The 565,984-nt window shown below is 37.1% G+C and overlaps 8 protein-coding genes and 1 long non-coding RNA gene across 11 annotated transcripts; 4 read left to right on the forward strand and 5 right to left on the reverse strand.

Annotated features, from left to right (window-relative positions):
* Positions 1-20,157: 20,157 nt before the first annotated feature.
* On the reverse strand, positions 20,158-55,826 carry LOC140170802 (uncharacterized). The gene is made up of 7 exons (XM_072194022.1): positions 55,688-55,826; positions 45,748-45,869; positions 44,727-44,859; positions 42,938-43,088; positions 33,510-33,666; positions 28,245-28,392; positions 20,158-21,528 (listed from the first exon to the last, which is right to left on the reverse strand). The coding sequence occupies exon 7, from the start codon at positions 21,106-21,108 to the stop codon at positions 20,158-20,160; it is 951 nt and encodes a 316-aa protein (XP_072050123.1). The 5' UTR covers positions 21,109-21,528; positions 28,245-28,392; positions 33,510-33,666; positions 42,938-43,088; positions 44,727-44,859; positions 45,748-45,869; positions 55,688-55,826.
* On the reverse strand, positions 51,190-51,687 carry LOC140170804 (uncharacterized). Its single transcript, XM_072194023.1, has one exon. The coding sequence runs from the start codon at positions 51,685-51,687 to the stop codon at positions 51,190-51,192; it is 498 nt and encodes a 165-aa protein (XP_072050124.1).
* Positions 52,184-102,208, reverse strand: LOC140170805 (uncharacterized). The gene is made up of 4 exons (XM_072194024.1): positions 102,018-102,208; positions 53,747-54,443; positions 52,959-53,307; positions 52,184-52,833 (listed from the first exon to the last, which is right to left on the reverse strand). The coding sequence occupies exons 1-4, from the start codon at positions 102,206-102,208 to the stop codon at positions 52,184-52,186; spliced, it is 1,887 nt and encodes a 628-aa protein (XP_072050125.1).
* Positions 102,209-115,060: 12,852 nt separating this feature from the next.
* Positions 115,061-426,753, forward strand: LOC140170806 (ADAMTS-like protein 1). Its single transcript, XM_072194025.1, is given in 22 exon segments — positions 115,061-115,279; positions 276,026-276,178; positions 282,884-283,126; positions 314,062-314,185; positions 361,369-361,613; positions 371,758-371,878; positions 389,305-389,431; positions 398,360-398,561; positions 399,294-399,441; positions 405,767-405,845; positions 406,926-407,236; positions 408,763-408,892; positions 409,456-409,669; positions 411,137-411,322; positions 412,388-412,541; positions 412,947-413,258; positions 413,587-413,620; positions 415,414-415,546; positions 415,548-415,622; positions 416,827-417,012; positions 417,757-417,907; positions 418,793-426,753. Coding segments are annotated over 22 exon segments (3,636 nt in total). The 5' UTR covers positions 115,061-115,081; the 3' UTR covers positions 418,903-426,753.
* LOC140170807 (protein-tyrosine kinase 6-like) lies at positions 423,600-432,207 on the forward strand. The gene is made up of 2 exons (XM_072194027.1): positions 423,600-423,626; positions 431,833-432,207. The coding sequence occupies exons 1-2, from the start codon at positions 423,600-423,602 to the stop codon at positions 432,205-432,207; spliced, it is 402 nt and encodes a 133-aa protein (XP_072050128.1).
* Positions 432,208-440,669: 8,462 nt separating this feature from the next.
* On the reverse strand, positions 440,670-468,746 carry LOC140171395 (gamma-secretase subunit Aph-1-like). Of its 3 annotated transcripts, none has more exons than XM_072194641.1 (7): positions 468,670-468,746; positions 454,615-454,809; positions 448,612-448,755; positions 447,873-447,994; positions 447,271-447,405; positions 446,593-446,720; positions 440,670-445,225 (listed from the first exon to the last, which is right to left on the reverse strand). In XM_072194641.1, the coding sequence occupies exons 2-7, from the start codon at positions 454,725-454,727 to the stop codon at positions 445,067-445,069; spliced, it is 801 nt and encodes a 266-aa protein (XP_072050742.1). In that variant the 5' UTR covers positions 454,728-454,809; positions 468,670-468,746; the 3' UTR covers positions 440,670-445,066. The 3 variants fall into 3 exon arrangements, with proteins under 3 accessions (XP_072050742.1, XP_072050741.1, XP_072050743.1); XM_072194640.1 differs by lacking the exon at positions 468,670-468,746 and adding an exon at positions 462,667-462,820; XM_072194642.1 differs by lacking the exon at positions 468,670-468,746 and adding an exon at positions 462,651-462,802.
* Positions 468,747-469,791: 1,045 nt separating this feature from the next.
* LOC140170808 (uncharacterized) lies at positions 469,792-471,753 on the reverse strand. Its single transcript, XM_072194028.1, has one exon. The coding sequence runs from the start codon at positions 471,751-471,753 to the stop codon at positions 469,792-469,794; it is 1,962 nt and encodes a 653-aa protein (XP_072050129.1).
* A 27,541-nt stretch (positions 471,754-499,294) lies between these two features.
* Positions 499,295-522,608, forward strand: LOC140170809 (uncharacterized; the record flags this gene model as incomplete). Its single annotated transcript, XM_072194029.1, has 8 exons — positions 499,295-499,672; positions 500,123-500,290; positions 511,654-511,800; positions 513,095-513,262; positions 517,864-518,136; positions 519,694-519,861; positions 521,041-521,157; positions 521,935-522,608. Coding segments are annotated over 8 exons (1,851 nt in total), but the record flags the coding sequence as incomplete, so codon positions are not given.
* A 25,239-nt stretch (positions 522,609-547,847) lies between these two features.
* Positions 547,848-557,088, forward strand: LOC140171396 (uncharacterized). Its single transcript, XR_011861591.1, has 3 exons — positions 547,848-548,533; positions 552,433-552,533; positions 554,107-557,088. It is a non-coding gene; the product is annotated as an uncharacterized lncRNA (long non-coding RNA).
* Positions 557,089-565,984: the final 8,896 nt, after the last annotated feature.

Genomic DNA, 565,984 nt, shown 5'->3' on the forward strand with positions numbered 1-565,984 from the left:
GCTTGACATTAATCTTTGATATTGCTGAATGGAACAAATTGCGGAATTAAATCAGTAATAAAAGAAGTAGATTCTTATTTAGCGGCCAAATTGGATAAAAGGGGAAATATTTGTCCCTGCTCTAAAGAAAATATAGGTTAGAAAATTATCAAATAAATTTAAATTAAAAATTGAGACTTTATATTTATTTATTTCACAAGGCGGCATTTTCACAGACAAACACTGTATACGCTAAAAACTTGACCCTCAGTACTAGATGATGGCATAGCTCAGTGTTAGAGCATCAGACTTGTAATGTCAATATCGTTGGTTCGAATCCGCCTGCCAGCAATGGTTATTATGATTTTAATGCTACGCTACAGTTTGTTCAATTTTTTTTCTTTTATTTATTTATTTATTCATGCATTCATTCATTAATTCATTCATTCATTCATTCATTCATTCATTCATTTATTTAAATAATTTGATATATTTGAAAGGGGTATTTGAGCAATTTGAAATTTTTACCCCATATAATCCTATGGGGTCATTTTTGAACCCACCCCCTCCCAAATTGCCAAAACCTATGAGTTTAAATCATACATAATGATCAGTACGTCAATCATGAGTGAACACCGGTTGGTCACTGCATTTATTTGGGAATGGGTAGGCACTGCAGCTTGATTCACCATCCACAACATGATAATGTGTGCACATGCTACATTATATACACTTGTAGGCCTATGTTGTTGTTGGTGTATAAGTACGTAATGGGCCTTGCAATTGAAATGCCTCAAGCTTTTAATCCGATATGCAGATTATCTATTTGTTTTCATGAATTGGAAGACATTCTTTGATGTATTACTGAGCTCAATGATCTGAAATTACTGGAGTGTGAGGTCAGCATAGTATTTTATTAACAGAAAGTATAGAGGCCCTGCATGAAATTATCGATTGGCTCCAAACAAAGGATTTGAGCCGGTGTCCTTCACCGTAGTTATGGCGGAGTGCAGTCCATTCAATCAAATGTTGTCATCAACCTATTTGATTGCAATCATGCTTTTGTTGAATGCATTTGAGTAGTCCGCCATATTTACGGGATGATATGTCACTTGCAAGGCCTCTATTCTCCAAATTCACTGACGGAGCCTTTAACTTTCATACCCGCACACACACACCCCCACAACATTCGCCTATTTATAGTAAGATGCGTGCGCATATTGATGGGCATTGACATCAGAAGTCATCTCATCTATACAATGATAGGTCAGAGTGATAGGTGTAGTTCATAATAAAAGATATTATCAGTATATACTTGTAGATCCATGGGTGGTGATCGCTTTTGACAATTTTATGTGGAGCAAAGCTCAGGGGGCACTCAACTTAAAAAGTGACGGGTATGTGCTTACCAGTGTTCCAAAGTAGGGGCTTAAGGGGGGGGGGGGGGGGTCAACGAGTACAAACAAAATGAAAAAGGGGTTCATTGGGTATAATGTTTTGAAAAAAGGGGGTCACTGGGTATAAAATGTTTAAAAAATGGATCTGTGGGTAGAATATTTTGAAAAAAAAATGGAGCGCAACATTTCTTGTTCCAAATTTCAAATACAAAATGTGCTGAAACAAGAGAATTTGAAAGTGTCCGCATTATTTTGTGGCATTTTGATGATACAATTATAGAAAAAAGGGGGTCATTGGGTAGCCTCACATAAAAAAAGGGGTCATCGGGTATACATACCATTACTTCAAGTTCAAAAGTTGAGTGCCCAATGAGTGCTAAGGCATACATGTATGCAATACTGGCATCAAAATAACCAATTATTGCCTTTATTTCTTATACAGGAGGTAACAATAAATTTTGTACAATTTTGAAAATAGAATGACACAAGTAGGCGGCTTATTTTTTAGTTTGATATTTATATGTCTATCAAGATAATTTCTTTAGCCATCAGCTAAGCTTTGTTCCAATAAAATCGACGGTATACAAGTGACGATATGGCCAAGTGTATAACCTAGTCTTAAAACCGCTTGGGCCACTTTTGTCTAAGTGTTACAAAAGTGACTGAATAGAGTTGAACCATGGACCAGTTGGACGATGCTCTTATGATAGGTAGTTTTAAAAGCAGAAACCATAAGATTGTTTATAGCTCATTTTCCAAACTCACGTCTTCCATCAAGACATACAATTACATACAACTATGAGAAGTATGTAGAATTTGTTAACAGAATAGAAATGCTGGCAATAGTGGTCGCCCCAGAACAGCTAGAAGCCCAGCTGAACTTAATTTCAAAATTTTATTGTTTTGTACTTAAGGATGCAAAACATGTTCTCAGTTTTACCAATGATATCTAAGGGATATGAGAAATTACTTTATTTATAAGATACTTTGAACGGAATTTCATGACTTCATTTATAGATTTTAAAGAAATATCATATTATTATTAAGTTCATGTTATTATATGAAGACACCACTTATAATTCTTTTGTGTCAGCTCTTTGATGTTCAATGCACGATATGCATATCTACGCGGTTCAATCTTGATATGCGCAAACATGGCAAAAGTGGCCCAACACGTTTTCGGGACGATTTATTTAATCGGACATAACTTTTGAACCCAAGGTAGTAAAGAAACCAACTAAACGTCTTCTTGTAGCCAAGATATTACGAATTGTACTGCATATAACTTGTGTGCCTTAACTTCTTTAGTTTTTTCCTGAGAAGTCAAAATGCAATTGTATAAATTTTATTGTTACACCCTGTATAAATACAAAGGGGGGTCATTAGGTAAACATATTATGAATAATATATAGTTCACTAGTACATGTTTTGGGGCAGTACTCACACTGAAAGTGTTTCTTTTTGGTGTGAATTCTGATATGGTTAACAAGGGTACTTTTGTGGGAAAAACATTTTTGACAGTACTCACACTGAAAGGGTTTCTCTTTGGTGTGAATTCTGATATGGTCCACAAGGTAATATTTTTGGGCAAAACATCTCTGGCTACTCACACTGAAAAGGTTTCTCTTTGGTGTGAGTTCTAATATGGTTCACTAGTACATGTTTTGGGGCAAAACATCTCTTGACAGTACTTTGCACTTTTTTTTTTTTTTTAGGGGGACATTTCTGACAGTACTCACTGAAAGGGTTTCTCTTTGGCATGAATTCTGATATGAGTCACAAGGTTATGCTTTTGGGTATAACTTTTCTGACAGTACTCACACTGAAAGGGTTTCTCTTTGGTGTGAGTTCTGATATGGTCCACAAGGGTATTTTTATGGGCAAAACATCTCTGACAGTACTCACACTGAAAGGGTTTCTCTTTGGTGTGAGTTCTAATATGGTTAACAAGTCCACTTCTTTGGGTAAAACATTTCTGACAGTACTCACACTGAAAGGGTTTCTCTTTGGTGTGAAATCTGATATGCTTCACAAGGTTATTTTGTCTGGGAAAACATTTCTGACAGTACTCACACTGAAAGGGTTTCTCTTTGGTATGAATTCTGATATGGTCCATAAGGTTATGTTTTCGGGCAAAACATTTCTGACAGTACTCACACTGAAAGGGTTTTTCTTTGGTGTGAGTTCTGATATGACCCACAAGGTTACTTTTGTGGGAAAAACTTTTTTGGCAGTACTCACACTGAAAGGGTTTCTCTTTGGTGTGAATTCTGATATGATCCAGAAGGTAATACTTTTGGGCAAAACATCTCTGGCAGTACTCACACTGAAAAGGTTTCTCTTTGGTGTGAGTTCTGATATGGTTCACTAGTACATATTTTCGGGCAAAACATTTTTGACAGTACTCACACTGAAAGGGTTTCTCTTTGGTGTGAATTCTGATATGGTTAACAAGGGTACTTTTGTGGGAAAAACATTTCTGACAGTACTCACACTGAAAGGGTTTCTCAATCTCTTGTATGTGAATTCTGATATGGTCCACAAGGATATTTCTGTGGGAAAAACATTTATGACAGTACTCACACTGGAAGGGTTTCTCTTTGGTGTGAGTTCTGATATGGTCCACAAGGGTACATTTTCGGGCAAAACATTTCTGACAGTGCTCACACTGAAATGGTTTCTCTTTGGTGTGAGTTCTGATATGGCCCACAAGGGTATTTTTGTGGGAAAAACATTTATGACAGTACTCACACTGAAAGGGTTTCTCTTTGGTGTGAGTTGTGATATGGCCCACAAGGGTATTTTTGTGGGAAAAACATTTCTTACAGTACTCGCACTGAAAGGGTTTCTCTTTGGTGTGAATTCTGATATGGTTAACAAGGATACTTTTGTGGGAAAAACATTTTTGACAGTACTCACACTGGAAGGGTTTCTCTTTGGTGTGAGTTCTGATATGGTCCACAAGGGTACTTTTTTGGGAAAAGCATTTCTGACAGTGCTCACACTGAAATGGTTTCTCTTTGGTGTGAGTTCTGATATGGCCCACAAGGGTATTTTTGTGGGAAAAACATTTATGACAGTACTCACACTGAAAGGGTTTCTCTTTGGTGTGAGTTGTGATATGGCCCACAAGGGTATTTTTGTGGGAAAAACATTTCTTACAGTACTCGCACTGAAAGGGTTTCTCTTTGGTGTGAATTCTGATATGGTTAACAAGGATACTTTGGTGGTAAAAACATTTTTGACAGTACTCACACTGAAATGGTTTCTCTTTGACATTCAAGCAATTTTTATACCGGTAGTACCATACCATTCTGTGGCTATACAAATATCTTAGCTGCTCACCATATTTTGATGAGCAGTTATGACAAAACAAACTTTTGCATCTACGAGCCCGCACATATTTAATTAGATGTCTGTTAATGTGCGTTTTCAATTTATCCAAAGAGTAATGCTCGAGTCTGCAAAATGCACAAGAAAAAGGTTTCAAAAGTCTCATTGTCATTGCTGTTGTTTGCAATAGGTATTTAGTACAGCAAACTTATGATGAACTTAAAAGATGTAGATTGAGTTAACTAAGCACCTCAAACCCGTCATATGCATGGAAGTCAATTCTAGAAGATGTCCTTGAATGGAGCAGCAACAATGCAAGACCACACTCCTAACTGGCTTCAGTCCGGACTCGACTTTGTTTAGTTTCCAATTGCAGATGCAGATTATTATCACACTGGATCTGAAATGTTTTAACATTACAAATAATTGGTGTTTTAGTCCAAAATTCATTTCTAAGCCAAATATCATTAAAATTTATATAAAAATTATGTTAAAGAAATATAATCAGATATTTGCTGTACAAAATAGTTACTCCACATCACAATTCGCAAGCACACACAGGTAGATTTCATAATAGCTTGATCCTCTTTACTTAATTGTTTGTTTTATTTCTTCTTTAAACCTGGGACACTCAATCAGTTGGAAACGCAATTAATCACCTATTTTTCCTTGAGGCCCTTAATAAAACATAACACTGCAAAACAAAGTTTGTAAAATGTTACGGACTATCCCCATTGTGCTCACTGGGACGAGAATAAACCCACGCATGACTACTATCTAACAAAAAGAGTTGCTTATCAGCAGTTTGGGACCAGAATGCTCTACCGTAATTCATCAAACCCCAACCCAATATCTCAATGTTGCTTAGTACCATAACCACTCGTGTATAAGCCCACCCCCCTAAATGGCAGATTTCACTTCAAAAATGGGAACGGGCTTATAACCGGCGAGGGGCAGGTACTTGAATTTAGAAATACATTGTAAGAAAATTCATCCCCATTTGTATATACCCAATATGTACCAGTAATTTCTATATCATCTATGTCAATTTCTTAAAATTCTAAGTGTGGTATGTTAATTATCAACTGATATTTTTTAAATATTTGTTCTTAAATGTGAGAGAAAAGCATTGATTTGATTTAAGAACTTGGCCAAAATTTAGTACTGGGCTTATAGCCGAGTGCACCCTTGTTCCCAGAATGTTTTGAAAAATAGGGGTGGGCTTATACCTGAAGGTGGGCTTATACCCGGGTGGTTACTGTAGTACTCATGGAAATCCTTTGCCATTTTACTTGTACGTAACTCAAGGAGGGGGCAAAAAGTTACGTACGCTTTGTACAAAGTGAAAATAATGAAAATTATGGGCAGCCCCTTATCCTCCCCTTTTATGCAATTTAAACTTAATTTTAAATTTTACTCTCGCTGATATAACAGAATAGCTTGCTGCAGAAATATTTTGCCTAATAATTTTTCATAACTCATCAGATATCACACCAAAGAGAAACAATATCAGGTAACACTCTTTGCACTGGCCATTATAGGCTTCAACATAAAAGGACCAGGGTTTAAAATTATCAAGAACCACTGAACCAACACTTATTCGTACTACTTTTAATGCATTTTTTGTGCTGATTCCAAATATGGTCGTTAAAAAATACATTATTTTTTGAATTTTTAAAATAATATTTGCAGTCGACACCAGCGTAGAGAGATTTAATATTGTCAGAAAAGAGAAACTCCAGCAGTGTGAATATTGTCAGAAATATTTAATATAATGGTAGAAGTCACACCATCAAGAGAAAACATGTGGTTCTTAAAAACTGTTCACAAACACTTGTTAGTGGGGGCCTGATGCAAAAAGGGGGGCCCTGAAATTTTTTGACCCTCCTAAGGGGGGCCTGAAAAAAATGACCACAAATTTTCCTGGAAAAATTCAGTTTATATGCTTTTTTATGGGGTTGACCCATAATTTTCATGTCAAAAAGGGGGCCCTGAAATTTGTAAGGGCTGTAAAGGGGGCCCTGCAAAATTTTTGTGATGACATTTTTTTGCATCAGGCCCCCACTTACAAGTGTTTGTGAACGGTCCCTTAGTGAATAATTATAAAAGCCGGGGGATAAAAGATAAAACCAGTATCTTTGATAAAACATAATATGAGTATTCCACGTCCTTGTGCATGCACCACACAGGGTTTTCTTTACAGGTCTCGATCCCGCAATCACAACATTATGCCTTATAATGTAAGAAAAATAATTATCAAGCACGAATCATGTTGCACATATGTGACCCCTCGCACAACTGAGCCCTGAAGTCGCCAATCATCATTTTTGAGATATTCAACCAAAATATTCTGCTTGAAATTAGCTTTAAAATGATATCATATGTCTATAGTACTTGACATTTAAAGTAGTGAAAAATCAATAAAACAGTCAATAAATCCTTTGTTGCCTATTGTTTATTGTTAAGTTCGATGGAACATATCTCAATAGTGGCACTGGCGACATCCGGGCTCAGTTGTGCCGAGTGGTCACATATCAAGTTTGTACCCTGTTAAACGAACTTTTATAGATGCTTATCGTCAAAGATTTCAGAACAAAAGCAAAGGTTTTTTATGTTTTTCAGTTTTCACGTAAAAGGGCATTTTGTGATCCACAGCATCATCCCCCACTTTTCTCAGAAAATTTTTATACCACTGGAAACGTCTGGCTACATAATGTTTATGTATCAACAATTTCTTGCAGAATAATTGATTTAGCAGAAATATCGTCAAATATGAATTTCGTTCTACGGAGCAGTGTTCACATAATCATGCATAACTCCCAAACACAAAATTGGAATCAACTGAAATTTTGGGAGTGAGCGTTGTGGATATCTACTGAAAATGTTGCAAAAAAGGATCGCAAAATCCTCCTTTAATTGACATTTACTAAATAAATAATACGATATTCATTCCAAATTTATCAAAATACCACTTCAAACGTCCCATTGTTAAAATTATCCATCTTAAGAGCATTGCAGACCAGATGGTTCATGATTCTACTCAATTCAGGGTAAATGTGGCATTTAAGACAAACAACCCCTAAACATAACCCCTAAGGGGCTGTGCAATAATTATGAGCCCCCCCAGCGGTGAATTTTCCAAACGGCTCGCCAAAAACCCTCTCGGGCCGCCAAAAATCGCATGCCCCCCCTCTTGGGTCGCCAAGAAATCTTCCCCCTTGCATATGCCAATTTTTGGGATCCTAATTTGCAAACCTTAAATGGTCTTTGTACATGTTGCGAGCACAGCGAGCAGGAAAATTTGCATATTTAAGCATTTGCTCAGTGGTTTTCCTAAGCCTTTTTAGAGTGTTTTATTTAAAAGGTGCTCCCAGAATGTGTGCCAAAAATCACTTGCCCCCCCACCGGCTTGCCAAAAATAGCTCCCCTTTCGCTTGCCCCCCCTGGCTCACAATTATTGCACAGCCCTAAACCCTAACCCTAATTAGCATATGGTGAGGTCTTAAATGCCACATCTACCTAATTTCAGACACTAATTTTGCTATACAAAGACACATTTGCCTGTAGACCACACATTTTAACTTAAGAAATTACCTTTACGACCAAGTAAAACCCAATACAATCAATAAGTGACATATTTGCCTAATACTATTTTCTAAATTGTATAAATGTTTTTGTTACAACCTGTATGTCATGATTTATGTAACAAAAATGTTTCGATTCAAAGCTATATACTCAATCAATCAGTTACATTTATGTCTTCGCGCCAAAATCATTTCAAAATGTTCACCGGCGCTCATTAGCTCAAAAACTACTGCTGATAAGCATCCTGAAAAAGGTGGCTCTTCAGGAGCTTCTAACTTCATTCAAACAAGTATTTGTTTCCTGCATACGGCATAATTATGTAAAGCAATATTCAAGTGAGGGATATGCTGATTGTAGACAAGATATCATCACAGCATCACCATCTGCTGAAGATGCTAGTCGAACTAGTGAAAACGTTCCAGATGAGTAAAAACTAGAGTATTTTTAGGCTATGATTTATAGGCACATTTCAATTGTCTTTCCGATTATAGGACATAATGTTAAATGCGAACATTTTCACGTCTCTGTGCAGCACTTTGTATTGATTTTGTATTTTGAAATATTATGTGGCCAATAGGGGGCCAAGGCCTATTATAGAACTACACATTTATTTTCAACTTGTTCGCATCCAATATGAACCATTTACACATAAAATTAATGGAATGAATATGTTAATCAAATTGGCATATGTTACGAAAATGGAAAACTAGAATTACACGGTTCGTAATTAAGGTGGCCCCCACACAAAGATGTGTAAATAACAAAGGTGTGTTAATACTAATAATATACAATATCATTATATGCAAATAAGCTCATTAATATTCATAAATATGCAAATAACATGCCACAAAACTATACAGCACATTAGATCACTATATAATTTCACAATACCAAGTTAGAAGTTGTTAGGTTATTACATTTCAGCTGCAGAATGGATTAATGAAAATGTAGGCAAAATATGCAAATAAGCTTATTAATATTCATAAATATGCAAATAACACGACACAAACTATACAGCACACCAGGCCACCATATCCAATCACCAAACTAAGTTTGACATAAAATTGATGGATTGAGCATGATACCTGAATTTATCGGTCGAGCTTGAGTTTTCAAATATCACGCGAAACAAAGTCGAGCGTGATATTTGAAAACTCTAGCGAGATCTATAAATTCGGGTATCATGCGAGAGTATACGTCCAATTTTATCATTATTATGTCTTCAGAATCTGTTTTTGGTCAAAAACATGATTTTTAGTAAAAAACATGATTTTGCTTAAATATGCGATTTCTTTTCAGAAACGTGTTTGGTCAAATGTGTGATTTTGGGTCAAAAATGTGATTTTTGGTCAAAAGGTGATGTTTGGTCAAAAATGTGATTTTTGGTCAAAAATGTGATTTCTTTTCAGAAACGTGTTGGTCAAATGTGTGATTTTGGGTCAAAAATGTGATTTTGGTCAAAAGGTGATGTTTGGTCAAAAATGTGATTTTTGGTCAAAAATGTGATTTATTTTCAGAAACGTGTTTGGTCAAATGTGTGATTTTGGGTCAAAAATGTGATTTTGGGTCAAAAATGTGATTTTTGGTCAAAAGGTGATGTTTGGTCAAAAATGTGATTTTTGGTCAAAAATGTGATTTTTGGTCAAATACGCAAAAAATCACACCAAAATAGACATACATGGTGCCTTTTGCATATAAAGTATATGAACTGTGCACTTTATCGGACAGCTAGGTTATGTACAATGGTATAGGATGCAAGATTCTGAAGACATAATAATGAAATTGATCGGTTACTGCGTTGGAGCTGCAGAGTGGATTAATGAATTTGCTTTCATCAGGCAGACAGGAAGGCAACCATCTGGATGATAACATAAGCCCCACATATGTGATGCGATCAAGCAAAATCAGTCGGAACTCGGAAATATTAAATTATCAGTTTCTTATACAATAGTAAAAAGAATTTACAAAGCTGGATTTTGCTGAAAACCCCATTGAGATTGATCATACAGTTCCAAAGATATGAGCAATTAAAGAGTTTCAAAAACAAAAGGAAACAAAAGGACATACTCCATTTATTTGGCTATATCTCAAAATCAATATTTCCGGGTTCCGACTGATTTTGCTTGATTGCATCACATATGTAGGGGCCAAAAATGTAGACATCAGTATCACATTGTTGCATACGAAGTGGTGTATGTATCGCATATGTAGGAAAAAGTGTATCACATAGTAGCGTATCACATAGTAGCGTATCACATAGTAGCGTATCACATAGTAGCGTATCATATAGTAGCGTATCATATACGATGCTCCACTATGTGATATACTTTTTACGTGAATATAAGAAAAGTATCACATAGTTATAGTGGCATAATACACCACACAACTTCATATATGATATACCATAATCTTTTCCCATGTTTATGGCATTTTGCCATTTCGCCCACTGACGCATAAACTTTGATCATTTGAAAGATAAAATTCCAAGTAAAAATAGTACATAGGGTAAAGCTTTGAACCTGAGACGAATATAATGTAGGTATATTCGTCTCAGCTTGAACACAGTGAATTCAAAATTTGTGCAAAAACAACCAGCATTTTTTCAAACTTGTTTTTTCTCCAAAATGCACATTACAATTTTCCTTACGATACATCATTATGTGATGAACATGACTGATTGTATGTAAAACATAGCTGACGATACTCACACCGATGGGGCACACCGTCTTCACTAGGTAAATAATTATTTTGTATAGGCAGGAAACGAACCGTCCATAATGTTCTCCGCCAGTTGCCGAGAGTCACAAAATAACTTGGCGCAGTAAGTGATTGGTATTGGTATCTCATTGGTTAAAAACCTCGGCTAAAAACTAATTGTCATAGCTTAGGGATCATGTTATTAATTTAGCTGTTTGAGTTGTCCTTCAAAATATTCATGGAAGATTAATTATTCTATTGTAGAATATCGGGCAATAAAGCTTGTATTTACACAATCTCTATAGAATTGATATATCAATGAATGCCAAATCGACTCGCATTTCTGAAGCACCCATAACTGGATTTATATGAATTGTGTGACCAAGCCATGCTCCTGTGCTATAGCCTTATGCTAACTGGTGTGTTTAATAATGATATGATAAAATCTCAAATCCTTGAATATATTTAGTTATTTTTTTCATTTGAACAAGACAATCTGATAACCTTTACTTTGTGTATTGGATTTATTGCTTGCTTCTTGTAAACATAAACTGGCCAAAAATTAAATTTGCTTGAGTTAGACGCGTGAAAAGGTTAATGAGCATGCAGATCGCAGCAGAGCATGCTTATGCGTAGTGGAAAAGAAAAGTTATGTATCTATCGTATCGGTGGTGCTCGGCCTTTTATCTCGAAAGTTTTCAACCACAGCGTAACAAAATCGCCATACCGTGCTGTTGAATAACTAGTGGTTCGCCCTACTATCATGGCAATGTCTGAAGGAATAGGGATGGTGAGGCTGTGTGGGGGTTCTTGCTCATTGGTGTGCATTATCATGTCCTTTCAGATGACCTTTCTGTGCAAAACATTTCTGGCATTACTCACACTGAAACAGTTTCTCTTTGGTGTGAATTCTGATAATGACCCTTAAGGTGATGTTTTTCGCAAAACATTTCTGACAGTACACACATTGAAAGGGTTTCTCTTTGGTGTGAATTCTAATATGGTTCACAAGGGTACTTTTTAGGGAAAAACATTTCTGACAGTACTCACTGATAGGGTTTCTCTTTGGTGTGAGTTTTCATGTGCGTTTTCAAATGACTTTTCTGTGCAAAGCATCTCTGACAGTACTCACATTGAAAGGGTTTCTCTTTGGTGTGAATTCTGATATGTTTCACTAGCACACTTTTTCTAGCAAAACATTTCTGACAGTACTCGCACTGAAAGGGTTTCTCTTTGGTGTGAGTTCTGACATGGTTAACAAGGGTGATTTTAGGGAAAACATTTCTGACAGTACTCACACTGAAAGGGTTTCTCAATCTCTTGTGTGTGAATTCTGATATGGTCCACAAGGGAATTTCTGTGGGAAAAACTTTTTTGACAGTACTCACACTGAAAGGGTTTCTCTTTGGTGTGAATTCTGATATGGTCCACAAGGTAACTTTTTTGTGAAAAACATTTCTGACAGTACTCACACTGAAAGGGTTTCTCTTTGGTGTGAGTTCTGATATGTTTCACCAACACATATTTTCTAGCAAAACATTTCTGACAGTACTCACAATGAAAGGGTTTCTCTTTGGTGTGAATTCTGATATGTTGCTCCAACACATATTTTCTAGCAAAACATTTCTGACAGTACTCACACTGAAAGGGCTTCTCATTGGTGTGAGTTCTGACATGTAATATGAGGCTAGTTCTGCCAGCAAGATATTTCTTACAGTACTCGCATTGATAAGGTTTACATTTTTTGGTGTGAATTCGGGCATGGTTCACAAGGACACTTTTTAGAGCAAAACCTTTCTGACAAAACTCACACTGATAGGGTTTCTCTTTGACATTCAAGCAATTTTTATACCGGTGGTACCATACCATTCTGTGGCTACGCAAATATCTTAGCTGCTCACCATTTTTTGATGAGCAGTTATAACAAAACAAACTTTTGCATCTACGAGCCTGCACATATTTAATCAGATGTCTGTTAATGTGCGTTTTCAATTTATCCAAAGAATAATGCTTGAGTCTGCAAAATGCACAAGAAAAAGGTTTCAATAGTGTTATTGTCATTGCTGTTGTTTGCAACAGGTATTTAGTACAGCAAACTTATGATGAACTAAAAAGATGTTGATTGAGTTAACTAAGCACCTCAAACCCGTCATATGCATGGAAGTCAATTCTAGAAGATGTCCTTGAATGGAGCAGCAACAATGCAAGACCACAATCCTAACTGGCTTCAGTTTAGTTTCCAATTGCAGATGCAGATATTATCACACTGGATCTGAAATGTTTTAACAACATTACAAATAATTGGTGTTATAGTCCAAAATTCATTTCTATGTCAAATATCATTAAAATTTAAGTAAAAATTATGTTAAGGGGGGTACTACACCCCTGGCCAATTTTGAGCCTATTTTTGTATTTTTCTCAAAAATTATAGCGCATTGGTGACAGGTAAGATAATGTATATTATATAGGGGCATGACTAAAACTACTGCAATGAAAATTCAGCAACTCAAGGCAAGTAGTTATTGATTTATTGATCAAATATTGGTTTTCCCTCATTTTTGACCTCTCACTGGGTCATCTTCAATTAACCATTAGTGTCAGCGTTCTAAGGGCTGTGCAATAATTATGAGCCTGGGGGTAAAATTTCCAAACGGCTCACCAAAATCGCTTGCCCCCCCTCGCCCGCCAAAAATCGCTTGCCCCTCTCGCCTCACGCCAAAAATTCTTTGCCCCTCCCCCCTTGAACATGCCAAATTTCTGGAATCCCAATTTGCAAACCTTAAATGGTCTAGATGTATGGTGCGAGCGCAGCGAGCAGGAAAATTGGCATATTTAAGCATTTCCGTACTGTTTTCCTGCACCTTTTTAGAGCATTTTATTAAAAAGGCGCCCAATGAATGTGTGCCAAAAATCGCTTTCCCCCCTCTCGGCTTGCCAAAAATTGCTTGCCCCCCTTTTCAGCTCACCAAAAATTTCTTGTCCCCCAATTTTAATTTTACCCTCCCCCAGGGCTCATAATTATTGCACAGCCCCTAAGTACTGCTAATTAGTGTTATTAGCACTAAAAACACTAAACTGTGCTAATTGCACCCATCTCACTTGGTCATCTTTAATCTAGAAAATTAGCGTCAGGGTGCTAGGTAATGCAAATTAGCATCATTAGCGCTAAAACATTAACCTGTTAAGCAAAATTGTGACCGTACAGAACGAATGAGCCGTAAATGTCCTCAATTGTATTCTGAGTTACAGTGTAAAATGGGCATGAAGGTCATATTCATAGGTATTTCAATTTGGTGCTACGTGCATCTCATTAAATGAGGTACACGTAGCACCAAATTGAGGTACCTATGAATACGACCTTCATGCCCATTTTACACTGTAACTCAGAATACAATTGAGGACATTTACGGCTCATTCGTGCTGTACGGTCACAATTAGCAAAACTGCGCTAATACCAGTATCATCATCATTTATCATTAACATGACGATGGTCATCACCCTGGGTCATCATCATTGATCGGTCATCATTATCATGATGGTTGCCATCAAAAAGCAATCAAAAGATAATAATGCCACTAAAAACCATATCCATAGGATCTTCAGCTTCATTACATGATGGTCAATGGTCATCGTCATTGAAAACACAAGTATTAAGTTGATTTATAATGTATCTAATCTTTTATTTATTCATTCACAGTGGAATTGACCTAAGTTAAACTCGTACTGATTTGCCAACAGCATCCCAAATTTGATGCAAAAAATAACAGCATTCAAAGCAAACAGCATTTGGTACTGCATGCATATAGTAAGTGGAGTCAGACCAAAATGAACAGGCCTTCAGCAGTCTTTTGGTGCCAAATATATGAGGTGACCACTATTAGTAATATTATCAGAACAAAATGTCTGTATGACCTCAATAACCATGGTAACATTTAGGCAAGCAATATTGCTAGTCTTCTCATTTGCATATTAGTATTCACAATGCTATAAATAGCACAAGTATTCTCATTTGCATATTAGTATTTAGAAAGAAATACCACTAGTATTCTCATTTACATATTAGTATTCTCATTTACATATTAGTATTAAGAATACTCGTAAGTATTCTCATTTAAATATTTCGGCCTATAGGAATACTAGTGAGTTGTTCTCATTTACATATTAGTATTGAGAATACTAGTGCGTGTATTCTTATTTACATATTAGTATTCAGAATACTAGTCGGTTGTTAAAATACTAGTGGTAGTGGTAAGAATACTAGTGGTAGTGGTTAGAAAACCAGTGCTAGTATTACAACCCAAGCTAATATAAAATAAGTGGTTCAAATACTGTTATTAATCTTCTAATTTACATATTAGTATTCAGAAAGACTTTTTATGTCCATTGAATTATGTGGTTCTAGCTAGTATTCAAACAACTAAAAAAGAATACATCATGAATACATTCTATGAATATATTTAGAATACTTAAAAAGAATACAACAGGAAGCCATTCAAGTTTGGTAAGGGAATTGTCACCAATGCGCTATAATTTTTGAGAAAATAGGCAGGGGTGTAGTCCCCCCTTAAAGGAATATAATCAGATATTTGCTGTACAAAACAGTTGCTCCACATCACAATTCACAAGCACACACAGGTAGATTTCATAATAGCTTGATCCTCTTTACTTAATTGTTTGTTTTATTTCTTCTTTAAACCTGGGACACTCAATCAGTTGAAAACACAATTAATCACCTGTTCTTCCTTGAGGCCCTTAATAAAACATAACACTGCAAAAACAACTTGTACAATTTTACGAACTATCCCCATTGTGCTCACTTGGACGAGAATAAACCCATGCATGACTACTACCTAACAAAAAATCTAACCAAATCTTAATGTTGCTTAGTAGTACTCATGGAAATCCTTTGCCATTTTACTTGTACGTAACTCGAGGGGGAAGGGGGTAAAAAGTTACGTACGCTTTGTACATACATGTAAGTTAAAATAGCGAAAAATTATGGGCAGCCCATATAATATATAACAGAATAGTCGTTTTTAGAAATATTTTGCCCAATAATTTTTCATAACTCATCAGATATCACATCAAAGAGAAACCATATCAGGTAACATTCTTTGCACTGGCCATTATAGGCTTCAACATAAAAGGACCAGGTTTTGAAAATATCAAGAGCTATCTGAAGAACCACTGAACCAATACTAGTTGTTTGTACTACTTTTAATGCATTTTTCATAATGATTTCAAATATGGTCATGAAAATTACATTATTTTCTGAAATTTTTGAATTTTAGAAATAATATCTGCAGTCGACATAGTCTCAGTCCCAGCCGATTTGTGCTCCTTTGTCACTAAACAAACCGTCTGGCGACAATCGAACGGTACATCTTTTCTGATTGGCTGAACACCAACTCCCTAAATACTGCCATCTTTATAAATGTTGCTGTTAATCAACGATGGACTTCGTTCTGGTACACCAGAAAGAAATTACAACAGTGGCCTATGGAGCAGTGTAATACACATACAATGTAATCATGCATGCATAACTCCCAAACGCAAAATCGGAATCAACTACAATTTTGGGAGTAAGTGTTTTTCGCCCGGGGCACTCAACTTTGGAAGTGACGGTATGTGCCTGTCAATAGACCACCAAAAATGTTGTAAAAAGACGATGCTAGGATCACGAAATCCTCCTTTAATTGACATATAGTAAATAAATAATATGATATGCATTTCAAATTTATTAAAATACCCCTTCAAACTTCCCATTGTTAAAATAACCCATCTTAAGAAAATCGCCGACCAGATGGTTCATGATTATACTTAATTCAGGGTAAATGTGGCATTTAAGACAAACAACCCCTAAACCTAACCCCTAAGGGGCTGTGCAATAATTATGAGCCCCATAGCCGGTGAAATTTCCAAACGGCTCACCAAAAATCGCTTGCCCCCCTCTTGGCCCACCAAGAAATCTTTGCAACGCCAAGAAATCTTGCCCCCCCCCCCCTTGCACATGCCAAATATTTGGGATCCTAATTTGCAAACCTCAAATGGTCTATATACATGTTGCAAGCGCAGCGAGCAGGAAAATGTGCATATTTAAGCATTTCCGTATGGTTTTCCTAAGCCTGTTTAGAGCATTTTATTTGAAAGGCGCCCCAAGAATGTGTACCAAAATCAATTGCCCCCCCTCTCGGCTTGCCAAAATTGCTTCCCCCCCTTTAGGCTCGCCAAAATTTCTTGCCCTCCCCATTTTATCCTCCCCAGGGCTCATAATTATTGCACAGCCCTAAACCCTAACCCTTATTAGCATATGGTGATGTTTCTGAATAAAATGCCACATCTACCCAATTCAGTCACTAATTTTGCTACACAAAGTATAGCCGAAGCTGTCATCATATCTTCGCCTGTAGACCACACATTTTATTGAAACAAGGCTTCAATATGTAGTAACTTAAGAAATTACCTTTACGACCAAGTAAAATTCCATACAATCAATAAGTGACATATTTGCCTAATACTATTTTCTAAATTGTATTAATGTTTTTGTTACAACCTGTATGTCATGATTTATGTTTAAAAATGTTTCAACAAGTTTGTTTCCTGCATGTGGCATATAAAGCAATATTCAAGTGAGGGATATCCCGATTGTAAACAAGATATCATCACAACATCACCATCTGCTGTTCGAGACGCTAGTCAAACTAGCAAAAACGTTCCAGGTGAGTGAAAAATAGTGTAGTGTATAGGCACATTTCAATTGAATACCTGAGTGGAAGAAGGGCCCAACTCCATCAAAACTGTTTTTGAGATATTAACCCTAACACCCAAAAATCTTACAAAATCTTACGATGAAAAATTCTGCGCATGCATGAATCCCAGGGTCTCATGATGACGCAACCAGCCGGCAGTGTTATATGAGCACGGAATTGCTGGCCGGGCAGCAATAACCCGTGTAGCTACCGGTCCGTGATCGCTCGGTTGGCATGCGAGGGGTCATAGGTTCGAATCCGGGGTGCCAAGTCAAAAATTCTTCTTCTCCTTGACTTTTTCGGATCTTCTTTGACTTCCGATCCCAAAAAGCAGGGTCCAGTGTTAGGGTTAACTAAGATGTATTTTTCCAGATTAGAGCCTATGTTAACCCTAACACCCAAAAATCTTACAAAATCTTACGATGAAAAATTCTGCGCATGCATGAATCCCAGGGTCTGCGATGACGCAACCAGCCGAAGCGTTATATGAGCACGGAATTGCTGGCGGGCAGCAATAACCCGTGTAGCTACCGGTCCGTGATCGTTCGGTTGGCATGCGAGGGGTCATAGGTTCGAATCCCGGTGGTGCCAAGTCAAAAATTCTTCTCCTTGACTTTTTCGGATCTTCTTTGACTTCCGATCCCAAAAAGCAGGGTCCAGTGTTAGGGTTAAGAAAAAACTTAATATTTGGAAAAGTTTTATAGACAGAACGTTTTCATCTTCAGGGGACCTTTAATACATGAACATACAATAGTACATACATTCGAAATTATATTTGATGTTTTCATGGCAGTGGTACAGGTCTTATTTCGAGTTGGAGTTGGGCCCTTCTTCCACTAATATACTGCAAGTGCCAGTTCTGTGATATAAATAGCTACAGAAATTACGTAATCACCATTAATTGCACAAGTAGAACTCATGTAATATGTTAGCAAGAACAATTATTGTAGTGAAAAGCAGATTTCATGGATGAACAAAATTCCTCTTTAACCCTATATTTGTGGAAGAATGGCCCAACTCCATGGAGTTGGGCCTTTCTTCCATGAAAACTCATGATTAAGTGTACGTGAAAGACTATTTAGAGAGTGGATTTTGGCTCATCTTTCACACACAAGGAAGATCAGTCTGCTGGCAATAAAATGCTGGGTCTAACTCATTTTTGTAAAAAATTGGAGTTGGGCCCTTAATCTCCACTCAGGTATTCAATTGTCTTGCCGATTATAAAAATAGGGCATAATGTTAAATGCAAACATTTTTACGTTTGTGCAGCACTGAGGGCTGATTTGTATTGATTTTGTATTTTGAAATATTTTGTGGCCAATAGGGGCCAAGGCCTATTACAAAACTACACATTTATTTTTAACTTGTTCGCATCCAATATGAACCATTTACACATAAAATTAATGGAACGAATATGTTCAGAGTGTAGACTAATTTTATATACCAGTAGTTTGCTGGTCAAGCTTACGGTATTTTATTGATTGTGTAACTTGTACATTATTTTATGTTTTAGTATATTATGTTGTGTATAATGAGTTTATCATGCTTATTTTTCATGTATACAGCATGTAGGCCCTAGTTGATTTTGTAGTGTATGTAGTTTTTAAGATTCTGTGCAGCGCCTTGAGGCTGTTTTTACATCGTAGGGCGCTTTATAAATCCCATGTATTATTATTATTATTATTATTATGTTTTAAATCAAATTGGCATGTTACGAAAATGGAAAAAAATGCAGACATCAGTATCACATTGTTGCATATCGTATATGATATCGTATACGAAGTGGTGTATGTATCGCATTCATAGGAAAAAGTGTATCACATATACTTTTTATGTGAATATACATGTAAGAAAAAGTATCACATAGTGCATATTATTAGTGGCATGATACCGTAATATACGCCACACAACTTCAAATATATACCATAATATTTTCCCATGTTTACGGCATTTTGCCATTTCACCCACTGACGCATAAACTTCATTTGAAAGATAAAATTCCAAGTGAAAATAGTACACAGGGGTGCTTTGAACCCGAGACAAAAATAATGCAGGTATATTCGTATCAGCTTTGAACACTCAGGTAGTTTACAGTGAATTCAAAGTTGGAAAAGAAAAGTTATTATCATACCACTAAGGGAAACATCAAAGAACACCGCTAACCTGATATATTTTCGTATCTAGTCAGTGAGAGCGTATTTCACAAGCCCGATACATGTGTACGGTGAGGTACGTGTATAAAGGCGATTCGCGTAAACTGGACGCGTAAAATGCACGCAATCTGGATTATGCGGAACAGTCATCTATTTTTTGTAATGTTTTTCCTATTTAGCAGCAATATTAATTAAAATGTTTAAAAACGTAATTATTTCAATATTTAGAATGACTTTTTGGTATGATAAATTCGTTAATAGTTATTAGCAAAGTGTCATACTGTCAGTATGACACTGAGCGCAGTACTCACACTGAAAGGGTTTCTCGATCTCTTGGGTGTGAATTCTGATATGGTCCACAAGGGTATTTATGTGGGAAAAACATTTCTGACAGTACTCACACTGAAAGGGTTTCTCTTTGGTGTGAGTTCTAATATGGTTTACAAGGGTACTTTTTTGGGAAAAACATTTCCGACAGTACTCACACTGAAAGGGTTTGGTGTGAATTCTGATATGGTTCACTAGCACACTTTTTCTAGCAAAACATTTCTGACAGTACTCACACTGAAAGGGTTTCTCTTTGGTGTGGATAATTCTAATATGGCGCACAAGGTGATGTTTTTCGGCAAAGCATCTCTGACAGTACTCACACTGAAAAGGTTTCTCTTTGGTGTGAGTTCTGATGTGGTTCACACACTTACTTTTTTTGGGAAAACTTTTCTGGCAGTACTCACACTGAAAGGGTTTCTCTTTGGTGTGAGTTCTGATATGTTTCACCAACACACATTTTCTAGCAAAACATTTCTGACAGTACTCACACTGAAAGGGCTTCTCTTTGGTGTGAATTCCGATATGGTACGCAAGGCTTCTTTTGTAGGAAAAACATTTCTGACAGTATTCACACTGGAAGGGTTTCTCTTTGGTGTGAGTTCTGATATGGTCCACAAGGTTAATTTTTTGGGAAAAACATTTCTGACAGTAATCACAATGAAAGGGCTTCTCTTTGGTGTGAGTTCTGACATGGTTTTTGAGGCTAGTTCTGCTAGCAAGAATTTTTTTACAATACTCGCATTGATAAGGTGTACATTTTTTGGTGTGAATTCGGGCATGGTTCACAAGGACACTTTTTTGAGCAAAACTTTTCTGACAAAACTCACACTGATAGAGTTTCTCTTTGATATTCAAGCAATTTTTATACCGGTAGTACCATATCATTCTGTGGCTATTCAAATATCTTAGCTGCTCACCATTTTTGATGAGCAGTTATGATAAAACAAACTTTTGCATCTACGAGCCCGCATATATTTAATCAGATGTCTGTTAATGTGCGTTTTCAATTTATCCAAAGAGTAATGCTCGAGTCTGCAAAATGCACAAGAAAAAGGTTTCAATAGTGTCATTGTCATTGTTTGCAACAGGTATTTAGTACAGCAAACTTATGATGAACTTAAAAGATGTTGATTGAGTTAACTAAGCACCTCAATCAAAACCGTCATATGCATGGAAGTAAATTCTAGAAGATGTCCTTGAATGGAGCAGGAACAATTTTGCAATTCCACAATCTTCACAGGCTTCAGTCCGGGCTCTACTTTGTTTAGTTTCCAATTGCAGATGCAGATTATTATCACACTGGATCTGAAATGTTTTAACAACGTTACAAATATTGGTGTTATAGTCCAAAATTCATTTCTAAACCAAATATTATTAAAATTTGTATATGTTAAAGGAATAATCAGATATTTGCTGTACAAAACAGTTTGCCTATGCTCCACATCAAAATTCACAAGCACAGGTAGATTTCACAATAGCTTGATCGTCTTTACTTAATAAAAGATAATTTGCAAAACAACTTGTAAACTGTTATGGACTATCCCATTGTGCTCACTTGGACAAGAATAACTCCACACACAGACTACCATCTAGTTGTTTGTCAGCAGTTTGGGACCAGAATGCTCTACCGTTAAGATTTGCTTAATTCACAAAACCCAAACTCAATATCTCAATGTTGCTTAGTAGTACGCATGGAAATCCTTTGCCACTTTATGTGTACGTAACTCGAGGGGGGAGGGGGTAAAAGTTATGTACACTTTGTATGTTACAAGTGAAAATAGCAAAAAGTATGGACAGCCCCTTATCCTTCCCTTTTAGGCAATTTAAACTTCTTTTTTTAAATTTAATATTTAAAAAAAATTTTTTTTACACTTTCGCATGCAGAAATATTTTGCCCACCAATTTTTTGTATAAACCATCAGATATCACACCAAAGAGAAACCAATCAGGTAACACTATTTGTACTGGCCATTGTAGGCTTCAACATAAAATGGCCAGATTTTGACAATATCAAGAGCTATCTTAAGAACTACTGAACCAATACTAGACTTGTTTGTACTACTTTTAGTGCATTTTTCATGCTGATTCCAAATATGGTCGTGAAAAAATACATTATTTTCTGAAATTTTTGAATTTTTAAAATAATATCTGCAGTCGACACCAGCGTGGAGAGAGTTAATATTGTCAGAAAAGAGAAACTCCAGCAGTGTGAATATTGTCAGAAATATTTAATATAATGGTAGAAGTCACACCATCATGAGAAATGAAAACATGTGATTCTTAGTGAATAAAGGATAAAACATAGTATGAGTGTTCCGTATCCTTCTGCATGCACCACACAGGGTTTTCTTTGAAGGTCTCCGGCAATCACAACATTATGCCTTATAATGTAAGAAAAATAAGCACAAATCACGTTGCACATATCAAGTTTGTACCACGTTAAACAAACTATATGCTTATCGTCAAAGATTTCAGAACAAAAACAAAAAGGGCATTTTGTGATCCACAGCATCATTTCCCACTTTTCTCAAAAAAAGTTGATACCACTGAAACCTCTGGCTACATAATATTTAAGTACCAAACATTTCTTGCAGAATTAGTTAGGCGAAAAAGTTCAATTTGGTGACCACTCTCTGGCTAGTAAGGTTTGACGATTGATTCGACTTCTATGGACCATTTAGAAAAAAATTGCCACCATGTCCCTCGCGAAAATCCCTGCATTTTTCGCTAAAGGCCAAAATCCAAAATGGCCGTCGCCACCATTTTGAAAATTTAAGTTTTGAACCAGAGCACCTATAATCATGCACAAAGACACTTTTTCGGATATGTCGAGTACAAGGATTCCGATTCTGACATTAGTTTGACATTACGGCATCATTTTCACTTAGAAATCCAAGATGGTGGCCGGCACCATCTTGAAAAATTTAGTTTTGAACAAGAGGACCTAAAATCGTGTACAAAGACACTTTTTTGATAAGTCAACCACAAGGATTTCAAATTTGACATTACTTTGACATTACGAACTCATATTTACCCAGAAATCCAAGATGGTGGCCGCCGGCGCCATCTTGAAAAAAATAGAGTCCGGGCTCTACCTTTTTTTTAGTTTTCAATTGCAGATGCAGATTATAATCACACTGGATCTGAAATGTTTTAACATTATAAATAATTGGTGTTTTAAATATAGTCCAAAATTCATTTCTAAGCCAAATATCATTAAAATTTATATAAAAATTATGTTAAAGGAATATAATCAGATATTTGCTGTACAAAACAGTTGCTCCACATCACAATTCACAAGCACACACAGGTAGATTTCATAATAGCTTGATCCTCTTTACTTAATTGTTTGTTTTATTTCTTCTTTAAACCTGGGACACTCAATCAGTTGAAAACACAATTATTCACCTGTTCTTCCTTGAGTCCCTTAATAAAACATGACACTGCAAAACAACTTGTAAAATGTTACGGACTATATCCCCATTGTGCTCACTTGGACAAGAATAAACCCACGCATGACTACCATCTAACAAAAAGGGTTGCTTTTCGGCAGTTTGGGACAAGAACAGGGTCTTAACTAGCCTCCTGTCTGGCTGTCATTTTAGACGGCCAGTTTGCTCCTGGTATGACAGATGCTATATTATAAATTGTATGTTTTGAGAAGCTAATTGACCTTTTTAGTAGACCCAATTTGTAGAACAGGGCCATATCAGCACATATTTGAACTCTTTGAACCCCCAATGGGCTATAGATGTCTGGTAAATGTCCCGGGGTCACTCCCATTGTGGCCTGTACACCATCCGCGATAATGAAAACGCAGTAAAAGGGTAGTTTTTTGTGGGTAGGCACGATACACGCTGCAGTAACGTGTTTAGGGTGTCAAAAACATGAAATATTGGAAATAAAAATTCCCTTTAAAAGGGAAAGCCAGCCTCAATGTAGAAGAGGTCTTGTAATTACTTTTGGTCAATGTGAAAGGCATTTTTAGGATCACGCTTACATCTACATGACAGTCCACCAAACCATCAACGATGAGAACATGCACACTGAAACAGCAGAAAACATTAATTCCTAATCTCATGTCAACTCTTTTAATTCATTACATGTACTCCAAATTGTTCTGGTCTGTTTGTTTTGTTGTTGTTGTTGTTGTTGTTGTTGTTGTCGTTGGTTTTTTTTGTCTTTTCAGCTTTTTACCCACGATATCTCAATTTCCAATTTTGTAATACCAGAACTTACGAACTCAATATCTTCGCTTAGGAATGTCCGATTTCACTGCTTTCGATATATACACTGCCGGTTTGAGTTAACTTACATGTACATTTTATTTTAAAATAACTTAATTAATTCGCAATGTATAGTTTAAGCCTACTATATTATAATAGATAGTGGCCAGCACATTTATAAAGGACTGGTTACTCACTACAATCTTCACTCTTAAACTGTGTTTTTCTGAATGTGCTGATCATGTTGATTGCTAGTCGGAAACTCCTCGAAGCTATGGACATGGCATCTTACATACTCCATTCTATAACAGTCTGCCTAGTGCCTTGTGTGTTTTCTCTTCAATCATTTTGTTGAATGTAATTTTATGAATCAAATAGTTATGTGTCATTTTATTTATAATAAAGAAGTTATTAAATTAATAAAGTAAGACAATTTATTTATCTATAAGTGCATGTCAAATGGGGTACATTGTTCAATACTATATGCATAAATTATGCCCATATTATAGCTAGGCCCTAAAAACTTTATTTTGCATCGGATTTTTCCCGTTGAAAAGACAAAACTGATGTTTATGATAGCAACCATTTCATCAATAACATTTTGAGTCATTTTTATCCATAAAACGACACAGGATATGATAGATAACTACTTTCACATCAATATGGTCCATATGATCACAGATTGTTGAGAATCTGTGATATGATCCGGGATATGATGAAGATTTTGATTCTATAGATCTGTTATCAACATGATATCACGCTGTTCAGTGGTCAAGGAGTAAGGACCCCGGTCAAGGACACTGATATGACATCATAGGTGATGTCAGATTTTCTTCTGCTGACCATATGATGCTATATATATTAACTATTATTGTTACATTTAGGCCTTTAAACTTATAAAGTCATAATTAATTAGTTCAAACATAACTTTGGTAATACTCACTGTTTTAGCTCGTTGAAACGGCAAAACATACTTACTTTTCCTAACAAATCAATTAAAATATTAAAAAAAATTTAACCACAAAAGTAAAAAAAAAAAAATCATTCCAATACCACTAAAATATAATCTCTTGAGTAAACTGACCCCAAACCTGAAACAGGTACCAGCCCGAATGGGCTGGCGAAAAGGGTAGCAAAATTGCAATTGCTAATACGCGGAAATGAAATTTAGGGTATGAAATTTGATGCAAGGAAGAAAATCCGTGTTTAGGGTATCGCTTTAGCCAAGGGTTAAATCCTTGTTTAGGGTGCTTTTCAAAAGTTGATTATCGCGGATGGTGTACAGGCCACAATGGGAGTGACCCCCGGTAAATGTTTTAGAGGTCAAATTAGGACAGGCAATTTCATTCAAATGACGGGCAACCCTCAATTTCTAGCTAAGACCCTGGACAAGAATGCTCTACAGTAAAGATTCGTTTAATTCGGGGGCACACCGACACCGCCTGGCTAATAATTATTTGGTGCAGCAGAGACACTAAAATGAATACACGGGATCGATACACATGAATTGCTATGCACGATTTTGATATCAGACGAAAATCTTCGGATACCGGCCGGGTTAGAAAATGATGAATATCTCCCGTAAATGATTTTTTCTCAAGAAACCAGATGTGGTCTCATACACTTGAAAATACGTGTTGAACAGATATGATAGTCGCTAGAATGCGCTTTGAACTCAAAATCTAACCAAAACTCTAATTTTATATTGCGTTGGTCAAGTATGGATTACAGCGTGTAGTACAGCTGCACTCACTATATAGGCAGTATAAAAGTCGATGACCATTGACCTCAATGGGGTATACAAGCTTATTCACGCACACCAAGATCAATTGCCCGGCTATTGTGAGTAGCCTTAGTCATGTCCCTCGACTAATTATTCGTCTCAAAGAGCTTCAAAGGTCTGAACCAAATGGCCAATCGTGGCTGTGGATTCAACCTACCATGGCGATTTCTGCCATGAAGATATAGGGTCGATGACACTGTGGGGGGGTCATTACGTATATAAACATATTATGAATAATATGATGCCCAGATAAAATTCCCTGTAACATCTGTATTGTGAATTTTTGTGAATTCTAATATGGTTAACAAGGGTACTTTTGTGGGAAAAACAAATTATTCATGATGATGCGTAAGATTTTACCCATTTTCCAGCTTTTTTTGTGAGCTTTTTTTGTGAGATTTGCTACATAGGCGTGAGATTATACTACCTTGGTGTGAGACCGTGAGAAAGTGACCCAATGCGCGAAACTCACGGCCAATGCGCGAGAGTTGACAGCCCTGCTAAAATGTTACGGACTATCCCCATTGTGCTCACTTGGACGAGAATAACCCCACACTCTTACTACCATCTAACAAAAAGGGTTGCTTTCCAGCAGTTTGGGACAAGAGTGCTCTACAGTAAAGATTTGTTTAAGTAAAGTAAACATATTATGAATAATATGATGTCCAGATAAAATTCCCTGTAACATCTGTATTGATTTGTGCAAATTTAATTAAAATTTATTTATTTCTCTTCGGTATGAATTCTGATATGGTTCACTAGTACATGTTTTGGGGCAAAACATCTCTTGACAGTACTCGCACTGAAAGGGTTTCTCTTTGGTGTGAATTCTGGTATGGTTCACAAGGCTTTTTTTTTTTGGGGTGGACATTTCTGACAGTACTCACTGAAAGAGTTTCTCTTTGGCATGAATTCTGATATGAGTCACATGGTTATGCTTTTGGGTATAACTTCTCTCACAGTACTAACACTGAAAGGGTTTCTCTTTGGTGTGAATTCTGATATGAGCCACAAGGGTATTTTTGTGGGCAAAATATCTCTGACAGTACTCACACTGAAAGGTTTTCTCTTTGGTGTGAGTTCTAATATGGTTAACAAGGCCACTTCTTTGGGTAAAACATTTTTGACAGTACTCACACTGAAAGGGTTTCTCTTTGGTGTGAAATCTGATATGGTTCACAAGGTTATTTTGTTTGGGAAAACATTTCTGACAGTAGTCACACTGAAAGGGTTTCTCTTTGGTGTGAGTTCTGATATGCTCTATAAGGTGATGTTTTTGGGCAAAACATCTCTGGCAGTACTCGCACTGAAAAGGTTTTTCTTTGGTGTGAATTCTGATATGGTTCACAAGGTTATTTTGTTTGGGAAAACATTTCTGACAGTAGTCACACTGAAAGGGTTTCTCTTTGGTGTGAGTTCTGATATGCTCTATAAGGTGATGTTTTTGGGCAAAACATCTCTGGCAGTACTACGCACTGAAAAGGTTTTTCTTTGGTGTGAATTCTGATATGGTTGCCAAGGTTACTTTTGTGGGAAAAACATTTCTGACAGTACTCACACTGAAAGGGTTTCTCTTTGGTGTGAATTCTAATATGGTTTACAAGGGTACTTTTGTGGGAAAAACATTTTTGACAGTACTCACACTGAAAGGGTTTCTCAATCTCTTGTGTGTGAATTTTGATATTCTGATAGGGTTTCTCTTTAACATTCCAGCAATTTTTATACCGGTAGTACCATACCATTCTGTGGCTATGCAAATATCTTAGCTGCTCACCATTTTTTGATGAGCAGTTATGACAAATCAAACTTTTGCATCTACGAGCCCGCACATATTTAATCAGATGTCTGTTAATGTGCGTTTTCAATTTATCCAAAGAGTAATGCTCGAGTCTGCAAAATGCACAAGAAAAAGGTTTCAATAGTGTCATTGTCATTGCTAATGTTTGCAACAGGTATTTAGTACAGCAAACTTATGATGAACTTAAAAGATGTAGATTGAGTTAACTAAGCACCTCAAACCCGTCATATGCATGGAAGTCAATTCTAGAAGATGTTCTTGAATGGAGCAGCAACAATGCAAGTCCACAATCCTCACTGGCTTCAGTCCGGGCTCTACTTTTTGAGTTTCCAATTGCAGATGCATGTATTATCACACTGGATCTGAAATGTTTTAACAACATTAGAAATAATTGGACAGTGTTATAGTCCAAAATTCATTTCTAAGCCAACTATCATTAAAATTTATGTAAAAATTATGTAATTATTTTTGTATTTTTCTCAAAAATTATAGCACATTGGCAGGGCTGTCAACTTTTTGGAATTGCTTGGCGTGAGACAGAGACGTACCGCGATTTGCCGACTCCAATGTTCATTTTGTACCATGAGCCACGGTGCTCGATAATGTGAAACACGGGGGGGGGGTAGGAGCAACAAATTATTTGTGACGATCGTGAGATTTGACTCATTTTCCAGCTTTTTGCGTGAGCTTTACTAAATTGGCGTGAGATTATACTACCTTGGCGTGAGACCGTGAGAAAGTGACCCAATGCGTGAGACTCATGGCCAATGCGTGAGAGTTGACAGCCCTGCATTGGTGACAGGTAAGATATGTATATTATAGGGGCAAGGACTACAACTACTGCACTGAAAATTCAGCAACTCACGGGAAGTAGTTATTGATTTATTGATCAAATATTGGTTTTCCCACAACTGTTGTCTGTGTTGAAATAAAATATCCAGTGCAGTAGTTGCAGTCCTTGCCCCTATAATATACATATTACTTGTCACCAATGCGCTATAATTTTTGAGAAAAATGCAAAAATAGGCACACAATTGGGCAGGGGTGTAGTCCCCCCTTAAAGGAATATAATCAAATATTTGCTGTACAAAACAGTTGCTCCACATCATAAATTCACGAGCACACACAGGTAGATTTCATAATAATCTTCTTTACCATATTATAACATTTGCTGAGGAAGATGCCCTCACTGAATTTTTAAAATTCCTTTTTTACATGATTAAATTGTAAACCAATATACCTTGCAAAAATCAAGACTCTAGGTGCTGAAGTTTTGTCAAAATCCGAGATTTTGAATAAAACGACGGAACCGGCGCTATATTATTACAATGGAATTATTAGTCAAGCGCATACACGATGTTCATAACACACAGTACGTACACGGCGTGCGGGATGGTGATGTACACAACAAAGGGTCGTACCACAACATGACCGAAGGAGTGGTGCGTATTGGCATTATGTGCGCTGGTAGTAAATTCCAATTTTCTTTGCTTTGCCGTAGTTGTTCGGCTCAAAAATAAAAGGGATATATCTGACAGTAAAAGCTAACATTTTATGGCAAAGAAATACTAATCTATTATGTTTGAAAATGTTATAATATGGCTTTAATTGTTTGTTTGTGTTATTTCTTCTTTAAACCTGGGACACTCAATCAGTTGAAAACACAATTAATCACTTGTTCTTCCTTGAGGCCCTTAATAAAACATAACACTGCAAAACAACTTACGGACTATCCCCATTGTGCTCACCTGGACGAGAATAAACCCACGCATGACTACCATCTAACAAAAGAGTTGCTTGTCAGCAGTTTGGGACCAGAATGCTCCACCGTAATTCACCAAACCCCAACCCAATATCTCAATGTTGCTTAAAAAGTTACGTACGCTTTGTACATACATGTAAGTGAAAATAGCGAATAGCGAACAGAATAGTCGTTTTTAGAAATATTTTGCCCAATAATTTTTCATAACTCATCAGATATCACATCAAAGAGAAACCATATCAGGTAACACTCTTTGCACTGGCCATTATAGGCTTCAACATAAAAGGACCAGGGTTTGAAAATATCAAGAGCTATCTGAAGAACCACTGAACCAATACTAGTTGTTTGTACTACTTTTAATGCATTTTTCATGATGATTTCAAATATGGTCATGAAAATTACATTATTTTCTGAAATTTTTGAATTTTAGAAATAATATATCTGCCGTCGACATAGTCTCAGTCCCAGCCGATTTGTGCTCCTTCATCACTAAACAAACCGTCTGGCGACAATCTAACGGCACGTCTTTTCTTATTGGCTGAACACCAACTCCCTAAATACTGCCGTTTTTATAAATGTTGCCGTTAATCAACGATGGACTTCGTTCTGGTATACCAGAAAGAAATTACAACAGTGGCCTATGGAGCAGTGTAATACACAGAATCATGCATAACTCCCAAATGCAAAATCGGAATCAACTGCAATTTTGGGAGTAAGTGTTTTTCGGCGGTGGGGGTGGGGGGGCACTCAACTCTGGAAGTGACGGTATGTGCCTGTCAATAGGCCCACAAAAAATGTTGTAAAAAGAGGATGCCAGGATCAAGAAATCCTCCTTTAATTGACATATAGTAAATAAATAATATGATATGCATTTCAAATTTATTAAAATACCCCTTCAAACTTCCCATTGTTAAAATTACCCATCTTAAGAGCATCCCCGACCAGATGGTTCATGATTATACTTAATTCAGGGTAAATGTGGCATTTAAGACAAACAACTCCTAAACCTAACCCCTAAGGGGCTGTGCAATAATTATGAGCCCCATAGCCGGTGAAATTTCCAAACGGCTCGCCAAAAATTGCTTGCCCCCTCTTGGCCCACCAAGAAATCTTTGCCACACCAAGAAATCTTCCCCCCCCTCTTGTACATGCCAAATACTAAAAAGTATTTGGGATCCTAATTTGCAAACCTAAAATGGTCTATATACATGTTGCAAGCGCAGCGAGCAGGAAAATGTGCATATTTAAGCATTTCTGTATGGTTTTCCTAAGCCTGTTTAGAGCGTTTTATTTAAAAGGCGCCCCAAGAATGTGTACCAAAAATCAATTGCCCCACCTCTCGGCTTGCCAAAAATTGCTTCCCCCCCTTTCGGCTCGCCAAAAATTTCTTGCCCTCCCCCATTTTATCCTCCCCACAGCCCTAAACCCTAACCCTTATTAGCATATGGTGATGTTTCTGAATAAAATGCCACATCTACCCAATTCAGTCACTAATTTTGCTACACAAAGACACAAAGTATAGCCCAAGCTGTCATCATATCTTCGCCTGTAAACCACACATTTTATTGAAACAAGGCTTATGTAGCAGCTTAAGAAATTACCTTTACGACCAAGTAAAACCCAATACAATCAATAAGTGACATATTTGCCTAATACTATTTTCTAAATTGTATAAATGTTTTTGTTCCAACCTGTATGTCATGATTTATGTAACAAAAATGTTTCAACAAGTTTTTTTCCTGCATATGGCATATAAAGCAATATTCAAGTGAGCGATATCCCGATTGTAGACAAGATATCATCACAACATCACCATCTGCTGTTTGAGACGCTAGTCGAACTAGCGAAAATGTTCCAGGAGAGTGAAAAATAGTGTAGTGTTGAAGTTAAACTCTTCTATTAATATTCAAATTGCTTGTATTTTTAGGCTATGATTCATAGGCACATTTCAATTGTCTTGCCGATTATAAAAATATGGCATAATGTTAAATGCAAACATTTTTACGTTTGTGCAGCACTGAGGGCTGATTTGTATTGATTTTGTATTTTGAAATATTTTGTGGCCAATAGGGGGCCAAGGCCTATTACAAAACTACACATTTATTTTTAACTTGCTCAGTGTCATACTGGGTTCAGCCTTCGGCTGAATCCAGTATGAAACTTCGCGCACGATAATTTCCCATACCATACCGACGCTGAACCTAATAACTAATAGTATCGTACCGGTGGTGTTCGTACAGGTGGAGTGTAATACTTTGCCATGTTTGCCTGGAGTGCTCGGCCTTTTATCTCGAAACTATTCAACCATGGGGTGACAAAATCACCATACCATGCTGTTGAATAAACTAGTGGTTCGCTAGTGCTCACACTGAAAGGGTTTCTCAATCTCTTGTGTGTGAATTCTGATATGGTCCACAAGGATATTTCTGTGGGAAAAACATTTCTGACAGTACTCACACTGGAAGGGTTTCTCTTTGGTGTGAGTTCTGATATGGTCCACAAGGGTACTTTTTCTAGCAAAACATTTCTGACAGTACTCACATTGGAAGGGTTTCTCTTTGGTGTGAGTTCTGATATGGCACACAAGGTGATGTTTTCCGGCAAAACATTTCTGACAGTACTCACACTGAAAGGGTTTCTCTTTGGTGTGAATTCTGATGTGGCTCACAAGCTTACTTTTTTTGGGAAATGTTTTCTGGCAGTATTCACACTGAAAGGGTTTCTCGATGATCTCTTGGGTGTGAATTCTGATATGGTCCACAAGGGTTTTTCTGTGGGAAAAACATTTCTGACAGTACTCACACTGGAAGGGTTTCTCTTTGGTGTGAATTCTGATGTGGCTCACAAGCTTACTTTTTTTGGGAAATTTTTTCTGGCAGTATTCACACTGAAAGGGTTTCTCGATCTCTTTGGTGTGAATTCTGATATGGTCCACAAGGCTACTTTTTAGGGCAAAACATTTCTGACAGTACTCACACTGAAAAGGTTTCTCTTTGGTGTGAATTCTGATATGGTTCACTAACACATTTTTTCGAGCAAAACATTTCTGACAGTATTCACATTGGAAGGGTTTCTCTTTGGTGTGAATTCGGATATGCTCCATAAGGGTTTTTTGTGGGAAAAACATTTCTGACAGTACTCACACTGGAAGGGTTTCTCTTTGTGTGAGTTCTGATATGGTCCACAAGGGTACTTTTTGGGAAAAACATTTCTGACAGTACTCACACTGAAAGGGTTTCTCTTTGGTGTGAGTTGTGATATGGCCCACAAGAGTATTTTTGTGGGAAAAACATTTCTTACAGTACTTGCACTGAAACGGTTTCTCTTTGGTGTGAATTCTGATATGGTTAACAAGGGTACTTTTGTGGGAAAAACATTTTTGACAGTACTCACACTGAAAGGGTTTCTCTTTGACATTCAAGCAATTTTTATACCGGTAGTACCATATCATTCTGTGGCTATGCAAATATCTTAGCTGCTCACCATTTTTTGATGAGCAGTTATGACAAAACAAACTTTTGCATCTACGAGCCCGCACATATTTAATCAGATGTCTGTTAATGTGCGTTTTCAATTTATCCAAAGAGTAATGCTCGAGTCTGCAAAATGCACAAGAAAAAGGTTTCAATAGTGTCATTGCTGTTGTTTGCAACAGGTATTTAGTACAGCAAACTTATGATGAACTTAAAAGATGTTGATTGAGTTAACTATAAGCACCTCGATCAAAACCGTCATATGCATGGAAGTCAATTCTAGAAGATGTCCTTGAATGGAGCAGGAACAATTATGCAAGTCCACAATCTTCACAGGCTTCAGTCCGGGCTCTACTTTGTTTAGTTTCCAATTGCAGATGCAGATTATTATCACACTGGATCTGAAATGTTTTAACAACGTTACAAATATTGGTGTTATAGTCCAAAATTCATTTCTAAACTAAATATTATTAAAATTTATATATGTTAAAGGAATAATCAGATATTTGCTGTACAAAACAGTTTGCCTATGCTCCACATCAAAATTCACAAGCACAGGTAGATTTCACAATAGCTTGATCGTCTTTACTTAATAAAAGATAAAATTTGCAAAACAACTTGTAAACTGTTATGGACTATCCCATTGTGCTCACTTGGACGAGAATAACCCCACACACAGACTACCATCTAACAAAAGAGTTGCTTGTCAGCAGTTTGGGACCAGAATGCTCTACCGTAAAGATTTGCTTAATTCACCAAACCCCAACTCAATATCTCAATGTTGCTTAGTAGTACGCATGGAAATCCTTTGCCACTTGTGTACATAACTCGAGGGGGAGGGGGTAAAAGTTATGTACACTTTGTATGTTACAAGTGAAAATAGCAAAAAGTATGGAAAGCCCCTTATCCGGGCCCCTTATCCTTCCCTTTTAGGCAATTTAAACTTCTTTTTTTAAATTTAATATTTAAAAAATTTTTTTTTACACTTTCGCTGACATAACAGAACAGCCCTTTGTGAGTTTGATGCAGAAATATTTTGCCCAATAATTTTTTGTATAAACCATCAGATATCACACCAAAGAGAAACCAATCAGGTAACACTATTTGTACTGGCCATTGTAGGCTTCAACATAAAATGGCCAGATTTTGACAATATCAAGAGCTATCTTAAGAACTACTGAACCAATACTAGACTTGTTTGTACTACTTTTAGTGCATTTTTCATGCTGATTCCAAATATACATTATTTTCTGAAATTTTTGAATTTTTAAAATAATATCTGCAGTCGACACTAGCGCGGAGAGAGTTAATATTGTCAGAAAAGAGAAACTCTAGCAGTGTGAATATTGTCAGAAATATTTTGCAAAGAAATGACATGTTCATAAACAAAAACAATGTGGCAGAAGTCACGCCATCAAGAGAAATGAAAACATGTGGTTCTTAGTGAATATAATTATAAAAGCCCAGGGATAAAAGATAAATCATAGTGTGAGTGTTCCACGTCCTTTTGCGTGCGTCACACAGGGTTTTCTTTAAAGGTCTCCGGCAATCACAAATTTATGCCTTATAATGTAAGATAAATAATTATAAAGCACGAATCACGTTGCACATATCAAGTTTGTACCACGTAAAACGAACTTTAGATGCTTATCGTCAAAGATTTCAGAACAAAAGCAAAGGTTTTTTTTAAATGTTTTTCACATAAAAGGGCATTTTGTGATCCACAGCATCATCCCCCACTTTTCTCAAAAAAAAGTAGAGATTTTTATAGCACTTGAAACCTCTGGCTACATAAAGTTTATGTACCAAAAATTTCTTGCAGAATAATTCATTTAGCAGAAATATTGTCAAATATGAATTTCGTTCTGGTATACCAGAATTGTATTAAAATACCACTTCAAATTTATTAAAATACCACTTCAAACGTCCCATTGTTAAAATTACCCATCTTAAAGCCTTAATGTATGATTTCCGTCAAATTTTAATTTTATTATTCTTTATTCAAAATGTTGAAATAATATTAGTAATAACTATATGATAATATGTTGAACTTTGCTCTGTTGACCTACAAAGACATCAAATTTGTTCGATTCCATTTAGGTGCAAGTTGGGACACGTGTAAACATTACAAATATGCAAAAAAATCAGGTTTGAAAAAAATTAACCAATTTCATATTATAAGATCGTAGATTATGGCTTTAAGAGCATCGTCGACCAGATGGTTCTTGATTCTACTTAATTCAGGGTAAATATGGCATATAAGTCAAACAACCCCTAAACCTAACCCCTAGGGGGCTGTGCAATAATTATGAGGCCCCCCCCCAGCCGGTGAAATTTCCAAACGGCTCGCCAAAAATCGCTTGCCCCACCTCTCGGCCCGCCATAAATCGCTTGCCCCCCCTCTCGGCCTGCCAAGAAATCTTTGCCCTCCCCCCTTGCACACATGCCAAATTTTTGGGATCCTAATTTGCAAACCTTAAATGGTCTATATACATGTTGCGAGCGCAGCGAGCAGGAAAATTTGCATATTTAAGCATTTCCGTAGGCCTACGGTGTTTTCTACGCCTTTTTTGAGAGTGTTTTATTTAAAAAGCGCCCCAAGAATGTGTACCAAAAATCACTTGCCCCCCCCCTCTCGGCTTGCCAAAATTGCTCCCCCCTTTCGACTTGCCAAAGTTGCTTGCCCCCCATTTTTACCCTCCCTAGGGCTCATAATTATTGCAGTCCTAATCCCTAACCCTGATTAGCATATGGCTAAAATGCCACATCTACCCAATTCAGTCACTAACTTTGCTACACCAAGTATAGCCCAAGCTGTCATCATATCTTCGTCTGTAGACCACACATTTGATTGAAACAAGGCTTATGTAGTAGCTTATGAAATTACCTTTACGACCAAGTAAAATACAATACAATCAGTGACATGTTTGCCTAATACTACCGTAACCACTCGGGTATAAGCCCACCCCCATAGATGGGTAATTTCACTTCAAAAATGGGGGTGGGCTTATAACCGGGGAGGGTCTAGTATTTGAATATAGAAATAAGAACAATCTGCCCTATTTGAATATGCCCAATGTACCAGCAATTATCTGTCAATTTTTTCAATTATAAGTATGGAATGTTAATTTTTAACTGACTTTTTTTATATATTTGTTCTTAAATGTGAAAGAAAAGCATTGATATGATTTTTAAGAACTAAGCCAAAATTACTACTGGGCTTATACCCGAGTGCACCCTTGTTCTCAGACTGGTTTGAAAAATAGGTGGTGGGCTTATACCCGAGTGGTTACGGTATTTTCTAAATTGTATAAATGTTTTTGTTCCAACCTGTATGTCATGATTTATGTAACAAAAATGTTTCAACAAGTTTTTTTCCTGCATATGGCATATGTAAAGCAATATTCAAGTGAGGGATTCCCGGATTGTAGACAAGATATCATCACAACATCACCATCTGTTGAAGACACTATAGTGGGAATTCCAATTGAATGAACGCAGCTTTCAATAACGTGACAAATTTTTGCGTATGCTGCGCGATGTTCACCAGCGTGTGCGACTGTGCGTGAGTAACGCGGAAGTGAATCCAACCATGCCAACGCATTCGTGATTGGTTAGCATTGTATCCAAGGTCCTGCGTTCTCATTGTAGTTTGAAATACGCGATATACGATTGCGGTTGGATTGAGGGCAGCTGTTGAAAGCTGCGTTCATTCAATTGGAATTCTTACTATAGTCGAACTAGTGAAAAGGTTCCAGATGAGCAAAAAATAGTGTAGTGTTGAAGTTAAACTCTTCTATTAATATTCAAATTGCTTGTATTTTTAGGCTATGATTAAGGCACATTTCAATAGTCTTGCCGATTATAAAAATAGGGCATAATATTAAATGTGAACATTTTTACGTTTGTGCAGCACTGAGGGCTGATTTTATTGATTTTGTATTTTGAAATATTTTGTGGCCAATAGGGGGCCAAGGCCTATTACAAAACTACACATTTATTTTCAACTTGTTCGCATCCAATATGAACCATTTACACATAAAATTAATGGAACGAATGTGTCAAATTGGTATATGTTATGAAAATGGAAAACTAGAATTACACGGTTTCTTATTTTAAAGGCCCCCACACAAAGATGTGTAAACAACAAAGGTTTGTTAATACTAATAATAGCTAATAATATACAATATGTAAATAAGCTCATTAATATTCATATGCAAATAACATGCCACAAAACTATACAGCACATTAGATCACTATATACTTTCACAATACCAAGTTAGAAGTTGATATGTTATTACATTTATAAGCTGCAGAATGGATTAATGAAAATGTAGGCAAAATATGCAAATAAGCTCATTAATATTCATAAATATGCAAATAACACGACACAAAACTATACAGCACACCAGGCCACCATATCCAATCACCAAACCAAGTTTGATATATTGGATGGCTGAGCATGATACCATAACATATCGGATGAGTCATAAAAATATCGGACGAGCCAACGGCGAGTTCGATATTTGTATGACAAATCCGATATGTTATGGTATCATCTAAATAAGCCATCAATATTATCATTATTAGGTTTTCTTAACTCCTAATAACCCTGAAAACATAATAATGAAATTGATCGGTTACTGCGTTGGAGCTGCAGAGTGGATTAATGAATTTGCTTCCGCCCGGACAGGCAGCGAAACAAACAATCAGGCAGACAACCATCTGGATGATAACATAAGCCTCACATAAAAATTATGTGGGGGGCCATAAATGTAGACATCAGTATCACTTGGTTGCATATCGTATACGATATCGTATACGAAGTGGTGTATGTATCGCATATGTAGGAAAAAGTGTATCACATAGTAGCGTATCACATAGTAGCGTATCACATAGTAGCGTATCACATAGTAGCGTATCATATAGTAGCGTATCATATATGATGCTCCACTATGTGATATACTTTTTACGTGAATATAAGAAAAGTATTACATAGTTATAGTGGCATAATACGCCACACAACTTCATATATGATATACCATAATCTTTTCCCATGCCCGGGTTCCCATGTTTACGGCATTTTGCCATTTCACCCACTGACGTATAAACTTGGATCATTTGAAAATAGAATTCCAAGTACAAATAGTACACAGGGGTGCTTTGAACCTGAGACGAATATAAATTAGGTATATTCGTCTCAGCTTTGAACACTCAGGTATAGTTTTTATACAGTGAATTAAAAATTCAAAACAACCAGCATTTTATCAAACTTGTTTTTTCTCCAAAATGCACATTACAATTTTCCTTACGATACAACATTATGTGACGAACACGACCGATTGTATGTAAAACATAGCTGACGATACTCACACCGATGGGGCACACAATTTTCACTAGGTAAATAATTATTTTGTATAGGCAGGAAACGAACCGGTCCATAATGGGCTTGCCAGTTGCTGAGAGTCACAAATAGCGGTAAGTGATTGGTATTGGTATATCTCATTGGTTAAAAACCTGGCTAAAAACTAATTGTCATAGCTTAGGGATCATGTTATTAATTTAGCTGTTTGAGTTGTCCTTCAAAATATCCATGGAAGATTAATTATTCTATTGTAGAATATCGGACAATAAAGCTTGTATTTACACAATCTCTATAGAATTGATATATCAATGACTGCCGAATAGACTCGCATTTCTGAAGCACCCATAATTGGATTTATATGAATTGTGTGACCAAGCCACGCTCCTGTGCTATAGCCCTATGCTAACTGGTGTGTTTAATAATGATATGATAAAATCTCTAATCCTTGAATATATTTAGTTAATTTTTTCATTTGAACAAGACGATTTAAAGGCTTGCACATGAATATACCCGTACTGACGCGAGTATAGTCCCACCCCGTTTTGGGGTGAACATTTTTCAAAATTGGGGTGGGACTATACTCGAATTTCAAAAAAAAATTTAAGTGTCCTGGACCTAGACCTAAATGCTAGGATCATTCATGGTTGACCTAAAAAAAATCTGAATTCAATGCATTTTGATATCATTAATAGAATATGACATGAAAACAAAGTATCAATTTTCATATTAAAAACACAACACACCGTGCAAAATTCAATTTTTTATTTTTTTTAGGTCAACTATGAATGATCCTAGCATTTAGGTCTAGGTCCAGGGACACTCCAAAGCCGAAAAAATAAATAACTTAAACAAATTAAACGAAAATTTGGGGGTGGGACTTTACTCAAAGGTGGTACTATACTCGCGTCAGTACGGTATGTGTTGAAACAATCTGATAACCTTTACTTTATGTATTGGATTTCTTGCTTGTGTCTTGAAAACATAAACTGGCCAAATATTTTGTGGCCAATAGGGGGCCAAGGCCTATTACAAAACTACACATTTATTTTTAACTTGTTCGCATCCAATATGAACCATTTACACATAAAATTAATGGAACGAATATGTTAATCAAATTGGCATGTTACGAAAATGGAAAAAAATGTAGACATCAGTATCACATTGTTGCATATTGTACACAATATCGTATACAATATCGTATACGAAGTGGTGTATGTATCGCATATGTAGGAATAAAAATTCCCTTTAAAAGGGAAGGCCAGCCTCAATGCAGAAGAGGTCTTGTAAATAGTTTGGGTCACCGTGAAAGGTATTTTTTAGGATCACGCTTACATCCATGTTACATGACAGTTCACCAAACCATCAATGGTGAGAACATGCACACTGAAACAGCAAAAAACATTAACTCCTATAACTCCTGTCAACTCTTTAATTCATTACTCCAAATTGTTCTGTATTTTTGTCATTACTGCTTTTTACCCATGCTTATTATTAAAATCAAGAAATACACTGCAGTTGTTAGTTAATTCGCTATGTTAACTCAACTTACATGCACATTTTATTTTAAAATAATTTTATATTATTTCGCAAAGTAGATAGTGGCAAGCGCATGATAAAGGACTGATCATTCACTACAATCTTCACTTTTAAACTGTATTTTTTGAATGTGTTGATTGTTAGTCCGAAACTCCTGCAAAGCTATGGACATGGCATCTTACCTACTCCATTCTGTAATAGCCTGCATTGTGTGTTTTCTCAGTCTTCAATCATTTTGTTGAATGTAATTTTATGAATCAAATAAAAAAGATAGAAATTGGCCTCACTTTAGTTATGTGTCATTTTACAGTATTTATAATTTATAAAGTAAGACAATTTATTTTCTATAAGTACGTGCATGTCAAAATATGGGATATATTGTTCAATATTATAGCTAGCCCTTAAAAACTTTATTTTCAATTGGATTTTTCCCGTTGAAAAGACAAAACTGATGTTAAAGATAGCAATAATCTGGCGAAAAGTGTATCACATACTAGCGTATCATATACGATGCTCCACTACGTGATATACTTTTTATGTGAATATAAGAAAAAGTATCACATAGTGCATATTATAGTGGCATGATACGCCACACAACTCCATAATTATATGACATACCATATTAAATCTTTTACCATGTTTACAGCATTTTGCCATTTCACCCACTGACGCATAAACTTGGATCATTTGAAAGATAAAATTCCAAGTACAAATAGTACACAGTGCTTTGAACCTGAGACAAATATAAAGTAGGTATATTCGTCTCAGCTTTGAACACTCGGGTACAGTTTTTATACAGTGAATTCAAAATTTGGAAAAGAAAAGTTATTTATCCTACCACTAAGGGAAACATCAAATTTTGCAAGCCCGATACGCTTGTACGGCGAGGTATGCGCATAAAGGCGATTTGCGTAAACCGGACACGTAAAATGCACGCAATCTGTAATATGCGAAACAGTCATCATTTTTTGTAATGTTTTTCCTATTTAGCAGCAATTAAAATATTTAAAAACGTAATTATTTCAATATTTAGAATGACTTTTTGGTATGATAAATTCGTTATTAGGTTCAGCGTCGGTATGGTACGGGAAATTATCATGCGCTCACTGTCATACTGGGTTCAGCCTTCGGCTTCACCCAGTATGACACTTTCCCGTACCATACCGACGCTGAACCTAATAACTAATAGTATCGTACCGGTGGTGTTCGTAAAGGTGGAGTGTAATATTTTGCCATTTTGCCTATCTCGAAACTATTCAACCATGGCGTAACAAAATCGCCATACCATGCTGTTGAATAAACTAGTGGTTCGCCCTAATATTATGGCGATTTCTGACACAAAGGTATAGGGATGGTGACGCTGTGTGGGGGCTCTTGCTGATTGGTGCGCATTATAATTTGTCCTTTCTGTGCAAAACATTTCTGGCATTACTCACACTGAAACAGTTTCTCTTTGGTGTGAATTCTGATATGGTTCACAAGGTTAATTTTTTGGGCAAAACATCTCTCACAGTGCTCACACTGAAAGGGTTTGGTGTGAATTCTGATATGGTTCACTAGCACACTTTTTCTAGCAAAACATTTCTGACAGTATTCACATTGGAAGGGTTTCTCTTTGGTGTGAATTCGGATATGGTTCACAAGCTTACTTTGTTTGGGAAAACTTTTTTGGCAGTATTCACACTGAATGGGTTTCTCTTTGGTGTGAGTTCTAATATGGTTCACAAGGGTACATTTTAGCGAAAAACATTTCTGACAGTGCTCACACTGAAAGGGTTTGGTGTGAATTCTGATATGGTTCACTAGCACACCTTTTCTAGCAAAACATTTCTGACAATACTCACACTGAAAGGGTTTCTCTTCGGTGTGGATTCTGATATGTCGCAGAAGGTGATGTTTTTCGGCAAAACATTTTTGACAGTACTCACACTGATACGGTTTCTCTTTGGTGTGAATTCTGATGTGGTTCACAAGTTTACTTTTTTTGGGAAAACTTTTCTGGCAGTAGTCACACTGAAAGGGTTTCTCGATCTCTTGGGTGTGAATTTTGATATGGTCCACAAGGGTATTTCTGTGGGAAAAACATTTCTGACAGTACTCACACTGAAAGGATTTCTCTTTGGTGTGAATTCTGATATGGTCCACAAGGGTACTTTTTAGGGAAAAACATTTCTGACAGTACTCACACTGAAAGGGTTTCTCTTTGGTGTGAATTCTGATATGTTTCACCAACACATGTTTTCTAGCAAAACATTTCTGACAGTACTCACACTGAAAGGGCTTCTCTTTGGTGTGAGTTCTGACATGTAATATGAGGCTAGTTCTGCTAGCAAGATATTTCTTACAGTACTCACACTGATAAGGTGTACATTTTTTAGTGTGAATTTGGGTATGGTTTATTTGGGCACTTTTTAGAGCAAAACCTTTCAGACAAAACTTACACTGATAGGGTTTCTCTTTGACATTCAAGCAATTTTTATACTGGTAGTACCATACCATTCTGTGGCTATGCAAATATCTTAGCTGCTCACCATTTTTTGATGAGCAGTTATGACAAAAAACAAACTTTTGCATCTACGAGCCCGCACATATTTAATCAGATGTCTGTTAATGTGCGTTTTCAATTTATCCAAAGAATAATGCTCGAGTCTGCAAAATGCACAAGAAAAAGGTTTCAATAGTCTCATTGTCATTGCTGTTGTTTGCAACAGGTATTTAGTACAGCAAACTTATGATGAACTTAAAAGATGTAGATTGAGTTAACTAAGCACCTCAAACCCGTCATATGCATGGAAGTCAATTCTAGAAGATGTCCTTGAATGGAGCAGCAACAATGCAAGTCCACAATCCTCACTGGCTTCAGTCAGGGGCTCTACTTTGTTTAGTTTCCAATTGCAGATGCAGATTATTATCACACTGGATCTGAAATGATTTTAACATTACAAATAATTGGTGTTATAGTCTAAAATTCGTTTCTAAACCAAATACTATTAAAATTTATTATGTTAAAAGAATAATCAGATATTTGCTATACAAAACAATTGCTCTACATCAAAATCCACAAGCAAAGGTATATTGCATAATAGCTTGATCCTCTTTACTTTAAAATAAAATATAACACTGCAAAATAACTAAAATGTTACGGGTTATCCCCATTGTGCTCACTTAACCCCACACACTGACTACCATCTAACAAAAAGCGTTGCTTGTCAGCAGTTTGGGACTAGAATGGTCTACCGCAAAAAATTACAAAAGGGCACCTTTAGGTTGTGCCTAAAATTCCAATTAATATGTCAAGGGAACCCATAGCCCCATTAGGCGAGCCTTTATGGTATATGCAAACAGCTGCCCAATCATAACTTCTATATTCTACAAATAGTCAAAATTAATGAGTAAATTTTAAAAGGAAAATTTTCTGGACATGTGACACCCATGGGCGCAGACATATTAGCATTATGGAATGTGACCCCGAGCAGGTGGTTTTCCAATGTATTTGAATAGGAAGAATTCTCCTTTGATGCAAAATAAGTAACTTGTCGCAAGTTAATAATATTATGGTAAGAGTTTCCGTAGATAGGTATTTTTTCCCGTAGGAATTTTGACAAAAATCAGGCTTTTAAAAAAAAATTTTAAAGTGACCATTTTTTGACCATTTTTGGTGCAAATTTTTCAAAGTTGGTCAAAATTATTTGCTTCTAATATCAAAACCACTACTGCAAAGGTACAAAACACAATAGGCAGTATACTTTCCAATGGCACCAAATTAACATCACACTTTCACATATTGCGATCACAATTATTCACCTACTGCTGTCCAGATGGGCCAAAGGAGCGAAGCATGTGACAATTGGGAAGTTTTAAGCTAAATATTTAATTTTTTAAAAGTTAATTTGCATAAAAGTGGGGCTGCCATGGCCACCCCGGCTGTCCTGCGCCTGCGCTGCTGTATATTATTGAAAATCTCACAATACCCTTAATTTGAAAGAAATATAATACTAAGTGTGGCAAAAGATTTGGCTTTAGAAAGTCCCGCTAGACCACAGAAAAATAAAGACGAAACGGGACCCTCCACCATTTTTTCCACATAAGTTATAGGAGGGGGACATGGATTGTATTTCAAGTAGTATATCACCTGCGTACAATGACTTTCAAAAAGTATCAAGCAAGTACATGTAAGTATTTTGATTAGTGTAAAATGCACCCAAAGCAAGTAATATTCCTATTAGGTCTAATTACTATGCAGTTGTTTTCCTACCCTAAGTATTTTACTGTTAGGAGTCGCTTTGAACACACCTACATGTTGAGTACAATTTCACCCAGAATTTTAATTTCTTTTCAACTGATTTTTGTTGGCATCTTGGTGCCAAATTTAGCTACCCTTACATGTATGGAGTAATATCTGTGTGATTAAGGTACCCTTGTTTTCAATTTTTTGTTTTTGATAGTCAAAATGAGATACATATCGTGCCCTGCCGTGAAAAGAGGCCATTTTACTTGCTTTTTTGTACGCGGTTGATATACAACTTGAAATAAGTGCCCCTCTCCCGGTGCTCAAATTACCTGCCTGTTATTGTTGCAAAGATGTCCACTGGCAAAGGAGGAAGCAAAATAAGACAACGATCTTCGCTAGCTAGCAAATGTCCCGGCAAATGTATTTAATAGACGTCCAAGCTGGTAGTTTTACTGTCCAACACTGCAGAGTGATATACAATAGATCATGAAAACAATAAAAACATGTGCAAAACAAAACTATGAAATGTAATAACAAAGTATGACAAGAGATTACAGACTACACCCCAGACAAATTAATAACAAAGAATCAGGACTCCCTGATGATAGCTTTTTCCATTCACAGAGGAAACTTTTACGATATTTGTTTTGTTTTGCCCTTTTGAAATAATCGCTACTTGCTCATAACAACTTCACCTTGCAAACTGACCAGTCATAATTTGAAACACTTCATGGTGCAATGAACTGATTGCATCATCAAACAAGCGACACAAATGTGTAGTCAAGCATTATAACTTCATGATTCAAATACTACTACTAGTATCATCTTCACAGCCAAATGATACTCCACCCCACACATGGTTCGGTTTTTGCCGGCAAAAACCTGTTATTGCCTGTTTTTGCCTGGTTTAAACCGGTAAAAATGGCAAAAACTAACATATAGTCACTCAAATATTACAAAGTAATGCAGAAAGCTCATACACAAGATGTTTAATGAATCATTCATCATATTTCTTGTCCTTAAAATTAAAAAGTTTTGAATTTGATATATGACACATTATTTTTGGTTAAATGCACTTGAACAATAAAAACGCATGCCTTTAATTTGCTAATAAAATTATGGTACTTATAATTACAAAACCTTGCTTTGTTATGCTTAGGAAATTATTTTTGTAACTTAATAATTTGTTCTGAGATGGAAAAACTGAACTATAAATCACTTTTTTTGCCAAGCGGTTAAAACCACGGTTAAAACTGTGAGTTTTTCCACTTGAGGCAAAAACTTGCGAACCCTGCACACCTGAATCCCAGATTTATCATTTTACAGATGAAGCTCAAGTTACATTTGTACCTGTGAGTAAATTCTTGCAAAGATGTCCTTTGGTAAAACAAGACAACAATCTTCACTACCTTGCAACTGTAATTAGCAGACGTTCAAGCTGGTACCTAAGCAATAGATCGCCAGATAAACACCTAAAAGTAAAAAGTGCAAGCAAACCTATTAAATTTTTGGACCAGGCTTAGTTGTACAATTTAAAATAAATTGATTTATTTCTTATTTAACCTGGGGTGACCAATCAATGCACTGGCACTGTTCTCCCTTGGTTCCCAGAGGCCCTGCATGCTTTTATCTATTGGCTCCAAACAAAGGACTTGAACCGGTGTCCTACACCGTAATCATGGCACAGGGCAGTCCATTCAATCAAATGTTGTCAGCAACCTATTTGATCGTAGTGCATTTGTTATGTGTGTGAAGTCATGTTCACATGGCCAGACTTAAGTCACTATTACCGGTTATAAGTCGCTTATTACTGGTAATAAGTCACTACTGACTGTGTGAACACAACTTAAGACAAACTGTTGTGGTAGATTGCAATCATGCTTTTGTTGTTTTAATGCATTTGAGAAGTCCACCATATTTACGGTATGATACACCATATGCACAACCTCTATAGTCCCTAGTGCCCTCAGATACAGTTCACCAGTCCCAAAGCTTGGCTCTACAGTCCCGAGAGAGATACTTCTAACAACTACCCACCAGAAGCTGTTAGATGTCAGGTGTTTACTTTACATATTGTAAGCACCTAAACGATTTTGAAAGTGGAGTGCCAGTCAGTGGTGGCTGATGTAGAAAATGTAAATAACAGCCGTGTTGCGCTGGCGTGACATACGTCGGGGATGTCATTTTCCGCGCAACAATCTGGGATCAATATCAGAAGGAAATGGCCAATTCCATGCCAAAAGTGCCTTTGTAACGTCCGTAACAAAATTTTGGAACATTATTGCTCAAAACAGGAGCATTTATTTCAAACTTGCTAATCATGCCTCCATAGATTGATGTCACACCTACTTCAAGATAGTAAAGAAAAAAAATCTAAGGAAGCACCTTGACAGTTTTTTTTCATCACGAAAAACGTTACGGACGTTACATTTGAGATAAAATGTAACGGCCGTAACTCTAAATCAACAGTGTAGGACGATACAGGAGTATTAATTTCAAACTTGCTTTTCATGTTTACATAGAATGGAGTCAGGGCTTGCTCAATATAGTTAACAGAAAAAATAAAACACAGAACTGAATGGAGATTTAAGGATATGTACCATCTGTCAAAAAGGCAGGCACTTTTGCGTAACGTCCGTAACACTCGTTTCTAATTTCTGTAGCTAATTAACTAAGAAAGCCAAAACAAAATTGCTTCATTATATTGAACCAACATTGGAGTGTGTACTAGTAGCATACTAAGAAATAAAGTGTTATCCTAACAGCAAACATGTGTGCTATTCACTTAAAAGTTGCAAGTTGCATGCATCTGTAACGTCCGTAACGGTGGAATTGGCCAAATCAGGAATACAAACTTCAGTTAAAAACGGTTCAACGCCGATCTGTCAGATTTGTTTTAAAATTACAAGAGGAAGGAGAGTGTCACTAATATGCTTTCTTAACTTGAATGGGAGCCTTTGAATACCGTAGTCTCGTGAGAGCAGCCCAGAGGCTAACACTCCTTTACAAGTTTGTCAACAAGTTAGTTGCTCAAAATGTATATTTTGTACAATTGTAAAGTTATCGTTTCTACCCTATGACGTATATTAACGCAGGGACAGGCCGAAAACATTACCATACCTCGATCGTAAAATCCAGCCGATGCATGTCATAAATAATTCATTAAATTCATTGTGTAAATGTCAGTGATTGTGTCCATGTATTGTTCTTGCACCTGCGAAAGCAGTTGTCAAGCTGAATTTATACTCGATCGCTGGATTCACCACATGAATTCGCCTCTCGAAAACCTGTCGCGTTCATTGATTGGCTTACGATTGCAATGAATGGTTTTTGCAACAAATCACAAAACGGGTTACATGGCGCCCATCGAAAATTTTGCACACGTCCACGACGTCATGCCCCAGTACCACGAGGCAGTGAAGCTTCGCTTTTCTGCAAAAGCGAGCGAGTGGTATAAAGTCAGTTTCACACCTTTATGAAGCACATCCACAGCGCATTTGACAGTTCTGTGTGAAATTTGCAATATTCAGCAACGGGATTCCATGAAATTGACAATTATGTAAGTTATTCTGCAGGATTGGTAATAATTAATATTTGTTTTATTTTGTGAGTAGTGCATGTTGAAGTTAGTGAGTTTGTATACTGTTAACAAAACGTTCAAACCTGACTCGTAGCCTATTTTTATTATAATTTATAAGTGGGATTATTTTTTCCTCAATGACACAATCGCCACCAATAGTGTGTCAATAGATTGTGGCCACTTAATTTGTGTCCATAAATTAATACGGTACCCATTGATTGTCTCTGACCATGCTGACAAAATGTTTACGGTCATTATCACATGTCAGGGGCCTACATAAATAACAAGGCGGTTCTCGAACCACGAGTCTCGCCTGCTTTCGCAACCGCTTGCTTTTACAATTACTTTTGGTAGAGGTAAATGAATTTGGCGGTTATCGGCTGGGCACGATTATCTGGCTGATGGTGACTGTACCCACCAAGTTTCATGCCCATGCAACAGTTTTTACTAATATAACCGCTGGTGGCCCTGAAATGACCTTCCAAAACTTTGGCTCTAAATGTTGACTGTACCCACTGAGTTTCATGCCCATACAACTAATTTTTACTAATTTGACCTCAGATGACCCCTGGTGACCCCAAAATGACCGTCCAAAAAATGTTGATTGTACCCACTAAGTTTCATGTCCTTACGACAGTTTTTACTAATTTGACCTCAGATGACCCCTGGTGACCTCGAAATGACCTTCCGAAAATTTGGCTTTAAATGTTGACTGTACCCACCAAGTTTCATGCCCATCTGACAGTTTTACTAATTTGACCTGAGATGACCCCTGGTGACCTCAAAATGACCTTCCAAAATTTGGCTTTAAATGTTGACTGTACCCACCAAGTTTCATGCTCATCCGACAGTTTTACTAATTTGACCTCAGATGACCCCTGGTGACCTCGAAATGACCTTCCAAAAATTTGGCTTGAAATGTTGACTGTACCCACCAAGTTTCATGCCCATACGATAGTTTTACTAATTTGACCTCAGATGACCCCTGGTGACCCCAAAATGACCTTCCAACAATTTAGCTTTTAATGTTGACTGTACCCACCAACTTTCATGCCCATCGGACAGTTTTTACTAATTTGACCTCAGATGACCCCTGGTGACCTTGAAATGACCTTCCAAAAATTGGGCTTGAAATGTTGACTGTACCCACCAACTTTCATGCCCATCAGACAGTTTTACTAATTTGACCTCAGATGACCCCTGGTGACCTTGAAATGACCTTCCAAAAATTTGGCTTGAAATGTTGACTGTACCTACCAAGTTTCATGCCCATATGGCAGTTTTTACTAATTTGACCTCAGATGACCCCTAGAGGACCTCAGTGACCTTGACCCACTAACCAATACAAACCAGTTTTGTCTCGGGTCAAGATGCACCCACCCACCAAGTTTGAGAAACGTACGAGTCCTAGTCTCCGAGAAAAACCAAAACTTTAATCAAATTTGTCACACACACACACACACACGCACCCCCGCACGCACGCACACACATACATACGGAAAAGTGATTATATAGTCTCCTGCCTTATCAGGCGAGACAAAAATTAATAAGCAACTAAAAATGAAAGAAACAAAGATTAAATAAACATTGCAGACAGAGTACTGGAGCATACATGAGCATGTAAAACTAGAAGTTTCAGGTATAAGTATAAAGTAACAAGGCAGCAAGGAGTAAATAAATAAATATTTATCAAAATTAAGAAATGAATACATGAATTTATATGAATAAATATATAAATTCAGTTAGATATAGAAATGAAACAAACAAAGATTAAATAAACATTGACCCATTGTAGAGTACCGGAGCATAGTTATATTAAATAGGCCTAACTATTGATAATAACTTGAATAAATAATAATGATTAAATAAAACTAAACTATACTAATATCGAATATTACAATCAATCAATCAATAAACAATTTCGCTCCTGCCTGAAGCTGAATTTATAATAAATCAATCAATAAATAAATAAACAATTTCGCTCCTGCGACCTGCGTGAAGCTGAATTTATAATCAATCAATCAATCAATCAATCAATCAATCAATCAATAAATCAATAAATAAACAATTTCGCTCCTGCCTGAAGCTGAATTTATAATAAATAAATAAATAAACAATTTTGCTCCTGCTTGAAGCTGAATTTATACTCGATCGCCGAGTGATTGCGTTTAAACAAATAAATAAATATATAAATAAATAAACAAACAATTTCGCTCCTGTCTGAAGCTGAATTTATACTCGATCGTCGAGCGATTGCGATTAAATTAAACGCTTTTGAAAAGCGATGGGCAAGAGAGTGTTTCAGGAAGCGTAAATTGGCACTGCAGGCTGTTATGCTAAATTGTCCACCTTATATGTTACTTTGCCGATTAGCTGGACACATCACACATGAAGTGTGATGTGTCCAGACTGGATACTAGTATACTTTTCTTTGACTTGCTTTTCTTCTTCCTTATAAGTGCCTCCCTCATATGTAGTGCCGTACTATTACGCTGACTTTTGTATTCGGCGAGGATGTCGATTTCGACATCCTGGTTTGTTTACAAACAGAGAGGTGGACAAAAGACCGAACGTTCCGCTTGTCCAAACACTCAAGTATCAGAAGGATGGTCCACAATAGCGTGATTCACGTAACATGAATAGGGATTAAAAAGCTGTCACGTAGAACCATGTGTTTCTATTGTCCAATTTGCCATCAAGATTTCATATATCAGACCCAGAACAGGATCATGTCAGAAATTAATATTTTGTTCTGGGTCTGATTATTCGGACTACCTCATTAGACTGCGGAACTCAGTCCTCAATGATAGTCAGTCATTTATCTTTTGGTCGTTATATGACTATCATTTGAGGGACTGAGTTGTTATAATATATCTTCCGAGGTGCAATTTCAGACAATAGCTGGGGATTAGTGGGGCAGAGGTTATCTATTGAATCCTTTCAAGTCTGCCAAGGACACTCGGCACAAATTGAAAGACCATGTGAACTCTCGACAAAAGAATGCGTTTACGTTTACGTTTACGTCGATACTCAGCAGGATCCTTTCCGGACGTCATGCCAAGGGTGCAGAAATGTTGATCACGTGCAGACTAGACATACAGGTGCAGCCAACAAAAAACTTGAAAATTGAGGGTGCTGGAGTTGAAGACAACTGGAAAACTCAAATGGTGCGATGAACTGGATGAAGTGCGAGTAAAAACCAAGCAGCATGATTACAGGCTGGATGAAACTCCTCCCCTGAAGACTTCCAGGGTTGGTGCAGTTAGTACCACAACTGGGAGGGAGTTCCATAGGCAAACTGTCCTCGGGAAGAATGAGTTCCCATAGAGCTGAGTGCGGCTGGTGATTTTCTTTAGCTTGCTTGGGTGGTAGTTTCTGGTGCTGCTGGTGATCATTGGTGCGAGGTAGTCGGATGCATTGATGGCAACCATGTTGTGTTGAATTTTGTACAGCATGGCCAAGCTGGCAGCATGTCTCCTCCATTCCAGGGATTTCCACTGAAGTTCTTGTAACATGGAGGTCACACTGTCTCTACGCTGGTATCTTTGCAGGACGAACCTGGCAGCTTGGCGTTGGATGCTTTCCACTTTGGTGATATCTTTTTTACTGTGAGGGCTCCAGATTGTGCTGCAGTATTCCAAATGGGGTCTGACAAGACTGATGTATGCCTGCTCACGGATCCTCACAGGACAGCTCCTTAGGTTTCGCATGCAAGAGGCCTAACATCCTGTTGGCTTTGGTGGTGATTTTACCAATGTGTTTCTGCCAGGACATATCGGTGGAAAATGATAGACCAAGATAGGGATATTCGTTGACAGGGGAGAGTTGGCTGCCTCCAAGATGGTAGTGGGCATCAATAACCTTCTGTCTGCGTGTAAACCTTATCAGGTGGCATTTATCTGTATTAAACTGCATTTGCCAGTTAGCTGACCATTGATGGAGGAGGTTCAGATCCTGTTGCAGTTTGGTGCTGTCATCGATGGAGGAAATTGACTGATACAGAAGGCAATCATCGGCAAACAGTCTCAACTTTGATGTGATGCCATTAGGAATGTCGTTGATAAATGTGAGAAAGAGGAGGGGACCTAGCACCGTCCCTGGGGAACTCCTGATGTAACACGCTCCCAGTCAGAGGCTTGGCCGTCGATGACTACTGTTGCTGGCGTTGAGTCAGGAAGTGATCTGTCCACTGGAGTAGGGGTCCTCTTATGCCATAATGTTGGAGTTTCCGAGAAGCCTTTGGTGGGGCACTCTGTCGAAGGCCTTGGAGAAATCTAAGACTATTGCGTCTACCTGCTCGCGGTCATCAATGGATCTGGCTAGGTCTTCGGCTGTAAGTATCAACTGTGTCTCGCAAGAACGGCCTGAACGAAAACCGTGCTGAGCTTCGGTAAGAATGTTGTGCTTATTGTAGTGGTCCATGATGTTACTAAAAATAATGTGCTCTAGGAGTTTGCAGCAAATAGATGTGATGGACACTGGCCGGTAATTTGACGGTGTGCTTCTGTCTCCCTTCTTGAAGATCGGTGAAATATTAGCAACTCGCCAGTCAGATGGAACAAAGCCGGTGTCCAGGGACTTTTGGAAGATATAGGTGAGAATGGGTGCAATTTCTGTGGCAAATTCTTTCAACAGTCTGGCTGGAAGGGTGTCAGGCCCAGTAGCTTTCGTAACATTGAGAGATGTCAGAAGTTTTACTACTCCATCACAAGTAACAGTAATGTGCTTCTTTGTAGGAAGACGTCGTTCGCCGAGGTCGGGAATGTTGGTGGTGTCTTCACTGGTGAATACAGAACTGAACTGCGTGTTGAAAGCCGATGCTTTGCTCTTACTGTCAAAGATGACCCTATTTCCAGCTTTTAAAGATGTAATATTAGCAGGTTCTTGTTTTTGGAGTTAATGAATTTCCAGAAAGACTTATGCGACTTATCATCAGGGTCACTGAACATGCTGTTCTGGAATTCCCAGTAGTTTTTCCTACAACTCTTCTGCAGCTGTTTCTGGTATTGGTGGAATTCAGACCAGTCTGAAGCTTTACCGGTGGTTTTAGCTTTGTTATACAGTTTCTGCTTCTTCTTAGATTGCCGCCTTATGTCTCTAGTTATCCAAGGTTTTGATGAGTTGGGTCTAGACATTTTAGATGGTATGTGTCTATCCATTAAACCAGTGACATTCGATTTAAACAAGTCCCAGTCTTCTTGGACGGTTTGCTGATCACGGTTGGCAGAAAAGAATGCACTCTGAAAAGCATTCAAATCAGAACGTAGACTGGTCATGTCACCTCTGCCATACATGAAAATCTTCCTAGGCTGTTTCTTGCTGATCTTAGGCTTGAAATTTAGAGAAAAGCATACCATAAGGTGGTCACTTAAACCGCCACTCACTTTGCAGTTTTCAATGAAATTTGGGTGTGAAGTCAAAACCAAATCAAGAATGTTTTTAGTTGCACCTGATATTCTTGTAGGTTCGTGGTTCATCTGGTCCAGAAAATTGTCATTACAAATGTCAAGCAATAAAGCACATTTTGATGACTCATTTGCATACTGGCTTGACCACTCTCTCAGGCCAATCTATGTCGGCTAAGTTGAAATCTCCGCAATTACCAGGACAGCATTTTTATACTTCTGATGGATCTCTCTGATGCTGTCAGCAAGTTGGTTCAGGTTGGATGGAGCAGACTTGGGGTCGATAAAAGGAGCCAATAATTAAAGGCTTGTGACCCTGAATATGGATTTCAATAAACATGAGTTCGGCATCGGTAACAGTTACATTACATTCAGTAGCAATGAGGCTATCACGGGTCATGATAAAGATTCCACCTTTTCTACTAGTGAGCCGGTCTTTCCTGTAGGTTGTAAAGCCAGGAGGGGTAATTTCGGCCGTAAACATATGACTTTTCAGGTGGGACTCAGTCCCGACAATTATGTCAGGTTTCTGTTCCTGGATGATTGTTTCAAGCAGTGGAATTTTGTTGTACAAACCATCACAATTAACAACGACAGCTTTCAGTTTGTGACTGCGCTGAACTGGAGGAACCCTCCGACTAGGATTGTTGGTTCCTGTCGGTGATGATGCAGCGATAGGTTCACCTATTTCTTCATCAGTTAGCAAAGTGTCCTCAAGCTGGCTGAAGGAGTTGGATAGGAGATTGGGCGAAATATCGAAAATGGAAGGCAAGTTGCTATTATTTGGCTGGCCACAATCAGAGCAAAACCAAGTGACACTGCTCTGGGCATAGGACTGATATGTATCCAATGGCATACCCATGCAGTCTGTGTGAAACCAGCCCTCACACTCTTCGCATTGGAGGCAATGCTGGCCCCATTTAGCCGGTTTTTTGCATACCAGACCCGGGTACTTTATGGGACGAGGACCTGGGTTGACTTCGGTATCCCCACAAGTAACAATAACATCAAAAAGCGAGTGGAGTTGCTTTTGCGTTTGAATGTTGGTTTCAGGGTTGGATCTTAAAAGTACAGTATATGCACAGAGTACAGTTCTTATCCTCGATGATCACTGAAGAAAGTGTAGATGAAGGGTCATCAAATTTTAGACCCATCACTTCAATCCAATATGTAACAAAGTTGGGTGATGCATGCATGCATGTCAGGTCATCGACACCAATTTGGTGTTTGTTATGACACCAATTTGGTGTTTGTTATGCACCTCGAAATATGTACAAAAGTCTGTGTCTACTACCTCATATGATTATCATTATGAGTATCCAGTGTTCGATTTACCACCTGCATACCTGCACCAGTGCATGTAACATTCCCTCTGTGCATGCAGCTTTTCACTACCTGCCTGCACACGTGCATGTACGATTTTAGCGCTAGCGATATGACAAGGCCAATATACAGTAAACAAGCAGTCAGTCCGATTGGGAAAAACCCAATCTATTTTTAGCGCAACATCTTCTGACTTCATTAGAAGGGTTGGCACAAATCGCACAATTGACAATTCCCGATACCCCTATCACGTGAGAACTGTCACTTTTTTTCATTGACTTCCCTAGTCTTCTACACAGCCAGTTTGCATCGGTCTGATACTCGTCCATCCTAACGAACATTCGCGATAGCCACATACAGTCTGGTCCGAGACTATGACTTCCCTTAGAGGGGCTAGCGTAATGTGACATCATATGCCACCAATTTCCGATACCCTCGCACATGTAGAAGAGTGTCATTTTCATTTCATTGGAAAAAAAAAAGGACCGGAATTTAAACCGTGGGAAATATTTGTTTACACGGAAAATAATCATAATAATGTCCAGCAAAAAGGAAATAGCTCAAAAACACTTGCATCATTCTGGAAATCGTGCACCTCATCGGCAACTAGTTCTAGAACAGATGAAGCCACAGCATCCAGTGTTTTGGCTGAGAAATCGGCGAGTGAAGGGGCGAGTGATTGGCATAAAAATGATACTGACAGGGGAGCCGGAAATATTATTACAAGCTTAACTGACAATGATCGTGATTCAATGTGATTTTATGTTTGCTTTAATTTTGGTGCATGCACAATGATCGTGATTCAATGTGATTTTATGTTTGCTTTAATTTTGGTGCATGCACACTTTTTGCTGTGCATGTAGAAATTTTGGGCTACATGCACCAGTGCAGGTAGGAAAAAAATTGTAAATCGGACACTGTGAGTATCGCACTTTGTTTCATTTGAAACACAGTAACAAGTCAATTCTTGTTGTAAGCTTACCTGAAATGACAAATACACCCGTCTGACTTGCTTTCGTTGATAATTGACGTGTTCGCTGTAAATGGAAGTTTTACTAGCATAGTTTATTATATTGCTGGTGACCACACAGCCCTGCAAAATCAAGGTCACATTCATGAATTGGCGAATTAAGATGGAAGACAATTTCGCAGTGCGCATGTACAGCGCAGCCTGTGGTCCATTTGTGGACTAGACTATTTTACAGCCAATTTGATTCTGTTCGCCCTCCACACAAACGGAACAGAACTAACTGCAAAAGAGAATTAGAGAATAACCAACGGTTTGCAATAATAACAGCTTGTAGGCCATTTACAGTTTCCACCAATCAGCGTGCTTGTTTGTATTGTTATTCCGGAAACTTTTCTGCATGTAGCACATGTGAATAGAGTAACATTGCAGTGATTTATTATTTTGGAGATTTATTGCATGATATTGTCTCCTAATCATATTGTCTCCTACATGGGACTGTACATGAAAAATAAAAATTAACGTCATGGTAAGCTTAAATATTATGTCATTTATTTTAACACTAGCGGGATACCCGCGCTCCGCGCGGGTCCCCGCTAGATGAGTAAATGGGAGCGATCACTAAAACAGGTAAAACAGGAGGAATTACTGAAAAGGTAGAATCATTGAAAAGGTAAATTTTATTGTTCTAAACCTGATTTAACTTCTTCTACATGGGCCTAGTTTGTTCCCATTTAAAAAAAATTGCTATTTAGTTTGTGATTTTCCGTTTCCATGTTATTTATTTATTTAGGCCTAACCGCATTCCCATTATTTTCTAAATCTGTCCTTTCTTACATTTCCCTTTTAGCTTCTTTTTTATATGCTGCTTAGCTTGTGATTTCCCGTTTTCATGTTAACTCTGTTCTCATTATTTTAGCTTCTCTTTTCTTATAATTTCCTGATTAATTTTAATCTAATTTTAGCTTTTTTTTCTTACGTTTGCTGATTAGTTTCTTTCTTTCCTTCTTTATTTTGCTCCCGTTTCATTTATTTACTTTTTTGTCTTCTTTTTCTTATCTTTTTTATTCTTTTTATTCTTTCTTTCTTTTCAGTTTCTTCTACATAGATCTATTTTGTTTCAATAAATATATGTTATTCTACGTTTCCATGTTATTTATTTATTGATGTCATTTTTATTATTATTTGTCAATTTGATATTTTATAAATCTACCCTTTCTTACGTTTGTCCTTTTAGCTTCGGCTTTTTTAAACATAGTTATTTTGTGCCCATCTTAATACTATTTGTGTCCGTCCGTCCGTCCGCGTGCTATCGCGTTCGCGTGCGCGCAGTTCGCGTTCTGGCGGTGCACTATCGCGTGCTCGTGGTGGGCTATCGCGGAGTATCAACGGGAGTGTGCGCGGAGTACAGTGAGCGCATCGGAAAGCATTGCAGTGTAACTAACAGGTGCATCTCATCGGACCAACAGGCCTATTTTCAACACATATTTCAATACCTAACACGTGCATATATGCCTATTTCAGCAGAACACGACTATTTCCGGGGTCCTCAAGAAAAATAATCAGTTAAGGCCTATAACCGCGTTTGCTTGCACGTTTCTCCCGATTGATTTCATTACTTTAGTAACGGCCTATATGCACGTCAAGATACTAATGTCCTCCAAAGTGGTAGCAGGACAGGGCTTGGAAGAGGCGAATGATGGGTTTCCAGATTATGGGTAGGCCTACCGAACTACCGACTGAAGAAAGCATCACAGATACAAAACAAACAGAGTTGATTAAGTTGTGTCCAGTTGGGTCATTAAGAGACGCATATGGGTAACGGTGGGGGGGGGGGTAATTAGAAATAGGCCTATCACGAGAACCGCCCGACCCGAGAACTGGGAAATCTAGTTTTTCATATTTCCTGCTTAGCGTTTGATTTCCCGTTTGCATTTAATTATGTTCTCATTATTTTAGCTTCCTTTTTTCACGAATTATTTATTTATTTATTTATTTACTCTAATCCACAACCCTGTACCCATAACCCATCCCATAGTAGGCCTACCTTTTCAGTTTTGTCCTACTTTCTTTTCTTTTCTATTTCTCTGGCACGGAAAGTTGGCCTATGCATATCGCCCCAACGTCATAGTCCACATCCTTATGCGCCAGCGCACTAACACCAAGCAGCGCTGCCAGTTAGTTCTGATCTGGCGCTACCACTGAGTTTTGACAATAAAAAAGCCGGGAAAAAATCCGGTTTTAACCATATTTGTTGACCGTTTTCAACCAAACAAAGTGCAATGCATTTCCGTATATATATCCTCAATCTCGACTTTCATTTAGGCCTAGAATAAATATTGAAATTGTACACATGACTGTCTGCAAAAATTGGTCTCCACGCAAGAGCACTATCACCACTAAACACTCGTGTTGACCACTGTTTCCTATTGTTACCTTAGTGATGGCGCTGAATAATACCATTCGCAACCATACGTAGCCTTAATTTCTTGGCTGCCAACCTCGATGCAGTGGCGGAAAATGTGGCGCGTAGCTCTGCGTAGGGACGAAAAGCTCGTAAGATCATTATTAAAGTATGCGCTGTTGTGCATCTAGATAGCCTGAATCATTTCTTGGCCACCTCGTAGGTTGGCCAAGAAATTAAGGCAATGTTGCTCTGGTCGTATGGTTTTAGGTAATGGAAATATTATTTAGAGCGGTTCACAGTGTCCTGCGGAGACCCACAATGCCACTGTACGATCGATTTTTCTAGCAACGTCGACAGATTTTATGGAATTATTCTCTTAGTTACCATCAATTTGGTTGCAAAACGAATGTCCGATGGAAAAATGGCAATATGTACCGATCAATATTTACTAAATCAAAGCCGAAAGTCTAGCGCTGCACTCGTAAGTGGGCAACTGGCAGCGAACTTGGATGTTAGTGCGCTATGCATAAGGGATGTGCACTCAAGACGCATCGGGCGATATGCATAGGCCAACTTTCCGTGCCAGAGAAATAGAAAGAAAAGAAAGTAGGACAAAACTGAAAAGGTAGGCCTACTAGGCCTATGGATGGTTATGGGTACAGGGTTGTAGATTAGAGTAAATAAATAAATAAATCTATATAAATAAAAGGAAGACGCATATGCATAGGCCAAATTTCCGTGCCAGAAAAGAAAAGAAAGTAGGACAAAAAGGGGTAATGGGTTTGGTTAAGAGATTACCAAAATGATAAAAATCGTAAGGATACGGGAGGAAGGAAGGAACCTAAAAAATGAAAGAATAAATAAATAAATAAATAAATAATTCATGAAAAAAAAGGAAGCTAAAATAAGGAGAACAGAATTAAATACAAACGGAAATCACAAGCTATAACTTAATAAGCAGGAAATATGAAAATGGGAACAAAATAATAGAAAAAAAAACCTAAAGCTAAAAGGACAAATGTAAGTAAGGGTAGATTTATAAAATAATGCATGGGAACGGAGTTCAATAAATAAATAACATGGGAACGGAAAATCACAAGCTAAGCAGCATATATCTATTGGAAAAAAATAGATTTATGTAGAAGAAATTGAAAAGAAAGAAAGAATAAAATGAATAAAAAAGAAAAGAAAGGGAAGACAAAAAAGATACGGGTATTATACGGATTACTAAATGAAACGGGAGCAAAATAAAGAAGGAAAGAAAGAAACTAATCAGGAAACGTAAGAAAAAAAAAAAGCTAAAATTAAAAACTAATCAGAAAATATAAGAAAAATGAAGCCAAAATAATGAAAACAGAATTAAATAACATGGAAACGGGAAATCACAAGCTAAGCAGCATAAAAAAGAAGCTAAAAGGGAAACGTAAGAAAGGACAGATTTAGAAAATAATGGGAATGCGGTTAGGCCTAAATAACATGGAAACGGAAAATCCCAAGCTAAATAGCAATTTTTTAATGGGATCAAACTAGACCCATGTAGAAGAAACTGAAAAGAAAGAAAGAAAGAAGCTAAATGGAAATGCAAGAAGGAACAGGTTTAGAAAAATAAAATTTACCTTTTCAATGATTCTACCTTTTCAGTAACTCCTCCTGTTTTAGTGATCGCCCCATTTACTCATCTAGCGGGGACCCACAAGCGCCGGTATCCCGCTAGTGTTTAATAAATTACCAAGCATGCAAGTCTGTACCCAGTAAACACAAAAACGTTTTAAAAACGTTTTAAATAAGTTATATTTTGGCTTTTGGTTTAGGTAAAAACGTTTTAATAACATTAAAATGTCGGGTTATATAAAGGTCATGATAACGTTTTAAAACGTTTTGTATGAAAACACACTACAACAATATTTTTAAATGTTTTCAAAAAATGTTATTGTAAACTATTTTTGCAAACAATTTTGCCAAATATTGTGTCAATACTTATATAACATTATATTAAAATATTTGAACCCAGCAAACACAGAAATGTTCTTAAAATGTTTTTATACCCTTTATATAACCCGACATTTAAACGTTTTCTGTAAAACATTTTTGTTTGCTGAGCAGTAGATTATCAAAAAATGTTTTTTAAGGTTACGAAAACGTTTTATACTCTTAAAGCCATATTATAACATTTGCTGAGGAAGACGCCCTCACTGAATTTTTAAAATTCCTTTTTTACACGATTAAATTGTACTTTATTAAACCAATATACCCTGCAAAAATCAAGACTCTAAGTGCTGTAGTTTTGTCAAAATCCGTGATTTTGAATTAAAGGCTGATTCAGCCCTTTATTATTACGATGGAATTATTAGTCGAACGCATACACGATGTTCATAACACAGAGTACGTCACGGCGTGGGGGACGGTGATATACACAACAAAGGGTCGTACCACAACATGACCGAAGGAGTGGTACGTATTGGCGACATATACGCTGGTAGTAAATTCCAATTTTCTTTGCTTTGCCGTAGTTGTTCGGCTCAAAAATAAAAGGGATATATCTGACAGTAAAAGCTAACATTTTATGGCAAAGAAATGCTAATCTATTTTGTTTGAAAATGTTATAATATTGCTTTAATATACCCTTTATATAACCCGACATTTAAACGTTTTCTGACAACCTTTTATAACCTTTTGCGAATGATGTCGAAAACGCTTTTGTGTTTGCTGGTAGGTGCACGTATGCTAGGTGAATTCAAATTTTGCCATCAAACTGCATCATTTTATATATCAAATCAAAGCCCTTGAGTAAACAAAGCCAAAACTGAAAACCATTTTTTCATAGCACTTTCCGTAGCAAAGTTACATCTTGTCAAAGATTGACTTTCATCAAAAAGTTTCAGCTAGCAAAATTCCCCAAAACGGCATTTCGGGGTGTTTCTAGATCTTAGTCTCATTATGATAGCAGCTTTTTTTAATGGAACTGCTATCACAATCCCTCTACAATTCCATGTGCGAGTGACTTATCACCATAAAAAATCATATATTTGGGTCAAGTGAAGGATAGAAACATATTTATGTACGTTTCCTTCTTCGGCCAGTTGTTTTAAATTTGTATGTAAATATGCATTGACATTGTCGGCGAATTTGGCTGACTAGCAAATGTGTTAACTAAGGTTTGCCTGGGTTACCTAAAGTCTGCATGACATGTGAAGCTCTCAATTAAAAAACAAGAAATCAAAACCAATCAATCCTGTCATGCAGTAAGGTCATGAAGGTGGCTGCAGGCTGTCATTTTCTTCGGAAAGGGGAGGGGGGGTCATGAATATACTGGGGGGGGGTATAGAATTTTTATACCAAATGTAAGGGGAGTATAAACTAAATATTTTTAGCACCCAAAAATAGGGGGGTTAAAGAATAATTAAGGGATCTGAAATGAGCGTTTTGAATGTTTCGACAGCATTTTTTGTGGGACATGAGAGCACATCAGACATATATTGAATTGCATTGTGAATATGAAGAATGTCTTTCTGATATTTTTTCATTTTTTGAAATTCAAGATATAATACAAATTTTAAAATTTGATATTTTTCACATTTTTGATGTATAACAGTCCTCAAAGTAAATTTCATAAATCTAATGAATGATATATTCTTAAAGTGTATGTAGCTGGGAGGAAAAGCCGACGATCAATTGAAAATTTTGACCTTTCATATTAAAGATATGGATTTTTTTCCCAAGAGCTAATTTTTTTGTGTGTTATGGGAAAAAATTCTATATCTTCAATACGAAAGGTCAAAATTTTCAATTGATCATAGGCTTTTCATCCCACCTACATACACTTTAAGTACCGTAACCACCCAGGTATATAAGCCCACCTTTGGCTATAAGCCCACCCCCTATTTTTTAAAAACATTTTGGGAACAAGGATGTACTCAGGTATAAGCCTAGTACTAAATTTTGGCCAAGTTCTTTAAATCAAATCAATGCTTTGCTCTCATATTTAAGAACAAATAAAAAAAAAATATCAGACATTCCACACTTATAATTTTAAGAAATTGACATAGATGATAGAAATTACTGGTACATTGGGCATATACATAATTTGGGCATAAGGCAAAAAAAAAATTGTTGTGATGCCCTCAACCGCCCGACCCTAAATCGTGAAAAATCAGGGTCAGCATTTTTTTTTTTTTTTTTTTTTTGAATGATGATTTTTCAAAAATCAATGTATTTCACTTAAAATTAATATTTTATTGAAAGACTAGTTTTTAATTGAAGTCTAACAGGTATCCAGAAGTCAGAATTGACAAATGTCCCCGAGTTGAAGAAGCATTATTTAATATTTGAGGAGATTTTTAAAAACTGAAGGTTTGAAAAAAAAAAAAAAAGAAATCCGACCGTCCGCCCCAACTTTCCCATTTTCTCACTTGAGGGCAACATAACAATTTTTTTTTTTTTTGCCTAATACAAATGACAAATGGGGGATAATTGTTCTTATTTTTAAATTCAAGCACTAGCCCTTCCCCGGTTATAAGCCCACCCCCATTTTTGAAGTGAAATCTGCCATGGCTTATATACCCGAGTGGTTACGCTATAAATCATCAGATTATTATAAAGTTTACTTCGAGTAGGGCCTACTGTTAAATATCAAAAATCATTTGCCATAAAATGTGTAAATTACATTGCAATTTCAAAAAATCAAAATTATTTGATATCAGAAGGACATTCTTCGCTTTCAGACCCGGTATTCAGAATGCAATTCGATATGTCTGATGTGCTCTAAACTCCCACAATAAATACTGTCCAACCGTTCATACCCCATGGCTGGTGACTCAAAATCTATGCTGCGTGCGCATTCTTTTAATTTTAAATTCAACATTCAAAATGTGCGCACAATCTTTTGTTTATACGGTAATGCAAAATTTTTGCACGATCGGCGTGTCTTCTTTACACACACGATCAACATTTTAAACTCCACACACTTTCTTTGTAAAGTTTTGGCACGCTCCAAGTCCTGGTCCTCGCCTGTTGACCTTTTTCCCTCTATCCCACAATGCACTATTCCAGGGGGGTATGACGTAGTTCATCAACCTCATAGATCGTGTGCATCCGATGGTCTTTGCCAGGCCTTTGCAATTATTTTGTCTTAATATGGGCATACTGATTCCATATATGCGGATTATCATAAAGGGCATCAATGTTACTAATTTTGCAATTATTGAATACACGAGTGATACACTTACGGAGCGTTGCAGAACATCTGTGTAAGAGATTGTGTTTATGTTTTATTTTCATCTCTGAAAAAAAAAGTGAAACGGACGCCGACAAGATATGATAGTCGTTAGTTTGCGCTTTGAGAAACGGCTGTGAGTCTTGAACTCAAAATCTGACCAAAATCGCTAATTTTATATTGCGTTGGTCCTATGGACTACAGCGCGCAGGCTATAATCTGCACTCACTACTCGAGTGTAGGCAGTATGACCGCAATGTTGTATACAAGCTTACTCACACAGCGAGAAATCAATTACCCCGGCTATTGTCAGTAGCCTTAGTCAGGTCACTTGGCTAATTATATGCGGCTCATAAGGTCGGAATAAAATGACCTTTCGTGGCTGTGGATTCAACCTACCATGGCGATTTCTACCATGGAGATATCGGGGCGATGACACTGTGGGGGGGGGGGGGTCATACAAAAATTGACTCCGGTCACTGTCATATTCATGACCCCCCTCCGCGCCGAAGAAAAAAACATCCCCCTTAGAAGGCCATGGGAATTAAAGTACGTAGTAGATTTGTATCTAGAAGTTTTTGAAATCACATGTGGCTTTTTTCATTGGGGTCATGTTTTTTATGTTGGGCACCAGTTGTGTTGCATGTGTATTTTTCAAACAACTCACATGCTTTTTACAGGTTTGGTGATATAACTTCAAAAGTTTACATTAGAACCCAATAAATTCATTATTCATTATTTCTAATTATACACTAGGGCGCACAAACGAACTATCCCCCGGAACTATCCCCATTCACGCTGTAGGAAGTTAGAAATAAAGGACCGGTTAGCACGCTAGGCACCACTAAGCATGCAAAGTGCATAACATCGTTGATGATCCCTGTCATCTTTTTTACCATATGAGGCAGTAAGGCTCTCAACTAACGGGTAATTATGTACTCGTGTACCTGTTTGAATTTTCGGGCGGGAATCCGGGTACCCGAAAATACAAAAAAAAAAAAAATTTAAAAGGCAGGAACTCGGTACCCGGGAATTGGTGAGAGCCTTATGAGGCAGTATCGCGCTGCTCATTAAATATTCATGAACCCGATTACAGAAAACAAGGCGGAAAAAAGAAAAAGAAAAGAAACGGGGCAGAGAAAAGGAAAGATGACAAAGACACAGGGCGGAGAAAAAGAAAGAAGAAACGGCATCCGGTCCCTCCAAAATACTAAGTGCCAAAGAAGAACAAAAAGTGGGATAACCTCGTCTTGTGACGTAGCTAAAAATATGCTTTACAATGAATGCGCCGCGTGGCGTATTATGCATTCAAACAATTTACGCGGACACTGGCTGTGTATTTGGACATCGTGTGATTGCTCGCTAGTGTGATTAGTCGCTTTTTGACAGGGAAAAGGAAAGATACAGTTAAAAGTGCGTTCTTTTTTCAAATTTAAAAGAAGGAAATGTGACGAAATTGAACTAAAAAAGCTAAAAGTGTAGCATTGTGGCACAAACCGCAAAGCTTCTGAGGCTTCATGCCTGGACCCATAACCACTTCGAAAAACTTTTAAAATTCCTTTTTTCCCAGAAGCCATTTCACTTTGGAATGCATTACCCTGAATGAAAGATAAAATGTAAGGAATACATTTGAACCGGTGCTACTCCTAATAGTTTTAAAGTTACACTTTTTTGAAGTACGGTATTTCAAATTAAACATCTTGAAAACTAAAAAGTGTGATCCTCAGGTGGTGTCAAAACTGTCATATTAACAAAAAGGTAAAGAATCACTGGTGCTGCTAATGGGGGAGGCCCGGGGGGAGGCAGGGCACATGCTCTGGGCACCGTCGTAGGGGGATGCCAAATCAACCAATTCAGTGTCCCCTAGATTGATTCTGCACCCCCTCCAAGCGGTGAAAGTAAAATTAGCTTGATTCAAGCTCAACTTGAACTCAAATTCAACTTGATTATAACCAAATTACCAAATTACTGATGTTTAAGCAAAGTTTTGTGCGTAATTGTAAAAAAGAATTGGGGGGGAGACCACTATTAGGAAATAAATATTAAATATTTTATAAATAATAATATGTGTTGTCGTCTAATTATTATTGCAAAGAGAAACTTAACTTCATAGCATTCACAGTATGGAAAGGTGATGGTTAGTTGTTGAATATTTCTCCTTGACATTGCTAGTAGCACAGTCTTCTCCTGCAGTCTTAGAATGATGGGGAGCTGTGACATCATGGTCTGCTACATGATGATGGGTCGGTTACCTTGCACTTGCATTATATTTGAGATATTGTCAACATCTAGCACTCCTTGAGCATAATTAGTTTAATTTGATTGGGTGTTCACAAAACAAAGTAATTTATAACTAAAACTGAGAAATCTTGAGACTCAGACTTCAAGTATCTATGGTTTACTCACCATATCTTTATAGCCATGTCCCGGAGGGGGGCACTTTTATATGAAATTGATATAGGTGTAGGACTGACACTTAACTTTCAGGGCATTCGGTGAGAGCAAAATGTAAAACATATGGTGGAGAGCATGATTTTTGGCATTTGGTGAGAGCAAAATGTAAAAAATATGGGGTCACTGGGTGAGAACATGACCTTTTTTGAATGGAACCTTTGGGTGAGAGTCGAAACAGTGCCACAGAAACCTCGAACATTGAATTTCTAGTTCTAAATGGCGTCAAACTTCTTTGTTTTTTCAAAGTAACAAAATCACTGATAAATGAAAGTTGCTGTTGAAATTGAAAAATAAGGGTCTTTGGGTGACCATGGTGACAGATCAAATGGAAAAATCGGGGGTCTTCGGGTGACAGAGCATATGTTCGTAAACAAATATGGGGGATTTGGGTGGTGTTTTTTGCATCACTTGGTAATCATTACAAATAGTTGAGTTGCATCTTCCATTGACATTATATTCCATTCATATGACTTTGGCTGATTGCTTCACTGATCACATCACGTGGAATGGTGTCGAGCAGTGGGTTTAATAGTGAGATTTAGTGAGCTCTGGTTCAGTTAGGGCGGGGGTTAGGGTTAAATTAAGAAGGCCTAACCGAACCCATGTTTTTGCTATCGGAAGGGAAAGAAGAAACAAAAAAGGAGAGAATATGAACAAAGAAGTCACTTGGTACCCCTGGATCCAAACTTTGGACCCCTTGCATGCCACGCAGAAGATCAGCGACCTGTAGCCACACGGGTTACGCTGGCGTGGCCAGCGATTCCCTGGGTATAGTGACTTAGGCTCGGATTGCGACATCGCATCATGTGGAATGCATGCACGAGCAGTGTTTTGAATAGTGAGATTTAGTGAGCTCTGGTTTGGGTTTAAAGGTTAATATTCATTTTTGTATAATACCATACACTAACAAAATAAAGGCCATTCAAGAATTCAGTTGAACCACATTTGTACAAAATTAGGGGGGGGGGCTTGAATTTTAGTATGTTTTAACAGGATATTGTGGTATCGGGTCACTCATTTAAATATATAATTATATGCAAGTGACTTCAAAGGTATTTTGTATTAATGGACATTGTGACTGCCAGGAACAGTGTCACTTAATAATGTTAATAAACGAGTTGTGCTCCTGGAGTGTTATATGTTGACAATCCTACTTACTGGACACTATTTCAAATTTCTTAGCAGCGGGATTCAAACAAATATCAGTGGAATTTGAATTGACCTCATTAACTGCAAATGTTTGGTTATGGAGACTAGGGGTTAAACAGTTTGGTTTAGGTTTTTTCATGGGGGTGCAGATTTCACAAAATAATGCAGACCTTTTCAAGAGAAATTTTCATTATGGCCAAAGTGGATTTACCCCCTCTATATTATTCATAGACTCACTGCATAGAAAGTTCATGATTTGGGGTATGTATATTTTTCAAAATTTTTACATTTTTTACCCAATTTTGCTTCTTTTTTTCCCCAGACAAAGCAGTTTTTTTGCCGATTTATGTGCATCACACCACTGCACCCCTGGCTATGATGGACATTACATCTTTACCAATTTCTCTTTTGTTTTTTGTATATTTTACAGATGGGTAGGGATGGCATTCACTTCAACATTGATATAAGCTGACAGGACTCCTTTTAGTGTCTTTAATTGGATGATGGCCAAAGCATGCAGTCTTGTGGCGAAGATGGTGAGCACACGATAATTAACAATTAATTTGATTTGTTACATTTTAATTAGTGCAAGATCAAGTTACAGTACTCTCACAGAAGGGTGTCAATTCAGATAATCCATATTTAGATGAATTGTAACTTTTATTATCTTTGAACACTGGATAATGATGACCAAATCAAAACAATTAAAGCCATAAAAACTCGATAGTTAGCATATAATATATCGCTCATTCTACAAAATCCGGTGCCAATAGCCTTTTTTCCATTCTTTGGTCCACAAACACTTTGTCGAGCATTTAGGGCATCAAATATGTTGTTTTTCTGGTAGAACTCAACGAGATCTACACGGACATATATAGTTTTCCATACTTTAAATGCTTTCTTCAGCCTGATTAACCCTTCCAAAGGCTCAAAAATCGCTAAAAATGCGTTTCCACTGCTCAAGTGTCACATCTAACCCTGAATATTTTCTTTGAATAAATGCGATTTCTTTACATATTTGTTGTTTTTTGATTAGATAACGCACCATCATATTGTTTATCAACATTATTTTTTAGTGATTAAAACGTCTTTGTGTAATTCTAAAATAAATTGCACTTTCCACCAAAACGCTGTGAGCTACGTTACCCCTTTTGGGGCGCCCTCTCGGAGGCGTGCCCACAATATAAACATGAGTTTGTGAGAAGCTTCTAATTTCACTCTTACTAGATTTACTCCGCAATTGTTTTGCTAAAATTATGCCCTTGCTCAGAAATAAAACCACAATATGCTTGGATTTTATTTTATTATTGTTTTCTGTTATGCACAGGATAAAATGGTGTGCGTATATTCTTTGTTTAAAAGACAAAATTAATGGATTTGTAAAAACACCAAATAATTCGAGACCTTTGACCTTTGTAACCACTTTGACCTTTGTAACCAATTTACCGCCTCTTAGAACTCGATAGACGGTACCCAACACTATGTAATACAATAGCCTAATCTGAATGGCATAGTCCAATAACCCTGTTTAAAAGACAAAATTAATGGATTTGTAAAAACACCAAATAATTCGAGACCTTTGACCTTTGTAACCACTTTGACCTTTGTAACCAATTTACCGCCTCTTAGAACCCGATGACGGTGACCAACACTATGGACTACAATAGCCTAATCTGAATGGCATAGTCCAATAACCTCAAATAAACAATCATAGTGCAAAATTTGACCTAACTTGCAGAGTATGAGTTTTTGTACCCAAAGTTTCAAAGTCAGGCATCTTATCAAGATCAAGATAGTGATAGTGAAATAACAATTAACATGCTTATCTTACCAAGGTCTTATCTATCTGCATGGGGTAATTGGAAATTATGGTGTAGCCTATTTGTTTTAAGGATGAAACAACTGGCTCCTTTTGCATGGAAATTAGAACAAATTACTATACAAGCTGTATCAAAAGTTTGGTACCCAGCAGTTTTGATAGTAATTGAAAAGCCTGGTTCTTCCAAATGCAATATCGGGTCCCCTTAAAATGATAAAATGATCAGACCATAAATCTTTTGTGACTGTTTATGACATTAATCAACAAATTATGCGGATCCTAGATGTGTCGAGGATGTTATGTTTATGAACAAAACGTAACGTTTGTATTTTCAACATTGTTAATCATTGCTACGTGTATGTTAACAAATGAAAGTTCTGTAATTATTTTAATTCTTCAATGCTAAGTTAGTAAGTATTCTTTTGGATATCATCAAATTGTAAATCTCTAGTCAGATTTTCAGTGTGTTAACAACTATGTATCAAAGATGTTACGCTCATGTACAAAACATTAACGTTCTTATCTTGTAAACATTGTATACCCATATAGCTACTTTTATGAAGAATGAATGTTCTGTAATTGTCTTTTATCCTTCATCTCTATTAGATTTTCAGTGTATTAGCAAGTAGATGATGTATATGTATCACCGACGTTATGATGTATATGTATCACAGACGTTATACATTCATAAAAACTTTTCTTTTGGTCAACATAGGGGTAGATCCTCTTCTATACTATCCATCATATACCCCCTGCATAACGAAATTCAACAATATTCAATATCCAAAGCAATGTCATCACTACAATATGCCCCAAAATTGAACTCCCCCACCCCACATAATCGCAAATTGACACGACAGCTTCATTCCAATTCAATTTATTTCATCCAAAACGGTCCTGTGATACACCTTCCCCAATCAAACACATTTCTCTTGCATTTGATCATCTTCTACTCTTCCCTAGAAAAAATCATTATGATACCAAATCCCTGGGACCAAATCTAAACACCATGCCATGGAATTCACCATATCACATCCAAGCTCACATAATTTGGGCGCCCCATTCCTTTTTTAAAGGAATTTTTATTAACACACGTTATTTGAAAGAAGTAAAACAGAGGTATCAATGTAATTTGCGGTTTTTGAAAGGAAACACTCATAGGTTTTTTAAAATAACAGTAAAAATTGTGATGCTGTAGCATTTTTGGCATAGAAATGTTGTCAACATTGAAATTTCGACCGACCATGTTAAGATTGGTGAGCTACGTTACCAGGATTCTGTAGTATGCATTTGTATTACATGTACTTCCTAATAATATGTGAAAGCTACCAGCGGTCGAACCCCATTTATATTAGAATTAACCGACATAACGTTCTAACGTTCGCAAATCACATCAAAACATTAAAAACCCGTGAACTACGTTACTGTGAGCTACGTTACACACTCATTTACGCATCTTTAAAACTTCTATGAAATGGTGAATTCGGGTTTACATTTCACTCAAGTGATCTTTAGTTTGCTTTTTATGACCTTGGATTGAGTAAAACCAGCCCATTTTGTAGCCGGTAACGTAGCTCACATTACATTGAGTTTTAGTGTGAATAAAAATTCCCTTTTAAAGGAAAAACCAGCTTCAATGCAGAAGAGGTCTTGTAATTAGTTTGGGTGGAAGGCATTTTTAGGATCACTCTTTTTTATGATCCATCATGTTTCATGACAGTCCACCAAACCAGGTGGTGTTCGCATTGCATTTTCATCATCAGCCGTGTAATTGAACAAACATTAACTCCTATAACTTCCTGTCAACTCTTCAATTAATTACTCCAAATTGTTCTGTCTTTTTGTCTTTTCTGCCTTTTATGCTACCCTTGCTCATTATTAATATAAAGAAATACACTGCAGTTTTTAGTTAATTGGCTAAAAACTGTCATCCTACTTGTCTTATACATGCACATTAATTTTATATTAATTTATATATTAATTCGCAATTTATGCATATCACATTATAAAAGGTATAAAGACTGATATTGTTCAATAGGCCTACATGTATATAAATTATACCCATATCAAAAATAGGCCCTGAAATTACATCGAATTTTTTCCGTTGAAAAGACAAAACTGATGTTTAAGATATCAATTATTTCATAAATTACATTTTTATCCATAAAACGACACAGGATATAGGATATTTTTACTTTCACTTTTACGTCCATAAAGGTTTTAATCATTTTATCAATACACACATCTCATGCTGTGCTGATCTCCAGGAGGTCTGAAAATGTAAATCTAACGCCTGATAACAAGAATACTATCATGTTCTTTCGTTGACATGCTGTGGAAACTATTATAGGCCTGGCATATAACTTTTAATGTCATATTTCCTTCCATTTCCTTCAAACTATAACTTTTGAAATTCTCACTCGTTTTCATTCGTTGAAACGGCAAAACATACTTTCTTTTTCTTACAAATCGAATAACATGTCTTACATATTATTTTCACCATAAAAATTTCCGCTAAGTAATTCAAACCAATGCTAGTACCCCGTAATCTCTTTATCAAACAAAGACGATCTCCGAATTAGATAGCCAGCTCTTAGCTGGCGAAAAACATCATGACCTCCTGAAAGAAAAATATGCAAGTGGTGTTGGTAATCTTTTATATGAAAGTAGTGATACATTTACTCTTAAAAAACACAAAAAGCAGGTCTTTTTGAACAACTTTTATTTTTTCAATTTTTACAGTGGATTGGCACCCGATTTTGTAGAATTTGCAATATGTGCTTACTATTGAGCGCTTTTAAAACATGCAAACATGAAGAGTCCCATCCACAAAAATGTAGGGTTTTGAGCAAATCATTGCTACACATAGTTATATACAAACAAGTAAACCTACATATGTGTGTCTCATTAGCTCAGTTGGTAAAGCGCCGGACTTTAGTACAATTTCATGTTTTCAGAAGTGCTCGATTGCACATTTATATGATAATTATCAAGTTTTTACGGTATTGTAATATTTCCAGAAATATAATTGTTTTCCTTTCCACAAAATATGAGTTTTCACTGTCAGATGCCCCCTTTTTACTTTTGACCCGAACAGATGAGGCAAAACAAAAGAAAATTGCTCTTTATTTTCGCCATTATGTGTCACTCTGTTGATCATGACTGAGGTCGATCCTTTTGATGGGCTATGACCTTCCCGCACACCATATATGTCTTTTTCTATGAACAGTGATGATGGCATTTTGACTCGGCGAACTCCAATTAGGCCGGAATTAGCGAAGCAGAATACTGAAAACAGGGACACTGAATTGTGTGGCTAAAAGCCCCGGGGGCCACTCAGAATTATACTTGTAAGCATCCGCGTTAACAAAAGAAAACATGGATTTAGGGTGGTTTTGAAAAGCAAAACGAGGATCCGCACGGATCCGCTATTAGGGTCTCAAAAGACTCATTTTACTGAAAGAAGGGTGTTTTTTTTAAAGAAATATCCTCGCTTAGGATAGTTTTTTTAAATTACCCAATTAACAGCCATTAGTGGTGACATCAAGTTCTTTGGCACAAAAGAGTGGTTTTCAAGCGATTTTACAAACCAGTTTAAAAAAAAATTCAGAGCCGACTTCAACAGTGCCAGGAATAGCCTATCATCAGCAATCGTCAACGCTCATACCAACACACGCAATGTCTATGATCTATCATCGTTTAGGGGCAAATTTCAAACCAACTCTTTGCTTAGGGTGTTTTTTATTTGAGTAAAATTCTCATTTAGGGTTAGTTTTACAAATTTTAGACATTATCGCTTAGGGTCATTTTTGACAGTCAATTCACGCAGTGCTTACAACTTTATACATGAGTGCCCCGGGCTAAAAACTGAAAGCAAGGATGATTGTGTAGCCTGTGTTTGCTAATTCTGGCCTGTTTGGAGTTAGCTATACTTGCCCAATGCTTAAAATCAACCCTTTTTACTTACCTAGCTGGGGGGTTTTCAACCCCCCGAGCTAGGTACTGTTTTGCTATCCGATTCTTTACCTAGCTGGGGGGTTTTCCCCCCCGAGCTAGGTACTGTTTTGCTATCGGATCTTTCTGCTTCTTCTGGCATAACTTCAAATTGCTTCTCCTCCTACATGTTACACCCTACAATTACGTAACTTGCACATATGTATCCGCTATATCCAGTGCCCATATGGTGCAAACAGAATTGGGGCCAAAGGTCATTAAGGGGGCATTACCGGTATATAACCAAATACCTTCAAAATGCTTCTTCTGCCACATATTACATAGCACAATGACGTTACTTACACATGTGCACCGGCTTTACCAGTGCCCATACCTTGCACACAGAATTGGGGTCAAAGGTCATTAAGGGGTAAAATCTTATAATTGCATTATCTGGACATCTGTAAGGGGTATGGGGCTCAAACTCGGTGACAACAAATCTCATGACCTAAGGAACATTTTGCAGGGGTCAGGTCAAAGGTCATGCAGAGGTCAAATTTTGAAATGCATTTCCTGGACATCTGTAAGGGGTACTGGGCTCAAACTTGGTGAAAACAAACTTAATGATCTGGGGAACATTTTGGAACACTTTGCTGGGGTCAGGTCAAAGGTTATCGGGGTCAAATTTAATTTTCTGTTTATCTGTAAGGGGTATGGGGCTCAAACTCAGTGACAACAAATCTAATGACCAGGGGAACATTTTGCAGGGGTCAGGTCAAAGGTCATGCAGAGGTCAAATCTTAGAAATGTATTTTCTGGATATTTGTAAGGGTACGGGCTCAAACTCGGTGACAACAAACTTGATGACCAGGTGAATATTTTTGGAGCATTTTGCAGGGGTCAGATACCTCCACAACACCAACACGCCCCAGCTAGGTTTGTGGTCTATGACCACCATTTGCCACTAGTCTTTCTTCTTCTTCTGGCAACAAACTTCAAAATGCTTCTCCTCCTACATGTTACACCCTACAATTACGTAACTTGCACATATGTACCGCCTATATCCAGTGCCCATATGGTGCAAACAGAATTGGGATCAAAGGTCATTAAAGGGGCATTTTCGGTATATAAAACCAAATATCTTCAAAATACTTCTTCTGCCACATATTACATAGCACAATGACGTCACTTACACATGTGCATCGGCTTTACCCAGTGCCCATACCTTGCACACAGAATTGGGGTCAAAGGTCATTAAGGGGTAAAATCTTACAATTGCATTATCTGGACATCTGTAAGGAGTATGGGGCTCAAACTCGATACAATAAATCTCATGACCAGGGGAACATTTTATGGGGGTCAGGTCAAAGGTCATGCAGAGGTCAAATTTTAGAAACGCATTTCCTGGACATCTGTAAGGGGTGCGGGGCTCAAACTTGGTGACAACAAACTTAATGATCAGGGGAACATGTTGGAACACTTTGCAGGGGTCAGGTCAAATGTTATCTGGGGTCAAATCTTTATAACTTAATTTTCTGGATATCTGCAAGGGGTATGGGGCTCAAACTCAATGACAACAAATCTCATGACCAGGGGAACATTTTGCAGGGGTCAGGTCAAAGGTCATGTAGAGGTCAAATTTTCAAAATGCATTTTCTGGACATCTGTTAGGGGTACGGGGCTCAAACTCCACAACAACAAACTTACTGACCTGGGGAACATTTTGGAACACTGTGCAAGGGTCATGTCAAAGGTCATCTGGGGTCAAATCGTAGAATTTCATTTTCTGGATATCTGGTACGGGGCTCAAACATGGTGACAACAAACCTCAAGACCAGGGGAACATTATGGAACATCATGCATAGGTCAGGTCAAAGGTCATCTGGGGTTTAATCTTAGAATTGAATTTTTTGGACATCTGTTAGGAGTATGGGACTCAAACTCGGTGAAAACAAACCCCATGACCAGGGGAGCATTTTTGGAACATTTTGTAGGGGTCAGATACATGTACCTCCACAACACCAACATGCCCCAGCTAGGTTTGTGGTCTATGACCACCATTTGCCACTAGTTGTTTTTGTACCCGAGCATGGTGTCCACACCTTGAAATACAAGTGCCCCCCCCCCCCCAGTGGCGGCCCCCGGAATTTTTTCGGGGGGCATGGGGGGGGGGCAAAGTGAATTACTGCAAAAAGAGGAAATTTGCATAATTTTGAGGGTTTTGCCTCAAAACTGGGGGACAAGAAAAAATTGGGGGGGCAAATGCCCTTTTCAACCCTGTGGCGCCGCCCCCCCCTCCCGGGAGTAGGCCCTAATAACGAGTGTCAGTTTAAAATTTTGTATATTGAGTTCGGGCTCTTTTTTGTTTTTAAAAGCAATGATAATAGTGTAAAAATGATGCACCAAATGGCTTCAATTTGGCCTTTAGGTCTATTTATAAAATTTTTGGCTTTCTCAAATTAAAATTTTACACAATAATAGTGCCAAAATGGTCCACCAAATGGCTTCAATTAGGTTTTTATTTGGCAAAATTTCTCACATCTTAGGGCGCACATCCCCCTCAGACACCCCCTGGGTATGCATAAAGAAGTTGCCCTTTTCGCTTCTGGTTTGAGCACTCCATACTTTAAGTTTAGAGCAATAATTTACACAATAATAGTGAAAATTTGTCCACGAATGGCTTCAGTTGGGCCGTCATTTCATAAAATTTTTTTCCAAAAATCCTGGATGCGCCACTGCATGGAGGCCAAAGGAGGCATTTTTGAAAATTTAGTTACAATAATTATTATACCTTATATATATAGTTATAGCTATACAAGCAGGCCATTACATACCGGTACTGGAAACACCAAAGATCTCTAGCATACTTGGTTCTAAAGTTATGAAGTTTTGTGATGTCTATTCAAATTTGCCGCCTTTGGCCTCCATGGACCAGATCGTGTCACATACAATGGTGTGATGTGCAAGGATGAATAACCTCCTATTACTTCATGGTAAACATGGCTTATGTGCTGTTGTCTTTGGATATTAAATCATATAATGTTACATTAGTTTGTGTACATAAATCTATACACTAACATTACACAGACGTCAAGTCAGTCACACGATAAATGCCCGGCGGGCACTCACTAAAAATGGGTGACGGAGATGTGCAGCCACATTGACCCCCACTTTTCAACTCCCTCTCACCCAATAACCCCCTTTTTTGTTTTACTGAACTCCCTCTCCCTCTCACCTTATAATCCCCTTTTTTGTTTTACTGTCACCAAAAGACCCCCCTATTTTTCAAAAAATTTTGGGAAAATTTCTAATAATCTCTCACTGAATGACCCTGTTTTTCATTATTTTTCTTCAGATTTTTCAAAAATTTTCAAATTTTACAAATTTTTAACTTTTATGTTTATATCTTGACACAAAATTTTCCCAGTCTCACTGAATGACAACCTTTTTGCACCGAAAGACCCCTAGTTTCGAACTGCTGGCTCACTTCTAAAGTCGAGTGCCCCCAGGTTATAGCTACATCCAGGGCCGTAGCAAGTGGGGCGGCCGGGGATGCCATGGCCGCCCCACTTTTTGAGAAATTTGTTATGTTTTTCTTTATATCTCAGGCATGAGAATTTTCAGTTTAAAAACTGAATTCAGTTTTTTTTATAGTCAAAATTTCCGCAACTTTATTTAATTTCAGCCTGTTTTTGGTACTTTTTGCCCAATTTCACGCGCATTTTCAGTTTTTTCAGTTTTTTTTAGGAAAGTGCAGTCTCATGCCTGATATCTTTATTTCAATATTGGCGTAGGCCCCCTATATTTGTATTTTGGCCGCCCCACATTTGTGATGGCCGCCCCACATTTTCAACCTTACTACGGCCCTGGCTACATCTATACACTAATGTTACACAGGCGTCAAGTCAGTCACATGATAAATGCAGCGTGTTCTAGATGGATTTATTCCAACGACAACACTTGCAAAGAGCATCACAACATTTCAATATGCGGATTCTGAGAAGCCAGTAGGGGTTTTATGCACAAGTAATGCTTGGGAATTAATGGTAATGAGGAAAGCTAACACTATGATCAGCAGACATGGGTCTGGGTATAATGTGAACATCTGGATAACTCTATGAAAACTTATTTTGAAAATGTTGCAAGGCAGATCCACATACATGAAGGAGGCACACAACACAAATGTCCATACGGGTATGCTCCCCCGGAAAGCCCCCCCTTTTTTTATTTTGCTTGATTTTTTGCTTGATCATTTCAGCTCTGAATGGTTTTTTCAGGCGATTTTCAACCAGAAAGACCCTTGATTTGGACTATTCGCAGCTCCAAAAGACCCCCTTTTATCTGTACGCCGTCAGCTCCCAAAGACCCACCACCAAAATTCCGGGGGAGCATACCCACCAAAATTTTTCGATGTGCCCCCCCGGCCCCCCACCCCCCGGGCCCGGGCAAATCACCTCAACCGACCCTGGTAAAATTTTTTTAAAGGGAAACATGCTTCTAAAAAAGAAGTGGAAAGGGAAATATTTTTTAATTTCAATTATTTCAATTGAGGCAAAATATGCAAATAAGTTCATTAATATTCATAAACATGCAATTATGATTTTTGGAAATCTAGACTTTCAAAGTGTCTAAATACAAAATAATCTATCAAAATAGTTCACAATTGAACATTTTTAGGGCTCATTTCAGACATTTCCGTTATTTTTTATCATACATTTTAGTGCTTCATTACTCGTTGATGGTCGATAGACGTCCCAATAAATCGGACTTAATCACCGGTCAGTTCTACAGCATAGATATCCATGGCTAACGATGGTTAACTATGGAAACATGTTAAAGGACATCAAGAAAATTTTCTAAGTTATTTATTTTGAGCTCTTTCGAGACGAGTAATGGATATATTCTGTAGATTTAGGTTTTGTCTGTGACTACGGGTCGTACGGGGCTCAAACTCGGTGGGTGGGTGTAGTTCTGTCCTGGCAAGAAGAAGTTTATGTTCGTTAAGTCATCCGACCACGGGGCCCCCTCCCAGGGGTCATTTGAGGTAAAATGACTAAAACTGTCATATGGGCATGAAACTAGGTCGTGCGGGGCTCAAACTCGGTGGGTGGGTGTAGTTCTGTCCTGGCAAGAAGATGTTTATGTTCGTTTTAAAGTCATCTGACACCGGGGTCCCCTCCCAGGGGTCATCTGAGGTCAAATTACTAAAAAGTGTCGTATGGGCATGACACTTAGTAGGTACAGTCAACATTTAAAACAACATTTTTTGAAGGTCATTTTGGGGTCATCCAAGGTCACCTTGGGTCATCTGAGGTCAAATTAGTAAAAACTCATATATGGGCATGAAACTTGGTGGGTACAGTCAACATTTAGAGTTATAAGTTTAGATCATTTTGGGGTCATCCAAGGTCACCCAGGGGTCATCTGAGGTCAAATTAGTAAAAACTGTCATATGGGCATGTCACCATCAGCCTGGTAATCGCGCCCAGCCGAGAACCGCCAAATATGGTAACCGCCTAGTCTATTTTAAAACTGATGCATCAATGACTATGTTCATCATGTCATTATTGTATCATTCTCACATACATTAGGAAATGAATTTAGAGAATAGAGGCCTTGCATGTGACCATGGAAGTAAGAGACATGGAAGCTGGTCGATCCAACACCTATTGAATTATTTACGTAACATTCTATAGAGGGTACGTATCAAGCTATTGTGATAATAATGTAGTCAGCGTGTCTTTGATGTGGATCAGACTTGCCGCCTTTATTGCCAGTTCGTTTATTTACAGGTTTATTATTATGAGCAAAAATCGTGTTTTTCATGATTATGTTTCAAGTATGTTGTTTATATTCGGAAAAAAAAGTGACAGGGATGTTAGATTTGTAATCCATAATTACAGAAATCCAATCAAAATATCGATTTCTACCCTATACTTACAGATTTTCTTAAACTTCAAAATATTGGAAATCATGCATTTACTTCTAAACCGCTAATTAGCCGTAAAAATTGATATGCGCACTTGGCACATGCGTTACATTATAAAATTTATCCCGCATCTATTTGTGTGCCCGGGGCTGCCCGAAATTGCTGTTGACCAGAATGTTCCAGAGTCGGATATTATTTTACATTCTGCGTAAAATGAATTGTATTTAATTTCGTTTTCTGTTTTAAAACTGCTATCTGAGAATCTAGCATATATATATACATTTAATCGGTAGGTTTTCACATAATTACATACCTTTAATAATATTGTATAAATTAAACTAATAGCATTCTGATCATTTCGTAGGGATTTTATAAATCTGTTTGTGTTTATAAAACTAGTCATGCACTGCGGTAATATAACACAGCCCATTGTCAGGACTTAGTACACGTCCTCGTACTGCTATTGATTTTTAAGCGGGAACTTTGATTTTAGACATGGTACACGTTGACCATGCGTTGACTCAATTGTTCCCCTTCCACCTGTACTTCTTTTGTTCAGTATCGCGGCAAGTATGATACTCACTTTGATGTAGTATTTGACCAGCTTCCATGTCTCTTACTTCCATGATGTGACATATCATCCCGTAAATATGGTGGACTACTCAAATGCATTCAACAAAAGCATGATTGCAATCAAATAGGTTGATGACAACATTTGATTGAATGGACTGCACTCCGCCATAACTACGGTGAAGGACACCGGCTCAAATCCTTTGTTTGGAGCCAATCGATAATTTCATGCAGGGCCTCTATACTTTCTGTTAATAAAATACTATGCTGACCTCACACTCCAGTAATTTCAGATCATTGAGCTCATCAAAGAATGTCTTCCAATTCATGAAAACAAATAGATAATCTGCATATCGGATTAAAAGCTTGAGGCATTTCAATTGCAAGGCCCATTACTTATACACCAACAACAACATAGGCCTACAAGTGTATATAATGTAGCATGTGCACACATTATCATGTTGTGGATGGTGAATCAAGCTGCAGTGCCTACACATTCCCAAATAAATGCAGTGACCAACCGGTGTTAACTCATGATTGACGTACTGATGATCATTATGTATGATTTAAACTCATAGGTTTTGGCAATTCGGGAGGGGGTGGGTTCAAAATGACCCCATAGGATTATACGGGGGTAAAAATTTCAAATTGCTCAAATACCCCTTTCAAATATATCAAATTATTTAAATAAATAAATAAAAAATAAATAAATAAATAAATAAATAAATAAATAAATAAAAAAAAAATTGAACAAATTGTAGCGTAGCATTAAAATCATAATAACCATTGCTGGCAGGCGGATTCGAACTAACGATATTAACATTACCAATCTGATGCTCTAACACTGAGCTATGCCATCATCTAGTAATAAGGGTTAGAGTTTTTAGCGTATACAGTGTTTGTCTGTGATAATGTCGCCTTGTGAAATAAATAAATATAAAATCTCAATTTTTAATTTAAATTTATTTGATAATTTTCTAAACTATATTTTCTTTAGATCAGGGACAAATATTTCCCCTTTTATCCAATTTGGCCGCTAAATAAGAATCTACTTCTTTTATTACTGATTTAATTCCGCGATTTGTTCCATTAAGCAATATCAAAGATTAATGTCAAGCATCTCACAACAGATATTTAGTTGGCTTAGTGGTTTTGCACAGTGCTTTTTAATCGGGAGGTACCGAGATCGATTCCCACCTCTGCCTGCAATTTTTTTTCAAGACTGGGAAATAATAACCTGACATTCGCCGCTGAGATTCGTACTGCAGAAGCGGAGTTGTAACTTGTTAAACTTTGCTCCTTCCGTAAAAGGGTACATTATTTTGGCACTACATGACTGTACATTATTTCTTTTTTTCCACATTGCTGGTATTAAATATCAAATGGTCATAATTGGCGGTCACTTCAAATCATCACCAACTGAACGAGGTTCAGGAATGTCCTCTCATTGTTAATTGTTGGTTAACCCACCACTTGAACAGGATTTAACCAAAGCAAACAAAGACTTAAGATTTTTACTGAATGCTATACATAAGTATAAGCTTATTATCCTCTTCAACAATAGGATTAAAGATTGGTGCTTGACTGGAATTACGTGCTAGTGTCATTGGTTATTGTTAAAAGGCAATAAGGTGTGTAATTGCAATATTTCTGAATAGGAAAGACTCTCTACATCGAACCATGGATGCTGGTGGTTCGAATTAAGCCCGATCCTGACTCCACTTTGCAGCGGTATGCGATGCTGCGATGCTTTTCAAACATCTCAGCATCCCGCGATGAAATTAAAATGTACAGGTGGCGTCAGTATCGGGCTTTAGGAATCAAACCCAATTCAAATGATGCGCTTGAGAATTCAACAATATAAATAATGGTAGCTCTATTATAATACACATTAATGGTAAAATTCCAAAATATAATACGTTTTTTGCCTTTGCTTGTCACGTGGTAGGCCTATGTTGAAGTTGCGATTATATTTTTAAATAAGTTTCAGATGAATAACAACAAGACAAGTAGCCGAGTGGTCTAAGGCGCTAGGCTCATAGAGTACTAAGCGTTAGCGTGAGTTCGAACCCGCCTCTGCCAAACTTTAAAAAGAAGTAAATTAAAATTTGACTTTTTAAATTTCATATTTGGGAATGTGACTGGGAGAATTTATGTATGGTGTGGAGTGGTGTGATAGGGCATGTACTTTAACTGGCCGGCGTGGTCCGGTGACTAAGTCTTTATTGGGCGTTTTATCTGCAGTCAACGAGTAATGTTTCCAAAGTATTTCCATGGCAAATGCCATTCCAGTCATTTTCAGGAGACAAACCTGGAATCCAGACATTTTTTTATTGAAAATTTACTCCTTAAAAAGGGTGTGTGTGCTTATTTTCTGGAATAGACCCTTGTCTTGGTAAAAGAGGATGAAACAGTGGGATGAAACCATTTCTTAAACTTGAACATTTGCTTATTTTCGCCAGCCCATTCGGGGCTGGTACCTGTTTCAGGTTTGGGGTCAGTTTACTCAAGAGATTATATTTTAGTGGTATTGGAATGATTTTTTTTTTTACTTTTTGTGGTTAAATTTTTTTAAAATATTTTAATTGATTTGTTAGGAAAAGTAAGTATGTTTTGCCGTTTCAACGAACTAAAACGAGTGAGTATTACCAAAGTTATGTTTGAACTAATTAATTATGACTTTAAAAGTTTAAAGGCCTAAATGTAACAATAATAGTTAATATATATAGCATCATATGGTCAGCAGAAGAAAATCTGACATCACCTATGATGTCATATCAGTGTCCTTGACCGGGGTCCTTACTCCTTGACCACTGAACAGCGTGATATCATGTTGATAACAGATCTATAGAATCAAAATCTTCATCATATCCCGGATCATATCACAGATTCTCAACAATCTGTGATCATATGGACCATATTGATGTGAAAGTAGTTATCTATCATATCCTGTGTCGTTTTATGGATAAAAATGACTCAAAATGTTATTGATGAAATGGTTGCTATCATAAACATCAGTTTTGTCTTTTCAACGGAAAAATCCGATGCAAAATAAAGTTTTTAGGGCCTAGCTATAATATGGGCATAATTTATGCATATAGTATTGAACAATGTACCCCATTTGACATGCACTTATAGATAAATAAATTGTCTTACTTTATTAATTTAATAACTTCTTTATTATAAATAAAATGACACATAACTATTTGATTCATAAAATTACATTCAACGAAATGATTGAAGAGAAAACATAAGAGGGACTAGGCAGACTGTTATAGAATGGAGTATGTAAGATGCCATGTCCATAGCTTCACAGGAGTTTCCGACTAGCAATCAACATGATCAGCACATTCAGAAAAACACAGTTTAAGAGTGAAGATTGTAGTGAGTAACCAGTCCTTTATAAATGTGCTGGCCACTATCTATTATAATATAGTAGGCTTAAACTATACATTGCGAATTAATTAAGTTATTTTAAAATAAAATGTACATGTAAGTTAACTCAAACCGGCAGTGTATATATCGAAAGCAGTGAAATCGGACATTCCTAAGCGAAGATATTGAGTTCGTAAGTTCTGGTATTACAAAATTGGAAATTGAGATATCGTGGGTAAAAACTGAAAAGACAAAAAACCCAACGACAACAACAACAACAACAACAACAAAACAAACAGACCAGAACAATTTGGAGTACATGTAATGAATTAAAAGAGTTGACATGAGATTAGGAATTAATGTTTTCTGCTGTTTCAGTGTGCATGTTCTCATCGTTGATGGTTTGGTGGACTGTCATGTAGATGTAAGCGTGATCCTAAAAATGCCTTTCACAGACAAGACCTCTTCTACATTGAGGCTGGCTTTCCCTTTTAAAGGGAATTTTTATTTAATCCCAAGAACAGGATCATTCCTAATTATTTTAACAGTTTTGAAAAATGAGTTAAAATGAATGATATCTGTCTAATTTTCTTTATTTTTAATTTCAATACTCTGTAGTGTAACACAGATCATCTCCAAGAGAATGGTTCTTTCATATACACTGACAAATTTGGAAGCTGCGCTAGGTGATGGGTCCTGCAGAGATGAGTACTGGGTGATTGTCAGCAACTGCTGGCTTCGGAGGTGGAAAGGTACAATTGCAGCTGCAAGAAGAGTCCCACCAGCTTTGCGTGTCAACACCGATTAGAGGTAAATTGATTCAGACGTTACCTGTGGAGAAATACTTAACTGGTTCCATGTATTATTAAGGCTTATTGTGTTGGTAATAAGTTTGAACATTTAGGCTAAGCAAAGACAATTTGGAGTTTTCTTGTTGCATGGGTAAAAGATGAGGAATATTTCATTGTACATTATTGATGACATTTCATTTTTGTACTTTCCTGGGGCATGGGCCATATTTTCCAGTTCTTGAGTTAAGCTAAAAATATCGAATTGCATAGATATCAAAGCTTGGGATCAGTGGTGTGTGCAAGATTGGCCTATTCCATTTAAAATCCACACTACCCCTGTGGAAGATTTTGGAAATATCTTTCACAGAGGGAGTATGAAATTCAAAATTCATTATGGAATGAACACATTAGGCAGCTCCATTTGAATTTCATACACCCACTAAAGATGCAACTTGAATCTTCCACAGACAGTCCGGTCCGACTGCCTGATCAGGAAGTACTGCCGAATCAGGCAGTATGTTGCCGAGTCAGGCAGCATGGTATCCCACAATGCTATGCTTTATTTCAAATAGAGCATCTTTTAATATACCGTTATTTCTTGGTTTAGAGTAAAGAAGTAGGTAAAATATATAAAATTATCAATGGATGTACAATTAGTAATGTTTTTTCATCAATTTTAGTTAAAATAAAGTTAATTTGTTCTACAAACTTATTGACCACCACTCGTAGGTAAACAAACTTGGGCAAAAATTTATTAAAAGTGAATGCCGAGACAGACATTATGTCTCAGATTTCGAAATCAGCATGTATATACACTAAGAGGCAAAAAACATGCAAAGAATTAACTCCAAGTTTATTTTGATAGCAATTATTTCAAACAGAAATAATGGATTTGGTAACAAGTATTTTGAAATTGTTTTCTATTAATAACTGGTATGATCTCTGTTTGGGCTATTCCAGTTGAAATTCATCACCCCTTTGGATGACATGACTTAAATCTTCCACACAAGGAGTGTGAATTTTAAATGGGGTTACCTTAACCCTAACCGTACTGAGTACTACAAAATACTACTTGATATATGCGCTGTCCGTGTTTCGCTGGCCAGCGAAGCCCAACACCCATGGCCAAGTGTCGCCGAACCAGTGGTTGGCATGCGAGGGGCCCAGGTTCGAATCCCACCCAGAGCAAACCACTTCTTTCTTTGTTTTCTCTCTTTATTCCTTCCTTCTTTCCCTTCCCGTCGCCAAAAAGCCCTTAGGCGGTTAGGGTTAATGCCCAGGCTTGAACAGTGATGGCACCAGGAATTTTTTCGGGGGTGGGGGGCATTGGGGAAAAGTGAATTGCAGGGGGGGGGGGGGAAATCAACCAATTTTGTGCAAAATTTCCACAAAAAGTTGGAATTGTTGTAATTTTGGATGGAGGGGCAAGAGTTTTGACTTGGGGAATTTGACCCCCCCCCCCCCAACCCATGCCTGAATATGGGTGACTCCATTTGAAATCTATGCCCCCTGTTTGGATGATTAAGGTCATGTCTTCGAACTTTCATCTAGGGGGTGTATGGATTTCAAGTGGAATAGCCCATTCCTGGGTATGTCCACAGGGCAACTTGGGAGGCCTCCAGACTGCATCATCTAAGGCAATTATCATGATTATCAGACTCTGAGGTTTGCCCTGGTTTCCCAGAAAATTGCAAGCACGCCAGCTCTGGAGCAGGGTTTCTATTTGCATCCGCATGTCAGTCAGAAGGTACCAGTCACTAGTGCTAGTATTGGCACCGTTGGAAAGGAAGATGGATGGGGCTAAAATATTTTACTTCCTAACACTTAACTAATGCAAACAGGGGTCCCAACAGGGGTAGGGATACCAGGTAGAGTTCCGGGACGAAGACGAGTGCAATAAAAGGAAAAATAACCAAGGCTCTATACTCTTACTTAAAAGATTTAAAAAGCTGGTTGAAGCACCTAGCTGGGTCCAGCTTTGTGGTGCAACAACTGCTCTAGTTAGGGGTGGTGCAATAATTATGTGTACCCCGGTGGTGAATTATAGGGGGCAAAGATTTTTGGCAGGCCAAAAGGGGGGGCAAGCATTTTTGGCAGGTCAAAGGGGGGGGTCAAGCGATTTTTGGCAGGTTGAAAGGGGGGGCAAGCAATTTTTGGCACAGATATTTTGGGTACCGTTTCTATATTACGCCCTAAAAAGGCATAGGAACACGTTCAAATATGCAAAATTTCCTACTGCTAAGCTGCCTCCCATTATATGATAAGACAATTTAAGGTTTTAAATTCGGGTTCCCCAAAATCTTGCATGTGTAAGGGGGGGGGGGCAAAGATTTTTTGGCACAGTAAAAGGGGGGGGGGGGCAAAAGATTTTTGGCACGGCCAAAGGGGGCAAGCAAATTTTGGCAGACCATTTTGAGAATTCACCACCCGGGGTACACATAATTATTGCACCACCCCTTAGTTTTAGGTGTACTCTGAGAGGGCTGAGAAATTGGTGGATATTTTCACCAGGTTCACCATCGCAAATAATAAAGGAGACAAGTAGAAAAAGTTCTCCCGCCTGGGAATCGAACCCAGGACCTCATCCCAGGACCTCATCCCACTGTTTTTCCATGAAATGTCAATTATTTGGTGATTCGGTGTTCAAAAAGTCCAAAAGGCATTTTAAGATGATAAGGTGTTCAAAAGTTCAAAAAGCATTTTTTAAGAGGATTAGATCACTTTTTACAAAAAAATATGTGCAAGCTACACCTCCAAGCATACAGGATCCTGCATACGGCATCCTGGCCCCACTGGCAGCCTATTGAGAACCCATGACTAATATCATTCAAGTTTTTTTTTTGCAGCAAATGATATCCCTCTACAGAATGTTAAACCACACACAGAGTGTTCATTTTCAAGATTAATGTGGTCTTCAGGGGAGTTAAGTGGCTACTTTAAGATGGTAAATTGAGAAAGATTTGTGTTCTGTTGACAGGGTAGATCATGAGACTGTAGGCAGCTAGCAAGAGAGTGAAGTTTCTTCTGATCACCATCCACAGTGGTCACACTCTATGTTGTTATGCACAAACATGCTGCTGCTATTGTTCGGGGAGAAAAGTTGGTTACACCTTTTCAGCAGCTCAATCCGAAAACTTCGCAAATCAGTTCAGGAACTGTCGCGTGCGATAAGCTAAAATACTATTACCAATTACGTACTGGGGACAGCGCGTACCGCGCGTTCAACGTGTGGTGGGGTATGATTGTACACACCAATCATGTATTGCAATTACTGTTACAGAGCATTGTTTTTTGTAAAAGTCTCTTGAAAGGTCTATTGCAGCGAGGGAGAGAGTGCGCATTATGGGTGCTAATGACCAAAAAAAACCTGTTCTATGGGCCTGACTGACCCAGCATTTTGCAGAACTTTTTTTTTTCATTTTGCAAATATCTTGAAAAATCAGCCATGTTTTGACCAAAATGTATTATTTTTGGTTGAGTATAGTAAATAGTTGCCTTTTCTGCTCTTTTCCAAAAAATATAGAAGGTCGTATGCCTCAATGATATTGATAATGAAACCTAGGAAGAGATTAATGGTAATGAAATCAGGGAACTTTTCAAGAGAATATGAAAGAAAATAAAAAAATAGAAAAGCAAAGAAAGAATGGAAAATAACATAGCTGTGGTGCAGGGTCTGACACCCCGCATGCCAATCCAAAAAATTTCCCCTTTTTTCTGTAAAAAACATTGAACTCTTTTCTGAATGAAAAGTTACTAAAACTTCAACTTTTTCGCCGTTTTTGAAGGAAAAAATTCTTAAAAGCTCCATTGTCATGATTGTTTAATCCCTCGCATCAAATGAATCTGTGAGACCTGAACATAAGGCCAAGAAAAAAAAGTTGTTTGCTTGCCCTCAATTGAATTTTAACAATTGGGTCGGTCGGTCGGGATTTCTTTTTTTTTTCTTCTTTTTTTTTTTAAATTACTAGGAAACTCCAATGTTTGTATTAATTAAGGCTCAAAATATGAAAAATCAGACAATTTTGGTGTCAAAATGAATCAACTAACATTAGAAAACAACTGAAATGTTGAACACAAGCTCTAAAATACATTTTTTTTACATCTTCAGAATGCAAAAAATTTGAAAAGAAAAAAAAAACTTTTTCAGGAATTTCCAAAAATAGGGTCGGTATTCTTTTGTACAGTAAATAGGAAAAAAAACCTTTTTTCTGATTTCCAAAATTAGGGTCGGTCGGTTGAGGGCAAGCAAACATCTTTTTTTTTTTTGGCCTAATAAAGAAGGAGGACTGGGATTTTATTTTAGATGTTGTCTATGTGTGACAGATGTTCAGTGATAGAAAACACTTCCTACAGGATATAGCCACTTGAGATATTAGGCATGCCGACAAACAACAGACAGCTCCCATTGGGATGAGGCAACACTTTCTGTTTTCAAAGTGTCAATTTGAAGATGAAAAATTATGGCACTTATTGAACGATGTTATGTATGTAGGTTGACCTTTCTGTCATTGAACAATGGGTTAAAAACTAGCCCCAAAAAAGTTGCCACACACTTCATCACAGAAAGTGGTCAAGTCAAATATCTTCTCGATTTAAAGGAAGCGGTGTTTTGCAAAATATTTGCAAGACAATTATTTTTGTTTTTGCCTTTTTAAGTTTTTAAGTTTTCAAATTGTAAGTTGTGCGCTGTTGTGGAGGCCTACATCTCGGATCTCGGTAGGATCTCCCATTTGATTTGAACCACTACATTTGGAGTGTGCTGCAGGTTCAAATTTGCAAGTTTTGGACAATTTTGAAGCTGAAAAGTTGACTTTTTTGGAGATGGTGGGTGCAATACTGCACAATGCAAAGCTACAGGGGCGTAGCAAGCGGGGGGGACAGGGTGAACAAAGTCCATGGGCCCGAGGGTTCAGGGCCCCGAGCACCAAAGCGAAAATTAAATAAGGGCTGATAGCAGGGCCGGATTTACCATTGGGCCAGATGGTCCAGGGCCCCAGATTGCCCAATGCATCTTTCTTTTAACCCCAATAACAGCATGTTTTTTGGGCAAAATAGGGCAAAATTGTTAAAAAAATTGCGCTTCACGCACATTCAAATGGCTAAATTGTCTGAAATTGAATTTGAGTTCAGGGCCTCCAATTTTGGACTGGCCCAGACCCCCACAAGGTAAATCCCGCCGGCCTGGTTAAAAGGGCCCCTAATGCTCCTTGTCCACGGGCCCCTGATGCTCTTGCTACGCCCCTGCAAAGCTACCAGAACTTCCAGAAGTCTTTGCAACAAGCACTAGAGCAATTTCCTTTACAAATGAATCATTTTAATTCTTGCTTTAAAGCAATGGATGACAGAGATAAATTACTTGTTAAGAATTTTAAAAACGTGCATCAATTTTGATCAACAACAAATTTATACCAACACCTCTGCAAGTACGAGTTGGAATGCATCTGGCATGGTTCCATTTAACAAGACATGAGTAGGTGAAACAAATAGGCCCCCTACTAATATAAAAGTTAACAATTAGGCCAAAAAAATATGTTTGGTTGCCTTCAGAAACCGACCCAAAAAATCAGAAATCTTGGGTAAGGTTTTTTTTTTTTAGAAAAAACCTGAAATTTGGACAGTATCAAGGACATTTTTTATTCAGTATTATTCACTCATTTCATTTATTAAATGCATATCTGATTAAAAATAAGAAATATTTCCATTTAAATTCTGTCCAAAAACACATTTTTTTAATGTAAAATGATCAAGAATTTGTCAATACCAGCCTTTTTAAAATGGAGGAAAAATGGAGCTCGTGAAAAAAAAATGGTCGATCTGCCAACCCTCCAAATTTTTGTTTTGGAAGGGGAACCAAACAATTTTTTTTGCCTTATGGTCATTTTATTTTTATCATTTAACATTTTATATATTTTATAATTTAACAGTTTCTCCTGGTACTTTTCAAACATCTGACTTGCAACTCAAAAATTAAAGCATTTCAACTCACAATGGATGAAATAAAATCACTGAAAAAGCACTGAAATCTGAAATGAACACTGAAAAGAGGGTCATTGTAATAATCACTGAAATAATCAACTGAAACACCACTGTAATTTTGATCATTTCAGTGGGATTTATAGTGAGTTTCAGTGTGATTAGTGTCCAAGGTTATTCCAATAATCACACTGAAACTCACTAATCCCACTGAAATGATCAAATTTTCAGTGGTGTTTCAGTGATTATTACAGTGACCCTCTTTTCAGTGTTCATTTCAGATTTCATTGCTTTTTTCTGTGATATGCATTTTGCAAATTAAAGAAAAAAGTGAATACAATGGGATTCATTTGTAAAGCTCAGCTTGCACTGCAGTTTGCGATAGTTTGCATCTCATAATGGAGTGGTATAAAATTGCAACTTGCGACAAGACTGACCAGGCTCAGGCTATGGGGGGGGGGGTCACTTAACACAAATGACCATACGGGTATGTTCCCCTGGAAAGACCCCCTTTTTTGGATTTCGCAGCTCTGAAAGACCCCTATATTTGACCAAAATAGAGCTACGAAAGACCCTTGATTTTGATAATTTCAGCTCAAAAAAGACTCCAAAATCGCTCATTCCTCATATTTCTTTTTTCAGATTTTCAACCAAAAAGCCAAGAAAGACCCTTGATTTTGACTGTTTGCAGCTCCAAAAGTACCCATTTTACTTGTTCGCAGCTCCAACTTAACCCACTTCTGGATCTAGGTCATCAATTGTCATAGAGACTAACTGATCAATATGTACTGAAGCATAGCAAGCATGTCAAAGGTCACGTCCAAGTTTGAAATAAATACTCAAATTTGTCAGCAGCCCAAGACTTGGGTGACTTAATAGTTGGAATGTTATCTCGACACCAAATGAGTTCCACTCCGATGCTTCAAAAGAAACTCTAACCTACACTCGTTTTAGAAATGAGCCTGATAAAGTTTTAATCTCACTAATTAATCTGGTAGAATTTCCATGGATTGTGTTTGAAGGTTAGAAGTCAAAAATTGAACTTGAATGAAATTTTATGATAAGATGATGATGTAAGATGTAAGATGGCTTGAAATTAAAAGGGGACAATGTGATGAGTAAAACTAACATTTAAATAGGAATCCATTCTTCATGCAAATCACACATTTTGGAACTGTGTATGTGAGGATGTTAAAGCCATTATAACATTTGCTGAGGAGGACGCCCTCAATATTTTTCAAAATTCTGTTTTGTTAGACGATTATATTGTACTTTATGTACTTTATTAAACCAACATACCATTGCATACCCTGCAAAAATCAAGACCCTTGGTGCTGTAGTTTTTTAATTTTGAATAAAACGCAGGAACCACTGTTTTATTATTATGATGGAAATATCAGTTGAATGCATACGCGATGTTAATAACACAGTACGTACATCGCGTGTGGGGCGGTGATCTACACAACAAAGGATCGCACCATAACATGATCGAAGTAAACCACTGAAAGCTTGAAAAATCATGGCCAAGTGGTTAAGGTGCTGGTCTCGTAAACCAGAGGTCCTGGGTTCAATTCCCGGGCGGGATCACTTTTCCTATTCCCTCCTTTAAGGTGGTTATGGAGGCATTATAAAAGTGCTCTAAGCATGTTTTAAACAGATTAATTGAGTAGAGCAAAGTACACTGATCAACATGCCTTTTGTTTGGAGTGAATCGGACATACGGTTTTCAAAATATATCAATTTATATTTTCTTTGTATCTTATTGTTTTTATCAATAATCAATAAAGTTAATGAGCTAAAATGACTGGGAAAGCTCATTAACATATAATTTTGCCAATATTTTGATAAAATCCATGCATAAATGTTCAGGGTACTTTTATTTTGCATACTTTTGCCCTGAAACTTGGTCAAAGTGTTTCTAATATGTTCTAATGTATTATATAGTGAAGCCGCCCCCTAATTTGCATATTTGCATAATTAATTAGCATTTATGCAAATTAGCTCATTAATTATGCAAATATGCAAATTAGAGGCGGCTTCACTATATAATACATTAGGACATATTAGAAACACTTTGACCAAGTTTCAGGGCAAAATTATGTAAAATAAATGTACCCTGAACATTTATGCATTGATTTTTAGCAGAATATTGGCTAAAATTACATATTCATGAGCCTTTGCAGTCATTTTAGCGCATTAACTATATTGATTATTGACAAAAACAACAGGATACAAAGAAAATATAAATTGATGTATTATGAAAACCGTATGTCCGATTTACTCCAAACAAAAGGCATATTGATCAGTGTACTTACCCTACTCAATTAATCTGTTTAAAATATGCTCAAAGCATTTTCTAATTTCTAGAAAATGCATCCAATACCACCTTAATCATTGCTCGACGGCGAAACTGATAAAAAATATTTTTGTTTGAAACAATTTTGACACATTCATCCCTTCTTTTGTTAATATCAAATATCTCACCAAAAATGTTTGAAATGTGTAAGTTATGAAATATTTCATTTTTGCACATCTGACTGACCTGCATGTGGTGAAAACCAAGCAGGCCTGATAATGCAGTATTGATAACATCATTAGTTGTTCTTTGTTTATTGAATATTACAGAACAATGGTATAGAACCTACTCCATTTCTATCCAAACAAGCACATTAATTTCCATCTCTCCTCACTTTCAGTACATTCACATCCACAGCTGAAAACCATGTCTTCCCATGATGCATAGCTGAAATAGTAACTAAATTGACCTTTTCGGTAAATCCCATAAGCCTTTGCGAGTACACCTGAGAACTTGTTACTGTAGAAGTAGAAATTTTCGCGAGGTTTTTATTTTCGCGAATTTCGTGAGTGGACATAATAACCGAAAATAACCTTTTGCATTAGGTTTCTATTGTATCAATATCAAAACTGCGAAATTTAGATCTCACGCAATTGACAAAATCTCGAAAATATCTTCTCGCGAAAATATTGACTTTTGACGTTATGCCAACTTGTAATGCGCAGTATTGATGTTCGATAAACGATGTGGGGAGTCAGCACAGATCGATGTGACGTCAAATGGCGACATCTCAGATGTACTCGCAAATGCTTATGGGATTTACCAAAAAGGTCAATCATACATGGACGGGGGGTGCCATTTGACACTTGGCAGCTATAGCAGTTAGGGTTTTCTTGCCCTACAAAACCCTTGACAAGAACACAGATATAAACAAAATAGAACTCTGAACTCTTGTACCTGCTTCAACTACAGAATCTCAAAGCTATCATTTTACCCCCATCAGTTTGAAGTTGTCAAAAAAACTTCAATCCTGGATTCCCTAGGGTCTTTGTTAGAGATTAACCCACAAGGGAAAGTCAAGAACATGAAATATTTCACATTGTCATTTTTTCCATCCTCATGTTTCTCAGCTTTCAGTTTGGCAATAGGCCTAGCTATAGAGGCTTTGTTATAATGGTAAAAAAAGTTGGTATAAAATTTTATATCATCGCTGTTCTAGCATAAACATGATAAAGGCACATGAAATTTTTTGACAATCTACGAATGAAACTCTTTATTCTCAAAAAAAAAATTATTCCAGGGGGTGCTCAAGTTTGGTTTGGGTAGGGTGTATGATTTTAAAGTGGGCCCATCCATGTACCAAGTTTCTAAGAAATCTCATGCATCACTATAACCACTCAATTTTTGGCCAAATTCAATGCAAATTGCAAAGGTTTTTACAACTTTTCCCAAATTTGTTGACAAATTTCAGAACGTTTGGCTACATTTTGGGCAAAATTGAAAATTGCCAAACCTGCAATTTGATAGCCCAATTTGGTGACTTTTGATGATTTTACCGCAACTTTTGACCAGTTCCAGTCATAAAACCAATGGTTAAGAAAAAAAATTGGGTGACTCTTCAAAATTGAAGTCTCCCCCCCCCCAGCATGACACTGTGTACTAGAAAAATTGTATACCTGAGCCCCTTTTCATGTGAAAAAGGTGTGTGTACGATGAGAGGAAGGGAGAATTTCCAAGAAAATTAAGGGGAGACATATCTAAGTTTATTGACTTGTTTTGCCCAAATATTGCTTACATAGTTCCAGGTACAAAGTCATATACATTTTCTGCCAAATAAATTGGTTTCATTGGAACTATAAACTTAAGGGGGTTGGTGCATGATGGTCCTATCTGCAATAGCTGCCGTATGTCATATTTTTATTATGTGTACAATATAGAATACAGAAATTGTCAAATGTCTTAAGGGCAGCTATTGCAGGTATGGCATTCTTGCATAAACCGCCTCAAACTATTGTAAGTGTTTTGAACATGTTGAATGGCTCCCTCCCCACTTGTTTACCCCAGACTTGTGTATGTCATGTTTGACCTGGTGATGACACTCTTTTTATGCAGTTATAAAAAATCTGCAAATCATAATGTTTTGGCCCGTCCAGGGTTTTGGCAGACAGAATTTGAATAATAGAGACTCAAATATCTTCAAGATATTGTGGCACATTTACCATCCATGGCTTGTTGAGGGCCCTGGGTGCAGGTGTGAGCTTCGGGGCTCAAACGTAACCCTCGATCTGAGCTTATAAAAACCCAACCTGTTTTATCTCACCTCAGGGTGAGAATGAGGTATCAGACCATTCTTGCTTTACTAGTACATACAACTAACCACATCATCAGTTCTCTTCTTTCTTGCATATTTTTGAGGTCTTCGCTTTAATTTTCAAACTAGACAGAAGTTTTTGTTTAAACAATACTTAAACAAACTGCCTCGCTCACAATCTTATTTTGTTTGGGGCATCAGTGAAAATGCAAACTGTCACTTACCTGGAATACTGTAATGTCAATAGGGTAATCTGTGAATTGTACTTTAATGTTTTGATCCCCTAGTGATGTGGAATGCTGTAATTTGCAGCAATGGCCATCTTCTTCTGTCATAAGGTCATGTTCACATGGACACTGTATCTCAAGATTTAACCCCATGAGAACTACCTGCCGATTGGGCAAAATGAATATTGTATCCAATTTTGAACCAATCAAGGAGGGTATTAATAAGATCATCTGCAAATGCAAGTTTAACCATAATATAAATAGTTAAAAGCCTTGTCATAATTGGCAATTGAAATGAGCATTTCAAGTTACCAACCAATCATGACAGACTACGCATTGGAATGTTTCAATTTCATCATCTTTACATTGAAATTTCTGTCATCTTAAGAATGTTTTACTTCATGCTGTACCACAAGGAGGATATTTAATGGAACTGAATAATATGGTCAGTTTTACAGGCAATACATATGCATGGACTGTATAATATCAATGTTGTTACCACGATATTATCATACGTGTATTTTGCCTGTACATGTACATTGCACAACTTTTTCTGCACAGTAGTAGCAGTTAGTACAAGTCAACAACCTTTACGCTCTCCGCCATTGATGCCTACCGTACCAATGTTTATAACTTTATATCAAATATCTCGGCATCTCAACTTCTTACAACCATACATCAAGGTACAAAACATAGTGTCTTAATGGTGACTTCCTTATTCTTCTTGAAACAATTAATTATAATCACCATAATGTGCATTTCGTCAACCAACGCATGAACTGACTATATATTGACTGTCTTTTCATCTCACGGAAGATACATTTTTGAGTATCATACATCTTAAGGCCGCTCCTGATGAGATCCTGCCTACCCACGAGAGGATCGAAACACCGTCAAACACGTGTCGGGCATTTTATATCAAAATGCATGGAACTACTAATTGTTCCCTACAATCCTTTAACAAATGCTCTACAACGCTATTCAAGAAATCAGTCCTAATTAATCTTGGAGCTCCATATACCACCAGGGTTCACAGTTTATCGCGTTTTCGCGTCCAGGATGCTTTTTGAACTCATTGGACCCGGAAAAAGTAAGATTATGTAACCTGAATGGGTCCAGCAGGCTGTGCTTGGACCCAGAAAAAATCCCAATGATCCAAGAAATAGAAAATATCATCATAGATCGCCATTGTGCGATAACCCAGCTCAATCGGCTCACTTTTCATTCAATTTCATAAATTACATACAATTACAAAAATTGCTGCAACATGATACACACCTCATCGCTATTTCATGCACAGATATTTGATCAGCGATACGAGGGGAACTGTGGAAGATTTTTTTTGGATCGTGCAAATATTATGTTACAATAAAAATGTCAACAAAACAGGGTAAATTCCTGGTGACATCGCGAAAACACGTTTTTGCGGTAGTTGTATATTTCAACCGAGCAAAAATAACAAAATAACCAAATAATTAGATGATTAAAGTAGTGCATGTTATTAGGTAGTAATTGTAGTTCTTTATGAGAAAGTCGGCCGATCGCGCCAATTCGTCCTTTACCCAGTAATTTGACTCGACTTTGGTAAGTTTTGGGTGCCGAATTCAGCAAACTTTAATATTTATCGTTTGCGCCAGTACTGAAAATACATTTCCGGGTGTTTTTGAAGTTTCGTACATAAGTACAATTTGGACCCACAAAAATCAATTTGGGACCCTCAAATTTCAACTAAATGGGATCTGAATGGGTCCAGCATAAAAAAGTGGACCCGCTTATTTGAGAGCAAACTGTGAACCCTGTATACCACCGTACTAATTTTGGGTATTCTTCAAACTATAACGGAGTCTCAAAACTTAACTTATCAGTGCATCATGATTTTCAAATCTTCGAACCGTACACTACATCAACTTCATATTTTCATGCTTTTAAACTTGAAGGATTGCATATTTCTGCCGCTCTAAATATTCTTAGTCAAATGTATCTCTTTAGCGTCTCTGAATGGAGGGAACATATCCATCCTTATTATGAATCAGAAATGCTGTTAGATGACCAGTAAGTGTCCAGGGGGTTAAAACAACTTAGAAGAAATAAAGTGAGCCATCAATCCCTTCATGCACTTTAAAAACTTTTTGCCAATTTGACCCAAATTTTCATCCAAATATGATAACATTTTACTGAAGTTTGGTTTGGGTGCAGTGTGTCTCTGAGAATTTTGAAAGTGGTCCATCGATATTAGACGATATACCAAAGTCTAAATTTTCCTAAATTTAACATAAATTTGTTGGCTTCATTGCTCAATGAAGTAACTGAGGTGATTTGTGATAAATATTTCTCTTCATAATCTCTTTAACACAAAGCAAAATCTTAAGATTCAAAACTCTTTAAGATTTGGAACATTGTACGGCTACCATAATACCATTGCCCATGGATACTGTTGCCCCAGAAGCCCCCTCCCCATGTGAAAAAATTGGCATATTAGTATTTGCCTTGAGGTAGGGCTTGAATACACACAACGGAATTTGTTATGACTGAAAGTGGACAATTGAAATATCCACTGCGTAGGGAGCTTGACACTTTGTAAGTTTTAGACTAGTGAGGAAGTACTGAGTTTAGTCTGTTTGTGTGCTTATGCTTATCTTCAGTCAGAAGTTTGTGATGGTCTAATATTCATATATTAGATATGGGACTTCTGTAATTTTATTATCTGATTTTATTATCTAATCAACAGCAAAAAAACCCTAACCTTTTTTGGGACACCTTATATATATACAACTCATGTTGCATATGACAGCCTCATCCCCCCACTTTTCTCAAAAAAAGTTGAGATTTGTTTATCACTGGAAACCTCTGGCTACAAAATGTTTATGTACAAAATATTTCTTGCAGATTAATTCGTTTTGCAAATATATCGTGAAATTTGAATTTCGTTCTGGTGCACCAGAACGAAATTACAACGCATTGTCTATGGAGCAGTGTAATCCACATAGGAGAAAATTTGGTATACATCCCATTCCCCATAAAATTCCCCAACAAATGAATGAAGCTAAAATCAAGAAAATCATGCCAAAGTTTAGCCTCTGCCGCTCCCTAATTGAAAATCATGGATCCACCTCTGGATGCCTCTTTCCATCAACAGATGACACACATTGGCTGCCTATCATTTCAAGTATAACGCTCATTCTACAAAATCCGGTGCCAATCCACTATAAAAATTGAAAAAATAAAAGTTGTTCAAAAAGAACTGCTTTTTGTGTTTTTTAAGAGTAAATGTATCACTAGTTTCAGATGTAAAAAATTGCCAACACCACTTGCATATTTTTCTTTCAGGAAGTCATGATGTTTTTTAACACTAAAACTCAATGTAATGTGAGCTACGTTACCCACTACAAAATGGGCTGGTTTTACTTAATCCAAGGTCATAAAAAGCAAACGAAAGATCACTTGAGTGAAATGTAACACCAATTTCACCATTTCATAGAAGTTTTAAAGATGTGTAAATGAGTGCGTAACGTAGCTCACAGTAACGTAGTTCACTGGTTTTTAATGTTTTTGATGTGATTTGCGAACATTAGAACGTTATGCCGGTTAATTCTAATATAAATGGGGTTCGATCACTGGTACCTATCACATATTATTAGGAAGTACTTGTTATACAAGTGCATACTATGGAATTCTGGTAACGTAGCTCACCATTCTTAACATGGTCGGTCAAAATGTCAATGTTTACAAAATTTCTATGCCAAAATGCTACAGCATCACGATTTTTTTTTTGTTTTTTAAAAACTATGAGTGTTTCCTTTCAAAAGCCGCAAATTACGTTGATATCTCTGTTTTACGTCTTTCCAATAACGTGTGTTAAAAAGGGGTAACGTAGCTCACAGCGTTTTGGTGGAAAGTGCAATTTATTTTAGAATTACACAAAGACGTTTTAATCACTAAAAAATAATGTTGATAAACAATATGATGGCACGTTATCTAATTAAAAAACAACAAATATGTAAAGATTTCGCATTTATTCAAAGAAAATATTAAGGGTCAGATTTGACACTTGAGCAGTGGAAACGCATTTTTAGCGATTTTTGAGCCTTTGCCAGGGTTAATCAGGCTGAAGAAAGCATTTAAAGTATGGAAAACTATATATGTCCGTGTAGATCTCGTTGAGTTCTACCAGAAAAATAACATATTTGATGCCCTAAATGCTCGACAAAGTGTTTGTGGACCAAAGAATGGAAAAAGGGCTATTGGCACCCGATTTTGTAGAATGAGCGATAAGTGGAACGTGTTACATAATGTTTTTGGATTTGCAGTTATTCAAATCACACCAAATTTCATTTAATTTACACAATTTACAATGCATGGTATACCAAACAACAGGTAAAAAAACTCTCCAAATGTTCATCGATTTTAATTACTCATAGTTATTGCCCAGGGCAGAGTAAGCGGGCGGCCGGAATGCCATGGCCACCCACTTTTTGAGAATTTTTTATGTTTTTCTTATATCTTTATTTCAATTCGGGAATATATTTGTAATTTGGCCACCCCACATTTGTGATGGCTGCCCCACATTTTTCAACCATGCTATGGCCTTGTTATTGCCTTTCGAAAGTAGTGGTGAATTTCTTTTTTGATGTGTTTCAAAGCAGATGGAAATGAGTTTTATTCCTTGGGAGGTTTACTTAAGGTTCATTTCATGCTGTTGCAATGCCATATTACAATGTTTTCATTACTACTAAGAAAAGGCAAACCATGAAGTCTAGTCTGTAAGCAGAATGTAGGGCAAGTGGTATTCAAGAATTGAATTGAAGAAATTGAAGAAGGTTATGAAAGTTGATGTGTGTTGTCATGTTGGTATGGTTGAAGATGTACTGTGGAGACTAGAGGAACATCAGAATTGAATAAATGCATCATTTACCCTTCATCCTGTTTCATTTCATTTCATTTCATTTCATATTTATTAAGTCTTATCAACAACAACAATTGACATTTTAAAAGGCACATATAGAAAATACTTAAATACATTTTATAAAAACAGAATAAGAATATAAACAGCACATATTTATAGAGATCACGTTGATAAGACCAAGGATAGCCCAAAAAGCCATGGAGGCTTATTTCCATTGGGGTCCTTTAAAAGGGGACAACATCAATGACAAAAGAAGGAAACAAACGAAACAGTCAAGTACTAGAACTACCCCCTTCTCGTGATCTTGCTTTTGTAGCAAGATGAGCTTTTCTTTTTTGAAGTTGTCATCGCCATTGATGGATTTAATATTGCTTGGGAGACAGTTCCAGGCCTTGACTGTAGTGTATTGGAAGGTGGTACTACCAATTTGCCCATGAAACTTTGGAACAACAAAATTGAGGTGGCTATCCTGGTATTATACCGGTGTCTTTCAGTTACTTTTATAAAATGGTCACTCAGATAATCTGGAGACATGTTATTAAAAATTTTAAAAGCATGGTTAAGCTTCAATTGTTTAACTCTATCAACAGTATTTAAAATCTCAAGTCTATCAAGTTCATTTTGGCCAACATGTGTCCGTGAGTCCAGACCAAGAATGAACCTAACAATTCTATTTTGCATGACTTGAAGTTTATTTTGGAGTTTTTAGAAAGACCAGAGAACCAAGAAGAACAAGAATAATCAAAATAGCACTGAATCAAAGCAGACACTAAAGTTTTATGAGTTTTTGATCAAGAAACTGAGCTTGTCTGAATAAAAATTGAGTCTTGCACCAGCCTTTTTAGAACCATATTAGCAATTGATTCACCTGATAAGTACTGATCTAATGTGATACCCAAATATTTAACAGATTGGGTAGATTGGATAGGTTCATTATTGCACATGACATTAAAATCACATTGTTTCTTCAATTTCCTGTGTGAACCAAACAGAATGGCCTCGGTCTTACCCAAGTGAAGAGACAGCTTATTGTCAATAAGCCACTGTTGACAAGACTCCAATTCCTTGCTGAGCTTGGAAGAAATTTCCTTTGGATCTTTGCCGTCAATAAGCAATGCACTATCGTCTGCATAAAGTAAAAGCTTACAGTCAACACTAATTGGCATGTCGTTGACGTAGCAGAGAAATAAGAGTGGCCCCAGGACACTGCCTTGGGAGCACACCGCATGTAATTGCCATAGGTTTGGAGTTGGATTTATTAACACAGACTATCTGCTGTCTCTCACTTAGGTAAGACCTAAACCAATCTACTGATTCAATCCCCATTGCACGGAGCTTATTGCACAAAATATCGTGGTTGACCGTGTCAAAGGCTTTCTGTAGGTCCAACATCACCATACCAGTGTAATTGCCTTGAGAAATCTGTGTATGCATGCGTGATCAGTGAGGTGAATAAGGCAAGTGTCGGTAGAGTAAGTGCCTCTAAAACCAGATTGATGGGAATAAAGAAGATGATGGTCAGTTAAATACTGGTAAAGTTGATTGTGCACAGACTTCTCAAGAATTTTTGAGATTACACTTAGTATGCTGATGGGCCTATAGTTACCAACCATTGATCTACTACCTTTTTTTTTTTTTAGTGGGGTGACACGTGCACACTTCAATTCAACAGGAACTGAATTGGTTAAAATAGACAAATTAATAATAGAAGTAATAGGATCTTTCAGGACAGAAGCCCCATCCCTTAGAAATTTAGCAGGAATGTTGTCCAATCCAGTACTTTTATTAGGATGTAATTTGCACAATTCAGAAAAGACAAAATCAGTGGTAACAGGAGAGAGTTTAAAACTACATTCAGTGATACCTTTATCAGAATAAAACTTCTGGAATTTTTGCGAGTCAGTGCTGAATTCATTTTTAGTGAGAGGAAGCTTTTTGACAAGGTTACTAGCAACAGTGGTATAAAAAGTGTTGATGTGATCAGCAACTTTAGTAGAATCAAAACAAGTTTCTCCGTCAATTTCCAAAACAACTTTGCACTGCTCTTTAGTTTTAGTACTGTAGCCAAGGGCTTTCAACTGCTGCCAAAGTTTTTTTTGTTTATTTTTATGCTCATCAATTTTGCTACTAAAATACTCAGCTTTGGCTCTTTTAATATCCCTTTGAATTTTGTTTCTAACTTTACAGTACTGTTTGTAAAGATCAGCATTTGAGCGGTCTTCCTTGAAATCATGAAGAAGTTGGTCCCTTGTCCGAATACTTTCAAGAATTGTATCATCCATCCAAGGTTCTGTTCTTGACTTCAACCGGATTTGTTTCATCGGTGCAATATCATCAATAATTTTCAGAAGTATGGTACTAAACAGGTCCCATGCATGGTTAACATCAGTACATTTGTACACAGAAGACCAATTTATGGAGGACAGTTTGGACAAGAAAATGTCTTTACTGTAGTTCTTAGTAGACCTGATATTAATAACTCTATGCTGACCTACCTGACCTCTGACAGCTTTTCGAGTACAAAATATTAGGAGATGATCGCTGAGACCAATACTGATCGTACCAGATTTACACATCTTCTCAGGATTGTTAGTGAGAATATGATCAATACAAGTTGATGTTGTATCAGTAATACGAGTGGCTGTGGTGATTAGCTGTCGGAGATCAAATAGGTTCAAGATATGCAAATAGTCTTTAAAAAGTGAAACTTCTTTTTAAAACAATCAATATTGATATCACCCATGATGATCATTTCACAGTCGGACCTTATTTTTGAAATAGAATCTTCAAAGTAAGTAAGAAACTTTGTATCGCCTGGAGGGCGATAGAACACACCAAAGAAAATTGGTTTTGTTTTTGGTAAGAGGATCTCAAGCCAAAGATTTTCTAAACAATCACTTTGTAAATCGAGCCGGTTATTAAAAGCAATATCATTGTGGACATAAACACACACTCCGCCACCTTCCCGATTTCTATCATGGCGAAGTACCGCATACCCTTGAATGTTGATCTCATTATCAGGAACGGATTCGTCAAGCCATGTCTCGGATATAGCAACAGCAGCTGGCTTGGCATCAGAAATTAAACAGCGTAATTCAGAAATCTTTGGCAAGAGAGATCTTGTATTAAAATGCATAAAATGAAGGCCTTTACCTTTGGTAACAGAAACAGATTTCTGTAGACCCATCTTTGAAATCTTATATTTGGGGTCTTTATGAATAGGATCTTTACATTCATTAACATAATGGAATGGCAAACTTTGAATTAAGCATTTGTTACAAATAAAAGAAAAGTTGGTATTCTCAGCAACCAGATGGTCATAAAGTTCATTGGATATTGAACCAGAACAACGTTACATGAGTCCACTTATCGCATCCATCACAGCTAATTGCGCTGGGCGTGATACAACACCGCGTTCACAAGCTACACATGGGTTTTAGGAGTCCTTTTAGTAATTTTCGTGAGCGCCGAGTCTTGTTCATTTCGCATTCTCACCGACCTCCTTTTATTCCTCGATCGTGCGCCTAGGAGTAGATGTAACAATGGATCTAGTGACTTGCGAGGGTGGTTGAGGTTGAATGCCAAGCGATTTGATATGATTTAATAGCATATCTGGTAGTGAACTAGGTATATTAAGTGCAAAAAGTTTATTTATGTCATAAGTTATTTGAGTCTTGGTAGTGTCCACAGAGTCGGCCAAAGAGGGCGCTGATGTATCGGGCCCAGGGTTGGGGTTAATATCTCCAGAAACCAAAATGTCTATTTGAAAAGTAGAAGTAGCATTGCCATAATACGGAATCCTGGTGGTAAGGAACTTTATTCGATGAAGTTCTTGTAGATGTACATCAAGTAATACATTATGTTGAATACACATCATTAGTTCCATATTGTGGGTGAATACACACATAGTGCTAGTACTACTGCTGATGACCCATTGGTGTGAGGGTCCAGCCAGTAGGAGCAAAGTGAAAATCAATAACTCCATTGTTGGAATGTATCAAGTCAGTTATCCATACAAAGGATAGATGGTCAACAGTTATAATGATTGTGATACAGTTGGCTGAGTATGAATGATCACATACAGTTTAGTGAAGATGACTACCCAGATGAGTTGTATACAGTTGTATTGTAAAATAGCACAGTAGTATATTTATGTCAAGATTCCAAAATATATTTCTATCAAATCTATAAAAAGTACATTAGTAAATACCATCAAAATTGTCCAGTAGGTTCCATGTGCAATAGTTTCCTTCTGGTAAAAAATTAAAGCTGAACAGACATGCACAAACACAGTTGAAAACATAAATTGTCAGGAGGGTTGGAGAGGCAGCTTGTCAGGCGCACACCACCAAAACCAAGCTCACTGAGCTCACCGTTATTCCTCATGTTACCAAGCTCACTGTTATTCCTCATGTTACCATCTATGTCCTTCCATCTCCTCCTGTTGATGTCATTGTTACATCATTGCCATCTTCATTATCGTCATCATCGTGGTCATCAAACAATCATGCTGTGGATTGTACATTTAAATTTTTAGAACACACTAGAACAAGGTGCTTATCATAAACTCTGCTTCATGACCTTATTTCTAATTTCCTATTTACAAACTCAATATTCTGATGAATGTAGGTCGCAATTTGTTATTTTTGATGGTGTTAATGTGTAAAAAAGGCACTGTTAAATGAAATATTTTTCTTGAATGCAACTATTAGAATTTTCCCCTAAATTTGTCTTTTTTTATAAGCTATGCAAGAGCAGCTTAATTTAGTGTACTAGTGCTTCATGATACAATGAATCTAATTTTTACAGACAAAGATTTGAATAACCCTAACTGAACACAAGGTTTTTTGTTATCGGAAGGGAAAGAAGAAACAAAAAAAGAGAGAAGATCGACAAAGAAATCGCTTGGTTCCCCCGGGATTCGAACCTCGGACCCCTCGCATGCCAGTCAGAAGATCACCAGCCTGTAGCCACATGGGTGACGCTTTGCCGGCCAGCGATTCCCTGGGTATATATGACTTTGGCTGATTGCGTCATCGCATCACGTGCAATGCATGCACGAGCAGCGGTTTTAATAGTGAGAATTAGTGAGATTTGGTTCCTCACCTAACCTTCAGTTAGGGTTTTAGTTCATGATGATCTTTTGACAGCCAATTTATATAATACAATTTTGAGTGGCAGAGTGTCATTTTTTATAGACAGGATTGTTTTTTGATGTTGTCCTTTTAGTTCAGTGACCATGCACTTTCAACTGAAGTAGAGTTCAAAGAATTGTAATATATCCAAGTGTAAATGAGATAGCCGATTCCCATGAAGACATCTTTTTACTTGGCTTTTGTAGAGGAATATAGCTGCCAGATGTTAAAAATTATTGGTATCTCACCCTCAATTTGCTACTCTAAGATTCTTTTATTATCACTTATTTACCGGTATCAAATTTTCTCCACTAAAATTCTATGGTATGTTTTGTTTGTTTCTTAAGCATGGGCCTCAACTTACCTTGTGAAGTAAATATTAGCAATAATTGGAGCAGTGTTACTGACTGAATTCATTTAACCCTAACCAAACCAATCATCATCCTAACATTCATATGCAGTGGCAACGCTACGGGAGGGGGAATTTCCCGGCCCCCTAATTTTCCCCCAGTTTTCCCCCCACTTTTGAGGCAAAACACCCAAAATCACGTAAATTTCCAATTTTTACGGCAATTTTGCACAAAATGTGTCAATTTTGCCCTCCTGAAATTCACTTTCCCCCCAAAGCCCACCCCCAAAAGAAATTCCTGGTGCCGCAACTGGTCATATGGTCACGGAAAGCTTGGCTGGCCAAGGTACACCCCATGACAAGGTATGGGTCGTGCACTTGCCTGGCACCCTTAGGGTCCCTGGTTCAAAACTACAGCCAAGTAAAAAGTTTTCTCTTGTTCTTCTTTGTTTATTCCCTCTCACCAAAATAGGCCTGGGGCATAAGGGTTTTAGGGACTTACCTATCAAACTTTGATTTTAATAATTAACTAGAGATAATTTGTGCTCACAGAGCGCAGACAATCGCCAGGCATGTAACCCTTTAATGACCTTTTGATCTGACCTTTGACCTTAATGTTTCCCAGGTCACGAGGTTTGTTGTCATCAAAATTGAGCCTCATACCAATACAGATGTCCAAAAAATGCATTTCTAAAATTTGACCTCTGCATGACCTTTGACCTGACCCCTGCAAAATGTTCCCCTGGTCTTGAGATCTGTTATCACTGAGTTTGAGCCCCATACCCCTTACAGATGTCCAGAAAAAGAAATTATAAGATTTGACCCCAGATAACCTTTAACCTGACCCCTGCAAAGTGATCCAATATATTTCCCTGGTCATCAAGTTTGTTGTCACAGAGTGTGAGTCCCGTACCCCTCACAGATGTACAGAAAATGCATTTCTAAAATATGACCTCTGCATGACCTTTGACCTGACCCCTGTAAAATGTTCCCCTGGTCATGAGATTTGTTGTTAACGAGTTTGAGCCCCATACCCCTTATGGATGTCGAGATAATGCAATTGTAAGATTTTACCCCCTCAATGACCTTTGACCCTAATTCTTTGTACAACTTTTAGACACTGGCTAAAGGCGATGCAGCTGTGCAAGTGACGTCATTGTATTATGTAATTTGTGGAAGAAGAAGCATTTTTAGTGAAAATCACAGTTTGGCCATAATGACCTTTGGATGACCTTTGACCTCGAGTTGGTCATGTAACATTTGTGCCCCTACCCAATGGTCCTTGTGACCAAATATGGTTACATTGGCCTAAAGCATATGGCTACAATGGCTCGTTAAAAGTTTGACAGAAGAAAGAAAGAAAGAAAGAAAGAAAGAAAGAAGAACTGACCAAAAACAGAACACTCGCAAATTTCCAATTTGCGATTGTAAATAAAGATATTGTTTCAAATTTTTTATTAATACAAATAAACATTCAATCTTCGCTCACACCAATATGACTCTTTTGGACATTCTGGAGGGCATCTGTGATATTTTTTAAATAGGGGTCAAAATCGGTAAAAAATAGGAGAGGACAGGCCCCTTTCCCCTGCATCTGCCTCTGTCTAAGAGAAACTGAATTTTCCACCAAAATTTATTTCTAAATTGTTTAAAATATATTAACCCAGAAACACTGTAATTGAATCCATTGCAAGCGAAACCCACTTTGTTCATTCCTGTCGCATACAGATGATATTTCCTAGACACAAAATGTTCAATCCTCTTACAGCAGAACAAGTAAGCTTATCGTTGTATTTAAATGTGCACGTTTCGGAGCTTCATTTCTTCCTGTAACACTTTGTATCCTGAAACTGGTGCATGCCAAATCCTTCCTTTGCTGCCGTCTCACCTCACTTTGAGTTTAAGCTTTCTGTTGAGGAGCAGTTTTGTGCAAAGAAACAAATAAGTTAACTCTTTTCAGATGAGGCAGAATAAGCTTATGTTTATAAATGGTATAATGTGATGTGTAACGTGTAAGTAGACACATCTGGGGATTCTAGAACATTTGTTAATGCTCTGTATGTTAGCCATAGGCTTCAACAAAGAAGTCCCAAGTTTTGAGATATTTTCTCAAAATATCAAGTGCTATCTCAAGAAACACTGAACCAATACTAGGCTTGTTTATACTCATTTTAATGCATTTTTCATGCTGATTCCAAATATGGTCATGAAAATTCACATTTCTGAAACTTTTGACTTAAAAAAATTGAAACTTGTCGTCTACAGTTGACACACGTGTGAAAAGAGTTAAAGGTGCATTCTGAGATTCTGGACCCTCAATTAATAATTGAACTAACTTCAAATTTTCCAGGGCTGCTCGGGAGCTAACTGTATAATTATTATATAATTATTGATGTGGTTACTCATGAGAACTCCGGGAGCTGCTCTTGTCTGTGATGGTCATATTGTGGTTTGTATATAGTGTGTGTTTCTTGTCCCTGATTGTTGCTAATGGTCAATTTATTGTGTGATTTGGGCCATAGTGGTCAGCGAATCTGTTCTGAGGTTTGTGTGATTTATGCATCTGCATCTAGGGCACTATTAGTATAAATCGCTGCACTTTTTTCATATAAATGTTTTTTATCATGATCATATCAAATGTGGACAGACTCATTTTTTTCTTAGTATAGTACAATGAAATATGGATGATTGAATATATGATCTTCTGGTTGCCATGGTTACTCCTTCATGTAAATATACACAAAATTTAGAGTTAGGGTTAAGATTAGGGTTACGGTTAGGATTAGCATAGGCTTTCTCACATGAAATATTACATGAAGGACCTACCGGAATTCTTCTTTAACTCACATTTTTCAAGTTGCAAAGATTACTGTGTGCAAAGTGTTATAAACTTTCATTTCTGACTTCTTTTCATTTTCACCTAAATTTGATCTCCTGCCCCAATTCTAAAAGCAGCAGACAGGTAGGAACAAAATAAGAGGAAACCAAACACTGTATATTGAAATATTGGATAAATGGTGTACAGTACTTTTCATTCTACTGTTGCATGGCAGACAAATTGTTGTAAATCTTTAGATGAGAAATTAAATCATGAGGTAATTCAGTGGCGGCGTCAGGGTATTTTGGTTAGTGCGAATGTATGAAAGGTTACAATTGTAAAAAACAAGCTCTCTTTGCTGAATTTTATGATAATTCCCCCCTGCCTCCGACTTAACTTTGCCCCCTCCAGTGCCCCCTGGAAAACATTCTGCTGCTGCCATGCAGAACTTTTTTTTTCAGTTTTGATACAATTGTTATGTAATTTTGTAAGGTTGACAAAACGGTCCACTTTCAGGTGACTCATCAAAAGATGTTATTTTTCATTCTCATTTTTTTCTTTTGTCTTATTCTTTTTTTGAATTTGATGCAATTAATAAGTTAAATTTGAAGGTATTGGAGAGGGGCTGGTTCTTTATAAGAGTCAGGATGTGAGATTCCGCTGCCGTCCTAGCTTTGTTTATCTGTCCACTTGTTTTTCCTCCTTCTAGCATCCATCGACAAAACGGTTCACTTTAAGGTGACTCTTATGGTGTGTTTAATTTTTCATTCTCATTTTTTTCTTTTGTCTTATTCTTTTTTTGAATTTGATGCAATTAATAAGTTAAATTTGAAGGTATTGGAGAGGGGCAGGTTCTTTATAAGAGTAAAGATGTGAGCTTTCGCTGCCTCCCTAGCGTTGTTTTTCCTTCCACTTGTTCTTCCTTCTTCTAGCATCCATCGACAAAACGGTTCACTTTAAGGTGACTCTTATGGTGTGTTTAATTTTTCATTCTCATTTTTTTCTTTTGTCTTATTCTTTTTTTGAATTTGATGCAATTAATAAGTTAAATTTGAAGGTATTGGAGAGGGGCTGGTTCTTTATAAGAGTCAGGATGTGAGCTTCCGCTGCCGTCCTAGCTTTGTTTATCTGTCCACTTGTTTTTCCTCCTTCTAGCATCCATCGACAAAACGGTTCACTTTAAGGTGACTCTTATGGTGTGTTTAATTTTTCATTCTCATTTTTTTCTTTTGTCTTATTCTTTTTTTGAATTTGATGCAATTAATAAGTTAAATTTGAAGGTATTGGAGAGGGCTGGTTCTTTATAAGAGTCAAGATGTGAGCTTCCGCTGCCTCCCTAGCGTTGTTTTTCCTTCCACTTGTTCTTCCTTCTTCTAGCATCCATCGACAAAACGGTTCACTTTAAGGTGACTCTTATAGTGTGTTTAATTTTTCATTCTCATTTTTTTCTTTTGTCTTATTCTTTTTTTGAATTTGATGCAATTAATAAGTTAAATTTGAAGGTATTGGAGAGGGGCTGGTTCTTTATAAGAGTCAAGATGTGAGCTTCCGCTGCCTCCCTAGCGTTGTTTTTCCTTCCACTTGTTCTTCCTTCTTCTAGCATCCATCGACAAAACGGTTCACTTTAAGGTGACTCTTATGGTGTGTTTAATTTTTCATTCTCATTTTTTTCTTTTGTCTTATTCTTTTTTTGAATTTGATGCAATTAATAAGTTAAATTTGAAGGTATTGGAGAGGGGCTGGTTCTTTATAAGAGTCAAGATGTGAGCTTCCGCTGCCTCCCTAGCATTGTTTTTCCTTCCACTTGTTCTTCCTTCTTCTAGCATCCATCGACAAAACGGTTCACTTTAAGGTGACTCTTATGGTGTGTTTAATTTTTCATTCTCATTTTTTTCTTTTGTCTTATTCTTTTTTTGAATTTGATGCAATTAATAAGTTAAATTTGAAGGTATTGGAGAGGGGCTGGTTCTTTATAAGAGTCAAGATGTGAGCTTCCGCTGCCTCCCTAGCGTTGTTTTTCCTTCCACTTGTTCTTCCTTCTTCTAGCATCCATCGACAAAACGGTTCACTTTAAGGTGACTCTTATGGTGTGTTTTATTTTTCATTCTCATTTTTTTCTTTTGTCTTATTCTTTTTTTTTGAATTTGATGCAATTAATAAGTTAAATTTGAAGGTATTGGAGAGGGCTGGTTCTTTATAAGAGTCAAGATGTGAGCTTCCGCTGCCTCCCTAGCGTTGTTTTTCCTTCCACTTGTTCTTCCTTCTTCTAGCATCCATCGACAAAACGGTTCACTTTAAGGTGACTCTTATGGTGTGTTTAATTTTTCATTCTCATTTTTTTCTTTTGTCTTATTCTTTTTTTGAATTTGATGCAATTAATAAGTTAAATTTGAAGGTATTGGAGAGGGGCTGGTTCTTTATAAGAGTCAGGATGTGAGCGCCCGCTGCCGTCCTAGCTTTGTTTATCTGTCCACTTGTTTTTCCTCCTTCTAGCATCCATCGACAAAACGGTTCACTTTAAGGTGACTCTTATGGTGTGTTTAATTTTTCATTCTCAATGTTGCTATTTCTTAATTAGTTGGGACACTTTAAGTATAACTGTTCATATCTCAGAACCTTTGCTCAATTTTGATGAAATATTAATAAATTTATTTTGAAAGGTATAAAATGTTTGACAAAACGGTCCATTTTAAGGCGACTCTTACCAATTATGGTATAAATCGTTGGTCATCCAGCTGTTTAGGCAGGAACAAAATCATGAGCTTATTTGTATATTTTGCCTGAAATTTCATTATTATTCCATCTCCAGCTTACACAAAATAACCAGGTAAATCTGTAACTTGGTAGGGTGATAAGAGTATGATGACCTTGTGTACTGTTTAGTTTTGTGTCATGCTATTTGCATATTAATGAATATTCAATCTTGAGCTTATTTGCATATTTTGCTGAAATTACATAATCCACTCTGCATGCAGCCTTCATGCAATCTTGTCAGATGAAGCCCTAAATGGGTATTTTACATGGTTTAATAGTTTCATGGAAAAACAGTGGAATGATCGACAGGAATTATATAAATAAACAATGTTTCACCAGGCTTGCCATCACAATTAATAAAGGAGACAAGCAGAAAAAGTGATCCCGCCCAGGAGTCGAACCCAAGATCGTGTCACATTTTGACAAAATTTGGGGAGTGGAGCTGTCACTTTTGTTAAGTGCCGCATGGAGAGCCACACCATGATTTTTGTGTTGTGGCAAGTCCTTGAAAATCATGCTTTTGGACCTTGAAAAGTCCTTGAATTTTAAAGGCTTCAAGGTGTGGGAACCCAGCAAACATTATAACTGACAAAATCAGTAAGCTCTAGTCCTAATTGATAGCCAAGTGATCTCCTCAATTGTCATGTTCAATTCCTATACTGCACTTTCCATTAGTTGGATGAACACTGACATTTCACTATGAACCACAATGGCCTCATCCCAATGACATAGTTCAATAACCTCATAAAATAAAATCATAGTGCAAAATTTGACCTCAAGTTGCAGGGTATGAGTTTTTGTACCCAAATTTTCAGAGGTCATTCAATGTATCTATAAATGTATTGGAGTTAAGGAACTGTGCCCTGATTAGATGAGCATGTTGTGGATCCTAGTGTTAATTTGTGCCTGAGACTGTTAACTCTCTGGGTGATCGGAGTTGGCAAATATTGTCTGCAATTTTTGAGAATTTGTGAGACAAAATATTCTGAAAATTTGTTAATTTTTGTTTGGTATTGCATTTATTATTTCGACCTAATGTTATAATATCATAAATATACCTAATGAGTCCCAACATGCTAAGTCTTTGACTATTTATCGAGCACTTTTGGTAATTGATGGTGAAAGTTTAGGTCCATGTCTCAAAGTGGCCGCCATGCACATGTCAACATCTATAGTCATGCTCGAGCAGTGAGCATTAATCCTTGCCTCACCAAAGTCGCAAGTTGAAAATATTTGACTTTTTGAATAAAAAATAATTACAGAAGTTTACTTTTTTACAATCAGAGTTGAAATCTACATGAAAAATGCATTCAAATGAGTACAAACTTGCCTAGTATCAGATGAATGGTTCTTGACACGGGCAGATATAGATTCTGAAAATGAGGCAATGTTTGCCTGACGATGATACTGGTATCAGTTGCACACAAAGCGATATAAATGGCAACTGTAGTAGTAGTAAGCCTCCCATTGCCTCTGGGTATTGTTGACTTGATATTCCATTTCACATCAACAAAGGAGGATTCGCAGACTGCTTCTGTTTGAATACTTGGTATTGAGAGGTGAAAGAGGGGGTAGTTTGTGGGGGAGGGGGTCCACCAAGCATATCATGAAGCAAGAAGGTTGTATCTAACCTCCATCTTATTTCTCTATATCAGTGTAGCCTTTTAATAGTCTCAGGATGGCTGGGGTTCGATTCCACAAATTAACAAAAGAATACCTCAGACTCCCTCAAATGAAGCTCCTCAAATACAAGCAATTTGTATTTCTTTTCTTTAAAATTATTGATCCTCCAAAATTACAAAAATTTCATCCTCCTAAAGTAATATAAAGATCACACTAGCACTACTTTTAGGGCTCTGTTGCTTTATTATCCAGAGAGTTTGCATCAGAAACATACTTCGCACTCGCTGCTCGTGCTATGCTTGACATGTTCACACGGCCGCATTCTGCGGCAAGCCAACACAGGTTTATTTCCAGAAATTGTGTTAATGAAAAATTGACAATAACTAGAGTGCAATTTAGGATAAGTCAGTTTACAATGGATTGTAGAAGGATATTGTGGAAGTATATGATGGAATTAGCCTTTTCGCGATATGGCGGTCACAATAGGATGGCGCTGCACGAAATATGTGAAGTCTTTTGAATATGCCGGGTTTTACCCAGATTGAAGACTGCCCTGCTATTGTGTACGCCATATTTTGAAAAGGCTAATATTAAGAGTTTACTGCAAGAACACCTATCTGCAATAGCTGCCATATGTCATATTTTTATTATGTACAATGCAGAAATTCTCAAACGTCTATAGGGCAGCTATTGCTGATAGTGCCCTCAATATTACTTTTCTTTATATTAAATTAAATAGATCAAGAGCCTGCAAAGTGGATCACTGATGATTGATTTTGTTTCTCTAAGAATCAATGTTCACAATATAAACACATCAAAAAAAGAAAGTCTCCACTCGTTTGAGTGGTCGTAACTTTGAACGTAATATACAATACATTTCATATGAACATTTCAGTGATTTTTTTTTGGGGGTAGTAGATTTCAATGGAGTCACTTAATTTCTTCATGTCTGATTTTTTTCTTTCCCCCTTCCATGCCCCGTCGCCCCCACCCCCATTTTTAAGGCTTTGTTAGTCTTAAAAACTTCAAAATAATGAACATTTGTTGATTTTACACCCCCTGAAGTGCACTTTGATCCCCAGGCCTTGTAGAAGCTTTATTTTTGAGAGTGTTGGGGTTACAGCAGGGGTGATTGTCATTGTCCATAGTAAAGTCCGGTTCTTACTCCACATCGCAGCGCGATGCGATGCTGCGATGCTATAAAAACTGTAATCTGAGCCAGGTTTTTACGAGCTCAGCGGTGAAAATTCTGATCGCGCGATGGAAATTTCGGTCCCCGATGGAGTTGGATTTTGTTCAACTTTATAGCATCGCGCTGCGATATCGCAGCCGTGCACGCTTGTGATTGGCTGGTGGAAAATCAAGGTCGGCAGAATGACCATAAAAGGAGATGCAGACCCCACATGCTTTTAAAAAAGTATCGCAGCTGCGATGTGGAGTAAGAATCGGACTTAATAGGGCAAATAATGCATTACATAAAGGGCTAATTTTAGTTTTGTATATCATGGCATTTCGTGATCCACAGCCTCATCCTCCCACTTTTCTCAAAAAAAGTTGAGATTTTTATACCACTGGAAACCTCCGGCTACATAATGTTTATGTAGCAAACATTTCTTGCAGATTAATTCGTTTAGCAAAAATATTGTCAAATTTGAATTTTGTTCTGGTATACCAGAACGAAATTACAACAGTGGCCTATGGTGCAGTGTAATACACATACTCATGCATAACTCGCAAATGCAAATCGGAATCAACTGAAATTTTGGGAATAAGCTTTTTTCGTGGATAGCTACTGAAAAATGTCATAAAAAGAGGATGCTAGGATTACAAAATCTTTATCAACCAAGGGGGGTTGTATAGGGGGAAGAATGTCTGAAAAAACATGCTTGTCCTCCCTAAAATTTTAATGCTTCTGCCGCTACTGCTAGGTTGACCCATGCATCAGCCATACCAACCTGTTGGATGCTCTGTACGAAGCTGTCATCCGTTGAACTCTACCACTTTTGGAGTGTTTAATTTGGACAATTTTCATGTTCAAACATCATATATGGGGGTAGATCCAAGATTTGAAAGGGCATAACCTCTTTCTGCTCTTTTTTTTTTTTTTTTAATTATTTCCTTCTTTTTTGGCGAAATTTATAGATACTTCAGGGTTTCTGTCTAAGATTGTGGTTGGCGGCTCACCTAACTCACTAATTAAACCAGTCAAGCTAACTCATTATAACATGTCGCCCTTTGTTTTGGTTTGATCAATATAATTTTTCATTTTGCAATTAGTGCATGTCATCATCTGTATTAATTGGAAAATTGCTATATAAAGTTTATGCACACATGCAAGAACCGCAAGAACTCACTTAGTGACAAACTTATTTTCTTGCCAGATGCAGTTCTTTTTGTTTGTTTATTTGTTTATTTGTTGTATATAAACAAATTGGAGTCATCAGCTGAGTATCACTTTAAATTTGAATCATATGTTTATACTTGTGCTGTTGGATTCTCCAGCTAGTTGGTCCTCAACATTGGCAACAGAGCAAGCAACTAGCGGCCAACAGTAAAACATTTGGCTCTTCCAGTTGAAATCCTTACACCCCATGTGGGAGATGTCAATCTTCCACACAGAGGGTGTGGATTTTAAGTGGGGTTACCTGAATGGGTGATTCCATTTGAAATCTTCACTCCCTGTGTGGAAAGTTAAGATTGTGTCTTCCAAAGGGGGTGTATGGATTTCAAGTGGAATAGCCCAATCCTAACTGGTTAGGATGTCTTTGAAATGGGGTTACCTGAATGGGTGATTCCATGTGAAATCTTCACCCCCTGTGTGGAAGATTAAGATTATGTCTTCTACAGGGGGTGTATGGAGTTCAACTGGAATAACCTAATCCTAATCTTCCACAGAGGACTGTGAATTTTAAATGGGGGGTTACTTAAATGGGTGATTCCATTTGAAATCTTCACCCCCTGTGTGGAAGATTAAGATTGTGTCTTCGACAAGAGGTGTATGGATTTTAATCGGAATAGCCTAATCGTAACTGGTTAGGATATCTCAAACCCACCAGACTGACTAGCTGACTGAATGACTGACTAGCCACATACCTTTTATACAATCCTGAAACTGTTGATTTGATCAGTTGGCTAGCATTATTATAGCCCTCCACAGCTTGCTGGCGGCTCACCTAAACTCACTAACTAAACCAGTCAAGTCTAACTCTTGGCTCATTTTCAAGTAGTAAACTCATAAAGTGCTTGCAAGCAATGCGTGATGCTGCTCACTATGCACTAATATAAAATCTCTTCTGTGAGAAATAACATGTCAGTAGCTCATTGGGGATGTTTACTTTAATATCATCTCACTGACTGCAGAGGAATATTATGTTTACCATTATGGATGGATGTTTACTTGCAATGCTACATGTTTTCTTGTTGATATTATTCTTCTCATCATCTTCTCATCAGGTTTTCTCCCAAGATATGGATGATGATGATGGAGGAGTGGTAGAGGATGCTGACGTGGATGGAAACACTGCAAGGTGGCTGGCTCAGTTAGAGGAAGCTCATCGATCTGTGTCTGCCGTGAAGTCGGTAAGCTTATCACGCATTTGCTATCGGCTAGGGTGTCTAAAAGTATTAAATCTTATATAAGTTGATCATAACAAATTGTAAGCTATACTTGCATGCTTTCAGCAAGAGTGTCTACAAGTATTAAAGTCTTTTATAAGTTGATGATAACAAGTTAAGGTGATGCAGCATGACAAAACTAGTGTCATCAGTTGTTTTAAAACTTTTTTTTGAACAAAATTTAGTGTGACGTGATACAGTGGTGATGGGATACTCTGAGAGGTGTCTTGTGTTAACAGAAAGATTTTGTCAGCGGATTGGTGTTAAATGGCAGTGTTAAGCCTATCTCGCAGGTTTAGCTTTCAGTGCAGATTTGCTAATGTTTTCAACAGTGGATGTGCAGATTAAATTATATGATGACATTGTCAGGTTACTTGCAAAATGTTAGGGTGTGAGAATTGTTTGATAAGGCCAAGAAAAAGATTGTTTGCTTGTCCTCCACCGACCGACCCTAATCTGGAAAATCTGGAAAAAAGGTTTTACTATACAAATGAATACCGACCCTAATTTTGGAAATTCCAGAAAAAGTCATATTTTGGCTATGACCTTAATTAAATTTTTTTTTTTTTAAATCCTGACCGACCAACCCAATTCTGAAAAAGTTGTGGAGGACAAGCAAACAATCTTTTTTATTTGGCTTAATATTAAAAGAGTAGAACTAGAAGAAATAAAGTCAGTTATCAAATATTAAGACTTAAATTATATCATATTAGGCTACCTGATTTTCAGTGGCTTGTATAAATATCCATACTTGAGACAAAATTGGGAAAAACCTATTGGGCTATTCCAGTTGAAATCCATACACCCCGTATGGAAGACATGACCTTAATCTTCCACACAGGGAGTGTGTATTTCAAATGGGGTTACAGTCCAACCTATCTTGTCTGGACCTCTTTTATCCGGATCTCTCTGTTATCCGGCTGTGAAATCTTCACTGGAAAACATGTTTTTGATAATTTGACACCTTAATTCCATGTTCTGAATGTCTAGAATGACATAATTATCAATGTTGCACAAAGCTCTCAAATTCCATCTTTCATGCTATTACCCCATGTTGAAACAATCTTTTGTTGTCCCAATTTCAGTACTTGGCCAGTCAATGCAGAATTACATGTAATTCACTTATCCAGATTTTTCACTTATCCGGACAATGCTTGGTCCCATCATGGCCGGATAAAAGAGGTTGGATTGTACTTGAATAATAGGTGACTCCTGAAATCTCCTATGCGAAAAAGGCATGGTTGAACTATGGTTAACCATGGGTTTTGACCATGGTCAAACCATGGTCAACAATGCTTTTGAAAAATGGCACCACGGCCAGAGACCATGGTCAACCATGGTTAAAACTTAGCATGTTTGACCATGGTTGAACCATTGTCAACCATAGTTCAACAACCAGGGTTTTGACCATGGTCAACCATGTTTTTGACCATGGTCAACCATGTTTTGACCATGGTCAACCATGTTTTGACCATGGTCAACCATGTTTTTGACCATGGTCAACCATGTTTTTGACCATGGTCAACCATGGTCAACCATGTTTTTGAAAAATGGCACCACGGCCAGAGACCATGGTCAACCATGGTCTATCTAAAGTGACCATGATATCAACCATGGTCAAAAATTTGCATGTTTGACCATGGTTAAGAAACAATAGCAATCAAGGAATAAACAATAGAAAGAAACAATAGCAATCAAGCTTAAACTTTAAATTAGCACCCGATAGAGGGCAGGGCCTGAAGAATGAGGGAAATTATGGGTAAATATTTAACGGAATAAACTGCATAATCATATTATTTAGATTTATTCCGTTAAAAATCTTATTTTAACTTATCAAATTACTAGTTTTTATATTCTATGGTGTCAAATATTTATTCACAACGTTGTAAATACGCATTAAATACGATTAATAACAACAGAGGGCGCTTTTTCTCATTCACTACCCAGAGTCAACCATGGTCAGGTGAGGTGATGACCATGGCTGACAATGCTCAGCCATGCTAAAGCATGGTCGACCATGATAGATACTTAAAAGTGACCATGGTCAACCATGGTCAGGTGAGGTGATGACCATGGCTGACCATGCTCACACATGCTAAAGCATGGTTGACCATGGTATACTTGAAGTGACCATGGTCAGGTGAGGTGATGACCATGGCTGACCATGCTCACCCATGCTAAAGCATGATTGACCATGGTATACTTGAAGTGACCATGGTCAACCATGGTCAAGTGAGGTGATGAACATGGCTGACCATGCTCACCCATGATAAAGCATGGTTGACCATGGTATACTTAAAAGTGACCATGGCCAACCATGGTCAAGTGAGGTGAAGACCATGGCTGACCATGCTCGGCCATGCTAAAGCATGGTCGACCATGGTATACCATGGTGACCATGGCAACCATGGTTGACCATGGTCAAGCCACCATGGCTGATCATCGCTGACCATAGTTAACCATGGTCAACCATGTTTTGACCATGGTTGACCATGGTTGACCATGCTAGCACGGTTGACATTTCGCCGAGGCTACACTCTCTGTGTGGACGATTAAGATTGTCTTTCATAGGGGGTGTATGGATTTTAACTGGAATAGCCCATTTATTCTTCAGTCAGCATGGTCAGATTTCTGCTTCAAATTTGAAATTTTTATGGTCATGCTCGAGCAGTGCTCTAATATAGGACTATCACCAATACATTCTGCATAGGCCCGTGTGCAGGGGAAGTGCAGGGATCTGTTGTACACTCCCAAATTTGTATAAAAAAAGTCCCAAAAAAATCCTAATTTGCAAGAGTAGCGAACAAAACAAATCAGCTTTTTGTGCTTTTTTGGGGGTCAAAAAGAAAGAAAAGAAAAGTCCAAAAATGGCCCCCTGGTAAAAAGTCCACTTTTTCAAAATCTGCACCCCAAAAAAAAATCCTGTGTATGAGCCAGCGAGCCTGCTTCTGCATCTTAATTTTCCAAACATTTTTACAAATAATATACCATACAAAAGTTAAGCAAAGTGAAGCACAATCCCAACATAAATCTATAATGTTGAATAACACAATGTAGGTTTTTTGAAATTAAAAAAATGTGATGCTTTGAACTTCCCTTTACTGTATTCATTGCAATTGCCAATTGCCATACCTGTGTGTGCAATACATGAAATGTTTAAGATGACAGGCGTTATTTTCCTACTACTCATAAAATATTTGATATTGCCACTGGCTACATTTTTCTCAGAGTTGTTGATATAATCGTGACAAAGTATTATTATTGTTATTATTTAGATGGCATTAGAAGGAGGGAAGTAAAAGTTATGAGTACGCAAACATGGATGATAAAATAACATGCACTTAGGTTGCTTCATTTTTTCAGTCTAATTCATTTATTTAATTCATTTCTCCTTTAACTGTTCTTCTTGCTAACTGTTCTTTATTGGACATGCGGCTAGATTTACCACATGGCAAGATGAACCCGGGCCCAAGATCTAGGGTCCTCAAATGTTGGAGGATAAAAAAAAGAAAATGGAAAAAGTACTGATTTTGAATTATAAGAAATATAATTACAGGAATGTAATAAGCCTTTTCGAAGCATGGCTACACAATAGGAGGGTAGTATTCAATATGGGTAAAACACGCCAAATTCAAAAGCCTTTAACAATTTTGTGCAGCGCCATCCTATTGTGTACGCCATACCTCTAAAAGGCTAATGGGAAGGGTGTAACACATGGAGCTGAATAGCTGAGGCCCTACACTCAGTGCTGCTGACAAGGGGGTTAAGGGGGCATGTTACGCCCGGGGTCCTTGGGGCCCGTAAAAAGAAATTAATAGGCCCATAAAAGCAACAAAAAAAAGAAAGAGACCTCAGGGGGCCTGCAAAAAAGGGGGCACATAGGTTAATTTTACCCCCGGGCCTGTATTGACTCTCAGCGGCACTGCCTACACTTTAGCCTGCCCTGGGCCCTAAAAAAGATAAATCTGGCCCTAATTGGACACTATACCTTCGTGTTTCAAGCTCAAATGTTGGTCGGTCCTGCAAGTCCAAGGCCCTTGATGTAATATTTTGTGTAAGAATGTGAGAGGTAGAAAACACAATGTGTTGCAATCGAACCACAATCAGGCCAGATTAAGAGTATTTGAAATGAATTTGGCATTGATGGAATTGGCTCTTCGCTTACTTAATTGCCACAATTAACCATGACTTGATCCTGATAATGGTTATTTATCTCTTCAATGAGTTTGTAAGTCGGTGATGGATTAAGTTTTTACTACTGGAAACCAGACAATTTTCACCTTACATTAAAGCTAAATGTGTGATTTGCATAAAGCAAAGATTCTTACATAAATGTTACTTTTCACTGATCACATTGTTCCCTTTTAATTTCGAGCCAAACAAATGAGATAAAAATGAGAAAATCACTATTTAATTCCAGTGCCTACATACAATATGTATATTAGCTCGCCGATCGTATTATTATCATGAATATTGTAATAGCTGCCCTGTGAACATTTGGCAATTATGCTCATGGCAGCTTATAATTGCACTTACCCACTTCACCGTTGTGGCACCGAGCAGTCGATATGTTGGTTCAGTGGCGTAGCGTCATAGAGGCACGGGGCACGTTCCCCCAATCAACTGCAAAATTTAGAAAATCCCATAGGAAAATTGCCGAAAAATGGCTTGTGCACCCCCACCCCATCACACCCGGTGCCCCCAATCATGGTTGGTGCCCCCCCCCCCAAATATGATAACCCACACGCCCCGCTACGCCACTGTGTTGAGGATGGCCGAGTCTTTTGTACATCATTGAGATGAAAAAACAGATACGAGAGTTATTGTCTTCAAAGAAGGATCTTACTTGATTCAGTGATTTGCATGGGTAAAGTTCTATCATTTTTATCAAAAAGAGTGCAAATGCAAACACTATTTTTTCAGAAATATTTTGTTTCAGTGAATATCGTGTTTATTTATTTTTCAGCATGTTTGCAAATTGAGTCCAAGAAGGGTGCATTCTGTTGGCAATGACATGCTTTAGGGCCAGGGCACAAATTGTCAACTTCCTTTTCTTCTTCGGAGGACATTTTGATGCTTAAATATACTTTACATAATATATTCGCTTAAACTTTTGTTTGTCAAAATAATTTGGGTTGCATATGGGTAAAGAAACAGTTTCGATCTTTAGTAATGTCCGCTATATGTCAAATCTGGGAAGTTTTGCTATCATAGCTAAATCTGGAATGTAATTTAAAGGATGGTGATTATCAGATTATGGAATAGTATAGTAGCAACTTAACCCCTGTTGCTATGGTTATTGTGTAGGAGGAATTGGTATGGAGAAATCACCTTTAGTAGCATGATATTTTTGACCAGTGTAGCATTTTAGTTTCAAAACCTTTATATTCAAATGACTTAATTTAATGCGGTAGGTCAAAGGTTTCTTCATTGTTGCTTTGTGATAATTGGACATGTGTTTATAACATTGTTATGGTGGGATGGTATTTTAATGCTCTTCCTGCTAGCCATATTAAACAAGTCCAAGTTTTGAGATATTTTCTCAAAATATCATGAATTATTTTAAGAATTACTGAACCCATACTAGGCTTGTTTGTACTCATTTTTATGCATTTTTCATGCTGATTCCAAATATGGTCATGAAAATTTACTTCGTTTGAATTTTTGATTTTTTAAAAGCTTGTCGTCTGCAGTCGACACCAGCGTGGACAGAGTTAAGGTATAGAAACTTCTATTTGTGTAAATTTAAAACAAATATGATGATTAGATGATATATATGATGTTGAAACAGGTGATTAAAGCAATAATGTCTGATTTGTCTGAAGAATAGATTCCTATTTAAATGTTACTTTTCGCTGATCACATTGTCCGCTTTTAATTTCGAGCCAAACAAATGAGATAAAAGTAAGAAAATTGCTATTTCATTCCAAGATTCACAAGTCAAAAATGTGGGATAGTGGTATACACTATGGACCACTAATGGCCTCATGCCAATGGCATAGTTCAATAACCTCAATCAAACAATCATAGTGCAAAATTTGACCTCAAGTTGCAGAGTATGAGTTTTAGTACCCAAATTTTCAAAGGTCATTCAATGAATGTTCAAATGTATTGGGGTTAAAGAACTGTGCCCTGGTAGATGAGCATGTTGCGGATCCTAGTGATACCACAATATGCTGCCAGAGCCCCATGGTTCAGCTATGATGCAGGAACCGCTTTAGTTAGGCAGTCCTTTTCCTTTTTGGGCGCCCTCTACGGAGGGGCCCAATATTGTCTTGGAATTACATTTTGCTTAAATTTTTGCCATTGTTGTCGTTGTAGCATAATTCCTTCATTCAAAGAAGCACATGCTAAATTGACCAGTGATGTTAGAGTTTCTCATTAATGAATAATCAGTTGAATAGTCAGCACATGAAATAATCTGGTGAAAAATAAATCTGGTATCTACTGCAAGCTTAAATTTGTTTTGATATTATTTTCATGTTTCTGGAATTGATCTCATTCATACACCTATATTGTGGTGAGTTGGTAGGCCGCTGGAAAAATTATCTGGAAACAACGTTTTGAAGTGATATAATATTTAGTACTCTTCATACTGGTGCAGATACAAAAATAATGTAAAACTCCGAAGTACTAAAACGATAAACAACCAGACCAAAAGCTCAATGCTACGACCCCATGTGGTAAGAGATAGATCGCAGGAACTCTCTTCTCATGCGGCCCGGATTTTGTTAAAAGCCCAAGACATCAGTCCATACAATCTCGTAATCTGATTGGTCGAGATTGCATCTTTTAACGTTTCTATTGTTCCAAAATAGATCGGAAGAACTCGGTAATGGCCGTTTGTGAAAAGACATTGGCCGTTTATGAAAAGGATCAGAATCCGAATCTGAGTTCGAAAAGGATCGGAATCCGAAGTTTAGTGTTTCTATTCCTTATTTTTGTAAATAATAATATTACGAAAAAGGTTGATCAACATTCTGCACTGTTACACATTCACGTTGTGATTGGATAGTATTCCCAGGGATAGTATTAGGGCCATTGACCTCTAATCGATCGGCGTTGGTTTTTATTGTTCTCCATTGCGTTGCGTCCCGGTGTTTCTAATTTTTATTAGTATAGGGCTAAACTAAAGCCACGATTTCTCCATGATATGGAAAACCAGACAACTTCACAGAATTCGGGATTTGCTCGCAGAAATTTGAAAATGCCATAAAATAGTGAAAAACTGGGTAAAATTTCTTAACTTTTGTGTTGATTTGCAAAATAAAACAAAGAAAAGTGATTATTTACAGTAAAAACATGTTTATTTTAACTTTTCAGTGCTTTATAGTGGAAAACGGAAAATCAGTGAAATAGTCCAATTTGTAACACAGATTTTAAATTTTGTAACACTGAGAAATTGTGGCTTTAGGGGTTACCGCTTTAGGTTGAACATTGGCGTACGCAGGGGGGGTGTTACGGGTGTGAAACACCCCCCTTGTGTCTGTCAAAAAAAATAAAAATGGGGAGAAAAGACAAAGAAAGAGAAAGGGAGAGAGAGAGGGGGGGAGGGGGAAGAGGAGAGGAGGGAGATGAGCAAGGCATAGGGGACATATTATCAAATTAACATAGGCCTATAGATGCCTTAACTATCCCCACACTAATTTTCCTAACCCCTTTACCCGGCATAATTTTTGACCGGCAACGTACGTAAATGTGTCGATTAATGTTAACACCCGCCCCCCCACACACACACACCCCTACACCCCCACACACCACACACACATCATCATCATCATGCGGTCACACCTCTACCCTGCGTAACGGTTTTAATTGTTAATTGACATGGATATAGGGCCTATACATCATGTACATGTTAACACCAACACCTCCACATCGTCACACCCCACATCCTACCCCCGGACCCTACCCCGGCAACGTACGTAGGCCTACGTAGGCCTAAAGGTTTTAATTGTGCAAATTGAGTTTGGGCCCTTTTTTCTGTTTGAAGCAATGATTTAAATAGTGTTAAAATTATGCACCAAATGGCTTCAATCGGACCTTCATTTTGCACAATTTTTCCAACTTCTTCATGGACCATTATTTCACCAATTTTGGGCTTTTTCAAACTAACATTTTACACACTAATAGTGTCTAAATGGTCCGCCAAATCGCTTCAATTAGGTCTTCAGTTTGGAAAAATTTCTTAATGCTGAGGGGGGGGGGCACATCCCCCAGACACCCCCTGCATAGTGGATAAAGTAGCCATTTTGGCTTTTGCTTTCGACATTTACCAATTTGTATTTAACACAATTTATAGGCCTACAACTGTAGGCAAGGCTTGTTCACGAAAGGCTTGGACCGCCATTTCACAAATTTTCGGCTTTTTCAAACTCAAATTTTACACACTAATCATGCTAATAGTCCCAAAAGGCCCACCAAATCAGGCCTTCATTTTGCAAAAGTTTCTTAATTCTGAGGGGGACATATCCCCCTCAGACACCCCCTGCGTAAACAAGCAGCCATTTTTGCTTCTGCTTTCGACATTAAACACAATTCATATATGCTTAACTGTAGGAAAAACTTGTTCACGAAAGGCTTCATGGACCGTAATTTCACAAATTTTCGGCTTTTTCAAATTGAACTTTTACACACTAATAGTGCCAAAATTCTCCACCAAATCGCTTCAATTTGGTCTTCATTTTCCAAAAGTTTCTTAATTCTGAGGGGGGCACATCCCCCCTCAGACACCCCCCCTGCGTCGCGCAAGCGCGACGGGATGACCGCTGTGCGACCATTTTTGTATTGTTTATCATCACACCCCCCTTGAGAAATTCCTGCGTACGCGCATGAGGTTGAACATGCATATTGATCAGTACACTTTACCCTAGTCTATTTATCTGGTTAAACATGCTCATTGCTCAGAGCATTTCTAGTTTCATATCCCACATATGAACATGGAGAATTATTACCATGCCAATTGTGCTGACAAAACAATTAAAGTTTGAAACAAATAAATGAATATATATCCAATATCCCTCAAAGGAAAGTAAACATTAATCAATCAATTAAAATGTAATGGTAAACATTCATTGATTAGAATTGAATCATGTCAATTAACCTGTTAATCAGACAGTTTGTGACCGCATTTTCTAGACAATTGGTGACCACACGGAATTAATATGCCAAAGTACCGTACACCTGCAGTTACCTGCTCCCATTATAAACATGCATATAGATTTTTAGAAAGATTTTTTAGAAAGGCAACATGCAAATCAGTATCACATATTGCAGTGAAATAATTTGTAGTTGCCACAAAACAAAAATGTTCTACTTTGGGCAATTCTCAATATCAGTATCTTTATTTACAGCCCCTTGGCAACATAATTTTTGCAACACCAGGCACACAGGCCCTGTATAAACTTACCTCAGTGTTGTTGCAACTGATGCCTGCAAGATGTATTCATACAGGGTTACAAAAAATATTCAGTTTGAATAGTGACTCAAATGGTCAAAAAGTCGCCCAATTTTTTCTTAACTATCGATTTTCTAAATTCTATAGGACATGAAACCGTACCCAGCATGAATCTACCAATATACCAGAAGTCGCTGGAGTAAATGTTGCCCATCTTTTTGCTGCACTATGGAATGCAACCTTTTCACATGCTTAGTTACCTACCTACCCACCTTAACCTACCTACCTACCTACCTACCTACCCACCCACCCCTACCTACCTACCTACCCACCCCCACCCACCCACCTACCCACCTACCTACCTACCTACCTACCTACCTACCTACCCACCTACCTACCTCCCTACCTGCCTACCTACCTACCCACCTACCCACTTACCTACCTTCCTACCTATCTACCTTCCTACCTACCTACCCACCTACCTACCTACCTACCTACCTACCCACCTACCCACTTACCTACTTTCCTACCTACCTACCTTCCTACCTACCTACCTACCCACCCGATCGACCTACCTACAGACCGAGAATGGGCATATCTTGAAATGATACACTCCCATGTCACAAGTTAGTGAGGGATATCTTCAATAGTTTGCCCAATTGGGCTACCAAATCATGGATTTGGCAACCCTGTATTCATATTGAAACCGCCATCCATTTTGGTTGAGTCCCCCATGTATGCACCCATTCTCCAGTAGAATTCAGGCAATATTGTTATTATTTTTTATTTTGCAGCTGAAGTTTACCACTTTGATTTGCTAACCCAAATTAAAAATTTATAAATGTGGCTATATTCTACATTTTTTGTTTGGAGAGATGGCTGGGGGATATTTTAACTGAGACAGAGAAAACAAAAAGACATGGATGCTAAATGTGCTCCATGTCATTAAACTCTATAAACAAATATTTTGTATTTGAGTCTGCAAGCGTAGTATTTACACCACAAGTAACTGAATATTAAAGATTGAAAGTGTTGTTTTAAAGGGCAAGCGATGTCAACCAGGCCTTCAGATTAGTAGTTTGTTGCGGGAATTGGATTCTCGTAAAGTAGTTTTGCTAGAATTCCAGATTCAGACATGTTGTTGGTCACATCACATATGCTTATTCAAGATTTGTTACTTTTTCAGTAATTCAAATTCATCAGGTGGTCATGGGCAGCGCCATAAGACATGTTATGTGACAGGTGATGGACCATACACACACAAATGAATAGGAATATTTTTTACAATTTTCATGAAAGTTACTCAAAACATACCTAGCAAGTTTATTATACAGCAGGGGTCTGTGCCCTTTTAATATGTACGGAAAGTCTTGTTATGCTCTTGCAAACTTGGAAAAAATCAAGCCATGCTTACTGTTGTCCCATTCAAAAGTACAGGAAGACCACCCACAGTGTGAAGGTCACCTTTCCAGACATTCTGTTTAGAAGCAGTAATGGATGCTACCAGTGCTAAAATCAATGAATTGTTTAATTCGAATTAATCAATTCGATATTATTATTATAGACTGTTTTTTGAGAACATTGGTATGTAGGTATATGTTTTGAAGCTCTTCAAATTCGCCAACTTACAGACCTTAATTCTTTCTTATTAATAAGATATAAAACTTTGATTTTGGTCTATTTGCTGATTTCTTAAATTTTGTGTTTCGCATACACCGCTACCTGCAGTATTCAACGACGTAAGCTACTTTTACCTGATCATTAGTACGTATCACATATAGATCAATACGGTGAATGTTGCGTCACATACAGATCTATTCAGAGCTTGTTTTAATTATATACCTTCGTAACCAATACGCGGATTTAAGCAAGTACTGTAACCACTGGTGTATAAGCCCACCCTCCAAGATGGGTGATTTCATTCCAAAACTGGGGGTGGGCTTATAACCGGGAAGGGGCTAGTATTTTGATTTGAACAAAAATATAATTTGTATGACATTCATGCCCCATATACTGGTAATTTCTATCATCTGTGTCAATGTTTTAGTAATAGATTGTCAATACTGATTTGTTCAAAAATATGAGAGCAAAGTATAGATTTTATTTAAGAACTTGACCAGTACAGCCGAGTACGCCCTTGTTTCCAGAATGTTTTGACAAATCTGCTCCTACAAAATGACTAATTATTTATACACTCACCTGGCAATTTATATTTTTTCCAAAATTGCCATACGCCAAATTTTGATGAATTTAACTTAGAGGGAGTTTTTTTTAGAAACTCATTGATTGTCTCTTTTTGCTGAACCATGAAATGGTATCAGCCTATATGAGTGTATGTTACTTACTAGCTTACTTACTAGCTTACTAGCTTACTAACTGACTAACCATTTGGTCTGAAATGGACATATCTCTAAATGCCACGAAGGTATGACCCCATGAGTGGTGTCATATGAAAGAGGAAAACATAAAGAATATAATAAAAATATTTCCAAACATCGGAGTTCATCCAGGGGTCACAAGGGTCAAAAAAGGTCATTTTAACCGAAAATGCTCCGATTGAGCTTAAATTTAAATGCAATGATCCTTATGACATTCTAAACATGTTTAAAACATTCAAAAATGGATTTAAGGTCATTAAGGGGTCATAAAGGGGTCAAAGGTCTTTTTCATAATGCTCCAATTGAGCTGAAATTTATATGCAATGATCCTTATGACATTTTAAACATTTTAAAAACATTTTAAGATTCATTTAAGGTCATTAAGGGGTCATAAAGGGGTCAAAGGTCAAGTTTTCCAAAATGCTCCGATTGAGCTAAAATTTAAACGCAATGATCTTTATGACATTCTAAACATGTTGAAAATATTTTTAAATTCTTTAAGGGCATTAAGGGGCAATAAAAGGGTCAAAGGTCAAGTTTTCAAAATGCTCCGATTGAGCTGAAATTCAAACGCAATGATCTTATGACATTCTAAACATGTTGAAAATATTTTACAATTCATTTAAGGTCATTAAGGGACAATAAAGGGGTCAAAGGTCAGGTTTTCAAAATGCTTCAATTGAGCTGAAATTTAAATGCATACTATCCTGCACAGTATTGCTGCTTGATCAGATCGTCACAGTCATACGCCTAACTTACCTTGTGCCCTTGCAAAGGGCACAGTTGCTCTAGTTTATTTTATATTCTTTACGTTTCCTCTTTCATTAACACCACTCGGGCGGTCATACCTTCATAGCATTTCGAGATTATGTCCATTACAGACTCCGGGTGACAGTGGTATAGGCCTACCACAATATACTGCCGAAGCCACATGGTTCAGCTATGGTGCGGTTATCGCTCTAGTTTTAAAGTTCCTAGAGCATTTGCAACGTTGTTGTGATCAAAACAGTTGACAAACAAATCTGGGTTTTAAATGTGGGACACTGCATGAGATATAAACTCATGCACTTTGCAGTCTCCTGAGTGCTAAGTGGGCCATCTTAAGTTCTATCTTGTCTATTTGAATTAAATGGAGAATGGAGAGAATTATTCAATTTGGATACAGTTTAAAGGAACTGCATAGAACTTGTGATTTTATGACAAATTATTCTATAATTTATGATTTCTTTGCAACAAAGGAGTAAATTTATTTGCTATAGAAATTTGGAATAACCTAAATGCATGTTTTGCCAACTGAAATTTTGTGTAAATTGTTGACCTAAATTTTTGTTAGCCAGGACGGCGCTCAAGAATCTAAAAGTGGGTGTGTGTGTGTGTGTGGGGGGGAGGTGTCAAAAAATTTTTGACTTATTTTTTTTTAATATTAACTATTATAACATTAACAATAAATCTATTACCTAACAACAGCACAATTTCGTAACACATAAATCTTTTATTGGACAATTTACCGACAATCACACATACCTTTGGCTACATTTGCTGACAGTCAAATGGAAAAAAAAAAATTTGAGGGTATCCTGCTTGCTCAGCAAATGGTACCATCCTTGGAGAAATGTACTTAAAGAAAGCTGTTGTCATTTTATATGACTTTCAAATGAAAACCAGTTTTAAAGCATGCAAAGCAAGACTAGCAAATGCATTAGAAGCTATTGGAACACTATTATTAACTTAAGTCCAATTTCTGGTAACAGGACCTGTGCTTCAGTAGCGAAGTAAAATATTTGCATGTCTGTGCACACATTCCTGCATCTTTGTTGGTGATGATGACGATCTAGATGTACAGGGTGTGTCATTTGTTAACATTAATTTTTGGCAACGTTGTAAACTACAGTTTGTCCACTCTGAAGTACAAAGTGACAAATGTGCGCGTAGTACAGCATGTTAACAGTGCGTAGTGCTGCGTCTCTGTTGCGTGCCTTCAAAGTTGGCAAAATGTGTGCGTCCGCATGGGTACTTTATACTTCAAGAGTAGGCTGATTGTAGACACTCTCTTATCATGCTCTCTTGTCAGCATCTCTTTTCACGATTTTTCTAAATGAAAAGCACAGTGATTTTACAAATGTTTTGCCCTTCAACAATGCCCCTTTTTTGGTTAAAATGCTAACAACATTTCAAAGATACCTTTTTTTGACAGAAATGCGTACAACAAGTCCTGAAACTGAGTCAGGTTTGAACATTTTTATTTCCCAAAATAAGAATTTCAAGCAATATGAGCATGATGAAGCACATATTTTGTTCCAAAAATTCAAAAATCTGAATTTTCTTGTTCAGCAAATCGCTGAATATGCTTTTAAAGAAGAAGCCCGTCAGTGCAGTTCTGGGATGAGCCAAACCTGTATGGCTATCAAATTAATCAGTGCCAAGGCTATCTCTAAATTTGACATGTGCTAATTGATACAATAACGTTAAAACATCAATTCAGAGATAACCTTGTCACTGATTAATTTGATAACCAGGCAGGTTTGGTTCACCCCAGAAGAACTGCTCTGACAGGGCTTCCTCTAATGGAAGTCTATGGCAATTAACTCTTACAAGATAACAGATACATCTATATAATTTCAGATGTAATTTCAAATGTTCTGTGTAACTCGCGATGCTTTGTGACACCCTATATGTTTTAAATTAGAAACCTATTTTATCATGAGATGTATCTGACAGAGATACTGTACATGTAGTAATATGGTAAGCTATGTGGGGGTTTACTCAAAAATAAATGCACTAATTGGCACCACATAGAAATGGGCTATTCCAGAAAATAAGTGCACACCCCCTGAGTAAATATTCAATCAAAGAAATGTCCGGATTTCAAGTGTGCTTTCTGAAAATGACTGGAATTCCAGGAGCCAATGTCACTTGATAAAGCTTGGAAGTCCAATTAAATGGAAAAAAAATCACAGAAATGTCCAAAATGAGCTCTCAAATTGAGGATTTCTGATTTTGAACTATTTTTCTACCAGATTTTTTTACCTTTGGACACTTTAAAAGTCTAGATTTCCAACTGTCATGATTGGACAAAAAGTCCGGAAATCCAAACTCCTCTATAGGGGGTGTGCATCTATTTTCTGGAATAGCCCAATACGTAGAAGCACTATTGCCATAAGCCAATCTAATCGGACATTTGGGTTGGATCCAAATTCTAATCAATCCTAACAAATAATTGTTGCCTTAGTCAACCTCACATTCCATAAATAAGAGGTGGTTTGTTGATCATATTTTCTGTATTCTTTCTTTTAGAATGTTCAGCTAGTTATTTGACCATTCCATGATGCTGCCATACAGGGAGAGTCTCTTGCAGCATACATGAATGGGAATTGAACCAGTCATATAACATGACAAAGTTACACATTTTTCATCACTTCTTGGCTATTGTCAGTCCGAGGCTCTCTTTGCATGGTGGAACTGTGAAATTGGCGAATACAGCAGCTTGTTTTGGTTATTTTATGAGCAAAGGCAATATATGAAGAGTCTTGGTAGAGTCATTATGAAGAGCTATACCACAGACAAGAAACATAAGGGAAGCTTGGGGAGCAGTCACTCTCACTCTCCTCAAAATTAAGTTGTTATTGAAGTCAAACTGTTCGGTGACACATTGTACCAGGGTCGATGCAAGGAAAGTAGCAGGGGATGCCATGGCCTCCCCAATATTTGAGCAATATTTTTATGTATCAATTTGGACCCAATACCTGATTTTGGCTGCCTCAATTTCTTGATGGTCGCCCCAATATTTTTGACCTTACTACAGCCCTGTTAGATCATACCAGCAACACCATTTGCAATAATGCTGTTTATAAGTCTATCATAGCCAGCGATCATCTGTCTGATCATCAGTTTGATCATATCTTGTGAGAAAGTTCAGCAGTTTCGGCTCATAGCACAAGAATTTGGGGCTAGATTTCATTTTTGGAATGAGAAAATTGTACATTCAACTCCTGGCAAGTGACATTTTAATTTCTCAGTAGATTTCAATGTCATGGCCAGTTATGTCCCATGGCTGTCAGTTAAAACATTACCAGAATTCATGTGTGGTAGTTGAGTGAAATGTAAGCAAAGAATTGGTTTCAAATTCAAAATTTGAAACTTGTTCTGACATCATGATACACTTTTCTGACATATAGGCTGATGCATCTATTTGCTGACATATCTTTGTTCATGATTACTAAAAGCCATTGTGTGATTTGCATAAAGAATATATTCCTATTTAAATGTTAGTTGTCACTGATCGTATTGTCCTCTTTTAATTTTGAGCCAAACAAATGAGGTAAAATGAAGAAAATTGCTATTTTAATTCAGCGCCTACAATGTGTGTTTTAGCTCGCCAATCATATTATTATTATGATTATTGGCGGAGCCTCATGCAGCTGGGATGTACAAACAAGAAAAAAGTCCCCTTTTTGGAAGTCCCGTATGGTACCCTTCAAAAATAACTCCTGCGTACGAACCTTCACAAATTGGAAAGTGTCACTTCAAAGGAAGAGAGGCCTAGACCTCGCTCTTCAGATTACAATTCCAGAACACTCTAGTGCAAGCAGATTATGTGACATAGCACTGAGGATAGCACCAAGGGAACTTGGAAGCTTAGATTTCTTGCGACTGAGGATAGGTTGCAGTGGTGTACCATGGCCGCTCCCAGAGGATGATTTAAGTACTACCCAACACTCCACTAGGTAACTTGCGGTTAGCATTGCTGTGTGAGTGAACATGATACTGCTGCTCGCCCACTGCATAGACGTGCATGGTTAAATTTGAATTTGGACAGATATATTTAAAATAAAAACACATTCAAAATGCTGGTCGATTTCATATTTTATGTTATCTACAGAAGGTGTGAATTATCCTTCATGCATACATCACTTTAGATCTGAAATCGACCAAGTAATAATACACACACACAATTTTAAAACAATATTTTTTTGCACAGAATTCAATGGGATTTGGAAAGTAAAGTGGCTGCTGAGACTCTAGTGATAACAATTTTGCAGTGCATGATGGGGCTTCCTTAAATCATCCTCTGGGCCGCTCCTACTTGGGGGAGCTGCAGAAAAGGTAAATTTTGCCACCCCCTTCATCAACAGCCCTGAAAAGATTAACCTGGGTTTTTTTCTCGATGGTTTGAAAAAGTGAAGAACAAAAAAAAATTAGTTTAACAATTTCTTTTTCATAATTTAATCATTCTTTTTGCTGCCCCTCCTTCCACCGCTCCTTCTTTTTTGCCACCCCCTGCCAAAGTCCCCACCAAAATACGCGTATGTATTAGTAGCTGTGGCTCATGATCCACAAGTCAAAATGCCAGAGGGAGGAAGAACATAAATAAATGTGGATGAAATCATCTTCTAAATTTTTCAGGAAAATTGTCATAGGGCTATGGTATTTTATGATAACATGATCTGAAGGGCCAAAGTACTTAACTTCAATGTTTCCTTGTATCTTCCAGGAAATATAGTTTTTATCATTGATGATATTTACTATGATTTATGACAGTTATGATGGGAATTGCCATAAATTCAGATGCAAAAAGTGCACCTTATAGTAATGGCCCACATAGCCTAAGAATGTTGTTGCAAACATTAATACACCAGAGCACAATATCACATGACTTGTTTTACTTGGTGGATGATGGTGCCTGGTGGATGATCCACTTAATAGTGGATGAAAGTTTTCTAAACCTTTTCAAAAACATGATTTTCACCCTCAAATATGGCATATTTTTACCTAAAATAAGGTGATTTTTGCCCACAATTTGGCAATTTTCACCCAAAATATTGGATTTTCTATGACTTTTTGGCCTGACTGGGGGGGGGGACTGGTAGGGGAGGGGGACTAAGAAAAAATAATACCCCTCTCCAAAAATACACAACAGTTGCATCTCCCACTACAGTGCACCATGTCACAAAAGTTTTTTTTTGGGGGGGGGATTTGGATTTGTCAAATGAGGATATTTATTTTTTCAGGTGAGGTGCAAGTGGGAGCAAATTTATTGTAAAAAACCTTTAAAGTCTCTATGGTTTCATTCACATATTGAAACTTTAGCATTACAAAAGTCTCTTGAAGTAGGCAATCATGATGACTTGTAGATGATCCCAGAGTATCATATGTATTGAACTTGCCTTGAGCACCTGTATTTTATGTCAAAATTGGACTTATGAAAATCATAGGGAAATTCCCTGATATTCAATATGGTTTGTTTTTTCAGTGACATATTTTGATCAAACATCCACCACCAAATTCTCCACATTGGCTTAGGAAGATTTTCAACATGAGGGGGGGGGGCTGACCAAACAAAAAATATTTGGTGACCTATCGTGGGGATGCCCAAGGGGGGTTTCCCCCTTGGTTTCAGGAAATTTTGTGAAAAATGATAAAGATTAGCGGCTCTGTGATTGTTGTTTGCAAATAGAGAGCGCCACATACGACTGATGTCTTTGCCATCATTTCTATTGATGGTAGAAGTTTCATTAACTCTGAATCTTTATCACGTCGTATGTGGCGCTCTCTATTTTTCAAACAACCAATCAATCAATCAATTGGTCCATGAGTGGCCAATCGGTCCCTGGTAAGCCGTATACTTCTACTACAGTATATGCAGTCTACATGTTCTCTGTTGACAATGGGCAGTCTTCATTGAACAGCTCTTTCTCAGAGCCAACAAACCTTTAATTTAGCAGATAGGCGAGGTCTGCTTGTTTTCTGTTGACAAGGGGCAGTCTTCAGTGAACGGCTCTTTTCAGAGCCACCAAAGCTTTAAAAACAAAATTTAGCAGATAGGCGAGGTCTGCTTGTTTCTGTAGACAAGGGGCAGTCTTCAGTGAACGGCTCTTTTCAGAGCCACCAAAACTTAAAAAATCAGCAGACAGGCGAGGTCTGCTTGTTTCTGTAGACAAGGGCAGTCTTCAGTAAATGGCTCTTTTCAGAGCCACCAAAACCTTTATATTAGCAGATAGGCGAGATCTGCTTGTTCTCTGTAGATAATGGGCAGTCTTCAGTGAACGGCTCTTTTCAGAGCCACCAAAACCTTTATATTAGCAGATAGGCGCGATCTGCTTGTTCTCTGTTGACAAGGGCAAGTCTTCAGTGAACGGCTCTTTTCAGAGTCATCAGTAGACAAGGGGCGGTCTACATGTCTCATTCTTAGGTACTTTGTCCTGAAGAAGTCAGAGCTACTCCTGATGAAAGCTTGACAGTTATAAACTTGTCTGACGGCGCCCCCGCTAAAAACCCACTAATTGTTATGAATTCCCGTCGTAAAAGCCTATCCCACAATTTTTTTACTTCACCTTGAATTAAAAAAAGAAAGAAAGAGATTTCAGAACATTAGGCGGAGACGCCGTATTTAGGGTTGAAAATAAAGAAAATAAGTAGATGTCCAAAGCTTAGTTAAATATTGGGGCCCAATGGTGCCTGGCCCAAATTATTGGGGCCCTATGATTCTTTTCCATAGCTTCCGAAATTTGAGATTTGAGATTGATATTATTTTTATTGCCAATTCGTGGCCCGTGGGCCAAATTACATACAATAAATTACAATATAAAAATACACATGTATATAAAACAATCAGAATTAAATATTTAGGCAAAAAATTGCACATGATAAGACACACACAAAAATATACAATTTGAATTACATTATTTAAGAAAATTGCATATATAAAAGTCACAGTAAAAACATTTATCATAATATTGCACTTTTTAACATTATAAAATGACATGAACAGAATATCATATAAAGGTACAGCATTTGTGAGGGCTGGGGCTCACGGTCGGAGCCACTGGATTTTATACCACCAGAAACCCATTTGTGTGCAAAATATTTCTTGCAAATTGCATCAAATTTGTATTATTCGGTTAACAGAACATAATTTCAACACAGTGGCCTATGGAGCGTATGTAATACACATCAGTGGCGATCGTGGTCACTCCTTAACTGGGGGGGGCTAAAGTAAATGTAAACTTTGCCGCCCCTAACAGCAAAAACCGAAAAGGTTGACCTAACTTTTTTCCAGCCAGGGTGGCTCTCGAAAAAATAAAAAGTGGGGGAGGGGGAGGGGTAGGCTAGGGTTAGGCCACATGTCACAGGGAAATTGCCCAAAGTTGACCAAATTGTCCAAAAACGTCTTGACTTTTCACAACATTTTATAATGATACGTAAAAAAATTGGTCCAAAGCTGTCTAACATTGCCTGAGCATATTGAATGATTTTCGGCATCTTCTTAGCACAATCTGCGCTAAATTTACGCAGTTGTACACACTACACATGGTGCAATTTTGAGTAATTTTGAAAACTTCTGAGGGTGTGTTCAGCAAATTCAGGCAACTTAGATTTTGAAATGTTAAGCAATTTTGTGAAACTTTTATGAAATTTTGAAAAAATGTTAAGCACTTTGTGAAACTTTGAATACGGTAACTTCACATGATTTTGAGAAAGTTTTAAGCAAGTTTGTGAAACTTTGATTAACTTTATACTATTACTATTTTGACCACTTTCGGCAAATTATTTACACTGTGACATGGGGCCTTATTTTTGCACAGGAAACAAACAAATAAACCTTTCAAGGTTGGCAAAAACCACCAGATCTCTGCCAAATTGGCTTTTGGGGGCATTAAAGCTGTAAAATGCACCCAAAATGCAAAAGCATGGATACTTTTGTAATAAATTTCCCCAACAGTAAAGTTTAGTAAATTTACATTAAAGGCTATAGGCCAACATAACATTTTAGCCTAAGGGAGAAAATGACATATGAGAAGCATTAAAATTGATAATAATAAAAAAATATTGTAAAACTGCTGCATGTGGGAGTGGATGTGAACCTAAAATGTGATCGTACATTACGAATGAGCATGAATGTCCTCAATTGTATTCTGAGTTACAGTGTAAAATGGGCATGAAGGTCGTATTCATAGGTACCTCTATTGTGTGCTACGTGTACCTCATTTAATGAGATACACGTAGCACCAAATTGAAATACCTATGAATATGACCTTCATGCCCATTTTACACTGTAACTCAGAATACAATTGAGGACATTTACGGCTCATTCGCGTGCTGTACGGTCACAAATTATGGCAAATTTGACATCAAATTGCCCATGTGTGTACGTGAAGACCTCAGTAATGTGTTTTGTAACATATTTTCGCCTGTTATAAATGATGAATTTGGGAATTCAAGAGCACATTACTCGCATTATATTATACAATGTAGGCTTATATTCCATGCAATTAAGGTAGGTTTTTAGAGGCTGATTTTTTTGCATTGAACCAAGAGTGTAGACAGTTTCATGTTGTAATACATTTTCCGGAACTTATGTTCCCTCTTTATCATTAATAATACGTAATAATCAAAATTTACAAAAAGTGACACTAAGTGTGTTTAGGTTTTTGAAATAGATATAGTATGTGACATTTAAATTGAGGCTGTTACATTTTATCAGCTCCCTGCATGAGCTTCTGTGTGCACATGTTTAGTAGAATCCTAAAGCCATATTGTAACATTTCCATAAAAATAAATATAAAGTATTTCTTTTCCATAAAATGATAGCTTTTACTGTCAGATATGTCCCCTTTTAATAATTGTGAGTTGAACAACTCAGAGGTAAAGCAAAGAAAATTGGAATTGACCACCAGCGCCGATGTTGCCAATCATATCAAAACCTTTCTATGTGAAAAGTAACATGTTTTTTACCCAAAATAATATTCACTACACAATGAAAAGCAATAGTGACCTTGATGAACGCGAGCTGTGTGGAGTCATGCTAAAAATAGATCGTATAGTCTACGCAAGTCTACGCTTGGTCGTATTTCACGTAATGCTAATTATGCTGTGCCATATAGGCTGTGACTAAGACTGGCAGACCCAGCGAGTTATCAAAGGGACTAGAATTGACTTCTGATTAGGGGGTACCCATAGTTTTTTGTATGTGGCGAGACTAAATTCAGGTCTATCATAACCATTTTTAGATGACCATTAGGGAAAATGTCTATACAGTTGATTAACCCGAGAACATTTTTAATAATGTGGCGCTATTTCGTAGAGTGACTGTTGGAACAGGGCAGGTTTGACAGGAAAACCCAGAAAAACTTGATCTCACGCAGGGAAAGGAACAAAATGAGTGAAAAGATGGAATAAATAAAAATTCAGGCGGGTTTATGGAAGCACCTACAGCTTCAAAAAAATAATTTTAGGGTTAAAGAATATCTCAAGGTAATATAAACGTGGGTATAGAATTCTGAGTTCACTAGTTCGAAATTGACGGCGATTTAAAGAAAAATTTGGTCATTTTTAGCCAGTTTTCTGTTGCGTTTTGAATGGCCAAGTCTGCCGTGAATTCACTGATTCTGAAATGTTACTAAAGGTTTTGATATGGCGTGTCACTCCATTGGTTGTGCTAAGTACGGTCCTTTGATGTGTGTATGACCATACCGCACACCATGTATGTACTGTTGTGAACATCAATTATGCATTCAACTTATATTTCCATTGTAATAATAAACTGTCTTGTTCAGACAGTTTATTCTTAATCGTAGATTTTGATAAAACTACAGCACCTAAAGTCTTGATTTTTGCAGGGTCTGTTAGTTTACAAAAGTGCATTACAATTGTGCAAAAAACAGAATTTTCATATAATTGAGGGCATCCTCCTCAGCAAATGTTGCAATATATGGCTTAGGCTGCATTCATGATCTAAGATATCCGCTCGCTTCGTTCAGCAGCTTGTGAACTGAGCTAACTCTACTCTATACCATCAAACAGGGAGAAATCCTCTCAGGCTACAGACACTGATGTAGGCCAATGTTAATCAAAAGTGAAAGAGTATGGTAGTTAAGGTTCACAACAGATAGGTGAGCCTTTACACATGTGATATGAACTGATCCAAACAGGCCAACTTAAAGGAGTATTTCCTGATCCCAGCTTCTTTTTATGACTTTTTTTAGTAGATATCCATGGAAAACGCTCATTCTCAAAGTTCTCAAAATTCTGATTTTGCATTTGTGCATGTATGATCATGATGTGTATTACACTGCTCCATAGGACACTGTGTTGAAATCTAGGGAACGTAATGCAAATTTGGCAATATTTTTGCGAAACAGATTAATCTGCCATTTTTTTGTACATAAAACATTATGAGGATTCCAGTGGTATAAAAATCTCAACTTGTTTTGAGAAAAGTGGGGGGATGAGGCTGTGGATCACAATATGCTCCTTTACAGGAGGTAATTCAGAGTTCTTGCCATCGTCATCTTACCTGGAATCAAAGAGAGAAATTGCTGAAATCCTTGAATCCCTGTGCCTCGCAGTACGCCTGTACTGTTTGGGATGTGTGCAGTGGTGGCACCACAGGGGCATGGGGGGGCAAATGCCCCCAGTCAGAACTCTTGCCCCGGTTGCCCTCCAGTAAAACCCAAAATTACTAAAATTTCCACTTTTGTGGGAATTTTACACAAAATTTGTTGATTTTGCCCCCCCAGAAATTCACTTTGCCCCCTCAATGCCTCCCCCAAAAAAAAAATCCTGGTGCTGCCATTGGATGTATATGGGATTTCCAAAAACTGGACCTTTCTTAAATGAAAGTGTGCTTGTGCAGATTTTTTGTAAAAAGTGGACCCTACTAAAAATTGCCTTTTTTGGACTTTTTTAATGCCTTAATACCAAAAAGTGGACCTTTCGTCAAATTTTCTCTCAATTTGGATCTTTTTATTAGAAAAGATAGCAAAAAGTGCACATTTATGGACCTGGGGTCCATTTCACTAATCTTTATGAAGCTTTGTTAGTCTCAAAATTGTTCGTAACTTACGATGAGTCTTAAGTTCCATTTCACTAAACTTACTTACAAACGGTACTCTTAACTCTTCGTAATAAGGATGTACTACAGGGACCCTTCATAAAGTTACATCTAGTATTGGGTATTTGTAACTTCGGTTACGGAGGGTTAAAAGTTTAGTGAAATGGACCCCTGGTCCCTAGCATACTTGGTTACAAAGCTTACAAGCTTTCCAAATTATTAAAAAAATTACAATTTTTGCCTTTGGCCTGGTTTGATCATATATCATATCAAACATCAGGTTGGATTTCTGACTGTAATTTGTTTTTCTCTGAACTCCTTCCAGCAGTTAACATGATGCTAAAGAACATAGACACAGATAGTGCCTCATCTTTCAGTATGTTGATGTTGGGTTTCATCACTGTAACTGCTGGTCAAATTAATGGCATTGTCCAGCAGACAAGTCTGGACTTATAGTGACCAAGTGCAACTAAGTGAAAGTGATGACTTGAAGAAGATGCAAGGGAGGAGTTATATTTACAGAGGAGGGAGGGTGGGGCTGCCTTGTCTCATGATGAACCTAAGGTAAACACAGATAAGTGTCCAAGGTAAAATGATCAGTGGCGTAGCAAGGGGGGGGGCAGAGGGGGCACATGCCTCGGCTACACCTTGAGAGGGCACTGAATTGACCAATTCATCATCAATTCTCGCCTCTCCACGCCAAGAGAGTCAAAATTTTCACGCTTTCAGCACATTTCAGCACAAATAGTCATTTCAAAGATATCACTGAACTTCTTTATTATTAAGATTACGCCGTAGTATTTTTGCAATTTTTCGGGCGCTCCGCGCGAAATTGTTTCAAAAATGGAGGTGGGGGCGCCATTATGTATCTTTGGTCCCCGAGCGCCACGACCCCTAGCTACGCCACTGAAAATGATGGCGTTTTCAAAATAGAGATAAAATGGAGGAAGAGCCCATGAAAAAAAAGATCAACATACTGACCCTCCAAATTTTTGTCTGGAAAGGGCAACTAAACAATTTGTTTTTTTGGCCTAAGCATGCACCAGTCCTATGCGAACAAACTATAATTATGCTCCTTTCTTTGTTACAATATAAGGCAAAATAACAAAAATGTCCTTGTGCGCTTCCTTTTTATCCGCCTTCTCCTTTTTTACTATTGATAAAAATGCAACAAGTCATATTCTTTATTTTTTTTAAGATTGTCAGCAAATTTGTTTAGGACTCCTAGAAATAAATGCTAGTAGTAGCTCTGCATGATGCTATCCTTCTGTATTTTGACTCGGCAAAAACAAAAACTTCCCACAAAGATAGATTTTCAATCTAATGTACAACACATCTTGTGTTATCGTAGGTGATGTTTCCTGGGTTAGTCTGTGTCACAGCCTTGGATATATTATAGATTGCGAAGCGTGGGTTGGAGTATATCTGTGAAATCACTTTGTAGGAATTGTCTTTTTCTTGAAAACAATGAATCTTACACTAGAAAAGATGCTTTATAATATATGCAACAGTCTCATGCACGGTAGAGAAATTAGCTAAATGTATTGAATGGGGCTTCAACTTTGTCAATACCACTGTTTTCCTTGTGTTTTTTTTTTTTTTTCTTTCATTGGAAAAGTGAACAAAATAATTAAATATCCAAAGCGAATGCTAAATATGGCACCTCCGCCAATAGGTGGGTTTCCAGTGGAGACCAATTTGAACAACAGTGATTAATTGCAATGTGTATTGTAATTAGTAATCTAAATAAATCTGTATATTTTAGCATAATATCTTAAAATAAATCTGTATTAGGCCTATTTAGTGCAAAAAAAGTTTAGTGAAATGGACCCCTGGTCCCTAGCATACTTGGTTACAAAGCTTACAAGCTTTCCAAATTATAAAAAAAATTACAATTTTTGCCTTTGGCCTGGTTTGATCATATCATATCAAACATCAGGTTGGATTTCTGACTGTAATTTGTTTTTCTCTGAACTCCTTCCAGCAGTTAACATGATGCTAAAGAACATAGACACAGATAGTGCCTCATCTTTCAGTATGTTGATGTTGGGTTTCATCACTGTAACTGCTGGTCAAATTAATGGCATTGTCCAGCAGACAAGTCTGGACTTATAGTGACCAAGTGCAACTAAGTGAAAGTGATGACTTGAAGAAGATGCAAGGGAGGAGTTATATTTACAGAGGAGGGAGGGGTGGGGCTGCCTTGTCTCATGATGAACCTAAGGTAAACACAGATAAGTGTCCAAGGTAAAATGATCAGTGGCGTAGCAAGGGGGGCAGAGGGGGGCACATGCCCTCGGCTACACCTTGAGAGGGCACTGAATTGACCAATTCATCATCAATTCTGCGCCTCTCCACGCGAAGAGAGTCAAAATTTTCACGCGCTTTCGCACATTTCAGCACAAATAGTCATTTCAAAGATATCACTGAACTTCTTTATTATTAAGATTACGCCGTAGTATTTTTGCAATTTTCAAAAATGGAGGTGGGGGCGCCATTATGTATCTTTGGTCCCCGAGCGCCACGACCCCTAGCTACGCCACTGAAAATGATGGCGTTTTCAAAATAGAGATAAAATGGAGGAAGAGCCCATGAAAAAAAAAAAGATCAACATACTGACCCTCCAAATTTTTGTCTGGAAAGGGCAACTAAACAATTTTTTTTTGGCCTAAGCATGCACCAGTCCTATGCGAACAAACTATAATTATGCTCCTTTCTTTGTTACAATATAAGGCAAAATAACAAAAATGTCCTTGTGCGCTTCCTTTTATCCGCCTTCTCCTTTTTTTACTATTGATAAAAATGCAACAAGTCACATTTCTTTATTTTTTTAAGATTGTCAGCAAATTTGTTTAGGACTCCTAGAAATAAATGCTAGTAGTAGCTCTGCATGATGCTATCCTTCTGTATTTTGACTCGGCAAAAACAAAAACTTCCCACAAAGATAGATTTTCAATTTAATGTACAACACATCTTGTGTTATCGTAGGTGATGTTTCCTGGGTTAGTCTGTGTCACAGCCTTGGATATATTATAGATTGCGAAGCGTGGGTTGGAGTATATCTGTGAAATCACTTTGTAGGAATTGTCTTTTTCTTGAAAACAATGAATCTTACACTAGAAAAGATGCTTTATAATATATGCAACAGTCTCATGCACGGTAGAGAAATTAGCTAAATGTATTCGAATGGGGCTTCAACTTTGTCAATACCACTGTTTTCCTTGTGTTTTTTTTACCAAATTCTTTCATTGGAAAAGTGAACAAAATAATTAAATATCCAAAGCGAATGCTAAATATGGCACCTCCGCCAATAGGTGGGTTTCCAGTGGAGACCAATTTGAACAACAGTGCTCCTAAAAGCACCCAAGTAGGGCAAATTTGGGTGCTTTTTGTGTGTGTTTTTTTTGGCGAGAAATGGGTAGCAAAAATAGCAAAAAGTGGGTGTAAAGAAAGTCGGCATCCGAAAGTCTGTGTGGCACATCCCCGAACAAAAATGTTCAAAGCCCCCCCCCTATTTTTTCATATAGATCTCTTGGCAGTTTTTTCTTAAAGGAGTGTTTCATTTCATAGCATCCCCTGGGATTGTGGATATCAATAGTGAGAAGTTGTCCACGAATGGCTATTCGGTCTTCATTTCACCAATTGTCAGCATTTTCAAACTGAAATTTTACGCAATAATATAGTACCAAAATTGTCCACCAAATAGCTTCAATTGGGCCTTCATTTTGCAAGTTTCTCTCAGACACCCCTGCGTCGCGCAAGCGCACCACTATATACATTTTCTATACATCCACCACAGACTGGGCCCCCACTTTCAAAATTGTTCTGCCGGCTCTGGTCCTAGGTTGCTGATGAATTAAGTTGGGGGATGGGGAATTAAGTTGGGGATGAAGTATCACTTAAAGCTCCTTAAAAGGGCATTTCATGATCCACAGCATCATCCCGTGACTTTTCTTTAAAAAGTTGAGATTTTTATACCAGTGGAAACCTCTGGCTACATAATGTTTATGTACAAAACATTTCTTGCAGAGTAATTCGTTTCGCAAAAATATAATGAAATTTGAATTACGTTCTGTTGCACCAGAATGAAATTACAACACATTGTCTATGGAGCCGTCATATTACTCGCAAATGCAAAATTGGAATCAACTGAAATTTTGGGAATAAGGTTTTTTCGTGGATATCTACTGAAAAATGTTATAAAAGGAGGATGCTACATGTAGGATCACGAAAATCTCCTTTAAAGTCTCTCTGTACGATTTTTTTTCCAGAATATACCTTTATTTTTTTCAAAACCGATTTTTTGGCATATTTGTAATACGTACACATGTTTCAACTTACAGCTATGAGCAAACTGTCAAATTCGCCCTATTTGTAGTAAAATGGGATGATTTTCTGTTGGTCCGACATATTTTCATAATTCTCGGCGCCACACATGTGGAGGGAGTGCAACCAAACTGGCTGCGTAGGAGACTAACTCTGAGGCCGCACTCAGCGTCCTAATCCAAAAAGAGGTGAAGTTTATGATGTTGTTTCTTTGCAAATTTCCAATGTTTTTCGCGTCCAAATGTATTGGGAACTTTCATAATGATTGCATATTAACTATTTTGTCATTTTGGAAGAAAAAAAAGAAAAATCTTAAAAATTTAGAAAGATCGTACATTAAGCCTTTAAGTTCAAAGGCATGGCCATACCATTCAATCAGGCATCCATTATCTATTTAAATGCACTTTGGATGTAAAGCTGTGACTGGTGGGTTACTCTATGTTCATCAGCCAATGAACTATATCATGAAATACTACCATTGTGAAATTTCAAACATGTGTGGCCTGTACATACATGAGGTTCCCCCTTTCATGAACCGCTTCAAATCGATTAGTCCGACTCATATCTTCACCTAATTCCCTCACTGATGATGCATCAAGACAGGAAACTGTACAGACCAGCTCGTACCAATTGCTTTCTGAACAGTAAACACTATTGCTAAATTTATTTATCCTAAGGTAAACGAGTCCATTTTCGCCATTAGGCGAATCTTTATGGTATCTGCTTTTAATCCCTAAATGTTGCTATGATTTTCATGTGCGGTAGTTTGTCTTTTAGTTGGACTACAAGCGCAAATTGTTTCCACTATATGATTTCTTTTAAAGAAATAAAAACATCTACCTGCTTGCCCTAATACCCCAGAAAGGTTGTGGAGGACAGCAAGCTACCTTTTTCTTGACCTAAATAACTTTTTTTTTTTTAATGATGCAAGGGAAAATTGTGTCCAATAAGTTAGACTATAAATGTAGTTGATATGACACTTCCACACACCATATGTTGCACTTGAAACTTGAGGTTCTTTTCATTAACTTTTTCTGTGCTGGTTGTAATTGATTCAACTCATTCAGTGATGTTTGGAACTATGTCATAATGAAAGCTTGTCATATAGGGTGTCCCAGAATGATTTTGTATGACAGTTTTCAGGATCTTTGCTATAATACAGGGTGTCTCTGAAAGAACTGTACCATTTGAAACTGTAAATCTTGGAGTATTTTAATGATGGCACTTAGCAGTCGATATTCGATCTTCTTTGGGCCAAGTATTAAACATCGAAATGATTTGCACTTGAGAAGATGGGGTGTGCAACATCAATTCAAAACTAGGGGTCTTTCAGTGACAGATTTGACGCCAAAAACCATCTATAAATAGGGGTCATTTAGTGTGAGCTGGATAAGAGTGGCAAAATACAAAATGTTGGCACATTTCTTTTTAACATTTTTTTTTAATATGTCAAAAGAAAGAGTTTAAATTGAGTGAAATTTTGGAAAAAATAACAAAATTCTTGTCATTTTAGAGAAAAAAAAAGGGTAATTCGGTGTGAGCTTATAATGTAAAATCCATTCAGAACTATTTAAAAAGGAGCCATTGAGTGACAGAAGTGGAAAAACATGTTGTGCATGATGGGTAAAATATCTGGAAATAGGGCTCCTCCAATGTGCCGATCCGAACTGGTAAACAACAGGCTTTTACTCCAAATGAAGATATCAATTGAAACACTAATTATGTCTTTCAAGTTCATTTTCTACCAATGATTTATTATATTTCAATGATCATATTTATTTCTTTTATTCCATCCATTTGTTTTCAATAACACACATGATAGGAAACTATTACTTAGCATCTATCAGACAATCATGATGATCTCTCCAGCTGTCTTCACAACCTCATCCACCATGACATAGTAATATGACATGCATTTACTCGCATTGTCATGAAATTAGCCCAAGTTTTTAGAGGATGAGTTTTTGTTACCAAGACACACACAAGCACAAGTGCTTGCTTGAAATGTATATTGAGCGAAACTGTGTTTCAGAGGGATTGGCATATTTAGATGTAGGAGACAGTTTTGAATGATAGAAATGGAATTGACATCAAATTTATTTATGCTTCACTCATATGAAATGTGAAATGCTTTTTGGACCACATAAACAGGTTGAATTACATCAGAGATATTGAATTGACATTATTGATGTCTATGATGTACACAGCTAGTTTCCTATGGGGGGGGGGGGGGCACTTCCAAGTTCCAACCATGGCCACAAATTTGGTTTGGTCAGTTTATAAGATGAATCCAATGAGCCAAGTGATGGTCAGAATCATTCAGCCATTACTGGGTCCCATCCGCACCAAACCAATTGGGTGGATAAAAGCTGCTTTAAAATCGATCTTATATTGTATTGTGCTGTATACTTTCGTCATTCTTTTGTCTATGTGTAACACAGGTGATGGAATGCAGTTTAAAATCCTCGCCAAGGCTGTATCATTTCATAGTTTTAATGGGATGGAACCCAGGGTTCAGGAGTGCAGTAGCACTCCCCCCTCTCCCCAAAGATCCACTTTTTGCTATATTTTCCAATCCAACGGTACAAAAGTGGGAGAAAATTTGAATTGACAAAAGGTCCATTTTTTGGTGATAAGTCATTCAAAAAGTCCATAAAAAGGGCAATTTTATTGGGTCCACTTTTTACAAGAAATCTGCGCAAGCGCTCTTTTCCTTCTAAAAGGTCTATTTTATTTTCTCATTGAGTCCACTCACAAGGTCCGACCCTTTTAGAGGAGTTTGGTTGTGTAACAATGCAATATTCAAATGAAAATATGACCAGAAGATAGTTGTTTCATGATTCAGTTGACTTGTGTTAATTGGTATTAAAGTCAGTGGTGGGGACTGTATCTAGGTTGAAGGTGAATATTATCCAGCTTACTAGCAGTGCCATAGGTCGGCAACCTTACCCTTAGGGTTGCCAACTCAATTTTTATTGGGGGGGAGCTGAGCTGGCAATAATTCTACTTTAAAGAAATGTGGACCTTTGCCCAATATTTTGCCAAGTAAGGTTTCAACAGTTTGAGAAACAAGAGCGGAATAAGGGCTTCATACATTTTGACACCAATAAGCTGAAGTACAGGAGACTGTTGGGGTGGGATGGGGGGGCATTTGGTCATGCACCTAGCCAGCCTGGTTATTTTGAACTTCTGGGAACAAGTCCAACCAGGAAGAAATTTTTCCCAAAGGATATAATAAAGAAAGCATTGAAACAAATAAAGAAATGAAATAAGGAAGGAAGAAGAATGAGGTCCAAAATGTAGTAATTAGTTGTGTACAGAACTCTGGGGAAAAATTATGATAACCTTGAAAATATCTCTCCAGTAATCCCCCCCCCCCCACAAAATATATTATAGGCCACAATTTGATCATTGCATCATCGTCATTGTCATCATAGTCGGCACTAGTGGCAGTATCACTTCATTCCTTAAACTTTTTGATAATATCTTTTTAGACTGGTAGACCCTTTGCTCTTGATTCAATCATGATCACATATTTTCAGAAAACGAACAACAAGGTAATTTTTTTGTTATTCATTATTTTCCTCAAGTTTCATTATCAGTAAAAAATTACAGGGCAGTCAACTATATTCCAATTTATCCAATTAAGAAAGGAGACATGAAGGTTTTATAGTCAGGCCCGTAGCCAGGTTTTATTTTTGGGGGGTGCTGATTTTGATAAGTGGATTTTTTTTCAAAATTTGGACCTTTTTGGACTGGGGGGAGGGCGGATTTGGACATTTTTGGACCAAAAAGGCATAAAAAACCTCCCAGTTTTTCGCTCCTTTGGCATATTGGGGGGTGTCGCACCCATAACCCAGGGCTGTCAACTCTCACGCATTGGCCGTGAGTCTCACGCATTGGGTCACTTTCTCACGGTCTCACGCCAAGGTAGTATTATCTCACTCGTAGGTAGTAAATCTCACGCAAAATGCTGGAAAATGAGTAAAATCTCACGCATCGTCAAAAAAAATTTGTTGTCCCTGCCCCCCCCCCCACCCCCGCTTTTCAGATTCTCGAGCGCTATGGTTTAAATAATGCGGGTTAAAATGAGCATTGTAGTCGATAAATCACGGTACAGCTCTGTCTCACGCCAAGCAATTCCAAAAAGTTGACAGCCCTGCCGCAACCCCTGGCTACGGGCCTGTTTATAGTATGTAGAGTGCATTCAGATTGTGTTCGTAACAAATTAATATCTCTGAACTGCTTTATTGAATTCAGCAACAGTTGAATAAACTTGCCTGTGTTTTATTGTAAGTCATATAAAAAGTGCAAGTATAAGGTAATAGACACATTAGACATTAATATCAAATCGGAGGGATTCATCAGTTATCAGTCTTGCCTCAGTCGACTCATCAAAATAAACAATAACACACACCCTCCCACCTTTCATCTTAAAATGGAACCACGGTGCTTAACTCTCGGAAATCTAATTATCAACGGGTTTCCTGCACAGAAATTATGAAAAACTTGGGCATATTTTGTGGAATTTGGTTGTGTGTTGATGGATTCTTTGACAAGATATCTGTAAACAAGTGGTAATGAGTAATAATGAGCTCTTCCATTTGAAAACCATCCCCCCTTATGAAATTTTTTGGAATGCCAATCAAATTATTTGAGATCCAACCCCAGGATCCAACCATTTTATTTGCCATAAAAAGCAGATTTTGGAATTCTGAACAAAATATACTCATTTGAAGCCAAATTGCCTGAAATTCAAAACAATGTGTGCTAGCCAAAGTCTTCAACATAACAAGTTTTGAGATATTTTCTCAAAATATCGATATCAAGAGCTACCTCAAGAACCACTGAACCAATACTAGGCTTGTTTGTATTCATTTTAATGCATTTTTCATGCTGATTCCAAATATGGTCATAAATTTTTAAATTTTCAAAAAAGAATTGAACTTGTCGGTCTGTATAGTCAACACCTGCGTGGAGAGGGTTAACATAAAATTAGCAAATTTTTCCAGGTGGATTGAATCACAGATCCTGGAATCCAGGATCTGTGATTGAACACAAGGTGCAACTGGAATTGAAATGGCAGGGAAATATTTCATAGGGGGGATGGATTGGTTTTCAAAATGGAACAGCCCAATGTTGGGTGCGGGCTGCAATGATGCGGTCTTAGATGGTGTGAAAGATAGGAAGCAAGCTTGAAAGATGTACGATTTGTTAGCTACTGTTGGATCATATACTAAAGGGTGCATCATCAGGAAAGGTACCTAGACTGTCAGACAGGTACTCAGGCAGGACTCAATTCCCTTGGTGAGGAACAATGAACTTTTAGTTGGGTGTGTTAGTCCTTAGGTTGGAGAGTAGCAACCTGGAGGAAACTGAACTTTCAGTAGTGCATTCAGGATAGACTCACATTATTGTAGGAAGAGCGAAAAGGGGTGAAAATTGGAGTTTTCTTCACAGATGACTGTCTAAATTACCAGATCATTTGGGAGGGGGGCATGGAAGACATGGTCTTGAGCAGGGGTATATGCCCTGGTCCGCACCTATGATTATGCCACTGAACTTTCCAAAAATGAGTTTGAGTTTGGGAAATACTTTACTACTAGTGGTGTAGCCAGTGGGGGTCGGGAGTTATTGCCCCCCCCCTTCAAAAAACCAAAAACAAACATGGCATCACTGGTCCTTGGTATATGTCTGTCCTCAGGGCCCGGGGTCGGATCCAGGAATTTTCAATAGGGTGGGTGCTATATGCTTTTGCCGAGCCGTTAGGAGCAAAGTCAGGCTCCGCAAAAATTGGGAGTAGGCTGCACCCCCCTAAAACATGCCTCTGGGGCCTCGTGTGCACTGACAGGCCAGGGCAGGGGAATAACCATACCTTTTCCTCTAGGCAGAGCGGTGGCTGGGAATACATTGTATGTTGTGTTTGGAAGGGCATAGCTGGGAGTCACATGAGGGCTCTCTTCAATCACACTGGTAAAATACGGCGGTAAAATACTGAGCTGTCCAGCGAGTCAGCCAAGTCTGCTTTCCTGTGGGTTACCCTGGTGCCAGTGTTGCCACAGGCAATCCATGATTCCAATCTCCCAAGGATCAAGTTCAGCATCAATGTCCAAGAATGTGTAGAATCTTACCACCTGGGAATTCTGAGAAAAAAATTGGAGAACAAATGAGCGTGTTTTCACATCAGGAAATGTTCCGATGTTCAACAATACTTCAAAAGCATATCTTGTGTACAGTTAAGAAATTAAGTCGATTTAAAATTTTAGAAAATCCCATAGGAAAATTGCCAAAAATGGCTTGTGCCCCTCCCCCATCAGACCTGGTGCCCCAAATAAATGGAAATGGTAGGAGCCTATTTAATTGGAAGCACTCTTTTCTATCAAACTAAATTTCAACTGATTTTGGCCACTGAATGAAGCTCACATTATGCTTGTAACCTTCATTGGGCAAAAATGTCAAAAAGTATTTCAGCTTGCAATTTTTTTTTCAATAATTTAGCTTCTCTTGATGCAACATAGTTGGGGGCCTATATACTTTAATTTCTTAATTTATGAAAAATATTTGACCGCTTTTCTCAACAAATGCTACCACATTGTACAATTCAATCAGCAGCCAATCATCAACCATTGTAGACAATGAAGTTCACTCAACTTTGGGTCAATATGATTGAAATAATCACCTCCTTGATATACTTGAAGACATGAATCTGTGTTAGTGATATGATAAATGATGTTGATATGGGCCATGTGTCTCTTTCAGATGAGGGCTGATGACAAGACCAATTCACTCATGATTTGTCAAGCTGAAGATCCTCAAGTAGACAAGGTTCGGAGAACTTTGCTAAGTGACAGTAGCGTAATAGTCAGTACTTTTTCAGGGAGGTGAAGGGGGGGGCAAGCGTTCAAGCTTTGACTTACGTTTGGTGGCCAGAATGGTGGGAACTATATCCTACTTAAATGAACATTTGCTAGGGTGAAATTTTGTGTAGAAACCGAATCTGACATTAAAAAAATGCATAATTATCAACTTGAAAATTTTCTCCATAGCACTCTACAGGCATATCTGCCCGAAGTCCTCAAATTTGAATGAAAATTGGTGCAAAAAAAATAAGTCCTTCAAAATGGGGATACTCAGGGCTAAACAAAAAACATGTTGCTCTAGAGGGAGGCATTGGTAAGGGCAACATTTTGTTTAGCCTCAAACCTCCCAGTTTTGAAGGACTTATTTTTATTGCAAAATCTGTGACTTTTTTCACGCCCTCAAAATCCATAGGGGTGGGGGGGGGGGTAGCATTTTGCAAGTTAATTTCTTTTCTGTAGATCTATCTTACTTGTTTGTTATATCACCATTTAGCTATTGAAATACTGAGCACAAAAACACTTAAAGCATCCCTATAGCTCATACCATTGTGGAGATATGTCCTTTTCAAATCGAAAATGATGCAAATATTGTATTTTTTTTTTGAAATCAATTGTCACCCGAACCCTCAAGTTTGTACCCCTGCTACAAAAATAGAGAAATACATGGACCCCATTCAATGCTTTTACTATCACAATTGTACCCTTGTTACACAATTATCATAGAAAATTACGCACTATTTGATAGTTTTCATGTTTATACACTCACAGGAAATTTTTGTCACCCCAAAATGGCCTTTTTCGGCCAAAATCGGACAAAAAAAATGATTTTTTTCTCGAAATCTATAAAAAATAGAGAGTTTTAAGTGCCACAATCTGAAACTAAATGATATTTTACCCTTGGAAACATATAAACATTCAAGAATTTTGGTTCTTTTCACCCCTAAATACTTTTTTCACACATTTGGCCACCAAACGTAAGTCAAAGCTTGAACGCTGTCTTAGGGGGTAATTTTGATGAAAATGGTCAAAAATGTACAAAAAGCCAAACAAATCTTAGATATCAGGGTGGCCAGCATCCCACAGGGTCAAGAGGGCACGAGTCCCATTGTTAGACAAAGCCCATATGCGTACTTACGTTTGCATGTTGGCGCTTACGCACCAATTTTACGCCCTGCGCCATGATGTCAATATACCTGTAAGACCCTCCAACCTTGAAAGAAGGGGTGTTGAATCATGGCAGGGTTTGCCCGTGTTAGTCCGGGATGTACATTTTTACAGTTTGTGCACTACATTAATTTGTGCAACATGCAACTGAACAAAATAAACTTTTAAGCATGTTATTTATTTTGTGCAACCTAAGAGAGGAGTGTTATGTCCACTCATTCTGCAGCATCTCAAAATCCAAATCAAATTTCAATCATACATTTTTGCATACTGTCCTTTTCAGTGAGCAAGAGTATTGAATGGAATATAGACATTTGCCCATTTGACATTCTCATTTGCTCACCATGCTCAAAAAGTTTTTACGATCTGCGCATGCTCAGTACCCCATATGATATTGCCATTATAAGAAAATTCGATTTGTTGTCAGTTAAACGCCAGGTTTTGTTTTCAATTAACTCACTGGAATTTCAATTAACTAAGATACGATTATTGTGTTCTTTCAACACATATATTTAACTGCATTTTCACCGAAATGTTTTTAAATCGTACGATCCAATTTCAATCATACATTTTTGCATACTGTCCTTTTCAGTGAGCAAGAGTATGAATGGAATATAGACAATTGCCCATTTGACATTCTCATTTGCTCACCATGCATAAAGTCCATGCACCGGCCTAAATTGTTAGAAATTTAACTTCATATTTCATGTTATGGAACTTCGATAAAGTACTATAAATAGTTAAGAAATTCATCTCAATGTGAATTATCTATACTACATGGTCACATACTGGTCACATGATGTGAGGCAAAGGAAATGGGATCAGGATGCAACCCTGTAAAGTACTAGATAATTTGATGATTCTTGCACATTCATGCTTAAATTATAAATAACAAGATCATTAATAGACAAATTGATCGTTAACCTTGTTAACTCCCTTCATAAGCATGATTTATTATATCGCATGTGAAGGACTCGGTGGATTCGTCGATTTCATGGACAGGAGTGCCTGGTGAAAAAAATTACAGTTGATCTGATTTGGACTGCCTTGTTGTCGCACTTAAAATAATGTTATGTGCATAACCAAATACCCCCCCCCCAGTCTCCTGTAATTCAGGGTGGGGGGGGCTTCAACAAAAATTTGTGTGAAGATGTGCTATACAGACTTTTGAATGCTGACTTTGTCTATACCTACTTTTTTGTGCTGTTTTGCTATAAACCATGGATCCATATACCAATTTTTCACCCAAAATGCACCCAAATTTGCCCTAATTGATTGCTTTGGGGGCACTTGTGACCAGATGCAGATGTGCCCAATTGGCCGCATTAGTCTCCACTAAAAATCCACCCATCGATATACCGAAATCGCTGAAAAGGTACCTCAAAACCGTGCCACATCTCCAAATACCTTCAACCAAGAAGGATCCCCTACAAATCTACACACCATGGAATTCACCATATCACATCCAAGCTCACATTGGGTGCCCCATTCCTTTTTTAAAGGAATTTTTATTACCATCAAAAAAGGCTAATTGCAATCTTCCCCCAAAAGTGGACCTTTTATGAAAAAGAGCTGATTTGTAACATTTTCCCTTTTAAAGGGAAATTTTATTTTACAAAAAAAGTGGACTTTTTGGCATAGTGAAGCTAGCCTGAATCCTTCTGGCCTCTAATGGCGGCGCCTTTTTTTACCCACAATCCTTCACGTTGCCTTATTCGAGGCCTGAATTCTTTTGGTGTAAAAAAGAAGAGCACTTTGACAATGGAATTACGATGTCATTAATAATTAATTAGGCTGTTCTGATCATGCGCAGTAGGTCAACACAGGCTTTAGTCTCCTCCTCCGCCAGTAATAATTAGTGAGTAGGATCAAACCGGCAGCAGAGGAGACTATCATGACCAATTTGCTGTCTCACCGTAGATAGCCGATAATTACAAGTAATTTTCATAGGCCTATGCATAAAATAAAAAAAGAACCCAAAATGCCCGTGATCGTGGGGATATTATATAATAAATATGCTCTTGAAATAAATATGGCATGATTTTCTAAATATTAGGCAATCATCATGAGAAATTAAAATATGCCCCTGGGCTGAATAGCTCTCATTTTCTTCAGAAGTGGGAGGGTCCCACATTTTCCAAAAGTCGGCGTCAATAAAATTACGACCCCTTCCCTATTTCGGCAACAAAGATTTTATGACCCCCATAAACAGGCTCAAAATTGTATTCAAATCAGTCTTTTAAAATAAACACACTATCTGTGGTCAACTTGTGACTCCCTACATTTTGGGCATCAACAATTTTATGACCCCCCCCTCCCTATTTTTTCTCCCAAAAAATTATGACCCCCCCTATATTTGGGACCCCCACGTCCGAAGAAATTGATAGCCCCTGAATGACTGCACTAACCATTTTGATATGTCCAGTGGGGGCCAGGATTTTTTTGGGGAGGGGCATAAAAATGAGGGGGGAATCAAAGATGAAAAACATTTGCCTAAAATTTTCTCAGTATAGTCAGTAGCCAAAATGTTTGAAATTCAGTCTCCAAATTTTTGTTCAAGAAAACAAATTAAGACAATTCAGTTATGTTAAATTTGGCCAAAATATTTGGTAGGCCTATATCCAAATTTCTTTTAAAAAAAATGGTTTTGATTGGTCAAATTCTCTGCAGCACCCCCACAAATGGCCATTTTCCCCTCATCAGAACAAAACATTTTTCCCCTAGCAATTTTACAAATTTGTAGGTTTTTTCATGTTCCATAAAAAAAACCTCAACCATTAATTTATTGATCAGTCCTTACACCAGAAAACAAACACATAGATACATGTAAATTTGTATTATTATTCATTGTCATTTTATTTTTCTAAGACATAACTAACATAGTGCAAAAACACATCGAGTAGTCCAACATGCAGTCAGTGTATAATTCAAACAAAAATACATGATTAAACAAGTCTTACATTTTATAATAAAAACATTATTTAAAATTAGAACATTTTACTGGCAGTGTCGAAACTGTATTATTTTGAATAGGCATACTTAACATTAAACATAATTTTTAAAGGAATATCAACATTGAATAATAGGCCATGCCATTTAATAGTTTGTCTCAAAGAATAGTTTGTCCTTACAAGAATCATAATAAAGCAGCCAGCTTATAAATTACATTATGGTACAATGTAGGTAGTCAAACAGGAAATAGCAACATTCAAAGCATTGTACAATGTAGGCTACACTTCACATTCGGCGGAGGTAGAATAGCCTATTCATAAAATTTTAAAGAAATATAAATTCCAAGCAAAAAATATATGATCTTTCAGCCCCAATATTTCACAGGGACAATGAGAAAAATATGAACTTAGGGGCTGTGCAGTAATTATGAGCCCTGGGGAGGGTAAAATTGGGGAGGGGGGGGCAAGAATTTTTGGTGAGCCGAAAAGCGGGGGCAAGCACTTTTGGCAAGCCAAGAGGGGGGGGGCCAAGCGATTTTTGGCACACATTCATGGCGCGCCTTTTTAATAAAATGCTCTAAAAAGGCTTAGGAAAACAGTACTGGCAACGCTTAAATATGCAAATTTTAAAACCATTTAAAGTTTTCAAATTGGGATCCCAAAAAGCAGGCCGAGAGGGGGGGGGGGCAAGCGATTTTTGGCGAGCCGTTTGGAAATTTTACCCGGGGGGGCTCATAATTATTGCACAGCCCCTTACATGTACACTGATACCAAAATCTCCATTTTGATGAAGAAAAGTGGAGATGAGGCTGTTGAGTTTACCATTCTCCTTTATTTCTCAGGACTAGATGAGCAGATGAGAATTTTAAAACAATTTAAACCATTTTAATTTTACAAAGATGAAAAGCATTGGTTTGAACACCCTATAAGGCCTACTTTGATATAAAATTGATCAACTGAGCCCATATTTATTGAGTCGAAGCTACGAGTTTTCAAATATTGGACGAGACGTAGTCGAGTCCAATATTTGAAAACTCATAGCGAGACCAATAAATATTAGGCGTAAAGCATCCAATTTTATCATTATTATGTTTTAGATCAAATATTTTCACACACTTGGATTCATCAAAACATAATATTGACTGGCATTGATCCCCAATTTTATTTAGTTAAAACCCTATATTATTGAAAAGTGCATTCTTAATTTCCAAATTTTGATTTTAATTTCACTATCTACAATTAAAAAAAAAAAATTGTTAGCTTGTCCATAGATCACTTTCAGAAGTTGGGTCAGTGGGACTCGGAAGTTTTTAAAAAAAGTACATGTACCGTATTCGTCCGAGTATCAGTACCATGTTTGAGTAAACCCCAATTGGGATTTTACTTTGGATTTGTAGTGTCCCTGGACCTAGAGCTGAATGCTAGGATCATTCATGGTTGACTTTGTAAAAAACAATAATAATAATAATAATAATAACATGATTTCAAAATGCATTGGATTTGTATCCATTTTGAAACCATTAATAGACCATGACATCATTGACATGAATACAAAATTAATTATAACTTTACTTCTTTACATATTTAAGACACAAAACGTTATTTTTTAAAGTCAACCATGAATGATTCTAGCATTTGGCTCTAATTTTATTTTTATTTTGTAAAAATTAAAATTAAATTTTCAAAAAAGAAAGAAAAAGTTCTACAGTCGGTCTGATGAGACAGTTGATCGGACGAGGACAAGCAAACAACTTTTTTTGCCTAATATGAACACTATTAATGAACACTGCTGATTTACCAATAAGATTGTCCAGTCCACAGGTACATACACATAGTACATGCATGACCAACAACACTTCCATCTCTGCTAGAGCTGTAACAGAGTTAATATAGTCTGAATAGGCACATACATATAGTTTATCAAGGTATGGGTGTGGAGTATTTGTAAACTTGATCAGGGTAAGGGTGTGGGCGTGTGGCCCAGGGTGCGATTGTGGTCAGTACATGTATTTCAAAATTATATGAGTTCCACTGTGGTAAAGTCCGGTGGTGGGGGTTCTTCTTTGTTGAAGGTGTATGTGGATTTGCCATGGCCGTCGGGTACCTTTTCAGCTAATTTGGTACATATCTCATTCTCTTCTCTTGCTTTGGCTTCTTGCTGCAGGTGGTTCCTTTCAGTTCCAGCAGTACAAGTTCAAATTTCATCTGTAAAAAAATCAATTAAAAATATTTTTAATTTAATACATTTTTCTTACCAAGATTAAATTGAAAAATTAATCTACCAAGCCCACAAAGTGGCATGGAAAGAAAACATATCTTGGGCCCGATTTAGTAGCTTGGGCCCCAGACTTAGTAGTTCAGGCCCCAACTTTTAACTTGGGCACAAGATAGTAACTTGGGCCCTGGCTTTAGTAGCTCGGACCCCGACTTACTAAGTTGGGGCCTTGAGAGTTACTACGTCGGGGCACAAATTACTAAGTTGGGCCCTAAATTACTATTTCAGGGCCCTAAGTTTCTATCTTCAGGCCCCAAATTACTAAGTCAGGGCCCTGTGTTACTAAGCTGGGCCTAAAGCTACTAAGTTAGGGCCCTGAATCTCCTGAGATTATTTTTTCTTTCCTTGCCACTTCTGGAGCTCCATAACAACCTGGAATATTGCAATGCTAAAATGATTCCATGAAATTTAAATGCTCTCATTTGATTTTGATTTTGAATTATGCATACGGTACATATTAAGCCAGGGATTTTTAAGCGGGCTCGCTGGTACCCACCGAATTACGTTACCGGGCAGGAAATACCCTGCCCGGTGCCCGAAATTTAAAAAAAAAAAAATTTCGGTTTTGTAGTGTCCCAGGACCTAGACCTAAATGCTAGAATCATTCATGGTTGACCTAAAAAAAAAAAATTGCATGATTGTTTGTTTTTAATATAAAAATTGATAATTTGTATTCATGTCATACTCGATTAATGATATCAAAATGCATTCAAATTCAATAAACATCATGCAATTTTATTTTAGGTCAACCATGAATGATCCTAGGCCTAGGTCCAGGGACACTACAAAACCAAAAAATTAAATAACATAAAAAAAAAAAATTAAAAAAATAGATTTTTTCTTTGTTGCAATTTCCGGTACCCGGTTACCCGCCCGAAAAATGCACTGGGAACCCGCCGCTATCCGGGCACAAAATTACCTGAAATGTTGAAATTCAGTAACCAATGTTCATTCTATGTGATCCAATTATGCATAATGCACTTACTTGTAAACGTTTCAGCAAACACTGTTGCCTTTGTCAACACTTGACGAGGAATGACATTTGATTGAATTATAATAAGAATAATTTGGTATATAATTTTACAGAGAGTAAGTGCAATTCAGCTGCAAGTAGGGGCGACTTGGCCTAAATGATGACTAAGTATTCTGGTCCTTCGATACCAGGGTCAAAATTCATGGGGAAAAGGCAATTCTCCCCAATTCTCCCAAAATAGCTAGCCCCCATGGAAAAAAAATTGTCACTGGCAAAATACACATGAGGGCTATTTTGATTGGAATCGGAATCTGTCAAAAATAGCTATTCAAAAAAGTATTTTGAGGGCTGCCCGGAACATACATTCATTTGCCTTAGACCTTACGGCATAATCCTTCATATAAAAACAATAAAATTTATTAAACTCATTGTATGCATTCAGATTTTTGATGATTCACAGTTGAGTTCTCCATACACCATGATTTGAAGTCACAATGAACATCTCCAGAATGCAGTTGCTGTAACTGTCCAGTTCACTTCAAGTTGACATCACTGATTACAACCTAGTTGTGAAAATTCAAAAAATTAGATTTTAAAATTGAGCAGCTTTTAATAAGAGAATTTTTCAAAAAGATTTGCGTGAATCAAAGTTGATTCTTGCAAACGCTTGTAGTTTACACAGAAGATGACTTGCTGGAATCAAATGATTCCCGCAAATTTATTCTGCAAGAATCAATATTGATTCGCGCACTGTTCGGTTTTTATTTGGCGGAAATTATTCGGCTTTTGTTACTGCGCGCATCAAAGTCCTTCTCACGATTATGTAAATTCAAGCGTGCACCAGGGCTGTCAACTCTCACGCACTGGCTGGGAGTCTCACGCATTTGGTCATTTTCTCACGGTCTCACACCAAGGTTGTATAATCTCACACCTAGTAAATCTCACGCAAAGAGCTGTAAAATGAGTAACATCTGATGCATCGTAAAAATAATTTGATGTCCCTACCCCCCCACCCCCAATCACACACACAATTTTTAGATTCTCAAACGTGGCTTACATAGCCATGGGTCAAAATGAACAGTGTATTTGCAAAAATAATTCTTCCCGTAATGGAAGTGTCTCAAGCCTACAGTCTGTCCACATGTACAAACCAAATTTGTGGCATCGGGGTCGATGCTTTGTGTCACACGCGAATGTGACGCGTAAGGAGCGTGGTGCGCTCAAGAATACAAATCACAAGCAGCAGTTGATGCGCCAAAGAAACTGAAATAAGTATTCTCATACCTCCAGTTTCCGAGGTCTATTTCCCGGGGTCTATTTACTTTGTACTTAAGTTAAAGTGGACAGACTGTAGCAATTCCAAAAAGTTGACAGCCCTGGCATGCACCGATCATTACATAATGCATAACTAGCGTAAACATTGCGCCCAACCGCATACAAGCCATTCTATAGGTAACCCAGGCAAACCTTAGTTAACACATTTGCTGGTCAGCCAAATTCGCCGACAATGTCAATGCATTTTTACATAGAAATTTAAAACTTGTGCCCGAAGAAAGAAACCTACATAAATACGTTTTCTATACTTCACTTGACCCAAATATATAATATTTTATGGTGATAAGTCACCCAGACATGGAATTTCAGAGGATTTTGATAGCAGTTCCATTAAAAAAAGCTGCTATCGCCATGAGACTAAGATCTAGAAACACCCCCGACATGCCGTTTTGGGGAATTTTGCTAGATGAATCTTTTTGATGAAAGTCAGGCTTTGACAAGATGTAACTTTGCTACGGAAAGTGCTATGAAAAAAAGGTTTTCAGTTTTGGCTTTGCTTACTCAAGGGCTTTAATTTGATATGTAAAATGATGCAGTTTGATGGCAAATTTGAATTCACCTAGGATACCTACATTCTATATCATTACACGGTGTTATTTTTTCCGCCTTATATAAACCAAACAAACTAAATATATTTATTTTATTGCACCCGTGGTAGGCCTATTTAGGAGTCTAGCCTAGCATGCCTAGCCTCCGAACATGCGAATACTATCAATCATGCTATCGTTTTGCTTTGAAATTCAGTCAATCATGAGTCTTGACACTGTTCTTACCCGTAAAAGATATGGCCTGTACACAATGAAGTAATCATGCACATCCTATGTATGTTTCAATGACACTTGAATACCATGCTTACCGTGATTAAAATCCGAGGCAGTCGGTACTGTAGTTTGTACGGTGTGAATGCATGTCATCACTGTGGTGAGTGGTGACGATCTTTCCTCCTCAAAATCAAGGCAACTATTATGACTTGACGGCTGCAAATGGTCTCAGTGTGTTGCAAATATAAAAGTGTTTCCCATGAATACTTTCAAAGACATATACATCATCGCAAAGTTCATTAAAAGTGAAAATTTGAGAAATATGTAATGGCGATAACAACGGTAACTCAAAATTGACGGCAAAGAAGGTTTAAAACGGGGATCCGATCCGCTTATGAAAAAATGAAGACGCTGTCGCGACGAGTGGATTTTAGCTGATTTTGTAGCTAGTTGTTAATTTGTTTGTTCGCTACATACAGGGAACTTAAAATAAACTGCCGAGTACTGGTTAAGCGTCAGATCAGGGCTCTGAAGTGTTTATCAGGTTTATGATTCGCGTCTCGCAGCAAGCAATGACGTAATCAAAATCTACTAAATATTCATATTTCACTGCTCCTGTTTTAGAACGTTGTTTGCTCCAGTCCTCAATACAGCACAGTGGAGCGGCCGTGCGTGAGTATTCGAGGACTGGAGGATCGAGTCTATAGTGAAGCTAATATGAAGGAGCTGACCTGTAGCCAATGTTTAACAGTGTGTTCTAGCATAGACTCTAGTTCTAGCAATGTGTTAATTCATCAACCATAGTACAGACAGAAACACTGAAATGTATTACACCTGTTGCCTAACAGAATTAATAGCATTGCCAAGGTCAAGGTACAAGATCAAGGTTAAATCTAGGAGGCAACCTGCCAAGGAAATTACCCGGGGGGGCCACTCAAATATGACAGTGTACGCATGCGTGACCAAATTTTTTTCAAACACCCCCTAAACGAGTTTTACCCTACCAGCAAATTTAGCCCCTTAATAAGGTAATTTAGTGTAGAACTTACCCCTAATGAGTTTTTGGCTGGTGAAAATGCAACAAATGTACCCTTTTTGGACTCATAATTTACCAAAAATTTGAAAAGGTACCCTAAACAAGTTGTCCAGTTTCAGAAAACTACCCTTATTCTTGAAAATCACTGTTTTTAGACCCTAAACGCGTCACGCCACAGAACTTGCCTTGCCTAAAAAAACACCCCCTTTTACTTGTTTTTTTGGTCACGCATGCGTACAGACCATTTATGTGAGTGATCCCCCCCGGGGAAATTACCTCTCAACTTACAGAAATTTAATCAGGTTGAGGTGATTTAATGGCTATCATTAAATTCTCAGTTTTCATCTTGCTGTATAATAAAATGTTATTTTGACAACCACTTTTGTCAATGGTATGGCAGATCTGGTCAAATTGAGATAGGAGAATTGTTTGATCAGACCATAGAGTCATAGACAGTGAAGGAGAGATCTGTAGCCAGGATTTTATTTTTATTGGGAGGAGGGATAAGGCCAATCAAAGTCGATTTTCAGTTTCCCGTCACCCGCCCTCACTTCATTTTCTGACCCTCATTTGAATTCATTATTGTGATTTTCCAAAAAATACCAATAAAAACTGGTTATATTTGCAAAAAAAATGATGAAACCCATTTATTTTTTGTGGAAAAATCAAAATCAAAACATACATTTTGCTGTCAACCTTGCAGACTCTTTTTAATATACTTTTGAATTTCATTTGGGCTAAACATCCATCTTCAAGTGAGTGAGCGGTAAATAACAACACATTTTACATGCGTGTTGGTCATATAATGAAAGGCAGAAAAATAATGAATAATGCATAATGAAAAAGTTACCTCACTTGTTTTCAGAAATTATGTGACGGGAAACTCAAAATTGACTGTTAGTGGCCTAAGTGCAGGACATCCAAAATGAGGACCTTTTTCTTTGCATAAATATGTGCCTTTTAACTTAGTGCCCCCAAAGAGAATTTTTGGTACTTTTTAAACATTTTCACTCCAAACGGTGGACCCTAAGTAAATTTGAGTTCCAATTTAGTCCCTTTTTGATCACATTTGACATAATAATTATGTTCACAAAAAAGTGAACTTTTGATAGATTTGGAGAGTGTATTCCACCCTTGCACCCCCATATGACTAAAAGGCTCAGTTAAAATAGTAGAGATGTGCCTTCTTTGGGTGTGTTTTTGGTAAATTTTGTAGGAAATGTATGAAATATTCTGGAGAACTGACTACATGTAGGTGACAGTGAAGTGTGGTCACAGGGAAGACTTGCCTCCTCGGATGACCAGGTAGAAACAGTCACTGGGTTTTGGTAGTTCTCGGGGTATTTCGTGTTTCGTACAGATTGCCACAGTCAATAAAAATTCCCTTTAAAAGGGAAGGCCAGCCTCAATGCAGAAGAGGTCTTGTAAATAGTTTGGGTCACCGTGAAAGGCATTTTTTAGGATCACGCTTACATCCATGTTACATGACAGTCCACCAAACCATCAATGGTGAGAACATGCACACTGAAACAGCAAAAAACATTAACTCCTATAACTCCTATCAACTCTTTAATTCATTACTCCAAATTGTTCTGTATTTTTGTCTTTACTGCTCTTTACCCATGCTTATTATTAAAATCAAGAAATACACTGCAGTTGTTAGTTAATTCTCTATGTAAACTCAACTTACATGCACATTTTAATTTAAAATGATTTTATATTATTTTGCAATGTATAGTTTACTATGAAGCAGATAGTGGCAAGCACATGATAAAGGACTGATCATTCACTACAATCTTCACTTTTAAACTGTATTTTTTGAATGTGTTGATTGTTAGTCCGAAACTCCTGCAAAGCTATGGAAATGGCATCTTACTTATACTCCATTCTGTAATAGTCTGCATTGTGTGTTTTCTCAGTCTTCAATCATTTTGTTGAATGTAATTTTATGAATCAAATAAAAAGGATAGAAAGTGGCCTCACTTTAGTTATGTGTCATTTTACAGTATTTATAATTTATAAAGTAAGACACTAATTTATTTATTTTCTATAAGTGCATGTCAAAATATGGGATATATTGTTCAATATTATAGCTAGCCCCTAAAAACTTTATTTTCCATCGGATTTTTCCCATTAAAAAGACAAAACTGATGTTAAAGATAGCAATAATATCATCAATAACATTTTGAGTCATTTTTATCCCGTTTTTATCCATAAAACGATACAGGATAGGATAGATAATTACTTTGACTTCAATGTGGTCCATATAATGAAGATTTTGATTCTACAACATTATTAGATCTGTTATCAACATATCAATTATGCACTCACAGGCAACCAAACATCATGCTATGCTCAGTACTAGTCCACTGATATGACCTCGTTCCAGTGATCATTCCCCGCTAATTACTGATATGACCTCGTTCCAGTGATCATTCCCGCTAATTATTAATTCAAACATAACTTTGGCAATACTCAATCGTTTTCGTTCGTTGAAACGGAAAACACACTTTCTTTTCCTTGCAAATCGAATTAGCAGACATCAAAAACATTTCCACCACAAGAAGTAAAAAAAATAATTCATACCAATAGAAGAAGGCTATAATCTTAGCTAATCTTTAGTGTACACAAATCCCATCTAAGAATTAGATACCAGCCCTATGGGCTGGCGAAAAGCTGTATCTAGTAGGGCTAATTCGGAATCAACAGAAAGATATGCCAGGGTGATTAAAGACAAAACATATGATTCAGTGTTCCTTCATACATGCATCATCAGGAGATATGGTTCCCTGTCCTGCAAAGGTCATTTAAGGTGAGAAAGGGGCTAGACCACCTGTTATGGTCAATGGTAAGGCTATTATCTCAGTGTCAATGATTGGCAACCTGGCTATCTAGGGACTGACTTGTCATATTATTGCTATGATTGACACTTGCTCTGATCATCTGCCTTGTTAGCAGCATTGGTCCATGTAGTTATGCTAGCAGTGACATTGTCAAGGGGGGGGGGGGCAAGGGGGCAGCTTCCACCATGTGAGAAGTCTTGCCCCCCCCCTGTGAGAAGTCTTTTTTTGTAATTTTTAGCCCATTTTGACCATTATTGCCCAAGTTTGCCCCCTGGAAATTTGCCTTGCCCCTCCCTCTCTGAAAAAGTCCTCGCTACGTGACTGTATGATGATAGTGTGACAAATAATAAAGTAGGTGACATTCTGAAAGGTTTGAGCTGATACAATGTTTACAGCCCGGGTTAACAGAGACATGAAGAGTTTGCCGGGAGATTTACATAACCAGGGGTTTTACCGGTGTAACAGTATTTTTTTCTCCAACAGCATGTTTCTACTGGGGGTCATTTGCGATACCGTGCCGTTATGCTGTGTATTGGCGGGTAACAAGCCCAGTAGGATTTGCCTGTGAAGTACACGTCTTTGTGATCCACCCATTTAAGCGGATCATGCATTGCCAGGTCAAAGCATGTGATCTATGCAGTAGAAACAAGTTGTCGAATATCTCCTTTTTTCTCACTATACACCTGATGAAAATAACACAGGAAACTTGTCCTTTTATCTGTGTCATTGTTGTCTTGTAGTGTTTGTTTTGTTTTGTCCTTTTTGGTGTTTAAAAAAAATATATATATTTATCATAAAATCAGCCATTTGTTATTTTGTGAACTGAAATTTGTTAATAAACCATAGACAGTAACACCATGGCTGTCCAAAGATAAAAAAAAAAAAAAAAAAAAAAAAGTTGTTGAATATCCTGGGTCATGCATGATGGCTAAACAGTCCGGTCCGACTGCCTGATCAGGAAGTACTGCCAAATCAGGCAGCATGTTGCCGAGTTAGGCAACACAGGCTTTGGTAACCCTTCCGAATTCGACAGACTAAGGACTAAATTGTTCATGGTGATTTTATAAAAGATCGGGGAAATTTTACTTTGACACACATGAGCTACATGTAAGTTGACAATTTTTCACCGGGCGAAAAAAAAATTCCACCGGGAGAAAAATAATTTAAATAACAAAACAATTTTTAACGTTTTTTAAAAAATTTGATTTAAATATGCAAATTAACTTTATTTTAACTAAAATTGATGAAAAATTACTACTAATTGTACATTCATTGATAATTTTATATATTTTACCTACTTCTTTACTCTAAACCAAGAAATAATGGTATATTAAAAGATGCTCTATTTGAAATAGAGCATTGCATTGTGGGATACCATACTGCCTGACTCGGCAACATACTGCCTGATTCGGCAGTACTTCCTGATCAGGCAGTCGGACCGCACTGCTAAAAGTGCAAATTACTTCTACCAGGGATATTCTACTTGAATACAGGGGCGGATCCAGGAATTTTCAACGGGGGGCGCCCACTCAAAGTCAGGCGCTGATCTGCAAAAATACATAAAGTCAGGCGCCCCTCTGCAAAAATACATAAAGTCAGGCGCCGCTCTGCAAAAATACATAAAGTCAGGCGCCACTCTACAAAGATTAGAGGGGGGCGCACGCCGGGTGCACCCCCCTCTAAATCTGCTCCTGGAATAGGTTCCTTCTTGATACTATAAACTTGAAAGTCTGTAAATTGCTGCATTATACTTTATAAGCTTTTATACAACACTGGCAGCATGTGCAACTAGGCCTTTCATGAAGTAACATGGAATTGGATATGACTGTACTTATGGTTGGTTATATTTTGGCTAGACCCACTGATAAATAAAAATTCCCTTTAAAAGGGAAAGCCAGCCTCAATGTAGAAGAGGTCTTGTAATTAGTTTTGGTCAATGTGAAAGGCATTTTTAGGATCACGGCTTACTACATCCATGTTACATGACAGTCCACCAAACCATCAATGGTGAGAAGATGTACACTGAAACTGCAGAAAACATTAACTCCTAATCTCCTGTCAACTCTTTAATTCATTATTGTTCATTATTATTAATTCATTATTGTTCTCTAAATTGTTCTGTTCTGGTTTTATTTGTCTTTTCAGCTTCTTACCCACGATATTTCAATTTCCAATTTTTTAATACCATAACTTACGAACTCAATTTCTTCGCTTAGGAATGTCCGATTTTTTTGGGGAAAACGGCGTTGTGGAGCAAAATAGCTCTTTATGTGAAAGCCTCCAAATTTATAAGCTGTCCAAAAGATGTCTGTTTTTGACATGATACGCCACATTTCTTAAAGACCCATTCAGTGATCCCAGTGCAAGAGTAAAAAATTAAAATTGTTTATAAATTGCTTAAAAGAGAAGGATAGGCCTAAGTCATTCAAATTGTCATTTGGTATTTTTGAAATGCCAAATTTGGCAAAAATGAAGAAAACAGCAGTACTGACTTAGTTCAAGCCCCGCCATTCAAATACTTGTAGCTAATTTTAGATACTGTCAGTATCTAAAAATACAGATTCGTGTAAAATGTCTTATTTTGTCTTAAATAGGCCTACACGGCTTTTGGCTGAACCATTTGCAGACTTAGCACATGTAGGTACGGTACCAAAATTTTGATGATTTTTACGATCGTCCGGATGAGCAAATCACTGAATGGGCCTTTAATATTAATAATAGATAAGCTGCCTTTAAAAATATTATTGACAATGTTGAGAGTAGGAATTACCTTGAAAAATGTCTCAAAAATACAACATGCCAGTTATATTCCGGTCTGAAACGATCAGACAATATTTTAAACATTAATAACATCATAAACCCAAATCGTGAAAAAATCACCCCGGTAGATTTTTGGCTATTTCTCCATTTACGATCCTGCCCAAAAGTGTCTGCTTTCGATATACCACGTCACAAATACTACACTGCACTGACTGCAGGTTTTAGTTAAAAGGGCATTTCGTGATCCACAGCATCATCCCCTAACTTTTCTCAAAAAAAGTTGAGATTTTTATATCACTGGAAACCTCTGGCTACTTAATGTTTATGTACAAAATATTTCTTGCAGATTAATTCGTTTAGCAAAGTAATCGTGAAATTTGTCTACACATAACCATGCATAACTCGTAAAGGCAAAATCGAATCAACTGAAATTTTTAGAATAAGCTTTTTTGTGGATATCTACTGAAAAATGTCATAAAAAGAGGATGCTAGGATCACGAAATACTCCTTAAATTCGCCATATAACATAATATAAACTCACCTTACATGTACATTTTTTATTTTAAAATAATTTGATATTAATTAGCAATGTATAGTTTACTGTATGATAGATGGTGGCAAGAACATTTATAAAGGACTGATTACTCACTGCAACTTCACTCTTGTGTGTTTTGACTGTAAGTTTATGAATCAAATAAAAAAGATAGAAAGTAGCTTCACTTACGTTATGTGTCATTTTATTTATAACATAGAAGTTATTAAATTAATAAAGTAAGACAATTTATTTATCTATAAGTGCATGTCAAATGGGTACATTGTTCAATACTATAGGCCTACATGCATAAATTATGCCCATATTATAGCTAAGCCCTAAAAACTTTATTTTGCATCGGATTTTTCCCGTTGAAAAGGCAAAACTGATGTTCATGATAGCAACTATTTCATCAATAGCATTTTGAGTCATTTTTATCCATAAAACGACACAGGATAGGATAGATAATTACTTTGACATCAATATGGTCCATATGATGAAGATTTTGATTCTTAGATCTGTTATCAACATGATATCACGCTGTTCAGTGGTCAAGGACCCCGGTCAAAGACACTGAAATGACATACTTTTCTTCTGCTGACCATATGATGCTGTATATTAACTATTATTGTTACATTTTAGGCCTATACATAAAACTTTTGAAGTCATATTAATTCAAACATAACTTTGGTAATACTCACTCGTTTTCATTCGTTGAAACGGCAAAACATACTTACTTTTCCTTACACATCAAATTAAAATATTTTTAAAAAAATTCAACCACAAAACGTTTTAACAAAAAGTCATTCCAATACCAATAAACGTATAATATTTAAGCCATAAATAATTCAAATATAACTTTGGAAATACTCACTGCGTTTTCGTTCGTTGAAACGGCAAAACATACTTACTTTTCCTAACAAATCGAATTAAAATATTTTAAAAAAATTTAACCACAAAAGTAAAAAAAAAAAATCATTCCAATACCACTAAAATATAATCTCTTGAGTAAACTGACCCCAAACCTGAAACAGGTACCAGCCCCGAATGGGCTGGCGAAAAATGCAATTTTGGTGGACTGTGGATTTACCAAAACTCTTGGGCTAGCCTTACACCATGAGCTGCCATGCTTGGACATTTAAATTAAGAATAGAATGGTGATGCCTTGCACTCGCCGAAAACAGTTTGCCATACTACCGGTTTATCTGTAAAAATCTATGCATTGTGCAAGACACAGCTTCCTGGTCTCATTAGAAATGTGCTAGATAACCATAAACGGTGGATTGGATCATGATCATTGTTTTTTTTTACCCAGAAAATAGTGGGTCAAAAAAGCAGGCTATATGCTCAGTAGAAAGACTCTGCAACACAAAAACCTCTCTGTTACCATAGACAGCACACGTGATATAAAATTTGTGCGAGGGAGGCAAAGCAACTGTCCAGGAGGCAAAATTTGATGAAAACGGTTAAAAAATGGGCTAAAAAGTACAAAAAAGGCCTAGAAATCTTAAATATCAGGGTGGCCAGCATCACACATGGAGGGGGGAGCAAGACTTCTCACAGGGGTGGGGAGCCATAGCTATGCCACTGAAGTCTGCCATTTTTCATAAAACAAAGAATTATATAGTCTTTTAGTCCTTATCCATTCAACAGGTTGAGTGTGTACATTGCACATTTCCTGCGCTTTCACTACCAATTTAAAGTTATATCCTTAATAAGCTGACTATTGATGAATACTCAATAGATTGGCTACTTCACAATGAACATGGATTAAAAGATTTCTTAACATCAAGTCAAAGTTATTAACTTGTTATTACAAGATATTTAAACACTTATTGAGTCATCGTTAGTAAGGCGTGAGGAAAATGATACTTTTAAGTATCTTATAAAGATGCTATTTTCTTTAGTGTTGTAAATAAACTTCTCAAAAAAAGTAACTAATCCCCATTAAATAATGGCCATTATTCAAAAATGGGCTATAGTATTACAAATCTGTAAAATGCAGAAGCCGAATTTATTTCTGCGCATTGTGACACCTCATTTGATATGATAGCTCAGAAAACAATAAAACACAGGTCGATTTAATGTAATGAGGTCCAGATTTGAAAGTTGCACTTATAACAATACAAATACACTCAGATATCATTACACAGATTTCCTTCCATCTTCCATTAACATGATTTTTCAAAAATAATGGCATTTGAATACAAATCTATAGAATTTACTGCAACTTTCAAATCGTGGGTTACTGCAATTTACTGCAACTTTCAAATCTTGGGTTACTGCACACTGCTGTGATGTCAATATTTAAATATTTTGTAGATAACTACAAATGAGGTGTCAAAATGTGCAGAAATAAATTCTGCTTCCAACGCATTTTACATATTTGTAATACAATAGCACATTTTTTAATAATGGCCATTATTTAAGGGGGTTAGTGACTTTTTTGAGATGTTTAGTTGATTGCCTCTTTTGAATGAAGGGAATCTTGCCTTTTGCAGATGCAGGTTGTTTGTTGTATTAATGTACAGCTGATAAAAACCATGGATGAGCCCTTGGTGGTCTCTACAATTTATGCAGGGGGGGGGTGGTGGTTAGGGGGATCAGCCTCCCCCCACATTAAAAAAGCCTCCGATCATTCAAATGAAGTGCAAACACCCAAAAACAATTTGCCCTTGTTTTTGTTTGTTTTCAATATTTTGTCCCTAATTGACAATATCAACTACCCAATGATATTTCATTTTGGAGCCTAACATTTACCCATTTTTTTTAGATCAGTTGGGGCTTTTTTTTTGGTTGATGCTTTTTGCATCACCTGGCATCTAACATGTCATTGGGGCTATTCAAACTTCTTAACATTTGAATATTCTAAACTTTTGTTTGTGACCAGATCAGGAAAATGTTGTAAAATGTTTATTCCGAGCTGTTTTAACACCGAAACCATATTTTTAAATCAAGTATTATACATTGTGCAGTAGGAAAAAAAAAAGCCATTTTAGGTCATGTTGTGGTAAAAACTTCAGCTTAAAAGTTTCTTTTCTCACAGTTCATGTACTGTAAAGTTATAACATTTTAATGAAAAATTAAAATTGAGAAAATTAAAATTTTCTCACTTTTGCTTCATCATGTTCATGAGTTCTCAAGTCTTCCAATAATCTTTGCACCAGGAATCAGCTCTCCTCCCTAATTGAACCCCTGAACCCTAGGGTTTGGCCTAGGATATTAGGGTTAGGATTACTCCATGGATTTTATGGATCTAATACACAGGCACATGAATGTTGCAGGCATACCCACCTGTCCCCCATATCAGCATAATGCATGATACAGGATGACTGCATTGTAGGCGTAGCCGCACATTATATGTTCCTATCAACACCTATCTGCGGAGACTAACCAAATGAGTCCGATGTTCTAAAAGTTGATTTTCAGATATGGCAAAAACAAGTATGCAGTTTATTTTGTTTATTAGTGTTTAATCGGCACAATACATGTTTGTATCTTGGACACTAATTATACAATGCGGATAGAAGTTTCTTCTAAATATGACATTTAGGATGGTCAATTTAACGATACAGAGAAGTCAAACTTGAATGTGATGGACATGTGACTCATCTGATGTGATAGCACCGCATATTAAGCTTGTCATAATGCATTTTATGACAACTTAGATGAGAGAATGATGGTATTTCAAGACCGTTTATGATGTCAAGTCATGTCTGTATCTTTCTGATGAATGCGGTGATAAACGAGATAAACAGAAAGTGAGAAAAGCCAAATGTTTAAGTTCACCAAGCATGGTATAGGCCTACATTTTCCAGTTTTTTTTAAAAATTTTTTTGGTGATAAAAATGAGAACAGCCAAAAGTTCAGAAAGTTCTGTGTTACTTTGATTTATTTTATGTAGTAGTTCATAGTCTGTTACTGATAAATCCTGGGCGATAAATGCTTGGAGCAAATTATGTGGCAAGGTGTTTGTGCAGAAAATTTTCTTAAACTTCCTCCATGCCACGTTGTTCCCAGGCGTTGTCCCTGTCTATAATCATAGGTATTGGAGGATGCTGTAATGGAGCTATATGCCCCAGTCTGATGCATTGGTTCAGAAGTCCAAAGAGTCACTATTCATAAAAGTAGAGCAAATAAAGGTAAGAACATGGAGACCCTATTGGGGTCCATTGGCTCTCAGATACTCCTCTTTAGAGAGGTTAAAACTCTGGGAGCACATCATAAATGTTTTGATGGGTATGCTCAGAATTTGGAGATGGTAGGCCTTTGGGAGCTGATGGTGTACCAGTAAAAAGGGAACTGCGAATGGTCACAATTAAGGGTCTTGCCTTTCTTGTTGACAGTTCCCTAAAAAAACAGAAATGCAGGGAATGATCAATTTAGGGTCTTTTAAAGCTGAAATTGTTGGTTTAGTGTGCATTTGCGTGTGACATCATATTGGAATTAAATTAGGCAATGGCATACATGTAATGTTCCTGTGTTGTATTATTACTTGAGCTTTGGATGTTGACTTTTTCCCATGATGCACTATGTATTTGGGCTTCACCCTTGTAACCGTGCCGCTGGAGGCGCATCGTATTGTATATATTAGGCAATCTAACCACAATTTGCCACAATTGTAGAATTGTGTTTAAAATTCTGAAATATTGGTATAAAGTATGGGACAGGCATGAACATTTCTCACTTTTAAGTAAATAGTTTAAAATTACTGATGATGAGTACAAGTGACCCTAGCTCAGTGACAAGTCCTCATCAATGTTGATTTGTTGGAGCATATGAAGCACATTCAAATGTGCTGAGTATGTGACTAACCATGCTAACCAGAACTCAGGAAATTCTACATTAAGGTGCTGATGAGAGATCCACAACATTGAGATAGACTGAGAGCCACTGTGGATAGATATTATCCTGTAACATTCAAAGGATGTGGATATCCATTGGCCAAAAGTTTTGTGGTCAATTGCATATTTTCATGGGTGTGTCCAGAAACCTTCAACTCCAAAGGGCTGATGAAAGCACATCTTAAGGAACTGATTGAAATGTGCCAGAACTAAGTCTGATTCAGACTCCACATCGTGGCCGTGACAATGCGGCTGCAATGAAATCTAAGCTAGGTTCTTATTAGCTCAGTGGTGAAAATTCTCATGTGCGATTGAATTTTCATCAGCGATGAGAGTTGAAATTTGTTTTTTCGCTCTCTCTTGCGATACCGCGACCGTGTATGCTTGTGATTGGCTGCTGGAAAATCTAGGTTGGCATTCACTATACAAGAATAGCGAATGCCAACCTTGTTCCCTGACTTTCTCCTCAACTGATGAAATCTTATTTTCCCCTGACTGACAAGTGAGTGAAGTGACAAAAGTGGGAGATTGCCCCCTCCCCACCCCCTTAGCACACACACGCACACCACTGCTTTTTTTATGTAAGCTGTTATACAAGAGATACTTATCTAACTGTTATCTTCAGACAAATTCTGATCATTATACCTACTGCTATACCTTACCCCTCATATCTGATCTAGTCAGCATGGTCCGCATACAGTCATGACATACTCACATAAATGCTATAACAGAAATGTAATTGCCTACCCATTTGCACTTCTCATAATGTTGACACAACAAATTGTTGCTTATCGCCGCTAAAAATCCAACTTTTGTCGCACATAAATTTTCGTCAACAGTCGTGTCTATCCGAGGGTGTTGATACTGAAAATTTAGCATTAGATATTTAGTGTCATTGTGACATTGTTGATGCACACAGGTGTAGCCTCATCGTTGGTGTACGATTACTTGTTTCAATTGCCAGCCGAAAGAGACTTGCAGACATTTGTTGCCACGGACCCACACGTTCAGTCCCTGTTGTTAAATGTTATTTTTTGTATGTTATAGAGCTGCTTAAAAGGAAGTAATCAAATTCCGCGCAAATACCACTAATATGGTTATAATCAAGTTGAGTTTCAGTCTTAAAATGGTCTTTCAAATGACTATAAATTATAAAATGTGAAGTTTTTTACTTTCACCACTTGGAGGTGTGAAGAATTGATCTAGGGGTGCTGAATTGGTTGATTTAGCACCCCCCTCCCCCTAGCTATGCCACTACACTGGATCCAATGTACCATGTGGATAGGCCGTAAGTTATGACATACAGACTTAAGGGCTGGGGTATGAACGTTTGGACAGTATTTATTTTGGGACATTAGAGCACATCAGACATATCGAATTGCATTCTGAATATGAAGAATGTCATTCTAATATCAAATATTTTTGATTTTTTGAAATTCGCAATTTAATACACGTTTTATGGCAAATCATTACAAATTGATATTTTTGATATTTAACAGTACTTGAAGTAAACTTTATAAATCTGATGATTTATACTTAAAGTGTATGTAGGTGGGATGAAAAGCGACGATCAATTGAAAATTTTGACCTTTTCGTATTGAAGATATGGATTTTTTTCCCAAAACACAAAAAAAATTAGGTCTTTTGGGAAAAAATCCATATCTTCAATATGAAAGGTCAAAATTTTCAATTGACCGTCGGCTTTTCCTTCCTGCTACATACACTTTAAGAATATATCATTAGATTTATATAATTTACTTCGAGGACTGTTATATATCAATAATTTGAAAAATATCAAATTTTAATAATTTGTCATAAAATTTGCATTATATTGTAATTTTCAAAAAATGAAATTTATTTGATATCAGAAAGACATGCTTCGTATTCAGAATGCAATTCGATAGGTCTGAGGTGCTCTCATGTCCCACAAAAAATACTGTCGAAACACAATAAACGCTCATTTTAGATCCCTTAATGTCAGTTGATAAAAAAATTAAGTTTTGGCGGCATCTTAATTCAGATCTAACATGTCTAAGTAGCCTGGATGAGTACATTGGATCCAAAGTACCATGTGAATAGGCCATAAGTTATAGGGACTTTATGTCATATGATGGAATAATTAATTTGATAATTTTGGAGCATCTTATAATAAGCTTAATTCAAATTTAAGTAACATTGAAGTGGATCCACAATGCCATATAGATAGTAGTGGCATAAGGACTTTATCATGTTTAAGTCAGGTGATGGAGTAATTTGATTAATTTTGGAGAATCTTATACAAGCTTAATTCAAATTTAAGTAGCCTGGATTGAACTGGATCCAAAATGCCATATAGATGGTAGTTACGACATAGGGACTTGATGTCAGGTGATGGAGCAAGGAAATTGGTTGAATTGTGGAGCATCTCAAGAATGGGTCTCTATCTATTAACTCCTATTTAAAAGGAGATTGACCGCTTGGGACGAGAGAGAGGAAGACACGTATCAAACCGGAACCTTACATGAGTGGGCTGGATGACAAAATTGGCCGTCTGAAATGTTGACAGAATTGAGAATTAAATGTCTGCGTAATATGAGTTGCTATTCATTGTGGAGTTTCAAAGAAACCAGGTGATGAGATTATTCTTCATGAAGAGTTTCCTCTTGTCTGTTCAAAGGCAACGTTTTTCTTGCATGACTTTTAAAAGATTGGGAATATGAATGAACTTTAACCTTTGAGGGTTTCTAATATTTTAATGTTTATTGTGCAAAGCCTAGTAATGAGGGGAGAGGGAGGTTGTACCAGGGGCTATTTTAACGTGCCTCACTGTCACGTTCGTGCCGAGATAAAATATTCATGCAGTGACAATTAACAATCCGTGTAGATATGCTTTAATAGTAGACAATGGTAGAGCCTTTCTTACGGTCACATTCAGGTAAAAATGTCAATTTTTTTATTTTTGAAACGCACTCTACTTCATCAACACTTTTATCTCATTGCATGAACGTGACAGTGAGACACGTTAAAATAGCCCCTGGGTTGTACATAATAATTTGATTGACCGTGGCCGCTCGCCTGCAGAAAAGGTAAACTTTGCCGCCCCATTCATCAGCAGCGCAAAAAGTTGACCCATTTTTTTCTCAGAAAAAAGAGGAAAAAAAAAAAGAAGATTATAGGCGCTAGTGAAATAAAAGCAAAAAACATGATGTATAGTTCCATTGGTTTCACAATTTTTTTAACCTTTTTCATAATTTTTCCGCCCTTTTTTCTTTAATTCTTTTTGCCACACCTTCTTCCCCGACCTTTCTTTTTGGCTGCCCCCTGCTTTTACCACATGGGGCTCGTGCCCAAAATATGTGAATGATAAGGGACCAGTTACTTTGTGAAAATTTTGTCCTCTGATCAAGATTTTACAAAGATTGGGTATCTCGGTATCTGTTTATGCAGGTTTTTTTTTCAAACCGGTCTGGTGAATAGTTGTAATTTGGATGGTAGTTCAGTGGGGTTGAAAGGTTGTGAATTATAGAATTTGAATCAATGACTGTTTATAGTAAAATGAATAGTAAATAATTAATCGGCATATTGAAAGATGACAAAGATGAACTAATATTGCATACCTGAGTGTCACTTGTAATGGACCAATTTGACACTTGTCAGTTATTGTCAGCATGGTCAGTAAATTGAACCATCAGAAATCTTGACAATCCCAATAGTTGAGAGAAAGGCAGCATCAGAGAGGAGAGAAAAATTCCCTTTAAAAGGGAAAGCCAGTCAATGTAGAAGAGGTCTTGTAATTGGTTTGGGTGGAAGGCATTAGGATTTTTATTCAAGTGATATTGATTTGATTGTACTATATATTTGAATTATTAAATATTAATTAATTGCAGACAGCTAGAGAGACTAAAAGAATTAAATAAGATAGATTCATGATCATGTGATAGTCCAATCAGGAGGCAATCAAAAAGAGGTCATTTTGGACTAGTTATTATCATCATATATGTGACCATCCACCACGAAGTGGTAGTAAAGTCGGCTCTAGATCATTTTCTGTTAATTGCAGATTTAGAAAGAATGCACTTTCAGCTTCAAAATGACACCTCAACCAGCTTCATCGAACACCTGGAAGTGCAGTTATGGTTCAACAAAGGTCAAATTCCTACTATACTTTACATAGAAATCCGTATACTGTTTTTGATTGTATCTCAAAATGGAAAATGCCGACTTTACGTCCAGTTTGTGGTTTTATTGTTTTTAGTCCCTGTTTTTGCCTTTATCTCAAACATGTCAAAGTTTACTGATGCTTTCTTGAGATTACTTCATGTGTAACTTTATTACCCCCTCCCCCGCCAAGCCCCCCCCCCCCTTGCGGGATGCTGGCTGCCCTAATTTAAGATTTCATGCATTTTTTGTACTTTTTAGGCCATTTTTGAAATTAAATTTCTGTCCAATTTTCCCCACTTGAAAGTTGCCTTGCCCCCTCTGAAAAAGTCCTGGCTACACCACAGGCAGTGTTTACTCAGAGGACGTATGTCTCAATTTTGGCCCAGTGAAAATTATTTTTGGCGCACACAAATTTGCAATGATGTATTACAATTAGTCAATTTGGGGAATTACTGAGCTGAAATTGGGCCAATTTGGGAAGAAAATGTTTCATTTGGCACACCCAATTTCCAGAGAGAGTAAACACTGACCACAGGTGAGGGAGGCATAAAAATATAGAAATATGATGGTTCTGTGGATCACAAATGTGGATCAAAAATGTCATTTCAAGGACATATAATAACACACAATCATTGGTTTATGAAAGGTTTGTGCCTTAAGATAAGTGACTTTATGACAATTGTCATATCAATATGAATTAATCATTTATGATATGCACAGATTTTTATTAAAAAATTGCAGATTCCCAAGTGTCCACTTGTTTATAAATTTCAGAGTACAGGATGAGTTCATATTAAACTTGACATAAAAAGAAAGGCTGTACTTTTGGGTATAATTATGTACATGTAAATTGCACTGAAAATGTACACAAGATGTGCTGGTATTTAGTATTGTAGGCAGGCCTATACCTGAGCCTGTAGCCAAGATTTATATATTTGGATGCAGGACCTCTAAAATGAGGACTTTTTCCAAACAAAATCTGCTTGCATCTAAAATATGACCAGCTCTATAAAGTCTGAAATAAGTCGCCATACATGTTTTCGCCAGCCCATAGGGCTGGTACCTAATTCTGAGATGGGATTTGTGTACACTAAAGATTAGCTAAGATTATAGCCTTCTTCTATTGGTATGTATTTTTTTTTACTTCTTGTGGTGGAAATGTTTTTGATGTCTGCTAATTCGATTTGCAAGGAAAAGAAGGTATGTTTTGCCATTTCAACGAACGAAAACGATTGAGTATTGCCAAAGTTATGTTTGAATTAATTATGACTTAAAGTTATCATAGGTTAGGCCTACACATATAAACATAAACTTGTTCAGCAATCAGCATATCAATAATATGACATGGTCAACAATTAGTAATTAGCGGGGAATGATCACTGGAACAAGGTCATATCAGTGGACTACTGAGCATAGCATGATGTTTGGTTGCCTGTGAGTGCATAATTGATGTTGATAACAGATCTAATAATGTTGTAGAATCAAAATCTTCATTATATGGACCACATTGAAGTCAAAGTAATTATCTATCCTATCCTGTATCGTTTTATGGATAACATTGACTCAAAATGTTATTGATGATATTATTGCTATCTTTAACATTAGTTTTGTCTTTTCAATGGGAAAAATCCGATGGAAAATAAAGTTTTTAGGGGTTAGCTATAATATTGAACAATAAATCCCATATTTTGGCATGCACTTATAGAAAATAAATAAATTATTGTCTTACTTTATAAATTATAAATACTGTAAAATGACACATAACTAAAGTGAGGCCACTTTCTATCTTTTTTATTTGATTCATAAAATTACATTCAACAAAATGATTGAAGACTGAGAAAACACACAATGCAGACTATTACAGAATGGAGTAGGTAAGATGCCATGTCCATAGCTTTGCAGGAGTTTTCGACTAACAATCAACACATTCAAAAAATACAGTTTAAAAGTGAAGATTGTAGTGAATGATCAGTCCTTTTATCATGTGCTTGCCACTATCTACTTTATAGTAAACTATACATTGCGAAATAATATAAAATCATTTTAAAATAAAATGTGCATGTAAGTTGAGTTTACATAGCAAATTAACTAACAACTGCAGTGTATTTGTTGATTTTAATAATAAGCATGGGTAAAAAGCAGTAAAGACAAAAATACAGAACAATTTGGAGTAATGAATTAAGAGTTGACAGGAGTTATAGGAGTTAATGCTTTTTGCTGTTTCAGTGTGCATGTTCCCAGCATTGATGGTTTGGTGAACTGTCATGTAACATGGATGTAAGCGTGATCCTAACAAATGCCTTTCACGGTGACTCAAACTATTTACAAGACCTCTTCTGCATTGAGGCTGGCCTTCCCTTTTAAAGGGAATTTTTATTGAGTTAAAGATGACATTCCCATAAACAAGATGAAATTTTGGAATTATTAATTTCATGGTATTTGACTGTGGGCCTACTGGACTTTCAAATCCTTGAAAGTACTTATTATAAAGAAGTTGAAGTTGAAGTATGATAAAATCATTTTAAAATAAAATGTGCATGACTTTACTATAAAGTAGATAGTTACAGGCTTATTTAATTTGGGATGGGGCTGTGATGGGTTTTTTTTTCCAATAATTTATTTCCAAAATCGAAAGGTGGGATGGTCCTAGAGGTGATTTTGCACCTGTTTGTCCCATTCTTTTCGCTGGCATTTTATTCTTTACTTTGTCTTGATTATTAGTATGTGCAATATTTATATAATATATTTATCTTTGTAATTGTATATGAGCCAGTGATGAAGCATAATAAATAATAAATAAATAAATAAATAAAATAATCCCTATTCAATCCTGTGTAAGCATTGACCATTTAAAATGGTCTATGGTGTAAGGCAGGACTTTGCAAATAGCAATTTGGCACAAATATCAAGGTATCATTTACAAAATTATCCATATCTTGAAAAGTATTGATTTTATTTATATAATTTTAGTATCATTTTAAAGCTTACTGTCAAGTGCTTACATTTTTATTCAAATCATGAAATGTCAAAAATGCAACTTGTTCTTGGTTTTTTTAGAGCGGGTCACAAATGTATTCCTTTTCAGAGCATTTTTTAAAATGGACACCATCTTTCTTGTGACTTAGAAGCAGAAAATCAGGAATGCTGTACAAACATTTGAACCAAATCGGATGGTCATTGAACTCCATAAATGTTTTGATACAAAATTACATTTCACTGATTTCTTTGACATCTAATCTGATTATGAAATAAGAACTCTGATTCAATTGGCATCACTTGCTAAATTGAGTTAGGTCTGTGTCCAGTTTGTGCCGCTGGACTACCATCAAGGCATGCCAAACTTATATATTAGTAAATTTGTAGATTGTGGCGACAATTATCCCTTTTCTGTCATTGGGTTATTCTATTTAAAATCCACACTACCCCTGTGGAAGATTTTGGAAATATCTTCCACAGGGGGCGTATGAGTTTCAAATGGAAGTAGCACATTAGGCAGCTCCATTTGAATTTCATACACCCTCTGAGAAATATTCAACCTGGATCCGCTCTAAAGAGGGAGGGTGGGTTTCAAATAGAGCTACCTCTAATGCGCTACTTCCATTTGAAATTCATACTCCCCCTGTGGAACATATTTCCAAAATCTTCCACAGGGGTAGTGTGGATTTTAAATGAAATAGCCCAATTTGAAATAGTCGTCCAGCCATCAGATGTGTTGATATTTGGTAGGATTAGATTTAATTTGTATATGCAGCAGGTATGTGTGCTATTCAAAGTGTGGGGCTATGATGGCATGTCTTGATTCTGCTGACTGACTCTCTGACAGACTCCAAGAGGATAGAGAATGACATAAACCCAGAAATTCTTGGACTAGATGCCAACTGACTGACTCCTCCGACAGGCACCAACCCTCTTATTTAGGCCTCCTCTGGGCACCAACAATATAGAGAACTACATACAAACCCGGAAATTCCTCGATAGGGGGTAATCTGATGGCAAAAGTGGGGGACATGTAGCCAAAAGATTCTTGACTGTAATTATATTAGGCAAATAAAAGTCAATTTTTAGTTCCTGTCACCTGCCCTCACTTCATTTCTGACCCTCACTTGAATTCATTATTATGATTTAAAAAATAACAATAAAAACTGGATATATTTGCAAAACAATAATACCAAATCTAAACACCATGAAATTCACCACATCACGACCAAGCTCACATTGGGCACCCCATTCCTTTTTTAAAGGAATTTTTATTAGCTTACTTTTAAATCTCAATTGGGCTGAACAAGAGCATCCATCTTTGAGTGAGTGAGCGGTATAAATAACAACACGCTTACACTCAGCGTGTTTGGTCGTATAATGAAAGTCAGTAAAATAATGAATAATGAAATAGCTACCTCACTTTCAGAAATTGAGTGACGGGGAAACTCAAGATCGATTGTCAGTAGCCGTTAAATTCTATCCCACATGACTGGTGTTCATGTAAACATGAATTTTCAGAGGTTATTTTTATGTTGAACCTTTTTTAACATTGTCACATTCACCGCAGATCTCCGTCATTATCACTGATTAACCCCTGGACACTACTGGTCATCTAACATCATTTCTGATTGGTTGATAACTTGAAATGCTTCTTTCAATTGCCAATTATGACTAGCCTTTAAACTATTTTTGGTCAAACTTGCTTTGGCATATTATGATCTTATTAAAAACCTTCCTTGATTGGTTCAAAATTGGACACAATTTTCATTTTGGCCTATCGGCAGGTAAGTTCTCATAGGGTTAATTAATGAAAATACTATTTTTGTATAAAGATTTGCTGCTTTGTAATTGATTTGACATAAAATAGTTTTGATTTGACATAAAATAGTTTGTGTTTCTAACCTCAGGTGTCCAACCCCAGCTGAAATGCCACTGTACCCCGTGGATGCCAATGATACTGTGTTTTTACATAGGAAACACAGTCCGTTTCTAACCTTTCCCTCCTCCTGACCAAGATGATACAATTTTGTTGTTGCTGCACACACAGTTGTGTATATTGATTTCATTGGCATCAAGTCGTACCACAAAAATCAATTTATTTCCAAAATTGTGCCACTTTTAAGAACTATTAGACCATTATTGGGCATATGTGCATTCACTTGAATGGATTCTTAATAAAAATTTAAATATGTTATTAAAAGTTTAAAATCTGAAATTCTCATGAATTTTACTTTTCAAAATCGTCCATGCCATTGACTGTACGCAAAATGTTAAACTGATACTGTCAGAGTTGAGTGCTCCATGGCGGTCATGGTAAGTGATGAGAAGTGCCCCATGAAGGGGGCCAATCATACCTGTATCGTTTTTGTTTACTCCGCAATTTGGCGCACTGCGGACGGCTTCTCGCGTGTTGTTACACCTGTCGTTGTCTCGGTGTATCTTCTTATAGAGATGTAAGTTTGTACTGGTGTGATGTTGACGGCGATGCCAACATTTGTGTTTGTGGTATAAAAGAAAGATTATGTTCCAAGTGGGATGTTGATATGAGATAGAACATGATGTTATGCAGATGATGTAGATAATGCGTGACAAACCAGGGGGTGTCTTTAGTTTTTGCCACCTAGAATGTTACTGACGTATCATTTCATTTATTTCATGTTGTTTAGTTTACATGGTGAATATTTGTCATGAATGTGTGAAGTCTAGAAGGGATGTTGTGATGATGATGATGATGATTAAGGTGATGATGAAAATGAAGATGATGGAAAGGATAGTGTTGAAGATGAAGACGAAGATGATGATCATGATGATGATGGATGATGGTGATGAAGATGATGATGAAGATGAGGATGATGATGATGATGATGATGATGAAGAAGAAGACGATGACGAAGATGAAGATGATGATGATGATGATGGTGGTGAAGATGATAGTGAAGATGATTATGATGATGAAGATGAAGATGATGATGATGATGGTGAAGATGATAGTGAAGATGATTATGAAGATGATGATGATGATGATGGTGAAGATGATGGTGATTAAGGTGGAGGTGATATGAAGAAGAGCATGATGACGAAGATGATGATAATCTTGAATGATGATGATGCACAAAGATAATAATGCACGTGGGAAGAGGTGGACGATGATAGGCATAATGATATAGAGAAGAACTTTTATTGGTCAATAGAGATGAGAATGCAATATCATCCTATTATTTTTAGTTATTACAATAATTTCTTCTAAAAAAATAGTAATAATAAAAACGCAGATTGTATCTATCAAATGCTCTGACCACATCCGATGAGTGCAATTAAGATCTCCCAGAGCGACTTAAATATGGCAATTGTCAAAATTTACCACGAGATATAACCCAGCATTTAATAGCTGGAAGCGTCTTCTAAGTGCTGTGAGCTATGGGTAGTACAAATTTATAACTATTAAACTTACCATTATCATAAAGATCAAAAATAGCTAATCAGGAGTAGTTGGAAGAGCCTGCTAAGTTGAGGGAGTAGCATCATCAAAAAAAGAATGTCCTCATTACTTTGAGTGGTCATAACTTTGAGCATGATTAAAAGTAAAAGTAATACTTTGCATATGAATGTTTGGAAAAAAATTTCAAGTATTGATTAAGTTTTGACGAATGTTTGATGACGTAATAAAATATTTGCACCAGACTTTCTATATAACATATTATCAATTTTATGCCATCAAACATTCGTCAACATTACTGGAAATAGATTAAATAACGAAGACATATGTTACATCAAAAATATTCTACATCAATTACTCAGAGTATGTAGCGGCCTTTATTGCTTTTAATTATGTGATGCTTTGAACATTGAAAAGTTCAGATGTCAAGCAAAATGAGATCATAGTACTTTTACAAGAAAAATTGTTACCATATTCCTTGGATCAAGATGCCCAATATTATAAAACAAGAGTATTATCCAGGGTTGCAGTCCTGGCCTTATGTTTGAAGCATTATTGTAACATATTTTCTTTTCCACTTAAATGTTATTTTTAACTGTCGGACCCAAACCGGAACCCAAACAAATGAGCAAAGCAATGGGTATATAATACCATCACATATGTCACCAATGCATGTCACTCTGTGGATCATGACTGAGGTTGGTCCTTTTGGTGTGTTATGACCTTCCCGCACGCCATTGTACGTACAGTGCTATGAACATCACATACATGTTTGGCTAACATTTTGAACATAATAATTAAACGACATACTCCATATTTTTATTATAAATTTTGGATTTTGTCACAGCGACAGCACATAAAGCTTTGATTTTTGCAGGGTTTGTAATTAGCTTACTCATTTCAAGTACTTTAGTACATTACAATCTTTAATACTCAAAATTTTGACAAACAGTCAAGGCATCCTCTTAGCAAATGTATTTTAAAGACAGATGTAATTTGAATCATAGAAGCATGTAATATTGTTTAATCTATTGTTGAGCAACATTTTATCTGGAGATATTTTGCTCAAAGGGTAAAAAAAATTGTTTGGTTGTTTTCCATCGCCCAAACCAAATTTTGAAATCTAGAAAAAGGGTTGTTTCTTATTCTTGCGTCTTTTTAAAGCTTCTCTTCAATCACAGTGTTTACCATGAAATTAAAATTAAAGAAAAAAAAAACCTTTTTCACCAGCCTGCTCCTTCTCCAGAAAATTGTCAGAGGATACCAAAGAAAATCAAGCATAACATATGATCAATGCGAGTGCCTCGGCCAACCAATTTTGTGTGTGTAATAGCAAGCTGATGTACATTCATCTGACTTTATTCTCCCTTTCCGAACCTTAGCTGTAAATATGTTTCTATCATCCAAAGCGTAATCAGTTTCTTAAGTAATTCTAGTAAGGCAATACGGAATCAATTTTGACATTGTGAGACAGAGAAGATATCGTTCACTTCCCACAATGCATTTCTCCCATTTTGATTTCCTGTACAGATTTGCTATGTAGTGCAGCATGGGTCGATAGTGATGAAATAACTCAAAATGTACTTCTATGAATAAAGCACATCCAGATCCTGCAAAATATTTTTATTTCTTGACTATCATTAATGTTTAGCCAGTCTATTCTTAAAATGACAACAAAGGAACCTGCACAAAGTAATGGGAGTGTCATTTGATGAAATGATGTGATATATCATGTTGCAAAGGATTCTGGGAAGGGTAAGATATCTTCTGTGATTGTGAGCAGAACAAAGTAGTAGTGCTCTGTTAGTCTCATTACCAACCATTCTAGTCTATTGCTGGAGTAACTGTGGCCCACACATTTCCTCTAAATTGGTCCACTTATTGTTAAATTGGGTACCAAGTGAGAGTTGATTGTAGGTCACATAAAATGCAACATGAGGTGGTGTGTAGTGTGGCAACAAAGATCCCATACTGCTTGATGTTTGACCAACTTTGACATGATGATTGTGACAGGATCGTGCAAAATTATCATTTGTCATCAGTGACAGCACCCGGGTGGGGGGGGGGGGCAGGTGGCTTGTCATCCCAAATATATTTCTCCCCCCCCCCAATAAAAACCTAAAATTACAAAAATGTCCACTTTTCCAGCAATTTTGCACAAAATTGGTTGATTTTGCCTCTCCTGAAATTCACTTTGCCCCCATGCCCCCCCCCCCCCTTGAAAAAAAATTCCTGCCACCACCACTGTTTGTCATACAAGATCAATGTTAATTCTTTTCAATTTAGTTTGCCACAAATTACATTACAATGATGAAAATTTCATCATATTGGGGAGTTATCATTCTTAAATATATTTAATTATTTTGACAACAAAACCTCACAATTTTGACTGGATCAAGAAAATTAATTTTATTTATGCCCCTTTAGTGTTGCTTTTGAATAAAAACCAAATAAAGAAATAACTCTTTCATATTCTCACACATTTTCAGTAAACTCAGCATATTTAAGGGGTACTACACCCTGCCAAATTTGTGCCTATTTTTGCATTTTTCTCAAAAATTATAAGCGTATTGGTGACAAGTAAGATATGTATATATATAGGGCAAGGACTACAACTACTGCACTGGAAATTTTATTTCAGCACAGACAACAGTTGTGGAGTTACAGTCAAAAATGAGGAAAACCAATATTTGATCAATAAATCAATAACTACTTGACTTGAGTTGCTGAATTTTCAGTGCAGTAGTTGTAGTCCTTGCCCTATAATATACATATCTTACTTGTCACCAATGCGCTATAATTTTGAGAAAAATGCAAAATAGGCACAAAAATTGGGCAGGTGTAGTACCCCTTAAAGAAACTCTCAGTAATTACAAAGAAAGCATTAAAAATATAGGAATAGCTTTAAAGGTGAAGGCTACAAAATTCTCCTTCTGCATTTTTTCATGTGAAACAAGAAATGTCTTTAAAAAGACAAGGCAGTGATTGAAGGGAAAATATTTGATTTCACATACACTGGCAGGACCTTTGGCCTAAAGATTAGCTGCTAGAAACGACATTGGAAAAAGGAGAATGCAAGCAGTGGAGAGTGTTAATATGTCGTTTAGCACACTCATTCTGTTTACAAAAATGCAAAAATCAGATTTGTGATTATTTTTTCTAGAACATTTTTTGATTTTAACAAACCCCTTATAGTGCATTTAATTAAATTCTCAGAACTTGCAGACCGTGCCGTGACCTTAGAGTTAAATACTATCTTTGCTATGTTCAACTTGAATGGGTTTTCACCAATAGATACTTGACAATACATTAAGACAATACTACTCACATTTCTAGGTAGCTGGCTGGTCCACAAATGGGAGTCAAGGTAAACAGGTAGAAATTACCATACAATCTCATACATCATGCCAAAGTTCAATGACATGAATTTACTAGTTAAGTTATGAACTTGACCTCTAGGTTTAAAATAATGATGTTTAACCTTAATTCAAATGTGAAGTTCATATAAATATACATGATTCACATAGCCAGGTGAACTGTGTCATGGTGAATGAGCATTACATCAAATCAAATACACACAGCATGTTGTGCCACCCAGACAGCAGGTTAGCAGTTTAACTAATTGATTTAGAATTGATTAAATCAGCACAGCAATTAGTTGTTGTGCCAATTAGTGTGATTTTACAAGGGCCATGGGCAGGACAGGGTCACAAGAAACAGGGTGTATGTCACAATGTAGGGCTACTGTGTAACTTGGTTAGGAACTTTTGGACCCCATCATATTGAACATGCTGAAAGATAGGTGGTTTTTGGAGGCCCACTTAATAAAAATTCCCTTTAAAAGGGAAAGCCAGCCTCAATGTAGAAGAGGTCTTGTAATTAGTTTTGGTCAATGTGAAAGGCATTTTTAGGATCACGGCTTACTACAGCCATGTTACATGACAGTCCACCAAACCATCAACGGTGAGAAGATGTACACTGAAACTGCAGAAAACATTAACTCCTAATCTCCTGTCAACTCTTTAATTCATTATTGTTCATTATTATTAATTCATTATTGTTCTCTAAATTGTTCTGTTCTGGTTTTATTTGTCTTTTCAGCTTTTTACCCACGATATTTCAATTTCCAATTTTTAATACCATAACTTACGAACTCAATTTCTTCGCTTAGGAATGTCCGATTTTATTGGGGAAAACGGCGTTGTGGAGCAAAATAGCTCTTTATGTGAAAGCCTCCAAATTTATAAGCTGTCCAAAAGATGTCTGTTTTTGACATGATATGCCACATTTCTTAAAGACCCATTCAGTGATCCCAGTGCAAGAGTAAAAAAATTAAAATTGTTTATAAATTGCTTAAAAGAGAAGGATAGGCCTAAGTCATTCAAATTGTCATTTGGTATTTTTGAAATGCCAAATTTGTCAAAAAATGAAGAAAACAGCAGTACTGACGAAGTTCAAGCCCCGCCATTCAAATACTTGTAGCTAATTTTAGATACTGTCAGTATCTAAAAATACAGATTCGTGTAAAATTTCTTATTTTGTCTTAAATAGGCCTACACGGCTTTTGGCTGAACCATTCGCAGACTTAGCACATCTATGTAATAACAAAGGTACGGTACCAAAATTTTGATGATTTTTACGATCGTCCGGATGAGCAAATCACTGAATGGGCCTTTAATATTAATAATAGATAAGCTGCCTTTAAAAATATTATTGACAATGTTGAGAGTAGGAATTACCTTGAAAAATGTCTCAAAAATACAACATGCCAGTTATATTCCGGTCTGAAACGATCAGACAATATTTTAAACATTAATAACATCATAAACCCAACCGGGTAGATTTTTGGCTATTTCTCCATTTACGATCCTGCCCAAAAGTGTCTGCTTTCGATATACCACGTCACAAATACTACACTGCACTGACTGCAGGTTTTAGTTAAAAGGGCATTTCGTGATCCACAGCATCATCCCCTAACTTTTCTCAAAAAAAGTTGAGATTTTTATATCACTGGAAACCTCTGGCTACATAATGTTTATGTACAAAATATTTCTTGCAGATTAATTCGTTAGCAAAGTAATCGTGAAATTTGAATTTCGTTCTGGTATACCAGAACAAAATTGCAACACATTGTGTACACATAACCATGCATAACTCGTTAAGGCAAAATCGGAATCAACTGAAATTTTTTAGAATAAGCTTTTTTTTTTTGGATATCTACTGAAAAATGTCATAAAAAGAGGATGCTAGGATCACGAAATACTCCTTAAATTTGCCATATAACATAATATAAACTCACCTTACATGTACATTTTTTATTTTAAAATAATTTGATATTAATTAGCAATGTATAGTTTACTATATGATAGATGGTGGCAAGAACATTTATAAAGGACTGATTACTCACTGCAATCTTCACTCTTGTGTGTTTTGACTGTAAGTTTATGAATCAAATAAAAAAGATAGGAAGTAGCTTCACTTACGTTATGTGTCATTTTATTTATAACATAGAAGTTATTAAATTAATAAAGTAAGACAATTTATTTATCTATAAGTGCATGTCAAATGGGTACATTGTTCAATACTATAGGCCTACATGCATAAATTATGCCCATATTATAGCTAGGCCCTAAAAACTTTATTTTGCATCGGATTTTTCCCGTTGAAAAGGCAAAACTGATGTTCATGATAGCAACTATTTCATCAATAGCATTTTGAGTCATTTTTATCCATAAAACGACACAGGATAGGATAGATAATTACTTTGACATCAATATGGTCCATATGATGAAGATTTTGATTCTTAGATCTGTTATCAACATGATCTCACGCTGTTCAGTGGTCAAGGACCCCGGGTCAAAGACACTGAAATGACATACTTTTCTTCAGCTGACCATATGATGCTGTATATTAACTATTATTGTTACATTTTAGGCCTATACCTAAAACTTTTAAAGTCATATTAATTCAAACATAACTTTGGTAATACTCACTGCTTTTCATTCGTTGAAACGGCAAAACATACTTTCTTTTCCTTACACATCGAATTAAAATATTTTAAAAAAATTCAACCACAAAAAGTTTTAACAAAAAGTCATTCCAATACCAATAAAATTAATCTCTTGAGCAAACTGACCCCATCCCAGAAACAGGTACCAGCCCGATGGGCTGGCGAAAAGATAATAATAAAAGTTTGTATGCAAAAATAAATAAAATAATAAGGAATTCTGTTCTGGGGTCGAAGGCAGGTTGAAATTACAACCCTAAACATCACAGATTACCCTTATATTGTACCCTCTTCCTAAAGATGTCGTTGACGCCAGCATGTCAAAATTTGACCCTTTTTCAACGTTTTTTTGTGACAGAGCCTTGCTATGTGTGTATTTTTAAGGTTTTGATTGTTTTAAAAATGTTTTTGTATTTCTTAAGGTTGCTTTGTTTTGTACAGCGCTTTGTCCTTTAGTAAAGGCGCTATATAAATGCCGTTAATAATAATACCAAATAATATCCCAAGTGAACCCCTGGAATTTTGTAGTATTTGGGAGTGTTAAGGTTAAGGAAGGCCTATATGAATACAGGTTAATTAACTTTTTTTGGCAAATGGATGAAGGAAAGAAGGAAGGAATATAGAGAGAAGATGTTGTTTGTTTTGGTCAGGATTCTAACCCAAGACCCCTCGGCAACTGGTAGCCACAAGTGTTTCACTGGCCTGGCCAACAAAGCCATACATACATGTACAAGCACTTACAGTGACTGTGTCATCGCATGTGGGATGTATGCATGATCAGTGGGTATATCACATAGGCCTAGTATTTTTACAATAACGGCCATTCATCAAACCCCTCCAAAAAATGCATCGGTTACTTTGAACCAATTCTACCAGAAATAGCCCTTGCGTGTTTTGTACAATTTTTCATGGGGTCTGGCTATTTTATGAAATTTGGATATGAATGAATGTTGTAGAAATGTTTCTCAAGCCTGAATGGTAAACATTTGGCTGTTGATCATCATCAGTGTTCGAATTTAGGAAAAATAAATGGTTGTCCCACGGACAACCAGATTACAAATTCTGGTTGTCCGTCTAAGTTTTTGGTTGTCCGTAGGCCTACAAATGTGACTTTTGGCTAGATTTATGGTTGTCCGGCGGACAACCGAATCAGTATTTTTGGTTGTCCAGTGACTTTATTAGTTGTCCAGGGCAACCGGGCAACCGGACAACCGAAATTTCGAACGCTGATCATCATGATCCTCCTGTCATACTCATCTATTTTCAGTGCAAAATGTGCATAGTTTGTATATTAGTTTACACCCCAAGGATATTGAGGTATAGTTAGAGCACTTCATAAGTGGTATAAATTACCACTTGTAAATGCTTGATTAAGTGCACACAAAACCGGCTCAGACTACTTCAAAAGGGTTGTGCCGCTAAACTTAAAGACCCTCATCCGATACTACTCCATGAGAGGAAAGAAAAATCTCTGACAAGAATTGGGAGCTCGTTGCCTCTGGAATCTTTGCCAGTCACTATTATTCCTGTAAACCAATTCATAGATGGATTAAGCACTCTAAAACTGACATTTTTGAGACAATTACCTCTGGGTTAAGTGTGCAAGTAAAATATCTGTAGGCTATTGCTTTGCGTGCTGACCATAGGCTTCAACATAAAAGTCCCAAGTTTTTAGTTTTTTCCCAAAATACCAAGAGCTATCTCAAGAACCACTGAACCAATACTGGTCTTGTTTGTACTCATTTTGATGCATTTTTCATGCTGATTCCAAATATGGTCTTGAAAATGTACAAATCTGAAATTTATGAATTTTTAAATAAAGAAATTTTGAAATTGGTTGCAGAGTGAGGGTTAAATGCCATTGTTTTTGTTTGGACAAGGAGATGGATATGTTACCTACTTTGCTTCAAGTGGAATTCAAAAATAACAAAAGCACACCTTACTCCAAGTTCGGTCATTGTTTTTATTTTTGCTGTATGCAGGGTTTTAAGTACATTCTATTGTCTTAAACACAATGTTCAAGTTCTTTGTGTTGAGATTCAGATACATAAAATCATGATTTAGTTTGGGATTGTTACTTCAATTTCAAACTTGTTAGACTAGCACAGGGATACATTTTGGATATGTTTGGGTCAATAGATTCCCAAATCATGGTCGCGTAAATTCACATAATGCGTGCACCAACAATAAGCAACACACAACTGGCATAAGTGCTGTGCCCACCTGTGTGTACGCCATTCTGTATCATACACAGATGTTATGAGTCTTACATTTTCGCCTATTATAAGCCAAACCTAATTCAGCAGGGATACCATAAAGATTCACCTAATGGTTGCATATGAACTCCTTGTTTACATTTTGTGAGAATACATAGCGTAACCACAGAGGTTGGGCTCTGATTGGCCGATTCAATCTCGGAATCGTCTGACAATCGTAACGACAAACCAATAATCTGATTAGCCGATTTATGTGTCAAAGCATTGTAGCGCAGAGTGGCACGCATAAAAGCGTCGCTCATTAACAGGGCGCTTGCATTATTAACCAGAGCAAAACCGCAGGCCTGGAAAAAATGTGGAAAGTTGGAAACTACTTTCCGAGAAATTTGGAAGTTTAGAGGGACATTAAGGTCCCTACACAAAGAAATAATAAGAATTTGGAGGGAAATTTTGATCATCTTCCAGGGAAATTTTCATTTTTTCCTGCAAAAGAGTGGAAGCTACAATGTAGTGTACATAAACAGTGTGTATTTAGTTCAAGCATTTTAAATCAGATTATTTAATAAACTTTTGTTTTTGACCTACATCTGCAAATCAACCTGCATCAGATCTGTTCAGTTTGGATTCTCTTGAGTGACTTTATAATTGGCACTGTAAATCCTGCCTGTACCTTATTGGGTGACATTATAGAAGAAAACAAGGTAGGGGAGTTCTCCTGGGGAACTCAATGTGCACTTGTCATGCTTGTTTGTAGGAAATGATCATGACCATAATAATTTGGTTTGTCAAGTTTTACAACGGCCCATAAAAATCTTGAGAAAAATAGGCTACACTATGAGCAGGGAGCGATATTTTTTTACCTATAAACATATGCATAGGAACTGCGTAGTCAGAGGCAGGGTTCATTATTGATCCGAGATTATATATGTATTTATTAGTAATAGACTAGTAGGATATCGTGTGTATCGTGATTTATTCCGTAATCAATGAGTATGATGAACAAACACATTTCTAAACCACTCCTAGCATAGTAGTATAGCATCTGGACTATAATGGATCCAGAGGTTGTGGGTTTGAACCCTGGTAGAATATAATTCTAATAACTTTCTTTTTCTTTTTTTAAGTAAGAGGAAGTAATAATGACAATAATTTTGTCTTATAAAACTGAACACAGTGGAGTCTAGCCTCATATACAAAATAATGTATTATGCGATGCAAATGTTGACCAGGAAAAAAATATCACGAGCAGGAATATGAGCCAATATGATTTTATTTCCAATGTCATCGAATGAAAGATAAACAAATACTATGAATGTCCAACATTATTGTGTGAAAAGTTTAATTATTTGTTTATTGGCTTACTTTTTGTTTTAAACACTGTAATAACTCCTGCATGCATGTTTGCTACAAACACTGAAAATAAATTAGTTTTGAATCTTGGGCCAGAAGAGGCTAAGGCAAGTCTGACTTTTCACTCCTTGTAAATATTTTTTGTTGGTTTAGCTGGCCTACCAAGTCAAGAGTCACACAAGTCTACCTTTCTAGTCTATCAAGTAATACCCAGGGGTTGTAGGGTTAATACATGGATTGGCTTCACTCTGGTCTCTGACACATCAAGTCTCTACCAGGACTGGTCTCCACTTAATGTAAAGGGAGCCCTCACACAACAGCACTTTACACTGACTTGTGTTTTACAAGCAAGCAGTAACCATTTTACTGAGTCAAGCATGATCAGCTGATTGTATGCTTTACTTTGTGTGTAGTGTACACAGAACGCAGAAGTGTGACAGGTATACCAAGTCAAGGGCTCTCTTCATAATCGGTTGCATGCTTCCAGTCGCCTGCCGATTGCTGCTGCTACTTTTCAATACCAACAGCATATCTAAGGCTGGTTGCTACCGGTGCTTCATACTCGGATACCATGCTTTTCTACCATGTCTACTTATTTATAAAAGAGGATAATATTGAAACTTACTTTTGAGCATTAGTAATGCCATTAATGCCATTACTCTATTTGGATACAAAGACTTTTTATTCAGCATCTTGGCAAATATGATCTGATGTGGAATTGAGGACAAACTCTTTGTGGATTTATATACCAGCGCATCTCTTAGAATTGTAGGATTTATATATGTATAATATATCTTTTGTTGTGGATAATTAATTAACTATTTAATCAAGAACAATGAGGATTATTTGTTGTCAAGTTTTTCTTCTGTTGGGAGTATTGGTAAGTAATTTTGTGCTTAATTATTGTAATATATGTAATAATGATTATGGTTTTAGAAAGATGGGAACATTGCTTTTAAAAGTAATTAAGTTACGATTTTAGCATCTATGATTTGATTTGAGTTTATTAAGCATATCATCGTAAGAGTCAAATAACATATTGCACAGAACATAAATACAAGAACATAGTTATTATAAAATACAAATTAAAACATAAAAATTGACACGATAATACGCCAAGGATATCCCTTAAAGTCAGAGACTTATTTCCAAAGGGGTCCTTATAAATAACAATGAAAATATATATATATTACAACTATTTAAAACATGAAACACCTAAATTACAATATTAAAAACTATATAACCATGTGGTCTAAGAGGATAATTTTAGCATCTTTTTTAAACCTTGATTTTATATTGCACAATTTGACATTTTCGGGAAGTTTGTTCCAATCATGGATTGCATTGTAAAAAAAGGAAGCAGAATCTGCTGTTTTGATTTTTGGAACTTGGAAGTTAAAATTGCTACCCCTAGTGTTATAACGATGAAGAAGTGGCATCATTTCATTATTACTTTTTTTTTTAAAATCAAAATTGAATAAAAAGTAAGCTGAAATATTTGATTTTCAATGCACATATAATGGAGAAAAAAATGTCTGAAAAAAGGGTTATATTATAGAATGTTGAAATTAATTAAAATAATTTGCTTTTCAAATGACCAACACTATGCCAAATCTAAGGGTTGGGGAGTCAATGTTTGTATGTAAACGATATTTTTGTAGGCAAATGAAACAAGATTGGAAATGTAATAAAGAAAGTCATTAAATTAAATGGCGACTAAGAACCTATATTAAAACTTAATGCCACATTGAGCTAAATTTTAATATGTTTATGCTCCAAAGAGAAAAAATGAAAAATAGAAAACAGTATTATGAGCGATGCTAAATTAGGACTAATGAATGAAATAACACACCAGCCGGCCGGCGTGGTGTTTGATGTTCCTCAAAATTAATTGGGCATATCGTACTAGACCAGTGCTGAGGTATACATCAAAAGAGAAAAGGACTATGTTGTAAAATTTTGATTTTGACACATTGTGCTCCTGGAGCACTAGAGGTTTATGGTGATGGTTTAGTACTCCCAATATTTAGGGTTGGTTTAGGCGTTGTGCTCCAGGAGCATTTTGTGTTAAACGATAATATCAAATTTGCACTATATAGCTCTATATGTCTGTGTGATGCCCAGGCCTGTATTATTTGTTTGTTGTTTTATAGAAAAATAAATGGGCATGTATAGACGTGACGCGTGAGCGGAGCTTAAAACATTATAGGCTGCTAACTGTGCTATGGTTCAACACTTTGGAAAGTAATAAAATGATAAAAGAGTGTAATTTGCTACTGAAATTGAGCTGTTATGCATGTGGATGGGAAAACAGTATCTTTTTGTCTGTGTAAGATAGAGAGCTATAGAGCACACTCCAAGCTATGATAGGGTGGAAAATGTAATTGGATAGTTATTTGTCTAGAATTTGTAACATGTCTGATATACAAACCATATTGAAGTGATTTCTGAAGAAGAAAATACAAATGTTTTGTAATCTGAAAACATGAGTGAATTTATTTAAGAAAATAAAAAAGAGATGAGCAAAATTACAAGCATAGATTATTTTTGGTTAAATGGGGTAGGGTGATTTGTCATGGACTTTCTTCAAACTTAAATGTACAATGTTGGATTTGTCCCTTTGATGCATCCAAGTTAAAAAGACAAAACATAACGAGAACATTTTCAGCATAAAAATTATGTGATTGATTATGTTTGATACGGTGCCTTGTATTGTGGCTCGAGAACCGAAACAATGAATGCCGTATTAAACTTCATTTTATTGTTTCTTTTGAGAATATAGGAGCATAGTTCCCTTTACATGTTATAGAAGTGTGAAATTTCAATGCATTACGTTAATGTCACAGCACAAATCGATGTTTTTTTAATTAATGATTTCTTCAGAAGTTCGGGAATGTGTCAACTTGGAACGGTAGATTTTAAGATTCAAATTGAACAAATATGATATATCATATTCATAATGATACCAAAATCTGATCAACGTATGTGGTATGTGAGGGGATGAGACTGGCGATCAGGTTAAGGACCTTTTAAAAAAGGAAGATACTGAAAAAAGTTCTGGTTACCTTGGATGTTTTCAAGGTTTATCATTATAATAGCATACTTGTATGTGCAGGGTTCAGAAAGTTTTAGGATCTATCTATGAACTTGATCCTATATGTGACATGATCAAGGGAAATGAGTCGGATGTCCCTAATATTGATTTTGAGATATTGGCAAAGAAAGTGTCAAAATTATTTTGTTTTTTATTGTTTTCAGCGATTGATAAATTGATGTAACTTTGCAAAGAAAAGTCGTATCAACATGGGGTTTTCAGTTTCTGAAAGCTCTAAATGTTGTCTTTAGAAACCTATGTAAAACTCATTTTCGACCTGGGTCGACATGTGACTCATTCCCCTTGATCATGTCACATGTGATAAAATGACATTTTTTGTTGCATGTATGGTTTTTAACTTTCTCAGATTGTACAATGTGAAAAAGAAATTGCCCAGTAACATGGAAAAAAAATGGTTTAAATGTAAAGAGGGTACAGTGCGTATCGGTATCAAGGCTATGTTTTCTCTGCGCAGAGGAAGTGGATACGGTAAATTGAAGTCCTTCTTGCTCTGTTACTTCAGTGACAAAGCATTCTAGACAATGCAAACCATTCCTTGGTATCATTATTTTGACAAGGTGAACATTTTGAGACCAGTTAAATTAACAGTTAAAATGTCAGCATTTTTTATTTTTTTGGCCACTATGAAGCCCAAAATTTACCTTATCCGCTTTCGCTGTGCACAGAAGCTGGAGTGCCACAGTGTGGGTGGATAAAAGGTCTCAAATTTGAACCAAATTACTTGACACCAATATTGTATCAAATCAATAAAATATGCTTCAAATTACAAGAGCACACAAAACAAGCCAATTTTATGTATTTGCACTTTTGTGAAAAACACAACCAACCATTTTATATTGAGGATCTAGGGGTGGCTGCACTTCACTTGATAGGGCTATTCCATTTTAAATCCACACCCCTTGTGGAAGCTGTGAGCAATATCTATCCAAAGGGTAATATGAATTTCAAAACAGAATGATCAATGAAAACAATAGGCAGCTCCATTTGAATTTCATACACCCTCTGAGAAAGATTCACCATGAATCTTCCACAGAGGGAGGTTGAGTTTCAAATAAGGCGGTTAACAATGCTTCTAATTCCATTTGAAATTCATACTCCCCCTGTGGAAGATTATTCCTAAATCTTTCACAAAGGGAGTGTGGACTTTGAGTGGATTAGCCCAATTTTGTTATCAAAACTTGACACAAGTCATGTTTCTTGTATCATAGCCAATTTGTATACCAGATTATTTGTAGTACTTTTCTGGAATGGAAACTTTTCGCATTGACCATGAAGGCCCTGGATTGAATTTGAAGGTTGAGCTTGGCCTGCACGTCCTATTGTTGTACTCTGCTTGTTCGCTATATATTCCGCTATTTCAACAAAAAAGTTACAAAGACTTGCAATTAAAGGATTAAGGTTAGAGCAGTATGGTTAATGGTTAGGTTTAAGTTTACTCCCAAGTTTACTGTGTTGAGTGTGGAACCCACTGGAATAAACATGGGCAAATAATGTAGTTCAACAAATAGAAAGTTATACCAGTTAAATCTTGAACTCCGTCATTTTGCATTATGAAAAGCCCTGGGTAACATTGGGTGAAAATGTTATGGAGGGAGAGATGATCCACAGAGGAAACTACCTCCCTCTTGGCTTTGCCACTGTGATCACATCACATTGATTAAATGTCAGGAATACAGGTAAAAATCCTATTACCAAATCTGACGTCAAATGATCTATAGGCCTATGTACCCCCTTCCCTGGGAGCATGACAACTTGAACCAATCATTTTGCATGACCCATGTCACATTTGTTGTCATGTAGACAGGCAAGTTATAAAATTGCACCACCATGAAACCAAATCTGGTGTCAAATAATCGACAAATCCCTCTTTCCTGGGAGCATGACAATGTCACAAACTAGTCATTTAGCTTGACCATGTCATATTTTGTTGTCAGTTAAGTTATAAAATTGCACCATCATGAAACCAAATCTGATGTCAAATAATCGGCATACCTGTGGACAAAGGGAAGATACTATCACCTTTAATGAGGATCATATCACACCACATGCGAACTTCTTATCACAGGGACCTTAGAAATAAACACACCGGGCCGGCCGGTATCTTAAGTATACACTTAAATATCTGACACGTTTGTTTAAGTCACCGGTAACGATACCGATGCCACACTGAAATGAATAATTCACACAGATAAAAACTTGCAACATAATTGGTTAGTTAAAAAAATGCAAAATTGTGCAGATTATCCTTCAATATGTAATGCAGTTATGTTGGAATTGTGGCATATTGATATTGCTACAATGAAACACAGCAATTACCCATTTTTGAATAATTTTTCTACCCGGGTTTTGCATTATGGTACTGCATACAATGGTATTTAAACTTGAATGTGTCCAACTTTCATTTGAAAATCTTTAAAGCTCTTACAATATCTTTAACAAAAGTGAAACAAAATTAACAAATTTCTGGTAACATCTTATACAATATGTTCGAAACCCATTGAATCATTTGACTTGTCATTTTGGGGAAATGATAAATTTCACACTAATGAATACAATGAAATTTACTTTGACGAATACTTTGCAGTATCTCAACATTTGTTTCACCAATATTTCTCAATATTATCTATTATTTATTGAGCTGAATAAAGTTTGGGGCTTGTGTACTTGCTAATTATGCTATCAGTGTAAAAGAAACATTTTTATATGCATTCATGCATGTTGAAACTTTTTTATGTGACATATTTTGCAATGTGTGAAACTTAACTCAAAATGACTTATGAATTGGCGGAACCTGTCAGGTATATGCGTGCATTATTGGCTTGCGCATGCATTGCGTGTGGCTTTCTACCTGCTAATTGTCGTTCATTAACTACATGGGTTAGGATATGACACTATACCAGATCAAGCATGAACTACTGTATGATAAAGAACTTCACCTCAGGCTCTCTCACTGTTACCTTTATTCACTTTTTAGGAAGTCCAGAATTTCCTAGGCTTACTACTGAATATTTGTGTGACCCTTAAGGGTATCCGTAGGGAGAACACTTTGTTTTACGGCCAGGTCTGGCCAGGTGCATGTTTGTTCGCAGTCTACAGGTGTAACTAGGTTGTTGTATATTCTATAATTTTCCTGGTGTGTTAACTGTGATTACATCTAGACACCAGTTTATTTTTTATTTGAACGGGACCCTAATTTAATGAGAAAAACGCAGAAAAAGAGAGGCCCGGCAAAAGCCGATTTGCAGACAATTTTGTAGCTACAGACAGCTCGTATTCCATATAACAACTACGGAAACCAATCAGTGCCAGAAGTGTTGATTTATATTTCATCCACTTAGGTTTGGCTTAACCCACTAAAAGGTAAAACTTTAAGGCTGATCATTTTAATTATAAATGTAGTGTGTGTGTAAAAGTATATTTCTCAAAATTGAGGAGAGCGCCTATGACTATTGTCCGTTCTGTCTACATGGTCTATGATAATTATTTTCTTACCGAAATATATTCACTTAACACAGACCACGGTTGCCAAACAAATGAGGGCAAACCGCGTGTCAAATCATTGAAAAGTCGTCCAATATTTTTTTTATCAACCGTTGGTTTCTATGAGATAAAAAACTACCAGAAGTCGCGTATAAAGCCAATGTTGAGAAGTCATGCAATATTTTTCTTAACCATCAATTGGTGTCTATAGGACAGGAAATTGTCGCGAGGAAAATCTTCAAAACTCATCCTATTGACCTAGGCCTATTACATCGCTGGGTTTGGCAACCCTGCAATATATACAGTTATATAACATCGCACCGCATTGTGAGGTGAACGAACTGAATGTTGACATTGTATTCAGGATTTAAAACAAGAACTGTCTTTAACCAGACAATGCGGTTGGTATAAAACATAGCGTGTGATATCATGATATCAACTTCAAAATCTAAAAACAAAAGTAAAGAAATAATTTAGGGCGAAATAAATAAACAGCGTACAGCAAATAAATACACTTCGACCAAAAATTAAAAAAATACTTAACACGCGACATAAATAAACAGCCATCTATCAAGAATGACAAGAGGAACATGAAAAAAAAACCACCTAATATATGAGAGCATGCACCTCAATAAAGAATTGCTTTAAAATAAAACAATGAAAAATCATGACATGTGAAATGTATGTTGATACACTTATAAATAATACTTAAGGGTGAAATAAAAAACACCTTATCTACCGATATTTCCACAGTTAAACATACTCAGTGATCACTTGTACTAAAACAAAAAATAAAGAAATACTTCACAAATGATAAGAGGAACACATAAAAAATAAATAAGCGAGCATGTCCCAAAAAAAATTAGTAAAAGATAAAATAATGATAAAACGTACAAGAAGGGGCAAAATATTTTTCGCAAAAACTTATTAAATGCGCATTTGCTCTAAGATATTTAATGTTTGCAATTTACTCCTAGTTTATCATTTATTTATTATTTATCTAGGCTTATATATCTTTTATTTATTTATCTATTAATTTATCTATTTATCAATTTATTTCAATATCATTATTATTAAGTGCCTATTTATAATGATATTTAAATCTATCAACATTATGCTTACATCATCCAGGAGTTATTATCCCACTTGAAATCGCCATATAAACACAAATTAATAAAGAAATACCCAATGGGTGAAATAAAAGCATGATCTATCTTTTCAAGAATGAAAAGAGGATATAAAAATATAACAGAGCATGTCCTATAAACATGATAAAGAATTATTTAAAATCGTACAAATGTGAAACGTGTAATATGACATATAGGCCTACTTAAGGGATCTGGAATGAGCGTTTTGAGCGTTTCGACAGTATTTTTGTGGGAAATGAGAGCACATCAGACATATCGAATTGCATTCTGAATACGAAGAATGTCTTTCTCATATCAAATAATTTTCATTTTTTGAAATTCACGATATAATGCAAATTTTATGACAAATTATTAAAATTTGATATTTTTCAAATTTTTGATATATAACAGTCCTCGAAGTAAATTTTATAAATCTAATGACATATTCTTAAAGTGTATGTAGCTGGGAGGAAAAGCCGACGATCAATTGAAAATTTTGACCTTTCATATTGAAGATATGGATTTTATTTCCCCAAAAGACCTATTTTTTTTGGGGGGGGGGGGGAAATCCATATCTTCAATACGAAAGGTCAAAACTTTCAATTGATCGTCGGCCTTTCCTCCCAGCTACATATACTTAAAGAATGTATCATTAAATTTATAAAATTTACTTCGATGACTGTTATATATCAAAAATATCAATTTTTAATGATTTGTCATAAAATGTGTATTACATTGCGAATTTCAAAAAATCAAAATTATTTCCGTTTTTTAAAGTTGCAAATCTTTTAAAAACTAGATTGTCTCAGCAGCAGGGGACATTAGGCTGTCATGTGCATCTAGGTGTAGAGGCTTATCCTCTTATTCCCACTTGAGCATTCTCAAGTACACTTAAAGTGTTTGGTCTCCTGGTCAAGTCAGTTTTAATTTAGGGGTTGTTGTTATGTTGTTATAGCAACAAGCTCAGTTTTTCTGTCCAGTCAGCTGTCACTTTAGTGGTGTGCAGCCATTCAGGTCTCCCGTCTTATTTTTTAATTCCTTTGTTATGTCCATAGTTCTCCTAGTGATGCACTTGCAATTGTTCCTTCGATCTTGATGGACCAAAAAATCCCACCCACCCTCCCAAAAGCTGGAAGGGTGATTCAGTAACTAAATATGGTTAAAGATACTCCAATAAAATGGTATGTCCAAATATGCTGCTTTATGCTTAAAAATAGAGGCTTTGTATGGAATTTCTTGAAATCTTGAAGAATATCATTAGTAGATTGTCTCCACTTTCTACTGCGTTTTATAGAAGGGGAATGAATGCTTTGTATGGAGTTTCTTCAAAACCTGAAGAATCTCGTCTGTAGATTGTCTCCACTTTCTACTGCGTTTTATGGTGCTTGGATGTGTTATGGATTTTCTTCAAAACCTGAAGAGTCTCGTCCGGTTGATTGTCTCCACTTTCTACTGCGTTTTATGGTGCTTGGATGTGTTAAGGATTTTCTTCAAAACCTGAAGAATCTCGTCTGTAGATTGTCTCCACTTTCTACTGCGTTTTATGGTGTTTGAATGTGTTACGGAGTTTCTTGAAACCTGAAGAATCTCGTCGGTAGATTGTCTCCACTTTCTACCGCGTTTTATGGTGTTTGAATGTGTTACGGAGTTTCTTGAAACCTGAAGAATCTCGTCGGTAGATTGTCTCCACTTTCTACTGCGTTTAATGGTGCTTGGATGTGTTAAGGATTTTCTTCAAAACCTGAAGAATCTCGTCTGTAGATTGTCTCCACTTTCTACTGCGCTTTAATGGTGCCTGGATGTGTTACGGAGTTTCTTGAAACCTGAAGAATCTCGTCGGTAGATTGTCTCCACTTTCTACTGCGTTTAATGGTGCCTGGATGTGTTAAGGATTTTCTTCAAAACCTGAAGAATCTCGTCTGTAGATTGTCTCCACTTTCTACTGCGTTTTATGATGCTTGGATGTGTTACGGATTTTCTTCAAAACCTGAAGAATCTCGTCTGTAGATTGTCTCCACTTTCTACTCGCTTAATGGTGCCTGGATGTGTTAAGGATTTTCTTCAAAACCTGAAGAATCTCGTCTGTAGATTGTCTCCACTTTCTACTGCGTTTAATGGTGCCTGGATGTGTTAAGGATTTTCTTCAAAACCTGAAGAATCTCGCTGTAGATTGTCTCCACTTTCTACCGTTTTATGGTGTTTGAATATGTTACGGAGTTTCTTCGAAACCTGAAGAATCTCGTCTGTAGATTGTCTCCACTTTCTACTGCGTTTTATGGTGTTTGAATGTGTTATGGAGTTTCTTCAAAACCTGAAGAATCTCGTCGGTAGATTGTCTCCACTTTCTACTGCGCTTTATGGTGCTTGGATGTGTTAAGGATTTTCTTCAAAACCTGAAGAATCTCGTCTGTAGATTGTCTCCACTTTCTACTGCGTTTTATGGTGTTTGAATGTGTTACGGAGTTTCTTCTAAACCTGAAGAATCTCGTCGGTAGATTGTCTCCACTTTCTACTGCGTTTTATGGTGGGCTATTGGTTGCCTTCATGCTTTCCTCCCTTTCTGCTGCGTTTTTATACCAGGGTTATAAATGCTTTGTTGCTTATTTGGAGTATCTTTATTTACTTGGTTGTCAATACCAGTGGATTATATATCAGTAAATGGTTTAAGCATTGATGCCGTATCTTGCTGAATACAAAATGTTCGTTTGCTAGTATTGGCATTGTTTATTCTTTTGGAGATTTCTAATTATTTAATTGCGGTTAAAAATGCTGTTTTCCAATCCAATCCTCTGTTTGATCCAAAGATGTATCTGTTTAAGATATGCTTAAGATTTGCTTAAGATGAAATTTGGTTAAATGTGATTCAGAAGTCAACTTTTGTTTGTCCAGCCTGTATGGTTGGCTTGTACACATTTTTCCAATAATTTGTGTATTTATTGATTTATATGAAGATGATAAATAATTCCAAATGCTTGCTGCAATTAATCATCTCAATGTATATAATTTGTTTAATTGATATGAAATCTGTTATTATCTCAATATAGTCTTAATTTCTATGAGATTGTGAAATTATTATAAATAAGCTTATGTGTATTAAATGGTCCTCATGATCGTGGGGGCAATGCGGAGTCTATTCTTTGCGTTGTTGTGCTTTCCTGCTGTCTCGAGACAATTGATATCAGGACATTCTTAGTATTCAGAATGCAATTCGATATGTCTGATGTGCTCTAATGTCCCACAATAAATACTGTCCAAACGTTCATACCCCAGCCCTTAACATAAAACAAAATAAAACGGTCATGATAATATGACATTAAGGGCGAACACCACTAATGAAGCGTCCTTGGTTGAAATGCACGTGAAAATTAATGTCTTTCTTTGCTCAATTTGAGGCCTTTTGGCTCTCATAGTTGCCTGATGTACCCGTTACATTTTATTAAGAAACAAGGTAGTATAGTTTCTCTCCATTGATTTTGCAATAGCGTCTCCAGGATGGGGGCTCAGAGGGGCTTTCAGATTTATGCGGTGGGGGGGGGGGCTTAATGGCTAAAACCGCGTGATTTTACATATCCCTCTAGCGTTGGTTGTCAGTAGATTGCAGTCACTCCTCATCAAGTGTTGACAAAGACAACAGTGGTTGTTGAAACGCATACACAGTAAGTGCATTTTCTTGGATCAGATACCACGAACTCTGATTTACTAGTTTACTCTACCGATCCTGATGAATTTGTTCAATCAATAACGATATCTGGGGGACCAATCACAAGCCAGATTCATTTAAAGATGCATTACATCATGACCAATTTTAGTTAGGCCATAAATTGGCCTAACTCTCCATAGAATCCCGTGTTAAAAAGTTATCCGCAATCCAAAGTCAGTAGTCCACTTGGGAAGCTAACAAACAGAGGGCGACGGTGACTGAAAAGATTAGATGTGAAAATCTATCAATTGTGCACAAATAATAATCAGAGTTTTAAGCTTAAATGCAATAGCCAGAAGCACAATTGGCAAGTGGAGTACGGAGAAGTCTAGCTACACCCTGGAAGGGAAAAAACAGTATTTGAAACGAGGAAATGTGCAATATGACTTAATGTAATACATTAGAAAAGGCTTAAAAGGCAACTATTAGGCCCTGATTCATATTTAATCATCATTTAGGCCTGTAAATTAGATTGTCTGTGTAAATTTAGCAGGATCCGACTTTTTATGACGACTTTCAAAATGTGTTACATTTCAGAAACACCAAGCTGTTTGTGAGGTGGCGTTAGCTGTATGGGTTATAGGTTGAACTTTTTACAATATTTCTGGAAAAAAAATCCTGAAATCCATATATTAATTTTTACAATGGATGTCGTCATCTGACCTTCTGCTTGCAGAAAGGGAAGTTTTGAAGAACTGAGTTGTTTTCCGGCCCCTGTCTGTACAGAAAGTCAGTGGGGGTTATTTACTGGTGTGCACCCTAAAAGGCCCTTGTCATAACCAATGGTGGCGGCATGATTTTTCCCGTGCATGAGGGTTTAGGGAAAATTAAATTATATGTCTAAACTTGAGGTTGCATGTGTAAAACATGGTCCTTTTTTAACGCATTTTTGGGGTATTGAAATGATAATTTTTTGGCTTGCACAATCATGGTAAAGATCCATGTCATACATAAGAGATTATAGGACATACAATACTTGGTAGGCCTAATGATAATGCGTAAACTTTGTACCTGTTAGGGAACTGAAATCAGACTGAAAACACAAACGCTCATTCGAGGCTCTGTCTCACCAGTTGCATTTACAAGGCCCTTGTTATAACCAGTGGTGGCGGATGATTTTTTTCTGGGGGAAGGGTCACACAAGGTTCTGAACAGAAACGTCACATACGGACCAACCCACACTACCGAGAACCACGAATGCCGAGAACCGCGAAAGCCGAGAACCGCTCTAGTTTTACTTTGCAAATGGCAATTTGACCTTGTGGCTATTAAATGATGAATACATATTTTCTATGGAGTTTAAAACAAAGTTTTGAATTAAAATAGTTAAAGTCATTTTGAATGCTGCATACACATTTATTGGCATGAATAATATTGGAAAGAAAATTGGGAAATGTTATGAATGTGCACTTTGCAGTAGCATGGGATGTGAGACAAAACATCCTTGCATGTATGCTTATATAAATTATCTCATTTTGGTAAAAGTATTTTCCTTGTATTTCCTATTTTGCATATTTATTTATTGTCGTAAATTGTGAAGCAATTTGACCAGTTTGCAAAAGTGATATTATCAATATGCTCACATTACAACAAGTAAACTCCTGTTACCCCAAAATAGGCTGATTTTGCATGTTTTTTGCATAAATACTGAGGGAGCTCTCCCTTAAACAGGCCAGGATATGCAAGTGTTTTTTCGCTCAATTATTTTAAAAGAGTAACATCCATGACAGATTCTCTCTCATTTCAATGAGTAGTCTCTAATACGAGCAAAATTTACTCCTTACATTCCATTTCTGTCTGTCCCATATTCCTAACTTTTGGATCACAGTGTAAACATCTTTACCTCGGCTGGATGATAAATTCTAACATATCGTGTAAGCTTTTTACATTTGATAAAGGGTATTGACCCAGCTCTTGCAAAAAAACATGTGCCTACCTTATGTTTTTTTGCCACCAAACAGGAACAATATGTAGCTTAACAAGCAGTTTAACATATTTTTCGGTTAAAATCTGTCATTCATGTTGTTAATTGCCAGACTATGTATTTCTGCACATGTCAACCAAATTCAATAAAAAATGTTGTCAAATTGAATCATTCATATTCTGGAAGTGAGGCTTTGTACTTTATTGTTGAGTTTTAAAGGTGTGACATTTCAAAAGTTTTCTTTGTAATTCAGAACATTACTCAATATCGCAATATGTAAAAAGAAGTAGTTCACAGCAAAGCATTAAAAATGCACACAAAAATTACAGTAGTATCAGGGGCTTGGAATATCAGTGATCTGGAGTTAGAAGTTTGGTTTGTGCAAAGATTTGTATAAAAAAAATTATTATTGGAAATTTTTAGTGTAACTCTAGACAAATGAAATGATTTTTGCAAATATTTCTTTTGATTTTTTTGTACATTTTGCAGCAGAATATTACCGATACTTCAAAAATGCAACAAACTTATTTTTATGACTTTTAAGATATTTCGATTTTGCAAAAGTATTGCTATGCCATCACTAAACTGCAAAACAACTAAAGTGCCACTTTCAATTATGAATTTGTATATTGTGCCTGATACTTGTTCTGATTGGCACCAGATTACATGCTCAGAATGGGAACAATTTGGCTCATAACACAACCTGAATAGAACTATCAAAGAAAATCAAAGTATCAATTGCTGAGATTTTATGTCTTGCATTCTTGATAAAGATTATACTCTATAATATTCATTGGTGCATTTCTTTGCCGATTATAAGCTTAATAACCATTTATGGGGTTTGTTACACCCTGTGACGGAGTTAAAAGAAAATATTTAAAAAAATCAATAATATTAATAACTAGATTTCGCGGTTCTCAGGTTGGGTGGTTCTTGTGACTATCTCTAATTACCCAACACCCGTTACCCATATAGGCCTACTTGCCCCCCCAAATACCCCAAAATTAGTATCTGGATCATGTTCTGCTACTAACAGGCCTCTGCACATGTGCCGTTTTGAAATAATGTGTTGAAAATAGGCCTATTGATGAGATGCACCTGCACGATTAACCACACTGTAATGCTTTCCGATGCTCGTACTGCCCCGTCGGTACTCCAGACTACGCGATACGCGCACCGCGAAAGCACGCGTTAGCGAAACCACGCATACGCCGATAAGCAGCCATGGACAGAGGGACGGACGGATGGACGGACACGCCATGATTAGTATTATGATATCTAAATATTAAAATTTCACTGATTATCAAAAAACTGCATGAAATATAAATCCAAATGAGTATAAGCATACCTACTATTGGTTCAGTGGTTCTTGGGATAGGTTGCTATTTGGAGGATTATCTTTCTGGATGACAAGTTCCAAATTTTCTTTAAAAATTCTAACATCTCAGAATTGTACATTGCCATGACCATATTTGGAATCGGCATGAAAGATGCATTAAAATTATTACAAACAAGCATAAAATAAAAATGAGTACAAACAAGCCCAGTATGGTTCAGTGGTTCTTGATAGCTGTTGATATTTTTAGCAGATAATTTCAAAACTTCGACTTTTTATGTTGACTTGAAGCCTTCATTGCCATGCAGCATGCAAAGTATTAAGCACTTATTTGATTGATTCTGAATGTTTGGATTGGATTGGTGGCTTTATAATGTTTTATTTGAGTAGAAGGCTTTTCAAATAAAGAATGTGTTAGAAAAATACTGATTTGAAGGTCTTTCTTGTAAGCAGCAAAGTGTTGTAAGTAAGGATTAGATTGAAAACGATTATTTGTGTAGGGAATGGCTTATTGACTTTTCTATAAAGAAGCATTATTTGAAGCTGGTAGGATTTGGGAATTGAATTATTCCATAAAATGATAGACACATGAATATTAAAGAATTGAATGATTGGAATTTTTGTTCTATAAACAAAATTACAAGCTCATTTCGGACACAAGATTTTGTAAGTTTACATAAGTATCACACAGGTTATTGTTTGATTTGGTTTGGTTTGTTAAATTGTCATTCCATATGGAAACACGCTTTGCTCCTGATGGGACCTGATGAAGTCTATAAATACAATTCCTCTGATCAGGCTTGAAAAGTCTGTAATCTGCATGCTGAGGCTTAAAATTTAATAATATGGAAAGAACACAACTTGCCGCAACGAGCCAAGATACCCAACACACATTAAGACTCTTCAACTGGCTTTCTAGAATGTTACTATCAGTGTGCTAATGACTTAATGAGGTGAAAGGTTCATGTGGTTCATTCATTGATAAACTTGAAAGTGTTCCGCATCAAGAAAACATGTAGATTGAAATGAACTGTGGTGATGTCTATATTTTAGGCCGATACTAATAGGGGTCCAGTGGGGAATAGGTGGAATCCCTCGGAACCCTTGCTCCCTCTCCCCCCATTTTCTCCAAGTGAAAACCATTAATTATAAAAAAAATGCACTAATTGCTGCAATTTTGCACAAAATTTGTCAATTTTTGCCCCCCCCTCCCCCCGAAACAAACTTTCTGGTGTCGCCACTGTAGTAGGGCTCTATCGTTTCTCATTTACACACCCAGTTTACACAGCACATAGTACACCTGAAGGCTGACCGGTGTACGGTTTATCAACATGCCATTTTGTGTAAGGCCGTTTGTACAGAGTGCCATTGGCCTGGTGAAAGGTTCATTCATGAATTCATTGATGAATGTGGAAGCGAAAGTGTTCTGCATCAGGTAAACATCCTGGATTGAAATGAACCTTGGTGTTGTCTGTATTATGATATTGCTGGTGAATCATGTCTCATGACGTAATGCCCAGTGTGTTTTAATAGCCAGAGTAATGTTATGTTATCCCTGTCTCAGCCGGCCTCTGGGTTTTATCATGAAATAGGAATACAATGTCCAACTTTACCAACAAAATTTAGAGCAAACATGTATATATAACTCTATCGTCTGCTTTGCGTTGATAATGTTTGGTAGTTATCGAGGGCTCCGCGTAACTGCCGTCATCTCCATTTTAGGGAAAATAAGATTTGGGTGCCAAAATTTCAGAAAAAATGGGCCCTCCAGTGATGATAATAGAGACCATTTTTAACCCATAAAAGCCATAGACCAGTGAAACATAGCATTATCTTCAACAGGCATGCTAGGGGTGGCTAAAATATGCCCAAAATAGGCTGAGTTGCAGTGGTAGCACCCCAGTTGTCAGAACTCTTGCCCTCTCAGTTTCCCCTAGTTAAGGCTAAACATTTTCACTATTTGCAGCAATGTAGCAAATGCGCAGCAATGTTATACCCCCCTCCCATGAAATAATATTTCTGACACCACCATTGCTGAGTTGTCATGTTTTTAGCATAGACCTGTGGCCCAGGGAAAATAGATTTGGGCAGGTATTTCAGTAAGGCCTGCAAAAATTGCATAGCCCTTAATGCTCCGGGTTGGGTTGGTTGGTCGGTTTACTTTTATACTTTTTGTACCAAATATATGAAAATTCAAATGTAAAAAAAAAAAAATGTGACTATATTTTTTCATATTTTTGGGGCAATCCAAAAAGGGCACTATAACCTTTTTTTAGACCTAAACAAAGGTTAGTGTATACCTGGCAATTTTGTGAGGTTGGTTGCTTTTTGAAAGAAAGTGTTTTTGCAAACAGGTGCCCTTTTCTGATACATCTATTTCGACTAGGCACAGAAATAGCGAGGGTGAGTATGAAATGAAGAAATGCACTTTTAAGACTGAAGGGAATTACATTATTTTTCTCATTTTTAGGAAGTATAACTTATTTAGAATCGGGTCACTATTAACTGTGGGAGGAAATCCTCACATAATGTTCCATGACGCTAAATTGTTTCTGGAATGTATGTCATTTTATGGTAGGCTTTGTTAATTTATGTCTGAGAGAAGTGGCTATTTGTCATGGCTCAGCAACAGTAGCAACATACAACTTCCTCATTGTGGGTTGAAATGCCTGCTGAAAAGGATGCTTGGTTTCTATAAAAGCTTGACATTGTTACATTTTCAGTATGCGAGAGGTTATTGGTATTTTGTTAAATATGTAGAATTCTGAACATTCTGATGTTTCCTGGTTGAACATGTTACATTTTTGCTACCGTCATTGCTGTCGTCATCAATAATTTTGTGATGGTATTTATTATCATGATCAATATAATCATGATCATGCAGATCATCATGCTCATGATCATCTATCGAGCTCAACGTCATTAAAGACATGACAAAGTTTTTCTCCTCACCCTCTTCCTCCTCCTCCTTCTTCTCCTCTTCGTCTTACCTCGTCTCAGTAGCGTACGCAGGAATTTTTCAAGGGGGTGTGATGATTAAGTAATAATAAATGTGAAAAATGGCCGCGTAGCGGACATCGCGTCGCGCTTGCGCGACGCCAGAGGGGTGTCTGAGGGGGAATGTGCCCCCCCTCAGAAGTTGGAAATTTTGCAAAATGAATACCTAATTGAAGTGATTTGGTGGACCATTCTGGTATTATTAGTGTGTAAAATTTTAGTCTGAAAAAGCCGAAAAATTGTGAAATGCCGGTCCACGAAGCCTTTTGTGAACAAGTTTTCCCTTTAATTGTAGGCCTATGATTTATGTTAAAAACAAATTGGTAAATATCGAAAGCGAATATTGCCACTTGTTCATCCACTATGCAGGGGGGTGTCTGAGGGGATGTGCCCCCTGAGAAGTAAGAAAAACTTTTGCAAAATGAAGACCTAATTGAAGCGATTTGGTGGACCATTTTGGCACTATTAGTGTGTAAAATATTAGTTTCAAAAAGCCGAAAACTTGTGAAATGACGGTCTATGAAGCCTTTCCTGAACAAGTTTTCCCTCCCCAGAAATGTTGCAAAATGAAGGTCCAATTGAAGCCATTTGGTGCATAATTTTTCCACTATTTCAAAGCAAAATACTGACCAAATATGCTTTATTTTAACATATTGTTTTGAAAAGCGATTAGATTTAGATTAATTACAAAGTAAAAATCATCTGCAAACGGTTTTCAGCTGATAACATGGCGCAATGCGGTGTAAGAGATGCAAAAGCGTGATGATGGGGTTGACAATTAAAACTTAAGTACGTTGCTGGGGTGTTGGTGTAAACATGTATATGTCGATTGACAATTAAAACCTTAACGTACGTTGCCAGGATGTGATGATGGGGGGGGTTGACATGTATCAACAATTAACACATTTACATACGTTGCCGGTCAATACCAGTTATAGGGGTGAGATAATATGTGTGGGGGTTGTTAAGGCTATAGGCTCCCTCTCCTCTCTTTCTCTCTCTTCCCCCCCCTCTCTCTCTCTCTCTCTCTCTCTCTTTGCCTTTTCTTTTCCCTCATTTTATTTTTTTGACAGATCCAAGGGGGGTGTTTCACACACGTAACACCCCCCCCTGCGTACGCCAATGCCTCTCCTCTTCCTCCTTCTTCTCCTCCTCCTCCTCCTTCTCATCATCATCCCACGGACAACCAGATTACAATTTCTGGTTGTCCGTCTAAGTTTTTGGTTGTCCGTAGGCCTACAAATGTGACTTTTGGCTAGATTTATGGTTGTCCGGCGGACAACCGAATCAGTATTTTTGGTTGTCCGGCGACTTTTTTAGTTGTCCCGGGCAACCGGACAACCAAAATTGCGAACGCTGATTATCATGATTATTGCCACCGTTACCATCATCTGCATAACTTGGCAAAATCCCAATGAGAATTGATATTCAAATATTTTTCAAAATTGAGTAGATGGGGAACCCTGGATGGGAAATTTTCAGAAAAACTGGGATTCCTCATTCATCTAGCATTCTAGCTGCACCAATATGCCAGTGATACATGTACAAGATATGCTTTCAATTCATTTTGAAAATAGCAATGCTAAATGTTTGCTAACTCACTAACAAATTCACTGGTAAATTTGTATTGAGGATATTTATCAGACGGTCAAAATGCATCACGTAAGATATAGGTTGTCATCACAGCAATCAGTTTCAATTCATCAGATTTTTTTGCCTCTTTAATTAAGATATTTGTACTCTGCACATTGTCGCCTCTGTAGAACACCTTTAGGAACCTTCCTAGCTAGACACAGCATAGGCATAGCGCTATGGACCACAATAACCTCATCCCAATGACATAGTCCAATAACCTCAATTACATAATCATAGTGCAAAATTTGACATCAAGTTGCAGAGTATGAGGTTTTTGTACCCAAATTTTCAAAGGTCATTCAATGAATATACAAATGTATTGGGGTCAAAGAACTGTGCCATGATAGATGAACATGTTGTGGATCCTAGTGTGGTTGCTGGCTGCACATTGCTATGGTCTTTGTCAGACATTAGTAGTCAAGGCACATGATTTGAAGTCATATTCCCAAAGTGAGGTATTCACTGTAGGATAGGGTTGAACCAGATTCATCGTTAATTGATACCAGCAGCAAAAAGAGTTTTATGTTACTTGATGTCTCTCAAAATTATGAAATATAGATAAGGAATTACTTTATTTTATGCTTGATTTGTTACAGTGTACTAAAAATATACGTCCCATGAAATGTTTCAGATGCGTCAAATGTGATCAAATCCATTGGCATAACCAGACGGAGGTATATTTAGTCACCAAAATGATCGGAGGAAGAACTGTGCAGTTCTTTATTTTGCATGCTATTGAATAGGATATAGGGTTAGAGTAAGGGGCTTGTTACTCTAAATGGCCAGACACAGCGAGAAATTATAATAAATGTATAAGAGAAGTATGCTGAGCTAGTTGGTCATCTCAGAGGGTATCAGATGGCACTGATCCACAACATGCTCATCTATCAGGGCATTGTTCTTTAACCCCAATACATTTGTACATTCATTGAATGACCTTTGCAAATTTGGGTACAAAAACTCATACTCTACAACTTGAGGTCAAATTTTACACAATGGTTGTTTGAGATTATTGAACTATGCCATTGGGATGAGGTCATTGTAGTCCATCACCAATGCATCGTGGGAAGGCATGGTTTTCTCCTGTGAGCTTCATCTAAAATGAGAATTTTCATCAGCATATCTTATTAAAGTTTTATAAAGCACAGTGAGTTCATTGGCACAAAGCTTCAATTCCATGGCATAGCAAACATTTCAACAAACACCTTTGAGCTGTCCCAGCTAGCTCTGAGCAAATGAATATCTTCAAGTGTGGTATGTCGGAGATTTCAATGTGCAATTGCTCAATTGAACTGTGCAAATATCAATGTCCCATATCATGTTTAGGCAGATAGACTATGTAGTCCATTCTAGCTGTCAGAGCCTTTATTTATTCATGTGGCAAAAATCTTTAAAGGTTCACTTTGGATTTATTGTAAGCCTTAGAAGAACTAAAATGATGAAAAGGCTGAATGGAGTAGCAAGACTTTGATTAAAAGACTAGAAAAGGAGGTACGCAGCATCAAAGTGGGGGGAATCCTCCATACATACCTGATATTGCATAGCACTTGTTAGCTTTGGAGAGGGGCAGAAAATCAGGGGAATATATAGTGGAGACGCTGGAGTGGTTATACACTTGCTCAATGGCAGGCGCAAATGGTGGCCTGGGGAACTGCCCCCACTTTTTTCAATCAGTCGGAAAATAGGCTCAGTTGGGGAAAATTATGGAGCTACCAGTTGAGGGAGTTGAGACTATGCCCCTCTTCACTTTTTGATGCCTGTACCATTCTGATAATCTGATGAGGTCCTGGCAAAACTTGGAATAGCTGTGGAAATGTGGCATAGGGCAAAATGTAATGAAAATGGTCAAAAAAGGCCTAAAACCCCTAAGGCCTAAAAGATGGTATAGAACTAGAAGCAAACATCCCAAAGGGGGTGGGCTGCCCCCTGACATCCACTACTTTGAATGTAGGCCTATGTGAAAGAGTAACTGAAATATTGCAGCTCTAGCTACAATCCCGGAAAAAATGTGTTCGAACACCCACTGTAAGTCCCATGTTCTTCTTAGTATAGTGCGTGCGCTATGTGAGTCACTGGAAACTAAGAATTATAATAGCGTTGTCTCAATGTTCATCTTAAGCATACCCCCTCCCCTTTCCCCACCAAACAATGTTGGGAGAAGATATGGTGAAGATGAGCATATTGGGCATGCCAACATTGTACGTTGGTAGAAGGGGGACCCATTTGCAATAGGGTCTTAAAAGTGTTCGAACAATTATTTCTAAGATTGTAGTATTAAGTGCCGGTTTTCCAAGCAAGGGAAATGTAACTTCTACATGTACGTTATAATGCTATTATCCTCCTTTAAGATTCCGTGATGGAGGTATGAAACTTGCGAGGTAGTCCCGCCCAATCAGCCCCCTGGTTAAATGGGTGGTTTGATTATACTAGCCACTAGCTTTCATTGAGATGATACATTAATACTTCTCAACAGTGGTAGTGACCTGTATGATAGTGGTAGTCTAAACATCCTTAGGCAGCCCGTGGTATCATCATCTATGCCTTGTCTAGTTACCTAGAATAAAGACGCGTTCACACGGTGTTAAGTAAGGCAGGAGAAGTGTTGGCGTAGCACTGGTTGGAGTAGCCGCAGTTTGTTGCCCTCGCAGACTTAGGAGTAGCTGACTCCCGGGAGCTGACTATGTTAACAATATCAATTAAGTTATATTTATTTATAAGAAGAGGTTCGTCTTTTCCTTGACTCCTCTCCATGGCACGACCACTACTCAGAATAATTGTGCTATCCATAGGTTTAGGCACACTTATCATGCTTATGTCGACTTTTTTTATTCCAATCAGAAGCATGGCACGGCAGCAGGAGTAAGTTGGTAGAAGTAGCAGATGGAGTAGTGAAGTGTGGGCAGGCAGTCAGTGCAATGATCATTGCTGTTACTAAGTGTTAATGAAGTTTACACCTAAGAGTTAGTACAGTGTGAACACAACTTGAGTCTGTCAGGTAGATACTTGAGGGAGGGACAAGATCACATTCAATGCCAATGCCACCAAGGTCTGTTTACATTGAAAAGTAGCTCTATCAACACTCAGGTTCAGTCTCCTCTTAAAGTGATGATGGTGGTAGAGCTTATCATTGTACTTTGCCATGTTTAACATTCATGTGAGATGCATGATCTGATCTTAATGGAATGTTGCAATCTATAGACCACTTGACATGTGACGTCATTGCCCGGCAGTATGCGACGCATTATGGTACTTTCCATTGTTCTTTGCCCTGCAGTGTGCGTGCGCATCGTAGTCTGTTCCGCAGGGCATGTGTATTTTAAATCTCCCACCACATTTCATATAGTACAAGAAAGCCATTGAACCCGGGGGTTCCTGGTTGAAGGTATACGGGATGTGCCACGGTTTTGGGGTACCTTTTTCAGCGATTTTGGTATATCGATGGGTGGGTTTTCAGTGGATACCAATGCGCCCAGTGGGGCACTTTTGGGCAAAAATGCCATTAAAGCGCCCAATTATGGCAAATTTGGGTGCTTTTTCTTGAAAATTGGTATACTGATGGGTAGCAAAAACAGCAAAAAGTAGGTATAGAGAAAGTCAGCATCCGAAAGTCTGTGTGGCACACCCCCGTACAAAATTTTTCGAAGAACCCCCCCGGGCATTGAACAGTGAAGCGGTTCGTTCGGGCATATCGACAGACCAATCCCTCGCCTTTGTTGATAAACAATGATGTAAAGTGGTCTATAGAGGCAAGTTATTTGTTGCTTACCTCTGTCCCTCCATTCCTCTCTCACTCCTCCCCTCCCTCCCAGTGGTGTAACATCATAGGGGGATGGGGGATGCCCCCCCCCCAATCGATCTGAAATTGTAGAAAATCTTGTGCCCCCCATTCAGACCCGGTTCCCCCCATCATGGTCGGTGTCCCCGGCCTCCCAATATGATGACCCACGCTACACCAGTGCTCTCTCCATTTCCCCTTCTCTCACTTGTTTGGTGATTCTTTTTTAGGTCCTTCACTCCCTCCCATTTGTCCATCCCTTCATTTCCCAAGGCTTACATCTCTCTATCTCTCCTCCCCATCTGTCTCTGCCTCTTCATATTATTTCCTTCCTTTACTAATTCCTCCATCCCTCTCTCCAATCCGCCCCTTACCATTGAAGACTCCTCCAACCATCTCTCATTTATCTTGATCCAATTCATCTGTTTCCTTTTTTCTCCTTTTCCTGTCCAGTTTCTCTCGGCCTTCTTCTACCCTAATTGTCCACTTTCCCTGTAAAAACATTAAAATCTACCCTTCCAGGCGACGAAAAAAGAAAACCCTGTTCTACGGGCCCGACCGACCCTGATTTTGAACAAATTGGGGAAAAAATTATCCTATACAAATGAATGCCGACCTAAATTTCAGGAACAAAATATTGACATATTTTATAGGTGATTTTTTGGGTCATTTCCAAAACAAAACAAAAGCCCGACCCACCGACCCTACTTGAAAGGTCCCTCCACCCGTAGAACAGGGTTTTTTTTCGTCGCCTTATTGAAGAAAATTTCATAAAAGGTCCACTTTTTGGGTTGCAATGTTTAAAATTTGCTATTTTTTTAAGGAAATATTCACAAAAGATCCACTTTTGAGCCTGTTGCACTCCCTCACAATTAATCCTGGCCTACGGGCTGGCCATATCCCATGTTCCTCCTTTCTTATTCTCCTTCCCCTTTATCTTCATCATGCATCTCCGCACTACATTAATAGAACCAAATCAATGAGTTGATTGAGTTCACCACAAAATATGAATGAGAAAAATGATTAATAAAGTTTGTCAGACTTGTTTCTTTCTTCTATATAAATAAAAGGAAGGTTGCCCATCTTGTGCGCGAGTGTTCTCCGAATTGCCTAGACTTTCGGCTTTGATTTATTGGTATATAGATCGGGTACATATTGCCATTTTTCCATCGGACATTCGTTTTTGCAAAAATTGGTGGTAACTAAGAGAATAACATAAAAAACTGTCGTGTTGCTATGCAAAATCGATCGCAGTGGCATTGTGGGTAATAATGACAGTGTGAATCGCGTAGTATAAATATTTACATTCAAAAACCATACGCAGAGCAACATTGCCCCGTTTTCTGCCAACTGCGAGGTGGCCAAGAAATGATTCAGGCTATGTAGATGCGCAACGCATAATTTATTAATGATCTTACGAGCTTTTCGCCCCTACGCAGAGCTACGCGCCCTATTTTCCGCCACTGCATCGAGGTTGGCAGCCAAGAGATTAAGGCTACGACGCGTGAATCAGGAGACCCGAGGTGGAGACAGTCAGTGTACAATTTCATTATTTATTCTAGGCCTATGAAACGTCGTTTAGTTTTGCAGCCAAATTCATACGGAGATTGAGGAATATAATACGGAAATGCATTTAGTTGATAACGGTACAGCCAAATTCATACGGGAGATTGAGGAATATAATACGGGAAATGCATTTGTTTGAAAACGGTCAAGAAATATGGTTAAAACCGGGTGTTTTTTCCGGGCTTTTTATTGTCAACTCAGTGGTAGCGCGATGCACCGTAACTAACTGGTAGTGCGTTATGCGTTAGTGCGTTGGCGTGCAAAGGGATGTGACGCGACGCACGGGCGCATATGCATAGGCCAACTTTCCGTGTCAGAGAAAAATAATTCATGAAAAAAGGAAGCTAAAATAATGAGAACATAATTAAATGCAAATGGGAAATCACACGCTAAGCAGGAAATATGAAAACTGGGAACAAAATAGGCCTAGGCCCTATGTAGAAAAAAAAGCCAAAGCTAAAAGGACAAACGTAAGAAAGGGTCGATTTATAAAATAATAAATAATAATAAATAACATCAATAAATAAATAACATGGAAACGGATGATATATTTATTGGAACAAAATAGATCTATGTAGAAGAAACTGAAAAGGTTACAGTAACTAAATGAAACGGGAGCAAAATAAAGAAGGAAAGAAAGAAACTAATCAGCAAACGTAAGAAAAAAAAAGCTAAAATTAGATTAAAATTAATCAGGAAATATAAGAAAAAAGAAGCTAAAATAATGAGAACAGAATTAAATAAATAACATGGAAATGGGAAATCACAGGCTAAGCAGCATAAAAAAGAAGCTAAAAGGGAAACGTAAAAAAGGACAGATTTGGAACATAATGGGAATGCGGTTAGGCCTAAATAAATGAATAAATAACATGGAAACGGAAAATCACAAACTAAATAGCAATTTTTTTAAATGGGAACAAACTAGGCCCATGTAGAAGAAACTGAAAAGAAAGAAAGAAGCTAAATGGAACTGCCAGAAGGGACAGGTTTAGAAAAATAAAATTTACCTTTTCAATGATTCTACTTTTCAGTAATTCCTCCTGTTTTAGTGATCGCTCCCATTTACTCATCTAGCGGGGACCCGCGCGAAGCGCGGGTATCCCGCTAGTTTTAAATATATTAGATTTTTAATATATTAGATTTTAAACTTTTTATGCATATTGCATATGCATAACTCGCCTAAAAACACACAAACACAGTTAAAACACTTTTTTATTTACCATTGTTTGAATATGAATTTTTAAAGTTCTGATTTATAAAACATGATTGGTAAATGATTTGGGATGGTAAATGCACATGGCAATTGGCAATGAAGATTTAAGGGTTAAAAACTTGAACGGAGCTGAAAAAAACCTTCCTGGATACATTTTGACCCCTTTTTTAATACCAAATTAAATGAAATACCGTTCCACGACAGGCTTACATATTTTTCCAATAATTAAAATAATATCAATCAATAAGTGGATGCGTAAAGGGTGTAAATCATCCAGCCAGACTCATTAGTGTCATTTGAGCCAGACTTTGATAAATAGGTTGCATGTAAATTTGATTGTTCACTTACAGATTAGCCCATGATTGCAGTTGAACATATCTATCTATTTGCTCTACCTGTTGTCACCATGTTTTGTCGGCATTTTCTTTTGACGACAAAAACAAATTGTGGTTACTTAATCTCGTTCTTTTCTTGTGGCCTGGAGAGTTCAACAACGACCGTGCATTTCTGATTGTGGACGTTAAGAGATACCAATTGTGCACAGAAATAATGAAATATAGAGATCATTGAGTGTTTGGAAACGGTTTGCAAAGTTTTTGAAGGAGAAGAATTTACGAGGTGTTGACTGTGTTGTGCACATGAATGAATTTTGATTGGCTAAATGACATGCAGTATTATGTGAACTCTTATAACCTATAATCTTCTCTGTATTTTTTTCTTCAGCCCCCCCCCCAGTAATCTGTAAGATCACATAAAATTTATTTCAAGCATATTGCAACCACTTGGCCCCCTTGATGCGGTGGTTTCAGTGCTGTCATTTGTTACTGACTTGCACACAGACTCTATTATAAAATTGCATTTGCCAAAATTTTTGATTATATTATAATTCTTCTTCCTTTTGGCCTGTTAATCTGTTATGTCTCATATTTTGCTCATTTTGACCAATGTGGCTCATTTTTGACAATTCTGGGAGCTGGTCAGCTGGTCAACCCTGCAAATTTTAAAATTTGCCTCTCCAAAATTTTTGGGAGCAGGTGACTCTGTCAGTAACCACACAAGCAGTACTTTTATTTGAATATGAAATACAATCACAAAATGGACAAGACAAAAGAATAGACAACAAAGTAAACATCTGATGATCTCTTCCGGGAGAACAATAGGAAGAAGACACATTGACTTGTTCAGTGCTTAATCTAATAAACCAAGCAAACTAACCATCCACGCCAATGTAACCACTACAAAGGCAGTTAATATTTGCAATTTTAATTAAGGTAAAATTACATTTTTAATACAAAGGGGAGATTATTGAAATAGCGTCTGTCAATCATAAATTCAATTTTGATGCGATCAAAATAGTCACATCAGTATTAATATTTATTAATTAATCAATTTGTTCACTTAACAGCTGGGAGAGAGCTGTTGCTTAATGACAAATATATAACGAGTTATGACTTATTAGTTGTAAATTAAGTTACTAATTAGATACATTGCACCAAATATGGTGTTGCACATCAATGCACTGGAAAGAGTGAAGTGTGATAATGATTGATTAAGAATTATGATGAAATGTGGCGGCGCCAGGAATTTGTATTTGGAGGGCATGGGGGCTGGCAAAGTGAATTTCGGAAATTCAACAAATTTTGCGCAAAATTGCTGCAAAAAGTGGACATTTTGTAATATTGAATGTTTACTGGGAGGGGGCAACAGGGGGGAAAGAAATTTGACTGGAGCCATTTTCCCCCTCCCTGTGGTGCCAAAAACTTGGGGAAAATCTGCCGTGTGAAGGCTCTAGAGGATTCCGATCCTTAAATTTTCACCCAAATTAATCTCCAAGAAATTTAGGGGATTTCCCAGAGTGATGCTCAAGTTGCTCTTGAGTGCTACTGCCATGTAAAGGATACATTATCAGAAGGGCATTCCTTGTTTTCAAAATGCAGTTCGATATGTCTGACATGCTCTCAGGTCCCACAAAAACGTCGCTATCTGAGCCCTTAATTAAGATAATGATGATTTTGACTTCAGATAGGCCTACAATGTATTTTTGGGGCGCCCTCTACGGAGGCGTCCCACAATATTGGCATGTACTTGTGAGTAGCTTCTAATTTCAGTCTTACTAGATTTACTCCATAATTGTTGTGCTATTTTGCTAAAATTATGCCCTTGCTCAGAAATAAATCCACAATATGCTTGGATTTTATTTTATTATTGTTTTCTGTTATGCACAGGATAAAATGGTGTGCGATATTCTTTGTTTAAAAGACAAAATTAATGGATTTGTAAAAACACCAAATAAATCGAGACCTTTGACCTTTGTAACCACTTTGACCTTTGTAACCAGTTTACCGCCTCTTAGAACCCGATAGAGCGGTGACCAACACTTTGGATTACAATAGCCTAATCTGAATGGCATAGTCCAATAAGCTCAAATAAACAATCATAGTGCAAAATTTGACCTAACTTGCAGAGTATGAGTTTTTGTACCCAAAGTTTCAAAGTCAGGCATCTTATCAAGATCAAGATAGTGATAGTGACATAACAATTAACACGCTTATCTTACCAAGGTCTTATCTATCTGCATGGGGTAATTGGAAATTATGGTGTAGCCTATTTGTTTTAAGGATGAAACAACTGGCTCCTTTTGCATGGAAATTAGAACAAATTACTATGCAAGCTGTATCAAAAAGTTTGGTCCCCAGCAGTTTTGATAGTAATTGAAAAGCCTGGTTCTTCCAAATGCAATATCGGGTCCCCTTAAAATGATAAAATGATCAGACCATAAATCTTTTGTGACTGTTTATGACATTAATCAACAAATTATCGGATCCTAGATGTGTCGAGGATGTTATGTTTATGAACAAAACGTTACGTTTGTATTTTCAACATTGTTAATCATTGCTACGTGTATGTTAACAAATGAAAGTTCTGTAATTATTTTAATTCTTCAATGCTAAGTTAGTAAGTATTCTTTTGGATATCATCAAATTGTAAATCTCTAGTCAGATTTTCAGTGTGTTAACAACTATGTATCAAAGATGTTACGTTCATGTACAAAACATTAACGTTCTTATCTTGTAAACATTGTATACCCATATAGCTACTTTTGAAGAATGAATGTTCTGTAATTGTCTTTTATCCTTATTAGATTTTCAGTGTATTAGCAAGTAGATGATGTATATGTATCACAGACGTTATGATGTATATGTATCACAGACGTTATACATTCATAAAAACTTTTCTTTTGGTCAACATAGGGTAGATCCTCTTCTATACTATCCATCATATACCCCCCCTGCATAACGAAATTCAACAATATTCAATATCCAAAGCAATATCATCACTACAATATGCCCCAAAATTGAACTCCCCCACCCCACATAATCGCAAATTGACACGACAGCTTCATTCCAATTCAATTTATTTCATCCAAAACGGTCCTGTGATACACCTTCCCCAATCAAACACATTTGTCTTGCATCTGATCATCTTCTACTCTTCCCTAGAAAAAATCATTATGATACCAAATCCCCGGGACCAAATCTAAACACCATGCCATGGAATTCACCATATCACGTCCAAGCTCACATAATTTGGGCGCCCCATTCCTTTTTTAAAGGAATTTTTATTAATAACTGTGCATAAATTCCCAATTTTGAATTGCATTTCATCATTTTATTATGGGTCCCAAAAAGTGACTGACTCAAGTGCCCTGGATGCCAATTAGGTCACATAGGCTACAAGAAATACAGTAATATTATAACAAACATTTAAACTTTACCTTTTATCAACCTTTTCATTCTCATTGAAGCACTCACATGATGCAAACAAGTAGCAAGCCATAGTGCAATAGGTGAACATAGTCATCAGTAGGCCTTATGCGACAGACAGACACCTGTGTCTGCCTTGGTAAATGAAGCATTTTATACTCCTATTTCCGGATCATTTTATATGGTCTCTTACGGGCTGTTAAAATCACTAGTGCTTCAAATTTGAAGTTAAGTGGAGGATTATGTTCTGTGTATTCGATTTTCTTGAACGTTTAAGCATTTGGATTTTTTTGAATGGCGTGAAAAAAGGAAATGTGGTTTTAAAGTAATGAGACATTTTAGGAATTGAAACAGAAGGTTGCAATACAACAAAAATGGTTTTGCAAAAAAAGTGTCTTCGTCTTCAGTAGACAGGATTTAGAATCTATTTTTTGTCGTATCAGGGTTTTCGTATCATAGGAATCTGTTTTACATTTATATTTTGTTAGTAATTAGTACATTAGTACCCAGGCATTTTTCAGTGGGAGCTGGTGGCCTAATGGATAAGGCGTCCGTCTATTGATCGGAAGGTTGTGGGTTCGATTCCCATGCCGGCACATTCCCCAGCTTTTTTTTTCAAGTTGGGTTGTGTGCCGGTCAGGATTTGTGTTAATTTGTTGTCTTGTTTAATTGTCACACTTTGGATTGGTAAACTACTGTTTTTTCTTTCTTAGTTATATTGCAACAGTTAAGATAAAATAGCCAGAACTTCATGAGTGCTAGTACCAGTGAGGTGTGATCAGTGTCCAGGTTTGCTGTTTGTGCAATGTGCAGCAGTTTTTAATTGTTGCTTTCTGACAATTCAATGTCAATATTGCTGTTGGCTGTATGAATAATATTGTTGGTATGTTTGCTAAGGTGTCTAGAGGTTGGGAAAGCCCTTAGTTCAAAATCACTTTATAATAATAGGGGTAGCTATATGGCAAAAGTTGATCCATTTTTCTTCTGGAGGGCCATGATATATACCACATTGAAAAAGCACCATTTTGCAGTGTGGAATGGATCTGGTTCAATCCAGATTCAGAACAATGTGTGAACTGTTCCATTTTGTAAAAATGTGTTTGTTCCATGTCTTAACCCATTCCATGAGAAAATTATGTATAGACGAGGAGTTCAAAATTTTTAAAAGTTTCATAATTTCTTTTTATATTACCATATTTGGGTTATATGTAGTCTAAATGCTTTTATATAACTTATAAGTACAAATATGCCTAGTTTGGGCTAGTGGTTCTTTCCATTGCCTTAAGAATGAACTTTTTCAAGATCTGTATGCTTTTACCATGTTTACAAAGAAACGTTTCCACTTGTTGCGATGTATGTGACATTTTTTGCAAATCAGGGCTTGTATTTCTGTGCAAATTGCTTTAGGCCAAGTAAATTGTATGGGGTTGGTAGGGAGGACAACAACAACATGTCGCAACATCCAAAAGTTTCAGATCAAATGTACTGTTACACTAAGAATTATTGATAAAATGTTTAAAATAATTGAAAATAAAAATTCAAGTTTGCAGTTTCATGGCTATAATAAAATAATTGCTACATCCAAAAAAATTTAATTTTAATTTTATGAAATCCACCTCAAATTGATAGCATGTAAATCTTCTCCAAATGTGCAAATAATTCACTGGAAGAAGAGTGATGTTCAGAATGACCAAAAAAGGGAGTATTGGTTTCATCCCAGCAAGTTTTGTCAGTCAGTGGGTCAGTTGCAGTCTGCGCTGCGTAGTCAGGAATCATAGATGTGTATGCTGCAATCTGAACATTGTGGCATGCCATATGTGAGCATGATGCTCATTTTGCCAAATTATGCAAAAGATGAAAGAGAAAGAGGAAAACAATGTGGGCTTCTTTTTCTTGACTTCTCTTGATTCTGTTTCTATCTGTGGTTTCCATTTAGGCCAGCAGGCACAAGAATTTCTTGTTTTAAAACAGACTTACTTTATTGTTCTGTGCCCAAATTTCTGAGTTTTTATTTCTTTTTAGCCCATTTTGAGCATTTTTACCATATTTTACACATTTTTTCCTTTCTTTTTTTTTCTTCAGAATTTTCCTTTTTTTTTCATTGAAATGTATTCTGCTCATGCCTGTTTTCATCAGCAAGGCTTGAGAATTTCTTTCAGCCTGGTCCCATCAGGACCCAAGTATGTCTCCACATGGAGCGACTGTTTTTAAAACAAACAAATATTTTATAGTTTCCAAGATTTCTTGAGAACTTTGAGAGCTTGAGTGAGATGCAACCCTGTGGTCATCCATACCATCAGTTTGTCTGGACGAGTCACATATGGGCAGCTTTATAGGAAGGAAGGTGCATGGGTGTTAGTAGGGCGCGGCTGTCAACCATTATTTCCATGTTATCGTAACCATTGTAGCCATGGTAACCGAATGCAGCCATCTTGGGATAAGTTTGCATCTTATGGAGGAATGGGTGTGGCAATTGAGAGTTTGGCATCAAGATTATGAACTGGATCATCTGTGTTTTCCCACGAGAGATGATCAGTGATCATCAGCTCTATCTGGCAGCGCATCCATGAAAAATGTCAGAATGGTGCAAAAATCAGCATTTCTCAACACATCCTTTCTTTCCAGGATCTGTGTTTCTCGGTATAAATGCAGATAATATTTATTCCGCTTGAAATTCGTTCACACCCTATGGAAGACATGACCTCAATCTCCCAGGAAAGGGGGTGTAATGGAGTTACCCATTCAGGTAACCCCATTTGAAAGTGATATGTCTTCCATAGGGGTGTATGGATTTCAAATGGAATAGCTCATATTTTTTGGATTATATCAGTAGCATCTGTGAGATCACAGACCCTTCTTGAATAAGGCACTAGCCAATGCAAGCAGCCCAGGTCAATTAAGCCCTAAAGAAAGATCGAGAGTCCTTAAAATTTGCTAAATGAAAGACCATGGATTTGAAATCAACAAAACAGTTTTGCTAAATGTGCATTTTTGTCCCAAAGATAGTTATCATTTTCTTCAAGATTTTAACACTTTTGGCCACATCTCTACACTCAAAAAGGAGGCGGTTTTGAAATTTTGCGTAGTCATACAGTATTTTCTCAGAATATGTTAATGATATTGGTCATCATGTATGATATTGATCAGTCTGTGTCTGAACTCTGAAAGCCTTACTTTATCACTAGTTAACAGGATCGTTGGTTAGGCTCATAGAGGCTGGAGCACTGGCAGGCACTTGTTCTCAATCAGATATCTACATGTAGTAGTAAGCAGTGTCTCAGTATGCTTCTTGTTCTGCAATTGCCCAGCTTGCGATGCCACTAACTTTTTTTTCCCTTTTTTATTCACCTGTACTTGCGATGCCACTAACTTGATAAGTTCATTTGGTCTCCTACATCTTCGCATTTCAGATTTGAGACTACCCAAAAAATGTACAAAACACCTTAAAATGATTCATTAGATACAATACTATAGCTCAATTTTTTGTAACATTTGACTTCAATAATCATGATAATCATAACCCTACCCAGACAAATTTATTTACTATTATTAGTTATTCATTAATAGATTCACTGAAGGAGCATGCAAATCACATGTGATGCAGCTGAAGTAAGCTGAGGATCACATGCAACCTGATTCAAACAGCCGATCTAAATGTCCATCCCTTCAACTGTGTCCGTCCAGCGTCCGCTATTTAAAAAGTTTGCTCTATATATCGAAAATAAGGTTCACTTTGTCGAACAAGAAATGTGGTTCGCTATGTCAAATATGAAATATGGTTACCTTGGGCTAGGGTTAGGTTAAGGGTTAGAATTAGGATTAAATTTGATTGGACCAGTCTCAAATTTTGAAAGAGCAGTGGTTTGGGGTCAATACCAGGGACTGTCTTTTAGAATTTGCAGGAGATCATGAAATAGCTCTTCTGGAGCCTTCAAGGAGAGCTGTTTAGAGCATTTACAATAGAATGTAAGGAGAGAATGGTCAACTAAGGAAAGCTAAAAATCACTCTCCTATATCAGATTTAAGGAGAGCAGTAAAGAGCGATTACTCTCGCTCTCCTCAAAAGGCAGTGCCTGAAATACAGTATGAGGAAGGGGTGAAACTACTAGTTTGTGGTGGCAGTGAGAGGATCTTGGCTGAGGGGCCCGCTCCCCTGGTACTCCACAAACTGGGCCAACAAAAAAACTTACATGATTGTATCATGTGGAATCATTAGTAGACGGCATTCACTGATCACTGTTAACTGGTGTAGGTTTGCATCATTTACTATGACAGTGTTGCTAAGCGCATTCTCAGGTGTTTGATATCCAGTTACACATTGTCTCATCATTGCCGCAAATGGCAAAATAATCAGCGTAATCAGACAGTTGGTATTTGCTCATTAGACACATGGAAATCAGTAGAACATCGCATTTTACCAAACTCAGTAAACATTGAATATGTTGTCTTGAGCATTTAACAAACATTCCACTCCTGTCATCGTTAGGAAGATAGGTAAACAAACAATGGGATAGATAATTTAGGCTTATCTAACGCACATGTACAATAACGCCATTTATAGCTATGTTAATGTAGGCAGGATTACAAGCTACAGACAAGATGCGATTGTCTGACAAACTAAGATAAAGATGTCTTTAACCCTATGAGAACTACCTGCCGATTGGCCAAAATGAATATTGTGTCCAATTTTGAACCAATCAAGGAGGGTATTAATAAGATCATCTGCAAATGCAAGTTTGTCCATAAATAATTTTAAAGCCTATTTATAATTGGTAATTGAAATGAGCAATTCAAGTTATCAACCAATCAGAAATGCTGTTAGATGACCAGTAGTGTCCAGGGGGTTAATAATCAGGTTTACTCTTCTAACTTCAAGAAAATTGAAGTTAGTTGATGATGGCGTGAAAAGGGTACTGAACTTAAAGACTTGGGACACAGACCGAGACCCCTCCCAACAGAAACAAGTGTTATCTTTATCAGCCAATTTTCTATTAGTATTATTCCATGTGTTCTAATTTGATATAGGTTGATGGAGTGAAGATATTCTTACCCTTCCCAGAATCCTTTGCAACATGATGCATCACCTTATTTCAACAAATGATACTCCCATTGCATTTGTACAGGTTCCATTTGTTTTCATTTTGAGAATAGACTGCCTAAACATGGGTGATCAAGAAATAAACATATTTTGCAAAATGCTCTGTTCATTGAGGTACATTCTGTCATTATCAACCCTTGTTGCACTAGATAGCAAATCAGTACAGAGAAATTGGAGAAATGCATTATGGGAAGCGTAAGCTATCTTCCCTAGATTGATTGAATGAAGAGGGTACTGAACTTATCTGATTTCAATTCCACAATTCAGGAATAGTGATCTTTATTTTATATTCCAATGTACTATTCTCCTAAATTAATAATATCATAAACTGAAGTGGGTTGATAAATTGGTAAAAGAGGGCATTCAACTTTGCTATGGGCATGCACAGTCCTAGATATTTTTTTTCATTACTTTATATTTTTACATCAATAATGGTCAATTTCACTTCTTTGGAGAGTTATTCCAAATTATATAAATTCCACAGATTAAGTAGCTGAAGAATTGCTTTCTTTTATGTGTGAAATGAATGAACAAAATAGTTTTTTAAGTATCACCTCTTGTGCCGCATATGGTGTCAAATATTTTTATTGAATATTTATTACCTTTTGCAACTGTACAATTTATACTTTGTGAAAAGAAAAATATGGTTGCTTCTGGGTGAGTGCATGGGTTAAAAAGTTAAGTGCAGTGCTTGGTGACAACAAACTTGACCATTGCTTGAACTTGTTTTAGCTTAAAATATTTCAGTCATCATGCAGTTTTAACTTTCAGATAAAAATTTTGATACAATAATTATAGATGAACAACTGCTATTCCCTGTCAAAATGCTTCAAAAATGTGTGTTTTTGTCAGAGGGTCAAATGACTAATGAGTGATGCTTATACTAAGTATTACAGAAGAAATGAGGGACCGTTCACAAACACTTGTTATGGGAGGGGAAACACTTGTTATGGGAGGGGGCTTGATACAAAAAATAGGGGGGGGGGCCTGAAAAATTTGACCCTTCTTAGTGGGGGCCCTGGAAAAAATGACCACAAATGTTCCTGGGAAAATTGAGTTTATATGCTTTTCTATGGGGTTGACCCATAATTTTCATGTCAAAAAGGGGGGGGCCTGAAATTTTGAGGTCTGAAAAGGGGCCCCGAAAAATTTCATGATGAAATATTTTTGCATCAGGCCCCCTAACAAGTGTTTGTGAACGGTCCCTAAGATGCAACATCATACACTGTTAAAATGCTGTTTAAAAAGTTGTTTGAATTTGAATGTTTTGTTCAGTCCACCTGTTTAAATTGATGATAAAATTAACAAAGCATTTCTTTTCTTTCTTTTTCATTCCTCTCCTCGCCTGACCTATTCGATGATGTTGATGACCAATGCTCAGGTAAGTGAATTATTATATGGAGCAATATTATTAAGACTAAACTTCAGAAACTTAAAAAAAAACACTTTTCAAATAAAGGTTTTAAAATATCTTTTATTTGACCATGTACTAAAATGATTTCCATAAGATGGACTCTTTGCTTAATGCTCTGCATACAAGAAATACACTCTAACCTTAAAAGTCCAAGTTTTGAGATATTTCCTCAAATATCAAGAGCTATCTTAAGAACCAATACTACACTTTACATACAATTTTTTTAAATTTATTTATTTATTTATTTATTTATTTATTTATTTATTTATTTATTTATTTATTTATTTATTTATTTATTTATTTATTTATTTATTTATTTATTTATTTATTTATTTATTTATTTATTTATTTATTTATTTATTTTTATTTATTTAATGTTTGCTTGCCCCTGAGCATTAACATTGCTATCAAAACTGTGTTTAAAATGAATTCATACATTGAAAATGCTATGATTTTGAGCTTGTATTCCCCTTGCTTACCCCCTTCTCCCCATTCTAGCATGGCATTTATCAAGCTCGCCATTAACCTCTTCACCTTGTTCCTATGGCAACTGTCAATAGCATATATTGCCATATGACCAGGCAGTTAAATGTCAGTGATTCTTGCCCAGCTGTCCGAGATATCACACCCCAGCTGATAAATTTTACCCCCTTCCTCCTGCAAGGCCTACAAAGAATGGGGGTAATTCGCTTGACACCAATGTCGCCACAATGTATTGGAAACAACATTTTGATATATTGACCATTTGGGTAATGTTGAACCATTATGTTGTAGATTGTATGTGATGTGTTTAGTATGTTGCCAATTTTGAATACCTTTTGGATGCTGAAGGTAGAGGTTATTGATTATTTTTTTGAAATATTATATTTTCAAATCTGTAAAATAGTTTGACCTATTATATAGTGTTGTTTGCAAAATGCAAATTCAGCTGAATGTTCAGAACTTCACAAAGAAAAAAAAAGCAGAAAAGATTGAAATAGGTAGCCTACATAAACCAACATAATTTTAAGTGAAATTAGATTTTTGGAATTTGTTGAGATTTTTGGAAATTGATGAGAAATTTTCATTTGGGAAAATATATTCCTTTGAAATAATGACTCTGTGGTGGCAATTTCTTGAGAGCCGCTTGGCAACTCAATAAGCGTTGTGGTTGTGGAAAATGAAAAAGTGTTTCAAAGTGTTAAAAGTGATTAGCCAATTATTCAGAAATTAAATTAATTTGCATATTCATGAAGGCTTTTTAACGAAAAACAGACTATGTTCAGATTACATTTTGAATGACATCTGCATCCCTGTATAGCATGTATACAAAACTTTTATACTTAGTGATCAGGATCTACATCATTTAGTGATCATATGTGCCTGCTCAGTGCTCACATCAAGGAAAGGGCTGAAGGATTTAGATAATAACAACATGAACTTGCTACATTGTACATGGATAAACTGTCTTGTGGTCTTTTTTAGGAAAAAAATATCTCGCAATGTCTGTAAAAAACTTTGGACAATTATGGGAATTTCAAAAAAGTGGACATTTAAAAAAAAAACTGCTTTGCATATGTAAAAAGTGGGATGAAAACCCCTAAAAAGTGACAAATTTTGGCTGTTTTGAATATTTTCACATTTAGGGGCCCTATATACACTAGACTCTATAGTTATATTCTCACATATTGACCTGTTTGAGCATATAATAGCAGTGGCGTGTCCAGTGGGGGGGCTTTGGGTGCTGAAGCCCCCTGCACTTTGTAAAAATCATGTAAAATCAGCCGTTTTTGGCGATTTTAGCCCTTAAGCCCCATAAATCTGAAAAAGGGCTGAGCCCCCCGAGGAAAAAGATCCTGGACACGCCAGTGAATAGGGTTATGTCCACCAACACAAGTGGACCTTTAAGTAGATGGGGGGGGGGCACATTGCACCACTGCCTGAGACCTTTTTGCTTGGCCTATTTAAAATAGGTTTTAAAATTATCATCATCATATTGATTTGTTTGAATCTGCAACTTTGACACTGTCAAGATCAAGGATATATAGAATTACAGAAGTGTGATTTGTGTTCTTTGGTAAGCAGATGTTGAAAATTTGCAGGAACCAGTGACATTTGCTATGCTGAGGAAAAGAATAAGCAGATTGGATGTTTCAAAGGTTCTAACCTGATTGCATGTGTAGTGGTAATTTTCACCTTGTAATTTCCTGTAATTTAAATTTTACTGAGGCCTTGACCCATTTAGCTTAAAATCAGAACATACATTTGGGAAGTGGTAATTTTCAACTTGAGCTTCAAATGTAGAAGGTGCTATCTAAGGGTTTCTAAGTATGATCAATAACCCATTTTGTTCGGGGTTTTATCAGAAAAGGATACAAATGAACGTGATGAAGATAGGTACTACATGTAGGCCGAGGTCTTTGGGTTCATTTTGAACAGTTCAGTAGATATTCCTGCATAAACCTGCGTGCAAACCCAGTCATCAATTATATCCATCCTAGAACTAATTCTAGTTCCTTGAGGGGGGGGGCGTGAAGCCAACAAGGATTTTGTAATGTCAGAGAGGGGTTGTCATGGTCCCATATAGGCACTGAACAAGTGCTAGTCCATCCCACACAGGCACATACCATCATACATAAGTAACATAATACCAATACACTCATAATGGCACCCTTGGGCACTCCCCACACACCCCTACACCCCTATATACAAACATCCCCATCATGCCATCACACCCAACAAAAGTAAGATACCTACCTTGCATGCATATTTTCGAGGACCAGCTGCGAAATAACAACAATTTTTAAATTTGAAAAGCCCTCTGTATATCAGTGGGTTGTCATGATACCAAGTCCTCAATAAAATACCAAACACATCATGATATTAACGCTCAGAGGACATTAGCTATAGAGGGGTATACCTCACTGTTTGTTGTTTCCCAATTGGTTATGAGGATGCATCTGGCTCCTTGTTGTGCAAACAGTGGCGGCACCAGGAAATTTTTTTCGGGGAGGCATTGAGGGGGCAAAGTGAATTTCAGGGGGGCAAAATAAACACATTTTGTGCAAAATTGCTGCAAAAAGTGGACAACAGGGGGGCAAGAGTTCTGACTGGGGGAATTTTCCCCCATGCCCTCGTGGCGCCGCCACAGTGTGCAAATTTATGTCTTGCATCTGTATGTTCAAATGTGTTGTTCATTTGGTGTACTCAGAACATGGCCATTTACCACGGCGATATAAGGCTTACTGATTTTACATAAGGGGTGGTGCAATAATTATGTGTACCCCAGGGTGAATTATAGGGGGGCAAAGATTTTTGGCAGGCCAAAAGGGGGGCAAGCATTTTTGGCAGGTCGAAAGGGGGGTCAGCGATTTTTGGCAAGTCGAAAGGGGGGCTAGCAATTTTGGCACAGATATTTTGGGCACCGTTTCTATATTACGCCCTAAAAGGCATAGGAAAACGTTACGAACACTTTCAAATATGCAAAATTTCCTGCTCGCTGCGCTTTCGCATTATATGTTAAGACAATTTAAGGTTTTAAATTGGGTTCCCCAAAATCTTGCAAGTGTAAAGGGGGGGGGGGCAAAGATTTTTTGGAACATCAAAAGGGGGGGGGCAAAAGGTTTTTGGCACATCGAAAGGGGGGGGGCAAAGGTTTTTGGCACGGCCAAAGGGGGGGCAAGTGATTTTGGCAGACCATTTTGAGAATTCACCCCGGGTACACATAATTATTGCACCACCCCTAAGCTGTACCCATCTACATAATTAGATAAAAGTGGTCAAAATAAATGGCCATGAGAAGTAACCAGAAGGCACATATATGGACAAACAAGTGAGCACATACATAAATTCATACTCCATGCATACTGATGTCTTTGCTGGATTTTATACCAAAAGACCTTTCTACAATTTATACCAAAAGACATTTAGGGATTCAATCATGTTTCACCATTGTTCATCACCGATTAACAACTCGCGTCCGGCGCGTCTGCGTGGTTTACTTCGCGAGGGCAGCTTTATTGAATCCCTTTCAACAACGAAAAGAAGCTAAAGATTGTATAATTCACGATTATTTTACGAGGAATGTCAGTTAATCATTGCCACTCAGCCTTACAAAAACTTCAATGATATCTCTTTTGATATCAGCAATAAAACTACAGAATAAAACGGCAATTTTTAGCCGCTACCTGAAAAATACTGAATTCAACTTGTAAGCTGGCATACGCACAAAGGTTCCAGGCATGACGAATTTTACGCGCTCTCGCGTAACACGTAGTCTCGCTTCAGCGTCACAGTATATGCTACAGTAAAAGTGTGGGTTCATCACGGTTTAACAACGGTTGGCTCCTGTACAAAGGTATAGGAAGAGTTGTTGAAATACCTGAGACCCTACATTATACCTGACCTGACCCTTTACACCCTAATTAAATCTTAAGATGTAAACCTGTGCTGTAATAATTCAAATACATTGCTCATGTCACAATTTTCATTTACCAGTATGCAGTATATCTAGAGCATAAAAATTATTTATTGCCAACTTTGACTGAACTACCTTACTTTGACAACAAGCAGAATTAACATGGTGCTCCTTACAAAAGAGGGATTTATGTTATGACAAACCAAACTAACATAATGGTGCACCTGGAAATGCTGGAATGACTGAAATTTCTTCCAAATAAAGAAATGTATAAAATATTGTGCTACTTCAGATGTCAAGCACTCCTTGTAGACATATTCAATCCTAATTCCAATCTTGTGTATGATTATGAACAAACATCATATCCTATAGACAGTGTCAATTAAGCTTTAATAGTAAATAATACTTGCCACGTTTGACCCAGTGAAACACTGTTATACACACATTGTTAATGTAATAATTCGTAAGGTAAATGTTCAGGTGAAGTGTGGATAGGGATGTAGTACCTGATTCCATTTCGATGCCCAGGACGACATACCGTAACACCCAGAATTAGTTAGGCATACCTAATGTGTAAAGACATCAAGACAATGGGGAAATCATAACCATGACTGTTGATAATGTGATAGGCCTATACTAGTAGTAATAATAAAAATTTAATAAAAATTCCTTTAAAAAAGGAATGGGGCGCCCAAATTATGTGAGCTTGGACGTGATATGGTGAATTCCATGGCATGGTGTTTAGATTTGGTCCCGGGGATTGGTATCATAATGATTTTTTCTAGGGAAGAGTAGAAGATGATCAAATGCAAGACAAATGTGTTTGATTGGGGAAGGTGTATCACAGGACCGTTTTGGATGAAATAAATTGAATTGGAATGAAGCTGTCGTGTCAATTTGCGATTAGATCTCGGGGGGGGAGTTCAATTTTGGGGCATATTGTAGTGATGATATTGCTTTGGATATTGAATATTGTTGAATTTCGTTATGCAGGGGGGGTATATGATGGATAGTATAGAAGACCATCTACGCCTATGTTGACCAAAAGAAAAGTTTTTATGAATGTATAACGTCTGTGATACATATACATCATAACGTCTGTGATACATATACATCATCTACTTGCTAATACACTGAAAATCTAATAGAGATGAAGGATAAAAGACAATTACAGAACATTCATTCTTCAAAAGTAGCTATATGGGTATACAATGTTTACAAGATAAGAACGTTAATGTTTTGTACATGAACGTAACATCTTTGATACATAGTTGTTAACACACTGAAAATCTGACTAGAGATTTACAATTTGATGATATCCAAAAGAATACTTACTAACTTAGCATTGAAGAATTAAAATAATTACAGAACTTTCATTTGTTAACATACACGTAGCAATGATTAACAATGTTGAAAATACAAACGTAACGTTTTGTTCATAAACATAACATCCTCGACACATCTAGGATCCGCATAATTTGTTGATTAATGTCATAAACAGTCACAAAAGATTTATGGTCTGATCATTTTATCATTTTAAGGGGAACCCGATATTGCATTTGGAAGAACCAGGCTTTTCAATTACTATCAAAACTGCTGGGTACCAAACTTTTTGATACAGCTTGTATAGTAATTTGTTCTAATTTCCATGCAAAAGGAGCCAGTTGTTTCATCCTTAAAACAAATAGGCTACACCATAATTTCCAATTACCCCATGCAGATAGATAAGACCTTGGTAAGATAAGCGTGTTAATTGTTATGTCACTATCACTATCTTGATCTTGATAAGATGCCTGACTTTGAAACTTTGGGTACAAAAACTCATACTCTGCAAGTTAGGTCAAATTTTGCACTATGATTGTTTATTTGAGCTTATTGGACTATGCCATTCAGATTAGGCTATTGTAATCCATAGTGTTGGTCACCGTCTATCGGGTTCTAAGAGGCGGTAAACTGGTTACAAAGGTCAAAGTGGTTACAAAGGTCAAAGGTCTCGATTTATTTGGTGTTTTTACAAATCCATTAATTTTGTCTTTTAAACAAAGAATATACGCACACCATTTTATCCTGTGCATAACAGAAAACAATAATAAAATCAAATCCAAGCATATTGTGGATTTATTTCTGAGCAAGGGCATACTTTTAGCAAAATAGCACAACAATTGCGGAGTAAATCTAGTAAGACTGAAATTAGAAGCTACTCACAAGTACATGCCAATATTGTGGGACGCCTCCGTAGAGGGCGCCCCAAAAAAAAGATCAACACATAGAGCGTGTTTCTACAGAGCCAAATACCGTTTTGGAAACGGTATGGAACCGTTTATCACTCCTGTGGAAACAGCCTCCAACGCCTTTTTTGCAACGCCTTTTCATCGCCAACGGAAACCTCGTTGGAGTAGGTTTTTTTTGTTTTTTTAAGCGGGTAGATTTTCTGTGGAAACAGACCTAAGCGGTAACTTGCCGATTATTGAGCAAAATCAAACAAAATGGCTGTTAATCAACATGTTAATTGGACAGACGACATGACAAAAACATTAATAACAGCCTGGGCAACATAACAAGTCCAAACTATTATGTAAAGCCACAATTTCTCCGTGATACGGAAAAACAGAAAAACTCACGGAATTCGGGGTTTGCTCACGGAAATTTGTAAATGCTACAAAATAGTGAAAAACTGTGTAAAATGTAAAACTTTTCTGTTGATTTGCAAAATATAACAAAAAATGATTATTTAGCAATAATCAACCATTAAACAATCCATTCTAGCATTAATTCTAGGCCTACGATGCAAGATTTTGGCCATACTACCGTAAAAGGTAAGACAAAATACACTTTTAAAACATGTTCAGATTAAACGGTATGAACACGCTAACGGCAAAAACCTGTCTGTGGAAACAGCAGGTTAAACGGTAAGATAACGGTAAGATAGCGTTATCCATTTAGCGGTAACTTAGCGGTGCGCCTGTAGAAACACGCTCTAAGTTGGTAACAATGTTATCAATATTGCAGTAAGGTCTTTTGCCATATTTTGCTGAGGTGTATGTTTGGAGCAAGTTGAAGGAATGCCCTCACTCAATTAATTTTAAAGTATTTTGGTGTAAACCTTAAACATGAGTGTGACATTAACAAGGTGCCTCTGAAGCATTAATATACAATGTGTACTTAACGCATATTATGGAAGTACACTCTCTGTAAAGATTACAGCAATTTACTTCAGTACTACTTCCATGCATGGTCATGATGGTTGAAGTTATCCTTTTGCAAAAGTCTGAATCATTATCAGCATCGTCCTGTTTCAACATAGAACTATTATGTACCAGTAGCTCAGCAGATCACAAAACCCCTCGAATAGTGCAAGGGAGCCATGCGGTACCAGCAGGCAGCCACCACCAGGGAGGCAGAAGGTATCAGGGGGCACTGAGTGTTACTTCAGATTAGGCAACCTCAGTGGCAGCACTGAAGGGGAAGGGGCAAATACCCCCTAGCCAGACCCCCCAAAAAAAAACCCTACAATTACAAAATGTTTCACTTTTTGCAGCAATTTTGCACACAATTCATTGATTCCCCCCCCCCTATTAAATTCACTCCCACCCCCATGCCCATGAAAAAATTCTGTTGCCACCATGGCACTGGGCAGTGGGCAACCAGAAGTCTCTGACATCCTTTTCAAACCCTGAGCCAGAATAGATACAGTGTCTAAATAGCTTTTATCATGTTTATTGTAAGAAAAAATTGTGTGTATGTAATTTACAAAGTCGGACAAGACCCTTTGGCCATAGTTGTGCCTTTGGATTTCCCATGCCTTTCCTCTTGGATTGTTGGGATAAAGATATCCAATAGTGGCTCAGACATTTTCCTTAAGAAATCCTACGTCCACAGATAACCATACACAGGGATAGCCAAGTGTGTGTGTAAATCAAGACGTGATCAGAGAGAATGTCTCCCTAAGATAAATGAATAGCATTTTGCACGCAGGTCTGGTTTGCGTGTTGTTTCATGAGCAAAGTTGTATGACCTGAAACTTTGATATCCATAGAAATGAGATGCTTTGACTCTACATGCATGACATGTATAGCATGTATATGAATTGTTAATGGCATCACATGATTACGCCATTTTCAAACTTTTTGCATTAAGGCCACCAACATCCGCCCTACAATGCTAGCTTTAAATTTGACACCCTAGTCCAACGTTTGAAACTATCATGATCAAAAACAGCTCATATTCTTGTTATGTTCTTTATATTTAACAAGTTCATGAAGTTATATTTGCCTAAATCAAGAAAATGGATACATCAATTTTTGCGTATGAACTCTGTACATATTATTGACATTTCATAAAATGTTTTTTGGCACAACCCACTTTGATATGTAACAATTTTAAATGATACTGATTAATGTTCTTATAGATCAGACCTTAATTGGAATTGTAGAAAAAGGATTTGGATATTGGCTACATATGTGTTATGTTTAGCCTTTGGAAGGAACCAATTACTGTACTGTAAAAGTGCTTATTTTTGCGCTTGTTAATCTTTGCGCATTGCTGCATTTCACTTATTCTTAAAACTTCCATATAGACCCATACATAAAAAGAACATAATTCGCACATTTTTATTCTTGTGGCAGCTGCATTGAACATGAAAATTGTGAAAATTAATATATCACGAAAATTTCCAGGTTTACAATAGTTTCACATGTTAATTTTACATAAAATTTTTAATTTTTCTCAATACAACAATTCTAAATTTTCTCTGATTTTTAAATTTGCTTGCTTCAGGAATTCCATTTAGCTGTTACATGTCATAGATGCATGTAATGAAATTTCGCACAAGGTTAATAGAAGAGCACAAAATGTGCACAAATTTAATACTAAACATAATTATTTACTTTTAAGAAGAGTAATTTGGTCTAGCAGTAAAATAGTGGTTAACAAGAACTGCTGTGTCAGAAGTCATAGTGTACCAGGCTGTGATAACTAGAATATAGGAAGCAACATTCATGCATGTCATAAAACAAATAAACAAACAAACAAACCAAAATAAAATAAAATAATATTGAACAGCTATGGATCTTGTATCCTCATTGTAGAAGCTGAGACTGAAAATTATATTACTTATTTATTTTTTTTATTTATTTCAGGGTTTTTTTTGTGTGTTTTTAAAATGTTATAACATAATTATTATAGTTTAGGTTTTGGTTTTGGTAAAAACTTTTTAATAACATTGTAAATATTTTTTTTAATAGCTAAAGGTCATTTTTGTATGAAAACACAGTGCAATAACATTTGTTTGAATGTTGTCAAAATGTTATTATAAAATAAATTTTTAAACATTTTTACCAACTATTTTGTCAACACTTCTTAAAGATAACATTTATATGTTAGAATATTTTTGCAGTAAGTTTTCAAAAACTCTTTGAATGTTATGAAAACTTTTTATACACTTTTGTATACTGTATCTTTAACCCGACATTTAAACGTTTTCTGGCAACGTTTTCTAACCTTTTGCTTTTGCTAATATTGTCAAACATGTTTTGTGTTTGCTGGGTTAGTCATTAAAATGTACCGGTAATATCTTTTAAAAGTATAATTTTCAATTTTTATTTGTGTGCAGGTATAGGTTTTCTTCTTGTTCATTTACAGGCATTATTAATATTGGTCAATTTGGTCAGCGCACTTCGCCATTTGCTCACTGAAGCTTGATAAATCATATATGGAAAAAAACCTTTGATGGCCCACGTGCTGACCGCCACAAATCGATCACTTTTTTCTGTTATTTGTTTAAGTAATAGCTAGCAATTCATCTGATTTGGTTCACCATTCAGGGGTGGAAAATTGTGTCTTTTTAAAATAAAATGAAAGGTTCAATGCCTTGGTATGTCCAATCTACTAATATGTGATTTTAAGGTGAGTGGAATGGTAGGAACCGTATTTTCCTGTTTTAACCAAATAACCATTCAAACTAAACAACTGCAGTGTATTGCTTAACCCTAAAAATTTTGCCATTTTGAAGCTAAACTAATGAAATATGCTATTGTGTAAAAGTGGAATAAATTCGTGCATAGCGCAAAAAAATTGGGCTTTGGGGGCTATTAAAAGTGGCCAAATATGAGGTTAATTTGGTCAGAAACCCACATACAGGCGTCAACATTGGGGGGATGATTGTATGGACCATCCCCCCCTGGCAAAATATTGGGGGGATTTATCCCCCAACCCCTGGGATCTATGCCTATGCATGTGTGTCATCTTTACTTGCCTCAATATTTGAGGGCAAATACCACAAGGTAATGTTCCCCTCGGACCCACCTTAAGAGACTATCATGGTCAATAGTTCCTCTCTGATCATGAAGGTCTCTACTATCTTCATGGTTTGATACACTTGATGATTTTCTGCAGTAAATTAGCAATCTGCTTAAATAAATAGTGGATTGCCAAAGATTGATCATTGCATTTTAATTCATTAAAATTCATATGCAGAAATAAAATGGGAGTTATGACTTGGAAAAAAACTTAACAGAAAATTAATTTTTACGAAGGAATGGTTACTTTGTTGGGTCCATAAACAAATATTGATTCAATTTGAGTAATTTTGTTTGAATTGAAGGAACGGTATCTCCTTTATTTGTTATATGATTGATTATAATATTGCTGATAGTGGAGTAAATGGACCAGTAAATTGGAATACTTCAGTGAATATCTTGCTTAGTCAGACCAGGTCGACAAAGAACTACATAAAGAGTATGGGTCTTGAAGTAGGCTCAGGAAGTAGGCATAATACAGGCTGTACATGTATCAAAATGATTTTTACCTGATTATGGACAAGGCTGCCACATGTATAGAGTCCTGTATGTCAGTGGCGTAGCTGCCGGGGGAAGGGGGGGAAAGGAGTGAGATGAGAGAAAAAAAAAAAAGGGGAAAAGAAAGAGTTGGGGATAGAATGGAACTATAGAACTATATATCAAAACAAGTTGCTTTTAGGGTAGCGCCCTTGTATTCCTTTTTTTTTTTTTTTTTTGTTGCTCTTTTTCAAACCACCGAAAAAAAAATTGGGTCTACCTTTTCGGGCTGTTGAGGGCGGCAAAATTTTTGTTTGGGGGATTCGGGCCCCGCCCCATACAGGCTTGTCCCCCTGGAAAAAATCCCAGCTACGCCACTGCTGTATGTTGAATATGCTGACTCTGGTTTCATACAGCTCTTGTATAGTGGCATAACCAGGACTTTTTTCAAGGAGCGGTGAAGGGGGGGGGGCAAGACAACTATCAAGGGGTAAACGTTGACAAAATTGTTTAAACAATGGGCTAAAAAGTACAAAAAAGGCCTGCCAATCTTAAATGTAAGGGCGGCCAGCAACAGCCAGGGGGACAAGATTTCTCATGGTGCTTTATATGGGGAAGCTGCCCCCTTTGCTATACCACTGCTTGCTGTCTCAATATTATTACTTAGAAAGCTTTCATCTTGTTCTCTAATTACTTCGCTCTCATCCACATTGCTGCAATGAACCTCAAACAATGCTTTTAACCGTAAAATACAGTTCTAGACCAGACTGACATTTACTATGTTCACCAATTTTCACCAATTAGGGACAGCATAATCCAGGCTAGGCATCTTCTGTTGCATGGCTCATTACAATCAACTATCACTCCATAGACCCTACATGTATAATAGGTCTATGATCACTCCCTGAATATTAATATGCACCCTCTGGAAAGGAAATCAGCAATAATTTGGCCATATTTCACTCAAAAATTGGACATATGAGCGTCAGATTTCACCCAAGCAAAATTTTCTTGTGGGCATTTACTAACTTATCATTTGAAGCATAAAATTCAATTTGATACCAATTCTGTCACATTTTGTTAATACCCTGTAGCAAGGATGATGAAATCTTCAGAATAGGTTTATTTCATCCAGTCATTTTCCCCTGATATTTATTTTATTTTTCAAAATTAAACATAGTTTCAAAATGTTCTGATTTTTTCCCAAAAAATTTTCAGTCAAAATTAATCAATTTAAGCCCCAAAACAGCTTATTTTACATGATTAAGTAAAAAAAAATCTCCCCAAATGCACAATCTGGGTTGGTTGGGCCCGTAAAACAGGGTTTTCTTTTTTCGTGGCCATAGTGAAAAATTACTCCTTTATTGGGGGTATGTATTTATTTTCACACCTGAAAATAAAACAAACCATTTATTTCATTAAACAGAACAAATTTAATGTATTTAGCATGAATATTTCTAGAAATAAATCATCAACTGTAACAACACATTGCATATATTGTAGGTATTTTATTTTCAAAAGTATTTTGTCCATGTAGGAGAAAGTTTTTTATTTCATAATTTTATATAAATATATAAAAAGGGGAAAACAAATAACAAATTCTGAAATAAAAAGTTTTTATGGGTTGGCACAAATTTTAAGGTCCGTAGGCTGTGGGCCCAGGCTGCTGGCAAGCAAACAATGTGGCCTTATCAGTGGCGGCACCATTTTTTTTGCACAAAACTCTTGCATAAAGTGTAATTTCGGAGTTTTTGCCTCGAAAGTGTGGGGGTGAAAAATATTAGGGAGGTCCCCTAGTGCAGCCACTGGGCCTTATCCCGACAATGATAGGTTCCACCACTGATATTTGAATAAGTGAGGCTGGACTGTAGTGAATCCAAGCATAGACCATATGATCCAAGGTAGGGATGCTGTCAAAAAGGACATGAGTGAGGTCAAATGACCATTGGGGAGATACAGAATGCAAAGTTCAGAGGTCAGTTAAGGTCAGCATCATTAGCATTGACAATGAAATAATATATTACTTCTGGCTTCAAAGTGAAAGATTTGATAATTGTCATAATTCAAAAAGCTAAAATAATGTCATAAATTTGATATTGTATTTTGATGTAGGTTCAGGACATTTGGGAATACTCATGGAGCCAAAACATTCAGATTCAATGGCACACACACTTTGAGGGGTTATGCATTGACCCTCTTTCAAACCATTTCTCAAAAGTCTCAGTTTGCAACAAAACAATTGCTGGCATCGGGCAAGACTTATATTTCAGGTAGCCTCAGGATGCGTATTACATACTCCAATGCTGTAATGACCAAAATTGGACTTGGATCAATTTGGAAATCTTCCCTTGATGTTGATGTTATACAGATGATTATTACAAAGAAGGATGTCCAATTGTCAGTATCATCTCTGCATCACAATGTTTCTCTCAACATGAACAGTGACAGTCACATTTCCCATGGCACAGTTCCTTAACCAAGATAACCTTCATTTCATATTTATAACTCTTTAATATTTTGAGTATACACCCTGTCAGTCCGAAGCACCATCATTAACCCTAACCCAACTAGGACTCACTAAAGCTCACTATTAAAACCACTCTGCGTGCATGCATTCCATGGGACTTGATGACGAATCAGACCAAGTCATATATACCCAGGGAATCGTTGGCGGGCCAACGTCACCTGTGTAGCTACATGCTGGGGAACTTCTGCGTGGCATGCGAGGGGTCCCAGGTTCGAATCCCGGGGGTGCCAAGTGACTTTCTTCCTCATCTTCTCTCCTTTTTCGTTCCTTCTTTCCCTTCCGATAGCTCAAAAACCACGGGTAGGGTTAGGGTTAACAATACAAATTCACAAACCCACATCAGTCTGAAAATCTAACTGAAAAAGACGTCAACCCTACATAGCCCTAACCCTAACTTCAGTTAGATTTTCAGACTGATGGTGGTTCAGACTGACGGTGTTTCAGACTGATGGGGAGACCCCCTTATTTTGACATCAAGTTATGGAGTATGAGATTTTATAGAACCATATATGGTCAGAACTCTTGTCCCACAGATACCCCCAGTAGAAACCCAAATTTTCCACTTTTTGCAGCAATTTTGCCCAAATTTTACGGTTCTTACATTATGCAGACTGGCAGACTGGCAGACTGTGGCAGACTGGATTGTTGCATGTTCATGAAATACTTTCCATCATTATAAAACTGTAATTTTTTACAACATCCCAATGTCATACTTAATAATTGTATGTATTCAATTCAATTCAATTATTTAACAAAATACCCCTATTGTATTGAGCAATATAATATGGGTTGACCCTCATGCTAGAATTCATCCTCTTGTGTTCCTAGTATTATAATAGTGTCACTAGGATCCACAACATGCTCATCTATCAGGGGCACAGTTCTTTAACCCCAATACATTTGTACATTCATTGAATGACCTTTCAAAATATGGGGATAAAAACTCATACTCTGCAACTTCAGGTCAAATTTTGCACTATGATTGTTTAATTCAGGTTATTGGGCTATGCCATTGGGATGCGGTCATTGTGGTCCATAGTGTGTGGTGGCCTAGATTTACAATGTATGATAAATAGGATGGAAAGTGGTTGTCAAATCTTAATAGTGTTAGTGACCCTATCACCCTACAGACTTTTTATTTGATGTAAAATATTTGATGTAACATATCTACCCTATTTTTTTTTAAATCTATTCCCATTCTATATTCAGTATTTAAATGTTTAGGGGCTGTGCAATAATTATGAGCCCCCAGTGTGTGTGTGTTGGGGGGGTAAATTTAAACGCTCGCCAAAATATTGCTTCCCCCCCCACTCGGCCTGCCAAAAATTCTTTGCCTCCCCCCTTGCACATCCCAATATACAAACCTTAAATGGTCTTGATAAATGTTGCGAAAGCAGCTGAGCAGAAAAATTGCATATTAAAGCGTTCACCGTGCCGTTTTCCTAAGCCTTTTTAGCACGTTTTATTCAAAAGGCGCCCCATGAATGTGTGCCAAAAACCGCTTGCCCCCCCCTCGGCTTGCCACAAATATTGCGTGCCCCCCCTTCGGCTCGCCAAAAATTTCTTTCCCCCTCCCAATTTTACCCTCACCCAGGGCTCATAATTATTGCACAGCCCCTTAAGTTCTAACGAATGTTTGATGACATAAAAACGATAATATATTTTTACCAGATATTATACGTAACATAATATCGATTTTACGTCAGACATTTGTTGTAGCTTGTTGTCTCGCTTTCCTTCACACCAATTTTTATGAACCTGCAACAATCTGTGGCAATTTGAGCCTGTATGACCCTGACATGACCTTGATAATTTTTGTCCACCATTAGGGGTAGTTCTAACCTGACATTACTACCACTAGTATACCAAATGGTATATTTTGATACTAGTCTCATATTCTAACCCAGTCTGCCCCAGTCTGCCAGTCTGCCCCAGTCTGCCAGTCTGCCCCAGTCTGCATAATGTAAGAACCGCAAATTTTACTTGATTCCCTCCCCCCAAATTTTTTTCCTGGCGCTGCAACTCTTTGGCCTACATGGCTCCTCACCACAGTACCTTGTGTGTTCTGTCATTTGCCACCATGGTCTCCATTGGTGCCCTCAAGTTCAAACACTTTTCAAGTTCAAGATTTATAGACTGAAATTGCTTATAATAAAAGTCCAATTATGATTTGCTAAGGTGATCTGGCTGAAAGACATAACACTTAAGGCGGGGGATGGATAAATGGCGAGTTAAGTGATGGTAAGTTATGGGCGAGTTACTGTTAGACCATTGGGCGAGTTACTGTTAGACCAATGGGCGAGTTAACTGTTAGACCAATGGGCGAGTTACTGTTAGACCAATGGGCGAGTTACTGTTAGACCAATGGGCGAGTTACTGTTAGACCAATGGGCGAGTTACTGTTAGACCATTGGGCGAGTTACTGTTAGGCCAATTGGCGAGTTATGGTTAGACCATTGGGTGGAAATATGCTAAGATGGTGTAGAGCATGGGAGGTGGGTTAAGGTAATTTTGGGGTCATTCAGGGTGGGAAATTTGGTGGGAAAGAACACTGAAGCAGGACAAAAAATGTCAAAGTCATTTTGGGACTATCCAAGGTCAAATCGCCATAGATCGTTGTATGTTCATCAAATTTGGTGGGAATGATTACGTTAACGGAAACAAGAAATGGCAAGGTCATTTTGGGGTCATTCCTATCAAAAAAAATCAAAGTGGTTTTTGTGTGTGGGGGGGGGGGGGCAAGATTCACTAAACCCAAATAGTTTCTTGTGTTTTCATGGCCCAGATCATGTGAAGCAATAACATTATAGACCTTTGAAATATTCAATAAAGACTGTATATTGGTTTTCTTTGTATCTATTTCTAAGGAAAAGGAAGTAAAAGATGATATTTACTCACATTTTAGTGCCATTTCACTACCATACTGGTAGCTTCTTCAGACTGGCAACCCATCCCTGCTTTCTGCTTGCTTTTATTATTGAAGAACGAAAAAAAAAAAAAAAAGACTAGTCAACCAATCACGTCGCGCCTTTGCCCTGACGTCAGACTCAAACTAGTCTTTTTAATTTGGTCTTCAATTATATCAGCAGTCGCGATAGAAGGCATGATGAGTTTGTCAAAGTTGTTGTTAAGTTTGTAAGTGTGGAAAAAAGTAAAGGTTGGAAATTTGGATCTTGGCCAGTCCCTTTAAAGCCATAATGTGTGATTTGCATAAAGAATAGATTCCTATTTTTAAAAATGTTAGTTTCACTGATGTCCTCTTTTAATTTCGAGCCAAACAAATGAGGCAAAACAAAGAAAATTGCTATTTCATTCCAGCGCCTACAATATGTGTGTTAGCTCTCCGATCGTCTTATTTATATCACAAACCAAGACGTAAGACTAATATAAATTATGCATAGAGTTTATACGTCACTGATTCAATGATTCATAAATTCACATGATGTGTTTAGCCAACACTCAATCAGTGACACTGAAGAAAACCGGAGATCTCTGATTTTTTATTACAAAAACTTAAATTTTACTGTAATTAAAGCTCTTTCAGGTTAGTATAAAGTTCACATGCTATACACCATTGGGTATTACAATCATGCAAAAAGAAGAAATTCAACTAGAGGCAAATGGTGGTCATAGACCACAAACCTAGCTGGGGCATGTTAGTATTTTGGAGGTATCTGACCCCTGAAAGATGTTCCAAAAATGTTCCCCTGGTCATGAGGTTTGTTGTCACGAGTTTGAGTCTTGTACTCTTTACAAATGTCCAGAAAATATAATTCTAAGATTTGACCCCAGATAACCTTTGACCTGATCCCTGCACAGTGTTCCAAAGTGTTCCCCTGGTCAGTAAGTTTGTTGTCACATAGTTTGAGCCCATGTACCCCTTACAGATGTCAAGAAAATGCATTTCAAAAATAAATTTGACCTCTGCATGACCTTTGACCTGACCATTGCAAAATGTTCCCCATGGTCATGAGATTTGTTGTCACAGAGTTTGAGCCCACCCTTACAGATATCCAGAAAATGAAATTATAAGATTTGACCCCAGTTAACCTTTGACCTGACCCCTGCAAAGTGTTTCAAATGTTCCTTTGATCATTAAGTTTGTTGTCACCAAGTTTGAGCCCGTCCCCCCTTAAAGTTGTCCAGGAAAAGCATTTCTAAAATTTGACCTCTGTATGACCTTTGACCTGACCCTGAATTTGAATAACTTATCCTTCCCTTTTAAGCAATTTATGAACAATTTTAAATTTTTACACTTTCGCTGGGATCCATGAATGGGTCTTTAATGACCTTTGACCCCAATTCCGTGTGCAAGTTATGGACACTGGGTAAAGCCGATGCACATGTGTAAGTGACGTCATTGTGCTATGTAATATGTGGCAGAAGGAGCATTTCAAGGTATTTGGTTATATACGAAATGCCCCCTTAATGACCTTTGACCCCAATTCTGTTTGCACCTTATGGGCACTGGATATAGCTGATACATATATAACATATGTGCAAGATACGTAATTGTAGGGTGTAACCTGGAGGAGAAGCATTTTGAAATTTCCTAGTTTTTGTTGCCAGAAGAAGAAAGCAGAATCGGATAGCATTAGAATATCCCAGCTAGGTAAGGGGTGGTGCAATAATTGTGTGTACCCGGGGCTGAATTATAGGGGGGGCAAAGATTTTTGGCAGGCCAAAAGGGGGGGGAAGCATTTTTGGCAGGTCGAAAGAGGGGTCAAGCGATTTTTGGCAGGTCGAAAGGGGGGGGCAAGAAATTTTGGGCACAGATATTTTGGGCACCGTTTCTAACGTTATTGAACACGTTCAAATATGCAAAATTTCCTGTTAAGCTTTCTTTCGCATTAGATGTTAAGACAATTTAAGGTTTTAAATTGGGGTTCCCCAAAATCTTGCATGTGTAAGGGGGGGCAAAGATTTTTTGGCACATCAAAAGGGGGGCAAAGGTTTTTAGCACGTCGAAAGGGGGGGCAAAGGTTTTTAGCACGACCAAAGGGGGGGGGGGGCGGACAGCGATTTTTGGCAGACCATTTTGAGAATTCACCCCGGTACACATAATTATTGCACCACCCTAAAGAAAGAAAGAAAGGATCGGATAGAAAAACAGGACCTAGCTTGGGGGTTGTAAACCCCCAACTAGGTAAAAACCTAAATGTACAGAGCAATGTTGAACTTGAAATAATTACATTACAATACATAATATGAAATGGAGCTGCATTAATTAAAACATTTTTTATATCTAAACCACAAAATGTAAAAGATGCACACATTATGATGGTTGGACTTACAGCACTCATTTTAAATTGTTGAATTGACATATTTATGAATATCGACACGTATTGATCTAGTCTAAATTTAAGTCATCCACCCAATATTAGAATTACAAAATTAATACAATGAAATCGATATAATTTTCTTACCTTGTTTGTTGCTCATTCAAGATGACAAAACACAGAAAATACAAATAAGTTTACATCAACTAAATATGTAAACAGTTATAATAGCAAATGCTCAAAGATCGTGAACCCCTTACTCATTTCAGATTTGGGATTACATCTATACTGATACTTGAACAGAATACAGCAGAACTAAAACTGGTTACAAAAATTTCACAAAGTAATGTCCTTGTGCAGATGGTATGGTACTGAAACGAGAGTGTTGGTGTAGTTGAAAATGGATGTGATATCAATAATCTCACTCTCTTATATGATTCAAAATCTGGTTTCTATTTCAAAACCAATTTCACTGTTGACCCCGTTCTTATCACAAGAGTTTATAAAATGTGGTGTTTTTCTTTCAATCATAAAAGGATAATTGACCAGACAATTCTTGGGGACCATAAATTTGGTCAGAAATGTTCCTTTTTTATTTATTGTCTTCGCTCAGAGCAGTAGTGACCCACTAAAAGGCATAATGGGTTGATGAACTGGTATATGCCCCTAAGAGTGTACTATATCTGGTATAATTTATTATAATAATGGTTGTAAACTGACATATTGTCTGTACAAAGATGTAAAATAGGGCACTCGGGTAGCTTTGCTTTCACCTGCCATTATTTTAACTATTGCTTACTATACACTCTAAATTACAGGGATTTGAATTCAAATCCAAAAGACTTACTTACAAAACTTTCAAAGACTGTAGTTAGGACCAATCAATATAGGATTAAAATAAGTCTTTACAAAGTTTTATCAATTTCAGTCCCACAGGGATTTAAAAATAAAACTTTCAGATTAAAAGTTTAAATTTACAAAGAGCAAATGTTAATACTTCAAAGACTTATTTTCAAGTTTAAAAGATTTAATTTTTAAATCCAAGGCGGACTGTAATCAGTGACAAAACCTTTGGATTAAAAAATAAGACTATCCTTAGACTTAAAATGTCAAATCCTTGAAAGATTAAAAATGCAAGTGACAGCAAGTCCATTGGATTTAATATTCAAGTCCTTTAAGATTTACTTTTAAGCATATCTGGGATTTATTTCAAAATAATATAAATCTTTATGGGGATTTAAATATCGATATTAATTACAAGTCTGTGTGAATTCTTATCAAGTAATACGTCTATTCACAGAAGTAATACCAAGTCAGGACTACTTCTTTCATAAAGTTCAAGCAATAGTCTGCACTCTGCAGTGCCATGATAATTCCAGTGTCACTGCAGTGGCCGAGTGTGATCCTTCATGGAAATAAGCTTACCCATTTATAAATTATATATGTGTATAGGTAAGCTTATACAGCAAAGCACAGACTACTACCTTGGCGATTGAAGATAATGTTCACATTGGCCCTTCGTGCACAACAATGTAAGCTTTTTCATGGAAGATATAGTCACTGACATTGGCAATTACAGCATTTGGGATGCCATTCTGCAAAACAAATTCGCCCATATCACTTCATTCATTAAGCTTCGCCACCACACAAAATCGCAAAAGAAAGATGGCGGCTGAGCAGTCCAGGAAAACGTTTCGATTTGATCACGTGCACGCACCATCGCGTTGTGATTGGTTTAATGTTTAAGTCTTTTGAAAGATTTAAAAATAGATTTTCATTTCCCGATTCCAAAAGTAAAATTTAAATCCAACCCCGCGTAAAATAAATCTTAACTAGAGATAATTTGCGCTCACAGAGCGCAGACAATCGCCAGGCATGTAACCCTTTAATGACCTTTTGATCTGACCTTTAACCTTAATGTTTAACAGGTCACGAGGTTTGTTGTCATCAAAATTGAGCCTCGTACCCATTGCAGATGTCCAAAAAATGCATTTCTAAAATTTGACCTCTGCATGACCTTTGACCTGACCCCTGCAAAATGTTCCCCTGGTCATGAGATCTGTTATCACTGAGTTTGAGCCCCATACCCCTTACATATGTCCAGAAAAAGAAATTATAAGATTTGACCCCAGATAACCTTTAACCTGACCCCTGCAAAGTGTTCCAATATATTCCCCTGGTCATCAAGATTGTTGTCACAGAGTGTGAGTCCATTACCCCTTACAGATGTACAGAAAATGCATTTCTAAAATATGACCTCTGCTGACCTTTGACATGACCCCTGTAAAATGTTCCCCTGGTCATGATATTTGTTGTTAACGAGTTTGAGCCCCATATCCCTTATGGATGTCGAGATAATGCAATTGTAAGATTTTACCCCTTAATGACCTTTGACCCCAATTCTTTGTACAACTTTTAGACACTGGCTAAAAGGCGATGCAGGTATGCAAGTGCCGACATTGGGTTAGGTAATTTGTGGGAGAAGAAGCATTTTAGTGAAAATCACATTTTGGCCATAATGACCTTTGGATGACCTTTGACCTCGAGTTGGTCATGTAACATTTGTGCCCCTACCCAATGGTCCTTGTGACCAAATATGGTTACATTGGCCTAAAGCATATGGCTACAATGGCTCGTTAAAAGTTTGACAGAAGAAAGAAAGAAAGAAAGAAGAACTGACCAAAAACAGAACACTCGCAAATTGGAAATTTGCGATTGTAACAAATTGGAAATTTGCGATTGTAAAGACTTAAAAATTTACATGTCTCAACTAATATTTCAAGTCTTTCTAATTTAGAGTGTACACCAATCACTGTCACTATTATTCAAGTTTTTTGCAATAACCTTTCAATTCCCACTGAGCCCTTCCAAAATCATATTAGCCATCAATCCTCTCATACACACATTCCCTGGGCTTGGATGATGAACAGATGTTAATTGCGGGCAAAACAGACACATCATTTATCGGTATGCCCTATCTATCTACCTATTGTGCAGAGCTACTACGGTATGGGTTCCTCGTACTAACTTTGTTGCCAGCGGAAGAAAACGGGAAGATTACAGTGGTTTGTTGCCAGCGGAAGAACCAAGCGATTACAATACCTAGCTGGGGGTGTAAACCCCAGCTAGGTAACAAAATTTAAATTACAAATTAAATTAAGCCAAATGGTCTAACCATAACTTCGCCAAAGGGTCTAACCGTAACTCGCTAATTGGTCTAACAGTAACTCGCTCAATGGTCTAAAAGTAACTCGCCCATTGGTCTAACAGTAACTCACTCATTGGCCTAACAGTAACTCGCCCATTGGTCTAACAGTAACTCGCCCATTGGTCTAACAGTATATTAACTCGCCCAATGGTCTAACAGTAACTCGCCCATTGGTCTAACAGTACAGTAACTCTTCGCCCAATGGCCTAACAGTAACTAAGCCCAATGGTCTAACAGTAACTTCGCCCAATGGTCTAACAGTAACTCGCCCTTAACTTACCGCCACATAACTCGCCAACTAACCATTCCCCTTAAGGAGGTATTTAAGTCTGTCATCAGTTAAGAGGCTTGAATAAATGTGTGGACCAGAGTAAAATATGTGGAGGAAAGCTAGACATATTAAAATAAACAAAATTCCAAACTTATTGATATGACTTGATAATGAGGTCATGCTATCAAGCTATGAAAATGTTATCAAAAGTTATGAATGTTCATAAACACCATGCTAGTCTGTTTGCTGGGGGAGCTGTTTCTTGACATGGGAGTACCCCCCCCCCCCCTCACACTGACCTGCCATTTCCAGGGGGGCGCAAAATTGTTAAGCTATCTGCAGGAAATTAGGTCAAGTCATTATGTACCAGCTATCTGCAGGAAATTAAGGTCCAAGTCATTATCATTATGTACCAGTTGGACCTGTATGGTACTGCCATGGTTGGACTCATCATAGGCCTTCAAAACATGTTCAAATGTGTTTTTGAAGGCCTATACTAGACCAATAACCTGTTTTGACATTAGGAGAACACCTCTTTATGCCCAAATTATGATTGGACTGAAAGATTGGACACTTATGAAGGCACTAAAGTCTATCATCAGGTAAAGGGTTTGACCAAAGATGTGCTATTCTATTAAAAAAACATACCCCTATTGAGAAAGATTTTGGAAACCCAACAAAATTGAACAGTTTCAATCATTCCAGAGCCAACATTTTTTAAATTTTCATTGAACAGGTGCGAAAGATTTTGTCAGTTTCCTGACATTGGCCTAGGCACAACATTTCAGCTGTAGATGAAAGCAAATCAACTTGAGATAGCAGTAGGCCTATATTCTTGGGACTGCCTTTTGAGGAGAGCCAGAGCCCGCTCTCTACTGCTAGCTCCTTAAATCTGATATAGGAGAGTGATTTTTAGCTTTCCTTCGTTGACCATTCTCTCCTTACATTCTATTGTAAATGCTCTAAACAGCTCTCCTTGAAGACTCCAGAAGAGCTATTTAATGCTCTTCTGCAAATTCCAAAAGACAGTTCCTGCTTCCACAGAGGGTTGCCTCATTGTGGATTTCAAATGGAACAGCCCACCATCAGCTTCCAAGTCCAAAATAATTGGGGCAATGGACCATATTGGTAAACAAATATGAAATCTGCTATCCTGATAAGTGACACAACTTGACCTGATGAGGCTATAATGAGCCATAAAAATGTTATCAAAAGTGTTGAGTGCTCTCAAACTTGAGACTGATGATGATTAATCGCAGTTTCAATTTTCATCATTTTGATGCTAGTCTTTGCCAAAGATCCTTCACATTCCATGGGGAGGGAAAGCGGTGAATGTGCAGCAAAGCTGCAGTGCAAGCCATGAGGGAAACTATGTCCATTAACCATGGTTACCAACCTAGATTCTCTCACAAGTACACATATAGGTTGGCAATAAATATCAACAGTTTCTCAGACTGTGACATAGACTACTTGATAGATATTGAAAAGTATTGAACATTTTGATTTGTTTTTAAGTACTGTAAAATTCAGGACATTTGACAGGATTTACTTTGTGTGATACTGTGATTTTTGCTCACCTTCCGTACTCTACATGACTATCAGATAGTCTATTTATAAACTGGAATGATGCATCTTTGGCACCACTCAATCCTGCATTTTCTTCCTTTTCAACAATAATATCTTTCATATCGAAAAAAACCTATTGACAATTTTGATGACTAACCCTTTATTTTTCTCCTTTGCGGGGATCACTGATAATGCCTTTTAAAGTTACACCGTGGCATTTCTAGGTCTTTTATTATTCTACACCGCCATTCCTTTGAATCGAACAAAATCAAAAGGTTCCATCACTATACGACCACAGAGATTTCCACACAACTGTTCCTGCCAATTAAATGGGTGGATAATGAGGCAAACGAGACATTCTAAATCAAAATACAAGTCATATTAATGTTTTTATCAATATACAGGTTCATGACTTAACATTCATCAAGTTCAACTTTTGACGAAAATATTCTGCAGACGTGCCTGTATTGACTCTGTCATGATAATGTGTGGGTTTTATTTGATCCAAGATTACATTATTGTCATTTTATGACTTCATTTTTACTATTTTTCTGCGACAATCATTACTTTTACTTTATTCACCCCTATATTTCATATCAAAAGGGAATGTTTTATGCTCACACTCTCAAAAATGTGAAAATAGGATCTTGGAAACTGTGTAAGTCAAACGTTTAGAAATTGTCTCAAAATAGGAAAAATTAAAATAAGGTTCACATTCTTGAGTGAAAATGTTTGAAAAAATGTCTGTCAAGTTAAAATCTGTGTTGAAGCTCACTTTCTTACACAACCAACTTTGGAAGTAGGGTCTACTTACTCTCCTAAACCATTCCATGTGTGGCAGCTGCCCCCCCCCTTTGAACATCTTATCTCCTCTCTTGCTCCCCTGTGTGGGTTGCTGGTAGTGGTAGCCATATTTCATATTTGTTGACAATTTTTGACCATTTTCATCCAATTTTGCCCTGTGCAACAGCGGGCAACATTGGCAGTATATCAGTTTCATAAGGTTGTGAGTGGCACGGACTACACCAGGCACAAAAAGAAACTCGTCTCTTATATTCATCCTTGCTGTTCAATAACTTGATAATTTTGGATTATTCTGAAATATACATTTTGTTAATTGGACTTTTGCTTTCTTATTTGACACCCTGTTTGTGAAAAAGCGAACAAGAATTGACCAAGATATAAGCCTCCAAAGCCTCAAACCCCAAAATCAAAAGTTGAAATTGCAACTTTTCATTTTGGGGTTTGAGAGTTTGGAGGCGCATATCTTGGTCAATTCTTGCTTAATGTTCACGAACAGGGTGTCAAATGAAAAAAAAAAGTCCAATTAACAAAATGTATATTTCATAATAATCCAAAATTATCAAGTTATTGAACAGCAAGGATGAATATAACTGACAAGTTTATTTTTGTGCCTGGTGTATATAGGGGGGTGCAGGTTTTCTAAAATGTTGATTTTGTTTGAAAAGAAAATATTTTCTTGCTTGTAAAAAGTGGACTTTAAAAAATGATCATTTTATTTTTTGTTATTGAACATTTGTTACATGAATGACAAACAGATTACTTGGAAAGTAGGGCAACCCTCACATCCCTTACGTGCACTCCCTAAAAATAAATGTGTAGGCCTACTCAGTTCTTCCATAAACAAAGTTCTTCCTGAATTAGTTCCAGTTCCAGTCAGTTTCTCCAATTGCGTGACAGAAATGTGAGAGAATGAGTCAGAGAAAGATGATACCTGTCATATGTCATTAGTAAACACACATTTGATTTGTAACAGGCAACACTGCTTGCTCTATGAACTTCAGAAGATTTTTGTCAACAAAATGAAAAGGACCAGCCACAAAATTTCTTTCCCTCCAGTTGACAAAAGGTGAAAAAAAAGTGACGCAGCGGTACGGGCTCTATCTCTCAATCGGAGGCTTGCAAGTTCAAGTCACGGCGGTACCATCATGTTGTGCACTTAGGCAATGTGCTTTACCTGACTCACTTGCCTCTCTCTACCCAGGAGTGAAATGGGAAGCTATTAGGAATATTGTCCATTGAGTGCCGCCCAAAGGTATGAGCATGTCTTGGGCATATTTGTATGGCAGCTGACATATTCTAACAACAGTGGAATAAATGTAAAGCGTGAAAGTCGCTGTATAAATGTCAACATTTTATCAAAGCCTCTGCACAAAGATGTGATCTATCCGCCAAACCAATACTAATTGGCATTTTGTGCTTACCCGAGTATTTGAATATATTTTGGGTGTAATTAAAATGGCATAAACTTGCTTGTTTAGTATTTTTGAAAATAGCCAACAAACTTGAAAATAGTTTACAGCACTTCTGTAACTGGTTACTGTCTATCTATATTGGTATGAACACATATTCATAAATTGCAAATCAATAAAACCAAAAACTTGATGTGTGTGACATGATTTTTTGTTTGTTTGTTTGTTGTTGAGGTTGAGTCAACTGTTTAATGTTGGACAGATGTACAGTTGAAGTCTTGTATAAATTTTCCATCTATTGTTCATATAAAATGTGTCAAGTTCACTTGAGAGAATCACTTTTTTTAAATGACACTAAAATAAATAGTCTATGATATATCTCTTTCATTATATTTTCATTGAATTATTGAGGGAGCGATTACACATCCATGTTTTAAGAGACATATGTTGTTATTTTACAGATGTAAGACTGAAGATGTTTACATCTTAGTCATGTTTGAGTGTTAAGTGTTGATGTGATGTGTGTCAAGTTCAATGGAGGGAAGTGACTTGAAACATTCAAAGGCCAAGGGAAGGCTCCATTGTGCCAAGTTAAAGGGGCTCAGTTACATAAGTAAATACTAGGCAGCCTGTAGTACGATGGTATAAGGCATACATTTGGGTCAGTCCATGTCAAAACAGATTGAGTGTACACCCACCCTCTTGGATTATGCTCTCCTTTGGCTCAGGGGTACCTTTCATGGACCCCTAGGTGAGGTCACAAGAAAAAATTCAAATTCAATTTAGTTTCCGAATGGCGGGCCATCTAAGTTTGGCGACCTTGACCAAAATTGGGAATTTAAGGTGTCCAAATGACAAAGCGCTCTCTTTGAGAGGCATTTTCTTCTTAATTAAATCAGTTGTGACCCTCTTTTTGAATGTGGTCACTCACTGGCTGTGTCTGAAATGCCTAATGCCAAAAAGATTGATTTGAATTTCGTTGGGATTTCAGAGGGGTCAAATCAGCACTTCATACTGTTCAATCAAATTATCTTTGATTTTGAAGGACCCATGATAATGCCACAGTGCACTTATAGGTCCTAATTATGTTCAGAATGGATTAACCATGTGCCAATGTCTATGAGAAAATTAAAAAAAGAGAAATTTCTAGACCCCCTACAGAATTTTAGGCCCCCTAAAGTGGTTCAGCCACAAATGGCGCTTAAAATCGGCAAATTTTGACACCTAATAACTTTAGGTGTACACCAGATATAATTTCTAGTCTTTTGCATCTGAAAGAATGTAGTCTAATGTTACTAGGAACATAAGATTTGTTTTGTATTTTTGTGTTTTGATACTTTCAAAAGGTCGTTGACCTATGGACATTTTTCGTCATAGCGCCCTCCTGAAAGGTCTGACACATAACAAACTATACATTTTGGAATCCTCATGACCATACGAGTAATTTGATATATTACTTGACATAATTGGGAGCATTCTGAAAATTTGACCCCCATAACCTGTACTTTGCATGTGCATCGTTGCCAGGAAGTGCATTTTTGACCCCTTAAAAATCCATACAGAGGATTAGAAAGTAGTTTTTTCTTATTACTTGACTCAAGAGCAACTTGAAATATCAGGATAAATAATACAAATGGCTATAAAGTGATCAAAAATATAAAAAAATATCATACTAAAATTGGCATTTTGTACCGTATCCTGTATGCATGGTATGTTAGGCAAAAATTACTATTTTTGAAAGCGTCAACTTAATACTAAAACACAAAAATACAAAACAAATCTTATGTTCCTAATAACATTAAACTACATTCTTTCAGATGCAAAAGACTAGAAATTCATATCTGGTGTACACCTAAAGTTATTAGGGGTCAAAATTTGCCGACTTTAAGTGCCATTTGTGGCTGAACCACTTTAGGGGTGGCCTAAAATTCTGTAGGGGTCTAGAAATTTCTCTTTTTTTTAATTGCTCATAGACATTGGCATATGGTTCATCCATTCTGAACATAATTAGGACCTATAAGTGCACTGTGACATTATCATGGGTCCTTCAAAATCAAGATAATTTGATTGAACAGTACGAAGTGCTGATTTTGACCCCTCTGAAATCCCAACGAAATTCAAATCTATCTTTTTTTGGCATTAGGTATTTCAGACACAGCCAGTGAGTGACCACATTCAAAAGAGGATCACAACTGATTCAATTAAGAAGAAAGTGCCCCCAAAGAGAGCACTTTGTCATTTGGACCCCTTAAATTCACAATTTTGGTCGAGGTCGCCAAACTTTGATTGCCCGCCAATCGCAAACGAAATGGAATTTGAATTTTTTTCTTGTGACCTCACCTAGGGATCCATGAAAGGTACCCCTGAGCCAAAGGAGAGCAAAATCCAAGAGGGTGGGTGTACACTAAATCTGTTTCGACATGGACTGACCCATTTATGTTTTTTCTTGTCAGAAAAGTTATTCACTTATTCACTCAAGAATGTCCATATCATAACCCAAGATACAGATGTTATGGTCCTTGCTCTTCGAAGACTCATGGTTCTTGGTCTTCAGACAACCATACTTATGGGAAGAGGTGACAACAGAAGGAAAATCTTGCTGAAACCAATACATATCCGTCTTGGGACATCAAAAGCAGCAGCGCTTCCGGGATTTCATTGTTTAACAGGATGCAACACATGTGGACATATCAGAGGTATAGGCAAGAAGGCTGCTTTCAAGGTCTTCACTGAAGCAACACCTGAAGAACTCACAGCACTGAGTCAACTTGGTGATGCAGAAATGCCTTCTCAAAGTGTTGTTTCAGACTGTGAGAGGTTTTTGTGCAGGCTCATGGGCACAAAAAACGACCTACAGGCCAACACAGCTGAAAAACTGAGACGGAAACGCTTCAAGAGCCAAACAGGGGGATTGATAAAATCCCTCCAACTTCTGTGCGTGGCATCAACACATTCTGCGGGTGCATATGCAGAATGTTTGGAGTCAAGACCTTGTGGTACATCCAAATATTCCAGACCCATCCAAGCTAGGATGGTCGAGTGATGCAGATAACATTCCAGTACCTATCCTGTCAGACATTGCAATAGCTCCCGAGTATGTTGTCGAGCTTGTTAGGTGCGGATGTGGAATAAGCAAATGCTCCAGAAGATGTTCCTGCAGACGACACTATCTGAGCTGACTTGTACAGACGCATGTGCTTGTGGAGCAGATGAAGAGTGTACCAATACAGCTCTGTGCACCAAACTGAGCAACTTGAAAATACTGATAACATAGATGATGAGTATTGATGACAACTAGGCATTTAGATGCCTCAAGGTCAACTCTATCATAAATGTCTAAAGTTGAATTACAATATATTTCAACTTTTAAAAACATGATTTTCTGCATTTCATTGCATAAATGCTGAACAATTAATCATAGCCAATTTCAAACACTTTGGCGGCCATTTTGAAAGGTGAAATGCACCTATATTCTCCTTAAACAATGTCGTTGCACTACTTTAAGATGTTTAGAATCATTTTAATATCCATATCTGACAGAAATGAGATGCATGTATTTTACTCTCGATGATAGTAATTGCCAAAAGCGGTATGCCATATTTTAATAAAAGGCGGCCATTTTGGATTTAGAGGCCATCTTGGATTGGAGAAAATGGACCAAATTACGTTTTTAGTTCTCAGTGGATTCTCAGAAACATACGTAGCGAAAATAATCAGGAAAAAGGAAAGAAATCAATGTCCTTATAGCTGGCAGACCATTTTAGACAAATTGGCGGCCATTTTGGATTTGGAAGCCATCTTGGATTCTAGAAAATTATCCTAATCATGTTCTTATGGATTTTGACAATCAAAAGTATAAATAATCATTAAGAAAAATATGACTTTGTGCGCTTTCGGAACAAATACGGCTTAAAAAAGGCTAAAAATAGTGGCCATTTTGAATTTCAAAATGGCCGCCAAGACACATTCAAAACAAATGGAACCAACTCAGGTTTCGTTCGTAGGGGTATTCAGAAGCTAAAAGCATTGGTTCCACTAGTGTAGCAAATTTTGCACTGGGTTACGTAACACCATGTACTACATATTGTAACATTTAAAAGAAAAAGATCAGTAGGCCTACTTCACATGTGCAAAAAACGTCCAAGTAAAACAGGAACAAAATATGCTCATCCCCTGACCCCTTCTGCCACCATTGTAAAATGAACAGAAAACTTTCCTAACAGTTGTTACTGATAACATTTGAACAAATTATTTGGATAAGAATAACCAAATTAGAATTGGACTGAAATTACATATTTTAGGTCTATTGCTGATGACTTGTCACATTGTTGATAATTGCCAAATCATACCATTTTATGTTGTTTTGCATCTTTATGAGTGTACCATAGACAACTGAGATTAGTCTATGAAATAATGGAAGTCACATAATTTGTAGTCAATTTGATTTGTGCAAAGTTGCTAACAAGATAAGCTTTCTGAGAAATTGTCTTTTAAAAACATCAGAGACTAATTGAGACAGTCTAATTACCGTAAAAGTGGTAATTTTTGCGCGATTAAATTTTCCCACAGTATATCATGTCAATTTTGTTTGCTTGTTTACTTTTCTAATTTCAAATTCTCCTTTTAGACTCACTCCAAAGTAAAGAAAGATATGCATCGGGCTGTCCGTTTAAATCCCAGCTCCCCATATGGAAATCTTAAAACTATGTTTTACAGGGCGAGTGTAAATTCAAATGAACTCAGGCAGCTCCATTTGAATTTCATACACCCTCTGAGAAAGATTTGCCCTGAATCTTCCTCTGAGGGAGGGTGAGTTTCAAACAGAGCTGGTTAATGTGCTAATGTCATTTGAAATTTGGACATTAAATGGATTATATATAAAAATTCCCTTTAAAAGGGAAGGCCAGCGTCAATGCAGAAGAGGTCTTGTAAATAGTTTGGGTCACCGTGAAAGGCATTTTTTAGGATCACGCTTACATCCATGTTACATGACAGTTCACCAAACCATCAATGGTGAGAACATGCACACTGAAACAGCAAAACACATTAACTCCTATAACTCCTGTCAACTCTTTAATTCATTACTCCAAATTGTTCTGTATTTTTGTCTTTACTGCTTTTTACCCATGCTTATTATAAAATCAAGAAATACACTGCAGTTGTTAGTTAATTCGCTATGTTAACTCAACTTACATGCACATTTTATTTTAAAATAATTTTATATTATTTCGAAATGTATAGTTTACTATAAAGTAGATAGTGGCAAGCACATGTTAAAGGACTGATCATTCACTACAATCTTCACTTTTAAACTGTATTTTTTTAATGTGTTGATTGTTAGTCCGAAACTCCTGCAAAGCTATGGACATGGCATCTTACCTACTCCATTCTGTAGTCTGCATTGTGTGTTTTCTCAGTCTTCAATCAAATAAAAAAGATAGAAATTGGCCTCACTTTAGTTATGTGTCATTTTACAGTATTTATCATTTATAAAGTAAGACAATAATTTATTTATTTTCTATAAGTGCATGTCAAAATATGGGATATATTGTTCAATATTATAGCTAGACACTAAAAACTTTATTTTCAATCAGATTTTTCCGTTGAAAAGACAAAACTGATGTTAAAGATAGCAATAATATCATCAATAACATTTTGAGTCAATTTTATCCATAAAACGATAGAGGATAGGATAGATAATTACTTTGACTTCAATGTGGTCCATATAATGAAGATTTTGATTCCACAACATTATTAGATCTGTTATCAACATATCAATTATGCACTCACAGGCAACCAAACATCAGTAGTCCACTGATATGACCTCGTGATCATTCCCCCGCTTTGACCATGTCATTTTTTTGATATGCTAATTGCTGAACAAGTTTATGTTTATTTGTGTAGGCCTAACCTATGATAACTTTTTAAGTCATTATATCTGAAGAGCGTCGTGTAGGCAATACTCAATCGTTTTTCGGTCGTTGAAACGGCAAAACATACTTTCTTTTCCTTGCAAATCGAATTAGCAGACATCAAAAACATTTCCACCACGAGAAGTAAAAAAAATAATTCATACCAATAGAAGAAGGCTATAATCTTAGCTAATCTTTAGTGTACACAAACCCCATCTCAGAATTAGGTACCAGCGCCCTATGCGCTGGCGAAAAATTGTCCACAAGTTTTAAGAGTGCAAAAGGAACAACAATATATGTGCCACGAAAGTTTTTGCTTCATGTTAAAATGACTGGAGGTACTGGACATGAGGCTGGTGAAAAAGGAAGACCATTATAGAATTAGCAGATTACATCCACAAAGTTAAAAGTCATAATCTTGTTAGCGGAAATTTAACAAGGTGTCCGCTAGGCTGGTCAAACGCCATTTAGCAATCTTGTTTATTTCAACTTAAGAGCTGTAGATATAAAATATATTTAGAATGACTGGGAGAATGACTAACTCACCAATGCCAATTCTAATAACATTAAGCATAATAAAATAATTATCAACATTCATTCAATTTTGTGTAAATCTTCAAGTGCAATTTATTTCAAAATTCTTAAAATGCTTTAAAAAAAGTTTGGCTGCCTACGCTTTTGGCGTTAATAAGGGAAGGGTTAATCGGGTGGCTATAGATCCAATAAATGATTTGATTGAATTACAAATGAGATTTAGTTTTGCCACCTTAGTGTCTATAAGACCCATTAGGATAATTTGAAGTCCCCACCTGATGTAAACATTGATGAATTGATTGGCTGCTTCAGGTTTGCTTGCTCTGCCTACACAATAAGTCAACATTGATCTTTACCAGTATAATCAAACATGGAGTAAGGTTCTCCTCCTTCTCTCACACATTCATATATGACATTTTGGTACAATCAAACTAGTCAGTGCCTCCCTCCAATTTTTAGGTCAAATTGTCTTAATTTTTACTTTTCCTGAAAATTTCAAATTTTGGGTACAGTGAGGCAAAATTGGGCTATTTTCTGAAAAAAGGACCCATCCATATACCCATATACCAAAATTGGGCTAGAAAAGTGTCATTGGTATACCAAAAGGCTGAAAATGCTACCCAAGTTTGTGGTATGTCCCTGTATGGTCATTTGTACTGAGCATTTCTTGACATGTTGTTGTATGAAGATGTTCTCTGCGCATGCACGATTCAATTGCTTTATGATTGTTCGTAATTATGCTGTATATGTGAGATATTTAAGGTATTTTAGATATATTGTAGGAAATTTAGGCCGCCTACCTCTGTAGACATTATTATATAGTGTACATTTAGATCAAAAGTTTTTGTGTAGTTAATGTAGGCCTAAAGTGGCCGATTTTACTAATGCGCATGGGGGCTTTAATTACTATTCACTATTTAAGTAAGGTGGCCTTTATGCTACATTTTCTTACATACCACATTATGTTGCCCACAAGTTCCTGCAAATACATGACAGTATTACACTATTCACTGTAGATTCATTATAAATGGTGTAGGCAAATTATAGCCTACCCACCTTTCTTATACTAACAGCAGTTTTATTGAATGTTCATCAGCAACATGCCCTAGTTCTTCAAGACCTCCAGTTCAACATGATTATGCCATTTCTTTAAAACCCACTCATTTCATGAAATTGGGTCAAATGTGATTTGAGTTGCTTTGAAGCAATGATTATGTTGGAAAACATTTGATGCATTTTGACAGCATTAACGCCACAAACATTAAAGCCATAATAATGTGATTTGCTCCACAGCAATGCCCTCATTTTTTCTCAAATTTCTACTTTTTCATAATCATAATGTAATCAGAGAAAACTAACATTTTGTGGAAATCTATTGTTTATTGAAATCGCACATTTTTGCTTTACCCTAACACCCTTTGTATAGGATTTGGTCATAGGCACCCTGTATGCGTTATTGCATTGCCCACCCCTGGGCCCACCTTTGCCATCTAAAGGGGAGGCACCTGGTTTTATAGGGTTCAGGGCAGTTAGGGTCAGTGCTGAAATACCATCAAACTTCCAAGCCCAGGTTTCCATAGTTTCAAATGCCTTTCAAAAGGTCTTGTAACAGACTAGTAGTGCAAGTGCAACATAACTGCTCTATCAATTTATTTCTATTGGGGAGGGAAATGAAATTACAGCAAAATTTATTAGGTAAAATTGATGCACATAGATCATCTAATAGACTATCATCAGTACTAAGTGGGTTGCAATGATTGGAAACCATCACAAAGGTGTTCACAATAGGTGTGTCCACACACAGGGCTATTAATAGCAATGGGGTTTTGGAGTAAAAACTTGAGGAAATCCCAAAAGGTTGTCCCCAAATTTATCAATATCTGCAAGTGATCCCCAAATGCTAACAATGTGCGAACACACCATTTTGCGATTCTGGAGTGCTGAATTGGGGATACCCCCCCAAATGAAGGTTTTATGCTTTTTTTGGTCAAAAAAAAAAGATCTAAATTTTGAAGAAAAAAAATACACTTTTTCAAATTCCACCCTAGTCCACTTTTTCTAAATCAGGCCCCCCCCCCAAAAAAAATCCTGGTTATGGACCTGGAATATGGTTTAATATGGTCACAGTTTCCAGGATCTGTGATTTGGTGCACCACTTAAGAGAAGTCATACTCAGCTTTGGGTAATTCCATTTCATCAGGCAATGAAGATTACAGTCTTTGATGGAGTTGTGTGATAGGAATCACAATCCCTGCGTGTACTTATCCTTGAGGATTCTGTGACCATGTGAACACATCTAGTAAAAGTGCTCTTCTTACTGGGTGTGGGTAGGGTTTCATGACAGTTACTTCAACAATTCCAGCAGCATTGAGTGTCTAAATTGTTTGACAAATTGACGCTACTTGGGATTCATTAGGAGAAATATCTTGCAATAGAATGTAAATGTATTAGAAAAGTGAGATGATTCACATGTCAATAAAACATGACAGGCTCATAGATAGAGAATGTGGATATTTATTGGCTAACTGTCTGACTAGAATGAGCTTGCTAAATATTGCCAGACACTGTCAAATGTGGAAAATTAGGTTGAAATGCAGTTAAGGCCCATACACACTCCAAATACTTGATCATTGGAAACATACAATCGTCATGGGCTAATGAACAATATGAAATTCTTGCCTTGCCCTTTATACTATAATTGAAGACTGAATTAAAAAGACTAGTTTGTTTCTGACATCAGGGAAAAGGTGCGACGCGTTTGTGGTTGCTGACCTGCGCAGTACAACATTTTTGGTCTGGTTGGCAGGACGTCATAGGCAAACTAGTCTTTTTAATTCGGTCTTCAATTATAGTATCAAGGGCAAGGCAAGATTTCAAATTGATTGGAAAATTGTGTCCTTTTTTTTTTCCCACTAAGTTAATGCTTGTGCAACCATGCAGTCAATGCATTAATGTAGCCATGGAATTTACATTAGATAGATTGTCCTGCGATTGTCTACAAATATTTTGATGGGATTTAGGCGGGGATTTAGGTGAAGGCAGGTTGATTGCTAGTTGAACTGTGATTGAATTTTAAAAGGCCAAGTTTAAATTGGATTGTCTAGAGCACAGTGTTGTATTTTCATTAGGCTAACTGTATTGCCCTTACATGAAAATGTTGGATAGGATCATGTGGTCAGGTTCTTTCCCTCTTTGCATACCAAGTCAAATATTTACACCTAAACAAAATAAAGAAACACATTTCAGTACAAATTTGGATTTGTTTACTTTCTACTATTTACAGTGTTATCTTCTACAATTCAAGGCCACCTCTTTCGTTCAAAATATAGTCCTTACCAGTATTTGTGTGAAAATGTGACAAATTTTCATTATTCACTACATTATCTTTTTTAAAGACATTTCTTGTTTAAACTGAAAAAGAGAGATTGGCTGTATTGTGTATTCAGATTGGACTCACATTTGATGAAATTTTTATAAACTTCTTTTATAAAACAAAATGCTGACCCATGCTTTTGCATTATTGGGATTTAGACATATTTGGTATATTTAAAAACACTATGAAAAAGAAAATTTAGTTACAGTAATTTTGACACCACATTTGTTACATTTTGCTGGATATTTTGAAAACACAACAATTGTACATGACGAAATGTGACTTAATCTTTGTAAATTACTATTAAACAGGTCAAAGGGGCGTCATTATATCATCTAACGTTATTTGCTAAACAATGAAACAGAGCCTGAAATCTCCGATTATACAGTAATTGCTGAAGACAATCCTTGCAATGTCATAAAATAGACAATAAAAGCTGATTTCTTTGTATCCTAAAGTTTACAATGATAACATAGTTTAATGTAATTGATTGTTTTTAAATGAGCATTCCAAGGCAAGCTTGGAGACATCCTTATTTGATGGGAGCCAATGTGACTGCAGAGGTGCCAAACTCTGGTGCCAACCTGTTGAACTGCATGCTTCCAACAAGATCACAGGAGATGCAAGTGTTATCATGGTTATCAGGCCTGTAGCAAGGTGTGCGGGTGTGATGCGTTTTCCAGAGTAAAAATGTCCAAGAAGGACCAAGTCAGAAGGAAAATATTAAACACTTTTTGTTTGGGGGGGGGGGGTCCCCCCATAAAATTCTTAGCTTGAGGCCTTAGTGTTACGGTATTTTCATCTCAATTGGTTTTGCTAGATTAGCTGGAAGAGGGGGAAAATAGCAGAGAAACAGAATGTGCTTCAGCTTTAGTGTGGAATAATATCATCAGTTGATAATGTCTGTCAATATATCAACCTCAATTTGCCCCCCCACCCCCACCCCACCCTAATTTTTGTCTTCTCTCCACCAGTTTGGAGTTTGGACCCACCACTTTTAAGGCAAACCCCCAAAATTGCAAAAAATGTGTGTAAGTTCATATGTGCAGGTAATAAACAAAAAGTAGAAAGATTGAAATATTCCACTTTGTGCAAAATTAGTTGATTTTGACCCCACTCCCTCTCCCAAAATAATTGGTTTCTATGGAACAGGACATATTCCACAAGTGTCTATGCATATAAACATCCCTGGAACATTTTGTTTTGTGGCATGCAGACTTCATTTGACATAATGTAGCAATTATCCACTCAGTTCAGTAGGTTTTAATTTCCTCTCTTGTTGGGGCGCCCTCTACGGAGGCGTCCCACAATATTGGCATGTACTTGTGAGTAGCTTCTAATTTCAGTCTTACTAGATTTACTCCATAATTGTTGTGCTATTTTGCTAAAATTATGCCCTTGCTCAGAAATAAATCCACAATATGCTTGGATTTTATTTTATTATTGTTTTCTGTTATGCACAGGATAAAATGGTGTGCGTATATTCTTTGTTTAAAAGACAAAATTAATGGATTTGTAAAAACACCAAATAAATCGAGACCTTTGACCTTTGTAACCACTTTGACCTTTGTAACCAGTTTACCGCCTCTTAGAACCCGATGAGCGGTGACCAACACTTTGGATTACAATAGCCTAATCTGAATGGCATAGTCCAATAAGCTCAAATAAACAATCATAGTGCAAAATTTGACCTAACTTGCAGAGTATGAGTTTTTGTACCCAAAGTTTCAAAGTCAGGCATCTTATCAAGATCAAGATAGTGATAGTGACATAACAATTAACACGCTTATCTTACCAAGGTCTTATCTATCTGCATGGGGTAATTGGAAATTATGGTGTAGCCTATTTGTTTTAAGGATGAAACAACTGGCTCCTTTTGCATGAAAATTAGAACAAATTACTATACAAGCTGTATCAAAAAGTTTGGTACCCAGCAGTTTTGATAGTAATTGAAAAGCCTGGTTCTTCCAAATGCAATATCGGGTCCCCCTTAAAATGATAAAATGATCAGACCATAAATCTTTTGTGACTGTTTATGACATTAATCAACAAATTATGCGGATCCTAGATGTGTCGAGGATGTTATGTTTATGAACAAAAACGCGTTACGTTTGTATTTTCAACATTGTTAATCATTGCTACGTGTATGTTAACAAATGAAAGTTCTGTAATTATTTTAATTCTTCAATGCTAAGTTAGTAAGTATTCTTTTGGATATCATCAAATTGTAAATCTCTAGTCAGATTTTCAGTGTGTTAACAACTATGTATCAAAGATGTTACGTTCATGTACAAAACATTAACGTTCTTATCTTGTAAACATTGTATACCCATATAGCTACTTTTGAAGAATGAATGTTCTGTAATTGTCTTTTATCCTTCATCTCTATTAGATTTTCAGTGTATTAGCAAGTAGATGATGTATATGTATCACAGACGTTATGATGTATATGTATCACAGACGTTATACATTCATAAAAACTTTTCTTTTGGTCAACATAGGGGTAGATCCTCTTCTATACTATCCATCATATACCCCCCTGCATAACTAAATTCAACAATATTCAATATCCAAAGCAATATCATCACTACAATATGCCCCAAAATTGAACTCCCCACCCCACATAATCGCAAATTGACACGACAGCTTCATTCCAATTCAATTTATTTCATCCAAAAGCGGTCCTGTGATACACCTTCCCCAATCAGACACATTTGTCTTGCATTTGATCATCTTCTACTCTTCCCTAGAAAAAATCATTATGATACCAAACCCCCGGGACCAAATCTAAACACCATGCCATGGAATTCACCATATCACGTCCAAGCTCACATAATTTGGGCGCCCCATTCCTTTTTTAAAGGAATTTTTATTTATAATGGTGAAGGTGGCAACCTGAGTGCCAAGTGCTAATTTCCCATGCAGCATAGGGACAAGGTTCCCAAACTCATGATTTTGTAGCCCAATTGGACAACTTTTAAACTTTTTCCATGACTTTGACAATTTCCTTCCTCATAGAACCAAAAATTGGATGACTTTTCGACATTGACGCCTCAGTAGTTTAGTGTCTCATAGAAACCAATGGTTAGGCCTATATGGGAAAATTGAATGACTTTTCAATGATTTAACTGTATACGGCATGATTTGGGCTGAACATTATTGGCAACCCTGATAGGGAGGTGAGTCGGGAGGTCAGTCCATATGATGATAGATGAGGGTTCCCCTGATAGCCACCTCCCCAGGCCAGCTGCAGACCCTTTCTTCTTTTGACTGTGACCACTCCTGCATCCTCAGTCTTATTGCAGGTGTTTTTTATCTGCTTTTGAACTTTAAGGTCCAGTATCTGTGGGTCCAGCAAATTTGAGAACCAGAAGGTAAGGTTCAAAATAAAGCCCTTTTTATACCTGTTTAATTAGGGACTGTGCACTGATTTTTCAAATGGTATGCCAAAAATTGCTTACCTCCCTTGACCTGCCATAAAATTGCCCCCCCCCCCCTTTTTGGCTTGCAAAATAATTCTTGCACCCCCACCCCCAATTTTATCTTCTCCCCAGGGATCATTACACAGGAGTTTCCCAGAGTAGTTGCATTTAGAGGTGTGACACACCAAGGGAAACTTGGAGGTGTAACTCACTCAAACCTAGATATTAGGGGGTTTTGTTGAGCCTCCAAGTGCACTTAAAAGAAAGTTGGAATTTTCATCCACCTAGCACCTCAAACCCCAAGATATTGAAAGGTATTGTTGAGCCTCCAAGAGCACTTAGAGGGAGGTTTGTGCTGTGCGAACATATTTGGGTTGTTTCATTGAGAGCCTGAGTGATTGGTCAATTCCTATTTCTACACCCCCAAGCACATGTCAGCCAATCCAGTGATGGCTTGGGGTTTTAAGCTTGCAAAACCACTGACACAACTTAGTACATAGACCATCTGTTCCAGTCTATGCTTGGAGTAACTTAGTATGTCACTTCTACACTTGGAAGTTCTAAAACCTTGAGGGTTCATTGTCCTTGTCTGAACATGGGTAGTAACTTTGGGGTTGTCAATAACCATGTAAAGATAGGAGGAACTCTACAAGTAGTAATTTTCTATGTAGCAATGGGTAGAGTGACTTAGAATTTCACTTCTTCATTTGGAAATTCTAAACCCTTGAGGGTTCGTAGTGTCCGTCTGAATATGTCTAATAACTCTAGGTTTGTCAATAATTGTGTAAAGATAAAAGGAACTCTACTGGTGCCAAGTAGTAATTTCCCATGTAGCATTTGCTGGTCACATGTTACCCCTCTTGTACTGGTTCCTTCCCCCTTCTATAGCACTTGTTACCCCCAGTGACTACATTTTTGACAGTACTCAGGAAACAAACCATTTTGCAAAGTCTGAAGATCAGTTAGGAGGATATCTGAACGTGTATGGTGTAAATTACTTGCTTAATCTTGTGGCGATGGTTGAAGCTGCAGTCAACTGGTTGTAATATTGTTGTTGGTAATACTTGTAAAAAATAATAGAAATAATAGAAAATTGACCTACAAAAGATAAATGTTGATCAAACTTAAATGAGCTGCATGATAAATAAGTCTTAGGGCCTCGGTGGCCATTCAAGTGTAACAATGTACACATGCATGACCAAATAATCATGCGAAAAAGGGTGTTTTATTTTATGTGTGGAAAAAGGGGGAAAACACTTTTTTTATTTCACTCTTCGTATCTGCTGCGGGATTCCCTGTAATAATTTCGCTGGTGCTCTGTTACTTCTTTTGGGTGCCAATGCCAAAGAATCCATCAAATCCTGAAGATACCAGGCTCCTCCAGAATTTCGACATCATTCCACCAATGCGATATGTGTGTCACTCATATTAATTATGGCCATGCATCATACAGCGTGTTTCTACTGAGCAGACGGTTGCGGGTTAATTTGAGTGAATTCGAGGTGATGCGAGAAATACGCGGTAACGGCCCCAGCAGAAACAGATCGGGTGAAGGTTAATGCGCGGTAATGCGAGTGAATCCGTCAACCACCTATTGAGGTGGTTAATAGTGGTTAATACGTGGTAACGTGCGCAGTAGAAACAGTACGGGTGACGATTTTGCGGGTGACACCGGAAGTTAGCCTATCACAATACAGTGTGAGCATTCAAAATTTCACCTTGAAAGGTCACAAAAACTATTTGCTGGACTTCCGCCTTCCCCACTAAATATGTGGGTAATGAATTGTTACCCTGCATTAACAGCGCAGTAGAAACGACCCAGTGAATGCGAGAGGATTGAAATGCGGGTGAAGGTGAATTCGCGGTAATGCGAGGTGCTCAGTATAAACACGTTGATAGCCAGGATCGTAGCATTCACATCCTATAGTTGAGACTGTATACAATACATACAAAATCATGCATGTGAACGGTTTATTCGATGACAGTTGACACAAAAAATATGAAGATATCAAAACAGTGTCAATACATCTCTCCAATATTGAAAAAGTGTTAACTTTGTATTGACCACCCTGTAATTTGTGTGTGCAAAATAAAAATGGCACATTCAAGATCTTGTTTTGAATGCAACCGGGCAAGGTGGGCTGAGATGAGAGTTGCGTTCTAGGAAAAGTACAGCATCTTAGAGTGGAGTCAGTCTCACTGACGTGATTACTCTGGGGTATTACCTGGGTACTTACATGGGGATGGGGTAACATGGTAGGGGCAACGGTAATCCATGTACAAGGGGGTAAACCATTCTGAGTAAATCCAAAAATCCCTTGAAAATTCACATCTATATGCCATAATCTATTTTGATGTGTGAAGAAATAATGTACCAAAATGAACATGACATTTTTATTTGCTAACTTTTGCACACCTCAGTGATTGTGACATTTTATTTGTGGGAGGAAATGTTAAAACTGTCACTATTTTTGCATTAAGTTGAATGTTCCAATTTGAAGTTGATATACATGTAAGTTCAGGCCCATAACCAGGATTTGGGGGGGTGCAGCAGGCTCTAGAGGGGTCTTTTGTGAAAGTTTTCTGCAAAAACTGGGCAATTTCAAAGTTTTTTTTTTACCAAAAAATGAGACCTTTATGATTTTGTTCTTCAAAAAGGACTGATTTATAGGAAAAAAGTGGCCTTTTTTGGAGGGGGTGCATTGCACACGCACCCCTGACTACGGCTTTGCATGAGTTAGTTTTTGCTCAGAACTCAGTCAAAAGTGATAACAGAAAGTGACCAAATTACAATTGCAGTTTTATGACATCTGCTTTTGCTTGGCAAACTTGAGTAATAACTTCATAATTTGAGCTGTGTGCAATTTTTTATATTGAGGGGGGGAAAAGCAAAAAGGTGTCACAATAAAGATCAGTAACTTGATGCAAAGATGACCCTTGGTAGTCCAGACAAAAAAGAATCCAATTTGATGAAATACTGGCAGAAATTGGCACCATGGTTCTCCAAGTTCTCCAACAAAACAATGCATTAATGCAGAAAGATCATCTAAGGCCATGGAAGTAATTAATAAATGTAATGATTATAACTACCCTGGGTGTAATTATAACTGCCCTGGGAAATGCAAATTAGCTCAGATGATGAATGGTAAGGGGGATGGACTTACAATGGTTAAAGTTCAATGCTGAAATGGCAATGAACTTCCCCAGCTTAACTTAGTACTGAGTCTGAGATGACATTCAACCTGTACTAGTAGCTTATGAACAGTAAACATTCTCACTTGTAATGGCACAGTTCAGTAATGTACATGTGTCAATATAGTAGGCTTCACCTCAGGTTGTGGAGTGAGTTTTGATAGAGACTGTTCATCATTGTTGTTGTATTGGTGTAAAAGAACTTTGTATTTGGAGATGATCATGATGATGTAAGGTACAGGCATTTGTGATATTGTTAATGCACCTTCCAGTTGTAACTCTGGCCCCTGGGTACCCTGGCAACTACCGGTTATAGCTGGGGACAAGAGCAGGGATCTTTAATACCAGGAACTTCAATAGGACTTTGGTAAATTTGCTGTGGTATCACTGTATGGGGCACAGTGTCATCGACCCTATATCTTCATGGCAGGAATCGCCATGGTAGGTTAAATCCACAGCCACGATTAGCCATTTGGTTCAAACCTTTAAAGCTCTTTTAAACTAATAATTAGTCGAGGGACATAACTAAGGCTACTCACAATAGCCGGGTAATCGATCTTGGTTGTGCGTGATTAAGCTTGTATACCCCATTGAGGTCAATGGTCATCGACTTTTATACTGCCTACAGTGAGTGCAGCTGTACTACACGCTGCACGCTGTAGTCCATAACAGGACCAACGCAATATAAAATGGTCAAATTTTGAGTTCAAAGCGCACGGCCAATTTTCAAAGCGCATTCTAGCGACTATCATATCTGTTCAACACGTATTTCCAAGTTTATGAGACCAAATCTGGTTTCTTGAGAAAAAAATCATGACGGGAGATATTCATCATTTTCTAACCCGGTATCAGAAGATTTTCGTCTGATATCAAAATCGTGCATAGCAATTCACGTGTATCGATCCCGTGTATTCATTTTAGTGTCCCTTCTGCACCAAATAATTATTAGCCAGGCGGTGTCGGTGTGTGGGGGAAGGACTTGGTCAGGAACTCGCCATTCAAAGATGCCCAATCCTGCTTGGAAGTAGATGGACATCAACTTCGGAAAGTTGTGGTATGGGGGCCATGACTCACCATTCGAAGATGCCCTGCCCTCCGCTTAAGTTGACACGGCCTATTATAGGATTTGCCAAATTTGAAAACAATCCCTGCCCAGGTCCCCATAATCGCCAGGGTAAGGTTTTGCCCCAATAATTTCATACAACTTACAATTTTTGGCAATCTCATAAACTACCCATATCAGGTAAGCTTACAGTAACTGTAGTGTATAGGCCTACAGGTTTACTCAGTGCTTGCATCACATGACAGATGGTATATTACAAAATTGTCAAATTTTGTTCACTTGTTTTAAAACAATTTTGGCCACAGACATACGAAGTGTGAAAATGGGCTATTCCAGAAAAGTGCACATTCCCTATGGTGGAGTAAAGTTCTAATAAAAGAAATGTCTGGATTTCCAGCTTTTCACTTAAAAACTACTGGAATTTCAGTTGCCAATGTTACTGGAAAAAGTTTGAAAATGCATAACAAAATTAGCATTTTCGGTTGTGAACTGATTTTTACTGGATTTTTTTTTGTTTTTAGACATTTTGAAAGTCTGCATTTGCAGCAATCATAACCGGTCAAAAATTTCGGATATCCAAACTCTGTAGGTGGTGTGCATCTATTTCCTGGAATAGCCTAACGAAGAATTTATTATGCAAATTAAAGCATGAAAATAATGCAACATTAATGTTCACTTTAACCATAATTTCTATTTTAATTTGGAATTGTGACTGGTCTAGAAGAATGAAGGTTTTTAATTGATAATTGGTGACTGATTTTTTAAAATTTTCTAACAAAACTACCAAGAGTGAGAAATTTTTAACTGTGAAATGAACTGAAAGCTCATGGGTACAGGTCTTTAATAATCTGATAATCTGTGAAACTTGTAATAAAACCTTCTAATCATTGTCAAGTAGCATTGTTGAGGAAATAGCTTGTCTGAAGTGATTTCCCTATACTCAAGTGATTGGCTTTGAGTCAGTGAGCATTGCTTTCAGTGTTACTGAACCTGATCGCTGTAGGTATATGAGGGGTGTAGGAAATCGGCCCTTCAGTGCTTGATTTCACTCTCTTTGCTCTAACTGAACCAAACATCAAAAAAGCTCAAAAATCATCTGCAAGCGCAGGTATCCTATGTGATGCAATTGCGTCATCTTGGGAACATGTGCATGGAAAGCTTAGCCGGCCCAAGTAGATCCCCACATGGCAAGCAATCCCTGAGCGAGTGTCTGGTACTTGAGGAGTTTGTGGTTCAAACACCATTTCTCTTCTCCTTCTTTCATTATTCTTTTCTTCTTTCCTTCCCTTCACCAAAAAGCACCTGGTGTGTTATGCCCCCTCCCTCACGAAAAAATGTACACTGAATAATATATATATTAACTCTCTTCACACGGGTGTCGACTGCAGACGACACGTTTCAAACAAATTTTAAAAATTTCAGAAATGTAAATTTTCATGACCATATTTGGGTTCAGCATGAAAAATGCATTAAAATGAGTACAAACAAGCCTAGTATTGGTTCAATAGTTCTTAAGATAGCTCTTGCCGATTTGAGAAAATATTTCAAAACTTTGAACTTTTTCCGTTGAAGCGAAGGACTAGCACGCAGAGCATTAAAATGCGGTTGTTTAAATCCTTTACACAAGAATCAACTTCAGATAGCGTGGGTTGTAGAGTGCAGTGTTGTTAGTGACCATGGTCAATTTGATGTTTCTGGTCAAGTTTGAGTCATTTTCACTGACCCTATATATGGGGGGAAATTCGCCTGCCCACAGACCATCCTACTATACTTGTGCATGTATATGTCCAGTTTGCATTTTACATTTGCAGTTTAACCCTAAACTGATCCTGGGAAACTGATGGGAAACTAATTTGCAGCAGAAATAAAACCTAGCTCACTATGGTATGATCTAAGATTTGAACAGAAGACGGGTGGTCTGCCCATGACCATGGTCAAAATGTCATATTCTGAATTCCACCCCCCCATTTCTGCTCTTTGGTTATCAGTTTTTGATATGATTTTACAGTATAAAGCAATATAAGTTTAGGATTTTGGGTTGCGATTGGGGGAAGGTACTAGGTATTACCGAAGATGTCCTTTGAAAAGCATATGCCTCTAAATGAGTTTTTTTTGTTGTTGATGGTTAGAGACAAAAAGACAGATACCCTCCACAAAAACATATTGCAATAGATTGGTCTTATAATAATACATGTTTGTACATCCACCTGTATCAGTGATGATAGTTGCTCAAACTCCAAAAATAATGTTTTTGTGGAGGGTGTCTGCTTTTCGTCTCTAAGTTCACCAAAAACACTAATTTAGAGGTATACTTGTAGATGGAATTCTTCAGCATTTGAGCAGGGAGACCTAGAGTAGATCTCCCATTGATGCTGATTGGCTGCCTAACAATCTACCTACATAATAGACAACAACATTAAGCACCGCCCACTTGGCAAGCATTGACAGCATGTGGCATTTAAACACAATTTAGACTTTTATTTGAACCTTTTTATATTTTTGTATTATTGATATTAAACACCTATTTCTTTATGCTTTCATATAATCTGGTATGAAAGCCAAAATAGTGATAATTTAGGAGCACTTTTCGCTACTTTGTATTCCAGAAAAGTAGATTGACTCTGAGCCTCTCCTTTGGTATTCAAACGGTAAACATTCTCATTTTCTGCCATTTTACAATTGCATGCTGAGCAATGGGCAGATCAATATTCCAAAAATGGTGCAAACATTTCAAAATGTCAAAATTTGAAATGGTCTTGATGGTTTTTGAATCTGCAGGAGAATGCATTCAAATAAGTACAAACATGCTTTGTATTAAGTCAGGATCTGCTGACATTTTGCTGAATGGCGAAACATTACATAGGCCTATGTAAGCAATAGCATTTGTGTTAATGATATGCATGCTAGCCATAAGCTTCAACATAGAAAGTTCAAGTTTTTGAGTTAATTTTGTTCAAATATCAAGAGCTATCTTAAGAACTGCTGAACAAATACAGGGCTTGTTTGTACTCATTTTAATGTATTTTTCATGCTGATTCCAAATATGGTCATGAATATTTACAATTCTGAAATTTTTTTATTAAAAAAAATTGAAACTTATCGTCTGCAGTAAACAGCCGCATATGGAGAGAGTTAATCATGTTAAAATTGTGCGCATTTAGGTACATTATGCAACATACTAACTGAAGTATGCTGTAGGCCTACCGCAGATCTCTTACAGATCTATATACATCTCCGACACAATGATGTAAAACGTTGGCATTTAGTGAGCTACACAGGTGGCCTAGTTTACCTGTGGGTATCCCTTTCAATATGACTGAATGTTTATTATGTTTTCTACTATGTATTTATGTAATAAACTACTTGGGTCTTTATCGTAGCTGTTGGTCGTGGCTTAAGGAACGAGGCATACGTGTGAGGAATATACCCCTTGAGCATTGCACCTGTAAGACTTACGGTATATCCCTAAGAAGTTTCTCTGAATTGGATTGCGTGGTACAATATGCTCATAATAATTAGTACTGATTATATGTTATTTTGTAAGCTGAAACCTTTGCTATGAAATGTTAGGAACGTTAATTCATCTCTTTGTGATAAAAGAAATGCTATTATTATTTAGAGTTTTTTAAATGAAAAATTTGAGAATGAGAGTTTATTTAATTTTAAGGTGGTACTGAATAGAGAGATGATTAATTTGATCAAATTATTTGTCTTTTGCACAGAATTCACAGCAGTAGCATTTTCCAGAGGGGGGCAAAGGGGGGTGCAAACTTGAAAAAAAAAAAAAAAATGGGGTAAAAGTACACACACAAAACCAGCTCATTTGGAAAACAAGAACTGTCTTTAAAAAGACAACGCCATAATGGGATAAAAACAGTTTGAAGATGATAAATTTGCTGTTGATTTCTGGTTGATTGTTTATGCACAATGCATCACTCATTGGAGAGTTTTTGGACTTGGAGCCTTGTGTGCATCAGTCTGTGGCTCAATTTTTATCAAAAATAAAACCATTTTTGGTTAAGGTGTGAAATGTAATCTTGAAGGAAATTTCCTAAGAATTTTCGAAGAAAAAAAGGTCTTCGCTAATGGGGGAAATTGGTTTAAGAATACTGGCCATTGTCAGTTTTATTTTCACTTCAACACTCATCTTTTATCTGATGATGTGATGTCAAAACTTGTCTTGAAGCCATAAATGCTTGGCACACACTGTGACGCTATAGGTATGGTCATTCATATCATAATGCCCTCATAGCAATGTTTGGAAGGCTGTCAATCTAAAAATTTGTTTCCACTTCAGGGCAAATTACTAAATGGTTGCAGAATTCTGCAGTATTCAATTACTTGGTTTATTTACATGATTTGATACCAATTATTGTGTTAAAGAAATATCATGAAGTAATCTGAATAAGTCTAATCTTTTTTTAATACTTTCTTTTAATTACAGATACTAGCAGAAAGTACTTATGTCTGGTCCGATTGGGAGCCATGGATCACATGCTCAAGAACGTGTGGAGGAGGGGTATCATACAAGCTAAGAGGTTGCTTACGTGGGCAATGTATAGGACCAGCTATTCAATATAGAACATGTAATACACAGGTAAGAAAATGATTACTATGTATAAGGGCATTTATAAAGACCTGCAAACGAGTATATCCTATTCCTTCAAATACCCGGAAAACCAAAGACACCCCCGCAACCCTGCGCGTTTGTTTGTACCATAGGTTATCATAGATTACGTAAAATGCACTTGTAGCATTTGTTGGCCGGTTTAGGGATAGGTCTGGGTTGGTTTGTAAAATGTCAAGTGGGTGCATGGTTTTGGAGCATAGCATCGGCCAGGAGCATAGTGTAGCCAGAACTTTTTCAGAGGGGGAAGGGGGAAATTGACGAAAGCTGTTAAACATTGACTAAAAATTTGAACAAAGGCCTAAAAATCTTAAATATCAGGTCGGCCAGCATCTCACAGGGTGCAAGGGGGAAATACTTCTCACTTTAGGGGGAGCTTCTTCCCTTTGCCCCCTTGGTTAAAGTCGTATGTAGGTCCTTGCTTGCAGGTCTATACAAGTAAGACCTGAAAATTATCAAATTGATTTTTACAAAAAGCAAAAAACAAAGGTATTAAAGCTATGCTCTGTCACATTGCAAAATTTTACACACCTTGTGAAAAAAAGTATAAATCTTTGACAAAGTGTTGTAGGTGTCATTTATTTTTAGTGTCACAATGTGACGTCCATCCTGTGACTTCTCTATGAGCTCCCAAGGCAATATTTCATATTCTTTACGATGTCACAAATGCATACAGGCGTGGCAGGGAGGAAAAGGCTGGGGGCACTCAACAATGCCTATTTTCTTGATTGGAGCTCTCTTTGATTAAAGCTTACTGTAAGTTCAGTGCAGGAGAGACCCTCCATACAGGCCCACCAAAGCTGTTGATTAGCTCCTACTAAGAAAGTTTTAGATGTTAGAATACATTTCCATATTATTTTTGCCTTCACTTGCAGCAAATGCTTGCAGTACATGCAACTCCTGCCCATTCTACTATTGAAATGACCATGCAATAAATTGTATAGATATGCCATCTTATGAAGTAGATACTTCCACGAAGGAAGTGCTTCTGAAATAAGTTGATATAGCCTGGAGGTCTAGCATGATGTCAATGCAAGACTAGGTAGGTGTAGTGTCCTGCAAATGTGTCAACCAGGGTATTAATAAATAGCTTGATGAGTAGAGACCCAGGCAACCTGTGTCCTCATGGGGTCAGTATCCATAGGATTGGGTTCATGTTTAGTGGTGACCTTGCAAGTGGACTGATAGTGGTATTCACTAGGATCCACAACATGCTCATCTATCAAGGCACAGTTCTTTAACCCTAATACATTTGTACATTCATTGAATGACCTTTGAAAATTTGGGTACAAAAACTCATACTCTGCACCTTGAGGTCAAATTTTGCACTATGATTGTTTAATTGAGGTCATTGGAACTATGTCATCGGGATGAGGCCATTGTGGTCCATAGCAAGTGGACTGATAGTGGTACATGTACTGGTGGCCTATCTGTCTATAAACAGATGTCCTCACATTAAGGTTGGTCTGAACCCTGGAATTATGGAAACTTTCGGGCCTCATAACTTCTAAATTGTTGGTCTAAAGTATATAAAAGTATACATATTTAGAATGGCAAAGACTAGATAAGTTCATCTGTGAGGTCAAATTTGGGCCAAAATGGCACTTTTGGCCCAAAATCCCAAAAATAACGGTTTTTGGCCCACTTCTTTTTGGTGCACCGTAACAAAAAAATTCTTGGACCAAAAGTTTTTTGAAACTAATTTTTAAAAACTAGATCAAAATATCTAGGACCCGTTTTTTCATTTTTTGAATTTTGACCAATTTCACCAAAAATATTTGAAATTTGTGCCAAAATCGGCATTTGAAAAATCAGCATTTTTTGACCATTTTTGGCGCAAATTTCTCAAAGTTAGTCGAAATTAAAAAAAATTAAAAAACGGGTCCCAGATATTTTGATCTAGTTTTAAAATTAGTTTCAAAAAAATTTTGGCCAAGAATTTTTTTGTTACGGTGCACAAAAAGAAGTGGGCCAAAAACCATTATTTTAGATTTTGAGCCAAAAGTGCCATTTTGGCCCAAATTTGACCTCTCAGATGAACTTATCAAGTCTTTGCCATTCTAAATATGTTTACTTTTATATACTTTAGACCAACAATTTAGAAGTTATGAGGTCCGAAAGTTTCCATAATTCCAGGGTTCAGACCAACCTTAAGGTCAGGATCCATATAATAACATGTCAAGTGTTTAGTATTGGCCTTGCTAATTAGGTCACAGACCATATAAAATGGTGATAATGGATCTCTCATGTGCTAATCTATGTGGGTCACCTGTAAACAGGTGTCTCATGTCCTTATAAGGTCATGAGGCTACTTAGCTGTACTTTTGCATGCTAGTATAGACATGATACATGTATGATGAAACCATAGAAACCAGAGACAGAGGAACATCTGCAGGACTGCCAGATCCATCCATGGCCAGATTGGTAGCCTGTTAAAATTAAGTAGATCATGGTTCTCAAAGGCCGCCTAGGGCCAATTGTGGTCATCCTTTGAACAGAATAGCAAAGCAAGGTGTATTTTGCCAATCTATGATTTTGCGCTCAAACACAGATCTTTGAATAAGTTTGGCCCTCCATGGCCCCTGAGCCTAATTGAGATCCCCAGACACTGCCAGATCAGGGACTTGTAAAATCTCTCACAATTCCCAGCCCTGATGTAGAGGAGCTAAAGGCAGATCAGCATACAGGATTTTTAAAATAGCGAGCAAGAAGGAATTTCACCTTGCTATTTCTGTATCATGATCATCCACTCTTTTCCTTGTCATCATTTCCTTTTTATTTCTTTATTTACTCAATAATGACTCAGAGTGAAGCTACCTATAATGCTTCAACCAAACAGAGCATTGCGAGACACAAATATTTATACATTGGCCCAGGGCCGTAGCAAGGTCGAAAAATGTGGGGCGGCTATCACAAATATGGGGCGGCCAAATTACAAATCTATGCCCATATTGAAATAAAGATACAAAGAAAAACATAACAAATTTCTCAAAAAGTGGGGCAGCCATAGCATCCCCGGCCGCCCCGTTTTCTACGGCCCTGCATTGGCCACTAGTATCATCAGGCACAGTGAGGGAGTGGGCAGTCAAGGATAGGTGACAGGGCAGGCTGGCAGTAGCAAGCGGGCAGCCAGGGAGGCCATGGCTACCAAACTTTTAGAGAAATTTCTTAAGTTTTTCTCTATAGCTTGATTACAATATTTGTATTTTGGACACTCCACATTTTTCAATCTTGCTACAACCCTGATAGTTGAGATTGCTGGACCACCATTTACGAGCTTGGGTGCAGGGTTGCCAAAACATATCAGCCCGAATCGGGGGTCAAATAATCCAAAAGTCACCCAATTTTTCTCTTTACTTTTGGTTTCTATGGAGCAGGAAGCAAATAGTGAAAAGTCACCCAATTGTTTTCTCAATCATTAGTTTCTATGGGACAGGAAATTGTCAGAAGTTTTGGGGAAAATCTTCAAAAGTCACCCAATTGGGCTACCAAATCGTGGGAGTTTGGCAACCCTGCTTGGGTGGTGTCATGGTAGATAATCGGCCCGTGATTGGGAGATGGGGGTTCAATTTGCGCCGAGTCCTGATTTTTTTTTTGCTCCACCATTTATTATAACATCATTTTGCCTGAGCTTCAATAAGTATTTATTTACTCCAATGAGAGACAACCCACCTTGTTCATTGGACACCCTTAGCCTTGTATTATATCGGGTGTCCTCGATCTTGAACCACAAACTCCTAGTAGGGTGACAACAAACCCCCTGGTTTATGTCACATGAAATCATACTACTACTTGGTATGCCAGCAATAGAATCATATGCGAAAATTAAAGGAAATCCTCGGATTTACCACTGAGGTGGAAATAGTTAAAGATTGTTATGAAATGATCCACATGGGAGGTGGGATCCAGTATGACTATTGGATGTAAGTTAGGGTGGGAAAAAATTAGGTTGTTCCTATAAAGTTGAGAAATTGAACAAAATTGTAGCTAATTTGCCTAACCTTCCTCAGAGACCTGCAAAAGGGATGCAGCATACTTGTTTCATATATGACCCATATTCCATAAACATATTTCGCAACCCACTGCCTAATAATGTTACTTTCTGAAATTTCTCAGGAATGTACCAGGCAAAATTTCCAATAGGGGCACAGAATTTCCCAGTCCTACTGATGACCGGCCGCTGCCAAAATAACTTTACCATGATAAATGGAGGTGCAGCTTGTGAAAAATTGCAATTTTAATGCTAAAATTTAATACCATCTGTCATCTAAGGCATTCGACTATGGTGCAAGAGGTTGCGGGTTCGAACCCTGGCGATGGTAAAGTACACTCTCAAGTAAAAATTGAGGTTTGTTCAATTAACAAATCTTGCAATAAAGGTATTTCTTGACATTGTCGACTCGTGTTGCACTGAATAGCAAATCAGTGCAGGGAAGAAATACATTGTGGTCTTCTCTGGTGGAAAGTGATATTACAAAGACTTGCCTTACTTCTTGGAAAATTGAAAATGGATAATACAAGATGATCTACCTATGCATGCTTTTCTGATCACCTGAATGGTCAACATGGTCAAGGATAGCCGCACTAGAACTTGAATAAACAGATGAAATATAACAGAATATTGACATCGACAGGAAAGGTTGATCTGGATTGATCCTCTTTGAATGACATCTTTATTTTTGTTACTATTTCCTTCACAGCAGAGAAAGTTGTGTGATCAAGAAGGAAGTTACCGACCGACCAACCTGACTTTGGAGCTTAAAGGGCAATACAAACTTTTCTTTTTTAAGCCCATATTTTGAGCACCAAAGATTAGTATTTGTTAAAAATTTGTCTATATATTTTGGGCACCAACATTACATATTGTTCTTAAATATAAAGTTTGTAACATCAGCTCCTTAGTTTGGCAATGGCAATCTGCAATCCTGGACAAAATTGTTGGCTCAGACAATCTCTGACAAAATTGATGGAACATTTTGACATGGGTACTTCAACTCGGACAAAATTGTCATGCACCCACCAGAGTTACCCCCTTGGTGGGGTAGGGAGATGGTGGTAGTAGTTGGAAAGGGTTCAAGTCCGATGTTTACTCCACTTTGCGATCGCAATTTCGCAGGCCGCAAAGAAATTTGAGCTGAAATTTTATGACTGATTTTAGGCTTCTTCTCTTCGCGGAGAGTTGGATTTGGTTCAACTTTTGGGGGTAGGCCAGCAAAGTTTCTATAAGAAATCACAGGGCGGGCAACAATTCTTCACAATTCTCGGCAATATTTTCATGAAGTATAGGCCTACATGAAAGCCTTCGCACGAAGCTGCGAATTAATTTTTTCATCACAGCTTCTCGCGAAGTGGAGTATACATCAAACTTTAGACTTCACACCAAAGAATGTGAAAGTGTATCAAATGTTAAAGTATCCAATAATATAAAGGGAAATACGTTCAAAAAGTCCTACTTTTACGCAGGTGTTCCAACTACTTTACTGGCTTGCATATAAAACAGTAAATGCACTGCAAGTCACTCTTGTAGTTACTCATGCTTAATTATCCCGATAACATAGTGCATCAGGACAGCTATAATCCAAAAGAATACAGTCTTGAGACCCATGCCTAGAGGTTGGGTTTAAATCGGGATAAAAATCTTTGAGACATATTGAGACTTTTGAGCTGCTTGTGCCACTGACCCACGATAGCACTGACCTAGAAGTTAGAACAGAGAGCAAGCCGATCTGAAACCACTGTGTAAAGGGGTTATGACTTTCAATTACAAAATAATCCATGCAAAACGTTTATGTAATCCAATTGAACACTTTGGATTTGCCCTACTTTTCTTCTGAGATTTAGGTTCTAATCAGATCTGATATAAGGGCGGACAGATTGCTACTACTGAGTTCAGCAAGCTAAAATATTGAATTAATTTGAAACCTCTGCAAGTCTTTTGGTTAACCAACAACAAAATATGTAATTAATTTCTAAACCTTTGCTGGTCTTCTGGTAAACCAACAAGACTTTCCCAATTTCTTCTTGGAATTCCACCATCTGACCATGAACCAAACCATCTCATCCCCAGTGTCATAGTTCATTAATCTCCATTAACTCCCAGTCTCCCACTATCAACCAAACCAAAACACTCCCACTCAGAACTCTTGTCACCAGGCTGGTCACCCCAGCCCTACATGTAGTAAAAACCTAAAATTTAAAAAAGTTTCTACTTTTTGCAGTGATTTTGCGCAAAATTTGTTGATCCCCTGAAATTTACTTTGCCCCTCCCATGCACCCTATCCAACAATGTGGTTTTCGGAGGCCAAAGAAAAAATGTAAAAAGTCAGTTATGCTTTTGGTGTATGGTTACCATTCCAGTACGCAAACATGGTCAACCCTCACAGGAATTAGCTTAATTTAAACTAAGGAGTTCGATCCAAGGAAGAAGCAATGGACATGTGATTAGGATCCTGTCCAGCAAAGGCAAAAGCATGAATTCTGGCCTGGTCCTCTAAAATTTGCAATTGATTTCGTATCTGGTCACATGATGAAGATCTGGGTGATTAGGGTAGGAACCAGTTTCCTGTAAAGGCCTTGTCCCTCTCCCTTTTCACAGGCCTTCATGAGCATGATCATCGAGACCCATTGTTTAATGTGTAATTCTATCATTGAATTTGGTTCTTCTTTTTTTCCTAGGAATGCCCACCGGATGCAACAGATTTTCGTGCACAGCAGTGTGCAGCATACAATGATGTGCAATATAGAGACTCCAGGTTCTATGAATGGGAACCCATAGACAACCTACCTAGGTTATCAATGTGCACTTTGACCTGTAGGGCCAAAGGTCATGACATTATTCAAGTTTTTTCACCAAAAGTTCTGGATGGGACGCGATGCTCACAGGATGCAAAAGATATGTGTATCAATGGAAAATGTGAGGTAAGTTGGGGTAAACCCTGTCAGTCTGAAACCCTGTCAGTCTGAAACCCTGTCAGTCCAAACCACTGCTAGTCCGAATTTTAAGGTTACCTAACGCTAACCCTAACCTTAAACCTTACCCTAACCCTAAAAATTTGGACTAGCGGTGGTTCGGACTGACAGTGTTTTGGACTGACGGGGAGACCCTGTAAGTTGTTAAGTTCACTGAAGGCAACAAATAAAAACTGTTCTACAGGTGGACTTGCCAGGTAGGGTTGGACGTCAAGATTTTTCCTTTCTGGAAGAGGCTTAATGGCCCAAAAATCATGGAGATTTGGTCAAAAATCAATCCAGTTCTGCCAAAAAATGGCTGTTTTTAATTATATATGGCTAAAAATCCCCAAACGCAAAATCTGGGTCTGTCGAGCCGTAGAACAGGGTTGGGGGTTTTTGTTGCCTAAGCCATATCCTCTTCATCTGGTGTAATCTTTGTAATGGCATTGTCATGTAGTTGTATGATGTTATTTTAAAATCCAACTGAAGACAGATGACAAATGACATACCAATGGACCAAGAAGAATCAAGAAGACAGAATCAAAGTTGGTAGGGATTCGAATCACAGATCTTGGGTGCCACACAGGCGAATCTTTGCTACCTCTGCGATCCCCTTTAAAACCCATGATGTTCCATGTTGCCCTTACCCCCTTCACCAGAGCTGAATGGACCCCAGTCCATCCCCCACTCCCAGCTAATGGGTCAGGATCATATCCAGGTTTTAGCACCCACCACCTCTTGTCATCTAAGTTAACATTGGGTGTGCCTTGATTTGGAATTGAGCCAAATTTTGAAGATTTGCTCACAGTAAAAGAGGTCTGCATGCTAGTTTTCAAAAAGTGCAAGTTCTAACCCATTTACTGGCTTGTCTAAAAAGGTGTTATTTATAAAATCTATCTAGATACATCTCCGTATGGGAAATTGGCACACTTTTGGCTACTGTATTTCCCATTGTAAGGTGTCAATTGGCAAACTTTTAAAGTTGAAATTTTCGCGCTATATTTATTTTCCCGCTTTTCATGTTCCAAGCTGGTATTGTGAAAATAACAATGTGTGATTATATTACATTCAATGTAAGGAAACTAAGAATTGTGAATGAAAAAAATGTTGAACAGTTCAAAATTTAATCGTGCAAAAATATCCATTTTTTTACAGTGATACTTCAAATTTTTACAAATTTTAACTCAACTCTAAGATTTTGTCCTAAAATGTATATCTGATTGGTGCATAGAGGGTTAAGCCCTGTAGAATTGAAGAAATAATTCTTCAGAAATTGATTTTATTAGCTAATGGTGAGATATATTTAGGGTGTGGAATTCCTTCCCATATCACCTGTAGCTACAAGTGACTGATACTTCCTTAGTTTAGTAAGTATAGTCGGCCTCAATTATATAATATAGCTTTAATTTTTGACCCATGACAAAATCGTTCAAGTTTATTTTTTAGAAAATGCAAAATTTAGACCAATTGATGAATTCATCACATTTGTGTGGGGGGGGGGGGGAGGGGGGTGTGCACGCATGTTGGGGTTGAGTACTGATGATTTTGAAAAGCGGCATTTAAGTGATCCACAGCCTCATCCCCCACTTTTCTCAAATAAAGTTGAGATGTTTATGCCACAGGCTAAATAATGTTTATGTACAAAAAAATTCTTACAGATTAATTCGTTCAGCAAAAATATTGTTAAATTTGAATTACGTTCTGCCAGAACAAAATTACACACAGTGGCGCTATGGAGAAAAATGTCATAAAAAGAGGATGCTAGGATCACAAAATACTCCTTTAAACTGGATTTTTGATATATTTTTTTCTTCTGATTTGCAGTCACATTTTTTAAGAAAAAGCCCAAAATGGATCAGTCACTTAGGGCTACACGACAATTCTGATTATCAAATCTATATCCATTGGTTTCTAAGGCAATTCTTTCAATCTTTGGCTTATTTGGACTAGCTACCTAACCTTTATTTCCCCCACTTCAGGACCACCTCAAAGCTATAGTCTGGTGCTCTAAAAGCAAGGAATATGTGCCATCTGATCATTAGATGTGACTGAACAATCTATAGAATTCAAAACACATTTTACTACATGTAGCATGAATATAGATGGAGGAACATAGATGGAGAAATACCAGGAGCGTAGCCAGGACTTCTTCGGGTGGGGGGAGGTAAGGGGTAACAATTTGACGAAAATGGCAAAAAATCCCCATACCTACACCCCATTCCCAGGTGTTCATGTTTAAAAGAGCACAAATGATCATTGTACTAACTACCCTACCATCACACATTACACTATATTATAGCACCTTGTGTCATATTTTGAACTGAAAGTACATTCATTGTTTAAAACGGTTCCAGAGCAGGTTACAATGGTGATGCCTTTAGGTTTGACCAAGTTATTTTACAAAGTTCACATTGTATGTAATCATTTTGTTATGCAGTTTTATTGGAAAGATCAGGAATGTACTACAGTATTAAAGTCAATGTATTTTTTTATGATTTTTATATACAGTTTGTTTCCACATTTTTGTTCCCAATAATTCAACTGATATTGTTATCTTTGTGTAATTTTCTGGGAATATCAACAGTTTCAAAAGCATCGATATCATCAAGCGAAATATGAAATGTAAAATTGAACCACTTTTTACAGAGTGTAGCCAAAATCAAAGGTCAAGTGGGGGAACTGGTATAATCAAACTGAAAAGAGCAAAGCAAAGTACACTAACGATTTGAACGATATTCAAAGTGACATTCCTATGTACAGGTGTTGGGTGAATGCACAAGAAAAGTTGTGTGCATTGTGCATGAAAAAATAATGTTTTTGATTTGAAATATTGTTATGAAAATATCCTGAAACAGTAGTAACTTCAAGTCATGAAACGCGAGGTTGTATGTTGACTCACTAGTGTGTAACATGGCATGTAGCTATTGTTATTAACTCTCTTCACACGGGGTCGACTGCAGACGACAAGTTTAAAAAAAAAATTAAAATGTCAAAAATGTGTATTTTCATGACCATATTTGGAATCAATATGAAAAATGCATTAAAATGAGTACAAACAAGCCTAGTATTGGTTCAATGGTTCTTGAGATAGCTCTTGATATTTTGAGAAAATGTCTCAAAACATGGGACTTCTTATGTTGAAGCCTATGGCTAGCATGCAGAGCATTAAGGTGAATACATAAAACCACACAAACATTGGCAAGGCGGAGTTCAATTTAATTTTCTAATAATTCATGTCTGAATAACTTAAAAACATACATCGATAAAGTTATTTGTTAGTTTTTATCGTAAAAAGGCTAATGATCTCGTGGAACGATTTTTAACATATTTCTTGTGGTGTCCTAATTGTGAATTGGTGACAATCTGGTGATCAATATCTCCGATGTGGTTAACAATTCATTTTGTTCCAAACATATTATCCCCAGAGCTATGCGATATTATAGGAAAATCTAACAATAAAAGTTCGCTGAAAGATCTGACGTGGGCTGGCAAGCCAGCTGGTTTTATTCCACACTGGCCAGCTCACAATGTGCAGCCAACTATGGCTTAGGCTGTTCCAATTGAAATCCTTACGCCCCTTATCAAAGATGTGACCTTAATCTTCCACACAGGGAGTGTTAATTTTGAATGGGGTTACCTGAATGGGTGACTCCAGATGAAATACACACCCTTGTGTAGGAGATAGAGGTCATATCTTCCATGATAAGGGGTGTATGGATTTCAACTGGAATAGCCCTCTAATACTAGACTGGTTTTAGGCACATGGCTAAGGCCTTTTTTTTTTTTTTTTACAATAATACACGATTAAGATGGATTAGAGTTAAAGTCAAAACAATTGTGCAAGTAGAAATTGATATGAGTTCAGGAAAGGTGAAGTTTGCGAGTTAGCGTGCTGACATCACGTGGGCAGGGTGAAAGAATTAAGGTGAAGTGGACTGCTTTTAATTCTGAGTGAATTTGAACACACTTTGCTGGTTCTTGGTTTCCATCGTTTGTGTTTTATTAAACACAAATTCAGCCTCTTTTCCAATTATTTTAAGTACAGGAAAGAAATAGCGTCATGTTCTGACTTATTCATATCTGTCAACCTCTGTGGCATTGATATTTCGGTAGGTAGGTATGTTCTGATTGTTCCCTCTGAAGTTTGAGGTGCTGGGTCTTTAGGGAGCTGACAGCATACCAGTAAACGGCGGTCTTTCAGTGCTGCGAACGGTCAAAATCAAGGGTCTTTCTTGGTTAAAAATTGCCTGGTAAAAAGGTGAAGAATGAGTAATTTAGTGGTCCTTTAGAGCTGAAATGATGAAAATCAAGGGTCTTACCAGTGGCGTAGCGACATAGGGGCATGGGGGGATCCACCAATCGATCTGAAATTTTAGAAAATCCCATAGGAAAATTGCCAAAAAACTGCTTGTGCCCCCCCAATCATGGTCGGTGCCCCCCAATGTGATGACCCACGCTATGCCACTGGGTCTTACAGTGCTAATTTTGGGTAGAATTCAGCGGTCTTTCAGAGCTGCACGGTCCCAAAACGGGGGTCTTTCCTGGGAGCATACCGGTATGGTCATTTGTGTTAAGTCCCGAGCTCTGCCCAGCCAATTTTCAAATAGTGGTTACACATTTGGATATTATGGATATGAGATGAGCTCCTGTATACTGACTGACCTGTAATTACATTTAATAATATTGCATATTTCATATATTGATGACCTCTGCTTTTAAAACCTTGTAGAGAAAGTAACACACAAAATAATAAAAATTCCTTTTAAAAAGGAATGGGCCGCCCAATGGGAGCTTTGATGTGATGTGCTGAAATCCGGAGGGGGGGGACTCCCACTTTGGAGGTGACTATAAATCACTTAAAAGTGAAGGATAAGTCATTACGTTTGTCACTAGGTATTTCTGAAATGAACAATTTGGGCAAAAACAAGGAAACCGCATTATTGACAAAATTGAAGCCCATTGAAAAAGATGTAGCAAAGAAATTACAGATATGTAAATGTCTTATTTTGTTTTTATATAATGGCTTTCGGGTAAACCACTAGCAGGCTATGTTAGCGCATCTATGACACTAACGAAGGCGCCAAAATCTGAATTTTGATGATTTTTGCGATCTTCCGGATGAGCAAATTACTGAATGGGCCTTTAATACAATTAGTAATGCTTCTATATGTTAGTTTTTGTAATTGTTAATTTTATTGTTACATTTGATATGATTTCTCTCAGTTTTTTGGTATGTTTGTCATGGTGACTCAAAGAATATCATTGGTTTGGTCGAAATAAGAGATTAACTTGGATTTAACAAATGTCAGATGGAATTTTGAACAGGTGACCTTTTACAATGTTTTTAAACCTCCTTTTAGGGAAAATAATACATTAAATAAAATCATATGAAAGTGAGGTTGTTCATGAGGTTTAAAACAATTAGTCATGCTTCTATATGACAAGTGTTTTTTTATAATTGTTAATTTCATTGTTACATTTGATTATCATTTATATCAGTTTTTTGGTATGTTTGTCATGGTGACTCAAAGCATATCATTGGTTTGGTCGAAATTACTCGAAAATAAGAGATTAACTTGGATTTAACAAATGTCAGATTGAATTGAGAACAGGAAAGAAATAGCGTCATGTTCTCACTTGGTTCTCAGTGGCTTGCTGAATGCCAAGTTGAAATGTTCACATATAATTTCAGCAAAGGTAAAAAAAACACTTGAGGTGTTATGCTCAGATTCAAAAGCGAAAGCTAAAGATCTATTGGTTCAGACAAGACTGGGAGCAGCGTGGTCCACTGGTTAAGGTCTTTGCCTTTGGTGCGAGAGGTCCCGGGTTCGATTCCCCGCAGGACCTAAAAAAAAAATCATCTGCTCTCCCGTGGTTCATCTGGTAATGGCGGGGCAGATGATCCATGATAAAAAGACCTTGTTACAGGCGGTTCCGATCAGGGTAACGCCCGATTGTCGGCTACACTTGCCTGTCCTATAAAATTACCCGACCAGCTATCTCTGGCGACCCACTTCGTTCACCAGGTCACTTGTATCTGGCGAAGTTTAGTCAGCGTTATCTCCTAGATTTCAGCTGTTAATGCCTAGATATGCCCGACATAAAAAAAAAAAAAAAAAAAAAAAAAAGACTAAAACATGTATATACTCATTTGAATGTATTTGACTAGGTTGGATTTCATATCGTCATGACAACTCAGAAGTCTGAAATTAATAACAACTGTAATTTTGAGGAGCTTTTGATTAAACTCAATATACAGGCAGAGGTAGTCTGACGAGTAGGACCTTTTTTCTAAGTTACCAGGCTATACTCATTTCACACTATGAGCACTATCTCACATGGCGCAAGAAAAACGAATCGCTAAAGTCCAGTGACTGCACATGGATTTTTGTGGTAAATCTTTCCTGAAAAGACTTGAGCGATCAAGAGTCCGAATATAGTTGGTAACTAAGAAAAAAAACAGGTCCTGGTCTGACTAGGCAGAGAGGGCAAAAATATAAAGAGCAATGTCTGAAACTGGGTTAATAGAAATAACAGCAGATATGCATTTTGATTTTGATTTTGAAATTTGAAATTTTGCACTATAAAACAGTGATGCCGAAGTTATCCAATTCAATGCCTCCCCCCCCCCCACAAATATGCCAATGCTATAATAGCCTATGCCAACGTTTATAACAAAAAATACCAAAATGGAAAATCTTAATTGCCTTAGCTTAATTATTTCATGAGAACAAACGGACTGCACCGGGGAAGCAGCATAATGTTTCATTGCGATGACTTTTGTGAATGCGGTTCCTTTTACAATGATATTTTAAAACGCAATAATCTAAATTTCGGATAGGAAATAATTCCATTTTAAAGTACAAATTCCCTTCTCCAATTTCCAAGTTTCATGCAGAAGAAGGTGATAAAATATTTGAAAGTAAACAAAAACAAACCATTGACTTTTCACAACCTTTGTAAACTTTCACTGAACCTTCAAAAGTTGGAGCCAAAGTTTGACAAGTTTTACCCCCACTTTTGACACTGTACCTACCTGTTGTTGACTTGAGGCACAGGGGCTGGGGGTAAGGGAGCAATGAGGCACTTGTCTGTTCTCTAGCTACACTAAGCAGCTGAGTTCACATTTGCTATGATAGTGACACATTTGGGTTTGAGTTTAATTCCCAGGCTATTGTTTTAGATAACAATATTTTCTGTAATGCAACAGCCTTACTTTGGTAGCAAACAATGTTGCAGGACATTGTTTTGAGAGTTCTTTGTTGTATACTTTTGTGCATGCTGGGAACTGTGTTCTTCCCTGGAATTGTCACTGTAGGTCCTGTTATGTGTACAGATTCAGGGTAAAAGGGTGGCCATGGAGTGGGGTGCTTGTAGAAGCCTGTGGGGAAGGCAAGGGCACAGCTGCCCCCTGTGAGAAGTCTTGCCCAGTGGCCCCGGCCAGTGGCATAACCAGAGCTGACCTTCTGGGGGGCAAGATTTAAAAATTTCTCAATTTCTGATAAAAGTTGTGCAGTAGTTATGTGCGAGTGAAAGCTGACATACAGCGAGCGGCTTGATGCGAAACATTAAACGGGTGGGGTCCAGGGGCCCACCTTAGGGGCCCTGGTGGGGTCCAGGGGCCTACCTTAGGGGCCCTGGTGGGGTCCAGGGGCAAAGACCCAAAGCTCCTGGTTTTTGGCATATTATAAGCTAAAAAATCAGTGTTTCAGACTAAATTTTCCCTCTTTTATTCTTTTCTTCTTTCCTCTTTCTTTCATTTTCTCTTCTTCCTTCCCCTTTCCTCTTCTTTCCTTTTTGCTTTTTTTCTTCTCCCTTCCGCTTTCTCTTCTTCCCTCTTTCTTTCCCTTTTTTCTCTTCTCCATTCCCCTTTTTTCTTCCCTATTTTTTCTCTTCTTCCCATGCAGTTTTTTGTGTCAGGGGGAGGGGGAAAAGTTTGCCCCCCCCCCCTCTTGAAAGTTGCCTTGCTATTCCACTATGGACAAATCCAAGCTACACCACTACACTTGGCACTTAATTTTCATCTTCCAAATTTCAGAATCGGATCCGTATTATATTCCTGTGTGGTTGGATTTTATAGCATTATAAGGAGAAAGAAAAAGTTGCAAATAGTGTACATGACAGATAGCACAATAAGTAATAACTAGTTAATAACTTAATGAGAAGTAAAGACCATTGTAGACATAAGGCCCCTCTTTATAGGTCAATCGATCATCAATCAAAAATTTAACAAAACGAATTCCTCCCGCCCAACGACAGAAACCATTAGGGCACAGACCAGATAAGAAAGTGTACCAACTTGATCTCAAAGTTCCGAGTCAGTGACCCTGTGTTCCCACATTGAAAGAAACCCACCTTTTATTCTGTTATATAGGAGTGGATTTTATTGTAGTGTTTGTTTTTTATTTTTTTGCAGAAAATTTTGTGGTAATTTGGATTTAACATTGAAACCAACAAAATTTGTAAATTTTCAAACGTCCAATTAAAATGCATGTAGTCCTTAACCCTAACAAATGGTTTGGTGATGGAAAAGGATAGTCCGACGAGTAGAACATGATTTTTTTTAGCCACCCTCCTGAATACTACAAAATACTACTTGATATATGTGCTGTTAGTGCATGCATCCCACGTGGTGTGATGACGCAATCGCCCTAAGTGATATATAAACGCGGTTTCGCTGGCCAGCTGAAGCCCAAGACCTGTGGCAAAGTGTCGCCGACCGAGTGCTTGGCATGCCACCCAGAGCAAACAAATTCTTTCCTTCTTTTCTCTCTTTATTCTTTCCTTCTTTCCCTTCCCGTCACCAAAAAGCCCTTAGGGGTTAGGGTTAAAGAGTAGAAAATTGGCTATTCCATATAAAGTCTACAATTCCCCCTGTGGAAGATATTGAAAATATCTTCTGCTATCTTCTAAAGGGGGAATTTTAATTTTAATAGGGGAGATTCAAGTTGAATCTTTCTCAGATGGCGAATGAAATTCAAATGGAGCTGCTGCCTTAAAATTCATACTCCCGCTATGGAAGATATCTCCCACATCTTCCACAGGGAGGATGTGGATTTAAATGGAATAGCCCAAATAAGTATAGACAGCATGTAGGAGGACAGCTAGTTGTATATGAGGAATGGATCCAGATTGGAAATAATCCCAGGGAAATAAATAAATAAATAAATAAATGAAAGAAGTTCAGTCAAGTGTTCATTTTATTTTGCTATTTACCTGGCATTATTAGAGACAACAATAGAGGATGATAATGTGTCATTCATTCAGTCACATTATAATTGATTATCAAGATTACACCTGTCATGGTAATGCAAGAAAATTGTAGCATCTTTGGCTGCCTTTTAATATGTTGATTTGTAAATTTTAGTGAGTGCCCTCCTAAAGCCCGATCCTGACTCCACATCGCAACACGATGTGATACTATTATACTGTAATCTGAGCCAGGTTTTTACGAGCTCAGCGTTGAAAATTCTCATCGCACGGTGGAAATTTCGGTCCGCGATGGAGTTGGATAATGTTCAACATTTTTGCATCGCGCTGCGATATCGCAGCCGTGGACGCTTGTGATTGGCTGCTGGAAAATCAAGGTCAGTAGAATGACCTTATAAGGAAAGTAACAGACCCCACATGCTTTTCAAACATCACAACATCGCACGATTAAATTAAAAAGTACATTTCAATTTCACCGTGCAATGCTGCGATGTTTGAAAAGCATCGTAGCATCGCATCGCGGTGCGAAGTGGAGTCAGGATCGGACTTAAGACTTTAAAATAAGACTTTCGGGGGGGGGGCATGGGGGGCAAAGTAAATTGCAGGGGGGAATCAACAACTTTTGCAAAAAAATTGCAACAAAAAGTAGAATTTTCATAATTTTCGGTTTTTACTAGGGGGGAAAGAGTTCTGACTGGGGGTATTCCCCCATGCTCCCCGTAGCACCACCACTGGAAAAGATGCAGTTCTGAAAGTTGCATTTTGGTCCATGCCACTTTCATAAAGCATGCAGATTGCAGAATGTAACACATGGATAGCTCAGGCTTACATGTAGCATTGGTTGAGAGTTGAGTGGACCACAGATCCTGGAATGGACCAAAGTGCAACTTTCAAAACTGCATCGTTTCTTACATAATATGCCATTGTGATTGAATGCAACAATGTACGACAGGGGAAATTTGAGTTATGTTTAAACAAAATATACTACCAATAACCTTTCAAACTTTATAATTTCATAAAAAAAACTTTGGAATTTATTTAAAAGAAAACCTTTATAAATCAAGAACCCAAACTTGTCCAGTGTTGATGCTCACTTCATGAGTCAATACCTCATGGGGGATTCGCAAGATGATAGAGTTGCTTTAACTTGAGAAATATTCCCATGATGTAAAAAAAACTCTGCATTTTGGCCATGTTACATTACAGACCTTTTCTAAATGTCATCACTATGTTCCAATTAGTTGTTATCTGAACCATTGGGAGAAAAAACAGTGCTTGTGAACCCAATAATGCATGTAGGCCCCTAATGTTAAACACTAATTGCTCTCTTCGGTTTTGTCTAGCTCTATACCATCATATAAACATGCTACAGTTTGATTGGCTCGTAATCGGCAGGTATTGCAATGCTAAAAAGTAGACTAGCATGAGAGTAGTTTACCTGTCTGGTCTATATTTTGTGTGTTCAAGAAAGTAGGCAAAGTACATGATTGCCGCTCTGAAGTTGATTTTTTGCTACACTACGCAGTCGCACAGAAATGTTATCACTCCACTGCTTTGCCCAAGCAACAGCATTGCTGGGAGTTGATTTCAAGTCAACTCGGTACAGTGCCGCTCTGACATATGAAATCAAAATATACGATTTTGGAGCGGTGCTGAGCAGGGTTTTCTTTAAGCATTTTGCTGAAGGGGTATTTTCACATTTTTTTTACCCTTTCAATTGTGAATTTTTCCTCTGAAGACATTTATAACAATATGTGTGTTTTTGGAGTAGATCCGGATTTGGGGCCATAGGCGTAGATCCTGTATGTGGGTTTCTGACCAAATTAACCTCATATTTGGTCATTTTAGCCCCAAAAGTGCACATTTTTGCGCGCTTCTCATGAATTTATTCCACTTTTGCACCATATTTCAACAGTTAAGCTTCAAAATGGCAAAATTTGTTGTAAAACTTATTATTTCTCCAAAAGGTGCTGGATTCACTGTACTTCAAGACAACCCCCCGAGTCAAAAAGAAATCTACGCCACTGTTTGGAGCAGTGGCGGATCTAGAGCAGTCAGAAGAGGGTCGGGGCAATTTTAGAAGAAAATAATCATATTTAAAGATGCCCCCTGAGAAGTAAGTAAAAAAACTTTTGCAAAATGAAGACCTAATTGAAGCAATTTGGTAGATCATTTTGGCAATATTAATGTGTACAATTGTAGTTTAAAAAAGCCAAACATTTGTGAAATGAGCAGTTCATGGAGTCTTTCGTGGACGGCAAGTTTTCCCTATTATGGTAGGCCTATAAATTGTGTTAAACATAAATTGGCAAATGTCGAAAGCAGAAGTGAAAGTGTCCATGTGTTTATCAACTATGAAGAGTGAAGTTCCCCCTTAGAACTTGGAAAATTTTGCAAAATGAAGACCTAATTGAAGTGATTTGGTGGACCATTTTGGCACTATTACTGTGTAAAATTTAAATTTGAACAGTTGAAAAGCTGAAAATTGTGAAATGCCAGTCCATAAAGCCTTTCATTGTCCTACATATCGGGAGCATAGGTCCTAAATGCCAAAAGCCGAGAATAAATACACAATATCAGGTGTTTCTCTATTCAATTCTTGCAATATCTGAACGCGTCGTTTTCAAGATTTTGTACACATTGGACTTTGGAACTAGGGATTTGAAGGAGTCAGAAAAGTGCCTGAACGCGTAAATACGTGTGTTTTGTGCGTTAAAGAAAACCCTGGTGCTGAGCGGCAACAGTGGCTTTCAGAGTCATGCCGCTGCCACTCAACGGTGTGCTGCATGATGAAGCATCACGCCGCTTAGCGGCAAGCAGCAGAAAGTATGAAACCAGCATAACACACTGTTGCTTGTAAGCTGCAATACTCATGTATTTTGAAACCACTTTTCTTCATTGAAATTTGGTTGTATAAATTCATATAACTCAAGGCAGCTATTACATTTTTAACTGTGTTTATATCTGTCAAATGTTGGTTTGTTTTGACTACTTTTGTCATTTTGTATCAATGGCAATGCAACATGGAAGTGTAGGTGTATTTGCGTGTTTTTGTGTTGGTTTGTTTGGGTGGAGGTATGATGCAGGGGATTTAAGTTAATCTGAATGTAAAGAAATCTGGCCTCAAATCTGTATGGATTTACAGCAGTATGTGATCATAAAGCTGCTTCACATTGCAGAGATTTGGAGACTTATAGGCAATTCAAGTCGGCATTTTTTAACATCAATTAAAAATTACGTCTAATATTGACACAGGTGTAAGTTTCTATAGATCCGTGCAACTTTTGACACCAGGCTTAATGAAGGCAGTTTTATTTCTTGTAACATTTGTGTCTAAGAAATATTTGTGATACCATACTACTTTTTATGACTTGTAAGCATTTATTAATTCTTTTAAATTATATGCAGCATGGCATTCAATGAAACCAAGTTGAAAATGGAAATTTAGTTATGGACTGTAAAGTTGAGTAATTTTAATCGATTGGGTTTGGATAATTAGTTGGTCTGGGTCAGCGGCAAATTGGTCAATCAGTCAATGACACTTATTGCACTGAGCAGAAGCAAAATAAAAAGGGGATTGAAAAGGGTTTTTTTTAGTAATATTGCTGTGTAATCAATTGCAAATGGAAAAAAAACAGGGTTTTAATAAAAATACGAAATAATTCATATTTTTGATAACCCCCACTTGAATTTACACTCATTTTCTATATATCCTTCTGGATTCTGGATTTGTTGAATTTGCAGTCTTGAATGGGATACTTCAACTTGGCTCTTGTAAGCTCTCACAGTCACCAGAAAAGTTACACATGCACGCTAGTGCTAGCTTCATCAGAAAGCCTCAACTGCAGGCCTGAAGTAGACAGTATTACCTTGGAAGTTAGAAACCCTACTTACTGATACACCAGTGGAGGTATCTTGCAAGCCCACCCCCGCACTCCGTTCATCCGCGGGTATTCATGCTTTTAAAACACCCCTTTTTTGTAGCAATTTCGGGAATAATTTGCCCTTCAACAATACCCCTATTTTTGCTAAAACATGAACAATATTTCTAATATAGGCCTAGCCTTTTCTGGCAGAAACGTGTAGGCTGCGTACAATGCACAAATTGCACTGTTTTATAGCTTCAATGATGTTATTATTCTGCAGACAGGATCATACTAAAGTCAAAATTGAATAGGACTGGGAATAAAATATTACCTCTTCTCTGATAAGCATTAGAGAAGTGATATTTCAATGAAAATACCCTTTTTTTTTCAATTTCGCGAATACATGGTTTTTTGTGTTTCGCGAATCGCATTTCTTCATCTTTTCGACGAGCATGAATACCTGCGGAAGCATGGAGTGCGGGGGAAGGGCTTGCAGGGCTCTTTAGGCTAGTGTCAGACTCAGAGGGAATGTGAGTTTTGTTACTGTCTGATAGTAGGGAAGCACCATTAAATATCAAGTTACCCACTACGCACGAAAAACTCGCCATGTGAACGCATTTTAACCTAAAAAATTTTTTTGTCATGACCCCAGCTACCCAGCCTTCTCTATTTCTAGTAGTGCATCCCTAATTTCAGCACAAAATAAAAGTGTAGTAGGCATTCATACACATACAAACCAAACATTGACAACCAGACAGACATAGATGAATGCAATCATATGATCATGGAAGTAGTAGATATGATATTGCATGCATTCAGAATTTGGCATGCTAGTTTATCTCTATGACAAAGCAGTCCTAACAAGCAATCAATCAAATTTTCTGGCAAAAAATGTTTCTGTCATGTGCTTTAATTATGTTATTACTTTGAGTGGCAACAGAAATTGGTTTAGGAAACATTAGTGATAATAATGCAGACTTTGACATTTGTTTTTTAATGCATTTAAGTGAATTGAATTTTCCATTAGTGCATATTGCAAGATGTGTTTTAAATCCATTTAGAATAATAGAAATGATTTTCTCTCTAATTGCGAATATGATTTCCTGTTTATGTTGCCTATGGAAATTTGTCAGTGAACTGAAAATAAGTAGATCGATCATTATATTGTTAAAGTAAAAAGAAACAATAAAAATATGCAGGTAAAGGAGGATTTTTATGACATTTTTTAGTAGATATCCATGAAAAAAAAACTTATTCCCAAAATTTCAGTTGATTCTGATTTTGCATTTGCATCTGACTCTAAACCCCTTACCCTGATCCTAATCATAAAACACAGACTTATCAAATTTACACTTATTAATTATTATGAAGGTAAATCTTGCCAAATACATAATATTGTGTACCATCCAAGCGATGTAAACAGATTGCGCAATCTAGCCGGTACAGATCATTGACACTGATCGTCTTGTAACATTGGCCTAATAACATTTATCCCACATCCGGTGAAATGATCTGTGACTGTTTTCAATATAGAAAGTTGCTGACATTTTTAAATATCATCTGTATCTGTAATCATCTGTTAATGTGGTGCAATTACTACTCAACAATCAAGTGCCTTTTTCTTTTAGGAAACTGTTTGCACTCTGCTATGTAGATGTAAATATGTTAATTCAACTGTGTAGGTCTAATTGTAATTAGCAAATTGGGGTATATCACCTGGGTACATCAGTGCCCCTCGCATGTGCCCCCCTCAAAGTGAAGATTTTGGGCTTGATGGTCTTCAATCAGTCAGGTGTGACACCCACCTTGGATTTTGATATCGGCCCAATGCCTAAATTTTACTGGTGTCTTAGGGATGCACCATTAGACTTCAAGGGAGGGGGGAGGAAGTTTTTGAAGGAAAAAAACATCCCCACTACATGAGCACAAAAAAAACTTCCCCACAAACACTAAAAAAAAAATTAAAAAACTTTCCCCACCTAACTGTACAAATGCATGAAGTCTAATGGTGCGTCCCTTATCAGAATTTTCTGAAAACTGTGAGTTTGCTCAGAATTTTAAATTCTGAAGGCCAAAGGGTGAGCAATGTTTTCATGGGTGGGGTGATCATGACAGACCCACTATGAAATGTAATTTTGAAATTATACCATGTAACAGATGGTCTTACACATAAAGGCCACATTAAAACAATTAATTTGTTTCACACCCCTCTTCCTCCTCACTTTCTGAGACCAGTTCATTAAAAAAAATCAATTTTCATATTAAATTAATACAATTTTGTGCAATTCTTGGGGTACAACCCTCATAATCTTCTTCTTCTTTTTTTTATAAAAAAAGAACATTTGCTTCATTTCCTTGAAGATACAAAAAATGCCAGCAGGGTTGATTTTGTGTGAAAACTGCTATTAATATTAATCATGTTAATGTCAATTTATTTTTTGCATAAAATAAATCTCCCTCCCTATACTCACGTTTCCAAAAACGTCTGGATGTGAAACAATTTTTTATTTCTAAGTCACATGTCAACTAATATATTTTGCTTTAATAATCCGACCTTTATAAAGTCCGATTCTTACTCCACATCGCAGTGCGATGCGATGCTTTTAAAACCTCACAGCATCGTGTGATGAAATTAAAATGTACATTTTAATTTCATCGCGCGATGCTGTGATGTTTTAACAGCATGTGGGGTCTGCATCTCCTTTTATGGTCATTCTGCCGACCTTGATTTACCAGCAACCATCACAAGCGTGCGGCTGCGATATTGCAGCGCGATGCTATAAAGTTGAACAAAATCCAACTCCATCGCGGACCAAAATTTCCACCGCGCGATGAGAATTTTTACCACAGAGCTCGTAAAAACCTGGGTCGGATTTCAGTTTTTCTAGCATCGCATCGCACTGCGATGTGTAGTAAGAACCGGACTTAATGATTGGTTGGTCAAATTATCTGTTAAAGATTGTCACTGTGATTTGAAGATTGTGACTGTGATTTGAAGATTTTAATAGACTATCCAAGTGTAACATATTAATTTGGAGAAGGACACATTAAAAATCCTCAAAGACATATATTGCTTGCCATCATCACATTTTAATCACCAATATGATCAAGTCAAGATGGTTTCTTGCGCAATATTCCTAATAATAAGTCAATCTGATCATCAATATGAAAAGAACGCACTTTGTGTTCCAAGAAACGCTTCAAAGGTTACATAAATAAGATTACAGCTTTGCTGCTATTTACACCTATCAATTCCAATTATGATCAATTTTGTTCAATATTATTTTTATATTCCATATTTCAATTGTGACTTCTGTGTTCGCACGGATTAGATTTGTCGACTTCTTGTTCCTAGGTTGTTGTACACGCATTTTACACTGTGGGCAATTTGTTATGGTGACTTAACTTTTTGAATGATATGATTTGGATGTCTGGTAGCTTGCACTATTTCTGCACCTGGATATTTTGTTTTTTAAGTATAAGTCTATACACAAATCGCAGCTGAGCTCTTTAAGGCTATATATATTTTATATCGAAATGCAGGATTAGATAATATCTTGCATTAAGCTGGTATTATAAATATTAATAGTACTATTGCATTTTGATGAAATAGTTGCTAGCAAAGTTGTCTTTCCTGAGCCAGCATCACCATTTGCTAAACTCTTCTTCAATATCCTTCCCTTTTTGTGTGTGCATATATGTTGGGGTGTCTTGGTGTTTGCCTGCAAATGAGCACAAAACTTTTCACATTAAAACCATGGACCTACCTGCAAACGAGCACCGTCCTTGGTTTGTGCAGGTTTGCAGTATTATGTACCAATTGCGTGCCAAATACATTTTAGAGATATGTCTATATCTATACACACAAAATTTGGTCCTCAGTATGTCAAGTCCATGATTGCCTGCGCACATTAGTATAAATCCATCTTGAAATGGGGGGGGGGGGGCATTCAGCCTGAATAATAAGAAAGTTTCTGAAAATAATAAAACAGGCCATTTTGCCGGGGGCGGTGTTTGAACATATCAGTGCAAAACCAATTGTGTCCACAATTACACAATTGCACATGACTAAATAAATGCCTACCATCATATTATAATTATGGCAATGTTCAGCATGAAGGTCTCAAATAAATGACAAATCCCCAGGTTGAAATCATTACAGTGTAATGGAACTTAAAGTGCTATGACACAAAAACCAATGGAGTTTTACAAATGTGGCAAATTTATGCATGATATCATTTTGATAAAACAGAAACATGCATTATTCAATTTATTGGTTTTTTTTATCCTTATCGTTTTTCTGAAGGTTTCTCATATTTTAGTTTCTACTTTCTTTATGTTCCTGAGCACACATCCAGAACACACACTCTTAACACTTCAACACATTTATATTTTACACATAAAATAATAGGAGGTGTTGCTTACAATCATAACATGTTTACAAGGATATTTTACCACTGATTATTAAAGCTGAAACATAATATTGCTGATATAAATATGTTATGGTAGTAATATTTTTTGTTAAAGGTAACCATGTCAATAAAATAATATTAAAATAGTAGTATTAGTAAATATGTTGAAGTTTCAATAAGCATTAATGTCACACAAGTCTGTGTTTAGAGTACATGTTACAGATCTAGTATTTCTCTCCTTCTAATGTAGAATATGTCAGATTTTCATACAATAAAAGCAATCAAAAGCTAATTTTAACAAGCAATCAAAAACTTCCAACAAGTTGAACTAATTACTGTCGCTTGAATTAACAAATAATATCAAAATTGCCCTTTAATGCTGCGCATTTTGAAAAAAAATGTCCTTAACTTTTTACACATCTAAAAGCTATATCTTGTTTGCCTTAAGGATAGGAAGTAGTCCAACAATACAATATGAATGCAGCAATTTAACACTACCAAATTAACACTCGCAAGGTGCTGTTAATTTCTAAAACCAACCAAGGCTATCTCCACATACATCCGTAATATGCCACTAATGACTCTAAATGATTCTTTGTTCCATAATTTGTAGACCACAGATTACATCAAAACATATCAAGACATGTGTCAAATCTTCGACCATATCATACACACAGCTGCCCGAAATAATACCGATATTCATATTTTTTTTGGCGATAATCATGATAATCATTGTCAGCTTAAGTCAGTGCAATGGTAACAACTTATAATTCCTTAATTGTGATTAATGCCTGACTTAAGGGCATGTCGGCATTCACTGTATATTCACTGCATTCACTGAACTGAACTGAACTGAACTGTATAGTAGAAAAGAAGAAAGCACATCGGCTTACTCAACTATTTTGTTAAATGTTTTATTTTCAGTGAATTCGCTTCACAATTTTGGCACATCATTATAAAGGTAATCCATCCAATTTTACAATCAGTTTATTTAAAGTCATAGTTCCAATGTTTCACAATGCTACAAGCTGGCAGTGTAGATGTGAAGATTAAAATATAACCAGAAGGGCCGGTGTTGGATCAAACGGACCGTAGCAAGGAGAAGGTTCAATGTAAATCTGACATTTATTCAGATACAATAAAGTTTGTGGTAGATTGTATTTTCATGCTATATTACATGGTACCATGATTTTGAACACTTATAGGAATGTTGTGGGATAATTGGGCACGTGGAAAACCAAAATGGAATTTGTCAGTTAAGCTTAACAAAATCTCTTTTGGTGCAGGTTGCCGATAAATTCAAGTTTTTGTTACTGATACATAAGCCTAGGATTGATTTCTACTTGGGATAGAGGTAAAATGTTACATGCAAATTCTCTATTTATCTTTCAGATGTTGTCTGCATTCTCCAGTGGTTCCACCACCACCTTTGTCCACTTTTGTCTACCAGTGGGGATCTAATCCTAGTCTGAGGAATTAGGGGTTTCTATGTCATTTTTGTTTAGTTCAAGTTAGCTTCATTTGGAGGTATCAGTAGAGAGGGGTGGGGTAACAAGACCAATATTGGCCCAGCAAGAACTTTTTGGCCCAGATGATTATGGAATAAGGAGAAAACTGAAGTAAACGCATGAAATTGATTTGAATTTGGTTACTGGGCCATATACTCTTGTAAATGCTTTAAATTGACCAAAGTGCAAAATCCATAGAGGCAACAATAATAGCTAGGGGAATCAAAATAGATCAAGACCCTCCCCCTCCCCCTGCACCTGTCCACCAACCTCCTGACTTATAATGATCCTGTGCACAATTTGTTTTTTTTCCCATCAAGTTTCATCATCAGTCAAAAAGTACAATTAAACTCATTTTTGAGATACATATACTTATGTATTGCATAAAGCAAATTTAGATTGCTTTCCGAGTTTTTTTACTGGAAAAACACACTTTTGAATTCTAATTGAACATTCACATTATTCAAACGTGAGTGTGAGTTTCAATGCGGACAGGCAACAGGACACTCGGAATCAAGTGTGAAGGACCTAATAGCCAAATGTCTTTTAATAAAGTCAGTGCCCTTATATGAGTTCTTACCCATCTGGCCGACAATAACCAACCAAATATATTACTACATAACGAAGTGAAGATTTGGACATTGAGCAGGGGGACTCATCATTCTCACTATCTCAAAGTTATTTGTTCATTTAATGGTCCACAGACACTAGTCAGTTTTTGTTTGCCTTAAACATTGTTCAGATTTTGATTTGTTTTAAGGAGGCACTTGCCCCCTGTCCCAAGATGATTTGTCTCTGCTGACAGCACACCATCTGTATTAGTTAGATACATGTAGCACAGGTAGAGAAATGGTTAGGAGGTTTCACATGAGATAAGATCACATTGATGCAATTCAATATGGTTTACATATGCGAGTATATTAGCGTTCAGTGGCATAAATTTCTTCAAAATGGTCAAATATGGCGCATATCGGAACAAATTCATGCAAATCTCAACAAAAAATTTAAAAGCTAAAAATGATAAAATAATGAGTTAAATTTGGTTAAAAACACAAAAACATTGCGGGATGATTGTATAGACCATCCCCTCATCAAAATATGTGACGTGTCATGTCAAAAGGAGACACTTTTGGGCAGGATTGTAAATGGAGAAATAGCCAAAAATATGTCCCGGGGTGATTTTTTCACAATTTGGGTTTGTTACGAATTTGTGATGTTATTAATGTTAAAAATATTGTCTGAGAGATTCAGACTGGAATATAACTGGCATCTTGTATTTTTTGAGACATTTTTCAAGGTAATTCCTATTCTCAACATTGTCAATAATATTTTTAAAGGCCGATATCTCAATTTCCAATTTTATAATACCATAACTTACGAACTCAATATCGTCGCTTAGGAATGTCCGATTTCATTGGGGAAAACGGCGTTGTGGAGCAAAATATCTCTATATTTAAGATATGTAAAAATCTCAAAATTGATAACCTGCCCAAAAGTGTCTCCTTTTGACATGACACGTCACATATGGTTGGTCTGAAAGCATTCTATGTAATGCACAAATCAATTGTAGTCCCGGCCCCCCAGGGGCCTGGCAATAGCGGGGTCCGAGCCGGGACTTGGCCGGGGATGTAACAGCTCAATGTGTCCCCGCAGTGCAGGGACGTAGTGGGGGAGTGTACGGGGATGTAATGCCTCTCAAACAGGCCGGGATCTACCCCGGGAGTGTACCCGGGACGTAATAGAAGAGTACTCTCAACTGTGCCGGTCGATCAAGGGAAAAAACTCATGGGACTTCAACATGGTGCCCGGGGCTAGGGGTGGGGACTTGGCCAGGGATGTACCCGGGATGTACACAGAAATAGTGCCCGCCCTCGGGACTAAGCCAGGACTGTAACATGTTTGTAACCGCTTTCAAAAATTACATCCCGGTAGGTCCCACTATCCCGGCCCAGGGCCGGGACTACAATTGATTTGTGCATAAGTACCAGTGGCAAAGCCAAGGGGGGAGGGAGAGTGCAGCTGCCCCACCCTGTGAGAAGTCTTATGCCCCTCTTGCCTCCTTTGTTGGATACTGGCAGCTGCGGCATCAGGAATTTTTTTGGGGGTGAGGGGCATTAGGGGACAATTTTAGGGGGGCCAAAATCAGCAAATTTTGTGCAAAATTGCTGCAGAAAGTGAAAATATTTTTAATTTTGGGATTTTACTGGGGGCCAAGAGTTCTGACTGGGGAATCCCCCACCGTCATACCTCATGTCGTGCCACCACTGGATGTTGCTGTCCTGATATATGTTTTGTACCTTTTAGCCCATTTTGACCATTTTGTCAACCCCCCCTCCTCCCTCTCTCTGAAAAATTCTATATTACCACATTGATGTGCATTGGTGTCTCTTGTGAGAGCCCCAATAAGCTTCTTCAATTGAAACTGCTTGCTGCCCTTTGCTGTATACCCATCATGGAGACTTTATCCTCACCTTGAATGGTCTGGCGGTCACTGGCCAGGCCCCTTGTTTATTTTCAAAATATTGACAAGAATTCAAAGCACATCTGATGAATCGTTTGCTAGGCCGGCTGATGTATCAGTAGAGTCTGTCTTGTCATTCAGTGCCTGCTTCAAATCAAGCCTGCTAACACCAGCTGTAGAGCCTGTATCTCATAGCATGATATTAAGCATTAGAATCATGTATCAAAATCAGCAGAAGGTTTAAGTCTTTTATTTTGTGATGGGATCACTACTAAAAGTTGTCTACCTTGGGCTATTCCAGTTGAAATCCATACCCCCCTCTGCCCCGGAAGACCTGACTGAAATCTTCAATGCATGGGTAGATTTCAAATATGGAGTCACCCATAAGGTGCAAAGGTCCGCATTTCTAATTTGCTAATTCTCCACACCTCCCCACCCTTTCAAAAAATCCTGCAAACATGATACGGACCTACCTTGTGTTGTTGAGATTGAAAAGTGTGTTGGCCACTTGTGCGATGCAAATGAACAGGAATTGAAACAGAAATAGACAAATTTGCTGCATTTCCTTCAGAGATTTCCCTGGAGGAAACAATTGCTGAATTGTGTAAACATGAAGAATCCACAAGCAGGCATCTTTCATTTGTGTACACTGTACAGTATTTCATAGTTGAGTGACAGATATAGATTGTTAACAACATTAGTTCTTTACCTAATTTGGAGCACCAAATCCTATAGATGTGTGTAATGGTTGAAGATGAAGCACCTATCTACCTGTCATTTATAGGATGAGCAGTGAGCACCTTGCTCCTGTGACATATGAAGAGCTTTGTTGCAAAACCCCTTACACCCACTTGAGCAATTTTGAGAAAACATCAAAAATTCATATAAAAAAAGTACTGATATGGGGGTTTGCAACAAAAGCAGTTTTGGTGGGATGCTTGGGTAGGATGAGCATCCTGCTAAAACCTGCTTTTGTTGCAAACTCCCTATATCTGTGATTTTTTTGTCTGCAAGACTTCGAAACGGCCACAATAAGTACTTTTTTATTGGACTAGAAATGTGAAATTTCTGCTACAATATACAGGCAAGACAGGGAAAGGTTAATGGGGCAGGATTACATGACCATTACACTGCTTTTGATTGCAACGTTCTGTTATGTTCATGAAGAGATTGAGACACTTCCGTTTTTGTCTAAGGAAACAACATGGGTATAGGATCAGGATAGGCTTAAATACACTCAGAAAACCCTGAGAAAATCAATACAATGTTGACAATTTCAAACATCAAAAATGCTGAATTTGTCATCAAAAGTTCTGTTGTGCATGATGGAAACATGAAAAGTGAGTGTTGATTATTTTGATGTATGTTGCTGCAATAAAATGTTGACATACAGTGAGTTTATGATTGATATAAATAGGCCAAATAACCAGCCCCCATACTTCAATCATAGGCCTATTACAGCTCCCATGTTATTGAAGCAAAGTCGCAAGTAGGATTGCTGCTTTATGTGTGTTGGCCGGGGTTGTGGACCTTTTGTGAAATTTTTATTCAAAGAAGGGTATATTTCAATGTTTGTGCCAAAAAAGTGTACATTTTTTGAATTTTTCCTTCAAAAAAGGGCAAATTTTTAACAGTTTTATAGAAAAATGTGACCTTTTTATTTGGATTGGCATTTCGGGGGTGCATCGCGCCCCCACACCCCCTGCTTTGTATATTGTATATGTACAATTATTGCCTGTGAAAGGCGAATTAGCTTTTTTCTCCAAACCAGTCTCACTGTGAAAATTACCCCATAACAGGATTTTTGCAGGGTATGTTAGTTTGATAAAGTACAATATAATTGTGTAAAAAACAGTATTTTGAAAAATATTTAGGGGGTCTTCCTCAGCAAATGTTGCAATATGGTTTTAAATCCCCAATATAGATCTCCACAGTTAAGAACCACTATTCCGAGATATGAAATCTTACAAAGTGTAAATAACAACTGGCAGCAATAAGAGCATGATTGGTTGCACTCATATGTGCATGACAACATGATGAATGTGCAACACATGGGGGGAGATGTTGAGAAAATCTATAGATATGGGTGAAGGGGTTAATAACAGGCTGGGGGAAGGGGGAAATATTGTATGTCAGAGAAGAAGCAGAAAAATATTTATGCCACTCATAACATACTTTTGAACTTTTATTCTTTTCAAAGTGCTTTGGGATCATGCAATGTAAAATTGAAATTGTCCATATTATTATTGTCATGATGCTCTGATGGATTGAACCATAGAGAGTTAAGTATCAATTAGCCTTTTCGAGATGTGGCAGACACAGTAGGATGGCGCTGCACGAAGTGTGTCTTTTGAATTTGCCTGGTTTTACCCAACATGAAGACGTGCCTTCCTTTTATGTACCCCATACTTCGAAAAAGGCTAATAATGATGTGTCTTATTATGGACTGTTTAGCCAGGATTGGCAATCATGATCTGATGCACAATTAATGAATTATGCAGGATTAACCACAGAGATTCTGCACACTTGTTGTGATAGGCAAATGCAAGTTATTTATGTGCGAGATTGGAATGCACTTTGCAGTCAATTGTAAGATTAACTTTTTCAAAATCAGCACCCCCCCAAAAAAATCCTGCGTAAGGGCCTGGAAATGATCATGAACATCAACATCATTACCATGGAAGCAGGTAACGGCTAACTGAGCTTCCTTCAACAGAATCGCATCAGCTTTTCAGAGAACTGTTTTGAGCATTTTGTGGTCAGTTATAATAACAGGTTCATTTACAGGCCTATTGTTACCTGACACACAAATGGCACAAAACATCTTCAATCACACCTTAAGACTCAAATAGGCAAGAGAATAGCACTGTTTTGTAGGTAACAACACAGAAGTCGTGTTCACATTGTCGGACGTACGCCCGGCGGAACTTGGTTGGCGCAAGTTGCTAGGAGTAGCGGTATAGGTGCAGTGCAGGAGTAGGTGCAGTGTGAACGATGGTCAGCGTAAGTTCCGCCAGGCGTACGTCCGACAATTTACTCCTGACAAAAGTCAGGAGTAGCGAGCTGGGTGTAACCTCCGCCAGGCGTAAGTTGCAATGTAAACGCAGATTACGCCTGGCACTCGGAGTAAGTTTGACCTTTAGTTGGTCAGAACTAAGTAATTACATATCGCGTGGTTGATAAAGGTCACAGAAACACCGGAAGTGGTAGCCAATGTTTATACCGACCAGAAGTGAATGCTTGGTGAAACTAGTCGGCGTAGTACTAGGAGTAGGCTAGGTATGGACACGCGGTAGGAGTAGGGAAAATATTTGTGGAATTTTGATCAATGTTAGCGTAAGTTTTCGCCGGGTGTAACTCAAAATGTGAACACGACTAGAGAGAGAGAAATCCTGCTAGACCAGCCAGCCGGCCCTCGGGATGATATTAACCTTTTGGTACATTGATAAAGTAGTGTTGAGCACCAGTTTGAGCAGTCCATTAAAATAAATGTTTCAAAAATCGGCTTAAAGGCACCGTCAGTGATTCCGGCAAAAGCGTGAAAATAATTACAGGTTTTAGAAATGGCTGTGAAGCATAGGATAACTCTTTTAAGTACTGATTAAGGCCTATAGGAATATATTTGCATTATAAGAAATTAATCAGAAGCAAGAAAACAGCAATTGATAAAACAGTGTAAAGCTCCATTCAATATTTATATTGTGTGCTGATGAAATTGTTCATGACAAGACAGAAGTAGCCGAAATTGACTTAAATTTTTAAGATTATTATTATACACAGCCATATCTCTTACAAAAACAGATTTTTTTTTCATGATTTCTTAGATTTTTGGATCAGAGCAGTTGCAACTATACCAGCAATCAGCATTTGCATGACCTGATGTTGTTCAGACTGAAATGCAGTGTCATACTATTTGGGGATGAGGAAATTAATAATACATGAAATGTTTGATGTTGTGAATGGTTTCCCCGGACTCAAACTCCGTCAAAATAAGTTTGAGATGCACAAAACTTGCATTCTTATATTTTTATCTCACATTGTGAAATATTTTCACTAATTTAGAGTATTAATCTTACAGTTCTTCTGAGAAATTGCGTTTAACATATTTTACCAATGTTTTTGTCAAAAAAAAGGGGAGGGGACTAAATTAGCCAATTTCTCTTGAGGAAAATTTACACCGCAAAATAAATGTACATATTACATGTAGCCTTGAAATTTACCTTTTTTTGCCCTTAAAATTGTTATAATCAGGAAGCCTAAGTGTTTTGCAAGTAAATGGTTAAGGGTTATAGGTATCCCCCAGTGGTCTCAAATCCAGTCAGGGTTTGTTTGCTAGCTGGGGTTTTATTTGTTCCTTTCAATTCTCTCTTTTCAATTCTTTGATGTGAATGACCCCTTCACTTGCTCTACATGTATGATACTAGTCATGATAGTTTTGTATAGGGAACCTTTAAAGGGGTGAGGTCTTTAGAAGGGAGTGAGCGAGACATGACCTGCATCTTTAATTTGTTCATTCTTACTGAGGTACACTCGTTTGTCCGTTTGTCATTCAGCCTAGTCCAGTGGCTCCACCCAGTGGCGGCACCAGGAATTTTTTTTCGGGGTGGGGCATTGGGGGGCAAAGTGAATTTCAGGGGGGCAAAATTTGCCAATTTTGCACAAAATTGTGGAAAAAAGTGGAAATTTACGTGATTTTTGGAGTTTTGCCTCAAAAGTGGGGGGGCAAGAAAAATTTGCCTCCCCGTAGTGCCGCCACTGGCTCCACCTTTGTGATATTACTTGTAATCAAAGTCCATTGTAGTGATGTTTTTAAGGTTAGCAACTATTTTAAACTGTTGCTATTTGGTGGTTCACAGCATCTTCCAAATGGTGGTAGTGAGCTTCAGTAAAAATTGCATTGATCATTTCATAGCGAGTGTGTAGAAAAATTCAAATATCACAGATATACTTTTGTAGGTCCTGTGTTTCTTGAGTTATGTTGTAAAGAGGGCTGAAACAACAGCACTTTTGTGCGCTTTATAAATGTCCATTATTATTATTATTTATTATTATCAATTTCAAGAAACAAATCTGGGGAAGACTTTTTTGTTTTTATGGGGAATATATAATGTCCAAACTCACAAGTCATGCCAGGAAAGTTGAGGGAACAGACGTATTATAATCTCAGAAAGTCTATCTGAGAAGTTGGACAACAAAAATTAGAAAAGAACCTGGTAAAAAAGTAATTGAATTGTAAGGGACAAACACACTTTGAATGGGTCTGTCATATGATAGTTTAAATTGGCACTGACTGAATAACAATGTTTGAGTTCAACTGGGTGCGTTCTTTTAAATCCAGCAAGTTTAGTGGAAAACATGATTTACTCAATCATGCTGGGGATTGGTGAATGCAAACATACATTTAAGTTAACATTATATTTTGGATGTATAGAATAATGTCAAACATGAAAAATGCTATTTGCCTGATCATGCTGGCAAAGTGTGATATGCTGTCTATAAGGGCCATAACGAGGTCAAAAAATGTGGGGCGGCCATTAACCTATTGCCATTTTTGGGGCAAATGCTGCAAAAATTACACAGTTTGGACTATAATGACACTAAAATTTGTCAATAAATTGGCAGACTAGAATTTCCACATTCAAATTCATATTTATTACATGTTTAAATATTAAGTAATTAATTGCTATAAAATCATGTCATGGTGAGATAAATAAATATGGAAACTCTTAACCCTAACACCCGTTCCGATTTTTGGCAAAGGGAAAGCAAAGAAGGAAGGAAGGAAGACGATAGCGGGGAAAAGTTGTTTTCTTCAGCTTGGTTTTGAACCAGGGACCCCTTGGATGCGGAGGACAAGACCTGGGATATATAACAAGCCATGAATGTGTACACTGCCCTGCCAGCGCCAGCGCTTTTGATGTATATGTTTGCTCTGATGATTGCGCAATTATTGGATCATGTGGGATGCATGCGCTTGCAGTCACTGTGTGCGCTCTAGCCTTTTGTAGCCTGATGCAAGGTTAGGGTTAAAGAGGAAGCCTTGTCAAAGCAGTTATTCTGGGGTGAACCAAACCTGCCTGGTTATCAAATTAATCAGTGACAAGGTTATCTCTGAATTCGACATTAATTAGCACCTGTCGAATTCAGAGATAAACTTGTCACTGATTAATTGATAACCAGGCAGGTTTAGTTCATCCCAGAAGAACTGCTCTAGCAGGGCTTCCTCTTTAAACATGAACCATTGCCCATGACAGACTGGGGCAGATATGTGCTTATTTTCTGCATAGCCAGAACTGAGGTAGTTTGGCAAATGTTGACAATTTTATCATGTATGCGCAGAGCCCTTCGTCAGAGGCAGAGCCCTTTAACCAGGGAGGGGATTTTTAGTTCAAATTTGGGGTCCTAATTGGCTAAAATGTGCAACAAATAAGTTGTGTTTTTCATATTTTCGGTGTAAATTTGTAGGAGTCGGGATATAAACTCCCAAAGTTACTCATTGAGCATGCCAAATGATAACTTATATCTCATGTACTGACCCTGTTTCAAATCCTGTTGTTTTTATGACATGGCAAATTTCATAAAACTTTGAAAATGCAAAATAATTATGTTCTCTATTCAAAAATTGTTGTAACCAATAGTAGTTTGTGTATTGAGCCCATTGGCCCATATTCCTATCCTCTCCTGAATCCCAGGCCTATATATTCCAGTTCCCCCACCTCTCTTACTCATACGTGGTATTTCCCCCTCCCTCCCTTATGCATAAATGTATTTAACATAGATTCTGATACTGATAAAACTGTGCAAGTGGAAATTTTCACAAAACTTAATTTTCTCGCTTTTGGCATTCAACGTAGCGACTGTGACATTGAAAGTTTGTAAATAATATTCTCTTATGATAGGGCTATATGTAAGAAAACAGCAAATTGTGAATTTTAGCAAAGTGTTAAAAATCGACAAAGTGTGAAAAATTACCATTAAACAGAAAAAAGTCAAACCAATGAATAGTTTTCTTTCAGTGAAACATTCTCTTTTTATGCCGCACTGGCACTGCACTGAATGATTGATCCTATATAAAATGCTGCAAATTAAAGGTTTTCAACCTCTGTATGGGTGGCTGAGTTATGCCTGCTCCATATTTGCCATCAATACGTCATACTTTAGTTACTGGTGCAAACCCATCAGCAACCCATTAACTTTGTGTTGTGATCATTTTGATCATGGTTCCATCACAGATAGTGTGAACCAGCTGCAGAGCGACAATAAATTTTGATGTCACACTACGTCTACAGGCAAATTACAGATGCAACCAAATTTAAGCATTGATTGTAGAATGCTGATAAATCATCACAGCATTGTGTGGTAAATAGTGGCGGATAATATAACGGTAATGCAGAAATTTAACCAGATTCAGTAAGAGTCAAATCATAAAACAGGTTAATAGTGACATTTTACATTAAATTGACAAGAAACATTGGTTTCCCATGCATATTTTGGGAAGTTCATATAAAGGCCCACTGAAAATAACTGATTGTAATCAGTGGAAACCAGTTTTCAAATTGAAATTATAATTTTATCTGATATACGTACTCGTTGTTTATATTTTTCATGTCCACCTTATCACAAACTCGGTTTGCTATTGAACATTGTAGTGTAACTTTGTATTCCAAATATCAAACCTCATACCCTTTACACTGTGAACATTAAGTGTGGAACATGAAGTGTGGGACTTTGATAACAGCTATGAGGCTATTTTCAATAGTATGACAAATCAACATAATTTCCTACATTCTGGTCAACATATTTCATCAATTTATTTAAATTAAGCAATTGGAAATTTATCGTTTCCAGTAGGCTGTTCCATTTAATGTTTGCCTTACCCATGTGGAAGATTTAAGAAAAGTCATCCACAGAAGGGGTCCATTTTTCAAATGGAATTGCGCGGGTTAATTAAATTCTGAAACCCATACTTCCCTAGCGCTTTACCTAAATCTTCCACAGTTAACAGGAGCAAATATTTCAAATGAAAGTTGCCTAAATTGTCTATTCTATATGAACACCTGTACTCCCTCTGACCAGTGCAGGTGACGGCGCTATGGGGGGAGGGATATTGCTTGTTTTTCTTCCCCCCCCCCCCAGTTTGCCTCCCCCACTTTTGAGGCAAACACCTCAAAATTACGTAAATATCCACTTTTTGCGGCAATTTTGCACACTATTTGAATTTTGGCCACTCTGAAATTCACCTCCCCCCGGAAAAAAATTCCTGGTGCCGCCACTGCCTCTGAGGAAGACGTTAGTTGAATCTTTCACGGGGGAGTGTAGATTTCAAATAGAATAGCTCATTTATTGTTTCCAATATTTTGGGTGTAGTTTGGGAAGTGTAAGTGCTATGAACCTGAAGATAACATCTTTGTGGATATTTAGTTTGAATGCTACTTTTCCCAAATGCTTAAATCTGACACATAATGACATCATTATATTTAACAACTTAACACATTTATAGTGTACTCCATTGTTACGTTACATTTATTTTTAACTTTATATTATCAATTTTTGTATTTTAAACCACCCATAACTTTTATAGTCAATTATGTGTTGAATGAATGAAAGAGCAAATTGAATGGTGGTTCAAATAAAACTTTTGTACCAAAATTTAGGATTTCAAATGACCTATATCGTGCAAAAATGTTGGTGCACTTGCACATTGCAGTATGGTTAGGAAAAACAAAAAGTGTTGACCCGACTTTGCAAAAATGTTTATTTATTTTATTTATTTGGGCAAGAGATAAATCGTTTTTTAATTTAGCAAAAAAAACAAGAAAAATCACTATTGCTTTGCTAAAGTGTCAAAATTGGATCAACTATTTTTATCAAATTGTTTGGTGAAATCAACCTGAGTTTAAAATCTAGCCAACAATAACAATAAATTGCCTCTAATTGGAAAGTTTAAATAACATGTTGAGTTGTTGACCTCTCACTGTATGTTTTAAATGGTTGAGTTGATAGGATTGACGCCCCTCCCCCCTCTTTTTGCCTATCTAAAAACATCATGTAAGGCAAAACGTCCAATTTGGTCCTATAGCGCTATTGGTGCCCCGGTGGCTCTTTCTACTCTACCCTGAACATTTGCACAGTGCTTTCGTTCTTTATTCAAATGAAAAACAATAACACAATGCAACTGTTAATTAATATACTTGATACAATTTACTACATCACCAGGGTGTGGTAGAAAGAGTTATCGTACCTTTAACCGGGCACTGATAGTGCTATAGGACTAAATTGGATGTGGTACCTATAAGGGCAAAAAAAAGTTTCTAGCATTTTATTTCATTTTTGCCTAGCTGTCTCTGCTTTCATATCCTTATGATAAATCAGAATAGATCACACATGGAGTGAAAAGGAGTAATCCTAAGAAATCTAATGTTTGTTTGTTTGTTTTTGTTTGCAGCGTGTAGGCTGTGATTACCAGTTGAATTCAACAGCCGTAGAAGATCGATGTGGAGAATGCAATGGGAATAATTCAACATGTAAATTAATCAAAGGAAACAGTATAGTCACAAGCAGAGCACCAGGTAAGTTCATTATATAATTGAAGATCAAATTAAAAGGACTAGTTTGCATATGACATCCATGCAGTCAACCAAACCAAAAACGGCTCTTTTCAGAGCCACCAAACATTTAAAATCAGCAGATAGGCGAGGTCTGCTTGTTTCTGTAGACAAGGCCCAGGAGACAAGGGGCAGTCTTCAGTGAACGGCTTTTTTTCAGAGCCACTAAAACCTTTTATATTAGCAGATAGGCAAAATCTGCTTGTTCTCTTTTGACAAGGGGCAGTCTTCAGTGAACAACTCTTTTCAGCCTGAGCCATCAGTAGGCAAGGGGCGGTCTACATGTCTCATTCTTAGGTACTTTGTCCTGAAGGAGTCAGAGCTACTCCTGAAGAAAGCTTGACAGTTCTAAACTTGTCCGACGGCGAACCCACTAAAACCCACTAATTGTTCAAACCAAAAACTCTGTAAATGCACAGTTTATAATTAAAGACACAGATAAAAAGAATTGATCGTGTCTGACGTCATCTGTCAATCAAATTCGAGCACGGTTTGTTTACAAGTGTCGTGATGATGACTTGCTGAACGCAGATTTATAACCAGGCGCCTTATTGTTAATTTGGCACCTTTCGACATGCAAACCATCTCAAAAGTTAGGTCTTTATAGTAGGAAACTTTCTTAACCGAAGGCACCATGTCCACAATGCCGAGAAAAGCTGCTTTTTGCCTTGTAAAAGTTCAGAATTTTTCGCCATTTGCTGCTATTCCTTTTCTCCGATCAGCACCAGATAGATCGGTCTTCCTTTTACGCGCTGATTAACCTGTGTAAACCAATCAAGGATCGTAATTGACAGTGACATCAGAGGCGATGAATTGTTTTTATCTTTGTCTTTCATTATAAGCAACAGACACAAATTAGTGTAGAGGTAGAGGAATGTGATTTTGCATGGAGAAAAAAGGAAGAAAATGCAGAGCCGTTTGTAATATAGTGAAATCTGAGGCAATTTTATGATTTAACCTTGCCCTCTCACCTGTTACCTTAATTGAAATAGTGGCACTTTGGGCTATTTCAGGTAATTACTGTTATGATTATGTCAGTACCATAACAGGTTAATTAGCAATGTTTGGTCAAGTTCATTTCTCAACATAAGGCCATAAGGTTTCATGAATAAGGCCCAATAAAAATTGTTTGCTTGTCTTTTTTTTTCTCTGTGGAAGACAGGGTTGGGTTTTTTTCATAATTTTTACTTTTAGAACTGATATACCTAATGATTTTTTACTGCATCACTTCATTCATGTTTTAACCCTATGAGAACTACCTGCCGATTGGCCAAAAAGAAAGAAGTTTTCATTATCAATTGGACCAATCAGCAATATTGTTAGAATAATTTCACCATTCCAAATAATTGGGGTGAATTACTTGCAAAGCTCCATTCTGATTGGTGATCAAAGTGAAGATATAATGTAATTGACCAATCAGAGGCAATGTTAGATTGGCAGGTAGTGCTCAGGGGGTTAAAACAGTTTTGATGTGTGAAGAAACTGTTTAGCTTAAACTTTCTTACACAAAATATTACCTGAGGATCAACCAGAACTTTTCAGGATGTTAAAAATCTCTGGGGTCTGTATACTTTTGTACAGTAAAATCTTTTCAAATTTTTATGATTTAAGGTCATTCGGTAAAGGACAATATATTCAACATACAAATTACAAATCTGCAAGTCATCTTAAGAACCATTGGCCAAAACTAATTAAGTATGTTTTCATTTGAATTCATTTTTCATGCTCATTGCAAATTTAATAATGAAAATCTAGAACTAAAAGAAAAGGGAATCTTTTAAAAGCATTGGTTGCACTTCTATGCCGTTAAGAGTCAAACTTCTGTACAGTATACTAGTAGAACTGGACATACCTTATAGATTACAGTGATGGATGAGTGTAGATTGTTGTTATTGGACCATGTATAATTGAATCTATTCGTTTAGTGGGCCATCCTTCAAGCCTTATTCACACTCTGCCAAAATAGTTTGCATTAATTACCCTTGTAACCTAACTTGAAGGTAAATGAGAGTTTGGCTGTCAATAAACTGGTTTTAAATAGTATACCAGGAATTAATTTTTTACTAATGGTCATTAGGGATGGCAGTTGTCATACATCACAGGTCAGTTATGGCATTATGAAAAAGCTTTATTTGCTGGTCTGAGTCAACAGAGTTTTATAAGTTAGTGGCTATTGTTGAAAATGAAATATTAGGTAATTAGTTAATTTAAAACACTTAAAAAACTAGCTGATGGGTCCCTACCTAAACATTTCTTAACTATTTTGACATTCAGTAGTGTAAATAGAGTGCATTAATTTACTAAATGAGAATGGAGCAGGGCCTTAGATTCGACGAGAATCACTGAATCTATTCTCCTAATGATTCTCGTAACATTTGTTGCGAGAATCAATTTCTTTCATTGAATTGAATCATGCAGTACACACTAAAAACTACGGGGTTATATTTTCCGTGGTCATTTTGAATTGACCACGTTTGGGGTTGTTTTGACCCTTCAAGGGGGTTGTACTGTTTTAATTTGACCACTTTCACGAGGTCATTTTAGCCATGACGAACGTGGTCAAAAACTTAGTGGTCATTTTGCCGATACCGTCGCGCATTGATATCAGTTTCAATCTTCCGCTTTGAAAATCTCAATTCATAAATGAGTTTAAACATGAGCTGCAATTAATGTTTGTTGATTAATAAATAAAACTAATTTTTTGACCGAAGTTACCCAATTTGTCAACTTTATAATGACTTGCATTTCGGATCGGCTCACGTGGTCACATCAGCGCCATATTTGTTCTGATTGTGCAGCTCAGCGGATTGTCGTGTGTGCTTGTCTGCATGATGGAATATGAAAAGTTAGTTGAAAAGTGAGACTGCAAGGATGCATATAGACCCTTGTCTATGCACGCAAATTCATTCCAATTTCATGCTGTCGTGTCTGGTGTCTTGGTTGCAGTTGTTATAAGCTTATATCATGTAAGCTTATAATACGTGAACTGTCATAGGCGATGACTGACTGTGTGTGAGTGTGATACACATATGCATTTTGCAGTTTGCTGTTTATGTAATGCTTTCTCTGTGCAGAAACACACTTATGTCCTGGTGGGACCAGCATGACCATAGGCCTACTAAAAAATCCAAACAACCCCTAAATGTGGTTATTGAGTAACCCTATAAAACAACCCTTTCAAATGGGTCATTTCATTTGACCCCGAAATGAGGTCATTAAGTAACCCAATAAGGCAACCCTTTTGAAGGGGTCATTTCATTTGACCCCTAAATGTGGTAATATTTTGACCCCACTGGGGTTACTCTTTGACCCAAATGCGTAGTCATTGCAATGACCCCGACCAATGGGGTCAAAATGACCCCGTTAGTGGTATGGTGTTTAGTTGATATTATGCTGGGGTCAAAAATGACCCCGCTTGGGTCATTTTTGACCCCGTAGTTTTAAGTGTGTAAGTGAAGTGACTCTGATGGTTTTGATTCTCGCAAACTGGCACGAAATCTAGGCCCTGATGGAGGCCTATAGCATCATCTGATTGGCCAATTTGAGGTGCTTACTTTTTCTACCACTTGTTGCATTTTGATTCAAATCAAATGATGCATAATTTTCACCTTGATGTGGTAGATGGTGGTAGTCATGGGGGGGGGGGCAGGGGAGAGGGAGCAATGTGCCCTACAATGATAATGCATGTGCATAGAGAACTAACCTACAGTAGGAGCAAAGTCCTGACTGGAAGGCTGGATTCTACATCTGTACATCCTGGTTTAATGACAACGGTCAAACTCTCATTGTCGGAGACCTCACCTGTTCCTACAAATGAGTGGAAAGTCACCAGATAGGTAAAGGAAATATGGCCCATTGAACATGCCACAAAACAATAGGAAAAGCTAGGAAACAAAGGGAAAGATCATAGAGTGGTTGCCATTTTTACATCAAGTGTGATTGTTACCCTCAGTTGTCATATATCATATCAAAGCTTATATCAGGAGACTTAAAATTTGGCTATAACTCAAAAATTAAATGTTGTGACTTTCCTCTCATTTTATGGGAAATTATCATTTGGCACTGACATTGACATTATGATCAGAAACCAGATAGACTTTAAAAAAATTATTTTGTGAATAGGAAATACTTGGCCTACTGTTTGCACATGATGCTATAATTTCCGCTACACAACTCATCCACCAGTTGTCTGTCTACGCTGCATATGATACAAAATGGCCTCATCTCCAAAAGGCAAGTTTCAATAAATCTCTATTTGAATTACTGCAAAACATTGACCTCAAAGTTGTAGAGGATGAGTTTGGAGACTCATCACATACAGAGGTCATTCTATAAGTGTACAAATAAATTGGGGTTAAAGAACTGAGTCCTGATAGATTAGCATGTTTGAGAAACTAGTGCTCCTATCAATTAAAGGGGCATTCACAGATTTTGCCAAAATGTTTTCCTCAGTATGAATTTAAAATGAACTTAACACTAAACTTAAAATGATCTTTCACATCCTATATATCCGGGATGTATACTTTCATATAGGCCAACTCAATTTCTCAAAGTTTCATGTGTGTGTGTATCATTTATGTAAGATTTTCCCCTAAAAATTTGCGAAATAAACCTTTAATTATAGTCTGGGACCTTGACTTACTTTCTCATGACTTTGGTTGTTGAAGTACTCCTGTCTGAACATGGAATATTTGCTTTTGAGATAAAACTTACATCTGCAAGGCATTGTAAAACAGCCGGAAATAAGAAACACAACAAAACATGCTTATTGTAATCCGTATCTCCTGACTTCCTATTATTATTATATCTTATGTTTTTCAGACCCCTTCATTTAGTTTGATATTTAAGTGATTCAATCCTGAAGCAAAGTTAGTTGTTGCTAAGAAGTAGAAACGTATGGACAATTGTCTCTACATATGCATTTGAAATTTAAATGGAGTTGCATATTGATAAAAACTAAGTTTCTTTGTTTTCCACATGGACAAAAAAAGATCGCGTACAAGCAGTCAAAGTCTCAGCATCACCTGATAATGAGGGCCGGTTGTTCTATGAAATGCAACAGGCAAAACTGCTAGGCACTTACCGCATATTTTTACGGTCTATAGCGTAATTGTGAAGACACAAAAAGCTCTACCGCGTATACGCGAAGATACGCATGTGCTGACGTGATTGATAAACACAGCATTATCGAGATCTGCCCTCATGAATATGCCAGAATTCACAGCATACAATACACAGGGACTTTGACTGTTGATACATGGTCTGTACAGTCCGTCTACTCTGAAGTACAAAGTACCAACGCGGATGCACACATTGTGCTGACTTTGAAGGTGCGCATACCTCAGCAGAGACACAGCACTGCACACTGTTTACGCGCTGTATACGCATGTGTTGTCACTTTGTACTTCAGAGTGGACAAACTGGTTTTCCCCCATTTTTTACCTAACAATTTTAATTTGTTTACACTTTCACTGGGATCAATAATAGTGCCTTTAAATGTTTTCACGTGAAAACCATCATACATGAAGCATATGAGCATCTTTTTTTACAGGTGGCGCTTAGATGGGCAGTAGAACCTGTAAAATGGTATCCAAAGTTTTGATGACATCACCCAGTCCCTCAAGCGAAGGAGCTATACTCGATGAGAATTTTGTCAGTGTAATTACTGGTCCTTCTGTACATTATGGTCCAAAAATGGTCTCATAAGTATGTTTACTTTTTTTACAGGTGGCGCTAGATGGGCGGTAGGCGCATAACCTTTTCATGGTGAAAATAAGATCCTCCACTTTCTTGAATTTCCTCATTTGAAGGGTTAGGCCTACATCATCCTAAAGTGATGGACGCCCACTATGGCTCATCTGTGAGGGACATGTCATCAGTTTGGCAATTCTTTTTTATGTAAAAGCAACAGTGCCATATGATGAGCAATCATCACTCACAGATAGCTTTCATGGGCGTCCATCATAGATTTTCTGAGCATTGCAGGCCTAACCTTCAAATGCAGGAACTTAATCACGCCAAGTGGAGGATTTTACCATTTTACAGGTTATGCGCCTACTGCCCATCTAGCGCCACCTGTAAAAAAAAGTAAACATACTTATGAGACCATTTTTGGACCATAATGTAGAGAAGGACCAGTAATTGCACTGACAAAATTTCATCGATATAGCTCCTTCGCTTCTTGGTGATGTCAAAACTTTTGGATACCCCCTCGTATGTACTCTTTTGAAGTCTTTTCTGATATTGTGAATCATGCATGAGCAGGAAATTTTTGCAGAGATCTTGTGAGATAGGCCCATAATCAAAGGTAATCTTCATCTCCTTATTGGGATTATATATCTGAGGTGTCATAGAATAAAACACAGACATTATGAAGGACGTCGATGATCAATAAGGGCTGACTATCAGGTGCACTAGGTATGTGACTGTACTTTTTGTGTGGAAAATAACTTTTAGTTCCTGGTTAAGAACCCTGGATTTTCTTCCAATTTGATCTTACTTGTTGTATTATTGAATAAATATGGATATAATTTGATTGCAACTTTCAATATGGTAAAGCACTGAGGATAATGAATTTAACACCTAAAAAGTATAAAAATACAATATTTGAGAGCCTAAGGCTTATGCTATTCATATCCGCACAAAGCAGGGTTTAAGTTATAAGTTGCCATAGCAACCGATGAAGCCAGGAAACAAACAGGTGTGCTTCTTTACCATAGCAGAAATTCCAAAACATTGTTTCTATAATTAATACAAGGTGTTATTGTTTCATAAAAATCATTTTTAATCAAATTGTATCCCATCATTATAATCTAATTAATGCAGCCGTTGTAGGGGGTGTTAGTTTTGGAACTTTACCTGTTGATAATTGTTGATTAATTCAATGTGCTTATGCTCAAAACAAACAAACACAGGTCAAGTTTAATTAGTAAATTAGTACAATTAATGGTTAATATGTATTTCTAGTAATTAGCCCTTGTAGGTAACTTTAGGGCATAAATTCATTTTCAAAAGGTCACAAATGTCAAGTTTCTATAAAGTGATCATTATCGTTCTTTTGTTGTATATTCTTTGTATTATTTATTCATATCAGTATCAGCATGATCGGGGAGGGGGAGAGATTTGAATTATTGTTTAATAAGTTGTGCTGTCTGAGACTTGCCCATTTGTAGGGATTTTCTGTGAAAAATCCCAGTGAGAAGTCTTGCCCTCCCCCATGAGATACTGACCATCCTATTTTGACTTTTTATCCCATTTGTGACCATTTTTGTGAAAGTTTGCTCCCCTTTTGCTTTGCCTCCTTCCCCCTTCCCTCCTGAAAAAGTCCTGGCTATTATACTGCAGGGAGTGATCCCTGTGCAGTGTAGGGCTGAAAAATGTTTTGTTATTTGGCAATATTGGAAAGAATCCCTTTAAGTTTGCTACTTCATGCATTCACAGTTCAGGGACCAAAATATTACTGTACTATGATGGTGAGGACCTCAAGAAACTTTCACTGTCTTTTAGGCATTTCCGTATCATATCAAGTATACTTCATATCAGATCATTGTTCTTTTCTGTAAAGCGTAAACTCTCGTCTTGGAATAAGCTTAGACTAGACCCTAGAAAAAGAAAGGTCTATCATGGTTTCAGGCAAATCGCTGTTTTCTCAAATGTCATAGTATAATCTTCACAATGCTATATTGGTTTTCATTGAAATGATAAAATTCATGAAATGTTTTCATACTCGGGCTAGCGTTGCATGAGATCTCACTTTACATTATAGCTAGGAGTCATGGATCCTTCCTGAATAAACCAAGCACAGTTTCCCTATGCCACACAACTTGTGCAGAATCATCGCCTGCCCCAATTCCTACAGTTGATACTTTTTAACTGAATAAAAATTAAAATAGAGTACCTCAGCATGTGTGTCAAATATTCATATTTTACTGTGTATGAATTTTTGCAGGCCCAGTTTATTATGCTTGAAGGAACATTGCATATCGTTCATGATGGAATAGTCCCACTTGCTAGACTGATAACTTTCGCAAGAGGCTCTCTGTCCCAGTGCTGTACGGTGCGACCATTTTAGTCCCATTGTCATTTTAAAAATTGCACAAATTTACAAACAACAGTTCCTATGCTCATGATGATTAAACTTTTGATATCAAATTTGGTATCAACCTTTGAAGGAAAGTGTATAGAAAATTATTATATAAATTATTTTGCCATAAACTCATCAGACACTTGATTAAATGGGGATGGAACTAGTGGCGACTTTTTAATTTGGCTGTGTTTACTTATAGGAGGATAAGGGTTGAAAAAATACATTTTAAACTGGTGATAGAGCATGAATAATTCATTGCAAATTACACAGGGCCTACAATTTCCGCTTTTAAGAGCAAACCACTCTCTATCTTCAATTTCAGTATGTTTTCATTTGAGATAATCTATAATTTTAGTAATAACTTTAAATTGTGACTTCATGATTTTGTTGAATATCAAAATTCAATATTTGTGTCATATATGCTGTACAATATGATTGTACTTGACTGAAGTATGGATTTGGCAGAATAGGGTTTGGGAATACACTGAACAACCTGCAACTCATGAGAGAGAAGTTTCCTGCTTTCATGGCACAATGCAACCAAGGTGTGCAGACCATGAAACCCAACATAATTATATTGCTGGAGCTAATATGCTCACGGCAATTCAGTGATAATTTCACATTTTGTGTAATTTCCTGAACAATAGCAATTTTCCTGACTCCCTATAGGGTACGTGTTTTGCAGCGCAAAATGTAAAACATACATGTATGACAGATAGTATAGTCTTGGTTCGTGGGTTTTCTTTCTTTTGCTCTCCCTACATGAAGTATTGGGACTAGGTCTGGTGGCTGCCTGCCTAGCTCTATGCCGATTTGGTTCCAAAAACAAGAAATGTCATCTTACATTTACTCCTGAGGCATACCATTGATCGATTAAAAGCAACATTTTGATAGCGTGTCGATCACCTATATGAGCACCGCATATTAATAAGTGGCATATTGTTAACCTAATTTGTAGCATTTTACTTTGAATAGAGATTTTGTTGAATTTCTTACCTCATTAATGGCAGATGTAGGGGTGTTCAGTGAGGGGTCAAAAACCTTGGTCATTTAGAGAATTTATAGTAAGAGAGGAAACAGGATTTTTTTTAAAGCTGATTTAACATTAAATTTTGTTGGATATCAAAATTCAATATTTGTGTCATATAATAAATACAGAACTTATAACGCGCACAAATTTCCAAGGGATGCGAGGCGCGAGAAGAAGACAGAAGGAAGGGAAACATCATATTTGGGGGAAGAGATAAGTTTTAAGGAGACTTTTAAAAGTCTCAGTGCTATGGGCCATTCTGATGACTATTGGCAGCTTATTCCAAAGACTGGGGCCAGCCACAGAAAAGGCAGTATCCCCAGCCAGTTTGAAGGTTCTGGGGATGACAAGCGAGTTACCAGCCGATCGGAGATAGTATGAGGACTGGCGGATATGGAGCAATGAAGAGAGGTAATCAGGAGAATCCAGATTGACACATTTGTAAGTGTGGACAAGCGTCATTTAAATTTAATTGCGTTCAGCCACAGGAAGCCAGTGAAGCTGGGCAAGTAATGGGGATGTGGAAGTGAATCTGGGCTTCTGGAAGATGAGGCGGGCAGATTTGTTCTGTAAAATATGATTGCCCATTTTTTATGGGTATGCTCCCCAGAATTCGCAGCTGTTGGGTCTTTGGGAGCTGATGGTGTACTGGAAAAAGGTGCGTTTCGGAGTTGCGAACAATCAAAATCAAGGGTCTTTCTTGGCTCTCCGATTGAAATCACTTGAAAAAAACCCCACAGAAATGGGCTAAAATTATCAAAATCAAAGGTCTTTCAGTGCTCTGTTCTGGTTAAAGTCAGGATTTCAACATTTTTGATAAAGAAAATTTGGAACTTGTCATCTGCAGTTGATATCCATGTGGAGAGGGATCACAGGAAATGCTACACGGTTTTGTCAATTCCTTTAGGCAAGGTCACTTTTAATCAAAGCAAAGTTAAATTTAGCGCCCACTAATATTTGTTGGTTTCCTGAATTATATCGTAATTATTTCAATAATTGTACTTATTATGCCTTATTTCAATAATTGTGCTTATTATGGCATGTCTAATTGAACACTGTCAAGGTGGGATCCATTATCATTCTGATGAACCTGACCCAGCTATTCCACAGAATAAGTAATCCGATATGATCCATCCAGACCAGTGGCGGCAAATTAGGACCTTTTTTGGGTACATTTAAACTGTCGTCAACCTTTTTGTGTAAATACTGTATACGGCAGCCCTCATATTTAGAATTTGAAAGGACAGACAATCCAAGGCAATTTGGAAAAAAATTGAAAAGGGCACCATTTAGACAAGACTATTGGGGCATTGAAGGCAATTTCCTTTGATTTTGTGTGATTTTGGGACTTCTGGAAATTGTGTGAGTTGTTTATTTCACAGGTGTAAAGTTACTTTGTATAATAACTTTAGTTTTGTGTGTTGCTGTTTTAGCGCCTGTACTTCCACTACTGGTGAGATTCGTACACTAAAAACAAAAGTCATTTCTTTGGAAAAGTCAGTTTTATTTTTTCAATAAGGTCCATAATTTCGAAGTCTGCACCTCCTCAAAATAAATTCCGACTATGGGCCTGTTATGGTTTCTAACCTTTTTGAACAATTATATAAGGTTATTCCAGCATTAAAGAGAGCAAGCGTGTGTATATTCATGTGATTAGTAAATTAGTAATGAATAAACCCTATTAGCCAAGAAGTTGCTCCACTTTTGATCAATTCAGGTTAATAAGAGTGAACATAATTCCTTCCCAAAGGTCCGCATCTACTTCCACAAGATGTGTCATAGCGTAACTGCCCTTTTATTCTTTGAGTATGCACCATTCTCATAATAATCAGAGGGTATATGGCATTGACAAGAGATTCTAAATTTGCACCGAAAAAAACCCCCAAAATATACAAGTACCTAAAATACTGGCGTAAAATTTTACCCTCTTTTCTGTATGTTATGTTTAAAATTCTGCCCAACCTTTGTTACCAACGTTTGCTTGAAATTATACAAAAGTTGTGTAATTTATTTTTGTGTAATTTTTGTTTCAACAGTTTCTAGGTTTATATGTAGTAAACAATACTTTGTAACATTTTAAACTACCATTTGAACAGTAAATAGTGCATGAAGACAGTCTGTATAGGTTTCTTTTAGTGGGGAGAGGAGGAAGGGGGGGGGCAAGGCAACTATCAAGGGCAGGAATTTGATGGAAATGGTCAGTAATGGGCTAAAAAGTACATGACAGGCATGCAAATCTCAAATATTTAGGGCGACCAGCATTCCACATGGGGGCAAGAGGGGGGGAGACTTGTCACAGTGGGCATCTGCCCCATTTTGACTCTCCCTTGGATACACCACTGCAGTTTGGAGCTTTGCTGTAGGCCTATAGACCATTTGGCAAGAAAATGTGTTCTTCCAAAAATAATGTTATAACCTACATTGTATAATAGATTCAAGATTATGCACACATACATAGGAACTTGTAAGCAATGTTTAATATCCATAGTTGTCAGCTCTTGCTGGTAATCGTTGGTATTAACCGGTACTTGCTAATGAATGATTTTTTCGGAAGATTATGCGATGGGTATCTAGGTTATGAAGTAATGGGGTAATTAAAATGATTCTATAAGACTTTTTTCTGTCAGAAAAAATTGCCATCAAGCAGGGGGTAATGTATCCAAAGTACATTAGAGCAAGAATTCCCATGTACAACATGAGTCTGTGACCGCTTTCAAATGTTACTCTAATTGGGGTTAAGTCAAGGGGAAGAAGTTTTGATACCTGAATGATACAAACCCAGAGATTTCCAAAAGAATTAAACGTTGCTATCAGCAAATAAAAAAAGCAAACCAAAGCTGCAAGAGTCAATCTCCTGTTCAGTCAACCTCAAAAAGTTCAATGTTGGACAAATCCTTTGTAAGTAACACCCAAACTAATTTGTATGGTATGTCGGTGTACGCTTTGATGTATCTCTGTATAAAAAGAGAAGGATTGTTACATAAAATACAGGTATGGACAGCCAGTAGACTAATTAAAGTAGTCAACAATTGGAGTGCATCATCAACAGGGTCAGGTAGGATGGCAAGCCAATGTTGCCATATTTTTAGCTAGCAGACACCATTAATTGCATAAGACTAGAATAACTTGTTATCGTGTGTCCACTCAATATGTTGTCGGTATACTACAATCGTGTCATCATTTCAAATGATGAAACTTTTGATCTTTGGGCCAATTCGTAGCATTCGTAGGTGGTGATAGTGTGAACGCTCTCATCATTCATTTATTATAATTGTGTCATAATCAAGATAATATGACATGATGAAATTAGTCTTTGCCATTTATAAGAAAGTTGATCATTCCCAATGTTTTGCCATGTGCACAACAAACTATGTGTGTGTATTTGTGTAATGCACACTAATAGCTACATGTGCATGACCTCACTGAAGAAAAAAGCCAGGTGAACTGTTTTAGTCTAATGGGTGACAATCCAGCCCTCGAATTAAGGATCTGAAGGGGCACGGCAACTTTTTTAGGGCAAGTTGAAAATTGCCTTGGAATTTCACTGAAAAGGCAAGGCAGCACGGCAGTTTGTAATATTTCAAGAGGGTATCATGGCAACTGTTGAAAATTTGAGACGGGCACCAAGGCAATTTCTCAAAAGTGAAGAAAACACACACAAACATAGATAGATGATTTTATAATGAAGGGGCAGGGCTGGGGCACCGACGGCAACTTCATTAGAGGGCACAGCAAGGACATTTTGAGGGCATTACGGCAGTGGGGATGGGCACGTGCCGTGGGTTAATTCGAGGGCTGTGACAATCCAATTAGTTGGTTTTTCCATTGCTTATGTCATTGATTTACATGGAGTAACTTGATCAGAATGGTGGACACTTATGAGCTAAAATTGCTACACAAACAATACAGTAGCCCAATTATGTGAAAAAATGAGTCATATGGCAACCCTACAGCAGGTGGTTTGTTGCAAGAATTTCACCCACCTTTTTCAGGTGTGTTGTTTACTATATTTGGGTAAATAGATAAATAACAATATTGTTCAATTTAAAGTACAGTAAACTTGGGTTTTTTCGCAGAATAAAGGAACAAAATGACATGTAATAAATCATGGCAATGTGTCTGGGTAGACAGTTAATTAGTCATTATTGAATGATAGTTGGAAAGATTTATTTATGCCACCTCATGATTCATTTCTACTCGAAGCTTTGCATTGCATATGTTGGTCTCAGTGTAAAAAGTTGTGTATCAGTGTAAGGCCTATGGTATCAGTTAGCATTCTTTTGCGAAAAGTAATAGTTTCCCCACTTTTGAAAATAATTATATGACAAACTTTTGGTCCACTCTCTTAATTAACTTTCTTCAGATCAGATCAGATACCAAAATCTCAGTCATGTCAGTTTTGATGAAGAAAAAAGTGAGATCATGCTGTGGATTGGGTCACGCCCCTTTAAATGCACAGATTAGAAGACAGTTCTTCATGATCATCTTTGTTATGGTTTCTGTTGTCATAGTAACTAACGACAAAACTAATACAAAAATGGATATATTTGATTTACAAAACGGTGTGTACTTGAACTTATAAGTATAATAATATTAACACACAGCCCCAGGGGAATTATTTCCAATATGAATATTGGTTAAGGATGATATCTATAACAGATAATAAAAATATCATAATGAAAAAAGGCTGTTTACACAGTTTGTTATCTTTTAAATTTAGTCCCTATAGTTGTGTGCAGACTGTCCCAGAATTCTTGAAGATCGACATGCTCGAGAATTACATTCCTAAGTCAATTCCCCTAGTGCACATTCACATGACTCAATTGAAGCCTGGAATCCTCCCGTTTCGCAATGCCAGATGACGTCAGCTCTGGATTTACTACCAGAAGCTTACTGTAACCTATCTAGTGCCGCGTGCCAAATTGTGCCGTATTAAATATAAATTAACCATGATTATAGGTGAAGCTCAGCACTCAAGAATCGTAAATGTATTGTTGCACTCGAGGACTGGCCAGTACTCAACTTGAGAATCACTCGGGGGAATTTGTGAAATCCTTGTTGCAAACTTGGGATTGGGAATTTGGGATCCCTGAGACAATTCACACGGCTGATTTACACCCAAGTTTTTGCTCAAGAATGTGTTGCTTTAGCAAAAGCCCTCCGTGTGGACGTGCCTTATATATATCATCGTTGGGCAGGAAGAACCTCCTATACTTGTGGCCCTTGAACATGTTTAAAAACAAAACTGCCATGTGGTAACATAGGATGCTTTGCTTTAAACATGTTCAGGGGCCAATGACACATAGGAAGTGTTCCTGCCCAACTACAATATGTGGGTCACAGTTTTATAGGGTTAATTATGTGTAATCATCAAAAGTAAGTCTTTTTAGTTTGGAAAATTTATTTTAAGCTGTGAGTAGGAGTTTGCTATACAACCATTTTGAAAAGAAAGGATGAAATGATTGATCATAGTACACACTGAGTACTCTGTAGATCAAATACATGTACAGAGAAATCCTTTTCTTGTTTTTATTTTCTGATCTTATCTCTAATTTTTTGTCACTTTAGCTCTTGATACCCTAAATGGCTGGTTATACTTTTGAAAAATAAACCAGCAACCACAGAACTAAGCTTGTAACTTAAATTTTACAGGAATTGAATTGGATATGACACCTTTAATTTTACCAACTTTGAAATTGAATTTTCACTCTAGAAAATGAATGGGCAAGTCAAAGGAGTATTTTGTGAGTTTTTCAGTAGATATTCGAAGAAAAAAAAGCTTATTCCCAAAATTTCAGTTGATTCCGATTTTGCGTTTGCGACTTAGGCCTATGCATTGTTGTGGCCAGTGTTGTAATTTTGTTCTGGTATACCAGAATATGATTCAAATTTGACGATATTTTTGCTAAACGAATTAATCGGCAAGAAATGTTTTGTATGATAAACCAGAGGTTTCTAGTGGTATAAAAATCTCAACTTTTTTGAGAAAAGTGGGGGATGAAGCTGTGGATCACTAAATGCCCTTTAATGTGAAATACTGTAACTGAGGAATGCATCTCACAATCTTAAAGAGACAGTAGACATATAAGACAAAATGATAATGCATTAATTTTCTCATCCAGTAATTCGGATATCAGGTTTGCCTAGGCACCCAGACTTATTTGAAGTTGCCGACCCACATTTGCTAACTGCATATTTATCCATTCCTAAGGCTGATTTCAGACTGATGAATTTTATTCAAAATTAAAAACAAAGACCTAATGCAACTTTTATAAATTTGCAATGTTAGAAATAATAAATAAACAAGCTCACTTCATAATTGCATGAGTGGATGTGGATGTATAGGACTCATTATTGTGAGTGCCGGTCATGTTGAACCTACATATAAAGCGCTTGTGAAGCTAAAACGGTATCAAATGAATCGTTTAGATTGATAAAACAGAAGCTGCAGTCTAGACAAATGAATTAGTTATCCTATTGATGTTGTCTAATAAATAACTCCTTAATGTAGTTATTCCATAGGTTTATCAACAAATGTTTCCATATTTTAGAATCTTAAATGACAACCCAAGAATCAACTGAGAATAGCTACAGTACTAGACATGTTTTATGCTAATTTATGCAGTAGATAATTTATAAAAATGTGAAATGCTAAGAAATTATAAGTATGTCAACCACACACACTACACATCTATTCCGAACAGGTTAGCAGACAATGGCATAGCAGACATAGAGAGGAGGCAAGTGAAAATGTTGAAGTCTCATTGAAAATGACTAAACAATGACTGGTGCTCCTAAATCAGTCTCAGTGATTCCCCGATCAAATAACTCATGCTACGCCACTTCTTAACACTACTTGAACTACTTGGCAGCACTAGAGGGGCCCTTCCTCTATCCCCCCCAGTTTTCCCCACTTTTAACCAAAATTATGAAAATTTAACTATTTGCAGCAATTTCGTGCAAAATTGGTTGATTTTGCCACCTGAAAATTCACTTTCCCCCCATGCCCCCTCCCCCAAACACTTATAAGTTCATGAGGGGAGGTAATAGCGAGCTTTTTGTGACAAAATTATTCCTATTTCTATCAAACTATACAGCTTGCATCAAAATGATTGTTCTTAAGCTGTTCTCATCCATTTTTGGTGTTTCTGAAATGCCGGCCTCTTCCAAATGCACAATTGGATCAACTTGACAGACTGTTAAAAATAAAGTATAAAGAATAAAGTCCAGTCTTTTCAGGTGGACTCAACAGTGTGTTTGGAAGAAGCACGCTTTTCAAAAATGCCAAAAAACAGATGAAGAACAACCATTTTGATACAGCTTGTATTGTTCAATGAGAACTTCAAACTGCAAAACCTCAATTTCTAAGGTTTTCAAAGGTATTTTGATGAATCACCCCAATACCAAGTTGATGAAATCCTAAGACATCCTGACTCCTTCGTTGAACTTTTATCTTGAGCAGCAAAGTGGTAATTACAGTGAGTGATAATTAACCTATATAAGGTGAACTAAAGTAATCATATTTCCCTTTGTATCATTCAAATATCTATATTTGAATGGCATTTATAATTCCATAAATGGTGCATGTATGTGTGTGTAATTGCAGTGGCGTCAATCTGTCTTGAAATGTGCAGGGGTGCATTTGGTGTGTATTGTCAAAAAGTGGCTGAAAAGAACAAAAAATGGCTAATTTTTCTATAAAGTAGGGGGACACTATTCCCCCAGGATTTTGACACTCATGTGTAATTGTATAATACAATTTAGGAAAATGCATTAATCCTAATCATACCAAACATCAAAAAACCTCAATTCTGAAAGCATATGCCTATGCACAGGCAGGTATCCCACGTGATGCGATGGCGTCATCATGCGAACAGTCATGGCCACGGAAAGCTTGGCCAGCCAAGCTACACCCCCATGGCAAGGCCCATGCACATTTCTGGCACCCAAGGGCTTGGTGGTTCAAAACCGCACCCGAGAAAAAAGTTTTCTCTTCTTCTTTCTTCCTTCCTTCCTTCTTTCCTTCCCCCTCACCAAAAAGCAACTAGGGCGTTAGGGTTATATCATGCATTAATGAATTCCTGTGATTGATTACTATTGCTTTGCATACTAGCTATATGCTTCAACATAAAAGTAAAAGTTTTGAGATATTTTCTCAAAATATCAAGAGCTATCTCAAGAACCACTGAATCAATACTAGGCTTGTTTGTACCTAATTTAATGCATTTTTCATGCTGATTCCAAATATGGTTATAAAAAATTATAATTCTGAACTTGATTTTTGAATTTAAAAAATTGAAACTTGTCATCTGCAGTCGACATCACCAACATGGAGAGTTAATAAGAAGAAAAGCCGATTACAAGATAATGTTGTAATGAAAGATGAATGTATTGTAAATTACAAAATTATTGAGGGAATTTGAGTCGTCAGTGTGTTTCAGAATACCAACACACACTCCGCAGACTCTAAATTCACTTGCATAGCCACACCTTGAAGCATCAGTTTGATATTGAGGAAGAGAAATCATTATCGTGATTATAGAATATAATGGATTACTTGCTTTTAGCACCTGGAAATTTTTTTTTTGTGCATGGTAATGTATATAAGGAAAAACAAGTCTGGGTCGGTATCTGCCTGAACCATCTTCTCTTTAACTTTTGAATGCTGCAGGTGGGATAAATCCCCATAAAGTTAAGCATAATTGTAATATTAAGGAAGAAAATTCATTATAGAACAATTATGCATGCAACCAGTTTTGTGCATGGTAATGTTATAAAGGCAAAACAAGTCTAGGTCGGTATCTGCCTGAACCATCTTCTCTTTAACTTTTGAATGCTGCAGGTGGGATAAATTGCATAAAGGAAAGCATAATGTGAGATTGAGGAAGAGAAATGATTATAGAATACGCATTACTTGCTTTTAGCACCTGGAACAACCAGTTGAGTGGTATAAGAGGAAGAACAAGTCTGGATAGGTATCGGCCTGATCCATCTTAGATTGATCTTTGAATTAAACTATGTGCAAGCTGCAGGTCTGATGAAATCTCTTAAATCAAACCATAATTTTGATATGGAGCAAATAATAGGCATGTTCACATTTTGAGTTACACCCGGCGTAAACATATGCTATCATTGATAAAAATTCCACAAATATTTTCCCTACTTCTACCATGTGACATGTGTCCACACCTAACCTACCCCTAGCACTACGCCGACCAGTTCCACCAAGCATTCCTTCTGGTTGGTGTAAATATTGGATACTGCTTCTGGTGTTTCTGTGACCTTTTTCAACCACAAGATATGTAGTTTCTTAGTTTCGACCAAAAAAAGGTCAAACTTACACCGGGTGCCAGGCGTAGCAGCATTCACATTGCAACTTACGCCTGGCGGAGATTGTCGGACATACGTCTGGCGGACTTACACTGACCATCATTCAGCGATTTTGGTATATTGATGGGTTTGGCGCATTAGGCAAAAGGCCTGGCAAAAGGTCTTTAAAAGCACCCAATGCGGACAAATGTGTGTGCTATTTGGGTGCTGTTTGGGTGCTGTTGAAATAGTGATATATCCAACAAGTCAGCATCCAAAAGTCTACATGGCACATCCCCATACAAAATATTTTGAAGAACCCCAGTGTCTTTAAGTTTCCTTTGGAGTGTCAAACCTCTAAATGCGTCTACCTGATGTCTGCACAAGCAAACACCCTGAATGAACCCTCAAGGGTTGTGATCCTCTGTTACCTCCAAGTGTTTGCCTTTTGTGTGCACACACCTATATTAAGCAAATAATTATCAAATTGTCAGACACCTCTATTGTTGCCTAAATACAGTGAACTAGTTATGGAAAATAATAGCAATGGCAAGAAATAGACCGTAAATTGCATTAATATTTCATAAAAATATCGGCGCCAATCTTGTTTATCTTTCATAAAATGGTTATGGGTAAGTGTATTTTCTTTTATTCACAAAATCTTACAAATATATTGACATTTCTGTCTCTTTTATGGAATGAATTTGGTAGCAAATTTGATTATCATATAGGGGGAAAAACCTCATGAGTATTTGCCATTTTAAATTATTAACTTGATGAAATTTCTATGAATATTAAAAGGAATGATACCAAATTGTATATTATACCAATTGCTGGAAGCAGTGCCGTAGCCAGGATTTTTGCAGATGGAGTGGGGCACATGGGGAGGGGGGACTGGAGGGCAAAGGGGAACAAGGGGTAACTTTCAAGTGGGAACTTGGATGAAATTGCCAAATATGGGCTTAAATGTACAAAAAAGGCATGAAAGGCATCAAAGCAGCCAGCATCCCACAGAGGGCAAGACTTCTCATGGGGGTGGGGCAGTGTCCCCCTTGCCCTCACATGGCTATGTCCAAATATAATATTTGAACACCAGGAAAATATATGCATCTCTTTACTTATTCGATAACCAGAATATAAATTTTACATACAAATGCCTTGAAACAAAAAGTACTAGTACATTAATACTTAAAACGCTTTGATATTTTGTTGGAAAGTCTGGGAGGTGATTAACTCATTTGGTTTAACATTCAAAGCTGCATACATCATTCGCATTGCTATTTACCAAGCAGGTGCTGATCAACAATGAAGGGATCCAAAAATGTATAGCATTTTCATATTATATTTCATTAATTTTCATGTTCACTCATGATACCTTCATTAGAAATGCATTCAAACAAGTACAAACATACCTTATTAGTCTAATAGTTGTTGAGGTAGATTTGAACGTATTTCTTTTAAAATTGATGGGAGATTCTGCAACTATTTTTAGTACTAGTAGCACACAGTGTACAAAGCATTGAATTTTCTTTAACTCTGATATTTGAACACAGACTTATTATGTTTCCTCTTGTGATGTTTCACACAACATATTTGCATTAGTTAGAGCTTCAATCCTATACTTTAATATTGTATAAGCACTTGCTGATAATTAGCAGTGACAGGCTAGGTTTCCATGAGCCAAATTGGCAAATTGCATTCAGAGGCAATGGTGATCAACAGACATTGAAGAGATTGAAAGAAAGATGGAACAAGAGGGAATCAAATATAAAATTTTAAGGCAAGTCAGAGCCTTCCATTATATTTTCCAGGTAAAACCCCAAAAGCACACATATTTCCACTTTTTGGGTAATTTTGTGCAAAATTGGTTGATTTTGTCCCCCCCCCCCCAATTCACTTTCCCCACCATGCCCCTCCCCCTGTAAAAAAATCCTTGTGCCGCCACTAAGGATTATAATTAACATAATTTTAATTATGTTAATTTTAATTAGCTATTAAAATAGCTATGTAAAATTGGCACACCTGTACTAATTAGATAATTGGATGGCCACTTACTGATTGTCCCTGGATAAACAGTCATAATGAAGTGTCCTGAGAAAGGACACAAATGTGGTCATCTGTCCCTGAAATAAGATCTTCATCATGTTATAATCCCAGTTACAATGATGTCTGCAAAATTTGTGAATCTTTTTAATTATTGCTAGTCATAATCCGGTCCACATTGAGGAAGAATCTTTATTTACACTGACATTGAAATACTTAATATCACCCATAGCCAGCCAGATGGGTTTGATTGAACCCCCTAAAATTGTCAAACTCTGTGAAAAACGATGTAAGAAAAATACAAAAAGAGAAAGGGGAAAGGGGAAAACTATAAAGAAGCTATGCCCCGGGAGCTATACATGGACCTATATCAATACAGTTTTCCTAAAACTAATTCAGATCTTTCTTACCTACATGATAACCCTAGTGCTGGAAAAAAATGTGAATATCCTGGGAATATACACTCAAAATTACCCTCCCAAAGGCTGGCCCAGAGGACAGCAATTCCCTTCAATTTGGTATGTTACCATATTTCTTTGAAATTAGGTTCCCAATTCCCCACTTTTTCCGAGCATGTAAAACCATCCCTGGTAAAACCCACTTACATAGGTAGACCAACATGTTCATCGCTACTTTAATACCAAGTCTCAAAGTACACACTTGCAGTGTACCATATGTTTTGATAATACAGAGCCGAACATCTCCAATAGTAATCATCAAAATTATGCCGGGTCTTTGAAGGGACTGTGAAATATCAATGACTTGTAACTTCTGTATCATGTGGCAATACAAATGTAGGAACATGAATGTACACAATTAAACTCCTCCATTATGTGTGACCTGCTCCCACAAAATGAGGGTTAAGTGGCAAATTGGCAGTTTTGAGAGGTTCCAATTGTTGAGTTGCTGTTCTTTGTTTGGAGACACCTGTACTGGCAGTGGTATGTCCTTTGTGAATCGGGAAAGAATTGAATACAGAGTACAACATGTTATGTCCCCATTTTGTCACATTTTTAGTAAATAACTTAAAAGTTTTTCAAGTTGTGGCTTGGGAGTACCTGTTGCCAGGTACCTTCAGGTATCTACAATGTAACTAAATATAGATGGTAGAAAACCAGACCAAAGGTTCTTAAAATGGTGACCAAAATCAACAGGCTCCTGGCCCACACCACTGCCTCTTGATGTCACATTTGACCACTGCTACTATGATGTCAAATTTGACCACTGCTACTATGATGTCAAATTTGACCACTGCTACTATGATGTCAAATTTGACCACTGCTACTATGATGTCAAATTTGACCACTGATACTATGATGTCAAATTTGACCACTAATACTATGATGTCAAATTTGACCATTGCTACTATGCGTCAAATTTTGACCACTGCTATTATGATATCAAATTTGACCACTTATGACGTCAAATTTGACCACTGCTACTGCGACGTCAAACTTGACCACTGCTACTACGACATCAAATTGGACTCATGGAGGAGTATGGTTATGTAGTCCTTTGTGTTATGCATGGTACCACTAGATACACACAATTTGTACTGGAGTAATCAGAGCACATCTAGCTTATTATTAGATGATGTAATCATGTGTTCCATTTATAATATTGTTGTGTCTAGTCAGAAGAGATCTTATGAAGGTTAAGGACAAATGGATAGTCTATGTTGGAGGAAGGCCCATTGACACAATTGAATGAGATTTCACATTTTATTTTTCATTGTCAATTTTAATATGATTTTTAAAATAAATCCAATGAAAATTTTTATGAAGCAAATGGATCTCACATCTCAGTGCCAGAGACTGAGTGATAGTAAAATTTGTCTACTTGATTGTTGGGAGTGGCCTTATGTTCCTTGATCTTTGAGCCCAGTCCCATCAGGACCCAAATGTGTCTCCACACAAAGTGATCATTTAAAACAAACAAACAAACAAACACAGTTCAAGTTGGACAAGTGCAGGTGGCATCAATACTTACTACTGGCTGAGGTTTCCTTTTTGTGGGAATTTCTTCATTAATAAGTTGATCCTTATGATTTCCTCTGAACAGTCACAACTCAAATGTCACTGAGATTATTGGCATAATTTCAGCTTTTTTGGTTTACATGGCTTTCATTCAGGTATACTGAGTGACGTAAAGGTCCATCTCTTGAACATTTAGATATACACTGTCCAACAGAAAAGGCTTATAGAACAGTCTGCCTAATCATGAAGCTCCCGTGGCCAAGTGGTTAAGGTGCTGGACTCGTAAACCAGAGGTCCTGGGTTCTTGTCCTGGGCGAGATCACTTTTCCTATTTCCTCCTTTAACCATGGCTTGATGGCGAAACTGATAAAATTTCATCATAGTCTTATAGATCTAGTTTATAAATAAATAAAATCAGTGACATACAGACTGAGGGAGTCCCACATGACTCAAAATGTGGTGACAAAATTATGGTCTATTTTAAACCAAAATTAAACCAATTTTAGCATAAAAAACAGATGAAATTGGGAGCATGACAACAACAGAATCAACCAGATTTGCATAAAAACAAGGAACAAATAAACAAATTAAGGAAAAACAACAAAAGATGCCATGAAATAATTTGTCCTTTTCCAATTTCAGTCAACATGAATACCAAGCTGCGCATACCAAGTGCATGTGAATGTGCTTTACTTGTTCCCAGTTAGAGTGAACGGTCTTTAGCTTCAAGTTTAAAAACAGATGATCCTGTAAAATAGATAATTGGAAATACCATTAATAGTCTAGCCTAGAAAAATTAATTATTAAAATTGCATAATCATTCATAAAAACAGATGATGAACTTTATCTACACAAAGCTTACAATCAGAAATATTGATGAATAAACAGCTTAGATTATTGATTGAATTAATAAGTAAGAACACAGGAAAACAAAATTTGTTATTTTTAATTAATAAGATTATATTTTCATCACAGATAACATCATCTGAGGAAATCATCATGAAACGTTGCATACAGAGGATATATTCTATGCAATGAATATGAACCTGCAAACGTTGTTTATTGAGAAATACAAGATGTAGTCTTAAGAACCACTGCACCAATACTAGGCATGTTTGTACTCATTTGAATGCATTTTTCACATACATTAAAAAATGAGATAAAAGTTGATAATTTTGAATTTTTGCAAAGTTGTTAGAAAATCACTTTTTGACCTACGACAAGAGACAAGCTCCGACATTTTATCAGAGTAGGGTTAACTCTCTCCATGCGGATGTCGACTGCTGACGACAAATTTCTTTTCTTTTTTTATTCAAAAATTTCAGAATTGAAAATTTTCATGAACATATTTGGAATCAGCATGAAAAATGCATTAAAATGAGTACAAACAAACCTAGTATTGGTTCAGTGGTTCTTAAGATAGCTCTTGAAATTTTGAGGAAATATCTCAAAACTTTGACTTTTCATGTTGAAGACAATGTGGCTAGCCTGCAGAGCATTAAGGATAGAAAATCAGTGCATTGATGCTATCTGATGAGACAAGACCTTTGATGTATTAATCTACTTTTATAAGATTACCATGTAATTAATAGCTGCCTCAAGAGAGACCTATGTATTGTGGATGGTGATTCTCTGTGTGTTTATATCAATGTTAATTTTTGTTTCAATTCGTAGATAAAATGATCAGCTTTTTTGTGAGATATCACTCAGTTTGATAATATATTTTATTATTGCGATACAAATCATGAAATATTTGAACTTTTAAGTATAATGATCTGTGTTTAGAATTTGTGATATGATAAAGTTGCAATATTAAATACAGGACAGGACAAGATAATGTAAGTATTGCTTTCAATCCATAGATCTTAAAGCTGCTTAAAGTTATTTAATTCAATTAAAGCAATAAAAGCATTTGCCAAGGAGGATGCATTTTTTCTTTAAAATTCTGATTTTTACCCAATTGTAATGTAAGGATTTGTGACCTATAAACCAAGATAACTCCCACCTTCCTACCTGAAAATGATGGACAACAATCGCTGGTGAAATGCCAAAAAAACTGATAATCATCAGTTTGTCCTGTAGATGTGACCACATCACAGTGACTGGGAGACATTAGACAGGACATCTTGATGCGTGTCCAGGGTTGCTAAACCCGCGATTTGGTAGCCCAATTGGGTGACTTTTGAAGATTTTCCCCGCGACTTTTGACAATTTCCTGTCCCATAGAAACCAATGGTTAAGAAAACTTTTGGGCGACTTTTCAACATTGGCTCCCGCAACTTCCGATAGTTTCCTTCCCCATAGAAACCAATGGTAAAGAGAAAAATTGGGCGACTTTTCGATTATTTGACCCACGATTCGGGCTGAAATCTTTTGGCAACCCTGTGCGTGTCTGCTGCATGCAGATGATTTCAACTTCAAGCCAACTCTCATCAAATGGTTTTGGAAAATCTGACAGATTGCCAACATCTTGTCATATCAATGTCATTGGAGGGTTTTCTTTTTAGGATCAACATACAAGAAAAGCACAGGATCAACATACAAGAAAAGCACAGGATCAACATACAAGAAAAGCTCAGGACTTATTTTAAAGGGGAGGACAAGGCAACTTTCAAGAGGTGGCAAACTTAAGACGAAAATGGTCAAAAATGGGCTAAAATGTCCTACGCCTGCAAAAGGTACACACTTGCTTATAGACTAATCTTTTGACCCAACTTCAGAAGGGGTCCCCTGTAAGTCCGAAACACTGTTAATCCGAACCAGCATCAGTCCAAAAATCTAATTGAAGTTAGGGCTAAGGTTAGGGTTAATGTTAATTATAGGGCTTAGGGTTAGCATTAGGGTTAGTGCTAGGGTTAGGGTTGATGTATTTTCAATTAGATTTTCGGATTGACAGGGGTTCGGTGGGGAGTTCGGATTGATGGTGTTTCAGACTGACAGGGTGTACCCCTTCAGAAAGCCATATTAAGTCTCTATTCCTCACATGTTCCATTAAATATCACATCCCACTTAGTCTGACAGTATCACCAACTGCAATCAAAGTTTAACCCTAATCCACACTGAATTTCAAGTGACATGTCTGTATAATTCCAAGTACTGAGTACCATGTAGATGTGGTGTTATGATATGGGAGGGGTGGATAAACTGGGGGGAAGTGTCTGTAAGCTGTGTACTATCAGATGTACGATGGGTTAATGTCATACTGGCACTTGTCTACATGGTACTTTGTGATTCAGTTCTGGGTTTTTGGGTTGCCATGATCTGGACCAGTGAACGGTGAGCACATCAGCAGGACAGCATCATTTTCCCCTATCTCCACCCACACCATATACAGTAGAGATTCACGTAATGCACACTTTCCATGTGCAAATAGAGAGGGCCCTCCTCTGAAATCCCAACAAGAATTAAGGTTCCATGCCCTTACTTTTAGGTTGTGCCTAAAATTCCACTTAAATGTCAAAGGCGCTCATAGCGCCATTAGGCAAACCTTAACGATATAAACAAAAAATTACATGCGTAAAAATATCCACTTTTGCATGCAGTATTGTAATATAATGAATTGATTTATTAACAAAGTTGATATATATTTTATAGGGGATAGAGGATATGAGCTATGACATGAATTGGGCCTAGTTGTGGGAAGATAAGAGAATACATAAAAGTTTGGCAAACTTTACAATTTTATCTCAAAAAGTGTTTTTGAATTGGTTTGGAGGTCACTGTAGAATTTACAAACACATGTTTTTTTTTCAACCCATTTATTTATTTTAAACATATGATTATTTCATCATAAAATGAGCAACAACAAAATTATGCGGGTGATATCCCGTAGTTTATTCCTGACCCCTTACGTTCTGTATAAAGACTGTGCCCTGAGCCATCGCTCCTCGTGCTCGCTTCGCACGCACCTTTTCAGGTTTTTGCAGCTACTTCCATCCCTGTAACTTACTTTCACCACAGTGATGTGAATGATAACGCTGATGGGTTATTGCCAAGAAAGCGGTTAATCAGAGAAGACATATTACACTTCCCACAATGCATTCTTTCACTTTCATTTTTGTGTGCTTGGCATTGGTCTTTAATTACAGAAAGTACCTCTGTGAACAGAGCACAACCTATAATCTTGTTTGTACATTATTATATGGTACTTTATGAACTAACAACCTGTGGTTAGTAAATCTATTCTTTTAAAAATGAAAAAGGCAGTACTGGGAACCTTTAGGGCGAGTTTCCCGACAGGAGTCTTATTAAGCCGTAGTCTTAAGGTGGCCTTGAGGCTACTAAGCCTAGCCCGCTCTCGAAGCCCGAGTCTTAACTCTAGCCGGATTTCTTCAACGCAAATTCAACCTAGTCTTAGTGGCCTTGTAGGCTTAACGCTTGACAACCTCGTCCCTTTCAACCAGCGACTTAATTGTATAGGCTGTTGGAGGTAGATGTACATAGGCTGTGGTCCTCACGGTTTACCGTACTAACAAGGTTGCCGTCTCATTATTGCAATGTTCCCGGCGCAAAGACTAGCCTGGACCCGCGGTCTTGTGCTTGGGCTTATACCGTACACAACTTGATGCAAGAATATTGTGTCTGTTTTTGTGTCTTTTATGTATTATTTTATTTCCACTTGACTTTTATGAGTCCAACTTGTATGAATGATACGTCTATGCTTTATACTCGTGATTCTTTCTTTGCATCCCAAAAAGGGTAAAACTGTAAGCCTAATGGAAAGGAATCTGTGATTCCTCTAAAAAGGAAAGCAACCAACGTGCTATCTACTGCTGATATCAATAGTCTTCTCAGATCTCACATGAAGTTATCTGTTGGTACAATATTTATAATTATTTTGTCCTTCTATTGTATTAAATTGATGTCCAACCTGGTATAATATAGGCACTCCAAAATAATATTGTAATAGGCCTACTTATGAAAAGTACGAGTATCAAACTATTAAGGCTTGGATAGGGACAGGTGGTATCATAGGTCTTGATGATGATGATGATGATGATGATGATGATGATGATGATGATCATGATCATGATGATGATCATGATGATGATGATCATGATGATGATGAAAGAATTTTTTTTAAATTATATTCGTTGATAAAAAACATCATTCAAAATGAGTAGGTCTTATGATAGCAACAGCTACTTAAAAAAATTCAACTAACTCAAATGAACACTAAAATAAAATGCTGAAATGTTCAACTAAATGGAACAATTACTTACCCACAGTGGCGTAACTAGACATTTTCATTTGGGGGTGGGGTGCGGGAAAGCCAAGCGGGGGCAAACATAATAAATGAAGGGCAGGCATCGTTCATGCTGTTTGGGTTTGTAAGGGGTGGAGTGGGTCTGAGGAGTTATGGGATCTGCTTGGAACGTGTCCCCGGGACATTGGCGTAGATTTCTTTTTTTACATGGGGGGGGAGGTGGGATTGAAAACAAAAATTATGGTACAAATGCCATATTTAAGGTATTAAAGCTGGTGACATATAGGCCAATGATACAAAGGTGGGATAAATGCAATTTTTTAACCTTAAAATTGAGTTTTTAAGGTTAAAATGACCAAATAATGAGGTTAATTAATAACTCTCAGAAGTAGGCCTAATTTACCTTTTTCATGGGGGGGGGGGCAAGAGCTCCCCCGCTTTCCCCCCCCCAGTTACACGACTGCTTACTCATGTTATTTGAAAGACCGTCAAAAATATGAAAGATAAACTTTGCGTTACAATTTAAATAATTTGTAAATTGAAATAGACCAAGGCTTACGACCTAAGACCTGCTCTGAGGCAGGGCCAAGAAAAGCCGCTGTAAGCCGGGTCTAACAGGCTGGCGTGACTACGGCTACAGAAGACTGATTTCGAGAAATGCAAATTTTACTGAAGCCTGGGGCTAATCCTACAAGCCTGGCCCACGGGCTAACGAAGCCTCGAGGCTATGGTAGCCGTGCTCGGGAAATACGTTTTCAGTTAAGCCTGGTCTTACGACCTCTTAAGCCTTGAGGCTAGACAAGCCAATTGCCAAGCCACCCGTCGAGAAATTCGCCCTTAACCTTTAGAGGCCGTCGGCCGTCAGCCTTTTCTCTGGGATCTGCCATCTTGTGGGTTACTGCTGTTCTGCATGTCATGCGTTAGACATTATGCCCTGATTACACGGAAGTCGCAGCGTGTGATGGACCTCTTCAGTCAGGCGTCAACGCAGTGATCTTGGCAACTAGGCACTTCGTACCCACAAGATGGCGGCGTTGACGTCACAATGACTACCTCTATACAAAGAAATTAGTGTCATTTGATCACATGACGTGGCGTTACATGTTGCAAAGGATTCTGGGAAGGGGCAAGATATCTTCTTCTATTGGTTAACCCTTTTCCTGAAACTTGGCTGATTCTGGTTGAAAACTTGATATTAAATAATAATTAGCTTTGCAAATGGTGGTTGAGGATGGTACAAAATGTCTTTATGACTTGATTAGATCGGCTGACACGGTTTCCTTTGTATGAAAAACTAAAATCACATTCTTCTTCTGCCCCTTTGACAGATTTTAGATTTTTTCCCTTGGCTGTTCTGGGGATAGAATCCAAATATTTTTGTATTGTATTGTGGAATAAGGTTTCCACTTTTAACATGACTACCATGGTTACTGTGAACTTTTAAAAATTAAACTTCTTACATCACTTCCAGAACATTAGATGATTTAGATGTAATACTCTAGAGCTTCAGGGTCACACCAGAAATGAATTAATTTCATTTGGATAATTAAAATTTCCTGCAATAATTATTTAGTGGCATTCATGCTTTTAAAAGCATGCTAAAAGCACAGATCCTGGATCTATGCCTAAAAACAAGTTGTTTTATAGAAAATAAGATTGAAATCATACATTGTACATCTCAAAATTAACCTTTTACTGAGAAGTAGGCCAGTCATTGCACCATGGCACATATAACATAGCTCTAAACTCACAAATGATGGTAATATGATCAATTTAAAATGTATTCAGGGCAGGCAAGGTGTTTGATAGGAACATCCCGTTTTATTTTGTAGGAAGAGTAGAAATTGATTTAGGATTGATGATGAACGACACATGAACTCCTTAAAAGAAATGACCTGATTTCAATGTTCCTCCTTTTTGCTTTCTTTGTCTGAACATGGTATCCTCAGGACATCTCTCTTCAACTATTAAAAACTGAACTATAAATGAAAACATTTTCAGGAGTATACATTCAGATTATAGAGGATTTGAGGTACAAATAGAGGACTCAAAGTATGATTAAAGGACTTGGGGTACGAAGAGAGGACTTGAGCTATGCAAACCAGCTTGACACTCGGGTTGCCCAACAAGTTGTTGGGGAACCACAACCAAGCATTGGGGTCCATTTTGGGGTTTGGAGCATTAAAACAAAATTGTGACATCTTCACTAGCAGACTTAATACTCCTTATTTTTCCTCCTATATATGTTAACCTAAACCGTACCAAACATCAGAAAACTCAATTCACAAAGCATATGCACAAGCAAGTATTCCAAGTGATGCGATTGCATCATCGTGCGAACACCCCTATGGCCACAGAAAGGTTGTCCGGCCAAGCTAGAGACTCGTGGCAAGGTAGGCCAGTGCACGCACCTGGCACCAGAGGGTTCGGTGGTTCAAAACAGCACCCGAGAAAAAAAGTTTTCTCTCTTCTTTCTTTCCTCCTTCCTTCTATCCTTCCCCCTTGCCAAAAAGCAACTGGGTTGTTAATAAGCTTTAATATTTGAGTATAGCTTGGGTAAAAATGAGTTTGTCCAGGATTGTGAGAATGAGTTTGTCCAGGATTGTGAGAATCTTTGACAATGAATAATTACTTACTTGAATAAATAACCACATACCTCAAGGTGCTGCATGGAGCATCATCCTAAGACCCCTGGATGCAACAATCGGCTTTTCCGTATCATACCTAGATATGCCTGATATATTCCATTTATTTTGTTGACAGTTTCAAGAAAAACCCACACATCATATATTAATTTATTTCATATCCAAAATTGAATCGTTTGAGATTTAATTACTTCCTCTGTTTCAGAAATCTTCCTAACAATCTTTGTATCTGTATCATTTGAAATGATTGATATCAAAATAATAGCGTCAACTGTAACTAATATTAATGTGATTGTCAATAATTTATTTGTCTAGTGGTTATTCGGGGTTATCTATAATAATTTATCTTAGAAGTTATGACAGCGTATTATTATGGTTTGAATAGGAATATAAGACAGTAAACTATTTCCCTTTGATGCTCTGTGAGTTTTGATGTCCCGTAACACTTCCTGACAGGTTGTGATCAAGTCAGCTCTTGGCCATGCATCAAAGAATATAACAGTTTACTCACTCTCCTTTTGTCTTCATCTTTATGAATTAAAAAATTGCCCAGAACACAGGTATGTTGTTTGATAGCTAATAGTATTTACAGCCTCTGCACTATCCACAAGCAATCAACTGTCTACATGTATGCTGCATAAGGTAGGCAGAGATATCTGCACTACCCGCCTCTTCTCAACCTTCTCTGTGCATTGGTATTTAGTGCTATTGGATAAAAGAAGGTTGTAAGCGCATAATTAACAAACCAGTATTTATCAGATGATTTTCACGGCCCAAAATCTTGTTTTGCATAGTTTGCCTTTTCTGCTTAATAAAAGAATAAAATATACATAGAATTTGTCCATTCAATCCATGGACAATTTCCATGCACAATTGAATATCGGCTGTTTTCTCTGCACTGTTTGCCATTTTTTCCTGCGAAATTTGCTTCTTTTTTCCCCCAAGTGGGCCCTGAATATGACCCCCCTTGCATTCAACTACGAATTACAAAGCTGCCACTTCAAAAATTACAACACACAGGTTGATGCATGTTGTGTCATGTATGAAAACTTCTGTATGATGACAATAAAACTATAATAAGCACCTGTAGGATATGATGAGTGTGAAGATCACAGGAACCTATATGACATGACAGAAATGTTTGCAAGCTGTTGATGAGGTACATTGACAAGTCAACTGCTCAGTGCCAGAAGTAGGTAAGTGCAATAGCTGCCCTGTGAACATTTGGCAATTTACACACAGTAGGCCTATATTGTACTTGTCTATAAATGGCAGCTACACATAGCAGCTATTGCACTTACCCACTTCTGGCGCTGAACAGTCAAAGTTGACATTTACACAATACACTGTTAAAATCACGGGGGATTTGGCTAATTATGAAAAACATGGTTTTCAAACATGGTTTTCTCTGATCAGCTTGTAATAGGTGGGACTCATAACATCATGGATTGATATAGAATAGCGTACACACAGCTGGGCGCAGCACCTATGCGAACAGTGCTTTGCATATCACATGACCGGTGCATGCTTTTGTGAATTTACATGGGCGTCAGTTGGGACTTTACATGCACCTTATATTGGGACACCCTGTACAATTGACACCTATCTGATGATAAATTGAAGGGACACCCTGTACAATTATTGTCAACCACCTGATGTGGAAATGATGAATGTAAAGATCACTGAATGTGACATAATGTCTTCAAGGTGATGATAAGATAAAGGATATGAAGTTCAACCATCCATCAATGGTTCAACAAAACAAGGTTTATGACAGGGTGCAACTCTGTTATATAATCTAATTCAGAACAGTTTTAATTGATATCCATATTGCGCTATTCCAGTTAATCCATACACCCCCTATGGAACTTGAGACATGACCTTTAATAATCTCCCATAGAGGTAAGAGGGGGGTGTAGATTTCAAATGGAAGTCACCTATTCAGGTAACCCCCATTTGAAATTCACATTCCCTATAAAAAAAAAGGAAGGTTTTATTTCAAACTCTAATGGTGACCCGCAGGTCAAATTGCTAGAATTGTACATTAAACACACCTAAACAGACACAATGCAATTTGCAGGCAGCAGCTTAATCAGCGCCAATATTGCAACATTGAAACAAACAACTGACAAACATCCAATCCAACCCAACCCCAGTAGGCAATGAGGATAAAGTGCCTTGCCCAAGGACACAACACGTTGGCACGAGCGGGGCTCGAACTCGCAACCTATGGATTATGAGTCGGGCGACTTATCCACTCGGCCATTAAGATCGTGTCTTCTATGGGCTTCCTTAGGGTGTATTATATGGATTTCAACTGGAAAAGCTCATTGTCCATATGGCTTGATTGTCATTCAAGGGAGAGAAGAAAGTGGGAAATCTGTGTTGATAAGATAAAGGATTCTACTTCAATGAAAGATCTATTTGAGTTCATGTTGTAAGGTTTACGAGAGGGTGGAGACGCCATTATGTGTACAATCTAATTCAAAACAGAACTGATTTCCATAGCACAGTTTTTGTAGGACAGCTATGTCATGTAATTGGATTATGGAAGCTTATGGAGTCAGTAGTGTACTGGGCGAAATATCCAGAGGTGGGGGCAAAATTTCAAAATCATCCTCAGTGCAGTGTTAGTTCCTGGATCTGTGGTGTTATAGCAACTTGTCCCAGGATTACTTGAAATGATCCAAATGAGATTAATCATAGTCTCTGATCATAGTCTGTAACCAGAGAACTTTTAGGAAGATTTACATCACAAATTGTAATTAATTTTGACACATTGATTTGGGCAAGGGGAAATTCACCCCTAGCTACCACCAAGTTGGTATGCAACTGTGTGGTGGAAAGTGGTCAAAAATGGGGCTATCTGAATGGGTGACTCTGTGTAAATTCTATACCCCTGTGTTGGAGATTAAAGTTGTGTCTTCCATAGGGGGTGTATTTGTATGGATTTCAACTGGAATAGCCCAGTACTGATGCAAATGAGGAGTGAACCCTAAAAAGAATTATGTTGTCAACTTGATTCCTAAAATGAAAAAAAAAATACAATTTTTCTACCAGGGCCCCTTCCCCAAAAGACTATGAGTCAAAGTTGAAAGCAAAACCAGATAAAGCCCCATCAGTTGGTTAAATCTTGTGATAATTAGAATACCAGGATTTGAGACACTAAATGATTTCTTCCTTCATCTTCATGTTCTTGTTATGTAGTGAGTTCAAAGACCTCTCATTTTTTCCAAGCACAGCTTATTATAGCATCAATGCACAGTTGAAGTTGTTGTGAAAAAATTCAGTAGATATGAAGATTGATTTCTGAACTCTACAAAGATAAGCATTACAAATGTCCTTACAGTCAGGCACATATCAAGATGACAAAAAATGGGGCACTTATTATGATCCCAGAAAGCCGGGTCAGCGAAGCTGCAAAAAAGTGGGGCGCACCCCATTTGCAACGTGCCTGCTTACAATAACTTCAAATCAATCTGAATGTGGGGTTCAGAAATTATAGTTTACAACTCTGATCTTAGGCATTGACCTTCTGTATTCTAGGTACTTAACGTTAAAGTCATTAGGTTAAATTTAAGAATTAACTCCGAAACTTTAGGTTTGACTGATGTCCCAGTGAGTGAGATCAGTGAATCCCATTCTATCAGGCATTCTATTCATGTATTCACCATTTGCATGGATCTGCCTTCTTGCAAGCAAAATGAGGTTCTCCCTGCAAACGTGCATTTTTGTTGCTCATGCATGCATTTGACAGGTGTACGTACACATACAGTAACTCCAGGAACTTTTTTTAGGACCATTGGGTGGAAAAGTGAATTTCGGGGAGGGGGGGGGGAGCAAAATAAACACAAAATCAAACGTGTAACATGCATGCATTGAATGTATTCAGTACCTTAATTTCAGGAATTGTGTGCATTCTAAATATGATACTGATATATCAACATAGCGTGAGAAACCATCAATGATGAAACAAAGTTAGCTTGGTATCAAAATACACGGAAATTGTGACCAGTCCATCAATGGAGTTATACCTTCCACTCTCATACCCAAGAAACACAGTTCTTTACCTGTGTATACTTGTGGATGTATAACCAAATGCGGTGTATTTTGTGTGTCTATGTCAAGACTTGCATATAAGTATATATAACTATATCATCGTAAAGTAAGAATGTGATTCATAGGACTTTGGCACAGAAGTGAGGCTATGGTATTACTATTTTAATACTATTATACTGACCTGATGATTCCATGAAATAGAACTTTCCCATAATGCACTTATCAATTTTGTAACCCCAGCTCTTGGGTTCCTGAGCATTACAAGGTACTTGTCTGGGCATGGGGGGACTTGGAATATACAGGGCTACAGAGGCGACTAGATAATGATAATTGGGTGCTACCTTGAGCCAGAATCTTGTCAGGGACATCAATAGGACTTGAAAAAGGACCAGGCCAAAGCTTGGTCAGGGACTCTCCATTTGTAGATGCCCTACCTGTGTGGAAGTCCATAGGCAACAAATTGGGAAAATTCCCTGTTGTATGGGGTCTTGGTCACTGAGTAGAAATGGATGGGGCTAAGGGATTTGTCAATTTTCAACATAGAGTCCAGGTCCTTGTAGGCATCAAGATACCCAGGGGCTGGAGTTAGAATTGATAGGTGCATAAATCTTTGAATGAGCCAATTCACAGGTTGGTGGTTGAAACCAATAAAAGGAACTGCAAGATTTAGAGGATTTGAATTGGTAAACCGTGGCAGGAAATCAGTCCAGGATTGTGGTATGTGTTATGCACATGAATGAATGATGCATACATAAGGAAACAAGCAACCTGCAGAAGTGGTCAAACTTTCTGGGAAAGTTAACTTTGGTTTTGTAAACTTGTGTGAACTTTCTACTTTCTGTATAATACCAATGAAGAACTTGGACCAAGTTATCTATGCCTGTGCAACGGGGCATAGATATTGTATTTGTTGTATTTAGTCTTCTCCTCCGTCTTCTTCTCCTTCTCCTTAAGACCACTTTTTGCACTCCTCTAGCTCAAGAACTAAAGTAGCCTCGGGGCCCATACTTGGTATAATGATGGCCCATGACCCCTAGAAATTTCATAGGGTAGCTCCGACCCCAGAGGTCAAAGGTCATGGGCTACAGGGGGCAATATGTGTAAAATTTGAAGAACCTCTAGTCCAAGAACTATAGCGCCCTCAGGGTTCATACTTAGTATAATGATGGCCCATGACCCCAAGAAGTAACTTATGGTAGCCACGATCCCAAAGGTCAAAGGTCACAGGCTACAGGGGGCAATATGTGTAATTTTTAAAACCACTTTAGCTCAAGAACTATAGCGCCCTCAGGGTACTTGCTTGGTACAATGATGACCCATGACCCTTAGATATTTCCTGCAGTAACATCGACCCCAGAGGTCAAAGGTCATGGGCTACAATGAGCAATATGTATAAAATTTCAAACAGCTCTAGCTCAAGAAATACAGCGCCATCAGGGTTCTCACTTGATACAATGATGACCCATGACCCTTGATGTATTCTATATTAGCCGTATCCCCAGAGGTCAAAGTCTAGAGGCTTTAAAAAGCAAAATAGGTACGATCTATTAACACAATGTGTGGTATTTTGTTAGCTCCCTGTGTTTGCAATGATAAAGGTCTGAACAAGGAAACTGATCACTTGACAAAAACTCCCTTAAAAGGGAATGTGTAGGCATTTTGATTTTGGTTCCTTAGACCACCTCAAAATGTGGGACATGGGGTGTGGTTGGTTAAGGGGTGGGGTATTAGAGAGGGTGTGGTTCAGTCTGGTGGTGTTTTAGAGAGAGTGAGGGTCTGATGGGGTATAAGAGAGAGTGAAGGCTTGGTAGGGTATAAGAGAGAGTGCGTGCCAGTAGTGGTGTTTTAGAGCGAGTGAGTGTCTGGTGGAGTATATGAGAGAGTGAAGGCTTGGTGGGGTATAGTATGGGTCAGTCTGGTGATGTTTTAGAGCGAGTGAGTGTCTGATGGAGTATAAGAGAGAGTGAAGGCTTGGTGGGGTATTCGAGAGAGTGAGGGTCTGGTGGGGTATTAGAGAGAGTGTAGTCTAGTCTTGTGGTGTTTCAGAGAGAGTGATGGTCTGGTGGAGTATAAGAGAGAGTGAGGGTCTGATGGGGTATAAGAGAGAGAGTGTGGTCCAGTCTGGTGGTGTTTTAAAGAGAGTGATGGTCTGATGGGGGGTATAAAAGAGAGTGAAGGCTTGGTAGGGTATTATAGTGAGTGTGGGCCAGTCCAGTGTTATGAGCATTACGTGTATATCAAATGAAAGCTTAAAACAAGGGCTTTCACATGGTGCTCACCAAGTTTTCGTTTGTGAATAGGGGAAGGGGGTTAGGTGTGGTCACAGGCATAGATATTTGTGTTTGGTAAAACACATTACTGTGGCATCTAGTTTCATTTCATCCAATTTGCAGGTGAACCATTGAGCCCACCCAAGCCTGCACCCAAGATGGGTACATAGGGGAAGCAAAAAGACAAACTTTCAAGTCACCAATAGATCTTATTGCTTCCAGTCTTCACTCTCTATAAGAATGTTTATGATGTTGGTGGTGGGCCAAATGAGCAAAAATGACCCAAGAATGTATGGCAAAACTTGACGATTGTCTCTAATTCAGAATCTCATTTTCTCTGCAACAAATCTTGCCTTGTTTGGCTAGATTTGTCTGTTTGGTTATTTATTGTTGTGTTCATTTGATTGTTCGTTTGTGTAATTTTGATTGTTGTGGTGGTGTTTTGTTTTTTATAAATTCAACACTTTGATGGTGGATTTTTTGGTTTTGGTATGCAAAATCTTTTTGCTGATAACCTTTCAATACCTTCCACACCATATCTGATCTTACAGGTCTAAAATGACTCACAAATGCTCACAAAGCAAACAAAAATGTGTAATTTTTAACGCTAAAATGGGTCAAAATTAGGGCAATCATAGCCAAAAGCCAGGCTGAAGGAAGATGCACATTACATATACAACTTTTGTTAAATTTATCACGGTATTCCCCCTCCTTCATAAAGTCTGTCTCTTACTTCCATTGTTGGAGTCTTAGAATCATCAAGTCTGGCTGCAACACACACTTTAATCCTTCAGGACTAAGTTTTCAGTAGGCTCACATGGCACATTCAGAAAAGGACATGAACATCCATAGCTGTAGGTATTGTTTGACTGAGGTTATTGGGTCCCAGGACAGGATGAATAAGACAGTGGTTTCAGCTAAAATCGGGGAAAACAAATGAAGTGGGTCATATTTTTCCCAACAGAAAGTTCAATAAATGTACCATGCATGATATACAAACATGACAAATGTTAGCATAACCATGTTAACTGGTATTGGTTAGGGAGAGTCAGAACTCATTCCCATGTAATTTGTAGAAAAGCTTAGAGATATTGTAGTTACGATGGATAAGTGAACTTTGTCAGGAGAATGAGATCATTATGCATGATAGTCATGCTATGTATAGACATCACTTGAGGGAAGCTTCTCCCTGGAGTCGGTTGAATGTCTGTTGTGAAGGAATGGGCAAGATGGTATCACACATCAAAATGTCAAAATACTGTCTTAGTATTATTAGTTTTAATACAGAAAAGTAAAGTTTGCATCTATAGGCCTTGTGGGTTTGGCATAATACAGTATGAATCCAGAGACGATGGCTTCTCATGATGCATTTTTCTCATGATGATTACAGTTTTCTGTCCAGATCTGGCAAAATGTTTTTATTTCTTGACGAAATACTACATGAAAGATCTACCTATGTATTATAAAGTCCCAATATTTTTTACTTCAAGGAAGGGAGTAAAAGGGGGGAAAGACTTCTCACAGGGGGAAAGCTGCTTCCCCTGGCTATGCCAATGTGAATGTGATTCTATGTTGAAATTGCTTATTAAGGACTCATCCCTGGTGATTCACAGTGATTGTTGGAAGACCTATACAACACATACTTGCATTACATCTTCCAATATCCAATTTATTGCCTAAATCACAGATATTGGAACACTTGTGGAAATAACATAGCTGAGTAAATGCTTTCATTTGTAAGCGTGTCTGGGGAATTGTTCCCTGTAATTATCATGTGCTGCTCAGGAAATGAGAGTGAACTTGAAGCTGAGGATTGATATCATTACAGTTGACAAAGCTGTATAGTCAGAGGGTATATAACATTGCGTCATGGCAGTAAAGGTAAATCGCTAGCGTAACATATTTCTTTTGTAGAGCTTTATTGTGGCAGGAACCCAGAAACCTATTTGTTGGAAACAAACACAAATATTTATGAAGCTCTATAAACTAGATCATTAGGGGGCTTTGGTGGCACCAGAATTTTTAGGGGGTGCATGGGGGAGCGGGGCAAAAATAAAAAATTTTGCACAAAATTGCTGCAAATAGTGGAACTTTTCTTAATTTTAGGTTTTACTGAGGGGAGGAGCAAGACTGGGTGAATTTGCCCTAATTCCCACCCTGGTGGTGCCAGCTCTGTTGGGGAAGGGGTATGGGTTAAAATGGCAATTGGGCCCACATTTATTTTATTCTTGAAAACTTCATTGTTAAAAGATTTTATATTTTTTGTTTGGTTCACTTTCAAACAGAATGGTTGCTTCGACACGCACTCAGCAGTATGTGAACTAATGCCATTTCATTTTGAACAACGCTTAATATCCATTGCATATTTCTTTACAGTAAAAGTAAAACCAAGCTTTGGAAGAGCCAATACTACATGTATGTCTTCAGGGGATGTTACTTTTGAACTATTCCAATTTGGTGCAATTTTGATCACAAATTGGAGAAAATTAACATTTACCAACTTCAATTACAGTATTGAGGGTTGTAGAAGGAGCATAAATTGAGCGATTTATTCAGTAAGTAAATTCAAACATTCCCAGAAGTAGGTCGCTAATTATTTGAGTATTTTGTAACAATATCAAGAAACCATGGTGATGTATGTGATACACAGAGTTGACATACTGTTTCCACCCTAAGTTAGTCATGAGTTCTTTCCACACATCCTTATAAGATATCATTGGGGATTTACACAAGTTGTATGAGGGCATACATGAGGTTATATGTGGGCAGGCAACCCTGGGATTTTACCCACCTGGGAAGATGTGCCTCAATATTAAAGCCATATTGTCACATTTGCTGAGGAGGACGCCCTCAATATTTTTTTTAATTCTGGATTTTTACACAATTGTAATGTACTTTAGTACACAAAGATACCCTGCAAAAATGAAGACTTTAGGTGCCATAGTTTTGTCAGAATCAAAGATTTGAATAAACCTTCTTAATCTGAGACAATTTTGTCTCGGGTCTTAACAAGACGGTTTATTATTATGGTGAAAATATTAGTTGAACACGTAATGTGTTCATCACACAGTACGTATACAGTGTGCAGGATGGTTAATACACACATATCAAAGGATTGTACTGTATTACGACCGCCGACACGGTCTCCAAGGAAAGACAAGTTGTCTTTTACCATTCCACTATTGTAACAGGATATTAAAATAACATTGTGCTCTCTAAACCTCAGTTCAGCAGTTAAAAAAAAAACCCAAAACGTACAATTTCATCCAAACAATAGTGTTATTCGTGTAGGCCCATTAATCTTCACAATCGTACATATCTAGTAGTAATAGTTGTGCATCACCTCATGTATATTTAAGATGAAATAAAATATTATCACAACCACACTTCCCAGCACAGAAACAATTTTCCTCCATTACCATGGTTACTGATGCATAACATATTGATAGATTCTAAATTTTGACAGATGAAATCCATTGAAAACTGATCATGATGATAGATAAAGTATGATTTCTTGCCACAAAATAGTTTTAGTCTTCCTGATTTTGATGTCTATGTGGTACCTGTGGTTTTAAGTTTCCAGAACCCCACCCACTATGAAAGGCAAGACTAGGTTAATATCCTTTAAGCTGTGTTCAGACGGACGTAGAATACTTGAGGATTGGCATACTCAAGAATTGCATTTCCTAAGTCAATCCACAAGTGTGTGTCCTCACGACTCAATTGAAACCTGGAATCCTCAAGTTTTGTAATGCTTGAGGGAATTCCTGACACCAGGCAGATTTTCCCAAGTTTTTGCTCAAGAACTGTGTTGCTTTTAAAAACAAAAAGCCGGTAAGCCCTCCGCATGGATGTGCATATAATATAGAACTGGTAAAGTTCCCTGTCGTTTAGATCCAATAGACCTTGCAAACAGTACACGTTTAGCTTAGAAGGTGTACTGCAGTCATCTGAAGTCTTTGAAGGTTTAATTCTATTTCTAGATGCTGTACGGTATAAAAGAATTTAATTTTTGAGGGAAGACATTCTGAATCTTCTAAAATCACAGTCAGTGACGTAGCCAAGGGGGGAAAAGGAAGCTGCCCCTGTGAGAAGTTTTTCCTCTCTTCTCTCCCCGATTATCTGCCTTAATATAAGCATTGAATCATTTGAATTGAACCAATCTGAGAAAAAAAATAATCAGAGATGTTGATTATTGCATGATGTTTGCATCAGTTGAATCTCACAATAGGCTGTGATCATCATTCATCCTGCTCAGAATTGTTGGTCAAATTTGGGATTCAGAACTGACAGAAAAATGTGAATAGTTCAAGTTCATGACAGTTTGCAGACTTTGAAATGTTGATTATTACATGATGTAGATATGTATGCAGTGAACCAGTGTGTCTTGGTCATGAACCATATCTCCTTCCATCACATTGACATCAATGACAAACAGATCAGACACTCACTCACAAGATAAATCTGGACAAGTGGCTTTGTATTTTGACAGTGTAATTCTGACACTCACAGAAAGATGAAATGATGCACATACGGCCCTGTTGAACTTATGGTGACACCCTAGCTATATGATTGGATTCATATGATACTGGACAATGAAATCAAGCAATTTTATCTCCCATTGTCCATTTCAGCTGGTAAAATGGAGGATTTGTTGAAATATTAACATTTCTTCTGATTGGTCAATTACATGATATCTTCATTTTAATCACCAATCAGAATGGAGCTGTGCAAGTAATTCACCCCAATTTTTTTCTGTGGTGAAATTATTTTAACAATTTTGCTGATTGGTCCAATTAATAATGAAAACTTCTTTTTGGCCAATCAGCAGGTATTTCTCATGGGGTTAAATGCATTTCACCACAGATCATTGATCAGAATTTCGGTATGGGACAGGAGTACACTTGTTTATGTTGCAACCAGTCTTAACACCAGAAGGCCTACCACTGGGTCTGGGACTGAACAAAGAGCTTAAACCTACTTACACACATAAACTAAACTCATTCTAAAAATGGTAAAAATGAAACTGTTTTCATTTCTGGTGTAATAGTAAATTTGAAACAACAGTCTGCAGATTTATGTCTCAGAGAACTGAGGATATCTTATTTTCATTTAATTAGCTAATAAATTGGATGCTGCAGGACAAGGATTATCTTTTGTACCATTGAACAAGAAAATGCCACCCCGTACTCAGACTGTTTTTATATTGTTTCAACCCTGCAATGTTACTAGACTGTTGCAATGCATGTACAATGGTTTTCCGTTCTGAAAAGGGGTCGAAATACTATAACGAAATACAAGGATAAACTGAATACAGTCCTTTTGAGTTTATGGCACATTTTCTTCAAGGCAATAATTTTACTTTTTAAAAAGTTTTAAAAATGAAAAAAAAAGTTTGTCAACACAATATTAGGCTATTCCAGTTGAAATACATACACCTATGGAAGATGTGACCTTAATCTCTCACACAGGGAGTGTGAATTTCAAAATTACCTGAATGGGTGGCTCCATTTGAAATCTACACTCCCTGTGTGGGATATTAAGATCAAACCTTACATAGGGGTGTATGGATTTCAACTGAAATAGCACATTTTGACCTTTGTTTCCCTTAGAACATTTTTCGTATAAAGATTCCACAGGCTATTCTGTTAATGAAGCCACAACTGAATAAAGTTCAACCTGAGATTCTGAACTTGTAAACATAGCCCACCGAGCTAGGTGTTACAATGTTTGGAGGTGTTACAATGTTCGCATGAGCTAATGAGTTCTAAGTAGCGCATTGCTTGAGGGCGTAGTCATGTTGTACAATACAAATGTGGTAGGAATGCGAATGTTACACTGGGGTGGCCTAGGTGTGAATTCCCTTGAGCAAAGCTGAGATTGGAAACCAAAGTAATTGTATTCAAATAACATTCTACGTTGATGTTCATAACCACTCAAATGGTGCATCATGTTAGAAGAAAATCTTCAAAAATTATATTGAATTGGACACAATAACCTATTAACCCTAACACTGACCCAGGTTTTTTGCTATTGGAAGTCACAGAAGATCCGAAAAAGTGAAGAAGAAGAAGAATTTTTGACTTGGCACCCCCGGGATTCGAACCTTTGACCCCCCCGCATGCCAACCACACGATCGCGGACCGGGAGCTACACGGCTAATTGCTGCCCGGCCCACAATTCCGTGAGCATTTGACACTTGGGATGCATGCATGCATGCGCAGAATTTTTCATCGTGGTATTCTGTGGTTTTTTCTGGTGTAAGGGTTAATATATAGGAGCATAATACCCCCAGTATGGTTTGTGAGCACAACTGCATGAAAGCACTCACATCACTACCAAACTTGCAGTAAAGAATATCCATGATAACGCATGAAAACAGCAATCATCACCTCCAATAGGCATGGGATGATGCTCAATGTTTGAAAGCATGGTCAAGTTGACATAGTTAGCTTGACTTTGAGCCTCTGATCTTTGACACTTGTGAGAGACTCTATCTTCAGCATTGTATACCTATCAAAACATGGTTCTATGCTCCTGTCATTATCACCTGTTGATAGCAAGGTATTCCCTTATAGAAAATGCAGAGGTGAGATGTAGTCCAACAAAATAGTATCAGTTTTGCACTTTTGTTTTTTTTTTGGGGGGGGAGTGGTGGGTAGGAAGGGCAGTGGCATAGCATCATGGGGGCACGTTCCCCCCCCCCCCATCGATCTGAAAATTTAGACAATCCCATAGGAAAATGGCCGAAAATGGCTTGTGCCCCAATCAGACCCGGTGCCCCCCAATCATGGTTGGTCCCCCCCCCATATGATGACCCACGCTATGCCACTGAAGAAGGACTTGATCCCTGAGCTGAGAGGGGCTTGATCCCTAAAGCCACCCTAGGCATGTATCTGATGCAAGTAGTTTGAATGACAACTACTTTTAAATAATAATGATTGAGATTTTTTTCACCAGCAAAAGATGTAGGGCAATCAGTTCTAGCCATGCTAGTAGGGATATGAGAATCTGTTTCAATTACCTGTTTTGTGTGATATTATATCCACCCCATCAATAGTAAAAAACAAAGTGTAAAGTAGTTCCTACAGGGCAAGATTATTCATGACAAGATGATGTGCTAGCTAAAGTCCGATGTATACCCCACTTCGCCACTTCGCGAGAAGCTGTGATGAAAAAATTAATTCGCAGCTTCGCGCGAAGCCATTCATGTATACTTCATCAAAATATCGCCGAGTATCGCGAAGAATTGTTGCCAGCTCTGTGCTTTCATATAGAAACTTCGCTGACCTACCCCCCAAAAGTTGAACCAAATCCAACTCTTCGCGAAGCGAAGAAACCTGCTCCGCGAAGGAAATTCCTTTGCGGAAGTCGTAAAATTTCAGCTCAAATTACTTACGGTCGCGAAGTGGAGTATACAACGGACTTAACCCAAACTGTGCCCATGGGTTTTTTTGCTATCGGAAGGGAAAGAAGAAATGAAAAAGGAGAGAAAAAGAACCAAGAAGTCACTTGGTACCCTCGGGACTCGAACCTCGGACCCCTCGCATGCCACGCAGAAGATCACCGGCCCGCAAGGATTATGCTGGCCCGGCCAGCGATTCCCTGGGTATATATGACTTTAGGCTGATTGCATCATCGCATGATGATGAATGCATGCACAAGCAGTGGTTTTTTTTGCACCTTTACTTCGTTAGTACCATAGATGTGCTAACGTAGCTTGCAAGTGGTTAGGGCAAAAACCATGTATTGAAGACAAAATGGAACATTTTATGTGAAATTGTAACATCTCTAGTAGAAAAATTAACTAATAACAATTTTAATGACTTATTCTTCACTAAACGATTTAAATTTTTTATACTTTTGCTGGGAACACTGAATGGGACTTTAAACCCCCTGAGATGTTAAGGAGGGTTATAGAATGGTCATAGGAAAGTTGGCAAGAAATGGAGTGACGTTTAATGACTGTTTGTAATATCGAATGTGACATTTACAGTTTTCCTCTCACAGAATGATTTGGGAAACATTTTGCCTTTGAAATGATAAAAAAAAAGCCTTTGTGGTTCTGTTGCATGCACTTGAGAGGATGATGATTAAAAATACTGAAAAAGTACCATGATGTAGGTTCACAATTTTTGTTTTGTTTTTGGTTTTGTTGATCTATATAATTATGTATTTATGAAATATTATGAAATATGAAAAAAAATGTATCAGTCTGATATTGTGTCTCGTAGTCGCAACAAGCTACACATATTGATGCACTCACATACTGATTTGAAGACCTATCACAGGCTCCCTCTGATCATATAATTGCCCACAAATTGCAAACACATCAGTGCGAAACCTGTGCCTCAGCTCAGAGTGACTGGTTACCACTGGCTTACTACTATACTGGGGAGTTTGGTATTATGAGCTAAGGCTGTGCTGCAAAAAATACATCTTTTAAAGTCTGGCTATCATGGCTATATTGCTCATAGATCATCTAAGTATTGCTACAGGATCGACTGATGGTGTTTTTGCCAGAGCTATGATTTGACCTGATAAGGTCATTTAGAACCCCATCCAGCAACCACTATGCCCAGGTCTCATCATCATGTCCTTATATAAGGTCATTACACAATCACCCTGATCACTTGCCAAGGCCTAAACCACAAAGCAACCCCTCAGGCCATACTTAGTAGTGTTTGTTTACATTATGTCTATGTGGGGATACATGATACTTATCAATGGCAAAACTTTCAACCAATCAGCATTAAGGAACTCATGAGACCAATGTAATGAGCCAATCAAATTCAATGGTAATGTACTATTGAGCCAATCACAGTTCTTAGGTCTAAACCACAAATCTGTACCTCAGGTGATACTTAAGGTTTGTGTACGTTGCATCTATTTTGGATCATTATATAGCTTAGGGTGTAATGTAGGTGCTTTCAACCAGGAAATAAGCAATCAGATAAAATGAGAAGCACACACATAATTTTGCACAAAACATTGAATTTTACCTGGGGTGGAGCAGTAGGAGGGGGAAAGTGAAATATGGGATGGCAAACTTCTGAAAAATTGCTGAAATCTTAATTAAAATTTTTAAAGTGGTTTTCTTTGTTCTAACTTTGGGGATGCATCTGGGAAATTTGGGGAACACCATGGAAAATGCCCCCCAATTTGGCGAAACTACTGCTGCAGTGTATTATTTGCAATACCTGCAACATAATATTTGAAAAGTACAAGTTGTAACAATTTCAACTATCTTCTGAAACCTCTTTAGTTACAAATGATAGCATACCAGAACTGCCTGCTGTTGACAATATTAGACCTGAGGAATTCTGAACCTCCTAGAGGCCTGTCTGCTTATCCAGGTGTGGGAGTGAAAGTGCTTGATCCAGTGTTTAGTGGCGGTACCAAAACATCCCAAAAGTACACAGTAAATTGATTTTGTAAAACAGTATCCACTGCTCTAGACCTGACCATCAGTCTCCAGAGATGTGAACTGGGGATATAAGGTTATGTTTATAAAGTAATTGTAGATATATGACAATTACCAGTGCTTTGTGTACATACACCAATGCCTTCTCTTTCAATACCTTGTCCATACTGGTGAAAATATTGGACTTGATGACAATGTTGCAAATATGGTATGGATGGTATTTGGGCATATTATAGTCTTTGTCACTTGAGGTCATTTGATTTGTCTGTTACCGCTTTAAAGCCAAAAAAATGAGCAAAATGTTCCTCTCTCAAAGTTAAACTCGCACGTCTAGCTATGTGAAATCAGTTTTGCCACATGTGTCTACATGATCCAAGCTGACCAGACCATTTTGGGCCTTTTATTTTTATTCTTCAGAAAAGGAGAAAAAGATACATTGAAGATTAAATAGGTCTATGTTACAACCATAATGCTAAAATCAGTGTTTTTTTAAGACCCTATCTCCCTAGACATGCAATCTTTATTTTTAGCTGTGATAGACTTTCAGCAAGATTGAATTTAATGATCATAGCATTTTGATCAAGCTTATGGTGAAAAAATATGCGTAAGAAAATTTGAGAACAAATCAGGCATGATGCAACTTCTGCTATCTAATATTGTTGTTATGCACCTATCAATTGTAACCCTAGTCCCTGGGTACCATGCATGTCACTAGCTGGGTACCTGTTGAGGCAGCAATCAAAGCAGGGATTCACTTGATGACTTGTGAAAATGTCTCCACTGGCTGGGACTTGGTCAGGGACTCTTCATTTGAAGATGCCCATCTTGTGTGAAGGGTCAACATGGTCAATGGATGATGGCTTGGGAAAATGCCCCATGTAAGGGGGCCAGGACTGGGGAGAGTACTCATCATTCAAAGATGTCCCACCCTGGTGGATGTTGGTTGGATTTGTCTAAATTTCAAATTGAGTCCACATGCACATCCCCATAGGTGCCAACATACCCAAGGTCCGGGAGTTACAATAGGTGCGTGTGCGTGCATTATTATTGACTATTTGTTTCTAACATGAAATTCTTTGTGTGTTTTCATATTTTCCAGGTATGAAAGTTGTGTACGAGATCCCCACCGGTAGCCATTCCATACGTATTACAAACAAAGGAAGAAGTTACCTGGGTTTACGAGAGAAAGATAATAGTAGGAATGGATTTAACCAACAAACACCTACATTATTAACTCAAGCCCAGTACAGCGTTGCCGGGGCAACAGTGAGATACGCAAGACTACGCAGTGGAAGAGAACATGTAGATATAGATGACGCTATCCAAGAACCTGTTATAGTCACAGTAAGTTTAACTATATTATTAAGAAAAATACAAATCAAGACCACACAAAGCCATTGGTAATGTATATTGGACATTTGTGACACGATCAATGGAAATGAGTCGCTAATATTGATTTTGAGATATTGACAAAGAAAGTGTTAAAATTCTTTTTTTATAATGTCTTTAGCGATTGATAAATTGACATAACTTCGCAACGAAAAGTTATATCAAGATGGGGTTTTCAGTTTCTGAAAGCTCTAAATGTCCTCTTTAGAAACATGTTTAAAACTCATCTTCGACCAGGGTCGACATGTCACTCATTCCCCTTGATCATGTCACATTTATCCCTGGGAAAAAGTAGCAGAAAGCCCTAGAAACCTCCCATTTTCAGTGGCCTGTTGTTACCACTGGAATTAAGATTATTAATTAAACTTTAATATTAAGAGTTTTGCATAACTTGGGTACCCAAACAACATACCCACAAAGAAAAAAAATCATTGACGTAAGGGCAACAAAATTAATTTGTTGTATTGGCGGGGAATCCACAGTATCAGATTTCAGGGCTAGAATGTGGAAAAAAAAGTGAGCAACTTTGACGAATAAGGGAGAAATTGTAGAATTAGGGAGAAAGCAAAACCTTTGTTATCATTGAATAATCACATCACACTCCTCATAAAAACTTCATTTTACACCAACAAAACTTAATTTATATCATTTTAAAAAGTTCAAAGCTGTACTCAGATTTCAGAACTAGAATGCAAAAATTTCAAAAAAGTGAGTAACTTTGACGAATAAGGGAGAAAAATGTTGAATTAGGGAGAAAGAAACACCATTGTTATCATTGAATAATCACATCATACTCCTCATAAAAACTTCATTTTACACCAAGAAAACTTAATTTATATTATTTTATTCAGTTCAAAGCTGTATTAGATTTCAGGGCTGGAATGCGGAAATTTTAAAAAGTGAGTAACTTTGACGAATAAGGGAGAAAAATGTAGAATTAGGGAGAAAGAAACACCATTGTTATCATTGAATAATCACATCATACTCCTCATAAAAACTTCATTTTACACCAACAAAACTTAATTTATATTATTTTAATCAGTTCAAAGCTGTATTAGATTTCAGGGCTGGAATGCAGAAATTTTAAAAAGTGAGTAACTTTAACGAATAAGGGAGAAAAATGTAGAATTAGGGAGAAAGAAACACCATTGTTATCATTGAATACTCACATCATACTCCTCATAAAAACTTCATTTTACACCAACAAAACTTAATTTATATTATTTTAATCAGTTCAAAGCTGTATTAGATTTCAGGGCTGGAATGCAGAAATTTTAAAAAGTGAGTAACTTTGAACGAATAAGGGAGAAAAATGTAGAATTAGGGAGAAAGAAACACCATTGTTATCATTGAATACTCACATCATACTCCTCATAAAAACTTCATTTTACACCAACAAAACTTAATTTATATTATTTTAAACAGTTCAAAGCTGTATTAGATTTCAGGGCTGGAATGCAGAAATTTTAAAAAGTGAGTAACTTTGACGAATAAGGGAGAAAAATGTAGAATTAGGGAGAAAGAAACACCATTGTTATCATTGAATACTCACATCATACTCCTCATAAAAAAATTTTAAAAAAGTGAGTAACTTCATTTTACACCAACAAAACTTAATTTATATTATTTTTTTAAACAGTTCAAAGCTGTATTAGATTTCAGGGCTGGAAGGCAGAAAAAGTAAAAAGTGAGTAACTTTGACGAATAAGGAGAAAAATGTAGAATTAGGGAGAAAGAAACACCATTGTTATCATTGAATACTCACATCATACTCCTCATAAAAACTTCATTTTACACCAACAAAACTTAATTTATATTATTTTAATCAGTTCAAAGCGGTATTAGATTTCAGGGCTGGAATACAGAAATTTTAAAAAGTGAGTAACTTTGAATGAATAAGGAGAAAAAAAAATGTAGAATTAGGGAGAAAGAAACACCATTGTTATCATTGAATACTCACATCATACTCCTCATAAAAACTTCATTTTACACCAACAAAACTTAATTTATATTATTTTAATCAGTTCAAAGCGGTATTAGATTTCAGGGCTGGAATGTGGAAATTTTAAAAAGTGAGTAACTTTGACGAATAAGGGAGAAAAATGTAGAATTAGGGAGAAAGAAACACCATTGTTATCATTGAATAATCACATCATACTCCTCATAAAAACTTCATTTTACACCAAGAAAACTTAATTTATATTATTTTATTCAGTTCAAAGCTGTATTAGATTTCAGGGCTGGAATGCAGAAATTTTAAAAGTGAGTAACTTTAAGCGAATAAGGGAGAAAAATGTAGAATTAGGGAGAAAGAAACACCAGTGTTATCATTGAATAATCACATCATACTCCTCATAAAAACTTCATTTTACACCAACAAAACTTAATTTATATTATTTTATTCAGTTCAAAGCTGTATTAGATTTCAGGGCTGGAATGCAGAAATTTTAAAAAGTGAGTAACTTTAAACGAATAAGGGAGAAAAATGTAGAATTAGGGAGAAAGAAACACCAGTGTTATCATTGAATAATCACATCATACTCCTCATAAAAACTTCATTTTACACCAACAAAACTTAATTTATATTATTTTAATCAGTTCAAAGCTGTATTAGATTTCAGGGCTGGAATGCGGAAATTTTAAAAAGTGAGTAACTTTGACGAATAAGGGAGAAAAATATAGAATTAGGGAGAAAGAAACACCATTGTTATCATTGAATACTCTTTTAAAAAGTGAGTAACTTTGATGAATAAGGGAGAAAAATGTAGAATTAGGGAGAAAGAAACACCAGTGTTATCATTGAATAATCACATCATACTCCTCATAAAAACTTCATTTTACACCAAGAAAACTTAATTTATATTATTTTAATCAGTTCAAAGCGGTATTAGATTTCAGGGCTGGAATGCAGAAATTTTAAAAAGTGAGTAACTTTAAACGAATAAGGGAGAAAAATGTAGAATTAGGGCGAAAGAAACACCAGTGTTATCATTGAATAATCACATCATACTCCTCATAAAAACTTCATTTTACACCAACAAAACTTAATTTATATTATTTTAATCAGTTCAAAGCTGTATTAGATTTCAGGGCTGGAATGCGGAAATTTTAAAAAGTGAGTAACTTTGACGAATAAGGGAGAAAAATGTAGAATTAGGGAGAAAGAAACACCAGTGTTATCATTGAATAATCACATCATACTCCTCATAAAAACTTCATTTTACACCAACAAAACTTAATTTATATTATTTTAATCAGTTCAAAGCTGTATTAGATTTCAGGGCTGGAATGCGGAAATTTTAAAAAGTGAGTAACTTTGACGAATAAGGGAGAAAAATGTAGAATTAGGGAGAAAGAAACACCATTGTTATCATTGAATACTCACATCATACTCCTCATTAAAACTTCATTAAAAAACTTAATTTATATTATTTTAAACAGTTCAAAGCTGTATTAGATTTCAGGGCTGGAATGCGGAAATTTTAAAAAGTGAGTAACTTTGACGAATAAGGGAGAAAAATGTAGAATTAGGGAGAAAGAAACACCATTGTTATCATTGAATACTCACATCATACTCCTCATTAAAACTTCATTTTACACCAACAAAACTTAATTTATATTATTTTAATCAGTTCAAAGCTGTATTAGATTTCAGGGCTGGAATGCAGAAATTTTAAAAAGTGAGTAACTTTGACGAATAAGGGAGAAAAATGTAGAATTAGGGAGAAAGAAACACCATTGTTATCATTGAATACTCACATCATACTCCTCATAAAAACTTCATTTTACACCAGCAAAACTTAATTTTTATCATTTTAAACAGTTCAAAGCTGTACTCAAATTTCAGAACTAGAATGCAGAAATTTTAAAAAGTGAGTAACTTTGATGAATAAGGGAGAAAAATGTAGAATTAGGGAGAAAGAAACACCTTTGTTATCATTGAATAATCACATCATACTCCTCATAAAAACTTCATTTTACACCAGCAAAACTTAATTTTTATCATTTTAAACAGTTCAAAGCTGTACTCAAATTTCAGAACTAGAATGCAGAAATTTTAAAAAGTGAGTAACTTTGACGAATAAGGGAGAAAAATGTAGAATTAGGGAGAAAGAAACACCATTGTTATCATTGAATAATCGCATCATACTCCTCATAAAAACTTCATTTTACACCAGCAAAACTTAATTTTTATCATTTTAAACAGTTCAAAGCTGTACTCAAATTTCAGAACTAGAATGCAGAAATTTTAAAAAGTGAGTAACTTTGATGAATAAGGGAGAAAAATGTAGAATTAGGGAGAAAGAAACACCATTGTTATCATTGAATACTCACATCATACTCCTCATAAAAACTTCATTTTACACCAACAAAACTTAATTTATATTATTTTAATCAGTTCAAAGCTGTATTAGATTTCAGGGCTGGAATGTGGAAATTTTAAAAAGTGAGTAACTTTAACGAATAAGGGAGAAAAATGTAGAATTAGGGAGAAAGAAACACCATTGTTATCATTGAATAATCGCATCATACTCCTCATAAAAACTTCATTTTACACCAACAAAACTAAATTTATATTATTTTAATCAGTTCAAAGCTGTATTAGATTTCAGGGCTGGAATGCAGAAGTTTTAAAAAGTGAGTAACTTTGACGAGTAAGGGAGAAAAATGTAGAATTAGGGAGAAAGAAACACCATTGTTATCATTGAATACTCACATCATACTCCCCATAAAAACTTCATTTTACACCAACAAAACTGAATTTATATTATTTTAAACAGTTCAAAGCTGTATTAGATTTCAGGGCTGGAATGTGGAAATTTTAAAAAGTGAGTAACTTTAACGAATAAGGGAGAAAAATGTAGAATTAGGGAGAAAGAAACACCATTGTTATCATTGAATAATCGCATCATACTCCTCATAAAAACTTCATTTTACACCAACAAAACTTAATTTATATTATTTTAATCAGTTCAAAGCTGTATTAGATTTCAGAGCTGGAATGCAGAAATTTAAAAAGTGAGTAACTTTAAACGAATAAGGGAGAAAAATGTAGAATTAGGGAGAAAGAAACACCATTGTTATCATTGAATACTCACATCATACTCCCCATAAAAACTTCATTTTACACCAACAAAACTTAATTTATATTATTTTAATCAGTTCAAAGCTGTATTAGATTTCAGGGCTGGAATGCGAAAATTTTAAAAAATGAGTAACTTTAACGAATAAGGGAGAAAAATGTAGAATTAGGGAGAAAGAAACACCATTGTTATCATTGAATAATCACATCATACTCCGCATAAAAAAACTTCATTTTACACCAACAAAACTTTAATTTATATTATTTTAAACAGTTCAAAGCTGTATTAGATTTCAGAGCTAGAATGCAGAAGTTTTAAAAAGTGAGTAACTTTGACGAATAAGGGAGAAAAATGTAGAATTAGGGAGAAAGAAACACCATTGTTATCATTGAATAATCACATCATACTCCGCATAAAAACTTCATTTTACACCAACAAAACTTAATTTATATTATTTTAATCATTTCAAAGCTGTATTAGATTTCAGGGCTGGAATGCGGAAATTAAAAAAGTGAGTACTTTGACGAATAAGGAGAAAAATGTAGAATTAGGGAGAAAGAAACACCATTGTTATCATTAAATAATCACATCATACTCCTCATAAAAACTTCATTTTACACCAACAAAACTTAATTTATATCATTTTATTCAGTTCAGAGCTTTATCAGATTTCAGGGCTAGAACGCAGAAATTTTAAAAAGTGAGTAACTTTGACGAATAAGGGAGAAAAATGTAGAATTGGGGAGAAAGAAACACCATTGTTATCATTGAATAATCACATCATACTCCTCATAAAAACTTCATTTTACACCAACAAAACTTAATTTATATTATTTTAATCAGTTCAAAGCTGTATTAGATTTCAGGGCTGGAATGCAGAAATTTTAAAAAGTGAGTAAGTTTGACGAATAAGGGAGAAAAATATAGAATTAGGGAGAAAGAAACTCCATTGTTATCATTGAATAATCACATCATACTCCTCATAAAAACTTCATTTCACACCAACAAAACTTAATTTATATTATTTTAATCAGTTCAAAGCTGTATCAGATTTCAGGGCTGGAATGCGGAAATTTTAAAAAGTGAGTAACTTTGAAGAATCGGGGAGAAAAATGTAGAATTAAGGAGAAAGAAGCACCTTTGCTGTCATTGAATAATCACATTGTACTCCTCATAAAAACTTAATTTATATCATTTTAAACAGTTCAAAGCTGTACTCAGATTTTAGAAGACTGATGAGTAAAGAGCAAAATGCTTCTACAAATATCCAATAGAGGGGGCTATACATGTTTTCCTATGCCACAGAGCGTGACTCAAATGTTTTATTGCTTCCAGAGTGAACACACTGTTTGTTGTAATAGTTGATTAAAATTTCCCCTTAATTTGCCTGTAAAATGGGTAATGATGTCCGCCTTAATCACTCCCATATGTTTTATGAAGCTTGATACTTTAATGTTACATGCAATGCTGACAGGCAACTCATAAAACAATCAAAATGATCGCCCAATCAGTACGTTCCAGTGTAAAGTGAGTAACGAGTTTAAATCATTGTAGTAGACGCTGTCTAGTACAGCCTATTTTAATACATGTTTGCACTGTTCTTTTCTTTCAATTTGGTCAAATTCAGTGCATATGAAGCAAAGATAAATGTTGTTTAAATTAGGAATTCTGCAAGAAATTAAATTTTGTAAAATTTAATTTTTTGAAATGTATGAGCTCTAAAAATATGAGACATTTCCATGCGGTGTTGACTGCAGACGACAAGTTTCAATTTTTTTAATTAAAAATTCCAGAATTGTAAATTTTCATACCCTATTTGGAATCAACATGAAAAATGCATTTAAATTAGTACTAGTATTGGTTCTGTGGTTCTTCAGATAGCTCTTGATATTTTGAGAAAATATCTCAAATTTTTTTTTTTATGTTGAATCCTATGGCTAGCATGCAGAGCATTAAATTGAATGGAGATCAGTGTGAAGCCAGGTGGTGGCCGCATTGCATTCTCTAAATTCAGTAAATTTTCATCGTCAACCGTGTAATTGAATGGGATTATATTGAAATTTTAAAACGCTTGAAATATCACAAACAAATATGTTGATAAATAATATAAATACAAGCTAAAACCGTTGGGGTTCGATAATGAACCCCACAAAACTAACCAAGTATATTAAAAATGCCATACGGCCGGGCGGTTTCACAAGTTGCCGGCTCGATCATGTCATCCACCACCTGTGTGAAGCTTTCCATATTGTCAAGTGTATGATGTCACTTTATGCAATACAAGATGCAAATCTCTCTGGAAATTCTGACTCCTCCAGCCAGTCCAGACTAATATTCTTCATAAGTATACTGACGGTTACACAATAATGAGTCATTTCAGCCACATGTACCTAAACAAAAACAGGGAGGCTTCCCCTTCCCTAGATACAGGGAACAAATTAAGACTGGCACCAAGGGTGTCTTCGGAGATTTAGGGGGAGCTGAAGATATAACAAGCAGTTTGCACAACTTAATTTCCTTTTTGTTCCTTTGATAAGTGCCAATTACTACAGTATGTTTAGAATCAGTGACATGGAAGTGATGAAAGATGGCCGATATGTGAGCGAAACAGGTCTCCTTTAAAAAAAAAGGGTTATTTCTATCAGCGTGTTTATACTGAGCGTACCTCTTTTTGACCCGCTATTTTCTGAGCACAAAATACCGATCATAATCTGGCCACCGTTACCCAGCTTGTTTCTACTGAGACCAGAAAGCCGGGTCTCGCACGATGCACGGCATTTTTTTCCTGTAACGAGATTTCATGACGGTTGTATCTGAAATTTAAATCATGGCATAAGACCTACAATCACAATTTAGTGTTTTTGTTAATCCACATTGCATTAATTTACCAGTAGATCTAGTAATTGGCTATTATGATAATTAATTTACAGCCAGAATATAACTAACTCAATAACTATAAAGAAGTAGGCCTATAGTAAAGTCATATCCATTTTACTTAATGCGAGTACACATGTGGTCAGTGTATATAATATCAGAAAGAAGGAACCTACTACATTAATTTATAGGCCTAGGCCCCTACTGTTAAGTAGACTATAAATTGAGTTATTTTTGCATCACGATGACCTCGACCCGGCAACCGATCACACGGCTCGTTTCTACTGCGCGGATTACACGTTTTGACCCAGCATGATCCACCTCAAGAGGTGGATCACGAAAGGCGAGCACATGACCCGGCATGACACGGCAACCCAGATCGTTTCTACTGGACTTGTTACCCGCCATGACCCGGCACGGCACGGAGTTTGGCCCTCAGTAGAAACACGCAGTATGTGAATAAGATCATGAATTTCCTTATAAAAGGCTATGGGTGTTATAATGCTTTTAAAAAGTAGTTCATGTGTTTAATTAATAGATGTCAGGTTTAATGTGTGTTTGAACATCTGTACAAGCCACAATCTTGTTTATTTGTTTATTTGTTAGCTTTCTTGTGTGTTTGTTGTGTCACAGTTTCTTCTTGTAAGTAAGTATTATTATAATTGTGAGCTGTCAATATTTAAAATAAATGAGAGACTTGCAGAGGTACATCAAGGTCCAAAAAATCTGTAAAATTTTCTGAAGTTACCCAAAAATTGTTGATAAATCAAGACAATACAAGACAGATCTCTGAGATTTCAGATTGCACGTAATTTCTTATTCCTAGCCAAGTTATAACACAGAGATGTAATTTCTCCATATTTTTACGGAATTCCGTATTTTTTTTCATCCCCCAAAATCTCTGTATTTTCCCCGTAATTTTCCGACATATAAACTAATACTGCTGTCTATAGCTTATTCATTACATAGAGGTTAGTTACTGCATTAGTAAATAACTAAATATATATTTTTTTTAAAAGACATGTTTTGGGAGTAGTGTAGTTTGGGATTGACTGAATGTCCCTTTAAATGTGCCATAAACATAGTCTGAGCTACAGACCATGTACCTACACCCATAGGGAGATAAACTATTGGGAACCACACACTCTTGGAAACCATAGTGGACTCACTACGCTCGCTATTCGTGGGACATTGCGACTTGTGGCTCGTGTCCCCCTTAATCGCGAGTAGTCTTTGACATTGGTATATTGATGGGTCCACCCAGGCCCAACTTCAATAAATCTGGTTTCCTGTAAATAGCCTTATGACCTGAATGCAGGAATTACCACCATTACATCATTGGATCTAGTCAGATTAAATCATCAAAAGCTTATGTTGGTACCTCTGTGTATTCGTCTTGTGGGATGAGGGCTCCTGTGATGATTGGTCATAAGAGGTGTGGTTAATGTAAAGTGGCTGTTTCTGTGTCACAGAAAAACGGAAAAATCCACAGAATTTAAGAAAAAAAATGGAAAACACAGAAATTCACAATAAACATGTTTTTCCTTGAATAAAAAAATGAAGAAAAAATAATGAGAATGTGAGATAAAAATAATGAAAATGAAGTCTGTCTTCAAAGATATTAACCTTAAAACCACAAAAAATATAATGCAAGTAACTTCTTGTTACCCCGACCAGTCTGTACCAGATTTTCTGTTTTGGGAATTTAAAAAAATTGCATGCATTTAAAATCGGCCGTTTTTTGGCGGAAAGTGGATCAAGTTTGATGGAAATTGCTGTATGCATTTAAAATTAGCTGTTTTGGGCAAAAAGTAGATTTATATTGACTGAAACAAAACATGAGTGAAGCAAGGGGAAAAATTGCAAGAAAAGTGCAATTTATTAACAGATTTTGGGCATTTTTAGAGTCATTTGCTAACAAAAATGTCTGATCGACCATACTTCAAAGGTTCGTCCGCCCGTAGAACAGGGTAGTTTTTTCGTCATTATACTGTAAAATATTTCTTGCAAACATTATAGCAAAATATTTTGTTAACACTTAAATAACCCGATATTAGAATGTTTTACTGCAAGTTTTCAAAAATGTTTTTGAATATTATTAAAGATTGTATACCTTGTATTTTATTTTTCACCCTTTACAGTTATTATTTACCAATACACGGCATACAAGCAAGGATAAATTTCATTATCAATACGTAGAACCATTGCAATATGTATGGAAAAGTTATGGATGGTCACAATGCACTGCATCGTGTGGAGGAGGTAAGGTGTATCTAAATGCTACATGTATTAAGGTCAGAGACACTGCAGAAAATAATTGCCTTCCCATGATGCACTAGTGAAATGGCGCTATTTCACACATAGAACCTTGGTATACTTTGTTTAATAGGATGGCCATTGATGGAATATTAACAAAGTCATTGTGTCAATCATTATCGCACACCTTGGCCAATTGACTTTTTTGGTAAATTCCATAAGCCTTTGCAAGTAGACCTGAGAAGTCGTCATTTAATGTCATACTGCGTCACACCAATTTAGCGAACATTGTTACTGCGCATAACAAGTCAGAGTGAAGTCAAATGACGACAATATCTCAGGTCTGCTCACAAAGGCTTATGGGCTTTACCGAAAATTATGCGCTGGTTATTTTTTCTGAAACAAGGCGTGATTATCTGCTGTGGATCAGAGGTGTGGCCTCTGTATGGGGAAGTGGTTTGAAGTAGAGAGGTATGGGGGACATTTGCTCCACTAAACATGTACTAATTGACTCCATCCCTCTTGCCTCTGTCAAAACCTTAAGTCATTGAAAGTGCACTTTTTAGACACATTTTCAGTATCCCCATCCCCATAAACAGTGTGCTTTGACTATATTTATAAATACATATTTTTAAATACGCATGTGGCCCATGGGTGCGACATACCAACTCCACCAAGTGAGACCAAATCCTCATGCTATCACCATGTCTATGATAACTCTATTATAGAGGGCAGCATAGCATTACTTGCTGTCACAGCATTGGTCCAAAGTTTGATAGGGTATGGGCATAAAGAACCAATAGAGGGCAGTAGTACAGATCACTAATACACCAGACGATGGTGGTCATTGTCAGCATCATATTAATGAGGCAACAGCCATAAATAATAAAATATCGGCCAGCATCCCACAGAGGGAGCGAAGGGGCAAAAGGGATGGAAAGATGTCCTACAGGGGAGGCAGTTGCCCCATCCCCATCCCCCACCCCACACACACACCTACGATTAAACCTAGAAGTTCTGTTTAGTCTCAACATTGTGCTCATAAATGTAGAGATATGTAAGGTTCATACATGACACAAGACACGCCTCAAACAATTTTGGAAATTCTCCCTGAAGGCATTCTTTACACTTTCTTAAGTGGATATACCAAAAAAGTACTTCTTCATTTTGGACAGTATTTTTTTTGGTCCTCAAGATGGGATCAATCCATTTTCATTACACCGAGAGTGGTACAACCACTTGTTTTCAAATGCTGATCCATGGCCGTTTATAACAACCACCTTTTTCTAGGGTAAATGCTTACTAATATTATGTAAACTGTACCTATCTACAATCTACATCCAATAACGTGTCAACCAACATTCATAGATTTTACACTTACTATACACTACGCACTCATGGCACTACGAGTTCATAGAAAAATTAGTTACTCAGGGATAAATTGATAGGTACAGCTTACATAAACTCAGAAAGCCTTAAATTGAGGCGCCTTTGAATGATAAAAGTAGTTATCGTGCATAGGCGATAAACAGTTAGGCAAGCCCCTACGCAATTGGAGCGGGAGGTATTTTTTCAACAAAAAGGTCCAAAAGAGTTAGAAAAATTGACATAAAGTTCATCAATTGGTGATATGGTGTTCAAAAAATCTAAAAAGGCCACGAAAGGTCTGCACAAGCGCACATTTCATTTGAAACGGGCCAATTTTTTTCAGTCCTGCACCACCCCCTAAAAAAATAATAAAAGAAACTCCTGTACATGGACCTGCTATTAGTAAATCACTGACTTAGGAAGATTTGCAATATTGAGGGGCTGAAAATTGAAAAAAATTTAGTGGGCCACCCTGGGTGGGGTTAGAAAATTTTGCAAAATATAGGTCACAAACACCCATTTTCCCTCTTATTTCATCAAAAAATTTTAACTTCGCCTAGGATTATTGGGGGGATGAAAGGTGTTCCAGCCCCCGCACCAAAAGGATTGAACCCCGAAAGCCCCCCTGTTCCTAAGCCTATGTAAATGTTACTCCTTGGCTGTTTCACATACTGTAATCATCTGTAGAAAAAGTGTGATGCCAGGAAGTAATGTTGCCATGGTAGGCTTAAATTAGCTTGGCTTCATTCCCTTATGATTCTGCAGGAATTGTAAGGCAATCGGCAATGTTGTTTATATTGGTCAATAGGTTAAGTGAGGGGACTAGTATGGGGTGAAGAGATGTCAGCCTTCTGGTAATTGTATTTGGGATGTTAATGTAAACAATCAGACATGTTTGACACCCTCATATCAAATAGCTGGCTGCTTCTGGCTTGCTTCTATCAAAATATCTATGCTTCTAATTCTATGTGTTCTGTATTGGAGTTTTACCTCTCTAAACATTTTGACATGATAATTTGCACATTTTTTTTTGATAAAGTGATGATCTCAGGTTCAAATCCAGGCAGTGGTCGTACCAGGGCCAGAACTCTTGCCCCCCCATTTCCCCAGTAAAACCTAAAATTACGGAAAGAAATCCACTTTTTGCAGCAATTTTGCACAAAACTTGTTGATTTTTCCCCCACTGAAATTTGCTGTGCTCTCGCAATGCCCCCGAAAAATATTCTCTGTGCCGCCTGTGAATCCCCGATCCCCGAAATATGTCTTGAAACATTAAAGCGTCTTTAGGGGAAAATAAGTCCCCCCCCCCCCACTCCCCCGTGCAATGTTGAAACGTGCAAATGTGTTCAGCGTGTCTCAAAAGTGTCGCAACATTGAATGATGGGGGGTGGGGAAGGGAAAGTGTTAATTGATGGCCCATTCTTCTTATTCCAAATATTGAACATTTTATCCACATTAAAAATACACGTTTGATTTCATTCAAGATGCCTAAAGCGTTCCAAGGACATATTTCGGGGATTGCAGGATGCTCCCCATGTTAAATGGAAAATTATTTATGATACCGTTGGTTTAAATGTACAAATTCTTTAATAGCCTGGTGAAAATAGGTATCTATTATGTAGCCTTATTGTCAATAATGTAAAGCACAATTTTTCACAGCATACATGTTTTCTATTAAAAATGAATAATTTGTTTTTTGCCAAATAAAATTATTTGCCAAATAAAATTATATCAAGAATTAGTAAAAGACTGTTAGTGTTAATTGCCAATTGCAAAATAAAAAACTTTCCATTAAAATTTAGCACAGTGACATAGCCAGGGGGGGCCTTTGCACATTCTTTCCCATTCAAAAATTTTAAGAAAAAAATTCTTGTATATTTTATCATGGTTTTACAGAAGTTGGCCATTTTGCTCAATATTTAAATGGAGTCGCCCATTCAGGTAACTCCATTTGAAATTCACACTCCCTGTGTAGAAGATTAAGTTCATGTCTTCCATAGAGGGGGCATGGAATTCAATTGGAATAGCCCAGTATGTTTTCATACACCTGTTGATCAGCACTCAGCAGCGTGAACAGGTTTTTGCGCAATCCTTTTTCTTTTTCTTTTAGACCCCAGGCTAGCCTAGCAGGCTTCTCGTAACTTTAACTTAAGCCAAGCGTACTAAATGAAATTTCTTGACATTGACTCCTGTTTTGTATAACAAATCCATGTAAGAAATATTTCTATTATGATTAATAATGTAAAGTGTGTTCACTTTTGAGCTTACATAGGATTTTCTTAAACACAAACCAGATATCCTTCATGCAAAACTACTTTCAGTAATTCTCTTTAATACCCACATACTGCAAATACATCCACTTAATTATTCATGTACACTCACTCATGATTGGGCAGCACCACAGTATCTCATGAATATTAAGCTGAGCACTGGCTAAGTGACCAATCAAATTATTTCACTGTCCCAGAGTTGTGCAAGAGCAGAACTTCTTAATTTGCATAATCTGACCCCTTAGGGTATTCTGCCCCACAATGACAAAACGAGTTAACTGCAATTTCACAGTTTTGAATTAGAGACCAAACTGTGAATTGCTCAAGCATTGTTCAAAAATCAATAATAATCAATGAAGTGTTAAGTGTGTAAAACTCCATAGGCCTTGCCAGTTAACTTGTTTTGTCATGGTTTTATGAGGTAAATGATGCAGTTAAGGGAGGTGTAATGAGCATGAACCTGGTTTGGATGCAGAGGGAGTGTGCCTGTAACAGACACAGCCACCAGAAAAGGACCAGCTCAGATCGCGCGCCAAATAAGTTTGCAGTCCAGAAATTTCATTTTTTTTTCTCAGCCTTGCAAAAAATAGGCAGAGGTGGGAATCGAACCCGGGACCTCGGTGTTGTAAAACCTACTGCGTTACCACTGAGCCAACTGACAATCAGCTATGAGAAGTTTGATAGTAATCCTTGATATTGCTGAATAGAATAAATCAATACTGATAGGTCTATTTATCTAATGTGCGATGTTATTCAAATTGGCCTATAAACTAGGAATATAATGTGAAATGACTATCAATCGGTCAAGTTATCAACAATCAATAATAAACCGACGTAGGCCTATCATGGAATATTACTAACTAGGCCTACTAACTAATATACCAAATAAATAAAATAAATAAATAAGTCAGTAAATAAATAAATAGGCATAGGCCTAAATAAATAAATAAATACACAATGCAGAATGCAGTTAGTATTTTAGTTGCAAAATTCCAAACATTCTATTCACACATTCTATTATAATTTTCTGCTATACACGCAAAGGACCTGTGCCTTTAATATGTCCGCGCCTAATCAATAATGAGTCTTTCACCATGCTCACACACCATGTTAAACTATTGTATCCCTGCAAGTATTATACTGACCAAGTCCTAACACCTCAATGAAATGGATGCTATAACGTACCCAATCAAGCGAACATATCAAGGTCATATCAGGGCGTTATACAAAGAATGGTCAAAGGTCAACGTTTCCAAAGAAGTATAGTAATAGATGTAGACACAAGCTTTAGTCGCGGAAACATAAACACATAGTCGTCAGTCGTGTGGTTTTTATTTTTGATCTGGCGCTGAAGTCTATTGGCTGTCCCAAAATCAGTACCAGACCCGGTTTCCAGGCGGCAATGTGTGTGTTGTTACAAGGAATGCAAACTCATTTTATCAATGAGTGAACCACATAGAGAATCGACATCTATCGTGAGCCAATCTGCATTCTGTTGCCTGCAAAAGCCGACGATCAGGTAAAAATTCTAAAAGCAGCGTGACTAGATATTTGCGTTAATTTCATGATACGTGTAAAACGCATTGAAAACGCCAAATTGCAGTCATAAAATATATAATATTAGTAAATCACCCAATCGAATGTTAACGTAGGTATGTGGAAAAGAACTGCAATAACAATAACAAACTATGTGCCCAAAGAGTTGTCTTTGGCATGTCGCTTTTTTGAAATATCACCAAAAATATCAAATTTTGGAAAAACGCCCCAAAATTTAAAACAAACACGAACTTTCCAAAATAAATATATATTAGCACTCGGCGGCCCAGTCACTACCTGCCGCTGTGATTTGGGGTAACTCATTGCTTCCCCTCTCCAGATACCGGAACTTCAAGGTCGCTCATACCCCAGCCCTTAACTCATTTCGACATGCTGATATCTAGCTCTTCGGATGTTTTACAAAAAATATTTTTTGTTCAACATATGTAACGAGTTGCCCAGAGTTCAAAAACATAAAAAATCAATTTCGCAAAAATGTCAGTTAACTTGTTTTGTCGTGGTGGGGCAGTATTGATAAAAAGCTATACATTTTCAGTGGTAAACGTTGGAGGAAACACAGAAATGGTTTGGTATTGTCATGTCAGACGCTGAAAAAAGGGTAGTATTGTGGATATGAAGCAATGTTTGCTGGGATGTGAAAGGAGAACCAACAGTTTGAAACCCTGGGAGTTTCACTAGAAAGCAGTGAAGAACTTTACACTTCATATGTAGATAAATTGTTGTAACTACAAGGAACTTATGCTACAATATAGAGGAATATAAGCTTTTAGCAGGGAATAAATAGACAGCATGGCTAGGATTGGAATCATTTTACAATTATGGAATAATTTTAAGGAATTACTCGTTATTTTTGTGATTTTTATGGCTTGCGGAATAAATGTACATTGTGATAATCAGCTGACTCTGCCTAATTGGATGCTTCCACCGCATGAAAGTGAGTAGGCAAGTTAATAGTACATCTCTCTGATGATTTGCTGCAGGTGTATAACCATGTGGGTCCGGGGTGGGGGTACTCAAGTTTGGTTTTGGTAGGGTTGTGCTGCTGAGAATTTGAAAGGGGACCCATTAATATAATTTTTCAAGAAATTTGGGCTTATGGATAGTATACCAAAAGTCACAATTTTTGGAAAGGACCTATCCATATACCAAAATTGGCTTAGAAAGGGGGTCATTAATATACCAAAAGGCAGGAAATGCTACCCACGTTTGCGGCACATCCCCCTATGGTCATCTGTATTGAGTACCATGTGTGATGCCCCCTCCTCCCATCGACAAGATGGTCTATTTTTCAGTGTAAATGTTAAAAGGTACCCAAAAAGGTCCACATTCGGCAACTTCCAAATTCCTTACTCCCAAAGTACTGGCTACACGCTTGATTTGCAATAATTTTGACGATAAATAACTTCCAACAATTTAAAAAGATTTTAAACAATTTTGAAGTTTTCAAACCAATTTTACAACTTAATAAACTTACTGATGCAAAAAGAGAAAAGAATATTAATTTGTAAGTTCTTGAATTACATTTTCTCTATTACTGCGTTCATAATTTTGTTTGAAAATAATTCTTAAAATAATTCCAAATATTTAAAGTTGAACATGATTGTTTTGTCAACTAAAATAATTTGATACTATAAACAACAATTAACAGTATTTGATAATAGATGGAGAAAGGCTTAGGTTACACTAACTTGTCGCCAAGAAAATTGGTGTGGATGTTGATAAGATGCCAACGTAGCATAAATGAAATTGGCGATTCAATTTCTGCAACACTTCAATTTCCTAACTGATGTTAAAAGTAGCTTAAATAGCCGCAGAATCAGCGGTGGTCTGGCCATCATATTAAACGTCACCTGTTGTCTTACAGAGGTGGTTAATTAAGATCAGTTGGAGATGGGGTGGTGTAGAGGTGGAACTGGGCAGGAGAAAATTACGCAAATTGGTGATGTTTTGTTTCAATAATTTGTAATAGCAGGGAAGGTTTTAGGTAGGTTTGAAAGAAAGTAATGATTTAATGATGATGGTGATGAATCTTGAATGATAATGGTGTGGATGATGATGATGATGATGATGATGATGATGATGATGATGATGATTAGTAATTAGAAAGTAATGATTGACGGCGATGAATGTTGATGATGGTGGTAGTGGTGACGATGATGTTGATGACAACAATTAATAAGATAGAGGGCAGTAATAGTTATTGTGATGATGATGATGATGACAATGATGATGATGATGACAACGATGATGATGATGACAATGATGATGATGATGATCAATGATGATGATGACTTAATTTTTCTCACCAGTGATGCATAATTTTACAAAAATAAACTAAAACGCAACTGATGATAAATCTGTTATGAGCGATTTTGTACAACCCAATATTGCCCCGTTATAGTTAGTCGGAAACATTACTTGCATTGCACATTTCATCCGCAACTTGTGGAACAGGACCATGACCAGTTAATTAACACAATAGGGCAGCTAGGCTATTATTAATCTAAGCTAAAGCTGAGAAATAAAGTTTATCTCACTAACATCTATATCACTCAAAAGCCCACCCCCCCACCCCTTGATCCTCCACTGATGTAAACCATAATAGGTGTTTTATATTTTATTATCATTATGGAAATTTCCTCTGCATCTTTGGAGGGAGGACAAGCAGCAGAATTGGAATAATTATGAAAGACATCATATTGCACGTCCAGATCTATAGAAGTGACCTTCACCTAGAAAACTTTAACCTATGTTAGGGCCGCTACAGACTCTGAGTATTTGACATAGAATATTTGATGTAACATATCTACGTTATTTAATCTACTCCCATTCTATTTCCAGTAATGTGTAAGTTCTAACAAATGTTTGATGACGTAAAATCAATCTTTTACGTAGGATATCTGGTAAAAATATATATTATCGATTTTACGTCAACAAACATTTGTTAGAACTTAACATTACTGGAAGTAGGATGGGAATAGATTAGATAACATTACATCGAATATTCCATGTCAAATAAAAAGTCTGCTGGGTCACTTAATTTCGCACGTATACTGCTTGTAGTTTGTATATGATAACAATATGAACAATGTCTTATCGCTATTATTATTATTATTATTGTTATTATTATTAATGTTATCAACAATATATGAAAACATGAACTTTACTGTTTACATTCATAATGATTATCTTAAATTCCAACGATAAGAATAACCACTGAGTGACACTGATCATGCTGATTATTTTAAAGTAGTATCAATTTGGACACAAGCCATATCACACAATAATAGTACTAATACTGTGAATTTCCTGTTGTTCAGTGAGACACTTTCCATTTTGTTCTTGGATTGAGGTAGATCTTCCCATTTTTATGCTGTTTGGTTCAATGCCTTTTTGCTGAAATTCTTGGTCAGGCTCTCCTCAATCTCCTCACACTGAACCTCTATCCAGCTTTCCTATACTTTTGTCATGATGTTCTTTAATGTGATCATGCGCTTTGGGAGCCCGGTGGCCGAGTGGAATGGGCTCCAAATCATAATCAGAAGGTTGTGGGTTCAAGCCCCGGTGACGCCATCATGTTGTGCCCTTGAGTAAGGTACTTTATCTTGATTACTTCTCTCCACCCAGTTGTATAAATGGGTACCGGCATTCTTAAATGCTGGGATGGGAACAGACTCACCATGGAACAACATTTCATGTTGGATCTGGCCTAATTGCTAACGAAAGAAAGATGGGTACTCCGTGCTGTAAAAATTGCAGGTTCAACTCCTTTACCTTTACCTACCATGCGCTTCTCAATACAGCGGTGCTTGTATATTTTGCTGCATGTCTTCCATTGGCGGAGTATGGATTTGCCTATTATTTGGTTGGTTATTTTAAACCACTTCAACAGCACTCCATATTTAACTTGACTTTTGTTTCTTTAGACTAGGATATGTGTTTAGTTAGACTAACCTAACTTTTTATTTTTTGGGTCAACACCTTACAGACCAGTTTGTTAGACCTTTTATTTTACTCATCGATCACCCCGGGGGGGGCACTCGAATTTTTTTTTGGTAGGGGTGTGCCACCGCCAGTTTCGAACTTGAGGTCTAAGGAACTGATCGGCCAGCCAAAAAAGGAGGGTCTAGGGAACTGATTGGCCGATCAAAAAGGGGGTCTTGGGAACTGATTGACTGGCCAAAAGGGGGGTCTTGGGAACTGATCGGCCGCCAAAATCTGAAAAATCTCGGAAACTAAACCCGCAGGCCAAACCAGGGTTCAATTTTGTTGCGTTTTTGCCACAGATTTTTGAAGGAATCGATTTCACTTTGAATTGTGCATTAAATTATTAATCAGGAAAATCATTAATGCAAAATAGGTCTGGTTTGGCCCATTACGATGGAAACCTCAACAAAGCAAAACAGCATTCAAATCAAAATTACTAGACCCTGTAGACCTACAATCTATGCTATTAGCCTACTGATAATTATAGCAGCATTACAAAAGCCCACCATAAAAACAAACCCACAAGAATTATTTTTTCAGTGCGAATAGAAAAACATTTAGACTACATTGAACTGTCATGCTTATACCATGAGATGATTGAGTGAAGTGTGCAGAATTTGACAGCCATTCCACTCCCGATTTTACTAGACCAGTAGATCGTAAATTACCTTTTAATTCATTGTTTATGGAGAGCTGCAAGGATGTGTACATAATTATTAAGGTACTTTTCCTCATATTTGGCAATTTTATTCCAAAAAGAGATCTCAAAATCATTTATTTCTAGCTAAATGTTCACCAGCTGGACTCTCGCGATCGGCATTGCTGCAATGTTTATTTATTATCAGTCAACCAGTGTTGCCACTACTAAAGGAGCCCAAAATCCCACCCAAAGTTCACCTTATTCCTTACAATGTGTTTCAATGGGGAAGAAATTAATGGAAAATTCCCTTTGAAGTTTTGGGGCTCGCAAAAGTAGCTTTTGGGTCTGCTTTTGGGCTTGAAATAGTAGGACAGAAAACACGTCTCTCAAGATGCCGATGAGAGCGGAAATCGATGATCTGAGGGTCTATCAGGACCGCGACACTCCGGAGGACAGCAGAGGACAGAAAAATGTGACTCTCCTGCTAGTCTCCTACACAACCAGTTAATTATGTTTTTGTTCATACCGCATACAGTCTGGCCCGCGCCCGAGACTAGCAGGAGAGTCACATTTTCTGTCCTCACATCGGTATAGGCCGTCTGCACGTTAATTGTACGGAGTGTCGCTTCTCTACCTGTATTTTCTCTGGGTCTATGGAACGGCTAGAAAAATTTTGGGGCTTCAGAGCGGGCAAACAATGAATTCAGAGGGTCTAAGGAACGGCCAGTGGCTCTGAAAAAGGGGGTCGTCGCCGCGGCCCATACCCGTATAGCTGGGAAATGTGAGTGCCCCCCCCCCCGGGTCGATCACAGCAGTCTTATTTACAGAAGGAGCAATAGGCCTACAGTTGAATTCTTACCCCAAGTAATAAGACTTTATTCAAATAATAAATTTGATAACCAGTAGCACACAATACAGAAATAATGTTATATTTGAACCAGAGGAAACAGGTTGACTTATATTATAAATCAATAAGCGATCTTTATTTAAATGCAAAAAGTTCTTCTGAATTGTGTTCAGCTTTAACACTAGCAGGCTAGTAGCCAATCTTGACTTCCCCAAAGGCAAATTTCTGTTGATTTTCATTGGAACTAAAGTATTGCGTAGAACATGTAGAATACTTTCTTGGAACAGTAAAGGTGTTATTGTTATTTTGGTAACAATCAGGGGTATTTGTAGCTGTACACATGCACCCTAAAAATGTCAAATTAAAAATAAGTTGAAAAAAAATAATGCATGCTTTGGGTGCTTTCATGCCAATAGAAGATGCACTTTTATCTAAAATTAGCACACTCTGCAACAAAACCTGGTTAGTCTTCTGATCACAATATTTGGCAGTTATGTAGTGTTTTCTTTTTTGAAGGTAAATCAACAAAATGTCAAATTTTTTCAGCTATCTACACCCCCTCCAATAAATCCTGGCTAAGGGCCTGACTGATGCTCCCTGCACCCCCTCCAATAAATCCTGGCTAGGGGCCTGACTGATGCTCCCGTGCACCCCAAATCCTGGCTGGGGCCTGACTGATGCTCCTTGCTCCCCTATAAATCCTGGCTAAGGGCCTTACTGATGCTCCCTGCCCCCTCCAATAAATCCTGGCTAGGGGCCTGACTGATGCTCCCTGCACCCCTTCCAATAAATCCTAGCTAGGGGCCTGACTGATGCTCCCTGCACCCTCCTTCCAATAAATCCTGGCTAGGGGCCTGACTGATGCTCCCTGCACCCCCTCCAATAAATCCTAGCTAGGGGCCTGACTGATGCTCCCTGCATCCTCCTTCCAATAAATCCTGGCTAGGGGCCTGACTGATGCTCCTTGCACCCCCTCTAATAAATTGTGGCTAGGGGCCTGACTGACATCACCAATATTCACCGTATAAAATAAATTGTTGCAATTTAACATTTTTCATCTTCGTACCCTATGATACTCTGATACTGTACTACAAATGTTATAAGTTAAGATGACACAATTTAGTTGAAAATTGAAAATTTACAAGTTGTTTTTGGAATATATCTGTATGAAAATATTTTTAATGAATGCAGAAAAGTCAGTGGTAATCATAATGTGGGCACTGTCAATTTACAGTTTTAGATGGAATTTTAAAACATGAACGCCCACCTCTGCGTACCCGGCCCTGCGCACAAAATTATGGGTCAGGAACTCTATGCACCTTTGCCTCATTCCATTCTCCTGTACCAATCAGTTTACTAAAGTGGAAGTCATCACTGTTTATTTGAAGGAACTTATTTCAGGAATACCAAGGGCTTCTCGTCTCCCCTGTGCTTTCAACTCTTAAGGGTACATGCCACCAAATAGCTTTCCATAGACTTTACGTGCAAAACAGGGGTCACGTTTTAGGCTATAAGTCGAGTTACGTCTTACTTTGAAATATATATTTGATATCATTTTAATCAGAACAAAATTCTGCATAACATATCTGAAAATGACACCATATTTTAGGTCTACTTTTTGAGAAAAATAGCGCTATATTAAAAGACCCGATTTTCCCGTGTTTACGTCTGACTGCTAACCGCGTTTTGACCTCGTGTGTTCATGCGCTCATCATCGTAAACATCACTCAAATTTTCGCGTTTTCTGTTCAAATTAGTAGAGATCACATTCACAAGTTCTAGCAAAACACGATTTGCAACACTAAAAGTGTTAATATTGTACCGATTTTGCACTTTTTTATGCAAAGTTGGGACTATAGTCGTGATAAACTTTTACGGAAACCGCTTCACACGCTTGGATTTAGTGGCATGCACCCTTGAAGAGGCTAAAACATCGTTTTTAGGCCTTGAAAATGATTTTGTTATCTTTCTCACTACATTTTGAATTAATTGTAAGAAATTTTGGGTTATTTTCTTCACATACTTTAGACAGGATGCCGATTTCAAGCACAAGCATGATAGCCGACAATTGCCATTTTTCGTCATTTTGATGCACATGAATGCACAATGGTTGCTGATTTGCTATTTTCATGAAGATATTAATTGATGTTAATAGTAAACGTTCTTTGAACATCTTTTGCAAGTGCATAACTTCAAAATTAAAACATTCTCAGTACCTGCAGAATATTTAAAAAGACAAGAAATGTCAATCAAGTAGGCCTACCCCCCCTCCATCGTCACTTTTAACCCGTTTTGTCCAAAAAGCAAATGTAATGAATGGCTATTTGAAATTAAATATTAATATAAATTAAACTTTGAATGTTATAACAATTTAAAATACTGGACAGTGGTATAAATAAAGCAAACTAGAAACTTAAATATTTTAAATCTAATTTGTTATGTAATTGTATTAAAATTGAAGGCCAAAACTTGAGTTTAAATGACAAAAAAATTGGTTAAAAAATAACAATGAAATTGAAAAACTTCTTTGTAATTTAAACACAAATAAACAATGTTTTCAATATTTTGAAACTCTTCTTTATTCATATCAAAAGGTTTCAAACTTCTACCAAAATCGAACTTTTATTAAATTGGAAATAAAAGTAAGCCTATTCATGAAAACGCATACGTACAGCGAAAAACATGGCGGCGTCCATGCACGCGCTTGTTGATGTCCTTCCTCATTTCTTCGCGTGCATTTTAAATAGATAAAAAAAAAAAAAAAACGCATGGAATTGCTCCTTAAAGGGTACATGCCACCAAATAGCTTTCCATAGACTTTACGTGCAAAACAGGGTCACGTTTTTAGGCTATAAGTCGAGTTACGTCTTACTTTGAAATATATATTTGATATCATTTTAATCAGAACAAAATTCTGCATAACATATCTGAAAATGACACCATATTTTAGGTCTACTTTTTGAGAAAAATAGCGCTATATAAAAAGACCCGATTTTCCCGTGTTTACGTCTGACTGCTAACGCGCTTTTGACCTCGTGTGTTCATGCGCTCATCATCGTAAACATCACTCAAATTTTCGCGTTTTCTGTTCAAATTAGTAGAGATCACATTCACAAGTTCTAGCAAAACACGATTTGCAACACTAAAAGTGTTAATATTGTACCGATTTTGCACATTTTTATGCAAAGTTGGGACTATAGTCGTGATAAACTTTTACCGGAAACCGCTTCACACGCGGATTTAGTGGCATGCACAGTGAGGGGAGGTGAACTTGAAAGGAGAAATGGATGCCTTGTGGGAAATCAGCCAATTTGATGTAAAGCTGTAAACCAATAAAGGAAGCATAGCCTACTCAGGGGCGTAGCCAGCTTTCTTGGTCAGGGGGGGCAAAATAAAATTTTGGGGGCACAGACGAAAAAAATTGCAGTTGCATCACACAATACATAGAGACTGTATGTCTTCGAGCTTCCCGAAAAGGGCCTTATTGGGATGATGTGCGTAGCGTAGCACGAAAAAAAACTGTATTTTACACTATTTCGCCCATTATCCGGCTAAAAAAGGGCTGTATTGTTACAATGTGCGCGCGTAGCGTTGAAAAATTTTGTATTTTACACTAGTTTGGCCCTGAATTTTGCTAGAAAAGCGGCGCCTTGCCCTTTTCTTTTCCTTTGCCCTCCTGATTTTCTCTTTCATTTTTTTTGTCAGAGGGGCACTTTTTTTTTCATTTTAAGGCTAACTTTTGAGAAACAAGCACATGAACACAGGGCCACCTTAAGGTGGTAATTCTGCCAACCTTGATTTTCCAGCAGCCAATCACAAGCGTTCACAGCCACGATATCATTGCTTGATGCAACAAAATTTCCACCGTGCGATGAGAATTTTTCACTGCCGAGTTCACAAAAACCTAGCTCAGATTTAAGTTTTAAAAGCATCGCAGCATTAGGAATTGTACCTCAAACAGTTCTGTAATTCCAATATGTTTGCACCTATACAATGACCTTTGACATGCATTGGGTGCAAAAATCAATTTTTAGCTGGGGTTATAGAACTTTGCCACTACAGTTTGATCAGCTCGTAATAGGTGGGCCTCATAACATCACGGATTAATATCAATATATTATTTTATTTGGGGAATTGCCTTGTTACATCTCACCAGAAGCATCACAGACTATTAATTGAAATCCTGTACTTTGTCTACTTTCTTTAACATACAAAATATAGCCATACTGGTCAACTATATCACTTTTATTGTGGGTCTATTTTTTGGCGTAGTGGCAAAAGCCTTACAATTCCTGCCGATTACGAGCTGATCAAAGTATAGAGTTATATTGCTTTAGGTTAATGATAGGATTTCATTTCTTCAAGTCACAATTTTGTCAAACAAACATGAATTCCCAAGACCACTTGTGAAAAAACGGTCAAAGTAAAGGTTGTAACAGGGCAAAAAGTTATTATTATTTAAGGCTTGTATGACCAAATCTAAATAGTACAGATTTTTGTAACAATTGGGAGGCACAATACTAATCCAGTCTTAGCAGGCTAGAGGGAGATGGTGTATTACTACTTAGTTAAAGGCCCATTCAGTGATTTGCTCATCCGGACGATCGTAAAAATCATCAAAATTCAGATTTTGGTACCTTTGTAATTGGCATAGATGTGCTAACATAGCCTGCTAGTGGTTCGGTCGAAAGCCGTGTAGGGAGAGCGGGAGTGTTAAGCCCTAGGGGCAGGTTCGCCCACCCTTGTTTCTCAGCACTACGGCTATCGGGAATTTGGTGATGGCAAAATTAGGTGACATAGGTCATTATAAACTTCTCATATTAGCTACGCGACATATAGGGACGTGTTCATCGAACTACAGCCAAAACAAAAAAAATACACCAAAACGTAATTTTTTCTTGCATTAATATTGTTGTATTATCATTGATACATAAATACAGATGGTTTTAATGGAAATCTGTATTGGGAACATATCGGATTTGTTAAAGATTTAATGCAGTTATAAACTCCTTATTCGATTTGTATTTTGCATACCCTGAAGAAAATGCAAAAATGTGCACAAAGAGCACGTTCGCCCTTTTGAGGATGGGGCATGTTCGCCCTATATCTTCCCCGGGCGGACTTACCCCAAACTGGAGGGCGGACTTGCCCCATCAGCGTATTATTCAAATAATTTATAATTATACCATTAAACAAGGCAAAAATACTGAAAAGCATGTTTTTTTAAAGTTATGTGGTATTAGTATTACTCATACCACCGTTAATGTCCTAATCCATAATCTCCCCGAAGTTGTAAACATGATACGTTTAAGCTCACTTTGGACCCCTACATTTTACCCTGACTCGACCCCTGCAACAAAGTTAGTGACTCCCCAGAAGAGAATGAATGCCCTGTATACTCTTGCTAAATGTTTGCATTTAATATGTTATTGTTATTCAATGTTTAAACCTTTTTTTGTGATTAGGGTGAACTTACCCCACCATATGGGCTAACCTGCCCCAATATGGGGCAAGTTCGCCACTTTGCAAAACTTTTTGTTTGCTCTATCCTGTTGCTATTGTAAGGCCTATAGTTCTGGGATTGTGGCTGTATATAGCTAAGACATAGAGCTTTCACATGGGCTAATCAGGTCATCCCTAACCTTAAAATTGACATCGCTAGGCTGATCAGAAAAATATAGGGCGAACACTCCCCGCTCTCCCCTATTTTAGACAAAATAAAGCATTTGCATGATTCTGGACTTTTGATACTGACAGTACAAAAAGTCCGACTCGAGATCGAAAAAGCTCACTCTCCACGTACCAACACGCGTTATGTATTGTTTCTACTACTTATTACATCAGTAGCTACTATTTTAAACAAAATACACAATTTTAACTGTTTTCATATTTGAATTGACCGTTAGTTTGCCTCGGTGACCTTTAATTGGTTATTTTGTTTTCTACTACAAAATTGTAGCTTAAAAGCGTCTGTTTTAAATCAATTTAGACTCTACTTCCCCGTGTTAGAAACACTGGACTAGGAAGTTTTTCCAGTCGATTGGTGGCGCACTGTACGAAAATCTCGATTTTCTCAGAGTTGAAGTAGAAAACCTTTCTAAAACTTCTGTTTTTTAACTAATTTGTCGATGTATTCAGGGGAAAAGTGGTTTAATGAAATTCTGTAGACTTATTCTTTATTTCTAAGCAACTCTGACAAATTTCCATTTTTTTTATGTTCCTGTGAAATCACTGAAAGGGCCTTTAAAAGAAGAAAGATAAGGTCAAAATGGGGTTCTTAAACCTCTAGCTACAGGTGTGATATTGTTGATAAAAATGTTTAATATTTGTAGGGAGTAAAAAATAAGTAAAGTTTTACATTGTAGGACCATATTTTGTTATGAAAATGTAAGACTGTCATAAGTGATGATGAGGGAAGGGGTACCCTCCAAAGTTTCAAAAGTATTAAAAAATGTCCCAACAACCAACAAAATTCTTTAAAAACACAGGGTTTTTTGGTCCAAAAAGTTAACATTTTTGGAAAGAAGGTCCATTTTTCACTAAACCCTGCACAAAAGTCCACTTTTTTTCAAATCCACAGTTCCACACCCCCAAAAGAATTAATGCGTTCGGAGCAGATGATGTTTAAATGCAATCAGTGACTTTTTGTAATGCACAATGATCTAAGTGTTCTAGTCACTAATGACAATCAGCTGAGTTCTAAAATGATAAGATAACACTTTTCATAACTAGTTTTTGTTTTCCATCTTTTCCTTCATAACAGGAGATGAAGTCAGTGTGATCGTCTGTATGAGAGTATCAACAGGACGGCAAGTACCAGATAGCTTCTGTGAAGAGAAAAGACCGGAATTTGAAAGAAGGCGCTGCAATGAAATTACATGTCCACCAAGGTATGAAAGCTAGTTTGTTTGCTTGCTTATTTGTTTGTTTGGTTTTTTGTCACTTTCTTTTTCTGGATCTTTGTTTAGCTGCCATTCTATTCTGAGATATCTCATGCACTCAATCATGGAATCGGGCTGAAGTAAAATGCTCCAGTCTGGTTTAAAAGCTTATAGTATATCCATACCCATTATATATTGCAGAGAAAATAAGCGGAAAAAAACAGTTTTGAGATAAACATGATAAAGATCAAGGAAAATATTGGCTTCAAGTAAACAATCTGACTGATTGTGAGCCTCTGTGGTTCAAAAGAAAGAAAATTCTGTATCCAATCTAAACTGCAACAGTCTAGTGTAGGTCGATCGGCCTGTAGCCAGGATTTTTTGCGGGAGCTGGTGCACAAAATTGCTTTCATCCAAAAAGTGGACTTCACCCTCCCCCTCTAAGAATAGACTTTTCAGGCTATACTCAATTACACTTCAGGTGTGATTACCACCAGTCCACCATTTAAACAAAAAATATCTCGGGGATTTCACTAGAATAATGAGAAAATTACGAGCTTTCGTCTGATACCAAAATCTCAATTTTTTTGAAGAAAATGGGGGATGAGTCTGTCGATCAGGTCAAGGACCTTTAAGTAAAACTTTGCATGTTTCAGGTGTCTATCGCTTATACCATACACACAAAATAACATGAAAAACATTCAGGATGTTTGTAAGTTTATGCTATGTCAGACACAAAACTTAAGGTGGTATTGGATGCATTTTCTAGAAATTAGAAAATGCTTTGAGCATGTTTTAAACAGATTAATTGAGTAGGGTAAAGTACACTGGTCAATATGCCTTTTGTTTAGAACAAATCGGACATACGGTTTCCATAATACATCAATTTATATTTTCTTTGTATCCTATTGTTTTTGTCAATAATCAATATAGTTAATGAGCTAAAAGGATTGGAAAGGCTCATTAATATGTAATTTTTGCCAATATTTTGCTAAAAATCAATGCATAAATGTTCAGGGTACTTTTATTTTGCATACTTTTGCCCTGAAACTTGGTCAAAGTGTTTCTAATATGTTCTAATGTATTATATAGTGAAGCCGCCCTCTAATTTGCATATTTGCATAATTAATGAGCTAATTTGCATAAATGCTAATTAATTATGCAAATATGCAAATTAGGGGCGCTTCACTATATAATACATTAGAACATATTAGAAACACTTTGACCAAGTTTCAGGGCAAAATTATAAAATAAAAGTACCCTAATATTTATGCATGGATTTTAGCAAAATATTGGCAAAAATTATATGTTAATGAGCTTCTCCAGACATTTTAGCTCATTATCTTTATTGATTATTGATAAAAACAATAAGATACAAAGAAAATATAAATTGATATATTTTGAAAACCGTATGTCCGATTGACTCCAAACAAAAGGCATATTGATCAGTGTACTTTGCTCTACTCAAATAATCTGTTTAAAACATGCTTAGAGCACTTTTATAATGCCTCCATAACCACCTTAACATTGAACAAACTATTCCTTGTTAATGCTATGTTTTCTCAATCAATCTTTGTGCATATAGTATCAAAGAAACTGTAGTTCAATCCTTTGTCATTTTTCTGTAGAAAAAAAGAAGTATTTTTCTAGTTTTCCCAGTAGAATTGTTGATGAATAGAAAACTTGCACTTTGGGGATGTTTGTTCACCCTCGCTGTGTTTACTGAATGCAAATGCCATACCCCTGTACACAGGGAGTTTTGTTTTTTCAACTTGATTAGGGTTATTTATTTTGAAATCCATACTCCCCCTGTATGTGGCTTTACTTTTATCTTCCACAACTGGAGTGAGTATTTCAAATGGAAGTTACTCAGTTGTCTATTCTATTTGAAACCCATGCTTCCCTCTGTGGAAGAGGTTAGCTAAATCTTCCACAGGGGGAGTGTGAATTTCAAGTGGAATAGCCCAAATTGCTGGCTGTATAGAATATCGATGTGGCGGAAATACCAAGATGAATTTGAATCAAAATGTTTTGAAAATATGATACGTGACATTTTTGCTTCACAACTAAGCTATTTACTCATGTTCTGAGTTCTTATTCTTGAAATGTGGGACATGTATGGCACAATGACTGATATGTTTTCTACCTCTCATTTGTACAGAGAGTTTCATGATCAGATTTCAAACATTTTATGAATTGCGTGCTTGGGGGGGACCTTCAAAACAGTTTGCACAAAAATGTGCCTCACTGACTTTTGGATGCTGACTTTCTCTATACCTACTTTTTGCTGTTTTTGCAACCCATTAGTCACAAAATTTGCTCTAATTGGGCGCTTTAAGGGCACTTTTGCCCAAATGCACCCAATTAGTCTCCACTGAAAACCCACCCACACAAATATACCAAATTTGATAAATAAGATACCCACGAATATACATTTCTGTTCAAATTGCTGCAAAAAAATGAGCAACTTCTGCATAAAAAAAGTACAAAATCTGCACTTTTTCAAGAATTTTGCCAAATGATTTGAAAAAAAAACCACCATCTCTAAACTAGTTTTCAGAAAATTGGGACACAAAAGTTTTACTAAAAAGCCTGAAAATGCAAATGTTACTAAAACGTGAGTTAACACCTTTGTTTTTTGTAGGAATTGTTCAAAATGAACAAAATTCACAGAAAAAAGCACCCGAACTCTGTCGCACATCCCAGTATGTGTACCTCATCCTCACAGCACGATGCAGTCTTTTCGCACAAGAGAAGTTCACATTGTTACCTCCTAGTGTTGTTACCTTTGACTAATTATCTTGCTCCCAGGGGACCAGTGGCGGTCCCAGGAATGTTTTTTTTTGGGGGTGTATTGGGGGAAAAGTGAATTTCAGGGGAGCAAAATTAACAAATTTTGCCCAAACTTGCTGCAAAAAAGTGGAAATTTTCATAATTGTGGTTTTTTTTACTGGGGGAAAGAGTTCTGACTGCGGGGAAAATTTGCACCCATGTCCACCCCTGGGCACCACCACTGCAAGGGACCCCCGTTTGGGTAACACCAATTGCATAGGATTCATACTCCTTAAACCGAAAGGTGAAACACCATGATTCAAATTTGGATGCCACACAGTTTGGCTATCATTGTCCAGCCAAAGGCATGGTCACAAGTATTATGGTTTCGGGAGTCGGGACCAAGTATGCTCAGCTGAACTACTTGATTTTGAACATCTGTCTGTAATTTCATGCCTAATTAAGGTAACTTTGTAATGATCATCAAATTACTGAATGAGTTGTAAGAATTGCAAGTTTCAAGTCATACATATTCCATACTCTCTTTGTGCTGTAGGGGTAAATCCTGGAGTAAAATGTTCCATTGACATTAACCCTGGCAGAGGCAGATCCTTCTCCTTCCTGGAAAAAAATGAAAAAGCAAATTTGATGATTTGCCGTCCAATTTGGGCAAGCGAAGTGAGTCGAAAAAATTTGAGGAGGCCCCCTTTCAAAAACACTTGCCCACCCCTGAACCCTGGGTAGGTGTAGGCCTATTGTTCCAGAATGCAAAATTGATATGGCCTATTTACTATGTCCCTGTGTGTATATCAACTTATTAGGTTACAGGTAATAAGTACATAACATTACAGAAAATTAGGTCTAGGCAAAAGGCCCTGCAAAAGGCATATGCACAGATGTTCTAAACTGTGGCAATGTGGGATATGTATTTAGTGAAATACATGTTTCTTAGGAGAAGTGTATAGTACTGTAATAGTGCAGAGCCCGGGGGTGGTTCTTCTAAAAAAATTGTATAGAGGTGTGCCACACAGACTTTTGGATGCTGGACAGTTTTAGGGACACTTTTGACCAAATGTGCCCAATTGGGTGCACTGGTCTCCAATGAAAACCCACCCATCGATATACCGAAAAGAACCTCCTCCCCCAAATAGACTGCTAGAATGATATGATTTCAAACAACTCATACAAAATAAGCTTTTATATATATATATATAAGAACGTTAAAACAAACGTAGGAGGTACTTTTATTCGCCTAATTAATAAGCATTTTCCAAGAGGGAGCAAGCTGTTTAAAATATTCAACAAGAACAGCGTGAAAGTAAGTCATAGTTGCATGAGAAATATAGGCGCGATTATGAAATCCCGCATAGCGCACAAATCAGGCGTAGCGCCAATAAGCCACCCGAAAGAGAGTGTAATTGTAGAAAAAGGACAGCTGTCCTCTCAGTGGAAAGTGCTTATCTCAAGCTATAGTTTACAAAGCCACAGTAAACTCAGACAATGAATCAAAGCAATATATTGGATTAGCAGGCGGTACATTTAAGGAAAGGTACAACAACCACACTAAGTCTTTTTCGGCTAGAAAAATACAAAAGGAGACAGAACTATCGAAATATGTTTGGGGCTTAAACACAAAGATGAAAAGTTCAACATCAGTTGGGATATAGTCCAAAAATCCAACACCAAAATGAGAAAATCAGGAATTTGTAACCTTTGTTTAGAAGAAAAAATGGCAATCTTAAACTCAAAAATGAGTAATCCAAGAATCTCGCTCAACAAAAGAAGTGAGCTGATAAGCAAATGTCGTCATAGCCGTGTTAAGAAAAAGTAATGTTTCATATGGTATGTTTAGGCCTATTCATTTTCTCCATAACCTATGTCACCACCTACCGTTGTCAGCGTCATACTTGCGCCAGGTGTGTTTTTTCGGCGCCAGCGTGCAGCGTTGCTGGGTTACGGAGTTTTTGGAAAGGCCTTTGATCATCGTGTTTTCTATTTTTAATTTATTCACCTGAAGATCGCTTTGGCGTGAAACACAGTGTTGTGAAATGTATTAATATCTGTGTCTATTTTTTTTAAATAGCTCTACCATTTATTGGTATCGAGCACTGTATAGCTGTCTGTGATACTTTTACTTTTTACTTCTTAATATTAAGCTCCCTTCCGGTTGAGCACTTTTTTCATCGGCAGCAGATTATCATACACAACAAAAATGGAAACCTTCACGATGAACTATTCCAACAAAAACATACCCATGGCGACGAGTAAAGACTATATCAAGCAACTTCTGGAGAAAGTGGAAAGCGTTATAAAAGCGAATGCGCTGGAAGGCATTCTTCTTTTTAAACCAGGACAACAATGGAGAGACATCACAAAGCGACGACGAAGACATAGAACCTGATCAGTATGGACATTTTGGATTTAGATCAAAACGGACACCGCCGCAAATAGAAGACATGTCAGAGTTCGAGGAAGATATGTTTAAAATGGTGGAAAATATCGAATTTAGACAAGTAAGTGACCAATTTCAAACCAAGCTGAAAGAAGATGTTAGGAAAATAAACTCATCTGATAAGATCTCCGTGCAAGCTGATAAATCAAGAAACATTTATAAAATGGACAATACTGAATATAGCAAACTGTTAACGGAAAACATAACTCAAACGTACAAACTAGCGAAGGACAAAACAGTAACGGAAATTGATCAGGAATTTTGTAGTATTGCCGGAAGTTAAACCTCACAGAAAGAATAGACAAAACTACGCATAAGGAGGCTTTTCGTTTTTAAAGGACCACAAAGACAATTTTGAGACGAATCCAAAATGCAGATTGATTAATCCAACGCGAACTGGGAAAGGCTAGCAAAATAATGTTAGACCGTATCAATGAAGAAATAAGGACAAAATCGAGCGTAAAACAATGGCGGAACACGTCTGCAGTACTAGAATGGTTCAACAGCTTAAACAGCAAAAAGGAACTAACATTTCTCGTCTTCGACGTAGTAGAATTTTACCCGTCTATTTCAGAAAAACTGTTAATGGATGCCTTAAACTGGGCCAAGCGGTTTGTACGTATTTCAGACTTGGAACAGAACACAATCATGCATGCAAGAAAAACTCTCCTGTTCGACGATTTTGGCAGAGCGTGGATCAAAAAAGGTAACGATAACGCGTTTGACGTAGCAATGGGTGCTTACGATGGCGCTAAAATCTGCGAATTAGTAGGTTTGTTTATACTTTATGACCTTGAAACAAACCTTGGAGCGGAAAGCGTGGGACTATACCGCGATGATGGGTTAGCTGTTCTAAGAAAATGTTCGGAAGTGACGCAGACAGAATGCGAAAGAAAATCACAGAAATTTTCAAATCATACGGCTTGCGAATATCAGTTGAAACGAGCCTTAAATCAGTTAATTTTCTAGATGTTAATCTGAATCTTATCAACGGAAGCTACAAGCCGCATAGAAAAGCCGAACAATCCACCTGTATATATCAACACCAGCTCTAACCATCCATCAACAATAATTAGAAATATACCTGCAGCAATCAGTAAGAGAATTTCTACTTTGTCCTCAAGCAAAGAGATTTTCGACCAAGCAGCCGAAACGCACAACGAAGCGTTAAGTTCATGTGGCTATGCTGAAAAAATCCAGTACAGTGAAAAGGAGAACATCAATTCGACGAAACAAGACAATAGCAAAAAGAAGAATAAGAGCAGAAAAAGAAAGGTTATATGGTTTAATCCACCATTTAGTAAGAACGTTAAAACAAACGTAGGAGGTACTTTTATTCGCCTAATTAATAAGCATTTTCCAAGAGGGAGCAAGCTGTTTAAAATATTCAACAAGAACAGCGTGAAAGTAAGTTATAGTTGCATGAGAAATATAGGCGCGATTATGAAATCCATAGCGCACAAATCAGGCGTAAGCGCCGATAAGCCACCCGAAAAAGAGTGTAATTGTAGAAAAAAGGACAGCTGTCCTCTCAGTGGAAAGTGCTTATCTCAAGCTATAGTTTACAAAGCACAGTAAACTCAGACAATGAATCAAAGCAATATATTGGATTAGCAGGCGGTACATTTAAAGAAAGGTACAACAACCACACTAAGTCTTTCCGGCTAGAAAAATACAAAAAGGAGACCGAACTCTCGAAATATGTTTGGGGGCTTAAACACAAAGATGAAAAGTTCAACATCAGTTGGGATATAGTCCAAAAATCCAACACCAAAATGAGAAAATCAGGAATTTGTAACCTTTGTTTAGAAGAAAAAATGGCAATCTTAAAAAAAAAAATGAGTAATCCAAGAATCTCGCTCAACAAAAGAAGTGAGCTGATAAGCAAATGTCGTCATAGCCGTGTTAAGAAAAAGTAATGTTTCATATGGTATGTTTAGGCCTATTCATTTTCTCCATAACCTATGTCACCACCTACCGTTATGCGTCATACTTGCGCCAGGTGTGTTTTTCGGCGCCCAGCGTGCACGCCAGCGTTGCTAGGTTACGGAGTTTTTGGAAAGGCCTTTGATCATCGTGTTTTCTATTTTTAATTTATTCACCTGAAGATCGCTTTGGCGTGAAACACAGTGTTGTGAAATGTATTAATATCTGTGTCTATTTTTTTATAGTTATATATATATATATATATATATATAAAATGCTCAAGCCAGGCTAAAATACCTATTTCAGCTTGCTGGCTTATGCTTTTTAGCTTGACTTGAGAATTTTGTTTGAGCCTGGTACCATCGATCATAGACCCAAACATGTCTTCGAATGGAGCAACCCTGTAAACAAAGAAACAAACAAACATAAATACAGAGACTTACAGCTACTATTAATTTGTGGGTACTAAATTGTACAATTAAACTTTTTTGTTACTGGGACTTGATTTCAAAAATTCCAAGAATTCAAATAAACTAGTGAAAATGCAAAAATTGACTTTGATTGCTTTTAAAAAACAATGTGATAAAGTAGTGCTATTTCATCACATTTTTAAACCTGTTTACCCATGTACGTCTCTTATTTGAATTTAACAGACATTTTTAGTATTTTCTGTGGACGTATTTATTTTCGCATACAATTATTTTAGTAATCTTGAGTTTTGTGGAAATTGTGTGAGTTGTAATTGTGTACTTTTAACTTTATATGAATAATGTATTTTTGGATGTTATTATTTTTGTGCCCGCACCCCTACTCACAAAATTTGGGGATGTAAACTTGTGTGAAAACAGCCATTTTTACAGTAGTTATTGTGTAGTCTGTCAAAGATTTGTCACTCAACTTGTACCCCATTTAGTAACAGTAGTAACAGTATACCCAATGAGGTGAACCTGTTCACTAGGGCTAATCCAAGTTCAAGCACATGGAATTATGTTACTTGTTTCAAACCATATGGGTAATTTTGAATAAGCTTAGGTTGTTAACCAATTTACTGGATTTTATCCAGTAATTGTGGAATGTTTGTCTTCCCAGTTTATTCTTCTTAATATGATTAATATGATTGTAGACTAGACCTTGTATCAATTGTGGATTCTTACTAAGAAAAGAACTGATGGATATTTTACATAATTATAATACAGTGCATCTATGTGTCTGCTGAATCCCTATACTAACTACTATATAGATATACACCCCCCAACTTCATAACATTAAGAATAACATTATCTATAAAGATTGACTTTTGTGTAAGATTTATAAAAATGACAAATCCATTCACATTTTGAGCCAATCAACAACAAAAATTCATCTAAATGAAAAAGAAGTTCCTAAAATAGAGGGGCAAAGGTCCGCTTTTTTGTAAAAATGTTGAAAATTAGCCCTTTTTTGAAGGAAAAATTTATAAAAAGTTAACTTTTTTATGTAAAAACATTGAAATGGACCCTTTTTGAGGTAAAAAAAAACTCACAAAAGGTCCACTTTTGAATCTGTCCCATCGCCCAAAATAAATCCTGGCTACAGGCCTCCAATTCAGTATGGAAGTTACGTAATGTTACTATGTCAACGGGATCACACTCTTGAGTAATGAACCACGATCGAAACGATCACCACACAAAGTATATGGCACTCGAAGGCATGCCAAAATAGCATGATCCGGTAACCAAGAGAATATATGACAAATTTGATGCTGAATTACACTTTATATTTTGTACTGTGTTCTTTCATATTTTTAGTTGGGCGCCGGATCCATGGGAGCCATGTTCTCGTACCTGCGGAGGAGGCATCCAGACAAGGCGGGTATATTGCGTACAGAGGGCGCCAGAAGGAATGCTAATGAGGATAAGCGAGATGATGTGTGCTGGATCTATTCCTGCATCCCAACAAGCATGTAATATGGAGATGTGCCCACATTGGTTTCCTGGACAATGGTCACCGGTAAGATTTTGATTTGATATCATTTGATTTGGTTCAATTCTGTTAAGGGGGTAATACACCCCTGTGGTAAATTCGTGACTATTTTTTTGCATTTTTCTCAAAAACTAATAACACACTGGTAACAAAAGTTATGTATATTATTGGGGCAAGGAATCAAATTACTACACTGAAATTTCAGTGACTCAAGACAAGCGGTTCAGTATATATGATAGGAAATGAGGTACATTCTAGCGGTACCTCTTTTCTTATCATAAATATCGAACAGCTTGTCTTGGGTCACTGACATTCAGTGTAGTAATTGGATTCCTTGCCCCTATAATATACATAACTTTTGTTACCACTGTGTTATTAGTTTTTGAGAAAAATGCAAAAATAGACACTAATTTATCGAGGTGTGTAGTACCCCCTTAATTTGATTTAATCTGGTTTTTAGATTCTTAATGAATTAGGAAATGGGGCCATAAAAAAATCTGTAAATATGTAACAAATTTAAACAAAATGAAAGCAAGCATTTGAAAAGAGCAAATAAGTTTTTTAATTGGGTGATACCCCTTTAACCCCTACCGCAGCCTATTTCCCAGGGTACCATTTCCCAGACAAGCCCCCAGAAATGTTCAATGCTGCACACATAAGCTTTGGCTACCTCTCCAAAGAATAGGTTGATTTTCAGGAAATAAAATTGTTACCCACTTGCATCTCTTATATAAGTTTGTCGTTTTTCTTTCTGTGCAGTGCTCCGCAACCTGTGGTCATGGAGTGATTACCAGAGATGTCCAGTGTCAAGATAATAGTGGTGAACTAACAATAGGATGTGAGCCTGCTGAGAAACCTACTATGCAAAAAGAATGCATTGTAGGAGTACCCTGTATAAGACAACCAGGTAAAATTCAGACCGCAAAAGAATTTAAGTACCAGTTATTTAAACCCCTGTATATCCTAAAACAAAGACAAATATGTCAAAATTAAAATGAAAATTTTTAATGTTCTATTTAATGGAAAGCACAGCGCTAGTTCTTGTCTGAGAATGCTTTGTGTACAAGTCAATAGAGCATCCAATGATGTAAACTGCAACTTTTGAATTTGCATCTTCCTTGGGATGGATTTGGGATCTTCTTGTCTTCATTTCTTGACCGATTTCAACGAATAAGGTCTTAATTCTGAGCTTAAAGCAGCTATTGGCTGCTGGTTCTAATTATGACACACCTGTCTTTGTTTATAATATACAGAGGTGAAAATGACCGGTACAATAATTCTTTGGCAGTCTGTATTAATACAATGTAGTGAATATTGTTGAAGGTTTGTCTGTTTGCTTTTATACAGACAAATCCCAGATATATTCTGTTGGTTGGACATCTGGTCTTTGCCCCATCTATCATTTGTTCCTGGATCTGGAGTAGAACTTTGCATTGGACTGTATTGGGAAATTGGTATTGTTTATTCATTTCAGTTTGCGACAATGAATTATAAATTTCTTGAGCAGAAATTGAGACAATAGCAAACTGGGTAATAGTTTACAAAATGCAACTTTTTCATGAAAATATTAGGCTGCTGTGTCAAATTCTGTTAACTTTCTCATTTAGACCTAGGGACTGTTGCGTTATTGACCCGAAAGACCTGCCCGGGACGACCCGGGACGAAACAAGCTTAGCTACCCGATGAAATTCAAAGACCGGGACGGAAGAAGCATGACCATGATGACCCCGATATCGATCGTGTATTCAAACAGCAATTTGCGGTAGCCAATTTCAAGTGCTTTGCTGAAGTGGTCAATTAGTTTGGTCACCGATTACATTGATCGTAACTGGAGTACTGGACTAGTTTTTATAAACCATATTATAGATTTAGAGAAACGATTCCTGATTAAACCGTCTTAAATTACTATATATTTCCTTAATTTATAATAAATAAAATAATACAACATTTAAATCACGAGAAGTATTATAATATGCCTATATCTATCATGATTTATGGACGATCCTGCCCAAGCTATAAAACATTTATTCGATTAAACTTTCGCAACAAGCAAGACAAGGTTAAACATGTTTTAGCTGTATAAACAAACTTTTTATTTCATTGAAAAAGCTTAAATTTTGTTCCAAAATTTACAGTTTTATCTATAAGTTTTGACATAAAAGAACTGGATGCAAACATGTTATCTCTTTTGACGGTAATGCGTATTATGCATTTATCAAGCACGTTTGCGGACATATTTTTACTGCTCGACACAATTTTGCATCTATTCAAGATGGTGAATTTCTCGAAATATGTGATGTATTTTTCTGAAAAAATTCCTTCCTTTCTCAAACTCTTTGCAACTTTCCACTCATCTGATCATCTTTGTATGTGACGGAGGCAATGCTTTTCTTGCTTTTATTTTTTTTAATTGCGAGACAAAACTACCCCCCCCCCCCCAAAAGAAAATGTTTTCATGAAGTTGTTTTGACCATGTCGCAATCATCGAGCTACGTATACGCATCATTTTTATTCATTTTATACCTGTCCGTTCATGTGTGTATCTTTTCATTTGCTTATTTATTTTAATTCATTAATTTATCTATCTGTTTACTTATCTTTGCCCCGAATTACCCATTTATTGATCTATCCGATTTATTTGCATGAATATCCATCTCAATATCTGACCATTTATATATTTATTTGCTTGTTTAACTCTTTATATTTATTTGTTTATTTATTTATTTAATATTCATCTATCATATCCATTTTTCATTTCAATATTTAAGCCGTTTCTTGTTTTATATTCATTAATTCATTTTTATTTTGACATATTTATTTATTTATCTTTAGGGTCATATTGAATTTTAATTTTGCTTTCGTATAGACCTAGTTTATATTTCATTATATAATCTGTTATAGTTTAAATCAGATAATAGACTCAGATGTATATGACATTTTAAACTTTAATTTTAATATTGCTTCGTTGAGCCCCGGGGTTGAGCCATGAGGAAAAATTACTTTATTTAAAAGTAGCATGCACTTTAAGAAAATCGTGTTTTTATATTACTTGGTTGTGATTCTAGAGCCTGCTTTGCAAGTGTAGCCAGCCTTAGATTGAAGTAGAACAGCCAAATATTCGTCCCATTTGTCATTTTTCTCATCCCGTTTTTAGTAATTTTAACGACATTTTTCTCTTTGCTGTTCCCAATTTATCCCTGAAAAAATTCTGGGGGGTTATATACCTCCGGCTCCCCCTGGCTACACCGCTGCTGATTTGGCTCAGATCCAAAATATAGTGCGTGCTACCAGTATATATTTTGAGTTATTAATTTGCGTATAGGCCTACTAGTTTTAGCCAAAATTAAAAACATATAGTCCTACTATTTTCCACGAAAGATGACACTTATTATAAAATTAATGATGAAATTTAATGAAATGTTTCGTATAATTATTTTATTATAATAGTCATAGACCCTGCAGCCTATTCAGCAATCATCGATCAGAATCAAACATTTGACAGCGAAATGCTATTAAAAATGCGGTCAGCTTCTTTTTGTGTTGTGGTAAGTGGTCTTGAGAAGTTATTGCCAATTATAACAATAGCATCGAGTACCGGCAAATTACAAGATCGATTCTCATGGCGGGCGGTCGTGATGCTCATCTCAATTATCTGGTTTATGAATGACCTTTTCATTTTTCAGTGATTCCAGGGGACGATGATGTAAAGAACACGGCCCGATTATGCATTAGTCTACCTTGATCGTCCGACCCGGAAAATTCTGCGGGTCAATAACGCAACAGTCCCCTACCACAACAGCAATATTTTACTCCAGAATCAGAGGGAGGTCTTGCTGGTCTTTCATCTGCTCCTAATGTATTCACACCTCATTCACGTTCCAATTCAAGATGTAACCATTCCCGAGCTCTCTACCCACCTTTCAGCCGCCTCACACTTTTTTAAAGAAGTTTCTTCCACCTAGGTCCCAAGTTGTGGAATAAGCTACCTGAAAATATTGTCTGTTGTTCCACCATGTCCACTTTCAAGACTGCAGTTAAAGCACTCCAGTAATTGTGTTTGGTTACTTTCATTCCCTTTTTCTTTGTCTTTTTATCTTGTTTTTACTTTTTAGTTTATTTTTTGTTCCCTTTGCACGTAGGGCTTCCCTTTAATGGGTATTGCCTGTGTTTTTTGCCAATTGTAATAAATAAGAATAGCCAATTTATGACAACAATCCGATGGTCTCAAAGTGCTAAACAATAAATACAAAAAGCTTTGTTATTTATCAAGCTTAGCTCACAAACATTTGAGAAGGCCAATAAATTGCTATCTTCAGAAGATAGTGATATTTCAAATCTCATGTTTTAATATCCAGAATTGCACACAGTAACAAGCAATACCACAACCCCTGGGTTCATTTTGAAATTTGAGCTGAAATTCCAGAAAATTGAACAAGGCCAGTAAATTGCTATCTTCAGAAGATAGCCATATTCCAAATCTCATGTTTTTAATATCTAGAATTGCACAGAGTAACAAGCAATGCCACAACCCCTAGGTAGATTTTGACATTTGATAAATTTGTATTGACACATAGAAGTATTCAATTAGCAGTAAATATCAGTTGCAATATGGTTGAGGTTATGTCCTCCTGGTAGGGAATGTGTTAAACAGTTGGAGTTGAATTTCAGGAATATTTGACCTTTGCAGGTCATTCAACTCAGATATTCCAGCATGGCAGGAAGATTTATAGAGGTTTTCATTTTTGCACTTCTCATAACTATTTTTAGCTGTATGGTTTAACTCGCACCTGATAGTATACTAATACCCCCTCCCCCTCCCCCTCCAGCCTCTTATTAAGCGTGTTCGCCGTGTTTGGTAGGCAAATCAATCCAAGGAATTCAATCTTAGATTAAAGCAACTCGGAGCTAATAAGCTCAATATTCTGTTGAAATCCATACACCCCTTATGGAAGACATGACCTTAATCTCCCATACAGGGTGTGTAGATTTCAAATGGCGGCACCCATTGACCCATTCAGGTAACCCCATTTGAAATTCACACTCCCTGTGTGGAAGATTAAGGTCATGTCTTCCATAGGGGTGTGTGGATTTCAACTGGAATCATGCCCAAATTAGACTGATTCGACAAAATTCCATCAGGAGTTATTGCAAGAGGGACCCATCAACAGTAGCCCCCCATGTCACTTCGGAAAACGCGGTAAATCGCAACATTATTTGCAAAATTTTCCGAAAAAATAATATGTTCGAAATTGTCCATATTTTTACTCCCATGAATTTCAAAGCACTGAAAATTAAGGAAAGTGCCAATTTTGGGCTTCAACTTTTCACTTTTGTACACATTTCAATGGAGAATGAAAAATTTACATGCATTTTTTCGGAAAATTTTCCTTTGCGAAAAAAAATTAAAATCTTTCTCGTTTTGATTTTTAGGTTCGTAAATAGATATTACTTTTGGGCTTGGAGATAAAAAAAAAATAAATAAAAAAAAATAAAAATTCAAATCGACGTGAGTTCCTCAAGTGCGTGTGGTCGGTCCGTCAATATGTGTATGTATCAGGTACACAGCAAATAACTTCCACCCTGCCTGCCAGGTGATTTGATGTGGAAATTCACTCGCGCATCTCAAGCAAGAGCTGTTCAGGTAACTTCAAGGGTATTTCTTCCATAGGGGGTGTATGGATTTCAACTGGAATAGCCCAATGGTTTAATCACCTGTGTGAGTTTCTGCATGTAAAATCATCGGCAAGTAAGAGCTCTATCACTCACCTTAAGAGCCCCCATGTCACTTCGGAAAACGTGGTAAATCGCAACATTATTTGCAAAATTTTGCAAAATTTTCGGAAAATGTGGTAAATCGCAACATTATTTGCAAAATTTTCCAAAATTTTCAAGATTTTAAGCTTATCTGCCAGATTTTGTAGTGATCTTTGGTGATTTTAGCTTTTTTGAGCGATTTCGCCCAATTTACCGCGTTTTCCGAAGAGACATGGGGCCTAACAGTAGCTGCCAGCTGTCAGAGTGTACAATATAGAATGCAGAAATTGTCAAATGTCTATAGGGCAGCTATTAAATATTTTCCCTATTCCTACTGCATGTCCACACGCCTACTCCTAGCACTACCCCGATCAGTTCCACCAAGCATTTACTTCTGGTCAGCTATCATCAGCCATCATTTTTGGTGTTTCTGTGACTCTTTTTAACCACACGAAAGTAATTTGTTTGTTTTTACCAAAAAAGGACAAACTTACACCGCGTATGCCAGGCGTAACAGCGTTCACATTGCAACATACGCCTGGCAGAGATTACACCTAACTCGCTAATTCTGACATTTGTCAGGCATAAATCGTCAGATGTACGCCTAACGGATCTTACACTGACCATCGTTCACACTGGCACTACTCCTGGCAGTGCCTACCACTTCTTTTAACAACTTGCAACACTCATACATAGTAGTTATACAAAGGCCCCTGTTGCTAAGGTTAGAAGTTGATTCTAACACCTTCAGAAAGTCAGAACAAGTTCACATTGATAGAAGCCTACAGGAAGACATGTGGATTCCTGCATATTCTAGGGGCACCCTGCTTCAATCTATGAACTGTACATATGGCTGTAATTAGAAATTATAGTAATTATCTATTTACCCAAGTTCAAGGTCAGGCATAAAAAGATAGAAAATTGTGCTAAATTTGCATCTTTATCATTGGTAATTGTTTCTGTTGTGTGAACTAATTGGATTTAAAATGAGACAAGTTCAACCTAAGGCTTCAGGAATGGGCTATTCCAGTTGAAAGACATACACCTGCTGTGGTTTCATTGTGTAAAATTATGGTCATGACTTCCATAGGGGGTGTATGGACTTCAACTGGAATAGCCCAGTAATGATTGTTTTAGGGTATATGATTGGAGTTAGAATTAGGGTGGGAATAAGATAAGGATTAAAAATTGATGAGAACTCATCAAATTGAAAATATGGTTAAGTTTCTCAGAACTGTCTAGTTATTGTATTGTATTGTATTGTATTGTATGCCAAGGACTTGTTGACTAGATATTGGCAATCGGTTTCCCAATCAGTGACGAAAGTTACGTCACAAAAACTTTACACTTCTTGCAATACGGGCATGGCAAATATTTAAATAAAGAACTTGTTTTAGAATGAGTAAACATTGTTTTCCTCCAGTTCAACTTTATAAATTAATACATTATCTTTCATTTCTTCTGCTTATGTTTCACAGAGAGATTTCCTGAAAGACCTCAAATCCAGTTATACCAACCATTTGAGCAGCTGGAAAAGCAGGCCTTCAATACACCAAAGTATGTATGGGAGGTTTGCACTGAAATATCAGGGGCATAACTTGACTTTCAAAATGGGGGGAGGTATCATGACCAAACCCATGTCAAAGGGATTTAAGTCTACTTTCATTGATACCTTCATCAACTGTTGGTTCATGGGAGGTCTTGTGTGGTGGGTGTGGTTTTATGGGCATTAGAGCCATCCTTTGTGTGTTCCAGAACTCAAGAGTGGCAATAATATGCAATATCAAAATAATGAGGAAGTTTCAATGAATATAAAAAGCATTAAGAACTCTGTGTCAATGTTCCATCATCTTCAGATGGTGTTTTCGGAAAGGAAGACCTCAAAACCAGTTATACCAACTTAAGCAGCTGGAAAAGCAGGCCTTCAAGACACCAAAGTATGGGTGGGTTTGCACTGAAATATCAGGGGCATAACTTGACTTTCAAAATGGGGGGAGGTATCATGACCAAACCCAAAGCCAAACCCATGTCAAAGGGATTTAAATCTTGCCTAAAGACACAACATGTTAGTTGTGATGCGACTCAAACATATATTATGATTATGGGTCTGATCACTTTTAGGTAATGGCTTAGCTGTTTTAACCATAGTCTAGAGTCCAAAGTTTTCCGTTTTACGGAAAACGGAAAAAAATCACGGAATCGGAGGTACAACACGGAAAATGACATTTTTGTATGATGTGACAAAAATTGTTAAAAGATAAGAGAAATAAATGTTAAAAACAATCATGAGTTGTGTGTGTCAATTTTTATGATAAAAATGGTGTTTAATAATACCGAAATAAAGATATATTGCCAAGGCATGAACACCCTATATCCCTCCAAACATCGTAACCCGGCATCGTAATAGTCGCCCTATTATCGTGAGAATATTCCAATCAGAGGACATTGATCGCGATATTGAAAACTTAATTGTAACATTAATATCATTGTTTATACATTTTAAGCTTTATTCATGACACAGATTTACAAATTTTACAACACAGATTTCAATACGGAAAATGGATTTTAGAAAACGGTAAACTTTGGACTCTACCATAGTCCTCCAAATATAACAACACATTTAATTTCCTCTTGCAGCTGGCAGGTAGGCAATTGGGGTGAATGTTCAGTTACATGTGGCGATGGTGTACGCTCACGTAGAGCTAGATGTAAAGTCTACTTGGAGGCCTGGGACAGTATAGAGACTCTACCAGAAGAGGAATGCCAGGGACAATCTAAACCAGCAGAGTTGGAGATCTGTGAGTTGGATCCATGCCAGGTAGAGGATCCTAACGCTAATGAGCTGTTATTTGGTAGTACTGTGGATCCAGATTACTCATCAAGTGGTCCGTTGCTATATAAATGGAGGTATGGAGAATACACACCGTGTAGTGCTAGCTGCTTAGGAGGTAAGACGGGGGTGTGGTTCTTCCCAATTTCCTGCATTTTTTGTGGTCAAAATTTACACAATTCTGTTGATTTTGTTGTTTTGGGGCATTTTAGCCCAATCACACTGTTTTTCAGGATTTTCTACTACTTCCTGGATATTTCATAAGCTTTGAATCATACCCATTGTAAGATTCTGTAAACAGAGAGATGATATCTTACACTTCCCATAATGCATTTCTCTCATTTACTGATTTGCTATCTATTTGCAACATGGGTCTATAGTAACAAAATATACATCAATGAAGAGAGCACATTCAGACCTTGCAAAATATGTTTATTTCTTGAATATCGACCCATGTTTAAACAATCTATTTGCAAAATGAAAAGAAAGGGAAGCTGTATCAAGTAATTGGAGTGTCATTTAATGAGATGAGATGATACACAGACCTGCCAACTGTCCCTCATTTTGAGGGACTGCCCCTCATTTGGGGTTTACCAAAGTGAAACAAAGGGACAGTTAAATTTCACTTTAACTGCAAAACCATCCCTGAATTCTGAAAGTATTGCACACCTCAAGTCTTTGAATTTGTCGGTACCTGGTTTGCGTACATGTACAAGATTTTGGCCTCAATATCCCTCTTTCTGACTTTGGTAGGTTGGCAGGTCTGGATACATTATGTCACAAATGATTCTGCTGTATGCATGAGTTGGATGTATTCGTATAAAAAGTCCTAAGAGCAATTTGTAACATTTCCATAACAAATAGATTTTATTTTTATCCACAATATATTAGTTTCACTGTCAGATATGTCCCTTTTTATTTTGAGTGGACCAACTGAAGTAAAACAACAACAAAATCACTAATTTTGGGTTGATATGTTACAAACATCCCATACACCATGTACAGCATTCAAAATAGGGCCGGTCAGCCGGCCATTGACCTGTAACTTTTTGGCCTGGCCGGTAACTTTTCTGACTGGCATCTAGTTGCCGGCCTGGCTGGCCGGTAACTTTTTAAGGTCAAGCCCGGCTGGCCTGTAACTTTTTGAGGCATATTTCGAACACTGACCATGTACGTACAGTGTTATGAACATCGTGGAGTAATTATTTTGATAGTATGAATTAATGACTCTGTAGCTCTGTGTGTAATTAAATGACTCAGACAGCTACATTATCTGGTACTGGTCCTGAATTGGAACTTCCAAATTTAGAAGTCCCACACACCCCCACCTAAAATGTCAGAAAATGGGACAACACAAATCAATTTCTGAACTATGGGAATGTACATTGCAAATAAAGATTAACAATTTGTGAGGATTTAGGACCCAATTTTTGTTCAAATTCATCATTTTGGTAAATACCATAAGCCCAGTTTGCAAGTAGACCACTGATGTCATCAAAGAAGTAGTATCTCATGTCTACCCACAAAGGCATATGGGATTTACTGAAAAGTGGATTAATTTGGGAAAAATATCCATACCTCCGTACCATCAAAATGTGATTTGATGTAATAATCAGTAATTGGTATTTTATCATCTTGTTCTAGGTTTTCAAGAAATCATAGTAGAATGTGTCAGCATATTTGATGAGAGTCCAGTGAGTGATACTCAATGTGATATCACAACAAGGTTAACTGGGGTACGCAAAGTCTGCAATCAAAATCCTTGCCCACCAGAGTAAGTTTATAGTATCAAAGAAGATCATTTTACTATAGTAGTAGAGACTTAATTTGTGAGATTTCTGAAGCAAAATGTTATCTAAGGTATGCAGTGGTGTAGCGTCATAGGGGCACTGAAAGTATGCATGTACTCTGTGATTCTATACCTGTTCTACACCTTTTGCAAGAACGTGTAGGTGTTTGCCAGCAAATGAGGAGACACACTCACACTTCACATTTAAACCATGGAACTCTCTGCAATGGGGGACTGTCCTCGGTTCAAGGAGGTCTGCAAATGTCCGCATTTGCATGTACAATGTATTTGAGAATATGTCCTCTATCATACGTGAGATATAACGTCCACAGTTGCTAGGTAAAATTTCATACACATAAAAATACAACAACAAAAATGACCTGAAAATGACGGTATGTCGATTGAGTACGGATTCAGGCGCACGTGTTTGCATAGTCCTGAACTGAACTGAATCCACGTTTGGAGGCGATCACACGTAGGGGGGGTGTTTATTCAATTGTTTGTTTTGAAATAACAATCTTGAATCTTTAACATATTTATCTTGCCAGATGGAAGATACCTTTATTTGAGGAATGTTCCACTACCTGTGGTGGGGGTGTTCAACGGCCAAAGATAGTGATGTGCATGGAGGTGTTGGCATTAGGTGCTGGTAACACACATGTTCTATCAGATGATTCCTGTGAGGGGCCCAAACCATCAGACCCTCTGCCTTGTAATGAAGTGGACTGTCCTGCATTCTGGTTGGTTGGACCATGGTCGCAGGTGAGTAATAATAGTAAACAATATACCCAGCAAACACAAAAACGTTTTAAAAACGTTTTAAATAAGTTATATTTTGGCTTTTGGTTTAGGTAAAAACGTTTTAATAACATTAAAATGTCGGGTTATATAAAGGTCATGATAAAGTTTTAAAACGTTTTGTATGAAAACACACTACAACAATATTTTTAAATGTTTTCAAAAAATGTTATTGTAAACTATTTCTGCAAACTATTTTTGCCAAATATTGTGTCAATACTTAAATAACATTATGTTAAAATATTTGAACCCTGCAAACACAGAAATGTTCTTAAAATGTTTTTTTCAAAACCTTTTAATGACATTTAAATGTCGGGTTATATAAAGGTCATGAAAACGTTTTTAAAACGTTATTGAAAATATTTTGGACAAACATTTTTCGCAAAATATCTTTTCAACCCCAAAATAACGTTCTGTTTAGAATGTTTTGTATCAAGTTTTCAAGAATGTTTTTGGAATGTTATTAAAACGTTTTTATACCCTTTATATAACCTGACATTTAAACGTTTTCCGTAAAACATTTTTGTTTGCTGAGCAGTAGATTATCAAAAGCTGTTTTTTAAGGTTATGAAAACGTTTTATACTCTTAATATACCCTTTATATAACCCGACATTTAAACGTTTTCTGACAACCGTTTATAACCTTTTGCGAATGATGTCGAAAACGTTTTGTGTTTGCTGGGTATGTCAGCACTTTATGCAGCTATCAGTTGTAACTTCTGGGAAGAGTGTGACATTTGTCTGATGTGCATCATACTTTTGTTGACATACCCATGCATTAAAGTTATGGCTTTCATTCACATATAATTGATGCACCAAAATATTTTTAGTAGCTCAAGCTGCAGTCATTCCTCATCAAGTTAGAGAATGGAGAGTGTCAGTTTGGTCTAGTAATTGTGACACTTACAGACAGGATTTAGTGACAATAAAAGGGCCTACAGTTAGTCCAGCAGCAGAGTAGGCTAGGCTAGATGATGCTAGTTTTAGTGTATTTGTTTGCTACTTAATACTCTTTGGGTAGTACAAAATAACTCGGTTCGGTGTAAAATTGTGCCCTTGTGCAATTTTAGAATTTCAAGTTCAAAGTTTGCAAAGGGGAAAAATTAAAAACTGGTCAAATCTTGCACAAATCCTTGCCAAAAATTAATATTCTTGAGACCATTTTTATCTAAATTAGAGTATCTGTTATGTTTTGACCCCTGTAGAGCCTAAAATTTGACTGTTGACCTTTTTGCTCATATCTCGGGAAGGATAAGTCACAGATATAGATATTTTCTGAGTCTGTAATGTGTGCTCAGAGAAAAATATTGCACGAGTTTGAACAAAATTTCACCAGTTTTGAATTTTTACCCCACGTAAACTTAATAATTTATTATTAACAGAAACAGAGCTTATAAAGTATCCACGATTGTATTTTGTACTTGTTTATAGTGTTCTGTAACCTGTGACAACGGTACAACATCTCGTAGTGTCAAATGCCTACAGTTAACAGGGACAGGACAAGAAATAGAGGTAGATGAAATGCTGTGTCCTCAACCAGCTCCATCAACACAAGAAATGTGTATGCAAGACAAATGCAGGAAACCAGCCAAATGGAAGCCAATGGAATGGTCAGAGGTATATAGAATTATAGGAATTATGTGTATAAATTGTGCAGTCAAGTTGGCTCAATTGATAAGATGTTCGACAATGGTGCGAGAGGTTGCGGGTTTGAACCTCGGCGGTGGTTTATTACACTCTTGTGGAAAAATTGAGTAAGCTTGAAATAATTAAATTCCCCTGGGCAAAGATGTTAATACTAATTGTCTTGTTGTAACCTGTTCAAACCTCATGGAGCTGATCCTGGCTGTGAAGGCCAATTATGGAATGTCTAGGGTGTGCACTTCTAAGCAGCAAAGTCCCTGAGTTGTTGTTAAATGGTTTATGGAATGATGTGGGGCCATAATAAACCTGTAAAGTGTGCTGAGGCTTATGAAACAATGTCTAGGCGTTGTGCCGGTGTAGCGCACCAAGACATTATGCTTTTTATAAATTGAGAGAGACACAGACAAACATTTTAACAGACAGACAGAGATGACATAGAGAGACAGAAACCTACAAGCAGAAGGAAAGAGTGACAGAGACATACTGTAAAGACTCGTCCAATGGCACACATGTGCTCCCTTGCACAGATGGAGATCTCCCTCCCCAAAGAATCCAAACAAGACTTTGAGGTCTATGGCCTCATTTGCTGGTGGGACCACCACAGGAGGGCACTTCCAATCCATGCCTAAAATTGCAGTTTGACAAATGAGCCCATATTATACACTGGCATTAGGTGAATCTGTTGGTATTATTTAGAGAGGGAGGAGATAAAGAAAGCAGGGAGCAAGAGAGGAAGAGAGACGGCAAGATACAGAAAGAGACAAACAAATGGATAACAAAAAGGAGGCGAGCCTGTAAAGGGAGAGAGGAGAGGAGAAACAGAAAGAGAAGAGAAAAATAGGAGAAGAGGGGATGGAATAGGATAAGAAAACTGAGAGAAGCAGAGGGAAGAAAGATCAAGCGATGCCAAGACTGGACAAGAGAAAACTAAGGAGGTTCATAGCCAAGAATTTGTAGGGATTGTTTATTTTTCCCAAAGCACAAAATACAACAATCTTCGCTCATTTTCTTAACTCTTTGTGTTTTCTTCCAATCCAGTGTTCAGCAAGTTGCGGTGAAGCAACGCGGGTGCGTACTATTATGTGCATAGAAGACAATGAAGTAGGCTCACCAACTCTATTGGACTTCAGGCAATGTCCATCTAATTCTAGACCCATTGATGTGGAACAGTGTAAATTGTCAAAGTGTATAGGTATGTACAGGATCTTAAAGGCTATATAAGTGATCCCAGCAAAAGTATTTAAAAAAAATAAAATTGGTAGGAATTGCTTAAGTGAAGGAAAGTCAATAGAATCCTCATTATTGTCAAAATTGGCAAAATGGAAGAAAATGTCAGTGTTATAAAAGGGGTATTTTTTGGTCCAATTTTGTCCTCGAAATAGCATGAAAAAGGGGAGTAAATTTAATGAAAATCTGTTCAAATGGGGGTATTTGAAGAACAATTGTGGTTATCTACATTTGTGTTTTGGGGGAGGGGGCAGGACCTAAATCCAGTGCAAATACAAAATATCTGTTTTTCCATTGCTGTCATACTACTCTTTCTTCTCTGTCTATTTTACTCAAATCAAAATAAGATCCCCTTTTCTTTTCACTGCAGAGCCAGTAATCCTAGCAAACAGAACTGTGGTACACCAGCAAAGATTAGCTAGTAAAATGCGATTCTCCGTCGGCACTGAAGCCCACATCTTCGAAGGGACGACCATCACCGTTAAATGCCCTGTGCGTAACTTTAAAAAGAGAGAAATTTTCTGGGAGAGAGGTTTGTCACCTCTAATGCCTACTAATAATACAAGGATAAAGATTATTGGTAGTGGAACACTGAGGATTAAGAATGTGATGAAGAATGATTCGGGAGTATATGCCTGCAATGCTGGATCAGCGAGGGAGACATTCACGCTGTCTATCAAAGGTGGGTAGTAGTGGTTCTTTAAATTGATTGACCCTCTCCTCAATGTGTGTCGTCTGCAGATGACAAATTTTTAAAAATTCATATATTTCTGATTTATGTATTTGCATGACCATATTTCAGTAAAATGAGTACAAACAAGCCTAGTATTGGTTTGGGGGTTCTTGAGATAGCTCTTGATATTTTGAGAAAATATCTCAAAACTTGGGACGTAGTGGAAGCTGCAAATAGATGAAATAGATGCAAAAAAAGGGGGGGGGGGTGGATAATTAATGAACAATGTGTACTTACAATAACAAACTATTGCTATGATATATTCACATTTATACAGATGGTACTTCACAGTTCCAAAACATTGGAGAAAGGTAAGCATGATTTGGGAAAATATGTTTCACTATGGATGAAACTGAGCTATAATGATATGGGTGTTTATCGGCATGCGCAAAGAGTTATGCGCAGTCGTTACCAAAGGTTATGATGCTATTGCAGTTGAACCACACACCCACTATGGAAGATATTACTTTAACCCAACTACACCTTGTACTACAAAATACTACAGTTGAAAGCCACTGCGGATGCATGCATCCGATGTGATAGCACAATCACCCCAAGTCATATACAGGGTGTAACAATAAAATTTATACAATTGCATTTTGACTTCTCAGGAAAAAACTATTAGAGTTATGGCACAATTGTTATATGCAATACAATCAGTAATATCTTGGCTAAAAGAAGACGTTTAGTTGGTTTCTTTACTAGCTTGGGTTCAAAAGTTATGTCCGATTAATTAAAACGTCCAGAAAACGTGTTGGGCCACTTTTGCCATGTTTGCCCACATCAAGTTTGTACCGCGTAGATATGCTTATCGTGCATTAAACATCAAAGATTTGACAAAAAAGAATTATAAGTCGTGTTTCTTCATAATAATTAACATGAACTTAATGACTATATGATCTTTCTTTAAAATCTATAAATGAAGTCATGAAATTTCTTTCAAATTATCTTATAAATAAAGTAATTTCTCATATCCCTGAGATATCGTTGGTAAAACTGAGAACAGTTTTTGCATCCATAAGTACAAAAGAATAGGATTTTGAAATTAAGTTCAGCTTGGCTTCTAGCTGTTCGGGGACGACCACTATAATTGCCAGCATTTCTGTTAACAAATTCCACATACTTCTCATAGTTTTATGTAATTATATGCCTTGATGGAAGACATGAGTTTGGAAAATGAGCTATAAACAATCTTATGGTTTCTGCTTGACTCCATGTGCTACCGAATGTCACAACCATAAAGATACGCTCTTCCAACATGAATTGGGGTTGAAGTTGTTGAGCTGCAGCCACGATTTATAGTAAATGATGTTATGTCAGTGATTTGTTGTGACTTTCCAAAACTCAAGGAGATATTCTATTATGTAATCATTTCTACCACTTCGATTACCCCATTGTTTAAAACTACCTATCATAAGAGCATCGTCCACGGTTCCAACTCTATTCAGTCACTTTTGTAACAGTTTAGACAAAAGTGGCCCAAGCGGTTTTAAGACTATGTTACATAATTGGCCATATCTTCACTTTTATACCGTCGATTTTATTGAAACAAAGCTTAGCTGATGGCTAAAGAAATTATCTTGATAGACATATAAATATCAAACCAGAACATAAGCGGCATACTTGTGTCATTCTATTTTCAAAATTGTACAAATTTTATTGTTACACCCTGTATACTGATGGATTCGCAAAACACCAATAGCTACTGGTGGGCGACCTAGTGCGTGGTATGCGAGGGGTCTTGGGTTCAAATCCCACTCCAAACAAACTTCTTTATTCACCTTCTTTCTTTATTCATTCATTAAGGCCATGTATTCCATAGAGGGTGTATGTACTTAGCCCAATAGGCTAGGTATGACCCAGTAACAATTTGTCAAAACCTTTGACCAGTTTTCTATTCAAAATAGTACTGTATGAAAAGACAACTATTTTGATTGGCTACAAAGAGGGCTATATCATGTATTGAACCAATCAGAGATGTGGTGACTGGGATTAAGCTTAAAGATATCTAAAAGCTCTATTCTGATTGGTTACTCAGACGATTATATTAAGTACTTAACCAATCAGGGGCTCTGATCCATCCTACAAATTTGTTTGGCTTTAGATGGAGCATAGGTCAGTGGAGTCCATGTACAGTGACATGCGGCGGAGGAACACAAAACCGAGGCGTGCTGTGTGAGAAGACAACAAGGTCAGGCAGAACAAGAGAGAGTGCTGCATGGACTTGTAAGAGAAACGCCAGAACCAGAGAGTATAAGAAAATGCAATGCACAGGCTTGTGTGGATCATTGGATAGCTGGATCTTGGTCGGATGTAAGTGATAATAATAATTATATAATAAGCCAAAATTTAATGCACATGCTTGTGTGGATCATTGGGTACCAGGGGTCCATTTTACTAAACTTCATGAAGCTTTGTACATCTCAAAATCGTTCGTAACTTATGACGAGTCGTAAGTTCCGTTTCACTAAGCTGACTTACGAATGGTACCCTTCGTAAGTAATAGGGATTTACTATAAGGACCCTTCGTAAAGTTACAAATACCCAATACTAGATGTAACTTCACGAACGGTTACTTGAGTTATGAAGGGTTAAAAGTTTAGTGAAATGGACCCATGGAACTTGCAATAATAATAATATAATAGCCAAAAAAATAGTATGCCTCAAAGCTTGTAACAATTTAAAAATCCAATGTGGATTGCTCCACCCCCCCCCCCTCTCCTGACTCCAACTCGATCAAAATAAGCTTGATCTGCTCAGAACTTTCAAAACTTACTTTCTTATACACATGATTAAATATTTTTACTAATTTAATCACATAATTCTACCAGCAAAAGGTTTTAAAACATATTTTTACCAATCTTGTTTGGTATTTTTGTAAATAAAAAAATTGGCTAATTTCTCTGAGACAAAGCGCATCATAAAAGAAACGTATGTGGCAACTTTGAGATGTACTAATTTTTCAGCATTGTATATAATTATTGAAAAGAACAATAATTCACTCCTAAATTTGAAAAAAAAAAGAATATAACAGAGGGACAGAGTTGAAAGGAAGGCCAGAGAGAAGGCAGGTGGTGGTCGCCGTGCATTCTCTAAATTCAGTAAATTCTCATCGTCAACCGTGTATTTGAATGGGATTATTTTGAAATTTTAAAACGCTTGAAATATCACAAACAAATAGGTCTATGTTAATAAATAATATAAATACAAGCTAAAACCGTTGGGGTTTGATAATGAACCCCACAAAACTAACTGAGTATATGGAAAATGCCATACGACCAGGCGGTTTCATAAGTTGCCGGCTGTATCGTGCCACTCGCCGCCTGAGAGAAGGAGTGCACAGAAGGGTAAGTTGTAAGACATCAACCTTTACGCGCCTACACGTCCACTCATGAAATTCGCAAAAATAAAACACTCACAAAAAAAACCAGTGTATAAAGTAATCCAAAAAGCTAGATAATTATTACCATGACCATCTATTGATCAGATTTTTTATTCACTTACTCTTATTTGGCAGTGTGGAGGACCTAGGGAATGTCTGGGGCCATTTGAGTCTACTAAGACTCGTAATGTATTCTGTGAGAACGCTGAGGCCAAGGAAATACCAAGCCATAAATGTGATGAGAAAACCAAACCAAATGCAATCCAAGGATGTCAGAGTGAATTATGTAAACCAGTTTGGGAGGCCTCAGATTGGACAATGGTAAGTACTTATTACATTTTTTTGGTGAATTCAATGTTTGTTTGTTTGTTTGTTTAAATGGTTGCTACGTGTGGAGACACATGGAACCAGGCTATAAGCATGCTGGCCTGTAGGAAAGAGAAATGAGAAATGGATTTTAACTGCTACTGAGACTGGGATGTCACAGTTTGTTCTCCCATTATACCGGGGTAGAGTGTACTGACGGCCAGACATTATTCTGATTGGAACTGGCTGTGAGGTCGTTGTCATTCACTGCACCTACTCTGCAAATCAAATGCAGAAATGAAGAGAGCAGATCATATTTTGTACCAAAATAAATGTTATATATTTGCCTCCACCAGGGATTTGAACCGGAGACCTCTTGCACCAGAGTCAAAGACCTTAACCACTAGATCATTCTGCTTTCTGATGACCTTACACACAAAAATAATGTTTTCCAAAATATCACATGTCTGCACTGAAAACGGTGGCAGCACCAGAATTTTTTCGGGGGCATGGGTGGCGCAAAGTGAATTTCAGGAGGTCAAAATTTTCCACAAATTTCCCTCAAAAATTTTTAATCTTTGATTTTGTTTGTGCTTACATTGCATCCGCTATATACATGTGCCTCGAAAAGTGTGCTACAATGACAGTGCTGCACTGTTGTCTATCGCCTCATAGACGACACCAATGAACTATTTAGTGCTTACAAGCTTAGCTCCACCCATTGATTAAAAATATTTGATATCATTTCTATTCGTACAGTGTACAGCCACCTGCGGTATGCAAGCCGTGAAATCCAGAAAGATTCAGTGTGTATTCAAAGGAACACAAGTGGTAGCAGATAGTAAATGGTGTAATCCAAAGGAACAACCAGGCATAGTACAAAGATGTAATCTCCCTAAATGTGAAGACCGTAAGTATCTATGCTGCTATTCCAGTTAAAATCCATACACCCCCCATGAAAGGCATGATCTTAATCTCCCACACAGGGAGTGTGAATTTCAAATGGAGCCACCCATTCAGTGTCGTCTGCTCCAAAATGGGCTATTCCAGTGGAAATCCATACACCCCCCTATGAAAGACATGACCATAATCTTTTACACAGGTAGTGTGAATTTCAAATGGAGCTACCCATTCAGTGTCGTCTGCTCCAAAATGGGCTATTCCAGTTGAAATCCATACACCCCCTATGAAAGACATGACCATAATCTTTTACACAGGTAGTGTGAATTTCAAATGGAGCTACCCATTCAGTGTCGTCTGCTCCAAAATGGGTTATTCCAGTTGAAATCCATACACCCCCTGTCTATTGTATTCAAAACTCATACTCCCTCTGTAGAAGACTTTATCGAAATCTTCCACAGGGGTAGTGTGGATTTTAAATGAAATAGCCCAATTTGCTAAAATTTCTAACAAGAATTGGTATTTTTTGGAATGTTTTGTAGAACTTTGATGATAATATGGTCTTCTAGAACTTTCCCTGCAAAAAGAGGTCTTGTTGGGGGTAGATTCTAAAAAGGGAGGTCATTGGGTATCTAAACATAAAAAACCGAATATTGGGTAGTTTTTGGACTAAAAATGGGGTCTACTGTCAGAGCTACAAGAATAGTGAATCAAGTGATTCGATGGAAGGCCTTAAAAATAATAACAGGGATATAGCTAATTTTGACACTTCCAAATCCTACATGGCAGAACTTGAGTTGTGCCATATAGGAGAAACCAATTGAAATGAAACTGTTTGACCTGCCGCATTACTAATTGTTTGTTTATTTGTTTTGTTGCGGTTTGTTTCTTCCAGAACCTTGCAAGGACAAATCAGATTACTGTTCACTAGTAAAGAAAATCAACATGTGCCAGCTCCCTGTCTATCAAGAACAATGCTGCCAGTCATGTACTGGGAATGGTTGATGTCACTATGGTAACCAAGATGGCCGCCCAACATGTCTAGCTGTCTATCCGGCAGCCATTTTGTTTTCCATTCTTATTCTCTCCTGAGATATAAATGCACTGCTGAGTTGATTTAAACCTTTCTACTCGGATTGGTTTAGGACTGCTTTACATGTGAACTATTTTATTATACCAACAGTACTTGCTTGGCCTTTAAAAGAATGAAAAGTGTTGTTATTTATGACTAAACTGTTTTGTTTGTATTATTGTCTCATGTTTCAAATTACAATGGTCCAATGTTAAGATTCAAGTTGACCATTGACCCTGAAGATGTTGGAAGAGTTACAGACTCATTGAAGAACAAATTGACTGACCAATGTTTGATCTTCGAAAAGATATTGTGTAATAAAATTATTGATTTTTATGACATATTTGAAATTTGTGAACATGGTCGAAAGGGCTTGGAGTATGAATAGACGGTACTGTTTTTCAAACTTAATACTGAGTTGGTATTACTCAGCCTCAATAGTACAACAGTGTTATTTGATGCCAATCTTTGAAATAAGCAGGCGCCAGGAGCAAGTTTGTCCTCATGAAGCCATCAATTGCTCCTGGTCCTTGTAAAATTCACATGGACCAGGAGCAATTTTAAAAGAAACTGCACCTGGTTCCAGTTTTGCTCTTGATGCAGTAGTGGTAGTATGCTGTATTGTATATGCAGAAAAGGGTTTACTAATACTATTTGAAAATTATGCCTGTTTCTTCAGAAATTGCTTCTGGTTCTTGTGAATTCCCAGTGAACCAGGAGCAAGAAAAACAAATTGATCCTGCATGGTCCCAGTCAAACACATACAATAGTTTTGGAGGACCATAAAATAAACCTATGCTGAAAATTCCAGTTGATCCTAACATTTTGTTAAAATTTTATGAGTATTTTTGTATATTTCAGTTCCCCATAGACAACTGTGTTAATTTAATATCCGGATCCCAACAATTTGAAAAAAGAAAGTCAAAAGTTTTGAGATATTTTTCCAAATGTGACACGATATGGTCCATGGGGGCCAAAGGAGGCATTTTGAAAATTGAGTTAATATAATTATTACATTATACATACAATAGGCTATCGTTTACTGAAAACACCAAAGGCCTAGCATACTTGGTTCCGAAGTTATGAAGTTTTTTGATGTCTATTTTCTTATGTATTTTATTGTTTTTTTACTCCATATTTTACCTTTATCTCAGTTTCAAATTTGCCGCCTTTGGCCCCCGTGGACCAGATCGTGTCACAAATATAAAGAGCTATCTCAAGAACCACTGAACCAATGCTAGACTTGTTTGTACTCGTTTTATTGCATTTTTCATGCTGATTCCAAATTTGGTCATGGCAATGTACAATTTTGAAATTATTTTTTGAATTAAGCAAAAATTGAAACTTGTCGTCTGCAGTCGACACCCGCATGGAGAGCATTAAATCTTGAGGTAGTGATTGGTCAGCCTCAATTTTGTTCAGATGACAGGCATTCTAGTTTGGACATTGCACTAGACACATGTTGTAATATGCATGTAATGCAAAAAAGTGTGTTTTTGGTTATTCAATATGGGTCATTGCTGTCAAAGTGATATTGCATTAGGAAAGCAGTGTACAATTCAATGCAAAAATCTTGAGACACTATGGTAGTGTTACATCTTCCAATTTTAGTGATTTAACATCATATTAAGAAACAAAGTTTTCAAATAGCTGGCTAATGTTTTAAACAGTGGGGGATGGAGGGATATAAAGAAGGATGGAATCTAAAAGTGTGATTCAAAATTTGGTTCAGTGTACATGATAATTATTGTCTCAATAACTTTGCATCGGATTTGATTAAAAAATGCAAGTATCATTTGCATGATAAGTTCCATGGAGTTACCTATAGGGGGTGTGATTCAAAGCTTGTGAAATATCCTGAAAGTAGTAGAAAATTCTGAAAAACAGCATGAAATTGGGCTAAAATGCCCCTAATGGGCTCAAAATCAATAAAATTACATAAATTTTGTCCAAGAAATCAGGAAAAATCACATCCCTGCAGTGTGACACAGGAGATTTATATTATTATCCTCTATATTACCACTTAAAATTGGAATGAAAGTGGTGAAATGTTGTATTGATGTATTAAAAAGAAACTAATAATGATTGTGAAAATATTTATATTGCTTTTTAGCCAAATAATGGCTGTTTTTATCTGAAATGTGTAGCTTATGTCTAAATTTTGATCTATTGTTTTAAATATATAGTATGTACTGTTTTAATTTTTGTTGTTTTATATGTTTGATTATTTTGTTATACTGTGTTTTAATATTTTGTGAAGCTTGTGTAGAATTATGCTCATATAGTGTATGTAGTTTTGTCATAAAAACAGGTTCATTTGCCAAGGGGCGGCTTCAAAACTCGACAGCCGGATGATGGCGGTTGAACGGCGTTTCATTGAACAATAGAAACTGGCTCCAACCAGACAGACCCAGGCGGAACCGGTGGACACCCAGGGGTTGAGTTTTGAAGTCGTTCCAACTTAATCTGGAACTTGGGTCAACTATGTGAACGCAAAAATGTTGTATCTGCAAAAAATTGCAACACCATAGAAATAGCAACTACTTCAAAGCACAATGTTATAGAAGGTAACATTGACTTTGATGAAGAGTTCAACACAAAATTGTGAAACAATTTTGATATTATTTATATGGACTATTTCTCTTCAAAACTTACCTTGAAACTAGCATTGAAAGTCATAAAAGATACCTTGCACTTCCCATAATGCATTTCTACCATTTAAATTTTCTGTTCTGAAATGCTATCTAGTGCAACAAGAATCGATAGTGACGAAATGTATCTCGATGAACAGATAGCATCCATATCTGGCAAAATATGAAAATATAGTTATTTTCTGACTATCGACACATGTTTAGCCAGTCTGTTCTCAAAATGAAACCTGTACAAAGTAATGGGAGCAATCATTTGGTGAGGTGAGGTGATGAATCATGTTGCAAAGGATTCTGGGTAGGGCAATATATCTTCTCTGATTGAAAGTTATAATATTAAATTTTCCAGGATGTACAATTTAGTTACAATTAGTTTTATGATTTATTGTTGAAGAACTCGGACACCCACAAATGCTATTGAGTCAATTAATTGCACCTTTATTTATTCAATATAACAATTGATGAAAGGGTGCTGGAGTAATAATAAACATACAAAAACAATATGCTTTACTTCATGGCCAGTTACTTGCTTCATTTGTGTACGTCTCTGTTACTATGATTACAGAAGCTTGTCTGACTCGCTTCTTAAAAACATGAGCATTATCAAACAATTGTATAGTAAAATGTGTAAATTATGAACCATAAATATATATTAGCATTCTACATACCAGTCATATTGGGCTGTTCCATTTTAAATCTGCCATACTCCTGTGGAAGATTTAAGAAATGTCTGCCACAGAGGGAGTATGTTTTTCAAATGGAATTGGCAAGAGTTTGTTATTTTGAAACCTATACTCCCCATGCATATTGGCTTGACTGATATCTTCCACAACTGGAGTGAGTATTTCAAATGGAAGCTACCCAATTGTCTATTCTAATTGAATCCCATACTCCCTCTGTGGAAGACTTTCCTTAATACTTTCACAGAGGGAATGTGGATTTCAAATAGAATTGCCCATTATATATGAGAAAATAGTACATTAGTGTGTACAACTATTTACTATACTTCTGCTACAGCATATAGATGCTAGAGTTTTTTTACCCAAATATGTACATTTTGTAATTAAAAACATACTATAAAGTTGTACTTGTATTTAAAATTTTGAGCATTTTGTTGTTATTTTTGTTTATTTTCAAGCTGAATTTTGTTATACTATTCAGCAAATTACTTCAGTGATGTCCATCTGCTGTGTCTCATTATCACGTAAAAACGTCACACAGCTTGACCAGTGAATAAGGTGCCGATGCGATGATGACGTGATTCAATTAGACAATCAGAACCACACTTTGTATATGCCATAAACTGCGCCAAATTGGCAGACCGCTGAAGAACCGTGCTGAAAACTATAGTATACATGTTCTTTTTATGTGACAATGTTAAAGGCGGATGGGGCGGGAGCATGACCTTGTGGTGTTTGCACTCACAAGTTGAGACAAATAAAGCTGATGCACAAGAGGAATGTTATGTGTTGAAGGAGATCTTAAGCCTTGATTATAAGGGGTGTCATTTACACCCTATGTGCATGATTTTTCTCTGAAGAGGGAAAATGTTGAAATGTGCATTTTGATATATTTTGTTTGTTTGTTTAAACGGTCGCTCCGTGTGGAAACACGCTTGGGTCCTGATGGGACCAGGCTCAAGCAAAATGCTCTAGCCAGGCTAAAAAGCCTATATAAGCATGCTGGCCTGTATGGAAAAGAGAAGTGAGAAACAGATTTGAAGACCAAGTACAAGGAAAAGAAGGCCACTCCCAACAATCAAGTTAACAATTTTACTGTCAGCCTTTGGGTGAAGAGAAAGGAAGTGCTTAATCCAATCTCAACTGCCACTTCGGCTGATATGTTATTGGCCTTTAAGCCACATATTGGAATTCACCATTTCCCAGGGAAATGGTCAACAGTAACACAAGTCGGTGTAAATTTTACCTTGAGCACATGGATAGTCTTACAATTAAGGTCTGATTTTCCCCTATGCACCCAATATGCCCTACTTTAATAGGACTTCATTGGTAAGTTAGGCTCTCATTTCCACATCTGTTTTTTAAGTGGTGGCTTTAACTCAAGAACTACAAAATGTGTGTAAAAGAAATGCAATTATTTTTAGGCTTCCTTGACTTATTTCCGATAAGATCAATGTATTAATATTAAGAAGTACGGTACACAGTACACTATGGCCCTTTCCATCCCATTTGCCTTAATTTGATTCATCAAAATCCAAGCCATATTATTATTGTTATCTTCTAATAGATTTTTTTTAAATATTTATATCAAAGAAATTTGGTAGGAGAGGTTGGTCACATTATGCATTAAATATGTTGAAAACTTCTGTAACAGTATTGACAATAGATATAGGCCTCATGTATTCATAAATATTACAAATCTGTTATGTGGCTTGGGTCTCATCTTGATGAAATGTGGTTAGTTCTTTTTTTAGTGTCTTAAAGAATAAAATGTGCTGTATTTATTGAAAAAGAATGGTCTATTTCAGTTGAAATTCACACATCCCCTATGGAAGACATGACCTTTATCTTCCACACAGGGGAGTGTGAATTTTAAAAGGGGTTACCTGAATGGGTGGCTCCGTTTGAAGTCGACACCCCCTGTGTGGGAGATTAAGGTCATGTCTTTCACAGGGGGTATTATGGATTTCAACTGGTATAGCCCAGTGATTCTGACCTTATTTGATCTTATTTTCTTTGCTCAAAAACTGTTATGACAGGGTACTTTGAGAAATGTTGTTTTAAATATTTTTGTGTTATTTCTTTATTTGGGGACTGTTTTTTTATTAGCTGTAACTACAACTTAGCTAATTTTGAAGTCAAATCAATGAAGTAACTATGTAGTTTTTAATTGAAGATTGACTGGTACATGATGGAAAGCTTTCAACAAACAGGTAAAAAATTGTACTTACCCACCTACCAACTTACTTATTAATACATCCACATTATATCTATAGATAAATCCAACAAGCCAAGTCATGGTCAGGATTTGGTCGGCCATGACTGGGTCCCCGCAGCACCAAACTGGTGTTGTGACTGCCCAATTGGGTGGATTAAAGCCGCTTAAAATTCGATGTTAGATTCTTTTGTGTTGTAAACTGTTATCATTCTTTTGTCTACGTGTAACAAGGGTGATAGAATGCAGTTTAAAATACCCTCCAAGGCCGCATCATTTCACATTTTAGGTGAGATGTAGCCAATGGGGACCCAAATATGGCTGCCATTGAGGTGTAGGAATGCGTGAAATTGGATTTGTTTATAGATGAGTTGACTTGTGATGTCATTGCCTGGCAGTATGCATGTACATCATCACAATTTCCATTGTTTTTTGCCAGGCAGTATGCGCGTACATCAAATTTTGTTCAGGGCCTGTGCTTTTAAAGCTATTACCACATCACAGTGAACAGTGTAGTGGTTGTATGCAGTTCGCGCAAGCATATCGATATACCAGTCCCTTGCCTTAAACATTGAGGTCAACTCATCTATCAATCTATTCATACATCTCTCAATCTGTTGATTTCCTCTTTACTTCCTATCCGTGTTCAAAATAACGCTGCTCCCCCCACCCGAGCCAAAAGCATGTGAAAGTCACTCTGCATGCCAATACACTACCCTATAGACCTGCAGAGCCTGGTGAAATTTTTCAAGATTTTCAACAAGATGGACTCCATGCCGAGTTCAACAGCAGTCCATGGTGCTACTATGGCCGATATGTGAGTCTGTTGTCTTACAACGTGTCACAAAACGTGGACCAGTTTAACATTAAAATTTTCTTACAATGTGAATTTGGGCCTGTACATTTCAAACCCAAGATGATACCATACCATCTTGTTCCTACCCACTGACCCATGATCCCCTATTTCTTTAAACACATGGCAATTATTTTGTGCTGGACGCCCAACTTCTGGTGCATTGCAAGATTTAGCCATGTTAGCTGTGCACTCAAATATAAAAGTGCCACACATGGGATTTAACAAAAACATAGAAAAATTGTAATTTTCTATCAGTATCAGCCTTTTTACCAATTGGGGTCCATCTTGGCTAGATCACCACTTACCACCTTTTTAAGAGTGGCAAAAAGAGGGCAAAATGTGGTGGCTATGACTTATTATGGTATAGAAGGTTTACATCTACATCAGCCATCCATTTCACTAAACTTTTAACCCTTCATAACTCAAGTTAATAATAGACGTAACTTTATGAAGGGTCTCTGTAGTAAATCCCTATTACTTACAAAGGGTGCCGTTCGTAAGGAAGTTGAGTGAAATGGAACTTGCAACTCATCGTAAGTTACAAAGATTTTGAGACTTGCAAACCTTTGTAAAGTTTAGTGAAATGGACCCCTGTAATCATGGTAATGGTAGCTAAGTTGCAATTTGGCCTGTTTTCATGGTTTTGCAGAGTGCTTGTTATTAGAGTGACATTCCCCCTCCCCCCTTCAGCCCTTCCTCTATCCCCCCCCTTCCTCTATGGTCTTGTCTTTACCCCCTCTTAACAGACTAGCTTATGCACAGATAGTGGTTGGATTTAGAAATGGGCTATTCCAGTTGAAATCCATACACCCCCTATGGAAGACATAAACATAATCTTCCACACACAGTGTGAATTTCAAATGGTGTTACCTTAATGGGTGACTCCTTTTGAAATCTACACCCCCTCTGTGAGAGGTTATGGTCATGTCTTCCATACGGGGGGTGGATTTTAAATGGAATAGACCAATCCTATAACAGGTGTCAATTGGGGAAGACAGTGCAATGTACAAATATTGCAAGATGTATTGATGTCAAGATTAAAGAAGAAACCCCGCTAGAACACTTCTTCTGGGGTGAACCAAGCCTGCCTGGTTATCAAATGAATCTGTGACATGGTTATCTCTAAATTTGATAGGTGCTAATTGATGTTTAATGTTATTACATTAATTAGCACCTATCAAATTCAGAAATATCCTTGTCACTGATTAATTTGATAACCAGGCAGATTTGGTTCACCCCAGAACTGTTCAGGCATGGCTTCCTCTTTAAGGTTTTTCTGGGGCAAAAACTGTTTCTTCCATTTAATTTATAGATGTATACATACTGCTGTACTTATAATATTAACATGAGCATTAAATAAAAAACAAATTTAGGTGCTATGTTTATTTACCATGTATTTTGTGTGACTTCATCACTTGTGTCTTCTTTATTAGAGTCGCATGGTAGCTGTGATCAGCAAGTATTTGAGTTCTTTTGTCACATGAAAAATATTACTAAAACCATGCAGAATGGTATAAATGTCCCAATTTCCATATTTTGGAAACTCATTTATTTCAAAAGTGAAGTGAATGGACGTCAATGTATATCATTGATTAGGAAAAACCTACACTGACCCAAGATCTTTTCAACTTGGAGAGCATTATGCTTGGTTGATACCCATCAGAGTGTAAGTTTTTGCTCAGTAATAGTAATCGTAGATGTTCCCATCAATTTTCACAAAATCATTAAATCTAGGAGAAGATGTCTTACCCATCCCAGAATCCTTTGCAACATGACCTCAATACATCAAAGACACTCCTATTACTTTGTACAGGTTCCTTTGATTTTATTTTGAGAATAGACTGGCTAAACATAAGTCACAGAATTAGAACCAGGACTCCCTATATCGCCATGTGCAATAGCGTAGATAATACAAGTCAACTGCCATCTTCAACAGATAGCACACATAGAACACATTTATAGTTATCTGTGTTATCCTTCAGTAGACAGCATTAGTTTACTATTTGCTATCTTCAGTAGACAGCATTAGTTTACTATTTGCTATCTTCAGTAGATAGCATTAGTTTACTATTTGCTTTCCTCAGTAGATAGCATTAGTTTACTATTTGCTATCTTCAGTAGATAACATTAGTTTACTATTTGCTATCTTCAGTAGATAACACTAGGTTACTATTTGCTATCTTCAGTAGATAGCATTAGTCAACTATGTGCTATCATCAGTAGTGATTTTGAGCAGATAACAGAGAGATCTATATAATGTAACCTGCTACGACAAAACCAGGAACGAGTCGCATTTTTGGCATTTCATGATTTGAATAGACAATAAGCTTTAAAATGTCACCAAAATTATGTAAATAGCATCAATACTTTTCAAGATATGGATAATTTTGAAAAAGAAACCTTGATATTTTTGACAAATTGCTATTCTGAGTAATGGGCCAGTTAATTTCCAGCCTTACACAGAATTGAGGGCTTATCATAGTTCAACTGTTATTTGTTGATTAAATAAACCTCTTTATAATAAGTACTTTCAAGGATTTGAAAGTTCACTTAGTCCCACAGTCAAATACTATGAAATTAAGAATTCCAAAATTTCATTTTTTTATGGGAATGTCATCGTTAAAAGCCTATAACTCAAAAACATGTCTGGCGACTTGTTCCGGGTTTTGTTGGAGCTGGTCACATATAAGAGCTACTCGACTTGGATTTGGCTTTCTTACTATTGTACTTCACATGTATAATTCAAAATTCTAATTTGGGACAACCTACTGAGGGAAAATGTGGCAGTGCAACATAATAATATTACAATGGCGTCATTCGGTCAATTGCAGCGTCATGATCAAAAATCACTGTCCCAGATAGTATCACCATCTGCTGAAGATGCTAGTTGACCTTCCCGGCATTGACGTACTTGGCAAAGCAGCTCATCGAGCTACCCTAGGGAGCAATTACTGCAAGAAAGAATAAAAACAACACCAAAAAACCCAACATGTTCTATTTTAAACCTGACATTTTTCTGGCAACTTGGGCAAAGTTTTTATAAAGCTTTGTTTACCTACCTATCTGTATATTTACATATTGTCACTGTTAATTGGCATATGAGTTAAAATGATATCAATAATAATCAGGTTCTGTGATAAAATTAACGCGAGATAACATACATAACAAATAGCCGTAATTATTATTATTACTAGTGCACCTGCAGCTGTGAGAGCCCTGATGCTGTGAGAGCACTGGTTGACCTCAATTTTGTTTAGCATATATATTCCCCTCGATCGAGGATTCCACCCACCAAATTTGAGCCCGATAGGACAAAGTTTGACATCCATGACCTTTGACCTCGGATGACCTCCATATAATGTTTTCCATGCTCCCCTCATACAAAGGTTTCGACCCACCAAGTTTGACCCCGATCGGACAAAGTTTGAAATTTGACCCCTCCGTAATGACCTTTGACCTCGGTTGACCTCGATTTTATTTCGCGCATTATATTCCCCTCCTATCAAGGATTCCACCCACCAAGTTTGGGCCCGATCGGACAAAGTTTGAAATTTTGACCTTTGACCTTGACCTCCGATGACCTTGGAAACTACCCGGTAAACAGCGCACGCCCGATACCCATCTATGTGTGAAATATCGGAACGATGCGGCGGAACGCATAGCCGGACAGACAGACAGACAGACAGATAACGCTTATGATTATTATAGTATAGATTTATATCAGGCTTTTGAGCGATACAATAAACTGTATATTGTACAATATTTGCAAAATACCCAGATGCAATACAATATTTTTTTTTAATATTGTATGTGTATCGCGTACGCGTCGCGTGTTACCATGGTGACAGCACCAACACGCGTCATGATACAACAGCACAACAATACAATAAGTAAAAAAACTTAATTCGCGACAATGGATGATGATAACATTAGGAAATATAATCCACATCTAAGCATACAAATAAACCTATATATAATTATTCCCAAATTGTCTTTAGAGTAAAGAGCAGAAAACAAGAAGGTCAAAAGGTATATGCTTACATTACAATACACATTGGTTAAACCCGGTGGCTAGGTAAGCTTAAATTCATTTTACCGCATAGCAAAAGCCTGATATAAATAATAATAATAATATTGAATGGCTTATTTTAAAGGAAGGGCTAGGATGTGGTCAAAACTTTACATGATCCTTCGCTAGCTTGACTTCCTCGCATCCACGCCTGTTCCCCATTGGATTCATCGTACGAGTATACACATACAGCAAGAGACATACAACGTGGCATAAAGAAGATAGGAATAACTAAGATGCAGTGAAGCATTAACGTATTGTGACTGAATGGAGATATACAGGTGCAATTTGACAAAGGAGTGAGTACTGGCGTAAAATAACCAGTCAGAGTTGAAAGCGCCGTACAAATCTACAAAAAACAAAACAAATTGCCACATAGTAGGCCTACATCAGACTCTAGTAACACTTATATTTTACTGTCCATAACAATGTATATTTAGGCACACAGACTGTCTATAGAGACAGTGTATACATACACAGACTTTGATTTGATATTTTAGATATCGCTAATTCAGGGGGTATATACTCATATCTATGCATGGGACAATTCCCAGTGACTGGCTATGACAAAGCATAACCCCACATTATTTCATTAACTTCTAATGGATAACTCTGATATATTGAATACACAATTTTGAACAGATACACTAAACAGATCATTTTAGATGAATTTAGTGAAATCAAATGAAAAAGCCAACATTCACCAAAAACACTGAATGGTATCCCTACCGTTAAAACTAAAACAGCGATGCAGCTAAAGGGCACATATATAATAGTTTATATGCCAGTTGTTATCTTTCTACATTAATTGTTCAAATAGACCCAGCGCTCAGTCAGGGTGGCCAGCAAAAACTACCTATGCCATGTCCGTGAGCCACAAACATTGTTTTCAATTCAACAGAGGTATGTATGTAAACAGTAATTTTACTGTTCATTAAAATCATTTTTAATTTTAATCTAAAATTGATTCTTACTTTGAAAGCTACAACCTTGCTATATAGATAAAGTTGTCATTGTTCCTATTCTAACCAATTACATTTTCTAGATAAAACAATTTTTGACGGTTTCGCTTTTCATGGACGAAAAGCATCATCAGAATATTGATTGATGATCACTTCTTCCGGTTGGACGAATTCCGACCACAGAGGGTGTAGAACTGTCACTCAGTAGAGGATCATATATGTGACTTAGATGGTGGGCCCCGTCGTCCCTGTTCATGACATTGGGTCCTCTTCTCCGAATCCATATGGACTCCTTGATGCGTCTTATATTTGCGTTACACTCCTTGCCAAGGATTTTTGAATTGTTCCAGTCTATGACATGATTTTTTTGTACTGCGTGGTCTGCTATGGCTGATTTTAATTGCTCTGTTTCTGACTGTTTACGTGTTTGTCGCGTGTAATTTTGCTTAGACTTTTCCACCCGTGTCGTTTCTTTTTTATGTTCATTGAGATGAGTTGCAAATTTTCTTCAGGTCTCACCGACATATGTTTGATTACAATTAGTGTATGGTATTTCATACACACAATCCGTGCTGTTAATAGGATCTATTTTTTCCTTTGTGTGGACCAGATGTTTTCTGAGACTAGTGTTAGGATTCATAGCTGTTGCGATATCGTGTTTTCTGAAAATTCTATTGGCCTTCTCCGCAAGTCCTTCCACATATGGGATAACCACAAGACCTTTAGTTTGGATGTCATTGTCCTTTTTCTTTTCAGGTTTCTTTGCCTGTTTCTTATTAATTTTTTCTTGCGCTTGTTTGAACGACCAATTTGAGTAACCACATCGACTGAGGGCCTCTTTGATCTTAACTTCCTCTAATTTTTTATCTTATTTCTCTGTTATGATTGAGTTCATTCTGTCGAAAAGGGTCCTGACCACCCCAAGTTTTTGGTGGAGGGGGTGGTGTAACTTGAAATTGAGGTATTGGTCAGTGTGAGTATGTAGCTTCCTATACACCCGTAGCTTAACTGACCCATCTGGCTTGCGTACAATTAACATGTCCAAAAATGGGAAGAGGACCCAACGACATGAACAGGGATGACGGGGCCCACCATATTAAGTCACATACATGATCCTCTACTGAGTGACAGTTCTACACCCTCTGTGGTCGGAATTCGTCCAACCGGAAGAAGTGATCATCAATCAATATTCTGATGATGCTTTTCGTCCATGAAAAGTGAAACCGTCAAACTAGTGAGTAAAATTTGGTTTTGTTTACATGAAATTGTTTTTATCTATTTATCTACAAACCTGATGAATCTGTTCAATTACATTTTCTGTAACCTTATGGCCATCTAGTGCAAAGGAGATTTCTAAAAACATCTTATCTGGTTTTCTTCCTCCCCTTCCAGCCTACACCTGTTTAACAAATGGCGTACTTGAAAATTAAAAGGATGATCTGCAGTTGATTCAGCACATTGGCGCTGGAGGTTTCAGTGCAGTATTCCAAGCCAAATGGAAGGGTCAAGATGTGGCAGCTAAAAGACTTAATGAGGCGGATCCACATGAGGCGGAAGTCCTATCCAAACTAGATCATCCTCATATCATCAACCTCATCGGAATCAGTGATGATAGCTTAGATCAGTATGTTGTACTAGAGCTATGCAAGGAAGGTTCTCTCAGGTCCTATCTCGACCAACAAAGATCCCAAAAGAAACGACTCCCAATAGAGCTTGTTTATGACTGGGCTAAGCAAGCAGCCAAACCTATCCAGTACCTGAAGAAAATGGAGTATATTCACAAAGATGTGAAGTCCCGAACTACTTGATAGCTGAAGGAAACATACTCAAACTCACTGATTTTGGGTTAGCTAAGAAGAGTGCGATCACAATCCAGAATGCAACAGAAAGAGCATCTCTCCCCTGGATGGCCCCAGAGCTATTGACAGATGAAGTCCTTTCCCTTCTTATGACATTCATGGGTATGGAGTGGTGGTCTGGGAGCTGTGGACAACAGAAATTCCATTTGAAGGCTGTGATGCTGCTAATACCATCTGGAGAATATGCAATAACGGTGAGAGACTAGCGATTCCTCCCGACTGCCCCAAAGCTCTGGCTGACTTGATGAAACAATGCTGGGATAAAGATCGGCATAAAAGACCTACTATTGGCCATATTCTCTTGATGGTAGGTATGAATTTTTTAGATATTTAGTGTGGTAATAGTTTGTTTCATATTTACAATAAAATTCTCTTCACTGCTTGGCATGGCATGTGTAATGGAGTGATTACATTACTTTTAGCAGTAAAAAAAGAACATGCACTTTTCCAGGGGGGGCACTCGACTTTGAAAGTGACGTGGATGTCTGGACAGCAGTTCAAACTAGGGGCTCTCTAGGCTCTCACCGAAAGAGGGGGGTCTTGTTTAAATGTTAGTTTTCACTGATCACATTGTCCCCTTTACAATGTGTGTTTAGCTCACCAATCGTACTATTATTATTATAAATATTGGCATAGCTTCACATAGACTATGCCATAGTCGAATTTTGATAAAAATATGTTATTATTATTAAATCATGATGAACGCATTCCGTTGAACTCACAATTATACTGATGTTTATTAAAAACATGTTAAAATTGTGTTCAATAGTAAAATGGTCATAAGAGTTTATATAATTCGATGATTAGTGACAATAAAGGTTATCGAATGCAATATATCTTGCATAATTATAATGGCTCACTTCAATATTAAGCAATTCTGATTTTGGAATCTACCAGTTTATTGCTCACGAAAGCCAGAGTAAAAAATCTGACTATGTACATTGGATTTTAAGCAGAACTTTACCCTGGGACTTTGGTCTTTAAAACACACTGTCAATCATACTTGTTTATCAATCCAATTTAAGGATGCACACAGGATCACTGAAGTGTTACATGGCCAAAATTGAGTTTTCATCACTAATGTCATCGTCAAACCGTATTTTATCTTGTCATTAATAGATTTTTAAAAAATCTTAAAATTTGAACCATAAGAAAAGCTATTTTAAAGACCCTTTTTCATTAAAAATTCGCCAAAATGCAAAAAAAGCAAATAAATCATTGTTTTCCATAATAGATCGGCGTTCTCGTAACGCTGCTCGGCGATACAGCTAGCAAGCAAGACACGCACACATGGTAAACTGGATGGGCGAGGTGATTGCTGATTGAGGCGCTGGAGTCGCCAATCGCGATCACTACCGCATTTTATCGTATTGATCTTTTCCAAGGTAGGTAAAGCTTGCACCATTGCATTGCTGAAACTGCGGGCCGACCTGAGACCACCACCGTCCCCGTCCCAGAATCAGTAGGCCTACTCGATAAATTTCAAGCCAAAAAGTGCTGATATAGTGGTATAAATTATAGGTTTTTTTATATGAACGTAATAGTGCATTTTTTGTTTGTTTTTATTTTGATTTTCAAGTTTCATTCTGAACTTGAAAATATGAAATCTATCTGTAAGAAGTAGGGCCTAGTTACCTGTAAGAAACCCTGTAATGATGACGCAATCTGGTAGATACGATAGAAAACGTAGGCCCTAAATATTTTGCTAGTAGGCTAGACTTAGCCCGTATAGTACATCATTATAGGCTTATTATTTTATGTTTAAAAATTTGTTTTATTTCATTCATTCATTCATTCATTCATTCATTCATTTCATTGTTATTATTTGATTTACCAAGTTGGTGTAGTTGGACAAGAATATAGGCCTATTATATCATGTATATTAGCTTATATTTTATGCAGTCCCAGCCTTGATTCGGGGGCCTCTGCGGTCGTTCAGTCTCGTCTTAATTTTGAAGACCATAAAAAAATAGGCAAGGAGTTACTATCGGTAGGCCTATATTAGATACCTAAGGCCCTGAATAATGTTTCAAAGTGTTATTAAAACACGGATTTAAGATTCGTTTTCAAACGTTCAAAAATGTCAAAAACGTTGACATTTCAATACATCATATCGACCATCTAGTAGGCCTATCTAGGCATAGGCCTACAACTCTATGTCAAAAATGTCGATCTTTGAAATCGGCTTAGCGAGCACGCGTTTATGAGAGCATTTTCATGAATGTTTTAATGCTAAATAATAATTTCGAACGAGAAATATAATCGAAAACGCAAATTCGTGCTTTTTTCATTACTACATTTCCATTAGTAGGCCTATTAGGTCTACCATATGCCATGATTGCGCATGCGATAAAAGCTTTTGGTTTAACAACACTTTTTGGGAATGTTTTGACCGAATGCCTTTTTATTTGCAATGTTTGTCTGGCTTTTAACTTTCACGTTTATAATGTTTTCTGCATACTTTGAAAGGTAAACTGCTTTAAAGCATTTTTCGTGAATGTTTTCATGCAGTGTTTTAAAACGCTCTTTATAGCATGATGCCTAATCTATACGGTAGGCCTACTGCATAAACCACAATCTAATTTAAAGCCATAAGTGTTCCGTTTCCTACTTTTGAAATTCGGTTTTGTTAGGCTATGTCAATTTCCGTGTTTTTCAGTTTTCTTGTGACCTCTCCGTGTTTTGTCCGTTTAACATATATTATATATAGCCTAGGCCTACTTTTTAATCGTTTTACAAGAAGTTTATTCAAGACATATTGTAACTTTTACCCCACTTTTTACACGTTTATTTGATTGAAAACAACAACAGACACACTTTTGTTTTAATTTTTGTTGTTGTATTTTATTTACTTTTTATGCAGTACAAAATATTTTACAACTTTATTGTGGCTTTAGGCATATAATAGGCCTATGACTTTTATAATGTTTGATATTCCGTAAAAGTTAAAAATAAAATATGATAACAACAAACAATTACAATAACAAAAAGGAATATTGAGTAATGCGACACCATCAGAATCTTTTAAAATTTTACTTGGGATTCCTGTGGTGTAGGCCTAGCTATAACGGGCGTTAAATGCCTATCTTTGGCGCGGACGGGCCGCTGTGTTGCCTCTCAAGCACCAACTAAAAGATAAAGCAACGAGTAGTAACAACATCATGTTTGCGGTTCAGAAAAGGACAATGAACATAAAAATGCAATATTTGTCAACACCAAAAAACAAATAAATAAATAAATAAATAAAAGAAAGAAAATCACCAAAAACGATAAATTAAAAACATTGCATTTTTAAAGCAAAATTATGAAAATTAGGACAAAACAGAAATTGAGCCTATGTCTCAATTTATTCTTCATTTCATAAAACTTCCTGATTATCTGCTAAAATAATTGCTTGTCAGTTATTCTATGCTACTTTTAATGTTCTGATGTCCGCAAATTTTAATACAGAGCATGATCTTTTTTATACGGAACAGGACAAAATTGTGCTTATAAATATAGTCATGGTTTCGTTCGCGGCAACACGACCATGCACTGTGCAACTTATTCGCGTAACCTGTCCGTCTGTCCGCGCGCCCTGTCGCTCCTCAAACGCCGACGCGACTCCGCGGCCTTGCCGGAAGCTCTGCTGCACCATGGAAACAAGACTGCAGTAAATAAAATGGCTACTGCCATGTGGATAAACATCTGCCGAATGTGCACGGATAATTTTGTCATATTGTATATTTTACCTTCTAAATCACCAAAAAAATGCCAATCTGCTGCAGTTGGACGTCCCTTCTCATTTTCTAACTTGACCAAACGTCACAAGTCACCGGATTATATATTTATGGAATAATCTTCAAAAATGGACCTAAAATCCGCTGTATTTTTCTAAATCGCGATTTTCGGCAAGTTCACTTTTGACCACTTTTAACCATTTTTGGTCCGCCATAGCGCCTCTAAATGAAGCATCACTGAGGTAAGTTTTTAAGTCAAACGTTTAGATATGACCAAAATCTAGGTAGTGTTTTTTCATTTTTTTAAATTAGGGCCTAGAACTTTTTTTATCACCCATGATTCAAAAATTTGAACACGGGTCACACGTTTTTACTGATTTTTTGCCTATAATTTAAAAACTAAGCAAAATTTCAAAAAAATAAAAAAACACTTTCTAGATTTATTTGTCTAAATTAATAAAATTCATGTTTTACAGTTTTTGATTTTCAAATAATTTTTTTATGGCGGACCAAAAATCTTTGGTCAAAAAAGCCGCTTTTTTGGGATTTTCTCGAAAATTGTACTTTTTGACCCAAAACTGACATTTTAAATGGATTTATGAGCTCATTTCCGTTCAAAAAATGTATACTTTTATATACTTTACATGAATAGTTTTTGAGTTATGAGGTGAATAATAATGGATAATTAGTGATCCTGTGTGCCTCCTTAACTGCAAGTACTAAGCATGGTAGTACATGATGCGCTAAATGTACGTCCATGCACCACTGAGAGTTTAACTTTCGCGCCACCACAAACGTGCCAAAAATTCCATAGATTGCTTGCTGTGTACGATGTAGTTAATGGTAATGGCACGTGCCCGGAGGATTTAAACAATAGCGAGATCTGGGCGACCAATCACAAATCCATTTAAAGATGCATTACATCATGGCCAATTTCAGTTAGACCAGATATTGGCCTAACTCTCCATAGAGTCCTGTGTTAAGAATCTTAACCGCAACCCAAAGTAAGTAGTCCACTTGGGAAGCTAACAAACAGAGGGATTATGGTGACTGAAAATATCAGATGTGAAAATCTATCAATTGCACACAAATTAATACAATTAAATACAAATCAGCATTTTATGCTTAAATGTAATAGCCAGAGTATCCAAAATGGGCAAGTGGACTACGGAGAAGTCTAAGCTTCACACAGCTAGGATAAACAAACAAGACACCAAGACGAATAACAATATGCACACAGTTTATTCGTCAAGACATAAGACGAATAGCGATATGAACACAGTTTATACCTCACTGATTCAATAATACACATGCTTGTGATGTGTTTAGCCATCACTCGATCGGTGAACTCTGAATAAACCCGGAGATCTCCAGTTTTAATAATAAAAACTGAAAGTTTACTGTAATTAAAGCACATACTTCAGGCTTAGTCTTTCACATGGTATTTTAGTACACACAATCATGCAAAAAGTAGAAATTCAACCAAAATTGAGGGCGTCGCTGTGGAGCAAATCACACATTATGGCTTTAAAGCTAGTATTTATGCTAGAAAAAGATGTTGTTAACTTTTTCATTGCTGGGGCATATCCAGAAACAAACATCCCTGGGGTGCTGAATATTTACAGCACCTTTTGAAATTGTCAATCAAAATTCAGATTTTGGTACCTTTGTCATTGTCACAGATGTGCTAACATAGCCTGCTAGTGGTTCAGCCGAAAGCTGTGTAAGACAAAATAGACAATTTACAGGAATTTGTAATTTATATACTGACAGTATAATTATAAATTAGCTACATGTATTTGAATGGGGCATCAACTTTGTCAATGCTGCTGTTTTCCTCATTTTTACCAATTTTTTCATTTCAAAAAGACCTAATGACAATTTTATTTATTTTTTGCATTTTCGCTGGGATCACTGAAAGGGCCTTTAACTTTTCATTTAAATGCAGGGATAGTAATTTTTGTGTGTGTATTTATTCCTTTTTCTTCACTCTATTAGTTGACATCTGCAGAGACGGAGCAGCAGAAGCTCACTACTGGATCATTGGTGCCTGGTGCTCACAAGGTCAGGTTTATCTCATTTCATACAACTTTTTTCTCAAAGGGCCCTCAATATGTATGATTTATTGAGATAATTTACTCAATAATTATGCACGATGGACCAACCTTCTAAATGTACCTCTACAGACAACCTGAACAACCATGTGACCTCCAATTTTGCAAGCATGCAGGTTGCATGGATGTAAATTTTGACCAACAGGAGAAAGAATCAAATATTTTCACCAGTTTTGTAGAAATTTGTGGATTCTGTGACAATGACGAAATATTATAGGTCCTTCTGGTGAGCAAATTAGAGGAATATACTGAGCAATACAGTGTAATTGACTGCACATGTTGTGTTACAGATACAGCATCGTGAAGATGATTCTGGGATAAAGTATTCTACACTGATAATGTAATGACCATTCAAGTGCCTTTTCAAGGCAACAAAATGAAAAAAAAAATCTGAGAAAATTACAATATAGTGGTAACTTTAATGTTTGAAATCCTATTGGTGTCATTTTTGTGAGAATTGGCCATATCATGATCTTGAGGTTATCCATTAAAACTTTTTTTCTTAAATATCTAATTTTTATAGGCACAGACCCTCGGGTGCTCGCTCTTCATCCACACCCTGGATAAGTCCCTCCATTTTGAAGAAGATATTCAATATAATTATATTTATTGAAATTAATATTACTAGATCAGAAGTATTCAAATGTAAGTCCGTTAAACACTTGGAAATAGGTTAAGTAAAGTACACAATTTAATTTGTCATAGGGTAAGTAACTTTTCTGTGTATATCTATTTTTTCACTCATATATCAGGTGACATCTGCAGAGTTGCAGAAGCCCACTACTGGATCATGGGTGCTTCAGAAGGTGTTTGGCAAAGATGAGCCTTATCAGCTGTCTATGGCTTCAGGCATTGCACTCAGCCCTGCAGGAGATATTGCTGTAGCAGACCACCATGCAGCAACGATACGGGTGTACAATGCTGAAGGACAACACAAACGCAGCATTGATACTACACAAGGACTGATGCCTGGGACAAAATCATTCCCTTGGAATGTCACTGTTAGCACTGAAGGAAATTATGCTATCACAGATGACACCAGATTCATTAAAGTGTATGATCCTTCAGGTATGTATAAGGACAGATGGGTTGCCATATCACCTGAAAACAAGCCATCAAATGATGAAGATACTAGACTAGTAGGACTAACAATGGATAGCAAGGGTCAGCTGCTGGTAGGAGAGGTCAACCAGAAGTATATAAGCAGACATATGCAAGATGGATCTCACATCACTAGCATCAAAGTACACATTAGGCCATACTTTCTAGCTGTGACATCACAAGATACAATCATTGTATGCGACTATTCTGCTGAAGTATACATGTATATAGTAAACAACAATGGACGTGTGCTACGATCTCTCAAGCTTCCATCTCATTATAAGACAAGCTGGCATCCTTGGGGAGTTTGCTGCTATGAGGACATCATATTCATCTGTAACTTTGTCTCATCCAGCCGTGGAGTCTGCTGCTTCTCATCATCTGGTGAATACCTGAGATCCATTGATATCGAGGCCGGTCCTCATTGTCTTGCAATTGGGAATGGAAAACTGTATGTGACATATGAGAATAGAGTTGAAATCTATTCATGTGGATAAATTCCTCCAGTTAAAATAAAAGACACAGGAGAAAATAGAGCTAGAAGTAGCAGCGTGACTGGATACTGATGTCATTCTTGACATTTGCTTAAAAAGTTACCTTTTTCAGAGTCTTGGTTAGCAGCGACGTAGCTTGCGACACCATCACGGCGTCTTCATTCAGAATGAAGATGCCATGATGGTATCGCAAGCTACGTCTCTGCTCTGCTGAATGAAGACGCCGTGATGGTGTCGCAAGCTACATCGCTGCTAACCAAGACTCTGAAAAGGTAACTTTTTAAGCAAAAGAGCTAGAAGTGTTTGAAACTGAATTGGTACTTATTACAAGAATGTACACCAACAAGTATGTAATTAGGCTAAACAATACAAGTTTGTTTCCCCTAGGCCACATGTTTCATTTTTGAACAATTATACTGCATTTGGTTTATATGCAAAAAAAGAATGACAACAATTTTTCAAAATATTTGTTTTTCCATACACTTTTTCTTACAAGCAATTATGAAATCAATAAATCCTATAAAAATCAATCTAAAATTTTCCTAAAACTTAAAAATTTTCATATCTATCCAACTCTGCACTCACTTGTTTGTCATTAATTATTTGCGATTTGAAACATATTTTGCCATAAATCCCGACTGTAAAAATTAAAATTGCTTTTCACATTTTTTGGTTAAATTAGGCCATGCACCTATGGGAAACATAATTGTTGTTTTTTTAGCCGAAGTATTATAGTGAAATACGCTATAAGAAATATGCTATAATAAAGCATTTGTCGGGAGAATTAACAGTTAACACTATGTGAATTAGTGTAAATATTTCATTATGCATATAACGTTCGGAAGTTCAGAGCATCTAAAGTTTATGTTGAGCTGGGGGCATTGCTACATTGCATTTTAAAATCCTTGAGACACTCATTTTTGGGGAGGCTTTCCATCAAATTTCAATCAGTAAAACTTTTGAAAAAGCAAAAAACAGACATATTAATTTGTCATTCATTATCTTTGTTTTATTTCTTTCTTTGTAAAGCACATTTCCAACCACATTTGTTAATTTATGTTACGCATAAAATACTTTGTCATGTGACTGCAAAAAAAGAAACTGCATGATTAATGATGTTGTTTAACGACAAAACTAACAAGTATGCACCTCTCTGGAACAACAATAACAGTACACAGAAGCAAATACGTGTGAAGTTGCCAGCTATATAGTAGCAGTGGTAAAACTACCATTACACAGCCATCGAATATCCTAGAAACCTAACCAGGGCTTCAAATTCGGCAAGAATCAGACAATTGTAGCGATTCTCCTACACTTGGATTGCGAGAATCAGAAGTGATCCTCCCCATATCATACCCATTCTACACGCGGCAAGTTACGTCGTTCAGTAAATTCTCACTTGAATCTTTCCAGATTGTGATAATCAATTTTGATTCACGCAAAGTAAGCCGAAGTCGAACCCTTGCTAGCAGGTGCATAGCGTATGATGCCCACAGTTCAAGCAATGAAATTGTTGTCTAATGCATTTGCATTTTAGACTTTTTTGACTTAGCAATATTTGTAGTTTTTTCAAATACTGAAGTGAAGAGGTATTTTTGTATGAATTTTTAGGGAATGTATGATTGACATGATCTTAAAGAGAAAATACATTACGAAATTGCTCCATGATCAAGGGCCCGGTTAGCAGTTGTATGTCCTATGAAATGGACATATCACACAACATACAAGATCATTAGTCCACTCATGCATGGCATACGACTGACCGAGTTTAAATGATTCGTCCCCAATAGATAAAACTTTCAGATATCTTTCTAGTAAACAGGTGATTGACAACCGGGAATGTGTATTGTGAAATTTGTAAGCATTACTAATATTTATGAAAGTTCATCTGTGTTGGTATAAATCATGATTTTGATTTAAACTTTTGATCCAAACACAAAAATCAAGAAAATCAAGACCTGATACAGTCACTCACTCGCTGATGAAAGATGGAGTACCATCTGAAAATTCCGAGGTAGGAATTAATTCCTTGTGTTTGGATCAAAAGTTTAAATCAAAATCATTACTAATAATTATTTGAAAACTGAAAAACATAGACAGACATTTTCAAATATATTTGCAATTTTGTATGATTTAAACAGCTGAATTATGTTGGAATTCCAAATCTTCAAGGGGAGGAGTCTCAAAAAGAATAACTTCTTTTATTGCACTCACATGACAATTTTAATACATTCTTTCTTTCGTCACATGCATCCATATTAGGCTGTTCCATTAAACATACACACTACCCCCGTGAAAGATGATGGAAATATCTTCCACATGGGTAGTATAAATTTCAAATGGAATGAACACACTGGACAGCACCATTTGAATTCCATACACCATCTAAACAAGATTCCATCTGAATCTTCCAGAGGGAGGGTAACTTTCAAATAGTGTTGGTTTTATGTGCTAATTCCATTTGAAATTAATACTTTGATGAAGATGAAGATATTTCCAAAAAATTTCCTGAGGGAGTGTGGACATAAAATGAATTAGCCCATTTTACAAGCATACATCTGCTGCAGTTACATTGAATTGAGCCAAGACCTGCAGTCAAACATTGTACATTTGCAAACATTTCTTCACCAAAGTGCAAGAAAGCAACATGGTACAATGTTATAATACTTAAACACAAAATTTGGTAAAATATCCAATCCATTCATTTATATTGACTGCTTATGTTGTGTAGACTGTACACATCTTACATATTAAGCAACAAGTTGGTAAAAAAATAGCATCCATGCCAGTTGTGTGCACTCACAGATCATCTTTGTTCAGGACCGTAATCAGGAGGGTGCACCCCCCCCCCCCCCTCCCCATTGCCAAAGGACAAAGTCACCTTTTTTGACCCCAAATGTCCAATTCTTGTCCTCAATTTCTGTGACATAGGTGTGATTTTTCTGGTCACAGTAAGAAATTGTGTGTATAAAGTTAATCACATTGAGCGTACATGCATGCTTACAAGGGCGAATTGTCGGTACGAAAAGCATTGACATCACTACCGAACTTGAGGTGAACCAAAGTTTATCTGCAAATTTTTTATCTGTCAAAAAGTCAACATGGACGAAAATCAATGTGCTTGTTCCAGCAAACACAAAAGGGATTATTTATGATGAGGTCTGTAACATCTAAGCAATGATACCATTCATGGTACCACATACACTAAAAGAATTCTATTGTGCCTGCACAGGTACACTGTCACCAAGGTACCATACAGAGTACTACACAGTACCAATACTGCTACTGCACAGGATCACCAGCAGTGGTACTCCACAGTACCAGCCAAGTACCTTGGCGATTGTGTACCTGTGCAGGTGGCCACACTAAGAATCTGGTTCTGTATTATGTCATAAATCATGAAATTTACATACAATTCAATATGATTTCTTAGCATGATTAAACATCTTCAAAGTATAACAAAACACAAAAATAAATAACTAAAAAATGTTAACATGATTTGCATTTACAAGTGTATTTGTGACAATGTCGGGACATAGTTCATATGCGTCTTGAAGTTATGATATTTTTGTTTCAGGGAATCTATAATGATTCTAACTACATTATCAGTTTTAAGGTACATGACAGTATTCAAACAATCTGTTCCAGGCTTCATGTTTTTCATGATTGAGGGCCAACGGAACACATACAAAACACAGCTTTTTGCTTACATATGTCTTCCACAATATGTTGAACAGCATCATATTTTGAACCACATTTAAATATATTTACATCAACTGTCATTTCTTCATTTAAAATGACAATAATAAAAACAATGTGAATTGTATTTTCAACACATTAACTTTTGTAAGATTTTCTTTTGAAAAACAGAAGTTGATACAAAGATGTGCAACTATTACACTGCACATGTAGTTTTCTTTATTTTTTCTATCTCATAGAAATAGATATTTAAAAAGGAGAATCCAGACACCCCATCAGTTTTGTTCAAGCATGGAGGGAAATTTGGGGATATTTGTGCTTTGATGGGAATGTATTCAGAACTAATCACTGCTTGTGTGCAAAATTCACAAACAGATTAATTTGAAACATTTTTCATGACATGATGCACTGATTACATTGAAGAACACAATCATTTATTGTTAGAGTTTTGTTTGTTTCTGCGCTTTGTAAGCAAGTGCCAGAATGAATACCCATAAATTTTTCTCCATGACTAATGCCATCATTGGGTTTTTCCATTTGAAATCCAGACCCCTTATGGAAGATTTTGCACAATTCTACCACAGAGGGAGTACAGAAGGAGTATAGGCTAATTTTCAAATAGACATAGGCAATTGAGTAACTTCCATTTGAAACACTCGCTCCACTTGTGGAAGATATAGGAAAAGCCATATACAGGGGAAGTATTGGTTTCAAAATAATTAACCCTGGCCAAATACATTTAAAAAACATACTCCCTATGTGGAAGACTTTTCTTAATCTTCCACAGGGGTAATATGGATTACAAATGGAATACAGGGCAGTATAGGGGGCCAGCTTCTCCTTATCTATTTCTATGTTCTATCTACATGTTTATTATAATAAATTTACTCATCTTGTGCAGTTGTCAATAAAAAAAATGTTTGGCATTTCATTCTTTAGCACTTCTTATAGTATACCTCATCTCAAGTTAAGAGTGCTAATCTAAACCCACGGGCATAAACACACATAGAAGGGCAATTTGGCTGTATGCTGGTGACACAACCACATAAACGAAGTGATTTGAATCATCATCATAACGTGCCGTCTTGGTTGGCCACCACAGTTCTCCATTTCTTCGTTCTCTGCTACTCTGCCATGGTTTTATTCTCAACTTGAGATCAAACATACTATAGTATTTCTTGTTTAAATAGTCCAGGTTAACCTTCCAACCAGTGTTCGATTTACCTGGTGTAGCAGAGCAAATTTTTCAAAGTGAATCGAACCTTGCCTCCAACTACTGAATTGACACCTTTACTTTCACACAATTTTTTCTTGCAGGCAAGTTAACTTAACATAAATACTTTGCTTCCAGCTTCTTCAAGGCAGGAATAGGAAACTATAAATAAGTAACCTTTGGGCTATCAGTTGAAATCCATACACCCCCTATGGAAGACTCCCACACAAGGGGTGTAGATTTTAAATGGAGTCACTCATTCAGGAAACCCCATTTGAAATTCACACCCTCCGTGTGGAAGATGAAGGTGTATGGATTTCAACTGGAATAGCCCATTTCAAATAGTGTGAGTTGCCATGATTGATCTCTGGATGTCCCTTTCAGTTCAACTTAAAAGGTCAAAGGTTAACAGCATCAGACATTGAAAAAAATGCAAGAGTTCCCTCTGCACATCGAGGCTGAAATTCATTACAAGTCATAGCTGCGTTCATTCTTGCATGACAGGGCTGCTTTGATATTCGATATCGACCCGCCGACAACGAAAAATGAAATAACTGAGAGCACCAGGAGGATTGCGTAAGATATAGGTAACGTAATATGATACAGGTACTGTGTGTCCAATAAACTCTGCAAACAAACAAACATGTTATGAAAACATTATGTTAATATAAATGATATCTCAAAATTAAATTGACTGTGATGATACAAGAGCTGTATATTCAGTTATCTCTTGGGCAATCATCAAAATATTGGGCTCTTCCAGTTGAAATTCATACACCCCGTATGGAAGATATGAACTTAATCACAGGGGGTGTATATTTCAAATGAAGTCACCCAGTCAAGTAACCCCATTTGAAATTCACACTCCCTGTGTGGACGATCATGTCTTATAAGGTGTATATGGATATTAACTGGAATAGTCCATTACAAGGGAAAGCATGGCAAAGATAAGACCCTTGGGTCTGTGAATAATAACTGGTAATGTAGACTATACCATTAGTACTCAACCAAAAACACAGACCGTTTGAATATGTACACATTTTGCCTTCTAATTCCCATAAGTTTATGGGACGTTCTCTTTTACCGATCCTGGGTCAGACAAGTGGGATCCTGGGTCAGACTTCTGGCCTCCATGGCCTTTTGATCATCTCCTCCATGTCATTTTACTTGTCTTTTTTGTCTTTTTGTGTTTTTTATATATTCTTGCTTGTTGTTTAATGTTGTTGTTAATGTAGATGATGTGGAAAAATAAAGACTTATTATTAAGTGTTCTATATATCACATCTGTTCTCTCACTGCCTTTCTTCTTGTATAAGTGGCTACTTAGCCCGAATAATCAATACAGCTTTCAACAAGAGAGGCAATTATTTGAAGAGGCTTTCACCAACATTCTATTGATAACAACTAACTGGGGTAACCGCACACCGAAAATGACAATAGAACTGGGTCATGCATGTTTATGAGCTTACCATATTTGAATAAACAATCAGGCAGGGCTACCATAATTGACGCCACAGTCATCATACAGAGTTAGAAAAATATTTGGAAGGGACTTTTCTAATCAAAAAGTTTACACAGATCACCTTTGTGCATGAAATTGGTGAATTCTATAAATCTGTGTAATGTGACTGGACTTGAAAAAGTTGTGAACCACATCGCGCCTTCTAATGTAACATCGGACCAAAAACCAGTCGCAAACCGAAAGTCATAAACATTTTGTTCTGGTCAGTCTGACAGAACATGACCAAGACACAAAGATAAGCCAATCAGATTACCAAGATTAATATAGCTGTTTAAGAAAGCACAGATTCAAGTTGAAATCCATACAACCACTATGAATGACATGACCTTAACCTCCCACACAGGGGGTGTAGATTTCAAATGGTGTCACATTCTAGTAGCCCTGAAATTCACATCCCTGGTGGAAGTTTATCTTCCACCATGCTTCCATAACAGGTGAATGGATTTCAACTGGAATAAGCCAATACACTTACCAATAATGAGATGAGGAAATGTGTAGCAACAACTAGGACAACTGCTTTGTAGTCTCGATTTTCAAATCCATAGAAGAACAGAATGTTCCACACAATATGTAGCAGAGAAAAACACATGGTCAGGAAAGCTGTAAAGAAAATCCAATCATATATTAACTACTATTTTTTAGTGCTGTAATCGATTGTCGTAAGTATCGATAGTCGGAAAATACATAGACTTCCGACATGTCGAAACACTCAATGTCAGTATCGATACACAAACGACATGGCACACATTGCCAAAGTCATGTAAAATTGCGGATTTGCAATACCACTTTCGTTTGTTTGATGCATGATCCATGTAGTTTTAGCTGTTAGGCTTCAATACACTTGTTGTTAACTTGTTTCTGGAACTTATGATAATAAAATTGGTAAACTCAAATCCGTGTTTCAAACTGCGTGAGTATCGATAATAGTATCGACATGTCGGATGTTTGCCTCCGGACATATCGATACCCAGAAAGCTTATCGATTACAGCACTACTATTTTTGCCACTTTTTGTATAAATTTTGCATGTTGTTGTCCATTTTCCGTTTTATATTTGAAATTCCATGAAATGTCTCAGTTTTCCGTAAAACAGAGAACTTCGGGCTCGACCATGTTTGTAACTCATATAGTGTGTTACGAGACATACATACCTGATGTTAGAAGGAAGGCCTGAAGTGGATGCCCAGGGTCTTCATGGATGCCTACTGTACCAGGTCCTTTAGCATCAGCCAACACATTGACAAATGAAAATAGAGCACTCATCATTCCAAATCCTAGCCCAGCAACTATTGGACAAAGAAAAAGTGATTGATGATGAGTTGAAAGGTTGTACCAGGTTCCCAATCAAACAAATAAAAGCTGATTAAAAAAGAAGTCAACTCATGTTTTGAGGGGCTGTAACTACAAGTCTATAAGGAATCTGTTGTAAATGAAAATATCATTGGAAAGAGCAAATTCTAAACGTTTAAATAAAAAAAATTGTTGTAATTGCTCACAGCAAACCTAGATATACTTACTTATTTGAATAAAACCGTACCAAAACTCTGCACCAAAAACGCATGAGATTCAATATTTACTTGCATTTTATTCAGTCAATGTTGTCTGTAGCCGCTAAAAGCCTGCCGATTATGAGCTGATCTTAAAATCAAAGTTTGCTAGGCACATGGCCAAAAATTTGGATGTACACTATTTCCCTTCAGCGAGATAATTTACTTGGTAGTATTCATTTCTTGTATGTGGGGGTATTGCTTACCATACGCATACCCATGCCTTGTGCCTTCTGTGGCACTGGTATGACTTGTGTTATCAATTTGAGTACGTCCTTGTGGTTGTGGCGCTCTTGTGTCAAATTGTTGTAAACCATCTTCAGCTTTTCTGTACAGACAAAATGGTTAAGTCAAACAATCCATTGTTACTGGACAGTTTTTGTTTTAAACTCTTGTATCTTGTTTACAATATTTTCAAACTATCGTCTGTGCCAAACAATAAAACTTTTGTTGAAGTTTTACAAAAAATTTTTGGTGGTTTTAAATTCTCAATGTAACCTTTGCCTTTTTCCTATACTTAGTATTAGATTTGCACTTGTTCAAGACTTTCCTAGCATTTAAAAAAAAATTCCAAAAGCTGCTAACAAGTGCTTAGGATTCCATGATTCTGGACATTTTGGACTCCCAAACGAGTAAGATACATACGTGTAGCTCCAAAATGCATTACATATTAGAGTCATGTCTGGGCAGCAAAAAAGTTTTTATATATACCTCTCCACAAATTTTTGGACCAAATTTTGAGAGCTCTTAATCTCCATGTGGTTTGCAGAACTGGAAATTTTCAACATTCTTGAAGATTGAATTTGCAAGATTCAACTTGATTTTTATGATTGTTTTCAGGCTAACGTGTTGATGAAAGTTATCCCCTCTTAGTGAAATCTAGTCATGTTCTGATTTGAAACACAAAACAGTTTCTACAGAATGAGTTTCTTAACCTACACATACCTGAGAAGTTTGTAGTAGAAGAAACGACCAACTTCCTGGAAGATGACAGAGAATGTGACACCAAATGCTAACTGATCCTTGAGAGGAACAACAGCTGTCCACCAGATGGATGAGAGGAGGAGGGATAACAACCAGAAAAACATCCTGTGTGTGATGAGAAAACATTGGACACACAACAATTAATGATCACTTTCATAGAAAAACAGAAACACAATTGCTATTATAAATCTCCATGTTCAGAAAAGTTAAAGTTCTACTTCCATAAAAGAAGGTACCCTATAAATATGGTTATCTATAATAATAGAGAATCTATACTACATCAGAGGTCATTATATTTCTTTGCATATATATAAGTATGATCTGTACTGTACATAACCCTTACTGAACTACATGTATATCTCACTAAATCTCACTATGAAAATCACTGCTTGTGCACGCATTGCACGTGACTTGATGACGCAATCAGCCCAAGTCATATATGCCCAGGGAATCGTTGGCTGGGCCAACGTCAACTGTGTGGCTACATGCTGGGGATCTTCTGTGTGGCATGCGAGGGGTCCGAGGTTTGAATCCCGGGGGTGCAAAGTGACTTCTTTCTTCATCTTCTCTCCTTTTTCGTTTCTTCTTTCCCTTCCGATAGCAAAAATCCCTTGTGTTCAGTTAGGGTTAAAATCAATTCAATGAAGTATTTGGAAGGAATTAACACACTTTTCTCTTTTTGGACTGGTCCCCAACAGCGACTGTACAAGAAACTGTGAAATACTATCCAGTGTGTGCTTTGTGCATGTGTGTTTCCAAACACCGGCAAATGAGGACACAATACTTGACAAGTCTTGTGTAACTGGACAAACAGCACAACACATTACAGCTATTGACTGCACGTAGTTGCAGGAATGGGGAAGTCCGCACTTTAAATAACTTCACCATATCTACAGTAAGGCATGTAAAACCAAACATGTACGTCTGTTGGTGGATAGCAAAAACTCAATAGGAAGGGTCAACATCCACAGTTGCCTGTGTGTTTGTGTTTGTGTGGCATGTGCGTAGGGGTGTGTGTACACCTGGCACAAGAAGTAAATACCGTTTTATTTGCTACAATTGCTCGAAAGTCCTTTTTTCACAAACACAAAAATACAAAATAGGCGGTTCTCAAACCACGCGATCCCCCTGGCTGGGTGGTCAGTAAACTTGTACCTCAGATGACCCCTGGTGACCCCGAAATGACCTTCCAAATATTTGGCCCCAAATGTAGACTGTACCCACCAAGTTTCATGCCCATCTGACAGTTTTTACTAATTTGACCTCAGATGACCCCTGGTGACCTCGAAATGACCTTCCAAATATTTGGCTTTAAATGTTGACTGTACCCACCAAGTTTCATGCCCATACGACAGTTTTTACTAATTTGACCTCAGATGACCCCTGGATGACCCCCAAAGTTTGAGGAACGTGCGATCCCTAGTCTCCGAGAAAATAGGCAGAAGGCAAAACCTAACCAAAATGGAAGACACATACATACAGAAGGAATACACTATCGCAATATCCCCCTCATGGCTAAAGCCAGGGAATAAAAATACACATTTTGTTACAGAAGTTGTCTTCTTTATTTTGGCACCTCATTTGTGCAAATTGACCAAGAAACAACAGCGATATCGGGAAAGAAAGTCTGTTATCACCCAAATCAAAAGTTGCACTTTGTGAGATAAGCATAGGGCATTATATAATACAGAGATTGTGCATTCATGCATGCAAATCTCCTCAAGTGCAACTTTTGAAGATAAGACCGATACTTCCACCATTTTTTGCTCATTTTTCTCAAATAAGGTGTCAACTTAAGGCCGTACTACACCCATATATTGGTTTGATTGGTCTAAAAAAAAATTTTTTCATTTATAGCTAGGCGATATATGCACGGATCATGTGAAATAAAAATAATTATGAAAAAACTTTGTAAAAGTGTGTCTTTTAACCCATTTGTCTTAAAGTTGACTGGTTGGTAAGGACGCTTATTTTTTTAGCGATCCACTTTTTACGTCTGTGACAGGCGGCGTAGGAAGCGCAACACGTGACGTACAAGCCCCATTCAAAATACACGGTTAGCAATTACATTAATAGAAAATTATCATACTTGCAGTGGGGTACTTTGTCGTACCCGCGGTTTTAAGTAAGATAATTTTGCTTTGACACCACATAACAAATTTAGAATTCTTTGTGACGCGTTCATGATTATGTGTTAAATCTAATGGCGACCTCAAATTTGGCGATATCGTCTCCATCACCGCCTGGTCTGTGATGTCAGCGGATGTCACTCTCCATAGGGATGGGCGATACCAGCTTTTGTCGATCTAGAGCAGTCAGGGGGTGGCGGACGAATTATTAGAAAAAATAAAATTAAATAAAAAAAATTGGCCGCGGAGCGCGCTTGCGCGACGCAGGAAGTTGAAAAAGAAAAAATGTTCCCCCCTCAGAAATAAGAAACTGGTGCAAAATGAAGATCTAATTGAAGCGATTTGGTGGACAATTTTGGCGCTATTACTCACGGTGTAAAATTTTAGTTTGGCGGCGAATATTTGTGAAATGTGCGGTTCATGAAGCCTTTCTTGGACAAGTTTCCCTATTGTCGTGAGCCTATAAATTGTTTTAAACATAAATCGTTGAAAGAAGAAGCGAAAATGGCCACTTGTATATCGATTACGCGGGGGAGGGTACGACGAAGGAAATTGAAGGGGTGTGGTGGACCATTTTGGTACTAGTGTGTAAAATTTTAGTTTGAAAGAGGCGCGAATTTGTTAAATGATGGTCCATGAAACCTTCCTTGGACAAGTTTTCCTGTAAGCCTATACATAAAATTGTGTTAACATAGGGCTTAATGATTTGCAAATGTTGGAAGAAGAGCGAAAATGATCATATGTTTATCCACTACGCAAGAGTTAGTCTGAGGGGGATGTTCCCCCCTGAGAAGTTTGAAAAATTTGCAAGATGAAGGTCGAACTGGAAGCCAGTCGGTGCATTGTTTTTACACTACTATTTGAATCAATTGCTTTAAACAGAAAAAAAGGGCCCGAACTCAATTTGCAAAACTTGAGATTGGCAATTACTAAAGCATGCGAGTCCGTCTTAATACTGACTTTGGTGGCAAAATGTGAGGGGCCCTGCATATCGGCGGACCCGCAGTAATTTTCACATGCTTTTAGGACGAGGACCCGACTTCAAGCAATACCTAAAATAATCGCAGGCATATATAGGACCTACTTCCAATCGTCCCGACTGTGCGATTATTTAGTCAGCCTACTCAATTACGTGCAATTTAGTTTATCTCCTCCTTTCCTCCATTTTCTCTTCTCTTTTTCTCCTTTCTTCCCCTTCTCTTCTCTTTTTTTTTTTTTTTGGGGGGGGGGGGGTGGGCCCATCAGCCCCTGAATCCGTGCCTTAAATGAGTCAATGTGTATGTTGGGGGGAGGGAGGGGTACTGAGGCCTACCACATTTAATAACGAACTTGCTTACTCTTTGTGGGATTTGAATCGCAAACACAGGTAATAATAAAAACAGTAGCAAACTTCACTTTACTAACAAGATACAACAACTTTACAACTTTCTTTTTAATTAATGAAACAAAGCTTATTTTTGACTCAGAGTTTAATTTTAAGATGCTAGCGAAGTCAATAACTTTGCACATTTTTCGGGTTCCTTTGTTTCCACTCTTGTTAAAAGAAGACATAAAACCTGATGATCAGCTGACTCTTTCTGTTGACAATTTAAGTTATTATTATTAACACAATTTGTGTGTTGATTGTAAACAAAACCAATAGGCCTACAATTGGCTAGTTTCAAATCTTTAGTAACATATTTTAAACCGTGTTTTTGTACTGAAAATATTTTGTAAAAAGATTTGCAATTACTTTGATTGGGATCGAACATTGCCTCTTTACAATGCTCAAGGTCACCAAAACTCAGATGTGTGAAAAATCCTTTTTGTTAAAAATTGTATGAAATCATCCCTCAGCGTAAACTAGTTTCTATACACTTCTAAATGTGAATGATACGGTAGGTAGCTGAAAAGTGTTTTGTGACGTTACATGTATATGTACATTAGGAAAACAATTGTTATTTAAAGCACCGTAACATTTTTCAAAATCGGGATTTTTACCTAATTGTAATAAATATAACATAACAAACACACCCTGAAATGTTTTATCGTGTAGGCCTACATGCCCCGCCAAAATAGTACCCGCCATGATGTGCTGCTGAGTGCATATGATCCCATAGACAAGCCATTGGATTATTCAAAACACTGTACAATGTAGGCCTAGGCCTAGCGGTGAGCCCAGGCTGCGAGATCTGGATCTGGATCATTTATACTCCAATAAAAGCAGTGAATTCTGCACCCGGGATTCTGCATCACACTAGAGTTGGAGATAGTCTAGACCTACCACACAATTTATTCGCTACCTGAAGTCGCTAATAGAGAATGAGAGATTAGAATATTTGTTTATATTTGTTTTCAATTTTCTAATATTTTTTTTCAATACGTTCCATTCAATAATTCTTTAGGCCTATTCTGTCATGTCTCAGAGGAGGCTTAAAGGCATTCCTACAATGCACTATGATTGGGAAATTTGATCAATATAATCTAATTTTAAAGGCAAAGTCCCCATTGCCACACACACAAAATGGTAATTTTAAAACTGCAGCCAACGAGCTAATAGTTGAGACTTATGACTGATATTTGATTTTCTTACAGGAAACATTCATATTGTCCCACTGCATTAATTTTATTCCTAAGTCTCGATGTTTTGAATGTTAAATAATAGGATGAAAACACCAGATATTTGCACACAATCCCAATGCAAGGTATGATCAACTGTACCACATGTGTACAAAAGCCAGACATACAAGGTCAGAAACCCCATTGGGTTGTGGGAATGCCTTTAAACATCCTCTGGTCATGTCTGTAAAATGTACGGTATCGCACGCAGCGTGCGGTATCAGAGAATCCAGCGGTATCGAGTATCGCGCAACCTTAGTCAAAGGTCAAAACCAATTATAAAAATATGGCGTCGATTTACGGTGGCTTATCTTCGGCGAGCAGTGATTTTATCAGTTCCAAGTTTCACACGGATTTTTCATCTTTTCCTCAAAGTGGAAGGAATACACGCCCGCTACAGGTAAGTGACGAAACCGTTACTACACATGAAGTTTTAGGGTGTGTCCAACAGTTTAATATTGAGGTTTTACCATTGTGAACATACCGATTCACATTATTATCGTGTTTTCTAAGCTTTCTATTTTCTCAGAAAACTGAGCAAAAATTCACCTAATACTGAAAATTGACTGTTTTGACTGTTCTTTAATTTCAACCGTATCAAACCTGAAACAAATGTGCTGCCTTGTGAACACAAATTTTGCATATCATTGTCAACTGGAAGGGGAAAATAAGTTTAATTTCATTGATAACATGAAATTGATGCATATTTGTGTTTTCAAAGCTGTGCATAATTAATGCATTTCCAAAATAAAAAATATTTTGGTACTATTAGGGTCTGCCATTACTGATAAATAAGTGTGTCAAGTGGATTCACGTCAGTAGTTCTGAAATTGCAAATATGATCAAAATTGTGATGGGGTCATCATGTACCTCTCTTTGGCTTGTACAACTAAAAGCATGTAAGCTACATTATTATCAATACCACCAATAGAACGAGAAGATTTGCCCCTTCATTTTGCATACCACTTTGACCAATTTTTTTTCTCATTTCTTCACAAAATGCAAAAACCATAAAAAAATGTGATGGGTGTAGTACCCCCTTAAAGATTACATATTCCGTAACACAATGTATATTTTGGATTTTTGTTAAACTGAACGACTTACAAGCAATGACAGGTGTACATATTGTATTATTTTAATCATCAACTATTCGAGGGTTGAAAACCAGAAAGCGTAACTCACAAAAGAATCCTTTATGAGTTATGGCTTCCTGGCTCTCAACTCTTCATCTTCTTACCCTGCCATCATGACAATGATTCTGAGTGGATCCTTGGCTATGGTGAACACAAACAATGCAAAGGCTGGGCCATAGGCTATGAACATAGCCCCTGTCAACTGTAGCAATGTCATCTTCTTTGCACTTCTTAGATAGGTAAATATGTCTTGTGAAGACTGTGAAGTTGTAAAATGCTAACAGTTTCAACAAAGTTCCCTAAGTGAGAGAAAAAAATTGACTTTTATTTCAACAATGTTGAGAAATAAATTTGTGTCAGAATTATGTGTATAATGTATGAACGTCGTTGAACAGATTCATCATGTTTGTTGATCAAATATATTATTTCAACCACAATTTTATATTTCGTCTAGCTCATCGGAGGACTTCATCAGAAAAGTGATCAGCTGATCCACTTTCCCGGTAGATTGGTTTCCAGTTGTGGTTACTTCTTTCCAGTCTTCTGAAATGGATCATAAACATTACCGACATTTACCGGTACTTAATAAAAGTGCCCTCCTATCTGTTCAGGGTCTTTGTCGCTTTCCTCCTAATTTCTATCATGGCTTGTCTGACTTCTCTTTTCTTACATTTCGAGGATCTAGTGTTATCCCAATTTGTTGGCCCATGCTACCTGGTCTCATGTGTTCTGAAAAAGTTCTGATGCCTACACAAGAGCGACAAAGACCCTAAACAGTGGAGGACACTTAAGGGCAGTGTAATGGGAGAGAACATGGACCTTTTCGAGCTTCATTATTTCTGAATTGTATGTCCAAAGTATATAAAACTATACATTTTTGGAAAGGAAATGAGTCAAGGAATCCCATGGTGACGTCAGATCAAGTTTTTGAAAAATCACAAAATTCACTTTTTACACCAATTTTTTGTGACAACTTAGAAAAAAAAATCCGTTCGAGAGTAAAAAAAAAATCAGTTAGCTTTTCATGAAGAAGAGACATGAACTTAGGGAAGGTTTTTTTAATTTTTTTGAAATTCATCTCTTTTTTCGAAATATTTAAAAAACATGTGAAAAAAGCCATTTTGTCAGTCTGTTAAGCTAAAAATTGCACATAATGGTGTATATTTTTGTTTGAAACAAATATTTTGAAAAAATGAAAAAACCTTCCCTAGACTTTGATGTACTCTAAAGGATAGTGCAAAAAGTTTACCCTTTGCTTGCATATTTTTCGAGTTATCTTGTCACAAAAATCGCATAATATTGTCAAAAGTGAACTCTGAGAAATCGACGTTTTAGTAAAAAATGTCAAAATTATGCACAAAACGTCCTTAAATTTTAAAACGGTAAGACTTTCACACTTGTAAAAGCTGTATCTGGTGCATGGTCGAAATATACATCTTTTTGCACCAATGAATCTATAATCTCTGCTTTCAGTGCGCCAAAATTCAAAATAATAAAAAAATCTTAAGTGGCATTTTGACTGCAAATTTTTGTTTTGTTTACACCACATTTGCTGGCGTTAACAACATACCGAATGCGCCTTGACTGCGTTGGACATACGCGCAGAGAGTTGCGCCAGCGTCAAGCGACGCTCAATCGCTGCAGTAGTCACAATATTTCGCATTCGCGCATTTATGACTCATTATTTCCGCCAATTTACTAAGCTGTCTTGAGCCATGTGACTTTTTAGAGTTGAAAAGAGTGAAATAAATCAAGCAAAAATACGAATAAATATTAGCAAGTTGTATTTTATCAGTTTCAAGTGAAAGAATACATCTTAGTGTTGATAAATATCAAAAACTCTCAAATTCGGTCGTTGACGAATGTGTCTTCCATTACTCTGGCCTTAAAGGAGTATGTCATAATGTCATGATCCTAGCATCCTCTTTTTTTTGGCATTTTTTAGTGCTGATATCCACAAAAAAAGCTTATCTTACAATATATAGGCGGATGTTGTGACTAATCTATCTATGTGAGTAAGATGAATTAAAAGGCTGTCAGTTTTGATCCAAATGTCACCAAAATATTTTACAATAACGTTTTAAAAATGCATTCATCACCATCATATTGCTTGAGAAGTCTAGCCACGAATTTGCTCATTCACCTTTAAGGTGGCTGTGTACTCTCAGACATGCATGTAGTAAAAGTGCTATAACTTTGTAATTATTCACACAAGACATATAAAAGTATACATTTTTATAAAGGCAAGACATCAATGAATCTCAATATAAATACGGTACAGATTTGGTGTAAAAACAACAAAATTATGAAGAAAATCACACAAAAAATTTTTGGGAATTTTTGTTCGTAACATCATTAAAAAAAACACTCTTTCCAAAATTTTTTTTTGGTTTTTTTTTCTTAATCTTGGGGCACCAATCCAAAAACCATATAAGGCATCAAAATAAAAATTTCAAATTCACAAACGCCTATTTGCACTAAATGATGCCTAAAATCGGAATAGACCAAAATATAAAAAAATGAGAAAACGGTTTCTTAAGTCGATCATGCTTTTAATGATGAGTATAATTGCTTACATATAGATGCTGTATTAATTGAGTTATTGTGTACCGGGTACCTAAATTGTTATTTGACGGAGAAAATGAACATAGAAATAAAGGCCGTTGAAGTTTAAAGTGGCCACATTTTGCACTTTGATGGAAGATCACAGGAGAATGCGACATTTCTTGTTTTTCTACCTTAAGTACATTACGTGAACATCGGGTAAATCCACAGCCCTGGCCTTGAGAAGTTTGGGTGAAATCTATTCATATCTTGATGTTTAAATCGGGGGAAAGAACTTGAAAAAATTCACATTTTTATTTTATCAGCTAAAACGGAGCCATTTGACCGCTAGGTTTTTGTGAAATCAGTGCTTCCGTGGTGCTCCCATAAGATGCGCCGTGTATGCAAATAAGCGTTATGCATGTCGTAGCATGTCTGTGCGTTAAAAATTGCGCAACTACAAAAGCGTGATGCGTTGTTCATCTTGTTATGCAAGTGCGTGTACCCGATGGTACAACAAAGATTTTCTTTCCTTTTAAATTCGGATACGAGTGAAATAAAATCCATAAAATAGAGCAGTTGCAGTTTACTTAATCTGGATTTTCTTTCCTTGTATTTATAAAAACATTTAACATAACAAAAAAGTGCATACATTTATAAAAAAAAGCTAAATTTTGCGAAAGAAACAATGTAGTCTAGAGTACACAGCTACGTTAACCATTCAAGGCGAGACCATTCCATTCAAAATCTAATCGGGTACTTATTAAGTAAACGCAGCAGACAACAAACATGTAGGTATGCTAGGTGAATTCAAATTTGCCATCAAACTGCATCATTTACATACCAAATTAAAGCCCTTGAGTAAAGAAAGTCAAAACTGAAAACATTTTTGTCATAGCGCTTTCCGTAACAAAGTTACATCTTGTCAAAGATTGACTTTCATCAAAAAGATTCTGCTAACAAAATTCCCTAAAAACGGCATTTAGGGGTGTTTCTAGATCTTGGTCTCATGGCGATAGCAGCTTTTTTTAATGGAACTGCTATCAAAATCCTCTAAAATTCCATGTGCGACTTGATTATCACCATAAAAATCATATATTTGGGTCAAGTGAAGTATAGAAAACATATTTATGTAGGTTTCCTTCACCGACCTATTTTCGAAAAAAATTCAAATTTCTATGTAAATGGCCATGCGTTTTGAGTTGGGGGATTTTTGCCGGACATCGCATATTTTTGAGAAATCGCACCATTTTTTGTTTAGAATTAATTATTTCAATACCTGTACATGCTACTATAGGCAAAGTGTATATTCTGAAAGGAAATTGCATGAGGAATCCAAAAATGCAGATATTTATGATGTAGGGGCAGTGCTAAGAAATATATATGAAGTTATAAAGGGAATTTTTTTATAAAAATTACCAAAGATCAAGTGGTCCTATTTTAAAAATGCTTTACCCTACATCAAAACAGACTCCATTTTCGCATTCCTCACATCAAAAGCTTTCAGAAAATATATAGTTTTACTTTGCTACCTGTTATAGTGCTCAAATTGCGCAAGGGTTAAAACGCGCCATTCAAAAATGGCGCTGAATTTGATGAAATTAACAAATCATGTTCTGTCTAGAAAAATTAAGTAATTAAAAATACAAGAATGATATGTACATATAAATTGAACATAAATTCAACATTACAACAAGTTATTCACAGTATTTTGAAATTTGTTGTCCAAAATATGAAGTTTGTAGTTACATGTAGTAAGTTGCACTTGTATACGATATCAGCAGGATTTCAACAGGATTTAAAATTTAAAATTAAGTTTTGCTGATTTGCAGAATTTCAGATCTAGCAAGTCAAAACCAATATGCAAAACAGTTTACTCCTTTTGGAATGTCTGTCTCCTGGGAAAGTCTTGTACAAAATACTTTATGTTAGAAAGATACAGGTACCGGTACAAAGAACTGCAAAAACTGAGATGAAGACAGTGCTAATTTAAATACACATGATAAACTGATGTCCACCAGTGACTTGAAGTGACTTTATGTAAATGTAATACATGTAGTCTTTTGAAATTGTGAAGACCAAGGGGGTTGGGGGGTTGAGCCATCCCCCACCTGAAATGAGCTGGCTAGCTAACTCAACCACCCCCACAAAAGAAAATTTCAAACACCCCAAACTCAACCCCCCCTAGTGTGAAATTGAAACTCGTAAACACAAATTTTCACCTTAATTTTGGGCTTAAATATAGTGTACAATTGCCATTGTTTTGCACAATAATCACACTGAAAAATCACAGTAACACAGTGTCCACCAGGAATTTGTTTGTCTTTGCCCCTTCAGAAAACTTACCACGATGCGCCACTGAACATGTAAAATACCTGACCCACCCCCCAAAAAGGGATTTTACCAAGACAATGTATGCAAATTAAGAAGGTTATGTTTGTAGGTTAAATATTTAAATCTGACAAAGTATATCAAAATCAGAAATACAATCCTGATATGTTTTCACAAACTTCACAGGAAAAGAGCATATCCTGAGCCGGCATTTCCCGAGCAGCCATATCGTTAGCCGACTCCAGCCTGACTAATTAATTCAATTAAAACCCTAAAACTTGGGAGGATTACACATTCAGAATACTTAATAGTATTCAGGCTTGTCATATTTAGGCAATTTTACTAAATTTTGGGCCAAAAAGCAAATCAGAAACAACATGTAAATAAGCTGGAGCAAACATTAACACAAAAGTGCATATCATGGGCCAGCATATCATGGGCCGACTCCACCCTGACATGTTTTTCGTTCAGCTGCTATAACTTTTGAAGTATACATGCTATATTAAAAGTTAAGGTACCAATGTGAAGCACTCACTAAGAGCTTTAATTTGGTATAAAATTTACCTATGTAGGTATCTACAGTAATTAAACAATTCAACATTTATGCAAAAAATTCTGCGCAAATGTCCAGGCTCCAGCCTATGACACCCCCAACTCATAACACACGGCCAAATATGCATTGTGTTTGGGCCCGGTCTCGGCGAATTTCGCTGACTAGCAAATGTGTTAACTAAGGTTTGCCTGGGATACCTAAAACATGACAAGGCCCCTAGCTCGAGATACTCTAGCTAAAATACAGGTTTACATTTACTATCTTGCTGTATTTCAGCTAGAGCTCCAAACGACAAGCTTCCGGGTTTTTTGGAGAACAATACTGTTACGTAAGATGAAGAAGAAACCACCTCGGAGCCCGCCCTACTCATTATTGTATTGTACTTATTGCAATTTACCTCCACACATTACGTAATCAACACAAAGCTTTTGTGAGGATTAGTGAGTGGATAAGAAATTGACAGTGGAGGATACGAAGGACACGCCGATTGTTAGTTGTCAATCATGAATTGCCGCAACATATTAATATTTTACTGCATGGCATTCCGCAAACACCAAGACAAATTATGCCTTTTTTTTTTCAAAGATCATCTCATATGAAGTAAGCTGAATGCGATCTGTACTTTTGTAACATTCCGATCGCTTTTGATCACCTATTATCGGCGAATTTGCTTGAAAACACGTGAGTTCATGTTGTGTAAACATAATTAGCATAGCCATAGGGTCGTGCGTTTTAAGGTCGCCTCCTTTCGCGTTACATGGTGATTTTTGCTTTCGCGACATGATTTTACCTTTACAAATTCATATTTGCTGAAGTATACCCCCTATGATAGTAAAAGTATACATTTTCTGAAAGGAAATTGCCCAAGGAATCCAAATATGCACTCAGAATTGACACTAGGTGTAAGATAAATAGGTAACATTGACTGAAATGTGAATATTTTTATATTTTTAGTCATTCAATAATTTTTACAATTAACATTTTCTGTGGTAACCCTATTGCAAAAATAATGCTATTTTCTTGCAGAGCACACTTAGGCCCTTACAACAATATAAAATTGCATGGGGTTCATGATTCACCCAAAATAAATATTTCCATCCCAATTTGGTGCAAAATTATAATCGGAAATTTAATCTTCTCACAGAGTCCATGTATGTAAGTGTCTTAATTGCCCATTATCACCCCAAAAACCTATCTATTTATATCAGACTAACTATTACACATTCCAACATGCTTTTGTGGCAGCAAGAATCACTGAAACAAGTCATCATAATTTGCTTAAAAAACATTAACATACCTGAAACAACTTGCGTTTACCGAGTAATTAAATGTGTCGACGGCAATGCACCTTTTAAAAAGATATACATGAAATTTATCTATATCCCATGAAAACAGGCTGATTCTTTCAAACATACATACACAAATATTAGGATTTTAAGAACATAGATTATGTAAAAGCATCTAAAGAGTACATTACATGTACATCCACATAGTCCATGCAGGTTGTGTCCGATGGCATGTTTTGATGCCAAAATCTGATACACAGTCTTTAGGTTTGATAGCACCAATTGGCTTTAGGATTGGCTTTGTAGTGATGTAGATTGCCTGAATGTTGTGCAGATTGTACTTTTTAGTAGTATATCCAGTAATGACCTTAGTTCCTGGAGGATGATCTTGAAGTCCAAATTCATCTTCATTTTCATGGATTTACTGATTTATTGGATGCAAAAAGGTCTGACATTAATTGACTTAAAATAAACAAAAAAAAAAGTGCACTCTTAATTACTGGAAAGTATATACAGGCCCAACAGTTAACATTATTTGGCTTTTTAAAATAAAATAAATCAATGGGCATGAAATATTATTTTGAAAAATAATTTTTCCTACCGATTTGCAAGTTTATAATTGTCACAAAATCACTATATTATTATTATTTTCTTTATTATCACCCATACTATACATTCATTTACCTACTTGTCAAAAAATAAACGCATAAAACAATAAAGTAGAATGTGTTAGCTTTCTTTTGGTACCAAATTTATAACCATACACAAAGATTTGACAAAAATATCAACGTTTCTACAAAAATAGTACTAAAAATGTCAATTTCCCATATAGTTTGTACAGGCGGCGCCACTACCAATGCGCCCGCCGCCGCCTCCACCCCTGTACTTCAAGCTACAAAAAGGTATATCTTCACTTCTGGATGGACTATGGCAATGCCACTTTGCAGGAATATGACATAATAATACAGCTTTCAAATGAGACCACATGCATTGATCTAGCTTTTGTAATTATGAAAATATATGAGATTAACTGCAGATTGATACCAAAAAGTGTAACATCTCCACCCTTTTTGGGTGGTGAGTTTAAAACGCGTGACCATAGACACAAATGAAATTACGATGCAATACAATTTGGATTTATTTGGATTTATAAAGCGCCTTTCTCCAGATCTAAAGGACTCAAAGCGCTGTAATTTTGCTGCAACGGTGAATCATCACAATCAGGTCACATCAACAATGCAATTTGAATGCGCAGCAGATCTATAGAAATAACGTTGCCCGGTTTAGACCCTGTCTGAAGGCCCCTGGCAAAAAAGAAAAAGAAAAAGAAAAAGCTTCCGAATTTTGCACGATCACGACTCTACTGACATTACTGCAAATTCGTGAACGTTAACCCAACTTATTAACAACATTCTCAACACTTAACTGTATAATCCTCTTACCACAATTAAAAATACTGTTACTATAAGCCACAGACTGACATACAATTCATCATGAATAATAGAAATTAACGAAAATCGGAAGAAACTACTACATACACAAAATCTGTCAGTAATTGTGTCTGGAAAAACAGGAAGTGGTTGATTGAAGCCCGCCCTCTGCTCGCCAGCAAAAACAGTGAACAAACAAGAAGAGTCGTTAAAAAGACAAGATTCACGAGAGAAGTACAAAATAGCTCAAAATGTAGGGGCCTATGATCTGTATCAAAATCAACCGAGTTGTTAACCTGTTGTTCAATATTGGGAGCTATTGGGTGCAAAATAAAAATGTACTAGGCCTATAAAAAATATAAAAGTGGCTATCTGGTATGAGATTTTGAAAAAAAAGGTGTCATTGAGTAAAAGAATTCAAATCATGGAACAATTTCTTTTTTTTTTTGGTTTAAAAATCGCCAAAATGACAATGGCTCTATATGATACAGAGGCTACAGAGCTATAGGCCTACAGTTCTGGAAGAAAGGGGTCAATTGGAAGCCGAACCTCAGTAAAAAATGGGTCATCGTGTTTTATTTGGGGTCCCGGTTTGGGGTCCTCTCTAGTACAAGGAACTTATACGATGTCCTCATTCACAAACTGATACTATCTGTCCATCGGTCCGAATTTTGAGCCATAAGTTTACGTGGTGAACTAGTCCTCTCGCTATTCCGAAGGTCCGTCATTCCGAAGGTTCGCTATTCCGAAGGTTCGCTTTTCCGAACGTCATTTGACCATTCGCTATTCCGAATGTAATTAAAGGTTCGCTACTCCGAGAAAACGGATCTCGGAATAGCGAAGTTCGCCCGTTTTATGTCCTCATAAAATTGATGATAAAGGGGCCTATTATCAATTATACCATCCCGATTAATGCAATTTTGCCCGGTTTCGCGTCGTACTGAATCATTAGGCAATGTTTTTTGGAACATTATTTTTTTAAATATCTTGCTATCTTCTGAAGACAGCATTTAGGGCCTACGAAGAAAATAATTAATACCTCCAGCGGATCTGTGAAAAACATCTTTTCATATAATTTTTTTTCTTTATATTTAAAGATTTTTTAATTTTTAATGATTATTATTTTGACTATCTACTGAAGATAGCAATGACGGCGGGTTTATGATTTCTTGCGCACTGAATGATTATTATTTTTATTTATTTTTTGTTTTGTTTTATTGCTTTGATTCTTATTTTTTTTTTTTTTTTCCGGATAATCTCTGCTATAATAAGTGCCGTTTTAAATTTTGGTCAGCTTCGTCAAATACATTTTTTTTTATATAGCTTTGCATTCGGTCTAATGCCAAGTTTTTTTCTAAGCGCGCAGCTAGCCCCGGTCAATGCAGTTTTGCCGTTTCACGCCGTACTGAATCATCATCTACAACGCGTGTTAGTCAATATTTTTAGGAACATTCTTTTTTTTTTAATGTTTTTTCCTTGCTGTCTTCAGAAGACAGCTTTTAGGGCCTACGAAGAAAATAATTAAAAAACATAAACAAATCATAGATGTTCCAAAAAAAACACCACCATTTGAGACCAATTTCCGCTGAAGTCTGTCACTTCATGCACAGGTTTGGGCATATAGTCTGCACAAAACGTAACGCAGCTGTTATTATAAATACGCCTAAAGCTTCAAAACTGATAAATATTTTTACAATATTTCAATTATTTACTTGCATTTTGATATCGGAATACAATACCAATCATCTGTTTAACTGGTATTGATCAAAGTATTGTTCTTTTGTACTCCATGCATTTGCATGTCTTCTGGAGCATGTTTGGAGGATGATTTGAACTAAGGACCTTCCGTCCAAGCACTCTATAGATGATTAAACTTCACGTATGAGTGTAACATTATGATTTTTAAAAAAATACAGTATCAAGCATTGTGTTTTTATTCTGACATTTACTAAAAAAATTAAAACTATTACTTTTAATTTAAAATAAATCATAACGTGAAAAGGCGTAGCTCAAAATTTTGCTAATTTCAACCGAATTCGATCGCTTCCAGTGCCTATAAATTAAATGACTGAGTATGTCTTGTATAATAATAGCCAGCAACTGACTAACGTTCTGAGTGTAGGCCTACTGTCCATATAGGTTGATTTAAAAGTATGCTGCATATTGTACGAGCTTTCAATCGATAACAAGCAAGCAGGGCTTCTCTACTCAATCAACAAGAATTGGATGGTACTTTTCTTCCTGAGGTTTTGATATAGTCCCTAATACCAGAGAGAAGATGAGAATCTTCTCTGCTAAATACTAATAACGATTTTTGTTCAGGGACCATTTATATTTTATAAAGAAATACCCAGCTATAAAAATGTATGGATGTCAAAATATGACCCTTTTATTCTACGCACAACGTGATATAATTATAATGATTCTTTTGTTATAGATATCACACTTCTATAAATATAGCCCACTTTGCTCAAATCAATTTCAGTGACCAAAAGAAATCTTGTAGGGGTGTGTGTGTGAGTAGAATGCGTAAAAAGTCAGGACAAAAGTGTTTATTACCAGATTCGCACCATCCACTTGCATAATTTGTCTACATTCAGTTGAATTTAGTGACTGATCTCTAATTGCTGGGGTTAACGATTCCAGGGATTTACATTTCCTGAAAAAAATTACACAGAGTTAAAGAATCCCTCCATGTAGGTACCGGTCAATATTTACGCATATGAAAAAAATGACGACAAATTTCGTGTCCTCTACCTCGCGTCACTTGTTGGTGTACTCATACTGTTCGGGTTCTGATATGAACGTTTACACATTAAAGGCCCATTCAGTGATTTGCTCATACAGACGATTGTAAAAATCATCAAAATTCAGATTTTGGTACCTTTGTCATTGTCATAGATGCGCTAACATAGCCTGCGAGTGGTTCAGCCGAAAGCCGTGTATTTAAGACAAAATAAGACATTTTACCCCCATTTTACACGAATCTGTAATTTAGATACTGACAATATCTAAATTAGCTACGTGTATTTGAATGGGTCTTCAACTTCGTCAGTACTGCTGTTTTCTTCGTTTTTTGCCAAATTTGTCATTTAAAAAATACCAGTTAATGACAATTTGACTGACTTATCCTACACTTTTAATCAATTTATAAACATTTTTTTACACTTGCGCTGGGATCACTGAATGTGTCTTTAATTTTTGTGGGACATGAGCACATCAGACATATCGAATTACATTCTGAATACGAAGAATGTCCTTCTGATATCAAATAATTTGATTTTTTGAAATTCGCAACATAGTACAAATTTTATGGCAAATTATTCAAAACTGATATTTTTGACATCTAACAGTTCGAAGTAAAATTGATAATGATAATGATACGTATATATAGGCCTACTTAAAGTGTATAGCTGCGAGGAAAAGCCGACAATCATTTGAAAATTGTGAATTTTCGTATTGAAGATCTAGATTCCTCCTCCCCACCCCAAAAAACCTAAAAAAATTGACGGGTGGTGAGCGCCAAGAATTCTCTAAATTCAGTACATTTTCGTTGTCAATCGTATAATTGAATGGGATTATTTTGTAATTTTAAAACGCTTAAAATATCACAAACAAGTAGGCCTATGTTAATAAATAATATTAATACAAGCTAAAACCGTTGGGGTTCGATAGTGAACCCCACAAAACTAAACGAGTGTATGGAAAATGTCATACGGTTGAGAGGTTTTGCCGTCTCTCTCCGCCCATGATCATGCCGCTCGCCGCCTGAAAATTGAGGTCTGTTGGGAAAAAAATGTGTATCTTCAATACGAAATGTCCAAATTTTCAAATGATCGTCGGTATTTCACCCCAGCTACACATACTTTAAGTACATATCTTTAGATTTATAAATTTTACTTCGAGGACTTTTAAATATGAAAAAAAAAATAAAAAATCAATTTTGAATATTTTGCCATAAATTTTGTATTACATTGCCAATTTCAAAAAATACCATCAGGACATTCCTCGTATATTCAGAATACGACATATCTGATGTGCTCTCATGTCCCACAAAAAATACAGTGCAAACGCTGTTACGTTGTTTGCTAGTCCAAAAATAAGGTTCGCTAGTCCGAAAAAAGGTTCGCTAATTCGAATTCAAATATAGAATAGTTTGCATCATCTAGGATGTTTTGTTACCTAGATAACACAGTAAAATTTCACATCCCATCGACTGTTTTACCTTCTTTTATATTACCTAGTTAAGTTTGATTCTCAGGGGGATATGGGAGTTTGGAGCAGGCATTTTTTTCTATCGCAGTTTTTTTTTTACAGAGTTGGGCGAGGCATTTTTTTAAAATCTCACTAGTGGGCGATTTTAATTTTCATTTAGTGGGCAAATGTTGTAAAAAAAAAATCGCAAGCCACACCATGGAAATCTAAATGGTGTGCCCCTATTGCAAACTATTCTTTATTTTTGTACTATTCGTATTATGTTCCGTCAAAATCGGACCACTTTTACGGGTTTTTTTACCCCTGTGTTGAAACAAACATTTGACCTTTGACCTTTAAGGTAATAATTCCGTCGAGAACTGAACATTGAAGATAGGTCAAACTATACTGTAGGCCTACATTTTCCGAATCCTGAATTTTTGAACCCTGTGGAACCCAAAAATTTAACATTTAACCCTTTTGCCAGTAACTCGAGAACTTACTATATGCTTAAAGTATTTCTCCTTCTACATGAATACTTAACAATGCCTTATTATGACAACTGAGCCAAGTAATACATCGGAGATAGGTCAAATTATTCTTTTTCGGAATCCTTATGATGCGTACATCGTTATGATTTTTAACCAGATTTAATCAACTTTAAAATTTGACCCCAGATAATCAGCCATTTTAGTTTTACGCAAATTACTCCCTATTGCAGAAAAATACAGCACTCATTTTTTTGGATTAAAAAAATATTATCAAGTTCTGCCAAAGAAACATAGCTCAATCCTAATCATTCATTTAACACTAACTGGCAGAGCCGGATTTACCTTTTTGGGGCCTGGGCCAGCCCAAAATTTGGAGGCCCCCAAACGCACTGTGAGGAAGGCATGTAAACTCAAGTGCCCAAGTTTTAGATTTTAATAGGACCGCGACCGTTGATTAGCGCAACAAAATTTAATTTTAACCCAAATTGAAGCTGAATTTTGCTATAATCAGCCCAGTGTGCGCGAAGAGCGAAATTTGTGTACCCTATTTTGGTCAAAAATATGGTGTTTTCAGCTAAAATGGAAGATGTATACACTGCACAGGGCAAATTAGGGGGCCCTGATGGGGCCGGGCCCATCTGGCCCTATGGTATATCCGGCCCTGCTAACTGGAGATAAAACAAAAAGTTTACTATTTTACCAATTTCTTGAAAAAAGAGCCAAAACATGCATTTTTGGCATGTTTTCTGACAATCAAGTTACGACAGTTGTATATGAAATCAAACCATTTGCCCGAGATTTATCTCAGCAATAACAGGTTTACATGTGCAATTTACCGTGACCTCTGATTTGATGTTAGACTATAGATGAGGTGACCTATGATGTCACATGTTTACATTCAGACCGCCCTCTGTTGTTTCAAAGCAGGCAAAATAACACAGAAGTGTCTATGACAGACCACATAAATCTCTTTAAAACTCAATTTTAAAAACCTTTGAAGTTTTGTGTGATATTATGTATATAGCTTGATGCATTTATAAACAAGATTGATGCCATTTTTTGTATTATTTGCTTTGAAACCAAAGTTAATGAATAAAAATCAACTTCTTCCATGTAAACTATAGTGTTTTTTGCCTGACAATTTTGATCACAGACCAACAGAGGGCGTATCAAATGTAAACACATGTCACCTCATCTATACTCTGCATACGTTTTGACAGTAAAATAAATCTTATCGATACACACTATAGGCCCAACAATAATAGAATTCTCACCCGCGACAGACTACTCTGTCTGAAATTATGAGATATTATTCACTGATATGACTTACATTGCAAAGAGGTCCGGCGAACCCATATGGTAATGCAAATAGACTGCAGAACGAACTCGGTACTCAATAATTAGACAGCCATGTTTATCTGTGGCCATACGACTTTTTCAATTCAATTCAATTCAATTTTATTAAAAAATAACCTCGTGGCCCTAAGGCCAAATTGCGTATTTTTTTACATGGTATAAAAGGTACAAAATCAATACATGCTTTTTAAAATCAAAATACATCAGGAATAGAAAAAACATTTAATAACAAAATAAATAAATTTTAAAAAAAATTATTGCACAAGAATCAAGCACTGATATTGCCACAACGCACCAAACTTATTTAAAATTATTCCTGCCGCAAAAAACCCAAATTAGAAATCCACACTCACTCATTTATATAACTCAAGCACTTACTACTTACAGGCAACGAGCAACATACAAAATTACTCTCACAATCATTGAAGCAACAATACATGGACACTCCTAAAATACACACATCCAAACATACTCACATGCACAGAAACATTACACTCACTTCCCATCAGCCTCTCTGGAACATGAATATATAATGCACTTTAAAAACTGCTAAACACTTAGAAATACACATTAAATACAAGGAAAAAAATATATATCCGGAAAACAAACTTAAAAGGAAATTTTTTAAATAAAACCAAAATTATTACTCACAAGCCAAGGAAACAGGAGCAATATAAGTGAAAGCGGCCAGAAAAAAGCACCTTTTAGTTAGCATTCAAAAGATTCACAAAATAAGGCACAGGGCTTTGCTGAAAACGGTTTGTTTTTGAAGCCAATTGAGAAATATTTTTGCTATTTCTCAAGTTTCTACCATGGATGGCAAATCTGGTGGGCGGCAATAAATGATTTGTTCTTTCATTGTCACCAAGGCTTTTGGCAAATTTAAGGCAGCGATCCTCCCTTCTTTCTTGCAAAGAATTAAGCCCACATGTATTTAATGCATCACAATATGATTTGTAATTATTGAAGCCCACTATGGTCTTACAAGCTCTCTTTTGTATTCTTTCCAGCTCATTTGTTTCCTTTATAGATAAACCAGAATGCCACACTGCATCCCCATATTCAACAACTGGTCTAACATAACTTTTGAAGACTGTCAAAAGCTCTTCACGGTCAAAGCCAAATTTTTAAGAGATCTCAACATAAAAAGCCTTTGGTTGGCTTTCTTAGTCATGTTTTCAATTTGTGACTCCCACTTAAGATCATTTTGTAGGTAGACACCAAGAACTTTAGCTTTGTTGACATAGGACAGCTTCTTAGAACCAATCATTAAGTCAGCATGCAGTGGGGCAGACTTATTGAAACATATTTCCAGTGCTTGGCACTTGGATGGATTTAACTTGAGTTGATTGATTCTAGCCCATTCTGAAAAATCATTCAAGTCATCCTGTAATCCCCCCTTCTCCCCAATCTTCCTGTTTTCAGCAAAAGTGAGGTCATCCACATACTTCCAGTATTGAGAATGGGAACCAATGGCAGCATTATTGATGATGATTTGGAAGCCAATGGGACCAAATTTTGTGCCTTGAGGCACACCACCATTTAGGAAGACATAATTGGAAAGATCACTGTTATACCTCACACACTGCTGGCGGTGATGAAGAAAGTCACAAATCCAGGGAATAATATTTCTGCGCACACCCATTTGAATGATCTTATTTATGAGCACAGTGTGGTTCACAAGGTCAAATGCCTTTGAAAAATCAGTCAATACTACCGTCCCAACATCGTAAGCAAATTCTTTGATTAATTTTGCCGGGACTCCATCCGGACCACTAGATTTGTTGGGATTTATTTTCTTGAGTTCATTGTACACTACCCATGGGTAAAGATGAGGAGGAGGCTCTTTGGAAGGCAGATAGGCAGGCAGCTCGTTGAAATCAAGAGGAGGAACATGAGCAGACACATTGGCAAACATATCATTGATGGAATTAGCCTTGCCTACGCCATCCTTGTCATCAATACCGGGGATGTTTAATTTGAGATCCTTTTTCGTAGAGTTGGTAATTTTTTTCAGTTCTTGATACCATTTACGTGGTTCTGCTTTCTGTAAGTGTCTAACTCTGTTGGCATGATATGAGATTTTGGCTTTTTCAACCTCTCTTTTAACAAGATTTCTAAGCTTACGCCATTCACTAACATTACCTGATTGAAATGCATTTTGACGCTCAACAATTAACTGTTTTACATGATCTGTTATCCAGGGTTTATCATTGGCCAGGATTTTCCTCTTTTTTTCAGGAAAGTACTTAGTAATACCAAGTTCAAGAATTGAATAAAAGGCATCAGTCTTATCTTGTGTGGAATCACAATCTAAAACCTCATCCCAGTTTTGACCTTGAATCCATGACCCAAATGCACGAATTCCAGACCCGTGTAGAGGACGAGTGATCTTTACTGAGCAAGATTTCATAGTAGCTTTTGGTAAGATCTTAGGATTCCACAGAATACTCACGTGGTCACTAAGGCCAATCGGCGAAATAGGCCTAGGCTTTGCATAGTATTCATTTAACTTGCTACTAGTCAGCATCAGATCAAGCGTTGCATCTCCACGTGTGGGGAAATCAACAAGTTGCTTAAAGTCATTGCCTCTCAATATAGTATTAACATTCATTCTATTAAAGTCACCTAATATCAAGATCCCTATATCAGGGTATTTAGTTCTTAGAAAATCCACACTTGACAGCAGATGATCAGTCAGCAGGTTTTGATGGGGCGATTTGGTTGTAATGTACACGGCGCATACTGCGATTGAGGACACACTCCTGAGCAGTCTCTCGGGTCTTACTTTTACCCATATGCACTCCAACTCTGTCGGGACTTTAATCTTGTCAAAAGTGGTTGCTGGTATATCATCCTTCACATAAATGCCAACACCACCACCACGCTTACTGTCCCGATCTTTGAAAAATAAGTTATAACTTGGGATACTCAGTTGATTTTCAGGGATATTACTGGAGAACCATGTTTCGGTTATTACACAGATGTCAACATTGTTTAGTTGTAAAACCACTTCGGCCTCTTCAAATTTGTTTCCAAGAGATTGCGCATTAGTCATATAAACAATGGGTAATTTAGCACACTTTTGTAGTTGCGAAGAAATAGTTTGACTTGCACGAGCTTCATTCACTTTCCGAGGAAGGAAAATGTCTGTGTCCGGGGAAGGGAGTTGAACAAACTCCAATTTTCTCAAATTATGTTTATTACGCAATGGTTCAGGGTGGGAAATAGAAGAACGCTGGGTAACAATGACAGGAATTGTTTGGTTTAAAGCATTTTCACATGAATTGGTTATGACCGATGGTACGACCGGAATGGGTCTAGAAGTGTTCATGCGTAGGCGTTGTAGGCACCCAGCCGCAGATCCTCTCCTTGTGGGTCGGCAAAGTCTATGAGATCTTAAAGTAGACCAGACCTCTGGTGAGACTCTAGATTGACTGGCACGAAGACTTAAGAGTGCATCTCTACTATAAGTTATTTGTTTGGATGATTGATATTCAGTTAGTGGTTTACATGATTGTGGATTGATCGCATATGCATGTTCATCTACTGGGCTCTTGTTAGGCCCAGGATTAGGGTTCACATCTCCAGACAAAAGAAGCTGTAGTTGAAATGTAGAACTTGAGTTAGAGTAATATACATTTCCTTTGGAGGCCTGCGGATCGAGGATTGCGTAATGGTCAATTCAGCGGTACGCATGAATTGTGTACAGCGTGGTGTGATCAAGGCATTGATTGTTGCCAGCACCGAGGACTACGGACGTCTAATTTCCAGCGCTGTACTTTGTGTACACCTTTTGGTCAAATTGTATAAGGATGGCGTATTTAGTTCAGATAAAACAGATATGAGCCCAGTAAAAATATTACTATGAAGCTTGTTGTAGGTTGGAATCGGGGTTTGAAAAGTATCTATGGTATGTATGGCGGTTGCTTGTGAGACCTGGTAAGATGTTTTTGATTGACAAGAAGTAACAGATGTAAGGAGGTAGGTGATTTATTCCTCAAGATACATAGGCCTTGGAGGCCTATGGGGCTATGGATAGGCCTTACTGAAATGACTCATGGCCAGTACATTGGATGTGAATTGCACTATAGGAGTTGGTATCAACATTTAGGATGGTATCAAACATAAATGGTGGTTATACACCATGTCTATTAGCAGTACAGTAATTGTCGTCATCCCTGGGTCGCCAATTTCTGGCATGAACGGTTTTATGTGGTCTCCGTCACAGCCGGATTTTCTTTCGTTATCTTTACGATGGGCTACATTTAGTCTGGGTACAAGACTGCTTAGTGAACGCATTGTCATTGTATATTGATTGATCAGATAAATAAATAGGCATCATTATCATATCGTGTGATCGATGCGGGTACTTAATATGGTTTTGCTTTCATTTGATTTTGGGGGTTCTAACCCGGGGTTCTAATTGTACGCGACTCGCTTGACGAGGTCTCCAAATCAATATGGATTAAGTATAAAACCATAGATAATACCTGTGTACGTTTTAATAAATTCTTGTTATACGGTATCTTCTAATAATTGTTATATCATATTATGACATAAATGCGGTTGTGCTGTCAGGCAGAGAGGTTGTTCTCGTTACCCCTTTTATCATGATCATACATAGGTTTCAATCTCGACTGCGATAGAGTAGTAGCCATAATAGAGATTGTAGATTGGTTTAATGGTATTGACATCTCGATTTCTTGCAAGCTTTTGTCATACTTTTAGTACGTTACATGATTAATTTTGCCGTTGGAAACGCACCGATATATTTTTCTCGCGCAAGTATTGATTTTCGCATGTATAATTAATTTATTCAAAATTTCTAAATTAAATTTGATCCAGAATAACACCTGGCTTTCGATTGATTAGTTTCATACCAGTTTGAAGCTCGATGGATTGCGAGATTGAGATCAAGAAGGGCCGTTATTCAGAACGCTGCACATGTCCGGGAACGCTGCTTTATCATGTCAGCTTGCTTGACTGTGTTCAGTTTGGCCATTCGTTGGCCTTGGGCCTCAAACGGGCACTTTAATATAAGAACGTTAATTTGAAGCTTTTGTGTAGAAGTAGAATGCAAATTCATATTGATTATGCTTATGGTAATGTCGCATAAGAATGTAGGTACTTATTAAGCCTATATGCTTCAGGATGTTTTTCAACATTTTCGTCATTTTCGGTTTTTGCTTAGGATACACGATTACCAGTGTTGTTAGGCTATTTAGGAGGAATTCCATATTGGCCTTTATGAGATCATTCCTCTCACGTGGATTCATTGAGACATATAGGAGCTTTTCCATGGGCGTGAGCATTGTCGCCTTACCACGAACGTGGTCTTAAAAAAAAAAAACAATTTCGAGTAAATAAGAAATTAATGAGCTTGGCATGAATATGTTTGTTATGTGGGCAATATGAATATATGGATTTGTATTACCATGGGAGTATTCCTACAGGAAAATGTAGATTCGCATAATTTCTGAGGTTTGCAGAGGCTAGAGCTTTCTGATCTTGGGAGCATTCCCGTGGATGAGTAAAGTACTTACTGTGGGTAAAGGCAGCTTCCCAGGGACGTATTGGAGATTTCTCACGGAATGTATGCGAGGATGTGCATGCTTGGTAGCAGACGCATGATTATATATGGGAGATTTCCCATGAACGTACATGAGTGTATATGGGAGCATTCCCATGAAGGTGTATGGGAGCATTCCATGGACGTGTATGGGAGCATTCCCTTGAATGAGTTTGGGAGCAATTTATGTTTATCATGAATGTGCGGTGTCTCGGTTTGGCATCTGATAAGCTCTATCTAGAACATCACGCAGAGTGTATGTGAGCATTTATGCTCTATAAAATGTATATGGGAGCTTTTGAATATTAAGTGTATGGGAGAATTCACATGAATGTGTCTGGGAACATTCCATGAATGTCTATAGGAGCATTCCCATGAATTTGGTATACATAGGAGCATTCTCATGGGAGAGTCTATGGGAGAGCATTCCAATGAACGAGTGCATTGTGTGGGAGCATTCCCATGAACGTGCATGGGAGCATTTATATAATGCGTACGGGAGTTTTTCCATGAATGTGTATTGGAGCATTGGGATGAATGTGTATGGGATCGAGTATCTCGTGGATGGGAGCATCCCATGGGTGCATATATGGGAGCATCACATGGGTTTGTATGGGAGTTTTTCCCACGGACGTGGATGGGAGTATTCTCATGGATCCTGGCTGTAGATGTGTATGGGAGCAAGGTCCCAAAGGTTGCGTATAACATAACATTATTTTATATGAGTTCCCATATGGATGTGTCTAGGCCTATTTAGGAGCAGTATCATCGATGTGTATGGAATTTCCTATTGAGGTGTATGGAGCAAAGAAGGATGTATAGGCATATCTGGGTTCATACACACAGAGGATGTGTTTAATGGAATTTGATCATTCCCATTAAAGTTCCGGTTGGTTTGGTTTTTTCTGTGCATAATGGATGAGGCCATTCGGAATGAACAGAATGGATGATAGCTAAGGAAGCATTCCTTCAGATTTATACGTGAGCTTTCCATTTATAAAGGACAGTCTCATGGATATGAAAGATCTCTGTTGGAGCTTTTCCATGGATGTGGCAATGCAAGAGTATTTACATGACATGGATCGTGGACTTGAAAGAATGTGACAATAGTAAATGTAGGTTCTAATAGACCATAGACTAAATCAATTGATTTGTCCCTCAGCCGGTTAAACTAGGGCTAATATCTCGATATTTGGGTGACTGTTAATGAACTTTACTCCGTAGCGGGTAGTCTTGGGTACACTTCATCATGATCATAATAGAGATGAGCAAGCTAAGCATTTATAACAATGTGTTCTATACCATAATTGTGTCGTCATGAAAGATTTTGGAAGTGCATCACTTGTAGGGGTAAACGGATGAAATGGATTATACTGTATTACCAGCGGCATGGATTTGGGATATGGATACGCATTTCCACAGCATTACCTTCATGATTAGGATATATACATGCATGTTGTATTGTTAGCAGTGAATATGTGTGTCTTCGAAGACATGCTGGGTTTCTGCTTATTATTATCAAAGATCATGAAGATCATGGAAGGTAGAAATTCGTAAGTTTCGTGCATGGGTTAAGAGAGGTATTGGAGATGGATATTCGAGTCTGTTCATGTTTTTTGACGTTTATGATATGTACAGCTTCACCAAGTTGGTTTTTTGAGATTTCTATATAGGCGTTCTCCATGTTCACGAGGTATTCCTAGCTGAGTAGATGTTTAAAGAATACATTATAGGTACGGTGTTTTGGTTTGTTTTTCAAGGTTCAGTAATTGGATTATTCCTGAACACAGATGTGAGCATTTCGGAGAGTATTCTCATTATATTATTCATGGATGTCCATTTTTGTTTGCTTATGCATAGTTATAGTAGGCCTACATGTAGTATGCACGACTGAGCTAGATTTACGTTTACTACATAGGTCTACAGGTATTTTTCTATATATCTTAAGGATATCGTATGTGACAAGGGCAGTGTTTTGTGAAAGTAAAATGTCAGAAGAATTTATTTTATTCATAGAAGCACTTGGATCTGATTATCCACATATTTAGTTGCGGTTCTGCTCTTCATATTTAATATAGGCATATATGTGTTCATGTTTCACCAGTAATTGGTATTTCAGTAAGTAAAATTGTGAGATGCGCCAAATTTCATCAGACGTTGCATCTGCCTTTGTGACTACACTCAAGGCAGTAATAAAGCTGCAATAGCTTCTTGTACTGAGTTAGACCTTCTGCTGTTATATCTGTGGCGTTCGGAGTTCATGAACCTGTTGAAATTGTCAGTTTGGCAGAAGCGTTTGAGTTTCTTCGTGTTAGTGGTTCTTATTAAATGAGACCATAGGGTCTTTGATTAGACGAGATATTTACATATTTTTACAGAGAGTCAAAGTGACTTTATTGGTCCAAGCTCTGTACATTAGTGCAATGTTGTATGTTATAAATATGTTGGATGCTTACACCACAGATCTGTGCTTACAGTAAACATGCTAAACGCTGGTGATTTTCATGTATATAGTTAATATATATATAGGCATCTTTTATTTTAGCCAAAAGAGCATTGGTTTTTACAGTCTCAGTACTGAGGTGGCAATTTATTTGGCGATTCAGGGCCGAGGGGGCCTGAGGTCCTGGGATCAGGACTAGGGAAATGTGATTTGTTTTTGTTTTGACAATGTTTGAGGGCTGGTGCGAGCGGGGAAATAAGAACTAATAGCATAATGTCTATATATAGGCCTATATAGGAGTATCACATTCATCGAGGGGCTTTGTAGCTCGGAATAAATTATTCCAGATTAGTTTGAGTTTGAGCTCAGCATAGCTATTATTCAGTGTGGACCGTTTGCCCGCCCGTTCTTTATATCTTGATAAGGGGTAGTTCGCGGCTGACGAACAATATTCCCCTGGTAAGATAAACTGTATCATTGTGTGTTTGTTTTGCAGGTTGATAGATCCTAGAGAAGTAGGCGCAATTGGAAATGATTTATTTCCGATTGAGCTTGCGAATTAGGAAATAATATACATTTCCTTTGGAGGCCTGCGGATCGAGGATTGCGTAATGGTCAATTCAGCGGTACGCATGAATTGTGTACAGCGTGGTGTGATCAAGGCATTGATTGTTGCCAGCACCGAGGACTACGGACGTCTAATTTTCCGTAGGCTTATTAAAACTTGTGTTTAGTTATCTCTTTTTGGATTCTGTGCAACATGTCCAATGGCGTATGGCCTAGGCTCTATGGGACATGCTTGATGATAATTGTGATAGCTTGGGTTGTGTCTGATCCGTGTCACAGTCCGTCCAGTAATTTGGGTAGATGGGAGATGTTTGATGCTCAGAATTCAGATAATTCGAATCCTCTGATTGTTAGGACTTTGGTTCCTTAGGGCTAAAGAATTGTTATTCTTATTCGCATGGCATAGATTGATTTGTTTAACAATGTTTAAGTTTATGTTATAATAAACACATGTGACGTAAATGTTTTCTGCTTTCTGCATAGAAATATTATCTATGTTGACAGGCGTTATATGGTTTAAGGCTATGCCTATATTAGGCCTTAAATGAAGAAACGATTTCTTGAGCAGAGCATAGTGAAGGATAATTGGACCTAGCATATAGGTCTTGTTATACTATTCTTTATGAATCGCAGACCTATCAGTAGGTCTTCTAGCTTCTTACGAAGTTACACCCGTTATAGGCGGGTCTGACCGTTTCGATGTCCGTCCGTAGTTCGCGGCTGACGAACAATATTCCCCTGGTAAGATAAACTGTATCATTGTGTGTTTGTTTTGCAGGTTGATAGATCCTAGAGAAGTAGGCGCAATTGGAAATGATTTATTTCCGATTGAGCTTGCGAATTAGGAAATAATATGAAATTCTAGTTCCAAGAAAATGGCTCTTGGTTATTGACTGTGTTGCTGTATAAGGAGGTGCTACAACAACATACACAGACACACAACCAAACCAAAGTCCCAAGATGATCAGGGCTCTCATCATAGAACACTGCACAGGGTGCCTCATTGTCACTAGATACTCAAGTAGCTATGCCCAGTTGAACAGTATGGATTTATTGGTTAAACAGTTAGAAAGTTACCAGGTTGAACAGTGCATTGTTAAATCCATACATGGCAGTATACAGTGTCATACATACATACCATAAGTGATGAAAATAAAAATCAAACTTCAAGCAATATCTCTTCTAGCGATTTCAAAGTTACTATAAAAATGATCCAGTTGTAATCCTTGGTCAAAACACAGTACATCAATACCAAATTTGGAAGATGATGGTAGAAAATAATGGTCAAAAACATACAAAATGTACAGAGCTGATGTGAGCAGCACCCTGCGCCTCCAACATCAATCAATAATGAGAACTTGGGAAAAACTTGGGAAAAATGGTTCCATCTATGTGTATTCACTCAGTTCCAATGATTGAAATTCCCGGCTCCTCAAACGTTCGAAATTTGTAGTTACTACAACTGGTATTCACTGGACAACATAAGTTAGTGATAATGACATAGGGTACATGCTAGTTTTCATGAATTTTTCGCAGTAACAGTTGATACATTTTAATACATTTTAATGCAAGCTATTAATTCACATACCATAGACAATCAATGTTTTGTTTACTTCAACGTGTTTGCGTCCGATACAGGCATGATACAGCTCAGTGGGCTGTGATAGTATTCAATACGGTATAGGTTATTGCTTAATACTGCAGTCCGAAGAACTTTTGTTTACAAAGATCCTAAATTTGATCCAATGAGATCGATTGTACTTTCTGGCCAACAAAGTAACATTAAATCTCATTAGTATTTGTTTATCGCTCGTCGCTATCTACTAGAGTATTAAACAAGCGTAAAGAGAGTGAAGTGGGTTTGGGTGTAAAAACATAGACAACTAGAAGTGCGACCTCTGTCGTCGAACTCGTTTGACATGATTAGAGGGCCAAAACAATTTCAATCAACGGTATCGCATTTTAAGGGGTCGTTTCGTGATGTGTCGCCGATTTTGAGACAGAAAATGCATTTTTCGTGACACCATAGATTATATTTTCGTAATTTTTGCACCACAGAACTCGTGCATGTCTCTGAAATTGTGATGTGCTTGAAGTTAAGCCTTTGCCCATCTGATGGGTAGAGGACGCCTGCTTTGGGGTTGCAGGAAGTAAAACGTCCCCCATAATGCATCACAAATCTTAACTTGATCTAAATCAACCTCATAAAAAAATTTGTATGTTCTTAGTTTTTGCTTCCAAAACATTTTTGTAGGGGGCGCTAATTAATGCTCAAAAAGACGTTTCACTGGTCTCCTCCACAGCCGAGATGATTCCGCTCACTCAACACAAACCGGCGGAGGAGGAGACTACGGTAAAAAAAGGTACGTAAATCCGGGCGTAAACCCCTGCTGCTGATTCAGCCCTAAACCGCCTGGGAGACTACTAACTGATGGTATGACAAGCTCCAAATAACAATTTAAAAGCCGGCTGAACATGCTGAATGATTTATGAAAATAAATGACTTTGGTTCAGGGAAGTTGAATTTTGCTTGGATTGGAACTAGCAGACCAGACAGTAAAACGAATGTCATCTTATAGAGATCATTCATAAAATTGGGATCATACTAGTTCTAGTAAATCTTACTCTCACTGCACTCGTGAGTCACTCTTCCTGCAGAATCTACCCGTTTGAAATTCAATCTGCGTAAGAATGTGTGTAGTTCACAATGTTGAATGTAAACCAGTAGCCTAGACAGTAGTTTTCTCTACTGTATTCAGTATCGAAGTTACGTAATGTTACTATGTCAACGGGATCACGCGCTTGAGTTATGAACCACGATCGAAACAATCACCACACAAAGTATATGGCACTTGAAGGCATATCAAAATAGCGTGATCCGGTAACCAAGAGAATTACGTAACCACTTCGATGCTGAATATGGTTGGTCACTACAAATTGCGAACGGTTGAAGACTTGTTCTCGAGTTGTAGGAAGTCCCGGTAGGGAGTGCCACACCAATAACAATATAACCACCGGTATTAAATCGAATTTGGGAAAAATATTTATATCCAAAAGGCAGATTGTGTTTCAGTTGATATTACATATCAGTTACTGTCAGTTCCATGCCCGCACCAAGTGCTGGCAATTCATCAGACTGAAAACTACAGGCAAGTGATTTTAGTGCACACATAACAAGGAGAACAACTATTGATTGCAAACAATAATAAACTTATCGATTACAGTACTTGAAGATAAAGCATAACAAGAAGTTGTCTTCAAAAAAGACAAGTCACGGTCACGGATCAGGTGTATAGGCCTAGTACCTGAGACTATTATACCTGTGATTATTATATATATAGTCTCAGATAGTACTTTGAGCTACTTTGGTCTAACATGTAATATTCATATCTAACCTACTTTGCACGACAATAAATAAGTGATATGAGGCTTAATAATGATATTTGCGTCCTGACTCTGGAAAACAATTTTTAAAGCCACTCACAGGAAACAAATTTGGCTATAACTGCGAAGAAAATTGTATCAAAATGTCCACTATTATTGCATGTTGGCAATATCTTTAATTTGTTGAATATAATTTTCTATACAGATTGCAAGATGCCTATCACTAAAGTAAACAAATGACACCGCTAGTCTTGGTCTTGCTAGCTTTTGTCAGGATATTTGTCTCATACTTAACACCAATTAATATTTTGTAACAGAAAATATATTATACAGGTTTATACACACATTGCTGGGTTATTACAACAGTCAATAAACATTCAATTAACTATAGGTAATGGACTTAGTTTTGTGCCATGTAGTTTTCTGAAGTAAATCGCCCATTGTGTAGTTTTCAATGCAGATAAACCTAATCACAAAGTAAACATTCAGTATGCTGGCCATAACCTGCCTACCTAGCTTTGATTAACCAATCAGTTATGTGTATTGTTATCATGTGATGGCTATAAGCCAATTATAAACATGTTTATAAAAAAAAAAAAGGCAACTCAATTACTACACTCAACAACTCATTACCAAATTTAAGGGATAATTTAGTCCCTGTCATGTGGACAGGATTAGATAAAGGCATACAAACTAGGGTATGAGATATTAGGAATTATTTCCTAGACTCTTATTACAACAAGGTTGGTGGGCTACAAGCTATGCAAGACACATGACATGTAAGGGATAAACTGTGCATATGAGATGTTGGGGCAAGTGGCATCATTTCACTGCCGTGAAAAAACAGTTCAATCAGTTTAAGCACTGCTAGTGTTGCCGTCTGATGGTTATCGGGTGATGCTAAAATTGATGAGTTTATAAATTGTTTCTACAGTTTGTGATGAGTTCAGACTTCAGAGCATGAGAGATGAGTATTTAGAAATCATGATGAAGCATTTCTCGGCAGGCATATATTACATCTTTTTATTGCTGCCCGCTGAATTACAGACCATTTTATATTAAAGTCTGTGATGACTTTATCTTTAAGGTGCCATATGTGCTTAGATCGGTGGAATTTGCTTTGGATTTCATTTTAAAGGAATGGGCGTGATTTCCTAAAATTAAGTACGCCTACAAATTTCTGAATTATATATAAAATTTAGAAACCGGGCAAAAACAACCAATCAAATAGAAAGAAAGAAAGAAAGAAAGAAAGAAAGAAAGAAAGAAAGAAAGAAAGAAAGAAAGAAAGAAAGAAAGAAAGAAAGAAAGAAAGAAAGAAAGAAAGAAAGAAAGAAAGAAAGAAAGAAAGAAAGAAAGAAAGAAAGAAAGAAAGAAAGAAAGAAAGAAAGAAAGAAAGAAAGAAAGAAAGAAAGAAAGAAAGAAAGAAAGAAAGAAAGAAAGAAAGAAAGAAAGAAAGAAAGAAAGAAAGAAAGAAAGAAAGAAAGAAAGAAAGAAAGAAAGAAAGAAAGAAAGAAAGAAAGAAAGAAAGAAAGAAAGAAAGAAAGAAAGAAAGAAAGAAAGAAAGAAAGAAAGAAAGAAAGAAAGAAAGAAAGAAAGAAAGAAAGAAAGAAAGAAAGAAAGAAAGAAAGAAAGAAAGAAAGAAAGAAAGAAAGAAAGAAAGAAAGAAAGAAAGAAAGAAAGAAAGAAAGAAAGAAAGAAAGAAAGAAAGAAAGAAAGAAAGAAAGAAAGAAAGAAAGAAAGAAAGAAAGAAAGAAAGAAAGAAAGAAAGAAAGAAAGAAAGAAAGAAAGAAAAAGAAAGAAAGAAAGAAAGAAAGAAAGAAAGAAAGAAAGAAAGAAAGAAAGAAAGAAAGAAAAGAAAGAAAGAAAGAAAGAAAGAAAGAAAGAAAGAACCGGGAGAGAAGCTGAGTGAGAGAGGGAGAGGGAGGGGTAATAAAGAAAGAAAGAAGACAGAAAAAGAAGTAAAGAAATTAAAACGTTTCATAGTACAGCGCGCTCAAGTACGCGGAGCGGAGGTGCTTACGACTATACTGATAGTTGATCCCAAAGCGATTATTTTTGCCTTGAAACTTTATAATCAAAGTGTTTGTTTTTGCGGATGCTACGCAAAAACTCCAAAATCGGAGGGTTTCACACACAATGCTACCTGAGTGAGTACAAACATAATTAAATACATTTCATTCGGGGGCTAAAAAAAAAAAAAAAAAATGTCCTATACCTTAATGGTTATGGAACAAAGGTGCCCCCCCCCCCCCGAATATAGGCCTAAATGATACATTGAACTGTTTGATATCCCGGTTCACAGGTACGTCAACAATAAAATCTTTCTCTATCAGTACGACAGCAACTTAGCTCACTTCCGGTAATTTTTACCGGCGTGACCTTTGCTGTTACGTAACGTAATGTTGTAAATCAGGTGGCAAATACAGTTTTTCAGAAAACATCAAAAAAATGGCATACACGAGTGGTTTCTCCCTTCATTTCCATATTGATCCCATAGATAAGATATGAAACATGAGTATAAGGCAAACAGTAACGTGTAAAAGTCCAATTATTGTGGAGTTTATTGTGCGCGAAGTAACCTAAAAAATGAGAAAAAATGCATGTCACGATCACCAAAATGGTTATATCTGCAACTATGCGCCAACGCCGGTCGTATGCTTTTCTGTAATGATAGATATTAGCTAACTTGAGCTTGTATTAAATTTTCAGCGAAAATGATTGGTGGAACAATCGAGTCGTAGGTTGGAAAGTTGCTTTCAAAACGGCTTCCCCTCGCAATCGTGCGTGACCATAAGTGACCAGTGTCAGCAGGAAAATTAACAGCCGGCCTTGTCCATATAATCGATTAATAATTGTCAGGATCGTCCAGTTGACTACAGTGATATTTATTTATTCATACCAAAATACTGCCCTGTCATACAAAATATCGAAGTCAATATAAAATTGTTGAACGAGGCACTGAATTAGAAATAACATTGCAAAAGGTACGAGAATAAGTTAGCAGGTTGTGATGGTCTAGTGGCTAAGTCCGTGCCTGAAGTGCGTGAGGTTGGAAGTTCGAACCCTACCATAGCGGGTTTTTTTTGTTGAAAATATTTATGATATAAAACAACTTTCAGGAAGGGTTTCTGATCATTTGAAGCAGAAATAATGAGGTAAAATGAAAGAAAGCATTTTTTTTTATCTTGACCGCTTGTGGTTTTCTATTGAAGATAATTAAAGTTACTCTAGACAACGAAACGCTGATTCCAATTATGTGTATGTCTGGGTATGGTGTAAGAACGGTGTAAAAATTACAAATAATATTATGCAAAAATATCAGGTTTGAAATTCGTAAATTATGGCTGACGCTATCTTATTTTTTAATATGTAGGCCTACACATAAAGAAAAACATTGCAAACGTGTTGCATAGAAATATTTTTAATTGATCATAATACTGACGGGCCTACACCATAGGCCTAACAGAACAAGAGAGAAAAAAAATCGAAATGCTGTAGGATTCGAACCTTCAACCTCTCGCACTTCAAACCACAGCGTCAACCACTAGACCATCACAACCTGCTGTAATATACTCGTATCTTTTGCAATCTTATTTCTCATTCAGGGACTCGATCAACAATAATATTTTTAAAACTGCTTTTAAGTTCAGTCAAATGAGGTAATATTACTTTTTATATTGACTTCAATATTTTGTAAGTCAATGCAGTATTTTACTTGAATAAAGAAATATCACTGGAGTCAATTGGACGATTCTGACGGTTATTATTCGATATAATGACAAGGCCGGCTGCTATTTTGCTAGTGACACTTGTCACTAACGGGACACGCACGATTGAGACACGAGCCGTTTTGAGAGTAACTTTCCAACCTACGACTCGATTGTTCCACCAATCATTTTCGCTGAAAATTTAATACAAGCTCAAGTTAGTTAATATCTATCATTACAGAAAAGCATAAGACCGGCGTTTGCTCATAGTTGTAGATATAACCATTTTGGTGATCGTGACATGCAATTTTTCTCATTTTCCCGGCCACTTTGGAAATGTTCAAGCTTCTTTATTTTCAATATTATTCAACTTTTACTCGTTTTTTGTTCTTTGCACAAATGTTTGGTTTCTTATCCGTGATCATGGTACACAATTTAAGCAAAAAACGACCCGTGTCTCCCATTTCTGGAGCTATTTCGCTAAAACATGTTTGCCGGCCAAATTTTCAACATTTAGTTACGTAACCCGTGTTCACCAACCCGTAAAAAATTTCTATCGAACAAAAGAGGTCACGAAGTTGCCGTCGTACTGTATAAAACAATATTTATTGTTTACAATTCTGATGTGGCCGATTTTCCCGGCCGATTCTGCACCGGGGTTTTGCATCAACTGGGGAAATCCAAACACGCAAGTCGATAAAAAGAACAGATGTGAAAACCGATCAGGACCCACAGTTGCTGCAACCAGTGATTGATGAATAGACGTGTTGTACGTAATTTGTAATAGGTGCTGATGAACATGCATAACGAATTTGTCCGTTTTCGTGGTAAGTACGACTACAAAAGCAGTATTAAAAAACGTACTGTTTTTGAAGAAAGTGTCGTGAATGTCTGTACATATTTAGTACATTTAAAAGAATTTTCAACTTTTGTCTTGGGCAAAATAATATGGACGGATCTCTTGTGATACCACGAATCTGGTTATTTGTACAGTCATGTTGATACGCTGGTTGATACATGTGGAACTTCCCTTCCCTCATACTTCCCTTTTGTCTAGAAATAGCGATGATGTCATCTTTAGTGACGTCACATCATGGGAAATTCCCAGTGCGTTAAATATGGCGGAAGACCAACCGTACACTGACTATTTTCTTTGTTTTATATTTTATGAACGCATAAATTTCATGTAACAAACAATCGGATGTATTATGTATTAGTTGCGGAAAACTTTGGGGATGGTTGTTGATGGTAAGCGTTTGAAAAATTTATTCATTTTACATGATAAGTTGATATGGTTCAAAATTCTGCACCTTTGCTTTGCCTTGGCTTTACCAGCTTTCAACAAACACGAGGCAATTCTACCTATTATTATGTTTTGATGAATCCAAGTGTGTGAAAATATTGGATCCAAAACATAATAATGATAAAATTGGATGCCTTACGCCCAATATTTATTGGTCTTGCTATGAGTTGTGAAATATTGGACTCGACTACGTCTCGCCCAATTAATAGTTCGCAACGCAAACTTAAAAACCGGGCAAAACAGACACATCATTTATCAGTATGACATTTTCGTATTGGTGCTGCCCTATTTAAGTTTGCACTGAAGTGCCATCTCAATTTGGGTGCGCCGATTTGGATCATGTGCTAATGAATTTTTATTTATTCTGGATAAATAATAAAGTATTAATTACAATTTCAAGCATAGGTGTTTAGGCAAGAAGTACAAGAAGCTGCGTAATTAATATTATGACAAACATGCAACTATTTAAGCCACAGGAGCCTTGTATTTTTTAGTGCAAACTCTAATTGAAATCATGCAATGACGTTGCACTAGCTTTTTGTATACAGATCATCCCGTACTAGCAGAGCTAAGTACGGTATGGGTCCCTCGTACTACCCAATTAAAGCTCATAGTCATAGCTCGACCAATAAATATGGGCATCTATAGATCTGCTGCGCATTCAAATTGCATTGTTTTACATCGTAATTTCATATGTGTCCATGCTAATTATGTTTACGTAACATGAACTCACATGTTTTCAAGCAAATTCGCGGATATACTAATATAGGTGATCAACAGCGATCGGAATGGTACAAAAGTACAGATCGCATTGAACGCATTCAGCTTATTTCATATGAAATGATCTTTGGAAAAATGTGGCATAATTTGTCATGGTGTTTGCGGAAATGCCATGCAGTAAAATACTATAAAAACGTATCATGATCATGATTGACAACTAAAAATTGGTGTGTCGTTCGTATATCCTCCGCTGTCAGTTTCTTATCCACTCACTATGACTATGTTACGTACGGTAACTGAAATGTGTTATGGCAAATTGCAATAAGTACCAGGCATGAGAATTTTCAGTTTAAAAACTGAATTCAGTTTTTTTTATAGTCAAAATTTCCGCAACTTTATTTAATTTCAGCCTGTTTTTGGTACTTTTTGCCCAATTTCACGCGCATTTTCAGTTTTTTCAGTTTTTTTTAGGAAAGTGCAGTCTCATGCCTGAAGTACAATGAAATAATGAGTAGGGCGGGTTCCGGGGCGGGTTTCTTCTTCGTCTTACGTAACAGTACCGGGGTATTGTTCTCCAAAAACAAAATGTAGAATTTCTTCTCACCCGCATACACTACTTAGCTTGCTCGAGAACTCTAGCCAAGAATTTGCTCACCGATAGCTTCACATTCTAGGCTAGAGACCATTGCATTCAAAATCTAGTCGGATTCGCTGAAGCATGACACCGTGTAAGGCAATGGAAGTTCAGAAGTAAACACAGCCGATCACGACAGGCGATTGCATCAAAAATGTTGCTAAAATTACACTTCAGCAGAATTTTAGACTGTCCAAAATATGCAAATCTTGCCTAAAAGATACAGTTGACTCATCAAAATAACTTTCATCCAAATTTCAACATTAACAGAATAAATAACCTCCGGTGTAAAAAATTGCACCGCTGTCCGACCGAAAAACCATAGAAAAGTAGGCCTACTCTAGCATCGAATGCGTAACTATCGTGTGCAAATTCGAAGCTAAGAGTTCTCGAGTAATACTTAGCACAGAAGAGTCAAACCCTGTGCACGTTAAAGCCTTAATGTATGATCTTTTTAAATTTTTAGATTTTTCTTTTTTCTTCCAAAATGATAATATGCAATCATTATAAAAGTTCCCAATACATTTGGACGCGAAGAAACAACATCATAAACTTCACCCCTATAACTCGAAATATCTCGCACTTTTTGGATTTGAGTGCGGCCTCAGAGTTAGTCTCTTACGCAGCCAGTTTGGTTACGCTCCCTCAACATGTGGACTGTGGAGGGAGCGTAACCAAACTGGCGCTAGTAGGAAACTATGATTTGCGATCTTTCAGAGTTCAGACATATTATCATAAAGGTATATTCTGAATAAAGATAGTACATTAAGGCTTTAAGTGTCAGAGCTATTCGAAAATGATGGAGGACTATCCTGGGTTTAGACTGTCCCACAGTCTCGGTTCCATCTCTGGGTAAATAATTATTATTTTAATTATTTATTATTATTATTTAATATTTATTATTTTAGAGCTAAAACCACCTTCTCCTTCACTCCAAGATTAAAACCAACACACCACTAAGCCCTAACTAATGGCAACAAAGTTATAGTGCTCCTGGAGCACTGTGCGTCGACGAAAACTCAATTAATCTACAAACCAACTTGTTTATTTTTTTATAATAGCTCTCCTAATCCGAGACTGTTCCGCTTTGATAGTAAACTGACTTCCAAATAATTATCAAGCTATGTAACATGACTGTGGCGCAATTATGATAGCCCCGCCCCATTGTTAATTCAAATATGGTAGGCACATAACATGCATGACCCACAATCCCCGAAATATGTCCTTGAAACGCTTTAGGCATCTTGAATGAAATCAAAAGTGTACTTTTAATGTGGATAAAAATGTTCAATATTTGGAATTAGAAGAAAGCTGCTCCACCAATTAACACTTTTCCCTTCCCCACCCCCCATCATTCAATGTTGCGACACTTTGGAGACACGCTGAACACATTTGCACGTTTCAACATTGCACGGGGGCGTGAGGGGACTTATTTTCCCCCAACAGACGCTTTAATGTTTCAAGACGTATTTCGGGGATTGTCTGAGGCAATCGCTAAAATTAACATCTGATTTTAAACTTTTGGCTGTAACTTTAAAACTACTTGATAGAATTACTCCAAATTTTCAATGAATATTAGTTAATGCAAAAGCTATGATGTGGATATAAAATAAAACAACTAATTGTATCAATTTTGACTATATCGCCCTGCACTACAAGCAGGTTGCACCCATCACCTGTGTATGTCTACAATCATAGACTGATTACAATAGCGCTCTTTTCAAACATACTAATCTTACAGATGTGAGTGATCAGCTCAATACCTTAAGGATTGGAATATCTCTGTGTTTTAAAACTAAACAAAACTACATCTAAACTACTCAAATTTGATAAATTGTAATTTTTGATTATAAAATACAAATGTATTCATTTTTTTTAAATGATGAGGCAATCTTATCAAATTTGTTGAGTCTCTTGTCATTTGGATGAGAATATCTAATTCATAAAATAGGTAGAAAAAGTGATCCTGCCCAGGAATTGAACCCACAGCTTCTGATTTACAAGACATGCCTTAACCACTCGGTCAAAGGAGCTTCATGATTAAGCTAGCTGAAATTTGAACCTATAAGCGGTCACTTAAACTTGTCTCCTCCCCGCAAATAGCCCATAGCTAGGGCTGTAAATGCGAGAAATAAATAGTCATCATCCTGTAGAGGAAATATAACATGATAAAATAGTGGCATGATCGGAAAATATGATGGGAAATATAAAATAAACATAATTCTTCACCAGGTTTGCTGATAAGTTGAAACCATATTATAACATTTGCTGAGGAGAACGCCCTCAATTTTTTTTTATTCTGGTTTTTCCTGATTGTAATGTACTTTAGTCAATAATACTCTTCAAAAATCAAGACTTTAGGTGCTGTAGTTTTGTCAAAATCCGAGATTTTGAATAAAATACCGTTTTATTATTACGATGGAAATATTAGTCGAACACATGCACAGTACGTAAACCCCAGAGGACCGTACCGTATTACAACCGCATTGGCGCTAGTAGTAAGTTCCAATTTTCTATGCTTTACCTCACTTGTTCGGCTCAAAATTAAAAGTGGACATATCTGACAGTAAAAGCTAACATTTTATGGATAATAAATACTAATCTATTTTTACAGAAATGTTATAATATGGCTTTAAGGGGTACTACACCCCTCGATAAATTTGTGTCTATTTTGCATTTTTCTCAAAACTAATAACACACTGGTAACAAAAGTTATGTGTATTATAGGGACAAGGAATCCAATTACTACACTGGAATTTCAGTGACCCAAGACAAGCGGTTCGTTATTTATGATAAGAAATAAGGTACCGCTAGGATGTACCTCATTTCCTATCATATATGTGACACGATCAAGGGAAATGAGTCGGATGTCGCTAATATTGATTTTGAGATATTGGCAAAGAAGGTGTTAATATTCTTTTGTTTTATATTGTTTTTGGTGATAGATAAATTGATGTAACTTTGCAAAGAAAAGTCGATTCAAAATGGGGTTTTCAGTTTCTGACAGCTCTAAATATCCTTTTTAGAAACATATGTAAAACTCATTTTCGACCAGGGTCGACATGTGACTCATTCCCCTTGATCATGTCACATATGCTGAACCGCTTGTCTTGACTTACTGAAATTTCAGTGTAGTAATTGGATCCCTTGCCCCAATAATATACATAACTTTTTTTACCAGTGTGTTATTATTTTTTGAGAAAAATGCAAAAATAGTCACAAATTTACTACAGGGGTGTAGTACCCCCTTAAGAAAACTGAGTCTTGTAGACTGTACTACTAGATTAGATGATTACTAGATAAGCAGCTATGGGCTGTCTTCTGTAGCTGTAGACAGCCATTGTATTACTAGATCAGCAGCTATGGGCTGTCTTCTGTAGCTGTAGACAGCCAATGTATTACTAGATCAGCAGCTATGGGCTGTCTTCTGTAGCTGTAGACAGCCAATGTATTACTAGATCATCAGCTATGGGCTGTCTTCTGTAGCTGTAGACTGCCAATGTATTACTGATCAGCAGCTATGGGCTGTCTTCTGTAGCTGTAGACAGCCAATGTATTACTAGATCAGCAGCTATGGGCTGTCTTCTGTAGCTGTAGACAGCCAATGTATTACTAGATTAGCAGCTATGGGCTGTCTTCTGTAGCTGTAGACTGCCAATGTATTACTGATCAGCAGCTATGGGCTGTCTTCTGTAGATGTAGACAGCCAATGTATTACTGATCAGCAGCTATGGGCTGTCTTCTGTAGCTGTAGATTGCCAATGTATTACTGATCAGCAGCTATGGGCTGTCTTCTGTAGCTGTAGACAGCCAATGTATTACTGATCAGCAGCTATGGGCTGTCTTCTGTAGCTGTAGACAGCCAATGTATTACTGATCAGCAGCTATGGGCTATCTTCTGTAGCTGTAGACAGCCAATGTATTACTGATCAGCAGCTATGGGCTGTCTTCTGTAGCTGTAGACTGCCAATGTATTACTGATCAGCAGCTATGGGCTGTCTTCTGTAGCTGTAGACAGCCAATGTATTACTAGATCATCAGCTATGGGCTGTCTTCTGTAGCTGTAGACTGCCAATGTATTACTGATCAGCAGCTATGGGCTGTCTTCTGTAGCTGTAGACAGCCAATGTATTACTAGATCAGCAGCTATGGGCTGTCTTCTGTAGCTGTAGACAGCCAATGTATTACTAGATCAGCAGCTATAGGCTGTCTTCTGTACCTGTAGACTGCCAATGTATTACTGATCAGCAGCAATGGGCTGTCTTCTGTAGCTGTAGACAGCCAATTGATGTATTACTGATCAGCAGCTATGGGCTGTCTTCTGTAACTGTAGACTGCCAATGTATTACTGATCAGCAGCTATGGGCTGTCTTCTGTAGCTGTAGACAGCCAATGTATTACTGATCAGCAGCTATGGGCTGTCTTCTGTAGCTGTAGACAGCCAATGTATTACTGATCAGCAGCTATGGGCTATCTTCTGTAGCTGTAGACAGCCAATGTATTACTGATCAGCAGCTATGGGCTGTCTTCTGTAGCTGTAGACTGCCAATGTATTACTGATCAGCAGCTATGGGCTGTCTTCTGTAGCTGTAGACAGCCAATGTATTACTGATCAGCAGCTATGTGCTGTCTTCTGTAGCTGTAGACAGCCAATGTATTACTGATCAGCAGCTGCTGATCAGCAGCTATGGGCTGTCTTCTATAACTGTAGACAGCCAATGTATTACTAGATCAGCAGCTATGGGCTGTCTTCTGTAGCTGTAGACAGCCAATGTATTACTAGATCATCAGCTATGGGCTGTCTTCTGTAGCTGTAGACTGCCAATGTATTACTGATCAGCAGCTATGGGCTGTCTTCTGTAGCTGTAGACAGCCAATGTATTACTAGATCAGCAGCTTTGGGCTGTCTTCTGTAGCTGTAGACAGCCAATGTATTACTAGATCAGCAGCTATGGGCTATCTTCTGTAGCTGTAGACTGCCAATGTATTACTGATCAGCAGCTATGGGTTGTCTTCTGTAGCTGTAGACAGCCAATGTATTACTGATCAGCAGCTATGGGCTGTCTTCTGTAGCTGTAGACTGCCAATGTATTACTGATCAGCAGCTATGGGCTGTCTTCTGTAGCTGTAGACAGCCAATGTATTACTGATCAGCAGCTATGGGCTGTCTTCTGTAGCTGTAGACAGCCAATGTATTACTGATCAGCAGCTATGGGCTATCTTCTTTAACTGTAGACAGCCAATGTATTACTGATCAGCAGCTATGGGCTGTCTTCTATAACTGTAGATAGCCAATGTATTACTGATCAGCAGCTATGGGCTGTCTTCTGTAGCTGTAGACTGCCAATGTATTACTGATCAGCAGCTATGGGCTGTCTTCTGTAGCTGTAGACTGCCAATGTATTACTGATCAGCAGCTATGGGCTGTCTTCTGTAGCTGTAGACAGCCAATGTATTACTGATCAGCAGCTATGGGCTGTCTTCTGTAGCTGTAGACAGCCAATGTATTACTGATCAGCAGCTATGGGCTATCTTCTTTAACTGTAGACAGCCAATGTATTACTGATCAGCAGCTATGGGCTGTCTTCTATAACTGTAGACAGCCAATGTATTACTGATCAGCAGCTATGGGCTGTCTTCTGTAGCTGGGCAATTCCAAGCAAAAGTGGACATGACTCAAAAAAATGAAATTGCCAATATATATTTCTTTTAACTTTTATATTATTCCAAACAGATGTAAGGTTCAAGTTATAAACTTTTTTCGGCATTTTTCTAACATTTTGGGTTTTTTTTAAAAGTTTCTTTGGAGAGTGTATTTTAAGTGAAAAACTCCTGTTCAACTTAGATATTTTCCAAGTGGGCCTATTTTATTAAACATGGGCACTTTTCTTTTAAATTTGATACATTTTATACCTCTGAAATATGGTCTTCAAGAAACATCCAACACATTTTAAATAATCCCCCACTAATTTTTTTCTTTCATTGCGTTTTCATAGCACTAAATATGGCGTAGCACGAGTTACCGAAAGATGCATTTTTTTATGTATTTTCAAAATGTTGGCAATGTAATTGATGCCACTTATTATTTTCCTTCTACTAGTAGTGCCTTGAGTAAAAATAAGAAATTAATATACAAAACACTATCCATCACATAATAATGACCCATTAAAACTGTAGCACGAGTTACCAGTAGCACGAGTTACCGATGTAGCACGAGTTACCATAGCCCACTTCCCCCTGTACCAGCAAAGGTAATGCAAAATCTACCACTTGGCAGCAATAGAGGATCTCCCAACTACATGAATATGCATTTATATGTGACCATGGCATTGGTAACTATTTTTTTTCTTTCATTGCGTTTTCATAGCACTAAATATGGCGTAGCACGAGTTACCGAAAGATGTATTTTTTTATATATTTTCAAAATGTTGGCAATTTAATTGATGCCACTTATTATTTTCCTTCTACTAATAGTGCCTTGAGTAAAAATAAGAAATTAATATACAAAACACTATCCATCACATAATAATGACCCATTTAAAACTGTAGCACGAGTTACCAGTAGCACGAGTTACCGATGTAGTACGAGTTACCATAGCCAACTTCCCCCTGTACCAGCAAAGGTAATGCAAAATCTACCACTTGGCAGCAATAGAGGATCTCCCAACTACATGAATATGCATTTATATGTGACCATGATATTGGTAACAGCTTTCTAGCAGCAGTGTAGCCAGTGTGTGGGGGGAAGGGGCAGCCTGCCCCATGACAAACTAGAATTATGCAGTTCGGTAATTAAGGTGCCCATAAACACACACACACACAAAAGTGTGTAAATAACAAAGGTTTGTAAATAAAAAATAATATGCAATATGCAAATAAGCTCATTAATATTCATAAATATGCAAATAACATGACACAAAATTATACAGCACATCAGGCCACCATATCCAACCAAACCAAGTTTGAAGTTGATTGGTTATTGTGTTTACATGTATAATGCTGCAAAGTGGATTAATGAAAATGTAGGCAAAATTTGTAAATAAGCTCATTAATATTCATAAATATGCAATAACATAACACAAAACTACACAGCACATCAAGCCACCATTATTCTATCACCATACCGGTACCAAGTTTGTAGTTATTGTGTTGGAGCTGTACAGTGGATTAATGAATTTGCTTCCGCCCGGACAGCCAAACAAAGAAAGAAACAAACAAACAACCAGGCAACCACACATGTGTGGGGGCCAAAAATTAAAGAGAAAAGTGACCTCCTGTCGCAGGAAAATTAAAGTAAAAAATATGGAAGGCAAAGATAGAGATAAGATTCAAGGAGCCAGTTTCCACCCGATCATGTGCCAAAATAGTGTAAATTTATTTATACCAAATTTTTGCACACACCAATAAAGTCCTGGGTTTTTTTTAAAAGCTCAAAGACTTTACATTGTACAGTCTCTCTAAAAAAACATGCTATTTAGCATATATCCCACTATCAATACCTGGCCAAAATGATGCAACCAAATTTTTTAGCCCTCCACCCCCTAGGATCTAGCCTAAGAACCAATCAATTAATATGGGCCTCATGGAAGAACAGAGGATACCTTAAAACATCCACTGAATGAGTAACCGAGGCAAAAGAAGAAATAAAACAAACAAACAAAATAGATACTAGAAATCCTGAGATTAACAGCCACAGTGACATTGGTGATACTGAGATGTGTGTGGTTCTGAGATTTGTATTGGAAATTGGTTTGTTGTTGAGTGTAATGAGGCTCATTTTCCAGCTTAGTGAAGTGATTGAAATCGGGCAAACTAGAGTATTTGCACCAAGCAGGAAATGGTCTCAACCAAAAGATGACCAAACATTCTATAACTCAGAAAGCAATTTTAAAAAACTTACAGAGCAAATAACCATGAACATTACAAGTTTTGTGAGGGAATTTAGAGTCAAATAACATGGAAGTAAAAGTTTTATCAATTGTTGACTGTTCAATTTAACTGTTTAAATTTAAGCCCTAGAATAAAATATCCAAACAGGATAAAGCAAGGCGTATGTAAGGCTGGGATGTTTGTATGTAATGTGTGTGGTACATTGTATGCTGGTACATACACTGAATAGTGTTATTTGTACATAGATGGGTTATTTGGGGGGTTATTTGTACATAGATTGAGTTATTTGATCATAACACCAGTTGTTGAGGAATTGTTATCAAAAAAATTTGACATTTAGATGAACAATACCATTTTATATATGGCGGGACAAACTGTAGCACGAGTTACCGTGAGCACGAGTTACCATGTTTTTTTCCAGTCAATGTAAAACTATGAGGGGCACAACTTTTTAAGGTATACCAAAACAAACCTTATTATAGCAATTACTTATCATATAATCAATAAGGCTTTAGTGTTTTTTGTTTTAGCACACCATCAAAATAAAAATGAGTGATTTTAAGCATGTCCTCTGCTCAGTAGTACGAGTTACCGATTTTACAGCTGTCCCATACATACAAAAGTTGATATCCTGAATTAGCAATTCTATGAGGATCTAGCCTTGAATGTTGGGTATTAAAATACAAAAAATACAGATTCCAATCAAATCAATTTAAAAGCTGGAGCACAAAGTATGTAAAAGGACGCCATAAAGTGTAGCACGAGTTACCGTGGAATTGCCCAGCTGTAGACTGCCAATGTATTACTGATCAGCAGCTATGGGCTGTCTTCTGTAGCTGTAGACAGCCAATGTATTACTAGATCAGCAGCTATGGGCTGTCTTCTGTAGCTGTAGACTGCCAATGTATTACTGATCAGCAGCTATGGGCTGTCTTCTGTAGCTGTAGACAGCCAATGTATTACTGATCAGCAGCTATGGGCTGTCTTCTGTAGCTGTAGACTGCCAATGTATTACTGATCAGCAGCTATGGGCTGTCTTCTGTAGCTGTAGACAGCCAATGTATTACTGATCAGCAGCTATGGGCTGTCTTCTTTAACTGTAGACAGCCAATGTATTACTGATCAGCAGCTATGGGCTGTCTTCTATAACTGTAGACAGCCAATGTAATACTGACCAGCAGCTATGGGCTGTCTTCTGTAGCTGTAGACAGCCAATGTATTACTAGATCAGCAGCTATGGGCTGTCTTCTGTAGCTGTAGACAGCCAATGTATTACTAGATCAGCAGCTATGGGCTGCCTTCTGTAGCTGTAGACAGCCAATGTATTACTGATCAGCAGCTATGGGCTGTCTTCTGTAGCTGTAGACAGCCAATGTATTACTGATCAGCAGCTAGCTATGGGATGTCTTCTGTAGCTGTAGACAGCCAATGTATCACTTACCAGCAGCTATGGACTGTCTTCTGTAGCTGTTAGACAGCCAATGTATTACTAGATCAAGTTTATTCATCAATCAATAACATATCATATATAATATTAACATTGAGTACAATAATTCATTAAATATATTAAAGACCCATTCAGTGATCCCAGAGCAAGTGTGAAAAAATTTAAACATTGTTTATAAATTGCTTAACAAGTGAAGGATCGATCAGTCATTACACAGCTGTGACGTTAGTCACGGCTGTGTCTTTTTTCTTACAGGTTCTTTCTTTCTTTCTTTCTTCTTTCTTCTTCTTCTGTCAACCATTACATTTGCTCTAGCACTCACACACTTACATCTATTTTGACCTAACTTGGTCACAATGATCATTGACCATGCCCCTACATGTCACATGAAACTTGTGGGGTCAAAGGTCACGAGGGGTCACAGGGTCAAAAACGTGATTTCAACTAAAAATGCATCTTCTCCCACAACTTACGTAGGACAGTGACGCCACTAGCACACATGCATTGTTATCATCCAGTGTCTATATGGTGTACATAGATTTGGGGACAAAGGTCATTAAGGGGTCACTTCCGGTATAAAACGAAATACCTTCAAACATTTTTATTAGCTAAACAAAATATAGGGCAGTAACGGAATGTTCACATCTGATTTGCAGTTACCTAGTGTATATGTGATATTTTTTTATATGGGTCAAAAGTCATTAAGGGGTCACTTCGGTATAAAAAACGAAATAACCTTTAAAATGCATCTTCTCCCACAAATTACGTAGGACAGTGACGCCACTTGCACACATGTATTGTAATTACCTAGTGTCTATAGGGTGTGTACCCAGATTTGGGGTCAAAGGTCATTAAGGGGTCACTTCCGGTATAAAACGAAATATCTTCAAAAAATTTTATTAGCTAAGAAAAACGTAGGACAGTAACGGTATATGCACACATAAATTGTGGTTGCCCAGTGTATATGAGGTATTTATTAATTTGGGGTCAAAGGTCATTAAGGGGTCACTTCCTGTATAAAACGAAATACTTATAAAATGCATCTTCTTCCACAAATTACGTAGGACAGTGATACCACTTGCACACATGCATTAGTGTTACCCAGTGTATATGGGGTGTACACAGATTTGGGGTCAAAGGTCATTAAGGGGTCACTTCCGGTATAAAACGAAATACCTTCAAATTTTTTTATTAGCTAAGAAAAACAAAGGACAGTAACGATATGTTCATATGAATTGTGGTTACCCAGTGTATATGTGGTATTTTTTTATTTTGGGTCAAAGGTCATCAAGGGGTCACTTCCGGTCTGAGACGAAAAACCTTCAAAATGCCCCTTCTGCCACAAGTAACATGGCATAGTGATGCCACATGCAAATATACATTGACACTAGCCAATGTCTATGGGACTTTCATATATTTTGGGGTCAAAGGTCAATAAGGGGTCACAACACGGCTTCTTAGACCACAGCTAAGTCTAGTTCAAATTGTCATTTGGTATTTTTGAAATGACAAATTTAGCAAAAAACGAAGAAATCAGCAGTACTGACGAAGTTGACACCCCATTCAAATACATGTAGCTAATTTAGATACTGTCAGTATCTAAATTACAGATTTGTGTAAAATGTTTTATTTTGTCTTAAATACACGGCTTTCGGCTGAACCACTGCAGAGCTATGTTAGCACATCTATGACAATGACAAAGGTACCAAAATCTGAATTTTGATGATTTTTACGATCGTTCGGATGAGCAAATCACTGAATGGGCCTTTTATAAGTAATAATTAAAGTAAATTACAAGAATATGAACGAAATCATGTATTAATAATAATTTGTAAATACAATTTGAATACATAAGCAATGTAATATATAATATTTAAGTTCATGATGTGAGGTAATATACAAGCAATAATAATATAATATGATTATATTAGAATACAGGCATACAGGTGCCCTCTTAGCACCTGGTGGATTCTGATCTACGTACCCCTGGTTGTTACTTAAAATGTAACGTAACATTGTTACTTTTAAAAGGCCACTTTCTTTTACTCTACTCATATCTGTCAATGAAGGCTGGATAAGACAAGTCATATGGAACACCGGTGTTTGAAGTGGTCAAGCGCCCCTGTCACTCATGTCTCTCATCGTAATAATTATGTTTTAATAGGCAGGATAGGCCTACAATAGTTCTGAACTCAAATAAACAACTTTGATGTTAGACTGGTCCACATTAATGTGACACTTGTAAAAAACTTCAGAGTTACATATCAGCAGCTGCTTGTAATGCCATGGATGATGTTGCGGTCGTATGGTGTAACAGTGGCATAGCCAGGGGTTCCCGCAGAAATCATGGACATTATTTTCACCCTCTCCTCTGCAATTTCAAGTTCCTCTCCCTCCTCTCCCTCTTCTCCCCTTCTCACACTTGCTAGTTCAATTTGTGTGTTTTGTCACCTTTTTATTAAATCCGCAAACTTCATCAATATGATCAATACTGTGTACATCTATGGAACAAACTAAGTCAAGGTCAAGTGGACTACTAAGTCAAGGTCAAGTGGAATTCAACTTGACCTATTTTGCTGATAGGTTACAAAACATCCTAAATTATGCAATCCTATCTTTATTTGAATTCATATATCAAAATAAACATTTTGACATACCTCTTTTGTCAAAATCAGAGCATTGTTATATTTTTTAACCCCATAGATCCAAACATGCATTGATACACTTGATTTTTACCTAGAAATATCTGTTGGCAGCAAACTGACCATATTTATTGCTTTCCTTTTCTTTCTAGTTTTAATTGGCTATAACAAGGATGGCACAAATACTAGCGACTCATTCTGCTCAAGTGCAGCAAATGCGCAATCTGAGATTATTAGCTGATGGTGCGGTACAGCAGAGAAACGCTGCAGAGAAAAAAAAAAAAAAAAAACTTGGTGGACTCAAACAACTCACAAATGAGTTACACCAAACGCAGCAAGATGTCTTGCACTATAAAGACAGAGCAAATCATTGTGAGTTAGCTCTTTTAAGAACGGAGGCGCATCTGAAAAAGACCAAGGATGCCTTGTGGAGTGCGCAGTTGGAAAATTCAGAAATGAGAGATAGGTTAAAGAGCATTGAAGGGGAGAGAAGACATTGGATACCATCAAGGAGTGGAAGAGGAGGGGTAAGAGCTACTCACTATGAGGATGTTATAGAAGAGGATTCAGATTCAGACGATCTGGAAACAGATTCAGCACTCGTTACTGATGCAGATATGGTGGAAAGACGGCGGAAACAACATCAGCCTCAGATTGATAGAAAGGTAATTTTTAACTTATTTTGTTTCTATGATTATTTTTGTTGAATGTGCGTGGAGCATGCGCACTTTTATTTTCACCATTCACCATCTGACCTAATAAGCAAGTAAGCAAGATATTAGAGAGGTGTGATGTGCTCCATATACATGTATATACCTAAATTCCTCAGGGTCCTCAGACTGAGGAGGGACAACCCTAATTTCCTCAGGGAACTCCCTTTGATTGGTAGGTACCCTATGTGTTGTCAACCCATATGCTGCTGTAGGGGAAGCTGTTGGATTTTTGGACTGAGGAGGGTTAGGGATAACTCTAACTTCCTCTGGGACCTCCCTTTGATTGGAGGTACCCTATGTGTTGTCAGCCCATATACTGCTGAAGGGGAAGCTGTTGGGTTTGTGGGATTGAGGAGGGTTAGGGATAATTCTAACTTCTATTACTTGAACTTTTCTCTTTAGGAAATTGCTACCGAGGACAGAGGAATACAAGTGACACCGTCCCCAGATGATATTGCGTCAAGTGTACCAAAGGAAAAACATAACCTAGTACTACGGGATAATGTCAGACTTCAATTCCTTGTACAAGATATGTCTCGTAAAGAAGGGCTTCAGTACAAGAAAGTCTTGGTAAGTCAAGAGAGTAATATGTAATCATATATGGGTGCTAAAACAATATTGATAGAACTGCACCACCTTAAAGGATGACTCCAGCAATAATAACATTATGCCTTATAAGTTATATGATAGAAAATTAATTATCAAGCACTAATCACATGGTTTTATTTGAAGCAAACTCATATTGACCATAAAAACAAATTAATACAGTTGTCTCCCAACACGCTATATTCAAAATTCCCAGGCACCGAAATTGTCCAGTGCAGTGACGTCATGGTTACTTGTGCTCAATTGTTTGAGAGACGGCTGTTTTTATTTTTTTTTATGGTCAATATGAGTTTGTTTTAAATAAAACCATGTGATTCGTCGTGCTTGATGATAATTATTTTACTAACATATAAGCCTATTTATAAGGCATACATGTAATGTTGTGATTGCCGGAGACATCCTTTAAAAGCAATACTTCATATTGTAACATTTGCTGTCAATGTTTTATTTATTAAAATTCTGATTTTTACATGGTTGTAATTTTACTTTATCAGTGAACCCTGCAAAATCAACAAAGCCTTTAGGTATATTTGACAAATCTAGGATTTTTAATAAAATCACTGAAACATAAGATTTAATTCATTTTTCAAACTTGCATATGGCTGAAATGTCTTGTTGCGCATGCGTGATCTAGAGGGTGTTCATAGCACATTGAGTGATCAACCTCATTTAACTATCTGCATACTAATAACTCATTAAAGCAGGTCAGAGGTGAGCATGACCTAGAGATGTTTGCACTTAAATATTGAGATAAATAAAGCTGACACACAAGATGAATGGTATGGTTCTATAAAGGAGATCCTAAGGCTTGGTATAAGGCCTGCCATCCTACTTGCCTTTAAATATCTCAAGACTGATCAATACATAATGCATTGACAATATAGGTGCTGGAATGAAATATCAATTTTATTTTTATTTTGTCTTAGTCATTTGAAACAAAACTAAAGATGACGAATCTTATAAAGCAAACCACTATGCATCATAACCAAATCTCTGATTATGATATTCATAATTCTAGTAGTTTCTTTTAGAAGAAACATCATCTTTGGTTTCATTTGAGACAACAAAGACAAACTTCCAAAATGGACTTGGGTCATTGTTGTATTCAGGTATCCATTTGTTCTGCGAAAATTTAATAGGGCACATCTGAAAGTAGAAACTACCATTTTGTTGGAAAAAAATAATTTAAAAAAATCAATTTCTTATGGAAAGTGATTCTTGTGATTCATGAAAATTGTGGAACAACTTTTTATTGAAAATTTTTATCGAAAAGTTTGAAAAAGTATTTCATTATCAATTTATCTGGGGATTATAAAAGGTCCATAAGTTCCCAGTTCACCCTGAGGCTTTTTAGAATAAAATCAAAAAGATTTTGAAAAATGAAAAGAAATTGTAACAGTTGTTGGTAACCTATTGTGTTTGACTCACCTGGTCCAGTTTACAATGGCGCACATGGTAGCGCCTGGTCACAATGGCTTATTATAACACCGGGAGAATTTGCGACGCCCAAAAAAAATGCTAAAATTCAGGTTCTGCCTCAAATTTTAAGATTTTTCCAAGATATCCTATTTTAAAGTATTCATTTTCCAAAAAATGTAGATTTTTACAAAATTGAAAGAATCCATGGTGATCTGCAATACAATCCATGCAGGTAAAAGTATAGAAAATATACCATAGGACTTTAAATTATAATGAATTCAACTCTGCGCTGCATAACTTAATTTTAAAAACTGCAAATTTGAACTTTTTTGGGAAAATGAGCGCATTTTGGGAATATTATGGATAAATCATGCAAATCGCAAATTTTCTAAAAGTGGTGCGTGAAATTTGCTTTCAAAATCGCACAATTTTCCGGCACTTAACTTATTATGTTTACAAGGAAAGATGCGGTTTTGAAAGTTACACTTTAGTCCATTCAACTCTCCAATAATGTAGTAGGCCTGACCCACAGTGTCATCGCCCGATATCTTCAGGGCAGAAATCGCCATGGTAGGTTGAATCCACAGCCACGCATGGCCATTTTGTTCCGACCTTTGAGACGCATATGAGCCGAGGGACATCCCGACTAAGGCTACTGACAATAGCTCGGTAATTAGCTTCTCTTTGTGTAAGTGAGCTTGTATACGCCATGTGAGGGGGTGCTCACACTACGCTGTGTGTGACCTCTGTGTGTATACGCCATGTGAGTGATCGCTCACATCAGAAAATCAGAATATTTCTGTCAGTTTTTCCCGTTCAAGACGCAATGGTTCTTTCTCAAGACGCTAGCTAACGACGATGATATCCGTTGAACATATATGTTCAAGTGCAAGGAACCAAATCTGGTTTCTTTATACGAAATTAATTACGGGAGATATTCATCATTTTGTACCCCGGTATCCAAAGATTTATCGTCTGAATATCAAACGTGCATAGCACATTTACGTGTATCGATCCCGGGTATTCATTTCAGTGTCTCTGGCTCTATAATGTAATTATTAACCGGGCGATGTCGGTGTGTGACCTATATAATAATTCACATGTTTGTTTCTACATGCTTTGTAAGAGTTGAATTGACCAAAGTGCAACTTTTAAAATTGTATTTTTGGGGCGCCCTCTACGGAGGCGCCACCATATAGGCATGACTTTGTGAAAAGCTTCTAATTTCACTCTTGCTAGATTGACTTCGCAATTGTTTTGCTGAAATTATGCCCAGCTCAGAAATAAAACCACAATCTGCTTGGATTTTATTTTATTATTGTTTTCTGATATGCACGGGATAAAATGGTGAGCGTATATTCTTTGTTTAAAATACAAAATTAGGACTTATAAAAACACCAAATAAATCCTGACCTTTGTATGCGTTCAACCAGTTTACCGTGTGCCTTAGAACCCGATAGACGGTGACATTTGACCTACACTAGGATCCACAACATGCTCATCTATCATGGGAACAGTTCTTAAACCCTAATACATTTGTACATTCATCCTTTGAAAATTTGGGTACACAAACTCATACTCTGCAACTTGAGGTCAAATTTTGCACTATGATTATGTAATTGAGGTTATTGGACTATGCCATTGGGATGAGACTCTTGTGGTCCATAGTGATAAGATCAATTAACAGCCATTGTCAGTAAGAATGGGACCGAAATGGGACTTTGTGATTCAAGTGCGTCATGGATTTTCTTTAAAAAAAATAAGATGATACATCATCAGTCCAAGAAACTACCCCCCAAATTTTAGCTTCCTCGCTCATTTCGTTTGTCCGAAAAAAATTATTGAAATTTTGGCCCCATAAACATCGTTAAATGGTTTACCAATTTGTAGCCACTAGAAAATTGTGCGCCAACGTTGGCCCAGTGAAAAGAAAACAGTTTTTGAATCCTTCTATGGGTATCATTACAATGATGCAAAAAAATTGTTGGGTTACCTTTTTCTGTGGCTTTAAACTCATTGCGCCATTAAGCACCCACGATAAAAGCAATTTGAAATGCATAAACTAATTATTTAGAATCAAATGCAAATGCAAAATTGATGGGTGCTCGTTGGCGCAAGAAGAAAATGGAGGTCAAAGGTCAAATGTTCAAATTTTGAGCCATTTTCACGCCTCATTAATTTTATGCGCCAAGGTCGAAGAACAGAAAAATTTGTGTTCAGTGGTAAACATACTGTAACTCTACTAAAAGAAACAGTAAAGAGCTTGGGTCCTGTTGGTTTAGTATTTTTTATGATTTTCTAAATATCATCTTAAAGCAAGTAAACAGTAAATAATATGCCATGCCGTACTATGTGCGAACTTTAAGTATCCTCCACTAGATATGCCAACAAGTACCCATGGTGTTTTAACTTCAGTTAGTTTATTCAAGTGTTGTTGCTTGCATTTCTGTGGAAATAAGTGTGGGCTCATGTTGGCGCAAGGATATTTTAAGGGTCAAAGGTCAATTCAAAATCACAAAATGCTACTTTTATGTTAGTTTGTGCGACCAATATGCAATCTTCGAGTGTCCATTTCTCGATGTGCCAACAAGTAGGCTACCCATGGTGTTATAACTTCATTTAGTTTATCCAAGTGCTATTACTTGTGTATCTGTAGGAATATGTTTGGGCTCATGTTGGCGCAATGATATTTTGAGGGTCAAAGGTCAATACAAAAAACTCAAAATATGACAAAGTGCATTCTTTGAGTGTTGGTAATTTCAATGCCAACAAGATCCCATAATTTTTTCACTACCTATGCCAACTCGATTTATTCAATTTCTTCATAAAAAGCCTTGAAGTTGGGATAATATTGGCATTATATGAATATATATATTCAAGTATAACTTCTGCATTTTTATTTAAAATGCAGAAGTTGTGCAAGCTTACATTGTATTGTATGATAAGTGAAGAACAATATTGCATTTTGACTGCAATGAATCAATATACTTATACTTATAACATCATATCGAAACCTTTGGGGAACTAAGATTTTCCGAGCTATTCCACGCTTGAACTGCTATAGAAACACGGGCTAAACTCGGGTCTTTTTTACATCTCTTGCCACCAAATATAATTTGTAGTGATATAACCTGGATCTGCTAGTTACATGGAGCAAATACTGTGATCGTTTGATTTTTTCAAAAATAAACAGGCACGAAACTTGTTTAGACTCGCGTAGCTAGGGGTAAACCTTTTATTTTTAGTCAAAAATCGCGAAAATTTCAGTGTAAATTTCGCGTTTCTTGAAAAACCAGGAGCTTCTAGTCAGCTTCTATTTACCAGAAAAATAAACAGCGCCATCTAATCACTTGGATCTCTTGAGTAAAATTTCTTCAAAGTGACCGCTTTCCATTGATGTAACATTCATTTTGGTGGCTTCAGATTCAGACTCGCGTGTGTTCAAGAAAGAAAACATCGTGAATTCAAGTCTGACTGAAATCTAGTCATCAGGCCGTCATATCCTAGTCTTTTGCACAGACCTAAACATTTCGACGCACTGTATGCGCAAAGCCAATCGATCAGAAAGTAAACAAACAACCCGCTGAAGAGGTTAAGTGAGCTATTGTGCATAACGTGGACAAGCTTCTTCGCAAAGTTCGTGTAGATTCTATCATATTTGTGGCCAAATTGTAATTAAATTTTAATTTTTTTATTATTCTGTAACCACAGTATTGTAAAATAAGTAATACAGAATAAAGGTGTGTATTTGTTTGCAATAAAACACAATATAAAGTGGTTAAAATAGCGATAAATGAGTCGTATGTCAAAATAAAAAATTCGACCGATAGTATCATAGGTATCAGTGTTTCGTTGACAGTATCGATCTGTGTTCACTATGCGTGACCTGTGCGTTCAAGCCAATTTTGATAGGGCCCTTTTCACTAAAAAGGTTTCCATATGGTGCAGGCTTATAATATTTTGGAGAACATTTTTGTAAACCATGAAAACTTAAAATGTGTACCTTCCACTTGGTTTGTTGTGGATTGTCAAATGATCTGAAAATGCAGGGTAAGTTTTGATTTATACACATTCTGCATTCAACAGTATTAAAGTGTTATTCTTAAATATCACTGTGCCATGAGCATCCATAAGACTTAACAAGCAAATATACACTCCATTTGAGGTAGATATTGGGACAATGTTTGCACATTTTCATAGTTGCACAAACTCGCAAAAGAGTTGCACTTTGTGCTTTAGGATTGACCTTTGACCCTTATAATATCCTTGCGCCAACATGAACCCAAACAAATTTCTACATAAATGCAAGTAACAGCACTTAGATAAATTTATTGAAGTAAAAACATTATGGGTACTTTTTGGCACATCTAGTAGTGAACGCTTGAAGATTGCGTATTAGTTGCAGGAACTATCAAAAAGTAGCATTTTATGGTTTTGGATTAACCTTTGACCTTAAAAATATCCTTGGGCCAACATGAACCCATATTAATTTCTACATAAATGCAAGTAACAGCACTTAGATGAACTGATTGAAGTAAAAACATTATGGGTACTTTTTGGCACATCTAGTAGTGGATGCTTGAAGATTGCATATTGGTTGCATGAACTATATAAAATAGTACTTTATGGTTTTGGATTAACCTTTGACCCCTAATATATCCTTGCGCCAACATGTGCCCAAACTAATTTCTACATAAATGCAAATAACAACACTTAAATATGGTGGATGAAGTAAAAACACCATGGGTATCTGTTGGCACGTCCTGTTGTGGATGCTTGAAGATTGATGAAACCCCTATTTCGCCTATTATATGCTATTTACTAGGCTTTAGGATGATATTTAGAAAATCATTAAAATAGTGAACCAACAGGACCCAAGCTTGTTTCTGTTTCTTTAATTAGAGTTATTATTTCTTTACCACTGAACACCACTTTTAATGTTCTTTGACCTTGGCGCACAAAATTAATGAGGCGTGAAAATGGCACAAAATTGGAAAATTTGACCTTTGACCCCAATTTTCTTCTAGCGCCAGCGAGCGCCCATCAATTTCGCATTTGCAATTGTTTCTAGGTAATTAGTTTATCCATTTCAGCTTGCTTTTTATATGGGTGCTTAATGGCGCAACGAGTTTCAAGTCATAGAAATCAACACGAGGGCGCTTTTCACTAATATTTTAAACTAGTTTATTACGATGCGCCAATGGTGACCCAACCATTTTTTTGTGTAATTGTAATGACACCCATAGAAGGATTCAAAAACTGTTTTCTATTTACTGGGTCAACGTTGGCTCACAATTTTGTAGTCGCTGCTAATTGATAAACCATTTAACGATGTTTTGGGGGCCAAATTTTCATTATTTTTTTCGGACAAACGAAATGAGCGAGGAAGCTAAAACTTTGGGTATAGTTTCTCGGACCAATGTTGCATCATCCTATTTTTTTTAAAGAAAATCCATGATGCACTTGAATCACAAGAGTCTGAATCTTACCGACAGTGGCTGTTAACGAGGCCTCTTAAACTGATGGCTTTTGTTTGCTAATTACCATAGAATCTATATAGCGGTTATTGCCAAAGTTGCAATATGGTGGCACAATTGGGCGGCAAACTATATGCAAACATCACGGCATACTAATTATACATGTTCTACATTGTTGTATTTTAAAACACTGAAGACCAAAATTGACGTTAATGCCATGATTGGATCATGGAGGTAGTACTAGCTACTACCTCCATGATTGGATTAAGTAAATAACTAAATCCTGTTATCTACCCAGCAATGTTTGCTTATCTTAATAATTGTAACAAACTGTAGTGTACTAAATGGTACAAGACAGAAGCGGCAAACAGACAGAAATTTAGAGTTTTAAATTAGAGAGTTGACAGGAAGTTGTAAGAGTTAAATTGTTATGGATATGATTGGTATAATCGCAAAAATGTTGAATGTCAGATAAAAGTCATCCGAGGTGAATTAAGTAATTGTCAATCACAAATTGTTACAGGTCATTTGAGGTGGACTAAGTTTATATTTGGATTGTCAGAACACCTTCCCTAATCAAACACATTTCTCTTGCATTTGATCATCTTCTACTCCTCCCCAGAAAATTCATTATAATACCAAATCTACACACCATGGAATTCACCATATCACGTCCAAGCTCACATTGGGCGCCCCATTCCTTTTTTAAAGGAATTTTTATTTCTTATAATGAGACAATGTGATTGAACGCAACAATGTGTGGCATTGTCAATTGGACCAGGTGTGTAAAATAAACAAAATGTTTAAATTTGTTAATTTTGTGAAAAATTGTTCAAGTCAATGTCTTTAGACAGTGTACCCACACTGACTGTGTAAGAGACTAGTTCAAGTATAACCATGTGTGTATAGTAATGGTTCAATGATCAATTACATTACACACATTTACTGAAGATTTGTTGTAGAAAGTGAATGAACTTGCAACCGTTAATAATTTTGACATTTAGTAATGAAATGAGAGAGAGAGTTTCTGGAATTGTGTCATTTAATTGCAAGTATTAGTAAATTTGACATAAATTTGAAAATGAGACAAAACGAAGATCAAGGTACAGCACTACAGCTTTATTTAATAGCCTTTCTTTGTTTACATTGAAATGTTCTGTTGAAAGGATAATACCACAAGCATGAAATGTTGATAACAAATTACAAAACTGGTTTACACAAGGGTATTTATCCCCGATAGCCCCCTCCTGCTATGTCGCAATATGGTACTTCCCAATTGCTGGTTATTGTGCAATCCTGTTTTTCCAACATATGTTTTTTCAGAACTCTATAGATCTCTAAAATGGAATTTCCCATTTAGGGGAATTTTATTGAACACCCAATAACATTTGTAAAGTATATCAATGTGATCTTTTATTTGGTCTGGTGACAAAGGCCAAAGCATACATGTTTTAACTTGATTTGGGAATTTCCCTCTGTACTTAACAATAAGCAATTAATTTAAAATCATGAACCACTCACGAGTCTAAAATCAATGAATTTTCTCAATTTTACTCCTGGGATTAATAAATTGCTTCAAATTGTTTTCTGACAAAATGTTCTGCTTAATATTGCCATTCTACCTGAACTTTTTTGTGTTAAAAAAAAAACTTGCATCAAAAATAAAACGTGCAAACATATCTATGTGTACTGTTAGACTTTTTCAAGACTGCTTTCTAATACATGTGAAGAAACATATTTTGTCACTACTTTACAGTGATCTGGGGCAGTGATAACCTCCTTCATGCTCAATTCTGATTCTTCACACTTCCTTAGTCCCTTCCGTGGAGGTTGACTATGGGGGTGGGGAAGTTGCCCAGTTTTAGATTAAAATCTACCTTTGCACCATTTTAGCATCAATAATAATACTGTACATTTTCATGTGCATTGGTCCCCTAAAATTATCATGGGAGACAGAACAATTTTGCAATTCCCTTGGGAAATTTTGCCCAGTATGTCACAGGGGCCCCATCGGTTAAGGCTTTGATGAGTCTAAGCAAGTATTTGCATTTTGCATTGTGGTATCAGTTACCAGTTATCATTTCCTGTTGTTAGTAAGTGTGTGCAGCGCACACTGTGCACGCCTATTATAGCAAATGTCTAAGTTCAGTTCCATGACAAATTTCCACCTTTACTGTAGGCGTTTTCAGCCTACGTGTACTCACTTCTGAGTCACAATTAAATTCTCTGTTAAAGCCATAAAGTATGATTTCCATAAAATTTGTTCATCCTTTATCCAAAATGGTGAAATAATATTTAGTAATAACTGTCAGGAAGAGTTTCTGTCCATTTAAGCCGAAATAATGGGGTAAAGTGAACGAAACCCAGAGGCTATTTTGGCTGCTTAAAAAGTGGAGTGTATTGGGAAACTTATGTTATAATACGACTTCATATTGAAATTATGCTGTTGACCCACAAAAACAACAATTTTATCCAATTCCAGGTGTAAGTAAGACTGAGGTGTAAGTTGGGACATGTAAAAAATGTTAATACAAATAGAGCAAAAAAGTCAGGTTTGAAAAAACAATTTACCAAAGTATTGCACATCATAGGTAGTGTTAATAAAATGAGAACAATTTAAAATTAGACTTCAGCACTACTTGCTTATTTTGTTTACAGGAGCGCTTTCGAGAGCTAACAATATCGGCTGATGCTATTTATTAACTCTATACATAAGTATAAGCTTATTATCCTCTTCAACAATAGGATTAAAGTTTGGCATTTGACTAACACTAAAATGAGAAACATGTAGGACAATTGGACAAACATTAGGAACATATGAATAAAACCTTTACAATTTGCCGACTTTACGAGCGGTTTGATATGGATGGTCACAATTATGAAACAAAATTGTCATCCATGGCATGTCTTTTTTAAAGACAGTTCTTGTTTCACTTCATAAGATATATTTGCTGGATGTACTTACCCATTGTTAGCTCACAGCCCCTAATTGTTACAAAATACAGTGGACTCTCTTATCTAAATGACACACAAGGAAATTTTGTGGAAAACGAGGAAATTTGAGGGAAACATATTGATAACATTATATGCTATTTTTTTAAATTTAGAATGGTTAGCAAATGAATTCAAATTTTGTTTAATTAGTCATCATGAATTTACAATTCAAAGTTAGACCTTGTCAAGCTGTCCTTGCTAAAAAAAGAAAAAGAAGCCAACAACAGCAACTACCCCCACAAAAACCAAAACAAACAAAAACAAAACATGTGACTGTGACACCTTACCAAAGTTCACAGCTTTCATTTCAATGTATCATTGATAATCGTTTTCAAGATAAATAACAATGCATTCATCTATACATATCTTTGTCACATATTAATTTTGTTTCAATTTTAGAGGTGTTAGTCTGTTAGATGTTGCCATCTGTAAAGTAGGAATACTGCCCTCTGTAGTTCACCTTTCATTAATTTAATCATTAAATTCATATTCATCCATATGCAAAACCGTGACAAACTGATAATACAAATACATGCTCATCATATTCATTAATTTGTTATTTATTAAGTTAATTCCTTCGACACAAAATACTGATTTCCCAGGAGGCACTGATAAACATTATAATCCAAATCTTTGCAAACATAAAGTGAACAATTTAGAATTGATCTTTGATAATAGTAATAACTAGATTTCGCGGTTGTCGGGTTGGGCGGTTCTCGTGATAGGCCTATCTCTAATTACCCAACACCCGTTACCCATAATAATTGCCCTGACCTTCAAATCTAAGTACGATATGTGTCTCTCAATGATTAAGACAGATTTTAATCAACTCTCATAGCTGTGACGCTTACTTCGGTACCCATAATCTGAAAACCCATCGTTCACCGCTTCCAAACCCTACTACCACATTGGAGGACCCAAAAATACCCCGAAATTCTAGTAGTGTTGGATGTAGGGCCGTTTATTCAATCGGTAGAAATGTGAACGCAAACGGGTTATATAGGCCTTACCATAACTGATGATTTTTATGTTAATCATGTCTTGAAAATAGGCCTATTGGTCCGATGAGATGCACCTGTTAGTCACACTGTAATGCTTTCCGATGCGCGATGCGGTACTCTGCGCACACCCAGTTGATACTCCGCGATAGCACACATGAAAGCATCGCGATATCGCACCGCTGATATGCGATATCGCACAGCGCAAAGCACTGCGCGAACGCGATAGCGGCAGACGGACGGACGGACGGACACTCTGTGATTAGTATTAAGATATGGGATACTTTAACCATTTTAAAATACATGTAAAAATTACATAATTTTTAAGCAAAAATGGTTTGTATGTAAATATAATAAGTATAATAAATAGGAACAAGTTATTATATTCGCTAAGATTGTTTTAAATAATTGTTCTATGTTTTTCTTACAAAATGTACAGCAAATATCTGAGCTGGAAGACCAGGTCAAACAATTACGACAAGAAGGACAGGATAAAGCAGACCAACTGCAGAAATTGAGAAGAGATATCCAACGTGCTAGGACTAGTGATGATATTGTGGGCCAACTCCTGGAAACACAACTTCAGGTAGCTATTGCTAAAAAAATATACTACATAGTGTCTAACAGATAAGCCTCAGATCGGTAATACCGATTACAGATTTTTGGATTCCAAAATTGGCCTGATCAGATTCCGATTCCGATTTTTTTTTTCAAGTTTTAAAAAAGCTAGTGCGTATGCAGAATTAGTTGATTTAAATGGTCACAAAGTTGTTGTTTTCTTGTGTATAAAAGAACTAACTGAAACATGCACGTCAGATAAGCAGTCGGGTCTTGAAAATATGAAGTGAAATTGTATAAGCCGCACAAGTAGGCCCTATCATCATCATCAGTCGGCTGCGGAGCAGGCGACTACAAGCTTTCTCCAACTAATGCGATCTTGGGCAAGCGAAACAATTTTGTTTGGCTGCAGCATCCCTTCAGTATCTCCCAGGAGGTGCTGGACATACTGTAAGTACAGTGTCGCGGCCGTCCGGTTTCCTCTTCCCATGTGGTGGAATATAAAGCGCATATTCTTTCACAGGCTCGCCATCTTCAAGACGCAATATATGGCCGAGAAATTTGAGTTGATGAATCTTGACTCTGGCAACCAGTGGAGTGGTGTTGGTCAGGTTGTAGATGGTTTCGTTTGGAATCCGATCCACACGCTTGATGTTTAACATGACTCTGTAGCAAGATGTTGCAAATGCATTGATCTTGTTTTCCATGTCCTTGGTAACTACCCATGACTCGCACCCGTACAGAAAGACAGTAACACACGTTGTCTGAAACAGCTTGATTTTTGTTTCGATTGGCAGGGACGGGCTTCTTCAAAGGCGTTCCAGTTTCCAGAAAGCTGCCCAGGCTAGTGCTTTTCTTCTTTTTAGGTCTTCAACACTAGAGCCCATCTTGGAACCCAAATACCTGAAGTCTGTGACATGGTTGATGGTACTACCATAGACTTCAAGTGCTGGTTGGGCGTTACAGTTTGCAGTCATATATTCTGTCTTAGGTGCGCTGATTACAAGGCCTAGATCTGCTGCTGCAGTTGCAGTCCTAGTAAGCTGTGACTGGGCCCGGTCTATGGAAGATTCCAGCAGGGCAATATCATCAGCATATATATATGATTATCCACTCATATTTCATTTAAACCATTTTGCTGATAAAATTTGTTTTCATTTTTTAGTTCCCCAACAAAAAAAAATATTTGGAGAACTGGTGGATTACAAGTCTGACAGGTCCTTGTGTCTGGCAGGTAACAAAGGTGACCCCTGCATGTACCACCAATTAAAATCCAGAAAATAATTTTCTTTTATTGCAAATGATTTTTCTTTTTTTAACAGCTGGAAAAAGTCACAAAGGCCAATGCAATGAAGCAGGTATTGAATGAGACTCTGTCACAGCATCTACAGAGTCTTACCAAAGCCCTTGAAGAAGCAGAGAAGGAGCTTGGTAAGGAGAGACAGCATCATGAGGTAGCAGAGACAGGGACAAACACTGACAGTGATGAGGTATGGAAAATTGCACTGATATCTGAAAATTACATAAAATTATATCGTCAGCCTTCTACGCTAATTGCTTAAGTCATTTTGTTTTTATTTTGAGAACAAAGAACAAAATGTGGTTCAATTATGAATCACTTATGTAATCACCCTAATTATTTTGGATTATTCCGTTTCATTTGTATCATTATCATTTGTTCTTCTGCAAAGATTGGTGAATAAATATGTTTAAATGCATGCTTGAACCATGTAGTTTGTTCTCAAAATTACAAAAAATGACTTAGGCAAAAAGCGTAGCAGGCTGATGATATCATGCACACGCTGAATAGATGCGCACGAGAAACAGTTGCCTAAATGCGTTGCTGTCACGGCCACATTACGGTGACAAATGCTTTATTCTGAAACATAAAAAGAGTTCTCTCAGTCCAAGAGTTATGGTAGGGCTTAGGGTTATTGATAAGGTTTAGAGTACTAGCTTATCTGGACTAACAGACATTAGGACTAGCGGATATAGACCCATGGAGATTTGGACTGAAACATCTCAAATTCAGTCACAAATTGTACAAATGATTTGCTTTGTCCTGCCTAATGGGTGAAGTATTATGCCAAATACAGGGCTTGACTTTTACACATGCCGCACGTCAATGATGTGTACTTTTGCTGTTGGGCGTGTAACTTTCTAAAAGTACAAGCCCGACTGGTGTGTGGAATTTTGACGCTCATAGGTCACTCTATTTGGCAATGTAGCCTAAAAATGTCAATTTTTGCTCTCTTTGTGCAAATTTATTCCACTTTTGCACCAAAGGCCCCCTTCACAATTTCAGCTTCAATAGGCCATGGCAAAAGGTGCTGGATTTACTATACTTCAAGAAATATTTTTATCCCCCCTTCCTCTTCCCCCCTCCCCATGTCAAACAGAAATCTACACCAATGTTAATGAAGAACAAGTCACAAGCAGGGCTCACATCTAAATTGTTAAATGCTACATGTAGGTCCCTATCAAAATTACTAGTCTATCGTCTTCTTTTTCGCATTTTTGTGGCATTATTTCCTTCAAAAATTTGGGCTTGTAAAATTTCTGTCAGGCGTGTAACTTTTTAGAGTCACACGTCCGACTGGCTAGTGCCAAAAGATCGAGCCCTGGCCACATGTATATATGGTATTCCTGCCAATCAAATAGAGGTCTGATACCAGTAGTTTTCACACAATTCAGGGATTGGGAATTTGTTACACTATGGTCATGATTGATGTGGTTTATGGTAAAAATTGTGGTGGAAAGATAAATAATGTGATAAGTTAAGTTAAGTATAATATCGGCATATGCCAACACCATCGTCAACAAAGGTACAGAAAACAAATATTTCCAATCCTTTCTAATCAAAACTATGAGGACATAATTCTCCAGAATAATATGATATTGAAGCTCCGCACTAAAAAAATACATTGTAGAGAATTTGGTAATTTTCATTGAAAAGGCAGGGAAATTTGCATGTAATGAGCCGATGTGTCATAACATTCATTGATTCCTAACATCCACTTCATGTGTGTGATAATGAGCAATGTTTCCAAAATTATCAAAATATATCTGATATATTTTATCACAGATCCTGGAAGGAACTAAATCTTATATTTTTGTAGAGTTATGTGTACATATTTTATAATGAATAAATTCTTGCGATTCGCAATACAATGCGCCGCCAGCAGTTGCTCTTGTCCATCCCATTTTTGACCTCCAGGGTCGACACCGCCTTTGTAGCTACCATTGGATTTTCACACAAGTGTGATGTTGAAAACACCTCCACATAGAGTTCTGTGTGATGGCTCTGTTATTGGAAATTGTAAATTGCTGATTTAGTGTGCATTGGCAGTCACATGTAACATAATATTGACATTCAAACACACAGTGGTATATCATATTCCTATGTTGTATTCTTACTACGCTAGCTTTGGATATTGACTTTTTCTCATGATGCACTACATATTTTGGCCTCACCCCAGCAACTGCTGGAGGCGCATGGCATAGTGAATAGAATGTACACCCCCTAGAATATTCACCATGTAGTTTACACATTTGTGTAAGAGTTGGGTCTGTGACGGAGCTCTTCCACTACTTGCCTCAACCATGTGTAGTTTTACTTGTCTATCTTGTGACCAGTCTTGTGATCTCTTATGAAACTTTAGCAACTTCACATGTGTCATGTATGGGCTCTTCCAATTGAAATTCACACACCCCCTATGAAAGTCATGATCTTAATCTCCCACACTTGGAGTTTGATTTCAAATGGGAGTTACCTGAATGGGTGACTCCATTTGAAATCTACACTCCTTGTGTGGGAGATTAAGGTCATGTCTTCCATATGGAACTTACATGCAGCTAAAATTATCACAAAGATTACCAAGTGACACATACTGCCAGCAACAAATAGTATAAGTCAGGGTTGCCAACTATTTTTAGCCCAAATGGGGTCAAATAATTGAAAAGCCCAAATTTTTCTCTCAACCAATGGGACATGTAATCACCGAAGGCCATGGGTGCCAATGACGAAAAATCAGGAAAAATCACCCAATTTTTGTTCGTAACCATGTGACAGGAAATGTTCCAAATTGCAGGAAAATTGGCCCAATTGGGCCCCATATTGCAATCTTAGTGTTAGTGTAATATTTAGGCATATCCAGGAAATAAGTGATTATGTGTAATCTATCAGGTTGCCACTTTTTAATGGCAAGATGCAGCAAAGAGGGTTGAAAAGTAGCCCAACACTTTTATTGACCATTTGCAGTGCTTTGTCACTGAAGGAGCTATCCTGTATAATGAAAGCACAAATAGCTAAACGTTGCTTCCAGTAGTACACACCACAAAATAGTACTTTGTCAAGACACAAGTGGTCCAATTGGGCTGGTAAGAAACCTTGTGGCAACACTGATTATTCAAATGAACCGCTAAATGTTAGTGGCCAATTTAAGGACATTTAGAGGGATGAAATCATACTAGCCACTGTGATAAACTCTTCAGTCCCCCATAACATGTGATGCATGGAAGCTAGTCATATGTATCTATTTTATAGTAACCTTCAGTATTCCAAAGTAGGGTAGTCTACATAATTTCAAGTTACAGTCCAAAACCTTGGCTCTGTTAGTCTCACTGACAAGAGTAGCTTTAGCCAGTTAAAGTTCTTTGAAGAGCCTTAATGTTAAAATTTCAAGCATGAATTACCATTTAAAAAAGGCTCCAACATACGATATGACACACAATCTGACCCACACAGACCAAAGTACCTAAATTGAATGATATTGTAATCCCAAAACCCCTGGCATACTTGGTTGCAACTTTATGAATTTTTTATATGTTCATTTTCTTATATGTTTTACTGGTTTTTTTTTGCTCCTTCTTTTTGCCTACATTTCAATTTCATTATTGCCAACGTTGGACTGTTTTGATCAGATCATGCTATATATTATTAGCCTCTGCAGCCTGAGATGAAAATACCTTAAGTATTTTGTCTCAGTTTGGAACAACATAGAAAATAGTTGGCAAGTAATCCTATGGATCAATAGTACACATGACTCTTGACCTTTTATTGAAAAGTGTAGTTGCCAGTTTTCATGTGAAAGATTTTCTGGTGCAAAAGACCTCAGATTTTGATTGTGGTTATATACATGTAGTTGCCTGTTTTGGGAATAAGCTTTACTATTTGAGATAGTTTGCGGATATTCAAGATGGCTAATCTGCAGATACCAACTATACATGTTGTACCTTGTCAAAGCGGAGTCTGTTTCCCATGCAAAGTTTATTACTCGGTATGTCAAGCTACAGTGTAGCACAATTTATGTAACAAGCTAGTTGTTGCATGCAATTTCAGTTGACTCATTTGCTATAATCAGAGACGGAATAAAAAAGACTAGTTTGCATGTGATGATCAACTCCCACAGCATGTGATTGGTTATAGTATCGCATAAAAGGAAAGTTGATTCATCTGGTGCCTTCATTGGAGAAAAGGAATCGCAGAAAATGGCATAAAATAATGGCACTTTTACAAGGCAAAAAGCAACTTTTCTAGGCATTGTTGACATGGTGCAAAATTAACCATAGGACATGCTGCTTTACTGATACGTTTAGAAATGTCAATCATAGAAACAAATTGTTTACGAGTTTGATTGACAATGTCAGACATAAACTAGTATTTTTAATTCACTTTTACTTTGTTCAACTGGTAATGGGCAATTTTTGTATATCTTATAAAATTACCTTACATTGAGGCCTAAGCAAATTTACCTCAACTGGAATGTTATTGTTGCCAATGGGGTCTATAGAATACCTCTGTGGTGCACATCAAAAAAAAATCTAGTCACATGAATGTCATTGAAAAAGGTCATCAAAATTTATATAGGAATCAAAAACTCTTGTTCAAAGTAAAAGTATTCCCCTGCTCGTAAAATTTTAGAAAAGGTATAGTTTGACCTATCTGCGATGTTACAATTCTCTAGATATAACACACCGGTTGAGGTATCACAAAAATAGAGGGTTTAGGCCCCTAGGTACTTTGGTAAATTCTGTCAAAGCCAGATACTCGCATCTTACAATGTTACTTATAATATTTCAATTAAAACAGACTGATGGTACACCCATTGGCAGGAGACCAACACCAAAAGACGACACCACAGCACAACCACTCAGAGAAGATGGACAACAATCACATGACTCCATCATTGCACAACCTAGTGATGAAACCGATGCTGGAGGACAGCGCCCTCAATGGGAACAGAAGGAGAAGACTGAGGTTCTTGAGCAGCAGGTGAAGCATTTGAAAGAAAAGGTTGATCGGCTGTCGCGGGATTGCAAACGATTGCTGACGGAAAAAGTGATGGCCATCAGAGAAAGAGAGGTACGTTACTATTATAGTTTGTGCTTTGTAAGATTGTAAGACGATGATTAAAGACCCATTCAGTGATTTGCTGATCAGGACGATCATAAAAATCATCAAAATTTAGATTTTGGTACTTTTGTCATTGTCATAAATGTATTAACATAGCCTGTTAGTGGTTCAGCCGAAAGCCGTGTATTTAAGACAAAAATAAGGCATATATATAGATATGTAATTCAGATACTGACAGTATCTAAATTAGCTACATGTATTTGAATGGGGCTTCAACTTTGTCAATGCTGTAGTTTTCTTCGTTTTTTGCCAAATTTTTCATTTCAAAATTACCAAATTACAATTTGAATGACTTATCCTTCACTTGTAAGCAATTTATGAAGAATTTTTTTTACACTTTCGCTGGGATCACTGAATGGGTCTTTAACTAATTATGGTTTGAAAGAGGCCATGTCTGTCCAAAGAGGAGAATCTCCCTAAGATAGGGGAGATGGACTTATAAGGTCTTATTGTACATTGATTGATCAAACATCCTGAAAGTGCATAGTGTAGGATATGATTGCTGTAGACCATTAGGACTCAATATCTCATCTGTGGCATAGCCAAGAGGGGCAACTACCCCCTGCTCTGCGAGAATTGTCCCCCCCCCCAAACCCCCGCCCTGTGGGATGCTGACCCTGATATTTAATATTTTATACCTTTTGTATACTTTTTAGCCCATTTATTACCATTTGAATCAAAATTTGCTCTCTTGATAGTTGCCTTGTCCATGCTTGTCTCCTCTTAACAGTCACTATGCCACTGTAGCTCATCACATGGGGTAAATACCTGGTGAAGGAGGTAATGTTTTGGTAGACATGTGTTACCCAAATTAAAAAATATGGGTTTTGAGCTGGAGGCCATAAAATCCCAGCATCCCAGCATCACCATCTGCTGAAGATGCTTTGCCATTTTTCACCCTGATGTGGAAGTAACGTCAGTGCTTATTTCATTGGGCGCAGTTTCAAAATGCTATTCACTTAAAGTGCTGGCATACACACGCATGCCACCGCATAGATACTTGCTCGAAACAGCTGCTTGAACGTGTTGACGTTACTGTCACATCAAGGTGAAAATGGTATAGTCAAGATATAAATAGGTGAGTGAAAAATAGTGTAGAGTTGACAAGGTTCCTGTGGTCCTTGAAAGTCCTTGAATTTGAAAACACCTTTTCAAGGCCTTGAAAGGCCTGGAAATTTTCACAAGGTCTTTGAAAGTCCTTGAAAATTTTACCTAAAGTATAATTATGACAAAATTTGGGGAGTGGAGAGGAGCTGTCACTTTTGTTAATACGTGCCTCATGGAGAGCCGCATCACAATTTTCGTGTTGTGGTAAGTCCTTGAAAATCATGCTTTTGGACCTTGAAAGTCCTTGAAAAGTCCTTGAATTTTAAAGTCTTCAAGGTGCAGGAACTCAAATATATATATTGTTATAAAACATATTGTTATTTTATATTCCATCTTCTGGCTATCAAGCAATATTGATTTATATAATTTTGATCAATCTTTGTTTTTTCTTTCCTTCAGACGTATGAAACACGCTATAATGAGCTAATGGAAACCGTCAAACAGACTAAACCCAGCCAGTCACCCACCAGTGCTTGCTCTGAATGCAGGGAACATGAAAAGACCATCAAGAATATGCAGGATGAGATGGCAAACATGAAGAGTGAGATTGAGATGGTCACTGCACAGGTAGGTGCCTTGATGATACCCTAGCCCTACAAAGTTATAGACCTGTTATCGACATGTGATTTCTAATTCAACACTGTGTTGGGGACAAAAATACGACAATCGACACGTGTCGAAAGTCGTAATGAGATAAAAAAAATACTGAAAAAGTCGATAGATAAGCTTAAAATCACACCGATATGAATTACGGGGTCTTCGGGGGGAGGGGGGGGGTAATTTTCAACTTTCCGATGAAAACATGATCATATGGTAAGCTTATTTGGACAAAATAGCATGGAAATTTCATATTTTTTTCTTTTTTGATGGGTGCCTTAAAGTGTCGAAAAAGGACAATTTCTTTTGAAGTGTCGGATTTAGGGCCAAATCAACGATAATACGACACACATGACAATCGATAACAGGTCTATAAAGTTATAGCCCCCAATAATAATATTAAGACCCGGTCCACACAAGTGTGCTTTTTCCCCCTCGATTATGATCTTGTCATAATCGTATTATGATATTAGTATCGTGTGTCCGCTCAATGTTGTCGGCATACTACAATCGTGTCATCATTTGTGAATTATGAATATTTCCATCATTGGGCCGGTTTGTAGCATGATCATGTCGTAATTGCCGATGAAAATTACTTGTGTGTACACATTTTTTCATTGTGTTTATGTTTACTCAATGGACTTCGTAATTGACATGGTGTGTTTATATTCAGAATTTATTACGACACGGTGATGAGGTGCTGACCGTGTGGACGCTCTCATCATACATTTATCATAATCGGGTAATTACGATACGATGACGAAAATATACTAGTGTGGACTGGGTCCAATTATTTGCCTGTCCTCATCTGCATCCCACTATATAAACAACTCTAATTTTAAAGATTGCACAATTTTTTCCTTTCAGAAATGTGACATTCTGAATTATCAAACAAAATGTTTTCAAAGCAACAAAGAGTAATTTAATGCTCAAGGGTAGTGTAGTGACAACTGAGTGACTGATGCCAGTTTTAAACTTACTCACACGATATAGCATGGAAATGTTTGCATTTTTGTCAATTTTTCACAGAAAAATTGGAGGGGGGCATTTATTAGAGGGGGAGCAATACAGTATGTAGTATGTACTGTTTTTAGGTAGTGTCTTTCTATTAATTATGTCAATTGTCTTGTCTATGAATTCCGTCAACAGAAGAGAATGTTTGAGGAGGATCTGAACCAGCAACAGCTGGATACTCAACAAGACAAGGAACGCTACAAGGCCCAAATTGAATCTTGGAAAAAGAACTGTGTCACACTTGGCAAACAGGTAAGATTTCCCTACATTGTCACTGGGCGGGAAAAACCTCATGTACTTTTGACCCTTGAACATGGATAAAGCCTTGTAGGTGTAGACTTTATATTGAAGAGGTTGCTTCATCCATGTTCAAGGGCCAAAAGTACATGCAGAAAACACCTCATATTTACTTTTGGCCCTTGAACATGGATAAAGCCTTGTAGGTGTAGACTTTATATTGAATGGTTTGCTTCATCCATGTTCAGGGGCAAAAAGTACATACGATGTTTTCCCGCCCAGTGACGACATATAGTTTTATAATTAAAGACAGTAGCAGATGGAGCTAGGATTTTTCCAGGGGCCGGGGGGGGGGGGTAAAGGTGATGGGGGAAATTGGGCAAAAATGGTTTGTAACAGGCTACAAATCTAAAATATTACAGCAGCTGCATGGGGTGGGGAGGGCAAAATGTTTGACAGGGGGGCAGCTGCTCCCTCCCTCTTGGTTCAAGGCCCCCATGATTAAAAGCACCATTAGTGAGTCCTGCAAAGAAATTTGTAGCAATAGTTTAGAATTGGAAGGACAAGGCGGTTAAAAAAACCTTGTTCTGTGAGGGGATGGTCTTGCCGAGTAGGGTTGGTTGGTTGGGATTTGTTTTTATTATTTACAATAGATAAAGCTCGGAGGTTAATCCATTTCCTTTGTTGTGAAATATGCTTGTATTGTGGGAAGGAGTTTAGTAAAACTGATTTCCAGTAGAGAAACACAGGATCCATGTATTGAAACATTTTGCACTTTATATATATATTCAGGTGAATCTGTTCAAAAGCGATGTAGAAAAAGAGCGCCAGAAAGTCAAGATCCTTGAACGCCAAATGGGAATGCTACAGCAGAAGACCAGTCAGGCACTTAGAGCCCAGCAACAGTCCCTGATCAACAGACCATTCACCACCATGCAGCCGTATCATCAAGGGCTTTGCGCGACAGAAGCAGAACGCCCACACATCACGCCATTCCAAGAGGGGTTCTCTATGCCCATGCATCATCAACGTGGCATCCTTACAGTTGATTGTGCAGGTGGACTTGATGATTACGATGGTGGTGAACCGCATGAATCAGAACGGGATACACAAACATCTGTGAGTGGACATAAAAATGAATGCCCACGGTGTAAGAGTGAGTTTGAGGCTCATGAGCAGCAGGAGTTCCAAAGGCACATAGAGAAATGTATAGACAAAGCATGAAGGAAAACCTGTCTACTCATGGGAGGTTATTTGATTTCAGGCCATGGTGAAGAAAAAATTGTTGAAAATGTGTCTTCAAGAAAAGAGGATAGGGAAGAGAGAATGGAGTATGGGAGTTTAAATTATTATATAATTAGTACATATATAGCTAAAATCAAGCTAGTATTATATAATATATAGCCAGCTTCTCTCCTATATGAGTCCCCTTACCAGTGGGACTGAGCATGGGATAGCCCACCAGCCTACCACAGTGTATGCTCACCAGCCTACCACAGTGTATCTTTGAAATTCATTTAGTAATCGCCTTTGTATCCATGGCTTGTGGTGTGAGTTGTTATCTTGGCATGGCTTGTGAGCCATCTCTCACATACATCATCTGAACACCCATCAGGACCTAAGTGTGTCTCCGCACAGAGCGATCGTTTAAACTATCAAACATTCATTGGATACCACTACCATGAAGTACCTGATGGTCTTAAGGTCACTGTGTAGGTAATCAGCAGGTCGCTATATATTCTGTGGTTAGTTGGTAGGCTATCACATAGGCAGTGAGGTACTGCATATGTGTACATTCAGGCCAAGGAGTTTGGAGCAGTATGGGGATTGCTCGCTTATACGTGTGCATCCTTGCCTGGGTAAGATGTGCAAATATGGAGTACCTATAGGGTAATGTAGTGGCAGCATCAGGATGGGGCCAAAAAAAGTGTTAAAAAAATCAAATTTCTTAACGGGTTGGGGAGGAGGTAAGTGGGAGAGGCAAATTTCATAAAATAAATTTTAATTTTGTCAAATGCAGGGGTTAAGTTTTGAAAACAACAGGCTACAAATCACCTCTGGAAATGTTAAGGTGGGCTGACAGGTGTGCTATTAAATTGCACTCAGTGAGAAGTTTAGGAATTGAAGTGTGTTATAAATCGCACTAGGACAGGCGATTTAAGGTGTGCAATCACACTCGATCGCCTTGGAACTCAATCCCTGTAAATGACTTATTTTGGCTGTAGCCAAGGTGGGGTGGCTTGCTGTTGTCACTGAGGTAATGGGATAACTCATAATGGATGAAATTAGATATTATATTATGCCATAGGGTTAGGACAAAATCACTATTTCAGGGAGCAAACATTGCATTCTTTTTTCTTTAAAGAACAAGGAGTAAAATTTGTAGTAATTCATGATTCAAAGAATGAATTCCATTATCGGTCATCGGTCCGGTGATCCAAAGGTCCCAGGTTCAAATCCTGGATGGTCAGTGAAATTTTTTCACTGGCTGTCATTTATGTATGTGGAGACTTGTTTTAAAAACCTTTCTCATAGATATTTATTACTTTGGCCTAAAATCGACCAAAATTATTATATCAGGAAAAGGAAGAAAATAAATTTTAAAAAGACAGTTTGCAACCAAAAAAAGTGATTTGTGATTTTGTCCTAGCCCTAATTTAAGGTAACGTGAGATTCAAGAATATGGGAAGAAACTCTTGGGGGCTTGAACTCTTGGACGAGTCTAGTTCAATTTTGTTTATAGTTTGTAAGGATGCCACTTTTCCACTTTCAGCAGGATTTTTTTGTTTTTGAAGTTATGAGGGAAAATCAGGATTTCTCATGGCCATCCGGCAAAAAAAAAAAAAGAAAGAAAGAAAAAAATAAATAAATAAAGCTGGTTAAATTTGTATGTTATAATTACTTTTGCTTCGATTGAACAGCTAGCAATCCATGACCTTGGCTGTTCAATAGAAGCAACAGTAATTGAAATGTACAACTATCTAGCTTCAAAAAAAAAAAAAAAAAATTGTTGCCCTCACTCCAGGTTTTTAGATTCCTGTTTTTTAGCAAAGAGTGAGTGGCATCCCTGGTTTGTTACTTTTATTTATTACATTTGGCAAAAAACATAGGCAATACCCAATAGTGCTCAAAGACTTGCACTGTGTTTAGCATTGCAAAAATATGATACAGCATTTTAGGTCCAATTTTCATGGTTTTCAATATATAGATGTCAATAAAGGTGTATTTGGTTCTGCAAAAACCATATGTGGCATATGATAATGCTTGTGTAATGTATGACAATGACAATTGCACCACAAGAGCACTAGTATTTGAAAACTGAAATTGGATTTTGCTCAATTCTTATCATTGAAATAGTAAAACATTTACAGATGTTAGTTATATGGAACATTCTTAAACACTTGAGAACGTTCCTGCAATCTCATTGGTTCTTACCCGTGTGATATGACACAATATCACACGGGTCAGCGTGTGTGCATCAACGCGATACGCGTGCTCCCTATTTGAACCAATTGGAGGCGCATAGCAACAACGGGACTGATCGATTTTAAGCGATAGGTAGTTCCTTTTAAAATGTAGGATTTAATTTGATAATACTTATGATATTTCTATTTGAACTGAAGTGTTTAAGAATGAGAATAAAGGTATTGTTTTTAGCCACTGTCGTGTATCTATCGCCTCATATAACACGGGCGACATCATTATTTTTGGGCGTATTTACTTAAAATAATGATGTCGCCCGTGTTATATGAGACGATAGATACACTCCAGGGCTAAAACCAATACCTTTAAAGAGATCTAGAATGAGCGTTTATTGCGTTTACGACAGTATTTTTTGTGGGACATGAGAGCACCTCAGACCTATCGAATTGCATTCTGAATCTGAAGCATGTCTTTCTGATATCAAATAATTTTCATTTTTGAAAATCACAATATAATACAAATTGTATGACAAATTATAAAAATTTGATATTTTTCAATTTTTGATTTATAACAGTCCTCGAAGTAAATTATATAAATCTAATGATATATTCTTAAAGTGTATGTAGCTGGGAGGAAAAGCCGACGGTCAATTGAAAATTTTAACCTTTCATATTGAAGATATGGAAAAAAAAAAAAAAAGACCTAATTTTTGTTGGTGTTTTGGGAAAAAAAATCCATATCTTCAATACGAAAGGTCAAAATTTTCAATTGATCGTCGGCCTTTCATCCCACCTACATACACTTTAAGTATAAATCATCAGATTTGTAAAGTTTACTTCGAGTACTGTTAAATATCAAAAATATCAATTTTTAATGATTTGCCATATGTGTATTAAATTGCGAATTTCAAAAATCAAAATTATTTGATATCAGAAGGACATTCTTCGTATTCAGAATGCAATTCGATATGTCTGATGTGCTCTAATGTCCCAAAATAAATACTGTCCAAACGCTCATACCCCAGCCCTTAATCTCTAAATCATAGTGAATTGTACAGGTTTGGACATTGATTGTACAGGTTTAAAAAGCTTCTACTGCATGCTGCAAGTTAATGTATGGTTGGAAGAATGAATATTTTAAACAGTTCTCTCAGCAAAATAGTGACTTGCTTTTAATATTTCATCGCCACATCCATGTGACTTCATCAGAATTGTGACAGGAGCGGTAAAGCTAATCACGTATTGTATAGTTATTTGATGGAACTTTGTGACAGTGTAATTAAATGAATCAGTATTGCAGTTAAGTATGATTGTATATGTATTGGTGTTATGTTGGACAAGGTGAAAAACAGAAGTGCAATGAATTATTTGAATTTGATTCAAATAAATTTGGAGAAAGTATCGGCCGGTCGCATGGTCATCTCAAAATGAGGTTAACAAGATGGCAGATCCGTGCAAAGGGTGAATTGAATGAGTTTTACCTCTTTTGAAAGTATTATCCAGTGGATATAAAAAATATTCATTAAGTGGGATTTCTTGATGAGTGGTATGTATAAAAGAATGTACAATGAATTGCAGTTTGAATATGATTCAAATGTCAATTAGAAAAATAGTATTGAATGATGGCTTAACAAGCTGTGACAAGATGGAACAAATGATTTCCTTTAAATGGTGCCTACATATCATTGTGGTTCATTCATACTTTGTTTTCTGAAAATATGTGACAGGACTGGCCCTAAGAATCGGGTGTGAAGGGACTAACAATACATAAAAGTATGTCAGGCATGTTAAAAGTTCCTGTCAGGCTGGTAAATTCTATTGGTAGCTGACCAACTGGCTAGTGCAAAAAATGATAAGGTACACCCCTGTGTATGTGATGACAATATTCTGTCAGTTTCTTTTCTTATACCTATATTCAGAAAAGAAATATATTTGTGCATTTTGATTGTTGTGTTAGCTACTTGAAGTGTGAAAAGTGCAAAAACAAATGTAGCTTGAAAATGCCACTTTTACTGTATGCATACGGATATCTCTAATATCCAGACATGTGATCTAAACTGGTCTTCATAGAAAAACTTTTTTTAAGGTTTTTAGCCCTTTGAGACATTGATTTCAAGCATTGAAGCATTTAAAAGGACATAAGATGTGTGGCATACAGCAGTCCAATACCATCTTTCAGTAGTTCCAATAATTGGACTCACGGCTCTGACCGTGAGTTCCAAGGAGCTATGTGTATGTGCCACCGCGATTTAGTGTGCATTCATCACCATATTCACACATGTACATGTAGTCGTGGAGTGGATTTTTCGATGCTCATAAAAATCACTCAAAAATCAACTTTTTAAATATTTCTTCGGACAAAAGCTGATGTGTAGAATAAGTTGAGCAATCGCAGATGACATACATCAGTGACACAGATTTCTAAAGTGAGTATTTTACCAGATATACTAATACTGCAAACTTGCCAAAATAAAACCCTGGAGGCACCCTATGGGAGTACCTACAACTTGAGAACAAGTCCTCAAACGTTCGAAATTTGTAGTTACTACAACTACATCTTTCAGTGTTACGATCCCATTTGAGTACATTTTTTCTGTCGCAATATTGCACTTCAGACATCATGCAAAATGACATATAATTCACATATCTGGATTTTTCACTTATCCAATGCTTGGTCCCATCATGGATAAGAGAGGTTAGACTGTAATTATTTTCAAAGAGGCAATCCACAGATTTTGAGGGACATGCACGCGTGTTTTAAAATACGCAATTTTAATTGTTTGAACTTTGATTATTTCTTTTCATGTTTAAATTATGTTCTTGTATATGTATGTGATATGATAAAAGTCCATATAACAAAAAGGTACAAGTTTTTGGTTGTGGTAAAGATTAAAGGCCTATTCAGTGATATGCTCTTCCGGAGGATTGTAAATATCATCAAAATTCAGATTTTGGCACCTTCGTTAGTGACCATGGTGACATAGATGTGCTAACATAGCCTGCAAGACAAAATCAGTCATTTTATATGAACCCGTTAATTCTTTACTTTTGATTGTTGCATTCCCGGCGAGGCTGCCACCTTGTCGTTGGTGGAGATGCTTGCATGCTTCAGTGACCTGAAGAGCTATGCCGCCGGGAGTCTAGGACTCCCAAGGCGGACAGGTTGACGGGTAGAAGCCAGACTAAGAGCAGCCCTTCAGGTTGGGGCAATGGGCTAATAACCCATTCCTGTAAAAAAGACAGTTATTACAGAAACTAGAAATGGGCTATTCCAGTTGAAATCCACACTACCCCTGTGGAAGATTTTGGAAATATTTTCCACAAGGGGAGTATGTTTTTCAAATGTATTTGGTCAGGGTTAATCATTTTGAAACCCATACTCCCCCTGTATCATGTCTTTACCTATATCTTCCACAACTGGGGTGAGTATTTCAAATGGAAGTTACCTAATTGTCAATTTTATTCAAAACTTATACTCCCTCTGTGGAAGACTTCAACTAAATCTTCCACAGGGGGAGTGTGTATTTTAAATGGAATAGCCCAATGCTTAGAAAAATGAAAATACAAAACCAGGTTTTGGCACAGTGAAGCAAAGCATGATAGCCTTATGTGCCGCAGGGCACAAAGAGGATAGGCAAGGTAACATTCACTTTTAGGCAATTTATACACAATTTTAATTTTTTACACTTTTGCTGGATCACTGAAAGGGCCTTTAATTGCAGTATTCTTCAACACTGCACAAAACATATTTGTGTGTACTACAAGTTTTAATAGAGAATTTATTAAATATATGAGGTGTAACGTCAATAGACGATTCCATTCCTACTAATGTTTAGTTATGTGTTGTGTTCATTAGGAATTTAAAGATGTACACATAAGTATGACCTGTAAAATATATTAACACTGTATCTATAGGACATAATAATATCGTATTTGTCCAAGTATAGTCCAACATTTGAGTATAGTCCCACCACCCCCCCATTTTCCCAAAAATTCTAGAAATTGTAAAAAAAAATGTTTTTTTAGATTTGAGTATAATCCCACCCCCAATGTTGAAAATTTTTCACCTAAAAGCGCGGACTATACTCGGAAGAATACGGTAATAAAAGCCATTTATAGAGCGTATTATGCGAAAACTGCAATGCGCTTCACAGTCTTAAAGACTATACTTATTACTACAACTAACAGCAGGCAAATAATTATACACCAATTACTAATTATACTTCATTAAAAAATACCCGCATCCAGAAACAGTTATAATCACATGGTATAAATGTGTAAGTTATGGTCATCTTGGTAATGGAAACAACAATCTTTTACAAAGTGAAGGAGTTGCCAGGAATGGCAAGAATATGTAAATAAAAAAAATTAAAAAAATTTCAGGCCCATAACTAGGGGGGGGGGGGGGGGAAGGGGGGAATTCCTTCTCCCAATCACCAAAGGCCAAAAAAAGTCCCATTTTTGACCCAAAAGTCCCATTTGTAAGCATAGCAAGCAAAAAATGGAGGTTTTATCCCTCTTTGGTCAAAAAAGGTCCAAATTTTGAAAAAAGGTCGACCTTTTTCAAACTCCGCCTCGAGTCCACTTTTTCAAAATCAACCCCCCAAATAAATCCTGGTTAAGGGCATGGTTTTTTATATTTTCCCCCAGTCTCTAAAGTTACAAGTCAATATTCCAGTAACTTGTAGGACTCATTTGGTAAAAACAAAGGTACGATTACCTAATTCTTGCAAGTCTTGATAAATTTTGAAAAAGGTCGACCTTTTTCAAAATCCACCCGGAGTCCACTTTTTCAAAATCAACCCCCCCAAATAAATCCTGATTAAGGGCATGTTTTTATATTTTCCCCAGTCTCTAAAGTTACAAGTCAAAATTCCAGTAACTTGTAGGACTCATTTGGTAAAAACAAAGGCAAGATTACCTAATTCTTGCAAGTCTTGATAAATGTGTTTATTATGAAAAATGAATGCTGCAATTTTCTGGAATCAAGGGTTGAACTAAAAGTGCAATAATTTTATTTTCTGAAAAGAGACTACAAAAGTTGTGAAATTACTGAACCAAATGGAACAAAGGAAATATGCCATTGTAAAAATGGGGTCATCGCAATATTCCGATATGTTATCCTGACTTTCGTTTTTCTGGACAAGCCTTTCTGTTAACAGACAGAACATAACTTTGTTTTTCTGTAAAATGCATACCTTTGCTATGTTGTTCAGGCAGTTGATATCTGCACGCTAAATGTCCAAAAGGCTTTTTTTTCTCAGACAAAACTTAAATTTTACCATGTTTCTTTTTTAAGAAAGAAAACCTCTGTGTGTGATCATAAAAAACTGAAATATACCAACATAAAACTCAGAAAATATGATATGATGCGATAGTACAGAAAACAGTCACACATCCTTTAGACTGTATGCACCTACTGGTATAATAGATGTGACTGATTTTCATGTCAACTACGAAAAATGAAAATGGCTGTATTACATGTACATAATTTTGAGTCACTTTCAACGTTCGAAATAGGGCCGGTCAGCCGGCCATTGGCCTGTAACTTTTTGGCCTGGCCGGTAACTTTTCTGACTGGCATCTCACGGTTGCCGGCCCGGCTGGCTGGTAACTTTTTAAGGTCAAGCCCGGCTGGCCTGTAACTTTTTGAGGCATATTTCGAACACTGGTCACTTTGTGAACAGATTTACATAGAGATAGTTCTAGCTGATAGAGATATATTTAGTTTAGCATCTGTAAATATTTTGTTGTGTTTCATTATAAATTTATGTTTTCTATCGATCGTATGTAATGAAAGATTTTCTGAAAATAATTTCCTCTTTTTTCAAGTTTCTGATCCTCATAATGCATTTAAGAACAAGAATGTCAAGTGCTGTAATCTGAGGTATTTGAGAGTTTGTGATTTTTACTTGAAACTTGAACGGCAACAACATTGTACACTAGTCCAAACTAAGTTAGTATTTTGGAATTTTTTTTCTAGTTTTGCGCAACAGGTCAAACTTCAGATTCGAAGTTAAATAAGTTATTCTTAAGAAATGCTGAAATTTCTTATTTATCTCTTTGAGAAAGTTCATCAGGACTGATATATTTCATTATCAAATTGTAAAATATGTTTTGGAAACCCAGCATTTACTCAGTTTTAAACGTTTTATCTTCCGTGCAGAAGATTTATCAGCATTGCGCTGATCCAGCTACTGTAACCCCCTGGTAATTCTCCTACTCTCATCCCCAGAGTGCATTGTTCCTTGCAGTAGCTGCTTGTATACATGACTAAAGTGAATAAGTTCATTCATCGCATTTGATAATTCATATTTTTAAGGCTATCCCTCACCATTGTAACCATGCACAAATAAATTTGGGCCACACTCAAAACAAGTAAAAAAGAAATATTATTTATTTCACTTTACTGCAGGTAAACGATTACTGTAGCTGCTCAAACTGCTTACCAGTCCTCGTTCTAAGTAGTGGGCCCAAACTCAGGTGGACCTCATTATGTCGTGTTCCACCTTTAAAAGAATGGTCTTGGCATTTTCCGAAGTACCCAGATGTACTATTTATACAAGGTCCCATCCTCAATCAGCCTTTATGGGATCAAACGAGTAAAGCAGGGCCTTCTCACAGCCTTGCTTACTGAGGTGCCATAACCATGCAGCTTCTGCGTCGGAGGGAAAGCCCAGTCACTCTTAGCATTTGGTCCCAATTAGAGAGAAAAGAGCATTCAAAAGGGATTTAATAGAATTTTTTCCATCCCAATTTTACCTGAAAATACTTATCAAAGGGCGCAGTCTTGCCGATCACCAAAGTGTCCCCCACACATTACATCACTACTTACTGAATCATTTCTGGCTCATTAGTGAGTCATTGAGTGTAGCGAGCAAACTACATGAGCAAAAAAATCAGCTATTTTATGCTTTATTTGGTCAAAAAAGTCCATATTTTGGGAAGAAGGTCCACTTTTCACAAAATCGTCCCCTTGGAAAAAAAAGTCCCAACTTTTGCACCCCCCCCCCAAAAAAAGAAAACAAATACTGCATACGGGCCTGCATGGCTGCATTTCCTTTAATGTCATGATTGCATGGATGTACTTTCAAGTTATGAAAATGTATGATTTAGTTTTGATGGTTCATTCTGTGTCTTTACTAAAATTAGTATTCAAATATTTATATATTGTAATTTTGTGAAAATTGTGGTATGTAGTGAATGAGAAATAAAAGCAGCATAGTTTCTTTTAGTGCTACATCATATTACGTCAATAAATAGCCCTATATAAGTTCCTATTAAGGGCTTGATGTAAGTAATATCTTTGATATTTATCTTTTTATGATAATGATATTATTTTTGATAAACATATGTTACCTTCAGCATAATTTGCTCAGGAGAAAATCTTTAAATTGTTTCCTTTTATCCTCTGTTAGATATTCTTTCAGTGTTTTACTTGTGTTAAAGGACAAGGCTCATTCAGCAATCCCATCAAAAGTGTAAAGTTAACAATTTGTATAAATTGCGTAAAAGTGAAGGATAAGTCGTTGCAATTGTCATTAGGTATTTTGGAAATAAAAAAAATGGCAAAAAATAGCAGTATTTACAAAGTTGAAGCCCCAAATGGGCTATTCCAGAAAATAGATGCACACCCCCTATAGAGGAGTTCGGATTTCCGGACTTTTTGTCCAGTCGTAACTTTTGGAAATCCAGACTTTTAAAGTGTCCAAAAGGTAAAAAATCTGGCAGAAAAATAGTTCAAAATCAGAAATCCTCAATTTGAGACTTCATTTTTGACATTTCCGTGATTTTTCCTTCATTTAATTGAATTTCCAAGCCTTTTCAAGGGACATTGGCAACTGGAATTCCAGTAGTTTTCAGAAAGCAGACTTGGAAATCCAAACATTTCTTTGATTGAAAAATTACTCCTCTATAGGGGGTGTGCATTTATTTTCTGGAATAGTCCAATATATATGTAGCTAATTTATCTAGTAGAGACATTACAGTTCCATATAAAATGTCCTATTTTGTCTTTAATACACGGCTTTCGGCTTGACCACTAGCAGGCTGTTTGTTAGCACCTCTATGCTTCTATATAAAAAAAGGTGCATAAAATTGAATTTTGATAATTCTTACGATTTTCTCAATGAGCAAATCGCTGAATAGGCCTTTAAGCAGGGATTGGAGAGAATATCCATAAAGGAAAACATAATAAATTATCAAATAAATAAGAATTGTGTCTTGTACTGTGTCTATTATTAATGTAAAGTAGGCCTATTCTGGCTAGAATTCGTCTAATATTGTGTCAAACAATATTTGACCATTTCGCGTGTTTGTACTTTTTGTTTGTATTTTTAAAATGATGCTTTTCAAATGTTTGCAAAATATTCCTTTATTGAGCTCCTGTGTATGTGCACAAAATATTCATTTTGTTTTTTAAAAACCGACCACAAAAGCCTCCAGGATCCAGCATTGTGTTCGAGAACCGTCCCACAGTGTCGACGTCCTATACGATAAATATAAATTTAATACTCCGTTGGTGAGCGACGGGCGAGTGGTATTTCACCGAACGCAAGAAAAGGAGTTCTATCTGATTGGCTAGCAATCGATCGCTTAGGTCGCTTAGTAGTCAACTACAAACTCAAAACTGAGCAATGTATTCAATTCGATTGAAATCGATATTCTATTATTGACGTAGATAAAGAGAGTGATAGTGTGTCAATAATGTACATTGTATTGCAGCTGGATTTTACATGCATTCCTTTATATAAATATTTTCTCAAAGAGTTGAATATGATCACAATTTTTACCCAGGATTTCAAATTTTTTACCGCAAAATTGCAGTTAAACATATCCACAGCAAAATACCGGTCCTCACTAATTAGTGTATTTAATTTCGAGTTAGTGTATTTAAGATAAAACATGTGATTTACCTGACAACACATAAAATTTTCTTGCAATAGAAATATCATATGGGATCCTGATCTGGTAGGCCGCAACCGCCACAACGTGGAGCTGCTGCGCGTAGCTGACTTTTTGCTCCGTGGAGCCAAATTGACCAATCATGATCATGTTAGAGTTTTTCATTACTCGGAGGTAAAACTGACCAATCAAGTACGACTTACTCATTACGTGAAGCGAATTTATTCATTAAGAATTTGCCAGATGAGCGTCACGTAGTTGCAAGATATCCTCGGTCACGAAAGTTGTGATTCAAAAAGTAGTTATGAAAAGTACGAACCGACTTATTATTAAGATGGACATGCACTCATAAGAAACTCATACAGTATTGTACATAACTAGGCCTATATAGCTAGGCAGAGTGGTGGTAAACCATGCACACAGTTCTGCGATCTGCAGTGTATCGCCGGGAGCTAATTTGTATAACTTGCGCGGTGTGGCCTGCGGAATTCGACCTTCAGCAAACCAGTTCGGATTTACTTTATATACTAGTAGTAGGCCATACATACTGTAGTTACTGTCCGTTTTCCTATACACAATACTCAGTGCGCTCACCATTGACGCGTGACCTCTACAAATAGTGTATGTTAGAAGTATAGGCCATTGCCTAGTTGACGTCACTGTGTAAAAAATAACCGGCCAATATTTAAAGTATTCTCTGAAATTCTAGAAAATATAGTTTTGTAACATGTCCTAAATTTTAGCTAATTTAGGTGTTTGGAAATATTGGTACTTTTGTGTTTTAGGAAGGATATGTAAACGACAGATAACACCAAAAAATATGAAGAAATTATTTCTAAACCGTGTTAAGTCATTAAGCTTCTCATTTTCAAGAACGCTGGTTAACAATAAGCAGACTATTGTCTCATTTCGTAAACAAAAGCCCACAGTATTGTTACCTTGCGTTCGCTTTATAATCGTTCACCCAACTGAAACTATGATACCAGCTCATTGCTCATTGCACAGGTAAAACAGACACAAGTGCAGTGTGTATTTAACCAGAGAAGATCTGATGTAACATAGTTGAGCTGTTTTCATTGAGTGTTATCTTGGTTTAATAGCTTTAAATGGGGTTTAAGTCCTTCAAAGGTCGTGGTGAATTCTACTGTAGACATGACTGCATCATGATTATTTTAAAGTCAACAACATTCAACAATATGATCACCGTGATAGTATGACAGTATCAGTACCGTGGGTGTCAGTGATCCTGGCCTGACACAGTAGACAAACAAACAAACAAACACGCCACACACATGACACATGCATGCAAGGCAACATTTACTATACACTAATCAAACAATGGTATTGATCCTGTACAACTGGTCGTGGTTTATTTACAATCGATTCATTTAAAATCCCCATAGTAAACATTAATTTTGGCAAGCGTTTTCTCTCTCTGGAACGAGGATGCATCCACTGGCTCCGCGTAATGAAAAGATCTAACATGATTGGTCAATTTAGCTCCGCGAAGCGAAAAGTAAGCTACGCGTAGCAGCTCCACGTTGTGGCGGTTACGGCCAGCCATATACTGATCATGCGAAAATCGTAAAAACATAGAATAGAAACAGTGTGGCAGGCTCTCAAAATCGCAAATTGTATGCTTAGCCTGAGTCGCTCGGCCTATCTCGAAAAAAATCACCATGCGTAGCTGTTGAAAAACGTGAGGATTCATCGTACTATCACGGCAATTTTTGACACGAAGATATAGGGACGATGACGGTTTGCGTCCTTCTCTGTCGGGACACATTTTACGCACCGCGTAATCTAGTCTACTTGTTAACCAAGTTTAAAACTTGAAATGACTCCAACCTTTTGATAACTTAACAAAAATACTTTTGTGAAAAACTGTTGCATTTGAAGGGGCCATGAAGTAAAATATGGATTATATGAATACAATATTGGCAATCAAAATGGATCATAGTGAAACCTGTGGTCACCCTAAAATGACCATACTCACCCAAATGACAGGCCTCCGTTTTCCTTCCTTCTATACTGACCCTAACCCAAATGCCCACCCTAAAAAAACTAAAACCGATGATGCCTATACCAAAATGAAGCAGCACAAATTTCCTACCTGCAAAAATTAAAACAAATACAGCTCAACTGATCGTACTTTTCCTACATTCGACCTTGCATGATTTTTGAGTTGACACAGTCATGAAAATAACTATAGATACTTGACAGACCATTAGTAGCCCAGTTCTGAACCTTTTCATTGATCATTCATAACAATAGGTATCGGATGGATCAGTGAAGATAAGAAGGATTATAATATATCCGTAACCTTGATATTATAGTACATCTCGAGGAAAAAGTGCAATGGACATGTTTTCATTTTATGTTTCAAATATCCCACGCATGAAAATTGAGTATTTAACCCAAAATGGAAAATGGAACAATTTATTGGAAATCTGTTTAACAGATTCTTTTGACATCTTTTTCTGCACTGTATTATACCTAAATTAAGAAATTTTATAAATATTCAAAGAAAATATAGGTCATCCAAAAAATTTTGATTTTTACACATTTTGGGGCAAAAAAGGAAAAATAAGCAAAAATATCAAAATCTGTTTAACAGCTTCATTCATCAAGTCATAACAAACGGCCTACATGCTTAATTTCTAATAAAATATTGAAATTGTGAAAAATATAGGTATTTATTGATTTTCATGTTTTTTCTTGCAAATATGCTAATAATATGCAAATTATGAAATTGCAAAATAAAGTTTCTACATAGCATACATCTTTCAAGTGTGATGTTCAAAATGACAGACATCAAAAAGAGATTCGATGAAATGTAAAGGTGTAGTAACAATTTTGGCATGGACTGTCTGGTCAGGAAAAGTACGGTAATTTGAGCTGTATGATGACACTCTGCCCCGGGACAAATACGCGCGAAGCCCGCAAAAATGTGCAATTTTAATACCAAAATGGATCAAAATGACAATATTAAGAGGCCTAAAACCCGCTGAGCCAAGGGGAGATGCACTTTGCAAGATTTTGGACCCCATGTACCAAGAAAAATATACTCTCTTCAAAAGGTGCAACGAAGAGCAGCCGTGTTTGTGTATGGCGACATCAGACCAAAATTCAGTGTATCTAAGTTTCTCACTGACCTGAATTGGAACCCATCGATATCAGACACCATGACTGATCACTCTTCACAAGATTCTAAACCAAGACAGCGACCTCGATATAGACTTGTACATCAAGTAGATCATTTCCAAATCCTGAAGTCATGGCAAGCAATTTGAAGTTCAGCAGCACACATGTACACCCTACATCCAGTAATTCTTCCCAGAAAAAATATTACTTTGGTATGTGCCACAGTCATCTGTTAAAAAACCCTCAACTGCAGCTTTCAAAACCTCCATCAAAGACCAAGACCATATTTTTCGGAAGAGACGCACACACGAAACAACATGACAAAGCTACTAAGGAGGTTAGGAAAGGTAAAAGAGCTTAAAAGAAAGCTGACAGATAACGTCATTATATGATCCTAAGAGCGGCAAATATGTGAGATCCAAAACTGAAGTAAAAAACAGGGTTATAACGTCAGTGACTAAAAGAGAAGAACGGATCACTATAGAATTCATACAAGGATATTAATCAGACATTCTAAATAATTTCTCAAGTGCTTTACAAGGGAAGACACTTATTCGGATGTTACTCAGAGTCCACGTAACTCTATGTGACGTATCATTTTCAATCTCAGAAGAAAATGTGAAAGACAACTTCAAGAATTTGGATGGTATCCTAGAGTTAAGGAGACTACTGAAGAAATGACATACCCATAATTTTAACAAATCTCTGAAGGGAGGCAAGTTCCAAATGATTGGAAAGTAGCTCGTGTTACAGTAATCTTCAAGAACATGAAGAAGGGGGAACAGGCATCGCCAGGAAATTATAGATCAGTAAGCCTCACTTCAATAATCTGCAAACTCCATAATCAGGGATAGCCTCATGGATTTCCTAAACAGTATGGAGACCTACTTAGCAATGATCAGCATGGATTTCAGTACAGGACGTTCAAGGAATGACTCAGGTATTGGATATTGTTTAAATGTGGATCTGCATGTTAGATGAAGGAGCAGGGATAGATGTTAGAAAGGCATTTGATAGTGCTTCCCATTGTCGACTTCAGAAAATACAAACATGACAAAGAAATTGTTAAAGTGGATGGAAGGAAATCGCCTTGGACTAAGTGGTATCCCACAAGGAAGTGTATTGGAGTCTATTCTGTTCATGATCTTCATTGATGATCTGTACGGTGTAGCTGGTTTGGGTGAAAATCGTTACTGGTGTCACCAAGTCGTTCTCGGCCATCCATAGATGAAGCTTATTGTAGGAACCCACAAGCAAACCTGGGAAGTTTGAGTGACTATTCACACAAATGACAGTTGCGATTCAGTGTAAAGAAATGTGGCGTCATACACTACTGGAGTACCAACTTCCCTTGACAGTCACTTTTGTGGACATAAAAAAGCCTTCGACTCCGTCAACAGGTCCGTCATGTTTTCAGTGCAGCGGCATTATCATGATTATGGAATACCAAAGGTTGTGGTAAATGCCATCCAGGTGCTCTACAAGGACTCCAATAGTGCCGTTATGGTAGATGGAAGTATCTCAGAGCCTTTCCAAGTAACAACTGGAGTGCTTCAGGGTGATGTATTAGCACCATTCCTGTTCAATATCCTGGTAGATTACCTTCTGAAGAAATCAACTTCTGGAATTGACGCTGGTATTGTTATCTACCCACGTCGGTCAAGTAGGTATCCTGCTAGGATGCTGAATGACCTGGATTTTGCCGATGATATTGCCCTGTTGGAATCTTCCACAGCCCAGGCCCACTTACTAGCTTACTAGGACTGCAACTGCAGCAGCAGATCTGGACCTTGTCATCAGCGCACCTAAGACAGAATATATGACTGCAAGGTGTAACGCCCAACCAGCACTTGAAGTCTGGTAGTACCATCAACCATGTCACAGACGTCAAGTACTTGGGTTCCAAGATGGGCTCTAGTGCTGGAGACCTAAAAAGAAGAAAAGCACTAGCCTGGGCAGCTTTCTGGAAACTGGAACGCCTTTGGAGAAGCCCATCCCTGCCAATCGAAACCAAAATCAAGCTGTTTGAGACAACTTGAGTTACTGTCTTTCTGTATGGGTGTGAGTCATGGGTCACCAAGGACATGGAAAACAAGATCAATGCATTTGCAACATCTTGCTACAGAGTCATGTTAAACATCAAGTGTGTGGATCGGATTCCAAATGAAACAATCTACAATCTGACCAACACCACACCACTGGTAGCCAGAGTCAATATTCATCAACTCAAATTTCTCGACCATATACTGCGTCTTGAAGACGACGAGCCTGTGAAAGAATATGCCCTTTATATTCCACCACATGGGAAGAGGAAACCGGGACGGCTGCGCACACTGTACTTACAGTATGTCCAGCACCTCCTGGGAGATACTGAAGGGATGCTGCAGGCAAACAATATTGTTTCGCTTGCCCAAGATCGCAATAGTTGGAGAAAGCTTGCAGTCGCCTGCTCCGCAGCCGACTGATGATGATGATGATGACACTACTGGACCCAATGACCATTTTACATGCATCATGCATGAAGAAGGTGTTGCGAGGGAACTTGGAGTATTTATCGCAAGAAGAGAAAAACCTATTTCAAGAGTAATGTTTGACCCATCCCTTAAATTTAGCAAGCATGTAAATATGAGCTAATATGGTTCCAAATAAGACAAACATAACAGGATCCTTGGAGATGTAAGGAGGACATTTAATTCATTGGACGTAGGGATGCTCTGGGCATTGAAAAAGACGCTTGTGAGGCCACATCATATGCCAATTGTATCTGGAGACCTGTTACAGATTGATAATACAGCAGTCGAAAAGGTCCCGAGAAGAGCTACGAAACTAATGTTGTAGTCCCAAAGGTGAAGGAGCTGCCATACCCTCAGAGGCTAAGAAGTTGGTTAACAAAAGAGAGCTCAAAAGAATCTAGAAGGTATTGGAAGGAAGAAGAAGCATTTAAAAATGGGCGACTCAAAGAAGGGAAGAGGAGAAGGAAACAGCTTCAACTTGCAAAAACGCCATGTGACTGAGAAAAGTCTGAGAAAAATGAAATCTCAAACAGTGACGTTTTTAGTTTAAAGCCATAAATGTATTAAACGTTTTAAAACATTTATATAACCCGACATTTAATGTCATTAAAACGTTTTTATCTAAACCAAAACCCAAAATATAACATGTTTAAAACGTTTTAAAAACATTTTTGTGTTTGCTGGGAAGGTACAAGGTACACCTAATATTGCGTGGGTAACTAATAATCACAAGCGGCTGGCAAAGACACTACGTAATAATTTAAATTTTCTGTACAGTGTCATGTCATGTCATATGTGGTGTGTCATATGTATGGGTATTCCCCACTCGGTATGCTTTATGATATTGCGTGATCACAAAGTCAATAGATCTGACAGGTGAATGATCATATAGACAATACCAATGCAATTTGCGTAGTCACTATAATCGGCTGAAATATCCAAAGCAGATCTTATTAAAATAATTGCATCATTATTTCAATTCAATATTTTTGGAGAAGACACTTTTGAAACGACACGACAATTTTGTTGCTTCCGACATCGAACTGATTGCTACAAGGAGACATAATGTCAGGTAAAGGTGACGTTGTCAGAAGATATGGATGGTTTAAATGTTCTGGTTGTGGCAGAGGTTGGGAGAGTGGTAATGCCTGGGTGTATCGAGGAAGTGAAACGGTAAGTAGGCATTTTTGACTTTGCCCTTAAGGGAAGGGGTATGAACGTTTGGACAGTATTTATTGTGAGACATTAGAGCACATCAGACATATCGAATTGCATTCTGAATACGAAGAATGTCCTTCTGATATCAAATAATTTTGATTTTTTGAAATTCGCAATGTAATACACATTTTAATATGGCAAATCATTAAAAATTGATATTTTTGATATTTAACAGTACTTGAAGTAAACTTTATAAATCTGATGATTTATACTTAAAGTGTATGTAGGTGGGATGAAAAGCCGACGATAAATTGAACATTTTGACCTTTCGTATTGAAGATATGAATTTTTTTCCCAAAACACCAAAACAATATAAAAGGTCAAAATTTTCAATTGATCGTCGGCTTTTCCTCCAGCTACATACCGGTACACTTTTTAAGAATATATCATTAGATTTATAAAATTTATTTCGAGGACTGTTATATATCAAAAATTTGAAAAATATCAAATTTTAATAATTTGTCATAAAATTTGTATTATATCGTGAATTTCAAAAATGAAAATTATTTGATATCAGAAAGACATGTTGTATTTAGAATGCATTCGATACAATGAGGTGCTCTCATGTCCCACAAAAAATACTGTCGAAACGGCATAAACGCTCATTCTGGATCCCTTAAGGAATCGGGTAGCAACTTTTGCACAGTATTTTTTGTGGGTCCTGAGAGCACATCAGACACACCAAATTACATTCTGAATACGAGGACTGTCCTTCTGATATCAAACAGTTTGGGGGGGTTTTTTGTTGATATTTTTGATATTCAATGTCCTCGAAGTAAACTTTATAAATTTAAGAATTGTAATAAATAATAATAAATTTAAGAATATGAACTTGAAATGTATGTAACTGGGAGGAAAAGCCGTCCATCATTTGAAAATTTTGCCCTTTTGTATTGAAGATATATATATTTTGTTCCCAAAAAGACCTAAAATATCAATTTTTAATAATTTACCATAAAATTTGTATTTTGAATTTCACAAAATCAAATTTGATATCAGAACTTCAGAAGGACATAATTTCCTCGTATTCAGAATGCAATTTGATCATGTCCCACAAAAAATACTGTACAAACGTTGCTATCCGATCCCTTAATACTATAATAAACAACCTTTAAATTTCAAGTTGACTTTTTTTTTGGCATAATTATTTGTAATGTTAACACATGTCGTAATTTACAATAACAATGGTAATAAATAATAATAAATAATTTAATAACACCTCAATTCTCCTTCATTGAGACATAAATGTATTAATTAATGAATTATTTGGACAAGAACCGATTTGTCATGAATCGATTTGTGATGAATATTAAATATGGCTTCAAGAACTGAAGCAGGGTGCAGGAGTTCGGCAGGAGTATTATCATGTTTTTTGTTGTTGATTTTTTCCGTTGCGACTTATATTAATATTCATTATTTAATGCAAAAATGTAACACAGAAAGCCTAACCTCCTTGCAGAAAGCCCTAGTTATTAAACGTTCTTTGAAGAGAATATTGATGAAAAGAGCAAAAGTTTGGTATTACAACTACACTGTACATAAGAACTATACAGATCAGACAAGCTCAGACAGTATACAGACGTTGCAGAGTTGCTACCCCCTAATAATTGTAATTTATTTAGTGCGGACCCAAATATTTAATAAAATATCAAATTTTATTCTCATTAGGTCAGTTTTCGTCTTATCACCAAAGGTGAACTCTTATGAAAAAAGTTGATTTGTGATGATTTTTTTTTAGATTTTCAGATTTACCGATAGGCCTAGTGTCTTATTATTAAATGAAAACTGAATAAAGCAACGTGGACCAAAATGGTAGTTAACCAATGGGCTATTCCAGATGAAATCCATACACCCCTATGAAAGATATGACCTTAATCTCCCACACAGGGAGTGTAAATTTCAAACGGAGTCGCCCTTTAAGGTCAAGTCTATTCTTTTAATGTAAAAGAGAGAAAAAGCCACGCTCCAAAGAGTGAGAAGAATGAAAACCACCCAAAGGGAGTAAAAATCACTCTTAAAAGGAGTGAAAATAACTCGTTTCAAGGTATGATATAAGGTCATTACTCTTTTGTGAGTAATATCCCTTATATTATACCTTGAAAAAGTGGTTTTCACTCTTTTGTGATTGATTTTGGCTCTTTTTTTTCACTCTTATGAATTAAGAGAGTACCCCATACGTGGAAGATTAAGGTCATATCTTCCATACGGGTAACGGGAAGGACTTCTAACTGGAATAATCCACAATCATAATCAGGTTGGGATAAAAAGCATGAATTTGAAACCATCTTCCTTTGATGAGGGAGAAAGGTTTGTCTAACTAAAAATATTCAGTTCAAAACATTAAGATCAGTGTTTGACCAGTTTTGACATCTTCCTTTATAATATAGTCATTTTGCGTTTGTTCTTTTTTCATTTCTTTATACAGCCAGCCTACGGACAAAAATGTCAGTCGTGTCCCGATACCTACGTCAAGCCTTACAAGGTGGAAAAGCTTCGGTGTCCATCATGCGGTCAGAGGGGTGGCTGTTCCTGCAAACGAGACGAGAAACACGTGGATCCCTTTAAACCTCACCGATCGGACCTATGTGAAAGATGCAAGAGTGGGCTACACTGCAATTTTCGCTGACGGATGATAGAAATCGGGCCGGCAAATAAATGGCAATAACTGATGATAGATTTGATTTATTCACATAATATAAAACAATATAATATATTTCAAAAACAATATATAGGTATAAATGGTTAATGCAACGGATATACTTGACTTTATATTATATAGGAATGATGCTGGAATGTATATGCTGCCACAGTGACATTTTAATATATTTTACTTGATTTCATAATTGTCATGGTTCTGTATTTTGTTTACATTTTCACAGTCACATTTTAATATATTTTACATGATTTTATTTATTGGAATGACTATGTAATTTGAATATCGAAGTGGGAGTAAAATCTGTCATCTCTTTAATAATATGTTACTGTTTAATATCAATTTACATATTTAAATATTTTTACATTATTCATAAATGGAAGAATTCTTAACGTACACGTTGTTAATTAATGTTACTAGTACATCATTAGTCTGTGACTGTTGGTAAATATTTGTATTGTTTTGTTTGTTTATGATATCAAAAAAATAGTAAAGAGTAAATATACAGGATTGGTCAAAAAGTGCAATAGGGTAAAGAAGTTATCTTAATTTTGGAACCGGGTTGAACTTTATATATGTTAAACCTTTATATAAATGCTATATTCATTAGTGACATGTGTGAAAAATTGAGGTAATTAGCATTTACCGTTTTGTTTTTATGATAGATTTTACAGCGATACCCAATTTTGATTGTAGTTTACGATGCATCATAATTTTGAATGTATAGCACATTTTGAACAGTTTAACTTGGTTTTAACGTAAATATCGATTCGTGGCCCTATATGCGTGATTTAAACAACTTCTTGGTTTAATCAGAACACGTTTGTGGAGGACACCCATATTACGGTATTGCAAAGTGTTTCTGCGAGAACACCCAGATTACGGTAAGTGTACATTGCTATGTAAATTGCAAAGTGTTTCTGCGAGGACACCCAGATTACGGTAAGTGCACATTGCTATGTAAATTACAAAGTGTTTCTACGAGTATACCCAGATTACGGTAAGTGCACATTGCTATGTAAATTGCAAAGTGTTTCTGCGAAAACACACAGGTTACGGTAAGTGTACATTGCTAAGTAAATTACAAAGTGTTTCTGTGAGGACACCCAGATTACGGTAAGTGCACATTGCTAAGTAAATTACAAAGTGTTTCTGAGAGAACACACAGGTTACGGTAAGTGCACATTGCTATGTAAATTACAAAGTGTTTCTGCGAGGACACCCAGATTACGGAAAGTGCACATTGCTATGTAAATTGCAAAGTGTTTCTGCGAGGACACCCAGATTACGGAAAGTGCACATTGCTATGTAAATTGCAAAGTGTTTCTGCGAGGACACCCAGATTACGGAAAGTGCACATTGCTATGTAAATTGCAAAGTTTTTCTGCGAGGACACCCATATTACGGTAAGCGCACATTGCTATGTAAATTGCAAAGTGTTTCTGAGAGAACACACAGGTTACGGTAAGTGCACATTGCTAAGTAAATTGCAAAGAGTTTCTGCAAGGACACCCAGATTACAGTAAGCGAACATTGCTATGTAAATTGCAATCTGCTTCTGCGAGGACACACAGATTACGGTCCCGATTACGGTAAGCGTGCATTGCTATGTAAATTGCAGTGTGTGTCTAAGAGGACACACAGATTACGGTAAGTGTACATTGCTATGTAAATTACAAAGTATTTCTGCGCGGACACCAGGATTACGGTAAGTGTCCATTGCTATGTAAATTACAAAGTGCTTATATGAGGACATCCAGTTTACGGTAAGTGCTTATTGCATTGCTGCGTAAATTTCAAAGTGTTTCTGTGAGAACACACAGAGATTACAGTACGTGTATGCCTACTATGTAAATAATAGTAATGAACACACAGATTACAAGTATTGCTATGTAAATTTATTATTAAAATTTTTAATTTTATGTGGTCTTACCATGCTTACATGTTGATCCAATGGCATGTAAAATGGCAATATTGCATCCGACGCTCTCTGCCGCTTGGATAACCCCACATGTGCGCCCTCGCTGTAGGGCTTCACATTTGACTCAATATGCATAGAGGGCGGAATTAGGCAATAAATGTTTTTGCGAGTATACCCGGATTATGGAAAGTGTACATTGCTATGTGAATTGCAAAGTATTTCTGCGAGGACACCCAGATTACGGTAAGTGCACATTGCTATGTGAATTGCAAAGTGTTTCTGGGAGGACACCCAGAATACGGTAAGTGCACATTGCTATGTAAATTGCAAAGTGTTTCTGCGAGGACACCCAGATTACGGTAAGTGCACATTTTTGAAAAGATTAAAAAAATAAAGTGCACATTGCTATGTATATTGCAAAGTGTTTGTGCGAGGACACCCAGATTACGGAAAGTGAACATTGCTATGTAAATTACAAAGTGTTTCTGCGAGGACACCCAGATTATTTATGGTAGGCCTAAGCGTATTTTGCTGTATAAATGTTAATTTATTATCATTATTATTATTATTAATTTTATATGGCCTTACCATGCTTACATGTTGATCCAATGGCATGCAAAAATGGCAATATTGCATCCGACGCTCTCTGCCGCTTGGATAACCCCACATGTGCGCCCTCGCTGTATGGCTTCACATTTTTACTCAATATGCATAGAGGGCGGAATTAGGCAATAAGTGTTTTTGCGAGTATACCCAGGTTATGGAAAGTGTACATTGCTATGTAAATTTAAAAGTGCTCAATAGGCATAGAGGGCGGAATTAGGCAATATTCATCGAAGAAATCGTAGATTATTAGAGGGGTGAGTTTCTTGTCAGGCTTAGAAAGTCACATGAGTTTAAGGTTATAAAGCATTTTTCAAGAACCCTTTTCTCTGGAGGGTTCTACATAAAGAACAGCCAAGAACATTTTGTTCTAAGAGTGTACATTGCTATGTAAATTGCAATAGTGCTTATGTGAGGACACCCAGATTACGGAAAGTGTACATTGCTATGTAAATTACAAAGTGTTTCTGCGAGGACACCAGATTTATGGGAAGCGTATATTGCTGTATAAATGTTAATTTAGTATTATTATTATTATTATTATTAATTTTATGTGGCCTTACCATGCTTACATGTTGATCCAGTGGCATATAAAAATGGCGAGATTGCATCCGGCCCTCTCTGCTGCTTGGATAACCCCACATGTGCGCCCTCGCTGTAGGGCTTCACATTTTGCTCAATAGGCATAGAGGGCGGAATTAGGCAATAGGTGTTTTTGCGAGTATACCCAGTACATTGCTATGTAAATTTAAAAGTGTTTGTGCGAGGACACCCAAATTACGGAAAGTGTACATTGCTATGTGAATTGCAAAGTGTTTCTGCGAGGACACCCAAATTACGGTAAGTGCACATTGCTATGTAAATTGCAAAGTGTTTCTGCGAGGACACCCAGATTACGGTATAAGTGTACATTGCTATGTAAATTACAAAGTGCTTATATATGGACACCCAGTTTACGGTAAGTGCTTATTGCATTGTTGTGTAAATTTCAAAGTGTTTCTGTAAGAACACACAGAGATTACAGTAAGTGTAGGCCTACTATGTAAATAATAGTAATGAACACACAGATTACAAGTATTGCTATGTAAATTTATTAGTATAATTTTTAATTGTATGTGGCCTTACCATGCTTACATGTTGATCCAGTGGCATATAAAAATGGCGAGATTGCATCCGCCCCTCTCTGCCGCTTGGATAACCCCACATGTGCGCCCTCGCTGTAGGGCTTCACATTTTACTCAATATGCATAGAGGGCGGAATTAGGCAATAAGTGTTTCTGCGAGTATACCCAGATTATGGAAAGTGTACATTGCTATGTAAATTTAAAAGTGCTCAACTAGACATAGAGGGCGGAATTAGGCAATATTCATCGAAGAAATCGTAGATTATTAGAGGGGTGAGTTTCTTGTCAGGCTTAGAAAGTCACATGAGTTTAAGGTTATAAAGCATTTTTCAAGAACCCTTTTCTCTGGAGGGTTCTACATAAAGAACAGCCAAGAACATTTTGTTCTAAGAGTGTACATTGCTATGTAAATTGCAATAGTGCTTATGTGAGGACACCCAGATTACGGTAAGTGTACATTGCTATGTAAATTGCAATAGTGCTTTAATATGTGAGGACACCCAGATTACGGAAAGTGTACATTGCTATGTAAATTACAAAGTGTTTCTGCGAGGACACCAGATTTATGGGAAGCGTATATTGCTGTATAAATGTTAATTTAGTATTATTATTATTATTATTATTAATTTTATGTGGCCTTACCATGCTTACACGTTGATCCAATGGTATGTTAAAATGGCGATATTGCATCCGACCCTCTCTGCTGCTTGGATAACCCATAGACATACCACCTAGACCTGTAACTGCCCATCCCTAACCATGGCAGTAGGTGAAGCCACGTATCCAAGGTGATTTTGGTCGGGTGGTCGGACGCGGAGAAATAAGCGTTCATGTCTGGAACGAAAAACGCGATCGTTTGCGTGATTGTTGCGCCGTTATCGCCCGCGTCAAACGCAACATGTTCTGTAGACGCGAACATGTCTGCTTGTTTGCGTCCGGGGTTACGTCCTTGTCAAAATCGTTGCTAAGCAGTGTTGACTTCACTACGCAAACCAAAGTTATAGGTCTAGGTTCTTGTTTGTCTGGGGGATAACCCAACATGTGCGCCCTCGCTGTAGGGCTTCATATTTTGCTCAATAAGCATAGAGGGCGAAATTATATGCAATATAAAGCAGGGGGGGACGGAGGATTTCTTGATGACTGGCAACCCTTTATTTATTCCCTGGTCCTAATCGATAATCGTGATCAGATTTTGCCAGGCCGGTCTGGATCGGAAAAACTGCCGCCATTTTGTCGTCGGAAAACACAGTTTTTAAATTCCAAAAAAAGTCAACATTGCCTGATGTTCATGACTTAAAACTTCGTATATGTAAAGATTTTCGGACATAGATCAAAATGGGCACACCGCAACTCTTTGATTTTGAGAGATTTTGCCCATAAAAGGTCGTCAAATCACTGCAGAAAGCGAACCGGCAACTGACAATTTTCGTATACAATTCAATGACATGCAAGTACATGACTGTCGAGCTCACATGTAAAACATTGTTATTGGCAATCATTGCGTGAATTGCAATGGCGACTTTACGGTTTACGCCGGGGGTTTACGTTTACGTCATACTCAGCAGGATCCTTTCAGGACGTAATGCCGGCCAAGGGTGCAGAAAGGTACCCATTATTTATGCCATGCATGCATGGATTGTGTGTATAGTTAGTTGAGATAACTGCAAGAGTTCCAGATACTCATGACTGATCATGCTAATCAGACATGTCACTTTGTCAGAAGAAGACCAGGAAGAAGACTCTACGGCATGATCCCCGGCCATTCCAGGATGCCGATCGATGGCTGCATTTGAAATGGCTTAAAAATCAGCATGGACATGGCCATCATGAGACATGATCATGGCGGCATGGGCTGATCATGATGACAGTACTTCTGACATGAATGTTCGGTAAGTAAAGTAGCTATACAATGAATAATATACCTATAGTCAGATAGTAGGAATTCCAATTGAATGAACATAGCTTTCAACAGCTGCACTCGATCCAACCGCGATCGTATATCGCGTATTTGAAACTACAACGTGAACGCACGAACTTGGATACAATGCTAACCAATCACGAGTGGGTTGGTATGGTTGGATATAGTGGGATTCCGTCATTCGACTAAAGGGCTATTTCATTATAAATGACAACATTGAGTCCCAAAAGGGGTCAAAATTCAAACTCATTTATTTCATGCAAATTCATTATCATTTCAAAGTTCAGATGGTGTGTCAATAATTCTCAAAATATTAGAGCGTCAAACCCTCAGGAACCATTAAAAAAATTAAATTGACTTTTTGCTGTGTAAAACATAGCTGCCGTGTGGAGGGGACATTTTTTAAACAATTTAATACACAACTTTGAAAGAGTATATGTAACCAACATTGGGTTCATACTTATTCATATTTAGTCTGTAATAATTGTTGTATGTTCCTTTACACTTCAGTGTCTTAAATATGCCAGTTTCAATATAAAACAATTAGTAAATTGATACTAATCCAGATAAATGGTGCAAAATTACTACATATTTTTAAGGATAAACTTTATCTTCACATGAAAAATTCATGAAATAGTCATTTTGTCCTGCCCAATAGCTACACTGATGCATAAGTGAGTATTCTGCGTCAATCTGTTGTACTAGTCATGGAAAACCTAAAATAAAAGACCCCTCCTGTGTCATTTGTTCTGGATAGGACACATTTTTTAACACATAATAAAGCCATTTTGATAATCTATGATAAAGCATACTTTAACTTTAGAAATAGCTGCATCAATATTATTGCATAAAAGATCCCCAGCATTTAAAATCCACTACAAACAGGGTTAATATTCTGGTTAAATTAGGAATATTGCAATTTTTAGCTAACCAAGTTCAATGCAGAATAATATCATATGTGTTCTCAACAACTGGACAATAATTTGAACACTAAAGTGGTTTGTAAGCATAATTTGCAATAAAATGCAAAAATTTCTAGTAGGTTTGGCTCTTTGAAATTTTTATTTTTAGTTTGTTTACCAATTCATGGAAATGACATAATTGAACGGGAGAGGACATTTGATAAATTGCAAACAGAATCGTGGATACAGGCTTGCAAAATGCAACAAATACCAAATCATGTGCCACCTTGGTAGAAGGAAGACCACTCTTCCTCTACAAATTTCACATTCTATGATATAACCCTTCTTATTTCAACAATTAGTAATTAACTTCAGTTCTGGAGAGGACAAATTTTAACGCGGAACTGTGGTATCAAGAACAAGTGGTCTACTGTATGTAAAATAAATGAATTCCTCAATCAGTGCCCTGTCCCATCAATTGGTAATATAACACAGATTATACAGGTAGGGTAAGGGTTTATATTTCCTCTTTAATGTTAACAAAAATGGAGGCATGAATTGAGAGGACACTCATTTTTTTTATTTAACGAAAATGCCAATTTTGCAAGAATCTACGAATTTTAACATTTTTGCACCAATTTTCACCATTCAACTTGCATGATGTTCCACACATATCATATTTTCATTGCAACAAGCACATTGCCATAGAATGTACCTAATTTTTCAAAGAATTAATTCAGAATACATGGGCAAAATGAAATGGGACTCCAAAATTGGGTTAAAATGTACCTTTTGGCAATTTTTTATACAAAAAATAGACAGAATTCTGTAAAAATGCTCATGTAGCTTGTAGTTTGTGGCATACTTAGAATTAAGTTAATAACACTGCATTATCACCCTAATTATATCAACCAGATATGATAAAAGCCATTTTTGTGAACGTGTCATTTATAATGAAATAGCCCTAAAATAAACCATGAAACGGAAGATTGCTTGCATGCTTGGCATGGGTACGCAACTACGCACGCACATGCGTTTGCAACTGTTTTATGGGTACAGTACACGGGCGCATGTGTTTGCAAGTGTTAATATGGGTACGCACACACGTGTGCATTTATTGGTATGCACACAAGTGTTAATAAACGCAATTGTTTATGGCACGCATACGCGCTTGCAAGTGTTTATGGCCGTACAGTACTAGTCTACGCATGTGACGCATACAGTTCAAATGAGAAGTCACTGCCTGCAGCCCATAAATCGTGGCTCTTGAGCCACAGTACATAGTGGTGTGTTGAAGACTGATTTGAACTAAAGTATTTCTCTAGCATGCCATAGCATGTTAGACTTGCCTTAACTTTGCTTTGCATTCGGCTAGCATATCGCTTGCAGTGAGTAGCACTAGCATAACAAGTTATGCGTATGCTGCTGGTACCAAGAATACTTGCGTATATGCGTACCTGCAAAGTGGAGTCACTTGTGTGTGCGTAGTCAACAAACACTTGCGCATGCACATGCGTACACAAAATGTGTGCTTACCCATATACCCATATTCACTTGCGCGCATATATCCGTAAACACTTGAGTGTAGGCCTATGTACCCATAAATACTTTAGTTTAGAGATTAATGACTGCATATCAGTTGTTTTGAGGGTATTGTGAAATATCTAAACATTGTGCTTTGGAACCGCGCCCCGAGGGATATTCCGAGGTCCAAAGCACAATTAATTAATGTTTAGATATTTCACAATACCCAAAAATAACTTATGCAAAGTCATTAACCTCATTCATAACCGCGTCACTTTTCACTTTTTAATTCAATTTACATCACATTTTCTTCTTTTAATTTGAAAACAGAACACAATTACTAGCTATGCATAAATATTGTATAATTGCAAGGGCACATACTCCATGAAGTATGCGCAGTGCTTCTGGACGCATTCATTTTTCTTATGGTCGAGGCATTTATATAAAATTTGTTTCTATTTTCCAACATCTTAATGACAATTTTGTTAGGCCCTTCGCACTTGATTATTAGTTTCCTGTTGTACAAGATTTTGAAAAAGGGACGAGGTGACTTTTAATTATTAATTATTAATTATCTTTTATTTTCTTTATTTAGTTTGAACTATTACAAGCAACCTTCAACTCATTTTGACTAGGGCGGGCATTTAATTATTTCACAACAATATTTGATTAATAAGTCAAGGAAGAGTTTATTCATCATTATTGTTGATATTATTAAAGTCAGAAAATGGCAAGTTGATGTAGTTGAAAGTTATTTTAAAGGATAAAATTAGAAATAAAAATAAAATAATTATTTATTTTGAGATTTTCAATTTTGGACGCGGGCGGTAAACAGGAAACTAATAATTAAGTGCGAAGGGCCTTATAAAATTACAAAAATCACAGGATTTTTATAATATTTTTTAGTTGTGTATGAAATAGGTTAAAATGCGTGCCGTATTTAATCACTTAATGCAATTGTAGGTTTACTGAGATGTTGATGGGTCTAATGCACTCCCCTTCGGGCTCATGCATTAGACGCATCAACATCTCAGTAATCAGTATGCATGCATTCTTTTGTACAATTTCACTCCCAACAAGTGATACGCGCTTATTAAGCTATAATTAGTCTATCTCTGAGGGAAGTGGGACGGTTGGGGCCCCCTAAAACCGGTTTAACCCACCAGAGTCTGGTCCTAAGTCCAGAGACCTCAGAGATTCCTGCTTCGTGGACACAACGTCCGTGTTGTGTATTGTGTGACTGGCGCACCCTAATGTGAATTTACGCAAGTGTGAGTTGGGATTTCTTCAGACACATGTCATGACATCAATATAGGCCTAACATAGGTGCTGACTCTGGTCTACTCAACGACTATTAAAATTGGGCTAGGACTAAAAAGGTTTTTGTTTTTTATATGATTTTTAGCTTGACCTGAAGTCATGTTTCTTGTACTTTTGCCAACAGCTAGGTTAGTGTGAACTATTGCAGAATGCAGCAACTAGCCACATGCCACAGTTGTGAGGAGAATGGGATTTTACAGAGTGAACAAATAGCACAAAGACCTGGTATGTACAACTATAGAAAAATTATCAAATTCGTGGACATCGTGGAACATTCAACTACGCTTGTTACACCACGACTCTACGCGTCCATATTAGCGAGGCTATCTGCGTACAACTGCTTACTACGCACAGCCACGCAAAGAGTATGTTCCACGATGTCCACGAATTTGATAATTTTTCTATATAGTATAAGTTTGTAATTTGTACCGTAATTTGATTTAAGGACTTACTGGGCATTTGTTAATACTGTGATTTCATCTAATAAATAAATGGAAGATGCAACAACATGTTTATTTTGACAAAACAGCATTTTTACCCCCCCTCAATTTGGAAAAGTCACTAGAATCCCAATTTACAATGCTTTTTTTTTTGGTTAAAAAGGTCCAACTTTTGGTTCACTTCCCCTGGAAAAAAGGTCCACTTTTTCCAAATCCACAACCCCCCCCCCCCCACAAAAATTCTGCGTACTGGCCTGTAACAAACAATTTGGCATGTAAACAGGAAGTATAGGGTTCTGATTGCTAATTGAAGTATGTCATCATCAATTCGGCACCATCAATTCGGCACCTCATTCGATTGATGAACAAGCGGTGTAGCATTGTATGATGTGGACAGCCCGTCCACATCACCTAGTTCCTTTTACCAGATTTTACGTGATGATCAGTACAAGTGGTTGGCTAGTGCGAAAGCCGCAAAATACTGCAACATACAGCAAACAAACAGCAGTAATAGAAATGTTGTTGTGTGCTCTCCATGTGACAATATTGTTTAGCTTTTAAAACATTCTTGTAAGCTTAGGCACTGAATCTGAATCACAAACACTTGTAAAGGGGGGGGGGCGATGCAAAACAATTTCATCACGAAAATTTTTCGGGCCCTCCCCCCTTTACAGACCTCAAAAATTTCAGGCCCCCCCCTTTATGACATGAAAATTATGAGTCAACCCCATAGAAAAGCATATAAACTAAATTTTTCCAGGAAAATTTGGTCATTTTTTTCAGCCCCCCCCCCCCTAGGAGGTTCAAAAATTTTCAGGGCCCCCCTTTTTGCATCAGGCTGCCCCTTAACAAGTGTTTGTGAATGGTCCCTTACTGTTGCAATGGGCTATTCCAGTTGATGATAATTACAGGCACTGGAATGAAATAGCAATTTTCTTTGTTTTACCGCATTTGTTGGCTCGAAGTTAAAAGGGGATATGTGATCAGTGAAATGTATGGGAGCAAATAAGAATCTACATGTATGATTGAAATTGCGCATTATTCAGGGGTGTGAGAGTTCAGATTAAAATCTGAATTCAGACTTCTTGATCTTGATTTTATTTCTTTTTCTGCACTTCCTCGGTACAAAACTATAGGAGCTTTCCAAATTTCAGAATTTTGAGACTCTTTTATCTGTGGTCACTCACACCCCTGATTATTACTTTAATCTTCCACGAGGCACACAAGGAGTGTGAATTTCAAATAGGGTTACCTGAATTGGTGACCTAGATATCTTCCATAGGGGTGTATGGATTTCAACTGGAATAGCCAAATATTACAAGTATCACATTATTGTCTTTAATTATTTCATTTTACAGAATATGAACATGCACGTCTGGAAGAAACTGGCCTACAGCAACAAACAAAAACCAGAGACGGATGGCCCGGAAAAATTGTGCCCCCCCCCCTCCAGCATCATCTACTCCTGGCAATTGGATATCGTACCAGAGTGGAAGTCACCTATGACATTAGTTGCCCAAGATCAAATCAACCCACAACGCTGATCTACAATAAAATCAGTATAAAGATTATGGTTCTCTTTCCTAAACATTAAACTTCGTTTGTTTTGAATGGGAAGGAGCACTGCTAAAAAGACTTGTAACAAGTCGAGTCATTGGAGTTGAGTTGAGTTGGATTCGACTCGACTCCAAATGACTTGCCTCAAGACTTCAATGATTTCACTCAAGACTCTGGTGACTCGGACTTGACTCTAAGACCATTTGACCCGACTCAGGGGCGGATCCAGGAATTTTCAATAGAGGGAGCTAGAGCCAAGTCAAGCGCCGCTCTGCAAAAATACATGAAGTCCGCCCTGACCCAACTTGTATAATGTAAAATTATTTCCACATCTATAAATACATGGTTTTAATGGTTTCTTGAGCTATTATGTACACTTATTAGGGCACTACACTGGTAGTACTGTGATGCATGTATACGTACACGTACCATTAGAGGTGTGTGTTCACAAATCAGTGAAAAACTGAGTGGTGGGCTCTGCCACAGTGCCACCCACCACCCCACACTGTAGCTACATCCCTACATATATTCAATATTGTTAATGAAAAAATTGCATCTATATATCTTGATGTAATAGTTGGGGGGAAATACATTATTTTGTACAATTTTGACCCAAAAAGTTAATTTTACAATGGTAAATTATGGAAAAACTAAATTAAAGATGTTTGAAGTAAAAAGTATACCTGTATTGATATGAATGTGTACATCAAAGAAGTCAATTGTAGCAACTTTCTGAAACCAAATGTTTTAGACCTATGACCTCTTGAAAATCAAAGGTCGGCATAAAATGCTTGTTTTGGGCTGTAAATTGCCAGTGCATTTTTTGGGTGAAAATTGCTAAAAATTTGTTTTGTTGCTATAGGCCTACAATTTATACAACAGCTCTAACTACAATTGATGTTCTTGATGTTAAAAATGGTACCACAATTTCAGGATATTTGGAGAAGTCACAGGTTGTTCAGCTACCATAGCAACCCGGGATAGCAACCATGTTTCCCACCATTTTTCAGTTGATTTTTGATGACAAAACTGCCCAAAACGATTTTATGTTGACATTTGATTTTCAAGAGGTCTTAGGTCAAAAACCTTTGGTTTCAGGAAGTTGCCATTATTGACTTTTTTGATGTACAGTAACACATTCATACCAGTGTATTGGTATACTTTTTATTTCAAATATCTTTAAAAAAAATTAAATTTCATTTTTTTGGTCAAAATTATGCAAACTCATCAAAATAATGCATTTCTCCCAAAATGTTGCATCAAGATATAACGATGCATTTTTTTGTTAACAAATATTGAATACACGTGCGACATGTATGCTCCATAACAAATATGAATATATATTTACTTTCAAAGTGACATTTTTGGTTTAAAAAAAGCTAACAAATTCACAAACTGCATTTTTCAACCCAAATATCTCAGCTCATTTGGAAATGCCAGCCGGGTTAAACAGAAGGATGAGTCTCTAAGTCAACAAAAAAAGAAAACCCTGTTCTACGGGCTGACCGACCCAGATTTTGAACAAATTGGGGAAAAAAATTTTCTTGTACAAAAACTACAAATGAATGCTGACCCAAATTTCGGAAATTTCAGGAACAAAAATGTTTTTTGTTTTTTTTGTATTTTCTCAAATTGCAAATTATTTAAAAGAGTTTGGGGATTTTTTGGGTCATTTCCAAAAAAAAAAAAAAAAAAAAAAACAGACCGACCGACCCTACTTGAAAGGTCTGTTCGCCCGTAGAACAGGGTTTCTTTTTTTCGTCGCCTAATGGTTAATTCTAACCTGGCTGGCACCTTTGTCTAAAAATAATGTACAAAATATGTGGCCTCTCTACTAATTATCATGGTTGTTTTGTACATTTAGTTGTTGTTTGTATTCTTGTTATAGGTTGAGTTTTTGAAGTGTCAACTGTGCGGTGTAGGTCATAGCTTTTTTGGACCTGAAGTTGGCTCTGACTCAAATATAAATGGACTGGGCTCGGCTCAGACTTGAATGAAGTGGACTCGGGTACAAGTCTGATAATTATGTAGTAGCAATAATTAAAATTAAACCTGTAAGTTGATGTGGTTGTGAAATGTTTTCAAAATGAAAATACATTGTATAAATGTTTGTAATGTACCATTTATAGTGCCTTATGTCAATTTTTGTTGTTGAAAAGTCCAAGTTTGGAAAATATGCATTTCAGCACAAAGTCTATGCCTTCACTAAATATGTTATGATTCTTCTCAATTTTCAGACCAAAAGACTTGTCTCAACCTCAAGAATACTCAAGACTCAAGTTTAGTGACTCAACTACAAGTCTGTTGCAAAACAAACAGCAAAAACAGCTATTTACAAAATGTTGGAAGGCAAATCCAAGTGTATAAATAAAAACAAAAAACTTACAACTTCATATTAAGACAATGGTGGTGTAAGGTGTTCCTCAAGGCAATGTCATTGGTCCTGTTCATTCCATTTTACGGCAAGATTAGTGATCAATGATGATGCCTTGGATGTTCTAACTCTACAGAAGTTTGGACGTAACGTTGATGATTTGACCATTGGTGAGAACAGGGCCCACACGACAGGCTCTATCAAAATGTGGTACCCGTCAATTTGGATATTTATCGAACAGCCTGCCTTTTCCAAATGCAACTTTGGAAACTCTTGAAATGTCCAGAATGTATAGTTTATGACTTTTTATGGCAGTTAATTTTCAAATTATTTGGATCTCAAGTTAAATGTTGATGTGTCAGACTCATCCATAAACTGATGGTACCAATCATTTGATACACACAAACCAATCTGCCATGTATTGTATCTCGACTGATAAAAAACAGATGGGAGACTGAAACGAGTCAAGTGTCAGGCTTTCCAATAAAATTTTGCATTTTTATCTGACATTTCAATTTTTTTCAATTTTCGGTCTGTAAGAATAATTAGTTCGAATCTGGTTTTATCATTATTAAAATTTTTCTAGTGTACATACAATAATAAAATATGTTATACTTGATATTGTCATAAATATTGAAATTTGTAAAAATCATGAAAAGCTACAATGTGAACAATAAATAATATTAATAAAAAAAGCATGTGTTACAGATCTTTAATAGTAATTGTCTCATGGCTAGTAGAACTCTCCAAAATTAGACATGTTAGAGGTTAATCACTAGATATGATTTTGTTGTAGGCCTTTCAAATCAATGCACGAGCCGCTTTAATATTTTGTAGAACAATGCCGGGGACAATCACTGATATGGGGGCACTCCCCGTCATTCAATGACCGATCCTCTTTTTTGTTTGCTGTCACCCAGTGACCCGCTCAAATAGTTTTGAACTAATGTTAGATAAGCTCTCACCAAATTATCCTTTTGAGTCAACCAGAATTGTGCAATTTTCCCCAAATTTTGCCCAATTTATTTAGGCTCCTGTTTAACCAAAAGCTTGACAGGTTTCGCTGAATGAATCCATGGGGGGGGGGCATAAATCATCAGATTTATAAAGTTTACTTCGAGTACTGTTTAATTACAATTTTTAATCATTTCCCATAAAATGTGTATTACATTGCGAATTTCAAAAAATCAAAATTATTTGATATCAGAAAGACATTCTTCGTATTCAGAATGCAATTCGATGTCTGATGTGCTCTAATGTCATGCGCGTATTTTTTTTTTGTGTTGGGGCTTTGGGGGCTCCAGCCCCCGGGGTAAAAGCAGGGGCGGCAAAAATGAAGGGGCGGCGGAAGAAGAAGGGGCAGCAAAAACAGGGGCGGCAAAAACGAAGTGGGCGGTAAAAAGAATTAGTAAATACAAAAGGGCGGAAAAATTTGATAAAGCATAAAAATTTTTGAAAAAAAATGGCACTATACATCAAAATGCGCTCCTTTTCGGGCGCTAGCGCCTGAAACCGGCCACGGTACGCCACTGAATGTCCCAAAATAAATAATGTCCAAACGTTCATACCCCATCCCTATTCATAGGCCTATACCAAACTTATTCTCGGCAAAACTTGTCCGGCATCCCAATCTTCCTTTCTCCAGATACCCGAGCCGATTATGATAATTACTTAATACATCGCTCCAATTAGAAATAACAAACAAATGGTTAGGGGCTCTATGCAGTTATGAGCCATGGGAAGGATAAAATGGAGGGGGTGGGGGTTTGTTTGTAAAGAAAAAAAGGGGGGGGGGAATTATTGGCAGGTTGAAATGAGGGGGAACTTTTGGCACACATTTATGGGGCATGGCACCTATAACAGTACGGAAACGTTGCAATAGGCCTATGTTTTGCTCGGCCCCCATTTTTGAGATTTAGATTATCAGTTTTTCATTCACACCGGGAGAGGGGACATGAGTGGTAGGCTTAGGCCTAAAGATTATTTTTATAAATCGTTCAAATACAATGCAATGGCCCTATGAGCAAATTGCACCATTTCTGGCCCAAAATCCCAAAATGTGTCAGTGACCAGAGACAATGACCGGTTCAAACAAATTACGGCCCCCATGAAACTCCCTATCTCTGGTTGAAAATTGTTATGACACCCCTTCCGCGCACAAATGATTCCACAAAGTTCAGGCGTTTAATTCCCGTTTAATTATTAGGCCCCTATTATAGGCCTAGCTAGGCCTATAATAGACCTAGATTCCACAAAGTTCAGGTGTTTAATTATATTCCTAGGCCTATATAATTAAACATCTGAACTATAATAGGCCTACGGGTCTCTTTTGTTCCCTTAGGCCTAAGCCTAAAGTCCATTTGGAAAGCGCGCGAAAGTTTTGTAGGCCTTTTGATTGTAGGCCTAAATCAACTAATTTTTCAAACAATATTTAGGCCTAGGCCAATTATAGGCCTAGTACCAATCCCAAATAGGCTATCAAGACCTCCTATTTTAGTGCAAAATCGCCCCTTCCCCATATTTTTATGACCCCCTACATAGGCCTAGGCGGCTATTCATGGCCCGTACCCCCCTCCACCTCCGGTTAATAGCCTACCGGTACTTCTACAGCTAGTACAGGGAGTAGTCCTATGCCTACTGATTTGGAGGCATAGGCCTAGAATCCAAGATTCTGAGCATGTACTTGTTAATGATGTGTTTTATTTACTTGTATGCATTTCTGTATAGGCCTACTGTAACAGTCCGGCTAGGCCTATTTTATATAAATTGCATGTGGATAATTGTTGCATTTTAATGTTGTGTAAATGTATCGCAGGGCCCCCGTTAGACCAGCTATTTGGTTGAATTGTGCTACCCTGGATTATGAATAAAATATATAGTAAATAAATAAGATGGAATTCAAGAACTCCCTAAAAAGTAATGTAATATGATTTATAATAGGCCTAATTATGATATAGGACCCTACATGAATATCACAGCCGAAAACTGATGAAGGATCCGCAATAACCTCCAACCCGATCTAGTCCCCTAATGTTTGTGATTTATTCCGTATTCATTACGTGATAAAGATTTTAGGGGAGTAGGTCGAGATTCAGGTTCCTGCGAACGTCGTCTGCTGCCGGGGTAATCGATATCGACACAATTTACAGTCTCAATAACAGACTCAACGGATCGCTTACATAGCAACATTGACCGGACCTGTGAGTGAACTTTGACGCATGAGAGGTTATTACAAAAGCTAAATTTGCTAGAAAACGGCCTATAGATACTAGAATATATATGGCTAAAATTTAGATTTTATTTTTTTCTTCCTATGGTTTTAATTTAGAGTCATTTCAGAATGTAATGAAATGGGGCAAATCAAATGAATGTCTATGTTTCTCTTTGTTTTTATATTTCTAACGATGGTGCTCAAAAAATCCCTACACCACGTTAATTTCCGTATTTGGGCAATCATATTTCCCTGAATCCGCGATAGTAGTATTCAGTTAGTCAACAGGCCATAATCCTCCTTCCCCCCCTGATATAAAGTGATTCTGCGAGTGTACCCAGATTATGGAAAGTGTAGGCCTACATTGCTATGTAAATTTAAAAGTGCTTATCGCGGCTGTGTACTCTAGACATTGTTTCTTTCTCAAAATTGAGTTTTTTGATATGTTTGTACTTTGTTAAGTTTTTTATAAATACAAGGAATGAAAATCCAGATTTGTAAACTCCAACTGCAATAGGCTATTTTAAGGACTTTATTTCACTATTCCACTCGTGTTTGAAATTGAAAAGGAAAGAAAATCTTTGTTGTACCAGCAGGGTACACGCGCGCAACAACGCATCGCGTTGCGTATCGCGCAATTTGTTTACGCACAAATACGCTACGAATACGCGACGCTTATCTGCATGCGCGGCGCATCTTATGGAAGCACCGCGGAAGCACTGATTTCACAAAAACCTAGTGGTCAAATGGCTCCATTTTAGCTGATAAAATGTGGGTTTTTGCAAGTTCTTTCCCCCGATTTAAATATCAAGTTATGAATGGATTTCGCTCAAACTTCTCAAGGGGCTGTGGATTTACCCGATGTTCACGTAATAATAGGTACAAAAACGAAAACTGCCGCATTCTCCTGTGAGATTCGATGAAAGTGCAAAATGTGACCACTTTAAACTTCAACGGCCATTATTTCAATGTTCATTTTCTCGGTAAAATGACGATTAAGGTACACGATAACTCAATAAATACAGCATCTATAGGTAAGCAAATATGATCATCGTAAAAAGCATGATCGACTCAAGAAACGGTTTTCTCATTTTTTTTATATTTTGGTCTATTTCAGATTTTAGGCATCATTTTGTGCAAATAGGCATTTGTGAATTTTAAAAAGTTCATTTTGATGCCTTATATGGCCAATATCTCAAAAAATATGGCCAATATCAAAAAATTAAAAACCGTTTTTGGAATGAAGCCTCAAGATTGAGCTAAAAACAAAATAAAATATTTTGGAAAGAGTGTTTTTTTCTTTTGTTGTAGCTTAAATATATAAAAAAAAACTCACTTTTCTGTGATTTTCTTCATAATTGTTGTTTTTACCCCAAATCTGTATTAAGATTTATTGATGTCTTGCCTTCATAAAAATGTATACTTTTATATGTCTTGCGCAAATAATTACAAAGTTATTGCACTTTTACTACATGTATGTCTGAAAGTAGGCCTACACAGCTGCCTTAAGTGAGGACACCCAGATTACAGTAAATGGGGGGGGTCTGTGTGTGTTCGGAAAAGCTTGTGAACACGTTATCTTAAGAACAGTAAGTGCTATGATGATGAAACTTGGTAGGGGGTAGCATGACCAGAATGCCTCGACCTGATTGGAATTTCAGCGCACAATATGGTAATAAGTAGACCCCCTACCTAATTTGCATACTTTATGCGTAACAAGCAAAATACCTTGTGAACATATTATCTGGAGATCCGTATGGGGTGCAGTGAGGTTACTTGGTGGGTAGTAGCGGGGACAGAGGTTCTTGACCTGATTAGATTTTCAGCGCAAAATAAGCTAATTAAGGTACCTAATTTGCATAATTAATGCATATTTTATGCATAACAAGCAAAAAAACCTTGTGAACAGATTATATGCAGATCCGTATGGGTGCAGTGACGTAACTTGGTGGGGAGTAGCGCGGCCATAGGTTCTCAACTCGATTAGGTATTCAGGGCAAAATATGGTAATTAAGTACCTAATTTGCATAATTTATGCATAACAAGCAAAATACCATTTTCTTGGAGACTAGGGGTCGCACGTTCCTAAAACTTGGTGGGTGGGTGCATCTTGACCCCAGACAGAACAAGTTTGCATTGGTTGGTGGATCAAGGTCACCCAAGGTCATCCAGGGGTCATCTGAGGTCAAATTACTACAAACTGTCGTATGGACACGAAACTTGGTGGGTACATTCATCATTTAGAGCAAAAATATTGAAAGGTCATTTTAAGGTCATCCAGGGTCACCCAAGGGATCATCTTAGGTCAAATTACTAAAAACTCGTATGTCGTATGGGCACGAAATTTGGTGGGTACAGTCAACATTTATAGCCAAATTTTGGAAGGTCATTTTGGGGTCATCTGAGGGCAATTTATGCGTAACAAGCAAAATACCATTTTCTTGGAGACTAGGGGTCGCACGTTCCTCAAACTTGGTGGGTGGGTGCATCTTGACCCCAGACAGAACAAGTCTGTATTATTTAGTGGATCAAGGTTACCCAAGGTCATCCAGGTGTCATCTGAGGTCAAATTAATACAAACTGTCGTATGGACACGAAACTTGGTGGGTACATTCAACATTTAGAGCAAAATTTTTGGAAGGTCATTTTGGGGTCATTTACGGTTACCCAAGGTCATCTGAGGTAATATTACTAAAAACTGTCATATTGCTACAAAACTTAGTGGTTACAGTCAAAATTTAGAGCCAAATTTTGGAAGGTCATTTCGGGATCATGCAGGGGTCAGCTGAGTTCAAATTACTAAAAACTGTCGTATGGGCATGAAACTGGATGGGCATAGTCAACATTTAGAGCCAAATTTTTGGAAGGCCATTCCAGGGTTATCAAGGTTCTCCCAGGGGTCATCTTAGGTCAAATTAATAAACACTGTCGTATGGGCATGACTGTGAGGGCACAGTGAACATTTAGAACTTAGTGGGTAAAGTCATCATTTAGAGCCAAATTTTTGGACGGTCATTTTGGATCATCCGAGGTCATCCATGGGTCAGCTGAGCTCAAATTACTAAACACTATCGTATGGGGATGAAACTTGGTGTGTACATTCAACATTCAGAGTCAAATTTTTGGAAGGTCATTTCAGGGTCACCAGGCGTCATCTGAGGTCAAATTAGTAAAAACTGTCGAATGGGCATGAAACTTACAGTCTAACGTATACAGTTACCATCAGCCATGTAATCGTGCCCAGCCGAGAACCGCCAAATTCATTTACCTCTACCAAAAGTAATCGCAAAAGCAGGCAGTCACGAAAGCAGGCGAGCCTCGTGGTTCAAGAACCGCCTTGTTGTTTTACTGCACTTCCTCTCACCCAACGACCCTCTTTTTTGTTTTCCTATCACCAAATATTTTATGGCAAATTATTAAAATTGGATACTTTTTATATTTTTGATATTTAACAGTCCTCGAAGAAATCTTCATAAGTCTTATGATATGTACTTCAAGTGGATACGTACATGTAGCTGGGATGAAAAGCCGACGATCAATTGAAAATTTTGACCTTTCATATTGAAGATATAGATTTTTCCCGTAAAAAATCTGAAAAAAATTTAGGTCTTTTTCAATTGATCGTTGGCTTTTCATCCCAGGTAAATACACTTAAAATATATATCATTAGAGTAATACAATTTACTTCGAGGACTGTTTAATTTCAAAAATATCAATTTTAATCACTTGTCGTAAAATGTGTATTATATCGCGAATTTAGGAAAAATCTGAATTATTTGATATCAGAAGGACATTCCTCGTTTTAAAAATGCAATTCGACATGTCTGATGTGCTCTCGCGTCCCACAAAAAAAAAATACGTGAAAACGTCACTACATTGCAAAAAGAGTGTTTAGAAATCTTGGACAGATTGATGTTTAGGAAGTTAAATGTCTAGCATTTAAACACTTTAATGTTTAGATCCTAAACACATTTCATATGATCATGTGTTAATGTTTAAGATCTAAACATTACAAGTGTTTAATGCTAAACATTTAACTTTCTAAACACCAATCTGTCCTCGATTTCTAAACACTATTTTTGCAGTGTATCTGAGCCCTTAATTCATATATAGTCACAAAAAAGAAAAAAAGAAGAAAAAAAAGTTTTTACTTGCTTAGCCAAGATGCTATATCATTATATCATGCCTATCACTATGTCACTGGCGAGGAAATTAATAAAATTGACGATTAGGGGCAACTTGGAGAAGCAGTCTCCGTCAATAGACATAAAGGGGCCATTCAACGTATTTTCCCCCTCAGTCTGGGGCTTGTCTCCAGTTTCCCCTCACCTGTCAAATAGGGGCAGCGCGAAGGGGGCATCGGGGAATTCGCCCTTTAGCCCTGTAATTTCCCCCCAGTTGCAACTCCTGGACTCCCCTGGCAAATAAGGGCAGCACGAAGGGAACATAATGGGGCATTACACACACATTTATGGGTTTGGCGCATGCCCTTTTGAAAAATAGGGCATCTGTAGTTGTGAAAGCGATATTGTTCGACCCCTGCACTGATGTTCCTCTTGACATGTTCTGATCATAATGAGGAATCGTTGACCACGTTTTAGCCCATGATCAGATTGATACATCGAATTAAGGGCGGTGAAAATGACGTAGTGGCGTAGCCAGGACTTTTCAGCGAGGGGGCATATGCCACGGACTTTTTCAGGAAGTGGGAAAAGAGGCGATTGGGGAAAGGCAACTTTCAAGGGGCAAAATGTGACGAAAATGGTCAAAAATGGCCTAAAAAGTACAAAAAAAGGATCAATATTAAACATCAGGGCGGCCAGCATACCACATGGGGGGGGGGGGGGGGGCAAGACTTCTCACAGGGGGCTGCTGTTATCCCACCCCTTGACTACGCATGGTGTCCGCAGGTTTTTAAATGTCGGGGCCACGGGTCTCGATTCCCCTGACCATTCAAAATGCGTACATTTCCCCCACCTGATTGACAAAAGTAAGGGTGGGAGGGGACAAGACTGACAGGGATGCGCGGCCACATTGACCCCCATTTTTCAACTCCCTCTCATCCAATGACCCCTTTTTTGTTTTACTGAACTCCCTCTCACCCAATGACCCTCTTTTTTGTTTTCCTGCCACCAAAACATTTTATGGCAGGGGAAATTATTAAAATTTGATACTTTTTATATTTTTGATATTAAACATTTTAAACAGTCCTCGAAGTAAACTTTATAAATCTAACTAATGAAGTGTATGTAGCTGGGATGAAAAGCCGACAATCAATTGAAAAATTTTTTCATCCCAGCTAAATACACTTAAAATATATATCATTAGAGTTATACAATTTACCTCGAGGACTGTTAAATTTCCAAAATATCAATTTTAATCACTTGCCGTAAAATATGTATTATATCGCGAATTTAGAAAAAATCAGAATTACTTGATATCAGAAGGACATTCCTCGTTTTGAAAATGCAATTCGACATGGCCGATGTGCTCTCACGTTCGACAAAAAAACCCTGTGAAAACGTCGCTATCTGAGCCCTTAATTCATAGGCACAAACAAAAAAAAAAAAAAAAAAAGAAAAAAAAAAGAGAAAAGCTTTTTACTGTTTAGTCAAGATCCTATCAGTATATCACTGGGGGAGGATATTAACTTAATTGACGATTATTATTAGGGGCAACTTGGAGAAGCAGTCTCCGTCAATAGACATAAAGGGGCCATCGGTGTGTTTGCCCCCTTAGTCTGGGGCTTTTCCCCAGTTTCCCCTCACCTGTCAAATAGGGGCAGCACGAAGGGGGTATCGGGAACTTCGCCCTTTTGCCCTGGACTTCCCCTGGTAAATAAGGGCAGCACGAAGGGAACATAATGGGGGCATTACATTACACCCACATTTATGGGTTTGGCGCCAGTTTCCCTTTTGAAAAATAGGTCATCTGTAGCTGTGAAAGTGATATTGTTTGACCCCTGTACTGATGTTCCTCTTGCCATGCATGTTCCGGTCATATATTAATGAGCTTTCCCAGGAAGGGGGAAAAGAGGCGATTGGGACAAAGCAACTTTCAAGGGGAAAATTTGACGAAAATGGTCAAAAATGGG

The sequence above is a fragment of the Amphiura filiformis genome, chromosome 15 (assembly GCF_039555335.1).
Source record: "Amphiura filiformis chromosome 15, Afil_fr2py, whole genome shotgun sequence".
Taxonomy (NCBI): domain Eukaryota; kingdom Metazoa; phylum Echinodermata; class Ophiuroidea; order Amphilepidida; family Amphiuridae; genus Amphiura; species Amphiura filiformis.

Bases quoted from the DNA above. Each gene is read 5' to 3' on its own strand.
- LOC140170804 (XM_072194023.1), bottom strand. From the start codon at position 51,687: ATGCGAAACCTAAGGAGCTGTCCTGTGAGGATCCGTGAGCAGGCATAC.
- LOC140171395 (XM_072194641.1), bottom strand. From the start codon at position 454,727: ATGACATTGCTACAGTTGACAGGGGCTATGTTCATAGCCTATGGCCCA. The intron at 447,995-448,611 runs GTATGTGTAGGT...TTGTCTGTACAG, and splicing joins TTCTACTACAAACTTCTCAG to AAAAGCTGAAGATGGTTTAC. The intron at 446,721-447,270 runs GTATGTATGTCT...TTTTCTTTACAG, and splicing joins GGCCTTCCTTCTAACATCAG to CTTTCCTGACCATGTGTTTT.
- LOC140170802 (XM_072194022.1), bottom strand. From the start codon at position 21,108: ATGATATGGTACTACCGGTATAAAAATTGCTTGAATATCAAAGAGAAA.
- LOC140170807 (XM_072194027.1), top strand. From the start codon at position 423,600: ATGCCCTACTTTAATAGGACTTCATTG. The intron at 423,627-431,832 runs GTAAGTTAGGCT...GAAAATTAAAAG, and splicing joins ACTTTAATAGGACTTCATTG to GATGATCTGCAGTTGATTCA.
- LOC140170805 (XM_072194024.1), bottom strand. From the start codon at position 102,208: ATGGGTCTACAGAAATCTGTTTCTGTTACCAAAGGTAAAGGCCTTCAT. The intron at 54,444-102,017 runs GTATGCGGTACT...TGTACTTTTAAG, and splicing joins AATGAGATCAACATTCAAGG to ATCCAACCCTGAAACCAACA. The intron at 53,308-53,746 runs GTAACTGTTACC...CTAAATTTCAAG, and splicing joins TCATTGCTACTGAATGTAAT to CCTAAGATCAGCAAGAAACA.
- LOC140170808 (XM_072194028.1), bottom strand. From the start codon at position 471,753: ATGACTAATGCGCAATCTCTTGGAAACAAATTTGAAGAGGCCGAAGTG.